This window comes from Monocercomonoides exilis (assembly GCF_001643675.1).
Source record: "Monocercomonoides exilis strain PA203 chromosome Unknown scaffold19-1596985, whole genome shotgun sequence".
NCBI classification, from domain to species: domain Eukaryota; phylum Preaxostyla; order Oxymonadida; family Polymastigidae; genus Monocercomonoides; species Monocercomonoides exilis.
Genome location: NW_027150564.1, coordinates 1041240 through 1572500, shown reverse-complemented (window position 1 = coordinate 1572500; position 531261 = coordinate 1041240). Strand labels below are relative to the sequence as shown.

At 37.5% G+C, this 531261-nt stretch overlaps 109 protein-coding genes across 109 annotated transcripts in view; 53 read left to right on the top strand and 56 right to left on the bottom strand.

The window, feature by feature from the left end:
• Window positions 1–170, top strand: part of MONOS_12544 (uncharacterized protein) — a gene marked incomplete at both ends in the record, with an annotated part of 225 nt that extends 55 nt beyond the window's left edge. Inside the window, one exon of the mRNA XM_067865173.1 lies at window positions 1–170. This exon is cut by the window's left edge and continues 55 nt beyond it. Within this exon, the coding sequence (XP_067728669.1) occupies window positions 1–170 (170 nt within the window).
• Window positions 171–2962: 2792 nt separating this feature from the next.
• On the top strand, window positions 2963–8284 carry MONOS_12543 (uncharacterized protein; the record flags this gene model as incomplete). The annotated part of the gene is made up of 5 exons (XM_067865172.1): window positions 2963–3005; window positions 3083–3164; window positions 3241–4994; window positions 5163–7229; window positions 7503–8284. 5 exons carry the CDS (start codon window positions 2963–2965, stop codon window positions 8282–8284), a joined length of 4728 nt encoding a protein of 1575 aa, XP_067728668.1.
• A 1103-nt stretch (window positions 8285–9387) lies between these two features.
• Window positions 9388–13036, top strand: MONOS_12542 (putative protein of unknown function (DUF4200)). The gene is made up of 11 exons (XM_067865171.1): window positions 9388–9473; window positions 9551–9651; window positions 9702–9855; window positions 9924–10057; window positions 10109–10206; window positions 10294–10399; window positions 10617–10701; window positions 10837–10955; window positions 11052–11546; window positions 11668–12417; window positions 12526–13036. Exons 1-11 carry the CDS (start codon window positions 9422–9424, stop codon window positions 12631–12633), a joined length of 2202 nt encoding a protein of 733 aa, XP_067728667.1. The 5' UTR covers window positions 9388–9421; the 3' UTR covers window positions 12634–13036.
• Window positions 13037–13341: 305 nt separating this feature from the next.
• On the top strand, window positions 13342–16394 carry MONOS_12541 (uncharacterized protein; the record flags this gene model as incomplete). The annotated part of the gene is made up of 3 exons (XM_067865170.1): window positions 13342–13350; window positions 13447–13559; window positions 13649–16394. 3 exons carry the CDS (start codon window positions 13342–13344, stop codon window positions 16392–16394), a joined length of 2868 nt encoding a protein of 955 aa, XP_067728666.1.
• Window positions 16395–25229: 8835 nt separating this feature from the next.
• MONOS_7224 (uncharacterized protein) lies at window positions 25230–25575 on the bottom strand (the record flags this gene model as incomplete). The annotated part of the gene is made up of 2 exons (XM_067877538.1): window positions 25230–25284; window positions 25349–25575. The coding sequence occupies 2 exons, from the start codon at window positions 25573–25575 to the stop codon at window positions 25230–25232; spliced, it is 282 nt and encodes a 93-aa protein (XP_067728665.1).
• Window positions 25576–32441: 6866 nt separating this feature from the next.
• MONOS_7223 (uncharacterized protein) lies at window positions 32442–32988 on the bottom strand (the record flags this gene model as incomplete). Its single annotated transcript, XM_067877537.1, has 3 exons — window positions 32442–32570; window positions 32643–32776; window positions 32922–32988. 3 exons carry the CDS (start codon window positions 32986–32988, stop codon window positions 32442–32444), a joined length of 330 nt encoding a protein of 109 aa, XP_067728664.1.
• Window positions 32989–40843: 7855 nt separating this feature from the next.
• MONOS_7222 (uncharacterized protein) lies at window positions 40844–41532 on the bottom strand (the record flags this gene model as incomplete). The annotated part of the gene is made up of 2 exons (XM_067877536.1): window positions 40844–41147; window positions 41528–41532. 2 exons carry the CDS (start codon window positions 41530–41532, stop codon window positions 40844–40846), a joined length of 309 nt encoding a protein of 102 aa, XP_067728663.1.
• Window positions 41533–43722: 2190 nt separating this feature from the next.
• Window positions 43723–44613, top strand: MONOS_7221 (uncharacterized protein; the record flags this gene model as incomplete). The annotated part of the gene is made up of 2 exons (XM_067877535.1): window positions 43723–43871; window positions 44319–44613. 2 exons carry the CDS (start codon window positions 43723–43725, stop codon window positions 44611–44613), a joined length of 444 nt encoding a protein of 147 aa, XP_067728662.1.
• A 271-nt stretch (window positions 44614–44884) lies between these two features.
• Window positions 44885–45796, bottom strand: MONOS_7220 (uncharacterized protein; the record flags this gene model as incomplete). The annotated part of the gene is made up of 3 exons (XM_067877534.1): window positions 44885–45101; window positions 45208–45505; window positions 45595–45796. 3 exons carry the CDS (start codon window positions 45794–45796, stop codon window positions 44885–44887), a joined length of 717 nt encoding a protein of 238 aa, XP_067728661.1.
• A 305-nt stretch (window positions 45797–46101) lies between these two features.
• Window positions 46102–46929, bottom strand: MONOS_7219 (uncharacterized protein; the record flags this gene model as incomplete). Its single annotated transcript, XM_067877532.1, has 2 exons — window positions 46102–46436; window positions 46893–46929. 2 exons carry the CDS (start codon window positions 46927–46929, stop codon window positions 46102–46104), a joined length of 372 nt encoding a protein of 123 aa, XP_067728660.1.
• A 319-nt stretch (window positions 46930–47248) lies between these two features.
• Window positions 47249–47942, top strand: MONOS_7218 (uncharacterized protein; the record flags this gene model as incomplete). The annotated part of the gene is made up of 2 exons (XM_067877531.1): window positions 47249–47254; window positions 47334–47942. The coding sequence occupies 2 exons, from the start codon at window positions 47249–47251 to the stop codon at window positions 47940–47942; spliced, it is 615 nt and encodes a 204-aa protein (XP_067728659.1).
• A 628-nt stretch (window positions 47943–48570) lies between these two features.
• Window positions 48571–49386, top strand: MONOS_7217 (uncharacterized protein; the record flags this gene model as incomplete). Its single annotated transcript, XM_067877530.1, has 1 exon — window positions 48571–49386. One exon carries the CDS (start codon window positions 48571–48573, stop codon window positions 49384–49386), a length of 816 nt encoding a protein of 271 aa, XP_067728658.1.
• A 3147-nt stretch (window positions 49387–52533) lies between these two features.
• Window positions 52534–53324, top strand: MONOS_7216 (uncharacterized protein; the record flags this gene model as incomplete). The annotated part of the gene is made up of 3 exons (XM_067877529.1): window positions 52534–52699; window positions 52804–53034; window positions 53086–53324. The coding sequence occupies 3 exons, from the start codon at window positions 52534–52536 to the stop codon at window positions 53322–53324; spliced, it is 636 nt and encodes a 211-aa protein (XP_067728657.1).
• A 1041-nt stretch (window positions 53325–54365) lies between these two features.
• On the top strand, window positions 54366–56246 carry MONOS_7215 (uncharacterized protein; the record flags this gene model as incomplete). Its single annotated transcript, XM_067877528.1, has 1 exon — window positions 54366–56246. The coding sequence occupies one exon, from the start codon at window positions 54366–54368 to the stop codon at window positions 56244–56246; it is 1881 nt and encodes a 626-aa protein (XP_067728656.1).
• Window positions 56247–58867: 2621 nt separating this feature from the next.
• On the top strand, window positions 58868–59312 carry MONOS_7214 (uncharacterized protein; the record flags this gene model as incomplete). The annotated part of the gene is made up of 2 exons (XM_067877527.1): window positions 58868–58987; window positions 59049–59312. 2 exons carry the CDS (start codon window positions 58868–58870, stop codon window positions 59310–59312), a joined length of 384 nt encoding a protein of 127 aa, XP_067728655.1.
• A 4126-nt stretch (window positions 59313–63438) lies between these two features.
• MONOS_7213 (uncharacterized protein) lies at window positions 63439–64975 on the top strand (the record flags this gene model as incomplete). The annotated part of the gene is made up of 3 exons (XM_067877526.1): window positions 63439–63501; window positions 64035–64319; window positions 64763–64975. 3 exons carry the CDS (start codon window positions 63439–63441, stop codon window positions 64973–64975), a joined length of 561 nt encoding a protein of 186 aa, XP_067728654.1.
• A 54-nt stretch (window positions 64976–65029) lies between these two features.
• Window positions 65030–65640, bottom strand: MONOS_7212 (uncharacterized protein; the record flags this gene model as incomplete). Its single annotated transcript, XM_067877525.1, has 2 exons — window positions 65030–65288; window positions 65423–65640. The coding sequence occupies 2 exons, from the start codon at window positions 65638–65640 to the stop codon at window positions 65030–65032; spliced, it is 477 nt and encodes a 158-aa protein (XP_067728653.1).
• A 1987-nt stretch (window positions 65641–67627) lies between these two features.
• On the bottom strand, window positions 67628–70792 carry MONOS_7211 (putative Clan CD, family C14, metacaspase-like cysteine peptidase). The gene is made up of 2 exons (XM_067877524.1): window positions 70601–70792; window positions 67628–70524 (listed from the first exon to the last, which is right to left on the bottom strand). Exons 1-2 carry the CDS (start codon window positions 70734–70736, stop codon window positions 67814–67816), a joined length of 2847 nt encoding a protein of 948 aa, XP_067728652.1. The 5' UTR covers window positions 70737–70792; the 3' UTR covers window positions 67628–67813.
• A 1358-nt stretch (window positions 70793–72150) lies between these two features.
• On the top strand, window positions 72151–72860 carry MONOS_18619 (uncharacterized protein). The gene is made up of 2 exons (XM_067871654.1): window positions 72151–72519; window positions 72603–72860. The coding sequence occupies exons 1-2, from the start codon at window positions 72221–72223 to the stop codon at window positions 72748–72750; spliced, it is 447 nt and encodes a 148-aa protein (XP_067728651.1). The 5' UTR covers window positions 72151–72220; the 3' UTR covers window positions 72751–72860.
• Window positions 72861–73119: 259 nt separating this feature from the next.
• On the bottom strand, window positions 73120–77163 carry MONOS_7210 (putative Serine/Threonine protein kinases family protein; the record flags this gene model as incomplete). The annotated part of the gene is made up of 9 exons (XM_067877523.1): window positions 73120–74741; window positions 75096–75349; window positions 75648–75689; window positions 75941–76048; window positions 76311–76433; window positions 76490–76532; window positions 76601–76673; window positions 76733–76946; window positions 77003–77163. 9 exons carry the CDS (start codon window positions 77161–77163, stop codon window positions 73120–73122), a joined length of 2640 nt encoding a protein of 879 aa, XP_067728650.1.
• A 481-nt stretch (window positions 77164–77644) lies between these two features.
• Window positions 77645–81102, top strand: MONOS_7209 (putative peptide chain release factor eRF subunit 2). The gene is made up of 6 exons (XM_067877521.1): window positions 77645–77792; window positions 77861–78449; window positions 78622–78883; window positions 79028–79216; window positions 79464–79562; window positions 79753–81102. Exons 1-6 carry the CDS (start codon window positions 77678–77680, stop codon window positions 80635–80637), a joined length of 2139 nt encoding a protein of 712 aa, XP_067728649.1. The 5' UTR covers window positions 77645–77677; the 3' UTR covers window positions 80638–81102.
• Window positions 81103–81245: 143 nt separating this feature from the next.
• Window positions 81246–83720, bottom strand: MONOS_7208 (uncharacterized protein). Its single transcript, XM_067877520.1, has one exon. It carries the CDS (start codon window positions 83668–83670, stop codon window positions 82555–82557), a length of 1116 nt encoding a protein of 371 aa, XP_067728648.1. The 5' UTR covers window positions 83671–83720; the 3' UTR covers window positions 81246–82554.
• A 3092-nt stretch (window positions 83721–86812) lies between these two features.
• Window positions 86813–88442, top strand: MONOS_7207 (putative NADPH-dependent FMN reductase). The gene is made up of 7 exons (XM_067877519.1): window positions 86813–86910; window positions 86981–87078; window positions 87177–87200; window positions 87262–87366; window positions 87458–87615; window positions 87681–87733; window positions 87821–88442. Exons 1-7 carry the CDS (start codon window positions 86864–86866, stop codon window positions 87960–87962), a joined length of 627 nt encoding a protein of 208 aa, XP_067728647.1. The 5' UTR covers window positions 86813–86863; the 3' UTR covers window positions 87963–88442.
• A 44-nt stretch (window positions 88443–88486) lies between these two features.
• MONOS_7206 (uncharacterized protein) lies at window positions 88487–94796 on the top strand (the record flags this gene model as incomplete). The annotated part of the gene is made up of 4 exons (XM_067877518.1): window positions 88487–88529; window positions 88672–88856; window positions 88910–89019; window positions 89137–94796. 4 exons carry the CDS (start codon window positions 88487–88489, stop codon window positions 94226–94228), a joined length of 5430 nt encoding a protein of 1809 aa, XP_067728646.1. The 3' UTR covers window positions 94229–94796.
• MONOS_7205 (uncharacterized protein) lies at window positions 94797–96646 on the bottom strand (the record flags this gene model as incomplete). Its single annotated transcript, XM_067877517.1, has 1 exon — window positions 94797–96646. One exon carries the CDS (start codon window positions 96644–96646, stop codon window positions 95111–95113), a length of 1536 nt encoding a protein of 511 aa, XP_067728645.1. The 3' UTR covers window positions 94797–95110.
• A 688-nt stretch (window positions 96647–97334) lies between these two features.
• On the bottom strand, window positions 97335–98274 carry MONOS_7204 (uncharacterized protein; the record flags this gene model as incomplete). Its single annotated transcript, XM_067877516.1, has 2 exons — window positions 97335–98102; window positions 98170–98274. 2 exons carry the CDS (start codon window positions 98272–98274, stop codon window positions 97335–97337), a joined length of 873 nt encoding a protein of 290 aa, XP_067728644.1.
• A 2865-nt stretch (window positions 98275–101139) lies between these two features.
• MONOS_7203 (uncharacterized protein) lies at window positions 101140–103481 on the top strand (the record flags this gene model as incomplete). Its single annotated transcript, XM_067877515.1, has 5 exons — window positions 101140–101209; window positions 101650–101972; window positions 102015–102182; window positions 102240–102642; window positions 102904–103481. 5 exons carry the CDS (start codon window positions 101140–101142, stop codon window positions 103479–103481), a joined length of 1542 nt encoding a protein of 513 aa, XP_067728643.1.
• A 2089-nt stretch (window positions 103482–105570) lies between these two features.
• Window positions 105571–113705, top strand: MONOS_2954fu16024 (uncharacterized protein; the record flags this gene model as incomplete). The annotated part of the gene is made up of 1 exon (XM_067872914.1): window positions 105571–113705. The coding sequence occupies one exon, from the start codon at window positions 105571–105573 to the stop codon at window positions 113398–113400; it is 7830 nt and encodes a 2609-aa protein (XP_067728642.1). The 3' UTR covers window positions 113401–113705.
• Window positions 113706–113988: 283 nt separating this feature from the next.
• On the bottom strand, window positions 113989–117515 carry MONOS_2955 (uncharacterized protein; the record flags this gene model as incomplete). Its single annotated transcript, XM_067872915.1, has 1 exon — window positions 113989–117515. The coding sequence occupies one exon, from the start codon at window positions 117513–117515 to the stop codon at window positions 114444–114446; it is 3072 nt and encodes a 1023-aa protein (XP_067728641.1). The 3' UTR covers window positions 113989–114443.
• A 1409-nt stretch (window positions 117516–118924) lies between these two features.
• MONOS_2956 (putative FACT complex subunit ssrp1-B) lies at window positions 118925–124165 on the top strand (the record flags this gene model as incomplete). Its single annotated transcript, XM_067872916.1, has 15 exons — window positions 118925–118943; window positions 119012–119146; window positions 119223–120147; window positions 120238–120730; window positions 121181–121369; window positions 121437–121545; window positions 121612–121745; window positions 121809–121874; window positions 121982–122076; window positions 122224–122463; window positions 122632–122757; window positions 122935–123067; window positions 123235–123338; window positions 123453–123550; window positions 123894–124165. 15 exons carry the CDS (start codon window positions 118925–118927, stop codon window positions 124046–124048), a joined length of 3021 nt encoding a protein of 1006 aa, XP_067728640.1. The 3' UTR covers window positions 124049–124165.
• On the bottom strand, window positions 124088–142566 carry MONOS_2957 (uncharacterized protein; the record flags this gene model as incomplete). The annotated part of the gene is made up of 3 exons (XM_067872917.1): window positions 124088–124909; window positions 125091–142473; window positions 142555–142566. The coding sequence occupies 3 exons, from the start codon at window positions 142564–142566 to the stop codon at window positions 124326–124328; spliced, it is 17979 nt and encodes a 5992-aa protein (XP_067728639.1). The 3' UTR covers window positions 124088–124325.
• Window positions 142567–142975: 409 nt separating this feature from the next.
• On the top strand, window positions 142976–144348 carry MONOS_2958 (uncharacterized protein). Its single transcript, XM_067872918.1, has 5 exons — window positions 142976–143046; window positions 143097–143255; window positions 143299–143638; window positions 143700–143827; window positions 143883–144348. Exons 1-5 carry the CDS (start codon window positions 142986–142988, stop codon window positions 143984–143986), a joined length of 792 nt encoding a protein of 263 aa, XP_067728638.1. The 5' UTR covers window positions 142976–142985; the 3' UTR covers window positions 143987–144348.
• A 104-nt stretch (window positions 144349–144452) lies between these two features.
• MONOS_2959 (putative nucleostemin-like protein) lies at window positions 144453–146737 on the bottom strand (the record flags this gene model as incomplete). Its single annotated transcript, XM_067872919.1, has 4 exons — window positions 144453–145629; window positions 145903–146139; window positions 146210–146383; window positions 146440–146737. The coding sequence occupies 4 exons, from the start codon at window positions 146735–146737 to the stop codon at window positions 144722–144724; spliced, it is 1617 nt and encodes a 538-aa protein (XP_067728637.1). The 3' UTR covers window positions 144453–144721.
• An 8932-nt stretch (window positions 146738–155669) lies between these two features.
• Window positions 155670–159683, top strand: MONOS_2960 (uncharacterized protein; the record flags this gene model as incomplete). Its single annotated transcript, XM_067872921.1, has 1 exon — window positions 155670–159683. The coding sequence occupies one exon, from the start codon at window positions 155670–155672 to the stop codon at window positions 159681–159683; it is 4014 nt and encodes a 1337-aa protein (XP_067728636.1).
• A 651-nt stretch (window positions 159684–160334) lies between these two features.
• MONOS_2961 (putative ATP-binding protein) lies at window positions 160335–166714 on the bottom strand (the record flags this gene model as incomplete). The annotated part of the gene is made up of 6 exons (XM_067872922.1): window positions 160335–162581; window positions 162707–163649; window positions 163792–165299; window positions 165439–166237; window positions 166297–166455; window positions 166516–166714. The coding sequence occupies 6 exons, from the start codon at window positions 166712–166714 to the stop codon at window positions 160706–160708; spliced, it is 5484 nt and encodes a 1827-aa protein (XP_067728635.1). The 3' UTR covers window positions 160335–160705.
• A 157-nt stretch (window positions 166715–166871) lies between these two features.
• MONOS_2962 (putative ceramide synthetase) lies at window positions 166872–168764 on the top strand. Its single transcript, XM_067872923.1, has 6 exons — window positions 166872–166996; window positions 167086–167235; window positions 167293–167403; window positions 167455–167522; window positions 167583–167709; window positions 167789–168764. Exons 1-6 carry the CDS (start codon window positions 166901–166903, stop codon window positions 168380–168382), a joined length of 1146 nt encoding a protein of 381 aa, XP_067728634.1. The 5' UTR covers window positions 166872–166900; the 3' UTR covers window positions 168383–168764.
• MONOS_2963 (putative leucine-rich repeat containing protein) lies at window positions 168739–171206 on the bottom strand. The gene is made up of 5 exons (XM_067872924.1): window positions 170865–171206; window positions 169989–170799; window positions 169609–169874; window positions 169335–169476; window positions 168739–169198 (listed from the first exon to the last, which is right to left on the bottom strand). Exons 1-5 carry the CDS (start codon window positions 171191–171193, stop codon window positions 169082–169084), a joined length of 1665 nt encoding a protein of 554 aa, XP_067728633.1. The 5' UTR covers window positions 171194–171206; the 3' UTR covers window positions 168739–169081.
• A 2828-nt stretch (window positions 171207–174034) lies between these two features.
• MONOS_2964 (uncharacterized protein) lies at window positions 174035–181727 on the bottom strand (the record flags this gene model as incomplete). The annotated part of the gene is made up of 1 exon (XM_067872925.1): window positions 174035–181727. One exon carries the CDS (start codon window positions 181725–181727, stop codon window positions 174462–174464), a length of 7266 nt encoding a protein of 2421 aa, XP_067728632.1. The 3' UTR covers window positions 174035–174461.
• Window positions 181728–182873: 1146 nt separating this feature from the next.
• On the top strand, window positions 182874–185792 carry MONOS_2965 (uncharacterized protein). Its single transcript, XM_067872926.1, has 3 exons — window positions 182874–185101; window positions 185268–185358; window positions 185629–185792. Exon 1 carries the CDS (start codon window positions 182942–182944, stop codon window positions 185096–185098), a length of 2157 nt encoding a protein of 718 aa, XP_067728631.1. The 5' UTR covers window positions 182874–182941; the 3' UTR covers window positions 185099–185101; window positions 185268–185358; window positions 185629–185792.
• A 595-nt stretch (window positions 185793–186387) lies between these two features.
• MONOS_2966 (putative Divalent Anion:Na+ Symporter (DASS) Family Protein) lies at window positions 186388–189690 on the top strand (the record flags this gene model as incomplete). The annotated part of the gene is made up of 4 exons (XM_067872927.1): window positions 186388–186450; window positions 186503–188325; window positions 188436–188979; window positions 189068–189690. The coding sequence occupies 4 exons, from the start codon at window positions 186388–186390 to the stop codon at window positions 189275–189277; spliced, it is 2640 nt and encodes an 879-aa protein (XP_067728630.1). The 3' UTR covers window positions 189278–189690.
• A 2372-nt stretch (window positions 189691–192062) lies between these two features.
• MONOS_2967 (putative Protein tyrosine and serine/threonine kinase) lies at window positions 192063–199255 on the bottom strand (the record flags this gene model as incomplete). The annotated part of the gene is made up of 2 exons (XM_067872928.1): window positions 192063–199081; window positions 199189–199255. 2 exons carry the CDS (start codon window positions 199253–199255, stop codon window positions 192063–192065), a joined length of 7086 nt encoding a protein of 2361 aa, XP_067728629.1.
• Window positions 199256–203522: 4267 nt separating this feature from the next.
• On the bottom strand, window positions 203523–212519 carry MONOS_2968 (putative tRNAHis guanylyltransferase; the record flags this gene model as incomplete). The annotated part of the gene is made up of 6 exons (XM_067872929.1): window positions 203523–204592; window positions 204649–204825; window positions 204882–204942; window positions 204995–205077; window positions 205214–212356; window positions 212425–212519. 6 exons carry the CDS (start codon window positions 212517–212519, stop codon window positions 203584–203586), a joined length of 8568 nt encoding a protein of 2855 aa, XP_067728628.1. The 3' UTR covers window positions 203523–203583.
• A 652-nt stretch (window positions 212520–213171) lies between these two features.
• Window positions 213172–232278, top strand: MONOS_2969 (uncharacterized protein; the record flags this gene model as incomplete). The annotated part of the gene is made up of 4 exons (XM_067872930.1): window positions 213172–213269; window positions 213333–213447; window positions 213538–226601; window positions 226704–232278. The coding sequence occupies 4 exons, from the start codon at window positions 213172–213174 to the stop codon at window positions 232276–232278; spliced, it is 18852 nt and encodes a 6283-aa protein (XP_067728627.1).
• A 669-nt stretch (window positions 232279–232947) lies between these two features.
• On the bottom strand, window positions 232948–234873 carry MONOS_2970 (putative serine incorporator/TMS membrane protein; the record flags this gene model as incomplete). Its single annotated transcript, XM_067872932.1, has 7 exons — window positions 232948–233071; window positions 233196–233844; window positions 233958–234162; window positions 234222–234479; window positions 234533–234600; window positions 234673–234753; window positions 234864–234873. The coding sequence occupies 7 exons, from the start codon at window positions 234871–234873 to the stop codon at window positions 232948–232950; spliced, it is 1395 nt and encodes a 464-aa protein (XP_067728626.1).
• A 778-nt stretch (window positions 234874–235651) lies between these two features.
• MONOS_2971 (putative Pogo transposable element with ZNF domain) lies at window positions 235652–237272 on the top strand (the record flags this gene model as incomplete). Its single annotated transcript, XM_067872933.1, has 2 exons — window positions 235652–235873; window positions 235977–237272. 2 exons carry the CDS (start codon window positions 235652–235654, stop codon window positions 237270–237272), a joined length of 1518 nt encoding a protein of 505 aa, XP_067728625.1.
• A 914-nt stretch (window positions 237273–238186) lies between these two features.
• On the bottom strand, window positions 238187–244283 carry MONOS_2972 (uncharacterized protein; the record flags this gene model as incomplete). The annotated part of the gene is made up of 3 exons (XM_067872934.1): window positions 238187–239443; window positions 239499–240484; window positions 240674–244283. 3 exons carry the CDS (start codon window positions 244281–244283, stop codon window positions 238187–238189), a joined length of 5853 nt encoding a protein of 1950 aa, XP_067728624.1.
• Window positions 244284–244837: 554 nt separating this feature from the next.
• On the bottom strand, window positions 244838–245146 carry MONOS_2973 (uncharacterized protein; the record flags this gene model as incomplete). The annotated part of the gene is made up of 1 exon (XM_067872935.1): window positions 244838–245146. One exon carries the CDS (start codon window positions 245144–245146, stop codon window positions 244838–244840), a length of 309 nt encoding a protein of 102 aa, XP_067728623.1.
• Window positions 245147–246789: 1643 nt separating this feature from the next.
• Window positions 246790–248147, top strand: MONOS_2974 (uncharacterized protein; the record flags this gene model as incomplete). The annotated part of the gene is made up of 3 exons (XM_067872936.1): window positions 246790–247002; window positions 247105–247142; window positions 247208–248147. 3 exons carry the CDS (start codon window positions 246790–246792, stop codon window positions 248145–248147), a joined length of 1191 nt encoding a protein of 396 aa, XP_067728622.1.
• Window positions 248148–248794: 647 nt separating this feature from the next.
• Window positions 248795–250558, bottom strand: MONOS_18618 (uncharacterized protein). The gene is made up of 4 exons (XM_067871653.1): window positions 250483–250558; window positions 250320–250347; window positions 249760–250253; window positions 248795–249701 (listed from the first exon to the last, which is right to left on the bottom strand). Exons 1-4 carry the CDS (start codon window positions 250483–250485, stop codon window positions 248949–248951), a joined length of 1278 nt encoding a protein of 425 aa, XP_067728621.1. The 5' UTR covers window positions 250486–250558; the 3' UTR covers window positions 248795–248948.
• Window positions 250559–252713: 2155 nt separating this feature from the next.
• MONOS_2975 (uncharacterized protein) lies at window positions 252714–253483 on the bottom strand (the record flags this gene model as incomplete). The annotated part of the gene is made up of 2 exons (XM_067872937.1): window positions 252714–253281; window positions 253440–253483. 2 exons carry the CDS (start codon window positions 253481–253483, stop codon window positions 252714–252716), a joined length of 612 nt encoding a protein of 203 aa, XP_067728620.1.
• Window positions 253484–256840: 3357 nt separating this feature from the next.
• MONOS_2976c1 (uncharacterized protein) lies at window positions 256841–257074 on the top strand (the record flags this gene model as incomplete). The annotated part of the gene is made up of 1 exon (XM_067872938.1): window positions 256841–257074. The coding sequence occupies one exon, from the start codon at window positions 256841–256843 to the stop codon at window positions 257072–257074; it is 234 nt and encodes a 77-aa protein (XP_067728619.1).
• Window positions 257075–272772: 15698 nt separating this feature from the next.
• On the bottom strand, window positions 272773–274027 carry MONOS_11499 (putative hTAFII28-like protein conserved region). The gene is made up of 5 exons (XM_067864033.1): window positions 273837–274027; window positions 273659–273784; window positions 273530–273617; window positions 273385–273481; window positions 272773–273334 (listed from the first exon to the last, which is right to left on the bottom strand). The coding sequence occupies exons 1-5, from the start codon at window positions 273917–273919 to the stop codon at window positions 273165–273167; spliced, it is 564 nt and encodes a 187-aa protein (XP_067728618.1). The 5' UTR covers window positions 273920–274027; the 3' UTR covers window positions 272773–273164.
• A 1241-nt stretch (window positions 274028–275268) lies between these two features.
• MONOS_11498 (putative Ribosome maturation protein SBDS) lies at window positions 275269–277577 on the top strand. Its single transcript, XM_067864032.1, has 4 exons — window positions 275269–275424; window positions 275489–275618; window positions 275704–276148; window positions 276278–277577. Exons 1-4 carry the CDS (start codon window positions 275294–275296, stop codon window positions 277336–277338), a joined length of 1767 nt encoding a protein of 588 aa, XP_067728617.1. The 5' UTR covers window positions 275269–275293; the 3' UTR covers window positions 277339–277577.
• Window positions 277578–277677: 100 nt separating this feature from the next.
• Window positions 277678–283442, top strand: MONOS_11497 (putative protein SEY1; the record flags this gene model as incomplete). Its single annotated transcript, XM_067864031.1, has 5 exons — window positions 277678–277714; window positions 277774–277903; window positions 278023–278089; window positions 278159–282375; window positions 282440–283442. 5 exons carry the CDS (start codon window positions 277678–277680, stop codon window positions 282978–282980), a joined length of 4992 nt encoding a protein of 1663 aa, XP_067728616.1. The 3' UTR covers window positions 282981–283442.
• On the top strand, window positions 283376–290414 carry MONOS_11496 (uncharacterized protein; the record flags this gene model as incomplete). Its single annotated transcript, XM_067864030.1, has 3 exons — window positions 283376–283614; window positions 283693–283765; window positions 283834–290414. The coding sequence occupies exons 1-3, from the start codon at window positions 283480–283482 to the stop codon at window positions 290412–290414; spliced, it is 6789 nt and encodes a 2262-aa protein (XP_067728615.1). The 5' UTR covers window positions 283376–283479.
• A 265-nt stretch (window positions 290415–290679) lies between these two features.
• On the bottom strand, window positions 290680–294392 carry MONOS_11495 (putative polynucleotide 5'-hydroxyl-kinase GRC3/NOL9; the record flags this gene model as incomplete). The annotated part of the gene is made up of 1 exon (XM_067864029.1): window positions 290680–294392. One exon carries the CDS (start codon window positions 294390–294392, stop codon window positions 290814–290816), a length of 3579 nt encoding a protein of 1192 aa, XP_067728614.1. The 3' UTR covers window positions 290680–290813.
• A 928-nt stretch (window positions 294393–295320) lies between these two features.
• On the top strand, window positions 295321–295961 carry MONOS_11494 (uncharacterized protein; the record flags this gene model as incomplete). Its single annotated transcript, XM_067864028.1, has 2 exons — window positions 295321–295344; window positions 295416–295961. The coding sequence occupies 2 exons, from the start codon at window positions 295321–295323 to the stop codon at window positions 295959–295961; spliced, it is 570 nt and encodes a 189-aa protein (XP_067728613.1).
• A 96-nt stretch (window positions 295962–296057) lies between these two features.
• Window positions 296058–297159, bottom strand: MONOS_11493 (putative glycoprotease M22 family protein; the record flags this gene model as incomplete). Its single annotated transcript, XM_067864027.1, has 5 exons — window positions 296058–296353; window positions 296441–296676; window positions 296728–296850; window positions 296927–297023; window positions 297072–297159. 5 exons carry the CDS (start codon window positions 297157–297159, stop codon window positions 296058–296060), a joined length of 840 nt encoding a protein of 279 aa, XP_067728612.1.
• Window positions 297160–297550: 391 nt separating this feature from the next.
• MONOS_11492 (putative transcription elongation factor) lies at window positions 297551–305581 on the top strand. Its single transcript, XM_067864026.1, has one exon. It carries the CDS (start codon window positions 297568–297570, stop codon window positions 305491–305493), a length of 7926 nt encoding a protein of 2641 aa, XP_067728611.1. The 5' UTR covers window positions 297551–297567; the 3' UTR covers window positions 305494–305581.
• Window positions 305582–306214: 633 nt separating this feature from the next.
• MONOS_11491fu15753 (putative Protein tyrosine and serine/threonine kinase) lies at window positions 306215–315509 on the top strand. The gene has a single exon (XM_067864025.1). It carries the CDS (start codon window positions 306568–306570, stop codon window positions 314851–314853), a length of 8286 nt encoding a protein of 2761 aa, XP_067728610.1. The 5' UTR covers window positions 306215–306567; the 3' UTR covers window positions 314854–315509.
• A 2030-nt stretch (window positions 315510–317539) lies between these two features.
• MONOS_15754c2 (uncharacterized protein) lies at window positions 317540–318268 on the bottom strand (the record flags this gene model as incomplete). The annotated part of the gene is made up of 1 exon (XM_067868648.1): window positions 317540–318268. One exon carries the CDS (start codon window positions 318266–318268, stop codon window positions 317540–317542), a length of 729 nt encoding a protein of 242 aa, XP_067728609.1.
• Window positions 318269–318424: 156 nt separating this feature from the next.
• Window positions 318425–318879, bottom strand: MONOS_15755 (uncharacterized protein; the record flags this gene model as incomplete). The annotated part of the gene is made up of 2 exons (XM_067868649.1): window positions 318425–318499; window positions 318544–318879. 2 exons carry the CDS (start codon window positions 318877–318879, stop codon window positions 318425–318427), a joined length of 411 nt encoding a protein of 136 aa, XP_067728608.1.
• A 2354-nt stretch (window positions 318880–321233) lies between these two features.
• Window positions 321234–321962, top strand: MONOS_15754c1 (uncharacterized protein; the record flags this gene model as incomplete). The annotated part of the gene is made up of 1 exon (XM_067868647.1): window positions 321234–321962. The coding sequence occupies one exon, from the start codon at window positions 321234–321236 to the stop codon at window positions 321960–321962; it is 729 nt and encodes a 242-aa protein (XP_067728607.1).
• A 2012-nt stretch (window positions 321963–323974) lies between these two features.
• Window positions 323975–331507, bottom strand: MONOS_15752 (putative Protein tyrosine and serine/threonine kinase; the record flags this gene model as incomplete). Its single annotated transcript, XM_067868646.1, has 2 exons — window positions 323975–326081; window positions 326171–331507. 2 exons carry the CDS (start codon window positions 331505–331507, stop codon window positions 324642–324644), a joined length of 6777 nt encoding a protein of 2258 aa, XP_067728606.1. The 3' UTR covers window positions 323975–324641.
• Window positions 331508–336044: 4537 nt separating this feature from the next.
• MONOS_894 (uncharacterized protein) lies at window positions 336045–338645 on the bottom strand (the record flags this gene model as incomplete). Its single annotated transcript, XM_067879391.1, has 5 exons — window positions 336045–336276; window positions 336368–336498; window positions 336562–336744; window positions 336811–337905; window positions 338013–338645. The coding sequence occupies 5 exons, from the start codon at window positions 338643–338645 to the stop codon at window positions 336045–336047; spliced, it is 2274 nt and encodes a 757-aa protein (XP_067728605.1).
• A 226-nt stretch (window positions 338646–338871) lies between these two features.
• MONOS_895 (putative Ribonuclease) lies at window positions 338872–343687 on the bottom strand. The gene is made up of 5 exons (XM_067879402.1): window positions 343648–343687; window positions 343389–343578; window positions 343271–343306; window positions 342768–343209; window positions 338872–342635 (listed from the first exon to the last, which is right to left on the bottom strand). The coding sequence occupies exons 2-5, from the start codon at window positions 343571–343573 to the stop codon at window positions 339210–339212; spliced, it is 4089 nt and encodes a 1362-aa protein (XP_067728604.1). The 5' UTR covers window positions 343574–343578; window positions 343648–343687; the 3' UTR covers window positions 338872–339209.
• Window positions 343688–343859: 172 nt separating this feature from the next.
• Window positions 343860–354530, top strand: MONOS_896 (putative protein of unknown function (DUF3437)). Its single transcript, XM_067879413.1, has 7 exons — window positions 343860–344159; window positions 344248–344346; window positions 344409–344459; window positions 344537–344715; window positions 344827–346988; window positions 347154–347279; window positions 347388–354530. The coding sequence occupies exons 1-7, from the start codon at window positions 343873–343875 to the stop codon at window positions 354336–354338; spliced, it is 9855 nt and encodes a 3284-aa protein (XP_067728603.1). The 5' UTR covers window positions 343860–343872; the 3' UTR covers window positions 354339–354530.
• A 142-nt stretch (window positions 354531–354672) lies between these two features.
• Window positions 354673–362366, top strand: MONOS_897 (uncharacterized protein; the record flags this gene model as incomplete). The annotated part of the gene is made up of 2 exons (XM_067879424.1): window positions 354673–354763; window positions 354828–362366. 2 exons carry the CDS (start codon window positions 354673–354675, stop codon window positions 362312–362314), a joined length of 7578 nt encoding a protein of 2525 aa, XP_067728602.1. The 3' UTR covers window positions 362315–362366.
• A 51-nt stretch (window positions 362367–362417) lies between these two features.
• On the top strand, window positions 362418–365003 carry MONOS_898 (uncharacterized protein). Its single transcript, XM_067879434.1, has 3 exons — window positions 362418–362685; window positions 362733–362924; window positions 362980–365003. The coding sequence occupies exons 1-3, from the start codon at window positions 362530–362532 to the stop codon at window positions 364276–364278; spliced, it is 1647 nt and encodes a 548-aa protein (XP_067728601.1). The 5' UTR covers window positions 362418–362529; the 3' UTR covers window positions 364279–365003.
• Window positions 365004–365724: 721 nt separating this feature from the next.
• Window positions 365725–372544, bottom strand: MONOS_899 (uncharacterized protein; the record flags this gene model as incomplete). The annotated part of the gene is made up of 1 exon (XM_067879445.1): window positions 365725–372544. The coding sequence occupies one exon, from the start codon at window positions 372542–372544 to the stop codon at window positions 366362–366364; it is 6183 nt and encodes a 2060-aa protein (XP_067728600.1). The 3' UTR covers window positions 365725–366361.
• Window positions 372545–372590: 46 nt separating this feature from the next.
• On the top strand, window positions 372591–373151 carry MONOS_900 (uncharacterized protein; the record flags this gene model as incomplete). Its single annotated transcript, XM_067879458.1, has 1 exon — window positions 372591–373151. The coding sequence occupies one exon, from the start codon at window positions 372591–372593 to the stop codon at window positions 373149–373151; it is 561 nt and encodes a 186-aa protein (XP_067728599.1).
• A 111-nt stretch (window positions 373152–373262) lies between these two features.
• On the top strand, window positions 373263–373709 carry MONOS_901 (uncharacterized protein; the record flags this gene model as incomplete). The annotated part of the gene is made up of 1 exon (XM_067879469.1): window positions 373263–373709. The coding sequence occupies one exon, from the start codon at window positions 373263–373265 to the stop codon at window positions 373707–373709; it is 447 nt and encodes a 148-aa protein (XP_067728598.1).
• Window positions 373710–375735: 2026 nt separating this feature from the next.
• Window positions 375736–378537, bottom strand: MONOS_903 (uncharacterized protein). The gene is made up of 2 exons (XM_067879490.1): window positions 378484–378537; window positions 375736–378369 (listed from the first exon to the last, which is right to left on the bottom strand). Exons 1-2 carry the CDS (start codon window positions 378509–378511, stop codon window positions 376565–376567), a joined length of 1833 nt encoding a protein of 610 aa, XP_067728597.1. The 5' UTR covers window positions 378512–378537; the 3' UTR covers window positions 375736–376564.
• Window positions 378538–378656: 119 nt separating this feature from the next.
• Window positions 378657–379853, bottom strand: MONOS_17505 (uncharacterized protein). Its single transcript, XM_067870432.1, has 6 exons — window positions 379798–379853; window positions 379655–379748; window positions 379532–379597; window positions 379320–379466; window positions 379041–379256; window positions 378657–378854 (listed from the first exon to the last, which is right to left on the bottom strand). The coding sequence occupies exons 1-6, from the start codon at window positions 379825–379827 to the stop codon at window positions 378727–378729; spliced, it is 681 nt and encodes a 226-aa protein (XP_067728596.1). The 5' UTR covers window positions 379828–379853; the 3' UTR covers window positions 378657–378726.
• Window positions 379854–380204: 351 nt separating this feature from the next.
• On the bottom strand, window positions 380205–381339 carry MONOS_18617 (putative UDP-N-acetylglucosamine transferase subunit ALG14). The gene is made up of 4 exons (XM_067871652.1): window positions 381222–381339; window positions 381020–381150; window positions 380837–380941; window positions 380205–380741 (listed from the first exon to the last, which is right to left on the bottom strand). The coding sequence occupies exons 1-4, from the start codon at window positions 381238–381240 to the stop codon at window positions 380505–380507; spliced, it is 492 nt and encodes a 163-aa protein (XP_067728595.1). The 5' UTR covers window positions 381241–381339; the 3' UTR covers window positions 380205–380504.
• A 112-nt stretch (window positions 381340–381451) lies between these two features.
• Window positions 381452–387832, bottom strand: MONOS_904 (uncharacterized protein; the record flags this gene model as incomplete). The annotated part of the gene is made up of 1 exon (XM_067879500.1): window positions 381452–387832. The coding sequence occupies one exon, from the start codon at window positions 387830–387832 to the stop codon at window positions 381452–381454; it is 6381 nt and encodes a 2126-aa protein (XP_067728594.1).
• A 1609-nt stretch (window positions 387833–389441) lies between these two features.
• On the top strand, window positions 389442–391529 carry MONOS_17504 (uncharacterized protein). Its single transcript, XM_067870431.1, has 4 exons — window positions 389442–389526; window positions 389633–389657; window positions 389706–390202; window positions 390255–391529. The coding sequence occupies exons 1-4, from the start codon at window positions 389461–389463 to the stop codon at window positions 391032–391034; spliced, it is 1368 nt and encodes a 455-aa protein (XP_067728593.1). The 5' UTR covers window positions 389442–389460; the 3' UTR covers window positions 391035–391529.
• A 3265-nt stretch (window positions 391530–394794) lies between these two features.
• MONOS_17503 (uncharacterized protein) lies at window positions 394795–395168 on the bottom strand (the record flags this gene model as incomplete). Its single annotated transcript, XM_067870430.1, has 3 exons — window positions 394795–394810; window positions 394898–395066; window positions 395129–395168. The coding sequence occupies 3 exons, from the start codon at window positions 395166–395168 to the stop codon at window positions 394795–394797; spliced, it is 225 nt and encodes a 74-aa protein (XP_067728592.1).
• Window positions 395169–395437: 269 nt separating this feature from the next.
• Window positions 395438–402202, top strand: MONOS_905 (uncharacterized protein; the record flags this gene model as incomplete). Its single annotated transcript, XM_067879508.1, has 6 exons — window positions 395438–395492; window positions 395548–395574; window positions 395666–395850; window positions 395928–396037; window positions 396150–401517; window positions 401611–402202. 5 exons carry the CDS (start codon window positions 395438–395440, stop codon window positions 401380–401382), a joined length of 5610 nt encoding a protein of 1869 aa, XP_067728591.1. The 3' UTR covers window positions 401383–401517; window positions 401611–402202.
• A 1024-nt stretch (window positions 402203–403226) lies between these two features.
• Window positions 403227–403863, bottom strand: MONOS_906 (uncharacterized protein; the record flags this gene model as incomplete). The annotated part of the gene is made up of 2 exons (XM_067879519.1): window positions 403227–403697; window positions 403762–403863. 2 exons carry the CDS (start codon window positions 403861–403863, stop codon window positions 403227–403229), a joined length of 573 nt encoding a protein of 190 aa, XP_067728590.1.
• A 782-nt stretch (window positions 403864–404645) lies between these two features.
• MONOS_907 (putative ankyrin repeat protein) lies at window positions 404646–408599 on the bottom strand. Its single transcript, XM_067879530.1, has 3 exons — window positions 408138–408599; window positions 406177–408081; window positions 404646–405988 (listed from the first exon to the last, which is right to left on the bottom strand). Exons 1-3 carry the CDS (start codon window positions 408561–408563, stop codon window positions 404867–404869), a joined length of 3453 nt encoding a protein of 1150 aa, XP_067728589.1. The 5' UTR covers window positions 408564–408599; the 3' UTR covers window positions 404646–404866.
• Window positions 408600–408642: 43 nt separating this feature from the next.
• Window positions 408643–412252, top strand: MONOS_908 (putative Bromodomain). Its single transcript, XM_067879542.1, has one exon. The coding sequence runs from the start codon at window positions 408678–408680 to the stop codon at window positions 412029–412031; it is 3354 nt and encodes a 1117-aa protein (XP_067728588.1). The 5' UTR covers window positions 408643–408677; the 3' UTR covers window positions 412032–412252.
• Window positions 412253–413802: 1550 nt separating this feature from the next.
• On the bottom strand, window positions 413803–425461 carry MONOS_909fu910 (uncharacterized protein; the record flags this gene model as incomplete). The annotated part of the gene is made up of 2 exons (XM_067879563.1): window positions 413803–420522; window positions 420686–425461. The coding sequence occupies 2 exons, from the start codon at window positions 425459–425461 to the stop codon at window positions 413803–413805; spliced, it is 11496 nt and encodes a 3831-aa protein (XP_067728587.1).
• Window positions 425462–425981: 520 nt separating this feature from the next.
• Window positions 425982–431330, bottom strand: MONOS_911 (putative WD repeat domain 48; the record flags this gene model as incomplete). Its single annotated transcript, XM_067879575.1, has 8 exons — window positions 425982–427402; window positions 427697–427800; window positions 428097–428577; window positions 428786–429052; window positions 429301–430401; window positions 430504–430904; window positions 430958–431042; window positions 431124–431330. The coding sequence occupies 8 exons, from the start codon at window positions 431328–431330 to the stop codon at window positions 426443–426445; spliced, it is 3606 nt and encodes a 1201-aa protein (XP_067728586.1). The 3' UTR covers window positions 425982–426442.
• Window positions 431331–431405: 75 nt separating this feature from the next.
• On the top strand, window positions 431406–433279 carry MONOS_912 (putative RNA-binding protein EWS). The gene is made up of 5 exons (XM_067879586.1): window positions 431406–431673; window positions 431752–431908; window positions 431957–432002; window positions 432074–432130; window positions 432217–433279. Exons 1-5 carry the CDS (start codon window positions 431440–431442, stop codon window positions 433001–433003), a joined length of 1281 nt encoding a protein of 426 aa, XP_067728585.1. The 5' UTR covers window positions 431406–431439; the 3' UTR covers window positions 433004–433279.
• Window positions 433280–434829: 1550 nt separating this feature from the next.
• Window positions 434830–436152, bottom strand: MONOS_913 (uncharacterized protein; the record flags this gene model as incomplete). Its single annotated transcript, XM_067879597.1, has 1 exon — window positions 434830–436152. The coding sequence occupies one exon, from the start codon at window positions 436150–436152 to the stop codon at window positions 434830–434832; it is 1323 nt and encodes a 440-aa protein (XP_067728584.1).
• A 4790-nt stretch (window positions 436153–440942) lies between these two features.
• On the top strand, window positions 440943–442603 carry MONOS_914 (uncharacterized protein). Its single transcript, XM_067879607.1, has one exon. It carries the CDS (start codon window positions 440976–440978, stop codon window positions 442290–442292), a length of 1317 nt encoding a protein of 438 aa, XP_067728583.1. The 5' UTR covers window positions 440943–440975; the 3' UTR covers window positions 442293–442603.
• A 720-nt stretch (window positions 442604–443323) lies between these two features.
• Window positions 443324–460220, bottom strand: MONOS_915 (putative myotubularin; the record flags this gene model as incomplete). The annotated part of the gene is made up of 4 exons (XM_067879618.1): window positions 443324–451088; window positions 451587–459752; window positions 459814–459947; window positions 460059–460220. 4 exons carry the CDS (start codon window positions 460218–460220, stop codon window positions 443324–443326), a joined length of 16227 nt encoding a protein of 5408 aa, XP_067728582.1.
• A 283-nt stretch (window positions 460221–460503) lies between these two features.
• On the top strand, window positions 460504–462365 carry MONOS_916 (uncharacterized protein). Its single transcript, XM_067879629.1, has 5 exons — window positions 460504–460684; window positions 460761–461014; window positions 461173–461674; window positions 461739–462021; window positions 462089–462365. Exons 2-5 carry the CDS (start codon window positions 460969–460971, stop codon window positions 462227–462229), a joined length of 972 nt encoding a protein of 323 aa, XP_067728581.1. The 5' UTR covers window positions 460504–460684; window positions 460761–460968; the 3' UTR covers window positions 462230–462365.
• On the bottom strand, window positions 462302–464041 carry MONOS_917 (Methionine gamma-lyase 1). Its single transcript, XM_067879640.1, has 2 exons — window positions 463691–464041; window positions 462302–463634 (listed from the first exon to the last, which is right to left on the bottom strand). Exons 1-2 carry the CDS (start codon window positions 464025–464027, stop codon window positions 462772–462774), a joined length of 1200 nt encoding a protein of 399 aa, XP_067728580.1. The 5' UTR covers window positions 464028–464041; the 3' UTR covers window positions 462302–462771.
• A 4067-nt stretch (window positions 464042–468108) lies between these two features.
• On the bottom strand, window positions 468109–470232 carry MONOS_918 (uncharacterized protein; the record flags this gene model as incomplete). Its single annotated transcript, XM_067879651.1, has 1 exon — window positions 468109–470232. One exon carries the CDS (start codon window positions 470230–470232, stop codon window positions 468109–468111), a length of 2124 nt encoding a protein of 707 aa, XP_067728579.1.
• An 886-nt stretch (window positions 470233–471118) lies between these two features.
• On the bottom strand, window positions 471119–473482 carry MONOS_919 (uncharacterized protein). Its single transcript, XM_067879662.1, has 3 exons — window positions 473348–473482; window positions 472937–473283; window positions 471119–472846 (listed from the first exon to the last, which is right to left on the bottom strand). Exons 1-3 carry the CDS (start codon window positions 473479–473481, stop codon window positions 471960–471962), a joined length of 1368 nt encoding a protein of 455 aa, XP_067728578.1. The 5' UTR covers window position 473482; the 3' UTR covers window positions 471119–471959.
• A 286-nt stretch (window positions 473483–473768) lies between these two features.
• MONOS_920 (putative Sugar Porter (SP) Family MFS Transporter) lies at window positions 473769–475931 on the top strand (the record flags this gene model as incomplete). Its single annotated transcript, XM_067879676.1, has 6 exons — window positions 473769–473868; window positions 473930–474005; window positions 474049–474360; window positions 474422–474812; window positions 475106–475235; window positions 475423–475931. 6 exons carry the CDS (start codon window positions 473769–473771, stop codon window positions 475788–475790), a joined length of 1377 nt encoding a protein of 458 aa, XP_067728577.1. The 3' UTR covers window positions 475791–475931.
• A 67-nt stretch (window positions 475932–475998) lies between these two features.
• Window positions 475999–476834, top strand: MONOS_921 (uncharacterized protein; the record flags this gene model as incomplete). Its single annotated transcript, XM_067879687.1, has 2 exons — window positions 475999–476162; window positions 476236–476834. The coding sequence occupies 2 exons, from the start codon at window positions 475999–476001 to the stop codon at window positions 476702–476704; spliced, it is 633 nt and encodes a 210-aa protein (XP_067728576.1). The 3' UTR covers window positions 476705–476834.
• Window positions 476835–476911: 77 nt separating this feature from the next.
• MONOS_922 (uncharacterized protein) lies at window positions 476912–478974 on the top strand (the record flags this gene model as incomplete). The annotated part of the gene is made up of 9 exons (XM_067879698.1): window positions 476912–477019; window positions 477069–477242; window positions 477315–477466; window positions 477524–477618; window positions 477716–477840; window positions 478021–478114; window positions 478340–478435; window positions 478566–478704; window positions 478828–478974. The coding sequence occupies exons 1-9, from the start codon at window positions 476935–476937 to the stop codon at window positions 478972–478974; spliced, it is 1107 nt and encodes a 368-aa protein (XP_067728575.1). The 5' UTR covers window positions 476912–476934.
• A 1527-nt stretch (window positions 478975–480501) lies between these two features.
• MONOS_923 (putative 60S ribosomal protein L22) lies at window positions 480502–481503 on the bottom strand. Its single transcript, XM_067879709.1, has 2 exons — window positions 481012–481503; window positions 480502–480918 (listed from the first exon to the last, which is right to left on the bottom strand). The coding sequence occupies exons 1-2, from the start codon at window positions 481462–481464 to the stop codon at window positions 480649–480651; spliced, it is 723 nt and encodes a 240-aa protein (XP_067728574.1). The 5' UTR covers window positions 481465–481503; the 3' UTR covers window positions 480502–480648.
• A 152-nt stretch (window positions 481504–481655) lies between these two features.
• MONOS_924 (uncharacterized protein) lies at window positions 481656–483911 on the top strand (the record flags this gene model as incomplete). The annotated part of the gene is made up of 4 exons (XM_067879720.1): window positions 481656–482135; window positions 482195–482303; window positions 482366–482449; window positions 482685–483911. The coding sequence occupies 4 exons, from the start codon at window positions 481656–481658 to the stop codon at window positions 483494–483496; spliced, it is 1485 nt and encodes a 494-aa protein (XP_067728573.1). The 3' UTR covers window positions 483497–483911.
• A 298-nt stretch (window positions 483912–484209) lies between these two features.
• On the bottom strand, window positions 484210–487936 carry MONOS_925 (putative 26S proteasome non-ATPase regulatory subunit 3). Its single transcript, XM_067879731.1, has 11 exons — window positions 487808–487936; window positions 487645–487709; window positions 487532–487584; window positions 487334–487468; window positions 487212–487275; window positions 486931–487065; window positions 486583–486722; window positions 486317–486407; window positions 485925–486103; window positions 485556–485687; window positions 484210–485406 (listed from the first exon to the last, which is right to left on the bottom strand). The coding sequence occupies exons 1-11, from the start codon at window positions 487915–487917 to the stop codon at window positions 485167–485169; spliced, it is 1344 nt and encodes a 447-aa protein (XP_067728572.1). The 5' UTR covers window positions 487918–487936; the 3' UTR covers window positions 484210–485166.
• A 33-nt stretch (window positions 487937–487969) lies between these two features.
• Window positions 487970–488846, bottom strand: MONOS_926 (putative TM2 domain). The gene is made up of 2 exons (XM_067879741.1): window positions 488707–488846; window positions 487970–488651 (listed from the first exon to the last, which is right to left on the bottom strand). The coding sequence occupies exons 1-2, from the start codon at window positions 488811–488813 to the stop codon at window positions 488276–488278; spliced, it is 483 nt and encodes a 160-aa protein (XP_067728571.1). The 5' UTR covers window positions 488814–488846; the 3' UTR covers window positions 487970–488275.
• A 9-nt stretch (window positions 488847–488855) lies between these two features.
• Window positions 488856–490064, top strand: MONOS_927 (uncharacterized protein). Its single transcript, XM_067879752.1, has 4 exons — window positions 488856–489117; window positions 489272–489293; window positions 489493–489815; window positions 489866–490064. Exons 1-3 carry the CDS (start codon window positions 488924–488926, stop codon window positions 489739–489741), a joined length of 465 nt encoding a protein of 154 aa, XP_067728570.1. The 5' UTR covers window positions 488856–488923; the 3' UTR covers window positions 489742–489815; window positions 489866–490064.
• MONOS_928 (Ca2+:Cation Antiporter (CaCA) Family Protein) lies at window positions 490061–492977 on the bottom strand. Its single transcript, XM_067879763.1, has 3 exons — window positions 492863–492977; window positions 490811–492783; window positions 490061–490594 (listed from the first exon to the last, which is right to left on the bottom strand). Exons 1-3 carry the CDS (start codon window positions 492906–492908, stop codon window positions 490289–490291), a joined length of 2325 nt encoding a protein of 774 aa, XP_067728569.1. The 5' UTR covers window positions 492909–492977; the 3' UTR covers window positions 490061–490288.
• A 138-nt stretch (window positions 492978–493115) lies between these two features.
• Window positions 493116–494825, bottom strand: MONOS_929 (putative protein serine; the record flags this gene model as incomplete). Its single annotated transcript, XM_067879774.1, has 5 exons — window positions 494673–494825; window positions 494425–494614; window positions 494180–494378; window positions 493783–494129; window positions 493116–493547 (listed from the first exon to the last, which is right to left on the bottom strand). The coding sequence occupies exons 1-5, from the start codon at window positions 494735–494737 to the stop codon at window positions 493116–493118; spliced, it is 1233 nt and encodes a 410-aa protein (XP_067728568.1). The 5' UTR covers window positions 494738–494825.
• A 5420-nt stretch (window positions 494826–500245) lies between these two features.
• MONOS_930 (uncharacterized protein) lies at window positions 500246–500899 on the bottom strand (the record flags this gene model as incomplete). Its single annotated transcript, XM_067879786.1, has 1 exon — window positions 500246–500899. The coding sequence occupies one exon, from the start codon at window positions 500897–500899 to the stop codon at window positions 500246–500248; it is 654 nt and encodes a 217-aa protein (XP_067728567.1).
• Window positions 500900–503971: 3072 nt separating this feature from the next.
• On the top strand, window positions 503972–504349 carry MONOS_931 (uncharacterized protein; the record flags this gene model as incomplete). The annotated part of the gene is made up of 1 exon (XM_067879797.1): window positions 503972–504349. One exon carries the CDS (start codon window positions 503972–503974, stop codon window positions 504347–504349), a length of 378 nt encoding a protein of 125 aa, XP_067728566.1.
• A 1127-nt stretch (window positions 504350–505476) lies between these two features.
• Window positions 505477–510354, top strand: MONOS_932 (uncharacterized protein; the record flags this gene model as incomplete). The annotated part of the gene is made up of 2 exons (XM_067879808.1): window positions 505477–508549; window positions 508664–510354. The coding sequence occupies 2 exons, from the start codon at window positions 505477–505479 to the stop codon at window positions 509443–509445; spliced, it is 3855 nt and encodes a 1284-aa protein (XP_067728565.1). The 3' UTR covers window positions 509446–510354.
• A 965-nt stretch (window positions 510355–511319) lies between these two features.
• MONOS_933 (uncharacterized protein) lies at window positions 511320–512360 on the bottom strand (the record flags this gene model as incomplete). Its single annotated transcript, XM_067879819.1, has 1 exon — window positions 511320–512360. One exon carries the CDS (start codon window positions 512358–512360, stop codon window positions 511320–511322), a length of 1041 nt encoding a protein of 346 aa, XP_067728564.1.
• A 1025-nt stretch (window positions 512361–513385) lies between these two features.
• MONOS_934 (uncharacterized protein) lies at window positions 513386–524580 on the bottom strand (the record flags this gene model as incomplete). Its single annotated transcript, XM_067879831.1, has 2 exons — window positions 513386–524218; window positions 524471–524580. 2 exons carry the CDS (start codon window positions 524578–524580, stop codon window positions 513934–513936), a joined length of 10395 nt encoding a protein of 3464 aa, XP_067728563.1. The 3' UTR covers window positions 513386–513933.
• Window positions 524581–525092: 512 nt separating this feature from the next.
• MONOS_935 (uncharacterized protein) lies at window positions 525093–526294 on the bottom strand. The gene is made up of 5 exons (XM_067879842.1): window positions 526241–526294; window positions 526034–526173; window positions 525924–525962; window positions 525539–525869; window positions 525093–525465 (listed from the first exon to the last, which is right to left on the bottom strand). Exons 1-5 carry the CDS (start codon window positions 526268–526270, stop codon window positions 525412–525414), a joined length of 594 nt encoding a protein of 197 aa, XP_067728562.1. The 5' UTR covers window positions 526271–526294; the 3' UTR covers window positions 525093–525411.
• A 211-nt stretch (window positions 526295–526505) lies between these two features.
• On the top strand, window positions 526506–529556 carry MONOS_936 (putative non-transporter ABC protein; the record flags this gene model as incomplete). The annotated part of the gene is made up of 5 exons (XM_067879853.1): window positions 526506–526624; window positions 526698–526760; window positions 526817–526890; window positions 526949–527003; window positions 527073–529556. The coding sequence occupies 5 exons, from the start codon at window positions 526506–526508 to the stop codon at window positions 528931–528933; spliced, it is 2172 nt and encodes a 723-aa protein (XP_067728561.1). The 3' UTR covers window positions 528934–529556.
• Between the last annotated feature and the right edge of the window lie 1705 nt (window positions 529557–531261).

Here is a 531261-nt window from a genome sequence, read left to right as displayed (position 1 = left end):
TGCATTCTTCTTCTTCTTCTTCTTCTTCTTATTCCGTAGGTATTTCTCGCGAGCCTTCCATCCAACTCCCAAAAGAAAACGCAGAAAAAAACGAATTTTTGAGTGTTGTGCGTGCTGCCCGGAGAGCAAATGAGAACATCCCGCGGGCAGCAGCTGATCGCCCGCCCTGATACGACTTGGCTGACGACAGACCAGAAAAGGAGTAGATCAGTGGCTGCAGTGGCGGAGAGGGGAAATAGCTTCCTTTGGAGAGAATAGCACACACTTGGGGCAGTGTTGGACATAGGCGAGAGAGGAGTGAAAATAACGAAGAAGAAGAAGAAGAAGAGGACGAAGGAGAAGAGGATGATGATGACAACATCAAAGCAACTGTGGAAAGAAGCTTTGAAGCAACCTATAGAGAAAGAAGACCAATTATAGCAACAAGAACATCGAAATGAGAAGATGAAAAAGACATTTTTACCGTTCTTGCATTCGAGATTGGAAGAAGAGAAATCTGTTTGACTGAATCAAAAGGATCAAATGAACGTACAAAGGATTGTATGAGGTCTTTACTCAGCAATGAATTCTCATCAAAATGCTGGATGAACGAGGAGAGAGTGTTGAATAATCTCCTCGAAGAGCTGCTTTCTGTCTGCTGTCCAAATGTTATCTTTCCCAAAAATGGAACTGAACTCTGGAAGAAAAAGGAGAGGAGATTCAATGACAAACGCCGCACTGCTGGACAAATGTGGGAAATGCCAGTCAGCAGTGCTGTGCGAAGAAGAGGAAGATGAGGCAATAATAAGCTTCGCTGAGATGTTTTCACTGGTGAGAATCTGTCTTGTTCCATCGAGACTCTTGACTGCACAATCGATGTTTGTGTGATTGTTTGAATCAATTTGCTAAATGCATCCATGACTGTTGGTTCTTCGTCAAACAACTTTTATCATCGATTCTTTGATAATTCACGAAATCGAACAAGTCAGAAAAAGAATGGATCATCGCCATATGTTTTGACCAGCTCTAAAAGTCCATTTAGTGCATCTTCCCTCATGTGAAAGTGTAATGAGTCTTTCACGAAAGAAGATCTCCTATATTCAGATTTTTTGATGTAACAATTTCTCCCTTTTCACTTAATGTTTTCTGTTGCTTGAGGTGCAACGTTTTTGCACTGATAGTCCCTGATAACGTCTTTTATTCTTTTGGTTTCGGAGTTAATCGAGCTTGTTTCCCTATTTGAATGGTTGCAAATGAGTAATCGATCGAATATCTGTTCAATGGGTTGCTATTCAATATTTCAAAATCTTTCTTGGAAAGCAATTTCTGAAATATTGTTTGCCAAAAGTATCCATTGGAGAATGATAAGTTGCCTTTACGGAATGTCGGTGGTGGATGTCTCAATTAAAAACATCAGATTATTCGCTTTCCTTTAAATATATGATTTGCCCGATGCAAAATGCCAGTTTTATTCTCATGCAAATCGAATAATAATGAGCTTAAACTATCTTTCAGTGGCATATATTAATAATAATTAAAAATAATAAAAAAAAAATAATGCAAACTGAAAATTCGCATTTTGGAGTTTCAAAGCCTTTGGCTTCAACTCTAGCGTTTGTGTTCAAAGATGATTGTTCGTAAGTGTTGCTTGGGTTGAAGAAGAGAGGCTTTGGAAAAGAATTTTGGAATGGATTTTGAGGTTTGAAAACCAATAATCTTTGTTTCGAATTTTTTAATGTGATGATCTGCGCAATAATTTTGTTAAAGGTAAATTGCAAGCAGGCGAAACTATTGTTCAAGCAGCAGTTCACGAACTTGCTGAAGAGTCGGGCATCAAAAAGAATGAAATTGACCTTCAAAAGCGAGAGATAATAATGTTTGAGTTCAAAAGTGCAGAAAAGCTCTCTTTGTTCTTTGAAGTGCATATTCATTCAACAACTTACAACGTTGAAGAAATCGTGGAAAGTGAAGAGATGAAACCCGAGCGGTTTTCGGTTTCCAAAATACCATTTGAATCCATGTGCGAAGATGATCGCTTTTGGCTTCCCTGCGTTCTCAGAGGTGGATACATCATGGGGTTCTATCCTTACGATGACATAACCAAAAACATGTTAAGATGCATCACGGAGATCGTTTTTCCGAATGATCCAAGATTGTGTGTGCTGGATTTAGATATCTCCAATCAATCATCAACACCTTCACCTTCAGATTCCAAGAGATATCCAAAATATAGAGAAAATACGTTCGATGTACCGGATAGATTTCCCCGGATTTTCGCGAATTAATTGCAACTGGTGTATTTTTCCAACATTTATAAAAAAAGATTATTATGTCAGTAACTTTGTGTAATTTATAATTCTCTGTTTCGAAAATGCTGTTGTATATTTATTTTTTGTATATTCGTTATGCCCATCGGGAAGCTTTGATATTTGTAATAATGAAGAAACAAAAAGAAAGATAATCTCTGATCATATATACCATAATAATATTGAATAAATCATTTGATAATTAATTACGAGATTTGGGCTAAATTAAAAACGATTCATGATAATTTCTCGGTAATGAATATAAATTTTGATGAGAATTTTTGTGAGAAGATTGAAGTGTGTTTAGACTTGTATTTTATTTGCTTTTTGAGAGTATTATTATTTCTATTTTAAGTCTCTAAAAGATGCGGATGAGGTTATCAAAATGTTACATGTGATGAGGTTTGAAGTGGTAAAATCAGAATTTTTTTTGCTTTATGATGTCTCGTATTTTTTAAAATTTGAGTTATGCAATAATAAAACAACTTAAAGAAGGGAATGCTGGTGCAGAGGATTTATTTGAAAAACTTGAACATCTGGCAGGCGAATGGTCAGAAGATAAGCACGTTTGCTTGGAGATGTCATCTTTGCTTTTTGAAGTTGCTTGCGAAGCAAGTGAAGTGGAATGTTTTGTGAAAGTGTTAAAGTGTTATGACTTGATACTTGGAAGACACGAAATGAAAGTTTTGATAAATGCAGAAAAATCTATTGAATTAGCATGTTTGTTAGTTTTTTGTTTCAATTTTGAACGATGAGTTTCTTTTTTCTGAAATTTTTTCTTTTTTCCTTTGCCAAAGTGAATTCAATCCAAAAAGGAAATGATCAAGGAGTTTTTGAATGTCTAAGTTATGCGTTATCTATTGGCTTAAGGATATGCAGGTTTGTAAATTATTCGTGATTTTTTTAATTCGTTTATGATTTTTTCAATGTCACTTTGTGATTATTATTTTTGAAGACTATCAGACAATGATGAGATTATTAAAAGAGCAATAAATATTATTTACCAACTGATAGCTAAGAATGACCGATTTTTGTGTCGAAAAGGTAACGACATTGTTGAAGGAATGGCTTTGCTCATTGAGAAAAATGGTCTTTCAGAGCTGTATGCTCTGCCTCTGTCATCTGCGATGGAAGTGATGCTGAGCGAGAAATCTGGAGTGTGCAGAGAGATGATTATAGGGAGCGAATTGGGAAAATTGCTTTTGAAAGAAATTGAGAAGGCTGACTTGTTAAAAGAGAGCAGCAGGATTCGTCTGAAGCAGGTGTTATTGTCTCTGGTTGATGGAATCGCAGAGTTGCAATGCAAAAACGAGATTGCCGTTGTGAAGAAAAGAAAACAGGAAGAGAAACTATTTGAGATGCGAAATGAAGATTTCGGAACTGCAGAACATTTGGAAGAAAATGTGAAGGATAAAAGAACTATTGGCAGATCGCAAACGCCTCCGCCGTCAAATAAAGTTGTCTCAAAGCCAAAAAGGAACAAAGGCAAATCATCGAAGCCAAAGAACAAGAAAGGTCCTTCTCCTCCTGCCACCCATCCAATGACTCCTCCAATGACTCCACCAGCATCACCTCCACTGGCATCTCCATTCACTCCGCCGATGACTCTCCCAACTTCTTCTTTTGGCTCAAAAAGAAATTCACCTCCTCTGTCACCTCCACAGAGAGCGATAATGGCTGATCTGAATAAAGCGCATGAATTTACAGAAGAAATCTCAAATGCAGATGATATGAAAGCTGATGTTGCAGCAGAAGGCAAAGATGAAACGAAACCAGAAGAAGCAGAAGACTCAGCGAATGAAGGGCGCATTGTGACAATTCTTCACATAAAGCTGCTTATGAAGTGTGTTGAATGCTCAGAAAATGAATTGAAAGTGAGAGCACTACAGACGCTTCATAGAATTCTGTGTGGTGGTGCTGTTACCGAGCTGTTGGATGAAGAAAAGAAAAATGATGATGTTGAATGTGGGATGGAGGAAGACAAATGGGCTGATGAAGAAGGAGAGAGAAAGAAATGTGCATTTAGCAAATATCGAAAGAAGACGATTGAAGAGCTTCAAAAGGAGAAAAAGCGGCTTTTGCAGATTTTTTTGGATGCAAATGGATTTTCTGCTGTCAGAGCATTCATAGAAAAAGAGACAGAAATCGAAGAGACAGAAAATATGAAAGAAAAAAACGAGAAAACTGAAATGGAATATTCAGAGATGAAAGATGCCGACTCAACGAAAGAAAAGTCAGATGAAAGGAAAATCACAAATGAAAAAGATGCACAATCCTCATTTTCATCATTTTCATCATCATCCTCCTCCTCTTCTTCTGTGTTCTCGCTTTTTCCTTCATCCTCTTCAATTGATTCACAAGCATTGCCTTCATTGTCTCAAGTTCAATCAGCAGTCCCTCCACCCGTCTCTCCTTCTTTGCCATTTCCTCCTTTGCTTCCATCAGAATTCAAGTCAAACTGCTCCTTTTCAAAGACATTGTTCTCTTCGTTGAGTGCATCTGTATCTTTTAGATTGTGTGCTGACAATTTTCTGCTATCACCGCTGGAGATGTGCAATGAGATTCTATTTTCAGCACTGGAATGGATCAAACAGAAAGATGAGTGCAGTTATGTGTTGGAGCAGTTTAACAAGATGCTGAAAAGAAACGAAAACAGAAGATTTGAGGAACTAATGGTTGGAGTTGTTGAAAATGCAGTACTGGCACAAGGTTTGTAAATCTCTCTTCAAATGTCTTTTAAAAGCTACGTGTTTTTAATTTGTTCAATCTTCTATTCCTTTTTTTTCCCCATTCTTTCGTTTATTTTTCATTTTTGATTTGCTTTAACAACTATTAATCTTGTTGTGTTTCTGTTCCAATGCTCTGAACTTTGCCTAGAAACAGCTCAACAACACGAGAATGAACTTGATTGGATTGGAGGATTTATTAAAGCATTGAAAGAAATGAATGTGAAAGAAGATTCCTGTGTGATGGCAAAGTGCTTATTGTTGGCGAAGAATCTTGTTCAACTTCTTAAAAAACGAAATGCTGATGAATGTGGCACGAAACATCACTTGGAACAGTCTGCTTCTTCTTCCTCTACTTCTACTGCTGCTGATAATCTTATTCTTCGGAACAGTCAGCAAACAAGCGTTGAAAGCTACGAGCAGTCAAACATTCCTGTAATCATTCTTTTGGAAACCCCTTCAAATGCATCTTCTTCATCGTCATCTTCTTCATCTCAATTGCAAATGTCAAATGTTTCATCAACTAATCAGCCATTGTCTGGTGAAAAGTGCCTTTCATGTTTTTTGAAGCTTTTGAATGAATGCGGATTTTTGAATCTTTGCAAGAATTGCTGTGATGTCATTCTTTCTGGAAAATTATTCGTTGGACCTGCAAAAGACAACCAAAAGGATCAAAGTTGTTTGCCTTCAAGTGATATGAATGGGGTAGACATAATGCTAGACTCACTTGAGAATGAAGCAAGAAACATGATTGGTGTTTCTGAGATGAAATTAATAATTGAAATTGCTGATATTTTGAAGGAGTTATTGCAATTTGATGACAAACAAATGGCAAATATGGAACAAGTTGGCTTGACAAAGGCAATATTTGATTTGTTAGACGAACTGAAGAATGAATTGAAGGGCAATCAAGAAGATGCAAAAGATGAGGAAAGGGACGAAAAAGTAAACTGTTCAGAAAAAGAACCGAAAGTTAAAAGTGAAAGAAATGAAAAACTGAAATGCATGAAGAAGAGCATTCAACGAAAAGCATTTTCAGTGATGTTATCTCTAATTGGGGAAATGATGAAAATAGATGCAAAGCTGGTCAGCCATTTCGGAGTGGAGAATGAAGTGAAAGCGATCTCAAGTGAATTGGCAAATAAGAACATTAATGATGATGTAATGCTTTGCTCATTTGGTGTGATTAATGCAATGCTGAAAAGCAGCAATCGTTCTGAAGTGGGGAAAGAAGTGGTGAAGAAGAGAGGATTGCACATGTTCGTTGAATGGGTTGGAGTGAAAAAGGAGAATGAGATAAGCCGTATGGAAGGCAGACTATTTGACGAGATCATGAAAGGGACAATTGCGTTGCTGAAGAAAGAGAAGAGTAACAATGCAAACAAGAAAGTGCGGAGGCTGTTTCTTCTGCGCTCTGTGAAGGGAATAACAGCGAATACTTGCAGTGTATTAATCGATATTGCGAAGAATATGAGCGAAGATATTGGTGCAGGAAATATGGCAGGACAAAGAAAAGTCATTGAGCTCGTAATAGCTGTTGCAAAGACAGTGCCAAGTGAGAAAGCAAAGTGCAATGGTGTTGTGATTGGTATTTTGGATTGGCTGCAGAAGGCGCATGCAGATGGGTTCAGTTCCGTTCTCAAAAAATTACTGAATTCTGTTCCTGGACTCAGAGAGATTGTCGTAGCTGAACCTTATTTGAGAAAGATAATTGAATGGCTGAAGGGAGGAATTACAGGTAATGTTTCAGCATGCTGTGAAAATATCAATGCGATTTCTGCAATGATCAACGTTGCAGCTGATGATCGGGACTTGATTGATTATTTGGAGGCGACTTCTTTTTTGAGCAAATTGAGGCTTTTCTCGTTCTCTTCAATCTCCAAAATGGCGTTACTCTCAAGTGCAAGTAAAAAGGAGCTAGTTGACTCTGTTTGCCACATACTCAGAGTATTTTTATATGATGGGCTGTATTGTCGCTACAAAATTATAAAAAACAGCAACGTTAAAATGCTGTCTGAGATAGGTTTCTTTGAAGAAGATATCAAAAGTCACGATTGTGTCTGCGCAGAAATGTTGTGCACTGATTTCAACGCTTTGTGTGAAAGAAACGGATCTTTGATACGTTCGTGGATAAGCAATTGTGTAAATGCAAGAGAAAAAGGTGATATAGAGCTGTTTGTGTTAAATGTTGCTGCATTTGCTTGCATGATGGATAAAGGTGTGGATTTGAAATATATTTTTTAATAAGAGAAATGAAAATTTTTTATGATTATGATTAATGATATGTATGCGATATGATATTTGCAATTGCAAAACTTGCATGTGATAAAATCCAATGTTTTTTGCAATATTCATCAACTTATTGATTTCTTTTTTCATTTTCCTGAATTCTTTATAATGATATTTGAATTTTTAATTTTTATCTAAATTATACTTTATTGCTCCTTTTTTTTTTTCAATTGATAATTTATAATCTTAAATTTTAAATCAGTTATAATGTTTGATAAAAAAGAGCCCAGAGGTGTTCAAAAAGGTGATATTCATATGGCTCAAATGCAAGTGTTTGGCCCATCAACAGAGCTCTTGTATTTATTTCTCCAAAGTTTCGACCCAGAAACTCAGCCACACACAGTTACAAGATCTTATTTCTTTCTGCTTCAAGGTGTATTAAAATTCGTTGAGAGTGATAAAGAGCTCTGCACAATCATATCTCAGATTCTGGTGAATCTGTATCCTCTGAGAATGAAACTAAATACTGAATTGTGCAACATGTATTCAATGTTGTGTTTCCAGTTCCTGATGAACAGAGGATTTAATACAGCAACAGACGCAACTGTTGCACTTCTGAAAGAGGGAATGCTGCTTCCAACTGTTCTAAGAAACTACTCTTGGTATTCTTGTACTTCCCACTTGTTATTCTGCAACATTATCCCTTGTTGCGAGAGACATCTTATTAGAGATGAATATTTTGTACCTCCTCATTTTATTGAGTTGATAATAAATGTGATGATGGATTCTACATCCAATGTTTTGGCTCACAATGTTTATGTTGAACTTTTGAAGGCTATGGGAATGCTCGATTATCATTTGACAATTCTCAAGAATGGAGAAGAAGTCGGCTTGAATGATGCAATTGTTGCATTGAAAGGATGTGAATTTCTTAATGGCAAATTGGCGAATCGGCATAATTCTCTGATCTTCAATTCAGAATTATACTCCAATTGTTGCGTTGATTATCCTCGATCACAGTTTTTTGAAGAATTCTTTGAATAATATAGAGTTTAAAAATGCAAAAATCGTGGATTCTTGTTTATTGAATGTTAATGTTATTTGTTGGTGAAATTCGAAAGTTCCTTTTTTCTTTTTGGGTGATTTAGAAACCCGAACTTTTTATTTTGATTCAACATTTAAAAAAATCATTTTTTTATGCAATCATGTTTTGGTAAAAAATATTGATATAATTAATTTAATAAAAAACCATCAAGTCCTCTCTTTATGATTTTTCGAGTATTTTTGTGTTTTGTTTCATCTTTCAAAATGTGATCTTTGAATTGCTTGCTTGGAAAGTTGTCTTTTGGCAGGCTCTTCATCTGCATATATATTTTTATCAACATTTTCATTATCATCATCTTTTTGTTATTTTCCTTTCATATTCCATAATTTTTCCATTCTTCAAGAAATTGTTGGTCAACTTTGATTTCTCTAAAAATAAAAATAAAAATTAAAAAAAAAATTAAAAAAAAAAAAAAAAAAAAAAAAAAATCAAGCCTGTGGGCTCTCTTTTTCAGTGTGAATGAAGAATTTTTTGGAAGTGTTGATAATACTGAATGTCAGTCGTTTGAATGCAAACTGCTTTTCTGAAAGGAAGAAACAGCTGTTGATGGAAGCAATGTGGTCAGAAGCACAAGTGGGTGAATGTAGAAAATGGCTTCACGTCAAATGGAAATAGAAGAGTTGAGCGGAAAAGATGAGAACATTTGGGGAAAAATTCTTGTTAATAATTGAAAAGCCAACCATTTTTTCCAATCTTTTTCCGCTTTTGTTTCATGATAACTCTTGCATTCTCATGGAAAAATAATTAAGAAAATATTGTGCGGAACAAAATTCATTCAACAAAAAATTTCTTTCCACATGCAAAAAACAATAATTGTCAGATCTATTATACCTATGCATAACAATGTTTTTGTAATCTGCTTGATGTTGGTTCAAATTGTTTGTGTCTTTTGTTTGGAAAAAATTAGTTTTATTGTTTTGAATAAATATGAATTACGAAAACACTGAATATTTTATTATTATTCCAATAAAAAAATTCATTTGTTTGTCAATCACACGAATTAACTTTGATAAATATGTGAACGTTAAAGAAACCCAGTATTCGAAATTTCAGATTTATTATTATCTTTTTTCTTTATGAATACAACTTCACATTTATCAGCTCGTTCAAAAGCGCAAGCCAGTAGACGTATGGTGCTATTAATTCAGGAAATTTCTTGAAAATTAAGTTTTTTATATCATTTTATTTTATTTTGAATATTCCAGCTTCTTCATTGTCCATAAATGTTGAGGAAAATCCTTTTCGAATGCCACCAGATCATAAACTTTTTGTTGCAATTAATAAGGAAAGGGCAGCAAAGAAAGAAGTATTAGTTATTATTTGCTATTATTTGCAGTTATTTTGTATTGTTTTTAGCAAAGGGAACAATTAAAACATATGACGGTTGTACAAAAGGCGGAAATGAAAAAGAGGAGTACGCTCAGAGATTTGCTTGGAGAAGAAGCCACACCCAAAGAAACTATCAAAACTCGTTCAATTTTTTCACGTTCAGATGATCAGGAATTGTTAAGTATTTTTCCAATAAAAAATTGTCGAAACAATTTAACTCTTGTGTTTGCTACATATTTTTGATTACAGAGAGGGCAGCGAAAAAGGAGAAAATCGATACAATTCTTTCTCGAGAAAGAGAGATGTTTGACCTTCAGTTGAAATTGGAAATCGCCAAAAGCGAACGGCAGCACCTGATTTATTCTGGAATTGCAGAAAACGACGTTTGTTCTTGTTCTTATGTGAATTTGTATTGTTTTTTTGAATGGAAAAAGGATTTAACGAGGCAAGAAGAAGAAATTGAGCTTGGAAAGCAACAGTTCGAGGAATTTTTACATGCTTTGGATCAACGTGCTATTGATGCTGTGGAAAGGTTAATTGTTACTTACTTAGTATTTGAGTAAAATGTTAAATTGCGTTTCATAACATTGATAAATTATTTCTATTTTCACTTTTTTAGAAAAGATAGAGAAAGTGAGCGCAGAGCGGCAAAGACTCAAGAAGCTCATCGACTCGAGCAAAAAATTGCATCACTTGAAGCAGTTCTTGTGAAATTGGATGAAAACGTGTGGATGTGCAAAAACATAAAGAAAAAGAAAATCAAATATGAAAGAGAAAGATACAAAATGGAAAAAGAACAAAAATAAATTGTGAACTATTATTTTTTCAATTGCAATTTTCTTTAAGACTGTTGCATTGCTTTTATGTTAAAACAACGTTTCTGCTTTAATACATGTTTTGATCGGTTAATTCCAATTTTCTCTGGTTTTGACTTATCAACAGATTACTGAATGCCAAAAAGCAAAAGATTTCCTTGCCTCGTTGGAGCCCCCTGACTGGAAAAAGAAGCGCGAAATGCAACGAGAAAGTATAGTAAACCTTGTTTTTTTGTAACTTTTTCATTCACTTTTTTGTTAATGTGTTTCTTCTGCAAATGTAACTGAATCTTTTTTTTGATTTTTTTTAATTGCATTTTGTTTCATCTTTTGCAAATCCAATCCAGTCGAGAAAGAAAAAGAAGCTGAGCGCAAAAAAGAAGAGAGAGAAGAGAAGAAGAGAAGAAGAGAAGAAGAAAGAAATCGAAAAAGAGCAGAGAAAGCAGGGAGAATGAAGACAATAACTGTTTGTTGTTACACTTTGGATTTGAGTGATTTCATGATATTTTATTATTATTATTGTGTCTTTATTGCATTTCTTGTTATTCTGGCCATGTTACAGGTTGTCAAGAAAGTTAGAAGAAGGAAACGGAACAATTCAGAACAATTGAATGAAAACGAAGGGAGCGAAGAAATGAGAAAGGGAGAAGCGGATGAGAAAGAAGAGCAGCAAAGAAATGTTGAATCGGGAGAAACAGATGAACAGGGTGGAGCTAACAAAGAGAAGGAAGGAGAGGGAGAAGGAGAAGGAGTAGGGGAGGGTGAAGGAGAAGGAGATGACGATGAGTGGGAAGAGGTTGAAGTGGAGGAAGAAGTTGAAGTTCCAGATGACTCAGCAGACGAGGAGGAAGAGGAGCAAGAAGAAGAAGAAGAAGAAGAAGGTGAGGAAGGGAATGGCATGTTTAAAGCTGATGGCAATGTCCGAAAGGACGATGGAGACATCGACGAATTCGAAGACAAATACGACGAAGAGAGAAAGAAGCAGGCAGAAGCGGAATCTGTCACAGCATTTCAGGAGAGCTCAGAAGAAGAAAGAGAAGACGAGGAAAAAGAAGAGGTACAACATTAATTTAATTTTGTTTGATTGTCGTTAACTGCCCGAAAATTACTTAAAACATTCACTCAATTTTTTTTAAAAAACATCGATTTTCATCCAAACTGCTGCTTATTGATTTCAGGATTCTTTCTTCTCGAAGCCGGGGCTTGTGCACCAGCTGTTTTCGGAGATTGAGGAGAAGAACTTTATGCTGATGGCCAACCAGCAGGAGCAGGAAGGCGGACTGGAGAAGTCGCTGCAGGAGCTGCGTATGCTGCGGGAGAGCCTGTCGAAGCGGCTGGCTGACAGCGAAGAGAAAATTGCGCAGTTTGAGAGCGACATCGAGGCAGAGCAGAAGAAGATCGACTCGCTCATGTTCCAGCGGAACCAGAACTTCCAACTAGACGAGGCCACAGAAAGCTGCAGGCAGCTTCGCACAATCATCGGCGCAGCATATCGCAAATGCTGTCTGGATTCTCTGACACTGGCAGCAGCAATGGCCAATCAGCCTTCTTCTTCTTCTTCAGGTTCTTCTGGCTCTTCCTCTTCTTCTTCGTCGTCGTCTTCGTCTTCTTCCTCCTCTTCCTCTTCCTCGAGCACGTCCCAACCTTCAAGTGCTTCGTCTTCCCTGTCAGCAGCAGCAGCCACAGCGGCGAGTGTGACAGCGACACACTCGTCGATGAAGATGCTGCAGCAGATGGAGGGCCAGCTGCTCAAAATGATGAAGAAAGCAGAGGCAGCCGATTTGGAGGGCGTGCGTAGGCTGCTGAAAGAGCAGGACTTTCTCAGGAGAGAAAGACTGCGCGTGGAAAAGGCAGTGCAGAAGGAGCAGATGATTGCTCAGCAGATCAAAGACTCCCTGCGCAGAGCAGAAGAGCCAGTTCACAGAAAAGTTTGCTTTGTTCCCTTTTTGTTATCAATGCACTTCATTTCTCTCTCTCTCTCTCTCTTTTTTTTTTTTTTTTTTTTTTTTTTTTTTTTTTTTTTTTTTTTTTTAAAGGCTGGACGTCCTGTTGTGAACCGCTCAATTCCGAAGACGATGAAAAAGAAAACTGTTGAAGAAGCAGCAGCAAAAGTAGACGAAGACGCAGAATTCTTCACAGAGTGAAATCAATTCACTGGATTCTTGTTTTAGCTTCCACTTAATATTCCTTCACTTCATTAACTTTTTACTCATTTCATGAATGTTGTTTTGATGATTTTGGATATGAATGTTTTATTTGATAAATTTAAAAGTGAAATTGTGACGGATATGAATTTCTTAATAATTCACGTTTGTTATTACAGAATTTGTTGCAATTTCATCTATTTCAATGAAAAATAATCTTATTTGTTTGCACGTCATGAAAAGAGTTAATTTTTGAATTTATATTGATCCCACTTTTACTTTCTTTTGATTTGAATTTGAAAAAAAGAGATCTTCTCCCAGATTAGACTTTCATTCATAAAAAAGATAATTCATTTTCTTTAAATTCTTCAAATTCTCTTTCATTGTATTGGAAACTCGGAAAATCGTGAGTTCAACGAATTTTTTTTCTTATTTTTTTGATTAATTCCCATAAGGAATTTTTGGATAATGTGCTCTTTTTCGTTTTCACCACATGATGGTGAATATGGTATGTAATTAATTTTAGTTCCTCACATATAATACGCATTGACCTTCTATTTTTTATTTTAGAAGAAGGTGTAAAAATATACAACATTCCTTCGGCAATAAGTGAAGAAAAGATAACTGAGGCATTATCAAAATTTGGACCAATAAGATATATATGCAGAAAAACAAATAATAAAAGATCAAGTACTTTCGTATATTTTAATGATTCAAGTTGTGCAAAAGCGCTTTGCGCAAAAAGTACAATTGTTTGATATATAATTATGTCTTTTTCCCAACAAAATCAAATGATACAATTTTTTTGTTCAGCAATTAGGCGATAATAAATGCAATGTTTATCCTGCACATCAAAATACTACAATTACCGTTTATAGCGCAGAAAGAAAAGTGCTGGATTGCAAAGCAATTTTTTTAATTTGTAGGTATGTGAAAAATTGAAATTAATAAACATATATTTTAAATAACAAATTATACTTTTGCTATAATTTATTAATTTATTTTCCCAATGTAGAAAGCAATCTTTTGATTTAAGAGTTGCTGTTTCTGTTGATTATTCCCAATTATTTGTTCAATTTCCAAAAAGAGTATTCGCAGATCTTGCGCGAAAAGATTTAAAAGGTTATTTGAAGGGATATGTTAGATGGGCAAATATTGTTGTTCTTCCTGGAACGCAATGTTTTCTAATTAATCCTTTCTTACCTGAAATAAAACAACTCAAGAAAATGAAGCAAATCGTCGCTTCTCTGCTTTCAAAAATCTTTCCTGAGAATAATTTTGAAATATTTATTCCTCAAGACAAAGGCGAAACGCAGCCGTACGGATACATAAAAATGCCTGAATCGATGATAGCATCTCTATGGAACAGTTACCCCAGTGGCATTGTCACTTCATCAGAGTGCACAATTCTTCTCTGCCGCAAATACCTCGACAGAGCAGCACTCGACTATTTCTTGGGGCGCCTGCCAGACCTCGCCTTTTTGCAGGCATCTGTGTCTGCGTCTGCGCCTGTAGACAACGCTATTCATGTGCGTATAAAGAAAATCGAACCACCTCCTTCTGCTTTGCTGTCTGAAAGCAAAGCAGCAAGCAACATTTCTTCTACTTCACCTCCTCCTTTTTCTTTTTCTTCTTTGTCATCAGCATTTTCTTCCTCTCCGCCACCTCTTTCTTCTTCTTCTCCACCTCCTCCAACCTCTTCTTCTTCCTCCTCCTCTTCTAATGTATCTTCGTCTTCTCGGTCTCCTTCTCTCTCATCCGCCTCTAATCGCTCCTACGCCAGCAGCATCCACTCCTCCTTCAGCTCTGCCACAAATTCCTCCGGCTCCTCTTTCTCCTCTCTTTCTAACCATTCACTTCAGTCGTCTTATTCCCCGTCCCTCAACAACAGCTTCAGCAGCAGCTACAACAACAGCAGCAATAATAATAATAATAACAGCAATCCTTTTATCGACCTCTCCTTCGACCGTCAGCACACCCCCTCTCGCAACCAGCCTCTCTTCACAAACATCCTTTCCCCGCAGCAGCTGCACCCCAATTCTTGTTTCAATCTCCCTCCCCGCAGCTCCTCCCCTCCTCTCCAGGCACACACAGAGAATGCCAAGCAGTCTGCTTCTGCTCTCAGCCCTTCCTGCTGCGTGTTCACTCCAAAGCTGTTTGCCAACCCTAATCTGCAGCAGTCGCCTTTGAGCCCATTTCAGAAAGCTCAAAGTTGCAATCCATTTTCTGTTGATTACTCAAACTCTTCTTCCAGTTCACTTACAGCTACTGCTCCACCTCATTTTGCTTCCTCTTCTTCTTTGCCTTCTTCAACAACTTCAACAACTTCTTCCTCTTCTACTGTTGTTTCACCTTCAACTTTTAATTTCACACCAAATCTGGCTCAGCCTGCGTCTTCTTCTTTGTTGTCAGCTTCTTCTTATCCTTCTTTTCCTTCTGCTTCTGCCTCCACATTCACTCCATATGCACCTTCTATGCAGCCTCTCCTTCATTTGCCACTTCAAGTTCCCTGGCAGCCATCTTCAATTTCACCATCTGCTTCAATGTCACCTTCATTTTCTTCTTCCTCCTCCTCTTCCTCCTCCTCCTCTTCTTCTTCTCCAAAATCATCATCATCTTTTCCTCCTTTTAGATCTTTCTCTTCCATTTCATTACCTTTCCAACAAAACATCACCCCCAACATTCACTCTAACCAAAACATTTCTTCAATCTCTGCCTCTTCCAACACCTTTCTCCTTGAACACACTTTTGCCCAGCAGAATTCACCAGCCTTTTCCAACAGCTCAAAAGATGCCTCAGATGATAAGACAGATCTTTCTGGGAGTGCAGACACAGAAAAAGAGAAGACAAGCAGCTCTTCTTTTTCAAACTGGACTGCTCTTTCTTCGTCTTCAATTGAAACTGCGCTGTCGTCTTCATCTTTTTCTCCTTTGTCTCCTCAATCACCTCACACGCCACCTTCTCCTTTGTCTCCTCAATCATCATCACTTTCTTCCTCTTCCTCTTCTTCTTCTTCCTCTTCCTCTTCTTCTTCTCCATCTTCTTCTTCTCTGTTAGACACATTTGCACTCCTCGCTTCATCAAAGCCAACTTGTTCGTCTTCTAACTTGAATGGCTCATGCACTTCATCATCACCAACTTCTACTTCTCCTTCATGTTTATCATCATTTGCATCATCATCTCATTCTTCTTCTTCTTCTTCTTCTTCCATTCCAACTTCTTCTCCTTCCACATCCTTTCTATCATCTTATACATCTTCTTCTTCCTCCTCTTTATCTTCTTCATCATCTTTATCTTTATCTTCTTCTTCTTCTCCTTCTCCTTCTCCTTCTCCTTCTCCTTCTCCTTCTTTCTCTTCTTCTTCATCTTCCGCAGCACACCCCAAAAGCCACTCTTTGTCTGATGCTGATTCCGATGAATGCTCTTCCACATGCTCAACAAGCTATCAAAATTTGTATCTTTCTGAAGAAGAAGTCGAAACCGCCAGCCTAAAGCAGCTTTCTATCGACTCTTCTATTTCTCCTTCCAATTTCAGTGCTCCCAAAAAAGATTGCTCGAGAACACAGGAATTATACATTTTGGACGAAGAAGACGAGCAAAAGATAGGAAGTGAAAAAATAGATGAAGCAGATCTTTCTTGCTTAGGATTTCCTACCAAACAAAAAGCTGTAACAGAAAATCTCAGCTGTTTGGGGGCTTATTTGGATGTAGAAGATGAGGAATTTAAGAAGCAAAAAGAAAAATGTTCAAATACTAATTAGCTGCTTTGTTTGAGCAGACTATTTTTTTTTTTTGTTTCTTGTCAGTTTTAATAACTGTTGTTTGTTATCTGTCTTTAAATGGCGTATCTTTTCGAAGTCGAAATTGCATTAGAATAGCTTATCTCTTTGTTATACTGCTGGGCTTAAAATTATTTATAATCAACTTAGATTTTTTTGTGTTCAATTTTCAACCTTTTACATTTAAAGTTTTTAATCTGAACGTTTGAAATGTTCCTTTTCTTTTTTTTTTTTAATTGCATTTTAAAATTGCAAAAAGCTGTATGTTTTTTGTAGTTTATTAAAATTTCAATTATTAAAAACTGATGAAATTCTTTGTATTTTACACAAAATTTAAGATTTTTAATGATGACTTTAATTTTTCTGAAAAAAGAAATTTGTTGAAGAAAAACAGAATTGAACAATAGTGTCAAAAACTACATGTTCGTATATTGTTTTCAACAATAACGTTTAAAAGCTGTTGATGATAAACGAATTTTCACACCATAATTTTTTAATAATTTTGTTCAATTAAATAAGAAGCTTTTTCAAAGAGTTGAATAGGTTTGTTTTTCATGGAAAAGTCATTTTTTTGTCAGTATACAACAAGGAAGTTGCAAAAGGCAAAAAATTGGCTTGAAGGGTGTGAAGCATCATGATTGTTTGCTTTTTTGAAGTATCTTTTTCCTAGAAAATGCACGTTTTTCAAAAATGGAAAGATTACAATATTTGATGATTCTGACAGTGTTGTAACAACAGAATTTAATCGAAAAGCAATTAGTGGAGTTATTGATGGCACTCAACTTTCTTTTGAGTTGGACGCTTGTTTGGTAGAAATTGGAGATGAAATTGCTCCAATAGAAAAAAGTGAAGAGCAAGAATTTTCAGGGAAAATAAGAAACACGTTATCTTCTTTGGCACCATTATCGCGAATCAAAAATAAAGAAAGCTCATTATCAATACCAACATATTTAAATACGAAAAATTCTCAAGAGAGTCATTTTGAAAGTACTAAAAAAGCGCCTATTCAGCGAGAAAATTATGTTAATATTAAACAAGGATTTTCTGAATTTTGTTATGATAAAGAGCATCTGTCATCTTTTAGTCAAGAGCATTGCAAAATTGATACAGAAGGAGGCCAATCATGCTTTCAAAATTCGTTATTATTTCCAATTTCATCTCCAAATTCTTGTGCAAAGGCCATTTCGACTTCTATGAATTATGCATCATTCATAACCAATTCTTCATCTCAAATTTGTGTCAGCGATACAACTCCTCAAACAGTATCTGCCATTCTTCCATTTGTTTTTCCTTCTGTTGGAATTCCATTACATTCATCTTTGTTACCCGTATCACCAACAATTTTTTCGCTTCCTCATGATGATGTTAGTTCTCTAAAACATGAATGTGATGAATGGGCAAATGAACTTACATCTGCTTGCATTTCAAAGAATGAAAAAGATCAAAAAGGGCAAATACATAAGCGAATGGATTATTTGTCAAAAGAGAAACAACTGAAAGAAAATCAGGACAATGGTTTGTTTTTTTGAAAAGCTGATTTATTCTTAGAATGAAACAAAAATTATGTTAGATTTTCACATTTTTAGTAAGCTGGATTCAATTCAGATATGATGCAAAATGAAATCATCTTCTCATTTTGATTTGTTATGTATGTCGGGAAAGAAGATTAATTTCAAGTCTTGCAAATCATTCAGCTGTAGTAGGGCTTTACTTTTTGATTTCACATTAGTATTGTGAAAGAATGAAAATGAGTTGCATTTTCAAAATATAAAGCATAATTTTTAGAGAGCATGCTCGAAAGATAAAAAACTTCTTGCTAGCTATTGAATGTGACAAATTGTATAAATATAGATTTTGCAATTATTTTGTATTTTTGAAATAGCTTTCAGCATTCTTCATATGTTGGGTTTGCTTTTGCAATGGATTAATTACCGTTTATTTTTTTTATTTTTTTTTTTTTTTTGAATAATGGTATTATGAGTATTCCTTCTTTATTTCAATCGAAATGAAATCTATCCATTTCTGATATCTTTTATTAAAATTTGAACAAAAACTTTCTTTACATGTTCTTTAATGAACAAATTTAAGCCATTGTAAGAGATCAACTTTTTCAAAACAATACATCAAATCAACCAACAACACTTAAAGATTTCAAAAGACTGTTTTCTTTTCAATTCGTTCTATTTTTTCCATTTTATTATTTATTGATTTTCCTTTTCTTTTTTGTATTTGACTTTGACGCTTCTGTTCTGGAACGAAAAAAAAGCGTTGACCATTTTTTTTTTTTTTTTTTTTTTTTTTTTTTTTTCGTTTATGAATTTTTTGGTTTTTTATTTCAAAGTGGGAAATTCTTTTTGAAAAGTCGCAAATGTTTAATTTTCGAATAAATCAAAAATTTCATATTTTGGTCAAATGTTTTGTTAACATGCAACAAACTTCTCTAATATGGAATCTATTTCTGGATAATGTTATTTCACACATTCTTAAGAAGATTTAAAGTGGAAACGATAATTTGAGCAAATTAGAAAAAAATTTTTTTATTTGTTAATTAAGCATTTGCGACTTTTCAAAAAAACTCACCCAAGTTAAAAATTATAATGGCCAATTTTTGTTGAAAAATCACAGTTGTTTTCTTTTCATGTGAAATGATAAATTTTGCATTCAGGTTCGTTTTTGTTTCAAACTTTTCTCTTTCACAATGAACATTTGAATAACATTGGCACGAATAATTGTCAATTCCTGTAAAATTAGGTGAACCAAAATAAAAATTCGAACAGAAATATGAGATTTTTATCCATTCCAAAAAACCGTTCTGTTTGAACTCATATAAAAAAGGTTTGCTTTTATTTTGGTAAAGTTAGTACCAGTGATGGTGGACACTTTCAATAACTGTGAACAGTTGCATTTTCTCAACAACCATTGATGATTGGGAAAGAGTGGACTCAACCGACAACTTTTAATAAACGCATTTTTGAGTATTTTGATAAAAGACATTAAAATAAAAAAAATATTGATGAGAGAAAATGTTTTTTTGTCGTTATTTGATAAATTGAAACGTTATTCAAAAAAAGATACAATTTAAAATTTCTATTTGTGATCTTTATATTCGGATGCACTTGTTCAGTCTTCAGTTTCTTTTGATTCAGAATCATAATAAATAGGGTCCTCAACAACATATAATTCATCTGAACTTGATTCCTCACCTGAATTTTTAGAATCACTATTATCTTTTTTTCATTAAGGGTTTTATAATTTTTTTTTAAACAATTAATATTTTTGAAAAAATTACGTTGAAATCCAGATTCATTCTTTTGAGAAAAATGAATTCTGCAATCCTGTCATCTATGAACCGATCTCGTATTTCTGTTGTTAATATAAATTTTCAAAATTGCGACCATGCACATTCGATCATATGTGTGATCATTTTAAAAATTGTGTCTTTTTTTTTTTTATCAAAGATTGTCAGTTTTTTGAAAGAAAAAATTAAATTCAAAAGAGAAAAAGCATCATAATTGTTTTTTAAAACTGATGGTTTTTCCGAATCAAAGATTTAAATGAATTAAATAAGCCTTTTCACTTTTCAATTTTTGTTTATTGATATTCAAGAAATATTATTGCACCGAAATGTTTGAATGAAATTATTCGATTACAGTCTAAACCGGATATAATCACATCGAATATAATCACATTCGTATATATAGTCACAATTTTCCATGCACCGACATTTTTTGCTTGTTTTTCATTCATTTTTCATTGCACATAATCACAGGGAAGAAAATATATAATCACAATTTTTTTCATTATGTGTGGATTTTTCATTGAAAAATCGATTTTTTGATCAAAAATCTCAATATTTCGCTTTTTCAAAAATGTGCTCAAATAAGTCAAAATAATATGTATTTACGAAAAAAATTAATTTCGCATGTGAAAAATGCGTTTTTATGAAGAATTTCCAAAAATATAAAAATCGACCCAAAATTTATTATTATTAAAATTAATTTTTATTTTTTTCTGTGTAAAAAATCATCATGTATAATCACTATCGGATATAGTCACAAAAAGTTGTGCAAAAACCGATGTGATTATATCCGGTTTAGACTGTATAAAAATAATCACCCATTTGCAAATAAAATAATAATGATCCTTAATCTGAGTAATTATTATCAAGATCAATTGTGTCGGTTGAGTATCTTTTCACCTATGATTGTTTTACAACCAAAATTCCCAGTTATTCCCTCAATTTGTTTTTATGAAAGTGAAACTCTTTTCGAAAAGTGACAAATGTGTAATATGTGTGTTAAATAAAAGCACACCTTATTTGAACAATTTTTGCTTCAAATCAATCAAACTTTTCCAGGATGTACTTATTCTAACATTAAATAGGTTTGAATAAATTCCTTAAATAAGCATTGAAGCTTGAAGGATTGGTTGAAAAAACTGATCAAATAATGTGTATTTTTATATAAATCCAGATAAAGAACATTTGTGGCTTTTCAAAAAGAGTAACCTATATATGAATTGTTTTTAATAATCATCAAGCTAATAGATATAAATAAAAAATATAGTATTTTCTTTTCAATGAAACTCGGAAAAATGAGATTATTCAAGTTTATCCGAATATATGGGTCATTATTTTTGAAATCATACAATTTTTCGGTCCTTGAATTTTGCAACAAATCAACAATGTTTTTCTATTTTAATCGAATTCAATATGTTGTTTTTGGTATTTTCTTTTCATTTCCTATTCATTTTGATGTTTTTAAATTTTTTTTTTCATTTATTTTTGGCTTTGATCAAATATGATATATATTAAATTTTTTTCTAAATATTGTATTTCAGAAAATATTTTTCTTCAAGTCATTCATTTGAACGATAAAAAGAAACCATCATTTCTGTGGTTGCTGAGGATGCGAAAAGCGAAATTGACATAGAGCATTTGGATTCAGCAAGGATTTCTTGTTAAAAATGCAATAATTGGTTTGTCCAAATCATTTGCTTTTCTGTGTTTGAATACTGAAGAGTTTATTGAAAAGAAAGAAGAATTATTTTTATTTTTTTCAATAAATAGATCTTTCAAGAGAAATATTGAATATGAAAGAGAAAATTTCGAAATTTGAAAGAATGGCAGAAAAAGAATGTATGAGTTGTTGATAAAAGTGAAAAAGGTGATGAATCTATCATTTGAATAAGAAAATGAAACGAATGAAGAGATAACAAGAAAACAAAGGTTTTGAGCGTTTTTGTTTTGTATTTCTTATTCACCGTTTATGGAATTTAGAATATTCTGGATTCACTCACAATATGATTTAATCATTAAATAAGGTTATTAATCATTTCATAGAAATCTGTTATTTCAACATTTAACAGATGAGAAGAGTCCGCTTGACCGAACACATATTAGTTGATGCCTTGCTGATAAACCGAACTTATTTTGTTGTTTTGGATTAGTGAAAACAAACAGCATAGCATTTCAATGTGACATATGAATATCTAGAATATTTTATGAACGTTAATTAGAGATTGAAAGGAACACAAGTTAATCAAATTGGCAAAGCGTAAATAAGCCTTCAAAAATGGATTTTTTCTAACAAATGGAAAAAGAAGGAAATAAAGAATTAATAGCAAGTTTCAATGAATCATAATCATTTCAAGTAGTTGGGAACAAATATTTTCTCACACACAAAAATCAGTCTAATTATTCCATGATCGACTAAGGAAATGCATTGAAATTAGCTGATCAAAAATGTGATTTTTATACTTTCTCATTTCACAATATAATAAATAATCAATAATCTTCTGGATTTTTGATACTGAAATATTTTGAGAATGCTTCAATTTTGAATTTGTAAAAACAAAACAAAACAAAACAAAACAAAACAAAACAAAACAAAACAAAACAAAACAAAACAAAACAAAACAAAACAAAACAAAACAATACAATACAATACAATACAATACAATACAATACAATACAATACAATACAATACAAAACAAAAGAAAGAAACAAGAAGAAAATAACAGTAAGAAAGTAAAATAAATATTGATAACCTTATTTTTATTTTCTTTTTCTTTTTTTCCACATTCATTTTCCTTTCATTCAAGTTCCATGAGAATTCTGATTTGTATTCATTTGCAATCGGACTGAATGCGCAACGTGCTGATGTTCCATTCGATTCACAACTCCAGTTCTGCTAATCCAATCATCCCTCTCCTTCCCAGACCTCTGGCTATCCCTCCACAAATCATGAAACTTAAATCACCCAATGCCGTGGATGAATATTGCGGGCATAGGTCTATTTTGTACCAGTTTGGAAAGACTTTTTAAAAATTTTTTATTAGCATATTATTAATTCTTATAATTATTGCAAGCAAACTGCTGATGGAAAAAGACGAAATTCTTCCATCAAAAAAATGATATTTTTTCAATTTTTTCTCAACCCATAATATTTTCCTATTGATCGCAAAGAATTAAAAATTTTATTTTTGACTTTGAAAGCTCAAAGCAACTGTTCAATGCAATAATTGGAGAAGAAATTATATTATCGCTGTTTTCACAAGTTAATTTTTACAAGTATTATTTTTCATTTGATAATTTTCAGCTGATTCAATGTTTGAAATTTTTTATTGTGCATACACAATTGTAGTTGTATTTTGTACAATACAGTCTAAACCGGATATAATCACATCGGTTTTTGCACAACTTTTTGTGACTATATCCGATTGTGATTATACACGATGCTGCTTTACACAGAAAATAATAAAAATTAATTAATTAATTAATTAATTTTGGGTCGATTTTTTCATTTTTGAAAATTCTTCATTAAAACTCATTTTTCACTTGCGAAATTAATTTTTTGCGATAATGCATATTATTTTAACTAATTTGAGTACATTTTTGAAAACGCGAAAATTTGAGATTTTTGGTCAAAAAATCGATTTTTCATTGAAAAAGTCACCCATTATAATTAAAAATGTGATTATATATTATTATCCCTGTGATTATATGCGATGAAAAATGAATGAAAAACTAGCAAAAAATGTCGGTGCATCGAAAAATGTGACTATAGGCGAATGTGATTATATTCGACGTGATTATATCCGGTTTTGACTGTATAGAAAACAACACTTTTCAAAGGTAATTCTATTGTTGATTTCAAAAAATATATTTTTATAATGAATTCAAATTGTGATTTTTATTATCTTTTTTATATTCCACGTTGAACAGCAGATACGATGAAAGATCGACTTAACGCTGTTTTTGAAAGAAAGGATTTTAATAGGATGGGAGATAGCAAGCAGCGAAAAAGATAATTTGGGAGAGAATGTGAAGAGGATGGATGAGAGGAATTTATTGAAATGAAATGCGAGAGGAAAGAATGGACGAGATAAAGCAGAAAAATTCTTGGTAACAATGAAGAACCAATGCGTGAAGATAAATATGTCCAGAACACTTGATCTTTGTTTTGAAATTGGACATAGATGAAAAGCTGTGTGTGTTCTGGAGCTGAGATGTTGGAAATAGAAAATTGAAGATAAGAGATAAAAGATGGAAGGACAAATTGGGGGCTGTTGGAAGCAAACCTGAGGCCAGGATGAGATCTTTCGAAACAAGCAGAAAAGTTGAGAAGATATTGGATAAATATTCTCTCCATGGAGTGGTGGTGGATGAAGGCGCTAACGCAACAGGAAATATAGGCTGGAGGACGTAGCTTTTGGAAATTTAAGAAAGGAAATGGAGATGGAGAAAGAGAATTTGGAAACAATAGAGTGTAACTGAAAGAGAAGAGAAGAAGGAAGATGAAGAGGAGGAAAGAAAAATGCAAGGACAAAGAGGCATTTGATATACAGAATACAGAAAAGAGACGTGGTAACATCATTGGCCAGTTAAAACTTCTGAGACAATGATTTCATTATATTCAAATTCTGTCATCTTGATTTTTTTGTATTAAAATAACTTTGTAGTTATCTTTTTTCAAATCTTCAATAACAATTCATTTATACATTTTTTTTATTCTTTGGTCATACTGTCTTATTTTTTTCCAGGTTTCAGCGTGGCGTCTGAAGACAAAACGAAAAACACAGGAGAAACACATTGAGAAAATCCCTTTTTAAACTTCATTGACAGATAAACGCTTTTGCAAAGGTTCTAAGTTGAATTTTGGAGAAGCACCTCAAATAGAAAACTTTAAATCCACCATTTCACCATTTTTGAAGTGATTTTTAATAAAAGTGATTTACAAAAGTTTAATGAATGTATTGTGTTTTTAAAAATTATTTGTTAAAAGACGAAGTGTCTTGAAAAAATTGTTTTTTCATTGAGGAGGAATGGAACACAGCTCCTTCTGAAGTGTGAAATTCGATTTTTGAGGTGGAACAGCTGATGAACTGCTGAGTTGTTAAGGAAATCTGGCTGTGCCCGTACGTGAATAATATTTGTTATTCATCCTTCAACATTCTCCGCCTTCAAAATGCTGTAGCTGGATGTGCAAGTGTGTCTGTGAGTTGCTCTATTTTTTTTCTTTTTTCAATCTTTTTACTGCTGATGTGATAGAGGTGTGCCATTTTGTTTGTCCCTCGATAAAGCCGTTAAAGTCAAACATTCTGTGGTGTTTATGTCGCATTTTGTTTCTCAGCAGGGCTCAGTTGATGATATTTTGCAACAGAAGAATTTTCTCCTAGATCCCAGTGCTTAGGTGAACTCAAACATCGGAAAAGGCGATGGGAGCAATAGAAACGAAGATTGTGAGGGGTGCAGCATGGAGACGAGGGGCTGATACAGAATTTTGATTTTTCGCCTCAATAGCAGTTATTGGCAGCTATGGCATTGCCAGCGCAAATACGGATGATTTTATTTGATGACCTTCTTCAGACCTTGGATTTTCCGTTATTCCAGCCAGCATAATTATTTTGACTCCAACAGATATCACAAGCACACCTAGTGAAGAACTTATCTTTACGTTGTGCTAACAAAGAGAGAGAATTTGTCCCAATCACACTCACTGTTTTCCCTCTCCCAACAACAGAAATCTTTTTTTCCCCAACACTGATTGTTGTCCCTTCGCTCACTGGCCTTCCACCCAGCACTGTGATTGTCGAGCTCAGCTGCGCCATGCTCGACTCCACCGCATGCCCCACTGTCTTGCACGGAGCTGCCTTACTCATCCCACACAATTCAATCGAATCATCCCCACTCACCCCAACATACCGATCCTTCATCCCTTCCTTCAGCCAGTCCTTCTATTGTGTTTCCTGAAAAGTATTATATAAATAGCACACTCTCTTCTCATTTGTATTCGTTGTGTACGATTCATAAAACGGATTGTTCGAAGAAAAAAGATTGTTTCCATCACAAAAATTCACATCGTGGCCATAGCGAGTGGAAGTGGTTGTGCATTTGCAATTATGGAAGAAGAAGAAATAACAATAATGATTGTTGCTTGGAGGTGTTTGTTGGTTTGGATCAAATCTCATTCCTCCGCCATATGATACTGCAGAGCACGAAAATAAACTGAATGCTCCGCATTTTTAATGCAGTTGGAACAGTTTCACAGTTCATCCATCAGCCATTCGAAATAGTTGAAGGGAACGAAATGAATGAGCACTCAAACACGTGAGATCTTCCTCCAGTTAAACTGTCTTTTCTTATTCAGTCAAATCAAAAAAATTAAAAATTAAAGGCAGTTTGATAAAATATTCATCGACTATTTTAAACATATACACACTAATCTTCAATACATCTAAGTGCTATATAATATTTATAACGCGATTTCAATTTATATTCTTGTGAAAATGATTAAAACATTAGTGAAGTTATATTGTGAAAAGAGCATCATACGAATGGTGTTGTAACAATATTAGGAAACAATTAATAAACATAAACAATTTTGATAAAAATTACACTTTTAAAATTAATGAAAAAACTTTACAAAGTCAAAAATAAAATTTTTAATTCTTTGCGATCAATAGGAAAATATTATGGGTTGAGAAAAAATTGAAAAAATATCATTTTTTTGATGGAAGAATTTCGTCTTTTTCCATCAGCAGTTTGCTTGCAATAATTATAAGAATTAATAATATGCTAATAAAAAATTTTTAAAAAGTCTTTCCAAACTGGTACAAAATAGACCTATGCCATATTGCGAAAGTTCGTTCATCACATCATCTTCAGAAAACCTGCTTGTTCTTATGGGTTTGTGTGTGTAGGAATCCAGAGGTGGAGCTGATCGAAGAATGACGCGCTTTAGGATTTCAAAAGAAACAATTGAACTTTTGATATTTTTGAAGCATCTGATGATCAAGTTCGAAATAAAACAGAATTAAAAGCTTTAAAACTGCACAATTGAAAACTTGTTGTAAAATTCTTGCTTACCTCTAATTATGAAACAAACTCCAAATGAAGTTATCAAAATCCACTTCTTTCCACCTTTTTCTCTTCTTCTTCGCATTTGCTGCCTTTTTCTGTGCTTCTTCGATCGCTTTCGCATGCTTCATTTTTTCTTCCATTTGACAAGTCTGTTTTCGACTGGTTTTCTGAATTTTCACTGGAAAAAAACTGCTCTGAAAGTTGGAATAAAACTCCTGATCAATCTTTTAAAAGATTACTGAAGAAGAAGATATCATAATGCCATTCGGAAAATTAGCTCCAGTGAAGATTGAAAGAATGGTGACTAAAACATCTGATTGGGAAAAAAAGGCGATGATACAATAATTGTGAAGAAAAAGAAGAAAGGAATCATGAAACACATTTGTGCTTTAACAAATTTGTAGTTATTCTTAAATCGCGAATTGAAGGTCAATTGCTGCAACTGTTTTCGATTCATACGCTTCATAAATTGACACAACATCATTTCTTTCTCTTTTGGTTCTGTGCATTCCGCCTGTTCGTCTCCAATCCATTTATCTTGTGCTATCAGAATTGACACTCTCCTCAATAAGATGTGTTCATGTGAATAAGTTTTGCAATATCAACAACCTGTATTTGCAAACATACTTTCAACTTAAACAACGTCCTTTTATCTGATCAGAGTTTTCAAACATTTTACTGTTCTTTTTTTTTCCTCTTTTTTTCTTCTTCCTTGTACTCCTCTTGTTCAGATGGAGGTTTTGATTCAATTCAACTATTTCAAAGTCATCATATCCGCTTTAGAGCTAAAAGTTTCCTTTTCTCTTCAATTGAAATCAAATGAAGCATCAAGCGAATTAAAACAAGAACAAGCGAACACAGAGAAGGATAAAATAAAAAAGGTTTTGAAACAAAAAGAGAAAATGAGGAGAAGTGAAAATGAGGAACATGAAGAGGAAGTTTGTTAATGAGAAGAAAGAGGCTCAGTACATTCAATTCAACGAATCGCCATCTTTGTCACTTTCTATCTGAAACGTTATGGAACCTTATTCACCTGTTTCAGCATTTCTCTCTGAAGTGGTTTAGCTTTTGTCTTCTTTATCATCTTTGCTATATGTTCAATTTTGTTCTGTATCATCCTCATCTTCATTTGCACTGATTATCATGTATATATATAAGACAGTCAATGGAGACGTTGAAGAAAAACATGAAGAGAATGATTTTTCTTCTTTGCATTCATCAATTACAAGCTGTGTTTGCTTTTCCTTCTCTTTTGTATTCACTTTTTTGACTGTTTCTTTTGTTTCTTCTTTCGTTTTTTGTTTGGCTGAAGAAGAAAAAACAGAAGAAGAGGATGATGAAGAAGAAAAAGAAGATAAAAAAAGAACGAAGAGAAAGAGGATGAAAATGAGGAAAAGGAAAATGATGAGGTGGAGGAAGAGGAATATGAAGAGGAAAATGAAAAGGAAGAAGAGAAGATAAGAATTAAAGTGAAGGAAAATGCGTTGAAGAATGAATGAATCGGAGTTACACGTATTGCTAAAAAAGACTCTTTTCTGATTGTTATCAAATTCTTCCTCTCTCCTTCTTCTTTTGTTTCCTTTCTTTTTCTGACTTAACAATAACAATTTCCGAAAAATCAGAATTCGAAAAAGCTCTTTTGATTCAAACGAATGCGAAATAATATGAAATGTTAAAAGAAAAATTATCATCACTAAATTTTCTGTGAAAAAATCAAATATTTCTTGAAAGCATGTGACAATATTCTTGTGTCCTTCTTCTTCCATCTTTTCAAACACTTTCCTCATGCTCGTTTTTCTTTTCACTTCTCCAATTTCATCTTTCTCCTTTCTTTTCCACAGCATTGAAATATTCATGAAAATCACCAAAAATTGATATGTCAATCTATCATCCAATGTTGGCCTCTGAATCCCCTCCAAAAAAAGACCAAAAGCTCCTATGTTCACCAAGTCTTCATTTTTGACAACTCTCCTTTCTGCCATATTTCTCAAGGAAAAAATGCACCCGTAGCAAATTCCCCTGTGGTTTTCCTTTGCTGCTCGAAATAACTGAACAAGACTGTTGATAAGTCCAACGTATTCTTCATTCCACAATCGACAACTGCTGGTTAAAATCTCAAGTGTTTTGATCCATCTCTGAATTACTAGCTCTTCATTCGCCACTTCTTTGCTCATTTTCTCAAATTTATTTTTCCAATTCAAGCACTTTGTTAGCTCTTCCAGTTCTCTTGCTGCTTCTCTAGCAAAGTGCAATTCGTTCACAATAACTTTTTCCAAGCTTTTGTCTTTGTACAATCTGTCTATAAAAAATTGCCAAATTGATTGATAGACAAGCCTTGTCATATTCTGATTTTTCTGATGATGTTCGATCATTTCTTTGATTTGCTTTAAACGCAGTTCTCTTTTCATTTCCTATGCAAAAAAGGAAGAAAAAAAGTTTTTAGAAAAAGGAAATAATAATGTTTATTCATTAAATCTGATGTAGCTCAAAGCCAGCAATGCCATTTCCACTTCCATTTGAGTTTCTTCGCTTTCTTTTTTCTTCAAGGCAATTTTCAGGAGATAAGGCACACAAATTGATTACAAATCCAATGAAATTCCACACTTGAGCAAAACAAAGCACTCGCAAAGATCAGTCAGAAGCTTTTCATTCTTTTCATCTTTTTTCTTTTCTTCTTAAATAATCATCTTTTTAAATTTTCTGCGCAGCAAAGAATTATTAAAGTCATAACTCCACAAGAACAAAAGAACTTCGCAAAATCCAATATGCTTCAACAACCCAATGACATTTTCCATTGACAGTTTCTTTTTTTCGATCATTTTGTCAATTTTTTGAACAGATCTGTTGGGACTTCAGAACCAAATTCTTTTTCATTCATTTCTTCCATTTGCAAATTTATCCCTTCGATTATTTTTTCTGTTCAATTTCTAAGCTTCGCTCTTATTCAGAAAACAACTCTTCAAAAATAAAAATGAGAAAAGAAACGGATCATAAAGAATTGAATTCCATAAAAAATTGGATACCATTGAATTTTATTGAGCTTTCCATCTCCTGCATTTTCGAAAACTGATTGCATTCGGAAAACACAAAAAATTTCGTCATTCACGTTGAATGAACAAATGTTTGGATAGAAGAAAGTTGCATAAATTTTATCACAAAATAGCAATAGAAAAATATGTGTGTTTATTCTATTCTTTCTTTTGCTGACATTTTTAAAAAGCAACTGTAAATAAAATAACGATTCATAATTAATCTTTATTTGTAATGGATTCAATGATCATCAGATTTGAAAGAACGGAATTATCCATTCACAGAATGAGAAATCCGTGATTTAACATTACCTGTAGGGCTAGAAATATTATTTCCTGTGGAGATAACAAGAAATGGTGGAGATGCAATATTTTTGGAATTCTATCTGATGATTATTGGTAATTGGATGACCAAGGGGAATACAACAATTTCATCAATAACGCAAAAAACATAATGTATGCAATTTTTATTGTTCTATTGATCGTCAAGATATTTCTATCTGTATCCTCTTCAAAGTGCAGGAATGTGAGTTATTGTTGAAATGGCCAATCTCCGCTTTGTGGAGCAATATGATGAGAACGGAGCTGATTATTATATAGACATTGGGAAATAAATGAAGTTACGCAAGATACATGATTTTCATAATTTTTTATTTGGTGCAAGAGGTGAAAACAAATTCGACTAAAGTTTTATTGAATGAAGATAATAAGGAGTTCAGTGAAGGATAAATCTTCACAAAATTATATAGCATTTGGGAGCATAAGGCAGGGGAAGCGGTTTTTTGGCAAGGAAAGTGGCTGGCAATATCAAAAGATATATGTCAATCGCAAAAAAAAAGGCAAGAATTCAACGAAAAAAAGGAGAACTCAAAAATATCGGTTTTATTTATAAGGTTTTCCTGCTTCTCGGACTGCGCCAGTCAGACATGGAAAGCAACAAAATTCTATTTATGATTCCACTTTTGTTTCAAAAGAGTGGAGAAACGCCAACTACGAGACATCCAATTATCGAATATTTGTTGGCAATTGAACAACATTCAGTCCAAACGCTTTTGGATTTCTTTCTTCAAAGAGACAGCCATTTTGAGCAAGTGAGGAGATTATCATTCGAAGTTTGCTTTCTTTGTCACCACAGCCAATGAAATAGAATTTGATTGTTTGTTTTCATCATGTGTTTTTCAACAAAGTTGTTGTTTCGCTCAGTTTCTGTGTTTGCACATGATCCATTGAATTTGGCGCCTTGAGCATCAGAGAATGCATTTCAAAAGCATTGTCATCGGAATCGTGAGCATCGATGAATGAATGCCAACCTTTCCATCCATCTTCCTCCTCTTCGCTGTTGAAGCACAGCCAACTCATTCTCTTCGTTTTCATCAGGGTTTATCTTCCTCATCCGCAATCTCGTTGGCATTTGATGCCTTCCAATCACGCAGGCCGAAGAGCTATTTCCTTCAAGCACAGAAAGATGAGCATCCCTTCCTTCCTCGGCATCCCCTTTTCGTCTGCTTCAATCTGCCGATCGTTGTCGTCTTTTCTTCTTCCCCTTTTTCTTCTGTGAAGCGAGCTTGGCGAATGCCTAAAAGCACAAAGTGTGGTCATTCAAGCCACAAGCACCCAAAGTCTGCAAACGCTTATTTCTTTTTCCGATTGAGATTATCTTCTTATTTTCTGTTTTTTTAATTTCAAGATTTTGAAGGATGGAAAAAGTGAAGCAAAAAAACATCAATTTTCAATGTTTCTTTTTTTGTTGAAGGAGGGAGAAAGATGTCGGAGAGGAGGGACATGGCAGGATGGAGAGAAGAAGGGGAAGAATACAAAGATGCAGAGACTCGTAACGAAATTTGGTTATTTTTGAATTCATTTCACTCCTGCAAAAAAAGAACAAACCACTCCCGCAGAGGCGACGGCTGCTCAGGTAATGCAGTTCTCTTTGTAGCTTCGCATCTTTGTCCGAAGTTAGTATGAGAAGAAGGAGAAGGAGAAAGAGAAATTGAAAGAGAAGGAGAAGGAGAAGAAGTTGAAGAAGAAGTTAAAGAAGAAGAAGAAAAAGAAAAAGAAGAAGAAGAAGAAGAAGAAGAAGGGGGAAAAAGATGAAAAATGAAAAAATAAATTATAAATATCTTAACATAATAATTGCATGATGAAATTAGATATAAAGAAAGAGAGAAAATAAAAAGATAGCAGAAAAAGATGGAAGATAAAGAGATGGAGATGACAAAGAAGAAAGATGAATGTTGAGTGAAATGAGAATAATCGTTGAAATCGTTTAAACATAAATAAATAAATAAATAAATAAATAAATAAAAGAAAGAAAGACTAATGAAAAAATAATAATAATAATAAATTGTGAGAAAGGGAAGGGGTGGGGAGTGGAAGGAAATAAATAGAAAGATAAGAGGAAAAAATATAAATTTTGAGCCAACCAAAGAAAATTCATAAGTTGTTGTGTGTTTTGCATTGCAAAACTTCAATGAACATAACAAAAAACTTAGTAGACTCCAGAATTTTCTCTCTCTCTCTATTTTGCAACACATTTTCATATTCACAAAAATTATTCGTTAATTTCTTTCTATTTTCTTCTTCTCTTTCTTCTTCTTCTTTTTCTTCTAAAATCAACTCATCCTCCGTTCATTTCTTTACAAATCAAATTCTTCTTCTTCCTCTTCCTCTTCCTCTCCTTCACTTTCTCCTTCTCCTTCTCTTCCTTCTCTATCATATTCATTGCAATGTTTCCCTCTCCCTTTCCCAACTGCCCCATTTTCATTCTGAATGTGTGTGGAAGAACGCATCGGAGATTTTTATGAAGTGTTGAAGTCATTTGAAGAATAAGTTGAAACCTGTGGAGAGAAAAGATGAGGAGGAGAAGGAGAAGAAGAAGGAGAAGAAGGAGAAGAAGGAGAAGAAGGAGAAGAAGGAGAAGAAGGAGAAGAAGGAGGAGGAGAATCGAATGAAGATTTGAAAGCAATTTCACCTGAACTGAGTTCAGATGAAGTAAAAAAGGTAATATCGCCTAATGATTCATCATCCATCTTCTTCGTATTTCTTCACGTTTTCTTCCTCACCAATTCTTCGCAATTAACAACATGTTGTTCAAACAGAAGTTGTCCAGATTAAACCTTCCAATTTAACTTTTCCTCCTCCTTCTTTTTCCTCTTCCTTTTCCTCTGATTCTTTTTTCAACATATTCATCTTTAAATATTAATTTAATCCGATTTCAGTAGCTAAGTTAACAAATTAAAACATAATCATCCTCCCTTGCTGTACAGACGACTCAATTCAAATTGTTTTTATGACATTTTTTTCTCTGTTCTTGTATTTTTGATGATTTGTTATTTCTGATCTTTATTATGTGGACAATTCTTCATATGCATCTTTATTTGAACTGCACGAACCGAAATGCTTCTGCTTTTCTTTTTAAATACATGTTCTAATATGTTCAATTTTATCATATTGATCACATGCCTTCAAAGTTATCAGAACATTTCATATAATTCATTGGAAGAAAAAACTTAAAAATAAAAGCTTTCTTAGAAAAACTGAAATAAAAAGTCAAAAAATTCATAAAAAGTACTTATCAGCTTTTATATTTTCATCTGTCATTCAGCATTTTGTAAATAATGAATAGATCGATTCTTTTTTTAAAGACCAACGAATACGAAATATAGGAAGATGATCATGGAAGGAAAAGTGTTTTCTGAATTGTCAAGTTCCAGGAAAAGTGAAAAGTGCAGCAAATCATGGAAATTTTTGGAAGAACAGTCATACGGAGACCCTGTTATTTTGATGGAATACATGTTTCAACATACAAATAAAGGAAAAAAGTTATTTCCTCAAATTCAGAAGATATTCAATGGTTTTTCGTTTTCTGTTACTGTATTCTTTATTTGAACAATAATCTTTCAATCTCTTTCAACAGACAAAAACAAATATGTTGTTATGAGGCTGGCATCTGTTTACAATAATGAACTCAATGTTCATTCAAAAGTTTCAATTCTCAAATGTTTATGCCACGAATTCAGCTATCAGCAGCTTCTTATGTTTGGATTTAACTGCACAATCGGAAGTTATAAACATGCAAAGCAAAACAGTTCTTCTGAAATTTTTGATATTCCATATCTAAATAAACCTTCTCTTCCACCCTCTAAATCAAGTTTGGATTCATTTTATGATAAAATTGTTCATTTTTTTCTATATATTTTGATGGATAAACCAAGAGCTCAGCAAAACAGACGAGGAAAAATTCTTGAATTTTCTAATAGAAAACTCAACTGAATCTTCGGAAGGTTCGAGACGGACAGTACAGTTAAACGAATGTTTGCTTTATTCTTTCATATGAAACAAATTGAATTTCGAACTAATTCGGAAAAGGCTCAATGGATTGTGAAGATGATGATTTTTCAATTTTAAATTCAGATGATTGCATGGAGGAAGATATCGATCCTCTTAAAAACTATTTTCAAAGTGATCAAATTGTTGACTTGGACTTTGGGTCACCTGAAATTGAAATAAATGATATTAATTCACCCACGTTTAATAACACACATCAAGGAATCGATCAATGGATTGACTGCGAATGCAGATCACATCAGCAAATCAAAGGTTTAACATTTAATGGTGGTGCTTTAAACATTGGATCATCAAACTTTGATTGTTCAAACAATTCATATGATGTTTATGATAGTGACATAGAAATGGAATCCATCAACGAAAATTTATCTCATTCATCATTCGAAGATATAAAAAGCACATATGGGTCAAATTGTGATGATCGTGATCAATGGCTAAAAACATCAAAAGACACATCGATCGGCCAGAATTCAGCACCCACAAGCTGTTATCCTTTACAGAATTTTGGTAATACCTGTTATTTGGCTTCTTTGATTCAAGTGTTCAGATCAATATATCAATATTTTGATCACTTCGAAGTTAAAAATGTATCAAAGAATTCATATTTTGACAACTTAATTCAACTTGTTTCGACCTTCAAGAGCAGTAAATGTGGTTTCAACTCAAATATCAAATCAAAATGGACACTATCATTTGTTAAACAATGGGAAAATGAACACAGTTTTTTTAGAGGAAATCAGCAAGAATTCTATGAGGCATTTATGAACATCTTCAGTGATTTATCAAAAACAACTCCAGACCTTTCAAAAGAAATGTGTGTTCAGATTAATTTCCCCAAAAAGTGCTCAGTTTGTGGCAGTTTTTCATTCGGTTTTTCAGAAACCTCTCCAATTATTCGTTTGAATGGTGATGATATTATCAAATCATTTAACAAATCTTTTCAATTTAGCACATCAAATCATAACAATAGAGATGCATTTTGCGAAAAATGCAAACACAATACAAATCATTTGGCAATTTTAAATATCATTCAGTTTCCAAATATTTTGGCCATTTCACTTGAACCTCAAAATAACAACAGAGAAAACGAGTTGAATGTTCCTTTTTGTTTGTCATTTTCAAATGAAATGGAGGGATTGAAATGTGGTGATTGTCATGTTGAAGGAGCTTGTAACTTCAGTTTGATTTCTGTATTGTTCTTTCAAGGGAATAATGAATCTGGACATTTTTTCTCTTTGTGCTTGAATGAAAAAGAGGGCAACGTTCATTTGTCGAATGATGAATGGTTATTATGCAACGATGAAAATATTTCGGTGGTTGGACAAAATGTGCAATCTGAAATAAATAGACAAATAAATGGTGGTTCTCGTCCATTTTTATTTGTATACGTTCGTAATAATAAACAGCGCTACAATAATCTTCAGAATCCATTCTCCCCCGACTTATTTAACATTGGACGCGATATTTTCTTGTCTCAAAATCATCACGATGATATCAGAATTAATTCGTTCGAGAAGCATGCAGCAAATAGCATGAAGAACAGTGAAGATGAAAGAACAAATTCTTTGTGCCTATCATCAACGACAAATTTCATATCATCACAATCCCGTTTCACTTCAATTTCTTCAAACATTTCAAACAACACTCCTCATGCAAATGACTCAATTTCTTCATCAATTCAACAATATTCAGCCACTTCATTGCATCAGCCAATTCATTCAAAACAACGCACTTTCTTTAATAATGCAACATCTTCATCGGAAACTAGAAATTGCATCAAACGAAGAAACTCCTCAATCAAAAAGAACTTCACACAGAATCATCAAAAGCAGATTGATTTTCAAATGAAAAAACCTCCAACTCGAATAATAAACGTGACAAAAGCCAAGTTGTTTGAAAAATTTAAAGAAACCCATATAAAAATGACCAAAAGCACTTTCTATAAAAAAACCAAACATATTAAGCAGGCTAAGCGTCGAACAGATTTATGCCATTTATGCGAAATGTATTCCTCTCTTCAAAAGAAACGAGACAACCTCAAATCAAAGAATTCTGATCTTTCAGAAAAAGAAAATGAAACAATGCAACTTATTGAAGATCATCGACTTCTTGCATCTCATCAACAAAGTCACTTCAGATTTTTGAAGAACAACTTAACTCCAAACGAAGCATTAATTCTATTTGACTTCAAAGAAAACTGGACTTTTCCACTTCGGAGAAATCAACTGAGCAAAGATTTCTATTCCAAAGAAAGTGCATCTCACTTTTGTGTAATTGTTTATGTTTTGGACGATAAAAACAACAGAACAAAACACGTTTTCAATTTCTTTTCGAAGATTCTCACTCATGATTATCGATTCACAATTGAGTGTTTGCAAAACGTTCTTTCATTGCCAATGCTTCAACAAAAAAACACATTTCATTTCATGTGTGACACTGGGCCACACTTTCGCAATTCACAACTCCTACATTTCCTTTTGTCTAATAATTCTTCATTTGCTAAAAATAAAACCACCACTTTATCATTTTTTTGTGAAAAACATGGTAAATGTGAGTGTGACGGGGAGTTCGGGAGTTTGACACGTCTGCTAAATTACGAATTGAACAATGATATCTCGATAAATAATATAGATGAACTAATTAATTTTTTCTATAAGATCACCAACAACTCTCATTCACTGAATGATTTTGACGTTAATGAACAAAAAAATATATATAGGTATTTTTTAAAGGTTGTTATATTTTTTTATTTTTTCTTTTGATGATTGTTGATCTTTTTTCATTTTTTTAATAACATATTTTTTCAGGTACAACGCTTCCAATAAAATTCTTTGGAAAAAGCTGAAGGCAGATGCAGTGAAAACCTTCTTATTTTACGAAAAGCGAAATGAAAATATTTACAGATCTGTTGCTTCTCCATCGAATTCAAGAGGGGATGTCAAGATGAATTTTAAAGAGGAAAGGGTGAGAGATGAAAAAAATAAAAAACAATTTTCAATTCGTGAGTCTGTTCCACAAGTTAAGTTAATTGGAAGCAATACGTTAAAATTGTTCACTGAAAGAAAAAAACATTGTAGTTTATTGAATTTGTTTTACAAAAGTTTTTTAATTTGTTGTTTTCTGCTTTCAAGTAATTTTGTCTTTGTTTCGAAAATGAACTTTTCAAGTTGTTTGTTGCTCAAGCTTTAATTTTTTTGGAAAATTTTACCAGAAAAATTAAAGTACCCCGGATTTTTTTTGCTGTGTGCAGAAAATGAAGGGGCTAGGCTGATTCCGTCCTGGGACTGTGCTGTGACCGGTCCAGCACAGTCCCTTGAAGGCTTTGGGTCCAGAATCAGCCTCCCAGGGCAAACGCTTGATAAGTCAATTTTAAACCAATTCAAAATTAAATGAAAGTTTATTATTTGATATTTTTGATTTGTTTTTATATTAACTTTTTCGGCCGAAATTTATGTTAAATTATTTTAGTGTTCATTTCATTCCAAAAAATTTTGAAATATGTATTTTTCGAAAGTTTTGGATATATTGTTCATGCAAAAATAGAATAACTATCATGAGAATGTGATTTCTTATTGTTTTTAAAAAAAGAAAAAAAACATATGATGTATGCATGTGAATATAAGAAAATACGTTCTCAGAAGGGCTTTTTCTGCTTCATTAATATTTAGAATGTTCAAAATTATATATTTAATTTTTTTATTATCATAATTTTTGTTTATTGATTCATTGCTTTTTTTGTTATAGATCTGTGTCGCATTCCCAAATTCTTCACATTCAGAAACGGTATTGTAACTTCTGGGTAATTTCATTGAATCTTCTGCTTCATTTTCAAAGTGATGATGAACTTATTGAACTCACGCAGTTTATTATTCCATGCCATCGTGAAACATAATCAGAAACTGTTTTTATCAATTGATCGGAACATTTAGAGTTTCAAACTGTTTTGAAATCATTTTCACACACCAAAACTTGAAGCAAATCATATCAATGGAATGAGACACTTATGTATTGTTTGTTGCGAAATGAGAAATCAAAAGAAAGGATAATATAATAGGCTGACAAAAACGTGAAATAGCTGTGAAAAGAAAACTGGATTTTTTATCAAATTATTTCCTTTTTCCGAATGATGAAATTCAGAAAAAGAGAAATGTTTTTTGCATCACAGAAATTGCACATTGTTCCTTAGACAATTATGTTATTCCAAGAAATTTATGGCATGAATGCTTTCGCTGAATAATAATTTGTTTGTGAACACATTTCTGAAGAATATGTTCTGAAACAAAACAAATATTTGATAAGAGCATCATATATTGCACAGATACAACTTATGAAAAATTCACGATCAAGTGTTTGGGTTTGCAAAAATTAAATATTGAAAAGTGAAAAAACAAAGAACAAACTGAATTAATATTGAAAACAAGCAATTATTTTTTCATCGAACTGCTTCTTCAATGCTATTTTAGAATATAAAGTGACTATCAATTCTTCACTTAAACAATATCGAATGTTTTTTCATGATCAGAAAAATAATTGCTGAAATTTTAATGAAAAAACGTTAGATAATGTTTTTTCTCTTTTCATTTTTATCACGAAATTATTATTATCACCTTAAGTTAAACAGAAGTGTCAATTAAAATGATGGAATGATATGATTATTTTGTGAAATGAGCAAAAAAATTCTTTTGTGTTTCAAAATAGCTAATGCTCACTCAAAAAATATAAAAAAACTATTTTTAACATAAAATCTTTTTTTAATTGTTGTTATTTTTGAAAATTAAACAATTTATCGAAACATGAAAAATGACCGAAATTTTTAATTGAGCTTACATGCTTTCAAAAATAATGACCCATATAAAAATAAATATTTTTCTAAATTCTGCAAAGAAATTGGGGGAAAATACAAGCTTTCAAGCTTTTTATGCACAAAGCATGAAAAAATTGTTTTTCTCATCACTTTATTAAACTTGCTCAGATTTCATATAAAATAAGATTTTCATGTTAATTAACAGGAATCGTTGATATCTTAACATTTTGTTTTGACAAATAAATCGAATATCCAAAAACGAACCATTTTTTAAACATATGGGTGATTTTTTTTGAAATCATAGAAAAAGATCAAAAATCGATAAAATAAAAACTATTGTGGTATTTGATGATCAAAGAGGAAAATTGATATTTCATAAGTATTTAGCTTTTATTTCTGTCATATATATTTGTTTTATTGTTATTGCAAAAAAATCATACCTTTTTGATAATTTCAGTGCAAAAAGATTTTTTTGATCAAGTTCAATAAAAATGAACCTAAAATTAATAAAGTTAACCAATAAAACACATAAAAAAAGAAAAAAAAAGATACTTAACCTGTTAAACAAAGCAATGAAAGGGGAAAAAATATTTAAAGAACTTTAAAAAATGAAACAAATGTGTAATTTTTCATTTATCCGAAGAAAAAGAAATGTGTTTTCCATTTATCAATCTGAAACCTCATCAAAAAATTACCGTGTCTGCTGAACAACTCAACAGATTCAGCAAACGAAGATTGTACTATTTTAATAACTGCAGTTTGTAAAAGCAATTTTATCATTTTCGTTACTTATCTTTTTTTTCTTTATGAAAATGCAGTTGAAGTTTCTTTCTCAACACCATATCGTTTCCTTTCATTTCTCCTCGACATTTTTTAATTCTTCCTTCGTTAACTTCGTGCTTTTCCTAAGTTCCTGCTCTTGTTGCTTTGTGAAGAAATCAACATTGAATTCGCCTGAGCCATCATTCGTTTTTTGTTTATGCCATTTCTTTCCCTCTTTCATCATCATCTTCCTCTTTCTCTTGATCATCCTTTTCTTTCGTTTTTGCTTCCCCCTCATTTCACTCTCTCTTCATCATCGCTCTCATCTCTCCCTATGGCAACTATTTCTTTCACTAAACAAGCTACTCGCTTTGATGATCAAAATTGATGGCCTTCCGCTCTTCTTCCAAACCTTCTATCTTCTCTTTCTCTTCCTTCAGCTCTCAGCATCAGCAGCAATTAAACAATGGCATGCCCAGTTCTTCCCTCCATTGTGGAGATTGACTCATCCTTAATTCTTTATCCTTTCCCTTCTGATCCCGCTGCTCTCTCCCATGCTCGCTCTCAGAGTCGTTTAGCAGTGCTTCATTGAACCTCCTGAGTCGTATCGAAGTTCTTTTTAATTGGCCGTTCTGTGAGAATTATCAATCAGCAAGAATTCAGATTGCGAAATACGTTGAGGCTGGGAAGAAGAAGAAGAGTAAGGGAATGAAGGAGAAGGAGCAAATGGTTGAGGAATTGATTTCACCCTCTTTCAAATACGATTCTGAAAGAAGAAAATCATTCTTGTTGTTGAGGAGTGCACTTAGTGACTCAGATATTGCAGTTCTTATCTTCTCATTGGACTATGTTCCGCTGTGGCTGTTTTGCGCTGCATTCTGCTGAGGTGGAGATGCATATATTTTTCAGACTGTGGGTGGAGCATGAAATGGTGGGATCGGTATGGCATAGAATTCGTACTGAGGCAATCAATGGATTCAGCAAAGGTGAGGATAGGAAAGAACGCAGTCGAGACAAAGTGGGCGAATGACCTTGTGTGCTAGGAGAAGACGGACATGAACACCAATCTTCTTCTTCTTCTTTTTCATCTCTTTCGTTACACTCTCCTTTTCTTCATCCTCATCATCATCCTCCTCCTCCGTATCTTCTCCTGTTCCTCTTTTTCCCAACAAGTGCATACAGATTAAGCAAAGCACCAGCAGTTATTATTTTCGCTATGTCAGTCGCCGTTGGTGAAGCCAGTATTCCAACAAGATTCGACACAACACCCCAGCTCAGCAAACGACGCAGCAGCTCTTCCTTAATGACTGTTGGTTCGTTGTTCGCTTCTTTATCCTTCTCGTTTTTCCTCTCCATCTCCTTCTTCATCCAGCCCTCTTCCTTCAGCAAGCGCCTCGACGATTTCCGAGGCGTTGTTCCGCACAATCGCCTGTGGTGAGTGCATCAACTCTACTAGCTCGTTAAACATCACTTTGTCGAGTGAGTTGGCAAACAGCTTGAACGACTTGCTGGTTAGCGTAGAAGGATGGAAGAGGCCTTGCCACTGTTTTCAGGGCGTGGTGGGTGCAGCAGGCAGTGGATGAGCTGGAGAATGCTGCGGCGCAGAAATTCAAAGTGGAACTCGACACCGTTGGTGATGAACTTGCTGATCACACGAAGAGAAGAAGAGACAAGAGGATACCATCGAAAACTGATAGTGAATATATTTGCGTATTTTTGTATAATGAAACGAACTTGCGAAAAAGTGGGCGTAAAAAGGAAGAAAGAAAATATTGTGAAAAATAATTCTATAATAAGTTTCTGGCAAACCCCATGAATCTGATTAGTTGCTTTGCAACAGCACCATTCAGCAAATAACCTTTATTTACTAATCAGGATAATTGCATAATCATAGCCATTGGTCCACCATCATTACAATTCATCGTATGAGTATGAACAAAAAAATTTCAAAATAAGATTAATATTTGAAAAGCAAAATACAGATTAAAAAAATGAAACAATTGGCATAGGTTCAAACTCGTTCCTTTTGCAATTTGCGTTTTTAAACCCTCAAATTATAACGAATTAATAGATGATAATTATTTAAAAACTTTTTATGGACCGATTTTTCGAAAAAAATTTTTCTTGTGAAAAAAATGACTTTTGAAAAATGACCCATAAAAACATGAATTTCATAAAAAATTATTCAAATTTAAAAGAAAACGTGATTTTTTACACATATACAGTGTTTGCATTATTATATAGACTTATTTAATTTGTTAATTTTCATCAAAAAAATATTAATCTTAAATAAAAAATTTAATTAAATGTCTTTGATCTAACCCACAATAAAATTTTTAATATCTGGAAAATTTGAATATGCTGTTTTAGTTAAAATAGAACCTAAAAGTATGTAATTCGTTCACTTTTATATGTTAATATAAGTATATTATTACATGCTAACTTGTATAATATTGAAAACAGATTTTATTCACAGTTTCATTAAAGTGTGCTTTTTGACTTTAATTTTCATTAGCGTGCAGATATTAATTTCAAAATTGGTTGCAATGGAACGCAAAAGGTATTATATGATTCATAATATCAAATAAATATTCATTTTGTTTTTTTCTTTCAAATATTTTCTTTTCCTTTGATATGTTAATGTATTTTTTTATTAGACTCGATCAAAACATGCATTTATGAATAAATCTTGTAAAAATTAACAATAATCACACAAAATAATTCAACGTTGTATTATAAAAACAATGAACTTTATAAAAGTTTCTCATTTTTATGTTTTTTTTTAAAAAAATGAAAAATGAAATTTATTTAGTTTTTCAAGTGGATAAGATGTTGAAATATGTGGAAATGAAGAAGAACCATGCCAAATGATGTGGAAATGGATGGAAAATGTGAAAATGGGAAATGAAATGAAAATGATTCAGATTAAAGAACAAAATCAATCTCATTTTTCATTTTTTTAAAAAAAACATAAAAATGAGAAACTTTTATAAAGTTCATTGTTTTTATAATACAACGTTGAATTATTTTGTGTGATTATTGTTAATTTTTACAAGATTTATTCATAAATGCATGTTTTGATCGAGTCTAATAAAAAAATACATTAACATATCAAAGGAAAAGAAAATATTTGAAAGAAAAAAACAAAATGAATATTTATTTGATATTATGAATCATATAATACCTTTTGCGTTCCATTGCAACCAATTTTGAAATTAATATCTGCACGCTAATGAAAATTAAAGTCAAAAAGCACACTTTAATGAAACTGTGAATAAAATCTGTTTTCAATATTATACAAGTTAGCATGTAATAATATACTTATATTAACATATAAAAGTGAACGAATTACATACTTTTAGGTTCTATTTTAACTAAAACAGCATATTCAAATTTTCCAGATATTAAAAATTTTATTGTGGGTTAGATCAAAGACATTTAATTAAATTTTTTATTTAAGATTAATATTTTTTTGATGAAAATTAACAAATTAAATAAGTCTATATAATAATGCAAACACTGTATATGTGTAAAAAATCACGTTTTCTTTTAAATTTGAATAATTTTTTATGAAATTCATGTTTTTATGGGTCATTTTTCAAAAGTCATTTTTTTCACAAGAAAAATTTTTTTCGAAAAATCGGTCCATAAAAAGTTTTTAAATAATTATCATCTATTAATTCGTTATAATTTGAGGGTTTAAAAACGCAAATTGCAAAAGGAACGAGTTTGAACCTATGCCAAACAATTAATGAAAAATATTTTATTTTGCAGAAAAATAACAATTTTCCAAACAATTCTGGTTCGCCATGTGGGTGATGGCGTTGAGTCTCCTCAGCCTGCGGATGTTGTCGAAGCAGCAGACCATTAACTGGACAACAGGAAACGCATAGCGCAGCGAAGGTTGAACGTCCATCGACAGAAAAGCGCTGTAAACAACACTGGCACACAGCTCAATCACATTCCACCGCTTTTCTTTGAACGAACGCCCTAAGCTGTGCTTAATGGATGGCAGGTTGGCTGGGGAAAGAGAAAAGGAAGAAGAAGAAGAAGAAGAAGAAGGTGATGGTGATGATGGTGATGAAATGAGAAATGAAGAAGAAGTGAATAAAGATGATTTGTGTGCAGATGCAAACGTTGAGAAAGTGATCGCGTTCGATAATATGCTGCTGGATATTTCTTGGATTTTTCATTTCTAGCTGATAAGCTGAGAAAAGCGTGGTTTCAATCGACACTAACTTATTCTTCTCTTTCGCTCCTCTTTCTTTCTGAGCCTTTCTAATTTCTTTGTCAAATCCATCTTCTTCTTCCTCTTCTTCTTCCTCTTCTTCTTCATCTTTCTCATTATCGATGTATTGATCTGTCACACACAACGATCCCTTTTCATCACAATCACAAACAAACTCATTTGCACTCCTCTTCTCATCCTTCTTCTCTCCCTTCCCTTCCTTCCCCTCCCTCTCCCCACTCACCCGAATCCACTGGCTAGCAACATACACTGCATAATTCAGAAGGATGCTCTGTGGCTCAAACACATCCCTCATCGCTGACATGTTGCTGCTTGCAAACACACCTGCATTGCTCAACTGTCCTTCACAAGAATCGGACGAGGTATCGGCACAGTCACAAGCGGTGGAAGCGAGAAAGAAGAAATAGAAGAAGAAGGAGATGAAGAAGAAGGAGAGGAAGAAGAAGACATGTTTGATAAAGAGGCAGAGCTTGGACTAGTCATGTCGAAGGACTTCTGCGTGAGTGAAAAGGAGTCTGTGGCAGGAGATGACGAAGTGAATGGCTTTGGCGAAGTTCCAACAAGAACAGAAGGGGCAGACAATTGTGAATGTTGCAAGGGAGAAAAAGGAGGAGAAGCAAATGTTGAGGAGGCTGTGATGTGTTGAGTGTGCAGCTGGGTAGATGAGAGTGTGCTGCCGAACGAGTAAAATGTATGCTGCCGTTCATCATCATCATTTTCATCACCTCCTTCTTTTCTTCTCCTGTCCCTCCTCCTCCTATCTGTTTCTGTTTGTGGAAATCTTGTGCCGAAAGCGTCAATTTGCGATGTACAAAACTCGTCTTTCTCCCTTTTCTCGTCTCTGCACTTAACTTGCTTCTGAAATCCGCCTTCTTTGTATCTTCCATTTGAACTTGTCCTCCTCTCTCTTCGCTTCTTTACGATGCTGCAAAATGAGAGGATGAGTGCGATATAGCTGGTAGATCCTTCCCCTTCTCATTCCCCTTCAATTCATTCAGCACAGCCGGAGAGCGGAAGCCGTACAAAGTGCTGAAGCAGAGCGGAATGCGCCTCTGGGGAAGAGGAAAACAGTTCAAATGCACATTCAGCAATCCCACAGATGGAATAGATAGCGATGATGTTGTTAAAGATAGCCTAACAAAATGAGATAATTTTTTGTATGTATTATTCAGTTATTGATTGAAAATCTTGCTCACATTCGAATGTTGCGGATCTGATCCAATATGAAGAGAGAGGATACGTCAAAGAAGAAGAAGAATGTGATGAAGAAGTAGGTAAAAAAGGAGAAGAGGAAGAGGACAAAGAGGAAGAGAATGAAGTCTTCTCAAGAGACAGTTCAGGAAATGCATCAGAATGCACGATGGCTGGACTTCTCTTTTCAAATCGCGTTGCGTTCTTGCATGCCTTCTCTCTCTGTTTGCATAGCTGCCTGTATGCATTCCATTCCTCTTGCAAAAACTGCCTTTGCTGGTGTCTGCACAACTGTCTGTCTCTTTGAAGATAAATTTTGGCTGTCCTGCTCCTTTCTTCTCTCTCTCCTAATTGCAGTAACAGTTAGCCAGATGAAAACAGGTTGTTAATGCTGCCACTTCGTTCAAAAATGACACCCAAAAAGACAATTCAATACGATCACATTGGCACTCCCCTCCTTCGGCAACTGCAATTACACGCTCCACCTGCCTTGCTGTCTCCTGCTCGATAACAACAATCTCTGGTGGGAAACTTTCTTCTTCCCCTTCATCTTCAATTTTCTCATTTCCAGTGCTCTTCCGTGCGCTGCTGCCACAACATTCCTTCTTCTCGTTCTTTTCAGGCATCTTCCGCACCATCGGCACTTCCGTCGTCTCCTATTCATCTCTCTTCCATCTCCATTATCATCATCTGCACAATATGCTCTTTTTAGTGGTTGAAGCGCAATCGACGGGATTCTTTTGAACTTCATCAACATCTCATAGAGTTAATAGCCACACGCCACCGCCACGAAATACGATGCCAGCGCCGACATAGCACACGAAAACACCACATTCTGCATCTGCGTCGCCTCTACCACCTCCAGTTCCGGGGACAATGTATATGTCGCATCCGCCAGATACACTTCTGCCCCACACGCGCCATAGATCTGGACTCAATGAAGTTAACTTGGAGCAGTAGTGTGCAGCGCCTTTCCACATACACGCACCATAAGCGACCCTGTAGCAAGCGAAGCTATCATTGTACCTGCGGGAACAGCCTGCGAAATTGACAGCTGTTGGGATTCATGCTTCACAACCAGGCACGCGCACATACTCAGCTCCCAAGTTCCACACGTCTGCAGCTCAACCTCAGTCGGCATATCTTCCTGTAGTAGAACCTTCAGCTGCGCTGTGTCGTCTGTCCCAATGACTATCACTGTAGAGAACACAAACGAAGAAGTCGAAGAAAAGGCAGAAGTGTGTGCAAATGTTTCTATTCGTCGGGATTCGATAAAGACTAAAAAAAAAAGAAGATGCATAATTTCACATAAAAATCAAAAGAAAACAATAAAAAAAAATATTGAAAATATAATAATTCATGCCTTAGAATGCTTCAAACCCAGTGTTTTCGATCAAACATATTTATTATAATCGACTCAATTTTTTTTCTTCTCTTCCTCTTCTTCTACGGTGGCATCACAATTATCAAATCCAAAGACCACCTCCCTGATTAACTTCCTTCCTTCATTCTTTTCCAGGCATAGGTACATCTATGCTTCTTTTGCAATTTGCGATATTAGATATTAACTTTATGATGAAATAATAGATAAAAATAATTTAAAACTTTTGGGTGGACGAATTTTTTGAAATTGTTTTTTCTTGTTGCAAAAAATCAATTTTGAAAAATCACCCATAAATATTACAATTTTTAATTAAAATTAATATATAAGGATAATTACTTATTAACAAATACATAGAATGCTTTCAAGTGTTATATTAACCTTTTGCATCAAAAAATTTCTGAGAAATAAAAACAATTAAAAAAATTAAAAATTTTAATGATAAATATTTGATCAATCCCATAATAAACTTTTCAATCTCAAAAAATTCAGAATTTGATTTTTTGATGATGCATGGAGTATATGCTGGTGAAAGAATGGTATCTTTTATATATTATTGTTTATAAACTGTATGCACTTATTGTTATTATAGATATTATTGTATTGTTTGAGAATTTTTGTAATTGCGTAATATAGCCTTAATGTATGCAATGTGTAATTATATGATCCATCATTTTTAGATGTTATTCAGAATATATTTTGAATTTAAATGGACGTTTGCTTTTCTATTTTTATTTTATTGTTATGCAAAAAATGTATCAATAAACAAAATAAATTATATCTTTTCTTCAAAGTCAGTGTGGAATGTTGAAGATGAGATAGAAGCAAATGAAAAAGGAGGGACAATATTCTTCACATTGGGTGCATCAGGATCGATGAAGATGATTAAGTCCGAAGTCAGTCAATGCAGCTGCACCAATGGGAAAGGAGGAGGGGTGTATCTGGCAACAAAGGAAAGAGGAGAATTGAATTTCACATTTGTTGGAATGAAATTCGGTTCAAACACAGCTAGAGTGGGAAACGATATTTTCATTGAATGCTTCAACATCTCATCACAGATTAATGAAAGGCAATTTCAATTTGATCTTCGAGAGAATAGTTATTCACGAATTTATGCAATCGATGGAATTGATTACTGTGAATATAAGGACGATTCAAATCTGATCGGACTGATAACAATCCACCAGAGTGATACAATTGTTGTGAGCAGTGTGAATGGATCAGATGAGAGACAATGTGGAACAAACGATCTTCCTTGCAATTCAATTAACTATGGACAAATGCATCTGACTTTGGAATATGTGAGTCTGTTGCACATTGATACCAAGAACGTGATTGATGGAGAGATGAATCTGGAGGAGATGGGTTTGAAAGAGGGAGATAGGATGGAGAAAAACACATAACTGAGGATATTTGACAAAGGATGCCAATTGCGAGGAATAAAAAGTGAAAGAAGAACATCGTATTTCGTTCCGGTTCTGGAAGAAGTGAGAACACAACACAAGCGAGTGAGAGCATGGACTTGAGCGTTCGCGGGAAGCCTCTTCTTCTGTGCAACTTGTCGCTGAAGATAAGCATGAAAGACGGAGATGTTGAACGAATTCAAACACAACAGATAGAAGAAAACGAGGTATTTTCTGTTATTTCATCGGATATAGCGAAATCGATCGAGAACAAAACAGAAGTGAGCATGAGCATCCTGTTTGGGAAAGAGTAGTTGTCACTTACAAATACATTGGTTATGAAAAACAAAACAGTTTCTCCTTCCTCTGGAGATGATAGAATTTCAGAAGGAAGGAATAATGGAAACAGAGGAGAAAGCAAAATTGAATGGAGTGATGTTTCTTTAAGTGGGTGTGCAGTTGTTCATGTGATTATTGTGATTTTGTTAAACATGATTGCAGTGGTTCAATGAAAGAAACTGAGAGAAGTCCAGAAGAAAGTTGAAGATATTTGCACCAAAGAAGAGGGGATTGTGGGAGAGCAGAATGGAGAAAAGAAAGGTGTGGAGAATGCATGGAGATGAGTGAAATGCTATCGACGTTGCTGGAATGGATGACGAGTCAAATACCTCTGTTGATTGACAACGATGAAGAAGAGGGGACAGAAGCGGGAGGAACGAGCGATGAGGCACGAACTGAAAATGATTTGCCAGATTTGGAATTACGATTGCCAGTGCCTGAAGAAGTTTTGGTTTGCGAGGTTTTGCAGAGCAATTCGTTAAAAGTTATAAGTGCGAAGAAGCCATTTGGAGAGACGAAGAAAAAGGGCTTGAAAACATTATACTCGGTGATTCATTCAGTGCAAGGTAATTTCACGTTGGGAACAAGAACGATGGATGTTGATGGGAAGGAAGTGGTGTTGGCAGTTGCGAAGCTGTTTGAGCATTTGATATCAGTTGGAGACGAGATGGCTGGGCTGATGGGAAGGCAGCTGTGTCCGTATACGATCTTTATTGAGGAAGGAGGAGCAAGTGGAAGAGGAATATTTGTTTTGACAGAGGAATTGGAGGAAGAGAAGCAGAAAGAGGAAATGAAGCGATGGAAGGCTCCTGAAGCTAGAGTTGGAGAAGAGGATATGGAAATGTCAGTTGTTTTCACACTTGGACTGATTCTGCATGAGATGACAATAGGGGAAGTGCCATTGAGCGAGTGTGATGCAGAGGAAGCACAGGAGATGATGAGAGATGGGGTGCGGCCGCTGACAGAAGGGATTGACGAAGAAGAAATGGTTGAATTGATGGAGAAGGTATTTGCAAATGAACAGAATGACAGATGTTCAGTGGAATATGTGATATTGTTAGCGATGAAAATGATATGCAATGATATCAAAAGCGCATGTAAATAATAGCCTGTAGAAAAAAATGAATTTTTTAGGAATAATAAAAATCTTAAAATTTTTATTGGTTTCGATACGACAGAACGATTTATTCAAATTTTCATATAGTTTTTAATTTGATAGACTGACTGCAAATTGGTTCACTCTTTTGTTTTTTTTATTCATATAGCTTTTATAAAGTTTGAAAAATCATCTTTCAATCTTGTTATGATTTACTTCTTTGCACGGTTTGTTAATAAAAAAACGAAATAAAAAGATAACTTGATATGGAATTTATAATAAACAAATCTTCAATATTTCTACCGGAATACCTTTAAAACAATATAATAAATACAAAGATAATGAAATATAAATAGTTGACATTTCATAAAAAAGAATAATTTGATATTTGTATTTTATAAATTAATATAAATAATAGAATAAATTTCACAATTCAAATCATAATATGCTATTTATAAACAATAATATATAAAAGATACCATTCTTTCACCAGCATATACTCCATGCATCATCAAAAAATCAAATTCTGAATTTTTTGAGATTGAAAAGTTTATTATGGGATTGATCAAATATTTATCATTAAAATTTTTAATTTTTTTAATTGTTTTTATTTCTCAGAAATTTTTTGATGCAAAAGGTTAATATAACACTTGAAAGCATTCTATGTATTTGTTAATAAGTAATTATCCTTATATATTAATTTTAATTAAAAATTGTAATATTTATGGGTGATTTTTCAAAATTGATTTTTTGCAACAAGAAAAAACAATTTCAAAAAATTCGTCCACCCAAAAGTTTTAAATTATTTTTATCTATTATTTCATCATAAAGTTAATATCTAATATCGCAAATTGCAAAAGAAGCATAGATGTACCTATGCCCTTTTCCATCCCTCCCTCTCTCTCATTCACACTTCTCATTCACTCTCTCATTCACTCATTTTTCTAATTCTTCCCAATGAGCTCCGACAATTCTTTGCCTGCTAAAACACTTGCAAAACGAACATAAAATCGATTCGTCAAGGCAGGCTGAAAGAATACAAAGTGGAAGAACATTCAATCAATGAGGGGAAAAAGTGAGAAGGCAGAGAGAAGGAAGGATGATGGAGGAGCGATGATTGATGGGAAGCATTTTGTATGTGCTCTGATCGCATGCAGCAGCAGCAAATGAAAAGAATGGAGGCATCTCATTCGCCAGGCTGTTCAGTTCGAGATTGCCCTTGATGAGATTGGCACGCAACAGAGTAGATGCAGATATTCAAAAAGAAGAGGAGGAGGAGGAATTGAAAGAGAAGATGTGTTTGACAGCCAAATGAATGTTTCGCAAACAGAAATACCAAATTATCAACATCAAGCTCGCTGTTTGTAAAAATTACAAATTCTTTCAGCAGTAAAATCCGATTGAAGTTGGACAGAATGCCGTTCGATTGCTAAAAAATACTCGATAATTAGATGTCTCGTCGTTGGCTGTTCTCCACTCTTTTGAAGCAAAAGCGCAACCGGAAATAGAATTTCGTCGCTTTCCATGTCTGTCTGCCCAGTCTGAGCAACAGGAAAACCTTATAAATATAACCGATATTTTGGGGTTCTCCTTTATTAAGTTGAATTGTTGCCTTTTTAGTGATAAATATCCTTCCCTCAATATTGCCAGCCACTTTCCTTGTCCAAAAAATACCACAAACTGCTCCCCTGCATGATGCTCCAAAATGCTATATAATTTTGTGTAGATTTTGTCCTTCACAGAATTCCTTCTTTTCATCTTCATTCAACAAAACTTCAGTCGAATTTGTTTTCATCTCTTGTTCCAAATAAAAATCATGTATATTGCGCAACTTCATTTATTTCCCAATTGCTATTCAAAAATATGTTCTATTCTCATCGTAATGCCCTCCAACGTGAAGATTTGCCATTTGACAGACAAGAAAAGGAAGCAAACAGAGCAGTTTTCCAACATAATGAAAAAACTGTAATATTATCATAAATATTAAAAAATGGAAAGTTAAAGCAAACCTTTAAAAAGTTGGAAAAGCAAGTAGTTTTGAAAAAATGAAAGAAACAAAACTCCAGCTTTAATCAGAACCATATCTTTTTGAAATTTTGAATATTTAATGAAAAAAAAACAAATTTCTGAAAATTTTAAATTGTTTGTCTAATTGTTATATACGTGATAAGAGTCAGAAAAATGTGGAAAGATTGCACATATACGGACCCTTTTGATCATAGAACCATAATAATATTTATTAGGTTTAAATGAATTCTTTTTCTGACTATTGCAGTTGTTTTAGGGTTAGGGTTATCACAAAATTCTTCTTTAAAAAGTTGTTTTAGGTCGTAGGGTTGTGCCTCGAATCTTCTTTTTAGGGTTTTGATGAAAAAAGTGAGGTTTTGTATGGACTAAATATTTAGGGTTAGAGATATAGATAAAAGAATAAGTGAAAATAGAACCCTTTTGGGTGCAGAAATAGCACAACAGGTTAGGGTGTTGGAACAGGACGAGAAGGATGCGGGTTCGATTCCTCCCGTATTCTTCTTTTTTTTGCAAAAATTTTCAAAAAATTAAAGGTCCGCATAAGTGCATTCTTGCCAAAAATGTTTTTTTTGATTTTTCAAACGTTGTATTTGAAGAGCATCAGCTCTTTTTCTTTGTCCAAACAATGGCGATCACAAAATGACAGAATCCTCAGGGGTCTTTTTTTTGCATTAAATGATTGTTTTCACCATTTTAACTTCATCAATAGCCAAAAAACTGCATTCTTCTACCTGCAATTTTCGCCCTTTAACGCTTATTTTTTTGATCTTTTTGACCCCTTGGAAATTCGGATCATGGGTCAGATCCTTTTTTCATTGAAGAATGATATTTAATTTTATTTATTAATATTTTTATATGGAAATATAATCTTCCAAAAGACATATTCATTAATGCGACGAATTTTTCAATAAACCTTTATTTTAAGAATTCTTAAATTTTTCAAATTTTTTTCTGATAAGAAATTTTTAAAAATTTTTTTCTCTAATTCAATTCACGTTAAAAAATTTTTTAAACAATTTTGGAAATAGTTAAATAATGAAAAAATAACAATGCATATTTTTTAAAATAAAAAATAAATTTTTAAAAAATAATTGTGACTTACCATAAGAAAACATTTATTTTAGAAAAATGTCGTTTTCAAAACGTGAATCGACATTAAATTCTCGATGCAATGTTCTGTGGCAAGAAATAAAACGAATTGGTGGAGATGACGTTGATTCATTGCTCGTCTATCTCTTTTACAACTACAGGCAATCATCTTCAGTTATTAATGATTTACTGATCTCTTTAAATGGTTTGATTTTTAATTTTTTTGTATTATGTTAGAAAATATTATTTTGACTCTCAATTATTTTTTTCATTTATATTTGTTTATTATTTATTTTTTTTTTGAAACAGAATATCACATAAAGCTGCTGGAAGACCTGTCTGTGGTGTTTTACAACGCTCCGTTGCACACTCAGACAACAATGCTACAGGCGTTGTCTCGAAACACATCATTATCCGATTTACAAGACTATGGATATGATGTGACAGAAGGCAAATTTAGTTACGCAAAACAAACGCTGAAGAAGAATCAAGGTTTTATCATTCCGCCTCAGAAACCTCACCTTCCATCTTGCAAAAGTGGTTTGTTTATATTTAATATTTTTTTTTATTTATTTTCATTGTTTTTTTTAGGATTAAATGAACAGGAATGGGAAAAGGGCAACAACTGGATGTTAGCCCATTCGACTGAAGCCTCAACTTCGCTTCAGTCAGCAAAGAAAAAGCAGCGAGCTGAGCCAGATTACACAAGATTTATAGACGAAGCAGCGTGGGATGAAGAAATTATTACAGAAAATTCTTCTTCAAATAAAAAACAATCTTCTTCTTCTTCGACATCATCTCAACAAAACAAAAAATCGAACATCGAGTAAGAAAAAAATTCTCCTTCTTTCAATACTTCTTCTTCTCAAGCTGTTGATGCTCCAATCAACACTCCAATTAGGAGAGAAAGGGGTTCAACAAAAAATCAAAATAAAAATTCAAATAACAAACATCATTCTTCTCCATCTCCAATACCAATTCACAAAATATTCAAATCTAAAACTTCTTCACAAATTTCAAATACAAAAAAATTGAAAGAAAAAATAAATTCTTCATCATTTCATAATGATAATGTGTTTGTGAGTGAGCAATTAGTTGATTATGCCACTTCACCCACATTAATTCCACCTCAAGCATTTCAAACCCTCTTTTCTTCATTTTCAAAAAACAATTACACTTCAACAGTTCAACAACAAAGCATTCAATCTTCAAATAATGAAATATCTATTCAAAACAATTCTTCAAAAAATATTTCAAAAAAGAATGCTAAAGAAAATTCAATAAAAAATCATTCTCATTCTCAATCTACTTCAAATTCATTATATTCTTCAAATAAATCATCACAAATAGCAAAAGGATTGCCAAACTTAGGCAACACATGCTATCTTGCATCTCTTCTTCAATGCATGTCTTCTATCATCACGCAAAAACCATCTTTATTCAAAAAACAAACATCTTTGAAGAACACATCTTCTCGTGTTATAAGTGTTTGTAAACAATTGGCTAAAGATGGAACGGCAGTGCGTTCATGGGTCCCATCTCTTATTGACAAATGGGAAAATTTCTGCAACTTTGGCAGCAGACAGCAACAAAATGTTACTGAGGCGTTTGAAAATCTTCACAGACTTCTTCAAAAAGATGAGTTGATAAGCAAGGACACCTTCAATCCTGTTTTTATCACTCATATCAAATGCCAAAAATGCCAACAAATCACATCAAACTTCAATGAAATTTGTAACAATGTCGTTATCAATTCTTCCTCGACTCATAATGGACTATCTTCTCTCTTTGCAACTGAAGTTTTGGATGGAAAGAATTGTGTTTATTGCAATAAATGCAACTAAAAATGCTGTGCTGCGAGATGGGAGGAAATGGCTGCATTTCCAGAGGTGCTAGCCCTCTGTCATGAATGCACTGATGTTGCTAGTTCTGCTCCTTCAAGAACAATTCTAATAGAAACAGATCGTGTTAACCAGCGCACTTTCTGCAAAGGGTTTTCAACAGAAAGAATTCAACATCTTCAAAAAGATAATCAGGAAACGATTATTTATCATCTTTCTGGACAAATACTATTTAAGCGTTTGGATCAAAGAAATGGACACTACATTGCTGTTGTAAAAAGGAAGAATGGACATGATATCAAATGGAATGTTTGCAATGATGCTGATATGACAGAATTTGATAATGATAATTGGAATTCATCATGGAATAATCTTCACTCACAAGGTTTCACTCCATCACTCTCATTCTATATCAAGGAAAAAACAAAACCAACACTGTCAACACTTCAATTTGGTGGTTCATCATCTTCTTCAGAAACATCAAATTTGAACACTTCAAATAACTTATCATCATCGTCAGCAACAACCACGACAACGTCATCTTCATTCATCACACCACCACATCGTTCAACTTCCATTCCTCCACTCTCTTCGTCAATTTCAACAAATTATGTATTGGAAGCACTGAAAGATAAAAGAAAGAAAACGGGCATCTTTTCTCCGAATGAAAAGAGATTGATCTTCAAGCCCAAGACGAAATTATGGAGTGAGTTCACAGAAGAAACAAACATCAAAGTTTCTCTTTCCCATTTCAACAAGCTGACAACAAACTTCTCCAAAGCGAAAAGACGAACGGATCTCTGCGGAATGTGCGAGAAACTCAACTATCTGGAGAATAAACTCAAATCTTCACAAAACAAAAATGGACTTTCTTCTGCTGAGTTTCATACACTTAAATTACTTCGTCAACACAGACTTGTTGCAGAAATGCAACGAAAACATTATCAATCTACTGTTGATAATCTGAAAGAGGGAGAAGCAGTCTTCGTCTTCGACTTCAAAGAGAAGTGGAAACTCCCTATCAGAAAGAACCAACTTCAACAGGAATTCTTCAACTATCAACAAGTTTCTCAATTCGCAATCATCTCTCTTCAAAAAATTAATAATCAACAAATAAAAAGAACATTCAACTTCTTCTCCGACTGCCTCTCGAATGATCACAGATTTGTTATTGAGTGTCTGGAATCTGTGATCAAAAGACACTTCTTCTCAGACACTCACACTTTTAAGTTCTTCTGCGATTCAGGTCCACACAACCGAAATCGCTTCCTTCTTCACTTCATCCTCTCCAAACAATCAAAACTTTTGAAAAAGAAAAACACTCAACTCAACTTCTTCGCTGAGCACCATGGAAAAAATATCTGTGATAGTGAATTTGGTGCGTTAGTGAATGCAATCGACAACAATCTTTCGACTGAACACATCACCACACTTCATGATTTGATCGACTTCTTCGAAAACAATATGAACACTTCGACATCAGCTTCTTCAACTTCTCAATCAAACATTTTCTCAACATCATCATCAAATTCTTCTCCATCATCATCAACTGTCAATGACTTTGAGCATGAGAGGTTCTTTGAAGAGTATGTACCATCTCAGCAAATTTCATGGCCATCGCTGTCAGTCCCTCACATGAAGGACTACTTGTATTTTGAGCGCAAAGGCTCATTTGTCTGTGCTTCAGCTGTTGGATATCTTCCTCAACGCTCTCTGGTTGCCCTCGAATCTTCGACAATGAAAGAAAAGGTTCAACGAACAAGGAAGTCATTTCACTCTGATATCACATCATCTAACTCTTCTCTTCTTTCTCAATCTTCTCAAGATCTTCTTTCAAGGAGATTTGAGCTTCTTCTTGACTCTTCTTCTATTAATGAATCTCAAAATTGTATTAATGGTGTCCCCTATTAAGAAACTAGTTGTTGTGTATGCTTAGCTGGCACTCTATCGGAAGGGTGCTGGACATGACTGTTCGTATTAGATATTGCAGCCTTCGGGCTGCTTTATCCGGACCTGGATACGACGAACAGCCTCCCAGGTGCACAACAGTTAGAATCCGATTGTTTTCTTGTGCTTTTTGTCCCTATAATGTCCCTATAATTAAATTGGTTATTGTCCCGCTTATATATGTATATATCGAGATTCATTAATAGATAGAGTTATGAGGGAATTCATAGATCTTTGAGTGAGGTTTTTGGAAGGGAGAGTTGACGAGAGTGTGAAATGTTGTTTTATCATTGTGTTTGTCTTTTTTCTTTGTTGGATTTGATCTTTTTGAGTCAAAGTGAGAGAAATATCAGAAAGGGGAGAGTGGATGGAAAACAGAGGGAAAATAGACAAGTTAGTTTTTGAACTTTTTATAAAAGTATTTTTTTTTGTTTGGAATTGTCTTTGATACCATGAATTTGTTGAAATAGTGCTATTTCTTCTTATATTTTTCATTGTTCAAAATTGTTGATATTTAGTTGATATTTGGTGATTGCTTTTATGATTATGTGATAGAATTATGTTTAATTGAATATTATTGAATCTGATTTGAAAATTTCTGACTGTTTTCAATTTTTATAATGATTAATTTCATGAAGTACTTTTTGTTTGTTTATGTCATTTTGATTGAAAACGATTGTTATTTTTTTAACGTATTTTTTTTCATTTCACTGATTTTCTATGAAATCTCAATACAATGGTAAATTGATGTTTGAAAACATTTAATGAAAGTGTTACAACAAAACCATCGATAGTTGTGAAATAAGAACCATTTAATTGCAAAATCTTTTCAAAAAAATTTTCAAAAGTTTGAATGAAAAAAGGATCTGACCCATGATCCGAATTTCCAAGGGGTCAAAAAGATCAAAAAAATAAGCGTTAAAGGGCGAAAATTGCAGGTAGAAGAATGCAGTTTTTTGGCTATTGATGAAGTTAAAATGGTGAAAACAATCATTTAATGCAAAAAAAAGACCCCTGAGGATTCTGTCATTTTGTGATCGCCATTGTTTGGACAAAGAAAAAGAGCTGATGCTCTTCAAATACAACGTTTGAAAAATCAAAAAAAACATTTTTGGCAAGAATGCACTTATGCGGACCTTTAATTTTTTGAAAATTTTTGCAAAAAAAAGAAGAATACGGGAGGAATCGAACCCGCATCCTTCTCGTCCTGTTCCAACACCCTAACCTGTTGTGCTATTACTACACCCCAAAGGGTTCTATTTTCACTTATTCTTTTATCTATATCTCTAACCCTAAATATTTAGTCCATACAAAACCTCACTTTTTTCATCAAAACCCTAAAAAGAAGATTCGAGGCACAACCCTACGACCTAAAACAACTTTTTAAAGAAGAATTTTGTGATAACCCTAACCCTAAAACAACTGCAATAGTCAGAAAAAGAATTCATTTAAACCTAATAAATATTATTATGGTTCTATGATCAAAAGGGTCCGTATATGTGCAATCTTTCCACATTTTTCTGACTCTTATCACGTATATAACAATTAGACAAACAATTTAAAATTTTCAGAAATTTGTTTTTTTTTTCATTAAATATTCAAAATTTCAAAAAGATATGGTTCTGATTAAAGCTGGAGTTTTGTTTCTTTCATTTTTTCAAAACTACTTGCTTTTCCAACTTTTTAAAGGTTTGCTTTAACTTTCTGTTTTTTAATGTTTGTTGTAGTGCTATTATTTCTCAAATATATTTTTTATTTACCATTTTTCTTATAAAATATGTCAAAATAAATTCAAAATTTTTTTATTTTATATTTGTACGTTCAGTGGTATCTAATTGTCACGCAATTAGCCTGTATTTATCTTGCGTTGCAGCTTCATTGGAAAAGTTTTTTTTTTATTGGGGAATTCTTCAGATGCTGCTTTCAAGCGAACATATTTTCTGGCACTGATTAAGTTCACTCTGCTGCTCGTGCGCCAACAAGACGAATGAAATATCATTCATTCATTCATCTTCTTGGCGAGTTGCAGCTATTATTGAAGAAGTGGCATATTTTTAATGTGAAAGTGCTTTCACAGCGCGTTGTGGCTAATGCAATGAGACGGGGAATTCAATTGTTTATTGGCGGAAGACAGCTGCGAAAGAGCAAGAAAATCTAAAGAATGCTTCGATTGGATGCAGGACAAGGGAGATATTTGTTACAGAAGCTGAACTGCAAAGAAAGGAAACGACCGAGAACTAAAGAAGGAGGAGAGATAAAGGAATGAGAATAGAAAGGGGCAGAATAGAAAATCAGAAAGGTTATTTTGTTCAATCTATTTAATAAAATCATTATATTTTTTTTATCAATTTTGAACTAAATATTTATAATTTGAAGGCCATTTCATGATTTTATTTTATTTTTCTTCTGATTCAGATGCAAATAACATTAACACATGGCTTATTTTGACGAAGCAGACGCGTCTGGTGAATATGCTAGTCTCAGAATTGCGAGCAGAAAACAGATGGTGCGGCGTTGGTGTGCGTCAATTTGGTTGGTGATAAGCTGAAACATAGCGTGCCGAGAGTTGACAGTCGAAGAACAAAATGCAGGAGTCGATTGGGCTGTTTGAGCAGAAGATGCAGGAGCAGCGGCAGAACCTGGCGCGGATGCGGGAGTTTGATAAGCTACGAAAGACAGTGCGGACAGCTGGGGCAGCAGAAGGGGTGTCGACGACGCTGTTGCTGCTGAAGCCGCGGGGGGGGGGGGGGGGGGGGGTTCTTTAAGGAATCGGAGCTTTCGCGTGTGACGACGGTGCAGAAGAAGATGATTGTGGGGGAAGAGTTCAAGGTGTCAGTGATGCTGCGGGAGGACGAGAAGGAGCGGGAGCGGAGGGAAGGTGCAGTGAAGATGCGGGAGGTAAGGCGGGGGCTGAACCGAAAGATGGGAGAGAAGAACGCGAAGAGAAGGGCGATGGAGATGAGCGAGACGATGCTTTCGAGGCAGATGAGAGAAGAGGCAAGGAAAGAAATCTGCAGAAAAAGAAGATGAAATGAAGAATGTGGTAAGGAGATCTTTGGATTTTCCAAAAGAAGATGAGAAGATATCAGAGAAGGAAGGAAGAGCAAAGAATGAGAGAGATGGAGGCTAGTGGAGTTTGGAGATCATTTCTGCGGGAAGGAAGTGGGAAGGAGGTTATTGCACGCAACAGCGAGAAGTTAAAAAGAAAAGACATCTCTGTATCCAAAGGGTGACAGTCTTGTTATAAGTTTTTCGGCAGAAGATGGAGGAGCTGACGGAACAAAGGGATTCCGCTCAGCTGGACTCTGGATTCGGAGCTTGGACTTCGATATGAGGAAGATCATTAGGCTTTGTCTTCTCCATCGTTTCTAATGTTTTCTATTGGATTTCTATCTTTTTTTCTGAGTGTCATCACCATCATCAGCAGCAGCAGCTTCAGAAGTGCCTTCTCCTCCTATTAACTCGCAGATGTTGTCGGCTCTTTGGACAAGAGGTGCAATTCAGAACGGAGGAGGTGTTCAAACGGCGTGAAGTTTACTGTGGCAAATGAGTTTACAATCGTTTTGAAGCCAGTTTCCTCATTCTACGAGGAAGACACACTGCGTTGCATGGAAGACTATCTGACAGATGCTGTGGTGAAGATTGTGGAAGAACAGAATGTGACGTGTATAAATACAGAAAGCTAGGTCTATTCCGAATAACAGCTGATTTTGAGGAGAATGAAATTGACAGCATGAAGTTTCAGATTCTGAAGCCAGAGAAGAAGTCGTGGATGAAGAAGCTCGTAAAGAAGATGGTGGCTCAAGAAGACAGAGAGCAGACGAAGGAGACGCGCGGGCAGAGACTGGTATGTTGCAAGATGGGATTGGAACAAACGTAGAAGTGGAAGATGCGAAGGATAAAGAGTTGAGGAAGTGCTTCATCACAAATTAGAATGAGCAGCTAGGTGAGGGGAGCATATCTTGAAGAAGGCTGAATAATTTCTTTGCACTGGAGAAAAGAGGAAATAAATATACGAGTAATCGATTGAGTCAATGAATGATAAAAGGAAGAAAAAGAAAAGAAGAGACGGAGGAGGAGGATGGGTATATGGCTTGGCATCTGAGGGATTGGCATAAAAATTGGCATCATGGGCGAAACGTGAACAATTTTGAGAGCGATGAAAGTTACACAACAACAGAAGCAGCAAATACAGATGAAACAGATGGATCTTCCTTCTTGTAAAGTCACAAAACATATTCAGTTGAATATTATTCAATTTTCGAGAACGAAAAAGACGAAATTAACAATATCTGCTAATTATGATCGCTGCTGAAGAAGAAGAAGAAGAAAGATGAACAAGGGATGCGAGAGTTGGGAGGGAAGGAGAGGAAGGCGCGTCAGCAGCGTTCGTTATACAGAGGAAGTTTGAAGGGAGAAACGGAGCAGATCAGAAGAGAATAAGATTAACATCTTCCGATACTCACAACATGTGTGGAATACTTAGCGCGTCTGCCACAATGGCTCTCAGCACGTGTCAACGCAGCTGCTTCCGTCTGGTTCTCAACATGTGATGGACTTGTTTTGGAAGCTTAAGAGTCGAGAGCAGACGAAGAAGATTCCGTTAGTGAATATTGAGCGCACGCTGTATATTTCGTGTGCGTAGTTGGATGTGCACACGAACCTGTTTTATGCGCTGAATGAGAACTTGATTGTTTACGACGACATACTCACTGTTAGTGAGAAGTGTACGACGAATGACTAGCTAGTTTTAGGTGCGGACCCCCTTGTAAAGTTCTCTAACCTACACGGTTTTTCGCATTGTCTGGAAGGATACAATAGAAGAGAGTATGGAAAGCTTTGTGGGGTTGGAATTTTGCGACAACACAGACCAGTTACTGAAGAATGCGACAGAAGCAACAGAGGAAGAGCGGGAAATGTATACATCTCAGGATAAATCGGTCTGCATTGGATTCTTAGCTGTTTGTGTTGAATGGGGCAGATACGTCGGTAAAGAAGTCTATCATATGGTTAAATAGAATTGCGAATGAAAAGAAGACACAATTCATATCACAGGAAAAAGAGTTTGAAGAAGAGAGAAAGTCAGGCACACCATGAGAAGCAAGATTTGCGAGAACAGTGAGTGAATACAGCTATATTCTGGATTATTTGGCATTTTTTAATGCAAGACAACCTGGATTTTTTAAGATGAGAAAAGACAGAAAAGCAGAGATTTTGAAGGAGGAGGAGGAGGAGATTTTAAACTCAGCGAGAGTAATGAACAGAATTTCAGGTGGATCAATGTAGGTGATGGAGAAGATTGGAATAGATGTTTGTGTTGATTTTCTTTTGATTAAACAAAGAAATATTATTATTATTATTTTATTGACTTTTATTTTAACTTCATATTCTAATTATATTTCAAAACTTTTGACTTTGAACTTTCTTTTTTATTGTGAAATGTGATTTTTTTTTGAAGGATTTTTGTGTTGATTTCAAAGGTCATTTTGTGAAAGTGCTAATTGACAACCTGCAGCGGATCGCTCACTGAACAACTTTGGAAGAAAAATCATTGAGACGCTTTATCTTTCTAGTCTGATTGTACTGGCGCAATCAATAACCAATATGTTCTGATCAAGAAGTGATAAAGGTGCAATTCCTGACTTGATAAAGTTTGTCATATTTTTATCATATTGTTTTCATTATTTTTATCATATTTCTTGTTATTTTTTATTTTAACTTATTCAAACTCTCATTTTCATTTTTTCAATCAATTGATGCAAAAAGATATGAGCCATAACTTTTCACGTTTTATTTCATTTATCTTCTTCTAAGCGTGTGCAATGTTTCTTTTTTACGTGCTCTTTCCAGCATTTCTGTCGTCATTGGAATCAGAGCTGACGAAAAAGACTGAACAAAAAGCCATTTCCACCACACTATCTGCTACAACAGATATTTCTGTGATACAAGTAACTGTTCATTCCCAATACAACCAGATTTCCTCTCCTCATAGGCTGCTCAACATTTCTTCTCTTCATCCCCATCGCCTTCTTCATCTTCTTCTTTCTCAGATCAGCTATTCACCAATAGCTTCATCTCCACTTTGTTCGAGTTAGTAAAGCTCCCTTCATCCAAAAAATAAATATACTTTCATATTTCCAACAAAAGACATCTCTTTTTCCTCCACCTCCTATTATCATCTGAATTTATTTCTACCCCATCACCCTCCAGATCTCCTTCTCCTCCTCTCTTTTGCTCCAGTATTCCTCTATATCTGACATTGAATTCCAGCAAATGCTCTTTTTCCTCAAATATTCTCAATGTATGGTACATCTTCTTTGTGCAACATCACAAGCACAACCAGAGCTTCCACAAGCTATAAATATGTTGATTCTGACAGATCTTCTTCATTCTTCAAGTTTATAACAACATTCTTCTTCTTCTTTGATATCCTTCTCCCACTGAAAGAATATCGTACAGGAGGCTGCACTGCTCCACTCGCAGCATTCAATCACGTTTGATTCATTCATGCATTCTTCAATCATCCAAAATGACTCCTCATGTCTTTCTCCTTCCTTTGAACCCCAAAGTGCTTTATTCCTTCTCCCACGCGCTGCAAACCATGTTTCAGAAGAATTTCATTTGATTTCTATTGTTTCCATTCAGCCAACAAGTTTTCAATAACTGATGAATCATCAAAGTTTATCATTTGGGCATGACAATTGTTCAGTCCGGCTGCGAGTGTCAGGGCATACGGGTTGGGGGAGCCTTCCTTTGCATCATACCTGAACGAATGGATAAAAATGAATTTAATGAGAAGAAGAGGAAGAGGAAGAAGAAGAGGAAGAAGGAGAGGAAGAAGAAGAGGAAGAAGAAGAAGAGGAAGAAGATGGTGATGATAAAGATGAGGAAGAGGAGAAAGAAACATGTAATGATTGAAATCTCCAAAAGAGAATTTATGTAAAAAAGCCAAAGACAGCATTGGGAATGAAAAATTGACAGAGATTCCAAGATGCAAAAAGAGAAATGATTATTATCAAAGTTTTAAAAAAAGGAAAAGAGATCAATAAAGCAGCGTGGTTGATTGAGAAAACAAGTTATAAGAAAAGATCTCCAAAAAGAGGATTATTGAAGAATCTGCTTGCAAAACGGTTGAATGCGATAGTGACGCGCCAAAATGATGAATGCTTTAGATTTGGAAGGGAAAATACTGAAAACGGATTTCAAACATTCTCCAGAGGTTTGTTATTATTATTTTTAATTTACAAAATGATTCTTTTTTTTACATTCAGGATACAAAAAGAATTGGAGATCGCACGACAAAGAAGAAGATTCGACAGAAGCGACGAAAAAGGAGAATGTGAGAAGAACTGATAATGGAGAAGGCGAAGATGCTGCTTATTTCGAACATTCCTGACATTTTAGCTGTTGAGAAGAATAGTTTCAGAGGAAGGATGATTTAAATGAGCAAAGGAAAGTTAAAGTTGAAAATGAGGAAAAGGCAATTAATTAAAGAAGTTTTGCAATATGTTATTATTTTACATGGATTAAAGAGGAAAGATTGAGTTGAATAAATAACAGTGTTGATGTTGATTGTGCTATCGATCCAAACAAAATGCTCACATTCACCTCTATCTCACTTTCACAGCTGCTGATGAGGTCCTTTGCCACTCTTCCTTAAGATTCTCCTTCTGACAATGATCCATTAGCATTAAACTTGTTCCTATCAACCTCCTTCTCTTCGCGGTTGCTCTTCACAACAGCAAATAACAGATTGCAGGGAGCGAGGAGCAATCCGCTGAACATGAGAGCCATGCTGTCAGGTGTGTGGTTGACTTGCGCGCTGTTGAGCACAGGGACGAAGAGTGGGGAAGGGTAGTGAGCGGGGATGCCGTGGAGGGTGCATCCGCGGTTGAGGAACCACAAGGAGGAGGCGGGGAGGAAAGCATCGCCAGGCCAGAGGGAGGGGATGGAGAGGCTGTTGTTGGCGAATTCGCAGCGGTCGATACGGATGCTGCCTGCAGTTGCAGAGAGTGCGCCCAGCTGTACGCCAGAGATGTTTGTGTCTTTGTGGACAGCTGTGATGCTCTGGCAGTGGATGAGAGAGGTATTCCATTCGCAGACACTCTCTTGTGCCTCTTGTACATATTGTACATCTGATGCATCTGGCTCAATGGTCACTCTGCTGCTGTTGCTGCTGCCGTATAAAGAGTTGCTGGCGGAGACTTGTAGCGGTTGTGGGGCGCCCGCATTTATTGAGCAGACCTCGAGTGTGATTGAAGGGAAATAGCAGAACAGGGCTGCACGCTCAAGGGTAGAGTGAGCTTTGCTCTGTGAGATGGTGCAGTTTGTGAGACGGCAGTGAAGAAGGAGAACATCATGCTGAAGAAGCTTGTTGACTTATTTAAAACAGAAAGATGAAAATAACACGCTGAATCATTCAGTGGATAAATAGTGGTGATGAGATGCTCAACAAAGTTGCTGACGTCATAGTCGAATAGGAGCACAGGCGAGGCAGCACTGAGGGAGTAGAGGTTGGCATCGGAGAAAAAGAAATAGGAATCAGGGAGAGCACGAAGAGCAGGGCAGGTGAGGTGGAGGGAATGTTCAGATATGTTGGAGAGGTGAAGGGTGCCTCAGCAAGAACAAAGATGGGTGGAGTTGAGGCGGACGAGCTGGTCAGCCGCGGAAAAGAGGAAGGAGGACACAGCTAGTTATCCGTCGAGGAGGAAGAAGAGGGAAGAGTGGGCTGATCCAGAGGTATTTTTCTATTGAGCGGCAGATGCATAACACATTTGTGGAGATGGAAGCGCAGGGGGAAGGCAGGGAGCCGCACTGGAGTGCAGAGGAGCAGGTGTCCTAATCGACGAATATCTGGTGTGCGCTGTGGAAGGTGATGAAGGGGAGGAGGTCTGCATCGAGGTTGGGGTCGGTGGGAGGAGTGGAAGGAGAAGTGGATGTTGAAAATGAGAGGGTGAGGTGTGAACATATGCAGCCAGCGCGAATCCGCTGAGTTCATCGATGGTACTGAGATCGGAGTTGGGTATATTCCAGTTGAAATGGGCTGTATCAACCACTGCCAACAGCATGGTGGCCAACACAAATACGATTTTATCTTTTTTTTATCACAAATGACAAACACCACGTTCTCGAAGGCAAACCGCCTCGCCGCCTCCTCTTGCACAGCTGCAATCTTTACGTATCCCACGTCTCCGCTCCCCTTCTCTCCACCCGCAATCGCACACCCGCTGAACTCCACCACGCTGCTGATCTCAGTGCACTTGATCTGTGAAAACATTGCACAAGCCGCTTTGCCCAGTGTTTCTTCTTCGCACAGCACCAGCCTCCAAGAGCGGATCGCTATCAGCCCGAAAACCATCCTCTCCACTTTCTAAAAGAACCCATGCATCCTCAAATCAACGTTGAAACTTAACCAAGCAGGGCTGTTGAAGAATTTAATGAAATTATATCACATATCTGTATTGCTTTTAAAGTGATTTGCGAAGAGGAAGAAATAGCACAGAGAAATATATTCAGAAAAATAGTTGAATGGAATGTTTACCAAGCAACTGAGGCAATGCCAAAAAGAAGGACAGAGCATGAGAAAGATGAGATCATTAGAGTTGTAGGCTTTAAAAGTGAAAAAAATGAAAATTCCCCAATTTCCTTATATTTATTTATTATTTCATTGCAATTTATTTTAAAATTGTTTGTCAATTTATTTTAATAACTTCTTCAAAGTATTATTTGCTTTTATAGAAAAATAAACAGCAAATATTTGTATGTCTGATAAATATCTTGTTATGCTATCACATTTTCTATATGTGTTAATGTGAATTGTTTCATTTCAACAAAAGTTTTATGATCTTCAAAATTGATTTTTAAATTTCTTTGTAATAACATCATAAAACAAATATTTATATAAAAAATTGATAAATTATGAATTGTGATTATTGTTGACATGTTTGAAAAACCAGTAAACTTTTGTTTTGTTGTGTTTATTGAATTATCGATGTTTTCCAATAAATTTTTTATGTTTTTTTCAAAATAAGTTACAAAAACAATTGTTAACAAATTTAAATGAACAAATAAATTATGTTAGCAATATATTAATGTATATTTTTTCATTATTTTACAAAAATATTTTCGATTCAACCCCACCCTTAATGAAAATTTTTTATGATCAAACGTCGGAATTTTTTATGATATCAAAAATAATCACCCATATTTTAAGATCACAAAAAACTTTTCAGAAGTGCATAATTTTTGATATGAAAATGCCTGAAGTCAAGTATTTTGTCCCAAGTTGTTTCATTTCTTTATGTCATTTAGGTTCATATGAATTGAGGGAATAATAAAGTTAATTGTGAAAATACAACTTCAACGGTTGTTGATATAATTCCATTGTCCACAGTTGCTGAAAGTGTCCATCATTATTAACACCAACTGTATATTTTTGTACATTAACACTCATCATTGTGCTAGAAATTTTGATTTTTAAAAAAATAACTTTTTTTGGAGTGTGATTATCAAATACTTGAAAAAAGATCACTTTCCAAGATAACTTCGCGAACATGAAAGTCCGCTTAGTATAGTCGGTAGAATATGAGACTGTCACTCTCATGGCCCGGGTTCAATTCCCGGAGTGGACGTATATTTTTTCATATCGATATTTTATTAGAATTTGACAAAACAAACTTTTAGATTTTTCATTTGTGAAGCTTTAAATGAAAATGAATCAGAGTTGTATATTTTTGTTGTTTATGTCATTTTTTTTTCTTGATTTGTTTGATCGATTATTTATGATTGAAACGAATATATTTTATCTATCTTGAAACAGAATTGATCAATTCAAATTGATTCAATTAACTGAAAATTCATAATAGCCATTTCTGTGAATGAATGAATCATTTTCAAAAAATAAATTGTGTTCACACGTTTTTGTCTCTATCTTTCTCTCTCAAATTTTTGTAATTTTTTTTTTTATTTTTTTGTCAAATTTTCAGATATCCTTATCTGCTTGATTCCTTGTAGAAAAGTGCAACTTGAAAGATAAACAATGCAATTTGTCTTCACGAAATAACTTTTTGCTCGAGTGATTAAATCGATGTTTTTGCACAATATGGGGCAAAATTATAGGTTTTATGAAAAAATCAAAGATTTGTTCCAGACTTTTTTTGCAATATTATGATAATTATTCTGACATTTTCTTGCAATATAAAATATAAAAATATAAAAAATCGAAAAAAATCTTTGAAAGAACTGTGTGGAACAAAATTCAGAAAGCGATAAATTTCGTCCCATATCGAAAAATCGAATTCAAAAATTATGTTTACAACGATTATTTTTTAAAAAAAAATTCTGTCTTTTTTAAACTATTAATTTTAATGTGTTAATGAGTTGTTTAAAACAGAAGCTGAATGTGATTTAGTTAAATGAAAAGAAAAACTGCAAGAAAATATTTAAAAAATCTTGTGGGGGACGTCTTTTAAAGTGGATTTAGAAAAGTGATTGTAATAATCTAACGTCTCCTCATAAATACTATGATAGCATTACTCTTCATTATCAACAATAATAGGCTGGGCATAGAGATCCGGAGAAGATCCTGTAAGTTGAATTGTTTGATATTTTTTGATCTGCTTGTCCATGTATGATTGCAATTCCAAAAACGTCGAGTGTGGCTTTTGTTTGAGCAGTTTATTGAAGTTGTATGTGAAGACTCCCGCTTCAGTTCCTTCAAACACTGTTTGCTTGGCCGTCTGGCTGTCCTGAGCTGATCCCACACACACCACATTCATTGGAGGAGTGAGGCCGTGTGCATCCTTCGGCAGGGACTGGTCAAAGTTGAACATCGTTCCTGAATGGCAGCAGTCGGTCAGAAGCACCACACGCGTCTGCGGGTACTCTTTGCTTGTAATCAGATCAAACATGCAAGTATCATCTACAGTCTCGTTCGTGATGCCCTGAACAGGAGAAATCTTCGGCACATTCGCTCCTGTCGCCTTCTTCTTTCTCGTTGAGTCGTAGAACACCAGCACCTCGCTCAGCCCGTCTGCCTCCTTTCCAGTTGTATCTGGCACTTGTGTGCCGTGGCCTGAGAAGAAGCTCACCAGCTCTGTCTCCACATTGTCCAGCAGCCAGTCCATCCATCTGTAGTATTCGTGCGGAGTGGCATCGCAGAAGTACACAACGTGATACCCGCGTGACAGGAACAGCTCGCTCATCAGCACCGCATCGCCCAGCGGGCCAGACTCGAGTGTGTGGGGCAGGTCTTCATACGGGTTGATGAACAGGGCAGCGCAGTGGTTGATGTAGATGTTCGGTGGGATCTGGTCTCTGGTGATACGTTCCAGGTTGATCGCACCCATCGCATCCAGCTGCTGCAGGTACTTCTTGTACTTGCTGTTGTATGGCGCAGGTTTCGCCAGCTCGGCACAGAAGTCTGCCCAACGCAGTGCGGCTATCTCCTGTTCGGCCTGTGAAGGAATATCCTCATCTGGAATTGAAGTGATTGACTCAGGAGGATCTTCCAGAATAGTCGAGTCGATATCCTCAAGCTGAAGCTCGCCTTCTCCTTTCTCCAGCGTCACCACAATCTGGTCTTTATACAGATCTTCGTTCATGCTGGTCAGCTGAATTGTCTGGTACTTCTTGATAGCCGAGGCCATATACGACTGGAGCTCAAGGAATGTGGCTGCTGGCTTCTTTTTAAGCAATTCAACAAAGTTGTATGTGAAGATTCCAGTTTCTTTGCCCTGGAGCATCGTCTGCTTAGCTGTCTGGCTGTCAACAGCAGATCCCACACACACGACGCATGGGGGAGGCCTTGAAAGCTTTCCGTTTTCTGGCTTCTGGTCCATGTTGAACATTGTTCCAGAATGGCAGCAGTCTGTCAAGAGCACAACACGAGTCTGAGCGTACTCTTTGTTTGTAATCAGCTTGTACAGCACTGTGTCAGAGATGGTTTCCTCTGTCACTCCTTCGATGGCCTTCAGCTTCGGTACCGCTCCTCCCTTCGCTTGCTTCTTTCTTGTTTCGTCGTAGAACACAAGCACTTCGGACATTCCGTCTGCTTCCTTTCCAGTTGTGTCTGGAATCTGAGTTCCGTGTCCAGAGAAGAATGACACAAACTCAGTCTCCACATTGCTAAGCAGCCAATCCATCCATCTGAGATATTCTCTTGGCGTTGCATCGCACAGATACACCACACGATATCCTCTTGAAATAAACAGCTCTGCCATCAGCAATGCATCGTTGATTGGTCCCATGTCCAGAGTGTGTGGAAGATCTTCATATGGATTAAAGAACAGAGCAGCACAATAGTTAATTGTAATGCTTGGAATCTGTTCTCTCTTAATACGCTCCAAGTTAATTGCTCCCATTGCATCCAATTGTTGCAGGGATTTCTTATATTTACTGTCATATTCATATGGCTTTGACATAAATGTAGCAAATTTCGCCCAACGCTTCATTTTTTCTAATTTCTCAGTTTCAGTTTCTTCATATGTTTCAGGAAGTGCTGTAGGTGGAACCCATGCTTCCTCTTCATCCAGCTTTGAAAAAGTGTTATCATATTTTGCGAAATCTTCCTGTGCTTGCTTGGGTGGCTTCATATGATGGTGATGACAATGTGGTCCGTGCGGTCTATGAAGATATTGCCAAGCACCTCCTCCAATTTTTCCGCTTGCCTGATTTGTCCACATTCCCATCTTTCCACCTCCTACACTTGCTGCGCTAGAAGAAACACTCGAAGAAGATGAACCGCTTCCCCATTTTGATCCAGAAGATGGAGTTGAGGAGCAACTTGCAGCAGTGGATGAAGGCTTCTTACTTGATGATGGGGGTGCAAATTGAGATTGAGATGAAGAATATTTTGGATTAGTTGCGCTTTGAACAGTTTGTGTGGGGTATGGCTTTGTTGGGCCCATTGAAGAACTGCCGTGAGTCGAAGAACTTAATCCAGAAGTTTTACTTCCTGAAGCTATCGGCATAACTTGTGTTGCTTGCAATGCTTGGCTAGGAAGTTTGGTATTTCCAAAATGAGAAGAGGAATCAGCGCTGTCGATTATAACAGTCAGGCTTCCGGACTTAAGTCTGATCACATTTGTTGAAGGGAGTGAATTTAGAAATGGTGATAAATCAAGATCCACCGAATCTAATTTTACTGAATATGTAACTTTAATTCTATCTTTAGTCATAACATCAATATGCAGGATTGGATTTGAAGAAGGCATATTAAATATGAATCCCTCATTCCAAGTTGCTAAAAAATAAGTCATTGAATTGAAGGTATAGAAAAAATAAATCATTTTTTAAATATCAAATAAATAAATGCAAACGATTAACTCCAACTTTAGTTGTGGAAATATATTTTTGAGTTCCGAGCTTGACGACACAGAAAGGGTCGCAAACAGCAGCTTGGCGCGCAGGAGCTAATCCTTTTCCAGAAAGAAGTGTTACTTTAATTTTTTCCATGATTTTCACGAAAACTTTTGAACTTTAACTCCGAAGTCTTCAAATCACAAACGGATACCCTTAATACATTGACAAAACCTGATCGTTTTTTTTCAAATATTTCCGGAATGTTGCAATAATTACTCCATGTTCACATTCGAATAGCCGAACCAAACGCCATATAAATTCGTTCCAATAATGAATATTTTTTCTTAATAACAAAACCCATTAACTATTTTTCAAGTTATGGAAATGCTTAATTCTTTGAAATATTTGGTACAAATAAAAAATATTTATTTATAAATATGCTTTTCAATATATAATAAAGAAAGTATCAAATGGTATATCAAAAAACAGTTTTATTTTTAAAGTATAAATATATTTAATTTTTTTTTGCATATTAAATCATTATCTATGGCATTCATATTCATAGTTGTTGTAAATTAACGTGCAAACGCATTTATTGTATCTTTAAAAGCGATAAATGCTTCTGAAAATTTCATTGATAATAAAATTGCCTAAATTAACGACATTTTAAAAAGACAAAAAAGTGACTTTATAGAAGAATATTCTTTATTCTCTTTTCATCATTCTTTTTGTTTGATATATGTACTCTTCATGGTGATAATTTGGTGCATGATAAAGCTCTTCTTTCTTTACAGTGAGAAGATTGTCTTTATTGTCTGAACAAAATTATTTTTGAAATTTCACGTTATTTCAATTCCACAATGAAAAAAAGGTTAAATCCATTTTGAAAAATTATTCAGAGTATTCATTTTATTGCAAAGTTATCTTTAATTCTTTGTTTTTCATTTTTTCCTTCAATCCACTTCAATTTTTAAAAAGTTGAATTTCACACTCTACGAAATGCTAAAGTTGTCTTTTTAATTTTCATCATTTTCGTTCCCCTTCCCCCTTTAAAAGTTTCAATTCATTTTTATAACTAACGCTTAATTATTGTTTTTTTTTCATTATGTTTTTCATAAGCAGCAGTTTGAGAATATTCAATTAAGCATTTTTTCTTCTCTTGATAAATCAGCTGATGTGCACGACACAACAGATAAATATTTTCTGATAACGATTTGGTATTTGTATTGCTTCCTTTTGAAACAAATCTTCTTTGATTTTCTGTTCTTATTTGCATAATCAAAATCAAAAAATAAAATAAAATAAAAATAAAAAGTTAAGAAAATAAAAAAAAAAAAAAAAAAAATAAAACAATAAAAAATAAAAAAAGATGAAAGAAATGCAGTTAAAAGCAATGGAATCAATTCTCGATGAGTTGAAACTCTTTCGTCTTAAAATACAGTATTTTCAAAAACGATAAATTATCAATTTGGATGAATTATTTTTTTGTTGTGTTCACAGAGAAATATTTCTAAGATTGACATTTTTGAATAATTGAAATTTTTCTTTGAGATAATAAAATTATATTAGATTTTTGATCGCGAACAAAGAAAAAACTTGGCTTATACCTTTTGCAGTGGGGAAATCCACTTTTGTAAATGTCAGATGCATTGAACAAAGAAATTCAAGATGAAAAAATACAGGTTGATGATTTATCCGAGGACTCATTGAAAAGAAGTGAAAACTGTCATTCAAAAGATATCCAACGACAAAATGAAATGGAAATCGTTGAAGACAACCAGGGAAATTATAATGATTTTTCTGAAGATTCTCAGAAATCTGTTTTCTTTTTTCGACCTGCTTCAATTCCAGAATCAATAAAAACAAAAAATCAAAAAAAGGACATTGCCATTGCAATTGTTCTTCTTATATTGGGAATAATTTGCGTTTCTATTGGGCATGCCTATGGAATCTTTTATTTTTTTTTAAATTTCTAACTTATTTCTTTTTTTGTTTGAATTTTATTAATAATATGTTCAGAATTAGCTTTTTGGCAAATGGTTGGATTTGGGGTTTAGTGATTTTTGGATTTGGAATTTTATTGATTATTCCTGGGATATATAAAACATTTATTATCTGTAAAAGAAGAAAGGATGATGAAGACGACTTGTTTGATTTAAAAGAATAGAGTTTTGTACTTTTTGTATTATTTGAGCTGTGCAAAATAAATGTTTTATTGAATTTTGAATGACATTTCTTATTATGCAAATGAAATGAAAACAGCTAAAAAAAAATAGGTAATCAAATTTGAAAAGAATATTAAAAAACAAGAATAGCAACATATCACAAAAAGAATGTTTGAAAAAACAAATTTGAACAATAAAAGAGAAAATTACTAACATACAAAATCGGTGCGCCATTGCAAAAACTGTGAGAAGAAATTCCGCAATTCAACAAAAATCAATTTTTTGATTAACACTAAAAAGAATTAAATATAAATATATAAAAAGAAACATTTTAAATGCTGGAGAAAAATTCACAAAAATTAGAAATGCCTTCAATCCAGAAACAAAGGCAGTGCAACATCAAGCTTTAACTTGCGCCCCGATGAAGTTCTGAGCGGGAAGCAGCTGCGAAACGACACGTCAGAAGGGAAAGAAAGAGGCTGCAGCAGACAGGAAAGGTGAGACAGAGGAGAAGATTCGTATGGTGATGAGTTGTGCATTGCAGACGGGGAATGGATGGAAGAATGAGACAGCGACGAGTCTGAGTCTAAATCAGCATCTGAGTCCATGTCGCTGTTGAATTCGCTGAATGAGTCCGTCTCTGAGTCTGCTTCTGCCAATGCGTCTGTATCTGTATCTGCATATGTGGCTGTGGTTGTAGCTGTGGCTGTGACTGTCTCAGTGTCTGTGATTGGACGCTCTGCATTGTTTGCACTGTTTGCACTGTTTGCACTGTTTGCACTGTTTGCACTGCTGTCATTGATTCCATTGCCTTCGTTGCCCTCTGCAATAAAAGAAACATCAGAAGAAGAAGGAGGAGGAGGAGAAGAAGAAGATGATGATGACGACGATGAAGAAAGCATCAATCTGTCTGCCCCAAACGCAACACTCTCAGAAGCAACAGAAGCAAAAGTAGAAGAAGCAGCAGAAAATGCAGCTGTTATTCCATCTGTGTTGTCTATTGCTGCTTGTCCCATCGCAGATGCTGATGTGAAATTCGGCATGTCACAAGGGAAGCTGTCAACAGCATCTGCAGAAGGGCAGTTGTTTTCATTATTGCCATTCTCGAGAGAAGCAGTAAACTTGTCTGGAATGGGAGAAGGGAGTCTGGTGAGCTCAGGAGGAGCAGAAGGAGCAGGAGACAAGGAAGGAGATGGAGGCTGCCCATTCAAAGAGAGAGGAGCCTTCTGTTGTTCTGCCTGTGCATCTGTGTCTGTGTCTGCGTATGTGGCTGTGCTTTTGCGAGTGGCAGTGTTTGAGCCAGGTGTCGTTGAGTGTTCTGTGGGGGGAATGTTGTGGTGGGGCATATGACGCAGGAGATGCAGGGGCTGAGTGGGATACGGGTGAGAAGAGAGAGAGAAGAGGATCTGCTGCGAAGAGGGCTGTGCCGGTGGCTGGAGTGGAAGCTGACTCTGTTGCTGCTGATGGCTCTGTTGTTGTAACTGAGGAGGAAGTTGAGGGAACTGAGGCAGAGGATAATTATGCAGACTGTCTGAAGGGTAAGGAAGCACTTGGAAGGCTTGTGGGGTGAGGGAGGTGTGCTGTGTGGCTGGCTGAGGCAGAAGGTGTGATTGTGATTGTGGTTGCAGCTGTGATTGTAGTTGTGGTTGTGGTTGAAGGTGTGTCTTGGATTGCATATGGAGCTGAGTCTGCTGCTGAGACAAGGAAGAAGAAGGAGGGTTTGAGCGAGGATGGGAATGAGATTGAGAAGAGGGACTGTTCTGGGCATTGGACTTGGAGTCAGAAAGAGTGTTGGTTTGGAGGTGGGGCTGATGTTTGTGTGAATGATGATGAAAAGAAGATGAAGAAGAGGAGGAGGAGGAGGAAGAAGAAGAGGAAGAAGAAGAGGAAGAGGAAGAAGAAGATGGATTATGTGGCTGAAGTGCTTGGGGCACTTTCTGTAGGTAGAAGAGAGAGTTAGCGGGTGTGATGTTGAGTGGGTGTGTCTCCTGGTCTGGAAGATGTGGTGGATGAGAAGGATGGATGGTTGAAAGAATAAATAAGAGGCAAAGAATAAATATATAGATATAGATATAGATAGATACAGATACAGATACATATACAGATACAGTTACAGTTACAGTTACAGATATAGATATAAATATAAATAAATATATAGATACAGATACAGATACATATACAGATATAGATACAGATATATAGAAATAAAACAATTATTTACATGAGTTAAAACAATAATCATAAAAATATAAAAGCAAAAGAAAAAAGAAAATAAAGAAACAGAAAAAAAGCAAAGTGAAGAATTATTCAGCTCCACAGCAGGAAACACCCAACACGTCGCACAAACCTCTTTTGCACAAAAACTCCCACACTTCAGTCACTTTTATTCTGCCGACGTCTCTTCTAAGTGGCACCTCCTCTTTAGGCGGGGCAGTGAAAAAGGGGTGTTTCAGGGCGTCGGCACAGGAAGGGCGAACGAAAGGGTCAGAATTCATCAGCCAGAGGAGAAGGTTGATGCAGCTCTTGCTCAGAGGAGGAGGGTTCTGAGAGGTGTTTTGAGAGGGGGTTTGAGGGGGGATTTGAGGGGGTTTGCGCATATTGCTGGAGAAGAAAGAAAGAAAGAAAGAAAGAAAGAAAGAAAGAAAGAAAGAAAGAAAGAAAGAAAGAAAGAAAGAAAGAAAGAAAGAAAGAAAGAAAGAAAGAAAGAAAGAAAGAAAGAAAGAAAGAAAGAAAGAAAGAGAGAGAGAGAGAGAGAGAGAGAGAGAGAGAGAGAGAGAGAGAGATAGGGAGGGAGGGAGGGAGAGAGAGAGAGAGAGAGAGAGAGAGAGAGAAAGAGAAGATAGTAAAATATAAGAAAAGTCAGATGATTCATTGGAAATATGAGCAAAATGAAGCATACTCAATCAGCTCCATCAAATTGTTCTCTTGAGTGAATGGATGGCTGAACAGACAATAAAAATTGGTAATGTTATCATATTTGCAAAGGAATAGGAATAAATAGATGTTCATAAGTTTTGGGTTAAAAAAAACAAAAAACAAAAAATTTCAAAATATATTTATTTGAAAATGGAATAATGATTTTGATTCAAAACATACATAATTCGTTTCAAGAATTACGAAAAGTCCACAAAATAAATAAATACACATTATCTCTTCCTCTTTCTCAATAAAAAAAAAAAGACTAAACCAAACCGTCTAAACAGAAGGAAATACATAATAACTCCAAGAGAATAAACATCTGCCTTTTCATTGTATGGAGCCTTTGAAAACAAGACTTCAGGTGCCATATACAAAAGTGTACTAGTTTAAAAGTAAATTATCCACATATTCATGTAATTTCACACAAAAAAGAATAGAAAGAATAATTTTAAATGTTGAAAAGAGACAATCAAAAGTAATTTAATATGCATTAAAAGGCTCAAAATTTTGAGAAATTCATTTATTGAAAGAAAAAACGAATAAAAATTATTTTTTTCGCAGTTCATTTTCAATATAAAAAGAAAATTAAGTGTTTTCCTCTTTTCTCTAAAATATAAAAATACAAAATTCACATATTTCAAACCCGCATCTCGATTCTGCGAGAGAATCTTTGGTAAATTCACGTGACAATCCAAAATCTGTTATTTTACATTCAATTGTGTCATTGCTCTTTCTTTGCATAAGAATATTGTCAGGCTTTAAATCCCTGTGATATTTTAAAAAAATATTTTTCATTGATATAAAGCAAAAAGAAACTCAAACCTGTGTATGATATTGGCTCTGTGAAGTGTTTTGCATCCAGTGACTTTTACACATAACATAAAACAAATAAAGCAATCCATATGATACTATTTAAAAATCGAGATTGCATACGCAGCTGAAACATAATGCTTCGAACAATTTTTTCGGGAACTATATTTTCAGAACGAATAAATGAGGTAAGGGACTTTGAGAGACAGAAAAAATAACTTATTTAAACTATGTGAAGGCTAAATAAAAGCAAACAGGCCAATTTGCATATTCCATTAATATCACGAGATAACCTAAGCAAGTACATCTTCCTATAAATTCGATAAGATATTTAAATCTTGTAGCTCGCCTTCTAAGAGCTGTTACAGCTTTCCATTCTTTCTCATTTTGTTCTGTTAAAGTCATTACTTTCGCAGCGTATATTCCAAAATCTTCCTGTTGTGGGCATCTAAATTTAACCATATAAACGCTGAGATATCGAATTATAATATTAATATGAAATTTGTTTTTTATACAAAAAAATACATACCGTCCATATGAACCTTTTCCTGAAAATAGAAATACAAAATAAATCCATAAAAAATGTTAAAATATTGCATGCCAAGTTGTTCAACTACATCGCACTGAACGTCTTTAAGAACTTTACGAGCCATAGCATCGCTAACAGAAGAAGATCGACTTGACATTATTTGTTATGTATGATTTGATCATTTTGAATCATAAATTTGAAAAAAGAAAGAAAAGCAACAAACACTTAATATAGAGATTTATTGGAATTTTAAAAAACATTCAATATTAATTCACAAATAATGATGCATCTCAAAATATTTAATAAATAAATATTATTTTGTAACATGTTCAACATTCTGGATATGAATGATGCATATTATTTGTTTGTCTTTAACTTTGTTTTGATTTTTAATCTTTTTTCGTTGCTTTGATATTCTTGTTGAAAACATTCATCAGTCAAACAGATTTTTTTTTAAAAATTTCTCCAGTTCTGTTTTCTTTTTGTTCATCATGAAGAGAAATATATTTATTCCTTTCGAAAAACAAATGGTTCTTTTACAAAAAAACATGGAATTATGAGAATCCTCTATTAACAAATAAGAAGAGTATCATGATATTTCGATATGAACAGAATTATTCAAAGATAATGTATGGGTTATTATTGATCAAATAACAAATCATTTTTACAGAATGGCCGATCCCGTTGAAGATCTCGAAGAAGAATTTGAAGAAGAAGAAGAAGAACTTATCGATGATGGATCATTAGCAAAAAAAACTTGCAATATTGTGTTTATTGGACACGTCGGTTTGATTTTATTCAGTTTTTCATCATTTTTACATAATTCTTATTGCTTTACACTAAATATTCAATAGATTCCGGAAAATCCACAACTTCTGGACGTATTTTGTACGAATGTCACATGATTGACGATAGAACAATGGAAAAAAATACGAGAGAATCAAAACAAAAAGGAGGAGAAAGCTGGAAATATGCGTTTGCAATGGACGAACTGGAGGAAGAGAGACAACGTGGGAAAACATGGGAATGCGGTCATGGTACATTTTCAACAGAAACAAAGCATTGGGAAGTGATTGATGCTCCTGGACATAGACATTTCATTCCTCACATGATTGGTGGAGCGTCGCAAGCTGATGTTGCAGTTCTTATTATTTCTGCTCGTAAAGGAGAATTTGAAACTGGCTTTGATCGAGATGGCCAAACACGCGAACACATCGTTTTAGCGAGAACTGTTGGAGTGACATCTTTGATTGTTGCTGTGAATAAAATGGACGATCCTTCCGTTGATTGGGATCAAAAAAGATATGAAGAAATTAAAAGCCGTTTAGCTCCGTTCCTCCGCCAAAGTGGATGGAAAGCGGAAGAACTTCACTGGCTACCAATTTCTGGTTTTACGGGATCAAATTTGATAACGAAAGATGACGAACATTTGGGCTGGTATAAGTATGCTTCAGTGAGATGTTCGAGCGTATTTATTTATTATTTGGAAAAAAATGAGCCTTTTGAAAAGAAAATTTCGAGAACAATGCAATTTTTTTTGATTGAATATTTTTCAATGACTTTAATTTCAATATGATCTTTGAACATTTTGTTAATTTTATTGTCAAACTTTCAGAGGTCCAACTTTGTTCCAGATTCTTGACGATATTCGTCCACCTGAGCGATACATGAAAGCGCCACTTGCTCTCTCAATCTGCGACAAGTACAAATCGATGGGAAATTGCTACATACTTGGCAGAATTGAAGTCGGAACGATGAAGCTGGCTACAGACAAGGACAAGTTTATGATCCAGCCACTGAACAGAAATGTGGAGTTGGTGTCGATTGTGAAGGACAGAAGAAGAGTGGAAGAGGCTGAGCCTGGTGATCAGCTTACTGTGTGTTTCTTTAATAAAAATGACTGAAATTTTCATTTTTCATTTTTGATTCTAATTTCTGTCAATCTATCTTTTCTCTTTGTTTCTTATTCTTTCTCTTCAAAATGAATATTTTCCTGTTCTTTCTTCTTCTCATGACCAAAGGTTGGTTTGCGTGGAGTGGAAGACACTGAAATCCATCCTGGTTTTGTTCTGTGCACAAGAGAGCGCCCAGTTCACAGCACAACCCTCTTCCAGGCACAGTTTCGTATTATGGAGTGCAAAAATCTGATTAGCGCTGGATATAAATGCATCATCCACACTCATGCTGCTACTGAAGAAGCTGAACTTGTCGTATGTTATATTTTTTTCATAAATTCTGAAAAAGAAATGGAGAGAGAAAGAGAAAGAAAGAAAGAAAGAGAGAGAGAGAGAGAGAGATGTTTATTCTTTTCTTTTAATGAATAAAATGATAATATTCATTTTAATTCTATTTGACATATGTATATTTGATTTTCTTAAATTCTATTTAATTTTCTTATAATTTTGCATTTCTTCTCAAAAATCATCATTTATTCATTCAATTGATAAATATCACTAGAAACTTGTGAACATCTTAGACAACAAAAAGCAAGTGAAGCAGCTGAATCCAGTGAAGGCTGGCGTTAATGACTTCATCACATGCTGGTTTTCTACTCAGGTTTGAAATGAATGCTTTATTCAACATGGAGGAAGAAATAGAGATTAGATATTTAATGTGAAGTTATTTATGAAAAAGATTTTTATTTGTTTAATTCTTTTAATTCTCTAATTGATTTTATTCTGTTAATTCTTCATTCGAATCTTTTATATATTGTTTTATTATTATTATTATTTATTTATTTATTTAGAACCCTGTTTGTATTGAGCCGTTCAACATATTCCCTCAGTTCGGTCGCTTTATCATTCGAGACGAAGGCAGAACTATCGGAATTGGTGTTGTGACGAACATACAAACAAAATCAAAGAAAACTGCTGCTGCTTCTTCCTCCTCTGATTCCTCCTCATCATCATCTTCTTCTTCTTCCTCTGAACAGCCTTCTCCTTCCTCAACCCCCACAAATGCATCCACACCTTCATCTTCAGCATCTCCTTCTCCTTCTTCCTCCTCCTCTTCCTCTTCTTCTTCTGGCGGAGTCAAAATCACCATGCCACCTCAAAAGAATGCCCCGTCTGCTTCTCATCCACAGCCCTCTGGCAAAAAGCCTGCTGCTTCTCCAAAACAAGCCTCAACGCCAAAGTCCTCGTCGCCTTCACCCAAAACAGCCTCTGCCTCGCCAAAAGCCATCTCCATCATCAGCAAGCCAGCTGCTCCTTCAAGTGCCTCTCCTTCGTCTGACCCAGCACCTGCACATTCACCTGCACACGCACAAGCACCTGCACCAGCAGCTCAGCCTCTTCTTCCAATGCAGCAACAACCACAGCCTCAATCTCAACCTCAGCCACAGGCACAGATGTTTCAACAATACCAGCAATATCCACCGATGATGGCACCGCCGATGGGAGGCGGGTATCCTCCTTATCCTGCCTATGGATATGCCCCTCCGATGGCGCAGTATGGAATGCCTGGGATGGGCCCTATGCCAATTCAGCAGCCTCCGCAGCAGTTTCAGCAGGGAGGAGCGATGCCTCTTATGTCGCAGCCGTATCCTCCACAGACAGGAGAACAGCATCCGGAGCAGAGGAGCTCGGGATTGCGTGTGACGGCGAAGGCTTTTGTGCCGAAGGGGAAGTAAATAAAGAGGAGAATTAGAAAGAGAAAGAGAGAGAGGGAGAAGAAGGAGAAGGAGAAGAGGAATAAGGAGAAAGAAGGAAAGAAGAGAAGAAAAGAGAAATAAAAAGAATTTTTTATGTATTTTAAAGTTGAATAAAGGACTTTAAATAGAGAAATTCTTATTGTGACTCTTTGGACCATCGAAGAAATAGCTTGATGGCCATTTTATATTTTTTGATTTTTTTAACTATGAAAACATATTTCGTGATTGATTTCAACATGTTTTTTCTTTTGCTTTTTTAACTTTTGTTAACTTTTGTTAACTTTATTTCTCATTTCCAGTTATTTTATTTATTGCTTTTTGAAATTTATCTCGTCATTTTCATTAAGATTGAAAATTTTTATATACATCATTTTTAACTGAGATGGGCTTGATTCATTTCAAAGAGCGATTTTCGAAGTTAACAAGTAGTCATGTTTTTTCTTGGTTGTTGTTTCTTTGCCGGTGAATTTGTCAAGCAAAAGAAAGTGCATGAATGATGTTTGCTTTAAAGTTCAACAGCTTTTTTCATTCATAAAAACTCTTATTATTTTCACATTCAAAAAGAAAAGTTAAAAAAAGATACTGTATTCATTAGAAATAATAATAACGTTTAATATTAAGATTGAAAAAAAATAAAAAAAAACCAGAAGTGATGTGATAAAGTCAACCAAAAAGAAACATAAAATTTTCATGACAAATCCTGGTTTAAAAACCATTGAGTCACATTAGAAAAAATTATCAATTAAAAAGAAAACGTATTACTCAAAGTTAATAAAAAGCGACTTGTCAAATAAAAATTCGGTTTAAAATTAAAAAAAATAATAATAAAGAAAAAAGAAATTAAAAAGAAATTAAAAAGAAAAGAGAAAAGAATAAAGGAAAGAAAAAGTCTAATAATAGAAATTCATTAAGCATTAAATAGAAATAAAAGGAAGGTTTTATTCTTCGCAAATGAAACGTCCATATAAAAAATCACGATGTTTTCAAACAATAAACAAAATGTAACTAAATACACCTCACATTGCTTCTAAGCATCCGTTCATAAACACTTCATTTCAAAGAACGAAATAAATGCAAAAAAACAACCGATAAAAGCAACATCAGTGAATATCAACCAGAATAGTCCGCATCCAAAAGAGAAGCTTCTCTAATTCTGGTTCTCCAAAAACTGAAAAAAAATTAAATTAAAATAAAAATTAAAATTTTTAACTTGTAAAAATAAAAAGAAAAAATGTTCAAATGAGTTTATTTCTGCTTTCATCGGAATGTCTTTCTAAAATCCTTTTTCCATACAAACTCTGAATATTGCATTTGTATGTTCCATTTAATACTTTTGAAATTATTCTATTTTGCCATTCAAATCCAACTTTTGTCATAAATTTCTGAAATTTCATTCCTTGTCTGCTGATCATTTGGTATTAATCACAGTAAAATAATCACTCCAAGTGCTTCTTTACAAGAAAATGTGATTGTAAACACACAAATTCTGCCCGTGAAAAATGAAGAGAAGCTTTTAATGCCGCAGATAAGCCAGCGTAAGTGCTATTGTTTATCCTGAAGACTGCTCATGGCATTCCTCTGGCGTTGTATACTTTGCAAAGACCAAATGAAATGCAATCCAATTTTTATCGGTCATCGACTTTAGAAAAAAAACTGAATTCTTTTTTTCATTGATCCTATTGCCTCCGTATGCTTTGTACTTCGACAGTCTGCAAATTGTCTGAGAAACGTTGCAGGGAACGAACGTTTTGACTGAAAAAACGTTGTGGCTCAAACCAATCTGCAAACTCTTCATTAATCGAGAGGCAACAACAATCTCGCAGTGATTTTCTGTGAAATACCTGTTTCTATACCGTTTGGGTGAGATATAAATGATCAGTTGAATAATTCAAATCACTATGACTTTGCTTCCGAATTAGCAGGTGGCATGCTTGGATCCACGTTTTGTACAGTCGCCTTTGAAGATTCAGATGCAGAAGCATTTCCAGAACTTGCAGAATCTGTTGTTGCTGCTCCCTGCTGAAGTTGTAATGGTATTGACACCGGAATCGACGGGGGCGTGACAGTCCATCTTTTCATGATTCTTTCTTTCAATACAACAGCAGCTTCCCACTCAGCTGGGCTGATTTGTGTTTGAAAATTCAGTTTTTCTAAAACGAATCGTTCTGATATGCTTAGATTTTCCAATCCGATTCCAAATCTATGACACCAATATGCATTTGAAAATGGCACATCTGTGGAGATGCTTTTGTTTACTATCATAAAGCATGTAACTACTGTCATCATAGTATTTGTTTCGTTGAGAACAAACGGAATGTCGCTAATCCCACTTGTAAGAACGCGTTCACATAAAATGACCATCATCATTAGCTCTGTTTCAGTCATACCCATTTTTGATGACATGACTTTAAAAAGTGAATAAATAGACTGTCCAGTTGAATTGGCAAAATCTGCGTCTTCGGTTGTTTGAGGAGACCAGCGAGAAAACAATGGTTGTACTTGACCGCAAGCTGCCAATTCTCCGCTTTCAAATATGTCTTTCTCATAGCATATGCTTCCGTATCCAAGAGCATGAAATCCAGTTAAAGAATCCGAAGTTAGCAATGGTCTATTCACTATTTCATCGTGACTTAATTTCCAATCTTCAAAAGGATATTTTCGTGTGTATGCGACTGAGCGTCCAATAAAGTGTGCAATTAACCTCATTATCTCGTCTCGCATCGGTATCTTGTCAAACTTTATTTCCGGATGATCATATATTTCTCCAGAATTTCTCAGCTCTTTTTGAATGGCAAGATTTTTTCCCATGATGCGTAATGCATTAAATTCTTGTCCGCCTAATTCTTTTCCTAAAATTAATCCAACTTTCCCAATTCCTCTTCCAGAAAATACTGAACTGACATCTCTTCTTTCTTTTCCTTCTTTATCCTCTAAAATGTTCAATCCTCTACCAATCAACTCTTCTCTTCTAACTTGACTTTCAAATGAAGTGCGAATTTGATCTTTGAGCATATTTTCAAGACAAAAAAATTATTGTCTGTTTCAACAACAAGAAGTATTTAATATGGGAAGAACACCCATTAATTATAATAATCTTTCAATCAAGTCGTTGAAAAGAATATTTCATTGTTTTTCATCATTAAATATAATTTTTATTGTTTTTTGTATATTAATAAAAACACTTGAAAAATTGAGCAGTTGTGGAATTTTCAATTGTTTCGAAATTGAGCAATTTTTTGAGAAATGGATTGAATTATTCCCAGCAAAACACGAATGGGAAAGAAATCTTTTTTTGTTTTCAATTTCAAGTGAACACATTTGAGGAGATGATAAATTGAAAGTGAATGAAAAATTAATTTATCACTTAAAGACTGTTTCTTCTTGACTGTGATTAGTTATTGCGATAGAATTCGAACGGGATGTAATTTCTTGCTTTATGGATTTTGTTCCACACAATATTTTGTGATGTTATTCGATATTATTTAATTTTTCTTTATTTTTTTAAAATGAGAATGGAAGACTTATAATGATATGACGAAAGAATTTATTTGGAACAAAACGTCGATTTTTTCATAAATGCAAGAATTCTGCTTTAAGTCGAATTTGAAAGAAAAAAAATGAAACTTTAAACCTCGTTTTTAAAATTTATGGTACAAAAAAAGGCAAAAAAAAAAGAAAAGAAAAGAAAAATAGTTATTTCGATGAAAATCAAAATTAACATGTGTGTGTGTCTTTTTGTTTTCTGATTATTTCTAATCAATGAAAAAATATTTTGCGAAAAAAAGGGTATTTTTCTATTCTATTTTTTATTTTTTTTCTTTTTCTTTTCTTTTCTTTTTTCTTTTTTCTTTTTTTTTTTTTTTTTGAAATTTCATAAATTGATAAATAAATAACAACTTTTTTTTTTCAAAAACTTCTTTTTGTTCATTTTTCAAATGAAACAAAAATTTCATATTTTCATCAATTTTCTGTAACATTCTCGTTACTTCACCATAGGGAAATCAATAACATTGCTTGTGTTATACACACACTATAGTGAATTTACGAGAGTGTGAATAGAAAATTGATGAAAATATGAAGTTTTTGTTTCATTTGAAAATTGAACAAAAGGAAGTTTTCGAAAAAAATTTCCATATTTGGTTATTTCTACAAATATTTTATTTTTTGTAACTCTGTTTTGTCTGAAAATTTCGTTGTTTAATCTTTTTTATTAATATTTCATTTTTTTCTACAAAAATTGAACCATGTTAAACATTTGAACCTTGTTTGTGAACTTCCCAATAATTATTATTTCTTTCATTGTATTTTTAGGAAAATTCTCTTTAAACTATTATTCCGTTTGTATTCAAGATAGTTTTTATTGAACATCAATAACAATACTTTCATGAATCAAAAAGATGTATTTCAAAAATTATCAATCGTGTGTGACCTTTTTTGCATTATTCGTGAATTTGAGTTCTTTTCTTTTTCTTCTTTCCTCCTTTTTTTCATTCTATTATTCATCATATTTGAATACCAATGGAATTAACATAAATATGGGTGATTATTTTTGAATTCATATTTTCTCAATCAAAAAGTTCTGTTTCAGAATCCACAAAGAATAATGAAAAATGAACACAGAAAAGTTAGTATTCATTACAAATATATTTTTTCAGGAGCATAATCTGAAAAATTGAAATTTCGAACAATCTTCATTTTTTTCTTTCTTTTGAATGAATAAACCATCTCCAAAGAAATAAAGCCTTTGAAGATTCAACACACCGAAAAAAAAGTTATGATTACAAAAATAATCACCTATATTTCTGATAAAAACGCTTTTTCATTATGAGTTTCACATTATCACCAGATTTTCCTTGGCAACTAATTAGATATGCTGGTAATTTACTTAGTTTTCATATCTTTTTTCGAAACGAAAATTTTTTTCTAATATGGGGAAAAATATTTCGCCTCAGGCTTTTTCATTGAAACATTATGCACTTTTCGTTGACTTTTTGATTCCAAAAAATACAATAAAAATGGATTTATTTTTTGAAATATGTTTGAAGAAGCGAAACATTATGTTATTATATCAATGATGTTTATTTTTAGATATGAAAATCAAATTTATTTTGAAATCTGAGAAAATGAAATAAAGTTATGAGAAAAGCAATTTTTCAATGCTTCGTGCAAAAAAAGCTTGAAAGTCCGTATTTTCCCCCATATTGTTTGTTTTTGGAAAGATATTTTGCAGTTTCATGTTAAATGGGTTATTATTTTTGACATCAAATTTTTTCTTTCTATAATTTCGTTTCATGTTTTCCTTTGAACATAAATTCATGATCACTGAAGAGTGAAAAGGCTCAATAAAGACATTTGAATATTGATTTCAGCTGATTCACTTTATCTCAAAACAGTAGTGATAAATTGAGCATTTAAATTCAAAATCTCTTCCCAATGACAAACAAGCTTAGAAAAATTAACACCTCGAAAAAAGTAATGATTACAATAATAATCACCCAAATGCATCTCAATTTTTCAAAAAGACAACTTTCGAAACGAACGCATAACAAAATAATTTTGATATAATGTTGAAACTTAACAATTTTCTTTTGAAAATGTGAAATTTTTTTCCACCAAAATAATTCAAAAAAATTAATGATTTCAAAATTATCACACATTAAGTTTCAGTAATAATGACATTTATGGATGAAGCTTCAAATTTTATTCAGTAGTCATGAAAAAAAGATTATTGGTTTCAAGTATAAGTTGCGTTGAAATTTTTTCAAAAGAAAACATTTGGTTGAAAGACAAACAATGAGCTGAGTGAAAGCTATTTTTACAGAATGAAAGGAACATCTTTATCATTTCGAATAAATTTTGTAATTTGTATTATTTGAAAAAAAAATGAACAATTTTAACAAAAAAAATTTTTTTTTCAAAGAAAGAAAAAAAAAAAAACCCAAGATTGAATCAATATCGTTTTATTTTTTCTTAAAATTTTTTGAATTTTGAATAATCATTTATTTTTCTATATATTTAGAAAATTTTTATGAAAACATTAATATTTTTTGATGCCACATTATGACAATGAACTGAATACAAAAATATTTTCCCACATAGAAAATTACATTGTTTATCACATAATAAAAAATTTCTTTTATTGTGATCAACCCTTAGTTTAGTTCTTATTGAATATTTCCCCGAAAGTTATTTGGGATTATAACAAATGTCTTCACCTGCAAAGCCTATTAAAGTTGTTGCCTTTAATGGAAGGTAGCCCATTGAATAATTTCCGAGCATTTATAATTCAAATACAATTTTTAATTTAAAAAATTTCAAAAAGTCACTTGCCAGATGGAAGTACTGGCCAAATGATAAATATTTTATTTGAAGCTCTTCGTAAAAATGGTATTGAATGCGAAATGGTGATGGTTGGAAACGGTATTCTTTCTTCTTTATGAATATGTTAAATTTTTCTTTATTTTATTTTTCGAATTATTGTATTTTAAAAAAATAAATATAAAAATCGAATACGATAGCGCCTTTTGTGAGCGGATGCATTGGTTTGTTTTAAACAAAAGTAATTATTTTCAACTTAAACTTGACAAATATATTTTTTAAAAGATTGTGGAGCATGCAAAACTGCTGGAAAATGCGTTCGGGCAAAAAGTGGAGATCCCATCAATGAATGGTATGCAAAAATGATGGAAGCAGATGGAATTGTTCTTGGTTTGTTTATGAGTTTTAAAATTATTTGAAATTAACGAAAATTTTCTCAAAATCATTAAAATTAATAATTATGATTTCAAAAATTATTCAGCAACTCCCACTCATTACGCAGGTGTAAGTACAGCAATGAAGTCTCTTATTGACAGATGTGGTCAAATATCTCTATATCAAGGTGGAACATTGAAAAATAAAATCGGAACAGCTGTTGTTTCTGCAGCTTCTTCTGGAGCAATAGATGCTTTCAATCAGGTTTGTAATTGAAAAATTTGATAAAAATTAAAAACGAATTTCCCCAAATATGCGAATATTAATAGATTAACCACTTTTTCACGTACTTACAAGTTCATGTTGTGAGCGGTGATTCATGGTTTGAAATTTCTCAAAAATACAGTTTTATTTTAAAAAATATTTCATTTTTTGTTGATAAATTTAAATAAAAAATTATTTATTGAAGGAATGACGGAATTGGGCTAACCCCTTCTGAAGTTGCAAGCAGCCCAAGAACCAAAAAAAATATGGAAAGCTTAGCGGCAAATATGGCATTTCTTCTGAAAAAACTTCATCCTGAAAGGGCAGCGTCTACAGAAGTGGCATAAAAGCTATTAGATGAATGATTTCACAAAAATATTATTGAAGTTCAGAATCCGAAAGTATATATGTTGAATTACCCAGTGTTGATATTTTAAAATGTTTTTTGTTTCATTTTGCAACATATTTTTTTGTTTCTTTTAAGATATCTTTCAAAACAAGGTATTTATTAAAAAACTAAATTTAATGCAAATTATAATTTGAAAATGTTACAACTTTAACAACTACATAAAAACAATAAACTTATGTTAAAAATACCAAAAAATTTCTTTCTCTGAAAACGCCTTGACTATTTGATTGTTTCATTTTCTCTCCTCTTTTTGATGATTGGATGTTATTGAATAGATCTTTTTGATCTCCACGTTTCAGTGCCATTTTTGTGACTTTCGCATTATTTGTCGAAGTTCTAAATGGAATTACTTTCATGATTACTTTCAACACTTCACATTGCAATTATCCAAAAAATTCACTCAAGTTTGGAGAACCATATTATATACAGAATATTTTGTTAAAGTTTATTTAAAATTACAAAATGGAAGGAAGTTATAAAACACCAATTTTTGCAGACATATGCGGTATTTTCACATTATATATATTATCTATTCATTCATTCATTTATTTTTCAAAGAGCCTATTGATTTTGATGAAGATAACAGTTATGAACGACAACAGCAATTTAACATTTATTCCTGATTTTCTTTGCTTTTTTAACAACAGGAGGAGTCAAATTGATAGACGTTCCATTAGATTTTACCTTTGAAAGGCTTCAGAGATGCTTTCAAAACATTGGAAAAATAGATCATATTCACGTGCAGAAAAATTCAGGAAAAACCCACGGATATATCTTAGTATATTTTGAGAAACAAGAAAGTGCAGAAAAACTTTTGCAAAGCTCTCTTGTCGTTTGCTTCTCAAATTCTTGGTATTCAATATTTTCACTCATTGTATATTTTAGAAGCTGGAAAGTATTGCATATAAAATACAATCTGCAACAAAAAGCAAAACTATTATTGTTCATGGGGAATTTAACGAAGGAGACGCAGATAAACTGATTTTCTATTGCGAGTTTGAGCAATTCAATTATTCATTTTTCATATTGCAGATTTATTGTTTTATTTTCAACAATTTCCTCATTTTATTCTTTCACCGCTACGTTGCCAATAATAATAAATTTGTTTTCAGACAAAGATTTGGGCAATTGACAAACATTTCATTATCTACAGATGGTTTTACTTGCTTTTTGGAATTTAAAAAAAGTCGAGAAGCAGCAGATGCGTTGGAAAACATCACTAAAGCAATGGACAGGAACGTGTCTGTAAACGCAAAATGGGCAGATGTTGCGATGGGTAGAAACTCACTTTTATTTCTCATCAAAAAACCGTATGGGTATTACTTGTCAAACGAAGCAATAAAATTTGGAATTTGGGTGCAGCTGAAGCATCTGAGCGAGCCGCCGCTGGAAGAGCTGCACATGCGAATTATCACAGCGCAGACAGCGAACATGCTGGGCCTCTCAGTCGAAGACGTGCATCTCCCGCACGAAGAAGGGCGTATTCCTGACTATGGCTATGTGGTGTTCCCCAATCTGAGGGGCTGGTACAGTGCAGACAGCTGTGTGGATGCGGCGCTGCAGTGTCACCCGACGGGATTCAAGCTGAACATCGAGATGCCTCGCATCCGCCCGCTGATCAACGCAGAGAACGAGCCAACATACGCAGAAAGCATCGCCATCCAGCTCTGCCGCAACATCCGCGCCGACAGAACGATCCGCCTAAACCGCATCACAGCCGTTGTGTCTCCGAGTTACCCACTCAAAATGGGACAGAGCGGAAGCGAACGAGGCGGCATGAGGCAGCAGCAGATGCAAATGCAAATGCAGATGCAACAGCAGCAGCGCCAGCATTCACAAAGCATGTCGTCTTCACAAGGTCATCGTGACTCTCCCTTCAGATCGCAGGCAAAAGGCACACGTGCATCAAAGCTGACGGGGGCGAGCTATGCGTATTTGCGGTCGCAGCTGGGGAAAGGGCTCTATTGGGACCTGCAGGTGTATCTGGAGAAGCACCTAAAGGCAGAAGTCAAGGGCTGTCTGAACGGGATGCTTCTTCTCTCTCTTTGCATTTACTCAGACTGCGACAGAGAGAAGGCACTGAGATTGCTGCATCCAGCGCTGATGAAGGAGATCAACAGGAAAGTCAGAGAGGCAGAAGACGGACCCAATTGGGAATCAGACGCGGATTCAGCATCGTCAACAACAGAGCCAAATTCTTCTTCTTCTTCTTCTTCTTTGGAATCAACACCCCAATCAGCATCAGCCTCAGCAACAACACCAGAAGAATCATCAGTCACGTTGCTTCAACCGCCTTCTGCTTCAACACTGCAAACACCTCAAAACACACAAACAGCTCAAACAGCTCAAGAAGCAGCAGTAATGGCAACACCTGTGATGGCAACACCCACACAAACACAAACACAAACCCCAACATCAACAGAAACTCCAGGACATGCAACAATGCAGTCAGAACCAGCTGCCCCATCTGCTGATTCTGCGACAGCTATATCAACACCCACACAAATGACTGCATCGTCCACAGAAACACCAACAGCAAATGCAGATACAGAAACAACTTCTTCTTCTTCTTCTTCTTCTTCTTCTTCTTCTGCTTCAATGCCCCCACCAACATCACCACCCCCACCAGAGACAGCATCCTCCACCACACAAACCTCAACGAGCGCTGTCTTCTCCAACAGCCCATCCATCCTCTATGCCTCCACATACTTGTCTCCCTCTGAGTCCTTCCCTCCCGTCGACGCCTTCCACGAAGCCATACTCTTTGAGACTGTCCTCTGCCTCGAGCTGGAAGAGATCCAGCCCCTCTCCAACATCCTCCAGCCGTTCCTCACCCACCAGACGTGGCTGTCAGACGCCTCTGCCTCTTTCTCTCTCCAGTCGGACATTTCCATCTTCCCTTCTTCCACCCAGCTCTACAGCCAGCCAGAAGACATCCAGATCAACTCTGCCTTCAACGCCATCCCGTTTGTGCTGGAGAACACACTCGAACAGCCAACAAGCAGCTCAACCTCGTCGCGCCTGCCAAAGATGTACCCAACACCTGATGCCACTCCAGAGGTTCGTGCTTCGCCTTCTGCTCCTGCTCCTGGCTCCTTCTCTGCCTATATATCTTCTGTGACGACCCCACAAACAGCAAACAATACCCCTTCTGCTTCCTCTTCCACCCCTTCAACATCTTCTTCCTCTTCTTCTGCCTCATCTTGGATCTCGTCGACTTCTGTGTCTGTACCCCCTCCGCCAGCTGTGCCTGCCCCGCAGTTCTCTTCAATGCCATTCACATCCACTTCTTCTGTTGCACTCCCACCTCCGCCTCCTCTTCACTCGTTCCTCCCCCCCCCACCTCCCCCGCCTCATTCTGCTGCCTCTTCGATTTCCGTGCCTGCTGCCACTTCTGCTGGCATTTTTGGTACTGTTCCAGATCCCTCTTCTTCATCAGCGGACTCTTTGTCATTCACACCTTCAACCACTCCCTCACCTTCTCTCTCTTCCTTCGAAAGTGCTCTGAATTCTACCTCTCCTTCTCCTTCCTTCCCCTTCGCCACCCCTGCCCGCGATGTCTACCACACCCAGCCAGCCTCCTTCCCTCGCCAAATGCACCACCAGCTGCCCATCCTGCGCTACCCAACCTCTTCTGCCGATCCTTCTTCCATGCAGCAGTCGCGTCTCCAGTCCAACCGCCAGCCACTCGCCACGCCTTATCTCTCCTCCCGCCCCTTTGGCAAGTCCTTCGACAGCTCCTTCTCAGACATGATCAAGGCTGTGTTTGTTCCGTCTCCTGTGCGCCGCACAAGAGACGGGGCGACGAAAGCGCCATCGCTGTTCAAAGAAGTGAACATGATTGAGGCCAACCTGATGAATGAGTACATGAACATTGCTGTCTACCACCCAGCAATCCGCCTGGCGTACTGCGCGTTCATCCTCCTGCCGCTGCTGAAGGGAAGCTTCATCTACTTCAACGACGACAGGACACGACTGACGAACTACGGCGACAGATACGGCTGGGTGCTGAAGGTGACGCTGATCAGCGCGGTGAATGCATACACGCAGCTGGGCGAGATGTGCGGACGCTATCTGAAACGAGTGAGCCGCACGACGTCGATGCAGAAGATGAACAGCAGTGCCGTCCCGCCAGTCACAGAAGCAATGACCTTCGGCGCACATCTCGTGCTCCACCACATCGTCACTGCCTGCTTCGATGCGCTGCACATTCACAATCCACAGGCAGACCTTCTTCTGTCGAAGGCGGTGCAGCTGTTCCCGTCGCCTGTCATGTTCGACCGCGGGGCTTCGGCGATGCTGCAGCAGAGGAGAGTGGAAGAGGCACTGCGCTTTCTGAGGAGGATGAAAGTAATCTACCCGAACCACCCGTACACCGTGACGCTGATTGGGAAGGTGCTCATTGGAGCAGATCAAAGGCAGTGCAAGATGGTGTATCAGATGGTGTATGGAATAGGAGACAGCAAAACAGGAACAGGAGAGAGAAAAGAAGGACAACAGCATCAACAGCAGCAGAATCAGCAACAGAATCAGCATCAGCAGGGATCAACTCCACAAGGAGAATCACAAAGACGGAGTGCGCAGACAGAAAGGCCAGCAAGACAACGCGTTGAACAGGAAACAGATTACACAGAAAATGTCTCAGCTGCTGCTGATACGAAGCAACCTCCAAACTCATTCCCCACACTCGCCTGCGACTCAGACACAGGCGCGTTTAACTCCACATCCTCTCCGTCTATTCCTGCCCCTGAATTCGACTTCTATTCGCGGCCGCTGGTGCACATGAACCCAGTACTCGAAGCAAAGCGCCTGTTCTCCTTTGTGGCTGAGCGGACAGCCATCATGTGGAACTCCAGCAAGCGCGTCCCGGCATCGATGAAGGTTGCCGCCTGCACGTCGCTTATCTGCCTCGCCGAGCTGTTTGCGAGAGAAGGCAACCATCTGATGGCAGTGAAAGTGATACTCGGCAGAGACTGGCTGGAAAAGTGCACGAATGCGATGATGATGACATACCCCGATGAGTTCTCGATGGGCTCCACAGACATCATGAACACCTCTGTGTTTGTGACCCTCCCTGTTCCCCCAACCAAGCTGCCTCCGCCTGCCCCTGTTCCTCCGTCTGTTCCTGCTAATGTCCCCACATCCACTCCACCAGCAAGTGCTGCCAGAGCTGGCGCCTCTTCAGCTGCTGCTGGAGGTGCTGTCTCGACCCCACAAACACAAACTTCTGGAGCACTTTCTTCAAACAGACAAAGAATGCCTGCAGCCCCAACACAAACACCGACCCAAACCACTCCCACCTCTACCCCTCGCCCTTCGGCTGCCTCTCCTTCGACTCCTGTGAACACTGCACAGGCTGTCCGGGAGCCGTCTAATCCTATTCGAACGCAGCATAATCTTCTTCAGCCTCCTGTGAACCCCAAAGCGCGTTCGTCGGTTTTATCGAATTTCTATTTTGATTCGTCTTTTGATTTTGATGATGATTCGGATCTCTTCACCACCATCGATCTGTTTCCTTCACCTCTCCGGAAGCCTCTTCCTTTCTCGAAGCAGCCGTTTGTCCCGCTTGTGGACGAGATTATGTTTATGATCCCGTCCTCCCTCTATCTCGCCCGCATCCTCCTCGTTCTGGGCAAGTCTCTCGTCACCATCGAGTCCAGAGTCACCATCCTGTCTGCCTACACGTGCTTCGACTGGAGCCGCTCGCTGAACGACAAGAGCATGGAAGCAGAGAAGGCGATTGAGGCGATGAACAAGATGATGTCGGAAATACCATTTGCGCGTGTGCCTGTGCTCCCCGAAAAGGAAGTGGCTGAGCGGAAGCAGAGGATCATGGCAGCGCTGGGGATGGGGCCGAAGGAAAAGCAGATGAAAATCCGGAGGATAACTGCGGAGGAGCAGGAGAAAATATCGTCTGCGAATGTGGGAAGAGCGCTGAGTGAACTGAGAGCTGCACCGACAGCAAGAAGCACGACACCATCTGCGAGAAGCACGACGAATGAGCAACCCCGTCCAGCGCAGAATGCAGAAAGAACACAAAATGCTGACCAAGACAGCGAAGAGGAAGAGGAGACGCAGGAAGAGGACGAAGACTCGAATGGGATGGACTATTCGTCTGAAAGTGGTGCGGACGAAGATGATGGTGAAGATGAAGGAGATGAAGACGCAGATGAAGATAGCGAAAATCAATCGGAAGACGAATAAAATGAGCGAAATTGATTTAAAGCAATGGATTATTTTATTTTATTTTATTTTTTCATTTTATTTTTGAACCGGAAAATGTTTGAAGCAACTGATCACTTGCAAAATACATTAAGAATTTGGATTTTCGTATTTTTGGAGGAGGAAAAAATCTGAGCAAATGGCAATGCTAACAAAAAGGAAAATGCATTCGGATGAATTATCGATTCTTTTTTCCACAAATGCTTTAAAATACGATCAAAAAGAAGTTTATTTTTAAATATTCACCAAAAATTATTCAAAACGAGAATATTTGCACTCAAAATTTCAAGATTATCATCAACTTTTATGATGAACCTGATTAAAAAAATTTTGTTTGTGAATTTTTGTTTTTTATTTTAAGAAAAAAGAATTCACTTTCAACCAACAAAAGCCAGTCATGAACTTTGGTAAGAGTTTCACCTTGTTGTGCAGTTTATGAATAACAATTAATTTTTAACTATTTTTTATTTTTATTCACTAATGGCAATTTTTAATTTGAATTTTTCTCCAATGAAAATTGTCAAAGTTCAAAATTCAAATGCAAAAATTCTTGTTTTGGATGATTTTTTGGTGTATCAAATTTTTTAAAAATAAAATAAAGTTAAATACAGTAAATGAAAGCATAATAATGAAAAGTCAAATTAAACTAAAATTATTCGAAAAAATAACTACGAATAATAATCAAAAAATACAAAAAATAACAAATGATCAAATACTTTTCATAAATAAAAATAAACAAGCATATTTTTGTAATCAGAAAGAGTGTTAGGCAGAGAATAATGAAAATTATTTTTTATTTTGTGTAATGACTCTGTTATCCATGATACTTTTATCATAGTCAATAATTGAGAGAAATTGCATTTTCTAACGAACACAAGCAATCATCCACTCTGGTGGTTCTGTCTTCACGTTATAAATCCACTTCATCGCTATTGTACATCCGTCTTTATCGCAAAGTGTGATGTCATGTCTCATCCACTCTGGTGGTTCTGTCTTCACGTTATAAATCCATATCATTGCCATCGTCCATTTATTCTTATTCCCAAGTGTGATATCATGCCTCATCCACTCTGGTGGCTCTGTCTTCACATTCTCAATCCATATCATTGCCATTGTCCATCCGTTTTTAGTAGCAAGCGTTATTCCGTGTCTCATCCACTTTGGAGGTTCTATTTTCTTATTTACAATCCAATACATGGCCATTGTTGATCCGTCATGATTGCCAAGCGTTTTTTCATGTCTCATCCATTCTGGAGGTTCTGTCTTGACATTTACAATCCAATACATTGCCATTGTCCAACCTTCTTTATCTCCAAGTTCCACGTCATGCCTCATCCACTCTGGCGGTTCTGTCTTTACACATATAATCCATATCATTGCCATCGTCAATAAATTTTTATCAGCAAGTGTGATGTTATGCCTCATCCACTCTGGTGGTTCTGTCTTGACATTTATAATCCACTTCATGGCCATTGTCCTGCCATCATTATCGGATATCGTAGCATCATTTCTCATCCATTCTGGCGGATACGCATTAACTTCTTTGATCCATGACATGGCCATTGTTGCTTCTTCCTTTCTACTGAGAGTTGCATCATGCCTTATCTCTTCTGACTGTTCTGTTTTTTTCTCTATTTCACTGTGAATAAACTCAATTTTTCTATCAATATCACTGAGTGCAATGCTATGAAATAAATTTTCTTTAAGCCTTGATTTTTCACAATATATCCAAAATATTGCTGTTGCGCATACAAGTATATTGCAAAAAGCTGCAACGCAAAATGAATTGTATTTTTTCATATATCTGGGAAGTTCATTTATGATATGGCTCATCCAGTGCACGGTCGTTGTTCTTTCTTTATAATCGCTAAGCGTGGTTCCATGTCTCATCCATTCCGGTGGTTCTGTTTGAATAAATTGAATCCACCACACAGCCATCGTCCATCCATAGCTGTCAGCAAAGGTTATTTCATGTCTCATCCATTCTGGTGGTTCTGTCTTTACATATTGAATCCAACACATGGCCATTGTCCATCCATTTTTATTTCCAAGCGTTTTTTCATGTCTCATCCATTCTGGTGGTTCTGTTTTCACATTTGTTATCCAATGCATTGCCATTGTCATTCCATCTTTATCTGAAAGAGTGATTCTATGCCTCATCCACTTCGGAGGTTCTGTCTTTACACATATAATCCATATCATTGCCATCGTCAATAAATTTTTATCAGCAAGTGTGATGTTATGCCTCATCCACTCTGGTGGTTCTGCTTCATGATCAATGATCCAACTCATTGCTTTTGTTCTTCCATCCTCATCCTTTATTGAAAGATCACTTTTTGAAAATCGCTTACACGTTTCGATATCAGTTTTATTGTTCAACGCTCCAATGTTATTGCTCATTCTGTCGTTCAATTTATTGAAATAAAGATTGTTAATAAAACTAAATATTTTAAACACAATAATATGTTTGATCGAATATTCGACATTTCAGGATAGATAATTTTAACTTATTCTTATTTATTAAACATGCAGAGGTTTTTATAGAAATCTTTCTGTTATTAGAAAGTGAAATATTGGGAAAAAAAAAAGATTGAAAGAAAAGAAAAGACTCACTTGTAATTTCATACAACAAGCGGATGAAATTGAAAATACAAAAAGATAACTGAAATTGTGAATTTTTTGATTGAAAGAAAAAAAATAGAGAAATAAAACTTCTTTAATCGATGCTCTTCAGAATAATTTTTAATGATAATTTTGTTCGAGCAAGCAACAATTAAATAAACAAAAAATCTCGATTTTTCATGAATAAATAACAAAAATAAAATAATAAATGGTTCAAAATGCGTTCAAAATGTATATGAAATGATGAAAGTCATTGTGCGCTTCATAGAGAAGGAGAAATATAAAAAAGTTCCAATTAATAGTCGATTCAATATTAATTAATATTTTCAAAACAAAGCAATTGAAAGACAAAAAAAGAAAAAAGAAAAAGAAAAAAGAAAAAAAAAAGCATCTTTCATTTTTCCTTTAATTAATATTAGCAACGAGAAATGCAATTCCCAAACAAAAAATTGAAGAGTGCTTTTCTCTAGAAACGGATGAAATAATCTTCATAATTTTTTGATAGTCCATATTGAAAGCACTCATCCACAAAGAAAGGCAGCATTTCTTGAAAACTCACAATTAAATCTTCATATCCATCTTCTTCAAACACCTCAAATATCTCTGTTCTCATCGTTCGAAGCATTCCCACATCATATCTTTGAGCAATCAATATTTTAATCCTATCACAGATTTCCTTTAAAAGTTCCAAACAATATGTGAAAGTGTCAATTTCCAACGTTAAGCAATGAATTTCCTCAAATGCAACATCAACGATACCTCCTTTTAGTAAATCGTCAACTCCCACTGCTTCACTTTTCGCTATTGTTGCTATTAGAGAAATGCATAGATCACTAATTCTTTTTTCTTTAACTTTTGTCGTTCTAAACAAGCTCACAACACGTCTTTCAACTTCAGCATGCTCTTCTTTCCATAATTTGCACGAGATGAAAAAATTATTTAGTAAACGAAGCCATCTCATCAAAATTTGTATTTCTTGCATTTCATTCTTTTCCAGTTTATTTTCTTTCATCTTCCGATTCACACATTCTGTCAATTTTTCCAATTCTCGTGTTGCTTCTCTTGAAAAATGCAACTCATTAACAATTGTCTCAGCCAAGCTTTTATCATTCTCATATCTGAATATCAAAAACTCCCAAGTAGATTGATAAGCAAGTTGAGTCAAGTTGAGACGCTCCTGGTGATGCTTTATTATTTCTGTGATTTCTTTAAGGTATAATTCCTTTTTCATTTCCTGAAATAAAAATAAAAAAATACCACAAAATTCCTGATCATTTCAAATGAAACTTTCATGCTCATGCCGTTACTCCATTTATGTTGCTCAAAGAAAATAATGCCATTTCAACTTCTTTCTGAGCTTCTTCATTTTTGTCTTTGTTCAACGCAACTTTCAAAAGGCAAGGCATGCAAACTTGAAGAATGTACCCTTGAATGTTGCAATTATATCCCAAAAATGTACATAGCATTCGAAAAGATCAACAACAAGCTTTGCATTCATTCCTTCAATTTTGTTTTTTTCATAAATGATTGCATTCTCAAAACTTTGTCTCAAGTGAGAATTGTAAACACAACAACTCCATGCTCTGTTCATCATTTTGCAATATCCCAGATGCTTCAATAGAATAACTGCATTAAACATCATCAAATTCTTTTCTTAAATCATTTCGTATATTTCTCGAAACACTTTTTCAGTGATGATCGAATCCAATTCTTCTTCATTCATTTCGTCGATAATTGCATTTATCTCTTCGATTTTCTTTTTTTGTTCTGAATCAGACCAATATTCAAGATCAACAAACAATTCTGAAAAAAAAATGAAAACTGCTTGCACAAGATACCTAACACACACTTTCAAATGCTTTTGCATGTTGCATTCTTTCCGGACCAGCAACAAGCTTGTTGTTATCAAAAGAAGAAATCTTTCTCATTTGTGAAATCTGAATAAGAACTTTTAATTTGAATAAAGAGTGTTTATTTGAGTTTGTTTATTGTGGGATTTTTTGATCAAAAAGCAAAAAACATCAAATAGTTTGTAATTTTCATATCTTTTTTATTATGGATAAAATCTATCAGTTGTTATATCTATTAGCCTCACGAGATGTTTTGTGATAATTCTTTGAAAAAGGGAGTATCAATGGAAAGCAATATTTTGTTTACTCCAAAAAAAGAGTTTTTTAAATTTCCCGAGAAGTTTTTCTGAAGAAAATATAACTTGAAAATTAAGATGGATATATGATGAATAATTGGCTTTCATTTGTATTCAAAAGCACATTTGTGAACGCAAAAAGCAAAGAATTTTTGAGAAAAAATAAAATCACTTTCAAAAATTGTTAATCATTTTGTATAACTTTAACAGGTGATGGACGATGAAGAATTTCTGGAATAATTCGAATAGATACGACTTAATGGTAGTTGTTCCATTGTTTCTATTGCTATTCATCCACAAATGGAATGAAAATGATGTATTCTTCAGTGGTAAAAATTTCACACACAATTCCCATTCAAGTTTTGTGTTTCAACAACCACAACATAAAAAGTGTGGAACAATGGAACTGAAGATAACAATGTGTTCAACAACTGACTTTCCCTCATCTTCCAGAATGAAATCATAACCATCAATGAAAGCGATTTTGACACCCCCAGAAGAGCACAACAAAACCAATGCGCAACCATCGAAAATCCCTTTCCAACTGTACAATCGTCCAAAACGTTTCCTTCAAACATCAGTCAATACTAATACATCTCTGCTCCTCTTATGTCTGTATTTCTTTCCCCTTCATAAACATCTGCTGGCACATCATCTTCAAGTGAGATTAGCTTCAGTGAGTATTGTGTTAGTGAATGTTGAAGAAATGAACAGAACAGATGAACAAAAGAAGATATTAACTGACGATTGTTAAAAATGATCGTGCACGAATCGCATTTCGTCTTATTAAGTTATCTTATAATTCTCATTATTCCTTATTCATCATTTCATTGCCTTGCTGCTCTTTGAATCATCCTTTTCCTTTCTCCAAAGCCTCCCAATCTGTTCATTCTCCATGGCAGCTCAGTCGCCAAATCCTGTTATTTCTTAATAGAATTCAGTTTTTGCCTTTGCTGAAGTCGGCCAGGTTGAAAAGAAATATCGTGTTTATTGGGTTTTTCTTCTTTTTCTTCTTCTTCTTTTCTGATGAAAATCAATTGATAAAAAAAAAATGAATAATAAAATGAATCAACCAATCAATCAAACCTTCAAATAATATTTATGAATTTATCTCTTTGGCCATTATCCTCTTCTATAACAAATATCACATGAATATTTGATGCCATCTTCATTTTTTCATCCAATTAATTTGACTGGATCATCTGCAAAGAAACAAGCGGTAAATAACACTCTTCATTCGCACATGCCTCAATCTCCATCTTCTCATCTGTCATTAAAATGAGATTGAACAAACAATGAAGAAATTATTTCATTTTCATCATTATCATCAATTTTTTGAGTGAATCAGAGAAGAAAGATACAGTTGATGTTGAAAATGGACCCATATTCCAAAATGAAGCAATCAAGTGGAACCAATGATGGTAGGGGAAGGATATTTGTCATTGATTGAATGGCAAATAACATTCTCATTGTTTTTTCAAATCGTTTATATGGCATAGCTTCTTCCTTGAGGCTGAAATATGTGGAAGAACAATAAATATATTGGAGAAATATGCAGAATTTCTTTGTAGAAGTACAATAACATGCTTGGTCGAAAATCATGTTCTGAGGCTCCAACAACGCTTCTTTGGATGGAAAGGAGAATTACTCAAAAGGATCAGTGAAAAATCATCATGGCTCTATCTGCAAAAATGCTTGCGAAAAGCTTCATCAGCTCAATCCATGATATTAAACATTGCATTTCGCTCATATGTGAGGGCAAACAAATCGCTCTGTTCAAATCAACGGAGAAATTGTGACAAGCAACCAAAAAATTGTTATCGGCTCAAGTCGGCAAAGGCTTCGAAGAGAAAATATCAGATACATGCGAGAACGTGAAACAATGCTCCAAGTATTCTCACTCTACGTGGTTTGTGAGGGATTCAGTTCTGCAATGTTTTGTAAAAAAAAAAATAAATTCAAATACTGCATCGGTTGTTGTCCAAAAAAAGTGCATGAAATCCATGTGGCAGAATTCATGTTTGGCAATATGCAACCAGTATTTCGAAAAATCACACACAATCTTGAGTGTGAGTGAAAACATCATATTTATTGTCGTTTCACCTCCTTTCAAGAAAAATACAAAATGGAAAGGTTCCGTGAAGCTGCTGATGCGCCAGACTCTGTTGGTGGATGCCCAGTAACTGTGAGTGTCTGTTTGTGGAACAACTGCTGGAACAATGAGAATGAGGAAAGGAAGTGATTTCGATGCAAAACTGTTCATTGTTCGTTCCAAAGAAGACATGTCATTTTCGGTAATGAAACAGCTGGCAAGCCTCTCCATTCTGCTCGCGATGTCACATCATTGTTCATTTGACACTTGTGATCACGAAAAAAAGGAAAAGCAAATGTTTTGGATTTATATTTCCAACTTATGTTGTGATCAAAGATGTTTTAAAAGATTATTCATTCTTTGACTTAAAAATGTCTGAAGACAAATACAAATAAATAAATAAATCATAAAAGTTTTCATTTATTATCTTTTATGAACAATTTTTTAAACGGAATTCATAAAATAACGCTGAAAAATGTTAACGACATTTCAAGTCATGTTAATCTTTTTTTCATAAAAAAAACACCAATATGAAATTACTAGTGAAAAAGAAAGCTCAAGCGGCGCAGAAGCAGCTGAAGGAAGCAATGTCTTCATTGCATTACAGAAAACACTGTTCAAGATTAGAAAGGATTGCTCACATTGTGAATGATAATGATGTTAGGCTGGTCGACGGGGTAAATTTTGATGGAATCGGTAAAAAATCTTTGAAACACGCTGTTAAAGCAATAAAAAACTGCAGGCCGATTGCAAAAGTGGGACACCCGCCAATTATCATCGGAGAAAAAGAAAAGCAATTCTTGGAAGAAGTTACAATTGAATCCCGATCTGGGACTAGCCTCTCATTAAGAAAAGCACGTGATCTGGTTTGCAATTGATATCTGAATTGTTTATTAATTTGTATTTAGATGGAAAATATAATTAACGATAGTGAAGAAGAAGGAGAAAATGAAGAAAAGAAGAAAAAGACAATCACTCTGAAGACGGTTCACGCATTCATAAAGTGCCATCCGGAGTTGAAGTTATCGCTTCCAAACCAAGTTGATATCAACAGACTTGCGGCATCTTGCCAGAAAGTCCGAAGGCCGTGGTTTACCAAATTACATTCATTACACGATGAAAACAAATATTAGGAGGAATTAATCCTCAATATCGATGAATCTTCGCTTCGAATTCCAACTTCTACACGTGGCGTTATTGTTCATCCCACAAATGAACAAGCTGGATTCAAAAAGACTGCTGAACGGATGCCGAATGCTTCTCTCGTCGCTGGAATCGCTGCTGATGGTTTCTCGCTTCCGTCTATCGTGCTGTTGCAGAACGCATCTCTTCCGAAAGAACTGACAACACTGTTAACACAGTCAATTGACATTTGGCCAAACACAAACGGCTGGATGGACAAAACAGCATCCAAAAAATACGCCTTTGCAATCCTGCTGCCAGCTATCATTGACAGAAGAAAACGCATCTTTAAGGAATCTCATCGTTGCCTTCTTCTCCTGGATTCACACTCATCACGGGCAGATCCAACTATATGTGTGATTCTTTTTGTAAAGTCGCAAATGTTTAATTTTCAAAAAAATAAAAAAATCATATTTTACTCAAATTTCTGTTTCTGCTCACGAATCTTCAAAAGAATGTTTGAAAAGGCATTATCCAGAAATTGATTCCATATTAGAGAAGTTTGGTGTATGCAAACAAAAATTTGAACAAAATATGAAATTTTCGATTTATTTGAGAATTAAACATTAGCGACTTTTCAAAAATAATCACCCATATGGAGACTGTTAAAAGAAGTGGAAATTGACGTCATCACTATCGTTCTACACACAACACACATATCTCAGCCGCTGGACAGAGGCGTATTTGCAGTGTTGAAGTCAGAGCTTTCAAACAATTACAGCTCTCCATCATCCACCTCCTCATCTTCAAAAATTACAGCTGTTGCAGATGTGTTGCCACAAGCCCTTCACACAGCATTCACACCATCTGTGATCAAAAAAGCCTTCATTAACAACGAAGTCCTCAGCAATGGATCTGGATCTGTGTTGATGAAGCTTCCTCAGTCTTCTCAATACTTCATTCCTTCTCATTCGCATTGTTTCGACTTCTTCGGAAAAGAAATAACAAAAGAAAAGCTTCTTGATGAATGGGATGAATATAATGAAAAACACAAGATGAAAATTGAAGAAATTGAAGAAAAAGAAAAGGAAATTGAAGAAGAAGAATTGCCCTTGGAGAAAAAAGTGAAAAGAAAATTCAGAAAAATTAAGAATGATGACGATGAAACAAGTGATGAATTTGACCCCTTTGAACGTGAAAATGGAAAAAGAAAAGTAATAAGAGAAATTGATTCGAGTTTTGTATTTTTTTGATGTGTTTTTACCTTTTTTTCAATTCTAAAAATTTTGGTGCCAATAAAGAAAAAAGTGCCAATATAAAGATGACACTATTCGAATGAACTGGGTTTTTTTTAAAATGAGGTCATTTAATTCAAAAAATACCAGGTTCAAAATTCAATATATTATTTATTTTTTATTTTTTATTTTTTCTCATTTATTTATTTTTCTTTTTTCTTTTTTCTTTTTTTCTTTTTTCTTTTTTCTTTTTTCTTTTTTCTTTTTTCTTTTTTCTTTTCTTTTCTTTTCTTTTCTTTTCTTTTCTTTTCTTTTCTTTTCTTTTCTTTTCTTTTCTTTCTTTTTCTTTTGTTTTTTTTTCTTTTCTTTTCTTTCTTTCTTTCTTTTGAAAACAACCAGATCTAATTCTCAAGGTTTCTTTTTTAAAATACTCACAACCCCATAATAATATAAAAATTCCTGCACTTTTTCTTTTCCGTTTTCCGAAGTTTTTTGAATTTGCTAAGGAATGTTTCAAGATGAAACTTGTACAAACAATTATTTATTTTTCATTTTTACATGGATGAAGATGGAATTTCCAGTTTGTTCCAGTTATTTTTGTTAGAAGAAAATTGATTTATTTTAAAATGCAAATGCAGCACAAATGTTTTTATTCATTTTCCTTCCTGCTCAATTATTTGTATTATTGCAGAAACTCCACTTTTCTACCAAGACCTTATGATATCAATGACTAAATGTCTTTTTTTTTCAAAAAATGATTCACTCAAGGCCATTCCACGTGATTCCAGAGAAAAATAATCATATTTCACATAAATGTTTGTCTTTATATTCGTTTCTTTGTGGCCAATTTCATTTTCCTCAAAAGGCTGCATTTGGTTCGAAAATGCAAAAGAATGATTGCATTGTCAGACTCGAATCTGAAGAGAAAACAGACCAAGAACAAAAACAACGGAAGTGCCAAATGAATTGAAGGTTTGAGGTTTTCTTTTATCAAAACAATTTATTATATGCGCATTTTAGGAACGTTTTATTCAATCATCAGAAAATGGATTATTTAGATTATTAATCACAGAAACTTACAAATCCTTCTCCGATTGCACAAAGATGTGAATAACATAACAACTCAATAGCGAAAATGGGAATATGGAAATTATTTTCTGGAAAAAGCAGTTATCAAGATTGAGCAATCTCCAAATCACCTCTTATTCGTCAAAAAAACAATTTTTAATACTCAATAAATGCAAGAAAAGGCTGAATTGAGGCATTTTTGAAGGAACAGGAAAATCTCTGAAAAAGATAGAATTTCGTTGGATAACTGTTCAGAATGACCTGAAACGAGATTGAACAAAAAATAAATCTGCAATTTAAATCATCAGGAAAATACAAATTCTGATGGAAAACATTGAATGCCTCAAAGAAGAAGAAAGATTTGAAAAAGGGAAGATATGCAATTGAAGAGAGCAAAATGAGGATCATGAAAAGGAACAAATGAAGAAAAATCAGAAAAGAGAAATAATAGAGGATATTGAATCAAAAATCAATTTCTTTCTGAAAAAAGGAAAAAAGAAATTCCGCTGAAAAGAATTGCAGGAAAATATAGTTTTGAAGACTTAGCAAAGAATTGAAACAATATTATTCAATGAAGCAAAAGCAATAATGTGCAGCATTGGAACATTCAGAATTATTTCTTGGTTTTTTTATTTATATTTCTTTTTATTTTTTAATATTTCCAAATTTTTTCTCCAGAAGACTATGAATTTAAGTGAATAAAACAAGGAAATTCTGGAAAAAATGAAACATTTTCATGAAGATGCCCGAAGATGCAAAAGGAACTGAGGGGACGAGAAATTTCATTCAAGCTAAGTATCGAAGGGGAAAGATGAGATTCAAAAATTAAAAAAAAATAAGAAGAAATTTATTGAAGATGACAGTTTCTTGGAATTAATATTAAAATTGAATGAATAAGAAAAATGGGACTAAAGGAAGAAAATTGGTTTCAGAAAATGGAAATGGTGTATGAAATTGTCTTTTTTAAAATTTCACAAGATAATGTTATGCAGCAAAAATAGAGTATTTTTCGAAGAAACCCATAATAAAAATTGGAGCAATGATTCTTTCAATTTATTTTGTGTGCTTGTTGTCAGCAATTTGTGGCAAAGACAGAAATGATAGATTGAGAAATGAATATGATGTTTTCCATGTTCGTGGAATGGAGAAGAGTGGTATTTTTGGGAAGGGAAGCGTTGTTCAAATGTTCTGCGAAATACACAACTCGTCAGTTGAAATGAAAGGGATGCTGCTTGAAAAGCCAGATGATTGCGTGATGTTCGAAATAAGAGTAGGATCATTGCTGCAGGTTGAGGGAAGTGTGTTTGTGAGAAACAATGAGCGGAATGGGAATTATGTGAGGAATGGAGGGACATGCTGGCTGATAAACACTACTTTGGGTGTTGGGAATGGCCAGGAATGTGGAATGATGGGGAGCGTGGTGAAGATGGACGGGGGTGATTTGCCGAAGTTGTTTGTGAGAAACAGTGAGTTTGAGGATGTTGTGCTTTGTGGGAGTGGAGGCAGCATTCTGAGAGAGGGTGCAGGAGGCTTTGAAGAGATCAAAAACTGTCGATTTGCGAATATCACAATGAAAATTATTGAAACAGAGGAGATGCCAATTGAGAAAGAGAGGATAATGAGGATGAGTTCAATAGAGAATTGTGACATTGAACGATCGATGAATGTGCTTGAGGGAGGAATCGTGGGTGGAACAGAAGGATCTGGCTCATTCAACTGCAACAATTGCACATTTTTTCAGAATGAAAGAGTGGATCGGAAGATGAAAAACACTGAGCGAAATGAAACAACCAAAAATCAGTCGTATGTGAACGCTGAATGGATTGGGTGCAATGCTTCATGTGGTGGAGCACTGTATGTGCATGACAATTCGAGCGCAACGCTGACTGTTGAGAACTCGTCTTTTGTGAAATGCAATGCGACATCTACAAGAGGAGGAGGGATATATGCTTTGAAAATTGGAGAATGCACAGTGAAACATTCCTCATTTGTTGAGTGTTACTGCGTTGCATCAACAAATGATGGAGGTGCAGGGGCAGAAATTGAAGAAATGGCAATTCAAGTATTTGTTGGGAATTGCCTATTCAGAGATGGATGGTCTGGAAATGATGGTGGAGGACTTGGAATTTGGAGTTCGAAAACAACAAAGACAAAAGATTGCGTTTTGGATTGTTTTTTCCAAAATTGTAGTGGGCATTGTTCAACAAATACAGATGGAGGAGGGTTAATTCATTGGTATCCAGTAGATAAAATTGTTGTTCATAACTGCCTTTTTGAAGGATGCTACTCTCCTTACCATGGAGGTGGCATGAGCATGATGGTGAGAAATTATGGAGGAGATATAGTGGGCTTTTGCTTTTTCCACAAAAATTCTGCTCCAAATGGAAATGATGTATATGTCGATGACAATTCGAATAATTCTCAGTTATTTAATTGTTATTCAACAAGAATTGAAGGTGTTAGGTATTATGCAGGTGGAGATAAAAGCGAATGGCTTCCAAATGGAGGAAGATGCAGATTTGTTGCTTCGAAGGAGAATCAGACAAATGCGAAAGACACGTTCAGCTGCGGGCTGAATGAAAATTATGCTTGCAACACAATAAGTCATTGCATGAGTCAGTTAATACCTGATTATGTGAAGGATGTGAAAGTTATGCATGGAACAATTGAAGAGCTTAACGAAGTGAATGTGGAATCAAATGATTATACGATTAGCGGAGTGGAATCTGAAGGATGTGGAGTCGTGATGAAAATGAATTCTGAAGGCCTTTCACTTTTTTCTGTTGTGACAGGGAATTTGGGCATGAGTGATTTGTCAGTTATTCACAACACGTCATTTGACAACAACAGACAATGCAGAATATTTGAGGTGAGAGGAGCAGGAAAGATTGAGGCAAGAAGATTGAATATTTCGATGGACGCAGCTCATTCAGAAGAGAGGAGCATTCAGAACTCACTTGGGAAAGTTGATGGTGGAGAGTTGGAAATGAAAGAAGTGAAATGGGGGCAAACATTCATTACCACAAATGTAATATCTCTTTCTCAAGGATCAATTGTTTCACTATCTCTTGACAACTGCATGTTCAGCAACATTGTGAGAACAACAGCAGGGCCATCGCTGATGAATGTTGGTGAAGGTTCACATTCGATATCATTTGAAGGATGCACAATTGATGGGTGTGGAAGTGAAGACTCCGACTTTGGAGGGGGAATGATGATTGAAATTGGAAGCGGGGATTCATTGAGTGTGAATGGAGGTGTTGTGAGAAACTGTTATGCCTCGACTACTCAAGGGAGAGGAGGAGGGATTGGGCTGAAAGTGAAAGACATAAATGCAGAGTTTCTGATTTCATCAGCATTTGAAGGGAACAGGGCCAAATTAGGGAGCGGTATTTTTGTAGACTCGATCGATCTGGAGTTAACTGCAACAAGTGGGAAAATCACATCAGTGACTGCTTCGTTCGATACAAAGAACAAGGTGCAAGGATATGATAATGGTGACGAGTCGTTTCCAATTCCACTGTGTATCTATTTATGGAACAACTTTTCTGGGCCAGCGTTTGTGGGAGGAGGATTACTGAGCCATGATTTCTCGAAGTGTGGATTTGAAGAGTTTCCGTGTTCAACCATTTCGAAGGCAGTGTCGCTCCACTTTGAAGGGAAGAAAAAGGATGTTGCTCTTCTTGAGCCATTTGTCTTTGAGGAGGAATTGGAGTTGGCTTCATATGAATGGAGCATCGCATCCAAAGAGGATAAGATGAAATGCAATGTTTCTGATCAGAAAGAGGGAGCTCAAAGTGGATTGATAAAAAACACAGTTTCTATGTCTGTGACTGGCATTGCATTTTCTTTGAAGAAATCGCTGACCTTTCATGAAAGTGTGTTTGAGTGCCATTCAGGGAAACTCACACTGAATGGATGCGGGATGGAAGGAGGCACTGAGAGTATTTCGACAGTGTTTGTGAAGGCTGTTGGAGGGGTTGTGGAGGTGAGTGAGTTTGGATCAGAGAATATGAAAAAAGGAGATTCATCGATATTTGTTGTTGAGGGGAATGCTGAAAGTGTGCCTTCGATGAATATGACGAATAGCGATTTTGGAGAAATCACATTTGGTGATGGATGTATTGTTGAGTGTCACAACGGAAATATTGAAGAGATATCAGGATGTTCGTTTTCTTCGATTACTCGTTCGAAGGGAAGTGGAGGATGCATAAGTGTTTCAAATAATGAAGTAGGAAACGATTACAAAACTGAAATATTTGACTGCACATTTGAAGATTGCACCGTTTTTGGAGAAGAAGAAGAGATCGGAGGAGGTGCATTCTTTTATGAAGCATCTGCAAATGCGAAACTTATGGTGAGTGGGTGCACATTTTATTGTTGCACAGCACCACACGAAGAGGGAGGGGTTGGATATGGAGGAGGAATAATGCTGAAGATACTGAAAGAAGAAGAGGCAGGGTTTGTGATATCCATACCTGTTTTTTCTTCTGACAAGCCAAACAATGCGAAATATGGGAAGGATCTGTTCATTTCATCTCCATCGCTCGTCAAGAGCATCAAGAACGAAACGCTTCCATTTGTGAAAGATAGACTGGAGAAGCTGACGGAAGACTCGATGAGGGGGTATGATGGAAGGAACAGGGAATGTGCAATCCCACTGATCTATTTCTGGAAAGAGATTGGATCGAACGTGTTTATTACAGAGGAAGGAAACAATGTTGTTGTGTGTGGATTGAGCGAGTATCCATGCCGATCTGTTGATTATGGGCTGAAGAGAACAGTCAGTTCTGGAGTCGAGCGCATGATAATTCATGGGGTTTGCGATGCAAGGAGTGAAATGAGTGTGAGTGGGATGAGGCTGGAAGGAACAAATGGCGAAACAGACAAAATTCAATTTGTGAAAGCGATTGAGGGTGATGGAGATGCTATTGTTGGATGCAAAGGGATTGTTCAATTCAAAGAAATGGGAATGGTGATTCCGACTGCTTTTGACAATGAGGCAAGCATCCTCATCCAGACAGGTTCAGATGCAATCAAAACGAGCATTGTGAGCTGTTCAATCAATACACACGGCAGTGCCGAAGGCGAGGTGTCATTTGTTCTGATAAGTGCCTCAAAAGGAATTGTTGAGATTGAAAAGACAAACATCGCAGGATTGTCATCGATGTGTGAGATCATGAGTGTATCAACAGATTGTGCGATAGCAATGGACAATGTGACATTTGAAGATATTGCATTGAGCGGGAAAAGTGCAATTGCGATGAGAGAAAATGAGATTTCTGGAGTTGGGAATGATAATGCAGAAGAAGTGTGGAATATTGTGTTTGAGCAATGCACGTTCATGAATGTGAAGCAAAGTGCGTCAAACAACCCTTCATTGCTTTGTTGTGATGTTCCGAATGAAGTGAGACTGAAAATGGAGAACTCGACAATTGATGGCTGTGGATCAACAAATTCGAATGAAGGAGGAGGAGTGTTTTTCCTTTTCAATGAAAGGGGGAGATTGGAAATGAATCACACGAATGTGGTAAAATGTTTCTGCTCGAACATTGGGAGAGGTGGAGGATTGTTTTTGAAATCACAGAGTGTTGCACAGAAGACTTTGCCATTTGTGCTGTCGAACATCACATTCCGAGAGAATGTTGCTTCGAAGGGGAGGGATGTGTTTGTGAAGTGCACTGACCTTGACTCGCAGATAAGTGAATCACAGTTTCTGATAAACTTCGGGGAGCCGTTTGTGAAGGAGCTGGCAATATGGGGATGCACAGCAGACAATTATGGGGATGAGGAGGATCTTCTGCGAAGAGTGTTTGTGTTCAGAAGTGAGTTCATATTTGTTTCATCGATTGTGGGGAACAGCAGCAACAGCAAGAATTGCGGGGAGATGAAAGGTGCATGCTCATCGTTGAATGTTGGAGTGAGCCATATAATTCCTTCAGATTATTCGCAGCTGAACGTTTGGAATGAAACCAGATTAAGTGGTTCATGCTCTGCTCAAAGGGTGACCATCAAGTCGATGGAAGCAAGCAGGAATGCCGAAATCAAAGTGAGCGAGATCAGTTTGGCAGATGAGGGAGTTGTGAGAACTTCAGAGTCTGTTCGATTTGAGAAAGTGATATTTGCTTTTGATGGGGCGCAAAATACTATCTGCTCGTGTTTGCTGCACCAAATGAGCGGATCTCTAATTCTCGAATCTGTTTCGTTTCATTCAGAGAGCAGAACAACAGCAAATTCACAGCTCCTTTTTGATGCTTCTCTGATTGTTGTTGAAAATGGGGTATTTGAAGCAGATGCGTGCAGTGTTAACAGTTTGGGGTTCACAAAACCTGTTTTCAATATATTGGATTCGGAAAGATCGTCATTTGACGATCTGGGGGTGGATGATGTTCGATGCAAGAGTTCGGTGATTGAATGTGGAAAGAGCGAGAAAGTGAGTGTTTCAAGGCTGACAGCCACAAACATCACTCTGCAAAATGAAAGTCTTATCTCATTTGAAAACGGCCGTTCTTCTCTGTTTGTTTCATTGGTGTTGTCATCGTTTTCAAATATCAGCCGATCGGCAAGTGGGTCTTGTATTGTCTGCACAACTCACCCGATGGGCTGTTTTGAGATGTGCAACTGCTCGCTCAGCAAGTGCTCATCAGAGTCACAAAGGGGGAGCCAGGTGGCGATAACATCAGCAGAGAAGATATTGATGGAGTCGTGTGTGTTTGAAGGAAGTTTAGAGGAAAGAACAGAGAATTATTTGAATGCCGAAGAAGAAATATGTCGATGGAATGGATCTGTTGTTGACGTTGCGAAGAGTTCTGCGATGCTGAAAGATACAACAATCTTGAATTCACCAGAGGGTGGAATAACAACAAGTGGAGGAAATGTGAAAATTGAAGCAGGGAGTTTCTCAAACAATAATCCATCGATTGAAGGATATCCTTCGCTGAGAAGAAACATCATCTGTTCTGATTCAGGAACATTGAATGTGATGAGTTTGAAAGGAGGAGATGGATTGGAGAGAAATACATCACTTTGGATGTTGAATGATTGGTGCAATTTTGAAGGGATTGTTCCAGAGAGGGACTCTTCATTCTTCATTCCTGTTCTGGAGAGTGCGGAAGCAAAAGAAGAGACAGATAGAATGAAGCTGACATTCAAAGGAATGCTTTTTATTCCATGTAATCTGTCATTCTCAGTTGTGAAGAGGAAGGGAGAAGAGAAAGAGATTGAACATTATGATTTTTATTCAAATGGATTCTTATCAGAGACGGAAGTTGAAGGGAGGCTGGCAAAAGATGTCATCAGCAGTTGTGGAAATGAAATCGAAGTGAGTGTTCATATTTTGTTTGGGAATGCAGAATCTCCTTCATCAACTCAGCAATTCATTTTGAAGAATGCAAGTGAAGCAAAGACAAATGGGAATGAAAGGATTGTAGAAGGAGGAAACAAGACTGCACCTTATTGGATTATCATTGTTATTGTGTTGGCAATGTTATTTTTGATTGTTCTCATCACTTTGATTTTGTTTGTTATTCGTTGGAAGAAGGTGAAGAATGAAGCAGAAGATCTGAGAGAGATTGTGAATGACAACATCAGAAAGGATCCGAAGGCATTTGAGATGGTGACGATGGAGATGTCTCCAGAGGAGCAGTGGAGGAGAGCAGAGAGGGAGGCAGAGAAGAAGAATGAAGAGAGGATTAAAAAAAGGGTGTTTGAGAAAAGCTTGGGACACTCGGAGTCATCAGAGCATTTATTGAGTGAAAGTGGCTCCACTGAATACATCCTGGGGAGAGATTCAGACAAGATTCCTGAATGGATGCTGGAGAAGGTCGATGAGAAGGAAGAAGATGATGAAGAGACAAGAAAGAGAACACCTTCTCCATCCATTTCATCCACCTCAACAACTGACTCAGATTCAACATTTGTTCGAGGAGAGGATCTTTGCCCAACCACTTCGTCAATGTCGAATCTGGTGGATGCAATGGCCTGCTCATCTCCTCATGAGAAGCTGATTGTGGATCTGAGGGATTCTTTATTCATGCTGTTGCATGGAAGGAATAAGACGAAGGAGATGGCAATAGGAACTCTGAAGGAAAGAGAGCAAACAGCTGCTCAGATCCTGTTTTGGGTGGCTAATCTTTCGCTCCATTCATTTGATGAAATGGAAAATGAACTTTCCTCTTTGACCAACTTGAGTCCTCATATCATTCTGTTCTCTGAACACATGGTGATTTGTATTGTGATGCACTCTGACTTATTGTCAGATGACGATTCAGATTCATCATCCATCTCTTCATCAACTGTTGTGACATCTGCAAGTGACGATGGTGATGATGATAGTGACTCTCTGCCCTCATCTGCGTTTGAGGATGAGGATGACAATTTCAAAAAGGAGTGCTTGAGGTGGAAGGCTCCAGAACTGCTAATCAACAAAAAGATGGGAGCAACAGAAAAGTCGGTGGTGTTCTCGATTGGGATGATGCTGTGGGAGTGTCTGACGCTGGAGATCCCGTTTGGGGAGTATGAGGCAGAGGCGGCAGGGCAGAAGATTTTGAATGGGGAGAGGCCGATGAGCAAAACAGTGCTGGGAAATAAGGCAGAGAATGTGATTGAATTGTTGGTGAGCCAGGAGGATTCGGAGCGTCCGTGTCTTGTTTGGGTGAAGCGAGTGTGCATCCAAAAGTTCCCGCAGGGGGAAGCTGTGCTCACATTGTCTGATGCCATCGATTTTGTTACAGATGAGGAGATAGAGGTGAGAGAAGGGAAAGAAAAAGATGAAGAGGATAAAGAAGAGAAAGAAGAGGAGATTTCTGGAGAAGGAAAAGAAGAGAAAGGGAAAAGCGAGAGCAAAAGAACTGATGGAGTGAAGTGTTGAGCGTTGTGACCGAAGAATAATGAGAGATTGAGAGGAAGTGGAATATCAGCAGTAATATTTGAATGAAAAAAAATTGCATATTTTTGGAAAGGGAAGGATGCTGGGTATAAGATGAATATTTGTGTGGATGATTGATAAATGGATGAAATCAATGGTTTTTGTATGTATTGTTTGTTTTGCATGTTTTGTATGTATTATATGTATTGTATCCTTTGTATGCTTTGTATGTTTTGTGTATTTTGATGTTTTGTTGTCTTGCACACTTCCCATGTCATTTTAATCAATACATTACAAGTGCAATGCTATCCCTTTATTTCCCATTGATTCCATTTCGGCCATTGGCTATTTTCATTCAATCATAATTATGGCAATGCATCTGCTGATTAAACAAACGATTTTGAAAACAATGAAAACCAATGAGTCACACTTTTAAGATAAAAAATCTTTTTTTTTTTTTTTTTTTTTTTTTTTTTTTTTTTTTTTTTTTTTTTTTTTTTTTTTTTTTTTTATTTTTTGAACTCAAAAATTGCATAATGAAAAAATTAAATATATGGGGCGCAATTCTTGAATTTATGAAAAAATCAAAGATTTGTCCCAAACCTTTTCTTCCATCTTTTCATTATAAATCTAACATTCTCATGCAAAAAATAGAAATAAAGTTAAAAAATTCGAAAAATAAAAGAAAATATTGTTTGGAACAAAATCCATAAAGCAAAAAATTTCGAAAAAAAAATTTTGAAAAAAAAAAAAAATTATAATTATTATTTAAAAAATTCACATGTAGAATAGTGTAGAATGGCTTTATGAAACAGCAAAAAGCTGTCTTCAAGTCCTTCATAAATTTGAAGTGAAAAAACAAAACAAGCCTTGTTTAAAACACACCAATTAATTCATAACTTTTTTTCATAGATTATTTTCCCGATAAAGAAGTCAATAAAAAATTACCATTTAATAAATCAAAACAAGCAACAAATGAGATAATGGGGAAAAGCGTTTACAGTAAAAGAAATTCCCTTCAATCAATCACACGAACACCAGCTCACTTATTGAGAATTTTCTTCAATGCCCTCTGATATTTGATCTTGATCTTGATCATATTTAAACTCTTTATCTTCTTTTTCATCATAAATTGAACTGTTGTGCTGTTCCATAACATTTCCATTCGCTGCACTGCAATCCTTTCCCACATCCGATTCTTCATTTGAAAAGCCAAACGTGCCTACCTCACTTCCCTCTTCACTTTCCGCTTTTCTCGACTGAATGGCTTCTTTCTCCAAAAACGACGGCTCTTCTTCCTGTTCACATTCTCTCACAGCAACACTGCCAGCACCAACTTCTCCTAACATCCCTTCATTCGATGAGGCTGAAGGCTCAGATGGTGAAATAAGAGATTCAGAAGAAGAAGAAGATAAAGAGGAAGAAGAAGGTGAAGAAGAAGACGCATCAGCAGATGTGTCACAAGGAGTATCTTGACTGAAGGATAGGGACGATGATGATGGAGAAGATGCAAAAGACGATGTTGCAGATTCATTTGAAGTGTATCGCTTTAATGGTGTTGGCGGAGTGGCAGATGGAGGCGAAGAAATGCCACTGTTTGAAAAAGATGCCATTTCAGAAGAAGATCTCAAAGAAGATTGCTGTAAAATAGAAGAGGAAGAAGAATAAGAAGAAGCAGAGGCAGAAGCAGAGGCAGAGGCAGAAGTAGAAGATGGAGAATATGAACTGCGTGATCTGCTGTACTGATGTCTGTGAATAGACGAATTAAAATGTGCTTCATCGTTCTGCAGCTGACTCAGCACATGCATCGTTTTGGACATCGGAGAATTGTGGCTTGTGTCAAAAATTGAGCTTGAAGAAGGGAAAATCGAAGAGGAAAAGGCAGAATTATTCGAAGAAGATCCCGAAAAAATAGAAGAAGAAGAAGAAGAAGAAGAATATGATGATGATGAATTTAAAGAAGAAGCAAAAGATGACGAAAGGTCATTTCCCCTCGTCTGCGAAGAATTTCCCTGTTTTGAAATGATTGATTCAGACAGCGATCTGTGGTGTCCTTTTGCCAGCTCATTCTTTTGCGTCAGGCGGTCGATGACAAATCTTGTGCGGAGCATTGCCTTTGGCTGAGCAGCAGACGGATTGCCCAGCTCTTCTGTATCATCAAAGATAGAACGCACAACAGGCTCCTGCGGCTCTGTCTTTTGCACAGCCAAACTTCTGCTTTTGATTGATCCGAATGTTGGCAGTGCTGAAGTGCTGCCTGATTGACTCACAAAAGCCTGAGAAGTGGAAGATGAAGAGGACTTCAATGGAGAAGAAGAAGAAGATGATGATAAGGAAGGCTTGGCGTTGCCTTGTGATGGCTGTGAAATAACCTCAGCCAATGCTCTAAATGCTTCCTTCATCGTGCGCTGCTTGCCCATCGCTGAAAGATAAGTGTCTTCGCTTTCCTGTGAAGAATCAGGCACTGGTGAATGCTTATCAGCCTTCAACGAACCAAAAGACGCACTTGAAGTAGCAGACGACGAAAACAGACTTTTGGATGATGTTCCCAACGGAGAATAAGAAGCCTTTGATGTTTTCTGCCCGTTTTCATCTGACTTTTGCTCATCCAGCTTGGCCAGTGAAGAATTTCTGTTTGATTTCATCGAAGGGAACTTTGTTGACTCAGTCTGTTTGACTTCGATCATTGAGACTACAGACGGAGGAAATGCCTCAGATGCAGAGGAGAAAGGAGGTTTGGCGGTTGAACGATATGGCGAAGACAAAGACGAGGACAAAGAAGAGCGAAACATTCCATTCGGAGATGATGACAGAGAAGAAGATGATGACGATGAAGAAGCATATTGCGAAGATCTCATGTTTCCCGGTGAATCTGAATCAGACAAGTTTGCAGAAGCAAATCCTGTTTGAGGAGGCGGAGAATGAGGAGAGCTCAAACTTTCTATTGCGCGGAGGGTGAGAGCCATGCTGGACGAAGGAGTTGGATACAATGAAGGAAAAGCACGCTGGGAAGAGGCATACGGTGGAGATGATGAATTGGGGGAAGATAATGAGTTAGAACGAGAATGCGAAGAAGAAGAAGACAAAGGTGAAGAATTAGCAAATGGATATTTGTTGGGAGAGGAATGAAGTGATGGAAAGAACGAGGAGTTGAGAGAGCCAGACATAAATTCAGGTGTTGTGGAGTCTGCTGATGTTGTGTTGAAAGGAGAAGACAGTTTATCTGATGAAGACTTCTGCACAGACCAGATGGAAGGATACAGCGAAGAAGAAGAAGAAGAGGAGGAGGAGGAGGAATACGTCTTTTGTCTGTTTTCCTTCTCCCCTTTGCTTCCATCTGCTTCGTCTGACAAACGCCTCCGATCGTTTAACGAGCCGAAAGACGGGTTTTGTGGATCGTTCAGATGCGAAGTGAACAAAGTTGGCACTTTTGGATGGGCCAGCTTGAGCGAGCGGTGAATCATCGAAGAAGAAAGAGATGTCGATTCCTGTGTCTGATCATTCGAAGACTCTGCTTTTCTCTGCTTTTGCTGCGTGTTCATTTCGTTCTCTTCTGAAGACGTGTCTGCCTCTTCGCTTTCTTCTGAATAATCTTCTTCGTCTTCATCTTCATCTTCGCTGTAGTGCTCTTGACGACTGACTGGCTGGCTGCCCTGCTCAATGCGCAGCTTCGGAATTGAAATGCTGTGTGGTTTGACTGCATCATAATCACTCAATCGCTCAGGCGCATCATCTGCTTTAGCATCGAGCTTATTCTCCTCCTGATAGCACAATCCACTCGGAATTTCGTCCATTCCTTCATTCAGCCCTCTTTCATTGATGCCATACGATTCGTGTCTTTCGCTTCTCTGATCTCTCATTGAAGAATTGTGTGGCACCTGACTGCCACTTTTTCTTTTCTCATTTTCTTCAACAAAATCTCTATTCTCAGTTATTTGATCAGTCGTCTCACCATTTTCGTTCTTAGAGTTCAAATCTTCTTTGAATGGCATCACAATCATGTTCTCCACCAGTTCACTCATCCAATGTTCTCTTGTGGGCGCGTATCCGTAAAACCTTCTGCCATTCAACAAGAAATCGCTCTGTTCAACAAAATCTTTTTTCGTTTGTTGCTTCATGATTCGTGCGGTGAATGCCGTTTTATCTTTAACATTCAAAATTTCACCATTGCTGAAATTTTGAATGTGAAAGCTTTCATTATAAATTTGAAGTCTCCACCTTTCAAAAATACGCCGAAGAAGTTCATGTGGGCAAAGGCTTTCAAAATTACATCGAGAAATTTCAACTAGATCATTCATCAATCGCAAAAACAAATCGAATAATTTGTTAAATTTGCAATCAACTGATTCGTGTTGAATCATCCTATTTTCTAAAAATTTAATATTTTGAGCAATTTCAAAAATAAAATTGGTAATAATTTGAAATTTCTAAGATTTCATCAACAATATTTGAATCAGTCATAATTATTGAAAATTCATACGTTTTCAGATGATTCAATAATTCGATTATTTTCTTCTTCATTGTCGCTGCGAAATCGAAACCTCAAAGAATATGCTTCATGTGATGCAAATGGAACATTAAATGTGCTTCGAATTTTATTATTGATATGAGGGTTAATAACTTCCATATCGAAGTTTGACGATAACATTTTTTTAACATCATTGATAACTGACAGAAGTTCTTCAATTATATTATAAATATACTCAATGCATTCTCCATCTTGAGGCAAATTTGAGATTAGAATTTTTATATGTTGAAGTTTCTTCAAAATGTGAAAATGAATTTTGAAAAAGAAAACTAAAATGCTCAATAACGAAAAATACCAATACCTTCCGAATATATTGCTCTTCAATCCTTTTAATAACGAACGTTTTATCTTTCTTGACCATTGATTTATCAGTTTCGAATTTATTCAATGAATTTTTTGGCTTTCCACGTTAGATAAAATATTATTATGGTGAATCAAATAGGATTTGCTAATTCTTTTTGGATAAACATAATCTTATAAATCATATAAGCATCAATTCGTTGAGATTTTTCATTCTGATCACACCCAACAAATGGAAGACTGTTTAATTGACAAAAAATTCAGCCAAACTGATTTCTTGACAGTTTTAGTTGAAAATACACGTAAATTACCCATTTCAGCAAATAGAATTGCAAATATAATAAGATCTGCATGCCATTTCGTAGATGTATGCAATAAAATTGTTTTATTTCACATCAATTATTCATCTCTTTTCATCTCACCGCAATAAAGAATCCAGAAAAAGCTGTTCAAGTTATAGAAAATTTCATTTTCAATGCGACTGATTGTGCATTGAAGCTGCCAGGAATGTATGTCATTGATGCACTTTGCAGACAAAGAAAGGTTTGATATTCATTGGATAAAAAAATTTTCAAACTTTTTCGATAATTTTTTTTAACGTTTCCCTCTCAAATTGCAATTTCGAATTTCTTTTAATAGGATGGGCCGGTGTTTGAGAAAGCTTTTAAGGAGAATATTTTTTTAACAGTTGCTTCCGCTATGCAGACAACTCTAAAAGGTTTGCATTTTTTTATCGTTACGAATTCGATCTAGCTTTAAATAACAAATTGAACTGGATTGCTTCAGATCAAAAAGGAATTAAAAAGTTAGTGAATATGTGGAAAATTAACAATATTTTCTCTGAATTCATCGAAGAGTTAATTTCGCTTGTTGAAATGGACGTAGATGATCAAGTTCAAGAAGTTCAAGAAGTTCTTGAAGGTTGAAAGTGCTTATTTTATTAAATATCGAAATTTTATTTTTGCTGTTTCTCTTTCTAAATAAATAAATATGATAGCAAAACCTTTCATCAAGAAATTACGACCGACCTCTCCAACTCCGATAAAAGAAGAAGCGCCAAAAGAAGTTTCACCAACACCTCCCACAATCGATCTACCTCCGCCACAAACATCAACAGAATCTTCTTCCTTTGATATTCCAGATGATATGGATATGATGGCATTGCTTGAACTGGCAAAGAAAAAGGAGCAGATGAACAAATCCTCGGAATTAGATAAATATACACCAAAAGTCAGTTCATTTGCTGATTCTGCTGTTTCTGCTCCTTCGTACATTCCTCCCTATCGCCCTCTTTCTCCTGTCACTTCTCAGTCACCGTCTCATCGCTCCACTTCGATGAATTCCACTTCATCTTTTTATTCTTCTAACGCCTCGACTGATTCAAGCCAGCTTCTGTCTCAAGATCCTCTTCCAACTCAGCCAGCGCCGTCGGAGCCTCAGCCGTTGAGCGAGGCAGACGTGCTGCTGATTGTCCAGACGCTTCCTTCCCTTCCGCTCGAAGAGCAGAACACAGTTGTCCAGCGGCTGATTGAGATGCTGAAGATATTCCCGCAATACGCAACAGTCATCGAACAGGCCATTTTAGGCTTCGCATCAACAGGCACACAAATGGGCACATCAGCTGTTGAGAGCACACGCCAACCATCCGATCGATATCTTTCGGGCATTCCGCCTTCATCCAACTTCTCAGCAGACTCAACAGACGTCTACTCTTCATATGCTGGTGCTGCTGCACAAGGACCTAAAGCCAACTCTGTTTCTGCTGATGAAAATGCTTCGTATCTTGCTTCTTCTGATGCATATGCTGCTACTTCTGCTCAGAGAACTACATATTCGCCTTATGCACAGCCATTTTCGGAAGCCCAATCATATCAGGATCTTTCATATGGTCCTTCAATGGGAAGTGGGTTTCATAATGAAATGTTTGATTATTTTATTATTATTTGATATATTTTTGAATATACATACATTTGTCCATTTCTCATTAAATGACAATTCTCACTATTTTAAAGGGGATATCGTGCCAGCAGCGCTAAAGGATTGGAGAAGCATCGCTATCAGGAGATGGACTACGAAGGGAACATCAGCCACAGCCAGGAAAGAGACCGCCGCCCGATGAAACGAGCGTTCCACGACGACATTTCGAACAGCCGGCAAAACTGGCACCAAAACAAAGAGAGCGAAAGAGGAAGGGGCAGAGACAGAGAGAGAGCGTATGACAGAGAGAAGGACGAAGGCAGAGAGCGAAGGAGAGGAACGAGTGCTCCGTATCGCGATTCAGGGAAAAGCAGAGAAAAAAATCATTCGAGTGATAAAGACAGAGATTATTCACACAAACATGACTCCCCTCGCAAAGGAAGGGCATACAAAAGCGGATGGGATGCACCAGCTATGCCAGCTATGCCTGCAATGCAACAATCCGCACCCAACATGCCTCAACAGGCAAAACCTGATTTTTCAGGGAGAGGAGAAGATACAGACGATATTTGGGGTGATAATCTTTTGGTATAAAAAATGTGATTGTCTCATTTCACTTGTTGTTGTGATTATTTTGTTATTACTGTTTATTTGTTAATCGTAATTTTCCTTTCAGAGAATGTTATTTGAATTATTTTTTACAAATGTGGAATTTATTTTTCATTTTTCATTTTCTTTCTTTGTAGATTTTTGTTCCAGCGAATTTAAATGTAAATATTATAAAAGTCTGCTAATTAATTTTATTGTTTTATGTAGCAGCAATTCATCGTATTAATTTTTACAATATCTTTTTGAATTTTTTGTGATTATTACAAGTTCAATATCTTCATTTCAAAACTATGCGATGTTACCATAATACAATTCAATGGAGACAAATTTCAAAAATATCTTCTTTCTTGGGGTTTGCAACGCATTTAAAAGATAATACTTGAATTCTCTTTGTGCTATCTTGCTCGCATTAACTCATTATCCATTTAGAAACGAGGTGAATTCTCCACATCAGCGACTGAAGGGTTCTCATGGAGAGCAACGCCTGCTGATGCACCTACTTTATTAAATCCATCGGATATAGCTACAGTATCATTTATGCAAACAATAACAGGAAACAGTCTTCGCTTTAAACTCAAAATAGGCGGTGATCTTTCATTTTTTGGATTTCGAAGCCAGGTTTGCATCAAAAAGTTATGCTTTCAAAATTAATAAATGCATTTTCCGAATTCCATTTTTAAATAAGGATTATACACAACTGAAAGATGCAGTTAAAAGTTTATGCCCCAACAAAGAGCTGAGAATTATGAAAGCAAATATTTCTGGTTCAAACTGGGGAGATCTCGATATTGATGGTTCATCAGTTCTATTATTTTGTTTTTTGTTATTTTATTAATTTCGACAAAATTAATACAAATCAGAAAACTTCACTTTTACATGTGATAAAGCTGTCACTTTTGAGTTTCCAACATCATACATTTCACAAGTTGATCGCAACACTCAAACAAAAATTCTAGAAATTCGTTTGGATAATGATCCCGCGGTTCAATCAGGAGTTTGCAACATTTTATTGTTCAATTCACATTTTGGCTCTTTTTTGTATTCGTAACACTTACAGCTTGATGCTGTTTCTGAACTAAAGTTTTATGTTCCAGAAACAGAAACCTCAGAGCAGGATGTTGAGGTTTGATTTTTCTCTCCATTGTTTTCGTAAACTTTTCTTTTACAAATTTATTTTCTCCCGATGCATATATTTTTTTCATATTAATCATCTAAATATACTACCAATAGTCTCTTCGTGTTCAAATCACCGACAAAGCAAAACTATCGTCAACCACAGGAGAAGTTATCATTAAACTTCCTCAAGTTGCAGTACTTGTTCCAAGGTTTGAATTTTTGTTTTTGATTTTTGCTGCTTAAAGTTTCACTTTATTTATTTCGAAACTCTTCACCAAATAACTGGTCGTTTCAATTTCAATTCAATTTTTTTGTGCGATATGATATTTTGATAATGTTTTTTTTTCAATCAACAGAGGAAGATATGAAATCGAAATGTATCGTTCTCTGCTTTCCATGCACGGAGCAACACATAACTACAAGATCGAATATTCAAACATCAATGAATTGTATCTTCTACACAACAAAGGCACAAAAACAGCCAACTTTGTTCTCTCATTGAATAGACCACTTGTTCAAGGACACACACTTTACAAGCACGTTGTGATGGAGCTGAATACAGAAAATACTGTTGAAGTTGAAGCTCATCTGACTGAGTATGCAAAAGATTGATGAATTGATTGAAAATGAAATGAAAATGAATTTCTTTTTTATTGCATTTTTTTAAATTTGATGATTTTGCAATGACATTTACGCGCTTTATTAATTTTTATCCTTTTTTTTTTTTTTTTTTTTTTTTTTTTTTTTTTTTTGTGAAAATTTAGCGAAGAACTGAAAGCTTATGACGGATTTATCGATCACAACATGGAAGGGTCACAGATGAATGTCGTTGTTAAAGTATTTCGTGCTCTAACTGGACAAAGAATTGCCAGTGCCAGGAATTTTATGAAGTATGAACAAAAAGTTGAGAAACAGAAAAGGAGTTTATGAGCATTTTATCTTTTCAATTTTGCGAGAGTATTTTCGAATATTGAATGAACAAAATTATTAAAATTGTCAATTTCTTTTCTTTTCTTTATTGATGATTTTCAATCTCTTTGAATGATTTTTTTTTATTAACACATCAGTCACGAAGGACACGCTGGCTTGAAGTGCTCACATGGTCCACAGAGCGGAATGCTGTTTATTTTGGACAAAACACTTGTGTATATTTACAAACCAACTCTTATTATTAAAATCAATAGAATTGCAAGAATTGAGGCATGTAATGAAAAAAGATAAAGATCGACAAAGTCCACATGGCAAAAGAAATACAATCCAAACTTCTTTTTTTGAACTTTTATTTTGAAAATTATATTTTATATATCTTTAATGATATTAATTTTTTTTCAATCGATTCATTTTCTTTCAAACTTTCTCTATTTTAGTTCCCTCGAAATGATCGATCAGGTCCCTCGTCTTCATCTCGTACATTTGATATGACAGTTCATCTACGTGATGGAGATATCCTCGAATTCACAAACTTTGCTCAGTATGCATTTATTAATGTTCCATTTTTTTGTCAATAATCAAATTTATTAACATTCATTTTTGTGTCACTCAAATAATTTTGTTGCATTTTTTCCATTTGCACTTAAATATTCAGAGATGATTTTGAGCCATTGAAGAAGTTCTTGGCAGAAAAGAATCCAAACATGTTCAGCAAGGCAGATTTGAAATCGAAAGGAGAGGAAGAAGAACAAGGTTTGGTGTTATAATTTTAATCAATCATTCTTTTGTTTTGTTTAATGCGCATGTTATTTTCATTAAATTCTGATTCTGTTTATTTTTTCAATTGAATTCACAAACTCATTCACAGAAGGAGCAGCTGATGAAGATGACGATGATGACGATGATGATGAATCATTTGATGAGAAAAAAGACGGAGGAAAAGGAGATCATTCAGACGATGACAGTAGCGATGAAGCAGACGAAGACGAGAAAGAAATGGAGAAGGAACTTGAATATGCTTCGGATGAAGAGGCAGACCTGAAAGAGGAGATGGCTTTGCTTGGAAACACTGAAGGAACGAAGAAGAAGAAGAAAGGAAAACACCTACAGGTTGAAAACGATGAAGATGATGAAGATGAAGATGAAGAAGAGAAGAATGAGAAGAATGAGAAGAAAGAGAAAACAGATGCAGAAGGAGACGAAGATAAACTGAAGCCTCGTCCAAAGATTATGGATGATGATGACGAGTGATTGCAATAAATACATTTTTTTAACAAAAGAAATGATTCGTTTTGGTATTTTAGGCGATTTTTGTTTTTGTTGGGAAAAAAAGATTCTTTAAATAAAAAATGAAAAAACATTTCATTTGGATGAGTGAAAACAAGTGGATTAACAAAAAACAAAGAGAAAAATTAATCTGAATTTAATAAACTCAAAAACGGATTTTCAATACAGAAAATTAAGATTTTGTAATGCATGACTTTTTATTTAAAGCCTCTTTTGAAAAAAGAAGAAATAAATAATTACCCTAATTCTCATTCATCATCCCCACTATCTCTTCAATCATCGACTGGAACGAGTCATCCGCCCATTCATTCGAGTCTGCTCCTTTGCTCTTCTGCTTTTTCTTGTCTCCAATCATTTCCTTCTCCCACCACGCTGCCAGTTGTCCGTTTCTGTCTGCTTTCAACGCTCTTCTTTCTCTCTCTTCATCTGCCTTCATCTCTTTCATCAGAAGAAGTGTGCGCGCATTCAGAAGATTCACCCGCAATGCAACAAAAGTGGCTGACGAACGGGGTGTGCTGCTAGAAGAAGAAGTTGCAGAAACAGAAGGAGCAGAGGAAGATGATGAAGGAGAAGAGGAAGTTGAAGAAGAAGATGAAGATAACTGTTCAGAAGAAGCAGCTGAAATATTCGTTTGGTTTGACAGAGATGTTGAATTTGCAGATAAAGTGTGAAAATGCAACGCTAAATCAAAGAAATGGATAGCATCGTGATAACATTTGTGGCGCAGAAGAAGCAAAGCAATGTTGTTGAGTGCAGGCACAAAGGACGGATACAACGAAAGACTCCGAAGGAAACACTGCAGACTGTCGTAATGATAGGAATAGCCTGATATTGACAAAAGGGAATAATTGAAATAAGAATAAGAAATAAAATCAAAATGATCAGATAAAAACATAAAATGATTCATCAAACAATCAATTTTTTGAAAAAAGAAAATAGTAAAATTTAATCAGGATTCAATTAAAAAGAACTTATCTTCTCTCTCTTATCATCAAATGTTTCAAACCTCGTTGCATCAAAAACAATCCAAAGTTGTTCCACAAATATGGATTCCGACGCACATTTTTCACAAAATTGCTGTATTCTTCATGAGCTGAACTCATTTGTCCGCTGAGCTGCAAGGACAAAAGAAGATTAATTAGCGCAGCAAACTTTCTGGGATCAGTCTTTATCGGCTGTGGCGTAGCCATCATTGTTGTAGAACTTGCATTGGCAGCAAATGTGTGAGAAGCCAACGGATTTATCAGTGATGGGGGTGCCACACCACGCGAATTCAAAGCAAACATTGATGTTTGTGCATTGAGATCTCGAATACCATTCAAAGCAGGATGTGCTAAAGTGAGTGAAGGGTTCGTTGAAGCTGAAGAAGGAGATGAAGCATGCGATAACTGAGATGAAACACTGTCACCAAATCCATTCACCATCATTTTCGAATTGCTGAAATCTCCTTTTAATTCTCTTCCATCTTTTACCATTGCCATCATATCACTGTCTCCCATGCTGTGTCTACTGTCGTCTTTCATCAGACTCACGCTGCTCATCGTTTCGTCCATCGGAATGTCCAAAGACAATTCCATTGACAAGCTTCCATTGCTTCCCATCTCTCTTTCTTCTCCCTTCTGACTGATTCCCAAAGTGTCGTATTCCTCTTCTGCTCTTCCATCCTTCAAACTTCTTCCCTTTTCTCGCTTCCTCTCGCTGCACAGTTGGTACCCATACATCTGTAGAATATGGTGGAATACATCAACCGCAAAGCCAAACTCGCCCTGCCGCAGACACGACACACCGCTGGACAAAAGAGCAGCACATCGAAGAACAGAAAGAGAAGGCACATGAAACGCTGAGCCTGTTGTTGAATCATACTGCATCTCATCATCACTGCTCATGTTGTTTGCCTTTAATCGTTGAGAGCTTATTGTTCGATCACTGTTGCCTTCACTTGGATCCTCATCCATCTTCCCTTCTCTCTCACCATTTTCTTCTTCATTCTCGTTATCTTCGCTGCTTTCCTCGTCAGCCATCCTCATCATCCTCTTTGAAGCATCCAGCACGGATTCAACTAATGCAAAGCACCGCATCGCTTCTGATCTTGCAACAAGAATGGCATCGATGGAATGGACAGGGGTGACTGAAGGTGTGGATGTTATGGCATTGAAAAGAGGGGTTGGACGCAGCAGGAAAGCAATTGGAGGAGACAAACGATAAAGATGAGAGGAAGCAAACGGAGCAGAGCGGAGATGAGGTGGAGTGGATGGGCGGAGAATGCTAACAGTGGGGAATGTGTCAGAGGGGAAAGCAGACAGAAGATCGGTTGCCTCAAAAGTGGAAGAAGGATATGAGGATTTTGTGTTTGTTGAAGGTGAAGAGATGGAAGAAGGAGTAGAAATATGCATTGAAGAAAGTGCTGAGGAATGAGGAAGAGAAGAAGTTGATGTCAAAGCAGTAGAAAATAGCGGTGTTCCACCAGATGGCATTGAATGGTCAATGAATGAATGCGAATTCACAAGAGACAAAGAAGGATCAAAAGCAGACGAAGACGAATCAAAAGTGCCTCTTCCATTCAAATCAAATAGCTCGCTGAAAGATTCACCTGTTGTATCAAACAGCGAATTCGTTGAAGCTTTGATGTCTAGTGAATCCACAGTAACATCTGAGGATGTGTTGGAAGAGAGCAGCGGATATTCCATGCTCCCACGGACAATAGAGGAACCAGAAACAGATGCTTGATCAATGGTGGAAGATGTCAATTTATGAGAGAACATTTCATTTTGATCAGAAATACCCATGTGCTCCTGACTGTGCGAGAGAGGAGAATTAAAACTGAGATCGTCAACATCCTCAGTTCGTGTTGAAAGAGGAGTGTGTGGTGAAATAACCTGTTTTGAATCAGAATGTGAATCATCCAAAGACAAAGAAGCAGAATGAGACGATGATGAATGCAAACGCCTGCTGCGTCTGGAATTACGTTCTGTGTTAGAAAGACTAAAGCTGTCTTCTTCGTCTTTGCTTTTCTCTTTCTGTTCAGAACTGCTTCTGTTGTACTTCTGCAACGGCAATCTGACCAACTTCAACTTCTTCAGTTTGATGTGATTTGGCTTTGAAGCCCTTCTTTGTGCTGCGAAATTGGCTGAATGTGAATACGACTGTGCCATCAACGAAGCACCAGAACCAGTTACTCCTCTGAGAAGCCTCGTCTGCTCCAACCGCTTCTGCTGTTGCTGTTGCGTTTGTGTCTGCATTCCCTGGAAGAACTGCGGATTGGCCTGGAACATCAGTGCAGCCTGGTGCTGGCTGATTGATTGGCTGGCCTGTGCTGCGTTTGTTGAGATGCCTGAATTGCCCAGTTGTCTGTTTCCCTGTTGTTTTGACTGCATTTGGAAGGGAAGGAGAGGATAAGTCGTGTTCATTCCTTTGAGTGAAAGGAGATTGCTGTTCATGTTTTGTCCTGAGAAGTTTTGAGCGGCTGTTGCTTTGATTGCTGCAGATACAGAAGAATTGCCAGAATTGCTTGGAGATGAAAGATGTGTGGGCGAATTTTGCGCTGCTGAAAGAAGCGAGCGAGAAGAAGAAGGGGAAGTTGAAAGAGCTGTAATTTGAGGTACTGAAAAAACGGTCGAGTTTTTCGTATCTGACTTGACCGAACGAGTTACCTTCTTTTTCTCACCTGCCCTGCCTCTTTGTGTTCTTTTTGTGGAATCCGATTGACCAGCTGTTGTCAAAGACGGAGAGGCAGCAGAAGCTGAAGGAGACTGAGACGCGGATTTTTTGCCCCTTTTTGTGTATGGTCCTCGCTTTTGCCTTTGCTTAGCCCCTCCTTTCAGCCTCTTCGAGCCTGCTTGTGCTGATTCCAGTTCTTGTAGTGTCAGTTGACCTCTCTCTTCCACATTGCGTGAATGACTGGGCGAATAGAGAGAAGATGCCATGCTGTTTGGAAACGCCTCTCCAAACTGAGCAGCGCTTTCGTCGTGCGGAGAAGGCGTGCGCGCAGACAGATTCACAAATGGCAGTGGATTTGCCGTGTCTGACTGTGCATTGTCGGTGAATGAGTCATCATCTGAAGAGAAAGCTGAAGAAAACAGTTCAGAATCACTTGAAGCTCCTTCATTATTGTTGTTATTGTTATTGTTCTTGTTGCGTCTTTTTCTTCCGCCTGCCTTCTTCACTGCCGCTCTGTATGGGAAGAACCCTCTCACCAGCTCTGACACATCTGAGGCAGGTGTCATTATCTCCTCTGCACCGTCAAACACCGAGTCATAATCAGGAATTCCGCTGTCATTCATCGGAATCGCTGGTGGAATAAGATCTGTTTTCACAAAGCCATTCTCATCCATTTCAAATATGCTGCCTTCAGATTCCTCATCGCTACTGAAGCTGACACTGCTGCTGCTGTTGTTACTTCTCTCATCAAAGCTGACACTGCCACTGCCACTGCTAATTTCTCTACTGCTGCTTTCGCTCTCTTCTGTTTCGTCTGCCTCTTTCTCAGTGGAATGCTCTGTTTGAGTGGCAGATGCTGTTTTGCTTCCACTTGTGATGCTGCTGGATTCATCTCCATCTTCTTTCTCACTCTCGAACAAATGCTCATCTGATCCTGATGCGTTGCTGTTACCTTCACTCTTTTCACTTCCATCACCCGAATTCTGTCCATTTTCCTGTTTTTGCATTCGATTGCGATGCCTTCTTTGATGTTTATGTTTACGCTGATTTTTACGGTGTTTGCGAAGCTGGCGAAGATGATTCAATATTTGCTGCTCTGAATTCGTCTCAGTGTCAGAAAGCTCGAAATCAGAGGGAGAAAGAGGAGGAGTGGGTGCTGTGAGTGTTTTTATTGACTGTGATCGCATTGTGAGTGGAGGAGGCAGAAGTGTCGAGAGATGCAATTGTGAATGCGTTCTTGTCATTTCTGGATTGTTGCCGTTGGATGGAGAAAGAGAAGGAGAAGATGAAGATGACGATGGTGACAATTGGAAAGGCGATGATGAAGAACCATCTTTTTCCTTGTTTTTCTCGTTCTGCTGCGACGAAAACGAAGAAAACAGCGAAAAGCTTTCCGACCCATGTTTTGAAGGAGAACGCACAACTTGTCCGTTTTCAGTGCGCATCTGACTGGCGCCGAGGGCAAAGAGCGAAGGAATGGAAGACTTGACAGCCGGCACATCTGTGTTCAGTTTTGTGATTGGAGTGCTGGCTACTCTGAGCTTCTTGGAGGACAGCTTGTGCGAATAATCAGACTGGCTTTTAGAGAATGTGTTGGGAGAGGAGCCATCGGGTGAAAGAGAAGGAGATTGCGAGGCAGACAAAGAGGGAGATATTGAAGGGGATGAAACAGAAACTGAGGCTGATGCAGAGACAGAAGAATAAGCTTGTCTGCGGCTGGGAGCATTACGTTTTTTGTCATCTTTTCGATGCTTCGAATATTTCTCGTGTTTGACTTTAGTTGAAGAAGATGATGATGAACCAGCCAAAATTGTAGACTGTTCTTCATTGTTGCCATTCTGCATTGATGGTGATGATTTTGTCGAAGCTGAGAGAGATGGAGATTGAGAAGGAGACTGAGAAGGTGAAGGCGAAGGAGAAAGAGAAGGAGAAGCTGTATTGCCAGCAGATGATACAGGAGAGCCAAGTGAAGGAGAAGCCGATCCAGAACGGGGTGTTTGCGAAGGAGAAGCAGAAGGCGAAGAAGAGCCAGCTCTGCCTGTGTGTTTGGCAGACTTCTGTTTGCTCTTCGCGCGGCTGGCGCTGCTTTCGGAGTCGTAGAGCGACATACTCAAATCTTCCTCCTCTGTTTCTGACAGAACACCCTTGTACACATACTTCTTCCTCTTCTTCTTGATCATCTCTTTCTTCGGCTTCCTGTTCTTCTTTTTCTCTGTCTCAACATTTTTCTCCTTCTTTTGTGATTTATCTGCACTTTCACCTTCTTCCACTCTAATTTCTGTTTCATTCACTCCATTTACATCAGCTCCATTCGTCTCATCTTTTCCATTTGCTGACTCTTTCTTGCTTGTCTGATCAGCACTTGAAGCACTTGCTTCACTCGTCTTCTTTCTCTTCTTTCTCTCCTTCACACTCTTCTCACCCGATCCACTTGGAACTGGAAACAGATGCATTGCCATCTCCGCCTCCTTCTTTGCATCCTCAATCGGCTTCATTGCTGCTGCCACAACACTCTGCAGCTCCTCAAAATTCCTCGCTTTCTGCTTCGGTTTCTTGATCACAGGAAATGAAGCCAATCTTGTCAGTGTGGAGTTCAGCCCATACAACACTCGTGTCCTCTTCACACTCTCTTTCGTCTTGTTCTGCCTTCTGCTGCAAAGCGCCTTTGCAACCTGTAGCGTCTTCTGGAACTCTTCTTCCTGCTCTTTCTCTCTTTCCTCTATCCTGAACTTCTCTCGCCGGCTCATCATCGAAAACGCCTGCTCCTTCAGCTTCTTCTCCTGCTTCATCTTCTCCACTTTCTTCTTCATCGCTTTCTTTTTCTCCGCTTTCATCTGCTCTTCAGCCCCAACAAACAGATATTTCGGTAGGAAATCAAACACATACGGCTTCAGCATCTTCTGCTTGCGCGCTCTTTCAATCTCCACAACTTCCACTTTCTTCTGCCAATACAGCTCCCTCTTCGCCTTCGTCTCCTTCCACCGCATAATCTCCTCCTTCTGTGGGCGATGTAGCACAAGTGACTCTTCCTTCTTCATCGCCTCTGCCTCCACCGTCTGCGCACCCTTCTCATACACAAAGCCCAACAGCAAGAAAAGAAGAGGCTGCTGAAGACCAGGGCGCACTGAAGACAAATGCAGGGTGCTGTATGAGAAGGCAGGGATATGCGAGCCGGATGAGGACTTTGTGGGAAGAGAGGAAGTTGATGATGAAGAAGAAGAAGATAAAGAAGAACCAGAAATCTGAGGCAGCTGTGCAGTGGATGAAACATCAAATTGGGAGTTGAATGCAGTTGTTATTGGGGAAGGCTCTGATGGAAGTATCATCGATGGAATGTTGAACGAGTAGGATGACACAAGCATCATGTTTGTCGGATTTCTGTTCAATGACTGCTGAATCTGTTGCGCTTTTTGTTTATTTCCTTTCTTTCCATTGTTTTTCGCAACTGCAGCTGAATTTCTGTCTCCAGGTATTGCAAATTCGTCTGTGACATCGCCATTTTTGCTGCTGCCTTCTTTCTCATTCTCCTTGTTTTCCTCCTCTTTTGACTCGAATGTCACCTCCAGCAGCTCCAAAAGGATGCTCTTTGCACTCACCAGCTGCCTTTCTCTCCCGTCTTTCATCAAAAGGAATGCAAGAACAGAGGCAATCCCTCCATGTGCTGCTGCCAAATATACTTCCCTCTCTTCTTTCTTCATCTCCGCACGAAGTTGTACAGAATCGATGGGATATGGTGGTGGTTTCTTGTGTTTGTGGTGGTGCTTTTTATCCTTCTGGGAGGATGATGCAGAAGAAGAAGTTGATGATGATGAGTCATCAGAGTTACCTTCATCCTTTTCGGATTTCTTCTGCTTTGTTTGCGTATTTCTGCTTGCTTCACTCGAATTTCCATCTCTTATCTGTTTGGAATTTCCTTTGTCATTCACAGCTGTTTTGTCATTGTTGTTTTCTCCTTCGCTTTCTTCATCAGATGAAGAAGACGTATCCTCATCACTGCTTGATGACACATCCATCGAATACCTCAAATCCCTTCCATTGTATGTCTTCTGCTTCTTTTCTTTCTTCTTATTCTTCCTTCTCTTCTTCTTCTTTCCTTCTTCATCTCCATTCCCTTCCTCTCCAAATATATCTGTCATGCTCACTTTCTTCTTTGCAGCCATCCATTCTCTGCTCTTCTCCAGCGCAGTTGCACACAGAAACAGCGCTTCTTCTCTGTTCCCTTTCAAATAGCTCACAACAGCAGTATTTGCCATCACCGCACACGACGAAGGCATTCTGTTGATGCTGTCACACATCAGAAGAGAAGACAAAGTTGACAGAAAAGAATTGGGAGAAGAGAAGAACGGGTTAATGTCTGAAGATGATGAAGAGATTGAACTTGATGAGGAAGGTTGGGTTGTTGGAGTACTTGCTTTGACATTCCCTGAAGTTGCAGAAGAAGAAGGAGAAGAAGAAGAAGTAGTAGAAGGAGAAGTTGTATTATTATTACTCTGTTTTTGTGTCTGATTATCTGCAATCTCTTTATTTTGTTCTTGTTTGTTGTGTATTTGAGAGGCAAATGGTGTAACTGTCCACAAATCACTCAACATTCTTATTTGGTACTGCTTCTTTCTTTCGAATTCTTTGTTCTTCCTCGCAATGAAACGCGACAAGTTCGAAAGGAAAGCAGCAGATGGCGAATGACGAGAGGGAGAAGAGAAAGCAGAAGGAGAAGAGGAAGGCGAAGAAGGAGAAGCAGGAGAATTCAAAGGGCGTGCGAGCGATGGAGAAAGAGATATAGACGATGAAGAAGCAGAAGAAGATGAAGAAGAAGACGGTGCTGATGAAGATGGAGATGATGAAGGCGAAGAAGGAGAAAGAGAAAATGCATTCGCCAACGAAGGAGAGCCATTCATTGGAGACATATCTCTTTTCATCATCATCGTGTTGATCGACGACAAAGCAGCTGAATATGCCGATGTCAAGTTCACCCCTTTCGCCATGAATGCTTTCTCCTCCTCGTTCAGCTGCTCCTTCTGCGCCTCTCCTTCCTTCATCCTCTCTTCGCTCTGGTAGTCGCACGGCAACCCGCTCACACCCAATTGCATTGAGAGTGCAATGAGCATCAGAGCTGACAGGCACATTCTGTCTCGAAAGAGGAGGGAGTAGCTGATTGCATAGCTTTGTGTCGTGTCATGCAGAAGCAGCGCCAGAGAAGCTTTGTTCGTCTCACAGCCCATCGAAAGAGGAGAAGAAAGTGAAATCTTCCGCCACACCTGCAGAGCAAACGAGTAGTGATTGCTCTTCTCCTCCTGAATGCGCTTGATGAACGAAGGAATTTCTGGTTTGCTTCGATGTTTGTGTGAAAAAGCATTAGTTTCTCTGATGTTGCTATTGTCGTTGCCATTTTCTGTTGAATAATTTTGTTGTGGTTGCTGCTGCTGATTCTGTGTCTGTTGTTGTTGTTGAACATCATTCTGATGACGATTATGATTATGATGATAGGATGCCTCATAATCTGCTCCATTTGCGTTCATCTGCATGTTCTCTTCAGCTAAATGCGGTGTGTGTTGCATCGGATGATAATAATCAAAGTCTTCAATCATTCGTGTTGAGTCATAAGAATTCAAATCCTTGTCACTTCTTCCTTCTCTTCTTTCTCCATCCAAACTGCCATTTCTTCCTTCTCCACCCCTCTCATCAACATTCCCATTCACTCCATCACTTTTATGACCCAGCATTTCCCCTTCATTCTGTTTTCTCCTCTTCTCCGCACCTCCTTCACCACCACCACCTCCTCCTCCTTCTTCTTCTTCTTCCTCTTCCTCTTCATCTCTCCTCCCTCTCACTCTTTCTCCTTCCTCCACCAGCCCCCCATCCTCCCCCAGCTCCATCAAATGACAGCACATCAGCCCAACCGTATACAAATAGAACACTCTCAATCTGTCATCTTCTAATTGTAACTGCGAAATCCGCTCTGAGCAAACGTCAGAAGCAGACAGGAGCATTCCTCTCTTCAGAAAATGGAGCGAAATATTGCGCTGCTCCTGCCGGTGGAAGAGAACAGACAAAGGAGACGTCTTTGAAGATGCACTCGAAACAAGCTGTGTTATTGAAGATTTGTTAACATTTGCGTCAACTTCTTCTTGTTCTGCATCCATTTTGGATGAAAGAGTAGGAGAACGAGAAATGGACAGCTGAGAGTCAGCATCAACCAGAAACACGGAACACCCTCTCTTCAATGAGCCCTTCTTATGCAACGCTGCTTCTTCTGCCATTTTCTTCTCTTTCTCTTTTTCCTTCTCTTTCTCCTTCTCCTTCTCTTTCTTCATCTTCGATCTATTCTCTGCCTCTTTCCTCTTCGCCATCAGCTCGTTGTGACATTCTTCAGACGCATCGTCTGCACCCAAGTCGCCAAAGACAGCTGTGATTGAGGGAATCAGAAAGCGAAGCTTTTGTTCGTGTTGGAAGCGGCGGAATTGGCAGCGGGAGGACTTCACACGCGTTTTGAGGAGCAGTTTGCGAGTTTCGGTGGAAAAAGAGGAGGAAGAGGAGGAGGATGATAAGAGAGAAGAATTGGAAGAAGAAGAGGAAGATGAAAGAGAGGAAGAGGGAGGTGTTGTTTTCTCGGAATGAACGCTCTTTGAATCATCAAATGGAATGTTTGTGTCTTTTGGAGAAAGACCAAGAGGTTCAGGTTTTGCTGTGTGGAATGCATCGAATGATGAGTTTGCAGAACGAGAAAAAGAAGAAGGAGAAGAAGAGGAAGTGTTGTTTGAATGAAGATTGCTCCTTTGTTTGCTTTCATTTCCAAAATTGTTAATGTTGGATCTGTTATTCAATGAATTAATGCTGTTGTTCATGTTTCTTTTGTCCTTCTGTGAAATGTTAACATTTCTGTCTCTTTTTGCTTCCTTCTCACTTTCTGTCACTGACAATGGCTCAAATTTGATTGGAGACAAAGAAAGAGGACTTCTTCTTTTGTCTAAAGAAGAAGAAGATGATGATGATGAAGATGATAAAGGAGAAGAATGAAAAGAATTCCCTTGTCGATTGTTGCTTCCCATGCCACTTCTTCCGTTTCCTCCTCTTTTCTCGTTCTGTTTTGCTGTTTTTTCTCTCTCGTCTGCCGGCAAACACTCCAAAAATGACATCATCCCATACACAAACTGCTGCATTCGCGTGTTTGTGGACGCTTTTCTGAGAGGAGGGGCAGGAATCACAAGGGGAGGAGAGTCTGGGGAGGAGAGAGAGGGAGAAGGAGATGAGGAAGAAGAGGAAGAAGAAGAAGAGGAAGTTAAAGTTGAAGAAGAAGACAAAGAAGAAGAAGAAGATGATGATGATGATGATGGTATATTGTTGTGTTGCAATTGTTGATGAGGCAGAAGAGGAAGAGAAGGAGAATGTTCAGCATCAGTCACAGATAAAATGTTGGCTGACAGAAAAGAAGAGGAAGAAGCTGAAGAAGAAGGCGTTGAAGCAGCAGAAGAAAGAGAAGAAAGAGAAGAAGAGGAAGAAGAAGAAGAAGAAGAACTTTCAGAAGGCAGAAGAGGAGAAAAAAGTGGATAATTGGAAGTTTGTTTGATTGAGTTTTGTTCAGAAGAAGGAGCAGAAATAAGAGAGGAAGAAGGAGAAGACGAAGAAGGAGAAGCCAAACTCTTTGGCTGAGGAAGGGTCGCATCTAAATGATCGGGAAAGAGAACAGAAGAAGAAGAAGAAGAAGGTGAAGAAGAGGAAGAAGAAGATGATGATGATGAAGTAGATTCATTATTATCTGCTGACTGTGTTGGAGGCTGATTGTGTGAAAATAGTTTTGTCGGCATTTGATAGACATCTTTTGGTGACTGTTCTTTTGTTTCTGATTGAGAAGAAGAGGAAGAAGAAGCAGCAGAAGAAGCCAAAGAAGAAGTAGGTGTGGAAGTAGGAGAAGGGAGAGAAGAAGAGTAATTCGAAGAGTGGCTCACTTGTGTTGGGCTGATCTGTCCCAGAACATTGAACGAATGCCTCAGCATCTGCGGGGCAAGCAGAGGAGAATGCGAAAAGATCATTGGAGAGAAGATGTGTGTGGAGATGGGTTTAATCAGCTGGACGGGGGATTTTGAAGGAAGAAGGGTGGAGGAAGGGAAGTGGATGGTGGATGGGACAAGGCGGTTGGTCTGAGGAATTGCCAGCTCTTCAGCAAATTGGGCATCGAATTCATCATCAGAGAGACTGCTGTCAGAGTCAGAGAAGTCGGATTCATTGGAGGAGAATGAGGAGGAGGAGGAAGAGAATGAGGAAGAAGAAGAAATATCTTTCTCCATTCCAGAACGAATATCACTTGCTGTCTTGTTCACCTCGTTCTTGATCCACACATCTTCTTCCATCTTGTTCTCTTCTCCTTCTTTCATTCCACTCTCCATCTTCTGCAGTGGCGAAGGCGGTGCCGCAAAAGCAGACAATTCAGAACTTGCACCACCTCCCAGTTTATCTTTCTCCATAAACAGCTTCATTCTCTTCTCTGACTTTGCTTCCCCTCCTTCTCCTTCTCCTCTTCCTTCTCCTCTTCTTTCATCATCATCTTCTTCTTCTTCCACATCCATAAACCTTCCTCCGTCTCCTTCTCCCATCCTGCTCTGTATAAACTCGTATTCCTCTCCTCCTTCTCCTTCCATTTCTTCTCTCCATTCTCTTCTTCTTCCTCCTCTTCCTCTTCCTCTTCCTTCTTCTCCTTCCTCCTCCTCTTCCTCTTCCTCCAGCCCCACAAAATACGGCAAAGGGCATTCAGTTGATGTGAACTCATCAATTACCCTGTCTTCCTCTTGCCTCAGCTCTTCCTCTCTCTGCAGCACAGCCACTGCTGAATCTATCCCTTCCACCAATTGCGATGCTAACAACTGCGCATGTGTTACTGTCACATTTGAGCTCTGCTTCTTTCTCTCATTTTTACTCTGACTTTGGCTTTGACTTTGGCTCTTTCTCTTCTTCTTCCTCTGATTCTTCTTCACTTTGTGTTTATTCTGCTTATCGTCCTTGTTCTTCTTCTTCTCCTGTTCGTCTTCTTTGTTTGATGCTTCTGATGAATTGCCTTCTAAAGATGAGCCAGCACTCCCTTCTTCTTCACTTTCACAGCTTGATTGACTTCCATCTTCATCCTCTTCTTCTTCTTTATCATCATCTTTTCCTTCCCCTTCTCCTTTAACTTTATCTTTTTCTTCCTTTTTGCTCTTTCTGTTCTCATTTTTCTCGTCTTTATCCAATTCGTTTTTGCCATCACTTATATCTTTCTTTACCTTTTGCTCTTCTTCTTCTTCTTCCTTTTCACCTTCAGAAGATGAAACTTCATCTTCTTTCTTCTTCTTCTTCTTCAAATCATCCGCTTTATCCCCTTCTTCCTTGTCTTCTTCTTCTTCTCCATCCTCCTCCTTCTTTCCTCCCTTCTTCTCCTTCTTTTCCTTCTCCTTCTCTTTCTTCTCCTTCTCATTCATACCATCTTCATCATTATTCTTCTTCTCGTTCTCTCTCCCTCTCTCCCTCAGCGCCCTCCTCCTCGTCCTTATCCCAATTGGGCTGCTGTTTTCTTCCTCTTCTCCTTCCTCTCCTTTTCCAATCATATCAAAACATTCCTCTCCTTCCTCTGAAACATACTCGCTGTCAAACTCACTGTCATTATAGTTATTCCTCCACCCTCTCCTCCTCCACCCTTCTTTCTCCTTCTCTCTCTGGCTCGTTCTTTCTCTTTCTCTCTCTCTTTCTCTCTCCCTCTCCCTCTCCCTCTCCCTCCCTTTCTCTCTCCCCTTCCTTGTTCTCAGCAAAAGCCCCAGTCTTCTCTCTCTCAGCGTCACGCTGCTTTCTTTGCTCTGCTCTTTGTTCCAGTCTAATGCATCGTCAATTGCCATCATCGCATCATAGAAGATGGCATCATCTGCATTCAGAATACGCCCTTTCTTTCGATGATGAGAGGAAGAAGAGGAGGAAGAGGAGGAAGAGGAAGAGGAAGAGGAAGAAGAAGAAGAAGAGAATGCATCCAATGGGGAATGGAAGACAGAAAGAGGAACAAGTGTGGCTGTGTTGTTGGAGTTGGAGGAGCGGGAAGATGAGTCAGAAGAAGAAGAGGAAGATGAAGAGGAAGATGATGATGACGATGAGGAAGATGAAGAGGAAGAAGAAGAGGAAGATGAAGAATTTGAAGATGATTGAGAAGAGATGCCTGCATTTGAGAACAAGAAAGACGATCTTTTTGGTTTAGTCAGCAGAAAAGTTGTGTTTTGATTGAATTTCAAGAAAACAGGAGAAGAAATAACTTGATTCAAAATGTCAGCATATGAAGGAGAAGAAGAAGAGGAAGAGGAAGAGGCAGAAGAAGAAGAAGAAGAAGGAAATGAAATAGAAGAAGTATAAAGTGGAGAAGATAAAAGGTGTTTGCTTAGATCTCTTCCTTTGTATCCAGAAAGAGCTAATTGTGAATGGTCATTTGGAAGATTTCTCCAAAAAATGAATGAATCAGAAGAAGAGGAGGAGGAGGAGGAGGAAGAGAAAGAAGAAGAAGGAGAAAGAGAAGGCGGAAGAGAAGAAGAAAGAGAAGAAAGAGAAGAAGAAAGAGGAGGAGGAAGAGGAAGAGCAGAGCCAAAAGGTAAGATATTACAGCTGCTATTGCAGAATCTCTGAATGTTTGAAGCAATTTGAGCAAAGCGAATGATCGAAGAAAGAGAAGAAGGGTCGAAACGAATGGATTTGTGAGCAGAAAAAGGAATGTGCTGAAGAAGGAAAGAGAAAGGCGATGTGTTCAGAAGAGAAGAGAAAGGGGAGGGGGAAGAGAAGGAGAAGGGGGAGGAAGAGGAAGAGGAAGAGAGAGAAGAAGGAGAAGATGATGGCATTGAAGAGGAAGAGGAAGAAGAGGAAGAAGAGGAAGGAGAAAGAGAAGAAACAATACCTGCAGAATTTGGAGAGCTTTGAGAAGAAGACGAAAGAGAAGAAGAAGAAGAAGAACTCATTTGCTGCTGGTTGTTAATGAGGTTATTTCGAGACAAGGAGAATGTGTTGAGTGTTTGAGAAAGAGAAGGAAAGAGAGAAAGAGGGTCTGCTGGTTTGTAGTCAAATTCAGCTGCATTTTGAGGGGGAGGAGAAGAAGAGAGCGAAAGATGGGAACGATTTGTGGGTTGGAAGAAGGCAGCAGCAGAGGAATGGAGAGAAGAGGAAGGAGAAGAAGAGGAGGAGGAGGAAGAAGAGGAAGAGGAAAGAGAAGAAAGAGAAGAGGAGGAGGAGGAAGAAGTTGAAGATGAAGGAGCAAATGATGAAGCAAGAGAAGGAGGAAAAGAAGCAGGGGAAGAAGAGAAAGAAGAGGAGAAAGAAGACAAAGAAGCCGATGGAACATGAGGAGGAAAAGGGAAAGGTGTGCTGAGTGTGTTATAATCATTGCTAATACCTTCATTCACACGATAATTCGATTGAGAGAGAGAGGAAAGAGAAGGAAGAGAAGAGAGAGAAGAAAGAGAAGAAAGAGCAGAAGAAGGTTGTAATGACATCTGCATCGGCATTTGGAGCTGCATTTGCATTGGCATTTGAATGTTTTGTGGAGGAGTTTGATAGAAATTCATCTTGTTTTGAAGAGAAGAGGAAGAAGAAGAAGAAGACAAAGAAGAAGAGGAGGAGGAGGAGGAAGGAGAAGGAGAAGGAGAAGGAAGGAGATTGGGGTTGAAAGGTTGGTTGGGCTTGAGGGAGGAGGAGGAGGAGGAAAGAGAGGAAGAAGGAGAAGAAAGAGAAGAAGAAGAAGAAATCGAAGAAATATTCGAAATACCAGAAGGATTAGATAAATTTGTAGGATTCATATTCATGTTCATATTCATATTCATATTCATCATCTGCTTCTGCTGCATCTGTTGCATTTGCTGTTGAGGTTGAAGTTGAAGCGGAGGCTGGTTCTGCTTCACATTTGACGGGAAAGAAGGAAAAGCTGATGCCATCTGAGGAGCAATCGACGAGAGAGAAGGAGGGAAACCAGCCAAAGAAAACTGATTTTTGAATTGTGGGTGTATTTGTGCGGGGGCGAGGAGAGGATTAAATTGCGACGGCGCCACGTTGAGGGGCATTTGAGGCGGGGCGGGGAATTTATTCTCTTTGGAAAGGGGAATTTCTGAAAGAGAAGAGGAAGAAGAAGAAGAGGAAGAGGGAGGAAGACGAGAAGAAGGAGAAGATGAAGAAGGAGGAGAAGGGGAAGGAGCTGATGATGATGATGATGATGGTAATGAATAGGAAGAGGAAGGGGCAAGATGAAATGGCTGGAGAAGAGAAGGGTATTGCTGAGGGTTGAATGAAGAGGTGGATGAAGAAGGCATTTTGATTGAATTTGGTTGCATTCCCTTTGGAGGATTGAGAGGAAGGGAAGGTTCATTGGAAAGAGAAGAGCTTTTGAGGGAAAGTGGCTGAGGTTGGGTTTGTTGAGAGGAAAGAGAAGAAGAAGAAAGAGAAGAGAAAGAAAGAGATGAGGAAGAAGAAGAAGGATTAAATGAAGAATTTAAAGATGAAGATGTTGTGTTAGTTTGAAGTTGTGGTTTCAATTGTGGTTGATTTGAAAGGGAAGAAGAAGATGATGATGATGAATTATCAGGAAATGAAGAGAAAGAAGAGGAATAAGGTAAAGACTGCTGTTTAACTGCATTGGCATTCACAGAAGATGAAATGGAAGAAGAAGAAGAAGAAGAAGCTGATGATGATGATGATGATGATGATGAAGTCTTCTTCAAATCATTCGAATTCATTCCTTTCACTTCTCCGTTCTTTTCTATGCTTATGCTCCCTCTTCTCTCTCTCATACTTCCTCCTTTCTCTTTCTCTTTCCCCTTCTTCTCCTTCTCTTTCTCTTTCTCTTTCTCTTTCTCCATCTTCTCCATCTTCTCCTTCTCACCCCTCCCCTTCGATGGAGAAGTCGGCTCAGGAGACGCAGATCCAACAGGAGGAGGTGTGCGTGTGGCAATGATTGTCTGTGCAACTATTCCCAATGCCCTTCCAATCGAACCTGTTTTCGCTGCTGCTGCTGCTGCTGAGGTGGCGGAAGGGAGAAGAGAAAGATAGTCTTCTTCTTCTTCTTCCTCTTCTTCTTGTTCTTCGGCTGCTTTTGATTGTTTGATTGCTAATTCTCTATCAAGAGGTGATTGTGGGTTATTTTCATTCTCTAAAGAAGAAGAAGAAGAAGAAGAAGAGAAAATTTGTTGTTTGCTGACATTATTTCCTCTTTCTCCTTCTTCTTCTGATGAAGATGAAGAAGAAGACACAACATTTGCATTCTCATCCATCTGAGGGAGGACAACAAGATCTGTTTCAGAAGGCAGGAGAGGAGGAAGAGGAAGAGGAAGAGGAAGAGAATTGAAAGAGTCTGAAGAGGAAGAGAGAGAAGGAGAAACAGCTGTGGTGGAGGAGTAGAGAGAGAATGCGTGTGAAGCTGAGGGGGAGAAGAGGGTGGCAGGGAAGGAAGAAGAGGAAGAAGAAGAAGAAGAAGAAGAGGCATTATTCTTTGTTGCAAATTCATTGTTCTGGTTCTTCGTCATTTCTCTCTCACTTCTGTTGTCAGAAGCATTTAAGATCGAAAATGGTGTGTTATTCGCCTTTGTGGGTGAAGAAGGAGCAGCAAAAGGAATGTTATCGTCGAGGAGAGGATGGGAATGATAAGGAAGAGAGTCGCGAGAGAGGAAAGAAGGGGGAGGAGAAGGAGGAGGAGTGAAGATGGTGGAAGAGGTGGAAGAGGCAGGGAGATGAGGAAGTTCTTTGGAGAAGGAGGAGAAGGAGGAGAAGAGGGATGTGGAGAGAAGAGAAGAAGAGGATGATGATGAGGAGAAGGAAGAAGAAGAAGAAGATGATGATGATGATGATGTAGATATAGTTGAAGTGGTTGTAGTGGGTGTGACAGAAAAAGAAGGAGAAAGTGTGCTTGTTCGCAAAGCAGAAGGTGACAGGATTGTTTGGCTGTTCTTCAAATTGCTCGCATCGAAGGCATTTGGTGAAGTGTTTGAGATGCTCAGAGTGGCTGAGGGGGATAAAGCAGCAACAGGAGCAGAGGAAGAAGAGGAAGAGGTTGAAGAGGGAGAGGAAGAAGAAGAGGAAGAAGAAGAAGATGACTGAACAACACCTGCTCGTGCCACTGAAGGAGAAGTCAAGCTCATCCGCGCCGGATTCGAAGGCGATGTGAATGCGGATGACGCCGATGACTGCACAGTGGAGAGGTTGCTCAAAGAAGGGAAGAAAGAAGGAATTAGGCTTTCAGTTGCTGTCCTCCCGCCCATCGTGGCAGCAGCTGATATTGTCGCTCCGATCGACAGCATCGACTCAGGACACAGCCGATCGTCTTCTTTGGACACACACGCCTCGTCCATCTCTGACACAAATAGCGTCTTTTCCAGCTGGCTCTCTGGAAGCTCGATCGACTTGGGCCTTTCTGCCAAATTGATCTGCGACGATGGTGACATTGCTTCTGCTTTGTGATTCATTGGATCATCTGGTGCACTGCTTTGCTCGTGCCCTTCACCCGTCCATGTTTCATCGACTGCTATTGTTTCTCCCTTTTGCAAGTCGACTGTTGCTTCAAGAGGTTTGCTTTCTTTTGAATCATATTCCATTTTCTCGTTTGTTTCTGGAATATCATCAAAATCAGTGTTTTGATTTTCATTTTCTTTAGACACTAATCTTTCTTTAATTTCTTTACCTTTTGAAATTCCTAAGTTTCTAGCATTTTGTAAGGAAGAATAATAAGCGCAGGTCGTCAGATGAAAATCAATTGCATTCTACAAAAAATAAAATCTTATCAATTATTCAGAAAAGTATGTCACAAACTTTAATAGCTTTCGATGCATTCGAAGGCAAACGTTCTTTTGCATAAATTAGAAACTTAGCAGCCTAAATTTTTATTTTTAAAAATAAATATTCAATAAAAAGTATGCAAAAAATAAAATTCAAACTCTTGCGTAATTGTTCAAGCGAATGTTTGCAATTCCTATTAAATAATATGGCCTCCAAAAGGATGGAAGCACTAATGTGACTTGTAACAAATTCTAAATTGTAATAAGCATGCTTTTAATTAAATATAAAAATTATTCAGCTCACCATTATAAGAGTCTTTGTCGTTGGATCATCATTTATTTCAGGTAAATCAGGAAATGATGATATGCCAAATAGATTTTTGTGATTAATAAGCTCCTGATTGATTAAATATTCCTTATCTTTGCTCTCCATAAGGAATAATATACGTATTATGTTTTCTATTTGTTAATAAATTGTTTATATAGCACGGATCAAAATGCAGCTAAATCAAAATTTAATTCGCTTTATTGTAATATCGATTCAAGTGATATGCTTCGGTTTGAACTGGTTATTATTTTTCAATTAGCTGGTATTTTGAAAATTTCAGCCCTAACCATTGTTGGATTGGCCATTCCTTATGATATTTTGTCATACGTTTTTCGTCCACTTTGTATTCTGGCTTTGATACCTTTTACTGTTGGTGGATGGAATGGTCCTGCACCAAGTGGAGAACCAACGAGACTGATTATACCAAAACAATTTAAAAGTATTTTTTCCATTTTTTTCATTTTAACTTATTTTTGAAATAGTTTGGATGATTGTCAGTGTTGTTTTTGCTGCAATCGGAAACACATTTGCAGTAAGAGAAGTTGAACATTTATACTCGCTGATTATTGCAATGATTGCAAATTCTTTATCTGTTGTCTGCTTCATCATTGCGACTTTCCCTCGTTTTCCTTTGGAGAATAAAACATCTTGGTCGTTCACGATATTTGTTTTGTTATGTTTCGTGCAAGCTGGACATTTTATGATGTACAGTTTTCTGAGAAGAAATGTGGGATATTCTTATGTTTATTGGTTTTTCTCTCTACTTCAAATTGCATTTCTAACGGGACACATGAACACGCCTGAATCTCGAAGGATATGCCAGTGTGTTATTTGAATTTTTTCGTATATTTCAATTATTTTCCTAATGTTTTATGTTGTTTAGCGAATGTCATTCAATTGGAACACTCGGTGGGCTTCTTCTCTTCTTCAGCAATATTTTGAGATTTCTTGCCCAATGCGGATATGGAATGGTTGGAGAAGAATTCTATGTGTGGACATTAACCTATTTGGGTATGCTTTCTTGTTTTGTTTAATTAGCTTTTTATTATTATTTTTTCTATTTTAGGACTTTGGATGATTCAATTTTCTTCTGGAAAGTTTACCTGTGAAAAAGCATATCAAAAAGCAAGAGATGGCTATGATTCTTTTGATCAAGCTTATGTTAATTAGAAGTCAAAAAAAAAAAATTAAAAGTTATCTTTTATTGAGATTTCGTGTGCTGAATGTTTATGATTTTTTCCGAAGGCATTTTTTTTAAAGAGGAAATGCGCTTCGTCTGATAATAAGCTTCAGCATGCTGTTAATCGAGAGAGACGTTTCATCTATCATTTTTCGTTGTTTAGGTTTTTTTGGAAGAGTTGTAGTTTCTTATGTTCTTTTGTTAACATTATAATTATAACAAGAAAAATTTCAAATAAAATACATTGAATTGAAGCATCGACCGAACCAATTTGTATTTTTGGTGTTTTCATTTATTTAAAATTATAAATTTTGACTCAAGGCTCTCACTGAAGATGATATGTTGTCATGTTTCGTTTTCTAATTTTTTGGTTTTTGCTTTGAAAATTCCAAACAAGTCTGAACAGTTTCTCTATTTTTTTGAGTAAAAGTGAAGTGATAGGAGCGATTTTGATGATAAAGTTAAATACCTTTGAGGAAAAAATCAGCTATGCAATTTTTCGAAGTGATTGCACATCAAATTTTTCAAAAATAAACAAAATGAGAACACTGTTTAAATAAAAGCTTCTTTTTGACTGATTCAAAGTTTTTCTTGTAACAATTAGCAAACTTGTTAAATCCTTAATTTTTTAATTTCATATCACCGCAAATATGATTGTCCGTTCAAATATCAACTTTCAATTTATTCACCTTTTCAGAACGTAAATAAAAAATGTCTGCAATATCTCAGCACATATGGTAACTGGGATCTGTGACATTGCTCTGAATAGCAGCAGCAACTCCACTGCTGTGTCCTTCGTCCATCTCCTCCACATCCATATCTCCTTTGCCCCCCATCCCTCCATCCGCCTCACTGCCTTCATCTCCTTCCTTCCCAGTGCCCGAAAACTCTCCCATGCCCTCAATCGCAAACGGAGCTGCAAACTCATCCACCACCGTCGCTGCCCCCGTCCCGCCAACAGCTGCCTTCGGCGGCGCTGGCGGGGCTGGCGTCCAGAACGGGATTCTGCCTGCCCCCCAGTCGCGGAGCACAATCCGCGCGCCTTCGTCGTAGTTCGGAATGCCGCTCTTCAAAAGCTTGCCATGGCGCTGCGCAACCGCCTTCAGGAACTCCTCAACGAACGGAGAGTATCGAGAGAGCGCTTCGTCCGACAAAGGAAAAGCGGAAGAGGAAGAGGAAAAAGAAGGAGAAGTCGAAGAAGAGAAGCCAGCACCAGGCTCGCGAGGAGGGATGACTTTGGCAAAAGCAGTAGGGTCCAGCGAGTACAGAGACAGCAGCACGTTGATGTCAGAGCGAATAACCAGCGAAAGGACAGCTGAGTGTGGGTCCTTCACATCCTCCACGCGCATCGCTGCCCGCAGCACCGCGTTGGCCTCGTCTGTCCAGTCCATAACGACGCCAGGCGAGTCGATCACCGACAGCTTTGTCTCAATCTCCACCGTCTGAAGGCCGCGTGTGCAGCCAGCGTGCGACGAGGTCTGCACAGCGTGGCGGCGCTTCAGCGAGTTGATCAACGAGGACTTTCCCACGTTGGGGTAACCCACCACACCCACTGTCGTCTTCATTGCATGCCCCTTCGAAGACACAGAAAGTGATTTGCATACACGCATCAGCTGATCACCTCCATACGTGTCTGGTTGAATGATGTTGTTGGAGTGAATTCAGATTTGGTGAATTATTTACAAAAAAAAGAGAGAAAGAAAGAAAAATAAGGAATAAAAATGAGAAAGAAAAGAAAAGAAAAAATAAACAATAAACAATAAAACAAAAGAGAGTGAAAAAAGAATACATCATTTGCATTAAGACTATTAAACAAGAAATTATATATTTAGAAATTTCCAAATTTCTGTGATTACATAAGCATATCGAAATATTGAAAAAAAAATCTTTTTCAAAGAATAAAAACCTCCATGAGAAATTCTTATTGCAGAAGTTATTTCTGAAGTTGTCGTAGTATATGCACTTGATTGAACAGCAGTTATTGACCCATCATTCTCGACCTCGACAGACGCAGGCCCAGTCGGAGACGAGTACTGGATAATCCCAGTTGCAGATGAACTAACGACTGCCTTGAATGCAACCGTTGGAAAAAATTGATTAAGATAAGTAACCCATCCATCCACAACATCTCTCGGCACAAGATCTAAATAAATTTTACCAGTTTATTCCATCAAAAAAGACTGAAGAAAGCATGTGTATAAAATTAAGTTTACCTATTTTATTTAAAACAATCACCACTTGTTTTCCTTTTGCCAAAGCAGATCGCTCCAGAGTCGAGCAACGAGTTCCAGAAGGATCTCTTGCATCAATAACTTCCAAAATTATATCAGATGCATCTACAACCTTGTTAAGCATCGAAAAAAATTGTCTTCTATTAATTTGTACCGCTGAGTAAATTCATTTTCGTTGATGCAAGATTTCAAAAAACAAAAAGTAAATAAACCTTTTGATGAAACTTTTTCCGTATTTTCTGCTAAATCCTTCAGAACTCCTTCGCGCATTTTATCATGATACAAACTTTGCTTCTTTTTTGCATCTTTTGCAATGATATTATAATTTAAAGTCTTTCCTTTATGTTTTTCTCCAAAATGTATTTCATCAGAATAAGAGCCATCACGTTGTTGTTGTATTTTTTTATGATTTTCCATTTGTCTTGATAACTGCTCTTTTTGCTTTAATAGATTTGGCAATCCTGGATCCTTCTTCATTTTTTTGAAAGGAACCTGCTTAATCTTTGGCATTTTTATTTATATGTTATGGTTACATTTTTCGTTTTTTAAAAAAATTCGAAAATCACATTATATTTTTTTATATTTGATAATTTTGCTGGAAAGTGGGGAAATAGTCGATTAGATCGACACCCAAAAAAAATCGTTCAGTCAACTTAATATTTGGAAAAATCTACTTATTTTGCAAATAGAAGTTTATTGACAAACTTTTAACAAAATTCAATTTTCTTGTTTTTTTTTCCGAAAAACGAGGAGTTATACATAAAAAAGGGAATTATGATCATTTCAATAATCAAGTTTGAATCTGATTTGTTTAAAAAAGGAATTCTCAACCCAATTTACTATTTTCACATTGAAGAAACATTATGAATATGATAACAGTAACAGAAATAGACTTGTAAAATTCTGAATGAGAGAAGTGAACAGCATTGGCTGTTTTCATTAATTGAGAAAATATTATAAGGGGAGAGCTGATCGAATAAAGAAATCAAAAATAAAAAGAATCTGAAGGCATGGTTGATTTATTTTTTGATTAAACAGACGAAATATCATTTGTTAATATTGTTAAAAAAGAAATTTTGACGAATAAGATAACTAAGTCAATCCCTAAGTTATATTAGTTAATTGCTCCTTTTCCCGCTTCAAACCCTAATTTCAAAACTCAAATGCTACAAAACACAATTATTATTATATGTTTGTAATTTCTATCAAAAAGAAATCCAAATTCTTGAATATTTTTGGGTGTCGATCTAATCTACTAATGCCGAAAGTGGGCAGATAACGACCGGCAAAAAAAATTTGATTTCAAAAATATCGAACCGGATTGATAATCAAAGTGTTTTGATGAGATTTTAATTTAAGTATAACAAATACAAAACACAAGTCATTCTCATCATGAATGATATTATTTCTATTTCGAAACTAATTTGTTATTTTTCTAAAATGAAGTTATTTTTGGTGCATATGGGTAATTATTTTTGAAATTATATTTTTTCGAAAAAATATTTCGGTAAAAAAGTTTATTTTTTGAATAAATATCAATGAACACAGAAAAGAAATAGCGCAACAAAAATCATCTCTGTCTTTCTTTAATATCAAACAATGTCTTTTGATTCAATTGAGTGAACAAAACATTTTTACAAAAATAATATTTACGAATTCATAAAACTTTCATAATAATGCACACACCGAAAAAAGTTATGATTTCAAAAATAATCACCCATATGTGAAATTTATTTACAAATAAAAAGTCATTAATAACAATATCAAAGAATTTTTTTTAAAATATTCGATTAAAAACTTCGACATTTCATTAACATTTGGGGATAAAAATGCATATTCAAAAATATTCAATGAAAAATGATTCACTAAACATTTTATTTTCGAGATCAGAAAAATAAAGTTAGTTCAATTTTTGATATTCGAAAAATATGACAAAATATGGCACATTCACAGAGAACGGGGCAGCTCTGATCTGACACAGTATTTTTTAACTTTCAAGGTTTATATAACAAAATAATCACATTATTAATTGCTTGGTTTAGGTTTTAGGGTTAGCGTAACAGATCTTGGGTTTAGGGTTAAGTTTATGCTCTTCTTTTTAGGGTTAGCACTCAAAAAATCTTGATCTTTGTTGTATTTTTTGGGTTAGGGTTTGTCCAGGTTTAAGTTGAGTCATAAGAAAGAAAAAGAACTTGTACGAATTTATTCACTCATATACAATAAGATGAAAAAAGGCTTATAAAGATAGATATAAAACAAGTTCCATTTATCAAATTCAATGTGACTGAGTCACATCCGATCCTTCCAATTCTGGTTCCCATGATCAGATATTAACAATAATTTTTATCTTTCAAATTCTCTAATTTTCTTTTTTTCAATATCAATTATAATAAAATAAATGTCGTTCATTTGGCATTTCAAAGACTTTTTTTTAAGAAATAGAATAAATTATAAAAAATTTCAAGATTAATGTTTATTTCTTTGTTTGAAATTGAACTGGTTAATTTTTAAATCATATTTGAACTTCTTTTCCTATTTTCACTTCATAATAAAGGCACAGACAAGAATTATGTTTTTTAAAATATTTTTCGATTTTTCTGAGAATAACAAAAAAAAACATAAAACAATATCACATAAAGCCTTTTGTTTGCTATTTATTATCAAATCATTTGAAATATCAAAAAATGATCAGGTTAAGAAAATACAACAAATACGAAAACCAAAAAAGTTTAAAATTCTCAATGAAATAAAAAAATGATAAATAAATCGAATATAAAAACGTTATTCACACAAAATGAAATCTAATATCGAACGATTTGAAAAGAGGAAGTTGAAAACCACATCACAATTGCAAAAAATAAAAGGTTAATAAAAATCCGAACTAAACAAATGTGCATGAAAAAATTCACCTGAAAATGAAAAAACTGTCTAACGGACAACAACATATCAAAAAATCATCAAATATTAACTGTTTAAAGGTTAATTACGAACAAAATAACAAAATGTTTGATCAAAAACTTTGATCAAGAAAATAACAATTTCGACCAAACTAAGATTGAGAAACATTCGATATGATTGAGTCACTCCAAATAATACGATTAAAAATTGATTCGACTCTGTCAGATCGAAGCGACGATGAAAATTCGTTTAAGTTCTAAAGCTGGGCTTTGGCTCGAGAAACGCAAGCAGTGGCTACCTCCACCGTTGATATTCCGTTGGTCAAAGGTCGGGGGTTCGACTCCTGCTAAAGCTCTTTTCTTCTGTGTTTTTTATTATTTTTTTCTTTGATATTTTTTTGCCCGGTTCTCTGTGAATATACACCAATTTTTCAATTCATGAATATATCTTTGTTTCCTTTTCTTCACTTTTTTCTTTTTACCATTATAATAATATATTTTGTGTTTTGAAAACAAATGAGAAAATTGTGAAAAAATGGAGAAGATATATGAAAGGAATCAAAAAGATTGTTGTTTGGTATTAAACACCATGATTTTGAATGTAAGTGTTTAAGATATCTTTGCTGCCGATGTGGATTTGATTATTAGTGAAAATTTCAACATTGTTAATTATAATGCTCGAAGAAAAATAACTCATTCATAAGAATTTATCCATTCTTCCTCTTCTTCCTCTTCTTCCTCTTCTTCCTCTTCTTCCTCTTCTTCCTCTTCTTCCTCTTCTTCTCATTCTCATTCTTCCCCCTTTTGCCTTCTCTCTTCTTTCAAACAATATCTTTTCGATAAATGCGATGTTCTTCACTCCATCAGACTATTTTATCATTTCAGCAACCTTCTTTTCCACCGAACTCTTCGGCTACTCATGCAGCTCCATCTGCTCCTTCATTATCATTGTTGTTTCCTAATATTCATCCCATCTCATTAATTTTGATCAAAAAGTCTTGGCTGAACAATGCTTCATTTGAAAAAAATTTCACGAAATCATTGAATTTCAAAACAAGAAATCAATGCAAACATGATTCAAAAAATAATAAAAAGTGAAATCAAAAAGTGAGTGAAAGTCTTAAAATAAAATAATAATAGACAATTGGGGGAATATACTGACTTTCAAGCTTTTTATGCATAAAGCATTAATAAATTGTTTCGCTCATAACTTTATTTCGCTTTCTCAGATTTCTTTAAAATTTTGATTTTCATATCCGTAAACAAGTGCCGTTGAAATCAAAAAAATGAAGTTTTCCAACATTTCACGAACATCAAAAAATGGATCAATTTTTATTGTGTTTTTTGATGTGAAAAAGTCAATGAAAAGTGCATAATTTTTCAATGAAAATGCTTGAAGCAAAATATTTTGCCCCAATTGTTAAAAAATCATTTATTAACATTAATATCCAACAACTCGACTGATCTTTGTCAAATGACTGATCTTTGTCGTTCGACTGATCTCGATAAAGATCTGTCGATAACCCATTATTATTAAAAGAATTTCAGAAAAAAAAATTATGATTATTCATTTCCTTCTTAAATTATTAATATTTATAGATAAAAAAACATTGAAAAAGATTTTTTTTCGTTTTTTTCTTTAAAAAATAAAATTTATATTTCTGGATTTTTAAATAACCAAAAAATATAAACTCGATAAAATCGTTGGTCGAGTTGTCAAGTTGTTTTGAAAATGTCGGTCTGTCACAGAGGCCTAGTAAAAACCACAATCTTCGACACCAACACGTTTATGAAAAAAATAGGATTAGGGTGATATTTTTCAAAATCAAAATATTTTTTTCTCATATGGGGGAAAATACGGACTTTCAAGCTTTTTTTGCACAAAGCATTGAAAAATTTCTTCACTCATAACTTTATTACGCATACTCAGATTTTGAAATAAATTTGATTCTCACATCTGCAAACATGCATCGTTTAAATCAAAACACAAAGTTATCCAACATTTAATGAATGTCAAAAAATGGACACATTTTTATTGTGTTTTTTGATCTATAAAAGTCATTGAAAAGTGCATAATTCTTCAATGAAAATGCCTGAAGTGAAATATTTTTCCCCATATTTTGATTAGAAAAATTGTAAATAACATTCATAAAGTATCATTGAAAAGTGAATTTAAAAAAATGCCTCATCTTCTTTTTCATATGTCTAAATTTTTTTGAAAAGTTCCTTTTGTTTAATTATCAAATAAAATAAAAATGTCATATTTCAATAAATTTTCTGTTCTCTCTCATGAAACTTCACAAAAATAGAAATAATACAAATGTCAAGATTTTGTTTTCATGACAGAGAAATTTGGTGAGTGGAAACAGAAATATGATCGAAATATGAAATTTTTATTCTATTTGAAAATTAAACAAAAGGAACATCTAAAAAAAAAATATTGACACTTCAAATCCGAAAATCATCAGACATTGGAGAAGCATTTTCACAAGTTCGACTATAAGGTGAAAATCGATCTTTCTCAAGCCTGCTTTCATATCTCAGTGCACCCAGACTTCACCCTCTTCCTTGCTTTTGGATTCAGAGAAAGGATTCACGTCTTTAGAGTTCTCCACTTTGTGCTGCAAAGACGCTCCACGAATATTCACAAAGCTAAAGAGGAAAATTGTGCAAGAGTTTCGGGGGAGATGAAAGGTCAGATGTTTGAATTATCTCAACAATGTTATCCTGGTGCACAAGAACATAAGAGCCTTACAGGAAGCAACAAAAGGGATCGTTCACTGGTTCAACAATTTCTGTCGTTGTCAACAAAGAGAAAAGCAAGTTAATTCCCTGAAAAACCTTTTCCTTCCTTGGTTGGACATAGAAGACAAAAGTCATGAATGTAGCATTGGAAACGAAGCGTAGTGCATCCCTGTAGAAGAAAATAAAACGGTGGATGAACATGATATCAAAAGAAACAGCAATCAAAACAAAAGAGTTCACATCACTTGTCAGAGCAATTAGCGCAACTCGATTCGCAACCACAGATAATTTTCTTCATATAAAAAAATAATCCAAGGAACTTAAAAATGCGGTTAGGAAGACAGGATGGATAGGGACTATGAGAATCAATCATTCAAATATGAACAAACTGCAGTACTGGAAGGTGAGACTAAGGAGGATGGAGGAGAGGCCTTGGATTTCTTTCACCAAATCAAATGCAATACTGACCACAGATGCTTCTTCTCGACTTTGTTGTGCCACTCTTCGAGAAGATAACACTTTATTCAACTTTTATCAGGCTTTCGTTCCAACGTTCCACAATCAATCTTCCAGCTTCAAGGAGATGAAGGAAAATATTCTGGCTATCAACCAGTTCGATAACCTCTTCATCAAATACAAGATCCAAAACATCTTTGTGAGATCAGACAATAAAACAGCCGTCTTCCATTTCAAACGAAAGTCAGTGGAAGTGAACCTACTCTCTCTTCTCAGGAAGTTTCAGAGGATATGAAGAAAATGGAACATTCAACAAAAGGCAGTTCATCTTCCATCAACGAAGAACACAACAGAAGACGTCTTAAAATGATTACAGAAAGCTGGGAACTACTAGGTTACGGAAGATACTCCAACAAACGTGGAACGAGAACTTGATTTAAAGAGAGAACAAGACACACATGCATCAAAACGAAGCAAAAATTCATCGACATATTTTATGCCAGGAAGCCCCATCACATAGGCAGTCTTTTTACAGACTGGCGAAAAGCAGTCACTATGAAACACCCTCCAGTTCCTCTAATACTCCAAGCTCTAAGGATAATCGAAGATGAACACGAAAGAGCAGTTATTCTTCTACAAGCTTGGAGGGATCATATCTGGCCGCCACTTCTCAGGAAAATGAAAACACACAACCTGATATGGAACGATTCACGAAGAACACTGAAGGTGGGCCCAGGATGAAGAAGACAGGATCATCATTACCACCAGAAACATTTTTTGAAGCCAGACTGAATTAGCATCCCCAAAAGGAGAACATTAGTGGAGGAGCAGTTTTCTAAAGAGCAATATCTCACAAAACATAACTGATGAGTCAAAAAACACTGTGGCTCCATCAACGTGGACGACATACGCATTTGGCTTTGCACACTTTGCAAAGCCTAAATGGAAGATAACTGTGGGGAGTTTCCGGAAAACTTTACCGAATGAACAAAGAAATGTGCTTCGATTTTTCCAAAGCTCTAAGAGAAGGGTTTCCCTAACTCCTGCCTTTGCACAATGAGGTTATCAATTTTTATTTTCACTCACATGGTACATGGAGAGGACATCGGAAAGGTTTTAAATATCATAATGCTGTTTCGATCGTTCCACAGATCCCACATACCGCGTAAACCATACACTTTCATGTGGTTTCCTGCACAAATTTTCAATAAACATAACTTCCAACAAGACAACATTAACCTGTCGTTCTTCGACCTTACGGTGAGCGCATCCTTCTCTGCATTTTACTAATCGCATGTCGTTTCGATGAACAAGAACAAACATCAACGATGCAGTCAATCCTTGAGAGCGATGCCATTCATTTTCAAACAAAGATAAAGACATCATTACCACCAAAATACCTCATTGTTTTATATTCAAAGAAAGAAGGTGTGAAGGTGTATCCAACAAGTGTCATTATTTGCCTAGTGTAAGAGTGAAGAGGACCTGCGAATCAAAAGACACTTTCTTTTTGAACACAACTCATCACACAGTTCTGAAGACATTGGGAATCAGGAAGCTTGTAAGGCTAGGCATGACTCAGGCGAGGATCCCGAAAGTATTTAGGCCTTTATCAATTAATCATACAGCTTTATCTGCCCTCGCCCATAAAAGAGAGCCGGAAGTTCTTATTGAGAAATATGCCTGACTTTCACCAAGTGTCTATACCCAGTCGCATTCTTATTTCCATTCCATTATCGCAACAAATCTTGCAAACAGGCTTCTTGCTCCACCACAACAACATATATCATATCAGACTCCACACCCACAACAGACTTCTTTAACTTCCCCAACCAACTCAACAGGATTCCAATCACAGACATTTAACACTCAGGAAACTGCAAATCCAGTTGCAAACACGCAATCAGCGCTTATCATATCTCTCCTCTTTCCACATCGGATGAAAGAACTCCTGAAGAACATTCAGCAGGAATCAATACGATCAATGCTTGCAACCACGTGGAAATCACTTCAATTTGCACAATTCAAACAAGCGAAGTCAGGCTCTTTCAGACGGACTCAAAGAAGCTCACAATTATTTACACTTCCATCTCAAGAGGTGTTGTTGTTGATCGTTTGTTCTGGAAAATTTAGGTACTCTGCACTTTTATACGAAAAGAACAAACAAAACAACACCACTTTTTCCCGTACCGACTTAAACTCTTCCCACCCTTTCATTTTTTATAATTATTTTTCCTTTTAAAATTTGCACTTGTTTTAACCACAACAACCTCTGTGCACTTTGTTTTTGTGCAATTTCCTTGTTTCTTTATCATAAGTTCAATATTTTCATCTTTTCTCACATCCACAATTTTTACTTCAATTTGTAAACGATTGATCCCTTAATATAGACCCCTAACTTCTATTACAAGAGGTGTTGTGGTTGTTTGTTCTTTTCTAAAGATTCATAAACCATAAAAAATAAAATTTTAATTGATAAGCTTTTCTGTTTGCATATTGCGTGTAGCATGTGTATTTTCGTGTTAACTATTAATATTCTGATTTGCAATTTACAGTGTGATATTTCAAGCAGAGATACAACAGCGGACAGCCTTTCTGATTTTGCCAATTTTCGTAACAAAACGGAATCTTTTTTTCAAAAAACTGCGTTGCTAAAAAATAAAACATCCGTAACCCTTACAAAAGATTATTTAATACATCCAAATTTCGCAACAGAAAATGCTATTATAGAAGGATCTGACAAGGATGAAGATTCATTAGCAAAAAACGACAATTACTCTGTTTTAAGGAGTAGAACTTCTCAGATGCATATACTGAAAAGAGCAGAAGTGAAAGTGCGATTTAGTTATTTTACAAATATATATAAGAACGAAAATGAAGAAAGCAAAATCAAAGGAGAGATGGAATTAAAGAATTCATCTGTTTTTTGGAAGAAGTTAGAATTTTCAAGTTTTTCAGAAAGTCCGCATTACATCCTTGCAGATAAGTGGAGCTATGTTGTTGTTAACCAGTGCACAGCTGTTGAAAGAAACTATTTTTCGCCATTTGATATTCAAGGGGGATTCGGAATATTCAAAAACATTTCGCTTCAACCATCAAATTCGTATATTCAAATATTGCATCCTCTTTTTACGTTTAAACCATCTTCCAACAATTCGCCAGATCTTGGGAGTGTTTGCGTGAGTTCTTCGCATTTCTCTTCGTATTTTGTTTCATCTGCTCCATTTTTATCATCCTTATTCTTTGAGAGGATTTCTTTAACTCAAATAAACTTCTTCAACATTTCTATTTTCCCTCTATCACAAAACTTCACCAATATTGGTGAAACTACAAGTTCGACTTTGATGAGCTGCTGCTCATTTTCATCAGTTTGTGATGTGTATGATGATGGGATTGTGCCTTCGCTGAACAGTCCCTTTGCTTCTTTGACAGTCTCAAACGCCTCATTTGTCAGGTGTTATCGGACAAGAAATGTTGAATGTAATGGAACTTCAGACAGAAAGTTGACTCCAGGGAGACAGAATACAACAGAGAATGGAGCAAATTCATTTATTTGGTGCGAGTGGAACGGATCGAGGGCAACAGGAGAAAGAAACTCATACGCCGATGGCTCTTCGAATGGTGGAGCAATTTATATGTACAGACAATCATCTGCCTCTGTGTCTGTTTCTCATTGCACTTTCAGCAGCTGTTATGCTTATTATGCTGGGGGAGGTATTTTTTGCAGTTCGTTCGGTTCAATCAAGGTTGAGAACAACTCATTCAATTCTTGCACTGCTCAAAATTATGGTGGAGGAGGGATGTGTGCTTTTGATATTATTTCATGTGTCAGGATCAGTGGGTGCGAATTCAAGAGTTGCAAAGCGAAGAATTATGGAGGAGGACTTTGTCTTGATTCTGTTCTCGTTTCTGGATCTGACTGTAATGGAACAGAAAGTGGGAAAGGGGAGAGCGCTTGTGTATTTGACTGCATTTTCACTTCGTGCTCAATAACTAGCACATGGGGTGGAGGGATGTGCTGTTTCAATGTTCCTGAAAAATTCAAAATGAGGAGCCTCCAATTCATTTCGTGCAACGCATTGTCACATGGTGGAGGATTAGGTTTCTTGTTATATCAACCAGCAGCTCCAAGCAACAACCTTTATTGCTATTTCTTCTTTTTCCACAATTGCAGCTGCAGTGATTCCACTCCGTATGGCCACGATGTGTGCCTCCAAGATCAATACAGTATTTTTTTGTTGAGAAATCCGTTCTATGAATCGTATACAACGAGTAGCGATGAGATGAGAGTATGTTATATTGATGGTAATTGGGCGTATCATCACACTGATAAGAAGGAATGGTTGAAGGACAAGACGATATATGTTTCTGTGAATGGGAGTGATGGATATGAGCTATGCGGGTCAAATGAAACATTTCCTTGTCTGACAGTGAGTAAAGCGTTTGAAATGTGTGAGACACATATTAGCTTGACAATCACACTGATGGAAGGGGATCATGTGAGTGAGGCAACAACTATTAAGATTGGAGAAAAGAAGATTTCAGTCATTGGGAAGGGAAGGATGGAGAGTTCGATTGAAACAGGAGCTCTTTCTTCATCTTCAACAACGCTTTTCAGTCTTACAAGTGGTAAATTAGAAGTGAAGTATTTGAGGATCGATCACAACTCGATTAGAAGTCCATCACCGAGTGTGTTTGTGGTGTCTGTGGGGAGCGGGGCTCTTTCGCTGGAGGATGTGATGATTGATTCTTCAATATCAGGAGGGAGTGTTATATCAGCATCTGTGTTTGAAGTAGCGCTGAGACAGTTGAAGATGATTGATGTTGAGATCAAAAACATGAAAGTGAGTCAACCTCTGTTTGCAGAGCCATCATCAGCTGGTTCAATAGCAGGAGATAGTGTTTTAGCAAATGTGACAGTTCGGAATGTGAATCGGACAACAGGTGATGGAGTTGTAATTGCAAAGAGTGTGAAGGCAAGAGAAGCATTTATTGTATGGAACACAACGATGGAAGGGTGTTCATGCAAAGAAGGAAATGGAGGTGGGGTGTATGTTGATGTGCAAGAGAGTGGAATAGCAACTGTTAACGGAACAGCAAGATTTGAAGGATGTGTTTCAGCTGGCAGAGCAATGTTGGGAGGAAGAGGAGGAGGGATGATGGCATATTTGGATAGCGAAGCATGCAAATTGATGATTGGGTGGCAAGTGAGATTTTCAGAGGAAAATCAAAACGAAGCGATGTTTGGAAAAGATGTATTTGTTAAATGTGGCACAGGAATATTGCTTGAAACGAAGATAAGCAGAGATTCATTTGAATTCTTTGACGCTTCAACCATTCTTTTGGATCCGAGGAGATTGTGCGGAACTGAAAATGGAAATGAAGAAAACATATTCCCTTTGTTTGTGTATTTATATGAAACGGAATCCGCAGTAATTGTTGATGGAGGCAGAGGGAAAGGTACAGACCATCCTCATTGCGGGTTATTGAAGTTTGCATGTAAAACAATTGAATATGCTCTTATGAAACGAGGCGATACTCCTGTTATCGGCGTCTGTAATCAATCTAGCCTGACAGACACTGCGTTATTTGAAAGGAATCGTGTTCGAATTGAAGGGCTTAATGAAAACCAAGCAGTAATAAATATTGCTGCTGTGAATGAATCTGCAAATGGAAGCTTAATTAAATTGGACGTTGATACTGAATTTTGTGGCATTCAATTTATTCTTCCTTCAAGAATTAAGGGATACAATGCTGTTTTTGAATCGTATCACAAATTTTTGTTGGAGAATGTTACAATCTCATCATTATCTCAAGCTGTCAGCTTCACTTTTGCTACAGTAAAAGCTGGTGAAACCATGCTTGAGAATGTCACATTTCATAAAACTATTTTTAGTGGAGCATGCGGATTTGCAACCGCAAATTCTAATGCTATTTTGAGTTCTGTTTTTAAATCTGGCATTGAGCAATTATCTTCGGCAAGCAATAATTGCATTTTTTATATCCAAGGTGGCACATTCAAAGTCAGCACGTTCAATTGCATTGATTCAAAATTTCAGTTAATCTCAGCTTTTGCTTTTGATAAGGAATTCAATGCATTTCAAGCTGAAAATGTTTTCTTTGCAAATGTATCATTTAATTCATCTTTGATAATCAATCGAACATATTCAATTCCTTCGATCAAACCACATATAACAATTTCAAGTTTCTTTTTTAGAAATGTTTCAAAAGTTGGACATGATTCGCTTTTGAGGATGGAGTTCGTTAATGTATCAATTTCAGATTCAATGCTTTGTGTCAATAATGATTTTGCTGCTTATGGAATTATTGTCAACGTCTCAAACAGCACTGTGAAAATGTCTAATTGCACAATGTCTGGAATCGGCAATTTGCGGAGCATTGTTTGCAACGGAGAAAATCAAAATGAACTACAAATTTGTTGTCAGTTTGAAGGATCGCTTTTATATCTCAGTAATTGTAGCTCTTCAATTGAATCAACAACTTTTGCAAATTCTTCTGCTGGTGCCTTGTCTGTAAGAGATGGAAAAATTAATCTGAAGAATATAACTTTTCTTAACAACACAGCAAACTCTTCACTGTACAATTCTGTTCGAAGAAACATTTTATGTGAAAATAGTTCACTGTCAATTGCTTCATTTTCAGATGAATCCGGGAATCGAAATCCTGATAATCTTCGGGAAGGAGAGTATCTGGAACTCTGGATGCAAAACAGAGGGTGCACAGTTAGTGGACTGATGAATTGGAGTCAGATGGAAGATGTTGAAACAGCAGATACAGTGTTGCGAGAATTTCCACAAAAAGCCTATCTGTTTTGCAGACCTCATATTTCTGAGATTACAAGAAGCGAAAAGGGAGACAAAATGATGATTCATTTTGTTGGGAATAATCTTCTTCCGTGCCTCGTATCTTATGAAGTTTCAATTTTAAATAGCTCAAGTTCTTCTTCTGAGAAAGAAATAATATCTTTTCCGTTCATAACTTGTGAATTTATGAGCCAAGAGGAATTTGTTGTGGAAGCATCAAAATCTCAACTTAAATTCACTTTAAACTCATTAAAAGGCCAGATTTTTGTGCAAGCAGTATTGAAATTGAAGGAGGACGAAGTTTATGATTCCCGGCGAAGAATGACCCAAGTGGTGAAGACAGATCCTGTTTTGTTGCAAGATGTAGTTACGAACAGTGATGAAAAAGTTAGTCAAACAAAATCCACATCAAATATATTTCCATGGTGGATTGTATTTGTTGCTGCTGCTGGTTTCATTGTCATATCCGTAGTAATTGGACAATTATTTGCAAAAAAGAGGAGTTCTAATCAAAAGGCTGCAGTTAAATTGTGAGATTTGAAAGGATAACCCAACTTGAAAGATTTTTCATTCGCTTTCAAAAAAAGATGAAATCGCGATGGGAATGACACCAATCTGGAAGGAAGTTAGTTGAAAGGAATTCTATACTTGTTCTTCGCAAATAACTGATCATGATTAGAATCAAAATGCATTCGAAATCGGTCAGGCTGCATCTTGTTCCACTAATTCAAATAATTTTGTGAGCATGCTTTCTGTTTGAAGACTATTCTTACGATTAAGAAAGCGTCCGCTGCATTAAGATTCGATACAGAATCTGTTTGGTAAAAATTCGCATGTGCATTTTTCAATTAAAAGGAATACGTGATATCAAAGGAAATGCAATTCGAAGATTGACTTTTGTAGACATTTTTAATTAACATTTATAGTGATTTCTTGAAATTAACATATGAGTATCTTTTTTTCAGAATTTATTTTTATTTTCCTTTCAACTGTGATTTACACTTTCAAAACAAGTATCTATCAAAAATTTTCCATATTCAAATAATTTCCTTTAATGATTTTGCTTCATTAATAAAGCTTTTTTTTTTTACCACTTCATCTTTATTGCTCACTGTTGTTATTCAAAAGCCTTTGATAAACATTTTACCACAACCACTTCAAAAAAAAAATACTTATTGAAAAATGTTTTCTTTGATAATAAGAATTTCTTGTTTTATGAACTTTTTTTTGAAATCAGAAATAACGATAAATCTGAACATTTAAAGAAATTGAGCAAAAAATTCAGAGCAACAAAATGTTAAACATTTAATTTTGAGATGACATATCAAAACATATTTCAATATTTAATAACAGTAATGAAAAACACAAAAGTTCTGTTTGTTTTTTCCTCATTTTTTCCGCATTTAAATTTCTGACCCAACAGGCACAATTACCAATTTTTATGAATGGACCTCAAAATTTCAAATTCAATCTGCAAAAACAAATTTGAAAAAAAAATAAAGAATTGTTTTGCCAGCGGATGAAGTATTCGAAGCAAACATTTTCACTCCATTTATTCAGTGCTTCGGGATGATAATCGGAGCTGCACCAACAGCAGAGTCGTCAAATCTCGATGAAGGAGCAAGTTCCAATGCGTCTTTCTCATGCATTTTCGGTTCGTTTGTCTGAGGCGCATTGCTTTCAGAGTCTGTGTTTGCAGCTCCATCGAGAGAGGTTGCTGAAGAAGCATATTTCGAAGGAACAGATTCAGTTGAGTATTTTCTTGCGATTGCCTCATATGCTTCTTCGCTTCGCGGATCTTCGCTGCTCCTCTTACCCTTCTTCCTCTCTTTTAATTGGCCTAAATAATGAAATGGATCTGCCTTCTTACTCCTCTCTTTTTGCTTGCTCTTTCTCCCATCTTTTTCTGTTTCTTCTCTCTCTTTTTCGTACCTCATACGCTTCGAATTCACCTCTTCTCGCAATCTAATCAGTTTTCTGATCCGTTCCAGCGCCTTTTCCTTCAGTCTCGAGTTCATCGACTGTTTGCTCTGCCCTCTTTTACTGCCTTCATGTGCGCTGCCTTGCCGCTCAGCCTCTCTGTTGCTTCCCTGCGAAGGAAGCGAAGCGAAGGAGGCCTTCTGGATAGGAGAAGTACGCGATAATGCTGGCACAACAGGAGTCGGAATGTGCTGCGAAGAGACAGCCGGAGACGGAGAGTGAGAAGGAGAAGGAGAAGGAGAAGAGGCAGGCTCTTCCGCCGAGACAGAGGAAGAAAGAGAGGAAGACGAGCCAGCTGAAGCCTTTTGAGGAGAAAGCGGATGCACGGCGGTTACAGAAAACACGTTGTGTATTCCAGACGCTGCAGACGAGAGCTGGTCGCTGATAAGCGCATTCTGCACAGACGGAAGAAAGGAAGAGTCTACAGAGCACGAAACAAAAGGCGGTTGATAATCAGAAGGAGGAACGGACGACGACGATGATGACGATGATGAGAAAGACGATGAAGAATCAGAAGAAGATGATGTCGAAGGATATTTCATATAAGAAGAATAGAAAGAAGGAGAAAGCGATGATGGCGAAATGGAAGACGAAAACACAGAAGTGGAAGGAGAAACAGAACGTGCTGAAAAGCGTTCGTGTGAAGGGGCGGTTCTGTCGTAATCATAAAAAGACAGCCCACCTTCCGAAAACGTTTTGGATGAAGTGGATTCCTGAAAGATCGGGATGGGCGGTGGCAGAGTTCCTGAGATAGAGTCCTTACGCTTCGGACGTCGTGAAGATGTGCCTTTTGCTTTTCTCCACTTCCATTTGCTGGAAGGATTCTTGTCATCAGCATCCGCATTTGCAGGGATGTTTTGGTTTTCTTTCCTTTTTTTGCCTGCTTTTGCATTTCTCTGAGCAGGTGCAGCAAACACTTTCGGTTGTGCTGGCCGTGGAATTGCTACTCTTTTCGTTTGTACTTCATTTCCATCTTCATCTTTTGCTCTTTCTTCGTCCTCATCATCCTCCTCATCGTCATGATCATCATTATCATCCTCGCTGCTGTCTGCATCTGAATAGCTTGTGCTGACACACGCTGTGCAGCTGTCGCTGTCTGCGTCTTCCTCTTCGCAAGACGAGTTCTCTTTTCCTCCTCCGTCTTCACTGTGAGACTCAGCAATGCTGCAGAAGCCGCTCGGCAGCTGAACTTTTGAAGTCCCCGGGCCAGTCAAATCTTCAGTGTAGTTCGAGAAAGAGAGATCGTCTGTGTGTGCCTCGTTTTTGTGCCTGCTTCTCATCAGCAGCATCGACGGTGGAGGTGGTGGTGACATTGACGGGGCGACAGAAGACTGATCATTTTGGCTGCTGCTTGACTTGAAGAACAGCTTGATCGACTCCACAACACACGGACGCAGAACATCCGCAAAGGGCTCCAGAAGAGCTGCAACCACTTGCAGCTTCTTGTAGGAGCTGAGAATAAAGTTGCAATAGATAAGAATTTTAAGGCAAATAACAAGAAAGAAAGAAAGAAAGAAAGAAATATTGAATATTAATTCATAATTATCGAATATAATTTTATAAATGAATAAACATACGGACGGAAATAAGGCGCATAACCCTTTTCCAGCCTCGTCACGACCTCCTCAAAGTTGTGCATGTCTGCCTCGAGAAGAGCAATCTTCTTTTCCCTCTTCATCGAAGGAGTGCTTGCAAACTGATGTGAAGGCGTTGAAGCTGAAGGAGAATGTGGAGGTTGAGAAGAAGAAGATGATGATGATGATGAAGCTGAAGCAGAGGCCGCAAGTGGAGATGGAGAAGCCAGTTCAGCAGGAGTCGATGGAGACGAAGAAGAAACAGAAGCAGATTGCGAAGAAGGACTCGCCAGCTGCGACGCTGGCGTGTCTCCGCCTGTTTGTGACTCTCCTCCTTTCTCGGTAGCCGAGTCGCCAGCCGTCTGCATCTCCACCCACTGCCTTCGTTCTTCTCTTTCTCTCTCCTTCTCTTTCTCCTTCTCCTTCACCGTCCCATTCACGATCGCTCTGAGATAGTTCGTGTAGCATGTTATGAACCGGCTCATAATATCCTCCAGCACGCCCTCTCTTTCCTGTGCTTCTCGCAGCAGATAGCTCCGCACGAGCGTGTTCACGTGGCACCTCCGCGTCATAGGCTCGAACTCGACGAGGGAGTGCTCGTGTAGATAGCCGATGATCTGGCTCGTCCACTCCTCGTTCTTCCGTAGCAGCACCTCCGCCTCGTCCATCCGGAACGACCCGCGGCACGGCGCCAGGCACATCAGGTCCCGCAGCGGCTCCTCTTTCAGCGGCATCTTCTCACTCGCCCCGCTCAGCAGCGCCCGGAACGAGGAGATGTGCAGCGGCACACGCGAATGGGCAGCCAGCTGCGAACAGAGCGACTCCACAGACAGGTTCGGCCGGCGGCGCAGAAGAGCAGCTGCTGAGATGAGAGAGTGGGGGAGATCGCCACACACAGCAGCCAGCATGTCGGCCTCTTGGCGCGTGATGGGGCTGTGTGACAGATCTGAGAAAGAGGGGAAATTATTGATGGATGTTTTAAAGAGAGCAAAAATGATATTTTTGATAACAAATTCATGATAGATTATTTGTCAAATGAATAAATAAATAAATTTATAAAAAGATGCTAAAACTTAACAAATTCATACCCATTGAAGATGTTAAAAGTGATATGCTATCGCTTCGTTTCAGCGGAGCCAGGCGCATTTCATACAATCTGATAGGCGTGTCGATGTGGATGTGTCTGTGTGACGTGACAAACACAACGGTGTCAGACTGCTTCGGAATGAGCGGGTGGATCTGCTCAAAATGAGATGCGTTCTCAATCAGCAGCACATGCGACGGGAGAAGCGAATGGCCGATGGATGAAGATGTGGGCGTGGTTGGCGTGGGTGTTGGTGATGTGGGGCGAGAGAGGACACGCACAGAAGACACAGGAGAGGCAGAGAAGGCGTTGGATGAGCTGCCATTTGAGGAAGAACAAGATGATGATGAGGACGCAGAAGGAGAAGAAGATGATGATGCAGAAATGGATCTTGTTCGTTTTGATGAGGACGAATCTGAGGATGAAGGAGAAATGGAAGAAGGGAAGAACGAAGAAGAAGGCAGAGGAGAAAGAGGCTCAAGGCTGAGCGAAAGCATAGAATGCCTCGGAGACAGAGAAAGAGAATGTGGAAGTGAATGAATATGCTGCTGCAGCTGTTGTTGTTGTTGCTGAGACTGTTGAGACTGCTGAGACTGCTGATTCGAATTGCTGTCGAGTGCAAATGGCTCATTCGATGGGTGCACACAGCTTGGAGACAGCGGCGGAGGTGGCGGCAGACTTGAGTTGTGTGTCAAATGAGGGACTTTCAGCTGCAGCTGTATGGCTTCCCTCAGATGCAGCGACGGCTCAGCCGAAGACGACAGCTGGCTGTTTGGCTGTGTTTGAGAAGCACCAGGCGTCGTGTTCTGTGCGCAGACCACAGGCGATGTGAGGAAAGAAGGCAGCATCTGCTGCTTTCTGGTTCGCACTGTGGGTGAAAGAGAAAGCGGATGCAGCGAGGGCGAAAGAGAGGACGAGGGAGGAAGAGGCGGTGTGACGGGAGGAGTGAATTGAGTGTGCTGTGATGAAACAGCGCTGTTGGAATCGATTTGGTTGATTTGTGTGTTTGATGTGTTGGATTGTAGTTCAGATGAGGATGAATTTTCAGACATGTGAAATGAAGAATTTGATGAAGAAGATGGATGATATGAATGAGACTGAGGAGAAGACGACTGTGAGAGTGGAAGAGGAATAGGCATTGGAGAGGCTGATGTGTGTGAGGGAGGAGGCGGCAGATGAATGTGGGAGAGATTAAGCGCACCAGAAAGATTGTTTTGAGATGATGGAGCATTTGTCGTGTTTGAGCTCTGAGCGTTTAGTGGGATGGGGCCGAATGAAAGAGAGTCTCTTGGCGATGAAGGGCATACAAATGACGATGTCTGTGGAAGCGGAGGCGGAGGGAGGGGAAGGGGAAGAGAAGGAGGAAGGGAAAGAGGAAGAGCAGGGCTGGTGAGAGAAGAGAGACTTGAGGAGGAAGGAGAGCGAGACTGGGCGCTAAAGGGAGTGTGGTTGTGCGGAGAGGCCTGCTGGTTGAACAGCGACTGATACAACGACTTCACATACGAATCGGCACTGAAATGTTATAAGTTAAAATGGAAAATTGTTTAATTAAAAAATAAAGAATTATTGCATGCATTACATTGTAAAATAGCAAGTGAAAAATTCAATAAAAAATAAATGATTAATTCAAATGAATAAAATAAAAACGGACCATTGAGTCAGTGCAGCCACTCCCTCAATCCTCTCCACAATCACCGCCCTCATCGCATCCACAGGCGAAGTCTTCTTCCCATCCTCGCCCGATTTTAAGTCAATTATTATGCCTCTCGATGGGTCTTTTCCTCCAAACAGGAAGAAGAGCTGCCTCGCCAGTGCAGATTTCCCCATCGCCAGGCCGCCGAAGATGGTAATCACTCGGCACTCGCCAGCTGTCTGCGAAATGAATGCTGAAATGAGCTTGATTTCCATCTGCCGCCCGATAAACTCCCGCGGCCTGCTCTGATGGAACATCGTGTGTGCAGAGAAAGACGAGGACGTCATGTTCAACATGGAAGGAGAAATTCCAGACGAGGAGTAAGAACTCGCAACAGGCGGAGCAAACGAAGAAGATGCAGACGCAGATGCAGAAGACAAAGGCACCAGCCCCATCATTCTACTTTGCCCTGCAGATTGTGCCACATCTGCAAGAGAAAAAGACGATGGGCTACCAATTTCTGGTGTGTTTGGGTTTGCATCATACTCTCCATCCCCATCTTTCCAGTTATCAGCATCGTTAAATTGCTGCTGGAAGCTTGTGTATGGCTCTGCTACGTTGTATGCAAACATTTCTGTCATGTTCTGTTCATAAGAAGCTATACGAAGTCGTTCTTCGATCAGTGATGGCTCCATCTTTTTGGTCCCCCCGTCTCTTCGAAGATAAGCACTAAATTTTCCTCCACCAACAAAGTATACTGGGGCAGTTCCCTTTTGTACGGTTATTCTGACAACACACAAATTCAAATTTTGGTGCTCTGAAGCATGAATAATTTTATAGTTACAAGTTAAGCACTTGAAAGGATTAACTGCACACCAGATTTTGGATCTATAACTGAAATAAAATCTAGACGGTAAAGAGAAGGGTCGACTTGTGGGCGATAACGATTGATTATTTGATCAATCCCTTGGCGTAGTTGATCGCGATCTTTTCTGTTTAGCTCAATTCCTTTTATAGCACCATCGTCTTCGACTCCTGAAATTTATTAAGAAAATCCAAATATTATCAAAAATAAGAAGGTGATTTGATTTATACCGAAATAAATAGATCCTCCATCAGTGTTTAAAAACGCATTCATATATTCTGTAGCCAATTTCAATATATATTCAATTAATTTCTTAGCGACTTGAACTGCCTTAAATTCAGTGTTTCTGTCTTCTTCACAAGATATAATCGAATCAAGTATAAACGTTTCTGTTTTTCGCTGTGTTGTAAGTCCAACATTTTCCTCCATAAAATGAGCCTGTGAATTTATGACTGAATTTTCATTGATGTGACTGCTTTCAACATTTTGTTCTGAAGCTTTTAAATCAGTCATAAAATATTTCAAAAAAAGTAATGGTTAATAATCGATACGATCCTTTTTAAATAAATATGGAAAGAATTGATCGTTTTCTTTTTTTTGTTCTTAAAAAGGCTTATGCCTTGTATTCCATGGAAAGTGATACCGCAGTTTTTATTGCTTTCAATATTTATTGCGTTATCTCGCTTTTCGATTGAAAAAATGCTGGCAAAAGTTTGAAAGAAAAAAGACATTAAATTGTTCTTTTTTGTTTTTAATAATTGTTAATTTTTGTGTTTATACCATTTGCTTTATTTTAAAAGCATTTCGTGAAGCATCCTTATTTTCAAACGAGGCAAACGCGAAAGCTATTCAGAGAAATTACAAGCTTTTTATATTACTCAATTGCATGTGCAATGGAGTTCACTTATTGTATTAAGCATGGAATTCTCAAAAACTTGGAGCTATGTTGGGTTTGATATAATGATTTATTATTTTCCAACTATTTTTTCTTAATTGTTTGATTTTAGATTGATTATATTGATGTCATATCTTTTGATGCAAATCGTATTTACCAAACTGAAATGGTTTACTATTTGTCAGCAACTTTCTATTCAATCCTCATATATACATCTGCAAAGGTTTATAACTTTTTTGTTTTGTTTTATTTTTCAAGAAATTTCTTTTTCCAGACTCAAGTCGAACTAATTGTTCATCATATTGTCACATTATCTCTCTTGGCTTTTTCATATATCATGAGGTTTGTGTACTCATTCGTCTTTGAAGTTTTTTCTCAAAGTTTTGTTTGAAATATTTAAAGTTCGTATCATATGGGCATTGTCATGTTTCTTATCCATAATTTCTCAGAAATATTTGTTTGCTTCGCAAAAGCAATGCTCGACTTGGCATATATTGATGCTGCAATTGTGGGATTTGTACTCGTACTGGTATGCATGAAGTGCTTTACAATGTTAGAATTTTCTTTCAAAAAAATTTTTTTTTCATTCATTTTTAACTAATAACAAGATAACTTGGTTTGTGTGTCGGTTGGTGTATTTCCCATTATTTGCAATTCGATCAACTGCTGTTGATTGCTACAGACACATGGTTGCTGATGGCAGAGCAAGCAAGTCTTTGTGGATTACAACGCTATTCTTCTGCTTCACTGTTTTTGTACTTAATGTAAGTTGGTTTAAACGATTTATCTTGCTGCTAAAGAACTTGATCAAAGCGAGGTCTGATGAGGTTAAAGAGAGCGAAAAGAGAAAAGAGAAAGAGAAAAGAGCTGAAACTTGCTTGCAGATGTCATCTGCTTTACCTGAAAAGAGTTCCCCTTCAACAGGTTCATCAAATATTTTGCCTGATTCTTCGGTAAAGTTAGATGAAAGTTCTGCTTCTAATAAACATTTCACTTCTTCCTCTTCTTCCTCTTCTTCGAAGCCTTCATTCGATTCAAATGATCTTATCTCGTCATCTGGAATTTCATCTGACTCATCATCGTCTTTGCTGCCAATTTCTCGTCCTTTGGCTGAATATCGCTCTCCTTCTGTTCTCAGCCGTCCGACTCTTTTTTCTCCTTCTCCTCCGCCTTCGCTTCTTTCAAAAGAAAAATTCAATTGATTTGTTTCGGGTCTTTGCGTATGTAAAAATTTGTTGTTTAATCATTTATTTTTGTTGTTATGTTTTGCAATTCTGATTTTTTATTTTCTCTTTTAAATAAGTTTTTGTTGTGGAATATTTATTACGAAAGAGCTTCGATTTTTAATTTTTTATGTTTGTTTTGGAAATTTCATTTCATAGTTGATTTTTCTTTTTCAAATAGTTTTTGTTTTCGATATTTTGTTCATTTTTTATGTGAATACAATTCTTTCTAATGTTATTGATGATTAGAAGATATTTTTGACCATTAAAATCAAGAAACATTTTGTTTCACTTCTCTCACATTCAGTCAAAATCAGTTTCACCATATTGGATAAAACCATGAAACACTCATTTGAATAAACTAGTATTTCTTCCTGTCTATCTTTACGTAATGTTCATGAAAAAGGGAATAAAGTTAAATCAAAATTTGCTAACACTTAAACAGGAAATGTGTTCTCTCTTCATTGTTAGAAAATTGTTGAAACAACTTCAGCTTCACTTTCCAGTCATTCAATTGAATCGAAAGTGAATGTGAAATGAAAATAAAAATATATCAACAAGAAAACCTCTGAGAAAGTATGAAGGAAAAATGGAATTCTTCTAAATATCTATTCCATTGATAACATAGAGTTATAATTAGTCAGATTTATCAACATATAAAAAGAAATACTTACTGCTTTAGACATTGTTGCAGTAAGCTGGCTTGTTTTCTCCTTTGTAAGAATCGCATATGTGTTTCTCCATCATATTCTTGTTATCTTGGCAATCACACATGCCTTTAAAATCGTACAAGCACTGATGTGAAAAATGATAAGTAGATAACAATAAATATTTAGGTGCATATATACATTGATTATTTTAAAAGGATTGCAAGAGAAAGAAAGAGAGAGAGAAATAATATATTCCAGCCAAAACTCAAAATTTTGCAAACCTTAAAGTTCTTGTCGAAGTACAGAGTCGGAGACCACACAGCATGATAATCAGCTGTGTCAGCTTTATTCTGAGACTCTTCAAGGAGAGTTGCGCCTCTTTCAACAACACACTTCTTCATCTTGTCCCAATCCAATGCAGCCCTTTTTTTCAATATATATATAAATATATTGATGTTTAAAATTTACAGATTTATATAATGAAATAATGCACAATTTTCAGCAAAAATCACAGTTATGCTTTTTAAAAAATACAAATATATAATAAAATCACACTTTTCAGTACATTCTTTAGCACGAGATGGGATTTCGTCCTTTTTCTCTCCTTCACATTTTGCAAATTCCTTCCATTTCGTCTTTGGATCTCCCGGGTTCTCTGGCTCTTCTGTCTCGTAAGCACACAAATACAAGATGTTGCCATACACCTCGCTCTGACCGTGCATGCTCCATCGCTTTGTGCGGTAGGCTGGGGCTGGCAGAGACAGCATGTAAGGACGAATCTCATAAATGTCTTGAATCTCTGGAGAGAGATCAAACAAAGTCTATTTCATATAAATGTCACGGTGAAATGCAGTGAAATAAGAAAAGACATAAATTTGATTAAAATAAATTTTCAAATTATTTATCTCTTCAAATGGAATCATAAGTTAGCAAACATTTTCCATTTTAATAAGATCAGGGCATTTTGTAATCCCCCAATATTCAACTTGAACTTTCGCATCATCGTTCTTAACTGAAGAAACGTTACGAGTCACATGTATTTTTTCGGTAACGTTCTTCGTTTCCATTCTGATCTTTCCATTTTGAGCATTATTGTGACATTCTGCACCAGTCCACTTAAGATGTTCATCAAGTTGTCCGTTGCACTTCCATGGATTTCCTGAGAGATCTGCAATGACCACAGATGTTTTATCGTCTCTCAGCGACTGTGGAGGTTCTATATCAATTTTGTTGTTTTTTGCATCAATAAGAAACAATGACTTTGATGCCCCTATTGTTGAAGGTATCTTTGTAAATTTGTTGTCATTCACTGACAAAACTGATAACTTTGGCAAATTTGTTATGGATTCTGGAATCTCTCCTTCCAGTTGGTTGCTGAACAAACTCAAATCAGCAAGATTGTGCATCGACTTGAAAATATCCGGAATTGTTCCACTGAGTTTGTTGTTTGATAGGTCCAAACTCACCAATTGTGTTAATCGTCGAAGTTGAATTGGAATTTTACCCGTCAATTCATTTCCTCCAAGACCAAGAACAGTAAGCCCTGTAAGTTCACTGATAGTTGCGGGGATTGGACCCTTCAATTTATTATTTGTTAATCCCAGAACTTTTAATTGCTTCATATGCAAGATTCCTTCTGGAAGAGGACCTTCAAAATTGTTGAAGTCAAGATGGGCAAACATAAGATTTTTTGCTTCTCTTAAATGAAGAGGAAATGGTCCAGAAAAATTATTTTGTCTCAGTCCTCTAAAGCAAACAAAAAAGGTTGCATATTCAAATAATTCGAATTTTCAAAAAAAAAAATTGCACACATTGCAGCTAAGCTTTTCATGTTGACCATCGAGATTGGAAGAGGACCAGAAATATGGTTATGACTCAAATCCAAACTTGAAATGCTTGATAAATAGCCAAAATTTGAGGGTAGTGTTCCCCCAAGATTGTTTCCTTGAAGAGCAATTCCAGTTACAAATTTATTCTCATCACAAGTTATCCCCTTCCAAGTACAGTAATCTTCCTCAGTCGCCCATCCTGAATGGTCAAACCATTTTTCTCCTTCAGTGGCTGTGTAAAATGAAAGCAGGAGATCTTTCTGATTTATTGAAAGGCAAAAATGAATCAGGAGTAAAATAATAAATTCCATGAGAATGATCTGTTTCCTTACTTTATCCTTGAAAACAGATTAGTTCGGTTACTCAAAATTCTAATTAAAACAAAATGCATTATATTAGTATTACAACAAATTTATCTTAATAAATTTATCATGAATCAACCTCACGAATTTTGATTAATAATTCGGAAATAACCAAGATTTATCAATTTTAAGTAAAATTTTTCACCAAAAAAAAGTAATAAAATAATAATAATAATAATAATAATAAATTAAAATAAATTAAAATAAAAAGGTTAACAAATATGTTTGCTTGTGAACAACACAACAAAAAAGGATATTCCACAAAATTTAAAAACGGACATCATCCTATCTGGTTTTATTCAACATATTTGTGACTAAATCAGTTTGTGATAATGTCTGATATAGTTAGTGTTAATAATGGTGGACACTTTCAATAACTGTGGACAGTGGCTTTATCTCAACCACCGTTGACAGTTGCTTTTTGACAATTAACCCAATTATTCCCTCATTGAATATGAACTTATGAGACGTACTGTAATGTTACAACTTGCTCCCAGGAATAAAGAAAGATTCATTTTTGAAAGATATATAAGTTCATATTCATTGAGGGAACAATTGGGTTAATTTTCAAAAAGCAACTATCAACGATTGTTGAGATAATTCCACTGTCCACAGTTATTGAAAGTGTCCACCATTATTAACACTAACTGTATTCATTATTAAACTTATTTAAACATCGTTTTGGAATATCAAATTGTTGAAATTTTCAATCAAAAAAAAAAACGATTAAAAATTGAAAATAGCACATATATTTTTGAATAACTTGTGATAATGAATATTTGGCACAGTAATTATATGTGATGGAAAATAAATGGAAATATGCAATAAAATTTTGATCCAAAAAATGTGACATAAAAAAAATATGATTATATTCGATGTGATAAAATTCAGTTAAGACAGTAATTAGTTCAAAGAAGGTCTATTTGGAAATCTGCCCAAGTGAGACAAATAAAAACATAAAAATTTAATTACATAGTTCAGAAAGTGTGACAATTTTGTTTGAGGAAGTGAAGTGCATTGTTGAAGAGAGCAATCTTAAAGTCATCGAAATTATAAATTTTAACGAATTTCCAGTTAAAATCGAATTAAGTTCTGAGAAGCTGGTGATCTGTTTGAAGAACAAAAGCTTCGCAGAACTTTTCCTCCTGCGGCTGAATATTCTTCAAACGCGACATGATGTATTTGCGCGTGTTCCAATGGTTCTTTTCTTCCTCCTTTTTTGCTTTATCCAAAGAAGAAAATACCAGAAGAGTTTTCAAATTTGAAATATTATTATATTAATTTAATTTTTCCTCCTTAAAGATGTATCGAAATAGAATTTTTCGTAATTGTCTAGCTTCAAAATTGCATTTTAATCTTCCATCGGAAAATCCAATCAATATCTTCTTAAAAAGCTCTTCTTCTTGATAATCATACAACTTTCACATATTCAAACATTATTCGTGAGGAAGAAAACAGTTGAATCTTCATCAAAAAGTTTCCTCTTATCATGACCCATTTCCATCAACCTTGTGATAATGAAATTTTGGTTAGATAAAAAAAACATCAAACAAAAATTTAAAGTGCCTTCATATGATTCATCTTTTTCTTTAAGAAGGGCACTTGCTGAGGTTTAACAAGACGCAATCTCCGCAGCAACCACTCCTTCAGCAATTAAAACTGCTTTTCTGAATACAGGAATCTGGCCATTAACAGCTTCGCAAGTTCCATAAAAAATAAGTGGATCACAGTCAAAATCTTCTTTCGGAACAATTTCAAATGAAGCTAAATGGTACTATTCGATTCTTTGTCCCAAAAACGAAAAAGGTGAATCGAAAAGAAAGTGCAAAACAAATGTGAAAATCTATGAAAGACAAACTATTGATGGATGGACTCTAACAAAAGACAATTTAATCATTTTCGAAGATTACCACAACAATACTGACAACATGGATTTTTTTTAAAGAATCGTCAGAATAAGAAAGAAAAAACTTGACAACTGCATTGCATATGAAGAAGGCGAAGATTACGAAAAAGATAAGAAGAACAGTGAGCGAAAGGAAAGAAGAGAAGAGAAGAGACAATTCAATCCAAAAGCAAAAGCTAAAAAAAAAAAAAAAGAAAGAAAGAAAAAAGAAAAAAGAAAATACAACACGATGATTATCAATGGATGGAAACACTACCATATTTGGTCAATAATCATTTTTTTGAAAATCTTTTTCTTTTTTTGCATTAGAATATATAACTTGGCTTGAAATTTATTGTTTGTCTTGTATTGAATGTTTTATTTAAAAATTTTATTAATCTTTCATTATTTGTTCGTTGTATGAAGAAAAGGCAATAAATGGAATCAACTGAGCATTGGACAGGAAATAATTTTGGTTATGTCGATGACAACTTTCATTTTTTAAAAAAGAATATCACATAAATAATTAAATCAATTTGCGAGATATCATTTTTCATATTCATAAAAAATTGGTTGAAAACATTAAACAGCATTAAAACATTTCACAATTCTTTATATCATCTGATGTTCATTTATTATTGTTCAAAACATAAGACAAACAGACCAGTTGAAAGTATTTGAATGTGACAAAAATTCAGTTATCATTTTTAACCATCAGGGTTTTAAACAATTTGGAGTGGTTTTTTACTCATTGCGTTTGCTTTGAGATATTAAATAAAATCAACAACAAAAATTCCATAAATGATTGAACTTTTTATTGAAAGATACTGATAACTTTGTTCACGTGAACGATACAACTTAATTTTTTTTCACGATAAATTAATTGTTTGAGAAAAGAATCTATATTTTTCAGGGACATTTTTGTTTGATGTGGAAATTATTCAATGATTTGTTGAATTTAGAATGATGATAACGTGAACAACAACAAAGAAAAAGTTTCATTGAGAAAAGTGACTGAACAGAAGTGAATTTCATTCGTTAATCTGACCACAATATTTGAAATTTCCAAACTTAACTTCATTTTGATGATGGAGTGCTGCAATTGCCGTTCTCGAGGAATAATTACAAATGTAGCTCATCAAACACCACCAATAAATTTACTCGAACTAAATCAAATTAATGAAAGAGTATAAAAAAGAAATGAATATACAATAATAACAACCAAAATAATAATATAAACAGCTTGACATAAATTTCACACAATTTTTTAATAAGATATTATCTTGTTTCCATTCACATCCAGATTCTGAACTTTATTGTCTTTGTGCATTTCTATTCCATCGATCTTTCTCCAATCTCATCTTCGCTTTCTTCTTCATCAGCTGTACCTCCACTTATATTCACCCCAATTGCATCAGACACAGTCAATATTGCTGCATTCGCTGGAAAATGCTCAACGCATGCTCGCTTCACATTCATCAGAGTCGGCCGATCGCATGCTCTGCTTGACACACATGCCTTCACAGCTTCCTTCCACTTGCTCCTACCAACTCTTTCTTGATCAGGACGTTCTCCATTCACAATCTTCTGTCCCGCCACCTCTGCCTCATACTCCCCAAACGGGATCTCCAGCGTCAGACACTCCCACAGCATTATCCCGATCGAGAACACAACTGATTCCTTTGTTGCTCCCATCTTTTTGTTGATCAGCATCTCAGGTGCCTTCCACCTCATACACTCTTTTCTATTGTCATCCTCATCCTCAAATGCTGATGATGGCGGTGGCGAGTCTTTCCCATTTCTGTTCACAGTGGAGCAATCAGATGTTGATGTGACAACAGTTGATGAAGAGATGGATGAAGAATCTGAGTCTGAAGAAGAGCAATCGGAATGAAGTGCAATGCAGATGACCATGTGCTCAGAGAACAGGACAATGTGAGGGCTGAGATTGGCCAGCGAAGAGAGTTCATCTTCCTCGTCTTCAAAGGAGTGAAGCGCAAGATTAGCCACCCAGAACAGAATTTGGGCAGCTGTCATCTCTCTTTCTTGGAGAGTGCCAATCGCCATCTCTTTCTTCTCATTTCTTCCATGCAGCAGCATGAACAGCGAATCCCTCAAATCCACAATCAGCTTCTCATGGGGAGACGAACATGCCATTGCATCCACCAGATTCGACATTGACGAAGTGGTTGGACACAGATCTTCCCTTCGAACAAAAGTGGATTCAGTGTCTGAAGTGTCTGTTGTTGAAGTGGATGAGATGGATGGAGATGGTGTTCTCTTTCTTGTCTCTTCCTCATCATCAACCTTCTCCAACATCCATTCAGGAATCTTGTCTGAATCTCTCCCCAGAATGTATTCGGTTGATCCACTCTCTGACAGAAGATGCTCTGATGATTCGGAATGTCCCAAGCTTTTCGCATACACCCTTTTTTTAATCCTCTCTTCATTCTTCTTCTCTGCCTCCCTTTCTGCTCTCCTCCACTGCTCCTCTGGAGACATCTCCATCGTCACCATCTCAAATGCTTTTGGATCCTTTCTGATGTTGTCATTCACAATCTCTTCCAATTCCTCTTTTCTTTCCTTCACTTTCTTCCACCGAACAACCAGAACAATTATGACCACAAGCAGTATTACAACAACCACAACGCAAACAATCAATAGCCAATATGATTTTCCTTCTTTTCCTTTTTCAACGATTCTTTCATCTTCTTTTTGCGCAATCTCGCTTCCGTTCTTCAAAATAAATTCCTTTGTTGAAGAAGGAGATTCAGCATTCCCAAACAGGATGCACACACTCACTTCTGCATTTTCGTTTTCATTTCCGATTCCTGCAGTGCTTGTCCACCCTAACACCATCCCCTCAGAAATATATCCCTCTTCCTCAAACACCCCTTTCTCCACATGAGCTTCTTCACCCATTCTCTTCTCCACTTTGAATGATAAGTTGCATGGAAGCAACAACTCCCCCACAAACACCACTTTCTCTCTCTCCCCAACTTCCTCAACCTCCACTTTCTCTACTTGCGGAATGAACAGCACAGACTCTCTCGCTGCCAGAATTCCTCCCATCTCACACCCTTCATTCACCATCCACATAGATGATCCCTTCTCCATCCCATCTCCCCCGCGAAGGCTCACCACTTCAACCTTCCCTCCCTCTCTGCACCACATGTTTCTCCGAGCAGACGGATACTTCGCAACTCCTTCCCCATTCCCTTCAAACTCACTCTTCGCAATCTTCACACTCCCTCCACTGAAGCTCATCCCTCCCTCACCACAGTTCGCAATCCTCGTCTCCATCACAACCCCTGCGCTCTTTCTCACCTCCACAGCTGACTCATTCCACCTGCACACCCCTTTCTCATTTCCTTCTCCTTCTCCTCCTACATTCATCCACTCCTCTCTTTCATCCTTCTCCTCATGCCCTGTCCCATCCACCATGCATGCTTCCATCTCAAGCTCACATCCTCCTTTCACACGCACTGCACTTCCTTCTCCACTCCTCCTCCCCCATCTCCCAAACGAACAGTTCACACACTCTGTCTTTGCTCCTCGCCCTTCTCCATGTAGCACACTTCCCTCACTCTTCGAAACACTCACATTCACAAGCTCCACACACCACATCCTCATCTTCCCTCCTTCTCCTTCTCCATTCAATGCCCCATTTCCTGTCACACTCACACAGCTCGCTCCTCCCCGCAATCTCACATCTTTCATGACAATCTCCTTCATCTCCACTCTCCCTCCACCATCCACCCTCGCAACATCTCCCTCACTCTCCACATCCCCAATCATACACTCCCGCAACACTCCATTACATCCACTCCCAAACACCAGCACACCCTTCCCACACTCCATTTGCTCCACCACACACCCACGCATCTCAAGCACTCCTCCACATATCCTCATCACATCACACATCAGGACTCCCCTTTGCTCAGCAAACCTCACTGTGCACCCTGTCATCACAAGTGTTCCATTCACTTGAAGAAGCACGCTTCCATCTCTCCCTTCAAAATGCTTCCCGATTTCAAACACACAGTCCACCACCTCGCTCTCATTCACAAAGCAAACAACCCCCTCCTCCTGCACTTTTGCTTCATCCACCTTATCCAAACTCACAATGCACTTCTTTCCCCGCTTCCAAGATCGGATGCACACATCTCCCACAGTCGTCTTCTCCATCACAACCCCTTTCTCCACAATCCACATCGTGCTCCCTGCTCCTCTTTCCATGTGCCTCATCCCACCTGAAACACTCCGACACGCCTCACTATCTGATCCACACAGCCTCCCATCCTTCCCAGACTCAGCAACATACACCCACACAGACTGATACCCCCTCAGCCACTCCAGCAGATCCACATCCTTCTCTTCCTCATCGCTCGCATTCGCTGCATCCCTCCGCAACAGAGAATCCTGCTCTGTGTCAAGCTCAAGCACACTCCGCTTCATCTGCTCCTCAATTGACAAGCACCTCACAAACATGTCTTTCCCAACAAATGCTTCATTCCACAGGAATGAGATGCCCCTCATCGCAAACCCTCCAATCCCATTTGCTCCATTTCCTTCTTTCCCCTCAGCCCTTCCAACACAGTCCAGCATTATTCCCCCTCCCCTTCCACTTGTTCGACAGCATTCGCATCCTGCAACTGTGCAGCTCTCCATCACCAGCCCTTCTCCATTCTCTTCCCACCCTCCTCGCCACTTCACCCCTCCTCCTTCCTCAGACCCTTCATTCACGCACACTCTCATTTCACACCCCTCAATTCTCACATCCACCACCCCCATCACTTCTCCTGTTCTGCTTCCAATCACCGCCCCGCTCTCGCCTCTCGAGGTTATGTTTGTGAAGTTCGACTTCTCCATCCACACTTTCACTCTTGCCTTCTCTTCTCCATTCTCTCTCCACAACCTCTTTCTCTCTTCATTTCTTTCATTTCCCTTTGCTCCGCCAACACTTCCTCCACATATCCCAATCAGACTGGAGCTGCCCATTTCTATTCCAGAGAACAGTGTTCCATTTATCACCACACTCTTCATTCCCTCACCCACCACCAAATGCTCCCTTCCCAACAGACAGTCCTTGAACACACATTCCTCAACCTTCAGCTCTCCCATCATCCCTTCAACAAACACAAATCCAATCTCTCCCCCTTCTTCTCCGCCTCTCCCCTCCATTCTGCATCCTTTCATCATCAAAACACACTTCTCATCCTCCATCAGAACAAATGATCGGTATCCCAGCATCCCTTCTCCAAACATAATCTTGATGTTTGTCAACGAAAATGGAACACTTGACCTGACAAAACCTATCTTCTCTTCAATTTCATTCACTTTTGTTCTCCACTTTATTCCTTCTCCACAATCCTGTTTCCTCTTTTCTCCTCCAAACGCCACTTCGCTTCCTTCTTCATCACCAACGATAACCAATCCATTTGGCATCTCATTTTCACTCAGAACCATCGCCTCTTCAATCAAAGAGGAATGGCTCACTCGGATCTCTTCCATCCCTTGCTCCTTCATCAATGCTGCATGCAGTCTGATTGCTTGTGCGATTGTCTCACATGGTGCAACTGCAAATCCACACCTCCCAAAATCCCCTCCTCCAACCCCATCCACATGCATCCGCTCTCTCGCTCCTTCCCACAAATACACCACAATCGGAATCCCGAATTCATCTCCTGCGGTGCTTCGCTCACAACCCCACACTCCTCCCCATTTCCCTTCCTCTTCCTTCCAATCCTCTTCTCTTTCCTCCTCTGATGGAACAAACCAATCCCCCAAATGAGCTCTGTCTGCCACTTCTCCAAGAACACTGCACCTGACAAACACATCTCTCCCTTCCCATCCACGGTTTCCCTCAAATCTCACTTTTCCAATCTGGAACACATCCACTCCATCTAACGCTTTCCCTCCTTCTCCACCATCTACAACATCAATATACAACCCTCCTCCCCTTCCAAGCTCTTCTTTCCCTTCCCCAACCACACATCCACTGAATATCGCATTCATAATCTCTAACCCTCTCCACCCCTTCCCCACTTCCACAAACAGCCCTCCTCCAAACCCTTCTCCTTCTCCTTCTCCTCCACAGCTGCATCCCTCCACACTCACAGCACTCTCGCTTTCTCCTCCCTCGCTGCCTGTGGTGTTGCCTATCGACACAACCCCTCCTTCCCCAACACCAATCCACATCCAACCCCCGCTCCCCGACAAGCACCCACAATTCCGATATGTCCCTCCCTCCACCACCACTCCTCCTCCTTCTCCCACTCTCCCTCCCACAACACTCCCATTCCCTCTCTCCCGCACAACCTCTTTCACCACTGTGTTCTTCATCTCCACCCACTCTCCGTTCACCCCTCCCATCTCCACCACTCCACACCCATCCTCCCTCATCCCACTCATCTCAACTGACTCCATCACCACTCTCCCTCCAACAATCAATACAAACCCACTCAAAAATGCTTCCCCTTCTCCCTCTCTTCTTTCTCCTTCCCCTTCTCCTTCTTCTTCATTTAGCTTTTCCTCTGCACTCGCCTCTCTCACTTGGCACTTCACCAACTGCAGCTCTCCTCCATTCTTTCCAACAACAAACTCCTCCTTCCTCCTCTTCCCCTTCCCCACTCGAGCAAAACTCATCCCCTCAAACATCCCGCTCCCACTCCCAATCAGCACCACCTCTTCCTCTTCGCTCCTCCCTCTCAAAACAACGGATGTCTCCTCCTTCCCCACCCCCTTCAAACTCACAGACAAGTCTCCAATCTCCACTTTCTCCTCTTTGCATCTTCCTCTCCCCACAATAACATTCACTTCTCTTGTCAAATCTGCAACCATTCTGAAATACCCAATCCTTTTGCATCCCCTCCCCTTCCGCTCTTCTCCTTCCACTCCACCAGACCCGCATCCCAAATGGTCGATCCCTTCCTCTCCATCAATGTGGATCTTGCTGAAATATCCTTTCAACACCCAACCGCTGTAACATGTGCTTCCTTTCACAACTCTCATTTCCTCGCCTTCAGATATCGTCCGACACAACACAAAACTGCTTTCATCAATGCTTGTCCATCCATCACAGATGTACACATCCGATCCTCCATTTGCTGCACTGTTGTTTCCAAAGAAGCAAAACAACACTTTTGATTCAGCTTGTCCAGTTTTGTTATCCCAACATATCCCTCCCCCATTTTTTTCACTGTGCCCATTCATAAAAATACAGTCTGTCACAAAGGCAAAGCTGTTTTCATGAATTACTAATCCTGCCCCTCCGTAATATGTTTGCCCAATTTTTTTATTTCCCACAAACTCATTTTCATTGACAATATTGCTTGTTGATTCAAATTCCAAAAACAATCCTCCTCCCATGTGAGTTACGTTTCCCTCAACATATCGACATTTTACCCATCTCCCTTCACTCACATACCGAGCATCAATCGCTCCTCCGGATGCCACACTCCAACAATGTGTGAAGTTGCACTCTTCCACTTCCATCTTGCAATATTCGTCAAAGCGACTGGATATTGCTCCTCCGCAATAAACTGCATGACATTTCTCAAACGATGTTCTCACAACAGTCAATTTTCCAGTTGATGTGAACAAGATCGCTCCTCCTGAATTTGATTGACTACTTGTCGCTGAGGTTTCAAAAAATGAGCAATCAACAAATGTTTCGTCTCCACTGCTCACTGTTTTTCTTTCCATGTTCTTCTCCTCTTCATAATTGCTCTTCACTCCATTTCTTTCGCACCTCTCCATTGTTGTGTTTTCACACCACAAGTACTGCCCGCTTCTGCTCGCTCCATAAACAATGCCTCCATCCAAAGGCCATTCCACTCCTTCCACAACACACCCAATCATCTTTTCTCCATTCCCATTCCCCAAACGCTGACTTTTCCTTTCTTCTTTCTTCCACTTCTCTCTCTTCTCTTCTCCTGTCATCTGCCTCTTCATCGCCGCTCTGCTCACATTCACAAACGCCATCTGTTCCATAACTGTGTGTATTCCGCTGCAACTGGCAACGAGGGTTCCTTCCATCATCACCTTCACATCCCTCACAACCCCTTCTCTCAAATCCACACATCCACAGTCACTCCCATCACATCTCCCAACCCTCACCAAACTCCCAACGAAAACAATCCCTTTCTTCGCACCTTCCACACTCACATTCCTCAACACAACCATTCCACCATCTGATCCTGCAACACTTCCCATCACACCACTTTCTGCAACCACACAGCACTCGCTCATCTCCCCCAAACTTCCAAGGCCCACATTCATCACTTCCACGTTTTCACTCACAAATATCTTCAGCCGCTTCAGACAAACAGACGCATTCACACTCTTCACCCAAACTCCATCCAGATCCCTGCTTATGAAACGCACACTTCCTGTTTGAAGCCATTTCTCTTTTCCCTCCTTTTTCCAGCATTCCACGCCCTTTTCTTCCCACCAAGTGTTTTCTTTTCCTTCCTGTCTCTCTTTGATTTTTCCCTTCGCATCTTCTCCATCAAGAAGCATATCGCCTTTGAGCTCACATGAAACACTCGCTGCCAAAAAGGAAACAATCAGCAGATAACATGGAGAAAGAATCATCTTTCCAGATCATATTGACCCATTAGATATCTTTCTTTTGCTTCCTGCCCCATTAATCCCATTTTTTGGCTTTCAAAAAAATTAAAGATGCAATTTTAAAAAGATTAAAAATAAAAATTAAAAAAAAAAAATTCAATAATAGTTTAAAAAAGATCAATTTGGCAAACAAATAAATGAGATTATCGGAATGTTAACATATAAAAAGTTACAAATACATCAATGAATTAAAGAGTTGAAAATTGACAATTAAAAACCAATATTAATTAATAATCAAAATGAAAAAATTAGTCAAAGAACAATATTTCAAAAAAAAAAAAAATTGAAGAAAAGATTGGTTCAACGTTTTCCTTAATGAAGCATATTAATTCTGAGATTAGTGAAGTCAAAAGGCACTTTAAAGCTTTGAGAGTAGAAATAAAATAATTTGTTTAAAAGTGTCAACATAATTCTGGAATACTCTTTTCATTTAAAAAATCATTTTTTGGTTTGCTTAAAAGCTTCATAAAAAATTAAAAATTAAAAAAATAAATTTGACAAGTCAAAAAAAAGCTTCAATTCAAGCAACAAGCTCTGAATGAAAACAAATACCAAAAAAACACAAAAACCTGGGACATTTTTGAAAGAAAAATTTCCAACATGAAAATAATTGGTTAACTATTTTTTATCAATTGAAATTAACAATATTCATTCTCTTAAAGCCATTTGAACATAAAATTTACACAAATAAATCCAACTCATAAAAAACACTAAAATTTTTAACATAATTACCTCGAATACATTAAATAATAGCACATGGGAAAAATGCAACAATGAAACAATCAAAAATCATTTGCTTTATCATTTTTTCTTATTTTTATTTTCACTTTAATTTTGCTGTAAAAATATCTCGGCCAAATGAAAATGAAACCACAAAAACACTGTTTTTTGCTGTTTGCATTCTCGATAAAAGGCAACATATCCATTTCTTTTGAAATCAAAAATATAGGATTCACAAGATTAATTGCTGAAAAAACCACAGTCAATGAAAAAATTTATTATGCAACTTGAAATAAAATAAAAAACGGAATCGATTGTTACAGAACAGAAACTTCAAGTATCGCAGACGGAACAATAGAAAAATAAAACAAATAATCTGATATTTGATAACAGTTGATTATTTGCGAAGAAAATTGACAGAGAACCCAGAAAGAAAAGAAAGCGGAAGATTCTGGCTTATGCAAAAGGATCTTGCTCACAGCTTACAATTTTCAAGTACAAAAAACAAAGATCAAGAAATAAAGAAAAAATCATATGGAGATGCAGCAGAAAGGGCGTATGCAAAGCGTCAGACAACAAAGTTGTTTTCTCCGAAATGGCAAGCAAGCAGCAGTAGGTGGTTGGGCAGCAGCTGGAGTGGTACAAGTACAAGCACAAGCGGCATGAAAAGTGGTTGGAGTTCGACATGCGTTGGACTTGGCAGTGAGTGGCGGGGGAAGTGCGAATCGTCTATTCCGTTCTGGGTGGAAATGAACACATCAGAAACAATATCAAGGGAAGGGACAGAAAGGAATATTCACGCGTTGATAGAAAGCGAGGAAGGATTGGATGGGAAAGAGGAAGAAGGGAGAATTGAATATGACGAAGGGCGAAAGCTGGAAGAGTTGGAAGAAAAAAATACAGAGACAGAAAGAACGGAATGGAGCAGATTTAAAAGAAAAAGCTTCAAAAGTGAGGATTGTCGTTGCAGGAATCAGTACACATTAGAGAATCTACTTGCAAAAAGCACAGATGAAGCAATAAAAGGAATGAGCAATGAAGAGGAAGGAGAAGAGTGGGCTAGAGAAGAGGAGAAGAAAGAGATAAAGAAGGAGATGAATGAAGGAGAAATGATGGAAGGGATAAGAAGAGAAAAAGGATGGGAGCTTGAAGAGAGGAAGCGAGGGGAGATGATGAAGCGCTGGAGATGGGAAGATTGGAAGGCATCAAGCGAATCTGGAACGAGAGGAAGGCAAGAGAAGAGGAAAGAGCGTATATTGCGATGGAGAAGGCAGATTGAAGATGCAGTGAAGCATTGGAAGGTGTTTGGGGTATGGGTGCGGAAGGAATGGGCAGGTGCAGGAGGAGGGACAGAAAGAAAGATTGGTGATACAGAGGAGAAGGAGAACGGAGAAGAGATAGAGGAGGAGGTTCGGATGTGGGAAGAGGCCGAGAGGCGAGTTTTAGAAAAGGAAGTTGAGCGAGAGGAGAAAGAGGAGAGCGAAGGAAATGAGGGAATGGAAAGGGAGGAATGGCAGGTGGAGCGATATGAGCGAGCAAAGAGAAAAGGAGCAAGTGTCGAAGACTTGGATGCAAACACAGAGAATCCAGATCTGAGATATGGAGGATATGGAGGGATGAGAAGAAGCAGAAGGAGCGGAAGAGATAACAAAAAGAGAAAGCAAGAGGAAGAAGCATCGGCAGTAATGTTTTCATCAAATCTACTTTCGCAGAAAATTTTGGAAGAAATAGGATGGAGAGTGGAAGGCGATGAAGAAGATATTCTCCAAAAGGATTTGAAGCATTCAATGAGATTATTGGATCCGCTGCAATTTGGAGAGCCAGATGAAGTGGCAGATGAACAGGAGATCGAAGAAGATGGGAAGAGTGAAGTGGAGATGAGAGGAAAGGAAACAATAGGAGAAGGATCTTTTGTAATGAATGCTAATAGAAGGAATGCATGGATACAGCATATTCAAAGTTTCGTAGAAGAGTTAAGCGGATGGATGATATTGGGAAAGGAGCTTGAAGCCGGAAGATTAATTTTTAATGAACAAAAAGAGGGAATAAGCGGAAATGTCAAAGAAGAGCATGAAGATTGGCTGATGATAGGCTCGGAGAGAGAGGATGAAAAGGAAGAAGACGGAAATGAAGATGATGAATGCTGTAAGAATGATGGTTGCGATAAAATAAAGAATAGCGGGAAGAAGTGTTTGAGGGTGCTTACTGGAGATGGAGAAGAAAAGGGAGGAGAAGGAGAATCGCAGATACTTGGAGTTAGAGATACAGAGGAGATGCTGCGAAGATTTTATGATGCAGGAAGTGGGATGAGGCAGATGAGGCGGGAGAGAAGAAAGGGAAAAGGAGGGGAAGGAAGAAAAGCCAACACAGATGATAAGAGAAAGGAGATTGGAAAGGAGGCGCAGATTGTTGTTGTCTTTGCTTCTCCTTTGTGGACGGAGGAAGAGAGGAGCGGAGGGCCGAACTGTTGGCAAAGACAGAAGCGATGGGAGAAGATGGAGAAGTTGAGAAAATCAATAAGTTGTTTGAAGGAAAAGATGTTTGAACATAATCCTCTTTTGCCTCTTCAATCGAAGAAAGTTATAAATCCAGGAGAAAACATGCTATATTATTAGACAGTATGCATTTTATATTGAAAAAAATTTTGCTTTGTGAAACAAATAGATTTTCCCATATGATGAATTGGTTTTTTGGTTGCATTGAAGTTATTTTATTTAAATTTTGTTTAATTTATTTTATAAAATTTTTTGAATATTTTATCACTAATAATCTTTTATTTGGAAGCTTAAAGTTACTAAAGAAAGAATATAAGTTGAAATAAAAATAAAAAATTTCGTTTTCTTTCATTCAATTTATAATTTGTCTTTTCAAAAAGGTTTGTTCTTCTTTGGAAAGAAAATTTTAATGTGGGAGGAATTACAACAAATAACATTAAGAACAATGCTTTAAATCATTTCATCACAAAAATTTTGCAATGCTTTATCTTTCTTCAATCGTCGTGTTTCAACGTTTTCTTCACCCTTCCATTTGCATTATATTCAAATAATCTTTTTGTAACTTTATTTTCTCTTCCTACGCTTTGTCTTCTTTTTCGATTGCTTCACTTCTTGTTTTCATCTTTTCTTTCTCCGAAAAATTATTAAAGCGTTCATTTCTATCACCTTTTTCCCCACAGTCTTCCATTGTTGCTATTGAAGGTGACATTAATGCACTTGGAGAAGGAGATAACGATTCGGAAGGAGATTCGAAGCCTCTGTTCAGTTTTGTGTGTGCAGTCATCAACGATCCAGCTGTTATCATGTGTGGAAAGAGAAAAAAAAGTTAATTGAAAGTTTAATAATTACATCGAAAAAGGATTAAAAAATCGTCAGAAACAGAATTTTATTTAAAAGAGGTGAAAAACAGCGTTGTGGCAACATAAGATACGAAAGAAAGCATATAAAAAATATTAAATATTTTTCACATTTCCACATGTACATGTTATGCACAATGAGAACGCTTTTAATGCATGTTTATTCAAAATATTATCCAATCATTGATTTAACGTTTTTCTCTGCTCAGCATCATCTTAGAAAAAAATTAATTTTCTGAGAAAAAATTTATAAGTTATGAACAACTTGAAAAAGAGAAAATTAAATACATAAAATCAGCAAATATATTTTATCAAGAAAAGTATTTTTTTTTCATCAACAAATGTTTCAAATAATTCAGAAAAAGAAGTTCATTTCATAACAAATCTCGAAATTAGTTTATTTATCATAAACGGTTATTGAATTAAAAAGTTTTAATTCATTTAAAAAAAAGCAAATCAATCCAAATTATTAACTCGATCGTATACCATAGTTTGAATTTTCAACTATTTCTGTTTGTGGATTGTTACATTGTTCACTGAAAGTATCAAAAAATGAAGTTTAGCAGACAACTTCAATTTATTGCCGTGGATCGGTGGAGGAAGCATTATATAAATGTATTGTTAAGTTGTAATGATTTTTCTTCAATTATTTTTATTTATCTTTTAGTATCGAGATCTTAAAAAGCAAATGAAACTCATGTTTAGATCATATCTTAATTCCCGTTTTGTTACAGTTAAAGTCAAGCCAGATGGACAGAAACCAAGACCCTCACTTGTTGGAAATAATTCTATGTTTTTTACTCCACCCTCTTCCGATCAAGCTCCAACATCTCCGCACATGAAGAAAAAAGAAATTGAAATGGTTGAATCGAAAAAAGGTTTCCCTAAAAAGGCTGGCTTTTCCGATTCAACGGAGACAGCATCAATTTTACGTGCGCCATCTCCTGCTCTTGAGGAAGAATCTTCATCATCTATTTCACCTCCAATTGAACGCTCTTCTTTTTCTACAAGTGATGTTAAAAGAAACAGGGAACTAAACGAAGGAATAATGGCTTCAAATTTGACTGAAGAAGATCGCCAACAAATTGTAAAAGGAGTTGAAATGTGGAAAAAATGCTATGATACTGAATTGGAAAAAGTGCACTCTTTCGCTCGTGATGGAATTTCTGCAATGTTAGGGAGAATAACAGAGTTGCAAAAGCAATCCGAAAGTTGTCCTGCAACAAAAGGTGCAATGTTTGAGCTCAAAAGAGAATTTCTTGATCTTTCCGTCGATTGTTCCGAAATGGACAATTTTATAAAGGTGAATAAAGAAGGTTTTCGAAAAATCCTGAAGAAATTGGCGAAGATGGTTTCAGTGAATGATGAAGAAACAGGGGATCCACAAACACTTGTAGGAGAAGAAAAAGCTGTCATGGAGCAAGAGACAAAGGAGATGTTCGATAGTCTCCCATCTGCTTCGATGCTTGTGGAGCAGGTGCAAAATTTATATGTGGCCACTTTTTCTTTGGGTAAGTTTCTTGCATTGGAGGCACAGGGTTCAGCTAGCGTTGCAGTAGAAGGTGCAGAAGAGATTCAACTGCGGAGACAACTTGAACTGATGAACGATATCAAAAGTTCAACAGAAGCTCAAATTGCTTGGAAGAAGAACACAATTTTGGGTGAGTATATTACCCATCAGCAGAAGGCGCAAGTGAACCTGGGGGCCGTGACAGCTGGGATAGACGAGCATGGGAACGCCACGCAACAAACTGAAGAGAGCGGTCGATCAGGCATCACTCCGTCTGGAGTTGCGACAGATTCGTCATCGTCGTCTTCAACATCAAAAGGTGAGGTGTCATACTACTTCAAGGTCAAGATGCACTGGGTGATCATCTCTTTCATTGTGCTCATTGCAATGGGTGTGGTACCGTGGCCATCTTCTATTGCGAGGCAGATGCGCTGCCTGGGGCTTCTCGTGTGGGCTTCAATATTGTGGGCATTTGATGCGCTTCCAGCACATGTTGTTGCATTGTTTATTCCAATTCTAGCAACATTTTTGAACATTGTAGGAAAGACCTTTCATGATGGTGCAAAGCAGCTGGTTACATCGACAATTTCAGACACACCGTATTTGGCTATTGGAGGATATTCTATCGCACTCGCTATGCGGCACACGGGATTAGACAAGAAAATCGCATACGGCCTGCTTCAATTCCGTGTTGCCAGGAAGCCTGTGGTGTTCTTGCTAATTGCAACAGCACTTCAATACTTGCTGACGATGGTCATCTCCAACATCTCTTCTACTGTCCTTGTGATTTCGCTTGTGCTTCCTGTGTTGCGGGAAGTTCCTGTGCGAGGCGGCTTCTCAAAGATGCTGCTTATGACGATTGCAATGACAGGCAACTTGGCTGGTATGGCCACTCCACTGGCTTCGCCTCAAAGTATGGTTGGTCTTGAAGCCATTCAAGCTGCTATGAACTATCATGCGAAAACATCATTTGGAACATGGTTTGGAGTTTTTGACTATTTTTGTATTTTCTTTAAATATTTTTTTTAATGAATATTATCTCCGACGATTTTAAAAATGATGAATTCTGAATACTTTTTTGCATTTTTAGGACAGTAGGTGCACTTCCTGTTACAGTTGTGTCTACGCTCGTATGCTTCTTCTTTTTGTGGTGCTTCTACAAGATCGATGTGAAGGAGGTTCCCTTCTCACCACCAACCACACCCAACCCGTGGACATGGAAAATGATATTTGTGGCTGTCGTTTCACTCATCACCACAGTGTTCTGGTTTATCATTCCGTATGCACCGTTCTTGGGAAATGAGGCAATTGTGGGGTTGATTCCGTTTTGTATTTTCTTCGGGTTTAACTTGGTCCCTCGGACAGACATTACCGAACTCCCATGGAATATGATCCTCCTGGTGATGGGCGGAGGTGCCTTGGGAGAAGCCATCAAAGACTCGAAGCTTCTGCAACTTATTTCTGAGCTGTTCGGTCCAACGTTCAGTCAGCTGCATGCTTTTGTGCAACTTCTTATTCTCACTGCGATTGTGGCTTTTGTCTCTATTTTTGTTTCGCACACTGTCGCAGCGATTGTTCTAATTCCTATTGTCAATTCAGTTCTAGCAAATTCTGCTGCACATGTGGAGTTGATTGTATGAAATTATATTTTTATTATTCGAATTTTATCTTTGTTTTACTTCTATTAAACTTTTTTCATTCTTTTTTTTGAAATTCGTATAGCTTTTTGCTTGTGCGCTGCATGTGTCTCCTCCAATGCTTCTTGCTGTTGCGTCATTTCCGAATATGTGCTGTTATGGAGTGGAAGATGACGATCATCAGCCATATTTGACTACTGGAGACTTCTTTAAGTACGGAGGAACTGTTACAATAGTTTCATATATCATAATCAACACAGTGTTTTACGGAACTGGATTACTTATGGGACTTTAATTGACATCGTTTGTAGTTTTTATTCATTAAATAAGCAAACATTTCCCCTGGTGGTTGTATGTATTGCTTTGAAATTTTTGCGATTTGACATTTTGAAATTTGTAACTTAGATATTTGCTTTTAACAAATATGTAATGATATCATCACAGTTTTTTTATTTGAGATTGATGCATTGGCTAATAGATTGAGAAATTTTTGTAAAAAGTTTTATTGATTTCTGTATGCATTTTAAGAAATGAAATCTTCATATTCTTTCTTTTCAATCTATTTATAAGTTTAAACATTTGCCAGATCAGAGATCTGAGTTTATTAAGGATTTTTAATCACTGATTTTGTTTTCAATGTTTTTTGAGAATTACTTCAGAAAGTCATTGATTTTGTTGATTGCAAATTTTTCTTAATAAATAAAAAAATATCTGAATTTATAACATATTGATGTTAAAGCATGGTACACATAAATTTGAGCAAAAGCTATGCAGATTTTAACATTACCAAATTGTTATCAATAAATCACGAAGAATTTATTTGAAAGTGCTTTCTGAGAATCAGTTTTTTGAAGATTATCTTTGTCATGGAATAATCTCATATAACCATTTGGTCTCAGGATGTTTCAAATATTGTTTTTTTGAATGCGATGAAATATGGTTGAAGATCCAAACTTAGCAATGCTTTTTCCTTTTGAAGGCAAGTCTTCGCATTTAGAGCACAACATATCCTATACGTTCATTTTGTTGTTCGATTTAAATGGATTTCAAATAGAAAGCGGATTTTGGCAGCAGAATTTATAGAAGCTAATAAATATGAATATTGTGATCCATCCAATACATTCTCGGTTTGAAAACCCATGGATCACTGTGTAGAATAATATATTCATTGTGCTGTGGGTTTCTCCTAATCTTCATTTCAATTTTCCTTCGTCACCCACTATTTATTATTTTCTGTTTTGGTTCTTTAACCTGGAGTTATCGTGCTCATAAGGCGGTCAAATATATTCTTATTCTGGAATCCTTTACATATTGCATGTACGATTTTTTCTATTTGGTAATCGAACCGGAGTAGAAGGCAGAATGAATGAATAAATTATTTTTTAACAGATATAAACTTATGTAAGAAGAAGGCTTTGCCAAGACTTAACGAAGTTACCAAATTGGTTACAGAAGCAACAACATCTTTCAATTTACACAAAAAAACAACCAAATAATATGTGTGGAAGCAGTCGTTCTTTTGCTTTGATCTGCCACATCAGAGTCAATGGATCACCATTAGAATGCCAAACTCAGATCAAAATGGCAGCAGAAATTGCATTTTTCAGAGAAATACAACTTTTGAATGAGCTAGAAATCACAGAAGGTGCGAGCGAACTTCACGATTATAATTTTTTATTGGAACGGATAAGATGATTTGAAGGATGGCTGTAGTTCAAAGCTGATTCATGACGCGAGAGAATATGCTGCGTTTTGCGGGAAATATGATAAGCAGTTCAAGGGCGTGCAATCCTGGATTATTTGTGAAACCAGTGCAAGATACAGAAGCATTTCAGCTCCTTCGATCTTGAAGAGGAAAAAAAAAATACTTGAAGAAAGCAGGGGGAAAAAACATCCAATGGGAGGAGTTCCGAAAGAGAGAAAAATAAAATGAAAGACCAGCGGTGATATTAGTGCCGAAATCAGGCTGGAGTATCTTCTTGTTTGAGTTTGGATTTTTGATTTGAAAGTGTTACTCAGAAAAAAAAAGCAAATGAAATTTATCATACCAAGAATAGAAATTCTTTTTTAATCATTTCGATGCTGCCTCGCCTCTTCTTTTAATTCAAAAATGAATAAAAAGGAAAACATCTTGCAACGGATGTGCCCCATCAGACACCAGCCTTCACTTCAATTTCTAACAGTTCGAAAGCAATTGGCCAGAGATTTTGCGATGGCACGAGTGAGATCGAGAAGGAGAGGTGCTTTCAGCTGCTTATTGGAAGAAAAAGCCAAAACAAAAGAAAGACATATTATGGGAAAAGAAAAATTGAAGGGAAGTTTTGAGAGGTCAATGAAATTGTGGATTGCAGCCATTTGAAGAAGAAGCTACGCAGTTTCATGGATTGTTGAGTCAAGAGATAAAGGCAAATATGATAGGCATATTGCAGAAAGTTTTTTTTATAAATTGATCTGAATTGGAAATTGAGCAAAGAGTCCAGCAAGTTGATGAGATGGAGCAGCAAGCAACTCGATGCCCAACATCAAAAAATACTCAAAAGAAAAATAATTCGAAAATAATAATAATTATTATAATAGCGATGAAACTTTCAACAAAACACAACAAATGAATCGAGGATATTCCAACAACTGGCGTGCAGCATCTCGGCTGCAACAACAGAATTTTCAACGGTTTTTTTCACCTGTTTCAGAATTGACTTTTCTTTCACAATAATTGTGATCGTTTCATTCATATGCATGACTTTCCTTCTTTTTTGATTGGAAGTGTTCTGACAGCGCTTCATTTTTAACTATCAACTTCATTTTTCAAAACAAAAGCTGTTGATTTGCACTTGCAGATTGCTGTTGATAATTCAAATACCCAATGGAACGCACTGAAAGATGAATGATCTGATACTACTATATATCTGGCTGTGTTTTGGCGAATTTGTAATTTCAGTCTCTTCAAAGACTTGATTTGAAACATTCTTGGGAATTGTATCATTTTGAATCCTATGAGCGAACAACAGAAAATAAGCATTTTCCTGTTAGCAAGGCTCATGAGTGTTACTGAATCGATGAATCATTAGGAGCATGCTTGCTTAGCAATTGTGTTGTGTGTTTCTGTGTGTTGTTGTTGCTGTTGCATCTGATGAAGCAGTGGCAGATTGGGGAATGAAGCTGCCACTGTATCCATAATCGGTGTCAGCCTCGAAGTCGACAGCATCAGACATTGTGAGCATGACAGCGCCTGCAGGGAAGTGCTGAATGAAGATCCTCTTGAGGCTTTCGAGCGATGGTCTGTCTCCAGGTGCACGCGACCAGCATTCCTTTGCCACGCTGGCAAAAGACGAACTGCAGATCCTGTCGATATTTGGCCTCTCCCCATTCACAATCTTCTGCCCCGCCACCTCTGCCTCATACTCCCCAAACGGGATCTCCAGCGTCAGACACTCCCACAGCATTATCCCGATCGAGAACACAACTGATTCCTTTGTTGCTCCCATCTTTTTGTTGATCAGCATCTCAGGTGCCTTCCACCTCATACACTCTTTTCTATTGTCATCCTCATCCTCAAATGCTGATGATGGCGGTGGCGAGTCTTTCCCATTTCTGTTCACAGTGGAGCAATCAGATGTTGATGTGACAACGGTTGATGAAGAGATGGATGAAGTGTCTGAGTCTGAAGAAGAGCAATCCGAATGAAGTGCAATGCAGATGACCATGTGCTCAGAGAACAGGACAATGTGAGGGCTGAGATTGGCCAGCGAAGAGAGTTCATCTTCCTCGTCTTCAAAGGAGTAAAGCGCAAGATTAGCCGCCCAGAACAGGATCTGGGCAGCTGTCTGCTCTCTTTGCTGAAGACTCCCAATCGCCATCTCTTTCTTCTCATTTCTTCCATGCAGCAGCATGAACAGCGAATCCCTCAGATCCACAATCAACTTTTCATGAGGTGAGGAGCAGGCCATTGCATCCACCAGATTCGACATTGACGAAGTGGTTGGACACAGATCTTCCCTTCGAACAAAAGTGGATTCAGTGTCTGAAGTGTCTGTTGTTGAAGTGGATGAGATGGATGGAGATGGTGTTCTCTTTCTTGTCTCTTCCTCATCATCAACCTTCTCCAACATCCATTCAGGAATCTTGTCTGAATCTCTCCCCAGAATGTATTCGGTTGATCCACTCTCTGACAGAAGATGCTCTGATGATTCGGAATGTCCCAAGCTTTTCGCATACACCCTTTTTTTAATCCTCTCTTCATTCTTCTTCTCTGCCTCCCTTTCTGCTCTCCTCCACTGCTCCTCTGGAGACATCTCCATCGTCACCATCTCAAATGCTTTTGGATCCTTTCTGATGTTGTCATTCACAATCTCTTCCAATTCCTCTTTTCTTTCCTTCACTTTCTTCCACCGAACAACCAGAACAATTATGACCACAAGCAGTATTACAACAACCACAACGCAAACAATCAATAGCCAAAATGTTTTCCCTTCTTTTCCTCCTTCAACGATTCTTTCATCTTCTTTTTGCACAATCTCGCTCCTGTTCTTCAAAAGAAATTGTGCTGTAGATGCTGTAGCATTTAGGCTTCCAAACAGAATGCGCACTGACACTTCTGTGGTGTCAGGTACCGAAGTCACGATTGAGGCTGGGATAACTGCATGGATTTCTGTTTCATTTTCAAAGAGTTCTGCTTGCAGCGGATATGTCTTGAGTTGATGGAGGGAGCCGTCGATGGAATCAATCTGGAGGAGCAGGTGGCAGGGGAGGAGTAAAGAGCCGATGAGATCCAGAGAAAGTGCATCGCCTTGGATATGTGAGTTAACTGAGTGCAGCTGTGGGATGAAGAATGGGGAAAGCCTTTCTGAGGCCAAGCCTGCAAGCGTGCAATCGTCTCCTGCAATCCACATTGAGGTGTTGGGGAGAAAGCCATCTCCTCCCTTGAGGCTGATGATGTTCAGGAGTGCGTTGTGTGAGCAGATAACGTTGTTTCTGATGGATGGGTATCCAGCAGCGTTTGGATTGTTGCCGGAAAAGAGTCCAAACTGAATGGAAATGTTTCCGCCAGAGATCGACAGTCCTCCCTTGGACGAATTGGCGATTGTGGTGTCTTTTATTGCTCCCGAGCAATTGAGAAGATCGATCATGGAGCCATTCCACTTGCACAAATCTTTGAATGAATCTGCGTTGGATCTGAGTTGTTGCGGGTCAGTTTCTCCATCAAATGCACACGAAGTTATGCTTGCATTGGATTGGCCAGATAAAGCAGAGATGCTCCCTTTATCTGAGGGAGAGACGCATTTTCTGAATGAGCAGTTCTCCAATTCGAACGATGGTGATGAAAGTGAAGCAGCCATGCAGCATGGGCCCATTGAATCTCTGGATATGTTTTGAAACGATGATTGCCTGATACTTAATGAGGAATTTGCATATACAAGGTTCACAGCACAACCATTTGTCAGCACTATTTTTGTTGATGAAAGATTGTTCATCTCGACATTTGCATCTTGGCATTCGATGGAAAGCAAGGAGCCAGACAGCACAGATATGGCATCAAATTCGGAATGATAGCACTGGATGTTCGAGCAAGCACCAGAGCCATCTGAGGAAAATACAATCAAGCTTGCTTTGCTCTCAACATTTCTGACTTGAATTTTTTGGAGCTGGGAGTCTTTGCAGTTGTGAAGGATCAGAGCGGATTGTTCAAGTTCACAACTGGAAATAAGCACCTGCAGCATGGAGAGGTTCACAAGATTGCGAAAATCAAACAAGAGATCAGAATTCACATCAGAAATGTTCAAGTTCATAAATGAGCAATATTGTCCCCCTTTTGCTGCTACGCATGGAGAACCAAGATGGAGGGAAGCAAAAGTGCATTCGTTGATCAGCAGCCTGCCATTCTCCACGAGAATGATAGAGCAATTCAACCTCATTTCAGGATAATCATTCGAATCATCTTGGGAGAAGAGTGCATCTGTAATTGACAAGCTGCCATCAGTCAGGGATAATAAGCTGGAGTGTGGAGAAGAAAACGCGCTTCCGAACATGAACTTCAGAAACTCGATTTTCACTCTGGATGCACACGTGAGAAGGCTGTTCATCCTGCTCTCAATGCTCCTGTTCAGGAGGATTGTCCCTCTGTTGCTTTCCTGCTCCAGCGACTTGATCGAGACATCATGGATGCTTGCTTCACCACAAACCAGAGAAACCTTGTCGACAAGCAAGTTGCTGTAAACAGAAGGAATGATGTGAGACAATGCAATATTCAAGGAAGAGCAGGGCGCATTGATAGCTCCGCACTGGCGTGAATCTGAGGTGTTGTCTGCTGAAGAAGAGGTAAATATTGTCTCACTCTGATACACAATTACGAGGAGCAAGAGATCTTGCTCGTCAGCATAGTTTTGTGCAGTGCATCCCCAAATGGCGAGCTCCTGGTTGAATGGTGGCCTGAAGTCGAGCTGGAATAGCTCGTTCCTTATTTGGGATTCCACATTGGAGCATCTCACATATATGTCTCTTCCTCTGAACGCCTTGTTCTCCAAGAATGTGATATTTTTGAAGAGGAAAGGCAGCGCGCTATCGCTTGCAATTGATGAGCAATCCAGGAATATTGCGCCTCCCCTTCCAGTTGTTGAGCAGAAGCACTCCGAGATTGTGGATAAAGTGCAGCGAAAAGATGCTTTTTCATCTAACCTCATGGTTATGCATCCTCCGCTCTCACTTTGGCTGCTTCCACAGTTCTTTATGGAAGTGTTTTGGACAGACACGCTAAAAGGCTGGCTGCCAGAGGAGCTGATGATGGAGGGCTCAGAAGGAGTGCTTTGAAGAAGCGAGTGAAGGGTGCAGTATTTGAGTTGCACTGTTGGGCAAATGTCTTCGTTGATTTCCTGTGCCATTGCTGGTGGCATCACTTGCGGTAACACTTCCACAATGCTTTTGCCCATGAGTTCAACATTACTCATTGAGACATTTGATAAGATAGAATTGCTTCCGCACGATGCAATGAAGATGCGACCTTCGCATTTGATGGACTGAAATGAGCAAAGCGACAATTCGCAAGTACCAGAAAAGCAGGCAACGAAACAATAAGGAATCACTGTGCCAGAGGTGCTGGTAAACAAGCAACTTTGAGCAGAGAAAGCGCCAGCAGCAGTGCTTATCAAATATGTTTGGCTCCATCCCGAGCCATGGTCACAACAGATATCGATGCTCAAGAGGGAGCATGTGCCAATGTTTGTCAGCACAGAGTCTGTATGTTGCTGCTTTCCTGGTTGTTGCGAAATGGCTGCTGCAAATAACAGAGCAGAGTGAGAGTCAATATCGGAAGAGGTCAGAGTATTGTTTGAAATGTCGACTTCGCAATCCACTTGAACTTCATCGACAACGAGGAAAATACTCATGTTTGCTTGTGCTGGATTATCTGAAGCACAGAAATGCTTCTGGCCGTACTGCATTGTTGCGCATGGCTCTCTCTCGCTTCCGCAGCGAAGAACATCCCAGCCGCTGTTCTTGCTGAGATGGATTTCTTGAGAAGCAAATCCAATCAGAAATCTGCCCAGATCGAAGTTTGTTTTTGTGGAGTCGCTTCCGATAAACAGATTTGTATCATCTGCTGTCTCACTCACTTCAAGCGCTAAAGACTGGTTTGTGATGGAAACATTTAGGTCTGATGAAAGAAAGAACATGTTTTCCCCGTGTTTTGCAGAGCACTGATCAAAGGTCATCTGCTGGAAGGAGAATGCATTGGAAGCCGAACAGTCAAAATAGATGCCTCCTCCTTTTCCAGCTGTTTCACATTCCGCGCAGCATTTTGTGAATGTGATGTTTTCCATCTTGAATTGGCCATCAATATCAGCAACCACTTTCATCGCGCCTCCCTCGATGCTCTGAGTGCTTTTGACATTCGTGACATTCCAATGGGAGCACTCAACACAGCTTGAAATATGGGATGAAAACAGCACTGCACTGTTTGCATTTGCACGGACCATCCCTTCGAAAGAACATGAAACAAGAGATATGATCCCACTGCTCGTTGTGGCACCATTCAGGAGTTTTGCTGCTGATGATGGAATCACATGGATAAGAGGATGATTACCAATATCTGTGTTTTTCACATTCAATGAAATGATTGTTGCTTGAGTGCTTGTGTCGCTCTCGCACACGGCTATGGGCGCGTGCTGAAGGCAGTCTGAACTCAAGGTGCAGCTGTCGATATTTAGTATTCCTCCACAAATCTGAAACAACCAGTAACCCATCTGGCCAAGCTCGCCTTGTTGCATCCCGAATGAGCAAGATTTCATCGTCAGCATGCCTTCAGAAGACAAGAATATCAAGGCCTCAATCTCAGTATCAAATGAAGAAGGAAGCAAAAAGTGGATCAATTCGACAGACACATCCCCTGTTGAAGCCATCACTTTTCGTGTTGAGGCCTGCAGCGACTTGATGCAAGTGATTTCGGCTTTTGATGTATTTGATGATTTCAAATCCAAATTGTGCAATGTCGTTTCGTTTTCAATTGTTGCTGAGGCAAGAACAGCTACTGTCTTTGCGTTTTCTTCATCCAACCTCTCCACACAGTAATTGAGCGAGTGGCACGGATAATCCGAGAATCCACACACCACAGTATCAACACCGTCATTGCTCCTAACATGGATTGTTTGCCCAACATCCTCCAAAAACAAAACCAACGGAATTGAATGCTCATGGTCATTCCCAGTGAACCCTTGCAAACTGCCGAAGGAGCTGTGCCCCAATGCATAGGCAAGCGGAAGTGTTTCGTTTGTGATAGATTCTCTGAGATTTGGTGATTTCACAAACAAGTCATTTCCATGTTTCGCTTTGTTTGGCTTTTCCACAGAAAAAGAAGGAGTGGTGATGGCAAATGTAGCATTTGAATGAACAAGATCCAGAAAGATTCCTCCTCCAAATCCCACTTGCGAATTAAAAGGTGCCTCGCATTCTTCAAATGAGCATGACGAAATGGTTGCAGAGCATGTATTTTGAAGTGAGAGGAACAATGCACCTCCTCCATTTCCATCTGCAACCACCCTGCAACGCTTAAAGATGCAATTGTTTATTGAAGTTGAAAAGGTGCCTTCTGATATTTTACTCCATGATGCACTCAAGCATCCACCATTTTGCGCACATTCGATATCTGAAAAAGAAGTGTTCGAAATAATGATGGATTTGCAGTCGGAAGTTGCAAAAGCACATCCTTGTGAAAAAACAAACTGTGACACATTTACGAACTCTATTGTCATATATCCATTTTCAGCATTGATTAGAGGTTGAATTGACGGCTGATTCGATTGAGCACTTTTTGTGAAAGAGCACAATTCAAGCTGCAGAGAACCAGATGACCCGATTGTAATGGCAGATCGATTGAACACGCAAACAAAAGAAATCCTTTTTGCATTCAGCGAACCATTGCCGATGGAGATGAGATGATCTGTGAGCGAAGCCTCATGGCATTTTATTGCTGATTTGCTGTTTGTTATTCCGTTGAGAACAATGTTCATCCAATCAATTTCAATTATGTCTTCAACAAATACTTCTTCGCCCATATACACATTTTGATTCAGTTGTTCTCTCCACCTCGTCACTCCATATTCAATCGATTTGCATTCCGAACCAACTCCTCCGCAAGTGTTCACATCGTTTCCCGAATTGCTAATGTGTATTTCTGACTGGGGAGATGGAAGATATGAGTCATATGCAACACCTTTATCATCTCCGCAATCCAAAGCATATTGAGCACATTGAACAACTTTTCTTGGAGCTGTTGAATAAGAAAGACAGTATAAGATCTGGACTGTGTGATTGTTTAGGCTATATCCCTTTCCGATAAAAATATCCGCACCATGTGATAGTTTCTGCACTGTATTGTTTTCAAATAGGCAAAACTGTATTTCAAGACTCTTATTATTGTTATTTTCTGAAGTGTCAAATCCTCCTGCTCCGCATTGAGTATCCCCTTTATTCAAATAACAATTCGATATGACAAAATCATATTTCTGAAGTTGAAGAAATACCGTTCCTGCGTAAACAGATGCATAAGAACACTTGAACACTGAATCTAAAATTGATCCACTTCCTCCCATATACCATGCAACACTTCCTCCTAATTTTGATGAACAATTATCAAAAGAACAGCAAACAATCAAAGAAATATTGCTTGAAATATGTGCAAATGCACCACCAATTGAACTCAATCCTGTTCCTGCACACTTGGAAAAAGAAGAATTCGAAATTTCGCAATTGCTTCCATTGATGAAAACAGCTCCTCCATATCCATATTGACCATTAAACGTATCAATGCATTCTGAAAAAATACATTTTTCAACAGTGAGCTTGGCATTTTCGCTTACCGCAATTGCACCTCCATGAAGAGCGCTGCATTCAGAAAAAGAGCAATCTTCAAATGCGATATCACCTTCTGTAAATGATTGTGTTGTATTTGAATAATTTTTGTGAGAATAGGTGTTTCTCGAACGAATAAAGGAAGTGTTTGTGGAGGAGAAATCACCATAGCCTAGTGAACCTGAAATAATCACTCCATAAAACGGACAAATGCAAACTGTGATGAAGCAGTTTTCAATTTTGCTTTCTTGATTAGAACGCAAGTGTTTTGAGTGCATGTTATTGTTTTGAGTGGAAATGTTGTGGAAACAACAATGTGAAGCAGAAGAAAATGATAAATTGATATCTGCAATAAATGGATTCTCGAATGAGGTTGAAAATGATGAAAACGAGCTGAAAGAAATGAGAACTAATCCTGTTGAAGAAATTGAAGAGGAGCTTGTTGAGACAAGAGAAGGCAAAGCACCACTTTGCAATGTGTTTATGATGGAAATATTAATCAAATTGACAATTCCATTTGAACACTCAAAAGGAGAGACAGCAAGCGTTGGGAATAATTCAAGAAAGCAATTATTCATTGACAGTTTCGATGCATCTCTTTTAATCAGTAAAGAAGGAGTGCTTGTTTGGACAAGAATAATTTCTCTGACAAATAATGAAGAATTCAGCAAGATCATTTCTCCTCTCACGCAACTCAACATCATGCTTTCATATGTGTTTGATTTCAAACAATCATTTATTCTGAACTGACTAAAATAGCCAATTGTTAAAGTGTTTTCTGTTTCAAAAAATTTTTGGATATCATTTGTCTCTGATGAAGAGAATTGTATTTTGTTTGACGAAAAAATCTCTTCATTTTTGAAAGAAGGTGAAATGGCAGTATCTTGTTGATTTTTGAATGTATTATCTTTTGTGATAATTTGAGAATATATGTTTTTAATTGTTTGCTTGCAATCATCTGCTGAAAATAAACAGTTTAACAAAACAATAAATATAAATAATGTTTGTTGAAGTGTTTTTTTCATCGTGCATTATATTCCTTAGGAGGATATATGGGACGAAATTTTTTGTTTTATGAATTTTGTTCCAAATATTATTTTCAAATATTTTTCTCAATTTTTTAAAAATATCGAGTTTTTTTTTTTTTTTTTTTTCACTTTGTTGGAAGACATGTCGTGAAATAATTGCAGAATAAGTCTGGAACAAATCTCTGATTTTTTTATAATAGTAAATATTATGCTCCATATGAATTATGATCCATTCCATCATTTCCAAATTTATTTCTCAATTTGAGAATTTTTCAGTATTTCTTTGCATTGTTTCAGTTTATGCATAATGATTTTATTGAAGAAAATGTTTGGAATAAATCTTTGTTTTATTCATAATTGCATAAGTTATTCAACAAATGTGTGAATGTTCTTTTTTTTTTTTTTAAGTTTGTTTGTTTATTCGTTTGTTTAATTGAAAATTAAAAAATCTGCCGAAATATCAATATTCCGAAAAAAAAAAGCTATGGTTTCCATTCTAAGAATTAGACTTTGACAGATATCATGAGTTATTCTCTTTGCAATTGCTTCTTATCCATAATAACTGCAAGTTATTTGCAATAAGTTCATTTTTCCGAAAAGAAACACACTCCCCGTGAAATGTCAATATCAATTATAATTATTTTTCCATAAGAAGAAAAAATCTTTTATTCGGATTTTCTTTTAATATTCAATCAACAAATGTGTAAAAATTGAATCTTCAAACAAAAGGAAGAACCATAATTCGTGAAAAAACCGTTGCAACAACGTTAAAATCACTTCAGTTTTTTTGAACGATGTTTTTTTAAATTAACATAAATGTTGCAGCTGTCTGGATTCAGAAAAAGCATTTTCCATTATTTTGAAAAAAGAAATGGAAGAGAAGGAAATATTCTTTCCGAAGAGAAATGAAGAATAAAATTTGGTTTGGTGAACACACAGTTGCTACAGGACTTGGTAACGATAAACATGTTTTTCTGAAAGGAATCAATGATCGGATTTCTTTGTTTTGACAAAAAAATATAACAAATATAATAAATTTTGAAAGAGATATTTTTAAAAATACTATTAAAAACAAGTTGCAGAATATAGCAAAACAGAACGAGTTCTTTTTTGATGAAAGTGATTCGTATATGTTTGAAATTGATGGAATGAACTTTTCCATCATATTATTTTTAAAAAAAGTTACACTCAGAAACGATCCATCGAAACAAAAGTCCTATGTCATATTCAAAGAATATAGAAAGAAATGAAAACAAAGGAGTTTTTCATTTTTTCGTGAATATTTCAAATGGAGTGAAAGATAAGGTGTGTCGACTCATTCTCTAACATTAATTGCGGGATTTTCAGTTTTGGAAAAATCAGTATGGTGAGAGGGGATCAACTTATCAATTCATACAAAGAAATTTTTTTATTCAGTTTTCAACTTAAAAAGAAAATTTATAAAAAGAACAAGTTTATTGCAAAAAATAAAAAATAAGATTTAAACCTTATAATAAAAAACCAAAAATTCTTGAAGAATAAAAAAAGGACAAAAGAAACATTCACACTTCATGATTTCATGCTTAACAGAAAATACAAAAACAAACAGGAGAGAATAACAATCTTTGTATACGATGGCGTCGTCAAGATCACAGATTCCATCAATTCAAAGCAGTTTGCCGCAGCAGCATCAAAAGCACAGTTCGTGCGTTTCGAGCTAAAAGGGCAGTATGAAAACTTGGAAGACCGCAGGCAATCAGCAAAGAGAAAGAAGAAACAGTTCTGGATATGATCAAAATTGATTCTATTTGTGGGAGCAGTTTGACAATGAAGAAAACAAGAGAATTGATTTGCTCAAGTTTTTTATTGCAACAATAACATTTTTTCTTTTGATGGAAAATGCTATAAACGATACAAAAGAAGAAAACGAGCCACATATAACAGTTTCAAATGCTTCGGCGTATGGGTTTTTGAAGTGGCATCCTGAGTTGACGAAGAGCAAACCATAAAGTTTGGATATAAATCGGCTTGCAATGTCTTGCAAGAGAATAATGAAGCATTGGTATCAAATGATCTCAAAATCACACGAAAATAATAACAACAAAATTTCAGTTATTTGTTATGGAGATGAATCTTCTTTCTATGTACCACCGGCTGCTAATATCAAAGTTATCCATTCATCTGTCCAAAGCGCTGAGTGCTGTTTGAAAGCACAAAAAACAGACACCGCGATACTCGTTGCTGCCGTGGCTGTAGGTAATTATTCATGACTTTGCATCATTCTCAAGGCAAATATTAAACAACCGGACGAATTTGTTCCGCTTCTCTCGCCAACTCTTGAAATTTGGTCCAATAAAAGAGGATAAATGGACTAAACTCACAACAAAAAATATGTTGAAACAATTCTACTCTCTTTTTCCATGAAAGAAGTTAGCGTATATTTTTTGAAACAAAGAAATATCACCTTTTCTTTGATTCCTCATTCTTCACGAGGAGCTCCTTCTATTTGGAGATTTTCTTCAAAGAATATCTTTAGCGTCATCAAACATATCCCGCACAGCTATTATCTGTCCCGACCGCTCGATAAAGGAGTGTTTACAATACTCAAGACTTTCCTCTCATCTTCATTTGATGTTTTTTCATCAAACTCATCTTCTTCTCCAAAAAAAGCGCTTCCTGATGTGCTTCCTCAAGCAATCCACTCCGCTTAAACTCTTTCTGTCATCAATAAAGCTTTTAAAGAAATCTGAATCCTTCAAAATTCATTCTGTCCTGTTCTCCACAAACTTCCTAAAACATCATAATCCTTTCTTCATTATCACAACAATTATTTTGATAATTTAGGGAAATTAATTCTTGAAAAAAGCACTTCTCGATGATTGGGAACTGTTTTTGAAACAAAATGAAGAAATAAAAAAAAAAAGTCGAAAAAAGAGAAAGAAATTGAAAAGTGTGAAGTTTTTGAATTCAAGCACAAAATCAATAGAAAACGCTCTGCTGTTATTTTTGATGATCTAAAACGAAGATGAAAATGAAGAGATAAAAAGAAAACATGGAAAAGGGAGGAAAATAAGAAGAATTGATTCGCTATTTTTTTTTTTTTTTTTTTTTTTTTTTTTTTTTTTTTTTTTTTTTTTTTTTTATTCAGATTGAAATGTTTTTATCATAAAAAAAGAATGAGAAGAAATACACTCATTAACATCAAATAAATTATTTTTCTTTTCTTCTTGACAAAATGTTTTGAGAAAATATTTTATTATTGTTTAGAATTTTGCTTTTCCAATTGTTTTTCTTTTTCTTCTCTCTTCATCTTTCCCTTTTTCCAAACTGACTCGCGCTCCACAGCTTTTTCAACAGGATGAAAAGGATCAAATAATCCATGATCAAAAAAGCCAAGAATATATGGATGAGCGTTCCAGAAATCATCTTTTATAATATCGACATGTAATAATTCCAAATGTTCTTTCCCATCAAAAGGGAAATCTTTCACAAAATTTGACTTATTCAGAGAATCATCACTTAACTCTTCTTGTAGTTTTTGTTCACATTTCGCGCTTTCAGTGCAATCATGCACATTTAATTTATGTTTTTGTTGAATTTTTTCCCATTCACTTGATCTTCGTATTACAACTGTTCCCTTTTTGTGTTTTTCAGAAAGAAAATTATAATTTATTCCGAGTCTGAAAAGCGTTTCATTCTTGAAAAATACTGGAGACGGATGCGTAAGATATTCACGGACACCCAGCGTTTGATGTTGCGATTCTTCTTTTGCTGGAGATGTTGAATTAGTTGAAATATTACTCAGTGAAGCTATCCGAGCAGTTATTTCAGAAAATGTACTGGTTGATGGAGACGCAATGTCCTTAACTATTATTGATGGAAATACTTTTTCAATTTCTTCCTTTGGAAACGATAAAAGACTCAGAATGCTAACTAAAGTTTCATGTTGAAGATGTTTTTTATTTTCCTTCTGCTCAGATGTCTGCTTTTCTGATGGAACTGTAAAAATACGATTTGTAAATTTCTCGGCTGATTGCTGATCAACACCTTTTTTAACTAAAGCCCAAAATGTTGTGTTATACATGTTGTTAATATGACAGTCAACTTGCCTCCAAGAAAAATAATCACGGACAACTTCAGGACGAGGATAGGCAACAACGCGCCCATCAAAAAAAGGTGCTTTGTCAAGAGGCATTTCAAAGAAATGACTCCATTTTAAAACATAGTTTGATGAAAAGCAAGCGGCAACAAGAGATGTGATTTTACTGAATTAAAATAAATACTCATAACCAACAAATTTTTTAAAAATAAATATGAAAACCTGGAACGTCGCAAAAAGCATTTTGCATCTCTTTGGAAAAGAAAGCTATATTCATCACTTTGTCCATATGCTAAAATAATATCATTGAATTCTTCCATAACAGCAACTGCGCACGCATTCATAAGATCAATTGCCCGATCGTCATTTGGCTTTAAAAATGAGTATTTATCACAAAATCTTGTAGAAAAATAAATTACAGAGCTTCACCGAAAATTTAAGAAAAAACAATCAACTTTGTAAATCCATGTCCATCAACCCTAACGACGAGATACATTTCCGGCAATAGTGCGTCATCTTTAAAATAAAAATAACGTTAATTACTGATCAACACAGACAAGAATCACACTCGTCTCAAAAGATTTCACATAATCAAATTTTGAGTTCGTCATTTTATTATGGAAATTGATCACATTTTTCTTTGAAAAAAAACTTCAGAAAATTTGTAAAAAAAAAATAAAAAATTATAAAACTCTAACCTCACAATATAAAAATAATCAAAACAATATATATAAATATAACATTAATTTTAATTAAATAAGAGGAAATTCGAAATATGTGTCATAACGAATTATGAGTTGGTTGCCATATCTGTGGTGTGGCGGGGACCATTGGAGTGTGATATATCGTTGTTGAATGATATTGTGTTCCCCCAAGTGTTGATTGACGCTCAGTGTGCAGTGGCGATGGAACGAGTTGATCTAACTGCTCAGCAACAGATACATCAGTTCGTAGAACGACATTATTCCTTTTCGTCTCTGTGCCTCTTGGATGCGTAGAAAAGGGAGACGGATTAAGTGCTCGAGCCTTTGAGAAAGGAGATGTGACAGCCAGCGTAGGCGGCGGTAGCCTCGGCGACTCCTTTGGAAGTGTGGAGATGTTCAGCCGCTGCCGCCTGGTCAGCATCAGCACAGACGGAGGAGGAGGAGGATTGGCTGAAAGCGGAGAAGGCATCAGCAAGTTTGAGGAAGAAGAAGTCGAATTGAGCGGAACCGGCGAAGCATCCTCGATCTGCGAATGCGACGGCGAGTGGTGGACAGGAATGGGCAGTTGGGGAACCCTCTCGCGATGCTGCTTGCTCTGCGGAGGAGAAGAGAAGTGCGAAGGGACAGCTCCTGAGCCACGCCGACTTTGCACATTCCGAATGAAGCTGTGCTGCACATCCATGAAACGCGCACCGTCAGCAGCAAAGTCTTCCGTCGCGGGCTGCCGAGGAGAAGGCGTATCGCTTGGCGTGCGGGAAGAAGAAGAAAGCATGACAGAGAGATTGGAGGACGATCTTCTGTGTGCTGATAGCATCTGCTTCAGCCGGGTTGGATGAGAAGAGTCTTCGTCTTCGCTCGTCAAAGCGTCTTCCTCGTCGTTGTCGTCTTCATCGACAGAAAAACGAATTGCTTGCAGCTCACTCAAAAGCCGCTCTTGAGCACCAACGCTGGATTCATCTCCTCTTTCATCAGCTTTTGCTTCTCCTTCTTCTCCGCCTTTCAGTTCTTGCATGGAGCGAATCGAAGCATTCAGATTGCTTCCACCAGGAATCAAGCTTTTCTCTCTCTTGTGCTTCTTCCTTTTGCTCTTTAAGAGTGTTTCGTTGGACGACGAAGTTTGTGAAGAAACTGGAAAAGGCAGCGGGGCTGGCTCCTCCACAGGAATCAGAGGATTGCGACTAAGCACAACATCCAGTGGCTTTTGCTCCTTTGAGATGTAAACACCATAAGTGCCAATGAGTGCTCCTTCTAAAGAAAACAAAGCGATGTTCTTGGAAAACGATAAGCAGATGAACAATGTGTTATTGACAACAGGTTTAGTGGGAGCCGAACTAAATTGAATCGTCGGAGATTGAGATGAATTTGGAGATGGTGAAGATGAAAGTGCACTATTTTGTTTCTCGGCATCTTCAATCTGCTTGTCTGTATCAACACCTCCGCTTTGAACTGCGTGCGAGGTGTAAAGTCTCCCTCGCTTGACTGTCTCTTCAGGGATGTTGACAAACGTAGCTGCGCTGATCTCGTCAAACGTCGCACGCCAATGGTACATCATCACATCTGATTGATTCACCACTGGGAACTTCACGGTCAGAGGCCTTGCATCTTTCTCTCTTTCTTTGTCTTTCTGCAGATCAAGTCGTTGACTCGTTGATGAGCTCATTTGAGATGCGCTGCTTTGGCGGAAAAGCGGAGGCGGGCGCAACTGCTGTCTCATGAATGAAGCAACAGAGGCCGTGTCATTTAGGTTCGATCTTTGCCCAATCACAGCCACCCCATTCCCTCCAAGAGAAGCAAGTGTATTCGATGGAAAAGCCCCGCTCATGTTGCGAGAAATAGAGCCAACAGATTCCCTCAAAGGAGCAGAAGAGAAAAGCGGAGTTCCAAATGGTGGAGTTGTAGAACTGGTTGACTGATCGGCTGGCTGCTGATGGCGCGGTGAAGTCACTAGAGATGGATAAACAGGTGTTGATGGGCGTTGTCTGATGAACGGCGACTGAGAAAATTGAAATGGAAGCTGGTTGTTTGCCTCATTGCCATTTCGTGGAGTGGGCAGCAACTCCAACGAGGAATCAGAGTCTTGTCTGAAAAGCTCGTCTCTCGATTCTTCTTGGCCTGTGTCGTCAGAGCGATTCTCTGTTCTGTTCGTCATAATAGTCGAAGGCTGAGGGGAGTGGAAGCCTAAAAGAGGAGATGACATTGCTGAATGCTGCCCAGGAGAAGCAGGCGGAGACTGAAGGAAAGGATGAACGCCTGTCGGAGATGCTGTTGGCGGGGTGATGTTTCGAGAGGTTGGAGACAATGTCAGCGTGGGTAAATTAATTGCTGAAGCGTCTTTTATCCGGCGAAGCTGCTTCTTCTTCTTCTGCAGCAGCTCCAATGTGACTGAGGCGAATGCCATCAGAATTGACAGCTTGTATATTTGTACAGAACCATCAGAGCAGGCCAGGCAGAGGTAAGTCCCCGTCTTGTCAATCACACATATTGCTGTGTTCTGTCGAGTCTGCACAGAAACAAGAATGTGCCCAAATTCCACACTCCACAAACGCAGATATCCGTCCACGCCATGTGTAATCACAATGCCTGGATGTCCAGGCAGAAACATGCACTGCCCCATTGTTCCTTCTTCACCATCAATTGGCGCACCAACAACCGGCTCTGCATTTTGCTTCTTTGAATACGAGGATTGGAGATCAAAGGTTATTTTAGGAGTTGATTGTGCATGTGATGTAGAGACAGTGGATGAGGAGTGCTGGAATAGCGTGGGTGTTCTTGTCGATCTGTTGACAGCAACTGGAGGCGGAGAATGAAGCGACTCGCGCGATGAAGACGCACCCAATGTGTTGGATGCTCCCTTTGCTTGACGGTTGACCGAATTGAGTCTGCTGAGCGACGGCTTCAGTGTCATCAATTCCATTCCTGTCTGCAGATTCCACGCAACAAGAGAGCCATCGTCACCAGCTGCGACAAGAGTGTGGGGTGCTTCAAAGGCAGCGGTGAGGATGTTCTCACCGTGCCTGTTCATGTTCCACGTGTGGATCATCCTTTCGTTGATGTCTCCGCCGTCTTTGGGAAACTCCTCCAGCGTCCTGATCATCTTTCCTGAGCCACAAATCACAATCAGCTTTGGCGCGCTGGGTGTTGAGCAGTAGAGCACTCTGTTGATGGAGTTCGGCACATCAATCAAGTCGTCGTCTTCGTGCTTCAGAATGCCCAGCCTTTCGTTCATTTCTTCCTCCTCTGTCTTCTCTTCGTTTTCTTCCGCGTTGCTGCCTGAATCATCACTGCTCGCGCCATGTGCATCTTTCTCTTCCTCCTTTCTTTTGGTACCTTCTGCAGGTGCTTTGCTCATTTTGGGCGGGAAGCTGCGAATAAGAACGCCTCTGTTAAAGTCCCAGATTTGCAACGACCCGTCCACACAGCCAGTTATTAGACGTCTTCCTGTTGAATCGAGTGTGGCGCAGTTGATGCTGCTTCCACTCTGAGTACATTGAAATGACAGCAGATGCCTCGCATTCGACGCACACCACACACACACTGTATTTGACAGGTCGATGCTGATCAGCTGGTCGAACTCTTCGTTAAACAGCACAGCAAACACATCGCTTTGTGGTGTGACAACTGCTTCTCCTCTCTTCGAGTTAGACTTCCACAAGGCCAGCCTCCGCGAGCCCACAACGACCCCACCAGCAGCAGAGCTGTACAGCAGGCGCGAAAACGGATAGAAAGTGGCTGTGTCAAAGCCAGACACACACTGAAGCGGAGCGCAGTTCTGCGAGTCCCACACGCGTATGGTTCCGTCGTCTGCTGCAGATAAGATAAACCCTGTTGAATGGTCAACAATGACTGAGTTGATGGTGGAGGTGTGCCCTTTCATCGATGCAATCAGCTTCTGCCCAAACGGATCCCACACACACACGTTGTAGTCCAACCCTCCACTCACCAGGATCTTCTGCTGCGAAGAGTACGTTATACACCGCACTCCCATTTGATGCCCCCGCAGTACGCACTTCTCTCTCACCCGCACACAGTCAAAGATTTTGATCAGGCTGTCCATTCCTCCGCTCACAACACCGCCCAGCTCATCCAAGTATTGCAGCGTGGTGATGTGCGACGAATGCACTTTGCACCACCAGTGCACCTCGTTCTGTCGAACAAGCATCTCATCAAAGTCTTCGTCCTCCTCGGCATCTGACTCTGTCTCTGACAGCTCACTTATCTTCATCTCCATCAACAGTCGCTCCTCTTCCTCGCTTCCTTTCTTTCCTGCCCCGTTCTCATCGCCTGGCTTGTCTTCATTCTTCACAGTCACTTTGGAAGTGCCCGTCGAAGAAGAAGGTCGCGTCTGCACTCTGCTGCTCGCTCTCGATGAATTCCGCTCAATGGGCGTTGTTGCTCCTGTCTGTGGCTTCGAGAACATCATCAGCCTCTCCACCACATTTGGCTCATTTTGTGCTGCCTTCTTCTTCTTCTTCTTTCTCAAGTGGCGCTTCATCCAGAGCGACACTGCTTCTTCGTCGCTGACTCCGTTCTGATCCATCATCAGCATGGAATCATTGCTCGATTTTGTGAATGCTCCTTCTTTTTCCAGCGAGCGAGGAGAATAAAAAGTGCGATTGGCTGCACTACCTTTGCCTCTGCTGGTTGATAGAAGAGTTCCGTCGGATGCTTCCATTTCTGCATTTTGTGTTTGGCCAAAGCGATCTCTTGAAGTGAAACGAGTAGCGGACAAAGACAGGGCAGCCGACTGAGGACGAGAAGAAATAGCAGAAGCAGAATCAGCAGCATTTGCAGTCTGCAATTGAGACTGAAAGCGATTTGTTTGCAGATTCGATTCAGAAGAAGAGGGGAGCTTTGGCGGAGAAAGCCGCCGGATGTCTATGCTGGTGACAGGAGAGAGAATGGAAGGAGCTTGTTGTGACTGATATGAAGTGCAGATAGGTGAAACGAGTGCGGCTGAAGAGGAAAAAAGTGAAGTGGAAGGTGATGATGCACTTGATAATGTTGATAAGTTGGATGTAGAAGTGTAAGATGAAGAGGAAGAAGAAACGGAAGCGGAAGCAGAAGTGGAAGAGGAAGAAGCAGAACGGCGAGGTGATGGTGTGAATGCCGGAGAAATAGGCGCTCCCGGAGGTAGATGAACCTGCCCTGTCAAAGAATGGCTTGTTTCAGATTGCCCAAACGACACAGGCATTTCAATCTGCGACGGAGATAAGTTCAACAGCGAAGTGGCAGAGGAAGTCAGCGAAAGCGAAGGCAGTCGAAGATTCTGCTCGTTTTCGCGTGTGGAAAAGGAAGTTGATGAAGCTGAGATTGAACCAGAGGCAGAACCAGAAGGAGTAGGAGAAGAGAACGCAGTGCCAAAGTCGCTCTGAAGTGTCGAAGACTCTTTGCTCCTTTTTGAGGCCGATGCCATTCTGCGCAGTCTGCTCAGGTCTGTCGCGACCATCGTGTTGATTGGGATCGCCAGGAGGTCGTCCCCTTCATCTGCAGATTTCTTTGCAGCGTTACTTGGCGCTGCAATCTTCTGAAGCGCCTTCTCTCCGCTTTCTGTGCTAAGATCATTCGACGCCCGCAGCATCGCCTCGTTCACTGCAAACACGTCGAGCACCCCGTCGTCTCGGCCAACCAGCAGCAGCTCCCTCTTCGCAATTGTCTGCGACGCTCCAACTGCCCCTACACACAGACTCAGCCCTCTCAGGCCGAACAATTGGCCCTTCGGACGCAGTTGGGTGGGCTCGTAGAACACGATGCGGCGGTCGCTGCCGAGTGCGGCAATCCACCCACAGTCAGGAAAGATGCACATCGATACCACAGAAATCACCAGGTCCCCCGCCGTCTTCATCCCAGGCACAACCCCACTCGACATGCCGACCCCTTTTCGATTGAGAAGCGCTTTGTTGAGACTCTCTTCTCGGTCCTGCTGCCTTCCCAGTCGGTACGCAAACCTCCGCTCGCACTCCTGCATTGCGCGGTTGATGGTGCAGGCAGTGTCTTCTTCAGCCTTCGCTCTGATGATCCCCTTCGGAATGTGCGCTGCCTCGTCTCTGAAGAAGTTGCTGGGCGGCTTCGGAGTTTCTTTTGCTTTCTGCAACAGCATCGCCACGTGCTGCCTCTTCTTTTCTCTTTCTGTGCTTGGCCGAGGGTACTTTGTGGGTGTGCGATTGCCTGGCTCATTGTTGATGGTGAGTGGAGGGATGGAGATGGAGAGGCTGCTGGTGCTGTGCGCGATGGATGAGCTTGGACGAGACTGAAGAGGAGATGAAGCGATTGTGCCAAATGTGTTGATTGTATTTGTTGTATTAGAAGGAAGCTGTTGAATCTGATTGGATGGTGAAGATGACAGTAATGACGAAGAAGACAATGGAGAAAGAGCGTTTGAAGAGGTAGACGGAGAAGTAAGTTGTTGAGACGAAATGGAAAGCAATGAATTCATTGGCTGACGAGGAGTAACTGCTGAAGAGGAAAATGATACAGGAGCAAAATCAATGCTTCTTTGAACAGTTGTGGATTTAGCTGCTGAAGGCGATGAAGATAGAGAAGAAGAAGAAGAGGAGGAGGAGGAAGAAGAAGACGAAGAAGATGAAGAAAGAGCAGAAAGAGCAGCCTTGAAAGATTCTGGTTTGTTCTTTTCAGGCATCAAATGCTGCCTCGAAAACAGTTCTTTTGTCAAAGAGACAGAGTTGCACTCACCAGCAGGAAAAAACTTCGGCGGAGGCGAGCGGAGGGTGTGTGGTGTTTCTTTGAACTGCGTTACAGCGATGCTCCTCGACTTCATTGCGAGTGCGTTTGAGATCTCTCTTGAGGATGCAACAGACACGCTGAACAGACCAGACGCTGTTGTCACTAAGTTAACATCTTTTCCTTGTTTAGACTCTTTTTTATCAGACGTGTTTGAGAGTGGGGAAGAAGAAAGTGCTTTGCTTGTCTGTTTGCCTGAAATGGAGGATACGCTGCGAGACGAAGGATCTTTCCCTTCTGCTGTCGCTGAAATGTCGCTTTGCCTTCTTTCTCTGATTTCTGTTCCATTCTTTGTCTTTTCCATCAGAAAGGTTTGTCCAAATACTTCAATTTCTTTTAATCCAGAACTTTTCTCTGCTTCTCCCCCTTCTGCTATTATTGACTTTCCTCCGCCAAATGCAAACTTCTTTACGGCATCAGTGTGATTTGCCTTGTTAAGTATCATCCCATTCACAGCCTCATCCCATAGAATAATCTGCCCATCTTTGCTGTATGTTTCAAAAGAAAATAAAAAGCATGAAAAATAATGAAAAATTTATAAATAGAATTTAAATACCCTGCTGAGATAAATGCGTTTAATTGTGGATGAAACAGAATAGTGGTAATTGAATCTCTGTGAACGGAGTGGCGTTCTCCTTCTGCGCTGTTCATTGGTTCTATCAGACGATACAAATTACCATGACCCTAAAAAAGCAATATAAAACAATAAAAATAAGGCAAGGGCACACTGTTTCATCCTTTACGACAGAATCTTCAAATTCTTGTAGAAATGAATTACTAAAATCTGACCATGATACTGATTTTTTAAAAATATGAAAGAGCTTTTAAAACAAAGCAATGCGCAATAAATTACCTTTTCCTCTACATTCAAAATCAATTTTATGAAACATTGTTTTGAAAACATCATCACTTGGATAATCATTTTTAAGCACTTCTTTAAACGCTTCAAGAAACTGAAAATCCCATGAAAACGATAAAATATGCTATGATATAATTTTTCATAATCAAACCTCTTGCTCAGTCAACTCTTCAGTCTCAGAATTTCCGGAATAAAAAAAATCGCGAACTTTCAACAGACCATCAAAACCTATGTAATCCACAATTCTCATTTCAAGGATAAAAAATTAATTATCCTTAAAAGAATATGTATGAATTTATCTTCTTCGTATAAGGCCTGTTATTCACAATTTATTAAAAAATAATCAACAATTGATTAATTTAATTTGGGAGAAAATGATCTTCTTTAACCATTAAATATCTTTGTTTCAAAGGATCATTCACTCGTGTTTTATTCTTGAAAGTAATGGCATTGCTTTCAATACAAACACTGTTGCACTTCAGCATATTGTTGCTTATTGTAATTTTATTTGCTGCATTAGTTTCTTTTTTGCGTGAATTGAGGTATCCAAGTTTTAATTTTCTGTTCAATGAATTTTAACATATATGCCATATTTCACTTAAAAGCAAACAATTTTTACCTACAATACTCAATTTAATAAGGCAGCAATATCCAGAGCTGAATTTGACTGTTTCATCATGTCAAAACACGACCATCAATTCTTTATCATTTTCTATCAAGGTTCCGTGAAAGCCTTTCTTTTTATTAGTTTTTATAAATATATTATTTTTCCTTTCATCTTCTCATGTTTCGTTTCATTAAAAAAATTAGAGAGGCGATATTGTTGCAAACATGAAGTGCAAATCAGTAACTGTCAAAGTAGGATTAATGCGAGCCGCGCTATTATTTCTACAATATCTCCAAAACAAGCCATATCCAATTTCATTCGGAGTTACATTAGTTGATCCTGTTTTTGACATTATACACCAGAATTCTCGGAAAAGAGCACAAGGAAAAGCAGATACAAAAGCTGCACCAATTCGTCCAATTGTTAATAAGACAATAAATACATCAAGATCGCCACTTATTCAGGAAATAAATACTTGGATTACAAAGTTTAATCAATTTATAATATCTCGCTTTTTTATCCAAGAAATCAATCAATCAACTCCGAGAAGATTTTCTTTTCCAAAATATCTTCTTGCCAATACAAAAGAAATGATGTTCCGTGCTACGAATCCGCGCTTGAGGTGGTTGGACGAGAACACAAACACTGAAAAAGCAGGGTACATGAAGGAGAGCAGTGCACTGTACATGAGAGCAAAATCAGTGAACTGCGAATTAAATCAAACGTTTTTAAAAGCCCTCAGTGAGTCTGATTTAACGCTGTCACTTCGCAACGATGCATCAACCATGTTTCTGTCACAGATGAAGACGCTTGTGAATGTCGAACAAGGAGCTGTTGAATTTCGGAGCAGAAGAAACAGCTACGTGATGAAAGAAGACGGAAGAAGTGTGGTTAAGCAAGGCAACAGCATTCAAAACGATAACAGCAACACAAGAGACGACGAGTCAAGCGACATTAACCAGCGATTTGACGGTGACGATGACTCCGCAGCGAACAAAGGGAGTGTGCCATCATCTCTGGCAGGGCAGCTTTCTTCTCCTGTTCTCCGCACATCTGCCTTGTCTCAGCTGAAAGCGTCCTTCGAGGCATTCGACTCTGCTGTGATTGGCCGGCTGTCTGTGAAAGGCGAACCAGCTGGCTCCAAGTCTTCTTCTTCTTCTTCCTCCTCCTCATTGCAAACACCAGACTGCCAGTTCAAACTGAGTCCGAGTGTGGTGGAGTGCCAGATGAATGCCATCACTCTCGTCTCGTCTGATTCTGAGCTGACAGGCGCTGCTTCAGCTGGCTCTCCTCTTTCCTCGCTTCAGTCCTCTCTGCTTGCCTCGCCTGTTCAGTCTCCTGTTCGTAATGCCCTTTCGTCTCCAACAAAATCATCAGCGTTTTCATCTCCTATGAATTCTTATAACATGCCATATGTTTCATCTTCTCCTTCATCTGCTTCTGCATCATCATCTTCCTCCTCCTCTTCTCCTTCCTCTTCCTCAATTCCATCCTCAACCTCATCGTCAGCATCATCCACACCAACTGGGCAAAGAAAACGCCCAGGTGTCATCTCCTCTGCCTCCACAGCTGTTGCCCAGTGGCTGGAAAATGTGAAGGCGCAGACGTCTTCTCCAACAACAACTGCCGTCTTTCTCATAAATCGCATTGGTTTTGTGCTGGAAGGGAAGCAGGAAGAAGGAGAAATAGAGGTTGGAAGTTATGTTGGTGATGGAGAAGGAGAAGAAGGAGAAGGAGGAGCAGAGGAAGAAGATGGAGATATTCAGAAAGATCCATCGATGAGCTCAAAGCACAGGAAATCGCGGGATTCTGACAACGATGCATCGAAAGAGGGAGAGATGAATGAAGGTGATGAGGACGACAATTCAATCAGCAGCGACGATTCAGACGGGAGTGAGAACAGCCACTTCACTTATGACACCCCTTCTTATCCACCTGATGAGCATGTGCAGACATCTGATGACTCGATATTTTCATCAGATGTCAATGTTCCTTCATCATCGTCCTCCTCATCGTCATCATCTTCTTCTCCGTTTGCTTCTGCTTCTGCTTCTGCTTCTGCTTCATCATCATCATCATCATCCTCTTCTTCTTCTCTTTCTCCTCTCACTTCTCCGCTTGTTGAGCAGATGTATTGTTCTCCAATTTCTCTCTCTGAAAAGGCCGACTATCTCAAATCCCTCCCTTCCGTCCACACATACCACTGCGAATTTATGCTCCACCAGTTCGTCTTCCTCCCTCCTTCTCTCAACCGCTTTGCTGCTGTTTATCCCCACCCTCTCTCTCACACTCTCACCCGCCCTCCCCATTCAGCAGCTGCCCTGATGAATGCTGCACACCCTCTGCACGGCCCAACCTTCAGCTCTCCTTTCAGCTCTGCTCTGCCTTCGCCCACACGCACAATGCAGCAGCAACTGCAGCAGATGCAGGCACTCCAGCAGTCAGGACTGAGCGACACTGCTCTTCCACCCACGCTCCCCTTCCATTGTTTGACTCCCTATACACCGAATGTGACAGATGTCGTGTTGGAGAGCAGGACAGTGCGAGAGACAGTGAAGTGGGCAGACGAGGACGATGCAGCGGCGGAGCAGGCAGGGCAAATGGATGGCAACAGAAAGAGAAGAGCAGACACCACAGGCGACTGGGACTCGTCTGACGAGAGCAGCGACTACTCCACCACAACCACTTCCTCGTTCTCAGACAGCAGTGACGAGGACGATTCGAGCGAGGAAGGGTCATTGGTATTAAACAGATTGGATATCCAGTCACGCAAAAGGAGCTCATCGTGGATGAAGCAGCCTGCTCATGGCAGATCTGGGTTCGACAGACTGAAGGAGAAGTCCTTCCATTCAGATGAAGGCTCATTCAGACACAGTGGAGAAAGTGCAGAAGGCGATGGATTCGGATTCGATGCAGAAGACGAAGGAGAAGACAGCGAGAGTGCCTCGTATGATCCATTCAAACTATTTGCTGATCCGCACAAGTATCTCCAGCCCATCAGCAAAGTCCTCGACGATGAAGAACGCAGGAGGCGCTTTGCTTCAAATGTGCCCTTTGGTTCTCTTCAGTTGTCTTCTCACCCGTTCTCAAAGAGGATGGATGCCTTTTTCGCAGCTCTGACGCGCGGAGAGTTGAGAGGAACGCTTTTGGCAGTGGAGACAATGTCCACACACGTCACAGTGATCATCCCATCAACAGCGACAAAAACAGACAAGGATTCAGACAGCAGTTCTTTGTTCCATTCATCGCCTGCCTTTGGCGATGCGTTTGATCAGCCAAATGAGACAGGCAGCTTGAAGAACCAGGTTTCACTGGCTGTGTCGACATCTCCTCTGTTTGCACAGGTGTGCTTGGATGATTATGTGCCTCTGTCTACCTCGTCATTCACTCCGCTTTCAAATCCGTTCTTCTCGCTGAATAAGTTTATTCATCTTTCTTTGAGCACATCTTCTTCATCTTCATTTTCTTCATCATCAGATTCTGCTGATTCTTCTTCTTCCTCTTCTTCAGACGAAGACAATGAAGATTCTTCTTCTCTTCTCTCTGACTCTGCCTTCGAGTATTACTTGAGCACAGCCCAATTAGCCCTTCTTGACCGTGTATCCTCTTTCCTCTCCTCTGCCAATGTTGAATGTGTTCTGAGAGTGTCTTCAGTCTCTCTCAGAATGATCGATGGCACAAAACGAGCGGACTTCCAGTTTTACGACGAAGACGACGAAAATGTCGCACCGCTGATTCCAGGCGATGATGCATCCGACGGGCTGTTGGAAACACAAGGAGAGCCAACAATTGTGGATGTATTCATTCCAAATGTGATTGTGACGACAATTTCAGGTGACATGGGATTTGTGGTGGATTACTCAGAAGGAAGAGGAGGAAATGGTGGTGGAGGAGGCGGAGGTGGAGGAAGGATGAATTCCTCAGACGATCCGCCTGGAATGTTCAGAAGACGCAATGGAACCAGCAAGCACTGGAGAACGAATTCACAGGAACACGATGTGTTTGGGAGGAGTGGTGAAGGACTACAACCTCCAGTGGCATCTGTCTCAGCCTCATTCTCTTCTCTGTTTGTGTTTGCCATTGTGGATGAGGAGCAGATGAACTTGGTTGGAAGAGAGCAAAAAATGCCGCAGGCAACAAGCAGAGCTCATCCAATTGACAGAGGAGCTGATGACGATGGCTTGGGATACGACGACGATGACGACAGGTACGTCTCCAATGCAGAAGGCGCTCTGCAACCAAGCGCTGCCACAGTTCGATTACCCTTCACATCATTTTCTGTCTTCTTCTCTTTGCCCAGTGAGTCAGTGAGTGATGCATCTGAAGAGAATGAATCAGACAATGAAGCTCTGAAGCATCTGTCTGATGTGCAGTTCTCAGTGGTCGATGTGGATGTGGTGGTGTCTTCAACAGTTGTTGTGCATGATACCCTCCACACTCTCCTTCAAGTGTGTGCAGTCACTTCAGATGTGCTTGACTTGCTCACTGGAGCTGTCTCTGCTGTTTGCCTGCTGCGCAGACAGCGTCTGGAAGAGCTACTTGCCGGCAAAATGAAAGAGCAGGAGCTGAAGATGCTGAAGCAGACAATGGACGATCCACTGGCACAGATAAACAGCACATTTGCGGAGAGACAAAATATCTCCTTGGCAGAAGAATTCGCTCCACAAGAGACGAAAGTTCTGAGATCAGTCAAAATGAGCTTAGCTTTCCTGAAAGGCGTAAGCGTGTCCATCTATCCAATCCCTGGACAGACTTTTGTGTGCACTTCATCTTCAGTCAGCGGGAAACAAAGCTCTTTCTCTGCATCTCAAGCAGCTCCTCCGTCTTCCTCCTCATCATCTTCTTCCTCTTCCTCTTCATCCTCCTCCTCATCTTCTTCTGTTTCTTTATTCAGCTCTCCATTCGGCCAATCGTCAGTTGCCACCAAGCCACAGCCAGTGGAATCTCGTTATGTTCCTTCCTCTTCTCTCAGCAACAGCAGCAGCAGTTCTTCTTCTGAGCTTTTCTCAAAGCGCCGTCCGCTTCCTCCTCTCCGCTTCTTCATCCCTTCACTCCACATTCAGCACTCGATCATCCCAGTCATCTCCAAAGTCGACTCCATCGTGCTGCCGCAGCCAAAGGCCTCGTTTTCGTATTCTGATGCTTCTTCGGTGCCTTCTGTGGTCATTGCACACCAGTCATTCCTCATCTCCACCACTTTCTCTCTTCCCCATGGAGCTTATTGCTCTGCTTCCACAACACAGCTGACCCTCCAAAACTTGGTTTCGCGGCCAAATCCATCCAGACCTCGCTCTTTGTATCACCACGTGCCTATTCTCCAGCTGTCTGCAATGGAATGCACCGTCTCCTACATCTCATCTCCCTCTCAATCATCTAATGACTCCATCAACAACACCACTTTTGGCTTATCTGCTGCTCAAAGAGCACTTCAGTCAAAACAGCGCTCGATGTATTCAGCCCTCTCTGTGACTGCTGTCGTAGGCACAGTCGATCTGAGTGTGTCTGCCATCAGCGTGCCTCTCTGTGAAGAATGGAAGAAGCAGTGGGACAGATCATTCGATGCCTCCTTCTTGTTCTCTCGCTCTATCGTTGCACTTTCACTGCCTGCGCCTGCTTCCTCTGCAAGCACAGTCTTCGTTGATCTCAAAACAGACAGTGTGCAGCTGACGATGTCTGCGCATGCCCAACCTTCTCTGGCTCTCTCACTCGCATCTGTCAGAGCTGTGAAATGCAGCCAGGCCACTTCAATCGCATTGGGAAGGCTGGTCACAAAACTTGGAAAGGATATCTTCTTCCAGACAAATCAGATCAATGTGCTTTCTGTCTCGTCAAATGAGTATCCCAGTCAAGAAGATCGCAAAAAGGGAAAAAGAAAGCAAAGAGAGCTGAATGCGAAACAGATTGCCACAGTCATCCGCCATCCATTCCATCGCTATCATCTCTCTCCTTCCACATTGCTGCCTCAGCCCCTAGCTATTGCCAGCACTTCTCTGTTTGCTCATCAGCTGTCGTGCTGTTTGGAGCCAGTGTTTCCGAGTGTGGAATGCGAAAGAGTGATTGTGAATGTGTGCTGGACTGAGCTCACACGCACCAGCCATCTGAGAAGCAACTCTCAGACACACACACCCGCCAAGGAAAGACGCCGCTCTCCACTCGGCGAGAAAAGCAGGAATAATTCTCCTTCATCCACTCCATCTACTTCTTCTTCTCGTATTCTTCTTCATCGCATGTCAGCTCCACAGGAGTCAGCAGCATCAGCAGGAGAGGAAGAAGAGGTTGATAAACTGATGTCTCTGGTGGTGTGCAATGTGAAGCCATTCACTGGCTCCCTTCCAATTCCAATCATTAAACCCTCTCGTCCAAAGCAAAAATCAGTCAAAAAGATGCGAAAATCGCACTCACAGACTTCGACACCTGGTCAGTCTCCACCAACATCTCCCACAGTGCAGTTCTTCTCTGACAGTGCTGGCGATATTCCTTCTGTCCCAACATGGATGCAGAACTCTCTTGATTCATACACAGCGGCCACTCTCCACCCACGCCACAGCAACGCTGCCCACAAAGGAGGATCTGTTGCTCCACCACCCGATCCATTTGTGTCTCCCTTCGAAGTCACAGACACTGGCTCTGCTGCTGGCTCTTCCTCTTCTCCAGCCTCTCTCTCTGCACAATACAGCGGACAAAACACAGAACTCTCAGAATTCGATCCTTCACTGAGGGGGCTATTCAAGCGAGTTGAGATGAGAAGGAGGAACTATCGCCCGATGAAGATATACTTGACACAAAGTGCAGCAGGCGATGCTGTTTCAGATGAGGAAAGAAGAGGATCACCATTTATGTCACCATCTAAGCTTGATGTGGATGCATCGAGGCAAATGTTGGATGAAGATGACAGCGCATTGAACGGAGAGAATGAAGAGCACGGGGACGAAGAAGGAGAAGAGCTTGAAGCTGCACCAGTGTTTTCTATGCAGACACTTTCGTACAGTTCAGCACTGACTTCGAAGATTGAAGATGCTCGTGCTGAAATCACACCACACTCGATGGATGCTCATTCGATCATCAGTGACGACCTGCCGCAAATCCCACCCTCTGCAAAGTCTGCCATGCTGAGTGAGTCTCATCAACTGGAATCTTCTGATCTGAAGCAGGTTGACCAGAGCCTTCTGGAATGGGAAGAGCAGCGCAATGCATCAGCACATGTGGCACTGCCCAAACAGAACTCGGAGACTTCTTCAAGATGTCCGTTTGTGAAAGTGGATGTTGATGCATTCGAAGTGTTCATTCCATCAGAAACTGATATTGTTCGCCCACTTTCTGATCACTTATCTCTGCTATCATCATTCATATCATCATTACCATTGGCTTCAAAGGAACACACTTCTCCTGTCAACAAGCTAACATCCTCTTTCATTCGCACTCTTATTCTGCAAGAACAGCTGACAGCAACAGGATTCCCCAAACAAGAGCCCATTCAGTTGTTCTTGTCCGTGTCGCATTTTGCTTCCTATCTGACAGAAAGCGAGTTCTGCACACGTCTCAGAAGAGCATACACATCAAGAAGCATCATTGCTTCAGTGTCCGACTTTGTATTTGAGAGGAAGCAGAAGGAGAGAGAAGAGCAGAGAGAGCGGTTGGCATCGGAGATGGATCGGAAGAGGAGAGAGGAGAAGGAGATTGAGAAGGAAAGGAAGAAGAGAAGCAGAGAAAGAAGACTTGCCAGACGAAGATTGCGAAGTGAGTCAGAAGATGAAGATGAAGAAGGAGGAATGAAGGCCAATTCGTTGAGTGATGATGAAGACGATGACGATGACGATGATGAGCCTTCGAACAAGAGACAAAGAAGATCAGCAAGAAAGACCAGAAAAGAAGCATTGCGCAACAGAAGACGTGGCTTTGATGAAGAAAGTGAAGATGACTTGGATAATTCATCTAGCGAAGATTCTTCGCGTTCAAGTGACAGCGAGAAAAGCAGCAACTTCAGTGGAAGTGGAGACGAGGAGCGGACGAATTCTGAAGAGGCAGATGAGTCAGTTGTGGAGAATGTGCATCATCCTCGTTACGACAGCCTCAGAAACGACTGGCTGGAAAAGAAGAGCACAAAAATGATCAGACAGAAAGAAGAGCTCGATGCGCACAAAGTATTCATCTCAGCCATTGAGAAGTTGGAGAGAGAGAAAAGCGGATGGAACAGGAGGATGGGCATTGTAGACAAGACACTCCCAACCACTCTGGCTCAGCAAGGCACAACAGCTGAGGCAGCGCCTGTAGAGTTTGTGAGAATTCCTCTGTGCTCCTTTGTTGCACACAACGTGTCTGCCATTGCAATGATCCATCCAGCAAATACTAAGAACGAGTCACCGTTGCAATCATCATCATCTTTTGCCTCATCTCCTTCTCATTCTCCAAGCAAGATCGCATCACCACCTCCTTTACCATCCAGCCCTGTTCCTTCAGATGCTGCGTTGCTGACTCCTCTTCAATCACCCAATATTTCACCTTCTCGCAGCTCATTCAGCGCTTCTGTCTCTTCTCAAAGAAGCCAACGAAAACAGCCTTTCATTGCAAAAGCTGTGGTTCCTCAGCAGCTCGATCACTATTTCACTTCTCTTATTTCATTGTCCTGCACAGCAAATGACATCTCATTGATGTACAATCCGTTCCCATCAACACAGCTGTTCTCGGCAAGCAGTGCAAGCGTCTCTTTTGTCTTCCAACCAGACTTTATGATTCCCTCTCTTCCTCAGCCTGCATCTGCCAAATCATCCTCTTCACAGCTTCCTCCTGGCTTCTCTCAGTTTGTCAGTCGCACAAACATTTTCTCTGACAATTCATCATCAAAGTCAAACGAGCTAATTGCGCCGATTGTGCTGCGTCTTGTGGCGTTGAGGGCGTCTTCCAATTCTCCGAAGTTTTCATTTGCTCCGTCTGACTTTGTGAGATGGTCAACTGTCCAGCAGACTTTCTGCCTCGCATTCAACATCTGCCCAGAAATCCAACCCCCGCCTTTCATTCTCGATTCTTTGCCCAAAGCAACAGCAACGCCATCTCAAATGCTCCTCTCCAGCTTGGTTCATTTCTCCGTTTCTCCGCTGTTTTCATTCCGGCTGTTTGTCACAGACTTCTATTTGGGACTTGAATCAGGTGTGTCTCGCTCGAATGTCACAAACAAGCACATATACCTTCGCACCCTCTTCAAAAACGCAAAGGCTGCTGCAGCTCTGCTTCCTTCTACAACAACACTGGTTGCATCAGCAGTTCCCACATCTCTTCTTGTCCACATCAAAGAAATCTCATTCCTCAGCGTTTCTCTCAACAAAGCCAATCCACTTTCTGACATTGGAAAGCGGCTCCCCTCAAGAAACAGCCAGCGCAACTGCTGCTTCAGATCTTCTGGTTCTCTGAAAAGCATCTCGATGGTTACCTCCACACAGCTTGTGTCTGCCCTCCACCCGCAAATCAAGCAGATGCCTGCTGTTTTCACAGCAACTCAATCTGCCACCAGCTCCACTCCTGGATCGACCATGTCGCGCAACCAGAAGATGCCTCAGCGTCCACAAAGGGCATCAGGCATTCTGTCGTTTGTATCGAAGAAAGGCGGCTCATCTCGAGAAATGCTACCAGTCAACAAATCTGCACTGAACATCCCGCTTCTCACTATCCACTACTCCACCTTTGACAACAGCGCTGACTCAAATTCTACCAGACGTTCACTGAAAATAGCGTGTCTGCCACCGCCAGCTCTTCCTTCGCACTCTGAAGAAGCACTGCTGACAGAGCGAAGTGCATCTGCCGACGAGCCGTTCTCTGCTGCCTCGATGGTTGAAGGTGCAACACCAACATATCATTCAGGAACAGTCTCGCCTTTCACCCGCTCCTTATGCGACCATCCAATTCCTGCTGTGGAGGTGTCTTTGCCCATCCTCTCCTTTGCCACACACCTTGCAGTTGACTATCTTGTCTCTTATTTGCAGCATTCTCTGTTTGTGAGGAGCCAGCCAAGGCAAACATACTCTGCTCCACCACAAAGATCAGCCCAACGATCCCCTCAAAGTGGTTCACAGCCTTTCTCATCCTCCTTCTCTCGCTCTGCTCCTTCATCGCCTCAAAAATCATCTTCTCTTTCTTCTCCGCAAGTGCAGCAGCTTCCGCCACTCACAACGCTGACCCTTGTGACAGTCGACTTGAAGTCATTTGTGGCGTCTGTTGTTTCGCGCAACTCGCATCTCACTGGAGCCGTCTTCCGCACAGTCATTGGAGCCACCAGTTTGTACTCCTCCACATCCTCCTCTTCTTCTCTGAGCAAAGGCAACAACGATGAGGGAGACACTGATGAGCAAGACGACACAGACGAGGAAGACCGCTCGTTCCTCAAACAGACAGCGATTGATGATGATGTGATGGATGAGACAGTCGCAGCACGTGTCATTCTGTCTGTTCCCTCACTCTCTGTCGATGCTATGCTGAAAAAGGAGAACAACTCACTTCTCTCTCGCCTCACCATGCAGCTCTCAGAAATGGAGATGTCTGTGTCTGATCCTTCTCTTTCTCCTCAGCAATCCCAACAAACTCAAACACCTGCGCCAGGTGTTGGTGTAGGCATGGGCGTTGGAGCTGGCGCTGGTCTGCCTGCAAGATTCAGACACAGCCGGTCAGCTTCCATTTCTTCTGCGCGCTCTTTGCGATCCTCTGCATTGTCCCGCTCTCCTTCAATGACTGGCCTGCCACCAGCACATGACGCAGTCATTTCTTCCTCCACAACTCTGCTCCCATCAAAGGAGCAATGCACAAACTGCACATTGGATTCACTTATGCTCACTTACAGAAATCCAGACAGCACACTGTTTTCGACGTTTGTGAGATCTGACGGTAACATCAGTCAGATGGCGAATGAAGCACCTTTGTCTGTGGATGTATCCACATTCTCATTCGTATTTTCGCCTTCAACGGCAAAATCAGTCCTTTCAATGGGCTTATCACTTGCTGTGCTGGGCGAAAGCTCGATAGAGCGGTTGAATGCTTTCTTTGAGCCTCCGCAGTCTCAACCACTTGCTTCAAAGAAGTTCAGGCTGCGTCCTTTGTCTCTTTCAGACACATCATCAACACCAGAGTTTTCGCTTTCTCTGAACAAAATGGCGACAGTGAAGTTTGTTGTTGACGAGCAGTACATGTCATCAGTTAAACCTGTAAACAATCCTTCAATTGTTGTTTCTGTTCCACCGTTGCATATCATCTCATCACAGTTGTATATGAACTCATTCAATGCAAATTCAGGAAACATGGGATTTGGCGATGTTGAGCAGATTGGCAACATTGTTCAAGCAACGATGCAGTCAGATTTTGTTGTCAATGCATTCACATCCACAAAACTGTGGACAGCCAAACAAATTGTGTCAATAAATGGCATCACGACCATGTCAGCTCTCACGCTCGATGCGCCACATCGCTGTCTTGCTCAGCCAAAGACCACATTCCAGTTCCACTTCCCATCAGTTGCAGTGTCGCCTGATGTTTCTGTCACTACATGCTTCACACTTACTCAGCACATTCTGTCTGCTGTTGAAGAGCAGACAACACCAACTGCAATGGCATTTATCAGAGCTGGCCTGCCACTTCCTGCTGCATCTCTTCCGCGCCATCTGCAGCGTCTTATGGAGAAGGAAATCGGATGCACTTTGTCATTTGCCTCTCCTCTTTCTATTGAACAGCAGGTGGACGAAGCACTTCGCGCAACTGCAGATCGCAGCAGATTGATTAACAACACGGATCAAACAGCATCAAAGCGAACTAAGCTGAGAAAGAGTTCAGTTAGTGGAAGCATTGAAAGTGTTCGCGACGGAGAGAACTATCGGGGAGTTAATGCCTCAACCGAAGAGCAAAAGATGGCTGAGGATGTTTTGATTGAAGGCGAGATTGAAGCGAGAAAGGCACTTCTTGCGTCTCTTCTGCGCTACAAGGAATTGGCCTCGATTGAAGCAGACATGGCGCTGGATGCCTTTACAGCAAGAGAAGAGGCTGTGTATGTCTGCGGCTGCTATCTGAAGGTGAAGTCGGTGTGGCCTCAACAGCAGTTCTCAGAAGAGATTCTGACGAAAATCAAAGGAGAAAGTGACAGTGACAGTGGAAGCGACGATGAAGACTCTGAAGATGACTCTCAGCACAAGAAGAGGTTTGCTGAGAAGCAGACCGTTGCACCAAGAGTGATGCGAGGAGACGAACTGAAACGAGAGAGAGAGTCAATTATGGTTGCGATGATGGAGAGCAGCATTCTGGATGGTTGTGTGTCACGGTTCCATGTTTCACACAGGGTGTTGGAAGAGTATGTCAGCATGATCACCAACTATTTGGAGGCGAAGGACGAAGACGATGCCAACAACGAAGACAGGAATTCGCTTTCTTCAACTCAAAAGAGCACAGATGCAGATGAGACACGATCTCGTCGTTCGAGAGCACCCAGCGAGGTTGATGAGCTGGCGTCACAAGTTGGCTTTGGCGAGATTGACGATGGTGCTTCAATCAGAAGGCTGAAGTCTCTTGCAAGTGACAGTGATGTATCCAGCAGATTCTCTGATGTTTCAACGATTGTGTCACTCAGAAGCATTGCTCGCTTTGGAGAGAAAGTCAAAAACACCATCACAGTTGTTGCTCCATCGCACATTTGCACTCTCACTGCTGCCAGATTCACTCTCGCACAAGTCGAGTTTACAAGTACTCCACTTCCAATCACTGCAAAAATGGACAAGTTGGCTTTATCTGTGGCGTGGACTCCATCATTCTCTGCCATGTTCTCATTGAAGACTGCAGCAATTGACGTTCGCCAGCGTCCACTTGTGTCTCGAAGAGAAGAGAAGATCAACCCGAACGTGTCGCCATTGAACGGAAATGAAGGCATCCAAAATGGACAGTTCTCGTTCGATGCAGCATTTCCAAACGCAAATGCAGATGGTAACAATTCGGCTGTGCTGCCAACAAAGATTGAGATTGCAAACTCGCTAATGGAACTGTTTGAACGAAAAGTCGGAAATCTTCTGAAAACAAGAGATAACATTACACGCTCTTCACAGATTATCAATGCGAATGACGAAGATAGTGAAATGAGAGAGTACTTCTCGTCGCCTTCTGATGTGAATGGCAAGGCAACTGTTGAGACAGAAGAACAGATGAAGCAAAAACTGATTGAACTGATGAAAGAGATGAGCTTCAGTGTGATGCAAGACATTCCTGTGACTTTGTCTCAGGACGAGCCGAACTCGTTGCGCCATGTTTTGTTTGCCTTCACATTCGCTCCATATGAAATAACAAATGCAACGCACGCTGTTGAATTACTAGAAACTGCGAATCACTTTATTTCTGCTATTCATCACAACAGGATTGATGGAGCAAGTGGATCATCGATTACTAATCAGACTCTTCGCATGAAAAGGATGTCTTCTTTGCATCCGCTTTCATTCTCACCATATTCCTCTCCTTCGGGCTCACCAGCAAAGAATATCTCTTTCTCCACACTTAGACAGCAATATCCACAGCCCTCAACACCAACCACTCTCTCTCGTGCACAGTCTCGTGTGCAAATTCCCTCATCATCGCCTCAATTGCAGCTGGGTGCAAGAAGCACCGATCAATCGTTAGTTGTTCCTCTGCTCGATCCAATCACGCTTGTTGTCTCGTTCCTCTTCCCTAGACGTCCAGCCACATTCCCAGTGCCAACACTGAAAGGGCAAGAGCTACATATCAACACACCAGAAAGTCCAAACACCAACTCAATGCCTCAGTCGCCTCTGACACCTTTGTCTCCATCGACCTCTGCATCATCTGCCCCAATGTTCCCTCATTCACATTTGGCTTCTGCGCAAATCGGAGATGATAGCGATGAAAACGATGGATTCAGCAACTTTGATGATGACGACGAAGATGAAGGAAAGCCTAAAAAGCAGCTTATTCCAGTTGTGGAGACTTTGCGTGTGACGATCTCACGTGCCTCTATCACTGCATCAAATGTGGGGTCTGAGCAGATTGCAGCTTTTCTCTCTCATTTGAGGCAAATTGTGCCTGCTGTGCCTGACAAAGACATGGACGAAGAGCTGGAGAAAATGAAGTGGATGTACCATGCAATTGGTGCTGCTATTTTGAGGGAAGATGAGACGAAATACGAAATGATAACAGAATGCATGAAGGAGATTCACATGGATATGGAAGTTGACATGTTGGCTACTTCAGAGCAAAAGCAGGAGAACGAAGATGATGACGAAATGAGCTTGATCAATAAATTTTTGAGCTTCAACTCATCAAAAGAAGACGAAGAAGAAGACGAAGCGCTTGAGAAAGACGAAGAATTGTGGAGAGAAAGCGAAAAAGAACGGGAACGCGAAGAAAAGCGAGGGCTGCGCAAGCACATTGACCCGAGCTTCCATTCGAGGATGATGGAGACATATCGACAGATACATGCACAGCTCAGGAAGAAGATCAGCAGCAAGAAGAAAGCAATCAGAATTCAAAATCGCATTCTCTTTTCGGATGTGCTTGTGAGGTTTGTGGAATCAACTTATTCTCATTTGGCAATCGAAGAGGACACACAACAGCAGTCGTACCTGAAAATGACTGGTGAAAGTGACGGAAATATGGAGGAGAGTGATCCACAGGCACAACAAATGGGATCTTCTTCAGTGAATCCACTGAATTCTTCATATGGAAGTGACAACGAAGCAAGCGATGGCCTGAGGGAAGGCAATGAAAAGGACAATCTTGACAACAGTGGGAAAATGAGCTTCTTGTTGAGCCAGTCATTAAATAGCAACAAAGAATTTCAAGCACTTCGTGCGGTCTACACAATGCACGATGTTCCTCTGCAAATTCCTGCTGATTCATTGCTCTTTTCTGATGTTGTAATGACACCCCAGCAACTTCTGTATCAGTGCGAGAAGAGAATCTCTGAAGCAGTGGAAGTGCTTAATGCTCAAAAGTTGACTCGTTCGATTATTTCTGTTGCAGATGAGGCAAAAGAATGGGTGAGAGAAAAGCGGAATCAGATCAGAAGAGAAAAAGCAGACAGAGAAGCACAGCTGAGAGAGGAGTATCGTCAATCCATCAGAGATAAAATACATGCTTACCAAGAAGCCAAGACGGAGAGGGCACAGCTGAGAGAAGCAAGAAGAGAGGAGAGAAAGAAAGCAAGAGAAGATCGATTGCGCCGTGCGGCTGAAGATGATGATCTTCTGACAGTTGCTTCAATTCCATTGGAGATTGAGAGTGATTCAGAAGATGAGGAAGAGGAAGCACTGGAGAAGGTGCTGTCTGAGATGGATTTGGGATTCGAAGTGATCGATGCACTGAAAGAGAATCACATTGATATCACAGCGCAATTCGATGAGCCCACAATCGAAACTGCTGTCTCAATCATCGAGCAAAGTGGCAAGCAGGCAAAAGCAGACGAGGAAGATGAAGAGATGGCAGCATTGGAGCAAGCGATGGATCCAAATCAGTTCGAAGTGTTTATAAAATCACCTGTTTTGGATGAGGCAAGCGATGCCTTCCATGAGGTGGTCCTTCAGCGAGAGATGGAGATTCGGAACCAAGAAGCCTGGCTATCTGACTTTGTGATCCAGGAAGGCAGAGAAACTGTTCCGTTTGTGGCAGTTGCGACAAAGTTGCAGAGCGCAAAGCAAGCGGCAGAGGCAGCTGAGAGCAATGTGATAGCTGAGAGAGACATCAAAGATGAGTCCAATTTCCTGAAGGAGGAGAGCGCATTGAAGGACAAAATCTCTCTTTGGCTCACAGAAGGTGCAAGTTGCTCTGGATTTAGTTCAAGTTTGACGCATTCCAGAGGAGACAGCGGAGACTGGGACAAGACAGCAATGAAGAAGAAGACAAAGGAAGAAAGAGAAGAAGAACGACGCAAGAGCGATATGATGAACGAGATCATCAACACAAAGAGAAGATTTGTTGATTTGGAGATTGATCTGATGAAGCAACAGAGGAAGCAGCTTTCTGCGCTGCTTAGCTGTGAATGGAAGCCTCGTTCATATCGTCTGATGGGAAGAGGGTGGATGCAGTTTGTGCGTGTTGAGTGTGCAGATGATGGAAGGAGAAGCTCAACTGAATGGCTGCTGTTGACACCACAACAGCGAGATGCATTGAGACTGATCAGCGCTTCGACGAGTGGGAACTCGAAAGAAAATGAACTGAGGGCAGAGGAGAGAAAGAAGGAGAGAGAAAGGAAGCGACTGGAGAGGGAGAAAGAGTTGGAAGTAGAAAGAGAGAGAGAAATGATGGAAAGAGAGCGAGAAGAGAAAGAAAGAGAAGAGCGAAGATTGGAAAAGCAGAAGGAGAGAGAAAGGAAGAAGAAAGAGAAAGAAGAAAAGAGACAGAAAGTGGCTATGGACTTTGCAAAGGGAGCAGATGATTTGCTGCGTGCATCGATGTCTTCTGAAGGTGGCGTGTTTCTGACGATGGAAGAGAACGGTGCATCAGGCGAAAAAACAGAAAGGAGGAATGAATCAGAGGAGCAGACGGAAATACGAATGTTTGCTTTTGAAGAGCCGATAAAGATGGACGAGTCGCAAGATGACCAGATGACTCGAAAGAGAAAAGGAGAAGCAGAAGAAGTTCCGTTCCATTCGTCGTTTGAATCTGGGCCAATACGAAACATAGTGATTCATGAGCCTGTACAAGCAAAGCCTGCACAAGAAGACATTTCATTCATCACCCAGCAACCTGCACGTTCTTCTGACTCGCCGAATCTGATGAAGCAACTGCGGGAAATGCGACAAGAGGAAACGAAATCAAAAGAACAAGAAAAAATGAATGAGTCTTTGAAGGGACAGCAATCTGAAGAAGAAAAAAAGAAAGTTGAGAAAGTTGAACAGCAAAAAGAAAAAGAGGCTAAGACATCAGAACAGAAGGAAAAGGAAGAAGGAGCAAATAAAATTATGGATGAAAAGAGGAGAGCAATTGAAGAGCGGAAGGAAAGAGAAAGAATCAGACAAGAGAAATACAGAAAGCGATTGGAAGAAGCCAGACGCAGAGAAGAAGAGAAGAAGAAAGAGGAGGAAAGGAAGAAAGCAGAAGAGCCAGGTGAAAAGGAGAAGAAGAGGCTTGAAGATGAAAGAAAGAGGGAGGAAAGAAAACACAAAGAAGAAGATAGAAGAAGAGAAGAGGAAAAAAGAAGACAAGAAAGTGCGAAGCTGGAAGAAGAGAGGAAGAAGGAAGAAGAGAGAAGGAAAGAGATTGATCGGTTGAAAGCGGAAGTGCTTCAAAGGAGGATTGAACAAGAACGATTCTTTGAGGAAAAGCGAAGAAGAGATGAAGAACGAAGAAAAGAGGAAGAAAGACAGCGAAAGGAAGAAGAGGAAAGAAGGGCAATGGAAGAAGAAAGGAGAAGAAGAGAAGAAGAGAAGAGAAGAGAGGAAGAGCGAAGAAGAGAGGAAGAAGAAAAAAGAGAAAGAGAAAGGATTTTGGAGGAGCAGAAGAGAAAAGAGGAAGAAAAGAGGAGGCTTGAAGAGAAGATTAGAGCAGATGAAAGAGAAAGAATTGCTGCTGAAGCAGTCGAACGAGAGAGAAAGATGAAAGAAGAGGAAGAAGCGCGAAAGAAGATGTTGGAGGAGCTGATCAAGCAGCAGAGAGCGGAGGAAGAAAAGCAAAGAGAGATAGAAAGGAAGATGGAGGAGATGGTGAGAGAGCAAATGAAACAGGAAGAGAAAGAAAAGCAGCTCTTATTGTTGGAGAAAGAAAGAGATCTTGCACTCGAAAGAGAGAAAGCGGCAAAAGAGAAGCAAAAGCTGATCAGACAGAAGCTACTGATGAAGCTGACTCTTTCAGCACAACAATCGCCAAAGCAGCTCATCGGAGATTTGGATGGAGCAGAGGAGGAAGGAGTAGAAGATGGGGATGGCCTACTGCTTTCTGGTGATGGATACGAAATGGGAAGTTTGGTTGCTCCGCAACTGCTGCCACAGTCGCAATTGAGAGAGAGAGAAAGAGAGAGAAAGTGGGAGAGGGAAAGGCAAGCAGAGGCTCAGAGACAGATGGATCTTGAAAGAGAGAGAGAAAGAATAAGATTCCAGAGAATGAAAGAGGAAGAAGAAAGAGAAAGAGAAAGAGAGCGCATAAGACTGGAAATAGAGAAGGAGCACGAGAAAGAGCGAATCAGACAGGAGTTATTGAGAGAAGAGGAGCAGAAGAGGAGAGAAAGAGAACGAGAAAAGATACGCAGGGAGGTTGAGATGGAGGCAGAGAGAGAGAAAATACGAGCAGAGCTGGAGAGAGAAAGGCTTGTTCGAGAGCAGATTGTCGAAGAAGAGCGGGCGAAGCAGAGAGAAAGAGAAAGAGAGAGAATGCTTCGGCTGGAGACAGATGCCTCACGGAGCGTGATGAGCGACTATTACAGAAGAGAGCGGTCGCCGCTGTCGAGTGCAGTGCGAAGTGCGGATCGGCGTTTGGGGGATGAGAAGCTGAGAATGAGAGGAAGTGGCATTTTGGATGTGGCAGAGAGGGAAAGAGGCATTGAGACATCACAAATGCGAAGGGCAGTTAAGAATGACTCTCCTTCTTTTGTCCGGAAATCTCCGCTGCGCACTCCGACTTCATCGTTTTTGACTTCTCCTTCTTCACTGGCACGCCAATCTGAGGCAGCCCCTCCTTCATCCTCTTCATCCTCCTCTTCATCATCGTATGCACCTTCATCATTCGCTTCTTATCCACCTTCATATTCGTCTTCATCATCTTCATCATCATCATCGAAATTACAATCTTCTGCCATCTCTTCCACTTCTCCTCCTCCTTCTGGACTATCTGCTCATTCTGTAATCTCAACTGTCTCGCCAACTGCTTCTCGTCCAGCCAATTACTTCACTTCGCCCCAAAGCGGAACACCCCGAAGCTTTGCCTCGGCAAAGACTGCGGCAAGCAAAGATCCTCTTGGCAGAATGTATCCATATCGAGAGGTTTAGATATATGCTTGCAGGTTGCTGTTGCATTCAAATTATTCACTAACATTAAAGCAATGTGTGTTTTTGTTATGAGTTCTCTAGTGGTTTGTGATTGTCTTTGAATAATCGGTTCATCTTTAGCAAAACAAGAGCAAAGTGTTGCTTGTTGCCAAGTATTATCAATTAAGTTGCTTGTATGATATATTATTTGATTTGTTTTATTCGTTCGTCAGATTGTGTTTATATCAAATCTTATGTTTATTTTTAATTATGTTTTCCAATGTTTTTGTTCGTTATTTTTTTTTTATTTTCCCTTAACTTAATAAACGAATATATCCGATCTCATTTTCAGTATCTCATTTTAAATCTTGTTGTTAACTTCTCTCTTTCTTGTGGTTTTATGTGCATTCTTTTAAGTTTGTTTTGTTATTATCGCGTTCTTCTTGTTATGATCTCTTCTCAGTTGTTTTCACATCGCTTTGATAAATTCACTTGTTTGATTTTTTTTACTTATTTTTGATTTCTTTTCATATCGTCAGATTTGGAATTTTATTTAATTTAAAATTGCTGAATGGTTAGCATAACATAAGCCAGCATGAATAGCACTGAAAAAAATTATTTAAATACAACAAAAAAATAACTATAATTCTCAAAATACAACTCTAAAAAAGATGGAGTATGATTATAAATCTACTCCCATGTTCTATTAGGAAACAGCTTTGGTCCAATGACTGGAGCTAAAACCAGCCACAAATACAAAACAGCACATGTCCAATTGGCAATAGTTTTGGACCACAAAGATGCAATGCTGATGCTAAATTAACAAAAAGAAACAAAGAAAAGAAAAGAAAAGATGTTTTGAATGAAACATTATTATTTAAATGCAATAAATAGTCAGTAATGTAATAAACAAAATTCACAAGTGCATAAAAGCAAACCCAACTGACATTCCTGACAGAGCATTCCTATCTGTCACAGACCACCCAACAACAACCACGCACAAATGGCAAGATGCAAGAATGAACACTAAATACATCTTCCAATATGGAAACGTCTTCACATCTCTTCCATTCCCTTTGCGGCGACTTAACGATGAGGTAGATTCCGCCTCTTCTCGAAGATGTGCATACAGCGGGTCTTCGTTTTCCAGTGAAGATGAGTTGGCTGATGAAGAATTAGAAGAAGAGGTGGATTGATCAGAAGTTGAAGTTGCAGACGGACGCTTATATTCCGTAGAACCTGAGCTGGAAGTACCATTAGTCATTTCATAGCTCCCCTTCCCCTCATTTTCTTCGGCTACTTGGCCAGAAGATGTGAATGTGGAGTAAATTAGCGCAAGATAAAGAAAAGCAAGCGAAATTATCTTCATTGTAACGCCTCCAGCAGCGTCTGATGAAACATGGTTGGCAAAAGTGAAGCATTTATCATTTGGATTTGCCATCAGCGAGGAGAGGTTTAGCCACCCGCAATAAAGCATTACAAGCGTAGTAGTAAACACAGACGCTGTTGGGATACGAAGCGATAATATCATAAGGCAAATCCCAACAACCAAAGTGATAACAGTAAATATTATATCCAGTGCACATTCTGACAGAAAAAGTTGGATTCAATGATAATTGCACGTATTTGTGAATGTACGCAGATAATAATAAAAAATTATTAAAAAAATTACTTAAAGCAAAATAATGCAAATTGCACACTGCTGTAAAAGACAAAAGTAAGTATTATCAATGCAAGGTATCCCACAAGTCCAGAAATCGTTAAAAAGGCGAGGCACTTTTCCCATCCTTTCTCCAACCATTTTTCGTTCCAAGACATGAAAAAATCTATAAGAAGTACAATTTGCATCACCAAGAAAAATGCACTTCCCACAACTTCAAAGTAAAATAAAACAACAGTTGCTTTCTGAAAATGAAATCACATAGTTATTTAAAAGTGTCTATTGAATAAAATCGTGTTCATACTGGTGAGATAAAATAACACCCAACAAGTGCAACGATCAACACTAATAACTTTATTGGCCACCATTCATTTTGAATTGAAATGCAAATTGAATTTTGGGTTCCACAAAGAACAAGGCTCATAAGAAACATTGCAATAAAAACAATACAAAGCGCAACTCCAACTCGCAGCACAAGTAACTTTTCTGAACATGTATCTATTTGGCCTATGCATCCACCGACATCAGCGTCATACGGCTTATTATGAAATATTTCATATCCCTTATAAATGAAAAACAAATCAGCCGTGCTAAAAAGTAAAACCATAAACATACCCAAAAAGAAAAAACTAAAACACATATTGCTCCAACTGATAAGAGAAGAAGTGATCCAAATCTGGCGGCTATTATGTTAAATCATATTCAAACATCCAATTATCACTTATTGAACAAAAATTAATTGTTGAAAAGAATACCAAGACTGGTACTTTTTTTTGAAGTACAGCAAGAACAGCAGCAACTTGCACACGCAGATCCTATGGCGCTTCCAATGCAACCTTACGATTTTCAATTAATAAGAAAACATTCATTTGTTTAAAAATGACAATAAAAATAAAAAACTTATCCTTAATGATATAAAATCAAGAAAAATAAATACTTCCCAAACAACAGCACATGCCCCAGCGTTTGTTATTAAATGATAATTTACAAAATACAATAATGAGCCCATAAAAAAAATTGAGATCAAAAATACTGCTTTTTTTCTTCAATTTTGTTATATTCAGTTTTATTTTTTATTTTTTATTTTTATTTTTTTATTTTTATTTTTATTTTTATTTTATTTTTTTTTTTTTTTTTTGAGATTCATTTTTGAAAATCAATTCGAACAATAATTGAAGCAAGAAAAAGAATAATTTATGTTTGTGGAACTTGCGGTTTTTAAAGGAAACAGAGGTGCCTAAATTTCTTCATTTTTTTGTTATTAACTGTAACAAAAATCAAATTGTCAAAGAAAAGAAAAAGATTCACAACATATAATAATGAATATACCATCGGTGGAAAATGCGGTAACTGGTGGAAAATCCGGTAGTCCAAGTTATCTGAAAACCAAAAAGAATAGAAAATAAGTTGACTATTTTTAAGATGATGAACGAAACGTCTTTCAAAAGCTCAACCCCTGCACAGCTTGAAAGATAGTTACTGCAATCATCGAAAAAACTACCAAGTTCCGAAGAAATAAAATCAGACTTTTGTTGATTAAATAAAAGGAAAGAATTTTCTTCTTATGTGAAAATTAAAGCAAATGACAATTCCTTCACATATATTAATTCTTGATTGTTAAAAATTGGCTTTCTTTCATTAAAATTCTTTTTTATATGATTAATTAAATTTTTGATCAAATGAATAATAATGAAAATGACAAAAAAAATATCTTCCAAAGAACTTCACAGGCTTATGGCAGCATCAGATTACCGAAATCTTTCATCTCCTTCCCAAAAAGTCTTTGAAATCAAAAAGAAATATGCTGTCACGTGGAAAACTGCTGTGGGATCCAAAGCTATTTCAAATGGAGCATGGGAAAGAGGAATGGCTGCTTTGAAAGCAAAACGGCAAGTTGGCAAAGTTGGCAGACCAGAAATTATTACAAAAAAACAATTGGAAACTGTTGAAAATCAGGTTATTGCACTTTTATCCGAAAAAAAAATAATCCGACTAAAGGATATTCAAGCAATGGTCTGAAGAATTAGATTATTTTGTTTTATATTTTTATATATTGTAGATACAAGACATTGTGAATTCAGATTGCGAAAGCGAAGAAATAAGAAATAAAGTCAATTCCAAATATGCCTATGATTTGATAAAAAGAAGTTCAATTTTAAGGACTTCAATTTCCAGGCCGATGGAAATTGCAAAAATTAACGCACAATCTCCAGAAGCAATACATTCGTGGTTCGAAAAGTTATCCTCCATCATCACAACCAATAGAATTAATGAGACTGATATTTACAATTTTGACGAATCATCGGTTCGTGTAGGTGATGGAACAGAAAAACTGGTAGTCTGCCTGAAAAACCAATCCCCTCCTTCCCCATCTTCATTGCCAAAAATGGAAAATGCAACTATTTGTGTGTGCATTTGCGCAGACGGCTCACATCTTCCTCATATACTAATATACCCTCGAAAAAAAATTCCACAGGAATTCTCTAATTTTTCTTCATTCAATGTATCTTATGAGGGGTCTTCATCTGGATGGATATCTGCTGAATTGTTTCGAAGGATAATGACAAAGAAATGGCTTCCATTAATTTCAAATAAGCTAAAACTCTCATCTTCGAAAAAAGCACTTCTTTTATTGGATAATCACAGAACTCACTTCGATTCAGAAGTGATTGCGTTTGCTGAACAAAGAAATATCATCGTTGAATTTTTCCCTTCTAACATGACTCACCTTTTGCAACCTTGCGATAACCGTGTGTTTGCAAGGTTCAAACAAGTTCTTCAAAACTCTTTTGCAAGGCCAACTCAATTTTCAACCTCTTCATATAGAAAAGCTTTGGCAGATGCTTTGCCAGAAGCTTTAACAGCAGCAACAACTCCTTCAGTCATAAGATCTTCATTTTCGAATACAGGAGTTTATCCAGTGTCCGCTGCTCCTGTGCTGTCAAGGATATGTGGTCCGCTTTCATCTTCTCAAAAGTTCTCATTAAAATATACTTCAAATGATATAAAGAAGGATTTATTTGGAGATTTTTCTCCAAAGGAAAAACGACAACTAAAAGAAAAAAGCGAAGAAAAAAAGACAATTGAAAAGGAGCCGAAAGAAAAGAAGGAAGAAAATTTCGAAACGAGTGAAGAAAAGGAAAATAAACAAAGGATATTGAAGAAATTAGTTGACGTTAAGAAAAAGAAAATTAGATTGAGAAGAGAAAAAATAGATGATGATTATTTGTATGGAAAGGAAATTAGTTATATTTATGATAGGAAAGAGACAAAAAGCATTGAGAACCCTACACAGCTTCGTTCATGCAAAAGGAGAAAAATAGATGACGAACTCTATTCAGAAAATCACAACTGAAAAAAAAGGAAGGATCACTTTTTGCTGCACATAAATCTTGTTGCCAGTTTTCGTTTTTTGAAACTCAGCGCCTAATTCATCATTATCTCGTTTCATTTCAAAGAAAAATAATGAAGTTGTGAATAAATAATGTTTTTTTTTAATTTATTACAACCAAGTTTAACTCTAACTCTCAAATAAAACAAAATCCAAATTGTTCAGTGCGAGAGCAAATGAATTTTTAATGTATAAATGTTCAACAATTCGATTCTGCCAACTACCGGATTTTCCACCAGTTACCGCATTTTCCACCGATGGTATAAGGAAAATGTATAAAAAGTTATTTTCAAATCACAAAGGTTGAAAAATATGAATAAGTTCTACATAGATAAATGAATTGTTTAAACATACAGAAAACAATTAAGTTATGGAAATATAATTTTGTGACGTTGATTGAAACAATAATAAAATTACACATATTAAAATGATCATTTCTGCAATGAACATGGAATCATAATTTTTACCTCAAATGATGGAATATTCTTTAAAGCTCAGATGGTATAAACCTTTGATTTAGTGCAGGAATGAAGATGAGCTTTCGACTCAAATAAGAAATAAAGAAAATTTTTTGCGCATCAAAATAGAAAAGTTACTGGATCACAAATAACTCGTATGATTCAATAAGAAAACAAAAAATTATGCCAAATCATTTTCGTATAATGTAATAATCTTAGACTTCACTCATGTTGCCATCAATCACATTGTATCCGCTTCACATTTTTTTATGGATTACCTTCAATCATAACAGATGCAAACCCACAGAGCGTGAATAAATAACTTTCTTTCTTTCTTTCTCAATTAATCTTAAGCAATGCCAGTATTTTAGAAAATGGAACTCATTCGTCATCAAACTTGTTTTTCATCATGCACGTCTTTCATTCACTTCCTTTTTTCCTTCCTTGCTTGTTGTCTTCTTCATGCTCTTCGCTGCTTTCCTCAACCAGGATTGCATCTGTCATAGTCACAATAAACGTTCCAGCTGGAAACAATTTAACAAACTCTTTCTTGACTTCAGTAAGTGTCGGTCTTTTCGATTCCTCTGATAACAGACACGAATCCACCACATTCTTCATCACACTTTCATCAATTCCCTTCTCATCCACTCTCTCCCCATTCACAATCTTCTGCCCCGCCACCTCTGCCTCATACTCTCCAAACGGGATCTCCAGCGTCAGACACTCCCACAGCATTATCCCAATCGAGAACACAACTGATTCCTTTGTTGCTCCCATCTTTTTGTTGATCAGCATCTCAGGTGCCTTCCACCTCATACACTCTTTTCTATTGTCATCCTCATCCTCAAATGCTGATGATGGCGGTGGTGAGTCTTTCCCATTTCTGTTCACGGTGGAGCAATCAGATGTTGATGTGACAACAGTTGATGAAGAGATGGATGAAGTGTCTGAGTCTGAAGAAGAGCAATCCGAATGAAGTGCAATGCATATGACCATGTGCTCAGAGAAGAGAACGATGTGAGGGCTGAGATTGGCCAGCGAAGAGAGTTCATCTTCCATTTCATCAAAGGAGTGAAGCGCAAGATTAGCCACCCAGAACAGAATTTGAGCAGCTGTCAGCTCCCTCTCTTGCAGAGAGCCAATTGCCATCTCCTTCTTCTCATTTCTTCCATGAAGAAGCATGAACAGCGAATCCCTCAGATCCACAATCAGCTTTTCATGAGGGGATGAGCAGGCCATTGCATCCACCAGATTCGACATTGACGAAGTGGTTGGACACAGATCCTCCCCTCTAACAAAAGTGGATTCAGTGTCTGAAGTATCTGTTGTTGAGGTGGATGAAATAGATGGAGATGGTGATCTCTTTTGCGCCTCTTCTTCTTTCTCATCAACCTTCTCCAGAGCCCATTCAGGAATCTTGTCTGAATCCCTCCCCAGAATGTATTCAGTTGATCCACTTTCACTCAATAAATGCTCTGATGATTCTGAATGCCCCAAGCTTTTCGCATATACTCTCTTCTTGATCCTCTCTTCGTTCTTCTTCTCTGCCTCCCTCTCTGCTCTCCTCCACTGCTCCTCAGGAGACATCTCCATCGTCACCATCTCAAACGCTTTTGGATCCTTTCTGATGTTGTCATTCACAATCTCTCTCAGATCTTCTGCTTCATTCCTAACCTTCTTCCAACGAATAACAAACAATATTAAAGTAATTAGAACAATCAAAAAATAGAACAACAAGCACAATCACAATCAATAACCAATCAGATTTTCCTTCTTTCCCTTCTTCAACAATTCTTTCATCTCCTTTTTGTTCAGTCTCACTTTTGTTCTTCAGAATGAATGAATTTGTTGATGAAGGAGCATTTGAATTCCCAAACAAAATACAAGCAATCACTTCGATTTCATTTCCACAACTGCTGATGACATCTTTTGAAAGCCTCCCTTCAACTTCCGTCTCTGATAAGAATCCATTTGAATAAAAATCATAATGTTCAACCTCTTTCTCTTCACCTTTCCTCTTCACAACTGAGAATGACAGATTACATGGAATAAAAAGCATTCCTTTGAATGTCAGCTTCATTCTATCTGTCTCTTCTTTTGCTTCCGCACTCTCCAGAACAGGAATGAAGAATGAAGAGTCCCTCTCTGGAACAATCCCTTCAAAATTGCACCCATCATTCAACATCCAAAGTGATGTATTTCTCTCCAATCCATCTCCTCCTTTCAAATTCATCACATTCAATGTTCCTGAATCAGAACAGATGATGTTTCTTCTCAGCGAAGGATATCCTTCAATCGATGGATTGTTATTCAAAAACTCTCCTTTCTCAATAATCACATTTCCTCCACTCATTGTTATTCCTCCTTTTGGAGAATTCGATATTGTTGTATCTTTCATCAAAACAGAACTCTTCACAACATCCACAAGAGATCCATCCCATTTGCACTTCTCTTCTTCTTCCACATTCAAATTCTTCTCATTTCTTTCCTTTGAACTTCCATCAAAAATGCAACTGTCCATTTTCACATCCAAACAACTCTCCACTTTCATCAATTTCCCCTTTGTATTGTTTGAACTGACTCCACCCATTGTGCAATTTGCCAATTGAATTGCCTTTTTCATTGACAAGCAAGATATCAATGATTCTTCGTTTCCTTCAACCGAGATGTTTTCTGCATTGAAATCCTTAATTGTTAATTGTCCACATTCATTAATGTCTATCAGAGATGTTTTAATTGTTGAATTGCAAATGTTTAATGAATCAATCACTGATGGAAGTGGTGATGAAAGATATAATGCAGATTTATGAAGAATGAGATTTAATATTGTGCATCCATCAAGTTATAATTCTCCTTTTGCCATATTAATAATGTGAAATGGAATGTTTGTAAATTCTGCATTAACACCTTCCACAAGTAGTTTTGAACTGAATGAACAATTCATCATTTCTAGAATTCCTCCTTCTGGTGATATCAGTGATTCGTGTGAAGAGATGAAGTTCGAATCAAACACAAAATTCACTTTCAGCATTGAGACTGTTCCAGCTGTTGTTGCCAATGCCTCTCTTGTTCTTTCAATGTTTGACTTCACTTCAACTTCACATTCTTCTCTGCTCTTCGAACTCAGACTCATCTCCTTCAGATTAATCTCATCGCCAATCACACTCTCTTCAACTACAATCATAACACTCATGAAATCTGAAGTGAGATGCATCAACCCATGATCAATCGAATAACATGGAAGTGTGCTTGTTCCGCATTGCCTCTCATTCGATCCATTCACACTGCTCACAATGATCGTGTCGCTCTGATGGATAGTCACATATTCAATCAGATCCTTATCATTTGGATTATCACAACTGTCACTTCCATATTTTGCATTATCTCGATTGAAATGGCCTTCTCTGAGATCAAACTGAAATAGGTTTTCGTTGATCTGAGATGAGATGTTGAAACATTCGATGAAAATATCTTTCCCCACTTTTGCTGTGTTTGAACTGAACTTCATCCCCACAAATGTGAAATTCAAATCTCCTCTTTCCTTTGTTGCCAAATATACCCCTCCTCCTTTCCCTGAACCAATACTGCAATTGCAATTAGTGATTTTTGAGTCAATCATCTTCATCGATCCAGACGATCCCAATGTGAAGAATATTGCCCCTCCTTTTTCACTTTCTTCTGCTTTGTCTTCTGTAATGTTGCTCTCCTTTACAACCAAATCAATCTTTTTCTCACTCTTTGATTCCAAAATGCTCGCTCCATTGCCACTTCTCTTTACTTCTGAAAATGATGAATTATCAATGTTGAGATTCATTTCCTCCCCTCCTTCATTAATCCTTGTTGTTAATTCAGGTCCTTTGATCAGAAGAAGGCATCCGACTCTTTCATTCAACAATTTCACTCGAACATTCTTCAACTCGCAAGAAATTCCAGCATTGTTAATTGCAAAAATGCTATTTCCAGCATTGAATGATTCCATTGACAAATCATTCACTTCCACACTTCCTCCAATCACATCCACAAACACACAATCAAATCCACTATTCACCCCTGCTTCTGAATGGAATGAGCATCCAGTTATCATCAAATCTCCACCTTTGTTTGAAAAAATTGTTTTGACTGAGTTGTCAAATCCAGATGCCAGTCGAAGTCGAATATTTGTCAATTCAAGGTGAATTTCATTTCCCATGAAACATTCCAGTTGACTTCCAATTGTCTTTTCAAAATTCAAAGTTGCTTTCACATTCTCTTCTCCCATCTTCACACTTTTTTTGATCTGATAATTGGACATGTTGAATGAATCTTGAATAATGGTTGATCCGTCAATCAGAATTGTTTTATTTCCAGTCTCCTTTTCCATGTTTTCCATCCCTTTCCACATCGTTTGGCATGGCTCTTCCTCACTTCCACAACGCGCTGCATCAAATCCATTCGATGAGATAAATATCTCAAACGAGCCGTATCGAATCAGAAACATAAACAAATCTTTATTTGAATGATTGTAATCACTCCCCACAAACAATGTTTTATCGTTTGCCGTTAACAAGAAATTAAAGTTGAATGAGTTACTTGTCACAGAACCATTCAAATCCTTTCCGAAAATGAACATATTCTTCCCATATTCTGCCTCATTTCTCTCAAATATCAAATTTCCAGATAACTCAAACAATGCACGTGCATCAGCCAAATGTGCAATCATCCCTCCTCCTCTTCCTCCCAACATTGCTCTACCAGCTGAAACACATCCTTCAAATCTTGCTGTTCCGTCAACAATTGCTATTCCACTCTCTTGCACATCAACATACACCCCGCCTCCATTTCCTTCTTTGCATGAACACCCTTCCATCGTTGTGTTCCATACAATAAATGCTTCTCTTGCCTTCACATTCTTTGCAATTACAACTCCATCACCTGTTGTCCGATTCACATTCCGAACTGTCACATTCGCTAAAACACTATCTCCTGATGATGATCCTGCTGATGATGGCTCGGCAAACAGAGGTTGACTCATTTTCATGTTTTTGATCTCCACATCAACCATCTTCAACTGTCGCAGCGCCACGTCAAACACAGATGCTGAAATAACACTTCCTCCTGGTGTCGAAGAATTGATCACCACATCATCCAGCGAAAGTGTTCCGACTTCATCAGATACCATAAACACATTCGGTGAAGAATCTTTTTCAGAGTTGTGATCAATCCCCACATGCCCCACCTCCAGTTGACCAGAAGATATGCTAAACAGCGTTGCCGAAGACGAAGAAAGAGAATTCGTCCCAATCAAACTCACTGTCTTCCCTCTCCCAACAACAGAAATCTTTATTTCCCCAACACTGATCGTTGTCCCTTCGCTCACATGCTTTCCACTCAGCAACGTGATTGTCGAGCTCAGCTGCGCCATGCTCGATTCCACTGCATGCCCCACTGTCTTGCACGGCGCTGCCTCACTCATCCCACACAGATTGTTTGCGTCATCCCCACTCACCCCAACATATATTGTTTTGTCCTTCAACCATCCCTTCTTTTCTGTATGCAGATATGTCCAACTGCCTGAATAATATCTATGGCACACTCTCGTATCATTGTTATTCGTTGTATATGATTCATAGAACGGGTTGTATGACGAAAAGAGATTGTATCGATCTACAAAATACACATCATGTCCATATGGAGTGGAAGCGTTGCAACTGCAATCGTGGAAGAAGAAGAAATAGCAATAAATGTTGTTGGTTGGAGCTGTTGATTGGTCTGGATCTAAACACAATCCTCCGCCATTTACATATGCCGAGCACGAAATAAATTGGATGCTTCTCATTTTGAATGCAGCCGGAACTCTTTCACAACGCAACCCTCCGCCACCAGTGCTTGAAAGTGAACATGAAGTGAAACTGCAATCAAACACACAAGCGCTCTCACCTTTGCCGTTTTCTGTTCCAATGCAGGCAGATCCAGAAACATTAAAATTATAAAGATAAAGTCCTCCTCCATATTCTTTTGCTGTGCATTTCTGGAACGCGCAATCACTGATCATTACACATGACGAAATATATTCAGCATGCACCCCTCCTCCATAATAATTTTGTGCAGCACATGCATTGAATGAGTTGTTCTCAACCTTGACAGAATCTATTGAATCACAATAAATTCCCCCATCAACACAATACGCATAGCAATCATTGAATAAACAAAATTTCACAGATAGTGTTCCAGATGCCTTGTTACATATGTAAATTGCCCCTCCACTCGAAGCAGCATCAACAACTGAATCACTCGTTCCAGTTGTCTTTGATCCATTCCACACACACCAGGTGAACGAATTCTCCCTATTTTCTGTAATCTGCAGTCTCGCTTGTTTCGATGGATTCTCTTCACTCCCATTGAGTGCAACATTCTGAGAGCGAATGCATCTGACAAACGAGGTGTTCGACGCAGACAAGGATGATGAGGGGCTGTTCAGCGAGGGGGCAATGCCCCCATCATAAACATCCCACACCGATGAGAATGAGCACCCACTCATCAGAAACGAGGTCTGGCTCAGCCTTTAACTCAGATGTGTTGTCTTCGATGGATTTGTGGAGATGTTGAAGAATTCTAATTGGGAAAGAGAAACAAAATGTGATGGAAGAATGGAGCTGAAGACACACAAAAAGAAGAGAAATGAGAAGGACAAACAGAAATGTAGCATTTCTCACAAATCTCTTCTTCACCTGCTTTTGAAGAGAAAAGTTGAGGGAATATCTGTTCAGTCGAGGTTGAAGTTGAAGTTGAAGACGATCCGAGGGAAATGTTGGTGAACAATCCACAGCTCTTACAAAAATCAAAGGGCGACGTTTCTCTCTCAACTCCAACAACACATCTACTCACCTCAACAAAACTTCCATCAGATGCCCTGAGCACACTTTCCCCACATCTTTCCATCAATCCCAATGAATTCAGTCTCATTGATGAATTGGCCACAGTAAGGCATCCCTCAACCCCACTCCCATCACACACACACACACACACACATGCACATACACATACACATACACATACCTTTCCCCACATTTTCCATTCATCACAAAAACTCCATTAGCGAACTTTCCCAACCTCTCCACCTTCTTTATTCCGTTGTTTTGAGCATTTCTTCATCATTCTCTCCTCTTTCCTGGTTTCTCCCACTCCACCTTCTTTTCCTTCAATATGTGTGTCAAATAAATGGCCATCTCCAATTTTGTTGTTTTGAGCCTTCTCTCGCCATGTGCCTTCAGAATAATCCAATTCTCCTTCTTTCGCTGATTTCTCAACAAATCCTGCTCCATCACTTGTGGCACCCTTGCACACGCACCCCACACTAATTATCCACACACAATAAAATATTCCTGACAACATCAATGCCATGCCTCTCCAACTGTTTTATTTTCTTTTTTCTATCACAAACTAATATGAGTACTTCAAAAATATTTCATTCAATTTTTGATGATTATCATACAACTATTATGTGATAAATATTCACCCTTTTTGTTTTTCTAATTCTTTTTTCTGATACGATGAATAATAGAGAATTATTCATCCATTTTTGTCGATGTTCTGATATTTCAGCCGTCACTCTCCGTCCAGCGATATCCACCTCTGAGACGTAACAACATATGATTTAGAGCAAATAATTTTGTTGGCTATATTTTAATGAGAAATGGTATCTGGGAAAGAAATGAATGTTGTGAAGATTGGTTTCATAGATGAATGGAAGAGGTATGAGTGCTGAAAGTTTTGCTGTTCTGCACCACATATAAATGAATGTCTTTTGGTGAATTCTTTGTGATATTTTTATTTGAAGAGATTTTCTATGTTTTGAAATAAATGATTGTTTTTGCCTCGATTGGCTGAAATGGACACTTTTCACAAAAGGGATGGGATGCATGGAACAAAATTATATGAGCATTTGGGTTATATTTTTGATGTGTTTTTCTTGCAGAAAGAGATGGAATTTCAGTTCAAGGGAAAGAGGCCAAATGAAAAAAATGAGTGAAATTGGACACATTTTGTAGAGGTTGAAGGGAATGAATGAAATTTGCTATTGGTGTGCTGTTATCTCTGTTTTATTCGAATATTTTCAAAAAATACTTTTTTTTCAAATGATGGGATTTTGGAAGTTATACAAGAAAAAGCAGATGATTTCTATTTGCTGGGAGAATTTCCTTTGGAAAAAGTGATTGAAATGGGAAAATGAGGAGACAGAATCGGTCTGAAGTATAATTAAATTGAAAATGTATTGAAGAAGAAAAAAACAAACCACAATGATGATTATGGAGCACAAAATGGAGAAGATGCCATTGAAACAATTCTTTCGAATTTTTCTGGATCATTGTTCATCAGCATTAGTTTGGAAGAGGAAATGGATTTACGTTCACTCATCAACTTATTCAAAGATGCAAGAAAGTTATGAAAGTTAAGGAAAAGAAGAAGGAATCTTTGAGCAGTTGAGATATTTTCAATTCAAACGCAAAGCAGGTTGTATTTGACAAGCGAGACAAAAAGAATAAGTGATTTATTCTCCCAACAAATTATCATTCCGTTCTATTTCAGTATGTTTGTTTTTGCTTCGTCGGATGGAGCTGTTGTCTCAACTTCTCTTTGTGATGTGTCTTTTGAATGAGTCTTGCCTGTTTTGGGAATCGTTCTCACAATTTCATTGCAAGCATTTTTCTTTTGCTGTTCAATGTATTTTATGATTGCACTTGCTTCGTGTTCATTTCACACACATGCACTTTTGTATTAAGATTATTTCACATTTTTGAGCAACAAAATTTTATGGATAGTTTTTTTATCTTCATGATAAATTCTTTAAAAATCTCACGAACGCAATTGAATCGAACAAAAATGATAAAATTATTGCAGCATAAATAACATATGCAATTGCATGACGACAGTGCTGGGGCATTTGAAGAATTGTCAAATTGATAAAGTGTTACAACATTGTTTTGTTTGCTAGCTTATTTGCAGTTTTCGCTTCCGTTTTTGAGCTTTATGTGTTTCGTGTGTTCATGGACTACAGAAAGAAGTTGTCACATACTGAACTTCCATCGCAGATAAAGCGTGCCGGGTCGCCTTTTGAGGGCAGAAGCAATCAATTGCACTCGATGCCGTTCCAGCTTTCGAGCATAGCGAAGCTCGCTTCTGGGACTGCGGGCGAGCAGACTAAGTTGCCAGATCTGTCTCTGACCACCATACGAAGAGATAATGCGATTGACATAAGTGTGTGCTTTGTGTATTTGTTGTTTTGTTTTTGACGAGTTTGTCTCCTTCTTTGGACTTGAGATTTTTGTGTTGTTCCAGTTGTTGTGTAATTGACATTTAAGGAGCCACACGGGATGGAGGAAGACAGGACTGGCGATTTGTGTGGCAATTCCTTTGAATGATGAAAAAAATGTGATTGAATTTTGTTTGGTGTATTTATTTCAGGAACCCGCCGTCGCAGTTTGACGACAGCGACTACTTCATGAGCCTGGCGAGACTACTGGCGTCGAGGAAAATATCCTTTGGGGCGATAAAACGTCGCTGGAGCTATTTTATTCCGATGGAAGGGAACATGTGGAGAGAGTCGCGAGGGCCGCTGGTGACGTACACGAGGGAAGGGGTGAGGCGGCTGGGGGAGCGGTTTGAAGAGCTGATGGAGGCGAAGGAGATGGACCGGCTGGGGGCAGGGGAGCAGATTATGCACAACCAGATGTGCATCGATGTGAAGCTTGGAGATGTGGAAGAGATGCTGGGGCTGCTGTGCAGCGAGGAAGGAGAGCTGCTGCACCGGATCCAGGTGGAGTATGCGCGTGTGTATGGGGTGCTGTGGAAGGAGCAAGAGGCGGGGGCAGCGCGGGAAGAGCGGCTGCGGGAAGAGCTGAGGAACAAGGAGGAAGACCTGGAGAGGACGAAGGCGAATGCAGCGCAGATGCTGAGCGAGAAGTGCGTGAAGTGCGAGCAGGTAGCGGAGCTGGCGGGGGTGAAGGAGGGGCTGGGGCACCAAATCCGGGAGCTGAAGGAGCAGCACGAGGAGGCGAAGCAGGAGATGGAGAAGCGGTACTCGGAATTCAACATGCTGCTGCAGAAGATCCGGGACGACGAGCGGATCTCGAAGCGGACGAGCGGGCTGGCGGAGCAGCTGCAGGAGAATGACAAGATCATCCGGATGCGGGAGAGGAAGATCCTGGAGCTGAGCCAGAAGTTCAATGCAGAGGTGAAGGAGCTGCAGGAGCAGCTGGTGGCGATGAAGAAGGCAGCGCTGATTGATGTGGGGATTGAGAAGGAGAAGAAGCAGCAGACGCAGCAGGGTTGGGTGGAGAGCGAGGACAGCGAGGGAGCAGAGGCAGGGGCAGGTTCTGGAACAGGGTTAGGTGAAGAGAATTAGCGAGCAGAAGGCGCTGTTCAAGGAGGTGATTGAAAAGCAACAGATAGCTCTTGCGCAAAAGAAAAGGGAGCAGATGAAAATAAAGGCGTCTTCTGAAGAGACGGCGGAGAAGCTATTCTTGTGGAAACTTTGCAGAAATTCGGCTGTTTGGGGAATTTGAACCAGAGAAGTTGAATGAAGATAAGCTGTTGTTCTTCTAATTCTTCGACACGGTGCTTGAAATGGCGTCGGAGAAGAAGATCAAGATGTTTTTTGAGGAATTTGAAATGATGCAGTTGGAGAAAAGGTTGGCAGAAGCGTCTGTGTTTCTGGTGTTTCTATTGAATTACAACAAATCAGAAGAGGAAAAGGAACTTCGAGAAAATTTGGTTTTTATGGTTGAGAATCAAGAATTGACGCACAAATCATCAAAAGAAAGTTTCGTTTTCTTCACATTCACTTTCTTCTTATGAAAACTCTTTTTATTTTCTTTCTCCTCATTTCTCATTATCTGTTCAGTAAATTCATAGACTTTCAGAAAAAGCTGAGAAGATGCAGCTCGAGGTAATGAAGGAAAAAATGAAGAATTCAGAATGAATGCTTTTCAAGAAGATAGAAGCAACATATCATTTGAAGGATGCTTTGGTGAAAGAAAAGAAATAATTAACTGTCATTAAGATCTTTCTTTTATCGTTGTATTGTTGCATTTCAATAAAGAAAAAAAAGATATAAAAAAAGTCTCAAAAGTTTGTTGAATTGTTAAATGATTTTTTAAAAAAATTGAAATTCAGAGAAACAGAATTATCGCAGAATTTCCTTTCCTCAAACATTTACAAAATAATCTGCTAAATTTTTTGATAATTCACGATAATATTTATTGCGAAAAGAAACTACTTCATGAAAGCTAATGATAACGTCTTCGTATCCATCCTCTTCCATCTTTTCAGACATTTTCTTTTTAACTTCCTTTCTTTTCACTTCGTCAGCTTCCTCATGCGTCTTTTCTTTCAGTCTTTCTGAAATATTCAAAAAGAAATTCAAACAATTCCACATGATTTTATCTTCCAAAGTTGATTGCTTCGTTTCCTCTGAAAACAGATCTGTGGCACCTCCTTTCAGAAAGTCATCAATTTCAACTGCTCTGTCTTCCACTGTATCTCTTAATGAATAAATGCACAATTGTCTTATTTCTCTGTAATTATCCTTTGCTGCTCGAAACACTTGAACAAGGCTGCGGATAAGCCATTCCCATTCCTCGTTCCATAATTTGCAAGAGTGAAAGAAATCTAAAATTATATAGAGCCATCTCCAGATTATTTTCACTTCTATTCTTCCATTTTCTTCTTCTTTTCTCCTCCAATCCACATATTTTGAAAGCTCTTCCAGTTCTCCTGATGCCTCTCTTCCAAAATGCAGTTCATTCACAATCATATCTTCCAAACTTTTGTCTATGCATGATCGGCTTATCAAAAATTGCCAAGCAGACTGATATGCAAGTCGTGTCAGATTCTGATGCTCTTGATGGTACTTAATGATTTCTTTGATTTCACTGATGTAAAGTTCTTGTTCGATAAACTGATAAGAAATAAGGAAAAAATCAATAATATCATAAATGAAGGAGAAGTTCCCATACCACATATTTTCTCATGCAACTCAGTGCGAGCAAAGCCATTTCCACTTCTTTTTGAACTTTATCGCTTTCTTCTTTCTTCAAGGTAGCATTCAGAAGACAAGGCACACAAATTGTAAGTAATATACGTGGATAATTGCAGTGAAGAAAAATGCAGCATTCACAAAGATCAACAAAAAGCTTTTCATTCTTTCCTTCCTTTTTCTTTTCTTCTTCAATTATCATCTTTTTTAATCTTTTGTTCAACAAAGATCTTTCGAATCCAACAATATACAAATAGTTCAACGCTTTGCAATATCCAATCGGTTTCAGAAACAAAAGAACATTTTCCAAATGCAATTTCTCTTTTTCAATCATTTTTCCGATTTCATTGAATTGTTCTTCTGTGTAAATAAATAATAATTCCTTAGTATCCATCTTCTCAATCAATTTTTTCATTTCGTCGATTTTCTGTTGCTGATCTTCCTCATCGCAATGTTCAAGCTCAGAAAACAATTCTTCAAATAAAAAAATTAGAAAACAATGCAATAGAAAAGAATTCAAATGCAACAATGAAAGCAAACCTCTTAGATTTTTTGTGTTGTCCGTCTCCTGCATTTTCGAAATACATTGTATTCAGAAAAAAACACAATTTTTATAATTCACATTGAATTCACATATGTTTTGAAAGAAGAAAAGGATGTAAATAAAAACACAAAAAAGTCTTGAAAAAATCAGTTGTCATGCCATAGTTCTTTGTATTAGTATTTTTGATTAGGTATTATGAAGGAAACAATTCTTTATCTAATTCACCTTTGTTATTATGGAAATTATGATCAAACAATTGTTTGAAAAAAGAAAATTTTTTATATCAAAACAAGGTAGATAAATTGGTATAATGAATTATATGGACAATCTTATTTTCCTGAATTGCACAAGCCTGTGAACAATGAATTGTGTTTGTTGTTTTTGAAAGACAATTATCACTTTTTGACAGCCAAGGATTCACATTCATAAAATTAAAAAAAAAAAGTTTTCAACTGGGAATATATATTTAGTATGTTGTTATTCGTATTGAACATTATTTTATCTGCTGCTTTTTTCAATGAACAGGAAAATGAACAATAAAATATAAAAAATTGGATTGATTTCAGGAGCTGATTTGTCGAAAGAGAGTTGAAATGAATCAAACAACAAATAAAGTGAGCAATGACATCAATTTTTGAGATTTTTTTCAAACAATTATTGGAAGAATAGATGAAAATTTGTTCAATGAATTCCCTTGGTGGAAAACCAGGGAGGTCGTGGAAGGCCTGGTCGTTTGTAACTCGAAATTGTCGGTTTTTTTCAACGTGAAAATCCCCTCACTTCATTTTGAACATTTTTGTTATTGTTTTGTGAGATGTTTGTGAATATAAAACATAATGTTTGTATTAACTTCACAAAAATTGTTGAGAAATTTGGGTGATTATTTTTGAAATCATATTTTTTCATTCAAAAAATTCTAATCAAAAATTTTTCTTGAATATCAATTAATGAACTGGCTTATCATTTTTGAAATCATTCTTTTGTTCGAGTTTTGATCAAACTTTTTATCTCAATGGGTTTTTCGAAAAAATACATTTCCTCAAAAATATGGGTGATTATTTTTGAAATCATAAATTTTCAAATAAAAATTTCGATGATGGATTTTTGCTTCATAACAACGCTAAAAATTGAATTTAGAGATGATATATACAGTATTATCAATTATTTTATAAAGTTCGATTGTCTCACATTCACCTCAAGAGAATGATTGATATCTTTTCAAGTTTTTTTTGAAAAATCAATTTTGTTAATAACGAATTGTGATTCAAAAATAAAACAGCCAGCTGATGCATTGGCTTTCAATATATGAAATGTTATTAAAAAAAACAACAATGATCAATAAAAAGAATTCTCATTTGAAAAAAGAAAAAAAATAAGGGAATGTTTGTGTAATTAAATATGGCAAAATTTTTTTTTAATTATTGTGTATTTCAATAACAGTTACAACTGAAGGACGTAGACAAATCGTAAATATTCATTGATCTTTGCATCTATTGGTCTTTACCACTTCTTTCGAATAAATCATTGTTTGGATAAAAAATATGACTGATTGAAAAGATAAGAAGTTTAATAAAAAAAGGAGTTACTTGGATCAGTCCATTCGATTGCAGGCGTATTTTTGTCAAAGAAGTTTTTTAAAATATTCATTGTCTGAAATGAATTTTTTTAGTATTTAACAGTTCTTTCTTTGATCCTTTTTATGTTGGACTTTGTTTTTTACGTTGCAATTTTTAAAGACTGTTATTTATTGTCAAACTGTTTCTTTTTTTTTGATAGCATGCTGATTTTTCCTTTTTTGTAATTATCTTCTTCTCAAACCAATCAAAAATAATAATAAATCTTTAAACCGAATAAAGCACTAAAGTTTAATGGTTGTAAATTTCATCCACAACTTTTGGAGATCGGAAGATTGAAGAAAATTTTTTTCTTTGTGTTTAATATTTTTTCTTTTATGACTATTATTTTTTATTTTGAAAAAAGTTTCTTGCTCATTTCAACAAGATGAAATGTTAAAAAAGCAAACATAACGAATCAGTAAACTTACAACTGTGCATATCACAAATCTTTTTTTGGGTTTTCTTTTTTGTTTAATAATTTCATGAATTTGAAAAAATAAATATTTGAAAAATTAAAACAATATCAATAATTATTTTACTTGAAAATGACAACCTCAGAGTGATTTCCTGCGTGATTTGTTCTCAATGACACTTCAACTTTTCCATCTCTATGTTCAGCGAATGATTGGAACATGGCAACTGGCTGGTGTAACTCCAGAGAAGAAGTATTTTGGATGGTGTACATGTTATAGTCAGAAAGCAAGCATCTCAACATTTTAGCATTTCCCTTTTCTTGTGCATGCACAATGCCATGTTCATTCATCATCAGTCTGACTATCCTAAGTGGAAGGCACCTGTACAAGAAAACTTCCTGCCATCCTGCTCCAGCTGGCTCTGCAGCACCCGCACATGCACCAGCACCGCTGCATTCTCCTCCGCCTCCTTCCTTCCTCTGCATGCCCCTGCCTGCAGCAGCCCCAGGATCTCCCGCTCCAGCTCCTCTGCCCGCGCCACATCTGCATCAGCCTCGTCCAGCACTTCACCATCCCCTCCATCCCCGCCATCCCTGCCTCTCCCTGCCTCCGTCCCTCCCATGCGCCATGCGGCTTCCTCCCAAAGGCACCCCCTACTGCCAGAAAGCGGCTGCCACGCCCCGCACTCCTCCGAATACACACACCGCAACTCCCTCCGCCAATCTTCCCCACCACACACACCCTCGCACTCAGCCACAACCACTGGCACAACCCCTTCTCCTCCTCCCTTCTTCCTCTTTCTTCCCACCTTCACATCCACAAGCCGGCACCTCCCTTCCCCCTTCTCCACTCCCTTCCCCAGCCCATCCCTCTTCTCCTCCACACAGCACTCCCTGCCCCAAACAGCCCACTGCCACTTCCGCTGTATCCTGCTCGTTCATCCGATGACGGCTCAGAAGAATTAGTGGATATTGAGTCCTGCGCCTCTGCTTCCAGACCGAAACAATTCCTCAGAGATTCCGAAAACGCAAGCGCTGTCTTTTATTGTGCCCCTTCCTCCTCGTCAACATCCTTTTCTGTCAAATACTTTTCATTCTTGCTCCGCCATCTTTGCAATCGAAGACACAGCATCCACAGACCACACTCGCACATTCAACTATATTTCATCGAAACATCTGCACATCACCTTCATCATTCCACTTCCTCCTTCAGCTCTTCTTTTCTCTTCCAATTCTCTCTTGGCCTATCTTGAGAAATGTCGTTCATTCGTTATCCTTTCTTCCAAACCTTTGTAACTGAAAAATCCTATTGATAAACACATTCAAATAGACTGAAAGGCAAGTTATCTCAGATTTTGTTGTTCCAGTTGATTCTGGATAATCTCTTTGATTTCATTAATGCAAATTTCTTTTTCAAATAACTAATAAAAAATGATAATGAAATTCAAAAATATCAATAATGGAGTTGTTGATTACATTCACAGTTGCATTTGTGAATCAAAGTTAGCAAAGTCATTTCCTTTTCCTTTTGAACTTTTTCGTTTTCCTCCTTGAACGATGTTACTTTCAGAAGGCAGCGAATTCAAAATGAAAACAATTCTGAAGAAAATATGCGATAAAGCAAAAGATAGCATACGCAAAGATCAGCAAGAAACTTCTCATTTAGTTCTTCATTTTTTTCAATTTTTCTTCATTTGACGCTTTCAATGAATCCAAAAAAGCTCAAAAATAATTTGAAAAGAACACATTCATAATTAAACAAAAAAAAGCAACTAATAATCAACATATATAAAAGCCAAATAATTTAATTGCAAAAATTGGAATTTCTCGTTAATTTTTATTTCTATGTTTTGACGACAATTCAAATTCTTTGATCAAAGCTGCGTTATTGATTTGGTGAAGATAAAAATTATGATGTTGTGTGGAACCTGATAATTATGATGTTTGTATTTGATAAAATCAATTTCAAATGAAACAAGCCATTTCATTGAGAGCGACAGGAATAAATTGGTTCTATTCTTAAGGAAAGTGATCTATTGCATTGGGGTGAATGCTGACGAGTGAAATAATATTTTTGGGGTTTTTCAATATATTCAGATGGAAGAATCGATTTTTTCGGTTATAACGGAGTTATCTGCCAAATTGAATAATCAATAGGATTTTTATCTATAGTGAATGGGAATGATTTCCCTTCGATTTTCGATCTGGTTGATGCATCTCTTCGCTTGTCCGCAGCAATGCTGTTTGTGTTTCGATCGATGCAGTCGAGGTTTCATATGATGAAGCAGGACAACGAATTAAAGGATGAGTGGTTGCAGTGAAAGAAGTGTGGAAGATTGTGAAAAAGGGAATGGAGGCTGTTTTCCTGAGGATGGATGATCAGTTATGTTGTGCAAAATGAATAAGCTGGTGACATGGGAGGAGGAAGAAGATGAAGCAGAAGCTACAACAGCAACTGAAGAATAAGGATGAGGAAAATAAAAAAGAAAAATACGAGGATGCTAATCAAGAGATAAAGAGGTCTTCTTTGTCCTTGATGTTGTTGCGAATGTTTTGAGATGAAAAGATTGCTGATGAAATCGTTTCAGAAGAAGTACACGATCATCCCAATGGATCAAAAGACAATTCCAAAGCTGAATGAGAAGGAAGCGCAAAAGTGATGAAGGTGCAGGAGCAGCTGGTTGATGATGATGAAGAAGGATCACATTGATATGCGGATCGAGAAGGAGAAGATCCGAATAAAGCAGGATAGCGTGGAAAGAGAAGATTGTGAAGTTTCGTTGGAGGGGAAGGAGAAAAAAGTTACGAGAGGGTCAAATAAGGTGTGTGCTTTGGAGCTGCATAAGCAGTTGTCGTCTGTGCAGATAAAGCGGCTGCGATGCTGCTGAAGGCAGAGATATAGACATTGCTTGTGCATACGATCCCTACGAACCGATGGACATCCTCAGACAAGATGAGAGTGATCCTGGACAAGGACATTGCTAGGTCGGCTGGTGCAAACGTTCTGAGAAATGTATTTGATACTTTTAAGTTTCTGTGAACAGGGGAGAAGCGCTCTGAACAGATGAAGAATGAAACTGAGTGACATGGATTAATTAACGAACTGTTGGTTATGGCAGAACTTTGTGGATATTAGGCTATTAGAAAAGATTGCGCTTGAGGAGTTTATTGAAGATGAGTTATTGTTCTTCTCATGCTGCATCATGTTTCTTGAATGATCAGTGTTGAAAAAGATCAATATGTTTTTCGGTGAGTTTGAGGGCTGCACTAAAAGAAGTGTGTAGCTGATGCGTTTGAGTTTCTGTTGTTTTAGCAAATCATAACCAAGCAGAAGCAGCGATGTGGAAAGAGGTGAGGAAGGTACTGGATGATATCATATTTACTAGCAATACACAGTTTTCATCTTCATCAGTGTTGCAATTGTTATCTGTTGTGGCTTGAGCAGGCATCTCGTTAGATGAAGTTGAGTCTTTCATGCTTGTTGTTATCAGGCGCTACTTGTGTAGTGGCAGCAGATCTTCTAGGATGCAAGCCGTAAATCTTGATGTTGAGCACTATCTTTGGAGTTTTTTCTTGAGGCTTGGTAATATAGCAACTTCGTGATGCACTTGAACCAGCAAGATGAATGCAACGTGGTTGACCAGTGAGCGCCTTTGATCTCATCCAAAAACAATGAGCTTGCAAAGACTGTAAGCAGAAGCTGGACGACCATTACTCAGAGTGGGTGTGGTTTCGGTTGAAGCGGAGAATTGAAGCTGTGCAATTGGAGGTGGAGAAGAAAGGAGACAGGAGCAGTTTCAGTCGGCGATGATTCTGGAGGATGCGGAGGAGCTACAGCTGCGGATGGACGAGGCAGAAGGTGAGATCTGCTAAAGTCACCTTTGTGTTACGGGAAGAGGATGGAGCTGTTTCATGATACAATAACATGGCATTGGAAGAAAGAAGGAGACTACACCTTTCCATCATCATGTGTTTATTTCGCACTGTTAAGACAAGTTTTAAGCGAGAAAGAGATGACAATCAACAACATACAGATGTTCTTTGAGAGTGCATAGTGTGAATATTGATCATTTGACATTCCCACTCGTGTTTTCAAATGAGTTGTTAATTTTTAATAAGTTGTCTTGTTTTCCAAATTCTTCCAATTTTTCCTCCTTTTTCAATAAGCCTTCTCCAAATTTCAAATTGTTTTGGGAATCATACAAATATTTATTTCACATCGAGAATGCATTATTTTGTCTCAACATATTTCTGAGCAAAATGCTTGAAAAGAGAAGTTGTTGAAGAAAAAGGAGAAGCTCAATTGGAGGAGCTAACTGTAGAAGAACGAACGATAAGTCAGTGAGAGTTTTTCATCTTATCAAACAGATAACATTAGTTTATTGATGCAGAATCTGAGCACGCTGCTCCCCTGATCTGTTATGTTCCAGAAGAACATCTTCGCATTTCCCACATGTGCAGCATATTTGAATAAGTCTTGAGGGAAAGAATGGATGAGCTGGATTTGACGAACGAGAAGATTGCAGCAAAGGATAACAGTGCAAAGAAGGTGATGGAGCTGAGGAGGATGAGGAGAGGGAAATTGGGACTGAGAATGGGAGTTGAGCTTTTGATTGAGCCAGTTGGGTTTGAACAGAGCATAGAAGGGAGAGAAGGGGACAGGAATGAGAGACAAAATGGATGTTTCGAAATGGATGTGGTATTGAGGCATTCTGGAACTTAAAAGAAGGTGGAGAGCATTGATGAGTTTGTTACGATTGGGGCTGTCGTTCCGCAGGAAAGTGTACTGTCGATAGCTGTGAGTTATGTGACATTTACGATAAGCCAAGTGTTCTTCATGAAAGGAATAAGTGTGTTGTTTTCTTTTTCGCATTTGATGTTTTGTTCTTTCAAAACCTTTTCATTCACTTTTTAGTGTAAACAAAACATTATTTTCGTTGAAGATATTCAAGATGATTTCTCTTTCATTTCAGAAAATTAGACAAAATGATAAAAAATTAGAAGAAGAAATAAAATAATTGTTTTTCTTTAATTTTGAAGTGTCTATATTAAGTTTTTCAAAAGAATAATAATAAATGATGTTCATTTTGCTGATGGAAGGAATAAATAAAATTTTGAAAAAGTTTCACCAAAAATTTAAATGAATAAAGAGTTAGCAAAACGATGATTCAAACTGACAGAAAATAGATAATAATTAATGCAAATGAAGATCTCAGTTTTTTTGCAGCCGTTCATGTGAAAGATAACAGTAATATCTTCTTTTATTTCAATAATCAGCAGTTTTAAAAAGAACTGTCTTGTGACAGTTTTCTGTAACTTATTTCATAACTGAGATGCTTCTGTAAAGAATATGAAAACAATAAAATAGTTATTGAATAAATGCATAATCTGTCATATTAAAATCAGTTAAATTTCATCAAAACATCATTTATCACACATTTGATCACTTCAAATTAAAATAATGGATATTGAACCATTACCTTCATTTTTTCGTTCTTGAAACTTGACCAATTTTTTTCCGGATAACCAAAATCTCAATGATGTTTTCGGAACTTTCACCTTCTCGCAAAAGTGAAATATGCTCATATGTGTGGACTTTTATGAATAAAAAATCATCGAACCAAGTTGTGGAGTTGATGAATCATATGTTTTTACATACAAATTTTGGAAAGAAAATTTTTACAAAGATTCAAAGTATTTTTGATGGTATGTTATTGATGAATTCTTTGATGATTAATTCTTTGTTGTTTGTTTGATATTTTTCAACTCAGATACAAATAAATTTGTTACTCTTCGTCTGGCCAGTCTGTACAATAAAGAGAAAAACTTGCACACAAAAGTTGCAATACTAAAGTGTGTGTGCTTCGAATACAGTTTTCACCAACTCCGCGAGCTTGGCTTTGAGTGCACGCTAGGAAATTATGCACATGCAAAACAAACCGGATCAACAGAGTCTTTTGATATTTTCATTCCGGACAAGCCACCTACACCACCTTCGAAATCTAGTTTGTTATTATATAACTATTTTTTAAATTTCTATTAATTCTTTTTTAGAACTGAGTCCACAAGATCAACAAAAATTTGAAAAGTTTTTGATTGAAAATTCCACAGAATCTTCTGAGTCAATATGCAGACTATCTCGTTCAAAAAAAAGTTTTTTTTTGTTATTGTTTTATCTTCACATTTTTCTTTTGATATTTTTTTTCTTATTTTATTTGTATTTGTTAAGATTCCTCACAAATAATTGATGATGATTTCGCAATTTTAAACTCGGATTCGAACATGGAACCTGACATCGATCCCTTAAGAAATTATTTTTCTCAAAATAATATCACTCCGCGTGAAATTAACGAACGTTCTGTTTCAAATCAGAGTATTCAAACTTCTGAATGGAATCATATGGATATCGAAAGTTCAACAGAGGATTTTCAAGACAATTCAACGAATTCAGTTTTAACAAGGTCTCAAGCTTATTTTGACAACGATTGGTTTTCATTTGATAATCCAAATGAATCCTTGACAATGAGACAAACAAATAATTCAATGATTAATGACGAGAGCAATGACAACAATTCAGTTCAAATTTTATCTGGAAACAACTCTGATATAAGGAATACTTCAGATGCAGAATTATCATCTCAAGTTGAACTTTCAAATGCGTCAGAAGACAAGTCTTTGTTGACAAGTCTTGCACTTCCCAATTTAGGTAATACATGCTGTTTGGCATCACTGATTCAAGTCTTTCGTTCTGTCTTCAAATATGGAGGAGTATTTGATATTCGGAAGGGGAAAATCGATAAATTTCATTCACAGCTAAACTCTCTTGTCAATAACAGCTTTGATAAGTTGAAACCATCAAATTCAAATTTCAAAAAATCATGGAACAAATTATTAACGAAAAAATGGGAGAAGAATCATAATTTGAGACATGATGATCAACAAGAATTTTACATTTCGTTTTTTGATTTTTGCCAAGATTTATGCAGCACAACACCAAAATTGAATAATAATATTAAATCAACACTCAGCTTTCCAAAAATTTGTTCAAAATGCAACATTCGATCTGAAGGTCCAATAGAAATTTCATCGTTAATAAGGTTGCAGGGTCACAATATTGTTGATGCTTTCAATGATGCATCCATTGTGAATTCGGATAATTCAAATAATAAAGAAGCATATTGCGAACTTTGTGGTCAAAACACATATCATGATTCTTTTTTGAACATTGAGAACTTTCCAAAATTTTTATTCATTGCATTGGAAGACCCCAGTAACATTCAACATTCAAACACGCACGTGCCTCAGAATATCAGTTTCTCTAGCATTCAAGGGAAACAAGTTTTGAGTGACATTCATTATTTAAACGCTCACAATTACACTCTTATTGGACAACTATTCTACAACGGTGACAATGATAATGGTCATTTTTTTTGCTTGAGAAGAATTGATGATTCATTATTCGATTCTCATTCAAGGCATTCAGAAAAATGGATTTTATGCAATGATGGAAATATTTTATCAATTTCAAAACCTATAAATGAAGAAATAAACAAACATATTTCAAATGGATCAAGACCACTCCTATCCATTTTCATGCAAATTTGTCTTAGAGAAAACTATGCAGTGAATAATCCAGAATCTCCGAATTTGTTTTTTACAAAAACAGCAAAAGAAAAATCCACTGTACATTTCAACGCTTCAGATATTCACTTCGAGGATACAAACACTTCACAATATTCTAACATTTCACACTCACATCAAAACAATGGATACCAATTTGAGCAAATTAATATCAGTCACAATACAAATATTGCTATTCCTTCCTCATCTGCAAACAACAAACAAAAACACTTCACATCTGATATCACAAATGATTCAACATTATCTAGTCCTTCACAATCATCATGTATTCCTCGAAGCTCACTTCAGTATCAACATCCGATTCAGCTTCACATATCGGAAAATAATCAAGGAGAAGAGGCTGGAAATTCATCATCTTCTGAAAGATGTTGCAACAATAACATTTCATTTCAAACAAGTCATTCACATTCATTTTCCAATGTCTATTCTGAAGAACAACTATCAAACCAATTTTCTTTTTTCACATCGTGTAATGGCAATGATGCAGCCAATGCAAAACCTCAAACAAGGCTCATCAACATCCCAAAGATAAAACTTTACGAAAAGTTCAAATTGTTAAACATCAAAATGTCTGCGAGTTCATTTTACAAACGAACTGCACATCTAAAACGAGCAAAAAGAAGAACAGATTTATGCGATCTGTGTGAAAAATATGAATCACTAGTCAAAAAAAGGGAAACTTTGAAATCACTTGGAAAAACTTTGGACAAAAGAGATGTGGAAACAATGGAGCTGATTCAAAACCACAAGATAATTGCACATCATCAGCAAACACATTTTCGATTCATGAAACAGAATCTTAATAATGGAGAAGCGCTCATATTATTCGATTTTAAAGAAAACTGGATAGCTCCGATAAGACGGAATTCAGTGAGTCGTGATTTCTATGAAAAAGAAGAAATTTCACAGCTTTGTATTATCGTTTACAAACGTGGATCTAATAGGAAAATTGAAAAACATATTTTCAATTATTTCTCAAATAATTTGTCTCATGATTACAGGTTTACGATTGAGTGTTTGCAGAGTGTCCTGACAAACCCCATTCTTAAAGAAATAACGGATTATCACTTTATGTGCGACACAGGCACACATTTCAGAAACTCAAACGTTTTGCATTTTATTTTATCTGATTCTTCTCCTCAAATGAAAAACAAACGTTCCACTCTCTCTTTCTTTGGAGAAAAACATGGAAAGTGTGAGTGTGACGCAGAATTTGGATATTTATCGAGGTTAATGAACAATTATTTAGATGATCAAACAGTGATTTACAACATTGATGATTTAGTTGAATTTTTTCAAACAAATTCATTATTGTCGAGTGCGAATAATCAAAACTTAAGCCAAAATAGGAACGAAACTTTTCGATATTTCTTAAAGTTTGATTGTTATTGAAACAGTTTTAATATTTTTTATCAATTTTTTGTGTTAATTTTATTATTTATAATTAGATACAATCCATCCAACAAAATACTGTGGAGAAAATTAAATGTTATATCATTGAAGAAATATCTCTTCTACGAAAAAAGAGGAAACGAAATTTTTCGATCGATAGTCACACCAAAAAATTTGAGAGGAACTGAGAAAATCCCTTTCAAAGAAGAGAGAAGCAGAGATGAGAGAATAAGGAAAAAATTCAACAGGACGACTGGAGAAAGTCGCTCATTATCACTTGGCGAATACACTTTAAAGATTCTTAAAGATAGGAAAAAAATTTTTTGTAATTATTTTGAGAGTGATGATTTTAATAATAATGAAGCTGTCTTTTGAGTTGAAATTGTTTTGTTTTGAATATTGAACTTTTGATTTATGTTCCGTTTGAAAAGCCTGCTGCTCAAGCCTTGAATGTCAACCGAAAGGCTAAACTTTCAAGGTACCTCGTTCTTTTTCTTGAATAGTTAAAGATTTGAGGCTAGGCTGATTCCGTCCTGTGGCAGTATTGTGACCGGTCCAATACAGCCACTTGAAGGCTTTGGGTCCAGAATCAGCCTCCCAGGGTGGGCTTTCTTGTGGAACAAAAATTTAACATTCAATATTAGTCACTTTTTTTATAAAAGTTTGTTATTGAATTGTGTCGACACATCTTTTTGTTTTATTATTGTATTCACATATATTTAAATTTATGAAAATTTTTGAAGTTGAATATCCTGTAAATTTGGAAAAACACATTTTTGTTTATTATAACTTTAATTGAAAATTTTTAATAGGATTCAAACAATTTGTCGATGTATTTCTTATTTTATTACACTTCTATTTCCGCATATATTTAATTTATAAACGTGCGTTTTTTTGAATGTTTTATTGTTTTCAGTATTAAAAATATTATAATATAAATGAGAAAACTTTTTTTGAAGTTTAAAAATTGCTTTGAATGAAAAGTTGCTCAAAGAAAAATTATAAGGAGATATTAAATGGATGCATAAATATATTCTGAAAAAGAAAAAGTTGAAAGAGATTTCATTGAATGCAGTGGATTGAAAAATATGTGATCAGTCTGAAATCCATATTTGTTTGTCACAAGTGAAGAGCTTCAATAAAAAAATCTCGATAATAATGTAAAGATAATGAATGGCTATCACATATTTAAAGTCAGTTATCCACATAACTGAAAATCCGATTTTTCTTTTGTTCGTTTCAAACAAATGAACAAGAGTGATGATGTTCCAAGACGATATCCAAAGATACTGACTGAATTGCGGAGTTCTTCAGAATTGGTAACAAAATAATTGAAGCAGAACAACAATGAATTCTAAAAATGATGAAGATCTTGTTTGAAATTATCGATCATTTTTTTAAATTAAGAAATGAAAAGAAAAGCTAGATAAGTGCATTATCTGAAATTCGAACTCTTTAGAGAAATTCAGCAAACTGAAACTGATTTCTGCATAGATTCTTTTCGAAATATTTCATCCTCTGTGAATTGATAAAAAATGAATACTTCAAAAGTGATCTGAATCGATATTCATGGATAGAACTCTGCCAATAAAATAATGCAAGAAATAAAAATCTTATTCAAACACTTCAATATCTAATAAGAGATGAATTAATTGGAAAAATTTGTTCCATATCATGATTAAAACAAAACAAATGAATAATTCTCAAAGCTTGATATTTCTTTTATTAATAACGTTTTTAAAGAAACTTTAATAAATAAGTCCACGCAAGTCAACATTTGCAGCGAATCATTTCTGTTTTGATAAAATTTTTTGAAATAACAAGAGTTTTCGCCAATGTTTTGAAAACTTATGGGTTTCAAAAAATATCAAGTTGATTATTGCTAAATATTTTAATGAAAACACAGTTTTTTCAAACAATAATGATTTTTCGATAAATTATTGTCACAAAAGGTAATTATTTGTTATGTTTTTAATGGTATATTTTTGAGGCCGAAAAAAAATATGATTTCAAAAAAAATCACCCATATCAATATGAGATGTTTGTATTTTCCGATATCGGTCATTTCCATAAAAATCCCATTGAGATAATAATTTTGATCAAAACTCCAACGAAATAATGATATCAAAAAGGATCAGCCAACTTTTAAAAGTGAAAAATGATTGTTAAAGACATTTTTATCCATAATTCTGTTTCAACATTTGTTTTGAAAACAGTTATCATGCTTTTTCTTTTTTGAATTCACAAAATTTTTTTTAAAAAAACTAACAATCTTTGAAAAAACAGAAGACCGAAAAAAGTTATGATTTCAAAAATAATTACCCAGCTTTAAAAATTTGTTGAGTGTTATCCTTTAAACGAACAACAAAAAAATGATTCTTTAAAAACCTCCTTTTCCATTGTTTTCTTCACTATTCCATTTTCTGAGATTTTCAGTTCACAAATTTTCCGATCACTTTCTTTGCTGAAATCACCTCATTCAACTTTCCTTTCTTTTTAACCAGAACGTTGCACAAATTGGACTGATTTCATTTTCATTCTTCATTGAACTTTTCATTCGCAATTTATCAAATAATTCTTATCATTTTTATTTCTTTCATTGCATTTCCAAACAAAATATTGAGAGAATTTAATTCAAACTTTTATCCTATTTTTTTCAAAATGGAACTTAGGATTCATCTCTCCTTCATGTTATTTGCAACAAATTTGAAAAGATTCTTTGTTTCAATACTTTGTCACATTCATGGTTTTTGAAAAGGAAAGTGTATAAATATCTTGGTAATGATTAAAGAAATAAAAATACAAGCATCCAAATATCTTCATTCAAATTTTCTTCTGTTGAGTTTCCTTTGAATTCCAAATTTCAAAAATCTCCATTTATTCAACGCTCTATTCTCCTCTGTCATTTCCTAATACCTCCATGGGAATTATTGTTTCTTATTCTCAAGCAAAAGTTTTTTCGAGATCGCTCTTCAATGGATTAATAATATCAGTCATTGATATCCAATGATCTTGAATGCCATAACAACAAACTCAAAATTATTAATCATTGTATTTCTCAATAGTTACTTCTGAAAAAATACTAATAGTATATGGAATGGTACGAACATTTATATTTTCATGACTGTTTTAAATTTTAGAAATATGCTTTTCTGTTCTTTCTGTGTTTTTTGTTTTTCATTTGAATGGCTCAATTCTTATGCTGTCTGATTAAAATACGTTTCATTAATGCAGACAAAGAATACAACCGAAAGATTCACTGGTGCGTTATTGTTGTTGCATTTAAATTCTTGATTATTATATGTTTTCTTCATTATTTTCAGATTGTTTTTCAAAGCTTGAACATTACAATGAGATTGAGCAAAAGCAGAAAATTGAGGAAATAAATTCTCTTGTTGAAAAGATGGATGAAGAAGAATTTAAATCCATTTTTAACCTTGAAATGTTTAACAAAATTTCCAAAATGATTATACAAAATAAATTGCCTTTGAAAAATATGATTCAACTTCTGAAACATTTTGGATATTGGAAAGCATTGAAATTTGAGCGGATTAAAGGCTTTACGTATTCTTTTTTGAGCAAACGCTTGGAAAGGATGATTGTTGATGAGAAGAATCAAAAAGGAAAGAGTGAAACACTTCTGGATGATCTTTGTCTATGCTATATTTCTCTGAGTAACTATTTTCCAACAAAATTATTATCGATTTGCGTACCCTGTGTCCTGAAAATTGCATTAAATAAAGAGGAAAGCGAGGAGACTCAAAAAGATGTGGAAATGGCTCTTCTTGCCTTGGGCAATGTTGGATATCAGGTTTGAAAACATTTTTCCCATTTTGACATTTTTGCTTTTTTTTCTTGTTTTTGTTTCAGATTTTTGAAAAAGAACTGTATTTGAATGAGATCAAAGAGATTATTCAATATCATCAGAAGCATCACAATCTGACGCGACTTGCGTATCAATCGGCCTGGCAATTTTTGACTTTAAGATTATTTGGCAATGGAAGTTTGAAAGAAATGATTGTGAATGAACTGCATTTTATGAGAGAGATGACAAGAGAATTGGAAGAGCTTTTAAGGTGCGTGGATCGGAAAAGAGGAAAGGAAGTGAAAAGAGAAAAAGTTAAAAAAGAAATATGGATAATATCAAAATGGATAGATCTTGTCCAATTCACATTTCAGTATATCGAATTCAGGAAGGAAGAATTTTTTGGACTTATTCGTAGTTTTACAAAACTGTTAAAAGAAGTTAGAAAGAACGAAAGGAATTTATCTGAAAAATATATCTCTTTTTGTTATCACTTAGTTCATTATAAAATTGTCAGTGCAGATATCTTACAAAAGGAAGGAGTTATTGATATAATTTCAGAGGAGATGCAGCAATCAACTTTGGAGGACAAAATTACAACCAATTGCTTATTGTTCTATTTGAACTTTTGCGGAATACTGAAAAAAAAGACAGATAATGAAACTGATGAAGCAAAAAGAAAAGCAGACAAAAAGATGATTTTTGAAAAGTTTGAAGAAGAAGGGTTCGAAGATATGGTAACTAGTTTTCGCGAAACATTCACTTTTTTGAGAAGGAAATACATAACTATATTATCATTTAAATTGATGGATTATCTTGTGTATATTTAATGAGCCAAGGCAAAACGAATTTTGAAATTCAAATTGAAATTTTTTTCTTTTTGCATCATTTCAAAAAATAGCAAGGAATAATAAAGTGCTCGAACAATTTTATGAATACTTTTCATTTTCACTCTCTTTTTCAAAATGAAGTTTCGCAACAACAACCAAAAAAAAAAAAAAAAAAAAAAAAAAAAAAAAAAAAAAAAGAGGCACATTTAAAAAAAAAATGATTATGATGATATGAATAGGTAATTATTTTTTAAGAAGTATTATTTGTTTTCAGGGTGTTGATTATCAAATAAGCATTTTGTCTTTTGCCAGAAATATTATAATTCAAATGATTTATATTTAAAAGTTTTATCAAAATCCAATGTGACAAATGAAAACAAAATAGTAATGTTTTTTTTAACTTTAATCACTTTATTGTGATCAGTTAACAAGTATTCGAAACAAAATTTCAAATAAAAATTTCTGAAATAAAAAATAAAAACTTCAAAAATTCTTTCACACACGTTTTCGTATGGCATACAGAGGAGAGAATTTTTATTCAAGAGATTTTATATTTTTTGTTAATATATCTTTTAAGTTCAATTTTTAAAAAAATACTGTTTTTTGTTTTTCAAATTTGAAATAATCATTATCAGATATGAATATATATTTTATAAAAATGCAGTTCCAACGAAAACTATCTAACCTTATTTAAATATGTTTCTCTTATCTTCAATTGTTGTTCATTGTGTTTTCTTTTTTGTTTGTTTGTTTATTTTCTCATTGTCAATATTTTTGAATATATGAATTATTCTTTCAGAAAAAACAAAATAATAAAATAAACAGGAAATTCGAAATAATAAAATTTCGATAAATGCGTAATTATTTTTGAAACCATATTTTCTTTATCAAAAATTTCGATTCAAAAATTTCACTTGAAAAAATATTATTTATCAATGAAAAGTGAAAAGGTATATTCAAAACATATTCTTCTTTATTTATGCAGATTCATATATTTTTCAAAAATTTGTGAATAATAAATCATTTGAATTCAAAATCTCATCCCAATGACAAACAACCTTTGAAAAATCAACTCCCCGAAAAAAATTATGATTTCAAAAATAATCACCCAAATTCTTTCAACTGGTCCGTATTAAAATCTCCCTCAAATAAAATGGAATAATAATAATTTTTCAATGTGCAAAATTTTGTATTTCAGTTTTATGTTTCTGATAAACAAAAAATATTCATGTTCAAAATACAAAATTTCAATAAGCCTGAACATTAAACATTTGCGACTAAAAAAAAAAGAATAACACATATAATAATCAATAAGAAACATTCATTAAAATATTTATGATACATCGCATAATCAAACATTCGTTCGAGTTTTGATCAAAAATTTTGTCTCAATGTGATTTTGAAAAATTGAACAAAACTGATAATACACATTGTTTTTGATGTTGTTATTGCAGAAACAAAATTTTCACAAGAATCCCATTGAGATAAAAATTTTGATCAAAACTTAAACGAAAGCATGATTTCAAAAAGGATTAGTCATATATTTTCCCACATTCCCATCAAAAATTAAATTTTGATCAAAATTCGAACAATAAAATGATTTCTTAAAAGATCAGCTTTTATCCAAATTAATTTATTCATTAATTTTTTTTGATAATAAAGAATAATGAAAATTTGTTCAATAATTATCATTAAATGTATTTTTAAAATGAGAAAAGTTTCAAAATGGCATTCTTTCCTTGGCCATTATTTGAATGTCTCATGATGTCTGAAATAATAACATTTCGAATTTGAGTAACCGTTAAAATTATTTTTAAAATAACTCCATTTTTCAATAAGAGAGAGATAATAAAAAATCAAATCGTGAAAAAAAGCAACATTTTATTGAAGAATCAATAATGAAGTTTTAACAATAACAATAATTTGTGTTGGTTTTTCTTTTCAAACATTACATGTTTTTTTTTAAGAAAAGTTGCAAATGCATAATGACCTGGTTAGATAAAATTGAACCCAATTTTATCACTTTTTCTCAATTAATCCATCCAAATTTTCCGCAATGCACACATTCTCGCATCTGTTATGTTTTTATGTTCTCATTATCAACATGATTTGGATTGATCATTCCATTTTATAAAAATTATTAAAAAGGAACATTATTATTCAACGAGGATATTAAACATTTGCGACCTTTCAAAAAGAATAACCCATATGTTCAAACTTTTTGAAAAAAATACTTAGAGCTATTGAATTTTTCTTGTTATTAAATAAACATCGATATCAAATGATATCATGTGATCGTCAATTTTTACAAATTTGTAACAATTGACTTTGAACTTTTCTTTCATTCTTTATTTTCTTTTTTTCATTCATTCCTTCCTTTTTTCTTTCTCTTTCTCTTTTTCTTTTTTTATATAATAACACAACAAAAGCATTCAACAACGATAAAGTTTATTAAAATAATTTTTAGCTTAAATTTGCAATCGAAAATTCGACATCTGTGATATGACAAAAGGAAATTGAAACAATGATTAAATGACTGAAAAGATTTTTTCGATTTGTCAAAATTTTAAATTCTTTTCGTTTCCAAAATTTTTGACAATATGTAAATATTACCAATGAATCAATATGTGACAATTCAAGCTTTATTAATTTATTTATTTCGCAATTTTGAAGATCAATTTCCCTCCAGTTATTTCTTTGACTGGAAATGTCATTTGAAAAATTATTTATTACAATTTGTCTTTAACAATCACTTACCGTTACTGAAAAAAAAGAAAAAGACAGATATTTCAAATGATAACTACAAAAAATTTCCAAAGCTATATAAAAAGTTTATCTAAGATTTAGCTATTGTTTGTTTATTTCATTTTTCATAAATATATGTTTTGATATAATATCATCATCATCATCATCATTTTGTCAAATATATGATTTTATAATACGTCATGTCACAGATATGTTGCAGAAAAATAATTATTCATCATCGAAAACTCATGAGGCAAAATTATTGCGAGGATGAAAAAACTGTGATATGTTTCGAACTGTTTCTGCTATCATTCCATCACAAATCAACCACAACAATTCAAATAATTTCAGAAAAAAAAAACAAAAATTGAGAAAATTATAAGAAAATATTGAATTGAACAAAATTCATTAAGCAAAAAATATCGTCCCATGTTTATTTTCAATTTTTAAAAAAAACTATTAAAAAGTTCAGATTAAAATTGGTTGTTTTTCTTCCAGTGAATGATCCGAGAGATCAATTAATTCAATTAGAAAAAAAGTATTTAACAAAAATTTCAATAATTTTGATTTTTGATGTTTCTTCACTTGAATAAAAACAAAAACTGATATGGGTGTGTATTTTTGAAATCATAACTTTTTTCGGAGTGTCAATTTTTCAAACGTTGTTTGTCATTGGGAAGAGACTTTGTGTTTGAATTGTTGAATTATCAAAACTACTATCAAAACAAATGTTAAGTCCAAATAAAGATTAAGATATTTTTGAATTAGCCTTTTTTCTGTTCAGTTTTATTTTGTTGATATTCAAGGGATATTTTCGAACTGAATCTCTTGAATGAAAAAATGTGATTAACCCTGGGTGACGTGCTGACTTCTGACGTGACATTTTCGATTTTTGACGAACGTGACAGTCTTTTCCACGTCACAACAAAAAACCAACATAATTATTTCAAAGTTTCTTTATAATAAATGTTTTCAAAAATAATTTATTTGGAAAATTGAAAATATCGAATTTTCCATTATGAAATTTTCACTGACGTGCAAGCGAAAATCGGAATTTTGACAAATCACTGACGTCAGTGACTTTTGGCTTCACACACAGTCATTATATAAATGAAGCATAAAAAGGAGCAGAAGATCAAAACAAACAAGCTAAATTTCTTATTTGAAAGCTTTTATTATTTACTGTTCCCACAACCATTACAATTTTAATTAATATTGGAAATTCTCATATTTTTATGAAAGAACTGAATACAAATCTCAAAATGATGCTGAAGAATGCTCATTGATTTAATATAAAATTCTGAATGTTCGAAGAAGAAAATTCGAAGCTTTCATTGTTGGATAATTTTTTGTTCGATAAACTCATCAAAGTCTTCGCTTCATGTGATACGACAATTTTCATCGGAAAAAGAGGAAACTTATTTATATTAAAAACCATCTTTCGACAATTTTTTGCACTCATTCGGAACCGTATGTGACGTTACAGAAAAAAAGTTATTTTTAAATACCAAGATCACCAATAAGATTCACATTTGCTTTTATAAAGTGAATAAAATTTTTGTTTGTGGGCACAGCAGGCGAAGGTTTTCAATCAGGGTGTGTTGAAATTGCTATTGAAGAAGTTGAGCCATCAGGAGAATAATAGTAATGAAAAGAATAATTCAAATTAAAACATATTGAAGAAGATAAAAGTTTCAATTCATTTAAGGAAAATGTCTCTGAAGAATCTATGAAAATGAGAATGTTATTCATTTATTAATAATATTTTTAGCTTTGTAATATTGTTATCGTTTCTCTCTCTTTTTTTTTTTTTTTTGAAATAATGAAAAACAGTCGCTTTTAAAGAATAAAATGAATGTTTTCTATTTTAACGAAATGATGAAAATGGAAAAATGCCATTTTTGAGTAATTAGACTCAAAGCAATTCCTCGAGAATTCACAAAATAATCGAAAATTTCAAAGTCAAATAACGATTAAATTTTTTGAAAAGATAATCAAGAATAACATGAAAGCTTGAGATGATATCTTCATATCCTTCTTCTTCCATCTTTTCAAATATCTTCCTTTTTGTTTCCTTTTTATTTGCTTCTTCCTTTTCATCCTCCTCCTCTTCTTTCAGTCTTCTTGAAATATTCAAAAAGAAGAGAAAGCTTTCAAATGCCACACCTTCGTTCAACGTTGATTGATTCATTTCCTCCAATACAGCATCAATAGCTCCTCCTTTGAGCAAGTCTTCAACATTCACATTTTTGCCTTCCGCTGCATTTCTCAAGAAAAAAATGCAATTCTTGCTTACCATTCTGTTGGAATCCCTTGATGCTCGAAATACCTGAACGCACTGTGAACAAGTCCAATAAATTATTTGCTCCACAATAAGCGAAAGAGAAAATGTAGTTCAAACTTTTTGGATCCATTTCAATAAAACAAGTTCTTCTTTCACTTCTTTTCCTTCATTTTTCTCTTCTTTTTCTCTCCTCCAATATGCTTTTCCATCAGCTCTTTCAATGTTTTTGATGCCTCTCTCGTGAAATGCAATTCATTCACAATCTCTCCTTTAAGGCTTTGATCAATACCAAATCCTTCTATCAAAATCTTCCAAGTAGACAGAAGCGCAAGCCGTGTCAGATTATGATGTTGCTGGCGTTATCTGATGATTTCTTTGATTTCATCCCAGAAAAGTTCTTTTGCAATTTTCTGTTAAAAAAATATAAGAAAATAACAAAAACATCAAAAAGAAAGAGAAAACGAGCAAACATTGCAGCCATCAACGCTTCTCAAAGCAGATAAAGCCATTTTTACTTCTTTAAATGCTTCTTTGCTTTCATCTTTATTCAAAGTTGTTATCAAAAGGCAAGACACACAGATTGAAAGTAATTCCTCACAAAAATATATATAACTGTGAAGCATTGAGTAGCATTTGCATACACCAAGCACCAATCTTTCATTCTTTTCTTCTTTTTTCTCATTTTCTTTTATGATCATTTTCTGAAATCGATCATACAAAAAAGAATCATTAAATGCAAAATCCAAAATGCGGTTCGGTACTTTGCAATATCCAACATGCTTCAATAGAAAAATTGTATTTTCGTTGACATTTTTTCTTTTTCAATCATATCATCAATTTAATTGAACAGTTCTTTTGTTAAAACTGATTCGAATTCTTCTTCATCCATTTCATAAACCATTTCATTCAGCTCTTTGATTCTCTGCATTTGTTCTTCCTCATCGCACTCTTCAATTCCATCAAACAATGCTTCAAAAATAAAAGATAGAACGAAATGCAATAACCAAAAATTCAAATGCAGCAATGGATGCAAACCAGTGAACTTTTCAGTTACGTTCTTAATCTGATCGTTAATAATGCAATTGCATTAAGAAAACTATGTTGTTTCATATAAATATTGGATGAGCTTATGTTAAGGTTCAACTATTCCAGGTTAAAGAATAATTATAAAAAGCAATGAGAGGGCTCTGCCCGCACCATCATCATCCACATGCATTTCTCATTTGATTTTTGAACAAACCAGCTTTATTTCCTTATCATATTATAATGGGATTTATGATTTCAAATTTTTTTTACACAAGGAAAAAAAATGCTGAATTTAACAATAAATAAAAAAATTTATTTTTTTTATCTGCATCTTTCCTTTCCTTCTTCTTCTTCTTCTTCTTCTTCTTCTTCTTCTTCTTCTTTTTTTTTTTTTTTTTTTTTTTTTTTTTTTTTTTTTTTTTTTCGTGAGGGTGGAAAACTGGTGACGGACGTGACAAACTTTTTTCTTCACGTCACCCAGGCTTAAATGTGATATCAAAAATAATCACCCACTTCTTTCTCGATTTCTTGCTAAAGTTAAACAATCTTGAGAAAATTTTGGAATGCAAACAAAGAACGAAGGATTTTTTATTAACATTTCAGAAAACTGTAATAAAAAATTTGTTTTTGTTTTCAAAAAGCCATAGTTTTTATTAATAAAGCAAATCTGTTATTTTGGAAAAAAAAAAAAAACGTGATAAAAGAAAAATTTATTAGATTCAACTTTTTTAATAAAGTCATTTTTCAAAAAATTATTTATTTTTGTTGAAATTAATAATCACCAATAATCAAAACAATAAAAGAGAGTGCTTTCAATAAAGATAATTATTAACATGAAATGAAAAACAAAAAAATTTTGAAATTCAGAACGAAATTATCATTTTGCACAACTTGAAGCAATTTCCTTGAAATTGATAAAAAATTATGAAATAGAAATTGCGAAATTTTTTTTTCATTCAACAAGAAAAAAATATCACTAATATCTCTTTTATTAATTATCTTTTAAAACAATGAGAAGAGCTATTTCTTTAATGGAGCTAAGTTCACTGTAACAAACACTTAATCCCTTGAAGAAACCTTTTTTAAAGTTTCATTTCCCAACAGCCATTCTATTTGAAGATATTGCTTTCTCCGATGACTGCCTTGAGTAATGTGCACCTTGTTCTTCACGATGCCTTATAGAAATGAAAGCCTCTCGAATATCACTTGGAAGCAGTGGATCATTTTCTGGAGCTCCACGTCGTTGCTTTATATTCAAAGCTTTAAATTCAATTCTCTTCAATTCACAAAACATTTGATCTTTTTCAAACCTTCTTCAACAAGTTCTCCACAATAAATTCTTGCCATGCCACCAAGAAGAATTGATATTGTTCCTGGACATTCATGTTCCAAAGTATCTGATAAAATCTTATTCAATGTGAAAAATTTTAAAAAATTGTGATAAATTCAACTAACCTCTTTCACCTTATGCCTAGGTATGACAGACTTCGTCAAGGCCATATATCTTTGTGACTGATCTTCATTAAGAGCATCTATTATTTTACTAAAAGGATTGAATAACGAAAAAAAACTTCTTCTCAATACCGTTTTCTTTCCTTTTCAAATTCAAAATGAATGAAATCATCTTCAACATCTTCCAATAATTGTTGTCGTTCTCTTTCTATCGCGGCATCGTCTTCTTCTGGAATATCTGGCTGCTTTGATTTCTCTCTATTTTGAAACAATAAGAAAGTTAAATTCTGTTATTTAAAATCAAACATACTCTTCTTGCTGCTCTTCCTCTAACTCTTCTTTATCAATCCACATAGAACTCTCCAAGCTTCCATCAGTTTGATTTTTATTCATGAAAAAAAGAAAAAGTAATGGGCATAACTTTTTTATTCAAATATTCACAGATATCAAAACACAAAAGTCAAAAAAGAAACTGTGAATATCAGATTGAGATGATTTTAAAATTTATAACTTGTCTCCTAATTAATAAACAAACAAACAAACAAAAATTTTCTTTTAAAATCAAATATTCAACCATCATTCAAAACAATACGATGAAACTGGATGTCGGTTTTTCGAGAAGTGTAATGATCTGGTTTGGATAAGTGATTTTCCCTTTTGTTCGAAGAAATTGCATAAAAATGCAAAGGTCCATTTATATATGGAAGCCAAAGCACATCTGAAATCTGAACAAAAGCAGTATTTGATATATCAACTAATTTCTTTGCTGTTTTTGCTCCATTGACAATATATGCAGTTGCTCCAACAACCCACTTAAGCTCGCAAACTTGTCCGAATGTTGAGTTTGTACATAAGTGATTTGTCGTTCCAACAAAAAATATATCCCAGTTATCTGGAAGAGTGAGAAGTAATCTGTTTACGCGTTGTACAAAATACGGAGAAAGCATTGAATCATCTTCTAAAATCAGCACTGGTCCGTCTTGTTGAGTTTTCTTTGCTATTTCACAAATTTTAAAATACACCTGCAAATGACTTTGCCAACAACCAACAATCCCGTAATGAGATGAACGTGGTCCAAGAATTGATCCTGCTTTTGAAAAGTTAAATTTTGTATTTGGATGGATTCTTTCCAAGAACGGAAAGGATGAGTTTGTAACATTTGTTTGATTCAGAAACTTTCCATCAATACCATTGAAAAACTCATAAGTTAGAGAAGCCTTTTCCAACTCTTCTTTCATGTGTTCACGCCTATCTTTTCTTCTTTCGAGATTGATTGCATAAACATTTTTAAATGGATATTTTGAGTATTTCACAAAATGTAAAAAAAGATCATTCTGTTCCGCTTGCGAAATAGCAAATGCTGGTAAAGTTGAAATGGAATTTAAACCAAATTTAAGTGAAATGAATCCGATCACAGACAAGAGTGAAAGAAAGCCAAAAAGAAAATAAGTTTTCATCGGATTATGGGAACTGTCAGGAAAATGAAAAATCCATAATAAATGCTTATAGATCTTTCAATTTGAATTGATATTTATTTTTCAAAATCTTTTATTAAAAAACAAAAAAAAAAAAATAAATAAAAAGAAATTTTTATAACATATATCAAATCATCACACTTTTTCTGTTCCAACAACATCGAATTGTTTTTGAAAAATTATTGAAAATTCAATAAGCAGAGTGATTTTTATGATCGTGCCATGAAAATTCCGTCAGAATTATATAATTATAGAAATAGATCATTAAATTTCTTCTTCTTTAAAGTCTAAGATGAGTAAAATATTAACCCCATCAAACATTAAGGATTTTACAAATATTGCAATTGTAAAATTAAAAAAAGGAGGTCATACATTTGAAATTGCTTGTTACAAAAATAAAATTGCAAGTTGGAGGGATAAAATGTTTGTTTTAACTTAATATAGAATATACATTTATAAATACCAATCATTCAATAACGTATTAAAGAGAAACAGACCTCAATGAAGTTCTCCAGCTTCGAAGAGTTTTTTCTGATGTGAAACAAGGACTTGTTGCCGATTCAACACTTCTTCGCAAAGCATTTGGTACGGACGATGAAGATGAAATCAGTCGGCTAGTTTGAATACATTGTGCTCTTTTTTTTTTTTTTTTTTTAAAAAAAATGGACAAATATTTCTGTTTCGATTTAATCAATTTTTAAGATTCTTGATCAAGGCAAGTATCAAGTGAGCCATCTTGAAAGAGAATCAACGATTACCGCGCTTTACAGAGATATAGCTGTAATCATTGCTGAAAGATGCTACAATCGTGTTGCAAAACAACCTTTACCAGTTCCTCTTATTGAGAATTTACTAAAAAAAATTCATTTTAAAGCTAGACCCGAAGAAAGTGCCAAAAAACAAGCTCTCTCAGCCATAAGGCAACTTATGCAAAACGATGAAACAATTGGAAGAGCATTTATGAGAGTATCTGTGGTTTCTCCGAATGACGTTCACTCAGAGTTAATGACACAAATTGAGCCTTTCGTGGTTGAAGTTGAGAAAGAAGGTTCAAAAGACGAATCTTCCAAATTGTCAGTGATTTTAATAAGCCCTGAAGCTTTTCGTAATATCTATGATTGCGTTGCAAAATTTCCCAATACAGAATGTTTGCTCTTTTAATCAATTGTGAACTGTTATAAGCAATATTTGAATATTTACAAAATATCAACAAAATAATTTGCTTTAAAATTGCATTTATTTGCTATATATTTTTTATTAACTTGCCGAAATGCAGTGAATCTTATTGACAAGTTTGTCATCAAAGATCTCTCCACGAACAAGACAGATCGCACTGCAAATCTTTCAAAAACTGCTTCAGCTGCATCTTCTTCTTCTTCTTCTTCTTCTTCCCCCTCTTCGTCCTCTTCTTCTTCTTCTTCTTCAGCACCTTCCAGTTCTCAAGACACAAAGAAAGGAGCAAAAGAGCGGAAGCGACGAGCAAACCGGAGAGAAAAGAAGCAGCGCAAAAACGACTTTTCAGACGACAAAAACGAAGAAGATGACGATGCAAAGGACGAAGCTGAGGATCAGCAAAGCGATGAAGAAGGAATACCTTCTCCTTCGCCGTCGCCTTCTAACAATTCACAGGCAGCCTCGCAGACAAGAGAAAAGGAGACAGGAAAGAAGAAGGGAAGAGATAACAAGAAAGGAAAGGATAAGGAAAAAGAGAAGGAGAAGGAGAAGGAGAAAGAAGATGGCTGGAGCAGTTCAGAAGAGCAGAAAGGGAGGCGACGAAGAGGAAGGAAGCAGCGAGGGAAAGCGCTTCCATCCTTTTTGGACAAGATGGCAGCGGAAGCAGCTGAGCAGGCGGAGGAAGGGCAGGTGGTGATGGTGGTGAAGAGGAAGAGGAAGAGGAAGCTGCTGGTGGGAGGGACGGGAGGAGGAGGCGATGTGGCAGAGGAGGAAGAGGAAGACACAGAGCCAGAAAACGATGACGATAAGGTGTTCTACAAGAGAGGGAAAGAAGAGAAGAAGGCGAAGCATATCAGCAGGCACGAATACAACAGAATGAAGCTGATGAAGAGCGGGCAGGTTTGGGACGAGGAAGAGCTGGAAAGAGAACTGGAGAGAGAAGAATTGGAAGCAGAGAACGAAGAAACAGAGGAAGGAGAAGAGAAAAAGGAAAATCAAGAAAATCAGGAAAACAAAGAAGCTGAAAAAGGAGAAGGTGAAGAAGATAAAGAACACGATGCGCATGGTTCTGAAGAGGAAGAGAAAAAGAAGAATGAAGAAAAAGAAAATGCTGAAGAGAAGGAAGAAGACGAAAATGAATTGAAGAATGATGAAAGCAAATGAACAAATTAGTTAAGGACTTGTTAACATGCGTGTGAAATATCGAACAAGAAGCTGTTATAATTTTTTTTTTTTTGTCGTTTCTTTTTATATTTAAGCAACTTTTTAGTTTCACTTCATTCAGAATTTCATTTCGCATCCAAAATGTGACCATAATTTAGCTTTTGACTTGACACGATCTAATTTCCAAAAGCATTTTCGGAAAGAATGATTGAACCTGAACATCAAGAACCTGAACAAAGTTTTTCAATTCAAGTTTTGGATGGGAATGGTAATTTTAATGATGATTTGGGCTTTGAGTTATTTCAATGGTCAAAGTCTATTCATACAAAAGAATTTCACATGGTTTCCATCATGGGTGCACAATCAAGTGGAAAAAGTATTCTATACAATTTAAATATGCTTGCCTTTAAAATAATTTGCTTTATTTTGCGTTAGGTACACTTTTGAATGCGTTATTTGATACACAATTCTCTGTGATGAATGAACAAGACGGAAGGTCAAGGACAACTGTTGGTACTTGGCTTGCAACTTCAAAAAGAGTTATTTCTCATGCATTGGGGAAACCGTTTGCATTTATAATTTTCTTTTCGATTTCTTTAAAGAATATATTCTTTCCTCTTTTTATTTCGGAATTATTTAACAACCGAATAAAATGGACGAACGTGCAAACAAATTATAAATAAGAATAACTCCGCTGCTTATTCTTGATGTGGAGGGTACTGATAGTCGTGAAAGAAGCGGAAATGCGACCGTATGCTCAATTCTTAATCTTTCTTATTTCTTTTCTTTCATGCTGGAAATTGAATGTCGATATCTCTAGACTTTTGAAAACAAAGTGACGCTATTTTCCATAGCTTTGTCTGAAGTTATTATCATGAATGTGTGGTATCATGATCTTGGGCGATATTCCGCTTCAAACTATCCAATCATTGAAAGTGTATTTGAAGCTTCAGCCAGGCTTCTTTTCAAAGACAGTACGAGATCAAAAACATTGCTCCTCTTCATCGTCAGAGATTATACAGGTCAAACGCCAGCAGAGAAATTGAGCGGAATGATACACGAGGATGTTAAACGTCTGTGGAACTCTCGTCCAAAACGCAAAGATTTGGAGCATTTACAACTAGAAGACTGTTTTGATGTAGACGTTGTGTTGCTTCCTCACTATGCACTTCAACATGAACAATTCTTGAGCGAAGCGAGAGCTTTGCGTGACAGATTCACAAATCCTCTGAAAGAAGACTTTGTGTTCACCTCTCCGCGTGCTAAGAATATACCCCTGGACGGTCTTGGGCGCTACGCCGAAAACATCTGGAAGCAGATTGTGGATGACAACGACTTGGATATCCCCTCACAGCGCGAGGTGCTGTCGCATCTGAGATGCAACGAGATTGTGAAGGAGACTGCAGAGCAGCTGCGCGAAGACGTGCGGCTGATTGTGTCTGAAGTTGTTGCAAAGGGCATTCTGCGGCTGGATCTGGGCGACATTTTGGGGGTGATGGAGAACGATGCGCTGGATGCGTACGATTCAATGGCATCTTCGTATGTGAAGGTCATCTACGAAGCAAAGCGGAAGGAGCTCGAAGAAGAAATGGGCGAAATGATGGAGGAGATCTACGAAAAGCATCTAGTGACGGTCAGCAGAGCGTGCGAACAGGCATTTGAGTACGAAATCCATACGTATCTGCACAGAAACCCAAATCATACATCTTCTTCAAAACACTTGCCATCCGGTTCGCAAGCTTCCATATCTTCTCAGCTTTCCTCTTCTTCTTTATCGACGGCTGCTCCATCAACTTCATCTGTCACCTTTGTCGATGCAAAAGACCCGTCCTCCTCGCTCAATTCGTCGATGTACCGCAGCATGCGACAGAGCCAGCGGATTCAGCGTCCGCTTTTTGTGTCTCAGCCGTCGCTTCTCTCTTCATCCACTTCAGATGCTTCTTCAAATCAACCATCAGAAAATGCTTCTCCATTCACAACACTTTCTCCCACCCTCCCCAAACACGAAAGCGAGTTTGCCCCGCTTTCGCCGACGGAGCCATCGACTGCTGCTGTTTTTGCTCCAAACGACGAGACTCATTCGTCTTCTGAGCTCAGCCAGCAGCCCGTTCCTCCGCTCCTCCTCTCACCAACATCTGCACCACATCCATCTGATCTATCGCCAGTCTCCACTTCCATTCAGCCTTCACTCCCTCCACCAACACAGCAGCAGCAGCAGGTGCTTCTCCACTCATCCAATTCTTTGTTCACACAATCCACCAATCCTCCTCCCATCAGCCCTCGTTCTCCTCGTTTGGCCCGCTCTCTTTCACCTTCTCCACCGACAACCGGAGCATCTCCTGATCAGCTGAACATTTCTTTGCCTTCATCTCCCTCTGTTCCTCCGTATGTGTCGCCTTCTTCGCCTAAGATGTCGCTGGAGGACGAGATCATGTCGGTGGGGCGGAAGAAGATGGGCACAGTCGGCAACACAATGCTGGCAACAATCAAGCTGAAGAAGGCACGCGCACTGACTGCACAAAAGATGATGCAAGGCAAATTCACTCCATCGCCTTCTCCGCAGATTGCATCAGAACCAGGCTCCCGCTCCTCTTCGCCGACTGCTGGCATCTTCGCAGAATCGAACCAAGCATCACCGAGCTTGCCAATGTCTGCTTCTTCTTCCTCTGCTTCTTCCTCTTCCTCTTTTGGAAGTCTTATGAGTTCTGATCGTCAATCAAAGTTTGATGAAGACAGCGGGCTGCTCGGCTTCAGCTCTGACGGGCGGATTATGAACAAGCGGATGATCGAGCTGATGAGCGGCGAGTACACAAAAGTCCAGCGCTCTTACATGTCTGATGGAGACGACTGGTCGCTGATCGATGCAGAAGACGAGGAAGAAGGGAAACTCAGCGCAACTGGCCCGAATTCCCCGTCTCTGCCGTCATCTGCCACGCCTTCCTCTGTCGAACCGGAGGCGTCTGTTGCCGAGCGTCTCCTGACGTTTTCCACGTTCAAGTCGCCGAAGTCGCACCAACTGATGAAGCAAGGAGAGTTCATCATCCAATATCACACCTGGACAGACACACTCAACGAGGAAGAAAGCAAACTGTTTCCGATGACGCAGCAGAAGAAGTCGTTCACCAAACGCGCTGTTACTGTGCTCCGCCGCTGCGAGCACCGCTTTGAGCGTATTGCTTTACTGACGATGCTGCCGTCAATGCGAAGAATAGCGCTGGAGAAGATCAATAGAGAGAAATACAAACTGCGTGGAGTTAGATTCGAAGAGGATGCGATGAGCAAGCTTGCGATGATGGACTCTCTTGCTCCTTCGACTGAGAGCAGCGTGATGGAGTCGCCAGACTACCCTTCGTTTCTGTCGCCTTCCTCGTCTGTCTCAAAGCTGTCTGTGCCAATCCACCTGCAGAACCCTCCGCTCCCTTCTCCTTCCACCTCCACCACACCCACCCCAACACTCTCCCCCACATCGTCTTCCAACGACCTCTCTGCCGTCCACCGCCCGAAGCCCTCGCTTTCTCTCTCTCTTTCCTTTTGGAACAAGGCGACCACTTGGAATTACTCCGAACAGGCCAAACAGCTCCGCAGCTGCGCCATCGAGCGGCTGAATGCGGAAAGACGGCGCCGAATCGAAGAAGAGTTCGAAAACGGGATGAAGTACATTTCGTCGTCGTTCAAGCAGAAGGTCTCGTCTGTGTTCGACATCAACTCAACGTCCCCGCTGGTGGTGCAGTACAAGCGGATGATCAACGAGCGAGAGACGACGCCGATTTCTCCACTGAGCAGACTCGGCTCGCTCGGCAGCCGAGGAAAGAGCTCCACACAGCGCCCGTCGCTCTTCCGCAAGTCACCCAACACTTCCCCCACAGCCACTTCTCCATCCACTTCATTCTCTCTGCTGAACTCGATGTCTTCCTCTCTCTTTGGCTCTGCCTCTCCTGCCGATGCGTCCTCTCCTCCGCTCTGGTCAGTGTGGAACGTCATCCGCCAGCGGGAGAACGAAATGCTAGCCGAGTCGCGCGAGCGGCTGACGTCGTTTCTGGGTGAGTTCTGTCTGAGCGGCGAGGAGCTAGACACGATCCTGGACAGAGTGGGTGCGATCCTCGAAGGGAGCATCATGGAGTTCGTGAAGGTGTCGGTGGGGAAGGACACGGTGGAGAAGAAAGGGAAAGAGGTGTTCCACATCCTCTTCGACGAGACGCCAGAGGGAATTCCGCGTGTGTGGCAGGCGACGAGCCGAGCAGACGACGTGTATGTGCTGGCGAAGGAAGGCAGCGCGATGCTGGTGGAAGACCTGAGCCGGGCGCTGCTGGTGTTTGATGAGGAGAGGCATGAATCTCTGCATAGGCAGTTCTCATCGGGTGATGAGCTGGTCGGGTGTCTGAAGCACATTATGAACAAGCCGCTGCCAAATACGCTGTTTGAGTTTGACGAATGGAGCGAGGAGAAGCAGGAGCAGAAAGGAAAGAAAGAAGACGAGACGCCCGAAGAGAAAGAGAAGAGGGAGAAAGCAGAGAAAAAGGAGCTGTTTTTGAGGCTGATGAAGGAGAAAACAGGAGAAGCACCAGAGCAACAGATGGCGTCTTCTTCATTGTCCATTTCAACATCCAGCACGACCTCTTCTTCAAGCAATGCATCGTCTTCCTATTCGTTCAACAAGCTTTCTGAAGAGTCGCTGCGAAAGTGGTGCCAAAACGAGACGGTTGCAGTCACGCTGCTGGACAGGACGGTGCTGGAGATGGTAAACAAAGAGGTGGAGAAAGAGGAAGTGCGCGAGTATCTCCAGGCGAAGGAGGCGATCGACACAGCGACTGTTGCTGGGAAGTTCAAAAAGGGGAAAGGAAGATCGGGTGCGGATGGCGCTGGAGGGATGGGAGGGGCTGATGATGATCAAGAGAGAGACGAAGTGCCTTGGTGGTTCTGGATTGTGCTGCTTGTCTTTGCATTCAACGAGATCTGCTATGTGTTCCGCCATCCGTTCTTACTTGTGATCATTTTGGGACTCGTGTCACTTGCGTATCTGCAAAGCAAAACAATCAAGTTTGAACACTTTCTTTCTTTTTTTATTTATCATTTATTTTATTTTATTTTTTTTTAACAAAAGGAATGCATTAAACTTCTATGTTCCCGAATTCTTCTCTGCAATCGTAACGTTCTTTGATGTCATATGGAACTCTTCATTATTTATTGATTTGCGATTCCAAATGGAGCCATTATTTACTATCCTTCGCCCGTTTTACCTGTTCTTTATCTACCCCATGGTGCATCGGGTGTATCTTGTTATCGAGTGGATATGGAAAATGATCAAGCGATTTCTGAGAATCGAAGATCCAGCGAATTCTTCAAACAGACGAGGACACGAAGAAGGAAGCCGGCCAGGCAGAATTCATTCAAAACGGCTGAAAATCGGTGCACCAACAGATTTTACGAACGAAACGTCGAGCTCTCTGTTTCCCCGCACCAGCAAAGCGGAGCAAGTAATGGGCTCTTCTTCTTCTTCGTCATCTGAACATTCTCCTTCCAGTTCTGAACTGTCTTCTCTCAATTCAACTCATTCTGCTCTGTCTTCTTCTGCATCTTCTGTTTACAAAAGAGGAACTTTGTCTCATGGAAGAATGACCTGCGCTGTTCTCGACGATGATTAGTCATTACTTCTGTCTTTTTGTGTTCTTTTGTTTATTTCTCAACTTCATGCTTATTGATGGCTCTGTGAATGTGAAAACATTCTTTCATTACATTTTATCATTATGAGCTTTCCATTCAAATTGTGTTTACAAACAAAAAAAAATGCATTTGCTCTTTTCTCCTCTGTTCATCTTACTTCATTTTAAAAATTATTTCTGTTTGTTACATTTTGTCTTTTTGTAGTGTGTAATATTTAAAGTACTTTGTATTCAGTACCAACTTAAGTCATTTGAAGGTTTTGTTGTCATTGAACAGCAATTTCACTCTCAATAAATGTAACTTTATTAATGTTATTCTCTTTTAAAATTCTTTTGAGGTTTATTGTTTTTTTACCCATTTTCTTTTTTTTCACACAACACAAACCAATTAAAAAAAGATTTTTTCATTTTTGAAGCAAAGAAAAATCAAAATTGTATTTTACCGAAGATAAAATTGTCTTTTTAAATACAAATCCACTTTATGGACGATGACCAAGACGAGGCAAGTGGACTTCTTCACGGACATCCAAAACCAAAAAAATCTGAGATTATGAAATATGTTCAAAAAAGAAAATATACTGAGGATGAACTTCAAGAAAAATCAAGAAGGCTAATGGTTTGCATTAAGGAATTTTATTCGTTAATCGTTGCTCTTTCCATTAATATCTTATTCAACAAATAATTCACATTAAAGGGTCATGTAACAGCAAGTTACAGAGAAAGCATGAAGGAAAACACTTCAAGAATAATCGCAGCGAAGCTGAAGGGTTTATAGTTATTAATTTGAAAATGAGATGACTTTTTCTCAATGAAATTTGATATTTTCTGTAAACAGTTCTTGGGTCAAAAGGAGGGAAAGCGAATGTCAAAGCTAAAAAACATAAATCTACATTGTCCCACAAAGTTCATACCGAAGATTCATCTGAATCAGAAGAAGACACCCCAAGACAAAAAAGGATGTGGAAATTAACAATTCCTCTAAAACCAGAAACTGACACAAGCTTAGCAATGAATGATCAACTTCTCGATCAAGCAAAGACAGAATTTGCAGTATATTATCTGGAGCAGACTGGTGTTCCAACAACACAAGAAGCTATTCAAACAGTCCGAGAAAGGATGAAAATCAATCCGGACAACGTGCAATTGCGTACACTTTCACGCGGCTATTTGGAGAACTCGATTTGCATTGAGCCATCAGGAATACGTGACACAGCCACAGTCTCAAAAGCACGTGCAACGCAAATGCTGAAGAAGAAAAGGGCAAACATGCTGATTCGTTCTGGGCAGACACCACAGCCAACAAGACGTTCGCTTTCTGTCACACCTCCCTCTTTCTCACCATCTCCATCACTCTCTTTGTCATCAAGCCCTTCTCCCTCTCTGTCTGCTTCAAGGTATTCACAGTCTCCCTTGCTACAGTCGCATCGAGATGGGATGATGACGCCTATTCCATTGACTCCCTCGCAGTCGCTTTTGATTCCTCGCCATATGCACGGAAGAGACTCATTCGAAGAGCTTCAGCCAGTTGCTGTTGTTGGCCAGCGGGAAGGGCGCGCACACCAATCAGGGCCACCGCCAAGAAGCTCCCCGCTGATCATCTCAACTGTCAGCGGAGACGAAATGGCCACCTCTGAAAACAACACCTCAAACGAACGAGGAAGACTTGAAATGAGAAATTCTGCGTCTTCTTTCCTCCACTCGCTGCGTTCTCATTCATCCTCAGCCAAACTCACAACACGCGCAGAAGCAGCGGCCAAGAAGCTGCCTCCGATTGATGTGACATCTGCGATGCGTCCGTATTTCACTCCTGATATTTCTGCCTCCAATTCCACCAGGCGCTCTTCGTCTGAATCCTCTCGCCATTCGCGTCTTGTCCGCACCCCAACAACATCCAACCTGTCAGTCGGGCAGCAGACGACATCGTTTGCACTCCCCAAGACATTCACTGGGCAGAAGCTCACACGAACCAATTCGGAGACGTTTGTGCTGAACATCCTGCAGCAGGCAGCGATGCTGTCTGAAAAGCTGAGCAAAGGCATCGTCAGCAAGGCATCCACAGCGACAAAGGAATGGCACCACAAAAAGCCTGTCGTGTCGCACTATCTCTACCAGCGGGCAGTCACCAGGCTGGACGACCACTGGGAGTACAAGAAGGAGAAGGAGCTGGAGAAGCAGCATGCGAAAGAGCTGGCGATTGAAAAGCAGAAGGAAGAGGAGCAGAAGGAGAAGGAAGAGAAAGAGAAGGAAAGGATGAGAAGGACTCGGCTTCCATTTTTCACAGAGCCGGAAAAGGAAGACACGACTAAGCAATCAAAAGAGACATCCAGCGATGAAGCAGAGCCTGTTGGCAAACACACCAGTCGATCACCTTCACCTCAATCACCCGCATCACTCCCTCCACTTCACAAAACTGTGTCACCTCCAACTTCTCCCAAAAGCAGCACCAAACCTTCCAAGCCTTCTGCTGAGCACTCTTCGGCTGCTGTTCCAACATATGCTCGGCCTCTTTCACGGGTGAATCTTCTGACACAATCAGAGCGGCTTTCCACGCGCCAGTACAAACTTCCTCTTTCGTCGCAGCCAGAGTTCGTGAAGGAGCTTGCAGAGAAGCGAACACACTCTCATTTCGATACCTCAAAAGAAGACGATCCATTCACCGCAGCAGCTGACGATGGCCCCAAATCACTCACGTCGAGTCCTGGCCCCTCGCGCCCCACCTCTGCATCTGTCAACAAGTCCACCCCGTCACACACCATCCGCCTGGTTGAGTCGCTGAAGAAGAGGCTGAAAGGCGAGACAGAGAATGAAGATACGTCGGATGTGCTGGGAGCAACTATATCTTCGAAGGAAGGCAATGGAGTGTCTCCAAGAGGAACACGAAACTTGTCTCCTCGAGGCAAAAATAAAAGCTTGCTGTCGCATCGCTCTGCATCTCCAACGATGCCTTCAACATCCAGTCCCAAGCAAAGTGGATTATCTGCGTCTTCTCCTTCTGCAAAGGGACTGTTTAGACCATCGAGTATGATGACGTTCGCATCAGATGCGAATGCATCAATGAGTCAGCTCTCTAACAAGATGCAGAAGAATGCCAAAGTGCCAGCCACTCCAAAGGAGATAGCAATGTCGTACTACGGACACCTGCTGACAGAAGCAAACATGATTGGGCAGAAGAGCATCGAGCGGATATGGAAGCTGTTTGGGCATCCAGGCGAAAGAGAAGCAGAACGTGTGCTGTTGGCAAAGGAGGTGGAGAACAGTTTGAGTGGAGAGGGAAACAACAAACAGGAAGAAGGGCCAGATACTGCGTTGTTGTCACTGATGTCGCCACATGACGATGCTTCAGACAGAAAGAAGCTGAAAAGGAAGAGGAGAAAGCGCAAGAGGAGTAATAACAGCTATGGTGCAAATGAGGAAGATGGACAGAAAGAAAAGAGAAAAGAATTTCCTGGTGACAATATGAGCGAAGGTAATGATGATGATGACGACGATTACGATGATGACGACTCAACAAGCAGTTCGTCTTCCGATGATGATCAGGACTCAGACACAACCACAGACGGCAAAACGTCTGTAGCATCCACACTGCTCACTTCCAACAGCACACTCGACTTAGCCAAAAAGAAAGATACCAACACCGGTTCTATCTACTACGACCCAGACATGGTGCTTGCTTCGTCGAAAACGCCCGCTGAGTTTCTCCGCTTCAAACACAACGTACCGCGTGCCACGACACCTGTGGGGTTTGACTGGAATGCCATCCAGCAGCTGTATGTGTACCCATTCTGCCTCGGACCGCAGCGGCAGGACATCATCCGCCTGCTGCAGTTCAAGAAGAAAAGAGACAGCGACCGCAACGCAGCAGAGTCTGAAATCATCGAAAAGGGAAGGACGATGCAGAGGATGGAGGCGCTTATGCATCGTTCTTCTGCATCCAGCTCTTCGTTGGCGATGGGCAATGAAACAGATCCCTTTGGCTTCTGTTCTTTTGAGGGTGAAGCGGAAAAATGTGACGAGCGAGACGCAGCTGACGTGACGGGAATGTCTTCTGCATTTGAGCCGCTGCCAACGACTGACCCGACTTCTCCTCTGTTTTGGGAGCATCAGCTTTCTGTTGCAACACTCTCGACATCGCCCTCAATCCCTCTTTCAAAACGACCAATTCTCAGAGAAAAGACATTGATTTCCAGTTCAGGTGTGCCATTTACTGCAGTTGAGGTTGTTAAAGAGGAGGAGGAAGAAGAAGAGTTTGAAAAAGGAGGAAGAGGCGATGAGTCACACAAAGATGAACTATCATTTGATTCAAAAGCCAACAAAGGAATCGAAAATCAGTCGACTTCCGATGGAGCTGCGAAGCGAAAGAGCAAAGTTCGCAAAACACTCAATTACGAAGAGCTCCGTGTGTTGGTACCTGATCCCACACCGGAGGAGATCTCGGTGTACATCAAAGGATTTGTGGCTGCCTTTCCATTCGACCGCATCACACACAGACTTCATCGAATCTACGTTGCAACTGCAATCCACTTAGCACACCATCCACAGTTCAACAGAGCCATCAGGATGATGGTGCGTCTGTGCTACTTGCTCTTCATCATGCCCCTCTTTTTTCCAGACACAGACACCGCACTCAGCCTCACTGGAGACAACGAGATGAGCAAAAGCATATTCCTTCCACAGGCTCCTCCCTCACCCACACTGCAGCATCGTGAGTCATTCCAGTACACAAAGGAGAATTCATCAGCCACGCAGCAGCGGTACATCCGCATCGACAGCCGCGACGGGAAGAGGGAAGACCATTTGTCCCCAATTGTCATCCCGTCTCCGTCGAGCGGGCTTGGCACAGGCACTCTGCAGCACACCCCGTCCTTCCAGCGAAAGCTGCGGCTGACCATTCCGGAGTCTCCCATCGCGCGCTCCTCATTCCTGGCGCTGCAGTCGCCACACGGCGCATTCACCACTCGCTCCAGCTTTTCATGCACAGGCACGCTACTCACGTCGAGGTTGGCAGAGGCAAAGACACTCGACCAGAGATACCACTTCTGCTACCTGTCGAACAGAGAGAAACAGTTCTTTATCGACCATCTGTCGCCTGCCATGGAGAAGCACCTGATCAGAGTTGTGCACACAATCCATCTGATTTCACTGCCCGAAGAAGACGATGGATCCGGTGAACACGACCAAGCTATCTCTTCGACTGCAAATGTTCTGATATCTCCTCTTCCATTAATCTCTCCATACGCTCCACCCACTTCGTATTTCCCTCCCTTTTCACCGTCCAGATCACAGATTCCGATGACCCCATCGACACCACACACAACCATTTCAGTCTCTGCCCGCTCTGCTCGCAATGCTGCTCCTGCTTTCTTCACGTCAGGCATCAACCACAAGGCCATTATTGCTCCCTTTGGCCACGCACTTCTCCAGCAGACGTTCATCTCATTTGTCCACTCATATTCCCCTTTCATCCACGAAATATCCTGCTTTCAGGATGCTGGTCTACTTTTCCTTGCTCCTTTTCTCGTCATTGCACTGCGCTCGATTGTTCACAAGATCCTCACTGACACATACGGCGAGGACGTCGACACAGAAACCGAAGGCGAGTGGCAGAACGCACTGACCCTCTGCGACCAGTTCATCTCAACTACCGTCGATCCCTCAGGCTCTCTCTCCCGAATGTCCTGTCTCGAGTCGTCACAGGAAGGCATTGCAGCTGCAGAGCACGAAAAGCCCCGCCAGCAGCACAACCCGAAGGAGCTGTTTTTTGCAGTGTCGCCTTTCATTCGGTCGTTTATGGCTCAAAGCGACAGCAGCGGATCACGCTATCTGCTGTCTCAGTCGTCTGCTGCTCTGCATGCTTCTTTCAACGACATTGCAGCTACTGTCCCTGTAAAAAAACAAACTAATACAGCTTCGTCAACGCCAATATCACATCAAAAGACGCCTTCTTCGATTGCCCTGCAGTCATCCGCTCGTTCCATGTCCACCTCTTCTGCATCAGCTCTGTCGTATCACACAGCAGGCACTGCATCGTCAGGCACTTTGAACTCTTCTTTGGCCTCTTCGAGGAATCTTCCTTCAGTTCCAAACCAGCCGCCTTCCATTTTAGACCCCAATGCTGTTCTATCTGTGTTTTCGGAGGATGCGCGGAGCATGCTTTTCTCTCTCTCTTGCGCCATCTGCAAGACAAGGCCTCCTCAGCCACCCGACGGGCGATTTGTGCGGGCAAGCAACACAATGCAGAAGAAGAAGCTTGTCCTGAGGCAGACACACGAAAGAGGCGGAGCGAAGAACCAAACGCCTTCCGATGCTCTAAACACTCAGGCGGAGGACAAAAAGGGCAGCGAGGATGCGCAGACAGAGTGGACATACACAGTGCTGAAGAAGAAGTGCGATGCGGTGATTGCGACGATCAATGCGATGTGGGACGTGCTGAAGGCAAACACGATGGAAGACAGCACTTGTATCACCGAAGACAACCTGGCTGCGATTGTCCTTCTCAGAGAGGAGAACCTCCGAAAGGAGAAAGCCGAGCAGAAGGAGAAAGAAGCGCTGGAGCAGCTGAAGCGGCGGGAAGAAGGCCGAAGGCAGAGAATGGAGGATCGGCGGATCTCGCGATGGATGCAGCATTCTGTTCCAGTCACATCGCTGCACTCATCAAAGGCGCTTTCTCCTGTGAACTCTGCCAGCCCTTCTCCTTCTGCGACATCTCGAATGAGCAACGAAAAGTGTTTGAGCGAATTTGTTGCTCGGCTATCTGGCAACACACCCAGTTCTCCCGATCACTCAACAACAAACAACCAGCCGAAGAACGGGAACAAGCGTGAAAGAGGGCTTACACTCCCCTCAATTCCCTCACAAAACCCAATTTCAGCGCTTTCTCGCAGCCAAACAGTCAACGCAGCTGCATCCTTTGCCACTCTTCCGTCGTCTCCGGGGATTCCCAGTCCGTTTGGTGCTCATTCTCCTGCAAGCGCTGCTCCTTCTCCATCCGAAACAAACACTTCATCAGACAACTTATCTTCTCCTATTCAAGATGATGCGACAGGGAAATACTTGCAATCTGATTTGAAGTGGGAGGAGCAGAAACTGAAGATGAGCTCGGGAAAGCTGAAACAGTGGACAGAAAGCAAAGACTTTGTGCATTCGTCAACTGGGCAGCCTTTGCTGCTCCCCACTTATTCATCTTCTCTGGAAGCATCTTCTCATTTCCCTCTTCCCTCTTCTTCTTCATTCTCTTCTTCCTCTTCGGCAACAGCTTCACTTCCTTCTTTGAACACTGCTCAATCACACCCACATGCAACTCCACAAGCCATCAGCAGCAAGTTCCGTGCTGATGCTGCTTTGAAGCCGAGGCAAGAAAAAGAAACAGAAGAAGAGAAAATGATTCATTTGGGTTTGGTTCCATTCCCAGAACATTGAATGAGAAGCACTTGATAAAGTGTAACACTAACATTTTCATTAATTCCGACATTATTTTTTATCTGCAATATTATAAATGCTTATGGTTTTATTTAATGAAGTATTCAAACCTTTTTGTTTGTTATAAGTTTTTATTTATGTTGTCTAAATTGAAGTTTCAACTTATTTTTATGTTTTTATAAATTAGTATGAACTTTTAAATTTTATGTCTTTATGTTTGAATAACCCTTTTGTTTTTGATGAAATAAAAAATATGAAAAGGTCTTTTTGCGATTATCTTCTTTTTTTTTTTTTTTTTGTGAAGTGAAAAACTGAAGTGTTTAACTTTGTTAATTCTGAATGAAATGAAAATTTTTATTATTTTTTCCAAATACTTTCAAATCAACACAAAATAATAATTTACTGTTCAATGTGCTTTAACTTATCTGCGCTAATGTTCCTCCTTCTTTGGCCATGCTTCGATGTTCTGCTCATCGCCTTCTCTCCGACAGTCCAGGAAGCTCCAACACGATCAGGCAGAACATACTTCATTGACAGAAGTGCCGATGTGTTGATTGCCTCAAACATGGTCTGGGCTTCTGGAGAAAATTGCTGGCTGAGTAATTGCGACAGAGGAGGATTAACAGTTGGTATGAAGAGAGGGTCAGGAACAGTTATTGCGCTTTTGATTAGGGAGTCAGTGAACAATACAGCAGAAGGAGAAGGAGTTTGAGTAAAAGAAGTTGTAGAAGCACCAGAGTCATCTTGCTTGGCTGATGAAGCAGCTGAATCAATATATGCTCTGAGGAGAGAAGGACGAGCTAAATGGAAAGTCGAAGATGAGAGCTCGTATCGAAGTGAAATGGCTTGCTCTTTCATCCATAGCAGAAATGGGTTATTGAAGATAGATGGCAGAGAAAGTGATGAAGAATCAGTGTGGTTAAGCCTTGTATCTAAACACATTCTGAATGTGTCAAGAAGAGGAAGAGTGACTGTAAGTGAATTGGATTTTGTGTCTGCTCCACGCACAATTGCGCATGTGATGGGAACACTCTCCAAAACATGCAGTTCCTTTGCTGAGAGTGGCGTGCTTGTGTTGAAAAATGAAGAGGATGGTGAAGATGAAGAGGAGGAAGAAGATGTCAAATTGGATGAAGTGGATAAAATAAAGCGAAGTTCGCTTTTTGAATCATAAAGTGCAAAGCTTCCTGGAATCACAGTCTCTTTGCACTCTTCCCTCCACGCTCTGAAAAGAGTCTTCAAAGCAACACAGGCAGAAGAATTGCATTCAGCTGCAATATCATCGGTTTTTTGCCTTTGTCTGGACAAAACAACCAAAGAGAGAGGCAAAGAACGCTTCAGAAAGTCAGATCGCTTCTCTTCACCCTCAGGCAGATCAGTTTGATTCATCCATATCAAATTTGTTCTGTCGCAGGGAATGTGCAAAGGAGGCTCAAATGAAAGAGCAGAAGGAAGACACAAAGGAAATGACATATGAGAATCATTGGATGCAACAGAAGATTGAGAAGAATCAGATGTTTCAGATTCATTTTTGCTTATTTGAGGATTTATTTTGGCATTGGAAAGCGATGATTCGTTCGCATCTCCAGCAAGCACAGTGTTGCCTTTCTTTCCAATTCCATTCATTGCATTTTTGCTGGTTTCTGTTCTTTCTTCATCTGCCATCTGTGTTGTGTTCTTGAACCAGAGATGGTTCCATCCGCCAAACAGATTCATCCACCGGAGCGCCCTTCCTTCACTTGGTGTGAGATTCCTCGGTGGTTGTGTGTCTGGTCTTGGAGGAAGTACAATCGAACAGGAGTTCAACAGAGCAGAAGGCGACGGATACAAATTGTCTGTCCTCCGATGAAGAAGAGGTACCATCGATGAGTAATAATGCTGAAGGAGCACAGAGTTCTGCTTTTGAGGCGAGGTGAGTGGCATCTGCTGTATCTGGATCAGATCCTGAGCCGACTTCTTTTCATCAGAAGAGTGCAGCTTAATATTGCTAGAACCAGCGAGGTCAGGCCATTCCCAGCCAACCAAAGGCAGCTTCTCTTCAGCTGCAAATTTCCTGATCAGATCCACTTGCTGTATCACCCACTCAGAATCACTCAAATTGTCATTCCCTTTCACTGGAGTCCGTCTGTCGTCTGGCCTCACTTTTTTCACTTGCGTCCAGGTGAGCTGAACAACAAACATCGGACAAGCGTTTGCAATAATAGACATCAGGCAGTGCATTCCCATTCCTTGTACCCATCCGGGGGTGTTGATGATGAGCGGATAGCAATCTTTCATTCCGCCTCTTTGGATTGAAGAGGAAGAGGAAGCTGACTGTTCCGTGGAAGAGGTATCAGATGCTGATGAAGGATTAGCATCAGATGCCTCAAAACGATCCACAGGAGAAGCAGAAGGAGAAACAGGAGAAGGAGTCGGAGATGGAGCAGGAGAAGAAGATTTAAGAACAGAACGCATGACATCATTGCGGCACAGCAGTCTGTAAGTAGTCAGAAGCCGCTTGATGGCATTTACGAACAAAAGAGGGTTTGACACCATTGAGACATCACCAATAAAGACGCTATCAACCACAAAACAGCCGTAATCTCCAGAAACAGCCGAAGTCAGTGCCTTCCACTTGGCAGAGTCTTCTCCATTCTTTTCTGAAGCAGCCTTCTCAAAAAGTGATTTTAGCGAGTTTCCGATCCTGTCGCAGTCATTCTGCTGGAGCGGGTTCACATTCATCCACGGTGGATTCAACAGCGGCTCGAACACAGCGACAAGCGAGACAAAGCCAGGGGCAGTCAAAAGAGGCTGCCCAACATCACAATCGAGCACGAAGACAAACGGAAGCACGTTCAGCAGACTGTTCGCAATGAAGTGTGCCAGCGTGGATTTGCCTGCGTTTTTTGTGCCCATCAGAAGGACAGAATTGGTCGTGGTCAACTTTGGAGTAAAAGGCGGAAGCGCAGCGAGACTCTGCTCTTCAGAGAAGAACGGAGCTTGCGACACATCAGGGACAGTTGACGTGGCTGAGGTGTAAATCAGGTGATGCACAATTGTTTCGATTGGAAGGATCCACTCTTCTGGCATTTGCACCCCTGCATCGCTTCGTGCAGGCGAAATATCCTGCAGTGATACAATGTCCGGAGGAGGAGAATCGACAATGAAGAAATTTTGCAGACCAGTTGGATGCAGAGATTTCTCCAGCTTCTGCGGAATGCGCTGTCGTTTTTGCCGAAGCAGTGCCAAACGGATGCCATCGATATCAGAGCGTGATGGTGATGGTGAAGGAGACGGTGATGGTGACGATGAAGGAAGCGGAGAACGAGAAGGAGACAACAGATTAGATTGCATCCTGCTTTTGCTTTGACGCCGTTTTCCATCTGACAGATGCTCAAGTATTTGAACATCATCGCCAAATTCCTCTCCTCCATCTGCAAAGCTGCTTGAAGACATTTCAAAACTCTCAGAAAATGGATCATAGACGCCAGTCTCACTATTGATTACTTCAATTTCGTCTGAATCATCGTCAATGATAACATAATCATTTATTTCATCATTTCCCTCACTTTCATCAATCACAATAAGATCTTCATTAATATTGTCCACTCCCTCATCTGCTTCAACATCTCTTACGCTTTCTTTTGTTAATTCATCTTGACTTCCTTTGTTCTCTTTTTTTGAGATGTCAGAGTCTGCTCCATCTGTCGATTTGCCTGTGACTTGTTCTGAGAGCTCTTGTAACTCATGTTCTTTTTTTGAATCACTATCATTGTCATTATTACTTTGCGTAACAGATGAATTGCTTGAAAAATCATCTTTCAAAGCATCGCTCATCATTATTTCTGCTGATGTTTGATTTAATTCTTTCCCATCAAAAATTTCATTCACTATTTTCCCACTTTCAACAGTTTTCCCAGATGCGTCTTCAAGCTCAGATTCTTTCATGTGAATTTCCAATTCTGTTTCTTCGATGATTGATTTAGCGCAATGAGCCATATTCTTTTTTCCTAAGTTAATTTGATCAGAAAATTCTGACTGCGAAAGAATTGGAATAATTTTTTTTGTTTTTATTCCGATTATCATTGATTTTGGTACAGAAAACTGATTTAGATATAATGAATCGATAATTTGATCTCTATGCACCTGAATAAGAAATACGGATACAATTTCCTTCTGTTTTATTGATAATTTGCAAGCGGCGTGATCAACAATAAAGCTCAATTGTGCATCATTTTGTTCATCGATATTTTCAAAAAATTTGTCTTTATCGAGCAACTTGCCTTGTCGAACAGATGAAAGAACAGATTCAATTATTAAAAATGGAGAAGATGAAGGACACGATAATTGTATTATTTTTGCTTTATGCGATAAAACAGATCCACAAATTCTGAATGAAAAAATGCAAAAAAGGTAAATTTCAAGAAATTACAAAAATTATTTAACCGTATATATCCTCTAAGAACGTTTAGCCAAATTTTGCCACGAAAAGCAAATCTCTTGAAGCAAAAAATCAAATAATGAATAAAAAATTAACACAGTGCTTTAAAATCAATATGAAATCTATACCGGTTTCTTGCTTGTCAGAAACACTAAGTATGAAGCATTTGAAATGCGTATAATATTTGAAAGAGTTTCCATGAAAAATAAAAGCAAAATTATATTGATCTTATTTGATCAATCAAATTCAAGCAAAAAATCTATCCCATGATGTATTTATTCAAACGTTGATTATGCGAGTTGTTGGTCCACATATTCCAAAACTTCATCAAATAATACTTTTTATAACACACAAAATATAATTGGACGAATTCAGTTGTATAATAATTTTTTTATGATATTTTCCTGCGACTTTTGCAGAAGAATTTTGAAATCAAAAATATGGAATTGTATTTATTTTCATAGCGGCACACTTTTCTGCTAAGAGATGGATTTTATTTTATTTTTGATTGTATGTAGTATCTTTTTTTTTTTAAAGCATGCTAAACTTTTGTTATTTGTTCTCTGTTGAAATTTTTACAGGCTGTATTTATTATGCAATGTATAGCAGATGGACTTTCTAGTTGGAATAATGATAATAGAATTCCGGAAACAGATGCGCCAGTGCTTGATTATGTTCAAGAGAAAACAGAAAATTTTGCTCATAAAGTCACCAGATATTTCAAGAACTTTTTATCCACAAAGGAAAATTCTGATGAATATATGAATCAATGTCAAAGAAAAACATATGCCGAAAAGATGAATCAAAATGAATATGTCCAGAAAAGAAGAGATCTCGCTGAGCAAAATTTGAAAATTGCTGAAGAACAAATGGATGATGCTGAGAATACAACTCCAAAAGATGCATCACATGAAGAAAACAATGATGCACTAAAGCAGCAAACATTTGCTCCCCATCATATTCGTCACATAGATTACGAACATTCTCACAGATATCCTCAAAACGTGAATGGAGATTCAGAAGACAATTTGGCAAACAAAAAAATGATAAAAACATTAGAACATGCTTTAAATTTTGCTTATGCAGAAACGAAAAAGAATAACGTTAGATATCCTCAAAAGCACTGAACAAAAATCTTGCTCTTTTTCATCTTACAGTCGTAAGCTTTTGTATTTATTCTTTAACTAATTTTTCAATAAAACTCGCAACCTAATGACTTCAATTCATTTTTCTATTTTTTGAGTAATTAAATGCGATGCTGCTTCGGGATTGTCAACCTCTTCACTTCCTTGAATTCCAATTTCTCCCATTCGCCATGGTATCTCCATTTCGTCCGTCCTGAAGCGTTGGCGCGTGATGGTCTGTTCAACATCTTCAAAAAGTCCAAATGGAAAGGCAAGTAGTCCTGTGTGTGCAATCATTGCTCCGTTGTCAATGCAATATCGTTCATCCATTGCACATACTCTCCCTCCACGCTGTTCTATCATCTGTTTCATCATTTCATGAAGTCTTTCATTACCTAAAAAAAATTAATAATATTTCAATCGAATAAAATGTCACAAGTTGAGCAATATTAAATTAGGGGAAAAAAAAATGAACGTCATACATGCAACTCCACCAACCATCAATGCATCGGTTGCTCCAACATGTGCAATCGCTCTTTCAGTTACTTCGATAAGCATTGAAAATACTGTTTCTTGGAGAGAATAACATAAATCTTCCTTTGTATATTTTCCCGATGCCAAATTTTCGTCAAGATCCTTTTCAATATATGAAAGAATTCCAGAAAATGACACATCCATCCCTTTTACAACATAAGGAAGTGGAATGTATTTTTTTCCTCTAAAAATTTGAAAGTGCTAAAGAAAAAAAGAAAAGAAAAGAAAGGCAAACTTTTTTGCGAGCTGCTCAATGTTGTATCCTGGTGAAGGATCATTTGAAAGTTGAATATCACGAGCAAATCGATCAAAACAATTTCCAACAGCCATGTCAATCGTCTCTCCAAAAATACGATATCTGTATAAAAAGAAATAAGAGATGAAAATTTAAAAACTTGTATGAATTTCTTTTGAAAAATTTGTATTTTTCAAACTTTCCGTGAGCAAAAGCAATCACTTGTGTATTTCCTCCACTAACATATAGAACAACAGGATTTTCTGTTTTTGTTGCGAATCTACCCATTTCAATATCTATATCATAATTATTATATTCATAGAAATTTAAAAGAAAAGTCAAACGAGCAACGCAATGATTCACAGGAATTATTGGCTTTTTCCAGACTTGTGCCAAAACTCTCACGAACACTGCAACTGTTATAAGGGGCATTGCAATTCCAGGACCTTTTGTATAGCATATGCAATCAATTTGCTTTGGTGTGATGTTGGCTATTTGAAGTGCTTTTTTCGTCAGAGCATATAAATGTGAATTGTGATGAAGAGCTGTTTCTCTCGGCAGAAAACCTGTTCCAGGTGGTGTGATGTAAGTGTCTCTAATATTGGCTAATATCTTTCCATCATCTGTAACAATTCCAACCCCGAGCTTGTTTGCACTCCCTTCAAATCCAATTGCAAATTTCACCACTTTAGGAAAGAAAATTTTATAAAATTCAAAAAATAAATTTAATTTTAACTTTAACAAAGCAAGACAAACTTTTCTTTGTTTGCAAAAAGTCTTTTAAATGAATTTATTTTTATTGCGAAATTATCAGCTAAAAGTTTGGGTATGTGATCAATCATGAGTTCTGATTCTGGAAACAAGGGCCAACCTTTTCGAAGATTAGTCCGTAACATCCGTTCTGGTGATGACGATGATGATATTGATGAAGGAACTTCTATGATTGATGTGAAGCCTTTTATTCAAAAACAGGACATAACCGATGATTATCAGGACGAAGAAGAACTTGAAGCTGATAGCGCACAAAACGATGCAGAACCGGAAAATGATTCATACGTAAAACCAAGAAGTGCGCTAGATGAACTTGAAGACGATGACGAGGAAGAAATGAGAGAGACAGATGAAATTGATGATAAATCAAGAGTTCAAAAACAACCGCATGGAGAAAAAAGATTCAAATCTTCTTCATATTTAGATGAAGAAGCGGAAGAGGATGACGATGATAATGAAGAAGATCTGGACGAAAGTGGCACATATGATCGAAAGACATCATATTCAGATCGCTTACCCTCTCAATCTTCGTATAATCCTGCTGCTTATCGACGTCGGCAATATTACGATGATGAAGATGAAGATTTTAGGCACGAAGCCCTTCAATTGTTTGGTGATGATGATTCATTTGCTCGATCATTATTTCCTGAAGGAATTAAATTAGAATCGACTGTTGCTCCACAATTTCGCAAAAAACGATTACGGGCAAAAGTTGAAGGCGATGCAATTGTAAAGAAAGAAGCCATTCCAGGATCTGAGGAAGAAGAAAGACAAAAGTTAAAATCTCATAGTGTAAAAGGCGAATTTGATGAAGAAGAGCAGGATGAACTTGAAGATGAGGAGGAGGAAGAATATTTATATTCAGAAGGGGAAGTTGAAGAAGAGGAAGAACCAGGAGCTGTTCTGCGGAAAGTGTTTGAGCCGACTGTTGTTGAAGAGCATTATCTGACAGAAGGAGATGAGAAGATAAAAGCACTCAGAATTCCTGAGCGACTGATTCTGCTTCATCTTCGACCTCGTTTTGAGGCAGTGAAAGAGGAAGTTCAAAAGAAGACGCTGGACAATTGGGACAAGCTGAAAGAAAGCCGAATAAACGAATGGAAGGCAAAAAGGATGGAAGAAAAGAAGAAAGCAAAGAAACAAGAAAGAAGGCGCAGGAAGAGAATAGAAAAAGAGCTGTCACGTGTCAAAACAGAGAACGGAGTGAACGGCGCTGAAGAGAACCAGCTTGAAGAGAACGATAATATAAATGAGAATGGAGAAGACGACTTCGACAAAAGCAACAGCAACGCCAATCCCAATGCATCAGCTGAGAATAAAACAGCTGAAGGCAAAGAAGACGGCGTAGAAGCAGAAGTCGAAGTCGAAATAGAGGCAGACATCGAAGCAGACAGAGAAGAGGCGAAGCAAGTGGAGGCTGATGAGAAGCCGCATCCCATTGCAGAGTCGATGGCGACAGTTGCTGACAAGAAAGCCAGGACCGACTTGATGGACACGAAGAATGTGAAGGCTGCAGCAGACGAGGAAGATGAAAGCCAAGCAGCGGATGCACACACATTTGATGATCATGAACTGGAGCAAGATGTTGAAGTCGAAGAGGAAGAAGAGGAGGAAGATGACGATGATGAGTTATTTGAGAAGCAGGATGTGGCAGAGCTGGAAGAAGAGATCAACGAGGAAGTGAAGACATTGGGCGATACCTATTTTCTGTTCGGTAACGAGAGAAGCGAGCTCGATGCATTAGAGGCAGGCGCCATGTCTGAGCCAGTCGATGTGGCCACAAACATCCCTGCCCCTCCTTCTGTTGTGGTGCACTCTGTGCTCAACCGCGACGGTTCAGTGAAGACGTGGGACGAGGCGCTGCTGCACTTTGAGATCCGGCCGGAGGAGCTGCGCCACGAGGCCGAGTGGATTGAGCGCAACTACTTCACACTGGGCTGTGCCTACCCTGTCTATGACACCCTCCACGAGCTGCCGGCAGACGCTGAGAAAGTCGGCATCAGCGAGACAGCTGAGGCTGTTGGGTGCAGCGGCGGAAGCACCAGCAGCAGCAGCTCTTATGACAGAGACATGGACAGCCGCTCGTCAGGCAGAGGGAAAGAGAAGCCTTCTCTGGGGCAGGATCTCTTTGGCACCAGCACCGTTCCTCCTCCTGAGACAGACCTGACTCGCTCCACACTTGTGGCGCCAGCCAGCTCTGCAGCAGCAACGCACTCGTCTTCTATGTTCTTTTTGCCTTCTACAGCACCTGCATCCACAAGCAGACAACGCATTTCACTCAGCTCCATTTCACAATCTTCGAATTCTTCATCATCTTCATCCAATTCATCATCTTTCACTTCGTCCTCTTCATCTTCCTCCTCCTCCTCCTCCTCATCATCATCATCATCTTCTTCTTCTTCAGCACCAACTTCCTCCTCCTCTTCGTCTACCACCACATTTGTGGATGTTGTCACTCACATTCTGCATCTCATGCTGAACGAGCATTTGGAGGTGTCGCTGATTTGCCGGCATCACAAGTCAATGTTCGCCCCCTTTTTGGCAGAGGTCGACGTGTGGGCGATTGAAAGGGCAGACATCTCGTTTGTGCTGTGGATGGCACAGAAGCAGAAGGCCGTGCGCTCGCTGAACATGATCAAAGAGACTGCGGAGCGGCTGTTGGCATTCAAAGAGAACAGACGGTTTGAGAGGAAAGAAGACTCAGAGCAGCAATTTGGTGGAGAAGGAGCGAGTGAAGGAAGGAAAACAGGAGCGAAGGGGAACATGACGATGGAAGAGCTATACAACAGAGGAGAAGGAATGGAAGATGACGAGGAAGACGGAGATTATCATCCTGAACACAGGCCAGATGAAAAGCTTGGTGTAAAGGCAGATGCAGAAAAGGTTGAGCGTGCACCGTCTCCTTTGGCAAAGAATGACCCCAATGCAGAAGCATCAACCTCTTCTTCCTCATCGTCGTCATCTTCCTCCTCTTCTTCTTCTGATAATTCTACAAGTTCCTCCACCGCTTCCTCGTCTGAGTCATTCACTCCGCTGAAGAAGCCACACATCATCCACGACATCATCGCTGAGTTGAATGAGCTGTCATCTTATCTTCAGCACAATCTCTCCTTGTCCACAGCAGAGTGCATAAGCGATGTGCAAATGCAGCTGCGGTGCATTCGGGAGGAGCTGCTGGCTGTGGTTGAGAAGGAGTCGATGGACTGGCTTCATCAGGTGATGGAGTGGAAGGAGAAAGCACGAAAAGCACAGAGAGCTGCTGTGCAAGCAGAGGAGAACGCAGAATTGCACGACAGCCAAATTGAGATTGAGACGGCAATCACTCAGACAACATCCAGTGAGGCCGGCGCTGGAGCTGACAGCGCGTTTGGTTTCTTCGCCGGAAACGAGCAGGAGAAGCAGTGCTATTCGCCTGAGAACATCGAAAGGGTGAATGAGATGTTCAGAGAGATGCAGGAGGAGCTGTCTGCCTCGCGTGGTGTGGTTGCTTCTCGCAGTGCAGCAGCCAGCATGCCACGCGGAGGCAAAACAGGCTCAAACGAGAGTGTTCTCAGACAAACACCTGCAATGCTGGTTAAGATGGGCATTGGGCTATATCCATTCACACTCGGACTGAAAGCGAATGATGTTGGTGTGAATGTGGAGATGGGCATGAGGCTGATTAAGCCAACGCTCCCAACAAAAAGCGAGTTCAAAGCTGACAATGATGAAAATACTAATGAAGCTGATGCTCCTCGTCCGCTTGGCTCTGAAATGGACAACAAACAGTCAGAACGCAAAGAAAGCTCAGACGCTGTCCTTACGCCAGATGAAGTTGCAGATCTGTTTCTGTCTGAATACAAGCTGGGCAGTTACACTCCATCTGACGGTAAGTTTCCTTCTGTGGGCAGTCCCGATGAGGCTCTTGTGGATGAGCTGCGCCGGCAGATATTTGAAGACAAGAAAAGTGTTCTCGATGCCATTCAGTCGCTTGCTGTCAGCAGGCTTTCGAGCATCGCGTCTATCCGCAACGTGATCAGAGAATCCATCGTGCCTCATGTGACAGTCAGCGTCATCCCCACACAGAAAGGGTCGATGCTGATGAATGACGATCCCCTCCACCCACTCTACGCGCGCCTGTGGTGTCTTGACCGCAAGCCGATTCGCCTCATCGACTGCAGCGACGAGACATTTGCGCTGTTTGTGAAGGCAAGACAAGAAGGACTGATCAAATGTGTGATGGCACTAACTGACGAAGGGAAGCTGAATGTAATCAAAAAGCTGAGGGCATCGAGTGGAATGGATGAAAAAGATGAGTCTGCACAAAAAAGAGAGGAGAATGCAAAAGCTGAAGAGAATGAAAATGTTAAAAAGGAGAAAGAAATTAGCGAGACTAGCTCTTCTTCTTCTTCTTCTACAACCACAACTGCATCAAATGATGGATGGGGAAGCGATCCTTCTGAAGTATCTTCTTCTCCCTCTTCTTCTTTTGATGACTCATGGGATCAGCCTGTAGTTTCATCTTCAGCAGCAGATAATAAATCAAGCAGTTCAGACTGGGGAAGTTCAGATTCATTTTCTGCGTCGTTGCCATCTGCTTCTTCGTCTAAGCCCCAATCAACTTCTCCTTCATCTCCTTCTTCTGAATGGTCTTCTCTTCTCTTCTCTGTTCTCTGCAAATCATTCCTGAGCAATATTCTTCCCTCACTTCTCACTGAAATTTTCAACAAGCGCGTCTCTCTTTCCAAGCGTTCAATTGCATCTGCCTGTGGAGATCTTCTGTTTATGAAGCTTGTGGATGCACCATACTCACAAATACAGGAGTCTCTCAGTGCTGACGGAAAAAGCAATGCACACGACCGCATCTGCTCATTGGTATGTGACCCAACACCTTCTGTACCTGCTGTTGTGTCTCTGAATCGGAATGGCGAGGCGATGGGGCACATGCTGCTCAACGGACTAAATGGGCGAAGACCGCCGCTTGAGGAGATAAATGCATTTATGTCTGCCATCACTGAGCGCATTCCTGTACAGAATCCGACAACATCCGCAAACAGCGCCCATGCACTCACTCCGATTGCAAAGACTATTCAGAACAAGCCATATCTTATTGCACTCAACACACTGCGCATATTCCTCCTTCGCCACACGCCAAACGTGTTGCTTGTGTCTGGAAGCGACAACAAGCTGAGGTTTATTATGGACGACATCACCCGAATGATCCAGCAGATGAAAGCAGAGTGCCCTGAGCCTCGTCAAAGCGCAAGCAGTGCGCCACGAGAAAGCGACTATCCATATCTCACTCCAATTGATGCCAAGCCGCAGATTAACGATCGCTATGGAAGCAATCGCTCTGGCTACTCGTCTGGTTTGGGTTCAGATGGCTCGTCTGATGGCTTGAAAAAACAGTTCACGATTCCTCCACGACTGACAAAGGAATGCCTCGTAAAGATGATTACTGCAAATGTTGGGCGAGCATTTGTTGGGTCAAACAGAGCAAAACAGGAATTCAATAACATCACTGGCAAGAAAGACTCACCAAGCACTTCAGTACCTTCTGCAGTTCAAGAATCATCTCAATCAAAAGCACTTGCAGCGTCTTTTTGCCTGCAGATTGCTGTTTCGTTGGGAAGACATTACATCTCACCATTCTTCGAGATTGCTGCTTTATTGGCAGATGCTCGTTTGAACGATGCTGAATTTAAGGCACTCCAGCAGACGCGATCATCTGAGAGCGAGTTCTTCAACGAAGGCAGTGCAAATGCTATCCACACAACAATCTCTGCACTTAACAGATTATCTCTTCATCCACTTCAGCAGCTGGCAGACACGCCGAACCTGCTCAACTTCACTTCACAGTCTCTTCGCCGTGCCGCCTCGCTGATTTCTCTGCAACCTCTGGCAACCCTGTTGAAGCCGCATCTTTCGCCGGCGCTTGAGTTTGCAGCTGGAATGGGACCGCGTCGCGTGCGAATGATGGCTGCACTTCTGAACAAAAACAGCTCGATGAATTCGATGCGAGGAGATGGCGCAGGAGGACGAGGAAGAGAGGACGAGGACGAAGAGGAAATGGACGATGAAATGGAATCAGAGGAAGACGATACAAATCTTGACGAAGAAGAAAGAGAAAGGAAAAGAGAGGAAAGAGAGCAGAGGGAAGCAGAGAAGAGGAGAAGGAAGCAGAAGAGAGAGCAAGCTCTCAAACAGAAAAAGAACTCACTACCAGCAAGCGACCTGTATGATCAGCTCTGGGTAGATCCCCGTTTCCACTCGTCTGCTCTGCAAACAGCTTCAATGACTGCTTCTGCAACTTCATTTGGAGCAAACGAAATGCAGAGCCAGTTCGGGACAGTCTATCGTGAGGCAGGAACTCCAAACAAGAAGCAACCAATCAGCAGCATGTCGTTGTTCTACATGATGAATGCGTCTGAAGGGAATAGGCTGACTTTGCGCCCAGGCTCGGCAGTTTTTGTGCGGTGTGTGGGTGAGACTCGGAACGGGAATGGATTCAACTTCAGGTTCGACAATGGGCTTCCAGCGTATTTGAAGATGGATCCACTGCGTGCAAAAGAAGAGGCAAAAAGAAAGCAGCAGATGATAATGCAGTCGCGAAACAGCGGCAGGCCTGTGGCTGCGGATCCAATTGAACCTGGATGGACAGCAGAAGGGCTGCCTATTCCGAACAGGCACCAGAAGATGTATATTTCATTTATGGATTTCGAAAGAAGCAGCATTTCTCTGTGCAAGCGGGAGATGGTAGAAATGAAGTCACGAACTGTTCAAAGAGATTTGTATTACAATGCATCACTTGATACATGGAAGGAAAAGAGACAACAACAAGAATCAACTCTGTTGAATGCAAAAGTTCTTCCTTCAACAAGCAAATCACCCTCACAGCCATTCAGTGCACCTCTTTCGTCTGCGTCGACTGATGTTACTCAGTTGCAAGCGATCAATCAAAAGAAGAAAAGAGATGAAATTCAACAAGCACTTCAGAAACGTCATGTTGATCATCCATCTTATCATCAGTTTAATAAAACGCAGGCCGAAGAATATTTGGCAAAAGAATGTGGTGGAAAAGCAGGAAGCTTTGTATTCCGTCCTTCACTTCGATTTGAGGACAGACTAATTGCATCGTTTCTTTTAAGTGATGGAGGAACCGCAACACATCTTGAAATTATGGAGAAGGACAAGCCAAATCCATTTGCAGTGGGGAAGCATCTGGCTGTTGGCTCGCTTGTGATGGATTCTCTGAACCAAGTTGCTGCAAAAGTGATCAAGCCGCTTGTAACACTATCGCAAATGATATATAAGCATAGCTCTTATGTGTCTTCATCCATGTCTGGAAATAGCGGAAGGGTTATTTCAGCTGAGGTTACAGACACACTTTTCAAAAAGAAAGAGGAAAAACCAATGACAATACCATATGCAATTAGTGCATCATCTTCTGGGGAAGCTGGACAATTCACATTTTATTATCTTCCTATGGATACCATTCAAACAGAAGTTATGAAATTAACTCCTCGAGGAATCAAAATGATGGGGAAAACATTTAATACTGTTGATGAAGCCATATCATTTTTCAAGAGTTCGTACAAGGAAAAGCGGATGAAGGAAGAGAAGGCAAAAGATGAAGAAGAGAAAAAGAGGAGAGAAGAAGAAAGACGCAGGGAAGCAGCAAGAGCAGAACAGAGAGAAAGAGAGAGGCAGATGATGAGTTATTCTCGGAGTGGGTATTCAAATTATCCTCAATCTGCTGCAGCTTCATACTCATCTGCATATCCACCCTATCCTTATTCTTCGTCTTATCAACAGCCATCCAGCTATTCTCAATCTTATCCTTCATCTGCTGCCTCGTATCCTCCATCATCGACTCAATCAGGATACTATCAAAGTCAAGACCCTTATGGCTATTCTGACAGAAATCAGCAATACCCATCATCAAGCCATAGAAGCGATCATTCTCAGAAATCTCAAACCGGTTCATCGTGGAACAGTGATCATGATGTGTGGTAACCTTTTCAAAACAGAATAATTACAGAACTTTCAATTTGTTCCATTATTATTTTCATTTCAAATTTGTATTGGAAAGATTTATTGTTATTCAAATAATAATACCAAAAGCTTGTGAAATTTCATCTAACACTCAATCAAAAAGAAAGAAAAGAAAAGAAAATCGAAAGAAAAATGAAGAAAGAAACCTCTTGCAATTATTCAGTGTTTCCCAAATGTAAATAAAATTTGAAATTGTTTTTTTCCAAAATGTGAATGTTTTAATGGTTTTTAAAGAAAAAAAGAAAAAATTCAAATTCAACGATTTTTTGTGAAATATCAAAAACAACAGCAAAATTCAGAAAATTTGTAAACATTTTAACTTGAAACACATAAAAACAGCAAGCACAGATCATTATCTTGAATTGTAGTTAAAAATTTGTCTTCATCCAAATTCTTCCGTTCTTGAACAATTAATATTTCTTCTTTCTTTCTTTCTTTCTTGAGTTTTCACTTTTAAAATTTAAAAATACTTCTTGGATTTTCAATTTGTCTTTTTCTTCTTGCAAAACATTTCTTCTGCTCCTCTTCTGTATTTATTCATTTATTCGCAAAATTTAAGATCTTCTTGTTTGACTTTTTAAAAAGGCTTTTCATTTCAAATAAAAGTGAAAAAGGAGAAAGAATGATATTCAGAATATTAGATACTTTCACTCAATGAAAATCAATAAAAATTAGGTTCATATTTTTCCAATGATTCAGAAATTCTTTAAGACTATATTCACAGAAATCTGATCACATTTTGTTTTGTGTTGATGACTTCCAATTTGTAAAAGGGACAAAATTTTTTGTTTTATGAATCTTGTTCCACACAGTTCTGTCAAAGATTTTTTTCGATTTTTTATTTTTTTTATATTTTATATTGCACGATAATGATAGAATTATGATCATACGATTGTAGAAAAAGTTTGGAACAAATCATTCAATTTGTCATTAATGAAAGAATACTGTACCAAAATTATTTCTAGATTAAACACCCATTATCATCACATTTGTACAAAACAATTCGGATAGCCTCCATAAGTCACGTTATGCACAATGAATAAAACACTTCAACAAACATTATTTATATTTGTTGTTTTGTTGGACTGTTTCTTTTCAGCAGATGATTGCAAGGTAACAAATAAAAACATCTTTTCTCAAATTATCACAAAAAGAAATGCCTTCAAAAATCAACACGATACTGCCATTTCATCTTCTTTCAAAAATGAAGAGATTTTTTCGTCAAACAAAATACAATTATCTTCATCAGAGACAAATGATATCCAAAAATTTTCTGAAACAGATAATACTCCAACAATTGGCTGTTTTTGTCAATTCAAAAAAGATGATTGTTTGAAATCAAACACATATGAAAGCATGAAGTTGAGTTGTGTGAGAGGAGAAATGATCTTGCTGAATTCTTCATTGTTTGTCAGAGAAATAATTCTTGTTCAAACAAGCACCCCTTCCATATCGCTTAAAAGTGATATATCTGAGCTATTAATTCATAATTGCCATCTGGAATTGTTTCCAATGCTTGCTGTCTCTCCTTTTGAGTGTTCAAATGGAATTGTCAATTTGATTAATATTTCCGTCATAAACACATTGCAAAGTGGTGCTTTGCCTTCTCTTGTCTCAACAAGATCCTCTTCAATTTCTTCAACAGGATCAGTTCTCATTTCTTTCAGCACGTTTTCATCGTTTTCAACCTCATTCGGAAATCCATTCATTGCAGATATCAATTTATCATTTTCATCTGCTTCACATTGTTGTTTCTGCAATATTTCCACTCAAAACAACAACATGCGCTCAACGCAACTGCATTCTAATCAAGAAAGCAAAATAGAAAACTGCTTCATCACTGTTTGCATTTGTCCGTTTTATGGAGTGATTATTTCAGGTTCACTAGGTTATGGTGATTTCTCCTCCACAAACACTTCTTTTATTCGTTCTCTAAACACCTATTCTCACAAGAATTATTCAAATACAACACAATCATTTACAGAAGGTGATGTAAAATTTGAACAATGCACTTTTTCAGAATGCAGCGCTCTTCATGGAGGTGCAATTGCGGTAAGCGAAAATGCCAAGCTCACTGTTGAAAAATGTCTATTTTCAGAATGCGTTGATACATTTCCCTCAACATATGGATATGGGGGTGCTGTTTTTAGCAATGGAAGTGATTGTTTCATTGAAAATTCTTCTTTTTCCAAATGCACAGGAACGGGATCGCATCCAATTGGAGGCGCATTCACTCATATAACAAATAGATCTTCAATTATTGTTGGCTGTTCATTTGAAAACTGCTCAGCAGCTTATGGAGGAAGTGTTGCATGGTATCATGGAGGAAGCGGATCGATTTATAATTCTGTATTCAAATGCAGCAGAGCAACATTAAGGTATGCTGGAACTGTATTTCTTCAACATCACAAAAGTGATTTTGTCATATCGAATTGTCATTTGTATAAAGGGGATGCTCCATTAGGCTCAGGAGGATTTGACGCTTCAGATAATATCAATAATAAGAGTCTTGAAATTCAGTTTTGCCTGTTTGAAAACAATACAGTGCAGAAACTATCACATGGTGCGGATATTTTTATCGGAAATGGATATAGCCTGGACAATAACACAGTTCAGATTTTGCACTGTCTTTCTTACTCAATAGCTACAAGAAAAGTTGTTCAATGTGCTAAATATGCTTTGAGTTGTGGAGATGATGACGGTGTTGCATATGACTCATATCTTCCATCTCCCCAGTCAGAAATACACATAAGCAATTCTGGAAACGATGTGAACACTTGTGGAGGAGTTGGTTCGGAATGCCAAACGGTGGAATATGGAGTGACGAGGTGGAGAGAACAACTGAATCAAAATGTGTATATGGGCGAAGAAGTATTTGTTGAAGACATAATTGAAATTGATTGGAGGAATATCGTTCTTAGCGGAATAGAAAACGGCAAATCAACAATAAAATCCCTTGAGACTTCGCTCACAGATCATCTCATCTCCGTCGGCAATGGTTCGCTGAATGCAAAAAGGATTTCTTTTGCTTGTGTGTTTAACAGATCAGCAATAACAATCGGATCCTCTGGTTCTCTGCAGCTGGAATTATGCTCTTTCACAAAAAGTGCTCAATCGAATCAGCCGTCAATTCAACCTCTAATTAATGCTGAAAATGGATATGTGACAATAGAGTCCGTAAATGTGACACGGTTTGTGTTTTCACAAGGATGCGCTTTTGCAACTTCCAACTGCAAATCCATCAATATTTCGAACACTTCTTTTTCAGATATCGAATGTGCACAAAATGGTGGATGTTTGAGTGCATCATGGTGTGAAAGATCAGAAGGCACATTTTCAACTTCAATAAACAATTGCATCTTTAAGCGTTGCAGGGTGGTTGCAGATGGAAATGGAGGAGGTGCATTGTTCCTCTCACTTCAAAATACATGCTCTGCAACCATTTCATCATGCTCCTTTGAAGAATGTGAAGCACCTTTTGGTTCCCATGTGGGATATGGAGGAGGAATCTTTCTGGATCTTGGGCATTCAGATGCTTCATTAACAATTGAGACACCTTCTTTTTCTGTGGAAAAGCCTAACAAAGCGAAACACGGAAACGACTTGTTTGTCCAATCACCAAATCTCCATGAATCAATTTCTAACGAAACACTTCCATTTGCCTATGTACTGGGGCACAGCTCCTTCGACAGTTTGCAAGGGTTCACTGGGACTGACCATGAGCATTCAATTCCGTTGGTTTTGTTTTTGGAGGATGTTGGGCAAACAATCCATGTTAGGAGCAATGACGGTGTTGATACTGTGGTGTGTGGATTCTCGGATTATCCGTGCCACTCGCTCAATTACTGTGTGGAGAGGTTGGACGAAGAAAACGCAAAGGCAGTAGCTGTTCTTGCCTCAGCAACAATTGAAAACGAAACGACATTGCATAATTTGGATTTGAAATCATCAAACACTTCAAAAGCCGAAATCACTTGCATCAAGTCGCTGCAGGCCTCAACACGAAAAGTGATTGCTTCAACAGGGGATGTGTCCGTCGAATTGATCCACTTTTTGCTTCCTTCTTCATTTGATACTGAGATCGAAGCCTTGATATTCTTGTCTTCTGAAGGCATGCTGACAATGAAATCTTGCTCATTCGGAATGCAACAAGGCGAGCTTGGCCAGATGGGTTACTGGTTGTTTCAGATTTGTGGAGGAATACTAAATATCTACAGCTGCACCTTAAGTTCAGACTGCCTTCAGCACGCGCCCATAGCCGTGTGTGAGAGCGACACGAGCACTCAAGCAACAATCATTTCATTGAATGTGAAGAACACAGATATCGGCAATCATCCTCTTATCCATGCGATTCCATCATCAGCAGCAAAACTCCTGAATGGTGCCACAACGAGCAGTGGGATCATATCTCTTGTTTTATGTTCTTTTGAAGGGATGGTCCATGCAAATGCAAACAGTGCAGTGCTGTTTTCATCCCATATTTCAAGCTGTGTTGAGTGCTCCCATTGGAATGTCACGAATGTCAAAAGCACTCAGAGCATCGAGGGAGGCGCGATGAAAGTTGTTGTTGAAGCTCAAGGGCAATTTACGATGGAAAACGCAACATTCACAAAATGCTGCGCTGAATGTGAAACGGCTGGAAAAGGAGGAGGCATCTATTTTGACTGTTCGGCTTCCAATGCATTCTCCTTCCAGCAGATGGCCTTTGATCAGTGCTCTGCAAAACACGGGGAAAACATGTTCTTTCTTTCATCAGACCTAAATGTTTCCATCACAAACCAGTCTTTAGCGCTTGAAGTGAGTGAGACAACAGATGATACAAATCTGTTCATCGGAAGCGACTCCACAAAAGCAAACTTCGATCTGTGCAGATTTCTGATTGGATTTTCTTCTCAAGAAATCTATCTCAGCAAGAACAGCGGCTGGGATGTTCTTCGCTGCGGGAGCAAGAGCGAGCCATGCGCAACAATGCAGTATGGCCAGAAGCATTTCTGTGCTTCAGATAATCCAGCACAAGCAAACATGAGTATTTTCCTCGTCGTCGATGAAGTTCAAGTGGATTGCGAAGTCGACATTTCAAACAATACTCTGACCTCTTCCGATATTGACTCTCACTCTGCTCTGATATTTGCAGCAGCCATTTCACCACAGCCAGGAAAGCAGCAACATACTGACTCTGTGCTGGCAAACACTGGCGCATGCTCCCTCTTGAGCATCGATATCTGTTGTGATCATGGCTCGGGATGGAGCCAAACATGTTTGATAAGCACTGCTGCTGGAGCTTTCTCTGCTCAAAGTTGCTTGTTTACCAGCACCTCTGGAACAGCGATTCCTTATTGTGTCGTTGCCTGCTTTTCTGGTACTTGTGAATTGTCGCTTTGCTCATTTCAGTCCATCAAATGCGAAGGTCACATCTTCATTGCATCGTGCGGAAGCAGTTCTATCCTATCAAATGTCTCTACGGGTAATGTTGAACTCATGGGCAAAAGCATTGTGGAAGTGTTGCCGCAAGTGATGCCACCAGCAATGACACAGGAAATCAACGAAGACATTTGCCCAACAGTGCAACTCAAATACTGCACCCTTCACTCGCTTCTTCAAAGCACTCCTTTTGAACCCTCCATCATCAGCTCCTCTGGCAGCCAGCCTTTTAGCGTGTCTGCCCAAAACACGTCCATAAAGAACTGTGGAAGCAGCCAAAGTGAGAGCGGTGGATGCATAACCATGAGGTTAGATGAAGAAGCATTATTTCGCTGCACTTTATCCACAATCTCGGAGTGCTTCTGCTCAGCGACTGGAAGGGGAGGTGCAATATTTCTGGATTGCTCATCAATTGCAAGCGATAGCTCGCTGCCTTTCCTCTTCAAAAATATCACATTCTTGGAGAACAAGGCGTTCAGAGGAAGAGACATATATGTGAGATGCTCCAATGTGGAATCCCAAATAAGGAGCGAGCTATTCCAGCTCGACTTCAGGCCACCATACAACCAGGAGCTCGCCATTTGGGGATGCACTGCACAAAACTATGCTGACGAGCAAGATCTCTTGCTCCTCGTGATTGTGTATCAGAGTGAGACAATATTTGCTTCTTCTTCAGCCGACAACACCTCAGATTCACGCCAGTGCGGAGCTATCAATGCGCCCTGCTCTTCCTTGAATGTTGCATTGTCTCACATCATTCCTTCTGTTTACAGCAACTTGCTCGTTGACGAGATTTCTCTGGTCTCTGGAGAAGCAAGCATCCATGATGTCTCGATCAAGTCGCTGGAACAGGAAAGAGACAGAGGGACAATCCTCCTGAACAGGAGCATTGAGAGCAGGATGAACAGCCTTCTCACGTGTGCATCCAGAGTGAAAATCGAATTTCTGAAATTCATGTTCGGAGGCGCGTTTTCTTCTCCATATTCCAGCTTATTATCCCTGACTGATGGCAGCTTGTCAATTACAGATGCACTCTTCTCCCAAGATGTTTCGAATGATTATCCTGAAAAGAGGTTGAATTGCTCTATCATTCTCGTGGAGAATGGCAGGCTGCTGATCAACGAATGCACTTTTGCTTCCCTCCATTTTGGTTCTCCATGCGTAGCAGCAAAAGGGGGACAATATTGCTCATTTATGAACTTGAACATTTCTGATGTGAATTCTGATATCTTGTTTGATTTCCGCAATCTGGTGAACCTCTCCATGCTGCAGGTGCTTATTTCCAGTTGTGAACTTGAACAATCCGCTCTGATCCTTCACAACTGCAAAGATTCCCAGCTCCAAAAAATTCAAGTCAGAAATGTTGAGAGCAAAACAAGCTTGATTGTGTTTTCCTCAGACGGTTTTGGTGCTTGCTTGAACATCCAGTGCTATCATTCCGAATTTGATGCCATATCCGTGCTGTCTGGCTCCTTGCTTTCCATCGAATGCCAAGATGCAAATGTCGAGATGAACAATCTGTCATCGACAAAAACAGTGTTGACAAATGGTTGTGCTGTGAACCTTGTATATGCAAATTCCTCATTAAGTATCAGGCAATCATCGTTTCAAAACATATCCAGAGATTCAATGGGCCCATGCTGCATGGCTGCTTCACTTTCATCACCATCGCTCGAATTGGAGAACTGCTCATTCAGAAAATGCGTCTCTCCCTCAGATAAAGGGAGCATCTCTGCTTTATCTGGCCAATCCAATGCAAGCATAACTTCGTGTGCATTTGATGGAGAAACTGACCTGCAACAACTCAGATCCAATGCAGATTCATTCAAAGATTTGTGCAAGTGGAATGGCTCCATGATCGATCTTCTCAATTGCTCGGGAGCAATAAAAGACACCACAATCGCCAATTCGTCCAAGGGAGGACTGTCGATCTCTGGCGGAAACATTTCTATTCAGTTTGGGATGTTTTCTGGCAACAATCCAAACGCTGCTGGATACCCATCCATCAGAAACAACGTTATCTGCTCACACAACGCACTCCTGAACATCATCAGCCTCAAGGGAGGAGATGGCTTTCTCCCCAACACCTCAATGTGGATTGCAGGAGACGATTGCACGCTTGCAGGCTTGGCCTCAGAAAGGCTTTCCCCATTCTTCATCCCACAGCTGCACTCAGTTAACTCACATATCCAAGGCGATGCACTTTCTCTGGATCTCATCGGCTCTTTACTCCTCCCCTGCCACCTGCTCCTCCAGATTGATTCCATCGACGGCTCCCTCCATCAACTCAAGACATATCCGCTGCAAGCAGAACTCTTTGAAAATGAAACACAAATCCATGCAGTCATCCCAGCCTCAATCGTGACTTCGGTACCTGACACCACAGAAGTGGCTGTAAGCATCCTGTTTGGAAGCCTAAATGCTACAGCATCTACAGCACAATTTCTTTTGAAGAACAGGAGCGAGATTGCGCAAAAAGAAGATGAAAGAATCGTTGAAAAAGGAAAAGAAGGAAAAACACTTTGGCCAATAATAGTTATTGTAATGGCGATAATTCTTTTAATTGTTCTTGCTGTTTCAATTGTTCTGGCCATTCGGTGGAGAAAGGTGAAGAATGAAGCAGAAGATCTGAGAGAGATTGTGAATGACAACATCAGAAAGGATCCAAAAGCGTTTGAGATGGTGACGATGGAGATGTCACCAGAGGAGCAGTGGAGGAGAGCAGAGAGGGAGGCTGAGAAGAAGAACGAAGAGAGGATCAAGAAGAGAGTATATGCGAAAAGCTTGGGGCATTCTGAATCATCAGAGCATTTATTGAGTGAAAGTGGATCAACCGAATACATTCTGGGGAGAGACTCAGACAAGATCCCTCAATGGGCACTGGAGAAGGTTGAAGAAGAGACAAGAAAGCGAACACCTTCTCCATCCATTTCATCCACCTCAACAACAGACACTTCAGACACAGATTCAACATTTGTTCGAGGGGAGGATCTGTGTCCCACAACATCATCCATGTCGAATCTGGTGGATGCAATGGCATGTTCGTCTCCCCATGAGAAGCTGATTGTGGACTTGAGGGATTCGCTGTTCATGCTGCTGCATGGAAGAAATGAGAAGAAAGAGATGGCGATTGACACTCTGCAAGAAAGAGAGATGACAGCTGCCCAAATCCTGTTCTGGGCGGCTAATCTTGCGCTTCACTCCTTTGAAGACGAAGAAAATGAACTCTCTTCGCTGGCCAATCTCAGCCCTCACATTGTTCTCTTCTCTGAGCACATGGTCATCTGCATTGCACTTCATTCCGATTGCTCTTCTTCAGACTCAGATTCTTCATCCATCTCTTCATCAACCGTTGTCACATCAACATCTGATTGCTCCACTGTGAACAGAAATGGGAAAGACTCGCCACCGCCATCATCAGCATTTGAGGATGAGGATGACAATAGAAAAGAGTGTATGAGGTGGAAGGCACCTGAGATGCTGATCAACAAAAAGATGGGAGCAACAAAGGAATCAGTTGTGTTCTCGATTGGGATAATGCTGTGGGAGTGTCTGACGCTGGAGATCCTGTTTGGAGAGTATGAGGCAGAGGTGGCGGGGCAGAAGATTGTGAATGGGGAGAGGCCAAATATCGACAGGATCTGCAGTTCGTCTTTTGCCAGCGTGGCAAAGGAATGCTGGTCGCGTGCACCTGGAGACAGACCATCGCTCGAAAGCCTCAAGAGGATCTTCATTCAGCACTTCCCTGCAGGCGCTGTCATGCTCACAATGTCTGATGCTGTCGACTTCGAGCCTGACACAGATTATGGATATCGTGGCAGCTTCCTTCCCCAATCTGCCACTGCTTCATCAAATGCAACAGCAACAACAACACACAGAAACACACAACACAATTGCTAAGCAAGCATGCTCCTAATGATTCATCGATTCAGTAACACTCATGAGCCTTGCTAACAGGAAAATGCTTATTTTCTGTTGTTCGCTCATAGGATTCAAAATGATACAATTCCCAAGAATGTTTCAAATCAAGTCTTTGAAGAGATTGAAACTACAAATTCGCCAAAACATAGCCAGATATATAGTAGTATCAGGTCATTCATCTTTCAGTGCATTCCATTGGGTATTTGAATGATCAGCAGCAATCTGCAGGTGCAAATCAACAGCTTTTGTTTTGAAAAATGAAGTTGATAGTTAAAAACGAAGCGCTGTCAGAACACTTCCAATCAAAAAAGAAGGAAAGTCATGCATATGAATGAAACGATCACAATTATTGTGAAAGAAAAGTCAATTCTGAAACAGGTGAAAAAAACCGTTGAAAATTCTGTTGTTGCAGCCGAGATGCTGCACGCCAGTTGTTGGAATATCCTCGATTCATTTGTTGTGTTTTGTTGAAAGTTTCATCGCTATTATAATAATTATTATTATTTTCGAATTATTTTTCTTTTGAGTATTTTTTGATGTTGGGCATCGAGTTGCTTGCTGCTCCATCTCATCAACTTGCTGGACTCTTTGCTCAATTTCCAATTCAGATCAATTTATAAATTAAACTTTCTGCAGTATGCCTATCAAATTTGTCTTTATCTCTTGATTCAACAATCCATTTAACCGCTTTGCTTCTTCTTCAAATGGCCGCAATCCACAATTTCATTGACCTCTCAAAACTTCCCTTCAATTTTTCTTTTCCCATTATATGTCTTTCTTTTATTTTGGCTTTTTCTTCCAATAAGCAGCCGAAAGCACCTCCCCTTCTCGATCTCAGTCGTGCCATCGCAAAATCTCTGGCCAATTGCTTTCGAACTGTTAGAAATTAAAATGAAGGCTGCTGTCCAATGAGGCACATACGTTGCAAAAGGTTTCCATTTTTATTTATTTTTGAATAAAAAGAAGAGGCGAGGCAGCATTGAAATGATTAAAAAAGAATTTCTATTCTTGGCATGATAAGTTTCATTTGCTTTTGTTCCTGAGTAACGCTTTCAAATCAAAAATCCAAACTCAAACAAGAAGATACTCCAGCCTGATTTCGGCATTAATATCACCGCTGGTCTTTCATTTTATTTTTCTCTCTTTCGGAACTCCTCCCATTGGATGTTTTTTTCCCCCTGCTTTCTTCAAGTATTTTTTTTTCCTCTTCAAGATCGAAGGAGCTGAAATGCTTCTGTATCTTGCACTGGTTTCACAAATAATCCAGGATTGCACGCCCTTGAACTGCTTATCATATTTCCCGCAAAACGCAGCATATTCTCTCGCGTCATGAATCAGCTTTGAACTACAGCCATCCTTCAAATCATCTTATCCGTTCCAATAAAAAATTATAATCGTGAAGTTCGCTCGCACCTTCTGTGATTTCTAGCTCATTCAAAAGTTGTATTTCTCTGAAAAATGCAATTTCTGCTGCCATTTTGATCTGAGTTTGGCATTCTAATGGTGATCCATTGACTCTGATGTGGCAGATCAAAGCAAAAGAACGACTGCTTCCACACATATTATTTGTGTTGTTTTTGTGCAAATGACAAGATGTTGTAGCATTGGCAACCAATTTGGTAACTTCGTTAAGTCTTGGCAAAGCCTTCTTCTTACATAAGTTTTTTCTGTTAAAATACAATTTATTCATTCATTCTGCCTTCTACTCCGGTTCGATTGCCAAATAGAAAAAATTGTGCTTGAAATATGAAAAGGATTCCAGAAAAAGAAAATATTTGACCGCCTTATGAGCACGACAACTCCAAGTTAAAGAACCAAAACTGAAAATAATGAATAGTGGGTGACGAAGGAAGATAGAAATGTCAATCATGAAAAAACGAGCAGTGCAGCGTAAATAAAAATCAATGCTGTTCTCTAGGACTTTTAAAACCGGGAATGCTTTGGATAAACCACAACGTTCAAAGTTATTTGCTTCAATTGAATCTTCGTCAGATAAGCCACTTATCCATTTGAAATGTGATGGAAATGCACAATAAAAATTTAGTAGAAGATGTACTATATTTATAATGTGAAAGCTTGCCTTTTTACAAGAAAATGGACATTTATAATATGATCTCAATGCCATTTTAAATTAAATTATATGAAAATTTAATTTTTCCAAAAACAATTTCAATTTTTTGTTACAGAATTGACATTTGAAAAAGAAATACTATTCAAATGTGCTTTCTGAGATTCTTGAAATTTATAAGCTCAAATCTGGGACGAAATTTTTTGTTTTTTGAATTTTGTTCCACTTTTATATTTCTTATAGTGTAAGTTATTTATCGGGACCTTTTTTTTTTATGAAAAAAAATTTAATAAAATTTAAAATAACAAAAATGATGAATCCAATTTATTTATAACTTTTCTTTTTCATATTTTTCTATTAATTTCATTTATTTCTTCCTTTTCATTTTCATGATCATCTTCTTTCACTTCAAATTTTCTCTTTATTTTTTTCATTTCAACCAAAGACTCTAACTCATTATCTTCTTTTTGCTCTGCTTTTTTTCATTTCTTCTGAAAAATTCTTTTCATCATCAACTTTTTTTTCTTTTTTAACTTTTTCTTCTTCTTTAATTCCTAAATGTTCACTCCAATCACTCAGAAGCTTCTCATCAGTAATCTACTTGCCATAGAAGTTGAATCTATTTGAATGTGATAAAGGTTGATATTCTGATGTTTCTGGAAGCTTCATGAGAATCGGTCCAGATTCATTATGAAGAACTCCACTCGTTGCGAAGGATATTTTTATGACAGCAAGTGAGAGGGTGGTATGAATTGCTTGAGGGAGAACATCCACAAGAGATGTTCTTTTCGATGAAGATGTTGATGAAGATGGAGGTTCATATTTTGTTTGCAGTTCTGTTTTGAGAACAGCGAAGACTCCTCTATCAAGAGGCTGGGCGATATGTGTTCTGTGAGGAATGAAGGTGACGACGTCGATATTTTCTTTTTGAAATTCTCTCCAGATTGTCGGATCTGCGCGAGAAATGTGTGAGTCGATGAGGAACAAGCAGCGAGAGTTTTCCAGTGACATGCGCTTTCTGCCATCGATAATTCCTTGAAGGAGTGTTGTTAGTGCGTACTTTTTGAATTGATTGCAGCCCATCCAACCACTTCCGTTCTGCCAGATATCCAGAGCCTGTGAAAGCAGCGGCTTCATTTCATCAGGAAGTCTCTTGCTAGGCCATAGAATCACAGAAGGAAGTGCAAATCCATCAGCGGCCACAGCAGCAACTTGAGTAGAATTCGCCATTTTTGGTGGTTCTTTGTGTAGTACTGGATTTTCATTTTTAGGATGAACCACACTCAGCTTTGAAGTGGCTGGAACTCTCGTTAATGACTCATCCATATTGAATATTTGTTCTTTTTATCATATATATATTCATGTGAATCGTCAAGCAATGAATACCTTGGCTGTAGAATACTTTGGCCCGACACCGAAAGGTTATAATCATCCAAATTTTTTGAGAGCGCTTCCTTTCAACTTTGGATAGCACTTCACAAATTAATTAGCCGTGAGCATTGAAACGTCAATGTATGGGGCGTATTCGTCGTCTGTATCATTTATCACATTTTCCATCTTAAATATTTATTAGAATTATTAATTATTTAAGAACAACAAACCAGTTCGCGAACTTTCCGTATAGGCAAACAGCTTCCAGATCTTGATTCAATGATAATTTCATCCAGTACAATTTGTTCTTTGTCTCCAATAACAAATTGTGGTCTTCCTACTTTTGAAACTAGCCTTTTGTTTCTAAGCGCCCGTTCAGCATTTTTAATCCTTTTGTGTGAGAATTCCATGGAGTTTATAGCGTCTGTAATCCTGACAACTCCATCAACCACAATGCGCGCCATCCGTTCCAGCTGATTGTCAATCCTTCTGTAATCGAAAGATTTCATTGCAGCACGTAATTTCCTTTGTCTAGCAATTCTCTTTTGTTCCACAGCAATTTTCATTTTTTTATTATGGTTGTGATCTTAAGTCCAATTTATTAATTTATTAATTATAATATTCAATTTTCATTGAAATTAAATTTTTATTTCCATTTGATGCGAATTTTAAAAGGTTTAACACCTCTTGTTACCCACCTATTTATTTATTTTTTGCAATGGAAGGGATTAACCCCCCCCCCCCCCCCCCCCCCCCCTCCCCACCCATTGGAAATAGGCTTCGCATTCAAATGTAATTATCCTAATTTTCAGAGTTTGCTTTAATACTGATAATGTTAATAAATAAATAAAAAGTGGGAATTTTAATTTTCTATTTCAAAAATTTGTGCACCGTTAAAAAAAAGGTTCCGATAAATTACTGACCCTATTTCTCTCTATTTTTCACAATTTTCTTCTTATAATGCAAGAAAATGTTTGACAAAAATGATCTGATAGAGAAAAAAAGTGGAAAAAATTTGAACCTTTTTTATTAATGAAAAATTATTAACCTATTAGGGACAAAATATTTGACTTCAGGCATTTTCATTGAAGAATTATGCAATTTTGATAAGCTTTTTGTGATCAAAAATTTTGAAATAAATGTGTTTGTTTTTTAAAATACGTTTGATGTCACAAAACTTAATGTTATTATATCAATGATGTTTGTTAACAGATATGAAAATCAAATTGTTTTTGAAATCTGTGTTCGTTTAAAAATGTTATAAGTTAATCAATTATTTCATGCTTTGTGCATAAAAAGCTTGAAAGTTTATATTTTCCCCCATTAATTCAATAAAGTCAAGTTAAATATCATCAGTAACGTGAAATACATAACATAATAGATAGATTAATGATGAAATGGGACAAAATATTTGGCTTCAAGCATTTTCATTGAAAAATTATGCATCTTGGATGATCTTTTTGTGATCAAATAATTTGAAGAAAATGGGCTTATTTTTTGAAATACATGTGAGGTCACGAAACATAATGTTATAATATTAATGATGTTTCCTTACAGATATGAAAATCAAATTTATTTTGTAATCTGATAACGTTTTATTATGTTATAAGTGAAACAATTTTTTCATGTTTTGTGCATACAAAGCTTGAAAGATAGTATTTTCCCCCAAATGAAAAAACAAAACTTTAATAAAATTGAAACAAAAACAACTTATTCAATTTTAATTTTAAAGATGAAAAAGTATTTGACATTGCACATAAATAATTATTCCAATATTTTCATGATTATTTATTACGATTTGCATCAATCCTTGCATTTTTTTTCAAAAAATGAATATTATAATTTTGCTGAATTTGTAATTAGAATTCTAATTTATTCCACTTTTTTTCTCTATCAGATCATTTTTGTCAAACATTTTCTTGCATTATAAGAAGAAAATTGTGAAAAATAGAGAGAAATAGGGTCAGTAATTTATCGGAACCTTTTTTTTAACGGTGCACAAATTTTTGAAATAGAAAATTAAAATTCCCACTTTTTATTTATTTATTAACATTATCAGTATTAAAGCAAACTCTGAAAATTAGGATAATTACATTTGAATGCGAAGCCTATTTCCAATGGGTGGGGAGGGGGGGGGGGGGGGTTAATCCCTTCCATTGCAAAAAATAAATAAATAGGTGGGTAACAAGAGGTGTTAAACCTTTTAAAATTCGCATCAAATGGAAATAAAAATTTAATTTCAATGAAAATTGAATATTATAATTAATAAATTAATAAATTGGACTTAAGATCACAACCATAATAAAAAAATGAAAATTGCTGTGGAACAAAAGAGAATTGCTAGACAAAGGAAATTACGTGCTGCAATGAAATCTTTCGATTACAGAAGGATTGACAATCAGCTGGAACGGATGGCGCGCATTGTGGTTGATGGAGTTGTCAGGATTACAGACGCTATAAACTCCATGGAATTCTCACACAAAAGGATTAAAAATGCTGAACGGGCGCTTAGAAACAAAAGGCTAGTTTCAAAAGTAGGAAGACCACAATTTGTTATTGGAGACAAAGAACAAATTGTACTGGATGAAATTATCATTGAATCAAGATCTGGAAGCTGTTTGCCTATACGGAAAGTTCGCGAACTGGTTTGTTGTTCTTAAATAATTAATAATTCTAATAAATATTTAAGATGGAAAATGTGATAAATGATACAGACGACGAATACGCCCCATACATTGACGTTTCAATGCTCACGGCTAATTAATTTGTGAAGTGCTATCCAAAGTTGAAAGGAAGCGCTCTCAAAAAATTTGGATGATTATAACCTTTCGGTGTCGGGCCAAAGTATTCTACAGCCAAGGTATTCATTGCTTGACGATTCACATGAATATATATATGATAAAAAGAACAAATATTCAATATGGATGAGTCATTAACGAGAGTTCCAGCCACTTCAAAGCTGAGTGTGGTTCATCCTAAAAATGAAAATCCAGTACTACACAAAGAACCACCAAAAATGGCGAATTCTACTCAAGTTGCTGCTGTGGCCGCTGATGGATTTGCACTTCCTTCTGTGATTCTATGGCCTAGCAAGAGACTTCCTGATGAAATGAAGCCGCTGCTTTCACAGGCTCTGGATATCTGGCAGAACGGAAGTGGTTGGATGGGCTGCAATCAATTCAAAAAGTACGCACTAACAACACTCCTTCAAGGAATTATCGATGGCAGAAAGCGCATGTCACTGGAAAACTCTCGCTGCTTGTTCCTCATCGACTCACACATTTCTCGCGCAGATCCGACAATCTGGAGAGAATTTCAAAAAGAAAATATCGACGTCGTCACCTTCATTCCTCACAGAACACATATCGCCCAGCCTCTTGATAGAGGAGTCTTCGCTGTTCTCAAAACAGAACTGCAAACAAAATATGAACCTCCATCTTCATCAACATCTTCATCGAAAAGAACATCTCTTGTGGATGTTCTCCCTCAAGCAATTCATACCACCCTCTCACTTGCTGTCATAAAAATATCCTTCGCAACGAGTGGAGTTCTTCATAATGAATCTGGACCGATTCTCATGAAGCTTCCAGAAACATCAGAATATCAACCTTTATCACATTCAAATAGATTCAACTTCTATGGCAAGTAGATTACTGATGAGAAGCTTCTGAGTGATTGGAGTGAACATTTAGGAATTAAAGAAGAAGAAAAAGTTAAAAAAGAAAAAAAGTTGATGATGAAAAGAATTTTTCAGAAGAAATGAAAAAAGCAGAGCAAAAAGAAGATAATGAGTTAGAGTCTTTGGTTGAAATGAAAAAATAAAGAGAAAATTTGAAGTGAAAGAAGATGATCATGAAAATGAAAAGGAAGAAATAAATGAAATTAATAGAAAAATATGAAAAAGAAAAGTTATAAATAAATTGGATTCATCATTTTTGTTATTTTAAATTTTATTAAATTTTTTTCATAAAAAAAAGGTCCCGATAAATAACTTACACTATAAGAAATATAAAAGTGGAACAAAATTCAAAAACAAAAAATTTCGTCCCAGATTTGAGCTTATAAATTTCAAGAATCTCAGAAAGCACATTTGAATAGTATTTCTTTTTCAAATGTCAATTCTGTAACAAAAAATTGAAATTGTTTTTGGAAAAATTAAATTTTCATATAATTTAATTTAAAATGGCATTGAGATCATATTATAAATGTCCATTTTCTTGTAAAAAGGCAAGCTTTCACATTATAAATATAGTACATCTTCTACTAAATTTTTATTGTGCATTTCCATCACATTTCAAATGGATAAGTGGCTTATCTGACGAAGATTCAATTGAAGCAAATAACTTTGAACGTTGTGGTTTATCCAAAGCATTCCCGGTTTTAAAAGTCCTAGAGAACAGCATTGATTTTTATTTACGCTGCACTGCTCGTTTTTTCATGATTGACATTTCTATCTTCCTTCGTCACCCACTATTCATTATTTTCAGTTTTGGTTCTTTAACTTGGAGTTGTCGTGCTCATAAGGCGGTCAAATATTTTCTTTTTCTGGAATCCTTTTCATATTTCAAGCACAATTTTTTCTATTTGGCAATCGAACCGGAGTAGAAGGCAGAATGAATGAATAAATTGTATTTTAACAGAAAAAACTTATGTAAGAAGAAGGCTTTGCCAAGACTTAACGAAGTTACCAAATTGGTTGCCAATGCTACAACATCTTGTCATTTGCACAAAAACAACACAAATAATATGTGTGGAAGCAGTCGTTCTTTTGCTTTGATCTGCCACATCAGAGTCAATGGATCACCATTAGAATGCCAAACTCAGATCAAAATGGCAGCAGAAATTGCATTTTTCAGAGAAATACAACTTTTGAATGAGCTAGAAATCACAGAAGGTGCGAGCGAACTTCACGATTATAATTTTTTATTGGAACGGATAAGATGATTTGAAGGATGGCTGTAGTTCAAAGCTGATTCATGACGCGAGAGAATATGCTGCGTTTTGCGGGAAATATGATAAGCAGTTCAAGGGCGTGCAATCCTGGATTATTTGTGAAACCAGTGCAAGATACAGAAGCATTTCAGCTCCTTCGATCTTGAAGAGGAAAAAAAAATACTTGAAGAAAGCAGGGGGAAAAAAACATCCAATGGGAGGAGTTCCGAAAGAGAGAAAAATAAAATGAAAGACCAGCGGTGATATTAATGCCGAAATCAGGCTGGAGTATCTTCTTGTTTGAGTTTGGATTTTTGATTTGAAAGCGTTACTCAGGAACAAAAGCAAATGAAACTTATCATGCCAAGAATAGAAATTCTTTTTTAATCATTTCAATGCTGCCTCGCCTCTTCTTTTTATTCAAAAATAAATAAAAATGGAAACCTTTTGCAACGTATGTGCCTCATTGGACAGCAGCCTTCATTTTAATTTCTAACAGTTCGAAAGCAATTGGCCAGAGATTTTGCGATGGCACGACTGAGATCGAGAAGGGGAGGTGCTTTCGGCTGCTTATTGGAAGAAAAAGCCAAAATAAAAGAAAGACATATAATGGGAAAAGAAAAATTGAAGGGAAGTTTTGAGAGGTCAATGAAATTGTGGATTGCGGCCATTTGAAGAAGAAGCAAAGCGGTTAAATGGATTGTTGAATCAAGAGATAAAGACAAATTTGATAGGCATACTGCAGAAAGTTTAATTTATAAATTGATCTGAATTGGAAATTGAGCAAAGAGTCCAGCAAGTTGATGAGATGGAGCAGCAAGCAACTCGATGCCCAACATCAAAAAATACTCAAAAGAAAAATAATTCGAAAATAATAATAATTATTATAATAGCGATGAAACTTTCAACAAAACACAACAAATGAATCGAGGATATTCCAACAACTGGCGTGCAGCATCTCGGCTGCAACAACAGAATTTTCAACGGTTTTTTTCACCTGTTTCAGAATTGACTTTTCTTTCACAATAATTGTGATCGTTTCATTCATATGCATGACTTTCCTTCTTTTTTGATTGGAAGTGTTCTGACAGCGCTTCGTTTTTAACTATCAACTTCATTTTTCAAAACAAAAGCTGTTGATTTGCACCTGCAGATTGCTGCTGATCATTCAAATACCCAATGGAATGCACTGAAAGATGAATGACCTGATACTACTATATATCTGGCTATGTTTTGGCGAATTTGTAGTTTCAATCTCTTCAAAGACTTGATTTGAAACATTCTTGGGAATTGTATCATTTTGAATCCTATGAGCGAACAACAGAAAATAAGCATTTTCCTGTTAGCAAGGCTCATGAGTGTTACTGAATCGATGAATCATTAGGAGCATGCTTGCTTAGCAATTGTGTTGTGTGTTTCTGTGTGTTGTTGTTGCTGTTGCATTTGATGAAGCAGTGGCAGATTGGGGAAGGAAGCTGCCACGATATCCATAATCTGTGTCAGGCTCGAAGTCGACAGCATCAGACATTGTGAGCATGACAGCGCCTGCAGGGAAGTGCTGAATGAAGATCCTCTTGAGGCTTTCGAGCGATGGTCTGTCTCCAGGTGCACGCGACCAGCATTCCTTTGCCACGCTGGCAAAAGACGAACTGCAGATCCTGTCGATATTTGGCCTCTCCCCATTCACAATCTTCTGCCCCGCCACCTCTGCCTCATACTCTCCAAACAGGATCTCCAGCGTCAGACACTCCCACAGCATTATCCCAATCGAGAACACAACTGATTCCTTTGTTGCTCCCATCTTTTTGTTGATCAGCATCTCAGGTGCCTTCCACCTCATACACTCTTTTCTATTGTCATCCTCATCCTCAAATGCTGATGATGGCGGTGGCGAGTCTTTCCCATTTCTGTTCACAGTGGAGCAATCAGATGTTGATGTGACAACGGTTGATGAAGAGATGGATGAAGAATCTGAGTCTGAAGAAGAGCAATCGGAATGAAGTGCAATGCAGATGACCATGTGCTCAGAGAAGAGAACAATGTGAGGGCTGAGATTGGCCAGCGAAGAGAGTTCATTTTCTTCGTCTTCAAAGGAGTGAAGCGCAAGATTAGCCGCCCAGAACAGGATTTGGGCAGCTGTCATCTCTCTTTCTTGCAGAGTGTCAATCGCCATCTCTTTCTTCTCATTTCTTCCATGCAGCAGCATGAACAGCGAATCCCTCAAGTCCACAATCAGCTTCTCATGGGGAGACGAACATGCCATTGCATCCACCAGATTCGACATGGATGATGTTGTGGGACACAGATCCTCCCCTCGAACAAATGTTGAATCTGTGTCTGAAGTGTCTGTTGTTGAGGTGGATGAAATGGATGGAGAAGGTGTTCGCTTTCTTGTCTCTTCTTCAACCTTCTCCAGTGCCCATTGAGGGATCTTGTCTGAGTCTCTCCCCAGAATGTATTCGGTTGATCCACTTTCACTCAATAAATGCTCTGATGATTCAGAATGCCCCAAGCTTTTCGCATATACTCTCTTCTTGATCCTCTCTTCGTTCTTCTTCTCAGCCTCCCTCTCTGCTCTCCTCCACTGCTCCTCTGGTGACATCTCCATCGTCACCATCTCAAACGCTTTTGGATCCTTTCTGATGTTGTCATTCACAATCTCTCTCAGATCTTCTGCTTCATTCTTCACCTTTCTCCACCGAATGGCCAGAACAATTGAAACAGCAAGAACAATTAAAAGAATTATCGCCATTACAATAACTATTATTGGCCAAAGTGTTTTTCCTTCTTTTCCTTTTTCAACGATTCTTTCATCTTCTTTTGCGCAATCTCGCTCCTGTTCTTCAAAAGAAATTGTGCTGTAGATGCTGTAGCATTTAGGCTTCCAAACAGGATGCTTACAGCCACTTCTGTGGTGTCAGGTACCGAAGTCACGATTGAGGCTGGGATGACTGCATGGATTTGTGTTTCATTTTCAAAGAGTTCTGCTTGCAGCGGATATGTCTTGAGTTGATGGAGGGAGCCGTCGATGGAATCAATCTGGAGGAGCAGGTGGCAGGGGAGGAGTAAAGAGCCGATGAGATCCAGAGAAAGTGCATCGCCTTGGATATGTGAGTTAACTGAGTGCAGCTGTGGGATGAAGAATGGGGAAAGCCTTTCTGAGGCCAAGCCTGCAAGCGTGCAATCGTCTCCTGCAATCCACATTGAGGTGTTGGGGAGAAAGCCATCTCCTCCCTTGAGGCTGATGATGTTCAGGAGTGCGTTGTGTGAGCAGATAACGTTGTTTCTGATGGATGGGTATCCAGCAGCGTTTGGATTGTTGCCAGAAAACATCCCAAACTGAATAGAAATGTTTCCGCCAGAGATCGACAGTCCTCCCTTGGACGAATTGGCGATTGTGGTGTCTTTTATTGCTCCCGAGCAATTGAGAAGATCGATCATGGAGCCATTCCACTTGCACAAATCTTTGAATGAATCTGCATTGGATCTGAGTTGTTGCAGGTCAGTTTCTCCATCAAATGCACACGAAGTTATGCTTGCATTGGATTGGCCAGATAAAGCAGAGATGCTCCCTTTATCTGAGGGAGAGACGCATTTTCTGAATGAGCAGTTCTCCAATTCGAGCGATGGTGATGAAAGTGAAGCAGCCATGCAGCATGGGCCCATTGAATCTCTGGATATGTTTTGAAACGATGATTGCCTGATACTTAATGAGGAATTTGCATATACAAGGTTCACAGCACAACCATTTGTCAACACTGTTTTTGTCGATGACAGATTGTTCATCTCGACATTTGCATCTTGGCATTCGATGGAAAGCAAGGAGCCAGACAGCACGGATATGGCATCAAATTCGGAATGATAGCACTGGATGTTCAAGCAAGCACCAAAACCGTCTGAGGAAAACACAATCAAGCTTGTTTTGCTCTCAACATTTCTGACTTGAATTTTTTGGAGCTGGGAATCTTTGCAGTTGTGAAGGATCAGAGCGGATTGTTCAAGTTCACAACTGGAAATAAGCACCTGCAGCATGGAGAGGTTCACCAGATTGCGGAAATCAAACAAGATATCAGAATTCACATCAGAAATGTTCAAGTTCATAAATGAGCAATATTGTCCCCCTTTTGCTGCTACGCATGGAGAACCAAAATGGAGGGAAGCAAAAGTGCATTCGTTGATCAGCAGCCTGCCATTCTCCACGAGAATGATAGAGCAATTCAACCTCTTTTCAGGATAATCATTCGAAACATCTTGGGAGAAGAGTGCATCTGTAATTGACAAGCTGCCATCAGTCAGGGATAATAAGCTGGAATATGGAGAAGAAAACGCGCCTCCGAACATGAATTTCAGAAATTCGATTTTCACTCTGGATGCACACGTGAGAAGGCTGTTCATCCTGCTCTCAATGCTCCTGTTCAGGAGGATTGTCCCTCTGTCTCTTTCCTGTTCCAGCGACTTGATCGAGACATCATGGATGCTTGCTTCTCCAGAGACCAGAGAAATCTCGTCAACGAGCAAGTTGCTGTAAACAGAAGGAATGATGTGAGACAATGCAACATTCAAGGAAGAGCAGGGCGCATTGATAGCTCCGCACTGGCGTGAATCTGAGGTGTTGTCGGCTGAAGAAGAAGCAAATATTGTCTCACTCTGATACACAATCACGAGGAGCAAGAGATCTTGCTCGTCAGCATAGTTTTGTGCAGTGCATCCCCAAATGGCGAGCTCCTGGTTGTATGGTGGCCTGAAGTCGAGCTGGAATAGCTCGCTCCTTATTTGGGATTCCACATTGGAGCATCTCACATATATGTCTCTTCCTCTGAACGCCTTGTTCTCCAAGAATGTGATATTTTTGAAGAGGAAAGGCAGCGAGCTATCGCTTGCAATTGATGAGCAATCCAGAAATATTGCACCTCCCCTTCCAGTCGCTGAGCAGAAGCACTCCGAGATTGTGGATAAAGTGCAGCGAAATAATGCTTCTTCATCTAACCTCATGGTTATGCATCCACCGCTCTCACTTTGGCTGCTTCCACAGTTCTTTATGGACGTGTTTTGGGCAGACACGCTAAAAGGCTGGCTGCCAGAGGAGCTGATGATGGAGGGTTCAAAAGGAGTGCTTTGAAGAAGCGAGTGAAGGGTGCAGTATTTGAGTTGCACTGTTGGGCAAATGTCTTCGTTGATTTCCTGTGTCATTGCTGGTGGCATCACTTGCGGCAACACTTCCACAATGCTTTTGCCCATGAGTTCAACATTACCCGTAGAGACATTTGATAGGATAGAACTGCTTCCGCACGATGCAATGAAGATGTGACCTTCGCATTTGATGGACTGAAATGAGCAAAGCGACAATTCACAAGTACCAGAAAAGCAGGCAACGACACAATAAGGAATCGCTGTTCCAGAGGTGCTGGTAAACAAGCAACTTTGAGCAGAGAAAGCTCCAGCAGCAGTGCTTATCAAACATGTTTGGCTCCATCCCGAGCCATGATCACAACAGATATCGATGCTCAAGAGGGAGCATGCGCCAGTGTTTGCCAGCACAGAGTCAGTATGTTGCTGCTTTCCTGGCTGTGGTGAAATGGCTGCTGCAAATATCAGAGCAGAGTGAGAGTCAATATCGGAAGAGGTCAGAGTATTGTTTGAAATGTCGACTTCGCAATCCACTTGAACTTCATCGACGACGAGGAAAATACTCATGTTTGCTTGTGCTGGATTATCTGAAGCACAGAAATGCTTCTGGCCATACTGCATTGTTGCGCATGGCTCGCTCTTGCTCCCGCAGCGAAGAACATCCCAGCCGCTGTTCTTGCTGAGATAGATTTCTTGAGAAGAAAATCCAATCAGAAATCTGCACAGATCGAAGTTTGCTTTTGTGGAGTCGCTTCCGATGAACAGATTTGTATCATCTGTTGTCTCACTCACTTCAAGCGCTAAAGACTGGTTTGTGATGGAAACATTTAGGTCTGATGAAAGAAAGAACATGTTTTCCCCGTGTTTTGCAGAGCACTGATCAAAGGCCATCTGCTGGAAGGAGAATGCATTGGAAGCCGAACAGTCAAAATAGATGCCTCCTCCTTTTCCAGCCGTTTCACATTCAGCGCAGCATTTTGTGAATGTTGCGTTTTCCATCGTAAATTGCCCTTGAGCTTCAACAACAACTTTCATCGCGCCTCCCTCGATGCTCTGAGTGCTTTTGACATTCGTGACATTCCAATGGGAGCACTCAACACAGCTTGAAATATGGGATGAAAACAGCACTGCACTGTTTGCATTTGCATGGACCATCCCTTCAAAAGAACATAAAACAAGAGATATGATCCCACTGCTCGTTGTGGCACCATTCAGGAGTTTTGCTGCTGATGATGGAATCGCATGGATAAGAGGATGATTGCCGATATCTGTGTTCTTCACATTCAATGAAATGATTGTTGCTTGAGTGCTCGTGTCGCTCTCACACACGGCTATGGGCGCGTGCTGAAGGCAGTCTGAACTTAAGGTGCAGCTGTAGATATTTAGTATTCCTCCACAAATCTGAAACAACCAGTAACCCATCTGGCCAAGCTCGCCTTGTTGCATTCCGAATGAGCAAGATTTCATTGTCAGCATGCCTTCAGAAGACAAGAATATCAAGGCTTCGATCTCAGTATCAAATGAAGAAGGAAGCAAAAAGTGGATCAATTCGACGGACACATCCCCTGTTGAAGCAATCACTTTTCGTGTTGAGGCCTGCAGCGACTTGATGCAAGTGATTTCGGCTTTTGAAGTGTTTGATGATTTCAAATCCAAATTATGCAATGTCGTTTCGTTTTCAATTGTTGCTGAGGCAAGAACAGCTACTGCCTTTGCGTTTTCTTCGTCCAACCTCTCCACACAGTAATTGAGCGAGTGGCACGGATAATCCGAGAATCCACACACCACAGTATCAACACCGTCATTGCTCCTAACATGGATTGTTTGCCCAACATCCTCCAAAAACAAAACCAACGGAATTGAATGCTCATGGTCAGTCCCAGTGAACCCTTGCAAACTGTCGAAGGAGCTGTGCCCCAGTACATAGGCAAATGGAAGTGTTTCGTTAGAAATTGATTTACGGAGGTTCGAGGATTGGATAAACAAGTCGTTTCCCAATCTGGCAGAATTTTTATTGAATGAGACAGATAGAAAAAATTCAGCTTGCATGTTTGCTAAGTTCAAAAAACAACCGCCACCTTTTCCAACTGTGGAAGATGCAAAGCAATTCTGAATTGATCCTTTTTCAATGGCAAGAATGCATTCACTGCCCAGTGAAAGGCAAACGGCTCCACCATCAAGAGAAGATTCACTTCCGCATCTTTCAATGCAACATTGCGTTTGAACAATATTTCCATTTATGAATTGAGATTCGAAAAGCGCTGCTCCTTGAGATATTCGATTGATATTTTTTATATTTGTTTGATTCATAGATAAATAAAAACTAGAAGTTTGTGGTAAATGAAATAATGACGTTGATGAAAAAAAGCGAATCCATTCAACATTGACCATTGTTAATGAACCTTCAACAACTGTTATCATTTCTGTTTTAAAAAATGTGTCAGCAGAATGCAAATCATCAGTTGTCAAGTTTATATTTTTGAGGTTGATGGATCCTGAGCCACAAATGCAGCAGATTCTTGATTCTCGATTATATTTTGTTAATGAATTGTAAGTCACTCTTATTTGATACACATCAAGCGTTCCAGAAGACACACTGAAAAGAGATGTTTCTTGTTTAGTAAATGAAGGTTGTATTTCAGCATCACTTTCAAAAGTTCCTCTCAAATTGAAATGTTTATCATGAACATCAATTGAATATGATTCTCTAATGATTCCTCCAATAACTGTAATTTCTGTGACAACTTCAGGAATTAGCTGCATTAAACAAAAGCTAATCGATTCACATGCGTATTCTTCAGATAATCCACAACCGTATGAATCTTTTGCATTTGGATGTGAAACTGAAGAAGCAACAAATCTTATTGGATCAAATTCATACGAAAGGAAATCACTTTTATCTTGCCCCGAGCGAAATGCAACTCTATTAACTTTGTTTTGAGTTGTTCTGCATGATGTGTCAACTCGATTCCGTGTACTACCATCAATGCAAATATCGTGTCCGAGTAATTGGGCAGTGTTATTGTGAAAAAAGCAAAAATAGAAAATCAATTCAGAGTTGTCATTCTTTGCATAAGTCGAGACTCCTCCTCCGTATTTTGCTGAATACCCATTTGTGATGAGACAGTTATGCATGACAATCAAATCAATCGAATTCCAAAGAACAATTTCGCCTCCATCGCTGTTTATTAAAGAATGGCAACTGTTGTTAATGAATGTGCAATCCATTATGCAATCTTTTGTTTGTGCATTGCATGTCATAATGTGTAATGCGCCACCATCATTTCCTGACCATCCATCAGAAAAAGTACAATTTTCAACATATGGTTGTTCGCAGAGTCCTTCGCATTCAACACCAGCTCCTCCATAATCGGTAGATGCCACGCAGTAACATTCTTTAAATGATGAATTAATCACTGAACAAACTGCAATTTTAAATGCGAAGATCGCACCTCCTTTTGAGTTTGTTGCGTTGCACCTGGTAAATGAAGAGTTTGAAACATACAGTGTTGCTGAAGAGTTATCATGAATATACAACGCCCCGCCACAATCAGCGTTGCAGTCGGACCATTCGCAAGAACTGAAATTCTGTGAAGAAGTTGCTTGTGAACTATTTTGTTTTTCAAAAGGATTGCTAGATCTGTAATTAGAGGAAAAAGATGAATTACAGCATATGAATGTTTGAGCTTGTTCCATTCCAAAAGTTATACCACCTTCCAAAACATTTGAAGAATAAGCAAAAACGCAATGTGAAACTTCACTGTTTTTAAATGAATTGAATGGACTGTCCGAAAAAGTTTTGAATTTTTGTGTGATGTTGCAGAAAAAACATTTCTCAATATAAACTGACCTGCCAATTCCATTACAAAGAAAGCTATTATTCTCAAAAATCTCAAAGTTAGTGAAAACTGAATTCAAAAATGAAATTTCAATATCTGAAGAACAGCAAAATGCAAAACAATGAGATATTTGTTTGTTCGAATGTTTAATGCGTGTGCTATTTACTATCGACGTGAAAGTGTTGGTTGAACAAGTTAAAGATGTGGAAGAGCTCAATATTTTGCAATTTTTAATTGTGAAAACGGAAAAGAAATTGACATTGACAAAAGGAGAATTATCTTTCTGTTCAAATGCAATTGATATTAAATGTGCAGAGGAATTGAAGAAAACTTGCTGACTCAGCATAGTGCTCATTAAATCAATTGAGAAAATGTCTGTTGCGCTTTTTGTTAGTGAAAATGATATATCTTGTCGTTTCAGTGGGTTTAAGTTCTTGCAGATATTTTTTGATGTTGCAAATACTAAAAGTATAATTATTGCAATCATTTTTTTTTTAACTTTTTTAGTAATATTGTTCAAAAAAAGTTGTTGTTGAGATAATTCCTTGACTTCAAACGAAAAGTTATTTCTGAGACGAAAAAAGAATTCCAAAATTGTTCAAAGATGAAATATGCAAATGAATGTTAAATTGATATGTTGGGTTTTGATTATTAGTTGAATATTTCTTATGTAATCTGATCACAAGAAATTTTTAATAAGAAGGAAAAAAGCAAAATCATTAAAGTGATAAGATTAATGCAAATTTTGTGTTTATTTTTGTCACCACTTTTTTTTCCATCCAATATTTCTTTCTTTTGAAAAATTTTGACTCTTCTTTTCATCATGCGAATCATCATGAAGAAATGCATAATGTTTTGCAATAACTTTTCAAATGTCAATGGGACGAATTTCATGCTCCACCTAATTTCTTATCATTCATTTTTTTTTTTGACAAAATATTCTATTACATGTATTTTACAAATTTTTCAAGCCATTTTTCATCTTTTTTTTCTTTTTCAAGAGAAGTTGAATCTTCTTCTGCTCCATGAAAGAAGATAAATAGATCATTCTGGCAGTTTCATGAAAACTGATGCAGGAGAATAATGCAAGACTCCATTTCAGAAGAAAGTTTTCTGAAAAACAGATGAAGACAGCTTTGTGTGAATCGCTTGATGCTGAACATCTTCAATCGCAACTTTTTAGAAAGATGATGAAAAAGGATTTATTGAAATCCATTCATCAGTTATATTTTGAAAACAGAAAACATTTTTATGTTATATGAATAACAGATGTGAATGCAATGAAGTTGGAAGGAAATAATGTTGAAATATAATTTAGTTTTATTTTAATTTTCTTTTTCCTTTTCCTTTTCCTTTTGTACTCTTTCAAGATCGATAAAATTAGTTCGAGAATCATGAAAATCAAAAAGGAAATAAATTGGCGTTTATTTTCTGTGATATTTTTCCCCTTCTATCTATCACAAAAAAAGAAAAATATTGAGATCATGCTTTTTTCAAAATTTATTGACCGTCCAGGCACTTCCATATACACATATCTCAAGCGTTGGAGATGTAATGCTTTTCAGCTCCTCTGGCAGGTCAACATATGGCCATTGGATAATAGAAGGAAATGTGTATCCATCCACTGCAACAGCTGCCACGAACGTAAAATTATCGTTTTCATTGGTTCTTCTGTGAAAAGAGCATTCACATCAGCAGTATTAACTTCGAGTCCTGTCAAAGTTGTGAGAATGAATTTCAACGATTCATCGATGTTCTCAATCAAAGCTGGATTGTTATGATTCTTTTCATTCAGTTTGTCGAGTGTTATATTCCAAGGTCAAAAAACCACTTCTGCACATGACAGCCTGTCGGACAATATCCAAATTCTTCAGTGTTCCCACTTCAACTCAGGATAATTCTTTTCAAGGAAATAAGCTGCGGGTATTGAAACTTCGGTAAATGGTATATCTTCATCATCATTGTCGTAAAAAACAAGTTTCATCAGTGAAATCTTGTTAGAAATTATGTTTAATATATATTTATTCAAACAAATTCCCTTGTTTTTTTTTTTATTTGGTGTCAAACTTGTTCCAGACCTTGCCATCATGAATGATATCAGTAACGTTTCTCATTTTTTTCTATTTATCTCCGCAGGTCTGCCCACTTTTCCAATTTGTCTTTCTTTCTTCAGAACTCTGACTGCATTACAGTCCAAATCGGATATCATCACATCGGTTTTTGTACAACTTTTTGTGACTATATCCGATAGTGATTATTCAAGATGTGACTTGATTGAAAAAAATAATAAATATTTATTTTTTCATTAATCAATTTTGGGAAAATTTTTAATTTTTGAAAATTCTTCATAAAAACGTTTTTCACTTGCAAAATTAAATTTTTCCACAAATATGCATTATTTGACTTATTTGAGCAGATTTTTGAAAAATCGAAAAAACGATTTTTCAATGAAAATTTGCTCAAAATGAAAAAAATTGTGATTATTTATATATGTGCACTGTGATAATATGCAATATTAAATGAATGAAAAATAAACATAAAATGTCGATGCATGGAAAAATGTGACAACAAACGAATGTGACTATATTCGATGTGATTTCATCCAGTTTTGACTGAATTGATAACACTGTTTTTGAATTCTTTGGAATTTTCAACATTCGTGATAGGTTTGACTCCATCCTCAAAATATATGAGTCAAACATCGGAACAAATTTTGATGCTTTTCAAATCGGAACAAAGTCATTTTTCTCAGTTTTAAATTCTGTCATTCTTTGAATTTTTTTTCCATACAAATTATCATTTCAAAAATCATATTTTCAAAATAGTTATTATCGACTTTCGAATAGAAACAAAATAATAAACAAATAAATAAATAAAAATCCATTGTTTCTTAACAAATGATTTTTAACATCATGAGACCATCCAATTTCACGCAGGAGGTTAATGAAGGTACTTGTCCACCTTCTTCCCACCATTCCTCACAGAAAAAACAAGAATTGTTAAAAAATGGATTCATGAATATTCACAATATTCAAGAACTTTCAACATATTTGTTTCAAATATAAAAAAATGCTGGACAAGAAACGAAAAAAAGGACTTAATATAAGGGGGGGGGGGGAATACTGACTTTCAAGCTTTTTTTGCACAAAGCGCAATAAAATTGATTCACGCATTTCTTAATTTCGCTTTCTCAAATATCAAAATTAATTTTATTTTCACATCCGTAAACAGGCATAATAGAAATCAAAACATAAAAATTTTCAACATTTCACGTATGTCAAAAAATTAACCCATTTTTATTGTGCTTTTTTGTGTCAAAAAGTCAATGAAAAGTGCATTTTTTTTTTATGAAAATGCCTGAAGCAAAATATTTTGCCTCACATAAACAAAATGTCAAGAAAAGATAATAATCTTTTTCACTTGAAATAATAATGAAAAATGTCTTGACAGAAAACTGGGAAAATCATTCAACAAATTATCACATTAATAGTGAACAAATTATAGTCGATCAGCCTTTTTGTTCTTTCAACGATCTTTCACCAAAGATGAATGATTGCTTTCAGATCTAAAAAAATAATAAAACATCTACTGTTGTTTTCTAAATGAAAACAAAGAATTATTTTAAAAAATGAACAATTTTGAGATTGAAAAAAAAACTTTGTTCTTATTAAAAAAAATAAATTAAAAATAAATAAAAATTTTTTGAAATGATTTTTGATGATGTGAAATGAAATGAATATGTTATGATCCTCACAGTTTCAGTTCAAAACATAAGTTTTTTAATTTTAATTTTGTTTTAATGGTACAATGCAATAATTATAAACTTTCCTTTTTCATTCTCCAAATATTTCATCTTCAATACTTATCACTTGCTGAATTGGATGATCAAGATTATTTTTCTGAATCTTATCTCTGAAATCTCGATATGCCTTCATCTTTGCAATGGCGCCCTGAACTCTTTGCTTCATTTCAATTTGCAGAATATTCATAAAAGATAATAATTGTCCAATTGTATTTTTCTGCATTTGTTTAGAATCGCTTAGCTGTTGTGTCACAATTCCATCACTAGAATGATTGAAAGTTTATGTTATTCATCAAAATAATCAAATAAAAAAATGTCAATAAAGAATTTCAACAAAGAAATTTTAGATCACACTCAACAAGGGCTTGCTGAAGTTCTTCTTCAAGTTGTCTGCGCTCTTTACTCACTTCTTCTTCAAGTTGTTCTGTTTCCAGCTTCTTTTTTGATAAATATTGTTGCTTTTCCTTGATTTCATTTTCTTGAACCTAAAAATGAAATAATTTTTAGTATATTTACAAAATGTCTTGTGACAGTTAAAAAATACACACAGTTTCTGTCTTTTTAACATGTTCTTCATTTTCTTGTGCTGTCTTTTTAAATGTTTCAATTTCTGTGGATTTTTTCTTCAATTGAATTCTCATTGAACCCTCATCCACTTGAGCTTCTTTGATCCTGGTCTGAAGAATTGGTATTTCTGCTGATTCTTCTGCAATCAATTTCGTTGTTATTTCCTTGATATTTTAATTTCAAATTAAGAAAATGTTTCAAATGGAAAAATAAAAAGCTTATTAACAAACTTCAATATGTTTCAATTTTTGAGTGAATGACAATCCAGTCGATTGAGTTGAGCTTTCATCTTGTTTTTGAAGACCTTCAATGGAAGGTAATGAAGAAGCAGAAGCAGCAGCAGCAGAAGAAGAAATAATCGATTTATCCTGGTCTCTATCCTCGCTATGGCTCATTTTTTGGTTCAACGCTGAATCAACATTTTGCATCATGAGAAGCAAATCGAATCCGCCGGACTTTTCTCCAGATGAAGGAACCATCATCAACTCTTCCATCATCATGTTGATCGAAGCAATTGACTCTTCGATTTCCTTCCTCAAAACATCGCACTCCCCTTTCTTTTGACGAACGCGTCCTTCTGTCTCGAACCGATCTGCCATCGCACGCTGGTGTTCGGTGTTGAGCAACTGAATCGTGCGAACCATATCCGCAACATCTTCTCTGCTGAACTTTTGCAAATCAATCTCATTTTGAGCTTCTGCACACTCGGCTGTGATCTTCGCAATCTTCTCCATTAGCAAAGATTTCTCGCGATCGCTTTCAATGCAAAGATGCTGCATTTGATCTTTTTGTTTTGATAATTCTTCAATTACTGCATCTATTTGCGCAATAAATGTTTCTGTTTCTTTGACTTGTTCCTCTTTAGATCTAATATTTATTTCGTATGCATGCAAGTCTTCTTTCTCTTTATTCAATTCGTTTATTTCTGAATCAATTGTCTTCTTTTTCTCTTTTATGCTTATCTTTTTCTTTTCTGCCATCTCATGAACCGTAGCTTCAACATGTGGATTCAATCCTTTCAGCTGCTTTTGATTTTGCCCTGCTTCTTTTGCCTGCAAATCTTTTTCCACACAAAATGCTTCAGCGGTAATTTTGAAAAATAACTCGGCTGAGCACAGTTCATCGGAATCATCTTCAAACTTCCAATCATCCAAAAATGGAGGAAGCGATCCAGAAGAAGAAGAAGAGTTTCCAAAAGGTTGAATTGTTGAATTTCGTCGCATTCGAGGAGTTTTCGGTGTCAGAGCCAAAAAAGAAGTTGTTCGAGCAACACATCCTGTTTGAGTTTTCTGCTCCACTTCAAATTCTTCATCTTCTCTAACAAACTATAAAAATATTAAAAAGTGAAAAAAAAAAAAAAAAAAAAAAAAAAAAAAAAACATAAATTTCATGACGAATGAATAATTCACTGAATATTTAATTGCAAAGATACATTTCCAATTTCCACTAAAAACGCAAGCGCTTTTATAAATGTTGCTTTTCCAGCGAGCCCATAATCAGGGAGTGCACTTCTACTAACAGAAAGCTGGCTTTCAACTGCCTTTAAATCTGGATATTTCAATAAATTGAGAATGTTTAAAAAGGCTTGCTTTCGTATATCCACCTGAGCAGATTTTCCACTTTGATTTCCAGTTCGCTTTTCTGGTTGTTTTTGTCCTGGCTTTTCAATTGCAATTGAAAATAGAGGGTCAAGAGAAATTTGCACAATTCTTTCGAAAATTTCGTAAAATTCCTTCATATTCATGACCTGCAAATCTGACTCTTTTAGAACATTTGGCTCTTTTGAAGCAATCTTCATTTGCTGCTCCTTTACAAAGCGAAGGATAAACTGGCAATTTTCAGAGAAAGTTGATTTATTTTCTGAACTTCCTTTCGATGATCCACTTAAAGATGTGAATCGTCCTGCAGTCGTTGCTCTTGTGACATTTGTTAATAAGGTCATTCGTGATTTCGGCTCTGCAAATGTTTGCCTTGAAAATAAATCCTGAGTTTGTCTTCTCATTGTCATCCGTGGTGCTGTGGTCATTCTACCACCATGCGTTAGTCTTGAAAGTTCTGTGTCCATATAGCAGCCACTTTTAAAGTCAAACCTTTGCTATTTCAAATAATTAATTATTTTTAATTCGAAAAATATTTTGAAAATATTATAAAGGGTAACATTAAAAAAATCATCTGAAAAAAATAACCAATCCATTTTTGGTGAACTGAACGAGTTTTTATTGTTCATTCTTGAAATTTTCAAACATTTTTCATCAGAAAAATTTCACATTTTTTAAAAACAGCTTAGCATATTTGTGGTTTGTTTTTTTTCCAATTCATAGAACAACTTTGCAAAAAATGACAAAATAAAATAAATGTACAAAATGGAATGGAATCAAATTAAAAAATATTGCAAAAAAGCGAAGTGATTCAAATTGGTTTTTTAAAAGGTATTTCCAGAAAAAATAAACAGCAAACAAAAAATGAAAATGAGTTCATGAATAAAGATCAAACTTCACAAAATGAAGGAAACTGAAAATCTTGAAAAATTACAAAGCATCACTTCTCTCCACACAATTATTCAAAATCCATAAAAATAAGATAGAAAACATATTTTATAAAAGCATTTAGGATTGGAAACAAAAAAGATTTATGAATTCATATGAAAAAGAAACGAATGAGGATCAATGTTGTTTGTAATTGATTCAGACGTTGATGAATTTGGAGATGAAGAAGATGAAGGAGAGGAAGAATTGAGGGCTTGTCGCTGCGAAGCAGGAAGGCAAGCTTGCTGGGGTTCCAACTGTTTGTCTGGTGTAATTGGACCAAACGGAAAAGCGCGCTGAGAAACAGGAGAAGAAGGCCGAAATGGATTAGAAGCAGCAGCAAAAGAAGCAGAAGAAGAAAAAACAGATGAAGATTGCATCTGTTGCAATGATTCGTTCAACAGAAAAGTGGAATTGGGCGAACTTCCAGTACAGAAAGTGGTGGAAGAAGAAGTTGGGGAAACAGAATGAGCAGATGCCGAAAATGGAGAGCAGTTATGCACAGAAGACAGCGATGTCGATGGCGACGGCGAAGGAGACGGATTCGCAGGCGACGGCGACGGATTGGATGTGAAAGATGGCAAGTCGCAAGCTGTCTGAGGTTGGATGAATGAAGAAAATGGTCTGTTCATTTGAATTGACACAGAAAACGAGTTTGATGCAGGAGAAGACGATGATGGCGTAATTGGCGAAAGATGAGTCTGAGGTGAAGAAGAAACATCAGAAAAGGGGCTGCAATTAACAGAATGCAAGTGGTAAGATGGAGAAACATTGCAAATATGCAGCTGAGCAGGCGAAGCAGAATTTTGCTCGTTGTATTGTTCTGTTTCACTTAAACCGGGTGACTGATGCGAACGATGCGATGAAAGAGACGAGGAGATGGCCAAAGAAGAGGAACAAATAGGCGATGAAAGAGAAGCAGTTGATGCTGATGCTGATGCTGAGGCTGAGGCTGACAAAGGCGATGAAGAAACGCAGGAAAGCGGAGAAGAAAGAGAAAGAGAAAGAGAAAGAGAAGGAGAAGGAGGTGGGACAGGCTGTGGTGCAGATAAATTTGAACTTACTGCAGGAAAAGAAATGTTCTCTCTTTGCACGTGAGAAGATAAAGTCGATGCGCCCAAACGACTCAAGTGAGGAAGAGAAGCAGGAGGCAGTGGAGGAGACAAGGCGATTGGAGTGGCAGGAAGAGAAGACATATTCGGCGGAGTCAACAACGGGGAAAAGGGATGAGATGACTGGAAAGATGAGTTTGTTGGAGGGCAATGCTGCATTCCAAGTGTTGAGGACGGATACATCGAAGGCGATGTTGAGGGAGAAAACGAGATCTCAAAAGAAGAAGAAGAAGAAGATGATGATGATGAAAATGAAGACGAAACGCTGATGGGATTATGCAAGCTTGATAAAGGATTTGGCTGTGTAGGAGAAAGCGGATTCATAAAGGAAGATGAAGTCAAAGAGGATGATGGAGAAGACGAATAAGACTGTTCAGACTGCATCTTCAGGCCCAACATCGAACGTGGCTCGTGCTTATTCCAATCAGCATCATCTGAGCAACTGTTCCGTCCTCTACCACTTCCGCTTTTGCTTTTCACAGAAATTCGATCACCTTCTTCATTTGTGCCATCTTCCCCTTCGATGCTTTTCTCTGACTCCTCTTCTTCCTGTCTTTGAGAATGCTTTCTCGCCGATCTTCGTGTGCGATAGCTGCGTCCACCCACGCGCCTTCTCCAAGCATTTCCTCTGCCAAGCACGGTGTCTGTGTCACCTGTGAGACACCCTTCTTCGTTGGAGCCGTCTGCCTCGTGCTCTGTCTGCACACGCCTCTGCCGCGGATGGCACGTCTGACGCTTCCTGTTTCTACAGCGACTAGCTTGTGGGTTATTCGCCCGACCTTCTGAAGAGCATATTTCTGTTCCTGCTCTTGTTCTGCGCCTTGGAATCTTCCTGTTCTGGGGATAAGATTGAGAAGAATTTTCGTTGTTTTCTTTTTCTTCTTCGATGTTATCATCATCTTTCGGTCCGTCTTTTTCGCTTTCCTCCTTTTCTGACTCTTCTTCCTCTTCGTCAAGATCCATTCCACCGTTTCGAATCCGTTCTTCTCTTCTCTTCTCTTTCTCCCTCCTTTCTGCTTCACCATCTATTTTCACCTTTTTCCTGCTTCCTTGGCATTTTTCATTCTTTCTGGAACATCTCCTTCCTTCTTTCTCCTTTCTGTCTTCGATTAAATTGAGGTCAATCTGAGGTGAATTTGCAGGACTATCTTCATCCATTGTTCCAATGTCAGCAGTTCTTGACTCACTTTCACTGTGCAGCAAGCTCCTTTCTCTTTGTTCGCTCTGTTCTTCCTGCTCTTCTTGTTCTCCTTGCTCTGTTCGCTCATCCATCATACTCGGCTCAATTTGAGAATCCATATGGCTTTCATCCACTTCCATGTCTTCATCTCCTGCTTCATCATCATCTTCTTCTTCATTTTGATGCTCAGAAACGTGAGTGTTTCTGCTTTCATCTGCCATCCTTCTGATCATCTCTTCTTTTCTGTCTGATGCCACCACCGCAGACAGCACATTCATCACTTCTTCGTCCTCCACATTGACTCCTCTCAGATCGTACTGAGAAAGAGGATGTGAGTGCGGAAAGGTGTTCATGGGGCCAAACGGAGAGTAGCCAAAAAACGGCGATGGTGGCACAGCGGGGGAGATTGGGGCGTGCAAATGAGAATGAGAATGACTATGAGATTGATAATTAGAATGACTGTGAGAATGGCGGAATGGCTCCGGCGATGAAGATAAAGCTGAAAAGCTTGCATTTGTGCTCGAAGGCATTGCTGAAGAATCATTTTGAATTCTGCTAGTATCTGAAGTGTAAAATTCATCATTCGAAGCAGATATCATTGAAATGGAAGAAAAAGCAGAGGAAGAAGAAGAAGAAGAAGAAGAAGAAGAAGAAGATGATGATGAGGAAGAGTGCGAAGCTTCCAATGAAGATATTGAAATGGAGTTGGGAGATACTGAACTTTCAATTGAAGGAGAACCAAGAAAATCAGAAGTATTAAACAATCCATTTCCAACTGATGAATTAAATGAATTCATTGACGAAGAGGAAGAAGAAGACAGCGATGATGTGAGTAAAGAAAGATGGGAAGACGAAGGTGATTCAGCAGAAGCTGCAGATCCACTAGACGATGAGCTAGAAGCTGACGAAGTGATTAAAGGTGAAATAGCTGTGGGTGTCGAGGTTTGTGGATGAGTTTGATGTTGCAAAGGATTTATACAATCATTAAAAGAAATGGCATTGGAAGGAGAAGAGGCGTTCGAAGATGTTGCTGAGGCTGTTGCAGGCGATGAGGCAGGAGAGATTGGAGGTGATGGAGAAGAAGAACTTGTTGATGTGTTTGATGTGCTGATAGATGCATTTGCTTGCTGACCGTCTTGGTTTGATTGGTCAGAATTTATTTTCGGAGATGCATAGTAATCGATTGGACGACGGTAAAGTGATAGTAAATCTGTGAAGAAATGTGTAACGTCTATATTCTTTAAAGAAAAAGACGCAGGAGTTTCAAGTGATTCATTTCAAGCACAAAAGGAAATTTGGGGTAATTAATAAACAGAAAAATATTCAAATTTTTTATTTTGAAAAAAATATTCACTCATCAAATCTCAAACCTTTTTAATTGCTTCATCATTTTCAACGTCATCAACACTCAATCCATTGTATTCTCCGCAAAAGTAATTCCTTGTGCACACTTCTTTTTCTAATCTATGTGCAATGGTGAAAACGTTGTTATTGACTTTGTTGGTGATCTTTTTATCCTCGAACGTCGCTTCAATAAGGACAATCACATTTGAAGAACACAATTTCACAAGAAGATCAAATGGCTCTTTCGTCATTTCTAATTTTGAAATGTTAAAGGCGGGATGAAATACGTACTTCACTTTCTTCAACAGAATGTGGGGAGGAGGTTCTATGTGAAGCTGGATGTTGTACCACCCAGTCGCTCGAATTCTCATTCCGTCCGGGGTTGGTAGGCATGAATATGCAACATTTCTTACTGACCAAAGCTTTGAAGTTGCAGGTCCAAGCTCAAACGTTGCTTTGCAATTCGGACTTTAAAAATATAAAAAAAGAATAAAAGATAACTAAAAATTTGAGTGTAATAGTAAAATACCATGATCTTTTATCGAAATGAAGCCATTGAAGAAAACTGAGTAGATTTTCAAAATTTTATGTGAACAATAATGGATGAGTAAATTAAATAATTCTGAAAAAAATTATTATTAGAAAACCATAGGTGATGGAAATAATGCCCGCAAGGCGTCTGCAAAAACCATCCTTCATCAGTGAGTTGACATATCGAGCAAAACTCCGTTTTCTCAACTTTTGGAAAAGCTGCAGTAATCTCATCATCCTCTGGAGCAGGAGGTTGCTGATTTGAAAGAGGAACTTGCTCGAATGTTTGCGGAATCGACATCGATCCTGCTTGATTCGATTAATGACATGATCAAAATAACTTTCTATTTAAAGACAAAAACATTCGAAACACACAACAATTCAAAGCTCCTTTGATACAGAATATATGGATTCTTTTCGTACATTACGGTTTACAGTTGCGAATTTGGCAAATTCTTCAAATAAAATTAATTAATATTTTATGAAGGGTGTGATTATGAATGGAAAAAGGAGATGGCAAATATGCTTTAATCGTTTTATTTTCACAAAAATACAAGTTAAAAATTCGAAAAATTTCTCATGCCCACAATAAAATCACAAATGGAGAATTGTTGTAAGATGGACTATATTCCATGTTCAATTCGCCCAGTGAACAATTGGAATGATATTAAGGCGCATTTGAAAGACTGTTTGGCAAGAACGCTGCTATCGAAAGATTTGAAATATCTAAAGCCACTTCATATTTACTTCAGTTTATCATCAGTCAAAATTCGACTTTCAGTTGAGGAAGCAGAGGAATTATTTTCTCTTTTAATGGATAATTTCGTCTCTACGGAAAGCATTGTTCAAAAAGATTTATTGCTTACATACATTCTTGCAGTATTAGCGTTCGTTTATAACTTTTTAATTTTTATTATCAAAATAATTAATTTTTATTATTTTTTTTTAAACCGTCTTGAATTTTCTTTATTTGAGAAATACAAACGGAACACTTAAATGTATTGCACCTTGGAATCTATTTTTTGGTGAATTAATGTCAGTTGCAAGAAAAAGCTCACAATCTTCAGACAGTAGGTATTGTCAAATTTAAAATTATTATTATATTATTTCACATTTCTGATTTAATTTTCCCACAGAGTTCATAGCTTATTAGAAAATATGCTTTTTGTTGAACAATATATCGTTAGGTTTTAAGAAATTATTTTGAGGCAAATATTTATTTATTCTTGTGCAATTTCTTTGTAAATTTGAATTAAATAAAAAGAAACGTTCCAACGTTTTTCGAAGATTTGATGCATGAAATATTTAATTCTGAAGTCCATTCTTATACAGTGATAGATATTTCAAAAATCTATAATTATTTATCCAAGTATCCAATTCAAAGTCGATCAATGTCATTGTGCAAATTCTCGAACGAGCATCTGTTTTATTTTGATTATTTGTGTTTGCCTTTTTCTTGTTATTCTTTTGTTCTTAATCTTATTTCACATTTTCGAATATTCCTAATATATATATATATATATTTTTTAATAATTATCTTCAAAAATATAAAAGTTCACATACCAGAAATTGCCATTTCTGCACTTTTGCAATTTAGTCTTGCAACTATTTATGGGCATCTTGTGTGGCGCCGATCTGTGTTTGACAGCATTATGCGAGCAGCTGTCCGTTCGTGGGCAGAACTTACTAAGCGCGACGATAAATCCGGAGGCTTCAGAAAGCTCGTTGGCCTTCCTGAAAAGAAGGGGAAAAAAGGGAAAAAAGGAAAATCAAAGGCATTCAACATTAATTCTTTTCGGGGAGTTATTGCGCGCACTGGCGAATTTCTTGCTTCGGTTTTTGGAGAAGGAATAGAAGAAGAAAGCATCAAATGGGAGCGAGAAGAATGTAGAAGAAGAAGAGGCGAATTTATTGCCATTCCGAAGCGTAAGAAGAAGGCAGGTAGTTCAGCTGCCGTGATAATGGAGGATGGCTTTGCGACTGATAAAGACAGGAAAGAATATCAACTTGAAATAAGTGAATCCATCGCTTTCGATGAAGTGGATGACTACAAAAAGGGATTCTACAAAGAATCCGAAGTTACTGACTTTTCACCTTCTTCATCTTCTTCTACAGATATTTCTGAATCTGTTGAGGTATCTTCTTCTTCTTCTTCAGACATCACTTCATTGGATGCAAACACAAAAATGTTGAATAGAGCTGGGCTTGAGTGGCTATCACATTTCTGCAACATTATCGCATCGAGCTGCGATCCTCAGACGCCTATGCTCTCTTCCTCCTCAATTGCATTGTCATTCATTGCATGCTTCATCTGTAAGCTTCTGTCTCGAATTGCGGATGAACAAGCAGTGTGGACAGTGAGAAAGAGAAGAAAAACCAAGAGCGATGCAACAGAAGGAGACAAGAAGGATTCACAAGACCTCTCAACAAATAAATCAGAGATTGTCTTCGTGAAAAAAAATGTCATTCCTCCCCGCCGGTGTTTGGGGAAGCAGTGTCTTTCATCTCTCTTGAAGCCCATTTTCCCTCTGCTGTTCAAGCTGAGCTTCAGCAAGAGCCTCGACCTTTCGGTTCAGGCTGCTTCTGTGTTTGGCTACGCGGCAGAGCTCGACCCGCTGGCCACACTTCGATTTCTGTTGGACTCTGGCATTATGGACTTCCCCGCTGCTGCCACAGAAAAGCAGACAGCGGATGCACTTGCAGTGATTCGGGCGGTGGTGCCTCCAATCTTTGGGCAGCTGAAAAAAATTGAGAAGGAGGAAGAAGAAGAAAGGAAAAGAAACTCCAAAGAAGGCAAAGATGAAAACGAGGAATATGACTCAAGGAAATCGAAAAGAAGATATGTTGATGAAGACTGCTCTTATGTGCGAAACTCAGTTGAGTTTCTGTATCAAAGCTGGTCAAAGGCTGTGGAGTTGATTGACGCGAACAACGAAACAAACACAAACATTTCACTTGACATTATTGTCTTCTTCTTGTCAAAGATTCCGCTTATTGACGCAGAATCTGCAGAAGAGCAATTGATGGAAAGCAAAAAATCGTCAATTGCCAAGCTGTCACCCGATCGTCTCCCAACAGTTACACCTTTGATTGCCGATGAACTAAAAAGACTGACTTCTCTGTTTCCTTCAATGATCTCAGAACTTTTATCTGCATTGCTTATGTATGTTACCTCGTATAATGCTGACACAACCTCCTCTGCCTCGTCTGCTTCATCTGATCAAGATTTCTTCAACACTTCCGTTTCAAGCCAATATGTAGTGAAGCGCCTGATCACAGTGCTGTTTCTGTTTTTCCAGCAGCTGCCGCCCTCGAAGCACGCGATGCTGATGGAGCAGGTGACAGATGTGATCGAATCGAACGCACAGACCATTGCTCTCCCGCTTTTGGCCAGTCTTTTGTCTGCACTGAGCCTCAGCATCGGGGCGAGGCGTGTGCTGGACGAATGGCTGCTGAAGAAGTGGAGAAGGAACGGGTGGTGGCCATTGATGAAGGATGAGGCTGAGAAGGATAGGAAAGAGATGAAAGAGAAGAGTCGACTGTTGAGAGAGAGAAATGCCGAGACAAGCACCTCAAAGGAAAAGAATGAGCAAAATGAGAAAAGTTCACAAAGATGGATGATCCGCCCTGTTGAAGATTTGAGGGAATCTGTCATTGAAGATGTGCGAAAAGAAGGAGTGAACCTGTTTAGAAGACAAGTTTATATGATGGCAGTGGTATGTTTTTGTTTCATGTTGCAGCACAAATTTTTTTTTGTTGATAATTTCTTCTTTGAACTTTATTATTTTCATATTGTTTTTGTTTTGTGCATCTATTTTTTCCCCCTCAAATAACTTTGATTATTCTATTTGATTTCTTATTAATTTCATTCAAATGTACAGATAATCAAGCAAAGTGGGCGCTGTTGCATGGACATGTTTCCTTCACTTGTCACTTTATCTTTGGCATTCACTCATCCATCGCTCCCAAAGAAATCAGTTCATATCGGAAGCTTACTTCTTCAAAATGTTTGAATTTATTCTCTTTCAAAAGCTTACAATTTTGTATTTTTATCACTTTTTTTTGTAAAATTTTCAAATATTTGGTTTTGAAATGCGCTGATAATTTGATTTCAGATAATTATCACGCTCATACGAGCCTATCCAATGGAGATTATGTCACATCCTTCAACGCTGTTTAATAATCCTTCATTTGGCGCATTTCATTATCTCTTATGGAATGTTAGATACTCTGCAATGCCTCGAGTGAAACAAGAGTTACTTTCAATGGAACGATTAGCCAATTGGGATGAGGAGAAAGAAAGAAAAATTGATTGGGAAGAAGATGAAGAAGTCGTTGAAGAAGAAGACAAAGCCAATAGAGATAAGAAATGTGGAGACAAACAGCAGATGGACGAAGAAGAAAGTGATATTTCACCATTGCTCGTGAAAAAATACAAGTTTCCAAAGAATTTCTCTCCAAGCACTCTGTGGCATCTGCCTCAGGAAGACGAAATCCAACTTGGATGCCAAATAATAAACCACGTCATAAACTTCTGCATTGAAACGCTCAATGGCATAACTGCCGAGACTTCCCTTTTAATTCTGAATACGTCAGCTTCGCAAAAAGCCGAAGCAATTCAGACAGAGCACTCTGCAAGCTCTTCTGCTTCTCCTTCCTCTTCCCAGGCACAATCACAAATTCCATCAACCTCAACAGTCGCACGTACCTTGAAGCCTGCATTCAGAAGTCAGTTTTCATACACTCTTTGCTTCTTGAGGAGCACAATATTGGCTGGAATACCGCTGTTTAAGCGATTCACCTGCAACAGACTTCCTGAATCAATGAAATCAGATGCTGAGGAAAATGGGGTTATTGAAACCGAGGAAGAAAAAAAGCAGCGAGAAGAAAGAGAAGAAATCACAAGAAAAATGAAAGAAGAGAAGAGAAGAGAAAGAATTGAAAAAATAAGAAGCAGCAGAATCAGCGACAAATCACAATCTCCACTTTTGGGGTTGGACGATAAGCAGATCGGAGAAAACTCGCCAATTGGATTGGGCGATGATAACGACGAGATGGAAAAAGCGATTGAAGAATCAGGCATTTCATCAATGATCGAAGACATGCTGCAATCGAGTCAGATGTCTGCAAATGGAGGGAATGTGAGTGGCAGTGGGAAAGGGGGAGGAGGAGTCAATGCACAGGGAAATGCAGGAGAACGAGGCTCTGATAATGGCGATGGAGCAGAGCTGCTGAACTTGAATGGAATCGATGAAGAATATTGTGATGATAGCTTAGATGGAATATATGTTGATAAGGAAGAGGAAGATGCAATCATGAAAGAATCTGATGCTCTTGTCAAAGAAGACGGATTTGTGGAGAAAATTGAGATGAACATTGTCACTTTAAAAGGAAAAGAAGGAGAAAACATCGAAAAAGGAATTATTTGCGATTCCGACTTGCCAATCATAAAGACACAGCAAGTGATTGATGAGATGCTAAACAAGTCAGATTCCACAAAGCAGTTGCATGCACTTTCGCCTTCGCTGATTAGCACATCAGCAATATCTTCCTCGTATGACTCTGCCTCAATGACATCATCGTCTTCTTTGCATTCTCCGTCTCTTCTTCTTTCAAAATCTTCTCCTTCTCCTTCTCCTTCTCCCTCTTTGGCGTATCAGAATGCTCTTTATGCACCGGCTACTGCTTCTGTCATTGAGGGTCACCCACTTAATTCTCAGACAGTGAATTATTCCCTTCCTCCGTTCGAGTATCTTTTCGAGGCAATTCACAGAGTCACCCGCTGGATGCTGCAGAATGCGCCTGATTCTTCAGACGAGCTGATGGAGCTGTTCTTGTTCTACCAGATGATGCTGCTTCAGCCGCGGATGTCAACATTTTCCCGGTTCAGCAACATCTGGGCAGACTGCATTGAGGATGCTTCTAAGGGCGACGGATTGTTCATCAAGGGATACATAGCACCATTTTCAAAGGTGTTTAACTCCCGTGCCAAAGCCGTGCAGGAAGAAGAAGTCATCTCATATTTCAAATGGGACAAACTGCTCAGAAAAAGGAATGTTGCACGCTGTTTGATCAGCAAATATGCTGCCGCAGATATGGTGGACATCTTCATCAACTCTCTTTTTTCGATTGGGACGCGCAGCTGCTTTAACATTCTGCCGAGTGCCCTGCAGAAGGCGATGGCACACAGATGCATGTGGATCTTCCAGAAGGGCGTGCAGGACGAAAAACGCCTGCTGCGGCTGCTGGCTGTGATGTCCACTCGAGGCGTGCACCATGAGATTTCTGAAGACCCGTACAAAGTGATGATCTTCCTGGAATGCGTGGGCTGTGTGTTCGGCTTCAAAGAAGAACGGGTGAGGAAGTTTGCGCTGTCGTTCTTTGCGAGCAAATCGATTCTGCCTACGATTTTAAAGAACATGAGTGAAAGTAAGTTGCCGGACTTGAACACTTTTCTTCCTCCTTCGCTTTCTTACCCGCGCGACACTTTGGGCCTTGTTCCAATAGAGCTTTTCGAAACTCCGTTTGTTCTCCCATCTCCAACTTCTCAAATAGACAAGAAATGCATGCAATCCCTGTACAATCCAAAGGTTTCCTTTGTTGCAGTCAATTCGGATCAGCCTTCTGATTCTGATTGCGAAGCATCGCCTTCTTCGCAAACAACTCTGCAACGTGCAAAGCCTCCCTCACTGTCGCAAAATGCCATCAAGCCTTATTATAAAGTTGAACAGTTGAAAATATCTGGAGATCTTTCTCGCTATCTCGTCTCTCCGTATCCCTCTGACAGCGCACGTCGTGCCGTCTGCAGCCAAGTCGTTTCGATTGCAAAGAGCTTGCTCGATTTGATTCAGCTCTCCCGCTTTGCTGCGTCTGAGCTTGAGAAGCCCAACTGCCGCCATCAGATGGAGCCCATCCTAATGAGAGTGCTTGTGCGCGCAAGCAGCAAGTCGCTTCCGCTTCCAAAGGATTCTGTTCCCGTTCTGCTGTCGCTTCTTGTTAGCAAAAATCCAACTGTGCAAAACGAGGCTTTGAACATGCTTGCAAGTGAGTGCGGTTATTTCTTTCCAACAAAATCGAATGTGCTTTTGAGCACCGAAGGATGGAAGAACTTCAATTCCTCGCTTTTGGATTATTTGCCCATCCCCCGCAGCCAGGAAGAGGCAGAGAACTGCATTCGGTTCACTGACTTTGTACAGCAGGCAACATGGTCGGATAATGTTAGTTTAACTAGTCTAACAAAATACTCCATCAAACTGAATGAGTGGGAAAAGAAAGTGCAGAGCATGACTGATGAACAGAGACAAGAATTTGTTCAAAATGAGAAAGATGCGTTCCGCGATATTGATCGAATTTATCGGTTTTTGCTATCTCAATTGGAAGAAAACGAAGATCTGCTGGTTGACGCAGTTAGCAATATGACTTCTCCTTGGTCGCCAAATAGCTGCAAAAATGTTGCAAAATCTTCATCTTCTTCTCCAAAATGTCCACAAGAGCCTCCTTTGAATCCCAATAGTGCGCTCCCATCCGAAGAAGAAATGCAGCATATGATGAAGAAATGTGTTCGATTTATCGCACGAAAGTTGGCTGGGACAATTTGGATCTTTAATCTAAAGAAATTAGCAACCAGCAAATTGATGCTGTGTAAAAGTGCAGTACATCAAATAAAGGAGTCCATGCATCTGAAAGACAGCAAAGAGAGGACTGATCTGTTTTCAGACGAAGAAGCAGAGGCAGCAAGATATCTTTTAAGGAATGACGAGGAAGGATATCGAGAGTGTGATTATTTGTGGTCGGACATCGATATTTTGAATCAAGAGCATCCCTTGTTTACGGAGGTTATTCACAATGCATCAATAAACATTGACACATTTGCGACTTCTTTGAATAACTCGGAAACTTCAACTGAGTTGGAGTTTTTGAGTGATTATGAGTCGCACGTGCACGCAAAGAAGGACTTTGTCGAAGCTCTTTCACATTCTTTCCTTAATCCACAGTATCTCGATTCCGTTCTGACGGTGCTGTATGAGCGAAACAGAGTCACTCGAAGTTATATGCGAGACTTTCTTACAAAATGCCTGGGCTTGCTTGGAATGCCCTTCTTTAACGTGCTGGCTGAGTCTATTAAAAAAATCGTAACACCAGAGAAAATGAGCGAGAGTGAATCGGTTCAGTTGGTTTCTGCGTTTTTGGGCATTGTCATTGGAGCAGGAAAGCTTCTTCGATGGGAAGACTACGTGGAAATGACGAAGATCACTGGAGAGATTCTGAAAAAGGCCATTTCAATGGCAGGAGGCAATTTCCACATCATTTTGCAGGAGATATCATCCATCAGGAACTTTTATGACTTCAGATATTTGATATGGCTTTATGACTTGTTTGCGATTCCACTTATGCAGCAGCACGAACTGACTGTGGAAGAAAAGGCTGAAGTTTATCAGAAAGTTGCTATCGAAAGAGAGAAATTGAAAAATCAAAAAGGAAACATAATGAATCAAAAAGAAGAAGTCGCACAGAAATCAAACATGACTTCACAAGCAAGTTTAACAGAATCACATTCTGAAACTTCAGCTTCTGCATCTCTTCAAAAACAATCTGCAGCTTCTTCTTCTTCTTCTTATTCAACAAATCTGCCTCTGCGTATCATTCAGAAATATGCATGCTGTCTGTCTGCTCTTTTTGGCGTGTTTTCATCTGAGGGAATTATTCGTGGGCTTAGAAGCATCACCCAGCCTTTTTCAGACTCGTTGATGGAATCAACAGCCGGTGCTGCAGCGACCATAGCGAGCAATTCAATTATTCAGTCGTTTGTGCTTGAGAGGGAGCATGGCTGGTACAGCACAGCTACAAAAGCAGATGAGGTTCCACATTCGATTGCAAAGAGGTTGATGACTGAGGAAAATACGATGTGCAAAAATGAAAAGTGCGAAAATGAAAGATGCAACGGAGTTGCTAATGATGAAAGTGCCGATGACAGACAAGTATCTGAGCTTCTATCAGCAAAAAGCGTTCCGTTTTTCATGACAGAAGTGATGGAGATGAGAAAGGAGCAAAAGAAATTGCAAGATTCCTTCATTGAATTCACCGTATCTGCAATCAAAAGAGGATCAGCTGAAGCATCTTCAAATGAAAGAACAACAATTTCAGAAGGGTTAGAATGCTACAGCAAGTATTTCTCTCTTGGCTCTTTTGTTCCTTCTGAAAGCGTCATGAATTTGTATCGGACAATTCCTCGCTTATCTGATGGATGTCGTTACCGATCTTTTTCTGATCAAATAGAATCTTCTTCTTCTTCTTCTTCTTCACAATCAAACAAAGAGGATATTTCAAATGACTCATCTTCTGGTATTAACTGGATAAAATGCTTGCCAGTGAAGGAAATCAAGCAATTAAGCGACAAAATTGGACACGGACTTCCATCGTTCCCTCCATCGCCTGCTTTCTCTGTTGACTGCAACGATCATCTTTTGTGGCTGTCCCGCACATTCCAGCTACTGAAGAAGGGTTATGATGAGGCCGTTGAAGAAGAGCTGGTCCAAAAAGCAAAGAAAAATGAGAGTGCAAATGAAACACAATCTCAAAATGCTTCAAGTTCTGATATGAATGTGGATAATACCAATAAAGCAAGTGATGAAACGCATGAACAATTGGCTTCTCAGCCATCTGCTGATATTTCTCAAATGAAGGAGAAAATATCTGAATCATCACCTTCTTCCACTTCTTCATCATCGTCTTCTTCTTCATTGTCTCAATCTCAATCTTCTTCAGAATTACCATCGAAAGAGAAAGATCTTAAAGCATTTCTTCAAAAACTCCCTCCTTCTGTTCTTTCTTCCTTGCCTAATCGCAATTTACTGGCTGCTGCCCTTCTCCAACGTTCACAGGCTCCTTCTCCATCTTCACTGCCATCGCTTGCCACTTCATCCCTGTATGCCACAAACGATGCAGATGCTTTGTTCCAAGCTGAAATATCGACAGTTCTGACTGAAACACGCCGTGATTCGCGCATCCAGCAGTTCAAGTCTTTCCTCTTCACAGCCATTTCGTTCTTTTCGCAGCGTCTTTCCACTCGAAATGTCATCTCGTTTTCGAGAACAGTGTTTGAGTCGCGTATTGTCGACTGCTTCATTTCACTTTTGCTGTTTGAAGAGCACGACTTATCCGATCTCGGCCGCAAATTCTGCATTCTGATGTCCAAGTCGCGCTTTCAGTATGATTTGAGACGCGTTTTGGTATCTGAATGGCTGAAAGCCTTTGGACGAGTGGCTGAAGAAGAAGAAAAAAGAAAGAGGAAAACAGATCCTTCCAATCTAAATGACGAAAAGGATAAATCATCCTCACAGCCACATCAAGAAACGCACATCAATTCCTCTCAGTTCCTTCCGTCTCCGTGTCCTCCTTCCTTCATCTGCTGCGAGCTGCCCATCGACCCGCGCAATCTTCCGTGGCGGCTGGCGGATGTGTGTGTGGATGTGATGTACAACACACTCGTGATGAACATGCAGAGCACAAAGGAGACACTCGGCAGCGCAGTTGCTGTGCTGGTGGCGTTTCTGCAGCACAGCCGCGTCGAAGTGAGAGATGAGGCAATGAACGTGCTGATGCTGCTGTTCATGTCTGTCCTCTCGCAGCCGATGGAGCAGGCACTTGTGAACGAGTTTGGGTGGCTCAGCGCTGCTGGAAGCAAAATTGAGGAGGATGCGAAGGGAATGAAGCAATCAACTTCTTCTTCTTCTTCTTCTTCTTCGAATTCTGAGTCATCTCAGGTGCAAAAGGCCAGCACACACGAAGCACAAGCTTGCGAGCTGCACGGTGGTGTTTCAGGTCTTTCAGCGTCTGTCATAAGTCATCCATTTGACTTAGCTCCTTGGCTTGGTCGTGTTCTTGTGTGGATTGTCTCTCTTAGCAAAGCTGGCGAAGGCTCTCCTGTGGGACGACGTGCGAAGGAGACATTACGCGCGTTCTGGATGACTCACCGCGATGCTTGGGTAGACCACAAAAAAGAGATAACCGATGAGCAAGTTGATATTATTCGATCAAATGTTTATGGTCACAATTATTTCTCATAAACGTCAATCACTTTTTTGTTTTTTGTTTCCTTTGTTGTAAGATTCATTATTTATCTTTTATTTTTTATCGTAATGAATTGTTAAATTATATTTCTCTTTTTTGATAATTTAAGAACCATAAAAAAGTCGTCAGGATCGCTCGAAGGATTGAGTTGTTCCTAAGCCAATTCCTGGCAACTCTGCACGAGTTTATATAAGGTTATTTGAACCGCTTTGTTAAAATTTATTATTAAAACCATTTCTCAAACAATAAATATATGCTTTTATAGCATCTGAGCCTTCATATTCAAATAAACGATATTTGCAGAGGCATAGCAACGAAAGTTCAATTTGTATGAGTCATACAAATTCAATTCCATGTAAATTTTGGCTCAAAGGAAATTGCATTCATGGCGATAATTGCCCATTTTACCATGGTTTTATTGGTTTGAATTTTTCTTTGTTTATTTTACTTTTAACTTTCATTAAATATATTTACACACATTTCAGAACCAAATGCAGGAGATCAAGAAATAGTATCTGAATATTCTCGACAAGCAGCTTCAAACGTATCAGGAATATTTACACGTACTTCAAATTTTCCTCGTCAAATTGCTTCTCATGAAATTCCTCATAGTAAACATTCCCATCATCATTCCACGCATATGGATCATTTGGATGATACTTTCTCCCAATTTAATTCTTCTGCTCCACCAATTCATCAACCTCTTCGAAAACAATTGGCAACAACATTTTTCAGTGACCTTCCTGAAGACGATGAACAAAATGAATCAGATTATTATGGCGAAGGAGCCATGGGGGATGGGAGCGATGAATATGTTGCTGGAGATGGACTTCCGTTTGACAATGGGGACATTGTTAATCCAAGTGATGATTCATATGCTCAGCAGCATTACTTTATGAATTCTCGGAATTTATCTGTCATTTCTCCAGTCGACGACGCAGATCCCTCTATCTACCCATCCACTCTGACTTCTGTTCCCCAGCGCTCTCCTTTGTTTCCTTCTGCCTCGCCAACGACGACTGTCTCATCAGTCGCAGCCACTCAGGTTGTGTCTGATCCTTCTTCTGCTGCAGGCATTTCAGCCCCAGGCGATTACTCGTCCTCCTTTTTCGCTGTGCATAGCAGCTATCCGCCAGTCCAGTCGCCGCCTCTGCACAAAATATACTCTGTGAGCGATGATGAACAAGCATACAACCCATACACCTCATCTGCTTTATCATCGACTTCTAATCCTTCTCTAAATTCGAATTCTTCTTCTGTTGCTGCTCTTGCTGCTTCAGAAATAGCAACTTCGATGGCATCAACCCCTTCCAAGTCATATCTTGCTCTGTCTTCTTCGCCTTCAAACATAACCGCGTCTTCCCAAATGGCTGCTCATTTTCGTCCGATTCCATCGCTTTCTGAACTTTCCATTCCTTCTTCCTCTTCTTCCTCTTCTTCTTCCTCCTCCTCTTCACTTGTCCCTTCTTCTTCTGCTTCTGCTTCATTAGCACTCACTTCCTCCTCTTCTCCAACCCCATCAATGTCTTCAATGTCATCAATGGCATCAACATCATCTTCTTCATCATTAACTTCTCCTTCTTCCCCTTCTCCTCGTTCGTCTTTCTCCTCTTCCTTTTCCAAAGTGCAGGCTCAGCTGCAGCCTCAAAGCGAACCATTTCACCCGAAAAGTTCAAAAACTTCGCTTCCACCTTTGTCTGTTGAATCTCCGTCTTTTATTCCTTCTTCTTCCTCTTCTTCCTCTTTTTCATCATCATCTTCTTCTTCAGCAGTGAATGTGTTATCTGCTTCTTCTTCTTCTTCTTCAACTTCTTCCTCAGAACACATAAAAGTCAAACTTGTTTCCCCAACTTTTTCTGCTCCATTGTCTTCTGCCCCATCATCTTCGCAAACATCAACTTCTGCTATGCTTCAGTCATCATCATCTTCTTCTTCTTCTTCCACACGCCTTCGTGGCCTCTCTCCAACTGCTGAGTCATTCCATCCTTCTTCCTCTTATCGCACTGCCAGCTCTTCTGCAGGGCCTTCTCTGCATCCTCACTCCATATCACCTCCTTCCTCTTCTACCTCTTCTTCTTCCTCTGCCTCTGCCTCTTCCTCTTCTTCCTCTTCTTCCTCTTCCTTTTCTTCAGACAACACACAAAAATCCACCAAGTCTTCATTGCCTTCTTCACCTTCGTCGTCTTCAGAAAAAGTCGGATTTGGTTTGTCTGTTGCCCTTTCTTCATCATCCAACACACAAACAGCTCAGCCTGTGTCTCTTCAGCTGTCTTCTGCTCCTTTTGTGCCTTCTTCTTCTTTTTTGACAACTTCTTCTTCTTCTTCTTCTTTGTTTGTTGATTTAAGCACAAAGAATTCATCAATCGAAACTCAATCACAAAAGCCACAACCATCATCTTCTTCCTCTTCGTCCTCCTCCTCTTCTTCTTCTTCATTCAAACACCCAATTTCTGATCTTCTTGTCGCATCGCCCACTTTCCCAGCATCATCCTCCTCCTCCTCCTCATCTTCATCTGATTCATCCATTTCTTCTTTGTCTGCAGTAAACAGCACGTCTTCCTCTGGTTTCGGCTTAACTCCTCTTTCTGTCAAATCTCCTTCTTTCACACCTTCGCACAAATATTCCATTCAGCAAAGTTCTTCTTCTTCATCCTCCTCTTCCTTTCCTTCTTCTTCTTCTTCTTCTTCTTCTTCTGAATCATCCAATCTGAATTCCTTTGGTTCTCTTTCTCAATCAGCTAAGGAAACTGCTCCTAATCTTCGATCATTGTCTTCCTCTTCCCTTTCTGCTTCAGTCATTTCTGTGCCAACACCCACGTTTCCTTCAATGAATCCTTCTTTGCCATCATTTTCTTCTTCAAATAATTCTTCTTCTTCTTCCTCTTCCTCTTCTTCCTCTTCCTCTTCATCATCTTCTTCCTCCTTCCCTTCTTCTTCTTCTTCTTCTTCTTCTTTCTCATCCATTCATCCGTCTCATTCATTAAACCAGACGACAACTAAACCGAAATCTGTTCAGCTTCAGCTGCTTTCCAAAGAAGCTCAGCCATTCCAGCCAAAATCTGCTTTTCATTCAAACACAGCCAGTCAACAATTGTCTTCTCATTCTTCTCACAAAATAGATAGCTCTTCTTCTTCTTCTTCTTCTTCTTCTTCATTATCTGCCTCTTCTGCTTCTTCTATTTCTTCTTCTTTTCCTTCTTCTTCAACTTCGTCATCATCATTAGCATCTTCTTCTTCCTCTTCTTCTTCTTCTTCAACCCCTCCTTCTTCGTCTCCAGCATCTTTCAGGCGTTTCCCCCCAAGTTTTCGCTTTTTCCGCACTTCTGGTTTGTTTACGAGTTTTATCACAGGAGCAAGAATTAGCAATGAAATGAAAGGAAATGAAGGGAAAAGAGGAAAGAAAGGAGGGAATGCAATGAATGATGGGAAATTTGAAAGTGATAGGAAAAATAAGGAAGAGGCGGGAGAAGGAGAGGAAGAAGGGGAAGAGGAAGAAGAGGGTGAAGAAGAAGAGATGGAGGAGGATGAGGAAGAATATGAAGAGTATGAAGAAGCAGAGGAAGAAGAGGAGGAGGAGGAGGAAGAAGAAAAGCTAAACCAAGAATACAGAAAGGAGAAAGAAGAAAGCGAAGTTCAAACAGAAAAAGGAAGAATTATCAATGAAAACTCAAAAGAATCGAAGAATGCAACAAGAGTGAGGAGTAATGATTCAATGAAAAGTGGTTCATTGGCAACGAAATCTGCTTCTTCTGCCAATGAAACTGCGTCTCAAAGCGATGAAAGCAGATGGATGAAGAGGAAGAGGCAGCTTGAGGATGAGAAAATGAAAGGGAAGAAGAAAGGAGAAGAGGGAAAAGAAGGAGGAGAAGGAGAAAGAGAAGGAGAAAGAGAAGAGGAGGAAGAAGATGAATATGAAAAAAAGAAGGAAGAAAGCAAAGAAGCACAAAAAGAAACAGGAAAAATGATGATTGAAAGCCAAACAACAGAAGCAAGCATTCCATTCAAAGAAGCAAACAACTCGGCTCTTTCTGATAATTTTGTTCATTCTGTTCATTTTCCTCTGGTTGTGCTGAAGTCAATTGAATATTCTTTCCAGCCATCTGATTCATGTTATTGTACAAACACTGCTTCTCAGCAGAAAATTGAAAAGGAATCAGAATTGTGTGTTTCTTCTTCAATTTCTTCTCCTTCTTCTCCTTCTTCCTCTTCTTCTGACTCATCCAACTCCATCCATTCCAAAGTATTCCCAATGAAGCACAAAAGCATCGTTACTCATCCACTTATGCACAAACTCGCCTCTCCTCATCCTCCTCTCTGCAACTGCCATCTTACTCAAAATTTAAAGCATTCAAAAATCACCCAACTGAAAAAAATACAAAAGGAAGCAGAGAAAAGTAATGTTTCTTCTTCTTCCTCTTCTTCTTCTTCTCTTTCTTCTCAAGAACTGAAATCAATTTCTTCTTCCAATCAACTTCAGTTTTCCAAAGGCAAAGAATCCAAATCGAAGAAGAAAGCCAACCAAAAAGGCACAGAACGGTCTAATTCCAACGAGCATAAGCAGACAACGCTGTTGAATCAAGTACTGAAGGAGAAAATGGCTGAGGGAGAAACAAAAGACATCACGGCCTATTGCCACTTCATCAGTGCTGATTCACTCGTCCCACAGTTTTCGTCAGTTCCGCTGGATTCTGGCTCTTCTTCTCAATCATATGTGATGCATTCATTGCAATCTTCATCAACTTCTTCCTTTTCTTCTTCTTCTTCTTCTTCTTCTTTTGACCTTTCTTCTCTTGTAGACATTGATTACACATCCCAAATCCCTCTTCCTCTCTGCTTAAATGACTTTTCACTGCAATTTGCACCTTTTGTCAAACTTCCTCCTTCTTCTCCATCTCCTAATATTTCAACTCAATCATCAGCTTCTTCGTCTCATTCAACGACGAATTCTCCTGTTTTGTCTGCCTCTCAAAAGCAATCATCGAATGAAACGTCGCTTTCATCATTGACTTCTTCTTCTTCTTCTTCTTCTCATTCATTTTCTCTTCTTCAATCAAATTCTGATTTTTCTTTTCAATCGTTTCTGTCATATTCAGCAATTGACAAAGTATTCTATGATGTTCACTTGTTTCAGCGCTCTTCTTCTGGATCTTCTTTATCTTCTTCATCTGTTTCTTCATTGGCTGATAATTCTTCCTCCTCTTTTTCTCCTTCTTTTTCTGATAATATCGCTTCTTTCTCACAAAATGCTCATTCACTTTCATCTGATTTATCCTCTTTTTCTGCTCTATTTTCTTCTTCTTCATCCCTATCCTCTTCCACTGCTTCTTCCTCTTGGCTTCAATTTTCCCATCCATTTATTCATCCTTTACGTTCTGTTGTATGCTTCACCCCTAAACTCACCCAGTGGCAGAAGAAAAAACTTAGAAAGGATGCAAAAGCAAACAAAACCAGTTCATCTCTTGCTGATCCAGAACACACCAGATTGATTGAGCAATCGTCGTTGAAGCAGGTATCGGCAGTGGCATTTGTCTATCAGAGTTTTGCTGCAGAATACTCAGAGAATAAGATAAGCTTGTATGATTTGCTGGAGTTTATTAAGTTTATGGAGACAAACGGTGTAAGTGAAAATGAGACGAGGAATCTGAAAACTGCTTTTGCTTTCAATTCTTCTTCTTCTTCTTCATTTGAACAGTCTATAGAATCTCTGTTATCTCCAATCTTATCCCTGCAGGAAATGGAGAAGGAAATACTTGTCCATTTCCAGCGCTTTTTTCTTTATTTGCTCTCAACTTTGGAAGATGTTCATAAAGCTAACCTTTTTCTCACTTCATCTTCACTCAATTTGCACTCGGTTTTGCTTTGTTTCCCTGTTAATGTGTCTGCTTTGCTTAGAGAATCCATTTTGAATGCTATAAGCACTGTTGACAAGAAGTGTGTTGAAGAAGTTCAACACAAAGGATCCGATTCAAAAGATGTGAAAAATGTGAGTGTTAAACAAAAGAATTCAAAGGAAGAGTCAGCATCTTCATCTTCATTGCCTTCTTTTTCTGAGGAAGGCTCACATGATAACCACGAGAAATCGAAAAATCTCTTTATTTCGCAATATTTGTTGCTTCAAGCAATGAAAAACTTCACCTCAATTCTGATTCTCAATGGAGGAATATCGCAAACATTGTCAATCTTTTCTGAGCATTTTCCAACAAAGACTGCAAACGAAGAAGAGAGCAATCCTCAACATGTTATCCCACAAAGTGATAATACCCACAATTCAAAGAAAAACAAGAAAAAGGGAAAAGCACAAGAATCTGTGAAAGAATGCAAAGAATCGCACAAAGATGCTGGTGAACATGGTTCTGATGAAGCTGAAAGCAAAATTAACATCAGAAACACAAAAATTGATGAAAGCGATGAAGAGGATTTTGAAAAGGAAGAGGAAGAACTGAAAGAAAGAGCTGAACAGTTACAATGGAAAAAAGTGTGTTCGGAATACTTCAAAAAATTGAAGCAATATTGTTCAAATGCTTCTTCAACGGATAAAAGTGATGGATGCATTTTGAAGTTTTCTGCTGATTTTTTGCTTAAACCAATGCTTTTCAGTGACTCAAGCAAAAAATTAACAGAAAAGGAATGGATTTTGCATCATCAATGGAACGATGTTGTATCACTTAGCAATATAATGTCCATATTAATATCCTTCTTGCCCTGTTCTTCCAGACTTCTTTTGATGCATTTACAAAGTGGTTATTTTGCGTTTCATCCTTGTTTTCCTTCTGCTGCATCATCTTTGAACTTATCTTTTGACGATCACAACCAATCTGTTTCAATAAGTGGAATTAAAAAATACTCTCCTTTCCTTTTTATGGTATGCCTTCTTCGTTCTGCTTCTTCCATGTTTGAGTCACCACACTCTGTTCATTCATTGGAATCGGCAAAAGCCTCTCATTTTTCATTCACGCCATCAACTTCTGCTTCTTCTCCAATGTCTTATTTTTCTGCAAACACTCCTTCACATTTTGTCCAAGTCAATCTTCTTCCACCAATTCAGTCTTCTTTGCTTTCTCTCTTTTCTTCTGAAATCAAATCACACAATTCACACAGCACGCTCATGTTCCCTCATTCACCTTCTTTTGCAGCAGCCCCATCCACTTCAGCCACGCAGCTTTTATTTTCCTCCCCTTCTCTTTCTTTGAGCTCTCTCATTCCCCTTCTTTCTCTCCGTCGCTCAATCGTTTCTGATGCAGTCCATTTCCAGACGCTTGTTGCACTTATCTTGTCCACCATCACTTCTGTCTTTGCCTCTTCTCCAGCGTCTGCTGTTGCCTCGCCGCTGACATTCCGCACTCAAGTTGTGCTTTTGAAAATCCTCGATTATTTGTTCATAAACAGCTCAAACAAATGGCTGAGAAATAATGGAACTCAGCAATCAATACATAATATTTCTTCATCAGAACAGAAGAAAAATGAATTGCTTCAATCAAAGAGCGGAATTGCATCTCATGTTTCTTCTGGAGGAGATATGAGCATAAATGAAGATGAAGATGAGGATGAAGAACAACATCTGGACTCATTGTTGCAGAATCTATTTATCACCACTGATGAAATTTCAAAACTTTCCACTTCATCCTCTCAAAATCCATTTGTTGCGCAGATTCCTTTGAAGGGACAGTGTGATTGCGACACTTTGCCAGCGGCTTCATCTTTGCTTCCTGTTCCATCGGCATTGCTTTCTTCGTTGAGAAGTGACTTGCTCAACATTGAGAACGGATGCTCTCAGATGTTTCAAGTGAAAAGCAGAAGCGGAAGAAACAGACCCACAGAAAAAAACACAACTGATGAATCGGATAAAAAGGATTCGCAAAATCGACAGGAGCAAAAGGATGAAGAAATGATGATGGTTATGTCATGGCACGATGTGAAAGAAATGATTACTGATCAATTGCTGAGACTTAAAAAAGAACAAAATTCATATTAAAAAATATTTCATGTTTTATTTTTGATCTTTAAATAAATACAAAATTCATTAAATATTTTTTGTGTTTCAATCAAAGTTTTGAAAATAAAGCTAACATAATTATGGAGATATGTGGATCAATAAAATCAAATATTTTCTTCAAAACAATTATTTAGAGGAAATTACGTGTCCTTTGCACAGCATTTATTAATATTATTTTTTAGGTTCTCATTATCATGAGTCGGACAACTCTACGCCTTACGACAGTCAAATATCAAGGTTCGCGTATTTATGTGAATAAAGGTGCAATTGCAGACCTTCATGACCTTACAACGGACACTTCATTGGAGTCAGGAGTTACTCTTATGGATTTGAAATTAAAAGAAATGAAGGTGTTTCTTTTTAGGATTTTTGAGAGATAATAAAGAAATTGTTATAGGGCCGTATCTTGTTCAATCTATCTGAACTGGATTTAGGTAATAAGTATTTAACTATGAATAATAATGAAATTGTTCGATATCCGGAGGATCTCGTGACAATATCCAATTTTATTCCATTGCACATTCGTCTCAATTCTTCTACTGAACCATTGACTCCATCAACAGTTCCATTTGAAGAAATTTTGTACTTCGTTTGTCGGCATTAAATTGTAATCCTTTTTAGTAAAGAATTTTTTCTGTATTTAGTTGCTGCCAAATTTTAAGTTGAAAGATGGTCTTCCTTGTTTCAAGGCCAAAAAAATAAGTGGACAATATTCTGTAGTTGAAATACAAAAACCAAGCTTGGCAAAAAGAATCGTTAAAATTCCTCCTCCGCTTATTCTTCCTCCAATATCACCTCAATCGTCATCTTCACTTTATTCACCCAAAATTCCTTCATCATCAGATAGCCAACGAAGTCCGAAAAATCAAATAACACCGAAAACTCCTAAAAATACGTTTTCTGGTTTTTTCCATTCACCTGCAAAATCTAGGCAGGCAGAAGTTTCCTCAGACAATCCTTTTCCTATGTCATCAAAACCAGCCCCTCCAATGCCTCCAATTAGCCCATGCTCCGCAATTGCATCTTCTCAGCCGTCCTTCTCATCAACTTCGAGTGAAGGAAGCATTCCTATTGTGACTCAGAAAGGAGTATCAAAGCACACACTTCCAGCCTTTGATCAACATTCGGAGCTGTTCAAGTGCGAAAAAAAGGCTGCAGAAAAAGCAAAAATCGTTCGCATATATTCACCTGCTGATATGGAAGTCGGAGTGCTGTATCATGTTGCCTTCACTCCCATTGAACTTAAAAAGGAGAGGCGCGGGGTTGTGTCTATTTTTAACCTTGAGGCTTTTTGGGAAGAGAAAGAAAGAAAGATTGGTGACGAAGAAAATGAGAAAATTTCAGGCTTGCAATCAAATGGCAGAGAAATGAAAGAACGTAAAGAAATGAAATGTTTCAAGAACTCAGACAGTTTTGAAGATCCTGGAATTCAACAAAAATGTGACGAGGAAATAATAATTGGTGAAGATTCGAATGAATTTGAGGAAAATGATGATGAAAAGAAAAAGAGAGAAGAAGAAGAAAGAAGGTTGTTTGAGGAAGTGAATCGAAGAGAAGAAAAAGAAATGAAGAGGAGGAAAAGAGAGATGGAAAAGAGGAGTGAGTATTTAATGGAGAAATTTGCAAATGCTGCTAAGGAATTGGAAGAAGATGAGGAAGATTGTTATGAAGGGCATAAAGAAAAAGAAACTGTTTGCGGAAAAGATTTGAAAGATAAAGAACAGCAAACAGAAGGTGATTCTTATAGTTTGTTACAGATTCCTCAATTAATGTCGAAAGTTCCTGTGCAACTTGTTTCATCTTCTACACAAACTGATTTGGTAGATATTGATTTTCCAAAAGCAAAAAGTGATGTTGCAATTGATTCTTCCACAGTACCTTTTTGCTCTTTTCTTTTATTCATTTTTTTTGTATTTTTTCTCCTTTTCTCATCAAAAAAATAAGTTTTTTTTCATTTTCATTTAAGTTTTTGTTTTGTTTTGTTCTTTTTATAAGATATTTCATTGAATTTTATTTTGATTTCTTTTGGTTTGTTTATGTGAATTCGAATTTTTAAGTTTTTACGTTTTCTTTTTTACAAAGGGCAATTTATATATTTCTTTCTCATTTCTAAAATCATATATCGGTTGATCATTTATGTTATTTGCTGTGACTCTTTAGATTATTTTTGTTTTGCATTGTTATTTAGTTTCTTTAAATATTTTTTTAATATTATATCAAATCAACCTTATTCGAATTTTGAATGAAATGTCTATTGAATGGCTGTTGCTTTTAGGTGTTTTTGGAGGAAAATATGATTGTTTGCGGAAACTCCAGTTGTAAAAATATTTCATATGCCTGAAGTTATCAGAAAAAGCACATGTGTTATTCCTTATGAAAAGTTGCAACTGTGATATTTTTCTATTTGATGCGATCTTGGTTTATTTTTCATCAATTATTGTGCAAATTCAACAAATCTCAAGAGAAAGAAAATAATTTCGTACCCGAAACATTCATATGAAACAATAGGATTCATTTAAAATTATTAATAGAAATTCGAAAAAATTTGAGAAACAGAAAATTAATTATAATTATTATTATTATTCTTATTATTATTTAAAAGAAAAGGATAAAAGTCAAAATAATTATATTTTTTGTTATGGATGAACAATGATTAATCATTTTCAAATCTTGTAACTTGATTATACGGGATGAAATTTCAAGTTTTGTGAAAAAAACAAAGATTTGTTCCAAAATTTTTCTGAAAATACATCAAAATATGTCTTGTATTCAAATGCTAGATAATACAGAAAATTGTTTAAATTGAGAAAAATAAAAGAAATTATTGAGTGGAACAAAATTCTTGAGGTTAATAATTGCATCCCATATTTATTTAAAAATCACAAATGTTTGATACTAGAAAAGAGAACAAAATTTTTATAATTGAATGAAGAAATTTAACATTTCAACTGTAAGTTTTTCAGTTAAAAAAAGCTATTCACACAAAGAGTGAAGAAAAAAGTCTTAATAGAAGAAATGCAATTATTATTATTCTGTTAAACATCGAACGTTTATTCAGACGAAACTCATTTGAAGGAGTTATTCATGAATGATGAAGCTCAAATCAATGATAATGATTGAAAGGGCAAAAGAAGGGACATTCTGATGAATTCGAAATGAACATTTTGAGTATTTTGAAGCTTGTGATATTCGACGCAAATATTTGAATGTGCGTTTCGTTTATTTTTCAGAGGTCCGATGCTACAAATACCAGCACTTCGCAGGGTTCGTTAAAATATCTTGAAAGAAGTTTATTTGCAAATTCGACTTTCGATATTGTTTTCTACAATTAACGAAAATACAAATAATCAAATTTTCAAAGAAAAGAAAAAGATTCACAACATATAAAAATGAATATATAAGGAAAATGCATAAAAAGTTTTTTACAAATCACTTAGGTTGAAAAATATGAATAAGTTCTACATAGATAAATGAATTGTTTAAACATATAGAAAACAATTAAGTTGTTGAAATATAATTTTGTAATGTTGATTGAAAAAATAACAAAATTATACATATTAAAATGATCATTTCTGCAATTAGCATGGAATCACAATTTCAACATCAAATTATGGAATATTCTTTTAAGCTCAGATTGTAATAACCTTTGATTTAGAGCGGGAATGAAGATGAGCTTTCGACTCAAATAAGAAATAAAGAAAATTTTTTGCGCATCAAAATAGAAAAAGTCACTGGATCACAAATAACTCGTATGATTCAATAAGAAAACAAAAAATTATGCCAAATCATTTTCGTATAATGTAATAATCTTAGACTTCACTCATGTTGCTATCAATCACATTGCATCCGCTCCACATTTTTTTAATGGATTTCCTTCAATCATAACAGATGCAAACACCACAGAGCGTGAATATTTAACATTCTTTCTTTCTCAAAAAAATCTTCAAGCAACACCAGCATTTATGAAAACAATACTCATTCGTTATCAAACTTGTTTTTCATCATGCTCGCCTATCTTTTTCCTTCTTATTCATTTTTCTTTCCTTTGGAACTTTCTTCATGCTCTGTGCTGCTTTCCTCAACCAGGATTGCATCTGTCATAGTCACAATAAACGTTCCAGCTGGAAACAATTTAACAAACTCTTTCTTGACTTCAGTAAGTGTCGGTCTTTTCGATTCCTCTGATGACAGACACGAATCCACCACATTCTTCATCACACTTTCATCAATTCCCTTCTCATCCACTCTCTCCCCATTCACAATCTTCTGCCCCGCCACCTCCCCTTCATACTCCCCAAACGGGATCTCCAGCGTCAAACACTCCCACAGCATTATCCCAATCGAGAACGCAACTGATTCCTTTGTTGCTCCCATCTGTTTGTTGATCAGCAGCTCCGGCGCCTTCCATCTCATACACTCTTTTCTATTGTCATCCTCATCCTCAAATGCTGATGAAGGTGGGGGAGAGCGTGTGTATCTCTTGCTCCTTCTTGAGCCATCAGACGAAGATGTCACAATCGTGGATGATGAAATCGAAGATGAATCTGAATCTGAAGAAGAACAGTCGGAGTGCATCGCAATGCAGATAACCATATGTTCGGAGAAAAGAACAATATGAGGACTCAGGTTTTCCAAGGATGAAAGTGGATTTTCCATTTCATCAAAGGAGTGGAGTGCTCCATTCGCCACCCAGAACAGGATCTGGGCAGCTGTCTGTTCTCTTTCCTGAAGACTCCCAATCGCCATCTCCTTTGTCTTATTCCTTCCATGAAGAAGCATGAACAGCGAATCCCTCAAGTCAACAATCAGTTTCTCATGAGGAGATGAACAGGCCATTGCATCCACCAGATTCGACATCGATGAGGTGGTTGGGCACAGACTCTCCGTTCGAACAAAAGTTGATTCAGTGTCTAAAGTGTCTGTTGTTGAAGTGGATGAAATAGATGGAGATGGTGTTCTCTTTCTTGTCTCTTCTTCTTTCTCATCAACCTTCTCCAGAGCCCATTCAGGAATCTTGTCTGAATCTCTCCCCAGAATGTATTCGGTTGATCCACTTTCACTCAATAAATGCTCTGATGATTCGGAATGTCCCAAGCTTTTCGCATATACTCTCTTCTTTATCCTTTCTTCATTCTTCTTCTCTGCCTCTCTCTCTGCTCTCCTCCACTGCTCCTCTGGAGACATCTCCATCGTCACCATCTCAAACGCTTTTGGATCCTTTCTGATGTTGTCATTCACAATCTCTCTCAGATCTTCTGCTTCATTCTTCACCTTTCTCCACCGAATGGCCAGAACAATTGAAACAACAAGAACAATTAAAAGAATTATCGCCATTACAATAACTATTATTGGCCAAAATGTTTTTCCTTCTTTTCCTTTTTCAACGATTCTTTCATCTTCTTTTTGCGCAATCTCGCTCCTGTTCTTCAGAATGAATGAATTTGTTGTTGAAGGAGATTCTGCATTCCCAAACAAAATACAAGCACTCACTTCGATTTCATTTCCACAACTGCTGATGACATCTTTTGCCAGCCTCCCTTCAACTTCCGTCTCTGATAAGAATCCATTTAAATAAAAATCATAATGTTCAATCTCTTTCTCTTCTCCCTTCCTCTTCACAACTGAGAATGACAGATTACATGGAATAAAAAGCATTCCTTTGAATGTCAGCTTCATTCTATCTGTCTCTTCTTCTGTTTCCACACTCTCCAGCACAGGAATGAAAAATGATGAATCCCTTTCAGAAACAATCCCTTCAAAACTGCATCCATCATTCAGCATCCAAAGTGAAGAGTTATCCTTCAATCCATCTCCTCCTTTCAAACTCACCACATTCAATGTTCCTGAATCTGAACAAATAATATTTCTTCTCAATGATGGGTATTCTTCTATTGATGGATTATTGTTTGAGAAATTCCCTGCTTCAATAATCACATTTCCTCCACTCGTTGTTATTCCACCATCTGGTGAATTCGAGATTGTTGTGTCTTTCATCAAAACAGAACTCTTCACAACATCCACAAGAGATCCATCCCATCTGCACATCTCTTCTTTTTCATTCAAAGACTGATCATTTCTTTCATTTGAATTCCCATCAAAAATGCAATTATCCATTTTCGCATCTGTGCAATCCTTCAATTTCATCAATTTTCCTTTTATAGTAATTGAACTCACTTTTCCCATTGTGCAATTTGTCAACTGAATTGTCTTTTTCATTGACAAGCAAGATATTAATGATTCTTCATTCCCTTCAACAGAGATATTTTCTGTGTGAAACTTTTCCATGTTTAATTGACCACATTCTTTCATTTTTATAACTGAATGAGAAATCGTCGAATTGAATATCTCAAACAAATAAATTTCTAATTGAAATTGTGATGAAAGATATAACGCTGTTTCTTGAAGGATGATGTATGATATCTTGCATTCCATAAGTTGTAATTCTCCTTTTTTCATATCAATTATATGAAATGGAATGTTTGCAAATTCTACATTTGCACCTTCTGTTGATTGTTTTGTTGTGAACGAGCAATTCATAATTTCAAGGATCTCTCCTTCTGGTGTTATTAATGATTCATGTTGAGAGATGAAATTTGATTCAAACACAAAAATCACTCTCAACAATGAGACTGTTCCAATTGTTGAAATCAAAGAATCCTTTGTTTTTTCAATACTTGATTTCACTTCAACCTCACATAAGCCTCTGCTCTTCGAACTCAGACTCATCTCCTTCAGATTAATCTCATCACCAATCACACTCTCTTCAACAACAATCATAACGCTCATGAAATCTGAAGTGAGATGCATCAACCCATGATCAATCGAATAACATGGAAGAATGCTTGTTCCACATTGTCTGTCATTCGATCCATTCACACCGCTCACAATAATTGTGTCGCTCTGATGGATAGTCACATATCCAATCAGATCGGTATCATTTGTGTAATCGCAACTATCCTTTCCATATATTGCATTAATTCGTGAATAATGGCCCTCTCGAAGATCAAACTGAAATTGCATTTCATTTATTTGGGATGTGATGTTGAAGCATTCAATGAAAATATCATTTCCCACTTTTGCTGTATTTGCACTGAATTTTATTCCCGCAAATGTGAAATCAAGAAACCCTCTTTCCTTTGTCGCCAGATACACTCCTCCTCCTTTCCCATTGGTGCAGCTGCATTGGCTGATTGTTGAGTCAATCATCTTCATTGATCCTGATGCGCCCAATGCGAAGAATATTGCCCCTCCTTTTTCACTTGACTCTGTCTTGCCTTCTGTAATGTTGCTCTCATTCACAACCAAAAAAATCTTTTTCTCACTCTTTGATTCCAAAATGCTTGGTCCATTGCCGCTCCTCTTCACTCCTGAAATTGATGATTTGTTTATATCAATATTTACACCTTCATTTTCTTCATTTATCTTCAATCCTGCTTCAAATTTCTTGATTGATAAAATGCATCCTCCACTTTCATTCAACGAATCCACTCGAACATTTCTCAACTGGCAAGTTATTCCAGAATCATGAATGACAAATATACTGTTTCCAACATTACATGAATCCATCGACAAATCATTCACTTCCACTCTGCCTCCAATAGCATCGACAAACACGCAATCAAATCCATTGTTTACTCCCGCCTCTGAATGGAATGAGCATCCAGTTATCACCAACTCACCTTTTCTGTTTGAAATAATTGTTTTGGCCGAATTATCAAATCCCGATGTTAATTGGAGCTGGATATTTATCAATTCAAGATGTTTATAATTTCCCATGAAATATTCCAGTTGACTTCCAACTGCCTTTTCAAAATTCAATCTCGCTTTCACATTCTCTTCTCCCATCTTCACACCCTTTTTGATCTGATAATTGGATACATTGAATGAATCCCGAATGATAGTTGATCCTTCAATTTGAATTGTTTTATTTCCTTCTCCGTCTTTCATGTTTTTCATCCCTTTCCACATTGTGAAGCACGGCTCTTCCTCACTTCCACAACGCACCACATCAAATCCTTCTGATGAGATAAACATCTCAGTTGAGCTAAATGGAATCAGAAACATGAATAAATCCTTTTCTTGATGAAAATCGTCACTTCCAACAAACAGAGTTTTATCATCCTTCATTGAGGAATAATCAAATTTGAATGATATATTTGTTACAGATGTATTAAAATCCTTTCCCAAAATAAACACATTCTTTCCAATTGGAGCTTTGTTATTCTCAAAAGTGACACCAACATCAAAAAGAAATGGTTTTTCATTTAAGCAATTTTCACAATCCAAATACAAGAATCCTCCTTTTCCATTGTTCTTTGAAAGTGAGCAAGATGAAACATTTGTTGATTTGATTACCAATTCTTCGTCATTTTTCAATATTACTCTTGCAACACCTCCTTCTTCACTGCCTGTGTTTTCAATGTTTGAAAAGTTGTTGCTCTCAAATAAAACAGAAGAAGCCATCACCAATGGTGATTTGACAAATGAACAATCTGACAAACTGCATCCGTTTAATGTGCAACTTCCAGTGGTTGTGGATATCAATGAGTATTGAACAATAACTGTTGTTGATTGGATGTAAAATGAACAGCTTTCGAGTTGAATTACTCCACTCGAAGAGATCAAAGAATTTATATTTGGCACAAATTGACTTGGAACCTGAAACGTCAAAGACAACAAGCTGAGCGAAACTGTTGATGAAATAACAGATGAAGATGATGGTGAAGAATCCCTTTTGATTCTCTCATTAAACTGAATAAGCCTGTTTTTGGTTTCATCTCCCTCATTCACACACCCATCAATCGCAAGTGCATCTGTGAATGAATAAATATCTTCAATTGTCCCTTCATCCCTCACTTTCACTTTCCTTTCTCCTTCCCCTCCATTCATGTCAATGTGATCAATTCCGCTTTTCATTGATTGGCATGGAAACGCTTCACCTCCACACCCCAATGTGTCATGCCCATCTGTCGACACAGACACAACCACCCACTTCAAAGAAACAAGAAACACTCGAAGATCCATTTCTCCATAAATCCCATCTTCTCCAACAAATGCATTTCCATCCTCCTCGTAATTTGTGTTAACAATTGCAAAACGCTCTGTATTCACACTTTTCACAAGATTCCCACTCTTTACAAACATGTTCTTCCCTACTGTTGCTGAACATCCAGAAAAGGATATCGATGAGAGCTGAAAAGCTTCTTCATTCAGACTGCAATCCAGATAAATCCCTCCTCCTTTTCCTCCCTCACTCCCGTTCTCACAGACACATCCAGTAAATGAGCTATTTTCAATTGTTACAAATCCTCCTTCACTCAATACCATCTTCAGTGCTCCTCCTTCTTTGCTCTTCGACGAAACTGCCCCTTCAATTCTGCTTCCATTCATTTCCATTCCAATTCCCATATTTCCTTCAATTATTGCTCCAATTCCTTCTCCCATTGCTTCTCCAGCAATTTCCAATTCCTTTAAATTGCAATTCAACAACCTCACTTTGTATTCTTGTTCATTCATGTTTGTTGAGGAAAGAGAAAATGAAAACAATGAGAATGTTGATTTCACATCTGAAATCGTCACAAACTCCAATTCAACCATCTTTCCTGTTGATTTGATCATAGAAAACCCAATTGTGCTTTGCTTCCCTCCATTCACACTCATTGCGCAGTTCTTCATGTGCAACTCGCCGTTTTGAGTGCTTGATTCGATCACTGATGAAATTTTCTTTCCGAAATTCGATGGAACAACAATTCCAATGAACATCATTTCTGCCGGTGATGATGATTTCAACACACATTCTTCAGATTCATTCACATCTCTTTTACATTCGATTTCTACAATTGCCTCGGTTTTTGCCTTCATACACATTCCTCCCACATCCACACATCCTGCCATCAACGTATTTGAAATAACAATAATCTCCTCTTTTGTGTTCTGTATTCTTTTCAAACGCCTTATTCCATTATTAATATTCTTACAAGGTGCCTTCTCCCGCCCACAATACACCTCCTCCACTCCAGATGTTCCATCAACATAAATAGAATCAGCTTTATATCCATCGAAAAATATGAACAAATCGACATCCCAATCTCCGAATGCTTCTGTTCTGTCGTGTCCAACAACCGAGTTGTCTTGTTGATCGATGCTTCTCATGAAAGTGAACAAGGGCTCTTTCACAGAAGCGACAAATGATTCGCATACAAAATACATATCTCTTCCGACCCTGGCCTTGTTGGTTGAAAACACGATATTGGTGATGGAAAAGGAGGATTCTGACACTTGTGAGCCTTCATTGAACTCGATCATGAGAGCACCGCCTCTTCCTCCAGAACTTGTAACCTCGCTTACAGAGCAGGTGGAGAAGATGGAGTTCCTCACTGAAAAGGAGTTGGCAGGGGCAGATGAGGCGAATGAGATGCACCCGCCATTGGTGGCAGTCTGTTGGCTGAACTGTTCTGAGTTGATGTTGGTGATGGTGCAGTTGGCGAGGGAGAGGGAGAGGGCAGGGGAGGTGGCAGAGGAGAGGACACAGCTGGCGGGGGAGGCAGTGGAGGTGATATCGGTGATGCTGGAGGAGTTGAGGGTGAGGGGAGCGGTGAGGGAGGCGAGGTGGAAGATGCTTTGGCTGTTGAGGGCGAGACTGGTGATTGCTGTGTGGTTGAGGGCGAGGGAGCCAGCAGTGAGGAAGAAGAGGGGGGTTGTGATCGATGATGAAGATGGGGTTGTTCCGGTGATGGTGGTTGTGTTGAGGTTGAGGGAAGGGGAGTTTTGGGAGAGGTGGAAGAGGATGGGGATGATGGGGTTTGTGGAGTTGTGAGCGATGGCGAGGGCAGAGACTGTGAGGGAGCCCTGAGTCTGTTGGAAGAGGGCAGACGAGGCAGATGGATCTGGTGAAAAGGAAGAAAATGATGGTGATGAAGGTCGAGGAATGCTACTTGAGGCAATGGTTGTGGTATCTGTGCCATTTCCGGTGATTTTTGTATTTGGGGCACGAAATGTGAGAGTCTTTGTGGGAGCGAAAGTGGAGACGAGAAGGGAGAGGGAGGCATCGCTGAAGGGAGCAATGCACCCGAGAGCATACTCCACTGTGGCACATGGGCTTTGCTGTGTTTTGCCACAGGCATCGACATCACTTCCACCATTTGCAACGATTTTGTTCTGGTTGATGATTGGAAGCCAGCTGTTGTATTCAGCGTTTTCAGCTGTTCCATTATTATATACTCTTTTTGATTCTGTTGTTGAGCCGCATTGCTGGAATGGAGATTGGGTGATGCTGCTTCCACCGAAGAACACATCGTTTCCTCTGCCATTTGTTGCAGTGTTGCCATTGAAGAAACAGAATGTGATGAATTTAATTTCATTCATCCAAGAGTAAGTTTCATCAAAGAGTATTCCAGCTCCACCATAAGTGGAAGAAGATGTTAACTTATTATCGATGAACTGACATTCAACGATTGAAAACTGATTGGGCTTAATTCCTGGAGGGTAGTGAAATGTTAAAGAGCCCGCAGCATCGCCACCAGAATTTGAAATGCATTTGCCGTTTGAAAACAGGAATTGGCCATACGAAAACAAGTCTTTTGGCAAGAAATACCATCCAGTTCCGCACCAACTTGTTATTGAACAACTTTTAACTCTGTTTTCTGAGAATGTCCAAACAGAATTAGATTGCGGATATGCAATACAATTCGCTCCTCCATGTGCAGCTGAACAATTCGAGAAATTGGATTTTGTGATGTTGATATTTAACAAATATATACAGTATATCGCCCCACCACCGCATCCATTGGTGCATGAACATCTATTGAACGAACAAGAAAAGATTGCAAGATTTGCATTGGAACTAACAACATAAAGTGCACCTCCATGGACAGCTCCACCAGTTGTATCTTTCCATTCGCACCATTCAAATTTGTGGCTGTTCAGATCAAAAGAATCCAGTCTTCCAGGTTTCAATTTTTGATATTCAGTTCCAACATGTACAACGGGAGCATTTGGTGAAGAGCGTGTTTGGTGAAGAAAAGAGGTGTTGAAAGAAGAGAGAGAAGTGGATGGGCTGTTGAGGTTGGGGAGGATGGCACCATCGATGGGATTGTGGGTGTGGAGGAAGATGGATGAGTGGATGGAGAGGGATGAGTGAAGAGAGAAGGAGGGGATTGTATTGGTGTTGGTGTTGGTAGAGGTGGAAGAGAGAGAAGAGGAAGAAGTGGTTGATGCGAATGGGTTGAGTGAGTGTGAAGGAAGGGATTGAAGAGATGGATGGGATTGGGAAGAAGAGATGTTGGAGAAGAGGGTGTTTGAGAGATGGAGATAGAGGTGTATTTGGAGGTGAGGATGGGATTTGTAATGGTTATGGAGAGAGGAAGGGGAAGGGGAAGAGGAAAGAGAAGAGGAAGGGGAAGGGGAAGAAAAAGAAGATGATGAGGATGAGGATGAGAAAGATGAAGGAGAAGAGGAAAGGGAAGGGGAAGGAGAAGGGGATGGGGAAGAGAGGGAAGAAGGAGAAAAAAGGAAGGGCTGGACGAGGGGGATGAAGGAGGAGAAAGAGGAGCGGGAGATGGAGAAGGAGGCAGGGATTGGGGAGTGGGCGTCTGGGAGGAGATTGTTTGGGATTGAGAAGAGAGGGAAGGAGAATATGGCTGGTTGAGGGGTGGTGAAGGAGAAGTTTGTGAGGGCGATGGAGGCATGGGCAGAGAGAAATAGTGGAGATTTTGTTGCTTGGTTGATTTGGCAAATGGAAGAGCAGATGGAGGCAGCTGAGTGATGTTGGGCAGTGAGGAGTGGACAGCCATTGAGAGGCACCATGTTGAGATGGGCTAGACACAAGGAGGTGTTGATGATATTCAGATTTGTTCGAACATAACAAGCACAAACGCTCGATGAGAATATGTTTTTTGCTGCATCTATGCCTTTTTTGTTGTGGTATTTGTTGCTTCGTATTTCAACGCTGATCGTGCTTTCTGGTATCTCCAAATTCATTTCTTGTTGATTTTGTTTTTTAACAAAACTTCCTTCATTTCTTCCATTAACAACAAGCAACAAGATAAGCATAATATTTAATGAAGCGTTTGCGCTGGTACAACGTCTCTCCATAAATGTGAATATGGATAAATTTTAAAAATAACAATTCTTGCGCCCCATATTAAAATAAAAAATGTCATTATTCAAAGCATTTAAAAATTCTATCATTCAATTCAAAAAATCACATATTTAATTATAATCATAAATCCATATGGCTTCAATTTTATTTGTTTTCTTTTTCTGATTGAATGAGGGAAGATCGAACAGAATTATTCAAGCTCCTTCACTCTATTAAATGTCAAACCCGTTAGATATTAAAATAAGAAACTTCTTACTTCAACCTTTAAGTTTATATTTTATTATTATTATTATTATTATTATTATTATTATTGTTATTATTATTATTATTACTTAACATAAAATAATATGAAATGATTCAAAAAAACAATCTTTGAAATGATATAATTAAATCGAAAATTCATTTGAATAATGTATTTTGTTGCATTGAATCTGTATATATCGAAAAATTCAAGCAACCAAACCAATTATAATAGAAAATGCATCAAAGAACCAAAAGAAACGAAACTCTCCAAGTGAAATGCTTATTATTCAAAATACACTTTATCCGATTGTTTAAAACACAAATTAAAAATTTCTCAATGGAAAATAATTCTTTTCACTTAGCAATAACTCCTGATAAATTATAAATGGAATCCAAAGAATTCCCATTTCAAAAAACGTATTATTGATCAATAACTGGAATACAACTTTAAAATATAAACGAAAAAATAAAAAAAAACCAGCAAAAGCAACTTGTCCAAACAAAAATTTCAAGAACTTCGGAATATAAAGTCTGCAATCGAGAGAAAGACAACACGGTCAAAAATCGACAAAACATCAAAATGTCCCATGTTTCCTTTCATATTAAAAAATAGCTTGAAACATAAAAATAAAAAGAGCTTTCAATTTCCTCGAACAGATTTATTAATAATTACAAAATAAACAAAGCATATTCATCTGAACAAACAAAAATTAATATTCCAACAGCAATTATTTTTTTAAACAACTCAAACAAACACTTTTTTTACATAAACATATTGCGAACAAAATACTGTAATTTCGAAATTTAAATAAATAAATAAATAAATTATTAAAAAAAAATCTATTTGAATAAACAGAAAGATCATCCCTGTTTCAGTCAGAGTCAGTCTAGTCAGAATCTTGTAACTCTACTTCAACAATATTCGAACTTCTTTCTTCCTTTTCTTTTCTCTTCTGCCGACTTCTTTTCTTCTTCTTCTTTTCCTTGTGTGTTTGTTCTGCTTCTGTGTTTGAAATTTCATGATTGTACAAATTTCTTTCATCATAAGCTGCTCTAACAGCTCTACCAAGCTCATGAATATCGATCAAAAAATCTTCTGATTGCATTTCTTCAGAAGGACGTATCGTCGTTTCAGCCATAAATGTTATTTTGTTTATTAATTCTTGTTTGTTGTCTTCTTTTGCTTGATTAAAAGTGCTGCTTTTATCAATCAAACCAAGATTTCCTTTCTCCTCTTCATCTCCACTGATCGAAAAATGGTTGTTTGACGCTGAAGAAGTCTCAAGATTATGTTCTGCATTGCTGAAACTCTGAATGTTATTCTCATTTAATGGATTTAATTCACTCGAAGAGGTTATCATTTCTTCTTGAAGTGTATTTTCTCCCCTTTCCTCTGCAAACACAACCATCGAATGGTTTTTCTTAGCCTTCTTTCCTTTCCTTCGTTTCCCCTTTTTGGCTTTTTTCTCTTCTCTTGGCATGCTCATATCTTCCTCAATAACAAGACTAGCGGCAATGTTTTCTTCCTCTTTACAGTTCTCAAGCGATGGAATGGTGTGTATTTCAATGAAATTATCAGACTCATCAGAAATCCTATCATCAGAATGCAAATATTCTTCCACAATTATTTCGCTGCTAATTGTTGGCTGTGTTTTCTTGTCTTCCTCAATAATAAGTGGCATCTGACTTGTCACTTCTTCGAGTAATACTGACGATGCTTCTTTCATTTCAAAACTTCCTGTTTCATTTTCACTTCTCCATTCTAAACTTTCCAGTTTTTTCGAATCCCCGAAATCTTCTCTTTGAATGATACCTTTTGCTCCTTTTCGTTTTCTTTGAAGGAGAATAACAACTATGACAAAAATGACAACGATAACTGAGAGAACAGCAACACATATAATCAATGCAATAATGCTCCCTTCATGTTTCATATAATTCGAAGATTCAACTTCATTCTTCGGAGAATTATCTTTTGCAACTGTAGAATTTTTGAGAATAAATGTTTCAGTTGATGACGGAAATTTTGAATTACCAAAAAGGATGCTTACTGAAATTTCCATGTCATTTTCCATGTATTGCAATTGAGACGATGATAATGTTAAATGTATTTCAGTCTCAGATACATAATTAGCCTCATCAATATTTAATTTTTCAAACTTTTCTTCTTCTCCATTTTTCACACTTATTCTTGCTGAAAGATTGCATGGAAAAAGAAGCTTTCCATATAACCTTAAATCAATTTCTCCAGTTGGTTGTGTTGTATTCTTCGCATCTTCCAGAACTGGAATAAACAAAGACGATCTTCTTTCCCCAGCAATTCCTCCAAGGTTGCATCCTTCATCCAATATCCACAGAGATGTGTCTGGTAATACCCCATCCCCTCCTTTCACGCTCATAATATTCAATTCGCTGTTTTCCGTGCAAATAACATTCCTTCTAGCCGAGCCATATCCTTCGATTGATGGATTATTATTCTCAAATTCGCCTTTCTCAATCTTCAAGTTTCCGCCACTTACCCATATTCCTCCATTTTTGCCATTTTTTATTGTTGTTTCTTTCATTATCATGTTGCTATTTTGAATGTCAATTAAAGATCCATTCCATCTGCAAATTCCATCACTCGCTCTTATCTGTTCGTTTGGTGTAATGCTGCTTCCTCCCTTCCATTTTAAAACATCAATGGCAATTAATTCTTTAATTTAGCAAACAACAAAAAACGATGAAAATAAAATGTAAATGAATGTGTAAATCATATTTATCAATTGACAATTAAAAATAAAGCACGGAAATGCAAAATAGAACACACGTATTGCCAAATTCGCGAATATATTCATTTCTGAAATAACCTCTAATGATCTGCACCATTTTTAAATATCTGAAAACAGGGAAAAAATTATTCATTGTGAAAAAATGTTTCATTGTATGTAAATATTTTGTTTTTTTTTATAGTTGGTTTGTCAATTTAAAAAAATCAAATTTTCTGAATTTTTGATTATTAATACAACAAAATTTTTGAAAACAAAAATTATTTTTGAAATTAATAACAAGATTAATGAGAAGAAAAATGTTCAATAAATCTTTTTCGAATTGTGAAAAGAAATTTTGGTAAACAATGCTTTGAATTAAGATCCTTTATAACCGACGCTAAATTTGCAAGATGTGGAGAGCATTCCGTAACTAAAATTTTCATCGCATCATAGTAGCATAGATAATCGATATAAATTAAGTAAGAAAAACAGAATAATTTTCATAACAACAACAAAAAAAAAAAGGAAAAAATAACTTTTCATAATTTTAAATTTTCGAGAGGATTAATTTCAAATATTTATTTTCTTTGTGTATATATATTTACTGTTAACATACCAACAAAAGGATATTCCGGGGTGAAAGCAATATGACATTCTTTCGTTATATTTGATCGATCAAGTCCAGAATAAATAACTCTCAGATAAGGACGAGACGAAGGATCATCTGGCTGAACTTTCTTTAAGCTTATTCCTAACAACTTTTCATAAACTTTAAAAATTGATTTGATTGATGCTTCAGTTTTTTGATAGTCTTCTTTCATTTTTGCAATTACTTTTGCATCGATAATAAATAGAAATAGAGAACTTATAACTTAATAATATAATAATAAGATACATTCAACTTTTTCCTGTATTAGCTGATTTGCCTTTTCGCATTCCATTCTTTTCTCGTTTTCTTCAGAAATCATCTTTTCGGCAGAACGTTTAACTTCATCTGCTTCATTTTGAAAAACATCTTCCTCAACTTTTTTTCCTAAATTCTCTATAAGGCATTAATGTTACACGTTAAGTGCAAAAAAAATTATTGCATGTTTTCACTTCTCACACTTGATGCATTATCCTTTTCAATGTTCCTTAATGCAACAGCTCGTGGCTTGAGGTGTTCAATCTTTTCTACATTTTATGAATTCAAATTGCTAAATACAAAATCACGATATTGCAAATTGTAACCTTTTGTTAACTCATATGACTTCTCGATTAACATATTCGAGTCAACAACATCCTTCACTTTTAGATTCAACCATTGTGTTACATCATCAATAATCTACAGAAATTTTTCATTACAAGGGATCAGACGAAAAAAACTAAATTACCTTTGTTATTTCAGGAGAAACAGAATCCATTTTTTGAAAATAAATAAATTTAATATGGGCTATCATTTTCAAAAAATTTTTGTTCCAAAATTTTTTCGATTGTTCTTATTCGTCCATATTAATACTATCGCACCGGTAATGGATATTAAAAAAGAAACATGTTCATTTGTGCGATTTGCAAAGTTCATAAAAAAGAAAAGTTTCTTCATTGAGAAAAAAAATTGTCAAAACTCCCTTTTCATGCTTAATCCAAAATGAATATCAACTTCCAACACATGTTTATTACAATGTTGATATTTTGAGAAAAAAACTTTCAATTACCTTTCAGTTATAACAATTTGTTTTAGTTTTGGAAATATCAAAGTTTCTATTCTTTTTTGATGAAAACAAAAATAACTTTGGAAATTTAACGATTAAATATTTAAATACACATTTGCCTCAAAATTTTGGACAAATGATTATGAAGATCAAAATTTTTATCTTTCAAAGAAGCAAAATCAAATTTCAATTTCGTTAAAAATGTTAGTGCATCGGAGATTCGAAGCGTTTAATAGTTCGTTTTGAATGTGCATCACATTGCTTCTGGCTGCATTATGATCGATGATGAATGTTATTTGTGAAGCACATGTTGTGAAAAATTTCAGGTAATTTTTCATCATTCCAAGTGTTAAAGTCTTTTTTTTTTCAAAAAGCATATTTCCAAAGCATCATTTAATCCATCCAATATAGTCTGTTTGGCGGTAAAGTTCTACAAGTGATGGCCATTGAACAATAACAGAATCAACAAATGGTGAATAATACAAAAGCTTTCCAGTTGGTGAGAGCCTTGTAACCCGGCAATAGCTTTCAAGAAACACAACAGAAGTGTGCGATATGAAACAAAACTTAGCAATAAAAGCTGCAATGCAGCAAGGAATGCAGGAATTAGGTCCGTTGCAAATTAACTATTTTAAAAAATGAATGAAAAATATTTTATTTTTGTTTATGATAAGAATAATAAGGATCTTTTCAATAATGATCAACAAAATAACTTGCATACAATATCTGGTTTGTGAATTCTTAAATAGTGAATGTATTTTAACACTTTTCTCCAAAATGAACAATGAGAAATCAAATTTTCAACTTGATAAGAAGAAAAAGGCTCCTGCATAAAAATTAATACATCAATTAATAAATTAAAGGAAGTATTTCAATCTAAAGTGTGAATAAGATTCACGCATACACAAAATTTTTCGAAATTGCGCAACTGTCGATCACTATTTGCGTCTTCAGCATTCAGAAGATAAATTCTGTAAGAGAATCGTTTTACATCGAGTTGTGATAAAAATATCAAAAGCTCTGAAGTATAGGCTCCTTTGTAAAATAAAATATTATGAATTGAAAATCTAATTAACAGTTTTTTATCAAAATATAATTTTTATTACCTGAACCAAGAAAAGCCATTGATTTAATTTGTTGTTCTGGTAACTTACTCTGAGAAAATAAAGTTAACTTTCTGGCCAATATTTTTCTCCATGGAAGTACGCAAATAAAGCGAATTAAAAGTGCTAAAAAACCAAAATAAAAAAAGTATCTTAACATAAAAAAATTACAGAAAGATCGTAAAAATTACTTTAAAAAAAAAAAAAACACTCAAAAAAATAATCAAGATTTATCAGAAAAAGTTCAACAAATTGCTTATGCATGTTGAAACGTTTTCAAGTTTTCTCATTTTTCTAATTTTTGTGTGAATAACTTTCCAAATCACAGAAATAAGATGAGGAAACAATTCCTCCCACTCTCCAAGCAATTCTTCATGATTAAGTTGGCCTGAATAAAAGATGTTGTTGCTCGAAGAGCCCACAGGTTGATGAATAACATGCGCAACTAAGATAAGGTCTGTAAGGCAATTCCCATCGAGTTCTCTAATTTTCACTGTTTTTGAGCGGTTCATTCTTTTTCTCCCTCTTGAAGACGAAGAGGAAGATGAAGATGAATCAAGAGCATAATTTAGTTGCTTAGCACACGCAGAAGTAGCAGCAAGTGCATAAAACTCATTCATAATGAAAGGAGGTACAGTCAGCAGCCAGTTTCCATCAATAGCTCTTGAAGCAGAATTGTTGATTTCTTGCTTCATTTCGAGAATCAGGCTTAATTGTTCATTGATGGTATTTGAACGATGCTTATGAGGGAAATACGAAGAGGAAGAGGAAGAGGAAGAGGAAGAGGAAGAGGAAAACTGCGATGAATGACTTGGCAAGTCAGCAGAGTTGAACACACTGCTTGCAGCTATCAGGAATCTCACCCTCCTTTCAGTATTCCAAAAGAAATAATGCTCCTTCACTTCCTTCAAATCCACCCTCTGCTCCAAATCGGAATCAATCATCGCAGAAATCAAGCTTCTTGCCTCAAAATCCGCCAGTCTTGATAAATTGACTGCGTTTCCTGCAGCTGCATTGGCTTTTCTGTCTGCTCCTTCTCCAAAGATGTGCCAAAAGTCGCATGCTGACCCGCCAACAAGCACATAATGGAACAAACAGCCCAATGAAAATACATCGCTTTTGTGTGACAGCTCAATAAACAATGATTTGAAGTCTGCAAATTCCAAGGGCACTGAAGATGAGTGAATTTCTTGTTTGGATTTATTTTTCGTGGCAAAGTTCTGGCGAGGTTGCAAAAGTGTTTCTGATGAATAAAAAGAAGGAGTTGCTTCTTTTCCATTGGAATTCAATCCTTTGCTGTCAGATTTCTTTTCCTTTTTGTCTTTCTTCTCTTTTTTGTTTGGCTTCTTTGTTTCTTTCTCATTCTCAACAGAACTTTTCAAAGGAGTATATTCAAATGGCGAACTGGCTAATGAAGAATAACTATCAGAAGACGATTCTTTGCTTGTTTCATTTCCTTCTTTCTTTTCATTAACCTCTTCTTCTTTCTGATATTCCTTTTCACTTCTGTTTCTGTTGCTATCATCTATTTCTTTGTCTTCCTCCACACAAACAGTGTTGTTGTCAGCACTTTCAGTGCAATTTGGCTGAATCCACCGCTCTTCGCTGGCAAACACCCAGAACTCTGTGCCATTATCATTCTGACTCATTTGAGATGTCAAGGAACTGCTTTGAGATGAGGCATTTTCTTTATCTTCTGCATTTTCATTCATTTCGTGTTTGTGTTTCTGTTCTTGTTTATCTCTTTCTGTTTCTTTTTCTTCTTCCTCCTCACAAATCATTTTTCCTTCACTAAATCTTTCTTTTTGCTTCCCATCTTCTTCTTTCTCTTTCACTTTCTCTTCTTCTTCTTCTTCTTTCTCTTCTTCCTTTCCTTCTTCCTTTTCATTTCCTCCTTCAACCTCCTTCTCTTCATCTGCACAATTATTCATCCCATCCATCATCAACTTCTTCCCCTCCTTTTTCTTTGCCTTCTTCTCAATAAACGACTCAGTCACAAATGCCCCTTTCCATTCAGAAAAGGAATAAGTTGCAGGAGACTGCAGTGTTCTGACAGAAGACGACGAAAGAAGAGAGAACGAGGAGTCATTCCACGCACTTGGCAAAGATGATGATGAGGAAGAGGAAGAGGAAGAAGAGAAAGAAGAAGAGGAAGAGGAGGAAGAGGAAGAAGAAGAGGAAGAAGAAGAAGATGATGATGATAACATTGAAAACATATCGCTTCTTCCATTCCCCTGTGGTGTCAAGCCAAACGCAATATCCCCTATTTTCACTCTTCCATCTTCTGCAATCATAATTCGACTTGGTGTAATCTCATGAAACGCAAACACATTTTTTTGCTTTTCTGCTTCGTGAATGAAATGCATCCCTTCCACAATCTGAAGAAGAAGAGATTTGAGTTCGGGTGAGGTTTGTGTTTGGTTGGAGAAGATGGAGTGGGGTGATTGGGAAGATTGAGTGATTGGTGAAGAAGGAGGTGGGGTATAGATGAAGGAAGAAGAGGAGGAAGAAGAGGAAGAAGAAGAAGGTGATGATGATGATGATGATGATGATGATGAAGTGAAAGTGGAAGAAGAGGATGATAAAGGAGGAGTAGAAGAAGAATAAGAAGAATAAGAAGAATATGAAGAAGCAGGAGAAAGAGAAGGAGATTGATGCGAAGATGACGAAGCTGATGTTGATGAAGATGTTGTTTGTGCTGAATAGGCTGAAGATCCATCAGGAACATAATAATTCACAGAGCCTGTAGAACACGTGTTATTCTGCTTCAAACTCATTTTTTCTCCTCTTTTTGTTTGTTTTCCTTTTCTCTTTACATTCGGTGCTTGCTGCGAAACATGTTGACTTAGCCATTTTTCGAGTGTGCATTCGCATTTCTCCATTGCCACATACACGAAATCTCTGTCTCCGGCTGAGTCATACAGCTTCATTACATTTGGATGGAGAGAAGAAGAGGAGGAGGAGGAGGAGGAGGAGGAGAAAGATGAAGAAGATAATTGAGGTGTATGGATGTCAAAGATTGAGTGAATGTATTGATGCGTGAAGGCGATTGGATCAGTGCTGAAGAGATCATTCAGGTACTGTTCTTGAAGTGAAGAAGAAGAAGAAAGCGAAGGAGAAGAAAAAGGAGAAAAAATAGAAGAAGCAGAAGCAGGAGAAAGAGAAGGAGAAGAGGAAGATGATAATGAAAGAGAAGGAGAAGAAGAAGAAGAAGCAGCAGCAAACGTAATTTTCCCTTTCATCGTGCTCAATCCAAGCATTCTTTTCAACGCTCCGCTTTCATTCACCACGTTCTCCACGTATTTCCTCTCGCTCTTCAGTTTCCCCGCCATCATCATCTTCACCACCCTTTTCACAACAATGTCTTGTTCTCCGATGGCTCCTTTGAACAAAACACTTCCTCTTCTGCCCATCCCAATCACTCTGCCCTCATCCACACGAAACTGGCCAAGCTGCCTTCCTTTTGTTATTAATGATGAAGAGGAAGAAGGGGAAGAAGAAGAAGATGATGATGATAAAGTTTCTTGTTCTGTTCCCTTTTGACAGTTGGATGGAGTTGTTGGATCAATGAATGAGGATGAAGATGAAGAAGAAGAAGAAATAGAAGCGGAAGAAGAAGAAGAAGAAATCTGCATCGAAGGAGCCGGGGTAGTTGATAAAGAAGAAGGATGAAATCCTGTTTGACTAAGAGTCCAGGGAAGCGAAGGAGAAGGAGAATATTGCGAGAAAGAAGACAGAATGAGAGGAGGAAGGAAATTTTCATTGGTTGGAGAAGAATATTGATAAGCAGGAGAATACGGATGAGAAAGAGGTGTGAGGTGAAGTGGTGGGTTGAATGGAGAGGTGAAAGGAAGAAGAAAAGAGGAGGAGGAAGAGGAAGAAGAAGAGGAGGAGGAGGAAGAGGAAGAGGAAGAAGAGGAAGAAGAAAGAGAAGATGAGTTTGATATGTCTGTTGTAGAATCTGTAGCAGAATCAGTTTTTTGCTTATCTGAAGAACCATTTGCATTTATCAAAGCAGATATTTGTTCATTTTTCGGTGCTTCTGTCTTTCTGTTCATTTGCTTGTTTCCATTTTCTCCTTCTTTTCCTTCAGCAAATCCATTTTCAGATTCGTTTTCGCTCTTTTCATTTTTCTCTTTCTTCTTCTTCTTCTCTTTCTTCTTATCATCCTTTTCTTCATTCCCATCAGAACCCCTCACTAATTTCTCTGTTTTCTCTTTCTCTCTCTCCTCTTTCCCCTTCTCGTTCTCGTTCTCTTTCTCTTTCTCCTTCTCCTTCTCCCCATCACCTGCCTTTTGAGATGTCAATGACTGCTCCATCACTTCCTGTGCATGTTGCATCATCAGCATTGCTTGGCTTGTCTGATTGACAGCTGTTTTGAATGTGAACAGAACAACCACAAAAACACAGGCAAGAACAAGAGCAATGAGGAGAACAACAAAAAGAGAGGTGGAAGTTCTGAAGGGGTTGTTGTGGGTTTGGTGGTGAGTGGATGGAAGGAGAGATGAATTCACAATGGAAGAAGAAGAGGAGGAGGAAGAAGAAGAAGAAGATGGAGATGAATTTGGTAGTAAATAATTCTCGTTTATTTTCAGAATTTCTTTCTCAATCCACAGACGCAGCAGAAGCGCAAGATGGTTGTGCTTTTCGAAACGCGACAAAACGCTCAAAAGTTCAGAAATATCATCCGGTTTCAGTTCATCTTTGCTTTCTGTACATTCATCACTGCCTGCTTCAGACTTTAAATTGTCTTCTCCTCTTCCTTCTTCTTTATCTTCTTTATCTTCTTCTTCTTTTCTTTCTTTTATCTTCTTCACACTCCTTTGTGTCGAATCTTGTTGCCTTCCTGTTTCATTCTGTCTTTCCTTCACACATTTTGTGTCTGTTTTATTGTTTTCTCTCTCTTTCTGCTTGTTTGTCAGCTCACTTGCTATCAAAAGCATCGCTTCTTCTTCCTTTTCTGCCCTTTCCCTCTCCCACACCCTCATCATGCCTTTTCCTATTTCTCCGGAAAACAAACTGAGAAACTCCGTGTCTTCGTGTCTTGCTCGCTCTAGTCTCTTCAGAATTTCCATCCCTTTTCGAATTTTGCTGTTTTTGCTCCGGGTTTCTTTTTTTTCTCCTCTTTCTCCTCTTTCTCCTCTTTCTCTTCTCTCTTTCCTTTTCTCTTCGTCAATATCATCATCACCATTATTATCATCAAACACATTAAACTCTTCAAGCTCTTCTAATTCTTCATACGGATCATCATCCACAATAAAATTCCCTTGCTCATCAAAAGCCGGAATGACGGAACGAACTTCTGTTCCGTCTGAAGAAAGCGCTTTTTTGTTGTTTTCATAACGCGACAGGCGATGTGCACGTAGAAGCAGCGCAAAAAAGGGAGGAATCGAATTGGCTGGGATGTCGTCGTATTTGTATGAGGAAGAAGAGGAAGAAGATGATGATGATAGCGATGAAGATGAATCTGAAGAAGATATTTGTGCAGAGCTGTCATTTTCAAGAGACGGAAGCAGCGATGGATGGAAAGGAGAGACAGAATCCGCATCTGAATCCACGCCATCCTCACACCTTCTTCTCTGACACTCTTCATCATCACCACCCCTCGTCTCTCTGCTCCTATCTGAGCGCTCTTTTTCCTCCTGGCGCGAGAGAAAGGGGGACAAAAGCATAAAGATCTTCTTCGGGATGTCGCCGTGGATGACAATCTCCATCTCTGTAGGCCCTCCCATCCTGCTGCTGCTGCTACTACTACTACTCCCTCCCTCTGAAGATTCGCCCAGCAGCGAAGAGGCAGAAGCCGAAGAGGCAAACGTCGGCACGCCCAGGGCTGAGCAGACGGAGTCGTCAAAACACATCCAAAGCGCTTCGGCTGTGTTGGATTCGGATGAAGTGTTGGTATGATTGATTGCTGATTCATCTTCTCTGCTGTGACTTGCTTCTTCGTGATGTCCTAACTTGTTATGAGCTGATGAATGGTGATCATCACCATGCAGATTCGAAGCTGTTGGAGAATTGCCATCGCTCCTTTCTTGAGAATGCCCTTTCCTTTCTTCTTTTGTTGCAGAGATGAGTGTTGCATCGTGCGAGTCTGTGTCTTTCTCCTCCTCCTCCTCTTCCTCTTCCTCTTCCTTCTCTTTCACTGCCTCAACCTCCGCCACCCTGACCTCCTCCGCCCCGCGCCAGCCGATTGGGCTGCAGGAGGCCTTCGCGCCGCTCGTGCCGAACAGATCAGGAACTTCGAAAAGATACAGCGCATCGCCTCCGACTGTCAGCAGAACCGGGTTTGAAGACTGCCGGCCTCTCATGCTGCTTGCAAGCAGATCTGTCGGCTGTGGTGGCTGTGAGGAGAACGGCAGACGCGGCAAATGTGACGGCAGAGAAGAAGCCTGTGCAGCTGAAGATGCCATGAACGTGTCCATAAATGATGAAGCTCCAAATGGAGAAGAAAAGAACGGCTTCCGGTTTGCTTCAATCGACAAAAAAGCATCCAGAAATTCTGCAGATGACACAGATAAAACAGGAACTGCGTGCGAAGGTAGTCTTCTGCTCCAAAACTCAACATTTCCACTTTCCCAATTGGAATAGCGGAATTGCACAGTTCCATCTGTCATAATAAAAAAACCAGAATTTCTTGTTTCTTCTGGATTTGTGTCTGTGCTTTCTTTCGTGCAAGGCGTGAATGAGCCTATAAATTCACTCACAGAAGCATTCCAACTGCATAAAAATGAAAATGAAAATTCGCAGATTTAAGAATATTGCATGTTGATGAATAATTTGAAAAGTTCAAATTAATAAAAAAGAGAGAATATTGCAGCATTGCACACATCATTTTTTTTGTTTTAATATCTGTTGCTGATAGTACATAATTAATTCGACCAATTCGCAATAAATCTCTCTTTTGCACTTTTGGCATTATTTTCGTATCACAAACAAATTCATTGATAATTTTTCCATTGCGCGCATCAATGTCTTTCGCTTCAACAGTTTTTGCCGTGTGGTATATTATTCCATTTGAAATAAAAGGTGATTTTGAAAGGAAAGAGTGTAAAGAAAACGGTAATTTCTAAAATGTGTTTAATTATGAATAAAACAGAAATTTATAATTTTTTTCGATAATAAATGAGCATACATTAACTCTTCTCTTTTCATCAATTGCATATATGTTTCCGTCAATTGAAGGAACCATTGACAAACACGCAGAATATTTCACTAACGGGCCTCCAAATTCAATCTTCCATCGTTCATTTCCTGTATCTTCTTCTAGTGCATATATATCTCCATTTAATGTTCCAACCACAAGTACATTTGGTGAACTACAATAATTGGAGCACAAAAAGCAAAAAATAAAACATAAGAACATTCATGGAATTTATTATGGTTTTTTTTGAACTTATTGTGTGTTTCCGAAATACCCAAATTCAGATATATAACTTTGTTAATTGTTTTTTGGTCATGCCATTCATAACTGTTGAAAAATTACTTCATGATTTTCCATTAAATTCAATCACATGAATGAAAAATGAACAAAAATGGAGAATCAATAAGCCACTCAAAGGCGATGCGATGAAATATAGTTTTTAGATAATTGAATATTGAAAGTTTGATGTTAACGTAGGTGATTTAATTCTGCTTTGGTTTGAGAAAATATAAGATGAACGTAGATAACATCACTTCAACTTAAATAAACGAAATTTTTGCGAAATAAAATTCCTAAATAACGATTCGGTTGATAATAAGTTGAAAATAGTTTTTTAAACGAAATCAAAAAAAGATTAATTTCATCATGTTCGAAATATCTTTCTTTTCAAGTTTCAAAGGGACATATTGAAGGTTTACAGTCGATTTAATAAATATATCTTTGGACTCTAAGCAATTGTGCATCATTTTGCGTTCAATAGATTGCATCAGCCGAATCTTAGCAACTTTTAATGATCAAGAACGATTTCTTATGTATTTTTAAAGAAAAAGCTATTTCATTGTTAACTTCATTTATCTTCTGGATGAAAATCGTTTTTAAAAGCTATATCAGATGAAAATTACAGAAAACATTTTTGTAAATAGAAAGAAAACAATGCTTTTGAACATTTGAAAGTGGAAATAGAATTTTTAAAAAAAAAAATGAAACTAGAACAAAAACATAATCCATTTATTGCTTCAACTTCTACAAAAATAGGAACTTGTTTATTTGAGTATTTTATGGATTTGATCTTTTCAAGTACCATAACAACCGGAAAGAAAAATGGAATCGTTTTTTGTTCAGCATCAATATCGCAGCTTTAGAATGCCAATGACGAAAATAGTGAAGGTTTATTATTTTATTATATCTATTTTCCTATTTTTTGCATTCTGTTTGTTGTTTTTTGTTAAATTCAATTTATTGATTTCATATTTTGTATTGAATAATATATCAGACACCCCTGACTGAAAATTTTACAGGTTAAGTATTTTCAATGCATATATAAATATTGTTCGTTTTTTTCACAGAAATATTTTCTCGTATTAAAAATTGTTCTGATGCAAAACAAAAAATATTATTCAGCGAAATAAGTGAAGTGATTGAACGAATGAATGAAACGGAATTTAATTCTGTTATTTCGAAAGATCTATTCAATGAAATTGATAAAATAATTGAGAAAAAGACAATATTATTTGAAAACGCTCTTTTGTTGTTGAAGATTTTTGGTAAATGGAAAGTGTTTAAAGAAATTAACAATTCATGCTTCATAAAATCCATATTGCACAATAGAATTGAATCGTTGATTTTGGAAGAAAAGAAAGAGAATGAGAAAAAGAATACAAATTTTCTGATTGATCTTTACGAATGTTATCTTTTACTAAAGGGAAATCATTTCCACGAAAAAGCAACAATAATAATCGTTCCCTGTCTTGCGGAATTTGCATTGAACAAAGATAAAAATCCGAGAACACAAAAAGAAGTGGAATTTGCATTATTGGCGTTGGGTAACATCCCATCTTTTCCTGTTTGCATATTATTAATCGTTTTTCTTTTTTATAATATTTTGTATTTTTCAGCTGAAAATAGAAAAAGATTGGTATTTGAAAGAGATGGTGGAAATAATGAAATATCATCAAGAGCATCACAATCTGACGCATCTTGCCTATCAGTCTTCTTGGAGATTTGTTTTGAACAGATTCAAAAGTGAAAGAATTCCTAATGATAAAATTGTAAATGAATTTCATTTTGCAAGAGAAATTGCAAAAGAAATAAAAAGCTTAACGGCTTGCGTGGACTGGAAGAAAAAGAAAGAGGAAAAGAAAAAAACAAAAGAACAAATTGTTATTGATCGATGGTTTAAAGATCTTCAAGAGAATTTGTTTGAGGTGGATTTGTGGAACGAAGAAAATGCCGAGTTAACTGAAAGTCTCGCCATGCTGTTCAAATCATCAAAGGATAATTATGTGGAATTGTACAACCAATGTTTTGATGTTTTTACAAAGATGATAAATTTGCGAAGGGTTCTGCCTTTTGATTTATTGAAGGGAGGGGTCATTGTTACTGTTATGGAGGATCTTCAGCAACCAACGTTGCCTGATTCGTCTGATGTGCGCTGCATGTCGTTTTTTGTGCATTTATCACGCAAGATGAATAAAAAGATGGACGATGAAAGTGACGAGAAGCAACGGAAGTTGATGAAAGGAGAGATTCTTCAAAAGCTAGAGGAGGAAGGATATGAAGATGAAATAGCAAGTTTATTGAAATTGCAAATGAATATATTCTTGCACCAGCATAGCTATGACTTCACGCTTTATGCAAATGATGAATTATCATTAATGCTCTTTATGTATTTTTAATTTTGAAGAAATGAGTTAATTGTGCGGAAAACACATATTTTGTTCGAGATTTAGTCTTCCTTTTGATAAAATCTTTCTTCAGCCTTTCATTTGCTGTAAATAGAAAACCAGTTTTTGACTGTTGAAAGGATTTTCAAATTAATTTATCCTCAGTGAAATGTACCAAAAAATGAAATTATTATTAAAATGTGAATGGTTATTTTTTATTTCTTGTCAGTTAAGCTGAATCCTTTTAATTGATTTTGCAAAAAATTTTTTTTGAAAATCAAAACTTATGTATATATTTTCTTTATTTCATTATTTCTTTTTTTTTTTTTTCTTTTCTTTCTTTTTTTTATAACTTCCATGGTGATTATTTTTGTAATCATAACTATTTTCTGTTTGCAATTTATTTTCTTATGACTTTATCATAATATTATTATCAAAAATAGAATTATTTGATAAATAAATTTTATCATTACAACTTTTAAATATTGGGTCAGTTATCGAGAGGAAACTTATTTTTGAATGGGCTAAATTTCAAATTTCTCAATTAATGTTCCCACTTTTAAGTTTATTATTTATATATTCAATTCATAAGCAAACCATTTAATTATGGATTATTGCAATTTGATTAGAAGTCAATTTCCGAAAAAAAAAAAAAAAAAAAAAAAAAAAAAAAAAAAAAAAAAAAAAAAAAAAAAAAAAAAAAGAAAGAGAGAGATAGATAGATTGATTGATTGATTGACAGAGAGAGAAAGAGAGAAAGAGAAAGAGAAAGAGAAAGAGAGAGAGAGAGAAAGAGAGATAATCCCTTCCATCGAAAAAAACAATTAAATATGCAGATTAAATTGGTGAAAACCCAATTGAAATTGAAGTGAATGAAATTAGAAATAAGGTCTTCAAAAAAATTGAAATTTAAAAAAAATAAACGATAATAATTGATTCATTCAAGAAATTATTAATATAACAAAAAATGACTTTGGAACAAAAAAAATGAATTGTTTGGCAGTGGAAATATAGAGTTGTGATATAATCCTGTGAATTCATAAGTATTTGAAATATTCATGAATGGACGATAATGATTTTGTTGGATGAAGTTACCAGGATATCTGGCATAACCAGTTTCACAGAATTCTCTCGAAAACGGATTGAAAATGCTGAACAAGCGCTGGGAAGAAAAATGTTTGTTTCAAAAGTTGAAAGACCGCAATTTGTTATTGGAGACAAAGAATACATTGTTTTGGATGAAATGATCATTGAATAAAGATCTGGAAGCTGTTCACTATAACGGAAAGATCCAGAACTCATTTGTTTCTTATTAATTATTAAAAACTTAAAATAATTCTTTCGACGGAAAATGTTATTGACAATATCGATGACAAAGATGCATCTTTTGAACAGATTACAATAATAACTGCAAAAAACTATGTGAAACTCCATCTTGAGCTGATAAAAAGTGCATCCAAAATAATAATATTAATCCTCTTTCTGCATCTATTTGAAATGCTCTTTAATAAAGGCATTCATTGTTCGAAATTTTTCACAAAAAAATGAATTTTGTGAAGAATTGATATTCAACATTATTGAATCTTTTTTGAGAATACTGGTGAACAAAGCTTTGTTTGGCTCATTTGAAAAATGAAAATCCAGTACTTCACAAAGAAACTCAGAAAACGGCAAATTCTCCACTGGAAACTTCTGTTGCTGCTGACGGGTTCTCATTTCCTTCTGTGATTATGTTGACGAACAATAACCTTTATAATAAAATGAAGCTGATGCTATCGCAAACTCTGGAAAATTAGCGAACGGAAGTCATTTGATGGGCTGCAACCAATTCAAAATGTTTGTTCTTTCAACACTCCTCCCAGCAATCATCGACCGCAGAGAGTGCATTTCACTCGAGAATTCTCTCTGCCTGCTTCTTATCTACTCTCACATTCCTCGTGTAAAACCCGACAATCTGGAAAGAAATCCTCAAATATAACTTCGATGTTGTTTCCTTTATTCCTCACTGTACACTCATTACCCAGCATCTTGACAGAAGAGTATTAACATTCCTCAAAAAGGAACAAAAAAATTTTTTATAAGTTTTTGTATTTTTGATATTTTTCTTTTGTTTTATTTTCATCCAAAATTGAAAATGCACAAATTCAATTATATTTCAATGCAAATAATTATCAAAAATAAATAAATAAATAAATAAAAGCAAAAACAAAAATTATCTTTTTGCTGTATTCTTTTGATTTTGGATAATATTCAAATATCCAATTGAAACATAATTACGAATCTCGCTCGTGTGAACTGAATTTCTGAATCATTGAGATTTCTATTATAATCAAATAATTCAAAATAAAAAAAAAAATAGAAATGTGTGACTGGAAAAATTATTAAAAAACAATAAAAAGTCAAGTTATAAAACAATGAAAAACTTTAAACTCACAAAATGAAAAATAATTGCTTCCTTAAGAAAGTCATTGATTCAAAAATTGAACAGAAATTTGAAGATCTCTTTTCAAAAACAACAAGAATAAAAAATGATTTCAGCAACGTGAAAAAAATATTGTTTCAAATGTCTCAGTTTTTTTTCTTTATTTATGAAAGTTTTATTAATAAGTGTATCTTGGGTCTCGATTTATTTTTTGGTTTCCCTTTAAATAACTCATCATGTTTTATTGATTGAAATTTTGATCAAGAAGTTTTGGTCGGATTTTTCTTTGTTAATACACTTACAATATTTCTGATTCTGTAAATAATTTTTGTAATTATTTATCAAAAAATGATGTGGCTGATTTTCTTTCAAAAGAGAGTTGAAAGAACGAAAAATTAAAGTTTGAGCTGAAAAATGAAATTACAATCAAGAACAGCATTCAAATATGAAGCAACATTGAGTTGTCGTAACTTTAAAAAATAATCAGAAAGAGCAAAAAACAATTGTTTAGCATCAAATTTAATTAATTAATATGCTCGCATAACAGAATAGTTGAAAACAAAGTATCTTTATAATATGTGTTATTTGCATGGGAAAGAATTATGAAATCTGAATAATTGAGATATCTGAAAAAATCAATAACCATAAAACTTAGGATCTATTTGACAATAAAAGTTAATAGCATGCAATAACTATCTTAGAAGAATGAAAAAAAAAAAAAAAAAGAAAAAATATAAATAAAAATAAAATTCTAATTTTACATACATTTTATTTATTTATTTTTTTATTTAAATACTTGAACACAAAAATGATATCAATTACATCAGATGCAAATAAGAATGACAACAATCAATACAAATGCAATGTACACAAATCCTATCCAGTCAATTGAACTTCTTTCTAACATTTGATTTTTAATTTGTTATAAAAATTTAACAAATTCAACGAATGAACATGCATAAGTAAATTAGAAAAGAAAAAATAAACGAGTCAAAAAATCCAACTTAAAATTTACAAACGACAAGTTAAAGAATTTTCCCAAATTGCATATATGCATTTCGAGTTATCAGGACAAATTGTGTTATTGGCCCTCTTTTTGAATGAATTAAGATAAAAATAAAGAATAATCATTTGAAATAAATATTGAACAATTCAATAAATATTATTCATATATACATAATTTCACGAAAATTCAGATACTAAATTATTTCAAACCAAATATGGCTTCTTTAGAATTGTGGAAGTACATGGGAAATCGATGCTATTTTGATGACGAAAACCACAAACAACAAGTGGAAAATTGAATGTTTGTTATCAGTTTCATTAACAATAAAAATGGAAATAAAATAATCAAACACAGCCGAAACTTCATCACACAATAAAATTATTAATAACTTTGTAAAACGAACGATAAAATTGCAAACATTCATTTAGATCGTCTGAATAACATAACCTAACAAGCCCTTCTTCTTTTTGTTTGCTTGTGATCGGATATAGCGAACTGCAATCTTCTTTTATTTTTAAATCAACAATTGAACCATCTGGTCGAAGAACGGCAAAATTCTCATGTCCAGGAATTGTTATATCCGAGCAAGGATGATAATACCAAACATGCTCGTTCGCTGACCATGATGACAATTATATGCTTCTTTATATCTTGGAAAAAAAGAAAAAACTATCACACTTTTCCAGCGTTGAATCACCCAATCAGGAAGCTGAGACATATCAATATCGTCAAAAACACAATATTGATCTTCATCTTGATTACTTTTCTTTCGTGCGTTTTCTTTTCCCCAATTAAAATTAAAAATTAAAACAAAAATTAACAGAAAAAAAAACATTTTATTTAAAGGGAAACAAGAAATATTTATGTTCTCTAAAATCATTCACAGTTGTTATTTTTCGTATGTTTTATTTATATGTTAATTTTTGTTTAACGAATTATTTTTTAATATCACCAACCCTTATTAATATCCTGAAAGCTCTGTCGAGGATGAATTCTTTCCCTGAAGATCAAGGAGCATCCTCCATGTATTTCATCCAAAGAAGTTTGTTTTTTTATAAAAGTTTCATATTCAATTGAAAAATTGTTTAATGTTTCAGACAATGCTCAGGTGGATGATGATGATAGTTTGTTAATTTGATATTCTTTAAGAGAATTCTAGCAAATTATTTTTTAATAATAATTATATATATGTATATATGTTAATGAATACATTAGGAGGAGTGAAACTTTTGGACGTGCCTTTACGTTATGATAAAGATCAGCTTCAAGGATTTTTTAGGGATATTGGAACAATCGATAGAATCCACAAACAAAAAAAATCGGAAGAATTTACAGGATATATTTTTATTTATTTTACGGAAGAGAAAAGTGCTTCCATACTTCTTAAGCATTCTTCAGTGGTATATGATCGTTTTATAAAAACCTTTTTTTTTTTTACAAATTCTTCCTTTTTTTTATAATTTTTGTGCAATTTTAGTCGCTGGAAAACACGCAATATAGAATACAACCCGCATTTAGAAACAAAACAATTGCTGTGAGAGGAGAGCTCGAAGACGATTTTGTTGAAATGTTAATGAATACATGCCAGTGTGCCTTTTCGATAAATTCATACAAAATTAAAATTTATTTTCTAATATAACAATTATATATATATATATATATATTTCTCTTTCTTTCTTTCTTTCCTTTTTTAAAAAAGAAATACTTTTGGAGATCTAACAGGTGTTTCCTTGGCGTCAGATCATCGTACTTGTTTTATTCAGTTTAAGAAGCGTTCAGATGCCATTAAGGCTCACGACAGCTTAGTTGATATAGTTAAACACGTTAAAAATGTCAGCGCACATTGGGCAAACGTGAACATTGGACGCAACACACTGTCATTCATCATTCGAAGATCAAATTCGTTCACCCCCAAAAGCGAAGTAATAAAGCAGGCAATATGGGAAAGGCTGAAGCACTTGCACGTAAAGCCTCCGCCAGAGCTGCTGAAGAAAGAAAAGTACGAGCAGCTTGTGGACCAGCTGCGGCTTAAGACGGAGGATGTGTATCTCCCCACAGAAAACGGGAAAATACAGGACTATGGCTTTGTGATGTTTCCTGAGATGGAAGGCTGGTCGAATGCATCAGAGTGCGTGAAACAGGCTCTGGATGAGCTATCCGGCAGCTTCGTCTACGAGATCGCACCCGCACCGTCTATGCAGCAGTCGATATACTCCTCCTCTTCCTCCTCCTCATCCTCCTCCTCATCCTCATCTTATTCTTCATCCTCTTCGTCGTCCATTGGATCATCTACGACACCTCCACCGTTCGGCTGCAAGATGACCTTCTACTTCTGCCGCAACATGCGCATCGACGAGTCTATCCGCCTGCCGCGCCTGCGCAACATCGTCTCGTCTGTGTACACAGCCGCCAGTCAAAAACCGCCAGAACAAGACAGATTCAACCAGTACAGCACCGACAAAACTGTAAAGATTTTGTTCGACAAAGGAACCAAATACAATACGCCCTCGACTTACAACAGCATGAGCAAACAAGGCATAAGCCCTGGAAGTGGAGTTGGTGTTGGAGTTGGAGCTGGGCAAACAGACCAGAAATTATATTCTTTATATTCTCCTTCCACAAATCTTTCTCCCGTGACATCTAATTTGTCAGTGACTTCGCCTCCATTCTTTCCGAAATCCATGCAGACACCCGGGACATCCTCATCAGCAGCACCGAATGCAGTGGCAAGCACAAACATAAACCCAACTTCAACTTCAACTTCAGCTCCAACTTCGACTCCAACCACAACGACAGTCACAGCCACAACCACACCCACAAACGCACTTACAAGCGCACTTCCAAACCCCGCCGCAAGCACACTCACCAGCACTGTTCAAATGCAGACACCAGCACCGACTTCTCCTTCTCCTTCTCCTCATCCTTATCCCCCTCCGGGCATCAACACCTCTGCCTCTTTGACTGCTCCTTTTTCTTCATCATTTACACAGCCATCATCATCTTCTTCTTCACCAGTGTCGTCATCATCGTTATTGTCATCTCCATCGTCTTTTGCATCTGCACCTATTCCTTCATCCCCTTCCTCTGCCACTTCCTTTAGCTCATCTTTTTCACCATCGCAATTATCAATATCGCAGTCAGCATCACCATCACCTCCCTCCTCTTCCTCTTCCTCTTCCTCCTCCTCCTCCTCCCCCTCTTCTTCTTCTCTTCCCATGTTAACAAACACCAGCACATTCGCTCAGCCCAGCAACACCCAAACCCAGTCCGATCAGTCTCCATCGATGCATTCCATTTCCTCCAACGATTGTTCGCCTTCTGCTGCTGTCCAAAGCAATCCTTCCCTGTTCAATAACATTCAGTTTCACATTCAACAACCTCAGCAAGTACAGCAAGCACAACAAATGCCTCTGAATCGCGTCTTCTTTTCTCCTCCTCCTCCTCCTCCACCTCCTCCTCAGTCTGGAGGCTCATATCCACTTCAATCCTTTCCCCCCCAAGTGCTCATGCACAGCCCTCTTCCCAATGAATTTAATTCGAATCCTCCTTTTCTTTCTCAAAGCAACAGCAATATGCTCCCTGGGCAAGCCTCGCAATCACAGCAATCCTATTCCTATGCCATTCCTCCTGCCAATTCCTCTGCACCCATCAACATCAATGCTCTTCAGATGCAAATGTTCCTACAACGACAGCAACGCCCGCAGCAACAACCACAGCTTCTGCTGCAGTCCAGCACGGGGCCAGTGCTCGGTCCCAATCAGCCTTCTTTGCTCCCCATTGACATTGACCCAGGCGCTGTTGCCAATGGAATGCCTGCTCAAATTGCCCAGATCCCACATCAGATTAGATTTTTCCAGGCGATTCAGGCTATACAGGCTATACAGCCTATACAGACTGCCCCTGCTCAGCAAGTACAGGCGCATCCGATGAAAAACTTCCGCGGGGGCGAAGAGGAAACAAACGATGGTTTCTTTGAAATTGTTGGGGATGGCACTGGTGAAAGAAGAAGAGAAGGAGATGAAGCGGCGGTTCCAGTGGACGATGGGTTGAATGATGCAGTGGACCGCTCGCCTTCTCCAACAGGCTCTTCATCTTCTTCCTATTCTTCTTCCTCTTCCTATTCTTCCTCCTCCTCCTCTTCTTCTTCCTTTACCTCTTCTTCTTCCTTTTCTTCTTCTTCTTGTTCTTCTTGTTCTGGTTCACCTTCACCTTCGCCTTCACCTTCACCTTCTTCTTCCTCTTCCTCTTCCAGATCCTCTGACCCAGACGCCCATAGCAGCTACGACCACGAAGGCAGTCAAGATTCCAGAAGCATTAGAGACTTCGACGATATGCAGCACAACACTTGCCCTGACGAAACAACCAGCTCCAGAAACGCTACCTGCGGCTCGTCGGTTCCAGCTACCTCTGCAACGTCTGCTTCCTCTGCTACCTCTGCTTCCTCTGCTTCCGCTGCATATTCCGTTGCTTCTGCTGGATCTGCAACCTCTGATTATTCTGTTGCTTTAGATGCTCCGGGTGCTCAGAGAATGAATTACATTCAGCGCTCTGTTTCAGTCCCGCCGGACGAGCGGGAAAAGAAAGCGCGGAGTCTGTCAGTCGGTGGAGACATGTCCTTTATGCATCGCTCGCTATCGTGCGTCGATCTGGGCAGTACGAGACATGAGTATCCGAGCGATGGGCTGCTGGTGTACAGCGGCTGCATCAAGTTCTTGTCGTTCAGCTCTACCCCAGGGGGCGTGTTTCAATTGGGGAAGAAGGATGAAAATAGTGATGTCAAAAGGTGTGAGGAAGATGATGCATTCTTCTCGAAACCGCTGGTTGCACTGCAGCAAAAGGATTTTATGGAACTGATTAAGTACGCGCTGTCGCTTGCACGGATGCTGGCCAGGGAGAAAAAGAGGAGAGAAGCAGAACTGATCGCTGAACACATGGCAGAAAAAAGGAATTATGGATTCCAGAACACGGATGACAATCAGCAGAAAGAGGAATCGTATGAGGAAGAAAACGACAAAATCGAATTCAACAAAATTAATGTGATTAACCGGAATGTGGGAGGTGACCAGCCAGAGAAGAGACAGGAAATAAGCCAAGTTGCCATCATGAGGACCAGCCAGACAGCCAACGAAGTGCAAGAAGGCAGAAGCACAGCTGAGCCGAGCGCTGCGAGCTACTATGTTCCACAAATGAAAAGAAGCGCCGATGTTCCACAAATTCCAAGAAGCACCGGTGTGAATGAGGTGTTCATGGACCAGTCCATTTTCCCGAGATACACACAAGTCAGCCACGAGTCAGCTTTGCTGATGTATCCGTTTGTGGATAAAGAAGAGATGAAGAAAATAATCTCACAGGAGATGCTGAATTCGAGAGATGATCTGATTGAAAACTATTTGCACGAGGAGAAAGACTATGAATATACAATGGAATTGAATGCGCCCTTCTTTAACGAAGCAATGAGTCAGCATCAGGTGGAGAATGAGCAGAACACAGATGTGCAGAAGGAGATCGAGATGACTCGTTATGAAGGAATAAGGCATTCGTGCCAAGTTGATGGCGATGGCGATGGCGATGGTGATGGTGATGGTGATGGTGATGGTGATGGTGATGGTGATGGTGATGGTGATGGTGATGAAAATGAAAATGAAAATGAAAATGGAAATGAAAATGGAAATGAAAATGGAATTAGAGATGGCGGTGATGGTGGTGGTGATGGTGGTGGTGGTAATGTAGATAATGATGGCCACACAGAGCAAGGAGCAATAAGCCAAAGCAATGCCATCCAATCAGTAAGCTCTGCTGAAGATACAGATGCTCTTAAGAAGAATACACACAACGATGAAAACAATGAAAACAATGAAAACAATGACAGTAATGGCAGCAATGCCACCGAAGAAACCATTGACACAGACCATTCCTCGTCTTCGTCTGGATCTTCGCTTATGCCTCATGCTGTTAAAGAAGACATTTCACAGATTCAGTTGGTTGACGATGATCAGACCAATTATACCTATCAATTTCAAAGCAAAGATATTGAAACAGATGTTTTATCGTTGTTTCCCCCCGAAAAGCGGGAAGTATTTGTTGAATCCATTGAAAAAAATTCCAAACTTCAAAATCAGTATTTTTTCACAAATAATTCTATACCAGAAGACCCGACAAATATCAAAATATGTTCACCAGGCTCTTATTCTCCTTCTTTTTCTCCTTCTCTTTCTCCTTCTCTTTCTCCTTCTCTTTCCACTTCTCCTTCTCGTTCGCAATCTCGCTGTTTTTCTCCACTTTCATGTTTGTCCCTCTCCAATAACGCTTCACAGAATTTCAATACAAGTACGTCAAATGAAAACTCCTTCGTTTCTTTGTATAGAAAATGCGATTCATACAGCAAGTTTGGGCAAACGCTCTCGCCTTCTGATAAAGTTGAGCCTGATTTCACTGAAGGAAGCACTGATTTATTACAGTTGCTTGTCACAAAGGAGTCAGCAGATTTAGATAAATATGCGGTTATTGAAAGGAATGATGCAAGTGAACAAAACGGCGTGCAACCGGAAAATGTGTTGCAGCCAGAGCCACTTAAAGTCTCAGAAGCAGAAAATGATGGAAAGGAGAAAGGAAAGGACATTAGAACGGAGAAAGATGAAAATGGGAATGCAGAGAAGGAGATAGAAGATAAAAATATAAAAGATATAAAAGAAAAAGACATTAAAGAGGATAAAGACGATAAAGGCAATAAAGACGATAAAGAAATAGAAAAAGAAAAAATTGAAAAGGAAGAAGAAGGCAACAAGATAAATAAAGATGTTGGAGATAACAACGAAATAACTGAACGTTCAGAAAAAAGTGATGAAGGTGAATGTACAAAAGATGAAGAAGCGGAAAAAACGAATGAAAATTTAAAGAAGACAGAAGAAATCGAAAATATGGATGAGCATTGACTTCCTAATCGAAACTGAGAAAGAAAGAAAGCACCCTGAATTATTTATTATTATTTTTATTATTATTTTAGATAGACAATGTATTCTACAGCAACAATCTTGAAGCAAGCGCAATTATGAAAGGAAGTTTAAAAGGTGTGAATTTTTTTTTTTTTTTAAGGCTAGCACATTCAAAATTAATATATCTTTCCTTCCACCCTTCCCTTCTTCATGGAATTTGGCTCAAAGTGTTTTTAGTGAGATTTATTTATTTTGATGCATTGACGTGTGTGGTTATTGATAATTTGTTGTATTTTGCACAAAAATAAAGTCAAAAAGAAAGAAAGAAATATTATTAGAGAGACAAATAAATAAATATCAACTTGCTGAGTACAAAAAAAGTGTACTTAAGTTTAGTTTTACGTTGGTTATGTTTTTTGTTCAAATTATGAGATTCTATGTCTTATCATATCACTTTTCTATTTGACTTTTCTCCTTTTTTTAGACGTTCTCTTCAACTTTTATTTGATATACATTGGACAGCTGGGGAAGTCTGTGTGATATAATGCCTTTTTTTTTGAGTAAAGGCAAATGAGCACAGTAGGTGAAGCTGTAAATTATATTTTTGATATTACATATTTGAAATGAAGAACTTTCTTGTGCGCGTTGTGCTGTTTTCGATCACTCTACGTTTCTGTTCTTTTTTCTAGTTTTGGCTTACAAATTATTAAGAATTTCATGTTGTCTTATTCATTTCACTTCACATAATACATTGAAAATACACTTTATTTGGAAGCTTTTTTTTCCAAGAAATATAACAATAAATAATTCATCATGTTAGAAACAATAAGGAAATATTCACAAACTAATTTTTATTTTCCAAAAACATTTCCGTAAATACACTTAATACACGGAAACTCAAAATACCATCATACAAAATTACTTGTGAATCAACGTTTGTTTCAGACTTTTTCGATTAAAGAATCAAAAGGAGGAAATATTCATATTTGTGACAAGTCTGAAAATTTGATTCATTTCTTTTTTTGTAATCAACTCTCTCAACAAACCCTATTCAAACAATAACAGAGGTTGACTGTAATTGCAAAAAAGCTTCAAAAAATTTTCTTCTATTTTTACTCCTGAAAGACAAACCTCCTAATTATTCTCATTCAGACAATTCTATTCCTCAATTACAATGTTAATTATTTATGAAAACAATCATCACAGAACATTTATTCGGTACAAAAATTTGCCTTTCACTCACCCAAATGCGAAACATATTCATTGGAAAGAAATAACCACTTTCAAATTCATTCATCGCAAAGCCTTTTGATATGAAACATCATTGGAGCGCATTGTCTGAATTTTTAATGGATGAAACATTTTGAAAACATTTTATAAACATATAGATCTCATAGCTCTGGGTATGAATGGGGGACGGAGGATGTTTCACTATAATCTTATTCCAAATTTGTTGAATCTCTCTGTATATGCATTTGTTGAGTGTTTGTAAGGTTAAAAAAATATATCCATTCAAAAATTATAAAATCAAAAAATATATAAAATTAAATAAAATAAAATAAAGAAAGAACAAAAACTTGGGCAATAAAAACAAAATTATCAAATCACAAAATAAGAAAAAAAGAAAATATTTAATGAATGAAAAATTTTCCGAAGAAAAAGAAAAATTAGTCAAAATGTTAAGCAATTTCATAATTACACAAAATATAATAACAACAGTTTTTTTTTACAAAATATTGAATTCCACTTATAGAAAAGCTTTCAAAAAATGCCATGAAAAGGCATCTTTTGAGAACGTAACTTTAACATAAAATTACAATCAAAAATACTCAAAACATGATTATTCAATCCTTTTCAGTTGCAATGTTATTTCTTTCAACAACAAAAGAAGGCTGCTGGAACGCAATTTGGGTCTGCGCAGAAGGATACTGCTGCGAATACTGACTGACCTGCGAAGCATCAGCAAAATTTGGCTGAATGATGTCTGAGTTATACTGTGCCTGGTATATGTTGTAATTTTCAGAAGGTAAGAGCAGCGTCTCATCTGAGGGAGGCTGAAATGCAGTGGGTGGCAGCATTTGATGCGGGGGCAGCAACTGCGCAGAAGAAGAAGAAGAAGATATGTTCACATTCTGTGACTGCAAAGATAGAGCAGAATAAGCTTCCTGCTGAGAAGTGAAAGAAGAAGAATTTGCTTGAAGCGTTGGTGTGACAACAGATGCAAAGCTGTTTGCTGAAGATTCTGAAAATGGCGCGTACAACGATTGATAAGCCTGATCAGCATATGCCGGCTGCTGAATGTCAGAAGACTGCATCTAACAATTATTGAAAAGAATAACATTAACAAATTTTTTAACGCATTGAAAAATTGAAGCGAACGTTTAGGTAATTCATTTGTGCAATTATTGAATTGTATTTAGAAACATAATCAATAATACTTTGTATTTGTTCATAATACAAAGAAAAACTTTGAGTTGACATGATACCATCTCGTGTTTTAATTGTAAACAAATACTGTTTTGATTTTTGGCGTTTATTTCTTTCTTCATCTAAATTGCCAGAGGATTTAGAAAGCATCGCTATTTCTTGAATATCTGTCATGCGAAGTATCAAATGACTTTCACGACGGCAAGCAATTTTTCCAAAAAATGTTGGTAAAGAATTAATCCTCAATGTTCCTTCAGTTGAATCACAAATTATCGTATATGAAATATGTTTCCTTAAAATAGAAAACTATAAATATTATCGTATAAAAACGATTATGAGAAATTGAGAAATAAACTGTGGTTGCGAGTAAGCCGACAATCAAAACAGGAATCGTCTGGTGGATAAAAAATAAGTGAAATATAAAAAATAAATGATGACTGCATACAAAAACTGTTATGTAATTTATAAAAAGGCACAGTACACAAATTGCTACTGTAAAAATAGCAAAAATAATGAATAGGAATACAATGTTGCATTTGGATGGATCCTCTAAAATGGAATGCCAAAATTGCAAAAGTTAAAATTTACGCTATCAAACTTCTTATAATTAATTTGTTTTGCTCACTTGTATACATTTGACCACAATTGATTCAAAAATATTTTTTATAAATGTGAACAGATTGCAAAGTTATATTAATTTTGATCATGAAGAATTAATAACCTCTTTCTAACAGAGTATATTTGAAAGGTTCAAATTGCTTTTTGAGCAAAATTAGTGAAAAGTTTTTTTTTTATTTTTTGTAAAGCTTGCGACCTTTCAAAAAATTATTGTCAAGTTTTATGACAGTTCTTAAAATGGTATATTCCTTTAAACATTGACTGCAGATCGATAAAAAAGACAAATAATCGAATTTCAAATGATAAAATTTGCTTTAAAAACAGTATTAAAATTTATGATTTTAAAAAAAATTTAAGCATCTTAGCTAATTACATATGAATCATTTGCATGATTCAAACACTAAATAAAAAGAAAAACTCAAAACATTTTCAGAGTTTGCTAGCTTGAGTCTGGTATATCAAAACTGCAGCAATTTGACTGTGGTTGTTGATAAGCTGACAATTGGCTAGCATTCGCATTCGTCCGCTTCTTCACTCTTTCACAGCCAGACGGAGAGAGTGCAAAGGGAAGCGGGCGAGAAGAATACCGAAATGTGTAGGATGAAATGGGAGTGCATTTTTCATTCAGATTCAGCGGGCTGCTAATCGCCTGCTCCACGTTGACAATGCAGTCGCTGTCTGAAACAACCTCCTTCTGCACTGCCACAGTCTCGTCTTCTACTGTCAGCTTCTCAAAGGCATCTGTCCTGCTTCGAAGGAGCACCGAATCTGCAATGCGGGTGAGCAGAGAGGACCGGGGCGGGAGAGGAGGAGGGAGGATCAGCTGAAGTGACGCAGGCATTTGACGCGAAAATGACGAAGCAGAAGCAGAAGTCGATGAAGATGAAGAAGAAGCTCCATGTTCCATGTGCTGAGGCCGATGCGGACACAGTGTGTCCAGCCTCACTCTCCTCATTCGGACTTTCTTTTGCCCATTCTCAGCCTCATTTCTATCTGCACACTCAACACTTCCCTCTCTCCTCTCTTCTTTCTCCCTCTCTTTCTCCCTTTCCATTGAAGAGGACGCAGCACTTGGTGCACTGAAAGGGTTGAGACATTCTCCTGTCTGAACAAAGAAATGTGCATAATGATCGATATTTCGGTCTTCGTTTGTTGTCAAATTAGAGCAAAGCAGATAGATCTGCGTGCCAATCATCGTCATCGAAAAGATGACAAACATGATCACAGACACGAAATGCGCAAAGACAAACGGATGAGACACAAACAAATACCAGAAAAACACAGGGAAATTGAAAATACTCAGCGACTTCCCTTTGGCCCACCCTCCGTTTTCTGCAGCAGTCACAATGAAGAAGCAGTAGAACAGGCAGTTCAGAAGCACAACCGCAAGAAAGGCTGCAAAGAAGTGCTTGTTCTTGGCTCCGATGCAGTTGTTCACCCAGATGCAGTGGTGGTCCATCTCAGCCACGCAGCAGTGGCAGTGTGCACAGTGCTTTGAGCGAAGAGGGCGTGGAATGCGACAGGAAGAGCACAAGGAGATAGGAGTTCCAGACATAAGGTGCTGAAAGTGGAGGAGGAGAGAAAGAAATTCAATTAGAAAAAACATGTGATGATTATGCAATAAAAATTAAACGAAAGTGAAAATGAAAGAAAAAAATCAAAAAGAAAAAGAAAAATTTTTTGAAATAAAAATTGGATTTTTTTTTTCAAATTTGAACAAATAGTTTCGATAAGAAATAGATTGCACACATGATTGAAAAATCTACTCAGGTCTTCACATTCATTGATGTTGAATCTCTGAGGTATTTCTTCGTATTGACTTTGTTTTTCCTCTTCTTTTGCTCTGTTTTCATCTTCAATGCTTCTCATAACTGTATTACTGTCGCTTCCATCAGGTTTATCATTGCACTTCTCATTTATGATGCTGGCTTCCTCTCGAAAATACGGTTGAGCCATGTCATTAAAAAGAGGAAAACGCGCAATCTGTTTTGGTGAAATGAAAGAATTGCTTAAAGAGTGCTTTTTGGAACGGGAAGAATGAATAGGAGACGATGAGGTTGCAGAAGAGGATGAAGAGGCAGAAGAAGAAGAAGAAACACTCAGCAGAGCACTTCGATCAGTTTGAAATTCACCTCTGTTTTCATATTCAAAATCTCCAATCAAGTGTTCATGTTCAACCTCCTTTCTCCACATAGAATCCTTCTTGTCAGCAAAGCATCTGCTTGCTGAAGTTAAATGGCTTTCTCCAAACGCAAAATGAGGTGGAAGAAATGAAATGTAGTTTGAAAGAAATAGAAATGGTGTTGACAGTAATCTCCTCAACAGAAGAGGCAGAAGCCTCCACAATTTGGTAAGCACAGACGAAACAATCCGAATAACAAGACTGCATATTGAACATAACCACTCGATGATATCAAAATCGTTGATATGCACACTTTCCTCCTCGTCCTCTTCACTCTCATAATTCCCTGCTCTTCTTTTCATTGCTCTCTTTTTCTCTCTCTCTTTCTCCTCTCTCTTTCTCCTTCTTTCTCTTTTCCACAGCTCAAACACTTCGCCGTTCCAAACCATCTCCCACACTTTCTCATTGGGGCATTGAGGAATTCTTCCTGGATCAGAAAAGACTAACATTATCCACATCACCAGAAGAATCTTTGCAAGACAATGCATTATGACCCCTAATTCTTGAGTTTCTTCAGGAACTGCAAATCTATTGGTTTTTTCTTTCTCTTTCTCACTTTCTTTATTATTTCTTCGAAAATTATTACTATTACTATCTTTTCCGTTCATGTTTGTTTTCGCTCCAGAGTTTTCATAATTGACATTTCCTTTTCCTTTGCCAAACAGCAGCTTCAAATCTTTTCCAAACAAATATCCTCCCTTGTTTGCAACAGCGCTCGAACTTTCTTTCATCTCCTTATTTTTATCAAATTCTTCATTTCCAATAACACCATTGCAAATCAATGACGTTATCAAAAACAGTCCTCCCAACACAACTAATATCGTAAGTGAGGGCATGTTGATAAATCCGCGGCTCGGAATCCTCTTTGCGAATTTAATATTTCCCGATCTGACAGCTCGCAGTGTGCAGTTTCTTGTGTATGCCTGCTCAGTTGACTGATTGTGCTTTGTCTGCTGTCTTTTCCCAAATTCAAGCTCTGCTGTTTTTGCTTCCTCTTCTTCTGTAAAGAGAGTGTTCTGTCCTTTTTCGTTCAATGATGCTGGTGATTCGGTTGATTGAACAAGAGGAGAAGATGATGATGACGATGAAGAAGATAAAGAAGCAGACGAAGTGCCACGAGGTTCAACAGTTGATCCTGGAATAATATCCTCTCCAAATATATTGAAAGGAATAGCCTTTTTTTTGTTGCGCTCTTCTTGTTCCTTCCTTTGAGCATATTCCATGCAATTTTCACCTTTTTTATTTGTAATGTTGATATCTGCCCCGTTATCGGTCAGAACGCGAACAGTTCCTAATTGATTTCTTTCCACACCAAAATGAAGCGGGGTAAGTCCTTCATCATCTACATCATTTATGTGTCCAGGATAACCTCGGATGAGTAATTCCATGCATTCAGGGCTATTTCCAGCTGCTGCCCAATGAAATGCTGTCCGACCAAGATAATCTTTCGTAAGAGGGGCTTTCTTTCTTATCTAAAAATAAAATAAAATAATTACAAAAATTTGAAAAGAGTATTAAAAGAGCAGACAAGATATTCAAGCACAAGAGCTTTTCCGCGACTAACTGCACAAATCAGCAATGTAATACCTCTATGATCTGAATATTCGAAATTCCCTCCATGTTGAAGCAAATAGTGAAGAATAGGTACATTTCCTTTTTTTGCAGCAAGTGATACAGGTGTATCATAAGTTGAAGAGCATATTGCATTCGGATCTGCACCTTGGTTCATTAAAAAGGAAACCATCGCAATATTTTCTCTTTCCACAGCCCAATGTAAAGCGTGCATATGATTTTCATCTTCAGTTTCAATATCTACACCCTTCATCAACAAATGTGCACAAAGAATTTGATTTCCTCTTTTTGCTGTTCGTATTAATGTCTGTCCCATCATGGCCGGAGGAAGCTTATCATTTGATCGTATTTGGGCTTCAAATGAGCCATAGGGAGATATCATTTATTAAAATATCTCAGTTTTTCAATGAACTGATCTGAAAATTAATAAAAAGTTTTTCATTAATAACCATAATCAATTCAAAATGTCTGGAAAGTTCGCATTTTCCGGAAAGTGATGTCAGTGTTGCACAAGCCAAAGCAACTATTTTCTTTACATACTAAACCAAAAAGTTTGCACTTGCACGCAGAATCTGTTACAAAGCCAATATTTCATGCTCCAAAACTTACTTCTGATTTAAAGGAGCAGGATATTCAATCTGATAATTTGAAAGAAAAGTTAAGTGAAGATAGCAAAACAACTTTTCCAACACATAATAAAATTGAACATTCACAGGAAACGCCTCCTACACAAGATAACAGTTCGTTAGAATTTCATCGCGCTCTCTCGGATTCACAGAGGTCATCTGTCACTTTTCCTGCATCTGCTGAACCAGACAGTAATGATATATCAGCAGATATAAATCATAAGCCTGTTGAACACGAGCAAATTGTTCATTCACAAAATGCAACAAGTTTAAATCTTCCCTCAGAATTATCAAATGACATTAAATTGAAAAAAGATATCCCGTTGGTACAGCTTGAGTTAGATGCCGGTAAAATAGTGGAGCCTCGTTCATCTCGCTGGAGCGATTTCCCTATTTCAAAGAAAGATGAAATTGTTGTTGTTGTTGCAAACTACATTCAGTTCTTAAATCATTATTCGGATCATCTAGACAGATCTGCTATCGATAAAATACTTCAAAGCATCAAAGATAAAAAATATATCTATGGAACGGTGACAGAAATTGAATCATTCAAATCTCCATCATCAACGTTACAATTCACAAATTTTAGTATTAATGAAATTAAAGGCGAATATTCCAGTAAAGACACTTTATTGATTAAACAAGTTTCAATTTTCTCTCTTCCATTTCTTTCTTTGGAAACTCCTCAACATCTTTTGCCCAGAAAAAGATTTGATCAATGTGTAAATTATTGGCATGTAGGGATGCACTTCTCTTATCCATTTGCAGATCCCAATGATCCAGAACATTGCGTTACATGGGAAGAAGGCCGCATTTACAATAAGGGGATTGAATCACGACAAAGCAAATTTGATGCACTGCTCAGAGAAATGGATGAAAATGGAGTTACCGTAAAGCTTCGAGATGAAATGGAACAATTGCAAAAGGAAAATTATGAAAGAGACCCACTGAACGAATTGAGCGTTGTGTGGTTTGAACAAAGAGCAAGTGATCGTGAATGGATTATTGCTCTGAATCAGCAAATATCTCATGTTAGCCCTTGGGAACTTTACCCGTCTGAGGCCTTTGACAAAAGAGATGACTCAAAATGTAGAAGACTTTGGAAGGTTCATCAGATGAACATTCCAATAGAAATGATGCGAGACAAAGAAGAGGAAGAAAAGAGGAAGAAAAAAGGCAAGAAGATAAGTAGAATTGGAATGAAAATCAAAAACGATGATGATGAAGATAATGAAGAAAATGAAACGAAAAAAAAGGATGAAAATGAAGAAACAAAAGAAAAAGAATCTTCATCAACTTCATCTGCATCTACCACCGTTCCAGATATTTCTGAAAGGGAGCATCTTTCCACCAGCGAAATGCAACGTGTATATCGTTTTGTTATTGGAGAACTTGAAGAATGTGAAGGAAGCGGTATTTTCGAAAGTAAAATAGACAAAGAAGAAGCACCTGGATATCGAAAGATAATAACAAAGGAGATGACAACAAAAAAGATCAAGAAGAAGATTTCAAAGGAAAAATATGGAACAAATTGGATAAAGTTTGCAAAAGATGTGAGATTAATGCTTGATAATTGTCAAAAAGTATTTGACTATCAGCGAAAACTGTTGAAAAGCAAAGAGAAATCGAAAGAGAACGAAGGACAAATGGATGAAGAAGCTGAAAACACGGAAGAAGAACCAAAAAGATTTGAAGAGACCATCGCTGATATGGTTCGTGTTTTGTTTAATAAGAGAGATGCAGAGATGAAAGGTGTGTGGTTTGTAGAAGAAAGTGAAGAGGAAGAGGAAGAGGAAGAAGATGAAGAAGAAGTGGAAGATTATGATTCTGCACTTGATTTTGATGAGACTGAAGAAGGCCAAGAAGAAGATGACGACAGGAATGATGGAGATGCATTTGAAAAGCCGAAAAAACCACAACAGAAGCGTAAGAAGGTGGGAAGACCAAGAAAGATAACCAAAGATATGAAAAAGAAAAAGTCATCCTCTGCTTCGGCTTCTTCTTCTTCTTCTTCAAAATCTTCAAAGAACAAAAACAAGCCGAACAGAATTCGGCACACAACAAAAGGGCGAGATCAAGAGGACGATGATGAAGAAGAGGAAAAGGCAACCACGGAAGATTCAGCTTCTTCAAAGGAAGTAGAAGAGGATGATGAAAATCTTGGAGAGAGTTCTACAACAGCAATTAAGAAGAAAAAGATACCAAAGAAAAAGCTAATAAAGAATGAAAAGGGCAAATCAAAAAGAGGAACAACTCAAAAAAGGAGGATGGCTGATGAAAGTTCTGCAGGCGAAGAAAATGAAAAGGAACAGGACACTAAAGCAGACGAAGGGAAAGAGTTCGAAGCAAAACAGTCTGAAATATCATCAGTGAGCGAAATTGAGAGAGCTGGTAATGAAAAGCAATTAGAAAAGAATAAAGGAACTGAAGCTCGTGAAGAAAAAGAAAAGACAGCTGAAGCTAAATCCTCAAATGAATCAGAAAATGCAAAAGGACTTCAGTTTGTTGGAAGCAAAGAGGTGAGTCCAACAGCCAAGACACCTGCATCTCCTCCTCCGCCTCCTTCACCTCCATCAAAGCATCCAGTGATGAGTGCGGAGATCAAGTCAATGAAACAGTCTGAGATGGAAGATGATAAGGAAGAAAGAAAAGAAGGAGAAAATGAATGCCAACCTTCTCTTGTTTCAATCAATAAATCGTTAACAACGCTTAACGTTACTGACTCTGCATCTTCTTCTCCAATTCCAGTTTCTTCTTTTCTTCTTCAGAACATTGCAGCGTCACCAGCAACAGAAACACTAAACAGCACCACCTCCTTCTCCACTCCGCAGCAGTCAACTCCGCTTGCAATCTCTGCTCATTCAACATCGTCTCCTGCATCGCTTATGATCTCTACTTCGGCATCTTCTTTGCCTTCGAGCACATCCCCAAACAGCACCTCCTTGGCTGTTTCAACGCCAGCCACTCCTCTTATCCCTACTCAGCTCTCGCCACAGAGTTCTATGATGGTTTCTGTTGTTTCCTTCACACCTGTTTCAAGTACTTCTTCAACTGCACTCTCTTCGATGTCAACAGCATTGTCTGCTTCTTCTGGGCAACAAGCAGAATTTGGAACGCCTTTGATCACTGCGTACTCTCCTTCACCATCTTCTATTTCATTAACTGCAAAACATCCAGAGGAGCATCAAAGCATTGGAGATCTTGTATTGCAAAGAGAAGAATAGAAATGTGCTTGAAAATATGAACTTATCCTTTCTTGTTTAAGGATCTTTTCATTCACCTTTTTCATCGCAGCTTGAATTTTTCTACTTTTGGTTGATTACTTTCAACCTTTCATACGCACTCCACAAACAAAATACATTTCCTTTTGATTATAATCACCTCTATGTTTACGTAATAAAGAAAAATATGCGAAGCAAAATAAAAAAAGAAATGAAAAAAAAAATGGGATGAAAAGCAAATAGTTCAATAAAAAGAGGCAAATTGTCTTTCCTGTTGAAACGCCAAGGAAAACAAAGAAGGCAAAGAAGAATAGAAAGGAAAAAGTTAATTTCACCATTGGCAAAATTTATATATAAGAAAAAATTCAATAAGGAAAATTTAATAGGAAAATTTTATGTAGAAAATCAACAAAGAAAAGGAAAACATCACAAAACATAGAAATAAAATGAATTTTCGATTGAAAAAAATTGGAGTATTAATTGAACGGAATGTTTTGCATTTTGAGATGTTTCTTAATCAGAGACTTCACAACAAAGTCTTATTTTGAATTAGAAAGGAGAAAGAAAGAGAAAGAGAAAGAGGCAAGTGAAAGAAACGAGATAAGTCACGAAGAAGAAAATAAATACAGGAGATTTCAAAAAAAAAGTGGAAAGCTAAAAAAAAAATGATAATAAAGTCGCAGAAACTGATGTTTGATGGACTTTTAAAAACAACAAAGATAAAAAAAAACAGTAGTATATGGAATGGAAACTGCATCAAACAATTATGTTTTCATATGTGGAGTGAAATAGTATCTCCAAAATTATCAAAAAAAGAAAGAAAGAAATTCGAAAGGAAAACTTGTGAATTCACTTTTTCTTCGAGAACTTAAAAGAATAAAATTGCATCTTCAGACAAAACCAAAATTATTCATAAAATTACAAATGAAAGTGTTCAAAAAATTTATCATATTACAGGTATTAATCAGCATAATTTACAAGTGTCAATATGAAGACACAATCGTAAAATTTGCTTCAGCATCCCAAAAAAAAAAAAAAAAAAAAAAAAAAAAAAAAAAAAAAAAAAAAAAAAAAAAAAAAAAAAAAAAAAAAAAAAAAAGTAAAAATGATTAAATTTTTGTTGAAACACTGCTTCAAACAAATGGAAGAGCTAAGAATATAACAAAATAGATGCTCAATCAACTACTATCGAATGGAGCGTAATTGAAAGCACAGTCAATTAAACATATACGAAATCTGCCAAAACTGTTAGTGTCAATCAAAGGTCTCAAAAGAAAGAAATAGAAAACAAGAAAAATTGTTATTTATTTTCGATTTCAATGAAGAAAAGTGAAGATTGCTTCAGAAGAAAACAAAATTAGGCACAATTTATTTTCGCAAACAAAAACATCTCAATTTTTTACGTAAACATATAAAAACTGTTCAGATAAAACATTCTTTTCGAAAAAAAAGGAGGAAAAAAAAAATAAATTATGAAAAATTTCTACAGATTCGATCTATTTCTTTGGTGTTATTAAATCGTTGCTTCTCCTCGAATCATCTCTTATTAATAAAGAAATCGCACTCAACTCCAATCTTCATGAAAGCAAATGCACTTCAAAGCACATTCAAGAAGCTTTGTGTTCAAAGTTCAGAACCATCAAAAACAAATGATGAAAGCACTGCCAACAATAAATTACAGCTTATCATTAAGATGGTCTAATCATTCTAAAAAAAGAAGATCAATGAATTCATTTCTTTTCTGCTTTTTTATACCCAAATGTCTTTGGGGTTATTACCTGTTCGTCTGGTAATGATACACTGGCTGCACCTGCTGTGCATATGGCGTGTCAAAAAACAAAGATTGAGTATTTGAAATGGAAGTGGCAGAAGGAGGAGAGGGAGAAGGGGAAGGAGAAGATAAAGATGATGATGACGACAAAGACGACGAAGAAGAAGACATAGCAAGCGAAGGTGCCATAAAAGAAGCACGTTGCATCTGCTCATATGACAGTTGCTGAGGTGTTGTTTCCTGCTGAATCTGGCAATAGCTGCCTGGCGGTGGGGGAGGAAGCTGGGAGGAGGGAGAAGGAGATGCAGTCGATACGAAATAAGGAGAAGTCGAAGTGAACTGCGGGATCGATGAGAAATGTGCTTGGAGCATGGGACCTTGCTGTATTTGCTGCATTGATTGTATTGGCTGGATTTGTTGAATCTGCTGAATTTGTTGGATTTGTTGTATTTGTGGAAGTTGATTCATTTGATTCATTTGATTCAATTGGGGCATATGTGGCATTTGCTGCACCTGCTGAAATGAAGATGGGGTGAATGTGTCAGAGACATGATAGTCGCCTTGATACAGAAACACACCAGGGGCTTGTGGTGAGGGAGAAGATGAAAACATTATTGAAGCTGGATATAACTGATGAGCATGCACCGTATTTGAAGAAGAAGATGAAGGCAAAGATGATGAAGATGAGGAGGAAACTGAAGAAGAAGAAGAAGATGATGATGATGAAGAAAGCTGAGGTTTGTACTGAAATGCTTGCAGCTGATGAGATGGCTGAGAAGGAGGCTGTGTCTGAGATTGCGGCAATGGTCTGGTTGAAGAAAATGAATCAGACGAAACAGAAGATGATTTTGATCCAAATGAATGTGAAGCATAAGAAGACACTTGATTGTGTTGGCTATGCTGTGGATGATACTGTTGTTGTTGTTGTTGCTGCTGTTGCTGCTGCTGCTGTGATTGTGATTGTTTATTTGATTGGTGTCCATAAGACATTGCCCCATGATACTGCGAATAATGCGTCTGCCTTCCTTGCTCTCCTTTGTCTCCTCTTTCTCCTCTTCCAAATCCACCGCTTCCTCCTGAGCTCCCTCCTCCACCACTACTACTACTTCCTCCACTTCCTCCTGCTCTTCCTCCTTTCCCCTCTGAAATAAGGCTGAGCACTTCCTCCTTCACCAGAGGCGACACATCTGCCGCTGCCTCCTTGAAGCAGCGCTGCAGGTGCTTGTAGTGTGTCGTGGCCTTCAATAGAGGCAATGAATTGATCGCTTCCCTCAGAATCTCCTCTTTGATATCAGCATCTGCACACTTCAGAATGCGCTGAACGACAAAGTTGCCAAACGGATGCAGCATCAGCTGCGTCAGCCCATTCTGGCTTTTTCTCCCGCTGCGATATCTTCCTTCTCCCTTCCCTTCTTTCTCTTTTCTCTCTTCTCTTTCTCTTTCTCTCTCTCCTTCCTCATGTGCATCTTCGCCTAATCCGTCTTTCCTCCCTTCCTTCAGCTCATCCAGCAGGATATGGTGCTCCTTGTTTGTGCTGTTCACCACAATGCATTCAACCACATTGCTCGACGTCTTCTGCAGACACAGAGAAAAGAACCTCCCCTTCAGTGATGCCAGCACCCTCGCAACCACATCTGCCTGCTTTGTCTCAATCATCCGCTGAACAATGTAATTCCCCGAGTTGTCTGCCACCAGCTGCGCAGTCATTTTGATCAACGACGTCACCAGCGCCTCTTTCTGCTGAGGAAGGCCATATTCCACCAGCTGCTGAAGCACCCGGCATCCGAACTGGCTCCTCACCAGCTCTGCCAGCAGCCCTTCATCATGCAGTTCATCAAACACGAACTGATACTGCTGCGGAGGCAGTTTCTTCACCAGCTTCTGTAGCACATGATTCGCATGCAGGTTCTGGATAGCTTCGGCCACGTGTGTTTTGAGCTCTTCTGCTAAAAGAACAGCAGCAGATAGAGAGCATTTCTCGATGATGTGCTGAATCACACGGCAGGAGAACTGGTCGAAGGATAAGGGGAGCATGTTGCCCTTGATGACACGGTAGAAGTGTAGGAAGTAGTCGAATGAGGGAGGAGAAGAGGAGGAAGAAGAAGTTGATGAAGAAGAAGATGATGATGATAGTTCATTGACGGATTTATCAGCTTCGCTTTTAGAGTCATCTGCTCCACTCCCTTCTCTTCCGTCTCTATATGACCCACTGCTTTCAATACTTTCTGTTCTGTCCAACCGTTCCATTCTTCCACCTCTGCAATCATCATTTCTCTCTTTCTCCTTCTTCTTTCCTCCTCCTTCCTCCAGCTGTTGCTCACAGTCATCAAAGAACACCTGCACCACAAAGTTCGCGTATTTGTCCTTCATCAGCTTGTACAGCGAAGGATACAGCTCAAAAAACACTTCTCTTTTCAACAGGCTGTTTTTGCATGTCTTCAGAGCATCTTCGATTATTCGGCTGCCCTGTGGATCAACACAGAAAGCGACAAAATGACTTCGAAGCACTGGGAAGTAGTGCTCAAGAGGGGTGACATGAGAAGAAAAGGATTGAAGAGAAGAAGATGATGATGATGAAAGAACTGAAGATTCAATATTCATCCCATCTGCATTCCCAGCCATCTCTTCACTCCTCATCGGGTTCTCTATCTGTTGCTTCTGATGTTGCAATCTTTCCAGTTCCTCCCATTTCCCTTCATCTTGTGGCATAACTCCCTTGCTAAGCTCGCCATTTGCCAGAAACATTGCCAATATTGGGTCGTTTGTGTCAGCATGGATAGGTTTCATTCCTGGCTGTGCTCCGTTCACGCCAAAGATGCTGTCATCAGAGGAAGAAAGGGAAAGAGAGGAAGAGGAAGAAGAGGAAGAAGAAGATGTTGTTGATGAGGATGAGGTGGAGGAAAAGGAAGATGAGGAAGAAGAGGAAGAAGAGGAAGAAGGGGAAGATGAGGAGGAAGAGGTGGTGGAGGAAACAGCGAGAGAATGAGGAAGAGTTGGAAGTTGTGGAAATGAAGTGTTATCAGAAGTATTTGAAGAAGAAGAAGATGATGATGATGATGATGAAAGAGAAAGAGATGAAGATGAAGATGAAGATGAAGATTGCGATGGAGAAACAGGAGGAAGTGACAGCGAAGATGAAAGGGAAGAAGAAGAAGAAGAAGAATTTGAAGAAGAAGAAGAAACAGAAGTTACAATAGAATCCGTATATCCATTGTTCAGTACATCTGGTTGAATGCTATTCACAGAAGAATAAGATCCATGAAGAACATAACCGGATGGCTGAATTTGTTGCATCTGCAGCTGTTGCTGAGAAAAGGAAGGAAGATGGCTGTCAGATGGGAACTGAAGATGAAGCTGGGTTTGTTGCAATTGCTGTAATTGCTGAGGTTGTTGTGATATTTGTGATATTTGTATTTGTTGCAATTGCTGCAATTGGAGTTGCTGTTGCTGCTGCTGTTGCTGCTGCTGTTGCTGCTGTTGATTGAGATTTTGATTAAAAGTTTGAAGATTTTGAAGATTTTGAAGATTTTGAAGATTTTGATGATGAGGTTGATGAAGAGACTGAAGTTGCAATTGATTTTGTGGTTGGTTTGGTTGTTGAAGAAGAAGATACAACTTGCTTGTTTGTTGAGGTTGAGATCTGTTTTGAGAAGAAGAAGAGGAGGAAGAAGACGATGCTGACGATGAAGATGATGATAATGAATTTGATAAAGCAGAAGAATTAGAAGGTGTTGACTGTAGAGGAGAAAATGCATTAAGAGAAGGTGAATAAATGCCAGAAGGAAAATCGTTGAGAACTGGGGAGTACAAACTAATAGCTGGTTGATGTGGAAATGACGAGGGAAAAGAAGAAGAAGAAGAAGAAGAAGAAGAAGCGAAAGAAGAGGAGGAAGAAGAAGACGTTGAGTGTGTGGAGGAAGAAGGAGATGTGATGGTGTTTGGGTGAAGTGTGAATGAGGAAGGAGAAAGAGAAGAGGAAGAAGAGGAGGAGGAAGAAGAAGATGATGATGAAGATGATGAAGAAAGCATATTGCCAACAGCGGAAGAAGAATACATTGAAGTGGGGTTGTACTGGAAAGCGAGAGAAGGAGAAGAAATGCCATTGGAAGGCATCCGAAATATTCCGCTTGAGTTGCTGGGAGAAGATGAAAGAGCAAAAGAAAGGTGCTGAAGAGAAGAAGGCACCAAAAAGGAAAGAGAATCGACATCTGATGGATTGGATGAGGAAATGAAGGAGGAGGAGGAGGAGGAGGAAGGAGAAGTTGTGGTAGAGGAAGAAGAAGAAGAAGAATTTGAAGAAGAAGAAGAAGATGATGATGATGATGAAGGAATTGAAGAAGAAATAAAAGAAGACGGAGAAGAAGAAGAAGAAGAAGAAGAAGCAGTTGGTTTGATTTCATTGTTTATTCCTATGCTTTTAGAGAGAGGGGTGTGAATTGCATTGTTTATTTCCTTTCTGACTTCAAATGTGACTGTGGGAGAGAAAGAGGAAGGGAAAGGAGAATAGCTGCTAAGAGACAGAGAAGAAAGAGAGGCAGAGTTTGAAGGAGCAGAAGAAGAAGAAGAAGAAGAAGAAGAAGAAGAAGAAGAAGAAGAAGAAGAAGAAGAAGAAGAAGAAGAAGAAGAAGAAGAAGAAGAAGAAGAAGAAGAATTAACATGATGTCCCCAATTATTCCCAGACTGTTTAGAATGTGATGAAGTCAGCATTCCCATCCCTCCTTTATCACTTCCTCCTCCATTTTCTCCTCTTCCTTCTCCTCTTCCTTCTCCTTCTCCTTCTCTTTCCTCCTCCTTCAGCTGCCCAAACCCAACATTCCACTTTCTCAATAGATTATTCATTGGATGCTGGATGAATTCAATCGAAGCAAGAGAAGGAGAATATCTGTGGAAAGGATTTCGTATTGGCCTTTTGAGCAGTTGTGTCAGCATCTTTGATTTGGCCTCTAAACGAAGCGCTTCATACGCTGTGCCGGCTTCGATGTCGATGTCATCATATGACTCTGATTCTGATTCTGGCTTTGATTCTTTCCCTTTCTTTCTTTCTCCTTCTTTTTCTTTCCCTTTTCTCACTCTTAGCTCTGTTCTCTTACACATTTCATTCTTCTTCTCATTCTCTTCTCCTTCTTCTCCTTCTCCTCTTCCATCATCCTTCATTACTTTCCCGCTTCTCTTGTGTTTCTGCCCAAGCAGCAAATACTTCTTCTTCTGCGATGCTGCCTGCAGAAGATGATGAAGGTCTTCATCAGCTGGCGTGAAGGAAGAGCAAGAAGAAGGCAACGAATGAGAAGGAGAAGAGGAAGAGGAAGAGGAGGAGGAAGAAGAGGAAGAGGAAGAAGAGGAAGAAGAAGAAGAAATTCCAATATGAGTGAAATGGGAGTAACCATTGTTGAGTGAAAGGGAATGGGAAGGGGAAGAAGAAGAAGAGAAGGAGGAGGAGAAAGAAGAAGAGAGAGAAGAAGAAGAAAGAGAAGATGGAGAAGGAGGAGGAGAAGAGGAAATTAGAGAAGAAGAAAATGAAGAAGAAGAAGAAGAAGAAGAAGCAAATGAAGCAGAGGAAGAGAATGATGAGTTATCAGACAGAGAAGAATAGGAAGGAGAGGAAGAAAGCGATTCCGAAGAATAAGAATAAACAGAAAGCTGAGAGGGAGAAGGAGAAGGTGAACGAGAAGGAGAAGGAGAAAGAGATGAATAAGAAGAATAAGAAGAAGATAATAAAGAAGAAGAATGTATAGACACATTGCTTCTGCTTCTTCTCTTCTTTGGCATTTCATCTTTCATGATAATTGAAGAAGGAGAGGAAGAAGATGAGGAAGAAGAAGAAGAAGAAGAAGATGTTATAAGCTGAAGTTCTTTACCATTTTCTTCGCCTTCTTGTGTTTTGATACTCTTTTCTTTGTTTTCTTTGTTTTCTTTTGTTTTCTCTTCTTTCACTCCTTTCCTTTCATTTGTTTTGTCTTCATTGATTTCAACTTTCTTTTCTGCTGTTACTGAGCTATTCAATGGTTCTATTTCATTTGAAGAAGAGGAAGAAGAGGAAGAAGAGGAAGAAGAGGAAGAAGAGGAAGAAGAGGAAGCAGAAGAAGAAGAATACTGTTGAGTATGCTCAATCTCATTACTTTCACACACAACACTTGCATCCTTATCAATTTTGATTGATGAATCAGAATTTGAGTGATTGCTTGTTGTGCTGCCCTTTCTATTGATATTTTGTTCGTTTTCTTTGTCATCTCTAGTTTCTTCTTGTTTTTCTCCTTCTTTCTTCTTATTTCCTTCTTTATTATCCAAATTTTCTTCTTTTTCTTCTCTTTCATCTTTTTCATCTTTTTCCTTCTTCTTTTCTGTTGTTTCACTCACATTCCTTGTCAAATCCAATTTCAAATCATTTTTCTCCTCTTTTATTTCTCCATCTTCTTTTGTTTGATGGGTATGTGGACGTTCATGATTATGCTGATGATGATGTTGTTGAAGATTAACTTCATGATTATGTTCATGTTTTTCGTTTTGTTCATAATGTTCTTCTATTTGTTGCTTCTCTTCTTTCTCTTCTTTCTCTTCTTCTTGTAGCTCCTGTTGAGAAATGTGAATTTGAGCATATGTTTTATTGAGATTATTTTGATCAGAATGAACACGACGATGATGGTGGTGGTGATGTTGATGATGATTTTGGCTTTGACTTTGGCTTTGATGATTGGATATATCGTTCTGGCTTTGTTTGTGTGAATTCTTTTTTAATAAGAAAGAGAATTAGAAAAAGAATGTGTTTATGAAAAATAAAAAAATTATCAAAAATGAAAAAGAGAATGAGAATTTGAATAAAAAAGAAAAAGAAAACAAGAAATCAAAATTGAATAAAATAAAACTGAATTAAATAAAAACAAAACAAAACCTTTGATTTTGCACTGTTTTCTTTCTGTCCTTTCTCGTGTGCGTGTTTCGAATCAAGTTGATGTTGAAGTTGCTTCAGATGTTGTTTCTGATGGGACATTCTATTACGAAGGCAATTGTGATAATGATGATGATGATGATGATGACTTAGCTGTTGATGAATGCGTTTATGATGTTGATGATTATGCTTATGTTTGTGATTGTTATGTTTCTTTTGAACTTCTTGTTGTTTGTTAATCTTCTCCTTCTTCTTCTTCGGATTATTTTCTAATTTCTCCTCTTTCTCTTTATCCTCCTTATTTTCTTTATTCCCTTCTTCCTCTTCATTTTCTTGTTTCATTTCTTGCTTATTATTATCTTGTGTGTTCTGATGATGACGATGATGATGATGATGATGATGATGTCTATGCTTGTTACGCCTCTTATGCTTCCTGCTCGTATTCAATGATGCAATATTACTGCTGCTGGTATTAATAACATTGTTATTTGGAAGAGAAGAAGAGGTAGAAGAAGATGATGATGATGATGTTAATGAAGAAGAAGCAGAAGAAGAAGCAGTATTAACAGTGTTTCTATTAAACACCTGCTGCTCAGATGAAGAATTAATCTGTTGCGTTTTATTAGTCAATGATAAGCAGTTGCTAACAGGAAGATTCATTTCATTTGAAGAAGGAGCAAAAGATCCAATAGAATTAGCATAATTTCCATAATTCCCATAATTCGTGTAATTCGTGTAATTATTGGTGCCAGAATAGGAAGTGTATAACATGTCAGATGTCATTGCTCTATGAGAAGGAGAAGAAGGAGAAGAAGAAGGGGAAGATGAAGAAGAAGGGGAAGAAGAAGGGGAAGAGGAAGAAGAAGAAGAAGGCGAAGGAAAAGGAGAATGAGAAGGGGAAGGGGAAGGGGAATTCATAGCAGAGCCTGGAAGCGAGGCAGAGACGAGGAAAAGAGAAGATTTAGGGGAAGAGAAAGTGCGTGTGGAGTCAAAAGCAGAAGGAAGGGAGTGAAGGGAAGGGAAGCTGAGGTTGGAGGAGTAAGAAAGAAGAGCATGGGATTCAGTTGGGGCTGTGGCGATGGTGAGATGGCGGGTGGAGGAATAAGGAGAAGAAGAGGAGGAAGAAGAAGAAGAGGAGGAGGAGGAGGAAGAGGAAGAAGAAGATGATGATGATGAATTAGAAGAAGAGGAGGAAGAGGAAGACAATGAAGAAGAGGAAGAAGAAGAAGTAGCAGTTGAAGCAGAAGAAGCAGAAGAAGTCGATGTTTGTGTCTTTGTGATGGAAGAGGTGGGGGAATTGAATGAAGAAGTTGCTGAAATGGCAGGTGGAATGGAGGAATATGCAGAAGAATGGATTCTGAATGAAATTGGCTCTGATTGGTTGGCAGAGGTAGAAGAAGAAGAGGAAGAAGAAGAAGAAGAAGAAGAAGAAGGCAAAGAAGAAGAAGAATTTGATGATGATGTTGGTATTCCATTCATTCCAGCAGGTGAAAAAGGGTAATAAACATCAGAATTCATCACATTTTGAGAGGTTTTGTGGAATTCCTTGTTGAAATGGTTTTGATTGAAAGAGAAAGTGTGCTGGTGACTGGAATTTAATGAATCATCATATGGAAGATGAGAAGAGGAAGAGGAAGAGGAAGAGGAGGAAGAGGAAGGCAAAGGAGAAGAAAGAGAGGAAGAAGAATATGTGGATGATGATGAAGTGTATGGAGAAGAAAGAGAATTTGAAGAAGAATGATGATGATGAGAAGAAGAAGAGGAGGAGGAGGAAGAAGAAGAGGAAGAAGAAGGAGGAAGTGGAGGCAAAGAGCTGTGATTGTGCGTGTTATTGTGAGTGTTATTGTGGGTGTGAGTGTGATTGGGGGTGAATGGAGTGTTGGAAGGGAAGTGTGAAGGCATACGAGCAACTGATGTGACATTGTAAGTGTTGGTGAATGAAGTGTTTGAGGGAGAGGAAGAGGAAGAAGAGGAAGGAGGTAAAGAAGAAGAAGAAGATAAAGAAGAAGAAGAAGATAAAGAAGAAGATAAAGATGATGATGATGATGAAGGAAATGCTGGTGTTGTTATAGATGATGGTGAAAGAGAAGAAGAAGAAGATGATGATGATGATATTGTTTGTGATTGTGATTGTGAAGATGGTGATGATGAAGATGATGATGCATAGAACGAAGGAAGATAAGGAGGTGTAATGTAATATGCTGAGGAAGAAGAAGAGGAAGGAGGAGGAAGAGAACGAGGAGGAGTAGCAATAGAAGAAACAGAAGAAGCAGAAGAAGAAGCAGCAGCAGAAGAAGAAGAAGAAGAAGAAGAAGCAATTATCATATTTGCATTAGCTGCCCTGGGATCAGAAGGACTCACAGCAAGTGGGTAGAAACTGATATTGTTATTATTATTATTATTATTATTATTATTCATGCTATTGTTATTCAATGAATAAGCAAAGCAGTTTCCTTGTTCGCTATTTGCAGTGTGGTTTGTGGTGTGTGACAAGCAGAGAGAAGGAGGAGACGGGTTGATGGCACTTTCAGAGAAGGAAGGAGAAGAAACGGGGGAATAACGAGGAGAAGGAGAAGGAGAAGAGGAAGGAGAAGAGGACGAGGAAATAATCGCAGAAAAAGTTGAGGAAGGGAAAGAAGAGGAAGGAGAAGGAGAAAGAGAAGAAGAAGAAGAAGAAGAAGCCAATGAAGCTAAAGCCGACGCCGAAAAAGACGTAGCTCTAATAGCTCCCTGGCAAAAACTGTGTTTGTCAGGTGTTTTCAATACAAGAGGCTCAGTGGGAAGAATGGAATGAGGAAGGGTGGGGACGAATGTGGAGAAAGAAGAAGAGCTTGTAGAGGCAGTGGAGATGGTTTCTTCAGAGGCAAGAGTGGAAGAACGGGAGAGTTCATTGACAGACTTGCGGGAGAGGTGAGGAGGAGAAGGAGAAGAGGAAGAAGAGGAAGAGGAAGAAGAGGATGATGATGATGATGTGTTGTTGTTGTTGGCAGCTGAGGAAGAGGAGGAGGAAGAAGAAGAAGAAGGCGATGATGATAAAGACAAAGAAGACGAAGAAAGAGAAGAAGCTAATGCTGATGAAGATCCAGACGGAGCTGAGAAAGCTGGAATTTGTGCCAAAAACTGGTCAGAAAAGGCAGATTGCGATGAAAAAAGAGAAGGAAGAGGCGGTTCAGAGAGGAGAATGAGCTGCTCGTCAGGCGAAATGCCGTGGAAAGGGGAATGTGACGTGCCCATTGACACTTTTCTTTGGATGTTGGCTCGAAGGAAGGTGGATTGTGAGGAGGAGAAGGAAGAGGAGGAAGAGGAAGCGGAAGAAGAAGAGGCAGAGATTACTGCAGGTGATGATGAAGCTGATGATGATCCCGATACTGAGGCTGATGATGATGACGACGATGAAATGATTGAGGAAGCAGGCGAAGGAAAAGGAGGAGACAAGATTGGAGAGCCATCTGGAGACGGTGAAGGCGATTTGGAAGGAGAAAGCGAAGACATCGAAGACAAGAACGATGATGAGGACGAAGAAGAGAGCAGAAACTGTGTCTGCATTTGTTGTTGTGAATTATCCCCCAACAAACCCGAACTCATTCCATCATCTTTTCCAAGACCCAAATACACTCCCGACGAGAACGGAGCCAGTGCTGCTGCTGCTGTTGTTGAGAAAGCGCTGGGAGGCGAATGGGCCGACCCGCCGAAGCTGTCGATGTACTCTGATGCAGGCGTCTTCATCGCCTCTGCCATTCGGCTCTGCACATCGCTTGCTCCGTCGCTGTGGCTGTCTTCAGAAGCGCTGTTGGTTGTGTGGCGCAGAGATGACGGAGGTAGCTCCAGCTGCGACGCAGGCTTCTCTTTCGTGTCAGTGATGGGGAACTCCGCAGAGACGCCCAGGCTTCCTGGCGGGCGCGAGCGGTCGATGCTCTCCAGAAAGTACCCGAACGATGAAGAGGAAGAGGAGGAGGACTGCATTGGCTCAAGAAGCGGAGAAGTGAAGGGGGATGTGCCATCAAGGATTTCGTTGATGGTCGGTCGGGAGGATAGGTCTGTCGTTGCTGCTCTTTGCAAGTGCGACTCCATCGCAGGCATTTCGTGGTGTGGACGCAATGTGTTTATTCTGTTGATTCTTGGGGGAGAATGAGTCTGGTTCATAGACGCTGGTAGTGTGGCAGATCTGCTCCATTCATCACGCACCACTTCACTCAATGAATTGTGCTTGCGATGAACCGTCTCGCTTCCTGCTATAAATGATAAAGGAGCTTCATCGTCGTCATCAAAATCAAGTCTTCGAGATGGAGGAGTTCTTGGTTTGCTGCTCAAAGCGGATAACGACATCAGTGAATCAGAAGAATCATCCATCTCATCTCCGTTTGATAAATCAGTTAATGCACGAGATTGAACAAGTTGCTCGTCTTCGCTGCCATAAGTTTTACTGAGGCTGAACGGACATGGGGGAATGAAGAGAGATGAAGACAGATGAGAAGAGTTGGAATCTGACGAAACTGTTTGTGTCATCGATGTAGTAGTACTTGTGGATATTGTTTGAGTTCTGTCCAAAACGGTATTTGCGGGAGTTGATGAAACTTGTTGCGTTAATGGAGGAGGCTGCAAATGCTGAGTTGGATTGCAATGAGAAGTCCGAGATTCAACATTTTCTTCGTCTAAATGTTTTGTTTCATCTTTTCTTTTTTCGCGTTTTCTTTTTGCAGAGTTTGAGCCTTTTTTATGCTTTGCTCCTTGGCGAGGCTGCCGAAAAGACTTATCCTCTTTTTCTGATAACGTATTCATTGTCTGAAACGTAAGATCTTATGATATCTTTTAAAATCCAGTAGTACAAAAAAATAGATTGCTTTGAAGCACAAATATTGAAAGTTTAAAATGAGTAAAAGCTGTGAAAGAAAAAAATATCGTTTTGGTAACTAATTAAGGTTCAAGAGATTTCATAAATGTTTGATCGAATGATCTCAAAGTGGGAAATCTTGATAAAAATATAATTGTTAAAATCTTCATTAATTTTAATTGAATTTGATCACTTTTGCATTTTTTTGACTCATGTCAGAGAGGCGAGAAGTGCATTAAAAAAATATTTTTCCAAAAGCGTTCACCAAAAATCACAAATCATATGAACAAACATTACAATTCTTTCGGAATTATTTTTATTCAATAAGAAGAGAAAATTATTTTGACAAATATCACACAGTTAAGGAATTTTTCTTTCTTTCTTTCTTTTTTTTTTTTTTTTTTTTGATTAATTCAGAAATGTATTAATTGCATCTCTCATAGTTCCAAAAAAAAATATCATTATTCAAAAATTTTTCATTTCTTGATGATTAACACATTTTATTTATTGAAGAATGAGGGAAAAAATTCAGTTAATTGCAGAATAAGTCTGAAACGTTTTGTCATATCTTTGTTTATTCTCTTGACATTGTCTTGTTTCAAGAGCTTGAGCAAAGAAAATTTAAAGTTTTCAAAATAGAGAGTTTGTGTTATGAATACCAATTGGTCTTGAATATTAACTTTTCCAAATTCTTTTTAAATGTAATAAATGCAGCTCTAAGTTTTGTAAAACAAATAACAAGCGTTATTTTATTCGGATAAACATAAATTCTTTGTTTGAATAAAACAAAAAAAAGCTATGCAAATATCAACAACAAAAACAACAAACAAAAACCAAAAAAAATTACACACAATGAAATGCTTTTCCCAAATATACACGAAATATCACAAAATGTTTGTCCAAAAATTGAAACTTCGTCACAGTTGATTTCATTTGCACCTGGACGGATGATAGTTAATAACCACAGGCTCTCCTTTGCACCACAGCATGTTCTTTATTGTGGCAAGTGTGTCCCACAAATTAATCGAAATCCCATTGCAAGACAGAGCAATATCAGTCGGATGAATAAGACTCGCCAGGTTCTGCCCCTTTGCAAGCCCTCCAATCGCTGCATTCGCTGCTGCCACTGCCGCGGGCGGGGCTGACTCTACAAGAGCCAAATAGCTCTGGTGCAGAAACGTGTGGATGGTTGAAGCAAGCAAGTGTTCCGTGGCTGAGAAAGAGAACGTGCCGATGTTGATGATGTGTGTTGGAGGAGCACCCACAGGTGAGGTGAAAGGGTGGTAGAAAGAAGGGCCAGGGAGTGCAGAAAGCGGAGGAGATGCGATGTGAACGAGCTGGAAGGAGACCAAAACTGGCGGAGACGGAAATTCCCCTTTCAAAAGGAGCATCGCCAGCCAGCGAGGGATCCGCTGCACTTCGTTGAAGCGCTTGCCTTCAGACTCTGCAGAAGGAGATGACTGAGAAGATGAAGAAGACGAATAAGAAGAAGAAGAAGAGAAAGAAGAAGACTGATAAGGCTGAGAAGAAGGAGGGTATGTTGTTGGGTTGGAGATTGTGATTGGGGGAAGGATTGAAGATGGGGAAGATGCTGGCGCCAAACCTGATGATTGCATTCCAAGGGCTGTTCCAGGAGCATCTGCAGCGGGTGAAGAAGATGGTGCTGAAGTGGAAGAAGATGATGATGATGATGATGATGCAGGAGATGAATATGGATGTGCAGAAGGAGCGGATGGAGGAAGCAGTTGTTGAGATGAATTAACCACAAGTGGCTGAGAAGGAGGGGCAGCAGTGGCATAGCGCAAGCCTCTCAGCTGAGCCACATAGCTTCGCAAGACAACCTGCCCTGTCTCATCAAAGCAGACGATGCTGGTGTTTGGGGGGAAGATCTGAATAGGAAAGGGAAGCAGGGAAGGTGGAAAGGGGTTAAGGGGGGAAGGAGGGGAAGAGGAAGGAATGTGGAGGGATTGTTTGAAAGGCGTTTGCACGAATGAATATGTATATATATAATAGTTAAGTATTTAATAGATTATAAGCAAAGGCAATGAATGAATTGCATATTTGAAAGTGGTTGTTACGGAACAATAAATTGAAAATAAAAGACATTTATGATATTAAAAAAAGAAAGATTTATTTAAATAGAACAAAATGAAATCTCTTGAGAAAATAATAAGTTTGCACACAGGAAGAGGTGGAAGAGCGTTGGGCTGTTCATGTTGCTTGATGCTTTGTGGATCAACAGGTGGAATGTATTCACCTGTTTCAGTCCAAGGAATAACAGGAGGAGCTGTTAGAGAAAGGGGGAAAAAAAAGACAAAAAAAAGAATTTAATATTTGTGATGGACATGAATAAAAACAATGTGAAAAAATGATGTTGGAAGAGGGTTTAAACACAAAGAGAATTAAAAATTTACAATATATCAAAACAAAAATAAGCCCATCAGCAAAAATTGAAGTCAAAGGATATGAGCATATCCAAAATACAAAATTCAAAACATTACATGATTAATAAATTAATGGGGGAAAAAATGAACAAGAAATTAAAATAGGAAAAAGAAAAAAAAAGAAAAGTAATTAGCATACGAGGAGGCGATTCTTCAATGCCATCCCATGTCTCAAACAGGTTCAGCAGGCACTCTTCACCCAAATTCACCAGCTCGCATATCTCTTCCTCTTCTCCCTCCAATTCATCATTGGCATCTTCTTCTTCATTTCCCACTCCTCCTCTTCCACTTCCTCCATTTCCTTGTATTCCTTCTTTGTTGTATTCTTCGTCTTCCTCCTCTTCTTCGTCTTCCTCCTCTTCTTCGTCTTCCTCCTCCTCCTCCTCATCCTCTTCTTCTTCTTCTTCTTCTTCACTTTCATCAAGCAATTCCCTTTCAGAAGACGAATCTGCCCCTGTCTTTCTCTTTTGTTCTCTCAACTTTTGTTTTTCTTTTCTTTCTCTCTTTCTTCTCTCTCTTTCTTCCTTTCTCTTTTTTTTTGAAAGTCGCTTCGGTATCTTCTTAAACACAGCATATGCACAGCGAAAACAGGCAGGAATCTCCATTGTGATTGTCAGACACTGCATTTACATTATTAATAAATTTAAAAAAAGAAAGAAAGAAAGAAAGAAAGAAAGAAAGAAAGAAAGAAATAGAATAAAAACCGACAAATGATATACAAGCACAAAATAAAGAAAAATAAACTATATGAAACAATAAAAGGAAAAAAAATAACAATAAATTCATCATTAAAACACACTCACAACCACACACACAACTCCTCCACACCCCAATTCTCGTGTCTGCAGTGAACCACTTCGCTCTGTACTCTGTTGGCTTCGGGAAAATCGCCTCGTATTCCTCTATGCTCCCCCTTCCCAGCTCCTTCATCATCCTCCCTGTCAGCACGTCCCACAGACACACCATATTCGCTTCGTCGCGGGTGAGGATGTGTCTTCTGTCTGGAAGCACTGAATGCTCCACAAGGCCAATGTCACTGATCATCACGTGCTTGGGGAGACGGAATGTGGGCTGTGCGCGGGAGTAGAAGACGGGCTGAAGAAGGGAGGAGAGAGAAGTGAAATGATGTATTAAAAGATTTTTGAAAAAAATAAGATATTTTTTAATGAAGAATAAAAAGGAATAACAATAATTAAAAACTATCAAGTATAAATAAATTTTTAGATAAAAAGTCCATCTCTCAATCTCTTGCACAACTATAAAATACTCATTATCAACAGAATTATTCTTTCTTTTTTTGTTTAAAATTAACAAAAATTCATATCCACATATATTCCACATACCCAGAATTCGAGTGTTCTATCCGACGTAGACACAACCAGCCAGCTCTCTTTGATTCCAGTGGATGGATTGCGCTTCTCAATCATAATCATGCTGAGTATGCCCGCCGTTCTTCTTGTCTGCTGCTGCCTTTTGCTTCTCTGTCGTATTTGCTGTTCATTCTGTTGTTGTTGTTGTTGTTTCTGTTGATTCTGCTGAAGAGAACCCCGCCTTTCGTTCGCATTCTGCTCAGCAAGCAACAAACTTTCTGCGTCTTCTTCGTCTTCATCGTCAGAAGAAGAAGAGCTTGAGATGTCAATTTCTGAAGTGTGGACAGAGGAAATTGTCTCATCTGAACTGGATGTGCTGATGGAGGATGTGGAGGCATCGGATTCATAAGCATGCGCTGCTGTTAATGAAACTTCAGTTTTATCAGCGCCATTCTCTTTTCGTTCATTGCCTTCTTCTTCTTCTTCCTTGTGCACTTCTTTCTCTTTGTTCGCATTCTTCCCCCTTTCTTTTTCAACCCTTTCTGCATCCGCCTTCTCCTTCATCCTCTTCTCCCTCCTCTCCTCCCTCTCTCTCCTCCGCACAATCCGCTCCATCTCCCTCTCTCTCCGCTTCTCCGCAATGATCTGCGCTTTCCTCCTCTGCCGCTTCTGCAGCATCTTCAGCTCCTTCATCGTCGGCCTCCGTGAGTGGATCTTGAACGTCGGGCGCGTCAGCATAGACACATGCAGCGGCACCGTCGCCGCTTTCCCCTTCTGATGCTCCCCATCGTTGCTCTCTCCAACCTCGCTCTCTCGTTCCCCGTTTCCTCCTCCTCCTTTTGCCCCGCCTTTCCACTTTGCCCGCAGGCTGCCCCGCTGCTTCTCCAGCTTCCCATCGCTCTTCCTCTTTTTTTCCCTCTCTGGCGCTGTTTTCTCTGGCACAGCACCTTTTCTCCCTCTGTCTTCAAACGCCGTCAGTCTAATCGTGCCGCTGCGGTGGGCGGTGTAAACTCGCCTCGTCATCTCGTCGGCCGCAATGCACCAGATCGGGTCGTCGAAGGGGATCTCCACGTGGCACACGAGATTGGACGCATCCCACACACGCAGGCACCCGTCGCTGCACCCGGTGAGAATCTGGTTGTATTTTTATTTATTTATTTTTTTTTAAGAAAATAATCATTATTAATATAGTTTGAGGATGAAAAAATAAAAATAATTATGAAAGATTAGTCATACGAATTTATCATCACTTGAAAAGAGAACACTTTTCACTACATCAGGGTGTTTAAGTTGCCGCAAATAATTGGCCGTTCCTGTGTCAATAATATAAACTGTACCAGTTATTGTTGAAGCGGCAATTGTGTGCATATCCTTAGATAAGGCCAAAGCATAAATACTTTCTTTTGAATCATTTAAGAATTGGGCAACTGTCTGTGGTTTAAATACCATCGGAACTTCGTATGTTACAGCTTGCCAACGAAAAAGTTTTCCGTCTAATCCAGCTGAATAAAAGGTTCGAGAATGAGGTACAGACACAAGACATTTAACGTAGTCAGTGTGGCCTTTGCAAGTTCCCACAAGTTGTCCAGTCGCCATGTTCCAAAGTTGAAGAGATTTGTCGGATGACGCAGAAACCACTTGAATTGTTTTAATTTAAAATAATTTCAAATATGAAATATATTGCACAAACTGATGTGCCCTTCAAGAAAGCAAATTGCATTGACCCAATCAAAATGCCCTTCAAAAGAAGCTTCACATCTCATTTCACTCAAATCCTTAAAAATATTATGAAAGTTAGATATTTCAAAATAAAAATTAAAAACTAAAGTTTTCAAAAACAAACGCAAATAGCATACTCCTCTCATTGACCAAGCCCGTACTGTAGCATCTCTTCCTCCTGTATACAATGTTTGAGTCTCAGAATGATATGCAAGGGCATTGATTGCAAAACTATGTCGATTGTCTCGACGAGGAATAGAAAATGAAATCTTATGATGATCATAATATCGTGGTAGAACTCCAGTAAGCAATGATTCTTGTGTAAGTTGTAGGGCTGATTTCATCCCAGCGAACTGTGATCTGCTTTGATCTTTCAATAATTTAAATTTTTATGGGCTTATTCAAAGTGAATAGTTGTAAAATTTTTTGTTAATTAGATATTTAAAAGTTGTAATGTCAAAAGACTGTCGTATAATTCATATAAGTGGTCTTTCTCCTCTGGTTACAAAAGAGGATCTTATTCAAGCGTTTCAAATGGTTGGTATAATTGAAATAGACAGAGAAACTGGTGAACAAAAGGTCACTATTAAAAAAAATGAAGAAAGTCAACCAAGTTGTGATGCATTTATAACATATTCTGAAAGTGATGCAGCAGACAGTGCTGTAGAGTGGTATAACGGAAAGAAAGTCTGTGAACTCATGTTAATAAGAAACAACTGAATAATTTTCGTTATAACTTATCCTAACAATTTAAACATAAAAAAGTTTCATGAAAATGTGGTAAGTGTTGAGGTTCTTCCTTCAAAGAGTGAAGAAAGCCCAAAACTTTCTTTCAGGCCGTATGGAAAACCTCCTCCAAAAGACATGTTTATGCCTGAAAGAAAACAACCATTTAAAAAATATGGAACAAATATTAAAAAAGGTTAATTTTTTGAGTATTTTAAAATTATAATTATTCAACAATTTGTAGATCGCTCAAACAGGGAAGCTTGGCCTGGGGATTGGACATGTAAACAGTTTTGACAGTTTTTTATCAAAAATTAATAATTTGTTTTTAATCTATCAAAAATCAACTGAATTGTGTTAGATGCGGAAATTTGAATTGGTCAAGAAGGACTTATTGCAATAGGTGTAAAACAGAGAGGTTCGAAAAAAAGTTATTAATAATTTTATACAATATATTTTTCCAATATATCACAATATTTTTCAAAATATGTGTTCTGTTTCCAGGCCCGCTTCTGAAATAGCAGATGCAAAACAAGATCAGTCATTCAAAAAAGACGGACGTCCCTTCGATTTCAGGAATGTTGATGATTTCAAGCCCAGAAGATCGGCTCAACATCCTCGTCGTGAGCAGTCTTATTCTGATTCTTATCCATCTTCAGTGGATTATTCTTCAAAAGCTCCACAAAGCACCAATTTAGGGCAATCTTCCAACTATGACTATCCTTATCCTCAAACACATTCTACTTCTCCTCCACTTCCTCAATCAGATCATTTGTATCCATCTCGTGATGGATACATTTCATCTTCTTATGACTACCCAAGCACTTCATCATCTTCATACGATTATCCATCTTATCCATCTTATCAAGACACAACTCCAACTTCGGCCTATCGTTCTTCTTATCCTTCATCTTCAACATCATCTTCTTCATCTTCTTCGCCTTATTCTTCTTATTCTTCGAATTCTCCTCAATACAGTAGTACAGATTCCTGGTCCGATTGTAAATCTCTCAGTGATTCAGCACAATATTCTCGGGATCCATCCTTTGCGCATTCTTCGCGCTACAAGCGGGAAATGGAAACATATCCAAACGATTTAAATTATTTTCTTTCAAAATCTTCACAAAGATCTGATGATGATCCAAGGAACATGGCCAGATCTACACTTTCGGATTTTACTTCAACTTCACCTTCATCATCGTCTTATCTTTCGCAGCCATATTATTCATCTTATCCTCCTCGCTCAGGGCCCCAATCTTCAATAAATGAAGAAAAACAAAGTTTCCATTAATTGTTGTATTTTTCAATTTGTAAATAATTTGTTTTATTTATGTTCTTGTTTTTTTAAAGCTTTAATTGTTTGATAGACACAACGAAATTAAAAAAAAAAGAAAGAAAAGAAAAGAAAAAGAAAGAAAGAACTAAACAATTAAATAAACATACCAAAAATTAATCAAATTAAAATTTTTTGCACTCAAAATGTAATTTTTTCAAACAAAATTAAAATTTTTGCAATTGAAATGAAATTTTCCCAAGCTTTTAAATGGAATATTTATTTGTGAAAATAGTATATTACACTATTTACTTTAAATTTGGTTAAGTAATTATTTAGAATTGGTGAACAAATTATTCAAATTTTATCAAATTGAGTATTTTCAAAATAATTTTTTTGTGAAAATTTTGATTTTTGACGAATGTCAGAAAGTGATGTTAATGTTATATTATGTAAATATACGAAATAAAGATGAGAAATTAAACCCCGATTTTTATTATTTATCAAAAACCATGAAAAATTATCCACTTTTTCAGAAAAAAATCATCATCATGGAAATCGGATTATTATCAAATGTATTCATCTCATATTGTTAGATAATGGATTGCTCAATCAAGATAAATTGTTAGCATTAATTTTTTTTCGATACATGTTGTTTATAGTTAGTGTTAGGGTCAACTTTTTAATGGGACTTTTTTACTTATTGGCACTTTTGGTGTTTGAAGCTGCAAATCAACAAAAAGTCCCCAATAAATTTCAACGCAGACACCACACTTTTTAACTTGTTTCAGCAGATACTTTTGCAGTTTGTTTTTATATTTTTATTCATTAGTCATTGAGAAATTTCGTTTTTTTTTTTTTTTTTTTTTTTTTTTTTTTTTTTTTTTTGTTAAATTTGAATGGACATTAACCAGCCAATCAGGCAACGTCCATGAAATCGGGGACATATTTTGAATAGCTTTTACTAAGATCTATCTATTTTTATATTCTTTTTTTCAACAAACAATATTTTTGTGATATTTTTGCATTTCATTTTTTTGCATAAATGTAACTGTCTTCCTTTTGCAATTCTTGTTTTTAAAGATTGATTTTGCGATGTTTGAAAAGCAAAAATTATTTAAAAACTTTTCTATGGACCGATTTTTCGCAAAAATTTTTGTTTCTTGAGAAAAAACTTTTTTAAAAAAATGACCCATAAATTTGAGTATTTTTTCAAAAAATTAAAAATTATACATATATAAATCCTGAAAAATATCTTGAATGTCTCTAAATGCATTGCACACTTATATTTGTTTGATATTTTCACGAAAAATACAAATTTGAAATTTAATTTATTTAAATGGAATCATTTGATCAAACCCATATTTTAATTTTATTAATTTGGATAACTTAAATTATTTTTAATAAATAATTTTCTGAACATTTTATTATTAACAATCGTTAATTTTATTATTAATAATATGAAATGGTAGTTTTTTAAAAATAAATATATATCTTTGTTTCTTTTTATCAAGTTTTGAATCATTTTTATTATTGTGTTATTTCTTATGATTGAAAATATATAAGATGTTCAACCTTATATCACTATGACATTCGCATTCAGAATATTAGAAAATCCAGTGTTGGAATTCCTTATCTTTTTATTCGCAATAATGATCGTTTAAATGCTTTTCACTTCACTTTTTCAAGCAAATAATATGTATTCATATTTCTTCATTTTTCATAACTGCATTTAATTGCTTGAATCAGTTGAAATCGTATTTTTCTTAAAAAGCAAAAATTGGGTGAAGAAGTGAGAAAAAACAAAAAATAAAATAATGAATGAAAATGATTCAGAACGTCTTTCAATCAAAGCATTCTGAACAATCCAAATACAAGAATCCACCTTTTCCTTTGTCTAATGAAAGTGAACAAAATGACGCATTTGTTGATTTCATCACCAAATCTTCATTCCCTTGCAATGTCACTTTTGCAACGCCTCCTTCTTCACCGCTTCCAGTGTTCATAATGTTTGAAAAGTTGTTGCCCTCAAATAAAACAGAAGAAGCCATCACCAATGGTGATTTGACAAATGAACAATCTGACAAACTGCATCCCTTTAATGTGCAACTTTCAGTGGTTGTGGATATCAATGAGTATTGAACAATAACTGTTGTTGATTGGATGTCAAATGAACAGCTTTCGAGTTGAATTACTCCACTCGAAGAGATCAAAGAATTTATATTTGGCACAAATTGACTTAGAATCTGCAGCTTCAAAGATATCAAGATGAGCGAGGAAGTCGATGAAATAACAGAAGACGATGCAGAATCTCCATTGATTGTCCCTTTAAAAGGAATTGGCTTGTGTTTGGTTTCATCTCCCTTATTCACACATCCTTCAATCACAAGTGCATCTGAAAATGAATAAATATCTTCAATTGTCACTTCATCTTTCACTTTCACTTTCCTTTCTCCTTCTGTCTCGCTTCTGTCGATGTGATTAATTCCACTTTTCATCGATTGACATGGGAATTTTTCAATCCCGCATCCCAATGTGTCATGCCCACCAGTCGATACAGACACCTCCACCCATCTCAAAGAAACAAGAAATACTCGAAGATCCATTTCTCCATATTTCTCATCTTCTCCAACAAATGCATTTCCATCCTCCTCGTAATTTGTGTTAACAAATGCAAAACGCTCTGTATTCACACTATTCACAAGATTCCCACTCTTTACAAACATGTTCTTCCCAACTGTTGCTGAACATCCAGAAAATTTAATCGATGAGAGCTGAAATCCTTCTTCATTCAGACTGCAATCCAGATATATCCCTCCTCCTTTTCCTCTCTCACTCCCGTTCTCACAGACACATCCAGTAAATGAGCTATTTTCAATTGTTACAAATCCTCCTTCACTCAATACCATCTTCAGTGCTCCTCCTTCTTTGCTCTTCGACGAAACTGCCCCTTCAATTCTGCTTCCATTCATCACCATCCCAACACCCATATTCCCTCCAAATACAGTTGCCTCTCCGCTTCCATCAATCTCCAATCTTTGCAGTGTACAATTTAAAAGTTTCACTTTGTATTCCTGTTCATTCATGTTTGCTGATGAAAGAGAAAGTGAAAACAACGAGACTGATGATTTCACATCTGAAATCGTGACAAGCCCCAGTTCAACCATCTTTTCTGTCGATTTGATCAAGAAAAATTCAATAGCGTTTTACTTTCCTCCATTTACACTCATCGCACAATTCTTCATGAACAGCTCGCCATTTGTACTGCTCGATTCGATCACAGATGTGATTGTCATCTTTAAACTCGATGGAACAATAATCCCAAAGAACTATATTTCTGTCAGCGATTCTGTTTTCAGAATGCATTCTTTAAATCCACTAAATTCTGATATATCTTTTTGCATCTACTCATTTCAGAAGAAAATTAATGATAATTTATATGTTTTGTCAAAAATTTTAATAAAACAATGTTAATTCATGAAAAGAATGCATACATACGTTTATCCAATGTTTCTTTGTTCACGATCATCATTGTGTAACATAAACATCCTCAAACTGCATGCAAATAATCTTCCTAAAAATCATAATCAAAAATTGTAAAGAATTGAATGAAATGTTAATAATCATCCAGTGCACACTTTTATAATATTTCTAAACATTTGATTTGTCTCAGATTTACAAGCTGGGGTTCAATTCTTGACGAAAGAAAGTAATTTCTTATTTTTTGGATATTAAAAATATAATTGTGGGATCGATCAAATTTTTTGATTTAATATATTTATTTCTTGAAATGTTTTATTCTTCAAATTTTAATTATTAAAATAGGTCAATATAATAATTAACGGCCTTTCATCAACTTTTTGTTTCAAAATTATCAATTTTTATCAAAATTTTGAAAAAATACTCAGATTTATGGGTGGTTTTAAAAAATTGATTTTTCTCAAGGAACAAAACGAATTTCAAAATTCTAGTCCATACAAATGTTTTGCTATTAAATCTACTTTTTATTTATCACAATGATTTATAGAATAAACAAGGATAGGAAATGTACCTTAAATACACCTATGCCTTTCTTCTTTAAACTATTTTTCGATGAACATCAATAAATATTTTTAAATTCTTTATTTAACTCGTTATTCTTTCAAGCCATTATTATTCAACAGTTGAAATTTTTAAAAAAAATTTGCAGTTTATAAATTTTTATCTTTATTTCATTGATATTTAAATGTTAAAAATACATGATTTTTGTAATTGAATAACTATTTTTTATCAATTCCTTGTTTTCCATATTTTTTTCGCAATTTTCATTGACAATAATCAATTTTTTTATATTTTTGAATTTTTCGTAAATTTTCCATTTATTTAACCCATTGCAATTAAAAAAATTACAGAAACTGATTAACGTATATTATTACTCATTTTAGACAAGTTAAGAAATATTTTGAAAAATCTGTCTCAACTCTACGCTTTGCTTGGTCTAAACGATAGAGTTTCTCTTCTCTTTGCGATTTCTTCTGAAATTCAACTTACAGAACTCAGAGAGTATGGCTGGCTGGTAACAAAAAGTGAATATTATTACTCAAAAAATCTGCAAGCCAATCAAAGAAATGAGTCCCTGGCAGACATAGAGAGAATAAAGAAAGTTAATGATAAAAGTTTGCAAATTTCTTTAATTATGTTTTTGTGTTTTGTTTTGACATATTACACCAAATATTATTCAACATCGAAAAAGTTTAATTCAAGATCGAAAAACTTTAATTCAAAATCGAAAAAGTTTAAAACAACATCGAAAATTCTTTATCATCTAAAAATTTGAAAAAAATTTTTCTAAATTTGTGCTTATGCCAGTTTCTTTTTTTTCAGTGAATGATCTGAGAAATTTGTAAATTTCAATCAGAAAAATATTTTTTGATGTTTTTTTGGTGTTAGGTTGTGTGAAATAGTGGAAATAGGATAAAACTGAGTGATAATTAAACTTTTCACATGTGTTCAGGAGATTACAAGGAATTTAAGAAAAAAAATAAAAGTGATAGGATAGTTCATGATCTTGTTTTGTGCACAAAAAGACAGAATTTCATCTCATTTATTGAATACGAAATGTTTTGAATTCATATATTGCATTGGAAACTGAAAAAATAAAACATTTTTAATTTTCATATTAATAATAGAATCGATTGATATCAGTCTTTGTCATAGAAAACAGTCGTTTAAAACGAAAGAAAAACATTTCCAATAAATAAACATTGGTTATTATCAACATTTGTGTCTATAAAATATCCTTGATTTTGACTTGAATTGAAATTTTGAACTTATTAACTTCTTTTTCGATTTTGAATTAAACATTTTCGATGTTGAATTAAAGTTTTTCGATGTTGAATAATAATTTTCGATTTTGAATAATAATTTTCGATGTTGAATTAAAGTTTTTCGATGTTGAATTAAAGTTTTTCGATCTTGAATCATTTTTGGTGTAATATCTAGAAAAAGAACAATTTGAAAAGATAGAAGAATGGCTGGTCAAAAACAGCTCTGCCAGTTGCGAAAATGGAAGACAGCGAAAAAAGGTTTATTTTTCGGAAATAAATTTAATTTGTTTCATCTTTTGATAATTATGATTTATTTTCAACAAATTATCAATCTATTTAAGGATAAAACCGTTCAAAAATGACTCCTGCTGCTTCTTCCATTCATCCACAGCCTCAGTTAATTGGAGGAGATGATTCGCCGATCGGAATTATCCAAAGCAAGCGGAGTGAGAAAGAAAATACAACTTCATCTGAGCATTTCTTGGAGCATGGAGTTCTTCAACACTCCCACTCTTTAGAAAATAACAAAGATAATAAAAAAATAATTGATGAATCAAAATTAAACAATATCAACAGAAAAATAAATAATAATTACAAAAACAATCAAAAAAAAAGAAATTCAAATTCAAAAAATACATAATCATATCACTTTCACATCTTCTTCCGATAATGAAAACACCTGCTTCGTTCAATCGCATTCTGGTATTCAAAAGGTTTGTGAAAAAGCAAATGTTGAAAAAGAAAAAAACGAAAATAGTAATTTTCTTTCAAAAAGAATATTTTCTTTAAATGAAAGGAGAATTATTGAAAAAACGAAAAAAGAATTATTTGAAAACATGAATAAAGAAATTGATGTCAAAATGTCGTATTCGACATTTTGCAAAAAAACAAGAAATTTTATAGAATCAAAGAAAAGAACAGATTTGTGTGAAATCTGTGAAAGAGGAAAATATTTAGAAAAGAAAAAATTAGAAACAGAAAGAAACGGAAAAGAAATAGGCCAAAAAGAAAATGATGAATTGAATTTAATAATTCAGCATAAAAAAATGGCCCAACATCAAAGAAATTATTTTTATGAAAAGAAAGAAAAGCTGAAAAAAGATGAAGTGATTATTATCATGGATTTAAAAGAAAATTGGAGCTTGCCAATTTCAAATAATGAAACTGGTAAATCTTTCTTTAATAAAAAACAAATCTCTCATTTATGTTTTGTTGTTTATTATGTTGATTGTTTTGGAGCTTTACAAAAATGTTGTTTTAATTATTTTTCTGAAATTTTATCTCATGATTATCGTTTTGTTTTGGAGTGTTTAAATAAGTTATTACGTTTCGATATTTTTTCCAATGTTTATTCTTTTCATTTTTTCTGTGATAATGGTCCTCATTTTCGTAATTCACAAATTTTACATTCACCATTTTCTCCTAATTCTTTATTGTTTTTAAATAAACTGCTCACTTTCATTCTTTGCCGAACATCATGGTAAGAATGATTGTGACAGTGAATTTGGTTATTTAACACAGTTATTGAACAATAATCTAGGTGATCGTACATTGAATTATGTGTACAATCTTATTGATTTTTTTTGCTCACAGTGTAATTCTTATCTTTTTGGTGTTCATGATTCTAATTCTCCAATTTTTGTCTCTTCTTTTATATCTGATATATCTAATAATAATTCAATAGGGCGAATGGATGAAGTTTCAGATCCAAGCAAGTAGAAAGAAAAACAGAATAAAACAAAGCACTTCTTTTTGATGTTTGATCTTTTATTTTTATTTTTTTTTTTCTAATGATTTTAGTTGAACATTTTTCTTAAATGTTTTCTTCTTCTTTTTCTAGGCACGAAGAGTTACCGAATAATTGTTGGAATAAATCAATTATTAATGGAATGAAACAATACTTGCTTTTCGAATCGAATGGTTATAAAGTGCTTGCATCACCGCTGAGTTGCAACGAAAAGGTTTGTATGAAAGAGTTATCATTTAAAATTGAAATGAATTTGGATGAGAAGAAAAGAAAAGTTTATTAAAGAGAAATTGAAACAAACAATGAAATTGAAGAAAATGAAAGTTTATATTTAAAGAAAAGGGTTAGAAATGTTCTGGAAAAAAGAATAGAGTTAATAAATAATTTTTCTTCATTGATTTTTTAAGAAATACACAGAAACTGACAGGCATGCTTTTTTTTTTCAAAACTCTTTTGTTATTTTAATTAAATTTTCGATTTTTAAATTTTTTCCTTTTTTCTTTTCAATCATTGAATCTTGAATTGTGAAAAAATTAGTTTATTCTTGCTTATCCGATAAATTTGGTTCAATCCGAATTGAGGACAAGACTGAATCCATCCTGTTATTGCTTTAATTGAACGATTATTGCAATAACTTGCAGGCTTTGGGACCAGATTCAGTTTCCCAGGAGAATAAACAATTTTTTCACATTTTTATCAGGTATAATTTTTTTTTTTTTTTTTTTTTAACAAACTTTTTGGAAATTATTAGAATTCTTAAATTTGAGAAAGGATTCAAACCGGAATTATTCAGAAAAATTGTTGAATGTGGAAAAATATTCAAAAATGTTGGGTGGAACAAAATTCCTAAAACAAAAAATTTTGTTCCAAAATTTAACAAATAAAAGATGATCAAGTTAACCTTTAATTGGATTGTGTTATTTACATAACTTGAAATATGACCGAAGCCGAGAAGTATTTTTTGTCTCATAAAAAAGAGTATTTTTGGAGTGTGCTTTCAACCGGATGTGGAACGCACCTGAATTCAAGAATGGTTCTGCTTCAACATTCAGAAAAAGCAGGGTTCTTCATTTTCACTAAAAACAACACACGCAAGGTAGGACAAATTGAGCAGAACGGGCACGTGACATTGTCTCTGTATCCAGAAGGAGACTACAACAACGTTGTTGCACACTGCTCAGCGCGAGTTTCGGCGAAAAAGGAGGATATTGCGGAAGTGTGGACAGATCAGATGCTACAATATGGATACACAGGGAAAGATGATGAGCGTGCTCGAATTGTCTTCTTCACAATCCATTCCGTTGTGCACGGGAACAAAGTGTTTGCTGGCGTTCCACAGGATCCTCATACATTTGACATCGACAGAAAAGCGCCTCTGAAGCCATTGCCATCAGGCCCATTCAAGAACGAGGAGGCCATGGCTGCAGTGCGTGCAGCGATGGAAGTCGACAAAAACGCGTATTTGATTACATGGAATGCGTTGCACCAGGAGAGCCGAATGATGGAGACTATTTACAGCACAGAATTTGGCCTTGCACATGTAACTGGTGCAAACACAAAGAAGGTGAAGGAGATTGATGCCAACCCGAATGTGAATCTGTTGTTTGTGAACAAGAAGGATATGATCCAGGTTGTTGTGGATGCGGTGTGCTGGGTTGATCGAACGTTGGAAACGAAAAAGAAGATGTGGAACGATTCATTAAAGACGTATGGTTACGCGGGTCCAGAGGATCCAAAGTGGGTTATTCTGCGATATGCTTTGCGATCAGTGGAAAAGCACGTAATCTCAACAAATGTTCCTGAGGTGCTTGTATGCGAGCCACCAGCATATGACCGTGACACGCAAATTATGTATCGCGCATCTTTGACTGGAAAGCCGTGCTTCTTGACGACAGTAGACAAAGCAGGTGTACCTCACTCGCGGATGATGGGAAGAATCTCGTTCCATCCTACACTTGGTTTCTGGATGGGATCGCGCTTCTGCGGGAAGGCAGAGCAAATAAGCCAGAATCCACATGCAACAGTCACGCTGTATGACGACAAGACCACAGATGAGTATTGCTTTGAGGTGTTCTGCACAATGATGCAATCGCCGATGTTTAACTATGCAACATGGGAGGATTTCATGACTTCTGTGGGCTACACAGGACCTGATGACAAGAACATTTGGAAGATTACAGTCAACCCCACAAAGGCGCAGTTGGTGAACGTGAACGAGTTCTGGGCACAAGCCAATGCTTCAGTCAAGAAGTAAAGACCCTAAGGCTCCTTATTTGTTGCCATTCACAAGCATTAATTCCCCTGTAGATTAATTGTACATCCTATTTCAATGGAATTCATGCGAATCATTGAGTATTTGTTTAATTGATGTTATTTTTCACTTGTTATAAAAATCCAACCATTCCTTTGAATTCACGCATCTCAAAATTGCGTGGGTTCTTTATAAAAAACATGTTGCTTTATTTGCATTTTAATTTCAAAACTTTTTTTTTTAAAGATTTTGCTTTTCTATCAACTGTGATAAAACAACGTAAGTTATCACAAAAATATAAAAGAACTATTTTTTCTTTTGAAGATTCTCAAAAATCAAAATTACACCGAATTCAGAGACGTACTTCTCGAAAAACTGAAAACTGAAAATTAAAAATAAAAACAAACGATTTGGATACTTAACAGTTTCAATCAAAAAAATAGAAGCACGAGATCATCTCATGCAAATTGAACAGATTTTCATATCAACTTACAATCTAAAGAATAACGTCACTAACATTTCTTTTCGCATTTTCAAAAAGAAATGCAAGATAGAAATGAATCATGAAACTCACAAAATCAAAAGAAAACAAAAATTCAGAAATAAATAAACAGATAACTGAATAAAGAGCACAAACGCAAGGAGAATCACAAAATATGTAAATAGATAAAACCTATGCGAAAAAAATAAAATCATTACATTAAACAATTCTCATCAAAACATAATAAAAACGAAATAGAATCTAAAATAGTAATTTCTTTAATGTGAACTTCCAACATTGAATTAGAATCTAATAAATGAAAACTCGAAGATATGTAAGTATTTGGCTTTCATAACAATACGAGAAAAAAAATGAAAAAAAGCCAAAAATAAAAGTAATACCAAAGCATGAGACAAAAATAAAACCTTAAAAGGCAATTGACTTCAATTAAAAATGGTAATAAAAAAAGTCTTTCAAAGAAACGGAAAAAAGAAATGAACCTAAACAAATGAAAAATCTAATGAATAACAAAATTTAGTGGGTTTACTTTGTTTTAAGAAGAAGAATTCCTATTTGCAGAAGGAACAGAAATTGAGCTTGTTATTGTAGAAGACGTAGAAGAAGAAGCACCAGTATTTGAAGATGATGAAGAAGCAGTAGGCAACGATGAAGGCAAACCTGAAGAAGAAATCGAAGAGTTCTGTATTTTGTAACTCGAATTCCGCAGCGAAGGACGAGGAAGATGAGCAAACGGCGCTAAATACAACTCTTCCCAGAACACACAATTCTCAAGGTCGACATTCAAATTGGTGCAATTGTGCGTTCGCTTCTGTTTTTTCTTTAATTCTTTTTTCGTCATATGTTTCGAGTCTGTGCCATTGCTGCTTTCATTACGAGATGACGAAGCTGTATGATGACCATACTCATTTCGCGACTGTTTCAAAGAAACTGCTGTTGAAGATGATTCCTTTGCAGCCTCTTTGCTAATTCTTTCTTTTCCTTCATGTCTCTTTCTCTCGCTTCTTTGCATCTGTTCAACTTTCTCTTTCTCTTTCTCTTTCTCTTTTCCTCTCCCTTTTGTACTCTCATAGACTTCTGCCTCACTTACCATCATTCCTCCATCTTTTATCTTCTCATCCCCCTTTTCCTCTTTCCCTTCGTACTCTTCATTCACAAACAGCTTCTCCTTCTCTCTGATCCTCTTCCACACCGTCTCCGTCTCTTCCTCCAAGTTCAGCTCAGCCGCCTGCCTCGGGTTGTCGCACAGGAAGTCTCCGTACTTCCCGCTGTGCAGATGGCGGTACAGAAACACCAAAAGACTCGTTTTGAACTCAAACTGCGTCGGATTCTGCACCACCAGCTGATGCACACAGTCCAGAAACTGCAGGAAAATAGGGCCATACTGCTTGTCGTGCTCGTCCCGCATGCACTTCTTCTCCTTCTCTGCCTGCCGGCTGTGCTCCTTCCGCGCCTCCTTGTCACTTTTCTCTTTCTGCTCCCGCTCTCTTTCTTTTTCCTTCGCTTTCTCTCTTTCCATCGCCTTTCCTTTCTGTTTCTGCTCTTTCTCCTTCTGCTTCTGCGATTTCTCTGTTTCTTCTTTCTTTTTCAGCTGTTTGCGATTGGCGTCTGCGGAAAAGTTGCCTGAAAGATTCAAAATGACAGACAACTCATGGCCAAGGAATGAGAAGTCGTTGAATGCTGACTCTTTCTTTGGATCTTTCACTGACACAACCTCAGCTTTCTGCTTTTGTCTATCTGAATGCAATTTCTGTTGTGTTTGTGCTGATGTTTTTATTTGAGCTGCATTGTTTGTTTTCTGGGCTGCAGATGATTCCTGTCTGGGCATTTGATTGAAAAGCTGTGAATGTGCAAGAGACTTCGGCAGCTGTTGAGGTGAAACTGCATTCAGTGCTTCAGAAGAAGGATGCAACTGAAGAGAAGAAAGAGAAGTCGTATCTGTTGAAGAAATGTGAGATTGGGGTTGAGGCTGAGATTGAGCCTGAATAGAAGCTGACATCAAAGAAGAAGAAGAAGGTGTTGAAGATGGAGCAGAAGAAGAAGCAAATGACGAAGAGAAAGAAGCAGGCACCGCTTGAGTGTTCTGCTGAGGATAATACGACGACATTGTAAAAGGAGGAGTTGAAGCAGACAATTCATTGCTAGACAAACAGGAAGAGAACGAAGAACTTGTTGGAGGTGTTGAGAGCCGGCCAGTGAACTGAGTGGGAGTGACGTAAGGAGAAGTGCTGGAAGGAGAATATGCGAAGAGGGGGGAAGAGGAAGGAGTGGAAGAAACAGGAGAAGGAGAAGGAGAAGGAGAAGGAGAAGGAGATGGTGATAGGAAAGGAGAAGGAAATGGGGAAGGAGAGGAAAGACCAGACTGATAATGAGCTGAGGAGAAGTGAAGAGAAGAAGTAGAAGAAGTAGAAGAGGTGGAGGAAGGTGAGAGAGGAATGGAGGGAGATTCAACAGACGGAACAGAAGCATCTTGTAGGCGGCTGAAATGCCCTCTCTCTGAATAACTTGTGCTCTGCTGTTTTGCTGAATAACTAGCTGATTTGACACTAGCTGTATCACAAGAAGAAACAGAAGAAAGAGAAGAAATGGCCGAAGGAGAAGAGGCTTGAAGAGAAAAATGGGAAGCGTTTGGAGAAAAGATGGGAGAAGATGAAGGAGCTGGAGAAGGAAATAACGAAGTCAACGGAGAATGCGGTTTGTCAAATGCAGAAGAAGAAGAAGAAGAAGAGATTTGAGAAGCAGGAAAGACAGGCGTAAAAGATACTGGATGTGCGGACGATGGTAAAGCAGAGCCATGCTCCATCATTTTGCTCGTATTTCCCTTCAATCCACCACCACCACAACTACCACCATCAGCAGTATTACCACTACCATTGTTGCTATGCTCTCCTGTCCTGCCTCCACCAGCTCTTCCGTTGTTAGTGTGCTTGTGCCCGTAATTACTTTTTCCTTCTCCCGCCGGCTGCCCTCTCTGCCTGTTCCCGTACCTCGTCGCAAACTGATGCCCAAAGTGCATCCACTCCTTCTTCACCAGCGTCGAAAAGCCTGCAATCGTCCTGTAGAACGGATCCAGCAGCAAGGATGCGAGTGAAGTGATGGTAGGCGTCCTATCCCAGCCATCAGTGCAGTGAGCAAGCACATTCCACCCGCCTTGCACAGCCTGTGCGACTTCCAGGGCAGACCGCAGGAGCGTCTGGATGTTCTCCAGCCAGCGTGACAGCTGCAGCAGAGCGTAGAAGCGCTCAGCATCGATCTCGCGGTGCGCCCACGCCACACACGCCGCCCGCATAGAGGACATGCACGTGCGCATGGAATGGAGGTTGGGGATTGCTAAGTTTCGGCACTCGGCAAAGGGATAGTTGGATTCAGATTCGTAACCACCAGAGATGAATGACTGGCCCACGGCGTTCAGTTTCGGGCGGAGGTCGAGGATGAGAAGACGCTTTTTGACGGGATGAGCAGAAAGAGATGCGACGGGGGAAGAGGTGGGAGTGCTTGGGGTGGTGCGGGATTCAGGAGGCAATGAAGAGGAAGATGAAGAGGAAGAAGAGGAGGAAGAAGAGGAGGAAGATGAAATTGGTTCAACTGAACTTAAAGGAGAGGACCGAGGAGAAGAAGCGGGAGAAGAAGGTTTGGGACTTTTGATTGTTGAAAATTGAGGCAGTGTCATCGGAGTGAAAGAAGTCTGTGGTTTCTTTTGGAGAACTGTTTTGGAATGAAGAGGGATAGTTTGGATGTTTGAAAAGGAAGGAAGAGAAATAGAGTCAGAATTGGAATTGGAATTGGGGTTTGGATTTGAAAAAGAGGAGGAAGAAGATGAAAAAGAGCCAATATTTGACTTTGAAGCAGCATGCGATGAAAGTTGATTGAACATCTTTGCTGATGATTTGGAGTTGAAATTGTCGAAGGAACAAGTGTGGTGCAAGTTGAACTGTTCGCGTTCATTTCTCATTGAAACTGCTGGCAAATGAGGCGACACATGAGCAGACAAAAAGCCGCCCCCAGAATAACTAGCAGGCAGAGAGTTGTATTCTTCTTGTGGTGAATGTCTCTGAATGATTGGCTGATAACCACCTGTGTGTTTGTGTTGTTCAACTTCTTGTTCTTTTTTCTTTGGTTGTTTGTAGATTTGAGGCTGCTCCTGATTGGATGGAATGAACTTGGTGATATTTTGAGTATTAATTTGGTTAGATCTATAAGAGAAAGACATTTCATTGTTTTGCCGCTGAATATGAGGAGGAAGGGAAGAACTGACTGAAGAAAGAGAAAAAGCAGGTGTTGCAGTAGATTCAGTTGGAGCACCAGAAGTTGATTGAAGAGGAGATAATCTCAATCTGAACTCTGTCTGCTTCTCGAAAAATCCTCCTTCTTTTGAATAAGAATTTGGCATTGAAGAATTTATCATTTTTTCTGTTGTTGCAGTTGTAGCTATTCTTTCTGTGTATTCTGGCTGTTTGTTGTTCTGAAGAGCAGCTTTTGTCTTTTCTGGCTCATTCCACGCTTGCCATGTTTGCTCTGGATGGAATGAAAGATCTTCGTCGTAGTCAAATGCAACAGAAGGAAGAGAATGCCTTCGAATAGAAATTGGATGGAAAATTGGTGTTGTTTGTGATTGAGAAGGAAAAGATGAGGGAGAAATAGAAGAAGGAAAGAAAGAAGTAGAAGAAGAAGTATTTGGAAAAGAAGGATTATTCAAAGATGCTTGGGCGGTTGATGGAATTGATGTTCCAATAAGATTTGCATTAGAATTAGTATTGCCTCTTTCTTGTTTATTTGCTGGTAAAATATTCAAATTGGAATTTTTATCTTCTTTTCCCTTCGAATGTGTGAATGGCAAAGACGATGGTTGCGAAAAAGAGTTTGCTGATAAATTAGCAGAAACTTGGTTTGAAGGATGAGCAACGAACTTTTTTTCTGGTAATTGGACAGAATTGATAGTTGAAGTAATAGAAGAGTGAGGAGAATCTGAGTAAAGAGAAGATGAAGCAGCAGAAGCAGCAGCAGAAGAAATATGCTTTGAAACTTTATAATTTTCCGAGGATGTTATTGAAGAAAACCTTGCTGATTCTGCATTATTAGTCGCTTTTTGAGAAGGCTGGTTGATTGGAGGAGGCATTTTTGTGGCTTCAAATATTCCAATTGCTATGTGTTTCCGTTCTTCTTCACTTATTTCTGAGTCTCTTTCTTCTTCTTCTTCCTCTTCATCTTCATCTTCGTCATCTTCCTCCTCTTCTTCTCTTCTTTCTTCTTCTTCTTCTTCCTCCTCTGTCTCATTATCATCAACTTTTTTGGCTTCTTTTCCAATACTTTTTCCACTTGAATTCCTTTTTATGTTGTTTTTAGTTAGAACATTTCTTCTTTCCCCTTCTTCTCTTTTGTTTTCATCCAATTTCGTTGACATAGCAATGTTCATATGGCATGTGATAGCTTTTTCTTTCTGCAAACGATCATCTGTTTGAATATCTTTTGAAAGATTTGACGAAGTTGTTCCTGTTGTTGATTGATTGCGAGAACCTGAATGGATGACAGGAAGAGTCAATGAAGATGGAGAAGAGGAAGAAGAAGAGGAGGAGGAAGAAGAAGAGAAAGAAGAAGAGGAAGAGGAAAATGATAAATCACGTGTCACATCCAATAAATCACTTGAAGCGCATAATCTTTTATTATTATTACTATTATTATTATTCGAATGATGAAGATGATGAATGTGATGAGGTTGATGATGTTGATGAGCTTTATGAGGATTGTGTCGAATGAAGTGCAAATGTGCCGAATTGGCAAAAGAGTTTGAATGAAAAGGCGGAGAAACAGAATGGGCACCCAAATGAACATCCAAAGCAGCAAATGAAGAAGAGGAAGAAGAAGAAGAAGAAGAAGAATGATAAGAATGAAAAGAAGGATGAAGAGAAGGATGAGGAGAAGAAGTTGGAAAAGGAAAAGAAGAAGAAGAAGAAGAAGAAGCAGACAAAGAATGCTTATGAGCAACGTTGCAAGGTGGTATTTTGGAAACTTTTGTTTGTTGTTTGTATTTTGGTTGCCAATTTCTGAATGAATTAGGATTGAGATGAGGATCAACTTCAGGAGAGGCCGAAGAAGCTGAAGAAAAATGAAGATGTGATGATGATGATGATTTCAAAGGAACTTCTTGTTTGATTCCTTTTTGAGTTTTGAAATCTTCTGAATTTTGCGTTTTATCTTCGTTTTTTTCTTGACTTACCATTTTGAATTCTTCTTTTCCTTTTTCTTTTCCTTCTCTCTTTTCTTCTTCTTTATCTTCTTTCTTTTCACTCTCTTTATTGACATTCTTCCTTTTTTGAACAAAAAATTCTGGTGCTGGCATATCTTTCAAATATCTTGATGTTGGTAGAGATGAAGAAGTTATAACAGAAGAAGAGGAAGAAGAGGAAGACGAGGAGGAAGAAGAAGAATGAGTTGGATTCTCAATTTTTACAGAAGAAGGAGGAAAAAGAAGATAAGAAGTTGAAGGAAGAGACGAAGAAAATGAAGATGGAAAAGAAAAGTTTGGATGTGATGAAGTAATAGCATAAGCATTTAAGAAGCCAGACGTATGAGGAGCAGAAGAAGGACGGAAAGAAGAAGAAGAAGAAGAAGTTGATGTTGGCAGAAAATGAGAATAAGAAGAAGCAGAAGCAGTACCAAAAGAAGAAGAAAGAAACATTTCATTTTGGAATGTATCACCAACACGACTCGTCTGCATTATTCTTCCATGTTCATTGCAGGAATGAGGAGAAACAGTTTTGACATGTTTTCTATCGTGAATGCGAGGAAATTGCTCGTTTTGAATGAAATCTGAGTGGTTTGTGCAACTTCTGGCTGTTCTGACGTCTTTTGGCATGTTTGATTGAAAATTTTGTGGTTTTCTTTCATTTTGACTGTCATGAAACTTCTTTTTCTGCTTATCAACTGAATTCAAATCTCTGTTTAATTCACTCTTGAGCGAATGAATAGCATTTCCTTTTGCTTCTTCCAACGAAAACTTGATTTGCATCTCGTCTGAACGATTGAATTGGTTTGAGGTTTGATTGAGATGGTGGTGGTGATGATGATATTTATAATAATGCTTATCCATTTTCTTTCCTTCTTTTGCTTTTCTCATATAATGCTTTCTATTTCTATTTCTTCTTCTTCTTCTCTTTCTCCTCCTCTTCTTCTCCGCTCTTCTCTTCTCCTTCAGCAGCTTCCTCTCCTTCTTCCTCTTCCTCCTCTCCTTCTTCTCCTCCTTCCTCGCCTTCCACTGCTCATGCCCTTTCACCCCAGCCAGCATTATTTCCCTCAGCAAATATTCGTCTTCTTTTGACCTTCCGCTCCCCAAAAACCCTGTTTTCGGCTGAGAAGAGCGAATAATCACACAGCCATTGCTGTGGATGAAGGAGACCACAGGAAGTCTTTGGTTCGTGCGGAAGAGAGAAGATTTCATCAGATCTTCGTCTGTGACTGAAGAAGGGACAAGAAGATACTGCGGATATGAGGGGCAGATGGAGAAGAAGTGGTTTCCGGTGGAGATGCGCCATAAGTCGGAAATGGAAGGAGAAGAAGGAGAGGAGGAAGGAGAAGAAGAAGAGGAGGAAATAGAAGAGGAAGATAAAGGAGAAGATAAAGGAGAGGAAGAGGGAGAAGAAGAAGAAGAAGATGATGATGATGAAGTTATTTGCATATTTCGCGTTGGAGTTGACTGAAGAATATTATTTGATTTGGAATTTGGAGAAGCATCTGGTGAAAATGGTGTGCTGGATATGGAATAAGACCTTCTATGGTTGTTTGGTGAATTTGAAGAAATTGTAAATGAACGCTGGAGGGATGGAGAATGAAAGCGAGAAGGAGAAGAAGGAGAAGCAAGTGGAGAAGAAGAAGAGGATGATGATGAGGAGGAGGAAGAAGAAGAAAAGGAAGAAGGAATGTAATTTGGAATAGCAATAGAAGGAGCATCACATGTTGTCAGAGTTGAAGAACGCACATGCAAACCAGAAGGAGAAGATGATTGAACAGGAGAAGGGAATGGCGAAGGAGAAAAAGAAACAATGGAAGGAGAATTAGATAAAGAAGAAACAGGAATAGAAGAAGAAGAAGAGGAGGAGGAGGAGGAAGAAGACGAAGAAGACGAAGAAGATGAAGAATACGAAGGAGGATGATGATGCGTATGAAAATGCGGTAGAAACTTAGGCGAAGCTGATAATCGAACGTTCAACGGGAAAGAAGCAGGGCTCTGTGCAGGGGAAGGATTAGCAGCTGAATTCTGAGCAAATGAGTTTGGAATATGTTCTATTGAATTTCCCGTTTGACTGCTGTTTTGTGGAGCATAAGGCACAAATGGAAAATGTGTTTGATCAGAAAATGGTATGTTTTGTTTGTTTCTTCCAACACTTTTGAAATTTTCTGTGAAATTTTCTGTTCCATTTTGATTTTGATTTTCGTGTTGATTTTGTCTTTGACTTTGAACATGAATTTTTTTTCCTCTCATTTTGACTTCTCTTTCATTCTTCCCCTTTTCTTTCTCTTTGTTCTCCTTCTGCATCGTCTTCATATACAACGCAGTTTGTATGCGAAATATCATCCGAAGATAATCTTTGAACACGTCAAACGAATTCCAGCTGTGAAGGACAGGATGATTGTGGCGAGAGGAAGAATGAAGAGGAGAATGAAGAGGAGAATGAAGAGGAGAAGGAAGAGGAGAAGGAAGAGGAGAAGGAAGAGGAGAAGGAAGAGGAGAATGAAGAGGAGAGCGAGAGAGAGAATGAGAACTGGAATGAGGATGAAGATGAGATGGAATGTGGGATTGCAACTGGGGATAGAGAAGATGATGCTGTTGAAGCTGTTGAGGCAGCTGATGCTGTTGATGTTGTTGCTGAAGGAGTTGCTGAGGGTGTTGTTGAGAATGAAATTGAGAGGAAGAAGAAGGAAGAGGAAGAGGAGAAGAAGAAGATGGCAAAGCAAGTGACGATGATGATGATGATGATTCAGTTGTAGTTGATGCTGCATATGTTGATGATGCTGATGATGTTAATGTTGCTGTCACATTCACTTGAGGCTGTTGAGCAGAGTGAGTGAATGAAGTCAGAACGGCTGGTGGCTGCCTGCCAACTGCAGGTGCGCTGATTGGAGAGAATGCCGCTGAATGCTGTTTGTGTGAGGAAGAAGAAGAAGAAGAAGAAGAAAAGGAGGAGGAAGAGGAAGAGGAAGAAGAGCCAAGAAAAGGAGAGAAGGATTGTTCGAATTGGGAATTGCTATTGTCTTCGAGAGGAAGGATGTTTGGAGGAGGAGAACAAGAACAAGAAGAAGAAGAAGATTGGGGAAAAGGGAGAGGAGGATAATGAAGAGAAGGAGGCGAAGGAAGAGATTGAAGAGAATGGAAAAAAGACTTTGAGTTTGTGAGGTCTGGGGAGAAATCAGGGGAAGATGAGTGCAAAGAAGAGGAGGAAGGAGAAGAAGCAATAGAAGAAGAAGAAGAAGAAGGTGATGATGATGATGAGGAGGAGGAGGAGGAAGAAGAAGAAGAAGATAACGATAATCCATTTGAATTCAGTATTATTGAATCTGTTTGAACAACTGGATGAGGAGCTACGTAAGGCGAAAGAGTGAAACAAGGAGATTCTTCTGATTGAGAAGAGGAGGAAGCAAAATTTTGGGTGTGAAGTGATGTTGGTGATTGAGAACTATTCAATGTGTTAGTTGAAGTATAAAAAGAAGGGGAAGAAGGATAAACTGAAGAAGAAGAAGAAGAAGAGAAAGATACAGAAGATAAAGAAGACACTGACAATGACGAAGCGATTGCTCCATCTTTTATTTTCTCTCCTTCACCTTCTTTTCCATCCTTCTTCCCTTCAAACTCAGGAATATCCAGCTGTTTGAAAGAATATTGCTGCTTCTTTGAATGGCGCTGTGTTATTCCTCTGTGAATGAACGATAGATCTGTCTTGCCTGGCTGGCCAAGGGCATTTCTGAATGACAAATAACGCAATGAAAGAGAAGGGAATGCAAAATAAGACGATGTATGGATGTTTCCATTGATGTTGTTGTGGAAATGATTGTGAATGAGTTCATTGAAGTGATTGCAATTTTCATTGTTATTGAGTGGGTGTGAAGGAGAGAGAGAGAAAGAAGGAAAAAGAGGAGGATGAGTAAACTGTGCTGTGTGTGGAGGTGGAGGTGTCAGGGCATTCACAACAGAGAAGGGGTCTGTGTGCTTATGTGGTGAAGAGCGAATGGGGTGAAGGGGATAAAATGAAGAGTTGTTTAACAATGAAGAAGAAGTAGAAGTAGAAGAAGAAGAAGATGAGGAGGAGGAGGAGGAGGAAGAAGTCATTGAGTCAGGGTTGTGTAAACATTGAACAGTTTGTATGGACAAAGGAGAGTTCAAAGAAGAACTGTTAGAAAAAGACATTCCAGTATTAGTGTGATTGAAGTTGCTATTGTTTATAAACAATGCAATTCTTTTTTCTTCAGAAGATGTATTGTCGTTTGCGTTAATGCTAATCTGCTTTGATGGCGTTGACTGTGTTGCTGTCTGCATGGCATTTTCAAATGATTTCTGCGATTCATTCATTGATACTCCTTCGAATCTTTCATCTTTCTTGTTTTGCTTAGCTTTGCTGTTCAAAACATTAATTTGGTTATAATTTGAGATAAAAGGAGGCAAATAAGAATAACCCGAAGCAAAGAAACTGAAAGGAGGGACAAAATGCCAGTTCTTCTTTGGTTTTTGCTCAGAAATACGAGAAAGCGCTGTGATTTCTATGTGATGCTTCTGAGGAACAGTCATCATTGAAGATGGAGAAGCAGTTGGTATTATATGAGTATCATTTTCCATTGAATGATAATGTAGGTTGCTTCTGTCGTTTCTGTGATGTGGAGAAAGGGAAGTGTGAATGTGGTTATGATTATATTGATGATGATGATGATGATGATGATGATGATGATGATGATGATGATGTTCATTTGGATGATCAGAATGTTCATAATGATTGGAATGATGATGGTAATTATGATGTTGATGATGAATATCTGAAGATTCTATATTTTGGCTATGATGATTACTATGATGATGATGCTGATGATGATTGTTATGATTGTAATGATGGTGCAATTGATCATCTTCTGGTTGTTTTTGTTCTGAATTCATTTGCCCATTCAATTGAGGCATAACAATTCTCTGATGAGAAGAAGAAGCTGACAATAGAAGAGAAGGAGCAGCAGCAGGAGAAGAAGAAGATGAAGATGATGATAAGGCAGATGTTGAAGAAGGAAGAGAAGAAGTGAAATGAGGAGAAAGAAGAGAAACTTCAGGAAGTGCCGAAAGATATGACGAAGACACAGAAGAACCAGAAGCTGAATCATTTGCTATTTGAGAAGGGAAATGAGTGTAATTGGTAAATTCTGTTATTTTGCCATCGCTATTATTATTATTATTATGCTTATTGTCAAGCAACACCAGTTTCTGAGCACTTAATAGACAACCCTGTGAACTCAATGATGATTGCATGGCAGATGTTGGCACAGAAAGAGAAGATGTGCGAGGAGAACGGGGGGAACGAGGGGAGCGAGGAGATGGAGTTAGAAAATGCGGAGAAGGAGAAGAGGAGGTTGAGGAAGAAGCTGAAGAAGAAGAAGAAGAAGAATTTGTTGTTGTTGCTGAAGAGAGTGGTGATGGTGACAATGATGATGATGATGATGAATCAGAAAAGGAATAAGGAGACAATTGCAGCTGATGAGAATGTGATATCATTGAAGCAGAGCTTTGTGTCATCTGCGAATGATAATCACTCAAACTGAGTTTTTGGCTGGTTGAAAGCGGATCTTCTTGTTGGTTTTGTTGAATTTGCTGCTGAATCTGTTGAATTTGTTGAATGTTCTGTTGAACAAGCTGGTTCTGATGATGATTTTGGCTCATAATTTGGCTTATATTTTGATTCAAGTGGTTATTTTCTGTGAATTGTGGATGAATGGAAACAAGTGCGGGAGGAGGGGAAAATGTGGTTGAGGGGCAGAATGACGAGGCTAAATCAGTTGTTTGTGTGGAAGGAGAAGGAGATGCTGGAGAAGGAGGAGAAGGAGGAGTACAGGGAGAAGAGAAGAAGTCGGAAGAAGCAGAAGGGATTGAATCGAACGAGTTGGAAAGATGTAATGAAGGTTTTGAGCGTATTGATGAGATGCAATTTGAAAAGGAAGAAGAGGAAGAGGAAGAGGAAGATGATGATGAAGCATTTTGGAGTGCATGTTGATTGTCATTGAATGCAATGTTGCTGTTTCTTTGAGATTTACTTTGCAATTCCTTTCGGAAGGGATCTGAAAAGGGTACAAACTGAACTGGGGTTGGCGGTTGTTCTTGTTCACGAAGAGACTTTTTCTGAATATTTCCTTCCTCTCCTTCCTCTCCTTCGTCTTCTTCCTCTTCTTCCTCTTCTTCTTCATTATCGTCGTCTACTTCTTTTTCTTCGTTTTCATCTTCATTTTCTTCCTTTTTCTGATTCTTCCCTCTTTTATCATCAACTGTTTCTTCAGTGTCCTTCTTATTCTCATTTGTATTGGCTATTCCATTATTCACTCCACTATCTTCATCTTTCAATGATTCATTCCTTTTTGCGTGTTCAGATAATGCAATATTTGGTTTATTGTCCAGTTTATCTTTCTCTGATGAATAATTAGAAGAAGACGAGAGAGGAAGAGGAATTTGATCTGAAACAGGTTCTGAAAATGAAGTCACTGAAGAAGAAGAAGAAGAAGAAGAAGAAGAAGAAGAAGAAGAAGATTCCTTATTTGATGAGGTGTTTGTGTTGCTGCGCTGAAAAGAGAGTGGAGATGGCAAAGGAGAAGGAAGGATATTTTCATTGTTGATTGGGAAATGCACGTTTGTTGGGGAAGAAGAAGAAGAAGAAAGATGAGGAGGAGAAGGTGATAATGATGAAACAGGAGAACGGGACAAATATACACGTGAATGGTGAATTGGATGCAGTTGAGGTGTTAGTGAAGAAGAAGAAAGCACATCTGGTTTGATACAATCGTGAAGAGATGGGTTTGGCACAGAAGAGGGGTGGAATTCAGAGTGAAAACGAGGCTTTGAAAAGGAAGGGCCCAAAGAAGGAGGAAGAAGAGAAGATGGATGGACAGCAGAGCCAGCTGTCGATGGCTCTGATGAAGGAGATGCTGAAAAAGCAGGCAATTCTTCACTTGCTTCTTTATCAATATCAGCATCATTATCATTATCATTGTCATCTTCATTTTCTCCTCTTTCTTCTCCTCCCTCTCTTTCTCTTTCCCTTTCTCTTTCCTTTTCTTCTTCATTCTTCGTCTTTGCCTTTGCCTCACCCACATCCGTTTGCGACACAATCTGCTTCCCGTCCTTTGTCACCACACACACAGACTTCTCAAAGGGCTCTCTGAACAGCTCTCTAATTCTTCTTCTTCTCCTCCTTTTCTCCTCTTTTGTCGGCAGATGCTCGCCAAACAGCAAGGCAGCTGCTGCATACGTGTCCTTCGGGAAGCGCTGCGCCTTTGGGCGGGAGACAGAAACGAGAAGAGAAGGGCCTTTGGCTGAATCAAAGGGAATTGCATTGTCTGAAGGAGGGCTTGTGGAGTTTTGTGGGTGAGGATGATGAGATTGATGAGGCTGATGAAGCTGATGAAGACGTTGAAAGTGTTGAGGTTGATGAGGGTGTTGGCGATGTGTTGAATGGCTGGATATATTCAAGGGTGGAATGGGTGGTTTGGATGAAGTGGCTGAATGAGAATAAGGTTGAATACGAGAATGAGGGTGTGAATGTGGTTGAGATTGTGTATGAGAATGTGAATGAGGATGTGAATGAAGATGTGAATGATTCTGATTGTGATTGTAGATATGAATGTGTTTGTGTTTGTAAATGGACTGAGGGTATTTGCCTTTACTTGGAATTGCTCCGTTCTCAGCAGATGGAACAGAAACTGGCACAATAACATCATCAGCATCAGCATCAGCATTAGCATTAGCACCAGACATATTCCTTGCCCCTCCGCTTCCACTGCTGCTTTCCCTCTTCTTCTTCCTTCTCCTCCTCTTCTTCCACTTCTCCTTCGAAACCCTCCTCCTTCTTTTGTCTTCCAGCTGCTCGGGAGAATAAGAAGATAAATGATAAGAAGCCATATTTGAAACAGGAAGCGAGCAAGCAATATTTCTACCACTGCTTCCTCCTCCTCTTCTTCTTCTGTGTAAATGTTCATTTTCTGAATCTGACCACGAAGATGCTCCAGAAACAGACTCAGATCCATCATTTGACTGGCTTTCTGAATAAAAACTGTCAAAAAATGATTTCGACTGCTCAGAACAAGCAGAAACACTGCTATGTACTCTGTTTTGCCTTAGATGCTTATTTATATTGTGAGGGCGAAGATGACGATGATAACGATGATGGTAATTATCTTTGTTAGAATATGAAGAATTAGAAATTTCATCATCATCATCATCATTTTCACCATCAGTTGTACCTGTGAATGATACCGACTGTTCAGAAGATCGCAAATGCATTCTCTTTCTGCGATTTTCTTCTGAACTTATTTCATTTTGGTGTCTAAATTCATTGTCTGCCTGGCTTCCAGAAGAGAAAAGAGTGAAAGAGGACAAGGTGGGTGAATCAGAAGAAGAAGAAGAAGAGGAGGAGGAGGAGGTTGACGATGAAGATGAGGGAGATGATGAAAGAGAAGAGGAAAAGGATAAAGAAGAAAGGGAAGAAGATAAAGAGGAAGAAGATGTTGTCGCTATTGGTGATGACAATTCTGATGAATCTGCATAAGATGAATTATATTCGTCTGAAAAGGAAGTTGTGGGTGAAGAAAGAGAAGAAGAATAAAACGAAGGCGACGCACGATCAAAAGTTGAAGCAGAACAAGAAGCCGAAGAAGCAGAGCAAGAAGAACAGGAACGATTATCAGAAGCATCTGGAGAGGCAGTAGCAGAAGAAGATGATGCAGTTGATTGCACATCGCTTTCTGCTTCTGTGTTTGTGTTTGTGTTTGAGCTTGTTTCATTCGATTCGCTGCTTGAACACAATGGAGAGGGTGAATGCTCAACCCATTCTATTCTGTCTGCTTTCATTTCCTCTGATTGTTTTGGGGTTTTTATTCTGTTATTGTTATCATCATCAACTTCTTCTTCTTTTTTGCTATGATAATAATCTCCATTGTCGTTGCTTTTGTGATCTTTTTCTTTTGCCACTTCTGTTGTTTTCACAACAAATGGCACTTTGTTTTCCTTCTTCTCCTTTTCCCCTTCATTTTTTGATTGAACATCCAACAAATAATCCGGTTGCATCATTTTTGGTTGTTCAATTTCTGTGTTAACTTTTCTGTCATTTTGATTTTTCATTGCGAGTTCTGCTTTTCCTCCCTCTTTCCCAGTCTGTTTTTCAATTTCTGCACAATTTTGCACATTCAATTGATTTGACTGGTTTCCTAGGAATTGTTCTGTGTGTAATGCAGTTGTAATTCTTTGTGTCGTCATCTGAGAAATGTCATTGCTGAATGGGTTTCTGTGCTCTACTGCATTAATCTGGTTTGTTGGCTGTTCATTGCTTTCTTTGCTTTGAAATTTCAGAGTTTTTTGCTTTTCATTTGCTTTCTCTTTCGTTTCATTCAAATTTCCTTTCATTTTTTCTTTTTCTCTTTCCTTTTCCTCTTTTTTCCTTTTATTATCTTCTGCTTCTTCTTCCTCTTCTTCTTCTTCCTCTTCCTCTTCCTCTTCCTCTTCCTCTTCCTCTTCCTCTTCTTCCTCAACCTCTTCTTCTTCTTCGCTAACCTCTTCGTATTCGTATTCCTCAATGAAATACGTAATACATCGTCTATTATTTTCTTCTCTTTCTCTTTGTTTTTCTTTCTCTTTGGTAGCAATTTCTTCTTGTTTATGGCTTTTCGACGAAGAAGGCATAGAAAAAGTTGGATTGTCTGAGCGATTAACTTGCGAAGAATTGGAAGCCTCCACGTTTGAATCTGACGGAGTTGGTGGAGAAGGAAAGACATCAATTTCAGAGAAAGAAGAAGAAGGTGATGGCGAAGATAAAGAAAGGCCTGTTGATTCATCGCCTGCTGCGCTCACAGGCGAATGCACCGATGCTGAGCCGGCTGCAGGCGGCAGGCCAGGAGACAAGGGGGACTTGAGCGGTTCGTGCGGAGTGGCTTGATGTGATGTGGTATTTGTACCAACTATACTGTGTTTTACAGTTGGCAAATGGTCTTGAAATGACGTGGAAGAAGAAGAAATCGACGAAATGTCAGAATGATGTGGCAGTACGCGAGATGATGCGGATGGATTGGTGTTGTGTTTGCTGCTTGAAATGGACGGTGAATGAAGCAAACTGAACGAGTGAAATGAATGTGTGGAAGGTTCAGCTAAATCAGTCATTGGCTGAGAGTGAATAAGGCTGGAGTCCGTTTGACAAGGTTCCGGTTTCGCAATGCTTGGAATAGTATCTGTCGATGTCTTTATCACTGGGAAGATGGTCGAAGAACGATGGAGCTGATCAATGTTATGCGTTCGATTCTTCTCTAATTCTGCATCCTCCTTAGAATAAATATGTACATCTTTTAATTCTTTTTTAGTGTCAATAAAAGACTGTTGATGTTGATTGATGAAGCAGGAAGGGTCAGAAACAAAATTAGTCGAAGATTTTGTTTCAATGTGAATTGAATGCTCTTTTGATAGATCACTGCTTTGATATGGCATTGACTTAATTTCCAAAAAAGAATTATTTTGTGTTTCACTAAAACTTGCATCAGCTGGCGAAGTAATTTCACGAGAAACAGAAACAGAAGTATATGATAATGGCTTTTCATGGCTTACGCTTGATAAAGGTAGATGAGGTACATATTGGTGGATACTACGATGATATGCAAAAGCAAAACTTCTTGGATTAGTTTTCGAGATGAGAGCCTTTTCAATAGCAGTTCGAAAAAGGTTTGGTTGATGCTTTTCACCTTTAAATAAGAAGCTTGAGAAATAAAAGTTTCAAATATAATTTTTGAAAAATAGAGTTGATATGTGTATCAAACCGATAAGTAAGATAATCTTTCGTAGAAATCTCAAATGTATACTCGTCTGAAAAGAAACTTGAAAATGGTACGTTTGGCTCTGAAAATGTAAATATAGATGCAATATATATCTTTGTTGGCTTTTGTTTGATGATCTTTTGAAATGATGATTATTTCAAAGTTATTTTGCGAGAATAAAAAAAGAAATTTAAAAAATAAAGAAAATACGAATCTTTACGCTTGGGAAAATATGTTTTTATTCATACTCCTTTCACATCGGCACATGGAAGAAAAATTACACGATAGTTGGATACATAAAGTTCTCCTTCGGTATTGTGAAGAAGATAACGAATGGTTGTATTCTCACTGTGATATGTAATATTCTCGCCTGGTCTAAGTGTAAAAATACCCAGTCCCAAACGTGGCATTCACAAAAACTTGTGAGAATGATCAACGCAAATTAATTAAGGTTTTATTCCACATTCAAAGAAGTGTTGGAGTGCGCTGCGAACATAAACTGGACGCACATAACCTCTTTATCTATTATCTTCTTCATCAATCAAAAACCATAAAAATTATTATCATCATAAAGAAAAGAAGGCAAAAATGTTTTCGAGCATGGATCAAAAGGTTTGCATCGAAATTTCTCAAACATATTTGATGTTGAATTGATTTCATTGTATGCTTTTTCATCAATAATTTGCTAATTTTAGAACAGCAAGCATCCCGTCTGTTCTATTTTCACAGGAATTGTGTTCATGCTGTTGGGAATTTTTCTAGTTATTATGGCAGTTGTAATTAGCGGAAAGGTAAAAGAAGAAGTTTTAAAATCAAATTTGATGTCTGCGGCTTGTTTTGCCGAGACTCTTGGAATGATTATTATTTCAATAGCGTATGCAAAATGTTATATCGTATTGTAATTTTCAATTAATAACATTGCAAATATCTTATTGATTGTATTTTTTTAGAGTTACTTTTTATGGCTCAAGAAAAAGACAGAGAAAGAAGCATCTTTGAATTCTGTATTTTGTTTCATTATTATTGGCTTGCAAGCATTATTTCTCAACTATTATTGCATTTCGCATGATGGTTATGCTAAATACGATATTTGTTACTTTCATTTCACTTCATTCAATTTTTTTTGTTTTACCATAATAATAATAATTCTTTAATTTTATGAGTCTAAAGACAAATTTTTCCGCGAACTCATCCGATAAATTAGGTTTGAATGCATTTTAATTCTAACTGATAAATGTTTTATTCATATTAAAAATTTTAAAAACTGTTGAACGCGAATGACTATATTAATTGAACTTTTATGATAATTATATCAAATCTCGGTTAATAAAATGATTATTAATTCAAATTTTTCATCATCAGAAAAAGAGACTTCTAAAGAATTTTCTGAAAAATCTTTGGAGAATAGAAAGGAAAGGAGTTCATCACCATCAAGCAAGCCAAGAAAGCGATATCGTTCTCGTTCATCTTCTCGTGAACACTCAAAAAAACGTTATTCATCAAGTGATTCATCTCCTTCATCATCACATGATTCAATTGATGATTCGTCGAATTCTTCATATTCCGAGCATTCGAAAATTTCTTCAAAAAAGCATAAATCACATCATTCAAGAAAAGAACATAAAACTTCACATCACAAAACAAAAACTCATACACATAAATCCTCGTCTTCTTCTCGATCGAGAAGTCGTCATCGTCATGCTTCAAGTTCTACTTCGTCTTCAGAGAGCAGAAAAGCAAAAAAATCGCATCATAAGACTCACAAAAAGTCACACAAATCAGAAAAACATAAAAAGGGAAAGTCATATGCAGAGCATAGTTTGGGAATAGCAAAGCCAAGTGAATACAAATTTGGAGCTCACGGGTTTGTTTTTTTTCATTCAATTTCTAGATTATAATTTTATTCTGAATTGAATATTTTTTTTTAGAATCATTCACGATAGCAATTTTTACGATAAAAAAGAGGAATTTAGGGTATGGCTGTGGGAGGTTAGAAAAAAGGATTTGTCAGTGCTTCCTCCTTGGGAACAAAAAGAGGAATTTCGGACTTATGTTGAAGATTACAACACATCGACACTTCCGCACGACAAATATTATGACTTAGAAAAATGGGAAATGAAAGAGATGAAAGAAGGTGAATTAAAGCGATCGGAACTTGAAATGAAAGGCCTTCTTCCAGGTGAAGAAATCACCTTCAACGATGAAGAGGAAGTTTGATTTGTTATAAAAATTGACTTTTTATAAACTTTTTTTTGTTTGTTTGTTTCATCTTCAACAGCTGCGTTTACAAAGAAAGATGAAGAAAAGCCAAGCGTCAAGAATCGAAGCAATGCAAGAAAGGGCTGCGATGCACTATCTTTCAAGAGCAAAGGAAATGGAAGCAATGGAACAAATCATGAAAATCGTGGTTAAAAAATGAATAATAAGAATCGACGTTCGTTGTTTATAATTATAAAACATTTAACATCAGTCGATTAGACAATTCAATTCACATAATCTTTTTTTTTTCTTATTTTTGTTTAAATCATTTCAAAAAAAGATCAGAATAAGCAAATGATCAATAACATATTTTTCTCTTGCAAAAAAATGAAATAAAAAGCGAATCAAAGACTCAAACTCTTTAAAAAAGCTTTCGTACAGAAAATAAAAAGGCAAAATTTTGGAATGGTTTTGGAAGGCACGAGTTGAGAAACATCAAAAAAACAGGTGTATGAACTGCATAAAATGGCAATGGAAAACATTCCACAGCCAAATTTTGTTTAAGCGAGCGAACTAATAAACAAACTAACGAACGTTTTGAAAAAGAAAGAATAAGAAATAATATGCTTTTAAAAAATAAGCATATATCAAACATAAGAATAGAAAATTTCACTAACAAAAATTACAATTTGTTGCATCTTGAATTGAAATTCCATCACGAAAAGTGCATTGCCCTTTCACTAATTCTCTTTAACACATCATTTATGCTTTTGGCTTCTCACATTTCTCTAACGCTTGTGCGAGATCTGCCTTCAAATCTTCAACATTCTCAAGACCAACTGAGATTCGAACCATATTTTTCGTTAATCCTTGCTTAATCATTAACTCTTCAGGGACGCATGCATGTGTCATGCTTGCTGGGTGTTCAATCAATGTATCAACAGATCCAAGTGAAACACAAACAGTGCAAATCTTAACTTCCTCCAGCAAACGCTTTGCTGCTTCATATCCACCTCTCATAGTGAATGAAAATGTTCCTCCAACACCGCTCATTTGCTTCATAGCAATATCGTGTCCTGGGAAATCTTCCAGTCCAGGATGATTAACTTTTTCAATTGCTGGATGATCATGCAACCATTTTGCTAGTGTTAATGCTGTTTGCTGAATTCTTTCCATTCTAATTTGGAGAGTGCGAATACCACGAAGAACAAGAAAAGCGTCTTGAGGTCCAAGAAGACCACCTGTAACTTTACGCCATCCACGGCATATTTTCGCTTGATCCTCAGTCGTCACAGTCAAAACTCCTGCAACAACATCACCATGTCCCGAAATGTATTTTGTAACAGAGTGAAGTGCCATATCAGCTCCAAGTTTAAGAGGTTTCAAAAAGTATGGAGAGGAAAATGTTCCATCCACAACAACAAGAGCATTTCTTTCGTGTGCAAACTTTGCAATTTCACCAATATCTGAAATTTTGTTTGTTGGATTTGCTGGTGTTTCAAGATAAATCATCTTTGTGTTTGGCTTCCAAGCACTTTTAATTGCATCCATAGAGCTTGTATCTACAGCTGTAACTTCCAATGCATATTGATGAAAATGTTCATGGAAAAGATCAACGGTGCATCCTATCAACATTGAAAGACATATTATCAAATACAATAAAAGAAAAAAATAGACTTACCATATAAAGTGTCTCCAACAATGATGTGTTCTCCAGCGTGAAGAAATGGCATTGTCGAGCAAGTAATAGCTCCCATTCCGCTTCCAAAAGCAAAGGACGCATGTCCTCCTTCTAATTCTTTCACGGTGTTTTCAAGTGCTTCAACTGTTGGATTTCCCAGACGTGAATAAATATGTCCTTGTTGCTCTCCGGCAAAAAGAGCTCGTCCATGTTCAGGTGAATCGAAAACAAACGAAGATGTTTGGAAAATTGGCCATACATGAGCATGCATAGGTTTTCCATGGCCATCGCAATGAAGTGCTCTTGTTTCAAATGCTAATTGTTTTTCTTCAGACATTTTTAATCTTGTATGGTTTAAGATCCGTTGGCAACAAATTTATTTATGTTGGGCGAATAACATTTGCTTGTTGAAAAGTTTTATGAAAAGTTCAAGTTCAACTCAAGATATTTTTAACAGAAAAATCATAAACTTTAAATGAGAAAATCAAAGTTCAAACGTCATTATCTCAATTTTATTAACCTATTATTGAAATAAGGTAACAATTAATTCAGATTCAAACAGTTTTGATCATTTCATAAATCGTTTCAAAATAGGTCTTCTTAAATCGCAAATAATTTTCAATGCTTTTCATTTTACAGCAATTTTTGGTTTTTGTTTTGAGACAATTACGAAGTCACCAGTTCTAGCAATTCACAAAAATTATTATAAATGTGATTCTTCATAAAAAAAAACACAAATATGATTGGTTTGTGCTAAAAGAAATCGACAACGAGTTTAAAAAATAAGCTCGTTCAAAATTAATTGATTTCACTCTCGTTTCAATGGTTTTTCTTTCTCGAATTAAGTGTTAGTGGTCCAAGATTTGAAATTTTAGAACAAAGAATTAACTTTATTCCTTTATTTATTCAAAAAATCAGCGAAGGAGAGCGAATGTTCTTTGGACAGAATTAAATACTTCACATAAAAGCTTCATTCTTACCTGAAGAAATGAATTTAAAAAAAAATTAAAATAATATGAACATTCAAAAAAAAATCAGATTCAAAGATAAGCTGAAAGCTGGATGTTAAAAAAAAAAGGTATATTAAAAAGCAAAAAGCAAAGCTTCTAAGAGTTTGAAATAAAGATTTTTAAGAAAAGATGAATTGAAGTTTAAGGGGAAAAAAAAATTGAAAGGCAACAATATTTCATCAGGGTTTAAAAAAACGTTCAAGATAGAGTCAATAATCTTTAATAAGAAAAAACAAGAAGAAAAAAAAATTCCCACTTTTCTGCAATTATGATTGGTGTGTGCTAAATTTGCCAAAGATTAATCAACCCGATGGCATGTTTTGAAACAACATCGTAGAACTATTCAAAAACAAATTTTGCAGTTTTTATTTATTTTTTTGAGAAGAGAACGGATTAGATTGAGGCAAATATTCGACAGAAAATTGCATTATAAGATTTGGAAAAAAACACACAATAGATTTATTGTGGTAAAGTGCAGATGAGAAAATCTTAATCAACAGCCAACAAGAAGGAATAGAACAACACAAAATACAAACGCACACACACACACACACACACACACACACACATTATCATCATCATCAACAACTAAAACAAAGAATTCATAAAAAAAAAATTAAATTAAAGAAAGAAAGGAAGGAAAAGAAAAAGTTAAAGTTAAAAAAATCATAGTTCGTCACGCGAAAGCAATAAAATTGACAATGAGGCATTCAAACAAAGATTCAACAATCGATGAATCTTCTCTGAATGTCCAAATATTTAAACAGAAAGGATTATAACGCTTAACAAAGTCAAAAAAACTATTTTTGGCTTTTTGATTGCATTTGAGCTTAATATTTGTTACAGGAAAAGGAAAAAAAACAGAAAGAAAAATAAAAATTTAAAAAAAAAAGGAAGAAAAAAACATTGATAAAGAGGAACTATTTCAAAAAGGCAGTGATAAGAGCAAAGCCAAAGAACCAACAAAGCAGAAATAGACAAGGTATTAAAAAAGTCACAAAACAAGTGTGGAACAGGTTAAAAGAAAGGAATTGATTAAAAAGAAAATGAAAGCATAAACATAAACAAATGCAAAACTAAATCAAAAATTAATATTTCAAAAAAAAGAGGAGAGAGAGAGAGAGAGAGAGAGAGAGAAAGAAAGAGAGAGAGAGAGAGAGAGAGAGAGAGAGAGAGAGAGAGAGAGTAGAAATTTGTAATGTGATAAATTGTATCCACATTACCAAATGCAAATAATTTTAAGAACAGAAAGAACAGAAAGAATAAAAGAGAAAGAAAAGTCAGCAATATACGCACTTCAATATTCCGATATGATTTCATGGCAAAGTTCATAGAATGTTTATAAGTGAGGCAGAAAACAGAAAGTAGTATCAACAATAGACAAACAGACAAAAAGAAGAATAGAATAAAAGACTTAAAGATGAATAAGTTTAAAGACAAAAAGACGAATAAGCTCATAAATCAATTGAAAATTTTGCCATTTCATATCAAAATAAGTGCATACATATCAGTCACAGACAAAAGAATTTCAAATAACAAACCGATTTAATGAACAGAGGAAGATAGATGATTCTTTTTAAGTAAGAAAGAGAAAGAGGTTCATTGAAAACGATGAAAGATAAAGAAGAAATAGGTTATTAAGAAGAATGGAACAGAATTGTATTCACATGCAAATGAAATCACAAAAAAGCTTTAAAAAAAGAAGAAAGAAGGAAGGAAAGAAAGAAAGAAAGAAAGAAAGAAAGAAAGAAAGAAAAGAAGCAAAAAAAGGTGAGTTAAAAAATACAACCAAAACAACAAGATTTCTAAACAACTTTACAACATCACTTTATTCAACAATTAATCATCCCAGAAGTTTTGTGGGTAAGAATAAGATATTGAAATAGAATAAGAATAAGAAAAAGAAGAAGAAAAAGAATTAGTATAAGAATTAGAATTAGAATCAGAATCAGAATTAGTAAGTAGTTTAATTATGGATAGTGAAGATAAATGAAAGGAAAAAGGAACCAAAAAAACAAAATAAACAAAACAAAATGAAATTATCTTCAAAGTTCAAAGAAAGGAATGATTCTACAAAACGCAGAGAAAATAAAAATGTTTAAAAAATTTTAATTGTTAGTGAATGAACGATTTAACTCAAAAAAGAAAAAGGAAAGAAAAATTCTTCAAATAAAAAATTACGAAAAAAACAAATAAAATAAAAGAAGAAGAAGAACTTTTTAAAATAAAATACCATCCAGCGATAAAAAAGGTGCTACGAAACGAAGAAACACACACACAAATGCAAACACAAATCGAAGAAAAAATTAGATTAGACACGATAAGAAGAGGAGGAGGAAGGAGGAAGAAAGAGAAGAGGAAGTAGAAGAAGAAGAGGATTCGGAAAAAAAAACTGCACTTTAAAGGCACATTAAAAAATCAGTGAATTACACAAATCTTCTATATACTCATCATAATGCAAGAAAAGAGGGTATTTTTCGGACAATTAAATCAAACAAACAAAAAGGAAAGGAAAGTGAAGTAAAGGAAAGGAAAGGAAAGGAAAAGGAAACAGCAAGGTCACATTAAATCCAACTTGGATTTATAAAACATTGAGGTTATTTTCTTCTTTTTTTCGGCAAATAACTTTAACTTCTCAAAAAAGCTAAAAACGCTTTTTTTCAAAAAAAATATTACAAAACCAAAAGACATTCAAAAAAAAAAATTGTTCAGAAGAATTAGCAAGCAGACATAAAGCAGAACTGAAAAGGAGAACTGACAGAAAGTGGAATGAGCAAACAAAGGCACACACACACACACAACTGCTCATTCCACTCCATTACGGAAAAATTAATCTTTCAGGTTTGAAAAATAATGTGTAGTGCTTTATTCTTTTTTTTTTGTTGCACAACAAGAGGAAGCTAATTCGAGAAGTCGACAAGAAAAGAAATATTGCTTAAGCTTTGAAAATAAAAACACAAAAGCAAAGAACAAAATCAAAAATAACATCAAAATTAAAAGGACTCTTCAAGAAGGAAACATCTTTTTTTCCCGTTCATTAACGAAATAACACAGTTAGTTGAGTTACATGTTAACGAGTCGATGTTTTTTAAGCAATTAAATAAATGTGGCTGGAAATGTGTTGTCCGGGCGATTATTGATAGTGATAGCGAGAACAGATAAGCCTGGGGACAAAGCTTGAGAATTAAGCCTTCGCTTATGAAAGTGAAGAACAACGAAAAAGGAGAAGGAGGGGGGAAGGGAGGGAAAGAAGGAAAGAAGGAAGGAGAAAGAGAAAATGCGAATTTCAAGCGCGATCGAATTTTTATGAAAAATTCTGAAAAGAAAGAAAGAAAGAAATATCTTTAATACTTTTTTTTATTTCCATGAGGAAAGACAAGGAAACCAAGCATAATCCAATTGGACGAGTTAAGATGTGTGCGATATCTGAGGCACATTAGCGAGAGAAGACGGGACAAATGCAGGAGCCGACGGGTTAAGATTGGACGAGCCAGCCAAGTCACCTGCAGCCACAGGAGATGCAGCGGGTGAGGCAAAGGACGCTGCAAACACATTTTCTGACTGTGCTTTCTGCTGCTGCTGCTGCTTCTTCTTTAACGCAGACTTCCCTGCGCTTTCGGAAGATGACGATTGGCTCATCTTCACGCTATTCCGAGACGAGGAAGCAGCATTGTGCGAATAAAGAGACGAAGAATTCTGAGGCGAAGGCGAGGACAAAGGAGAAGCACTCGAGTGAGAATAAGAGGGTGACTGAGAAAGCGAAACATTAGAAGAAGATGATGATGATGGAGAAGTTGATGATTGCGCCAATGCCTCAATCTGACTTGTAGAAGGCACACGAGAACGATAAGAAAGCTGAGACATTGGTGGAGGTGGAGGTGGGGGAGGTGGCGGTGGAGGAGGCGGGGGAGGAGAAGGTGAAGGTGAAGAAGCTGGCAAATAGTGTGAAACAGCAGACGGATACGGACCAGTCAACGGTGTAGGAGCCTTTAACTGCGACGCCACAAATGGCGGGAGTGCAGTAACAGAAGAGGAGTTTCTCTTTCCCACAGGCGCCGATGCGGATGCAGACGCTGTGGCAGAGACTGAAGATGGGCTGGCAGATGGGCAAGAAATATACCCACTAGGAACAGCTGCAGATGAGACTGGATGTGCACACGGCACTCGCTCTGCCCTCGGCTCTGCACTGGAGCGATGCTCTGCACTGGAGCGATGCTCTGCACTGGAGCGATGCTCTGCACTGGAGCGATGCTCTGCACTTCCGCTGTGTCCTCTCCTTCTGCTCTCCTTCTCCACGCCGGCGAGGCTCACAAGCGAGCGGCTGCGCTGCGGCATGTGCCCGGCTGAGGCAGAAGGTTTCCTCGCGAAGATGCTCGATGGAGGAAGGCATATCATGCTCTTGGAAGAGGTACGGCTCGATGTGCCGACACAGTGCTTCAGCGGCGGAGAGGGAGAAGGCGTAGCTGATGATCCTTGTGACGGTAGTGAGCTGTTGGTGGGTGTGGTAGAGCGGCAAGCTGGCGGAGGCGTGGGAGAGTTGAGCGGTGCAAAGCAGCCATCGGGCACATACTCTCTCATCATCTTCATCCGGAGGATGTTCATAGCCCTGTACGATTCCTCGTCGATAACAACACAAAAGGACACACTTGACAGGAAAAACAGCTCTGACGAAAAGACGTTCGCACCAGGAATTTCAAATAGTGATGCCCATGCTGAGTTTTTGAAAGGCTTGTCACAGTTAACTTTATTGGCAATCATTACGCCAACAACAAGAGCCATTGAGGCATTTGACTTTGTAAGACGGAACAATGCATCAGGTTTGCTGAAAATGATAGCACGTTCAACCAGTGCTATTCCCTGTAAAATTTCAGTCTCTCTAACTCCTAATTTACGTATCATTCTCCGAAGTATGTAATCTGTTGTGGAATTTAAATATTCAACCATCCTAATTTCCTCTTGGGTTTTTGGCTCCCATTTCATAAAAGAGATGGGCTCGTTGAGTTTTAATTCTGTTGAAATTTCTTCGTAAAAGCACCCAGTTCCAAGCGCTCGAAGCGTTCCATTTGTCGTTCCAAAACAGCAAACGTTGTCTTTTCGTTGAGAAAGTATTTCATACTGCTGTGTATTTGTATAAACAATCGATCGAGAGTAATATAAAGAAAATGCTTCAATGAATGCTTCACTGGCAAAGTCTGTATCAAACTGAGGCTCGGGAATTGGATTATCAAAAGCATCTTCTTGCAGCGTTGCAATATTTTTAGCAGTGCTTTTGGATTTTGCAGATCGTTGTGAAAGCGTGGATAACGATTGAACAGATCTGAAAGGATTTGATGAACGCGAAGAACAACTTGAAGATAATGCTTCATCTCCACAAGATCCTTCCAAAGGAGAAATGCTATTAGGTTGGTCGTGTGACTGTTTTGTAAAATTGCATTTTGTAAAAGAAGAGTTACGTGGCGTTTTGCATTTTCCAGGATCGGAAATTTCAACTAAAATGCTTTGTGGTCCTGAGCAATGCTTTGCATCAATCATCGAAAATCAACAATCCTTCAATCAAATTGTAAAATTTCTTTGAAAGCCTTTTATTCACCAAATATATGGAAAATATCCTTGGATTTCCTATGAAAGCCCTTAATAATTTAAGTGTGATCTTATATGATTATCCAAAAAAAAAAAGAAAAGATCAAATAATTCATATGATTAGATATATGATTAGACTTGGTAAATGCAGAAAATAGGGGTACCAAAGTTTTTTCTTTGTTTTGCAATATTTTGTAATAAAAATGATATTCACATTTATTCATGTGTTTCATATAAGTTACATATCAAATAAGAAAATTATGAAGGAAAAATGAAACAAACAATTTCATATTCCGATTTATTTTCAAGTTTTTTTATATTTTGTTCCATTTAATAATATTGATATGAAAAGGAAAAATAAAATTATTTCCGTCAAAGACCTAGAAACAGGACGTAATATCATGGTTTTCAATGGTGTTACATTTAAAGAAGATTCTGAAGATGTGGATAACCGTGATACTTCAAAAAAATTTTTTAAGTGAAAACTTTGGGTTTCTTTTTAACATGATTTATTCATTGATACACACTAATTTTTCTCCAAACCTAAAAAATTGTTATTATTTATCTTATAAATAGCATGTGGCTTGATTATTATGCAGGATGAATGATTAGCTTTAAGATTTTTAGGTACCCCTATCTTCTGCTCTTACCTTAGACTTTTGAGTGCTTGTAACATTTTTAAAATTTAAGTCTTATTCTATTTTTTTTTTATTTTAATTTTTTTTTTTTTTTTTGAAAAATAAAGTTACTTGATCCAATTTTTTTCTTTAATAAGTTTCTGGAAACATTTGCAACATTTTTTGAAAAAACAAATTTTTAGCCAATTATCTGTAAATATTTTTTTAAATGTGAAAAATAAACTGGTAAATAAATGGCGCGTAATATGTTTTCTGTAAACAAAAAATGAACAATGCTTTACAATTCAAAATCAATAAAAAAATAAGAAGATAACTCTTAAAATGTCAATTTGAAAGGAAATAAATTTTTAATAACCAAAAGTTAAAAAATTAAAATTGATAACACAAAAAATTGAAATAATTATAACATGTGCCAAAATCATTGATTATGTAGAGAATAAATTACAGAAAATTAGAAACAACAGAAAAACACACTTCCAGATATAAAATTGTGTTTCTTTACAAAACATATTCGATTTCTCAAATCTTTCATGTTGCGCATCCCTTTTGTTCAATAAATTAAATTAAATGTTTCAAATACATTCAATTGCTAAGTAAATATGAAATATTCCTGTATTTTTGATTGTAAAGATAACTTCTCCAAAGTTGATTCCAAGCAAACTTCATTTTCATTTTCATTTTCTATTCCTTTAATTGATTCTTAATCTCGAATTTAACGAAAATAGAAAACTGCAAAACACCGTTGGCACTTTCATCAACCTTTGCATTTTGTGTTTCAAGCACGTGTCAACATACCAAATAATCAACATCAACGATGTTGCACAAATAAAAAGTATTGATTTGTCCATGTAAGTACAAAGTTTTAAACAATCAGATAAACGTGCTTGAACCGTATATTGCAGAAGTTGGGGGAGAAACGAAGCTGTTAAATAATGGTTGAGTCATCGAAGATTGCAACAACAACGACAAAAGCAATGATGATGATAATGATGATGATGACTACGACGATGACGATGGCGATAAAGAAGAAGAGTTGTGACTTTAAACTTTTCCATCTGTATCTGAAATAATTTTTTTCTGTTTGCTGTTAAATGAAGAATGTGGATCTTGATTAACACTCAAAGTAGTTGGACTTAAAGGAAGAAATCTTTGTTGCAGCGAATCAAAGGAATTTGTAGGCTCATACAAAATTAGATTGCTTTTGCTTTTGTTCACTTTGCCATATGAAAAACCAGATGCTAACCCTATTTCAGTGTGCTGAAGCAGCGTCATTGATACAATAGAGTCGGTGTCCTTTTCTGCTTTATTCCTTTTTGTGCTGAAAGCAAAATCTTCTCTTGTCAGTTCGCTTCGAATTGACACATTATCTCCTTCATCTGCATGATTCCCTTTATTTTCGTATTCAAAATAATCTTCGCTTTTCATGCTATATGCATCGTTCGCATCTCTCTCCCTCTTTCTATCCCTTGTGCTCCTAACAATATTTTCTCCATTTTGAACAAGTAATTGATTTATGGACTGCTCTCTTGAACGAACCTTATATAGCATCTTTTTCTTCTTCTTTTTCTTCTTCTTCTTTCCTGAACCTTGCTTCTTTTTTGCCTCGATATTCTCTCCAGCACGTAGATTTTCTTGACTGCAGTTCATTCCTTTCGATTTGCCCCCTCCTTCTTCATTCGGCTTCCTGAATGCAAGCATGGCCTCCATCAAGCAAGACAAAACACACTCTCCCAGCAATGTCTTCAGCAACGAAAGGATTGCTTCTGGAATGACATCCATTTTCACATGGAAAATGAAAAGCAGGAAGAACGCTCTGAGCACAAAGCAAATGCAGCACAGCAGCATTTCAAGCAGCACTTCACGGAGCATGCTTCGTAAATATGGTGTATTTAGTTGCAGTTTGCTCAATTTTTTTGTTGCCAAAATTCCTATGCAAATAATCATAATAAAATATATGTATAGATAACAATGATTTATATATGTGAATGAATAAAAAAGCAAAAAGGTTTCAAGTGTACCAAACACAAGATACAGCAAAGCTATTACAAAGTTGAGAACAACAAGGTAATACAGGTCTATCATTTGCACAGTTTCAAAAGTCGAATCATTTCGAACTTTAGTAATATTTACAATTATAATAAGCAATATAGGTATTATTACACATCCAATAACAGTAATAAAAACAAGTAATGTTGAAATTATTGTTTTCTTTTTAATCGGAAACGCAACAGAAGCCCATTGAATGACAACTATCATGAAAACAGCATCAAAGCAATAATTATCGCAAGCTAATAATACTTTTGAATGGACATTTTCCTCGTGTACATTTACGCATATTGAAGGAAATGCAAACGAAGCAAGTGCACTAAAAAAATATTCAAAAAAAAATGTTAAAAGATTTGATAAGCTATTAAACAAAATAAAACAACCGAAGAAATAGAGGAATTGGCAAAAGAATTCTAAACAATGTCCTGTTACTCATTTTATATCTTCCATAGACACAAAATCGCACAATATCATTTCTTATCAGTTCTTCAATGGCTACTGCAAAAGCAAAAAACATTAAACCCCTGCAAAAAGAGATACTTATTTTATTTTTATTTTTCAATTAAAAATATACCCATCAACCCAATTTGACACTTTACAGAAGGATTTCGATGAACCATTCTCCATGAAAAAAGGATAAACTTTCCTTTTTATTAAAAGCTAAATGTTCTATTTGATAATAAATGCGTTGAACTTTTTGTATTAAACAACGGATTTAATTTAACAATGATAATTTTGAATAAAAGAAATAAATATTTATCTGAAAATGGTTAAAGATCAAATTATTGCGGAAAGATTTTCTTAATGGCAACTTATATTAACCATCCAGCCGCAATCTTCGTTTCCGCATTAGGTGGGGCATCGCACGGTTTTGCCCAATCGATAACTTCTGGTGTTATTGAAGGTTTATTAATATTTTATGTAGAAATATTTTTTCTATTCTCTTGTTTCAAATTTAAATAAAGAGAGCCCTTGGAAAGATATGAGTGATTTTTTAAGAGGTTTTATATCTTCGTCAATGTTGATTGGAGCTGCAATTGGGTATGAGAATAAATTGAATTTTCCGTTATATAATCCAATAAAGATGCACTTTGGGAGGATTTTTTTCAGATAAATTCGGACCAAAAAAGGTTCTTATCGTATCGTCTATAGCGGTGATTATTTGTGGAATTGTTCAAGCCATTCAATCACATGTTGGCGTTTTTATAGCTTTTCGACTTCTTTCAGGATTTCCTGTTGGAGTAATTCAAATAGTAGCCCCTCTTTACGCATCTGAACAATCCAGTGCAAAAAGGAGAGGAACTGTTGTTTCCCTCTATCAACTAACAGTCACTTTTTCAATCTTTATTGCCTACACCATTAACTATCTCTTTAATCCTGTTCATCTCGGATGGAAGTTTGTTCTAAATTTTCATTGCAACTTATTTGAATTTAATTAATGTGCATTCGATTTGTAGATATGAATTGGCTTTCACCACCTTATTTCCACTTATTTTTACTGTTGGTTTGTTTTTCTTCCCTGAATCAAAGAGATGGGAAGAAGACCACAAACTTCAAAAACAGCACGCCAGTGAAAAGAGTAACTCGGGTAGTGGAAATTCATCATTCTTTGCAAAGTTGGTTGAGTCCGCAAAGGGCTTAATTGTTGCACTTTTATCTTCAAAGAGAGCGTTTATTGTAGGTTTTATTCTGTCAATCTTCCAACAGCTCACAGGAATCAATGCGATTATTATGTACTCGCCAAACATTGTTGAGAAAGCAGGGCTTACAACCATGTCATACAAACTTCTGGCCACCATGGGTGTTGGCTTTTGGAACTTCATTACAACACTGATTGCTGTGTTTCTGGTACGTGGATGTTTTTGAAGATAAATTTATGTGAAAAAAGAAGAAGAAATTCTTTTTTGAAATTGTAAATATGTTTAAAATTCATTCAAAATGCAAATTTCTTTTTTTGTCTTCTCTTTTCTATTTCTTTTATTTTCAATTTCTTTTCTTTTTTCGTTGTTTCTCTTTTCTTTAAATATTATTTCCTTTTTTTTTTCTACGAAAAAATATATTTTCATAATTTCAACGAAACTTTCAATCCATTTCTATAATTCCATCTTTCTTTTATTATTATTATTATTATTATTATTCAGGTTGATGTCTTTGGAAGAGTTCCTCTTCTGATTACAGGATTCAGCTTGATGGGGTTGGGCCATTTCATGGTTGTTCTTTCCACTATCATCAAATCTCTTGCTGAGAAAATGTTTTCGTTGCAGCTTCCAGGTTTGTATTTCTTGTTTGAGCAAGACTTTTTTTTTTCAACTACTTTTATTTCTTAATTTTTCTGATCATAATAATTATAATCTTTTTTTTTTCCTATTTATCTTCTTTATCTTTTTTATTTCCTTTCTTTCTTTCTTAAACACATTATTATTAACAATAATAATATTTGTAACTTCTTCCATTTCAGGAATGGCTATTTTCCTTTTAGGCTTCGAAATAGGTCCCGGTCCGATATTTTATGTGATGGTCTCTGAATTGTATCCACAGGAATATCGAGGCAGAGCCATGAGTGTTATTTCTGTCTTCAACTGGATTGCTAACATCATCATCACTTTCTGCTACTTCGCCATCGTCAATGCACTCACTGTGAAGTGGCTGTTCACCATCTTCTGCATACTTTGCATATTTATGGTTGTGTTTATTGTGGTTGCTGTTCCAGAAACAAAAGGAAGGTCTTTGGAATCTATTTCTGGCGATGAGAAAAATGGTCCTGAGCAAGGAAATGAGACCCATGAAACAAAAAAATTAATAAATGGAACGAAAATGTCAAGCTAAATTTATTTTTAACTGTATTTTTATAATTTATAATGAGGAATTTTTCACATCTCAAAAAAAATTATCTTCATTTTCTTTATTTATTTCTATCTGTTTCTATTTCATCACATATTTTAATAGAGTGTTACAATTCTTTTATTATATTATTTTATTTGTTCTTTCGAGATGTACTTCGATTTTTTTCACAGGAATGAAAATAGAATTCGAAATGATCAAAACACTGCATGTTTTGGGAAAAGATCAAGTGATCGTAAACTTACTCAACAGTCAGTTAATCATCATCATGGCAGCAAACCGTCTTTTTGTCAGAAATCTTAGCTTCAGAACAAATGCAGAACAACTTAAGGCTTTCTTGGAAGAAGCAGGTGAAGTGTATGCTAGAAGAACGAACATTTATTTTAAAAAATGTTTTTTGACTATATTTGTTTATGATCATTTTTTAAAGTGTATCCGTCGTCATCCCAACAACATATGGTCGCCCAAGGGGATACGGTTTTGTTGAAATGAAAACCGAGGAAGGAATCAAAAAAGCTATTGAGAATCTCAGTGGCAAAGAGCTCAATGGCAGATCTGTCAGCATCGAAGTTTCAAAATCTGAACCTCGTGCTCCAGCTCCACGCGTTCGTGGAAGAGGACCAAGAGGCCCACGCCGCATTCCAGGATCTGAGCCTTCAAAAGTTACAATTCACATTGGCAATCTTCCACCAAGCTGCACAGTTGAGAAATTGAAGGACGTGTTCGCAGGCTACAAGATTAAACTTTGCACAGTTCCAGGAAAAATTGTCCGTGCAACAGGAAAATTGTATGCCTTCATTGAATTTGAAGATGAAGCAGAACAAAAGAGAGCCCTTGAACAAAACGGAAAATTGAGAATTGGCGACGACATTCTTGAAATTTCAGCATCACGCGCATAAGCATATTTTGAATTCTTGCTTTTTATACTTTTTCTTTATCTTTCAAACTTTGTGGTTGCCATTTTCTTCATTAAATATTTTTCACTAATCCTCAGTTCCACTTAAAAATAAATCCTTTATTCATGTATTATTTTTATTTTATATTTATAATAAATAAAAATTTTTAAGAATAATTTGATCTTCCCTAAATCAGTTTGAAACAGTTAATTAAATTATTCTGAAAACAAAAAATGGATCCCAAGAGGCGTTTCACTATTCTTGCCAAGGCTAAAAAGCCTGACAATATGGATCATATATATCAACGGAGCGTAAAAAGTATTTTGATGAATTTTAACTGTGAAATGTTATTTATTCATTTTTTTAGGTTTTCCGACCCCAATAACCGAGCCAAGATTAAGTTATGGATTTGAAACTAACACAGAGCCAAAGCTTATTGCTTTGCTTTCGGATCCTTCTGAAGAAAAACGCTTATCATCTCTTTCACTTCTTTATACGCATATTGCCAATCACGAAAAAATTATCAGGGTTCTTCAATTTGGTGCGTTCTCAAATTACTTCCCTGTACTTGCAATTTTGGAATTAATTTTTTCTATAAATTTTGTGTTTTAAGGAATTATGGATCCTTTAGTTGTTCTTCTTAAAGATGAAAATCCAGTGGCAAGACAAAGAAGTGCAGCAATACTTTCTCGAATAGCCGTTGTGCATGTTGGTGTTGAATCAATACTAAAGCATGAAACTGCTTTTAATGTGATTTTGTCTTGTGTATGCTTTTTTTGATGAAAAAGTTTAATTTTTGAAATTTGTGCTTTCAATTTTTAGGTGAAAGATGAAAATGCAGATATATGTGTCACCGTTCATTCAATTATTAATCTCATTTGTTCGACAATGTTTGTTGAAAATGCTGTTGAGCGAGGGTTTGAAATTTAAATTATAAACATTTATACAGATTCATATCATTTTGAATATTGTTTTATTTGTCTGATGAACAATGAATTCAAATATTTCTGAAAGGGTTATTCCTGTTTTGATTCAAGCTTTACCTTCGGCAACATCTGATGGGCAACTTCTTGCTTTGGATTCACTTTATTCGTGTTGTGAAAGAATGGAAAGTGCAATTCATATTTCAATAGAAGAAGGTACGGAATTTTTCTGTAATGATTGTCGTGATAGGAATATTTTGAAAATGTTAGTAATTTTTTTAAATGATATTTTTTGAAATTGGGGCTTTTTTTTTGACATTTTTGAGTTTGTACTCATCTTATAACATTGATTCTGTTGTTTTTATTTTTTCAAAATAAATGTCCAATATATTTAAGGTCTTGTTGCGCTGCTTGTGGCACTTTTCAAACAAATAGACGGTGTTACTGCAGAAGTCATTGAAAGAGCGGCTTCTGTGTTAACTGTAATCTCGTATGTTTAGAAAGGGAGAAATTGTGTTCTGTGTAATAAAGTGGGAGAAATACATGATTTTTCAGAAAAGATAGAAAATGTATTAATTGAGGAGATTTACAAATCAAATTGGAGAAAATAACTCATTTTATGTTTTATGGAAGGAATTTTTTTTTTGTTCATTTAATTTATTTTTTAAATCTTTCCAATGTTGCAATTTGCACATTGTGTTATGATTGTTTTTAGAGGGCATGTAGACGGAAAGAGAGTCGCAATAGAAGACGGTTCAGTGGAAGTGCTTGTCAACATTTTAAAGGAAAAAAAGATAGAGACAAGAACAACGTTTGAAATATTCTTTTTTTTTTTTTTTTTTTGAATAAAGCAAAATTTGTTTATTTGAATGATGTTTTATTATTCTTTTTGCAATTTAAAAAAAAATATTTATTTCTTGATTGTTTTAATTTGTATTTAGAATCAACATTTTGGAATCTCTAATGGCAATTACAACCAATCTCGATGGACAACGAATTGCTGTGGAATGTGGACTTTGCGAGATTCTTATGGAAACAGTGCAGAATGAACATCCTCAGCTTACATTGAACTCAATCAAGGTTTGAAAAAAATGGGAGGAAAATCTTATGTATATATTATTGTATTTTCAAATATATGTGGTTTTTTTTTTTTTTTTTTTTTTTTTTGACAAATTCCATTTTATTTTTCATTTTTTGTTTCAGACGATAGCTAATCTTGCAATCAATCCTGCTGGTCGAGAACGTCTTCAGGGTGTTTTGCCTTCTCTGCGCCTTCTTTCATCTCTTCCTGATCTTCTCATTGCAGAAAGCGCGAGAGAAGCAATTACCAGAGTTGAATGGGTGCCTTAATGTGGAAAGAACAAACCATACATTTTAAACTAATTGTCATTTCTTATTTTCATTTCACAATTTTGAAAGTTTTCTGTTATTAATAGATTTATACAATTTTTCGTTAAATTAAATATAATGATCATTTCAATCCTTTTTTTTTTTTTTCTTTTCTTGAAAGTTTTTTTTTAAAAGAAATTTTAAAAAAAGTGTCGATTTATATTTTTTATTTTTTCAAGTCTTTCATAATAAAAAATGAATAAAACAATATAGTTAGTGTCAATAATGGTGGACACTTTCAATAACTGCGGATAGTTGCATAATCTCAACAACTATTGACAGTTGCTTTTTAACAATTAACCCAATTGTTTCCTCAATGAATATAAACAAATATGAATAGTTTTTATCACCAAACAAATACAATGAAATTTTTTAAAAACAATTTTTTCTTTTCGGAGAAACTCGAAGAATCTTATTTTTCCGAGTTTCTCCGAAAATAGAAAATGCTATCTTCTTGATTTTGAAGAGCAAGTTTTTTCATTTCTGTATATCTTTATAAGTTCATATTCAATTAGGGAATAATTGGGTTAATTGTCAAAAAGCAACTATCAATGGTTGTTGAGATAATGCTACTGTCCACAGTTTTTGAAAGTGTCCACCATTATTAACACTAACTATATGGGTGATTATTTTTGAAATCATAACTTTTTTCGGGGTGTTGTTTTGACAAAGATAGTTTATCATAAGGATGAGATTTTATTGTCAAAGGCAACAATCACCACAACTGTTTAAAAAACAAATGATTTTTTCGAATTGAAGATGAAATTGTATTTTTATAAGTCTTTTCACTTTTCACTGTTCATTTGTTTATATTCAAGGTGGTTATTTGAATTGAAAATTTCGAAAGGAAAATATTTTTTCAAAAATAATCACCCATATGTTCAAACGAATGGACTTTACTGAAAGGAAAAAAATCAACGGGAAAAAAATTCAAAAATACCTCTATCATCAAGCCTTCTTTTTAATAAGAAAAATAAGCACATTTATGAAATAGCAGTTGTTTATTAATAGAATGAATGCCTTTAATAAACATCAAGAACAAACTGAATTAAAATTCGTTCGGATATTTTTTCTTAAACTTTTCGGATGTTTATTTTTTGAAAGATGATTATTAGTATAATATTTTCTTTTACAAAAATTTCGTTTAACTTTCACACATAGTAACTGCAGAAAATGTGAAAACCAAAATCGATGAAACTAAATCAGGATAAAAAACCCTTCAACTTTTTTGTCAAATTTTTTTAGGAAGAATTATTTCGTTTGATAATTGAATCTTATTAATGCAAAGCTATCTTCAAATTTTTATCATTTGTGCATGATAAACATCAGCAGAAAGTTTCAAATGAAATAAAAGAAGATTTGCTTTCCTAAAAAAAAAAAAAAAAAAAAAAAAAAAAAAAAAAGAAAAAGATGAACATTTGAAATTCAAAAGTTTTTCAAAGTGCTTGTAATTTTCAGCATTAAAATGAACAGACAAATAATCTTTCATTCATTTGAAAATAATAATGTCCAATGCTGCAATGTTATTTAAAGTGAAAAAAAGTAAAAAAATTTTTTTGAAAATAATTAGTTTTGATGAATTATTTTTGTTACGAGGAAATGATTTTGAAGAAAAATAATACATCAAAGGAAAATTTATGCTTCAACTTCTTCTTCCTCATCTTCTGGAGATTCAATCTTATAGTAGCTCATCTTATATCCTTTTCTTCCATTTGCAATAATACGAACCCAATCACGAAGTGTTTGCTTTTTGAGGAAGCGACGTGTAAGATACTTCAAATATCTTTTGGTGAATGGTGGACGTGAAAGAACATAAACTCTGTTTCTCTTCACAAGAGTTCTGACTTTCTTTCCAAAGTTGTGAGTTTTTCCGTGAACTTTGATGTGTTCTTTAAGATATTTTTCCTAATAAGCAAAAAATAGTTTGAAATAATTTTCATGAAATGCAAAAAAAAAAATATTCAATAAGCAAATATAATACAATTTAAAACAACAAACCAGCTCTCTTGCTTTCAAAATGTGATCTTTTGCTTGTTGATGGCAATCAATCACAAATCTAACATATCTCCTCCGCCTCAGCATCTTCAATCTCTTAGCGTGAAAGTCGTTCTTGTTCAAAGGTCTGCCATTCTTTCTTCTGATGACCTTTTTAACTTTCTTTACAACTTTCTCTTCCTTCTTTGCTTTCTTATCTTGAACCTTCTTTGTTGCTTTCTTTGCATCTTTCTTTTCTGGCTGCTTCGCTGGAGCAGCAACTTTTTTCTCGGTTTTTGGTGCTGGTTTTGTTGCAGCGACGGCCTTTGGCTTCTGTTCAACCTTTGGCTTATTTTCTTCACTTTTCTTTGTAGGTGCAACTTTTTTTGCTGCAGGCTTCTCTGAAACTTTCTTTGTTGTTTCAATTTTCTTTGCTTGCTGTTTGACCTGCGTTGATTTCTTTGTTCCTTTGTTCATCTCAAATTTTGTTCTGATTGATCTAATGTCCAAAATCGGATATTAAATTGAAAAAATCTTTATATCGATAGGAAATTATCTTGTTTTTTGAATGAGATCTAATAAATTCGAATTTCAAACAACCAGCTTTTGAAGAAATTTCCACATCAATATAATGGGAATGAAAATATTTCGCCAAAAGCTCTTGCATCATGGGAAACGATTGCCCATATCCAAAATATCAATATCCTTTTCCACCTCCAGCGGCAATTTGTTGGACCGAATACATTAAACAATGCTCTCTTAATCATGAAAACGAGCTCGAAGATATTTTTGAGAAATACTACAAAGGCAGAATTGTCGAATGGCAAGGTATAGTTACGGACCTTGCAACAAATTATTGTAAGATGCTTATGAATCCGTCCGAAGCTACTTTTACAAATTCTGAAGTTACGGTCAATTTTGACCCTTCTCAAAATCCTATATCATCACCAGTTTTTGCTCTGAGAAAAGAAATCAGATTTCGTGCAAGACTCATGAAACTTGGAGGAATTAAAAACCACGTATTGCAATATGTTCCAAGCACTCCGGAATTTCCTCCTGATTATTCACTTACATACGAACAATTTCTTTTTCTGTTTGGTTCATCTTCACGTCATTCGGCAAATGGAAGCTTTGATCGGTATTGGAAGGTTCGCATGATATTTTTTATGTTAATGAAAGAGCTTTATTTTTTTCTTTGAAATATTAGGGAAAACAAATCATTTTGGAAGGACGTTTTAGCTCAATCGTTCATTATAAGCCAGGAGAACAATTTGAAACAACAAGCAGATTTCATATTTCCGATAGATATACGGATAGTATGCTTGCAATTTCGAACGCTTTTTATTTTTATATTTATTCTAATTAATTAATATTTTAGTTAGAAGGGAACCTATAACTATTGCTGTTCCATGGGGAAGAAGGCAACTTGTGCGCATCATGGAGCGCTTGAGAGGATTTCAAGGTTTTGAAACTATTCATTCGAAAAACTTTATTTTTGTTATTTAAATTATTATTTTTTAATTTTTATTTTCTTTTAATTTTTATTTATTAATAAATTTATTTAATGATTTATCTATTTATTTATTATCCCCCCTCCCCAATATTAAAATATGCAATTTGTTTTTAAATAAAACTACCTGTGAAATAATTGCATTACTAACCAATTCTAACAACTTGCATATTCCTTCTTCTTTCAGATTTTTTGATTGCAGCCACATTCTACGACATTTTCTCAGGTGCTCACGTGCTCATCCTCGAAGACGTCTACGATCCAGTCTTCTCCGCACCGTTAGACTTTAACTTCGTCCATTCAATCTTCGGCCCATATCGTTCTCCTCCAGTCCCATCCATCTACCTCCCAGGCCCTCCTCCTGCTGCCTTCCCCACTGCTTATCCTGCTCCGGCGCCCGGAGTTTATCCCCAGCCGGTTCCCGGGCCAGGAGTGCCCATATACCCTCAGCAGCCTGTTCCCCCCATGCCTGGATATCATCCTTCAGCCTATCCTCCTTCGCCTGCTGGCTACCCTCCTTCTCCTGCTGGCGGCTACCCTCCTTCTGGCTATCCGCCACAGGGCCCGGGCATGCAGCCTGCTGCTCCTGGCTACGGACCCCCTGCTCAGCCTGCGTATTCGGGTGCTCCGATACCTTCTGTGGGACAGGCATATCCCTCACAGCCGCCAGCTGGCTATCCTCCACAGAGCTGCCCTCCAATGGGTACTGCTACTACTACTCCTCCTCTTCCTCCAACTGGAATGCCACCGCAGGATCCTCGCGCCCCTGCTGGCTTTTCTCCTCCTTATGCCACGTCAGCTCCAGCGGCAGCTGCTGGGCCGCTTGCAAATGCGACGGCTCCTCCTGCTGTGCCGATTGGAGGTGAAGGAGACGGGAAGGAGATGCCTGCCCTGCCAACTGCTATTGGAGGAACTCCAATGCCGCCAACAGGGCCTCCTCCTCTTCCGACTGGTGGTATGATAAGCGGGGAATATGACAGGGAGCGAATGTTGGAGTGAAGAATAGAAGGATTATATTGAAAGAGGAGAGATGAAGGCAAAAGTGAAGGAAGAGAGTTGATAAAGTCTATGTTGATATTGTTTCCAGGCAAAGAGGTTATTTGCAAACGAAGTCTTATGTTTTATGAGCTTCCAAAAAATATATATATAACTTTTATTTTCTATTGTAAAAATTCCTTGTTTAGAAAAAGGGTTTTGAGATTCAATGCATGTCATTTCTACAAAATTCTAGTAATTGCTTAATTTTTTAATCAAAAATTTCCTATTTATTAATTTGCATTTGCGTTGCTTATTTATCCATTAAAATTTTAATATTATTTGTGTGTTGTTTTGTTAAACTCGCTTTTTTTTTAAATTTCCTTTTGATAAATCAATATAACTGGCATACTGCTGGTGAAAGTTCAAACAGTTGTTTGAGAAACAGTATTCTTTTTTTAACTTTTTATTAAAATATAACTGAAAAGGTATTCTATGCATTAACCGTCGATAAAAAATTTTGCGCTTTTTCTTCATGAACTTTAATATGCAAGCCCTTATCTTGAATATCAAGAATTTTTGCAAAAAGAGAATCAAAATAATAAGCAGCGTACAGTTTTCCTCATTGTTTCTATCCTCAGTATTTTTCTTTTTTTCCTTTTTTCTTTCCTTTCTCTCTTTCTCTGTCTTTTTAATTTTTTTTTTCATAAAATTGTAAAAATGAAAGAATAATCTACTTTTTTTGAGTAGTTTCAATGCTCTAACATTCTTCGAAATAATTTCTTTTCGACTGTTTTGTTTGAAACAAGTGAAAAGTCAAAAGTGTGAAGATGAAGTGCTAATCCTCTCAAAAGAAAGCAATGTTAAAGCAACATTAAGAAGAAAGGTGCCTTTATCAATAAGAACAATTAAAAAAGAAGGAAATGTTTTGAATGAACGTATGGATAAAAAGCAGAGAAGAAAAAAAAAAAGCCACCAAGATTTATTGACACTTTAATGAATTTTCTATTAAAAAAAAAAAATAAAAAAGAACTGTTAAGAAATTTAATAGTAAGATTATGACTCTGTCAAAGAAGTGCAAAAACAAAATAAGATATCAAAAACAACATTGACAATAAGAAGCTTATAAAGAAAGCGGTGATTACTGAAGAATTATTAACAGCAAAATAGCACTCGATTGTTAGATGTTGCAGAAAAGATAGGAAAAAAAAATATTCCAGAAAAAGACGATATTTGATTGTATTAATTCAGTTTATAAAATATAGTTAATAAATCAATAAGAGAGAGTGAGAAATAAAAACAAAAAGAAAGAAAGAAAGAAAGGATTGTCAGAGAAGAAGAAGAGAAATAGAAAGGAGACGAAAAGATGAAAAAAATAAAATAACTCATTTATTGCTTTTCTTTTTTAAAAAAGAAAGTGATAAAAAACAAAAAGGCAAAATAAAAACTTCAGAAACAGTTTGATGGCCCAATCGCTACAAAAGAAGATAAACAAATCTTATGTAACTTTTTCCCCTCGTACTAAAATGGCGTGTTAACTCTCGTTTTTCTTTCTAATGCTTTTTATGAAAATATTCATCCTTTAATTTCTTCTATTAAAACCCTTCTCCACCTTCTCTCTCTCTCTTCTCTTCTCTTTCTCCTCCCTTCTCTTCTTCCCAACCTTCTCTCCTCACCTCCTCCCCCTCTTATTCTCACTGAATGTAGAACGAATCCTCTCTTCTGATGTTCTTCGAGGCATCCACTTTCGCCTGCTTTGAAGGTGTGAACCAGTCCAATCTGTCGTTGTTCTTCTTCACTTCGTACACTTTCACACCAAAAAGGAACAAAAGCGCCACGCAGGAGCATATAAACAGGAAAGCTATGGTCGGCTTGTATCCCATGGAATTTGTGATCACACCAACAAGAAGATTGGCTGTGGCTACAAACACCATCTACATTTTCATTACAAAAGGAAAAATTTAAAAAAAGAGTGAATTATAAATATATTGACATATAAATAAATAAACAACATATAAATAACATTCAAAGTCAAAAAAAAAGCATTAAAAGTCAAAAAGAGAGAGGAAGATATAAGCAATACCTGAATGCAAGTCATGATGGAGTTTCCAGTTCCCTGTGCATTGAGATCGACAAGCACAGACACAGATGTCCAGACAACAGATGCCACAATGGAATAAGACAGTCCAGCAACAACCAGCCAAGGAATTGGATTCTAGCAGAAGAAGTCATAATGATTATAATAAAAATATACAAAGTCATGAAAACGAGGAAAGAATAAGCAAATGATCATAGCAAGAATAGCAACATTTAAATATATCAATACGCATTCACATAATTCGTTGAAGCTTTAAGATTCACAACAAAACATGATCTTTTTCAACAACATTGCTTTCATTCTCAGACAAAATAAAACTTCCACTTTTGTTTTTTTTTTTAAAAAAAAACATACCCAATTTGTCCAGCAGCTGACCAAATCAAAGGCCACTGCAAAGATACAGGCCAGCATTGACAAGTAGCAACGCTTGCCAATTTTGTCCACAAGGAAGCCGACGATGATGGAGCCTGGAATAGAAACCATGTAGATGACAGAAGCAAGCACCCCGGACATAAAAGTGGAGTAATTGAACACTTTTGAGTTAATCGCATCATCATCACATCGAATAGAAATAAAAACAAGAAATTATGAATGAGAATTCGGAAATGAACCAATAGCGGATGAATGATAATAAAAAAGAAAGAAAGAAAAAGAAGCATTACAAATGAAACGAATGAAAAGAAACATTTAAGAAAAAAAAGATATTCCGTAAAAAAGTTAATAATTGTGAGAAAATGTGAGCATACGAGTTTCAATAAGATCAACCATCACAGCGTACATGGCATAGATATTCGCATGATACAGTCCGCACACACACGACATCATCCAGAATGAAAGCTATGAAAAATAACACAACATGTCATAAATAATCAAAAAAAAAAGGATAACAAAAATCATCCAAAAAGAATTTATGTTTGAGACATAACAGTAATTTTGGTTTGATAATAAAAAAATTAACATTACACCAGTTTTATTTTTAAAAAAAATGAAAGAAAATCAAAAATGAGCAAACAGGGAATTTTGTGATGTCCTTAAGCTTAAACTTATTCTTCTTGTTCTTTCCAGTCCTAACCCATTTTTTCTTTTCCGCAAATATCTCCAGCCCAGTATACACAAACGCGCATACAAGCGAAAATACGCACGTTCCAAACCCTTCAAAATAGAAGTTGCATAATCGAAGACGGGTGGAAAAAAAAATTAAATAATCCATTAATTTATGAAATAGTTAGTTTCAAAATTAGAAAAAATAGACACAAGTTGGAAAGAAAATTAAAATAAAAAAAACAAAAAAGAGAAAATATCCAACACATTGAAAAGTATTTTAAACGAGAAAAAAAAAAATATTAATAAATATACAAACCGATCCACAAAGCTATTTCAAAGCCGAATGAAGCTACCATGGTTGGTGAGATGAAAAAGTTCATTACACTACCAATACGAGCAAATGTGATTGTAATTCCAAAGGCCAATGCCAATTCTTTTCCAGTAAAAAACACTAAATTTCAAATATATAAACGTTTGAGTTAAAAATGATTGGTCGATAAATTGACAAAGAGAATAGTCAATCAATTAATAAGGCGTGGACAAATTAGCGAAAATGTTTGTGATTGAATTTTGTAGCTCAGTTTAAAGAAAACAAACTATTAAGAATTGAATTTTTGACAACTGTTGTATTTCCAAGCCCCATTCCTAAAAATACTCTTCCCTGTTATTAATTATTTCATTTATTAATAATAAATACAACAGAAATAATAAATACAAACAAGTATCATAAGCCAATATTGTCTAAAATGTGCTCCTAAAGAAAGAACTCCCTGTCCAATGACCACAAGTGATTGAAACAAAATAGCTCCAAGTCTGTTTGTAGTTCTATCTACAAGAGGTCCACCAAACAAACACTTCAAAATAAAATTACAATTGAAATAGTAATATTTCTTTTAAAAAAATAGCATTTTGCATACACAGACGCAATTTGTTAGGCTATAAACCGTATAAAAAATGTTGTATTGGACAGCTTAATTTTCAAAAATATTAAAATAAAAATCAAAAAAGAGATAAATATTCAATTAATTACCATTAATATCCAAAGCCGCAGAAAGTTCAACTTGCATTGTTGGAAGCATATCATAAACGAAATATCTTTTTATTGTTTATAAGATTATAATTGTGTAAGCCAAACGAAAAATATATAATTAAAAATTGACAAATGAACAAGTTAAATATCCTTGTATCCAAACCCTCCAAACGCCAAAAGACTCGTAAACAACAAAGTAACCCATCTATATGCAGCTGGTGCACCTTTTCTTTCTGCACGATTTAAAAGAGGTTTTTCTTCTTCTGTTTTCATCCCGATGAATTCGTTCTGTGGTTTCTTCTGATCATTCAAAAAGAAAAGTGTATCAATTTCATGTTCAATTTTTTTCTCAATTATTTCTATTAACAAATAAATAGTTCAGTAAATGTGACAAATAAACGCAAATTTCAAAAAAATATACACTTTTGTAACACTCGCTTTGAATTAAAAGTTTAATTTTAAATACCATGTTGCAAAAAAAGAATAGCAAAAGGAATAAAAAATAGCATTCAACTTGGGATAAAACAATTTAAAAAAAATATTGGCATTTAAAAATATGTCATAATGTGATTGCAACATGAAATGAAATCAGCTGAGATGATTAGACTTTCAAAAGAAGGTCAAGTTCAGATTAAGGTTGTCCATAAGCTGCACCTGTTTGATACCCGCTCTGAGGCATAGTCACTGGTTGTCCAATTTGGTATGCAACTGCTGCAGATTGCTGAGCAAGAAAATTAGCCCTTTCTTGTGCAACAGACCTTATTTCTGCGTTTCTAGATTCAACAGTTTGACTTAGTGAGCACCCATCAATAAGTTGCCCAACTCCACACAGACCACCTGTTAAACAATATACAATCCCCATCATTGTATCTCCAAGATAAACTCTGTGCATCCCAGCAAAGCCAAGAAAACATGCAGCCCACGCAAGGCATGCTGTAGAGGAACTAAATTGCCCACTACCCCATGCTGGTACTCCCATTTTTACAGTTGCTGCTATTGAATGAGACCTGAAAATCCAATTTTAAAAATATTAAAATTGTAAAAAATCAAAAGTTTTCAAACCAAACAACGTCTTGGAATGTCCGAGGATCAGTAAGGTTCAGAGAAGTCTGTCCACCCATAAGCTGAGGTTGCCCAGGGTATGCGGTTGTCTGATACTGTTGGGCCATTGAATTCAATAATCCCAATCAAATCTGATCGATAAATGTATAAACTGTTAACTAATTTTTGATCAACTCTTTATAAAGACTTCTATTCTTTATATCTGAATTTTTCGGTTATGCAAACACATGAAAATGTTTTGTGTTCTACAGATGGTAAACTGAACGCATCCAAAATAAATCAACAAAATACCAGTTTGAATACAATTGAAGTTCCTGGGCAACCTGTGACAAATGAACAACTATATGCTGCTATTTTGTTATCTGAAGAACCCGACTATTATGACCCTGCAACATACGAAGGAGCAGAATGGTATTGCAATGTGTTATTTTATTTATTTTTTATTTATTATTTTTTTATAGGCCTCCATATTTGCAATCAACGCTCTTTAAAGGGCTTCCAGCACATGGAAATGTGTTTTTTAATACCGGATTTGCGTATTGTTTATGGTGTTTATGTTTCTTAGGATTTGCTGGATTGCAGCGGTGGTATGTTGGGCAAAATGGTTGTGCATTTCTGTGTTTTTTCACATGGGGATGTTGTGGATTAGGATCCCTATTGGATTTTTGTTTGATCCCGAGTTTTGTTAAAGATGCTAATTATGATGTGAAAGAAATTGCAAAAATTTGTCAAGAAAGGCGTAGAAAGCTTTTTGCAAAACAACAATTGAGTTTATCATTGATTCAGCCAACGGAGGATTCCGTTCAACCTTCTGAAACACTTCCATACGTGCAACAATCAGATAACATATCATCTCAGGCACTTGCATATCGAGCTGCTCCTCTGGAATCTGTGGGCGATGCTAGTGTTTCTGTTTCCGTTCAAGAAGGATGCAAAGAAAGTAATTTCACTCCTCCTGTTGGTTCTTTTTCTGCAGATGTATCAAAGGCAGACAATGAGAGCAACTATCCGTTTAATGCTTCTACAAAGGATTGAAGCTTGTGTGTGAATTCGTTGTGTTATCTGTAAATTTGTGATTATTTTGAGACATGTTTAATGTATAATCATTGGTTTGAATAATTTTGGGAACAGCTTATCATATTTCTTTTTTGTTTTATAGTTATTTTTTATATATTTAATTATTTTTGCTTGAAGAGATTTCTCTGTATTTTCAATACGATGGAATGATTCGATGGTAAATGTTATGCTTCTTGTTTGACTTCATTTTTTTTAAAAAGAAAAGATGATATTTTCTTTTGTTTTGTGCTTCTCGTTTTAAGTTTCTTTAAACGGCTTTTAAAACAAAATAGAAAGAAGAAAGCATTTTCATTTATTTTATTTCCATTTTTAAAAATTATAAATATTCATAAAAAACAGCTAAATAAAGAAAGTCAAAAAAAGAAAAGAAAGAAAGACTTGTACTGTTGATTTGAAACAATAAATATGTCGTATCTAATTTCAAAATACATGTAAAAAAGAAAAGAAAAAGAAAAAGAACAGAAGAGGAAAGAGAAATAAGCGTTTTTTTTTCCTATTTCAGCCTTCATTCCTTCATCTGCACGCCCACTGAAATAAACACAGTCAGCACGTACGTCACAATGAGCACCACTGCGCTGACTCTCCCAACTCTGCCTTGTATCGCGGCAGAGACAAACAGAACCACCACAACAACCCCCAGGCACAAGATGAGGAACGGGAAGTGCGGGTGGAACGGGATGGGCAGCGGAGAAACGGAGTGTGTGATGATTGAATGGATAAAGTACGACATGGCCATGCCAAACGTCGTCTGGAACAGCGGCGATGAAAGGCAGGCTGCAATGGCAAGCGCTGGGAAGCCATTTAAGGAACACTGATAATAGAAATTGTCCATGAAATAGAATTAATAAATAAGATAAAATAATTAGTTTGAAAAAAAATATACACAAGTTATTTTATAGATAAAACAAAAAATCAATTTAAAAAATTTTTATAATAAAAACAATTAACAAAAAAATTGAACCGTATTAATAAAATATCAAAAAAAAAAAAAAAGAATTCAAATAAAATTCCACCCTCAAAATCATACAATTGCATCTGACACCAAATCACCCAGTGACGACCCCCAAACAAGAAGTGTCGAGCCCAGGAATGTGGAGTTGATGTTCAGAATGGCTGCAAACGAGATGATCAGCGCAACAACCTCGGCCGACACGATATTCACCAAATATACACCAAACAGGAACATCCAAATGGCAGACACCAGCTGAGCAATTGAATTCTTTGTCTTGAAATGGTTGGCATTCTGATTGGAAAGCGCCTCAGATGGCGAGTGAAGCGAATCAGAGCCTGTGTTTGATTGGTCTTCTCCTTTTTCCTCTCTTTCGCGCCTTTTCTTCTCTTCAGTCAGATACTGCCTCTTCCAGTGATTCAACAGCAGCATCACAGGAAGCAGCACACAGCCAATGGCAAGCGCCACAATGAACGGAGGCGCTGTTATTTTGAATGAATGAGATGAATTACCATATCCGTCCTCATCCTCTCCGCTGCCACCACCGCCCATCGGATTCGGAAACGTTATGGTGACGTTCTTCTTCTGTGCAAACGAGAAAAGCGCGATGAAAAGGGGCATGATGATGCAGTTCATAACCACACGCCCAGGAGACATGACGCCGACGGAAGGCATAAGCGGACACAAAAAGAAGCACACGGGGCATTTCAGCAGAACCAGAACTCGCGCCACTTTAGACGGTGCAGGGATGATTGACGAGGAGGAAGTGGTGGATGCGGAAGGTGAAGGTGAAGAGGAAGAAGAAGAGGAGGTTGAAGAAGAACTTTGCTTTGTAACAGCAACAGCTGCCTTGGCTGAGGCAGAAGGCACAATCAGGTCTTCCTCCAGTGCATAAGCAGGAGAAGATCTTCTTGTCATATTTCCCTTTGCAACATCGTATATTCCTTGCCCAATGTAAATGACCCAATCTTTCAGCCACATTTTGAATGTAACTTTGCCGCTTTCTCCTTCAGGAGCAGGCGGAGGAAGCATAAACGAAGGCGTGTCTGAAGGCTGATTTGAGGAAGAAGCGTCTGTCGCTGCTGAAGTGGTCAGCGGTGTGGAGTCGTTAATTGCAGTGTAATTTGCTCTTTCTTCTTCTTTTTCTTTCTTTTCCATCTGTCCTGTCTCTTGTGAAGACTGGCCCTCCAACTGCTCCGTCTCATTTCCGACCTCTGCTTCAATTCTTTTTTTGTTTTTGTTTACGTACAGTGATGCCACTAGATACACAACATAAATAATCATCAGGACAATAGCTGACTCGATGTTCATTGAGCGCGTGCAAAAGACAAACATGATGTATTCAATCAGAACCACCAAGAAAAATGGCAGGTCTTTGAACATCAGTCCAGTGGGTACATTCGGCACAGGGCGGATAAGGATGCAGACCGACAGCACAAAACATACAACATAACATGTGCTTCCCATTGATTCTCCTAATGCAATTGAAAAAGATCCTGTGTTGGCACTTGCCAGTTGAGAAAACAGATCGGGAGTAGCATTCCCAATTGCAAGAATAGTAATACCTGCTAATTCATCAGATATACCTAAAAATGAACTGATGTGAAGAAGAGACGGAACGATAAAACTGTCAGAGAGAACAAGAAGAACTGATAAAACAGCTATCAGCATTAAAAGTGAAATTATCCCAAATGCCGGAACATTATTACGAAGGGTACAATATCGTAAATGAAGATATTTGACTTTGCCCATGGAATCAAATGAATAACAATTTTTTTTGACAGCAGCACATTGTTCTTCTGGAGTTCCTTCAGGAATAATGCATGTATCAAGATCTTTCGAATCATCGTCTGCTTCAGCCAAGTAATGATGGACTTTTGATATTGACGAATTAGTTGTTGCGGAATGATATTTTCTTGATTGGATATTATCTCTGAGAAGAAGAATAGCCCGTTCGGTTTGCGGTTTAGAAAAATAATTTATTCCAACAGTTACGATCATAAACGTTAATATAAATGCAATTCTCAGAAAAAAAGTTGAACATTTGCGGGCTTTAAATTGATTATTTCAAGAAATAAAACAAAAATTTAACTAATGAATTAATTGTGTAAATATTGAAAATTCCCAAACAATTATCTCCATTTAATTTGGCCATATTGTAACGTTTATCTGTCATGCAAAAAGAATGTGCACAACTCTCTATTTTGATAATATTTCAAGCAAATATTTACAAAAATAGAAAGAGTGGGATCAGGATTGATCAATATTCTCAAATAACAAAAAATTATTAAAAATTATTGGAAAATAAAAGTGCTTAAAATCCATATCCATTGCAAACAAGTCGGATGAAAATAAAAATATCCAATAATAAATGAAGTGTTTTTCATTGCTTGTAAACCAATGTTCCATATCCCTCATCATCTTCTTCGTCCGCATCTTCATCACTTTGTTCTTTTGCTTCTTCTTCTTTTGCTGCCTCTTCTTCAGCGGCCTTTATTGTTGTTAAGTTTGTTCGAGGAACGTAACGCTGTTCAATTTTAAACTGGCGCCTTTGAGGAGCAGGTGCTGATGATTGATTAGAAGCAGGAGTAGATGAAGAAGATGAAGAAATGTTTGATGACGTGTCTGAAGATGGTGACGCAGAAGAAACAGAAGAAACAGAAGAAGAGGAAGAAGAAGAGGAAGAAGATGAATCCTCTGTTGAACCCGCTGTCGAACTCTTCGTAGAAGTTGACGAAGATGAAGAAGTTTGTTTAAATAAAAGACATTTCAGATAATCATCTGGTTTTCCTTCGCTTCGTTGAATAAATGGATGCTATAGTTAAATAATAATAATAATAATAATAATGACACATTTTCAAACATTAAATGAATACAGAAAAAGAAATAAAAAAATTTTTTCGTTTTCAAATATTCCGAAAAATAAATGTAATTTTTTTTCCATCATTTCAAATGCAAATGTGGAAATAGTTATGAAATCAAATAAAAATAAATTTTTTTTCCTATAACTTCCAAATTGCCTATTCTCCTTTTAATCATTGGCTGCTTACCTCCAATAAATCTGTTAGAGTTGCTCGCTCAGATTCGTTCTTTTTCAGACATTTCCGAACAAAATCATGCAACTCCGGCGAATAAACAATGCCTGCCTCTAAATCATCTTCGAGTTGTGGGGCAGGCCTTATTGGTATTTGAAACAATGCTCTAAACGCGTGTATTTCACTTAAAGGCGGCTTTCCTTTCAATAGTTCAATAGCTGTGATGCCCAAACTCCAAATGTCTGCAGAGAATGAATATTCCTCTTGTTCTATAACTTCGGGTGCCATCCAATAGGGTGATCCAATTGCAGTTCTTCTTCTATCAAGTGTGTTCTGCAAAGATGCTGCAACTCCGAAATCAGCTAATAATAAAGGCTGAAAAATACTTTGTATATTTTCAAATGAAGCAAACCTATTTTAAGTCTTCCTGACGATGTAAGCAACAGATTAGCAGCCTTTATATCTCTGTGTATTTTTTTCTTGCTTTGAAGAAACATCAGCCCAAGAATTGTTTCCTTCAAAACAAATGACAATTCTTCTTCTGTAAGAGGTTTTTGTGTTGCTTTATAGTGATCTGACAAAGAACCACCATCGCACAATTCCATTGAAATCTTCACACAAAAAGTTCAAAAATCGAAAAATGAAACAAGTTCATACCAAAATGCAATCGTCGCTTTCTTTAAATGTTTCATAGTATTTAACAATTCTCTCATTTGCGCATCCTCTCATAATTTCAATTTCATTTAAAATTGTTTCCAACTGCTCTTCGTCTTCAAATTGCAATTTCTTTAAAGCAACTAATGATTTTGTTTCATTATCCTGAGCTTTGTAAATTGATCCATATGTTCTTTAAAGTTTGTTTGCGTGCATGAATCAAACAATAGCATGAATTGATATTATCAAACCCTTTTCCAATGGTTTCAATTATTGTAAAAACATCATTTGGATTTCTTGTTGATAGTTTGGCCATATATTAATAAACAATATGTTTTTCCTCCTTTTCTTTTTTAAAGAATACTTTCTAATTCAAGAAACGCTCAAGAATCAAAAATTAACTTATAATACGAAATTTGATCAATTTTCAAAAAAATCCCTTTTTCCAATGACTTTGATCCCAAATAATTGAATAAAAAAAACCATAATATGCTGTAAATTCTTGAAAATTGTTTTTCACAAAAAATTTTCAAATACAACTGTTTCATTTTTGATTTTTGATTAAGAATGTGGTTATTTGGCAAATTAAAAGAATATCGGAACTTTCAAATTATGATTATTATTATTTCCATTGATTTCTTTTGTGTTTATAAAGTGTTGAAATGCATTAAAAGTTGTTGGAAATTTTTGAAAAAACGAATCAATAGATTGTTATAAAAATGGATCAAATGAAGATATCTGTTAATTCATCAAAATAATTTGAAACATACTCTCGCCATCAACGCTATTTGAATCTTCTTCTTTTTCATCATCACGCGGCCCAAGCAGTATATCGTCAGCATCAGGAATTTCTTCATTTTCAGAATAATCGATTTCTTCATCTTCAACAGTGGGTTTTTCTTTAGGAAGAAAATGTATCATTTTTTGCAAAAATCAGCAAAACTTGGTTAAAGAGTCCTTTGAACAAGCCAAATGGACAAGCAGTCTGCAACATATGTTTTTTAAACACCATGCTTTGGAAAAAACCATCTTGAAAGACACCACAACGCTTCAACAGTGTGTGAAAAAGCACTAGTTTCAGGATTTTTAAAGTTCATTTTTTGACAGACCGTTTTGTGATTATAACTCAATTCTTTCAAACAATTGCAGCTTTTCAATTCATCGAAAATAATTGTTGCGCCTGCTAATGTCCTTTCTTGATTGATAGGGATCAATGTTTCTTTTGTCCAGTTTGGAAAAATAATTTAAAAATTTGTTCAAGCTTCTCCTAATTCCTTCCTCTCTGCTTCACAGAAAATTCAAAGCAAATCCTTCTTTTTTCCTCTTCCATAGTTCCTTCTTATCCAAACAGCTTCATCAATTTCTACACGTTTTCACTATAATCCATATTTTGGCATCGTTTCATTCAAAATTTGTGTGCAAACAACTCGGACAATGCTTGTCCAATAACCAATTTTTGGATGTGAAACACCTGTCAGGAAATGAATTTGTTTCAATCAAATTCCAATCCAATAGTACAACAGAATATGTAAATCTATATATATAGGAAGTTTCATTTTGGAAAACACTGAATTTTTAAGTCTTGAGGTTTTTTTCGGCAAGTTTGACGCCAAAGATATTTGTATCCTTTTGTTTCCTCCATGATTCTCCTTTTGCTTCTGCATTTTGTGTCATCCTTTGAAGCGAACTTTTGAAAACGTTGAAAAAAACAAAATCTTTATTTTTTCTTTATCATTGAATAACGAATTCAATTATAAACTGTTAGTCTATCTTTTGTTTCTTCAGATCTTGCTATCAAACATTTTTGATCAAAGACAGCAGATTCGAATTTTTATGACTTTTTCAAAATTAACTGACTTCTTTGTAAGATTCACGATAACTGATAATTTGCATATTAATCAATATATGACCTTAATGACTTTATCAATTTTTTTGTGCAAAATTGTGAGTCCCGATATGGGACAAATTATTTGAGTTCAGGCATTTTCAATGAAAAATTATGCATTTTTCATTGACTTTTTGAGATCAAAAAACACAATAAAAATGTGTTCATTATTTGACGTTCGTGAAACGTTGGAAAACTTTATGTTTTGATTTCAACAATGCATGTTCACGGATCTGAAAATCAAATTTATTTTGAAATCTGAGAGAGGGAAATAAAGTTATGAGTGAAGCAATTTTTTGTGCTTTGTGCAAAAAAAGCTTGAAAGTCCATATTATTTCCCAAATAATATCAGAAAATTATTCACTACCTATTTAAAATATTTTGAAAAGTTCCTTTTGTTTTGTTTTCAGGTCAAAATTAAAATTGAATATTTGCATCAAAATTTCATACGAACTTACCAAATTTCACAGGCACAAAGGCAAATGCTTGACAATGTATTTATATTTAATCAATGTAAAATCGATTGAGGTGAAATGAATATTTGATCAAAATGCACAATTTTCATTTTCACCTGAAAATAAAACAAAATGAACATATCACCAAAAATTTAGATATGGGTGATAATTTTCGAAATCATATTCTTTCTGTCAATAATTTAGTGTGTGACATTTGAAAAGAAATATCATGAATAAACCCTGAAAAGTGATAGATTTTTTAAATGATGCAGCTTCAATAATTTCAAGTCAAACTTTGGCTTTTGAAACGAATTATAATCATTTAATATTTTAATGACAATTATTCAGCAAATGATAATGAATTTTCAAAATAATTATTACACTGAAAAAAAGTTATGATTTAAAAAAAACACCCTTATCAACAGATGATGCAAAAAATACATGACAAGATCGATTTCTCATAAACCGAAAGAGGAATAATTCCGAAATTTTTTCTTCCTACCGTATCTTATCTGTTCAAATTCTTTTGGCATATTAGATTTTCATTTTCATATCGACTGAATATTAGAAAAATAATTTTAGAAATCTTGGAAAAACTCAAAATTTGATTTCTTCATGATTATAAAAAGATATTTTTTAAATATGGGTGATTATTTTTGTAATCATAGCTTTTTTCCCTGCGTTTATTTTTCTGATGTTGTTTGGAATTGAGATGAGATTTTGCATTCAAGTTGCAAATTTTTCTCAACTGTCAAAACCAAATGTTTGAGCTGAAATAACCATGTGGATGTCCTTAATAAACATTTGTTTTTACGGTGTTCTTTTGTTGACATTCAAAAGAAAATTACGAACCGAAATATTTAGATTGAAAAAATAATGCACCAAAAATAAAAATGAAGTACTCTTCTTAAAAAAAAAAAAAAAATTGAAGAATAGATATTTTTCGACAACTACGTGTATTTAGCAAAATACTAAGTTGTTTCTAAAAATAAAGACTTGTTACGGATAAATTATACTTGTTACGATAAAAACCCATTTTTTCATAGAAAGATTATATATATAAAAGGAAACAAAATTTGTATGTGTTTTGAGTCACTTGTGTTCCAGTTGCATTTACTGATAATTTATCAGACAAAGTGAGCTTTTTACAGTTGGTTGATCCATATATTATGTGTGCATCGTTTCATAATCATGAAAAAAAAACATAATTTAATTATTATCTGTTGTTTTAAAAATTTGTATTGATATACTATTTTATAACAGCTCAAGCTCTCATGGTGGACATTCGGATATTCCTATTACTAATCATTCAATCGGAATTCATTTTTTACCAGAGTCTTCTTTATCAGCTACTTCTTCAACAGCTTTAAGTTCATGTCAAATTTCCAGTAATTCAAGTCAAACAAATTTGACTCAAATGTATTTCATTTCAAGCTCTCAACCGATTACAAAAGATAATGAGTTTGTCTTTTTAATTTCGAATTATTTTTGTGTTGTAATTATCATAAAATTTTTGTAAAGATAATGATAAAGAAAATGAAAAAATTTATGAACGTGCAATTCGTGAATCAGATTCTTATCAACAAAGAATTGAAACTCGAATCTCTAAAACAAAAATTAGAGATCTTCCTTCCCCAGAGCCAGAAGGAAAATTGTACGAATTTATTTGAACAAAAAAGTCCTTTTTCAGATACAAGTTGTCTGAATGTCAGATTTTTACTATTGTCAGCGAACTCGACAGCCTAATTTCAAAAATACCAAGGAGAGGACCAAAGGGACTTATCACAACAGCGGATAAACTACTTTATTATTTAGAATGGTTGTCAACAGGTGCAACACAAACACAAATTGGGCTGTGGCTTGGTAAAACAAACCATATCATTTCTGACTCGATAAATTTCATCCGTCCATTTATCTTACATGTTCTCAGGCAAATGAACGAAAAAAAGAGAAGACCAGTTTTAATTGAAGGCGACGACTTATTCGGAGATGTTGCGTTGTTAGTTGATGCGACCTCCATACGAACTGAGAAGCCAGTCGGAAGTTTTGAAAATCAAAAACTTCTTTGGGACGGACATCATAAAGTTTATGGTGTTAAAATATAAGTTGCTGTTGCCGCTTCTCATCCATTTGAAGCTTTATTCATATCTGAAGTAGTTGAGGGGCACATTCATGATTTCTCTTTGTTAAAAAGAGATTTACATCCATTAGTTGAATACTTGCAAGTTACAAATGAGGACAGACAAAAGAATAGCCTGAATGAATTCAATTCTCAATGGAAAATAATAGCTGATCGAGGATATCAGGGGGTGGTGGAAGGTTTGGAGTTAATAACTCCGATAATAAATACTAAAGCCAAAGAAGAGATCGAATGCAATGCGCAGTTAGCTAAAAAGAGGATTCCTGTTGAATGGTTTTTCGGCAGGATGAAACGACTGTGGAAGCAATGTGCTAGCAGATATCGTAATGGGCTGGATGACGCAAATATTGACATTGAAATAGCTGTGTGGCTGACAAATCTAAACATACAGGCAAACGATCTGACAGAAGACGATGGGAAGTTTAAGAAGCAATGCCTTATTTTTAATAAAGATGAGGTGGAAAGACAAAGGGAAAAAAGATGCGAATCAAATTTATTTTTCAGGGAGAAAATGAAAAGAAAACGAAAAGCAATGCACGATGAAGAAATGCATTTGGAGTGTTCAAAACAACGGAAAATAGCTTGTGATGAGAGCAACAAAGAAATAGAAGACAACGAAGAATTATTATTTTGCAATTTGCACTTTTCTGATTTCGGTTTTTTTATCATTTTACCTCGGTTTTCCTTTGTCTTAAAGATCTCTTAGGTTTTTTGCCGCCCAGTTTTTCATCAACTTCACAACAAATAAATTTAACAAATAATAAGTTAATAAAGATCAAAAATAATATTTCTCAGAAATAAAAAAGTATTAAACAATAACCTGAGGTTTTGCCATGCAGTCCTATCTTTCCGATTTGTTCTGCTAATACAGATATTCAGCCTTTTCTTTAACATGAAAATAACTTATTTCATTCTTAAACCTGTCATTAGTTGTCAAGCTGCTGCGAAACAAAATACACATCCATTTTTCGTTATGACATCTTGTATCAATTTTGTTACCAACAATGGATCTGATGCTGAAGTCTGTGATAGAACTCAACAGATCCCATGCGCCACAGTGGAGAATGCTCTCTGATGCGTTGCTCCCTTCAGCGATTCCTCCCTCTCTTTTCTCGTCTCCACTTTCACTCCCACAAACACTCTCACATTCCGTTCTCCAAATACAAAAATCACAGGAAGTGGCACAACTACCACCACCATTACTTCCAGTGGCATTCTTCAACCAAATTCTTCTTCATCATCTCCCTCACCACCACCGGATCCATCTGCCACTTCTGCCCTCTTCCAACAGACCCAGGGCTCCCTCACAGTCTCTGCCCTCGCCATCGCCCACAACTCCTCAAATCAAATCACCCCCATCCTCTTCCACCTCTCCAATGACTCCCCGTCCCTCAACCTCAACACAACCACCATCACCGGAACAACCTCCATAACAATAAAAACTCCCCTCTTCTTTTTCACTGCTGGCTCACTCACCCTCAACCACACAGCAATCACCAGTCTCCCCCTCAACAGCCAAAGCATCTTCCACCTCACCTCCCTCACAAATCCCCTCACCCTCAACTCCTCCAGCATCACCCACATCACCTCCACAGCTTCCCCCGCCAGCTGTGTCCTCTCCTCTGCCACCTCCCCTGCCCTCTCCCTCTTCCTCGCCAACTGCACCATCACCAACATCCACTCAGCTCCACAAAGCCAACAGACTGCCACCAATGGCGGGTGCATCTCATTCGCTTCATCCGTCTCTGCCAACTCCTTTTCAGTGAGAGACACAAATTTCTCCAGCTGCTGTGTGAGCGAGGATACAAGTTCTGGAGGAAGAGGCGGTGCTCTCATGATCGAGTACAAGGATAATTCAGAAGTGTCAGAATCCTCCTTTGCCATCACCAATATCGTGTTTTCAGCCAACAAAGCGAGTGTCGGAAGAGATATGAATTTTGTGTGTGAATCCCTTGTCGCTTCTGTGAAGGAACCCATGTTCGCCTTCATGATAAGCATCACTCAGAAAGACAACTCGGTTGTTGGACACGACAGAACAGAAGCATTCGGTGATTGGGATATCGATTTATTCATATTTCTTGACGGGCATTCAGCTGACGATGAATACGTGGATGGTCATCTTGGCATCAAAGCAATGTATTGCGAGTTGGAAAAGACTCCCTACAAGAGTGCGCACAATGCGACGGGGCTTCTAAAGAAGATGCTAATCATAAAGCTGATATTATTGCATGAACCTATTTTCTAGAAAATAAGTGAGCTTACAGCAGAGTCGAAGAAAGTTGGGAAGATGGCACACAAAATTGAAGAAAACATCTCACATGTGCATTTGATGAAATCAACATTTCTTGTCGGACATTTATTCTCTTATTTTTATAGAATTCTCCTCCAAATTTGAATTTCTTCCAAAACTCATTCATTCATATGTCATCTGCTCGATATGTTGAAGGCGTGTGAAGTTGTGTAACCTTCCGAACTCTATTTTGGAACCCATCCATTTCAAAAAAGAACTGCTTCAATGTTTTTTCTGTTTTCACTGCCAATGCTTCGGTTTCAAAATGTGAAAAGTCAGAGCTGTCCTCCTTTTTTTAATTTTGACATGCCAATCGGCTATTCTCCACAAAAAGTTACTTTCATTTCGTTGTCTCATAATTTCAGCTGATATTCTGTGGTAGTATTAATAATTATCTGTGGTTCTGGATTGAAATGAAAGACGAGGAATGGTGTTGAATTTGGCTGGAGTTGAATGAAGTGGAAATATAAATATTTTTGTTGATCATCGAAGGAGGCGTTGAAGAAGAAGAAATAAAATGAAATGAATCCATATTGATGGCATTTCATTTCCAGTATTATGAATGAAAATGTCAATCATTCGACGTTGATATATTGAGGCGAAGAAATGAGAATGATTTGATTTTTGGTTCAGTTTATATGTGCTGAAGAATTGAATGGAATATATGCATCAGAATGTCCATGGATTGATCCAATGCCAGCGGAAATTTTTCCGTTAAGAGGAAGCGGAAGAAGACAACGAAGAGGAAGAAGAGGAAGAAGAGGAAGAAGCTGCTAAGTGGAAGAAGAAGAGGAGGAGGAAGAAGAAGAAGAGGAGGAAGAAGAGGAAGAAGAAGAAGAAGAAGAAGAAGAAGAAGAGGTAGTGATGGGTGTGTTGGATAGGAGGAGATAGAAGACGGAAATGGAAAGGGTGAAGATTGAGAAGGAGGAGAAGATACAGAGAAAGAAGGGATTTGTCGAATGGCTGCAGAAAATAAAGAGGAAAGCGAGGGAGATGTAGTGGGATACTTGCTTCCACCGATGCTGTCACAGACAATGTTATTATTGATATTGATGATATCGTTGTTATTATTGGAGTTGTTGTAGCTTACAGAAGGTGGAATTGCAGTCTTCACAGAAGGAACAGCCGGTTGAGTTCGAGAAAGAAGCACACCGAAGTTGTTGAGTGAAGCCTTCAGAATGTGTTTGGAAATAAACAGAAGAAGAAGAAGAGGAGGAGGAAGCTGTTTGAGAAGGAAATGAATGAGCTAACTGCTTCCATTGAGCTCTTCCAGGGTTTGCAGCAACAATACCGATGAACGCCCAGACACACGAGGGAGAGAGGAGAGAGAAAGGGAAAGAAGAAGAAGGAAGAGGAGGAAGCGGCATGGACGATATTGAGGAGGAGGAAAATGATAATGTGTGAGGCAGTTTTGAGAAAGATGGAAGAGAAGATGCATTTGAAGTGGAGGAAGAGAAATCAGATGGAGAAATGAATCCAAATGGGAAAGAAGAAGAAGAAGAAGAATTGTTATTTTCTTCAGATGGCAAAACAGAAGATGAAGAAGAGGATGAAGTGAAAGAGGGATAAGCATCAACATTATACTGAAACACAGATGACAGATTGAAGAAACGAGCAACGACGGAAGGGCTGTTGGAATTGAGGATGGAGGATGCTACATGAAGAAGGATAGCATCGAGAAGATATTGCAATACATCGGAAGCTGTTTGTTTGCGCTCTGCAGATTTCAAAGCAGAGAAGGAAGAGGAGAAAAAATAGGAGAAAGAGGAAGAAGCAGATGATGAGGCAGAACGAGAGGAGGAAGAAGGAATTGAATGAATCGGAGGCTGAAGTTGCAGATGAGGTGGCTGCGAAAGACGAGGAAGATGAAGAAGACAAAAAAGATGAAGGAGAATAAATGCGACGATTGAGAAATCCATAAGTTATCAAATGATGTTTCCGCAAGAGCTGGAAGGCTTTATTCGATATTGTCCATCAAACAACAAATAATTTCGTATTTGATATGTTGAACGGAGAATGAACATATAATCCCAATCACGAAACAAGCAACAGATGGGGAGACAGAAGATTTTCGATAAAAATGGATATCTGCACGTTAATTGAACGCCTTTGTGTAGTTGCCTCTTCTTTCTCTTCAAAAAATAGAAAATGACGCTGAATTATTGGTGCTAAAAATACAATGAAAGTGGAATCTAATGAAGATATTGGCAAAAGAAGAAGGCGAAGAAGAAGAAGAAGAAGAAGAAGAAGAAGAGGAAGAGGAAGAAGAGGAAGAAGAGGAAGAAGAAGAAGAAGAAGAAGACGCAAAGGAATTATTAAAAAAATTGTTTTGATTATCCATCTGTTGAGTTGTTATATTTTGTTGCATTCCTATTTCATTTGGAGTTTTGTTCTCTATCGTATTCATCTGAGTTATTATTCCATTTGAAGAAGAAGAAGAAGAAGAAGAAGAAGAAGAAGAGGAGGAGGAGGAGGAGGAAGGAGGAAGTGATAAAGTGAGTGTGACGAAAGGGGAATCAGAGAGAAGATCAGGGAATTTGAAATTGTCTGAGAAGAAGGGGTGAGAAGAAGAAGACGATGAAGATGAAGAGGAAGAAGATAAAGGTTCATTAGACAATCGAGTAGAATTATTATCATTACCAGAAGTTGTTCCAGTATTATTTCTTCTATTCTCTTTTCTTTCCATCATCACTGAGTGATAAGAAGGCAAAGAATGGATCAGCTGTTAAGAGACAAGATTTGAGCTGAGATAAGCAGGAGGAGAAAGAGATTGAGGGAGAATGTTGTTGTTGTTATTGTTGAGGGGAGGTTGGATAGAAGAAGAAGAAGAAGTAGATGTTGATGATAAAGAAGATGATATAGAGGAAGAAGAGGAAGAGGAAGAAGAAGAAGAAGTTGGTGGAGAAGAAGAAGAGGTTAAAGAAAGAGATAAATCAGGAACAAAAGAAGAAGAAGAGGAAGAAGAAGAAAATTTGGCAGAAATGAAAGAAGAAGCAGAGGAGGAGGAGGAGGAAGAAGATATAGAAGAAGAAGATGTGCGAGAAATAGGAGAAATTGAAGAACTTGAATCAAGAGTGGGAGAAGAAGATGGAGTAGTAGAAGAAGAAGAAGAAGAGGAAGTAGAAGAAGAAGGCGATTATGAAGTTAATGCTGAATGATCAGATTTCAACACAATGACTGCTTTTGTAAATAAAATTCTTTCAACAGAAGATGTGAAGAAAGAACGAAAGAAGAAAGAGAATGTGAAAGAGAAATAATGTGAATTGAATCTGATTGCGCTCTTTGGACGAACTGGGCAACAAAGGCGAGCAAGAATCATCTGAAGAAAATGCTGACATAATGGACAGGTTCCAATTTCATTACAGCCAATAGCAGCAAGAGAAGGCAGATTTATTTTGTGTTGTAACATGAGAATATGATGGCTGTCCAAATAGTAAATTCTCAAAAACGAAAAACGCGTTCTTCACATCAACCAAACAAGAATATTGTCAATGAAGAGATTGGAGGAGGAGAAGAAGAAACCATATAATCCGCAAATACGCAACTTGAAATGGATTGTCACCAGGAATGAAGCTCAACACAAAAAAAACTGTTGGTTGGAATGGAAAAAAGTTCAAATAATACATAAAAATAATAAGTTTTGCATAGGTTAAATTATCTAAAAATAGCACACCTGCCATCTTTTTCGCAAATGCAGAAGATTGTTCAATCACTGATGCTGTCAATATCCATTTTCACTGCTTCGCAGTGTTTCTTTCTTCGTCACCCTATTTTACCAATAATAACTTAATTTTCAATGTTGTATCCACTTCCTTTATCAAGAAAAAAAATTTCTGCTATTTATCCCGGATGCTGTTTTTGTTTGCATTCTTCTTTGCTGAAAAAATCTTTCTGTTTGAATCAATAGAAAAATAATAAATATAATTTACGATCATGTTTCGAATTGTATTCAAAAACACTTTTTTTAACTTTTTTCACAATAGCATGCGACCCAGGATTAAATTTTTTATCCTTTTTCCGAGTTTGATAAAGCTTTTACGAGAAAGACAGACTTGTTACGGGTTTTTCATGGTTTATCAGTAAAAAAATTATATTTATCGAATGAATGAGTAATTACAGGAACAACATAGATGTTTCGTCTAACAAGTTGAACTATTTGAAAAAACTTGTTTGTATCCAGAATTTATAATTTTTTACGAAACAATTCATAGTTATGGAAAAATATCTAATGAAGAAATATCCATACCCATAAAAAGTTAAAAGCTTCCCTTGAAGTCATTTTCAGATGACTTTGGCGAAAATAATAAGTTACAGTCTCATCAAAAAATTTTTATTAATTATTCTTTATTGCATCCATAATGTCTGCTCCGAAGATAAGGATTTAGTAGAAGCAGTTGAAAGCGTACCAAACACTGGCTCTCCACCTTGTCCCCGTGAAGGGTCATTCATTTTCTATATCAACAACACCAAAAGAAATGGATTGATCATTGGGGGAGGGAGAGATGGGGATGAAAATGTCATGAAAGATTCATATTTTTTTGATTTAAACAAAAAATTATGGAATATAATGCCAACAGCGAATCTTGATGTTCTTCCTGATAGATACATGTGCGTAACATTTTATGTTGAAGATATTATATATATTTGGGGTGGATTAAGTTGCAGTGGAATGTCAAAAGAGTTGCTTTCATATGATTTTGAACAAAGTTCGTGGGTCTTTATTCCACAATCAGGAAGAATACCTTGCGAGAGATATGCCCCTTGCAAGGCAGAAACATCCTCTCATGTATACATTTATGGAGGGCAAGGATCTAATGGACTTTTAAATGATATATGGGAACTGAACAAACAAACATTCTTGTGGCGTTGCTTACGCGAAAACAATCCCACAAAAAATCCGCCTCCACTACGTGATGGAGGTGCATGCATATTCAAAGATTATTTATTTATTTTTGGAGGATTAACAAGTGATATTGGCAATAAACCATGTGCTTACCGAATAAACTTGGCAAATCCTGATGATTGCCAGCTCATTGAAATAGTTTACGATAAGTATATTGGTGGAGCAATTTTTCGATCCGGATTTGCAAGTTATGTTTCAGAAACAGAGTGTTATGGAATTATGTGGAGCGGTAAGGAAGGAACAATGACAAGGCCGATAAATAAACTATTTATTTTGAATCTGACAGCTGCTGGATTTAACTCTGACGTTAAAAATGCAACGATGGATGATGAAAATCTAATGTATACGAACACTGGAAAATTTGGACTATCATGCACGATGGATGAAGAAGGAAATTTATATGCATTTGGTGGAAAAGACGAGTATTTAACTACAAATAGACTTTTCCTTATGAACAAAGAAAATTGGTTAGGTGCACAAACCCGAAAAGACATCCTTTCATATATGGCCAATGAATCAGTGCCTTTTGTTTATCCTCAAAAAAATCAAGGTGAAATTATATCTGAACTTTCAGCAGCTGCTGATGAAGTTTCACTTCCTGTAACAAAACACAAACTTGCTCAGTTAAGCGGAACTATTGCTGTTATTGGGGGATACAACCCTGAATTAAAGATAATGATGGAAACAAACAGAGAATTTTCTCCGAGATCAGGGTACTGGTATAAATTTCGTGAACCACGTTATGATTCTGAAGGAAGTCCTTCAATTGCAGAAGCCGCCGTTGCTGCGTTGAACGGAAGGATTTTTGTATTTGGCGGAGCAACTTACAACATTAACGGAGGCTTTGCATCAATGAGCAATGATCTTTTTGAATATGATGTTGCAACTTATTCTTGGCAAAAGATAAAAGTGAAAGGAGAGGAAAAACCACCGAAGATGTGCCGTTCTGGTGCCACAATTTATGAATCAATTCTGTATGTTGTTGGAGGATGCGATATCGACAAAAACCTGCAGTATGATATATGGACATTCAATTTTGCCACATTGGAGTGGCACAACATCATATCATTGAAAAAGCCAATTCAGAGGCCAACAGTGTTCGTGAAAAAAATTATTCACAACGAAGATATTGCAAGAAGCAGCAAAAACAATCATCAGTATCTGAAAAATGTTACGAACAAGCGGAAAAATTTGAAGGAAAAGGAAGAAAAAGATGATGAACAGCCGGTTCCACATCTATTTGTTTGCGGAGGTGATGACGGAGAAAATTCAATAAACTATTGCATGGCACATCCACTCAAAGCTGCAGAGAATACTGACGAATGGTTTGATTTAATGGGTCCCAAATTCCCAATTGGAAGCTCGGGAGTTGTTATTGGAGAGGGAGAAGTTGGTTTTGTTGTTGGAGGAGAAGAATGCGGAATCGCCAAGATATCACACCTTTCAGTATTCACTTTTGATGAGTACGGAGAAGTTAAACTAGCCACACACAAATATGATGAAGGTAGAGAGGCAATTAATTTTCCTTTGGTGCATGGCAGCTGTGCTTTCATGATTGATTCGCTTTATTGTCTCGGTGGCTACGCGGTGAGTGAAGGAATGACACCATTGCCTATTGCCACAAATAAACTAACCAGAATCAAATTGAAGAGTCATCTTTCAGGTTGCTCTCCTGGGTCATTCTTCGACACTAAATCGAGACAGTGCACTCTTTGCGGTGATGGGGCATATTCTTCACACTTTAACCAAACGGAATGCGAAAAATGTCCTGCTGGAACCAGCTTACGGGGATCTGGAACATCAATAAGTGCATGCATTCCGTGTAAAGATGGTACATTTCAGTCTGAAACAGGAACCAAAGAATGCACCACATGCAATTTAAATAGCACTTGTATTGTTGGATCAGCTGCAAACAAGAGCACTTTGCAAAGAAAGCCGTTTGAGTGCACAGAGCAGCCAAAATCGTATGATCCTAATTCGAACAAAGAGACGATGTTCACAATATTATTTTATGGAGTTTCACTGATCCTTGGAATGATTGTATCTCTTATATGCTTTTGCCTTCCAACACGAGACAAACTGTACAAATTAGATCAATATTCAAATACTTACAGAGATGTCCTTGATGAAAAGACGCATAAAGCAGTCAAGACTGTGAAGAAAACGAGTTATGGCGGATGCGTTTCAATTATTGGCATTTGCTTTGTGGTTGGTGCAGCTTCAGCTGTGATTGTGCTGTTCTTTTTGATTAACACACTCGAGAATCGATTGTATGTGGATTCAAAATTACAGAATGTGACACTAGACAAGTTTGTCAACAAGAAAATGGAGTTTCAAATTCGATTGAGAGATTATTCAGGCGAATGTGTAAAGGATGTGAAAGAAAAGCTTGTTGAAGCACAAGGCGAATGCTCTCCGCTTCTTGGGATTGGAAAGACTTCATATGATCCATTAAGTTTGTCTTATATTTTTTGATTTCAATTTTTATTTTTATGCAATGGCTTTTTCTTGTTTTCATTTTTTTGGGACATTATCAATCTATTTAAATATTTCAAAATGAAACATTCAGATATTTATCCTGTTCAACCAGCTGCTATTGAGCCAAGATGCAGTCAATCGCCATCTCCAAACAAATTATTCACAGAAACAGCAGACTGCACAATATCAATTTCCGCAGAGAATATCAGCATTGACGCAGTTGAAAGGCGAGCTAAACTTCTTTCATTTTATTCAAAGGAGAAAGATGCATTATTTTATGGAATAGATGGATTTATTTCTGTTGATTCTGGAATAACTCAGCAGAAAGGTTACTTTTTCATTGATTCAACGTACAATTCTCAGACAGAAAGTCATTTAGATGGAGATCCAGCGCATGTTTTCAAAGGCGGAGATCAAACGCAAGTTGTTGCTGAGCTGATGGTTAGTAAATATGAGGAAAACAAGTGGAAGCATATCGTACACATGGGCCACGAAGCAAGCAAGATTTCAATTAAACCTGGCTCTCAAGTTGAGAATGGTAGGGTGAGTCTTGCATTGAGCGTGGGAGTGGACGTGCTTGTGGAGCTATCACAGACAGTGGCCGTAACAACGAGATCATTTAAGACTTCGGCTGTGGGGCTGATAACTGCATTGGGAGGAACTTTTGTGTACTTGAATTACATGGGAAAGCTGATACCTGTTGTGGAATTCATATTCAGCGGGAAATTGTGTTGTGGTTGCTGCAAAAAGAAGTGGAAAAAGTCGAACTTTAAAAGAATTGTTGCGAGGGAGCGTCTTTTGGATGATGAGAGAAAGAAGATTCAGATGGAAAGCGATGATGTGACTCAAGACATGGTTGGCTATTCATTGTAACGGGAATTGTTGATTATTATATATTTTTTTAAATGTATGAGGTATCATTTCAATTGCTGATATCTTTGACATCTGTTATGCTGATTAACTTTTCTGAAAGTTTGATCAGAAGGTTTTATTGTATTCAAAATGTTTTCCATTTATTATTTATGTATATTTTCTCCCTTTGATAATAGTATGCATGCCATTCACCTGGATTATCTTATTTGGTGATGATTATAGCACTTTACAAACTTCAAGAAACTTGCGTATTTTACAATGACTTTGTTGAATGTTTGGAAGGAACAAATCTATTTCCAAATATTTTTTGAAATTTTGTAATTTTTTGGTACAGTTGAAGCTTTTTTAATTTATGCAGAGGCTTTATTTTCATTTATCTTAAATCATATTTTAATTGCTGTTGATTTACTGTTTCCTTTCCATTTTTGAGATATCAATTTTCGAGATCTGGGCATATATGATTCCACAAATGTGTGTTAATATGTTTCTGTAAGCTTTTTTTTGGAGATTTATTTATCCCACCAATTCAATTTATCATTTTTTTAGAACTTTACAATGAGCGAAAAATTATGTTGTAAAGTGGAATATTACTATGCCTCTTGTTTTCACAATTTTCTTTTGATTCATTTTAATTTTTGTTCAAAAGGTACTAAAAAACCTTTGATTTTTTTACCTTTAAGACATTTCCTTTTCACAACATTGAATTCACCTTCTTTCTTTTTATCACTACACGCACATTCACAGTTTATGCTACACTTCTTCACATTTATTCTCATACTAACTTAAATTTTATTTTCTCTCAAACACATTTGATTTTCATTCTCTCACTTGTTTGATGATGAGAGTTGTTCTCTTCAATTTTTGTTATTTTTGAAAGATGTCATCAACAAGAAGCATTCATAAGGAATATTTGAACATTACCTTTTTCACAATAGGATATTTTCCATGAAAAGCGAAATGTTTAATACATAAAAAAATGAAGTGATGAATAATTCTTAATGACTTGATCATGTAAATTCTACAAAAATCATTAATTGGGAAAATGCATCATACAAAATCAAAAATATAGTCTGATTTCCAAAAAAAAAAAAAAAAAAAAAAAAAAAAATGAATTCAATATATTATTTCTTTGAAACAACAAGCACAAAGAATTATTTGTGAAGTTTATTAGCATCAAATATTCTTGAACTTCTTGAATATTCATCAAAGCCAAAGATGATAACTTTTGTCTTCTTTATTCTCACAAAACATTCCACGCAATTAGGTTACAAATGGTATTTTGCGATTCCAATATCTGTTTGGTAACCATCTTTTTCACCTCCTCAAACAATTGAAGCGCACAAGTAAGAGAAAATTTTGTTTTGCTAGTAAAATACAAAAATATTCTTTATCTTGCAATTTTCTGTTTATGTTCAGCTTCTGTTCATTGTTCCCGCTGGAAAGTAATCTATTTTAATTATGAAAATGCCAACCAAGAGAATATAATATATTTAATATAACACCAAATAAATAAAAATGCAAGCATTTAATTAACAATGACAAATTCAAGTTAAACCTCAATCACACATGCATTCACATAACTTTTCAAACTGGCATTTCCTTCATCCATTTCAAAACGTCTTTTTCTGTGATTTCATTCGTTTCTTTTGGATTTGATGGATCAAAAGCGTTTTCCGATAGAAATTCCCGAACGGAGTCTAAATCGTACACAAAACCATCCTGCGATACAACAGCACGGCGAATTGGCTTTGCAGATGAAGTATAAATGAAGTGAATATGTTTCAAAAAATATTTTGGATTTTGACATATGTCAATTGTTAATAATCCATGAAAAGTATTTATTTTTCTGTGATTGATGAAAAATCAAAATGATGTCAGCACACTTTTTGTGTAAGATGGCATTTTCGAATTGTCAAGTCATTTTCTTCAGTTGAAACATCAGATTCTATTTTGTTATTAACAGCAAGCTCTTTATTTTGTGGAAGAGGAGGAGGAGGCAGAGGAAGAGACGGAGGCGGTGTCAAAAGAAGCTGAAACGGCTGAAAGGCAGAATTAGAAACAGATGAAGGCGAGTTATTTGAAGGACCTTCCGAAGCATTTGCACTTGTAACACTATTTTGACGTGTCTGAATGGATAAAACGTCAGAAGATACAGGTCTTGCAGAAATGGAAGCAAAATTAGAAGTTGTTGAAGAAGGAGCAGATGACGCTGAAGGCTGAGGAGGGGTTTGATTTGAAGGGTGCTGATGTGAAAAAGGAGGAGGAGGAAGAAATGAAAAATTCTCAATTGATGTGGGTGTTAAAGGTTTACCGACAATTCGATCAGAGTGAGGAAGAGACAAAGAAGAAGGAACAACTGCTGAAGAAGGCGAAGAATTGATTGAAGGGCCCGATAAAGATGATGAAGCAGAGAAAACTGATGACGGAACCGATGGAAGTAATTTTATGCTATTTGATTGAAGAGTCATTTCATTTTCATTTTCATTTTCTTTCTCTTTCTCTTTCTCCTTCTCTTTTTCTATTTCAACTTCTTTCTCTCTCTCCATTTCTATTTCTTTTTCCATTTTTGTATCGTCATTTTTTAAAGTTACAGCATCGATGTCCAACTGAGACGGAGAAAATGAGCTTGAATTGTGTGATGACAGTTGTTCAGAAGTCGCGAATTTCGGCTCAGAAGGAGAAAAAGCCGAAAAATTCAAAATTGAAGGATTGTAAGTTGATGGAAATGGAGCAGAAGATTTTTGGTTTTGAGCACGAGCCATAGAAATATCCGGAGAAGAAGGCTTTTTTTCATTTGCGAACGAATTAAAAGACAATGTGCTCATTGAACCAGGCACATTATAAAAGCTTGACTGAGTCGCTGTTGATAAAGGAAATGGCATAAAACGAGGGACAGACGAAAAATAAGAAGACATGGACGATAGCGATGAAGCGCTGTCATTTATTCGGAATGAATTAGTAATTGAAATCAGCTTAAGGAAATGAGGCTTTCCTCGAGAAATGCATTCACATTGAATCTCAGATTCTTTTGAAATGAAAATAAAGGAATTGAGGAAAAAAAATTGATATTAACAATAAATTCAATTATAGAGAATATGATGAACAAACCTTTATTTTCTTGTTTTCTTAGGCAATAATTTATAACATTAGTTTGCTTTGAAGGAACAAGAATTCTCACTTGCTCGCGGAGTTCTGATTCCACGTAATTCAGAAATATGTTAATTCACATTCAACAAAATTTTCAATAATATCACATACCAACTGGGTAGATTGAGGACAATACAAATTGAAAAGACTGATATTCACTATCCTCTTTCTTTATGATTTCTCTTCCCTCGAAGTGCCCTCTGAGAAGGATGCGTTTTCCTTTCCATACCAAATTAAAAACTCTTTCTGGTTCGTTTCTGGCAAATCTTCCAAACAAAGAAGAAAATAGGGCATATGACAACCATTTCAATGGTTTATAAGAATCATTTTTAGGAATTGCTTGAAGTACAGCTGAGGAATCATTATCTACAAATGTTAGTTAGAATTTTACGAAAAGAAAGTTACGCTCAAAACAAACAAAGAAATGCAGACCTTCGAATTCCAAAAGGGTTCCTCTAACTTGCGTTTCTGAATGTAATGCGAATTGGACTTTTGTTTGCGTTTTAAAAGATTCGGGCAATATAACACGGATTTCTGCATTTCTTTGATAATTTTCGGGAGGATTTGGTAATAATCTTATTTCAGCATCTTTTATTGATGTTATAATTCCTGCCCATTGGACAACTTCTCCTTTGAAAGAACGGTCCCATAAACTTCTAATATTGTCTTCCGCAAATGCTGAGCACTCTCTGATATAATTTTCCCATTGGACTATTAAATACTGATCCGTATTATTTGGAAAACATAACGATGTCATCCTGTAAAAGATGTCTCAAAAGATAGCTTAAAAACATTAAGGGTACAACAAATTCAGTTATTCCCAAGTAGTTGATAAAATTTTTAACGAAATGAGAAAACAATAATAACAATAAAACGGAAATAGTGAACAACATGAAAATTCTAATAAAATCCAACTATTAGCAACGGTTAACAAGTATTCAGTAAATGTGAAGACAACAAAAATGAAAATTATGAAGAATTTGAAAAAAAGGAAACGAACATAAAATAACGAACAACAAGAAACAAACTCAAAAAAAGAAGAGTTAAACAAGATGAATAAACAGGAAAGAATTAGAATTTCAGGAAATATTTTCACTTTTTAAACGAAATTCAACAATACTAAACAAGATAACTTTCAAATAAATCAAAATGATGAATGTAATAATTAATTAAATAACACAACTTTCTCTTATTTCACAATAATGTAAAAAAATATAACACTTTAAGAAGAAGAAAAAAAGAAAGAAAATGATTAAGAAAATATTAACAAATCAAATATGAAACAACAGAAACAAATTCAATGATGAACAACATTACATTATCTCTTTCAACATATCACAGCTAAAGTTTCAACACAATAACAGTAACATTATCCATGCTATGACGAGCCAAAGCCAAGTTTCTAAGTCTGCATGCGATGCGCGATGCAGATGAATTAGTAGACAAAAACTGATCCAACAAAAGCAAAGATGATACACCATCCTTATTTTGTTCATCTTGGGACATTTTTTTCTGAGCCTTACAAGCCTCAGCCATGTGCGCTGCACCAACGCGTGTGGATGCACTTTCATGGGCTGCATAATCATTGCAAGAGTTAGAAGCATCTGCAGCTGCATTCCTATTGCGTCCTTCTCTTTCTCCTTCTCTTTCTGTTCCTGTTTTTGATTCTTCTTCTTTGTCTTCCTCATCAAACCCAAACCATTCTTTCACAAAAGTCTCATAATAATTGCATTCACTCGAAGATTCATCAATGCTCAATTTGGCAAATATGCCTTTTCTTTCAGAATTCTTTCTGTTCTTGTGATTGTCCTCAAATTGCACCATTTTCTTGCTCTTCTTCGCTCTTTCTGCTTTCTTTCTGTTTTCTTCCATTAAACTGCATATCAACTGCTCCCCTTCCATCTCTTCCCCTTCCTCACAAAACATCTTTTCTTCATTCCTTTTCTCTTCTGCATCTTCCTCTTCCTCTTCAGCTTTCTTTTCGCTTCCAATCCTTTGCAGAAACTCTGCATCATTAATACCCCATTCAGTTTCCTCCAAGCTTTCTCTTCCTTCCATCTTGGTTTTATTTCTTCTGCTCTTCTTTTTCCCTTCTTTTCCTCTTCTCATATTCATCGAAGACAAGCCAATTTTCGAAAATCTTGCACCAAGAATTGCTTCAGCCACATCGTCGTTGTCGAGCGCATCATACAAGCCATCACACGCAAGAATGAGGAAAGAATTGCGTTGATAGACAAACGAATGCATTGAGACAGAAACAGATGGCAGACATTCATTAATTGAAGAAGAAGAGGAAGAAGGATGAGATTGAGTATTCAGTGTGGAAGCAACGCGAGCCAAACGTGGAGAAGATTGCTGGAGAGAAGACACATTTGATGGCTGACCATTTGATTCAACATTATCCTTCACTGGATTCACAAAAGAACTATTTGCAACATTGTTGCTATTTGTAAGAGAACATAAGGAAGATGAAGAAGTGATTCGATGCACATTCGAAGAGAGAGATAAGCGTGTTGTGGCTGATGAAGAAGCAGTTGCAGCGGTTGCTGAGACATTCGTGAATGCCTCAGGGGTTTGTGGGAAATATGGAAAAGGAGATTTGTCATCCTTATATTCTTCAACAAACTCTTCTTCCTCTTCCTCCTCTTCTTCATCAAAGAAATCAAACTTATTGTTTTCGACTTTTGTTTCTTCCTCTTTGCAACACACATCTTCATCGAATGGATTTTTAGAACAAACATTTTGAACATCCATTTTATCATTGCATGCTAACAATTCCTTTCCGTTTCCTTGTTCTTCCCTTTGACTTCTTTTCGCATCAACATTTCTTCTCCTCCATTTCTCTTTCTCCGCATCCTTGCTTTTCACTCTCTCCACAGTTTCTGTTCCTTCCCATTTCTGATTCCAATTCACAACTCGACAATCTGCCCCCGAATAAACTCCTCTTCCAATTGACGTATCGCCCAACGCCCTTGCCACAGCCAGCATTCTGCACAACCGGAGATTTGGGGCAACAAATCCTCCGTCTGATATGATAATTCTCCTAATCTCCGCTTTGTTGGTGAGCTTATGGTCCTTTGTCAATGGAATTGCATATCTGTAGAAGTGAACTGAGGATGCATGCTTTTGTCCTGTCTGTGCTTTCGTGCACCTATCTGAACGATTGCATTTCTCCCTCTCGCATTCATTCCAATCATTTTTCTTTCCAAAGGTCTGCAAAGAAAATGCACGATCATCGTTTTCGTTCAAGCCATATAATGAAGCTTTGTATGAAGATGCCAGCATTCTCGAAAGCAACGGATAAGACGATGCAAACGACATGTTGTACGGAGAAGGAGAAGCAAGAGCAGCTTGTGTTGGCTGTGATGGAATCGGTACAGGAGATAAAAGAACGGAAGAAGAAGAAGAAACAGTGAGGAAAGGGTCATCTGTTGGAGGAATAATTGACAGCTGGATTGGAGAAGACTGAGAAACAGATGATGAAACAGGCAAAGTCAGAGGAGATGTGGGAATAGCCAGTTCTGCTGAGACCTCCTCTTCTTTCTTCCCACTTTCTGCAGTTTTCTCTTCTTTTTCATTGCTTGCTTCACTGTTCTCTGAAAGTGGTTTTGCGACTTCACTTTCAATTTTTTCTTCTGCTTTCTCTTTCTCTCCTTGACTATCTGCATCTTTCAACTCATTTGCATTGCTTTCGCTCTCTTGCTCTTTAGCATCTACTTGTTTTTGTTCAACAGCATCAAATCCAAATTCAGAATTGCTTTCTTCCAATTTCTTCCCTTCATCGTTATCTTCTTCCTCGCCTTCCTCAACAGCTTCAGTATGGTCCTCTTCTTCTTCAATCTTCTTTCTTTCGCTCTTTTTAACCTCATCTTTTTCTTTCCCAGATTCGCATTTTTCAATCACTTTCGCTTTCACCTTCTCTCCAACCAGAACAGCCCTACAGTCGCCAACATTTGCTGTGTAGATTTCCCTCGCTGCAACCAGTGCCACAACACACGTTGCTCCTCCTTTCACATTCAGCTCTCGAATCATCGAAGCCAACAAATCCATTGCGCGTTGCAGGACAGTTAAAGAAAGAGAAGAGGAAAGAGAAGCGAATGAGTGATGAAGGAAGGACTGCTGGTTGTTAGACTGAGAGAAAGGAGAGAAAGAGAAACGAGGCAAAACTATATTGTGTTTTGAAGAAATGGAAGACAGTTGACAATTTCCACAAGTGGATTCTGTGGTTTCTCGCTTCATAAGGGATTTTGCAATTAGATCAGCAACCAATTTAATCCCCAGTGCTGCACCATATTCAACAGAAGGGAGAGAAGTCGAATCAGCTTCTTTTACCGAGCAACACAAATGCCATCCAAATATCGACTCAACCCGCGATACAAACAGCTGAGAAAGAGAAAAAGGGAATTTTTGCTCAAATTCTGCCAACGATGCAGTTGACATATGCTCCTCCAGAAGGCAATCACCACAATTAGAGCTGACGATTCTGGGCTTTGAGAAATCCAACGTTGGCGATTCGCATCTTTCTTTGCTGTCATCAACGTCCTTCTCACCTTTCAACTTCAGTTCGTTTCTTCTCTTTTCGCTTTCCCACTTCTCAATCGTTTGCTCTCTCACCTCTTGTTTTCTAATCATGCACTGCCTTATCAAAACCAACACAGAGTCAAAATATGCTTGGTGGAAGACAGGAAGAAGAAGAGAAGACGACACATCAGCACATTTGAACGAGTCGTGGCCATCAAACACAGCAAAGAGGCCCAAAGGCGAAGAGGAGAAGGAGGAGGAAAGTGGGAAGTCCATTGTCTGAGACACAAATGGAGACAGTAGAGTGAATGTTTCACATGATTTATTAAGCTTTCCACATACTGATTGGCTGGATGCTTCTGAATGCAAAGGCAAAGAAGTTAATAATTTACGTGCGGGAGAATTCTTTGAAATATCTTCCATCAGATTGCTGAACTGTGTTAGTATTGATGAGCTGTTCTTCATTTCCAATGAGGAGGAAGAAGAGGAAGAAGCAGAAGAAGAAGGTTGTGCTAAGTAATGAGTAACTTCAACAATTTTTTCTTCAGCACTTGCTTCATTCTTTGAATGCTCCTCTTCTTTTTCCTTCATCTCAACCTTCACTTTAACAGAGTCTGCTTGTGGCACTCCGCTCCAAAAGTGAAGGACAGAAGTAAACCAAAATGGCAGTGAAGAAAGAAAATGACGAAGCAACGAAGAAGACGAGGCGTAGCGGTGTGTGGATGGAAGGAAAAGAGAAGATGAATTTGAAGGAGAATTAGTATTTGGAAAAGGAGAAGAAGAAGTAGTCAACGAGGAAGAAGATGATTCAGAATGAGTGCTTATCTCATTTGTCGTATCTTTATGTTCTTCGTTGTCCTTCTCTTCTTTTTCTTTCGTTTCTTCATCCTGTTGCAAAGGATAAGGAATGTTTTCATCCTCTTTCTGCTTCTCTTCTTCTCCTTCTCCTTCTTCACCCATTTTTGGACGTTGTTTCGCTTTCTCTTCAAAATCACTGTAGCTCAAACAATCCAACAGAGAAAACGAACATTGGACGAATGCGAAGAGAAGCGAAGAAAGAGAATCGATGCAGCGAGACGAGAGAACAGAAGAAATTGTAGCAAGTGAATTGCGGAAGAGGCAGTGAACGCAAGGAAGATGCGATGAGGATTGTGAATTAGGTTGAGAGGAAGAGGAAGAGGAAGAAGATGTTGATGATTGTGATGTCACTTGGGTTTTTGCATATTGTTCGTGAATAGATTGAACAACAAGATAAATGGGAACACACAGAAATGGCGGGGATGAAGAAGACACAGAAGATGTAAACAGATTTGAAGGAAGAATCAGAAACGGCGGGAGAGGGAGAGTTAATGTGTCATATATTTTTGTGAATGTATTGTTTGTTGCTTCAGGATAAGAAGAAGATAAAGAATTAGATGATGAAGCAGAGAATGAAGAGTTAGTTTCTCTGTACAGTGTAATTTTCCAGGGGAATGGAACACCAAATAGCAAATGATTTGGATCCAATGATGATGATGATGATGCTTCACGGAAAAGAGAAGAAATATCATCTGTTTTTGAAGAAGTAGAAGAAGATTCATGTTCTGAATTAATAGAAGATGAGGCTGCTGAAGATCCACATATACAAGGAATTCCACTCATCCTTCGTTCTTTTTCCATATTTTTATCAGTTTCATTTGAAACATTTTCTTCTTTCCCCTTTTCTCCTTCATTTTTTTCATTTGACCATTCAGCCACAACAAAAGAAGGCGCAACAAAAGGCTTCATCAACATCGAGTCCTCTTGTGTTGATCGAGGGCCAAGCGCCTCTGAAGAACCAAACGACGTTGACAGCAGCTGACAATTTGAAGAAGAAGAAGAAATTGAAGAAGGAGGAGGAGAAGAAGATGATGATGAAAAAGATAAAGTCGTTGTGGATATAGATTCTTTGTCAAATAGAATGGTTGAATAAGGGCTTGTAGCTGGCACGTACACAAACGATCCCTTTGGACAAATAGCAGAAATTGCTTCTTTGATTGCATTTCTCCTTCTTTCGCTTGCTTTGCATTGCTTCTCGCTGTTAATTTTGTTTCCTTCTTCAACTCCATCATTTTCATTCCTTTTCTCTTTCTCTTCTTCCTTTCTCTCCTCTTTTCCCTTTCTCATCTCCACAATCCTCCTTTTTTCTGCACTTACCTTTGAAAATGGATGCTCATTCATTCGAAATCGCCATGCAAATCGAAGTTTGAACGAAACAGGAGGAAGAAGCAGCTGAAACACAGGCAGAAAATACGACAAAGTCAATGGAACCTTTTTTGGAGCAAGAGAAGTGTTATTCGAGTTTGGATTGGGGTTTGAGGGATTTGAAGAAGTAGAAGAAGAAGACGATGATGAATTCGAAGAAGCTGAAGAATTCGAATTAGGATTAGGATTAGGATTAGAAGAAGAAGAAGTCTGCACAATTTGATTTGATGTCATTTTGTCTGTTTTTGTTGTTGTATAAGTCAAAACATCAGCCATCCAATCAGCAACTGACACACCACTCAGCTTCTGCATGGCAAACAAGAAGGAATTGAACTCAGATGAAGATATTGTTGAAGATGAAGAAGAAGAAATAGCATTCTCTTCATCTTTTGTTGTTTCATCTTCTTCTTCTTCAAATTCTCCTTTTTTGATTAAAACTTTTTGTATTTCTTCACATTCTTCAACATCTCCTTCTTCATCCCCTCTTCCTTTAGCCTTATCAATCTTCAAAACAATCCTTCTTTGATCAGTTATTCTCTTCTCCTGCATCGCAACCTCATAAACAGCATCAGCAGCAGCTGGGTTTCCTGATAAATCCAACATTTTGAATGAAGCAAGAATCTCCTTGTTGAGTGAAAGCAGAGGCGAAAAGGAAGAGATGTGGTTGTATGACAGATCTAATGTCTGGAGGGTTAGGATGTGCTGAGAAGGAGGTGGGGCAGGTGGAAGATGAGAAGAAGTAGAAGTGGAAGAAGAAGAGGAAGAAGAAGATGACGATGAAGTAGAAGGAGAAGCAGCAGTAGTAGTTGTAGAAGAATAAGAAGGAGGAGGAGGGGCAGCAGAAGAAGGTGCAAGAGATGTAGAAGATGCATGAGGAGGAGGAGGCGGTGGTGTAGGTGGAGGGGATGAGGTAGATGTTGTTTCAGAGGAGGAGGAGGAGGAGGAAGAAGAAGAAACTGTGTTTGTTGATTGTTTAACTTCTGTTTCAGATGCAACTCTTTGTCGAGAAGGAGTTGACAATACATGTACATCCTTTGCCTCATCAGCACTTGCAACATCAGAAGAAGAAGAAGAAGAAGAAGAAGAAGAAGAAGAAGAAGTCGAATCCAAAGTGTTCTTTGCTCCTTCAGCAGTTCCATTTTCTGTTTCTGTTCTTTTCTGATCTGAAGAAGCATTAGTATCACCCGCTTTCTCTTCAGAATTTGCATTTTCCTTTTGAGTTTGGCTTGTTGTTTCGTGCTTGTCTTCTTCAGATGATTGAGAAGTGATACTGTTGTTATCATCGTTGCTGCTATTGGAACTTTCTGGTTTTTTCTCTTCTTTCTCTCTTTCTGGTACATTTTCATTCTTTTTAATCTCATCTTTCTCTTTCACCTTTTCTTTCTCCTTCTCCTTCTCCTTTCCCATTTCTCTCTCTTTCCCTTCTTTGTTCATCCCCATGTTTCTTTTCCTCCCTCCCATCAATTCAATCAGCTCTGCCGGAATATCCTTCAGTTTGTTGTGCGAAGCAGTCAAAACAGACAGAGAAGAGAAAGAAGAGAAGAAAGAAGGTGGAAAAGAAGACAAAGAAGTGTGATCAATAGAGAGAGTGGAAAGAGAAGAAGGCAAGAAAAGCAGAGGATGAATAGAACGATTAGGACGATTGGAGGGTTGTTTGTGAGGAGATGGGAAAGAAGAAGAAGAAGAGGAGGAGGAGGAAGAAGAAGAATAGTTAGAAGAAGAAAACGAAGACTTAACAGCATCTGTAGATGAAGAAGAGAGATGAGAAGAAGAAGAGGAGGAGGAGGAAGAAGAAGCCAGAGGAGAAAGAGGAGGGCGATATGATCTGGGTGATGATATTGTTGAGCGCCGCTTCATAAAACGGAAGGATTGAGGTGTTTCAACTGGCTGTGCTGGCTCTGATGATGGAGAAGAAGAAGATGATGAGGAAGAAGAAATAGAAGAAGAGGTTGGTGTAGTTGTGGAGGATGACAAAGAAGAAGAAGAAAACGAAGATGATGACGATGAAGGTGGATCACAAGATGATGAAGTTCGCCTTATATTTGGCGTCTTATTCAATTCAGCTGCTGAAGTTAAGGTATTTCTGCTGTTTTGGCTTTCTTTCTCTTTTCCAAAGGAATCAACATATTCTTCTTCACTGTCTTCTTCTTCATCTTCTTCTGCTTCGTATGCTTCTTCCTCGCTTGACAAATATTCACTTTCTGTTTCCTCTTCTTCCTTCACCTCTTTTTCTTCTTCCACCCCTTCTTCTTTTCCTTCACAGCTTTCTACTTCTTCCCTCTTTCTTTTCATTCTCTTCTCTTTCTTCTCCTTTTTCTCCCTCTTTTCCCTCCTCTTCTCCATTCTTTCCTTCCTCTCCTCTTCTGTCTCTAACACTCTCACATTCCCCGCCAGCTCCAGATCTTTCAGATGTGACAAATGCAGCCCAAACGAAGAAGGCAATGAACGGATTTTGTTGTGGCTTAAATCGAGAATAGAAAGATGAGTTAGCTTGGAGAACACAAACACTGGATGATGTGGCTGCTTTGCTGCTACAGAAGTTGTGGACGGAGAAATCGGAGAAATTGGAGGAAGACCATAAGAATTATTATTATAGTTATTACTATTACTATTATTATTTGTTGAAGAAAAAACAGAGCCCAAATTGATACTCAAGTTTAAGCGAGGAAACGATGCAGAAAACGGCCTTTCAGAACGAGAGCGAGTGCGGGACATTGAAGGCGATGAGGCGATGATGGCAGCAGAGTGAAAGGGGAGAGAAGGAGAGCCGGCAGATGTTGGGGTCAATGGAAGGGCGGAGGAATCAACACGTGTGAAGGGAGATGAGGAAGAAGAGGAAGAGGAAGTAGAGGAAGAAGAAGAAGAAGAAGAAGTGTTCTGTGATGATTCCGTCTCCGTGAAAGAAGAGGGAATCTCAGATGTATTTGAAGATTGATCCGATGTGTTAATGCTATTTGTGGTTGAAGCACCATTCGGAGAAATCGGAGTAAAAGAAGAAGAAGAAGAAACAGAAGAAGAAACAGAAGAAGAAACAGAAGAAGCTGTTTCTGATAGTGTTGGAGAATCAAGTGAGTTACTCATCACATCCACAGCAAGTGGTGGAAAAGTCGTGTTGTGATCGGATTGTGAAGAAGGCGATAAAGAACTCGAAGAAGAAGAAGAAGAAGAAGAGGAGGAGGAGGAGGAAGAAGAAGAATCAGATTGGCTATAAGCACATTTAGCAGCATCAATGACAATATGCTTTGCACATTTATCATTTGCATATTCTGATGCAAGTTTCCCTCTTTCTTCTCCTTCCCCTTCTCTTCCTCTCTCAACCTTGCCAAACCTCTTCCACCCGCTTCTCAGTCTTTTCTCCATCTTCCTTCTGCATTCAGGGCATTTGCACGTGCTTAGTTCTTTGATTTCATTCGCTGCTAATCTCAATTCATTCAATGAAGATGCTAAATTTCCATTCAAAAACAGCTCTGTCGGAAAATGAAGCAGGCCAACACGGTTCGCCCGCAGCACTTTCAGATTGGTGAAGGAGAGGGAGAGAGGGAAGGAGGTTGGCGTGGAAGAGGTGGAGGAATGAGAGGGGAGAAGAAGAGAAGAAGAAGAAGAGGAGGAGGAGGAAGAATAGGAAGAAGATAAGGAAGAAGTAGTTGCATGAGCTGTATGCATTCCTTCTCCATGCTCATCATCCAGCCCTTGTTCCCAATACTTCCTGCGCTCTTCATTCCACAGCGAAAATTGCCCAAACAGCCTTTCATTCGAAGAAATGTCCAAAATAGACAGCTGTTGAAACACGCTGAAGTCGCCCACAATCGCAAGAATTCCGCAGGACGCCACGTTCAGCGTCTGCAGAGACTGATATGGGAGCAGATCAGCATTCAGAACGGCTAAATGCGGATTAAACGACAAGTCGAGGTCGGTTAGAGTGAAGAAAGAGGCAGATGTGAAGAAGGAGTGTGTGAGGTTGTTGTGGGATAGGTTGAGATGCTCAAGGGATGGGTGACAGGGAAGAGAAGAAGAGGAAGAAGAGGAAGAGGTGGAGGAAGAAGAAATGGAAGAAGAAGCTGGAGACATTGAAGAAGAAACTGAAGAAGAAGAGGAAGAAGAAGAATTGACTGATGCATCAGACGAATTTGGAGAAGCAGGAGTTGCTGTTGACGATGATGATGCCGATGATGATAAAGGAGCTGAGGAAGAAGAAGAGGAAGGAATTGAAGATTGATTCTGAGCAGAAGCTGTCGAATTGTTGATTGTTTCAGAAGAAGAAGAAGAAGAAGAAGAAGAAGATGATGATGATGACAATAATGATGAAGTGGATACAACACAACTTTGCTCAGAAATAGGAATCGAAGCAAAAACAATCAGATTGTTGAAGGAAAGATCCAAATTTCTGAGGTTTTTCATCACTTTGTGCGGCTCCACAAAGACATACTTCGAAGAATGGCACGAACTCAAGTTTGAAGCAGTTGCCAAAGAGGAAGAAGAGGAAGAGGAAGAAAGAGAAGCAGATAGATACAATGAAGACGAAGACGATGACAATGATGAAGATATCGAAGGGAACGACTCTTTCCCGTGCAGATCAGAACACGAATAGTTCGAGTTGGCCAGTGTGTTTCGCTCATTTTTGGTATTGCTGGCTTTTTCAATCGATTTGATGGCGATTTTTGACAGCGCCCGCATTCGATCGTCAGCCAGCCACTCGACGCACATAATTCGGTTCTGCTTGCACTTCAGATCGACCATCGAGACCAGAGGCGCAAAAACGCAGCTTCGAAGCTCCGTCAGCTTGTTTCCGGAAAGGTTTAATGTATGCACTTTCTTGAGATCTCGGAATACTTGTGGAGGCAATGATGAGATGTTGTTGAACTGAAGATCCAATTCTTCAAGACTTAATAAGCCGTTAAAACAGTTTTCATTCATCCCACAAATTTCGTTAAAACCCAAGTCAAGCTTTTTAAGTGAGGGAAAAGGAAAATAACAATCAAGGAAGCGAATTCTGTTATTAGAGAGAATTAGGTTTGTCAGATTTGACAGTACAGGTTTTGGTTGAAACTGGAATATAGGAAAATGCAAAGATGTTAACCTATCAGTTTTTCAATTTATTTTGTTAAATCGAATCAAATAATAAAAAGAAGCATACAAATTCCCTGATAAGTCAAATGATCGCAATTCAATTGGAATTTGACCATTTGCATCAGTTAAGATACCAGTTATTTTATTGCAAGCAAAACGCAGTTCTTTTATTTTCATTTTCTGTGTAAAATAATTGATAAATTTCAAAAATATGATTTCCAATAAAAAAATGTCAAAAAATTATCAAATTAAAAATTAACACATACGGAAAAATCTTGAAGCCTGATAGAATTTAGAAGGCAATACGAGCATTCAAAGCTTTCCAAATTTATCAGTTGAGACAAGGTTTGCGGAATAGTTGTAAGATCATTCAATTGAATTTTCAATCTTTTCAAATTTTTCATTTTTTCTGTAATGACAGGAAATTGCATCAAACTTACATTCATTCATACGTTGCAAATCGAACATAATCATTTATGTTTGCGTGTTAACAACAATTGACTCAAATAAATAAAAAAACACAACATACTGATTTTTTCGAATCTCAAGGCCTGAATATTTTGATATTATCGCATAAATATCTGGAGTTAAATTCAAAGGAATAGGCGAATTTTGGATGATAGCATCCTCACCTTTTGTTTGAATTCCTCCCATGAAATAATTGTTTTTTCCAGACGTACATAAAGGTTCATCGATCAAAAATTTATCTTTTACAAAATGAAAATCATTTTCGAAATATCCCTAGCAGATTGAAGAAAATCACAAAATTAAACTATTTATTTACACGGAAATTCCTTTATGATATATTCAATAAATTCATCCTATTTCTTTCTTTTTTTTTTTCGTAAGCAATACAATATAAAAGTCAGATTTTGCACAATTTTCACAGAAAAAAAATTAATAAGTCAAAACATTTCATAAATAACACTCTTCTCCTTTGACTGACTTTCTGAAGTTTAGTTCACATGAACGAATTAAATATTTTTCCTCAAATTTCGATTTTTTCGATTACGATTTTGGGGCTTTGCATGAGAAGCACTCTGTGCGGAAAGCATAATTGCGCTGAAATGAGAATTGAAATGATAAAAGAAACGAAGATTATTCATTCAAAGCTTTCGAAACGAAAAATACAAACCGCTTTGCATGATGGGCATTCCCAATCACCTTCACGTGGAACATATCCAGCGATGGCTTCTTCTTTGGTAACCATTCTAGCAGTTGGGGAGCGTGCTGCTGAGCATTTACGGCAGTCATCACGGAAAGCAAAATTGTGAGTACTGCAAGCAGTGCAGAACCAATCACCTTCTCTTGGTGTTATTCTTCTTCTGCGTGCTGGGAATCCTGCAGCTGCAGCAAATCCTCCTCTACGACCTCTGAAACCACCACGCATTCCTCCACGGAAACCTCCTCGGAATCCGATTGGGCGGGCTCCTCTTGGGCATCCGCAAGAATAGCAATCATATAATCTAATAAAAAAATAATTGATAAAAGAAATTTAAATAACATTAAAATTGTCTAACCTCTTTGCAAAGTTGATGGCACGGCATGCTTGGCAAACCCTGAAATAAATAAAACATTATTTTTTGTTAATTCATTGAACAAATGAATTGATTGAAAGATAAGGCTATACCAATCACCTGGGCGAATTGCTGTTCCTTCAGTTCCTGCTGATGGTCTGACTTGTGCTGGTGCTACTCCTTCAGTTCCATCTTTTGATGCGCCACACTTAAAGCAAGCAACACGTCTTGCATAGTTCATAAATTGACAATTCTACACAAAAAATAGTTTTGTTTTAATAAAAGTTTCACATGGAATAAAACAGTTAAATTTATCATACCGGACAAGCCCAATCTCCTTCTCTTTGCATTTCTCTCACTGATCAATCCTCCGAAATTCCCCTCTTTTCCAAAGAATATTCCCTTTATATTCACCTTTTGATCAAAAGTGATTTTGTGAACATCATTTTTCTTCTTATTATCATTTATTCTTTTAGGAAAATTATTAATATTATGAAGTGACAAAGTTTTTTCCATTTGATATAGGTTCGTTTCTAAACATTAATAAAAAAAAGATCTAAAAATGGGTGTAATATTTCTCCGGAGATGAATTCTGTTGATTTGGAGTCAAAGCTGTTGGAAGAAGGCGGTGAAGAGCCTTTTATTGAATTAGAAAATATTCATAAAACATATTTACTTGGGGTGGAAGGTGTTGCTGCACTCAGGTATGTATTTGCGTTCAATATTGATCATCATTGATTGCTTTTATTTATGATTTAACTATTTTTTTAATTCTAGAGGTGTAGATTTACAAATAAAACGGGGAGAGTTTGTTATGATTTGCGGAACGTCTGGTGGAGGGTATGCCAATTTTTTTTTGTTCAACAAAAGTTTTGAGTTCCTTTTTTGTTATACAGAAAGAGTACAATGCTGAATATCATGGGCACCATTGACAAACCTACAAAAGGCCGTGTTAGCCTTTGTGGAACGAGTTTGTATTTCTTATTGTATATTATTTTTCTCAAATTCAATATAAAATTTTTTCTTAGAAATTACCCCAAGAACCACCGATGACGAGCTTGCGAAAATTAGACTTGAACATTTGTATGACACGTCTTTTGCAATATAGTATTTTTATTAATCTTTGGTTGATATCATTTGTATTTTCGTTAGAGGTTTTGTGTTTCAAACTTTCAATCTTCTATCTTCCATGACTGCACTCGAAAATGTCGAGCTTCCACTTACATTCAGAGGGTTAGGACCAGCTAAAAGAAAGGAGCTTGCAAAGTCCCTTCTGGAAAGTGTTCAAATGGGGGATCGTTTGGATCATTTCCCAAACATGCTTTCTGGTGGAGAGCAACAGCGTGTTACCATTGCTCGTGCTCTGGCAAACAGTCCAGAACTTCTTCTTCTCGACGAACCGACAGGAGATTTGGATACACTTAATACAAACAATGTTATGCGTATTCTTCTCGATTTGAATAAAAAAGGCATTACAATGGTTATGGTCACTCACGATATGAATCTTATTAACTTTGGGTCTCGTGTGATTTTTATGAGAGATGGAAAGATTGCGTCGAATCGCGAGATTACTCCAAAGGAAAGGCAGGAAAAAATTGAAGAATTGGAAGAGCAATTGAAAATGGGAAGAGATGGAAGGAAAGAGAAATTGGGCAAAGAAGACAAACCAAGGAAAGTCTCAATTTCTACAAAAGACAAAAAAGCAGATTCGAAAGATAAAAATGTTGATGCTTCTAGCTCAGCCTCATCATCATCATCATCATCTTCTTCTTCTTCCACATCCTCCTCATCCTCATCAACCGATGCCTCAGCTTCAGCCTCATCGTCTTCTTCGCAAGGCAAGCGGAAGACGCGTGTGGTTATTCCGCGCCATTCTGCTGTGAGAGAGCCTGGCGACTACGACCCCGTGTCCTTTGCAGACATGTCACTCACTGCACAGGGCTACGAGATCGAGTGCGAGGTGAGGAGGGTGGAAGTGGCTGAGCTGGGAGAAGAAGAAGCTAAGATGCGGAATGCAGAGATGACAGAGTCAGAGACTGAAGGTGACACAGACAGCGAGAAGGAAGGAGAAAAGAAGAAAGAAGGAGCAGCAGAGGCAGGCGAGACAACAGGAGAGAAGAAGAAGAGGAAGAGACAGATTATCATCAAGAAGCGTTTCCCATTGGATGACAATCCGTATTCGAACATCAGAGCGGTGTCTGTGAACCAGGAGACAGTGAAAGGGGCGCGGAAGAAGAAGCTGGAGGCGCAACAGCAAGGATCCCAAGACAAGATGCTGCCACAGACACAACAAGCAGGGCAGTTTGGGGCGATGGGCGTGGCGATGTTGGAAAAAGAAGACATCATGGAGAACTATGCGCAGATGCAGAAGAGCGGAAATATCGATGCTGACGAGATGCTGCGAGTGTCGTATTCCAATGCACTGACTGCGCCGCTTGTACATCCGTCGGCGGTGCATCCGTATCCGCTTAGCACTGCTTCATCATCATCATCATCATCTTCTTCCTCTTCCTCTTCCTCTTCCTCTTCTTCGGCATCTGTTGCTTCTCCACAGTCAGCGATGATGCACTTATCCTTTGAGGAGCGTATGCAGATGCAAGAGCAGAAGCTGATGGAGCTGAAGATGAAGCAAGAGCAGCTGCTGGCAGAGAGGGAGAAGGCGATTTTCATGAAAGAGCAAGAACTGAGAGAACAGGAAGCAGCTATCAGAAGAGAGATAGAGTTGGCGAAGTACAAGTCACATGAAGAAAGAGGGAGAAACGAGATGGAGGAGAGAGAGAAGGAGAAAGAGAGAGAAGAGAAAGAGCAGATGGAAGAGAAAGTGAGCAAAGTGACACAAGAAGAAGAAGCATCAATGAAAAGCAAGATGTCTCCAGTTGAAAAAGAAGATACGCACGAAGTGTCGAGTCCAGTGAAGACAGAGATTGATTCAGCGCTTTTGGAACACGAAGAAACAGCAGCTGAAGAGCAAGCGGCACAAGGGCAGCAGAGCAGCACTGAGGGAAATCAATAAGATAATTATAATAAATAAACATATTATTAAATAAGTAAATAAATGAATGAAATTAAAGAAGTTCTTTTCAGAATAACCAACAAAATTGCTTATTTTTTTTAAAATTGCGAAATTTTTTAATCGCATTAACTCATAATCCCATTTCTGTGTGATTTGACAATTCATTTTACTCTTTGCATTGTTTTGAATAGCCTTTGCTGTTGCTTCTGATCAACTTTTCTTACTATTTGATTACAGCTCCTTGGAATGCGTCAGTTTGTGAGTACAGAGACTTTTGATGTGATTTTTGTATTTTTTTCAACTAATCATTACATGTTTGCTTTTTTTTTTTCTGTTTGATTTTGAAGGATTATTCAAAGTTATTTCTGCTCAAGCGATTCTATTGATGATGTTTTTAAAAAAAATTAATTTTTTTTTAAAAGCACATTTTTTATGATAAGATTTTTTTTTGTTTTTTTGTTTCGTAAAATTTAGTAAGAATTGATATAATTTTAAGCTTTCATTTTGTGGAGCATTACTTGATTCACATTTTAAAGTTTTTTATTTTTTTTTCTTTAATTTAATATTTTTCTGCATTTCGATAGAATTACACATTTGAATATACCTATAATATTATTATTATATTTTATATAAGAGTTCATAAAAATTCTGAATTTTTCAAATAATTATATTCAGAATGGGTGATCGTGAAAAATATAATTATTTTTGAATTTTTCATTTTTTAAAGTATTATTTAAACTAGAATGAGTCAAGGATTTAAGGTTTTTTCAACGGACTTAGATGATACTCTTTTACGAGATGACTTGACAATAAATCCAACTGATGCAGAAATGCTCAGAAAAATTCAAGATATTGGAATACATGTTGTTTTTAACAGCGGTTTGAATTATTGCTTTATCGTAATAATAATAATATTTGCGCATATTTGTCTAATTTTATTAGGAAGAAAATGTTTTGACTCATTGAAAAAATTTGAAGAAATTGGATTGAAAAAAGATAATTCTTATATAATAGGTTTTTCATTTAAGCAAAAATTTTTTATTTTAAGTTTTCACGATTTCACAACAAAAAAGGATCAAATGGAGGTGAAGTAATGAGATTAGAAGATCAAAAGATAATTTTTTCGAAGGTATTAGACAAAGAAACAGTTGAAATTGTTTTAGATTATTGCAAACGAAATAATTTTGCTGTAGGTACGAAACCGAGATGTTCTGCTTATATTTGCATTTGCCTTTTTTATATTTTAATATTATATATATTCAGAATTTTATTATGAAACTACACATCTTGCAAGCACGAAGGACAATGAATTTCACAGAATTCATCTTGAAAGTGTAAATCTACAGGTTTGATGCAAATTCACTTTTAGAACAACTAATGTTGGTCCATTTTTCATATTAGCATATGTCAATGTCATTTGACGAAATGTTAGAATTTTGCAAATCAAAACTTCCTCAAAAATTTCTTATTTGTGAGAGCGAAGAACTTATAATAAAGAAGTATTGCACAATTATTAACCTTTAAGGAGCGAAGTTAACATCCATTTCCCGATATTAAAATTTATATCAACCAATAATTATAACTTGATTTAAAGAATTTTACCTGAAATGTCTGCATTAATCCCATCAATTTCCAGAACGGTTCAGACAAAGCCGTATTACTGTGAAATATTGCCACAAATAGTAAGCAAAGGGGAAGCGTTAAAGTGGCTTTGCGAACACGAATTTGGATGCACGTTAGAACAGGCAGTGGCTGTTGGTGACGGAAGAAATGATGTTGAAATGGTGTGTCTTTGTTGAGTCATTCTTAATTAAAAAAGGAAAAGAAAACAAAAGGAAAAAAGAAAAAACATTTTTTAGCTTATATTTTTGAATGCAAAAGTCTTCGACTCTTTTGTTTACTGATTTTTTCATTTTTCTTTAAAACCATTTTGGACATTTTGCGACAAATTGTTATTTTCTATTCATCTACTGATATATAATTACTTTTGTTTGTTTGCTTGCTTCTAATCCATTTTTGTAAGATTCGCATGGCAGGTTGTGGAGGCTGTCCTTCCAATGCTTGCGAAGAAGCTAAAGAAGCTGCAAAAATTGTTTCAACCCATTCAAATATGGATTGTTTTGTTGCACATTTAATCGAGCAAATATTTTTGAAATGAAAGAAAAACAACAGCGTTGTGAAGTGAACTTTTTCTTTGTGAATAACCAAGAAATGTTTAATTTAAATAACTCGTAAATTCTTCCTTTCTTTAATCTGTTTGTGGAAATTTTCGATCGTCTGAGAAAAATCACCTCAGATTTAGAATCTTGATCATTTTTTGATTATTAT

Coding starts and splice junctions, on each gene's coding strand:
- MONOS_2958 (XM_067872918.1), top strand. CDS start 142,986: ATGCAGCTAAATCAAAATTTAATTCGCTTTATTGTAATATCGATTCAA. Junction 143,047..143,096: donor GATTCAAGTGATATGCTTCG/GTTTGAACTGGT, acceptor TGAAAATTTCAG/CCCTAACCATTGTTGGATTG. Junction 143,828..143,882: donor GTGGACATTAACCTATTTGG/GTATGCTTTCTT, acceptor TTTCTATTTTAG/GACTTTGGATGATTCAATTT.
- MONOS_908 (XM_067879542.1), top strand. CDS start 408,678: ATGTCAGTGTTGCACAAGCCAAAGCAACTATTTTCTTTACATACTAAA.
- MONOS_2965 (XM_067872926.1), top strand. CDS start 182,942: ATGCAAAAGGATCTTGCTCACAGCTTACAATTTTCAAGTACAAAAAAC.
- MONOS_935 (XM_067879842.1), bottom strand. CDS start 526,270: ATGCAAAGAGAAGGAGATTGGGCTTGTCCG. Junction 526,174..526,240: donor AAGGAGATTGGGCTTGTCCG/GTATGATAAATT, acceptor TTTTTTGTGTAG/AATTGTCAATTTATGAACTA. Junction 525,466..525,538: donor AATGCCCATCATGCAAAGCG/GTTTGTATTTTT, acceptor TTCTCATTTCAG/CGCAATTATGCTTTCCGCAC.
- MONOS_17504 (XM_067870431.1), top strand. CDS start 389,461: ATGGAATCGTTTTTTGTTCAGCATCAATATCGCAGCTTTAGAATGCCA. Junction 389,527..389,632: donor CAATGACGAAAATAGTGAAG/GTTTATTATTTT, acceptor ATAATATATCAG/ACACCCCTGACTGAAAATTT. Junction 390,203..390,254: donor GTAACATCCCATCTTTTCCT/GTTTGCATATTA, acceptor TGTATTTTTCAG/CTGAAAATAGAAAAAGATTG.
- MONOS_912 (XM_067879586.1), top strand. CDS start 431,440: ATGTCAAAAGACTGTCGTATAATTCATATAAGTGGTCTTTCTCCTCTG. Junction 431,909..431,956: donor TGGAACAAATATTAAAAAAG/GTTAATTTTTTG, acceptor AACAATTTGTAG/ATCGCTCAAACAGGGAAGCT. Junction 432,131..432,216: donor AATAGGTGTAAAACAGAGAG/GTTCGAAAAAAA, acceptor TTCTGTTTCCAG/GCCCGCTTCTGAAATAGCAG.
- MONOS_925 (XM_067879731.1), bottom strand. CDS start 487,917: ATGAAAACAGAAGAAGAAAAACCTCTTTTAAATCGTGCAGAAAGAAAA. Junction 487,710..487,807: donor AGTCTTTTGGCGTTTGGAGG/GTTTGGATACAA, acceptor AACAATAAAAAG/ATATTTCGTTTATGATATGC. Junction 487,469..487,531: donor GCCTAACAAATTGCGTCTGT/GTATGCAAAATG, acceptor TTTATTTTGAAG/TGTTTGTTTGGTGGACCTCT.
- MONOS_923 (XM_067879709.1), bottom strand. CDS start 481,464: ATGAACAAAGGAACAAAGAAATCAACGCAGGTCAAACAGCAAGCAAAG. Junction 480,919..481,011: donor TTTTGAAAGCAAGAGAGCTG/GTTTGTTGTTTT, acceptor TTTGCTTATTAG/GAAAAATATCTTAAAGAACA.
- MONOS_7211 (XM_067877524.1), bottom strand. CDS start 70,736: ATGGAAAAAATTAAAGTAACACTTCTTTCTGGAAAAGGATTAGCTCCT. Junction 70,525..70,600: donor AACTAAAGTTGGAGTTAATC/GTTTGCATTTAT, acceptor CTTATTTTTTAG/CAACTTGGAATGAGGGATTC.
- MONOS_7209 (XM_067877521.1), top strand. CDS start 77,678: ATGGCCGATCCCGTTGAAGATCTCGAAGAAGAATTTGAAGAAGAAGAA. Junction 77,793..77,860: donor TGTGTTTATTGGACACGTCG/GTTTGATTTTAT, acceptor AATATTCAATAG/ATTCCGGAAAATCCACAACT. Junction 79,217..79,463: donor CTGAAGAAGCTGAACTTGTC/GTATGTTATATT, acceptor AAATATCACTAG/AAACTTGTGAACATCTTAGA.
- MONOS_916 (XM_067879629.1), top strand. CDS start 460,969: ATGAGTCTAAAGACAAATTTTTCCGCGAACTCATCCGATAAATTAG. Junction 461,675..461,738: donor TACAAATTTGGAGCTCACGG/GTTTGTTTTTTT, acceptor ATTTTTTTTTAG/AATCATTCACGATAGCAATT. Junction 462,022..462,088: donor CCTTCAACGATGAAGAGGAA/GTTTGATTTGTT, acceptor CATCTTCAACAG/CTGCGTTTACAAAGAAAGAT.
- MONOS_914 (XM_067879607.1), top strand. CDS start 440,976: ATGACCGAAGCCGAGAAGTATTTTTTGTCTCATAAAAAAGAGTATTTT.
- MONOS_12542 (XM_067865171.1), top strand. CDS start 9,422: ATGAATACAACTTCACATTTATCAGCTCGTTCAAAAGCGCAAGCCAGT. Junction 9,856..9,923: donor AGATGATCAGGAATTGTTAA/GTATTTTTCCAA, acceptor TTTTGATTACAG/AGAGGGCAGCGAAAAAGGAG. Junction 12,418..12,525: donor AAGAGCCAGTTCACAGAAAA/GTTTGCTTTGTT, acceptor TTTTTTTTAAAG/GCTGGACGTCCTGTTGTGAA.
- MONOS_898 (XM_067879434.1), top strand. CDS start 362,530: ATGAGTCGGACAACTCTACGCCTTACGACAGTCAAATATCAAGGTTCG. Junction 362,686..362,732: donor TGAAATTAAAAGAAATGAAG/GTGTTTCTTTTT, acceptor AAATTGTTATAG/GGCCGTATCTTGTTCAATCT. Junction 362,925..362,979: donor TTGAAGAAATTTTGTACTTC/GTTTGTCGGCAT, acceptor TTCTGTATTTAG/TTGCTGCCAAATTTTAAGTT.
- MONOS_903 (XM_067879490.1), bottom strand. CDS start 378,511: ATGAATATATTCGCGAATTTGGCAATAC. Junction 378,370..378,483: donor ATTCGCGAATTTGGCAATAC/GTGTGTTCTATT, acceptor GCTAAATTAAAG/AATTAATTGCCATTGATGTT.
- MONOS_11492 (XM_067864026.1), top strand. CDS start 297,568: ATGAGTTCTGATTCTGGAAACAAGGGCCAACCTTTTCGAAGATTAGTC.
- MONOS_11498 (XM_067864032.1), top strand. CDS start 275,294: ATGAGTAAAATATTAACCCCATCAAACATTAAGGATTTTACAAATATT. Junction 275,425..275,488: donor GCAAGTTGGAGGGATAAAAT/GTTTGTTTTAAC, acceptor AACGTATTAAAG/AGAAACAGACCTCAATGAAG. Junction 275,619..275,703: donor AAGATGAAATCAGTCGGCTA/GTTTGAATACAT, acceptor TCAATTTTTAAG/ATTCTTGATCAAGGCAAGTA.
- MONOS_17505 (XM_067870432.1), bottom strand. CDS start 379,827: ATGGATTCTGTTTCTCCTGAAATAACAAAG. Junction 379,598..379,654: donor GTCATATGAGTTAACAAAAG/GTTACAATTTGC, acceptor CATAAAATGTAG/AAAAGATTGAACACCTCAAG. Junction 379,467..379,531: donor TGAAAAGGATAATGCATCAA/GTGTGAGAAGTG, acceptor AATGCCTTATAG/AGAATTTAGGAAAAAAAGTT.
- MONOS_2963 (XM_067872924.1), bottom strand. CDS start 171,193: ATGGAATTTATTATTTTACTCCTGATTCATTTTTGCCTTTCAATAAAT. Junction 169,875..169,988: donor ATCTTATTAAAATGGAAAAT/GTTTGCTAACTT, acceptor TATATGAAATAG/ACTTTGTTTGATCTCTCTCC. Junction 169,477..169,608: donor GCTAAAGAATGTACTGAAAA/GTGTGATTTTAT, acceptor ATTGAAAAAAAG/GGCTGCATTGGATTGGGACA.
- MONOS_917 (XM_067879640.1), bottom strand. CDS start 464,027: ATGTCTGAAGAAAAACAATTAGCATTTGAAACAAGAGCACTTCATTGC. Junction 463,635..463,690: donor TGTTGGAGACACTTTATATG/GTAAGTCTATTT, acceptor CAATGTTGATAG/GATGCACCGTTGATCTTTTC.
- MONOS_18617 (XM_067871652.1), bottom strand. Junction 380,942..381,019: donor GCAATTTCGAAAAATTTTGT/GTATGCGTGAAT, acceptor ATTTTTATGCAG/GAGCCTTTTTCTTCTTATCA. Junction 380,742..380,836: donor GAATTCACAAACCAGATATT/GTATGCAAGTTA, acceptor TTTTTAAAATAG/TTAATTTGCAACGGACCTAA.
- MONOS_11499 (XM_067864033.1), bottom strand. CDS start 273,919: ATGAATAAAAATCAAACTGATGGAAGCTTGGAGAGTTCTATGTGGATT. Junction 273,785..273,836: donor GAGGAAGAGCAGCAAGAAGA/GTATGTTTGATT, acceptor GTTTCAAAATAG/AGAGAAATCAAAGCAGCCAG. Junction 273,618..273,658: donor TTTGAAAAGGAAAGAAAACG/GTATTGAGAAGA, acceptor CAATCCTTTTAG/TAAAATAATAGATGCTCTTA.
- MONOS_18618 (XM_067871653.1), bottom strand. Junction 250,254..250,319: donor CAACACAAAAAATCTAAGAG/GTTTGCTTTCAT, acceptor TTTTATTTGAAG/AATTGTTTTCTGAGCTTGAA. Junction 249,702..249,759: donor GTTGCATGAGAAAATATGTG/GTATGGGAACTT, acceptor ATTTCTTATCAG/TTTATCGAACAAGAACTTTA.
- MONOS_907 (XM_067879530.1), bottom strand. CDS start 408,563: ATGATATCTCCCTATGGCTCATTTGAAGCCCAAATACGATCAAATGAT. Junction 408,082..408,137: donor CTCTTGTGCTTGAATATCTT/GTCTGCTCTTTT, acceptor TTTTATTTTTAG/ATAAGAAAGAAAGCCCCTCT. Junction 405,989..406,176: donor TGAGTAGATTTTTCAATCAT/GTGTGCAATCTA, acceptor CTCCACTTTCAG/CACCTTATGTCTGGAACTCC.
- MONOS_11491fu15753 (XM_067864025.1), top strand. CDS start 306,568: ATGAATAAAACACTTCAACAAACATTATTTATATTTGTTGTTTTGTTG.
- MONOS_18619 (XM_067871654.1), top strand. CDS start 72,221: ATGTCAGATGCATTGAACAAAGAAATTCAAGATGAAAAAATACAGGTT. Junction 72,520..72,602: donor ATAATTTGCGTTTCTATTGG/GCATGCCTATGG, acceptor TAATATGTTCAG/AATTAGCTTTTTGGCAAATG.
- MONOS_919 (XM_067879662.1), bottom strand. CDS start 473,481: ATGTTTTTTGCTTTTGCAGTAGCCATTGAAGAACTGATAAGAAATGAT. Junction 473,284..473,347: donor CCAATTCCTCTATTTCTTCG/GTTGTTTTATTT, acceptor ATATTTTTTTAG/TGCACTTGCTTCGTTTGCAT. Junction 472,847..472,936: donor TTTGCTGTATCTTGTGTTTG/GTACACTTGAAA, acceptor TTATTTGCATAG/GAATTTTGGCAACAAAAAAA.
- MONOS_7208 (XM_067877520.1), bottom strand. CDS start 83,670: ATGCTCAAAGATCAAATTCGCACTTCATTTGAAAGTCAAGTTAGAAGA.
- MONOS_895 (XM_067879402.1), bottom strand. CDS start 343,573: ATGTCGATTCCGCAAACATTCGAGCAAGTTCCTCTTTCAAATCAGCAA. Junction 343,307..343,388: donor CATTATTTCCATCACCTATG/GTTTTCTAATAA, acceptor AAATCTACTCAG/TTTTCTTCAATGGCTTCATT. Junction 342,636..342,767: donor ATGATGAAGCAATTAAAAAG/GTTTGAGATTTG, acceptor TTTTCTTTAAAG/AATATAGACGTTACACATTT.
- MONOS_927 (XM_067879752.1), top strand. CDS start 488,924: ATGCAAACACATGAAAATGTTTTGTGTTCTACAGATGGTAAACTGAAC. Junction 489,118..489,271: donor ACATACGAAGGAGCAGAATG/GTATTGCAATGT, acceptor TATGTTTCTTAG/GATTTGCTGGATTGCAGCGG. Junction 489,294..489,492: donor TTTGCTGGATTGCAGCGGTG/GTATGTTGGGCA, acceptor TCATTGATTCAG/CCAACGGAGGATTCCGTTCA.
- MONOS_928 (XM_067879763.1), bottom strand. CDS start 492,908: ATGACAGATAAACGTTACAATATGGCCAAATTAAATGGAGATAATT. Junction 492,784..492,862: donor CAAATTAAATGGAGATAATT/GTTTGGGAATTT, acceptor ATCAATTTAAAG/CCCGCAAATGTTCAACTTTT. Junction 490,595..490,810: donor ATTTGGTGTCAGATGCAATT/GTATGATTTTGA, acceptor TTCTATTATCAG/TGTTCCTTAAATGGCTTCCC.
- MONOS_7207 (XM_067877519.1), top strand. CDS start 86,864: ATGTCTTCACCTGCAAAGCCTATTAAAGTTGTTGCCTTTAATGGAAG. Junction 87,367..87,457: donor AGCAGATGGAATTGTTCTTG/GTTTGTTTATGA, acceptor AAAATTATTCAG/CAACTCCCACTCATTACGCA. Junction 87,734..87,820: donor GTTGTGAGCGGTGATTCATG/GTTTGAAATTTC, acceptor TATTTATTGAAG/GAATGACGGAATTGGGCTAA.
- MONOS_2962 (XM_067872923.1), top strand. CDS start 166,901: ATGCCTTGTATTCCATGGAAAGTGATACCGCAGTTTTTATTGCTTTCA. Junction 167,523..167,582: donor GCTTTTTCATATATCATGAG/GTTTGTGTACTC, acceptor AAATATTTAAAG/TTCGTATCATATGGGCATTG. Junction 167,710..167,788: donor TGGGATTTGTACTCGTACTG/GTATGCATGAAG, acceptor ACTAATAACAAG/ATAACTTGGTTTGTGTGTCG.
- MONOS_896 (XM_067879413.1), top strand. CDS start 343,873: ATGGAGAATTGTTGTAAGATGGACTATATTCCATGTTCAATTCGCCCA. Junction 344,460..344,536: donor GTTGAACAATATATCGTTAG/GTTTTAAGAAAT, acceptor TTAAATAAAAAG/AAACGTTCCAACGTTTTTCG. Junction 344,716..344,826: donor GTTTTATTTTGATTATTTGT/GTTTGCCTTTTT, acceptor AAAATATAAAAG/TTCACATACCAGAAATTGCC.
- MONOS_926 (XM_067879741.1), bottom strand. CDS start 488,813: ATGGCCCAACAGTATCAGACAACCGCATACCCTGGGCAACCTCAGCTT. Junction 488,652..488,706: donor ACATTCCAAGACGTTGTTTG/GTTTGAAAACTT, acceptor TTGGATTTTCAG/GTCTCATTCAATAGCAGCAA.